Genomic DNA, 553,725 nt, shown 5'->3' with positions numbered 1-553,725 from the left:
AAGGTTACTACTATTATTTCAGATGTTAAGATAAATTTAATAACTGTTGTATTTGCATTTCATTCATTACTTTAATACATTTTATCTTCATTTCCATTATTTTGCTACAGTGATCAGTTTTCATGGCTGTTCTTGCAAATTCCAAACCCACTGCTCCTATTATCATGGACATAAAAGGCTTTGTGCGGTGGATGCACCCGTCTACAATGGCTTAATTGTCCTCCATCTCCTGTAGTTCTATTATCATTATTAGTTTAGGAAAATTCAATCTAAGAATAATTCTGCTTTAACTGCTATATAAGTATTTATATTCATTCTCTCCATTTCATTATCATTCTCACTGTTAATGCTAAAAATAAGAAATTAAGTTTATGGCCACAACAGCCATACATTTGTCTTCCTTCTGCCGTTTTGTTGTTTCTCTTGTCCCTCCCCCTGCACCCCCTCTTCTCTCTTCCTACTTCTCCCCCACCCTCTACCCTCCTACCCCCTTTACCAACCCTAGCATAGCTTCAGCAGATGGCTGTCATCATGAGTGTGGTTTGAGATTTCTGCCTGTTAAAAGGAAGGTTTTCTTTGCCGCTGTAGCATTGGGTCTTTATGATTACATATCAATATACCTGTGCTCTTTTTGAGGTGTCTGCAGGTTACTTTGGAAACAAATAAAGATTGATTGATTTGACAAATGGACAAAGAGAGAGAGAGAACGGTACAGGTAGGTAGCTAGGAAGATGCTGGTTGTATAGCAATATACTGTATACTTCCATCTAGACAATGTCTTCTTCAGGGAAGGCTTTGCATATTCCAGCAAGACAGTGCTAAGCCACGTACTGCATTCCTTACAACAGCATGGTTTTGCAGTAGAGGAATCCAGCTGCTAAAATGGCCTGTCTGCTGGCCAGACCTTTCACCAACAGAAAACATTTGGTGCATTATAAAACAGAAAATCTGGAAAAGAAGTCTCAGGACTGTTGAGCAGCTAGAATCCTACATCAAACAAGATTGGGAGCAATGTATGAATGGATGGATTGATGAAGCCATGGATGGATGCACGAGGGAAACAGTGCTGTTGAGCAGCAGGTTACCAAAGAAAATAAGACACTGTAGAAATAAATTCACATTTAATTAACCCTGAAAAAAACGTCATTTACATCAAGGAGTCCTGCGGAATACAACAGGCCTACATAGATTACATATGTAGCTCATTTCAAATTTAAATCTACAATAGGAATTCAAGAGGTAGCTTTGCTGGATGTTAAAGGTGTACTTGTGTAGTGCAGTGGTTCTCAACCGTGGCGTTGAGACCCCATCGGGGTCGCGAGACACTGAGAGGAGGTCTCCAGATGCCTTTAAACAACCAGGAATATATTTTTTATTTACACTGTTGCCACTCTTCACCAATTTTACCAAATTTCAACCTGTTTTCATCCCTTTTTTTCCCACCAATTTTTGCCAGTTTTAACATATTTTTGCCACTAAAAACCCATTTTTCTCAGTTTTAAACTCTTTCCACCACTTTTTTCTGCCTGTTTTTGCCACTTCTAAACCAAATCTTGCCACTCACTGCCTATTGTTGATTCTGTTGACACATTATTGCCACTACTAAACCCTCTTTACTAGGGGTGCACCGATTGATCGGCCAAAATCAGTATCGGTGTCGATCCTTGTGAATAAGATCAGTGGATAAGATTGGTTTCATATGCCTCTACCTACTAAATGTGAAAAATGAAATCTTTTCATTTATATTTGAGAGAGCTATCTCATGTGCAGTTAAAAAAACAAGTTTGTATTCTTTGACGGGTATTGTTCAATGTTTTTCAATAAAATAAGATTGGAACATTGAAGGTGTATGCTGGCAGTTATTAAAAAAAATTGGTATCGGCCAAAATCGGAATCAGCAGGTCAGGCTTTTAAAGATCAGTAATCAGTGATCGGCCAGAAAATTGCAATCGTTGCACCCCTACTCTTTGCCATTTTTTACATTACATTTCACAATTTAATATGCCCATTTCAACAAATTTTCTGCTATTTTTGCTACTTTAACACCATTTAAGCCACTTTTTGGTCCCCTTTTACCACTTGATATGCCCATTGTTGCCCATTTAACCAGTTTTTGCCATTTTTAGTAATTGTTTTTGCCAATTTTATCAAATTTGGCATTTCTAACCCATTTCTGCTACTTTTAAAATCCAATTTCACCACCTTTCCCAGATTTTTGCTATTTTAAACCCATTTTTAGCTGGTTTTAACGTGTTTTAATTCTGTTTTAAACAAAAGGATTAACATTTTTAAGAGGGCTATTTACTACAAAAATGAATAAAAATATATTTGTTTATTTGATAAGAGTCGTTATGATTCAGATGATGATTTTGCTGGCCCCCAGTTTGGCTGGGCCATTTTCCCCCCTAATGGGTGGCCTTGTCTCCACATGACTATTCTTGAACGTGCATGGCTGTGTTCAACCACCTTCAGGTACAGTGGGGGGTCCTCGGTCTCTGGCACCTTTATTTTGGGGGTTGCAGGCTGAAAAGGTTGAGAAACCCTGATTTAGTGAAGTGATCAGAGAGGTCTAAGCAGAGCTAGAAATCAAGTAAATCACAAGTAGAGTACTTTTATTCATGCATTTAGTTAGACACAAGCGTTGTGCTTTGGTTACTAAATGCTGCTCCTAGACAGGCTTGAGTGCACTCTTTCTCCGATCAGAGCAGATTAAATTACAGAAAGGAAGCCTTCATTGACTGTCTCGGCATAATGAAATCTGTGCTCACCGACTCCGACAGATAAGTGAACGTGCTGTTGAGTCATTTGTTTGTAGGATTTGGTCAGTTGTTCTGTCAGCAGCTGATTCTTATTCTTGTTTTTTTCTCTACTCAGTCATCACTTTATAACTTCAGCTGAATCAACATCCTGATGTGATTCAGTCCAAGTGCTCCATTGAGCGCATGTGCCATTAAATGATACCAAATGACCGGCTCATATGTGGCACAGTGCTCTCTCTGCACACCAGCTCAAACTGAGTGACCTCAACTCAATATCCTGTCTGCTATCAATGAGATTATGCAGGCATGCTAACAACAGGAAATTTGCTCTCACAGGGATTGACCAACAGCCGTTTATAGAGGCTCATGACTCAGAGGTAAGTCATGACAGCAGACCGCACTGTAAGACAAGCTTGTAGTTATAATCAGTCACAGAGAGAGAGAGCACTGGGTTATCTGTGGAATTGTCATTTCACTCCATGAGTCACAGCTCGGCTGAAGATAAACTGGAGGTGAAGTTTTCACTGCAGCAACTAAGATTATGATCATCATGGCTATATAAGGGGTGAGAATAAACCTACATGTGCTGTGAGTCATGTGTTTGTGTTTGACCACTCATGTGTGTTCTTGTAGTATCAAGGAGAAGTCGCATCAGCAGAGTCACAGTGCTGATGAGCAACACACGTATGACTCTCCTGTACCAGGCTGTTCCTGCAGGACACTCACCAGCTCTCACAGGACAACACTTTCCAAACACCCCATGAAAAACAAAAATGATTGTTTTTTTAATGTCTAGCACTCTAAAGAATAAGAATAAAACTGAATTTAATAGAATAGAATGTCTTGTCATTGTGCATATTCAACAACATTGAAATACAATCCTTAAGGTGCCAGGAACAAATTTGAATCAATTGTAAAATGATTAAAAATTATTAGGTAAATGTTTTAAATGATGTAGAAGAAACACAATGATAGAAATAAAACATTTGCTTTCAACATGTATTTTATGATTCCGTCGTTGCGACCTGTAGCTCCATAAATGAAAACACAAATAAAGCCTTGTTTAAAAAAATGATGACAAAAAACCCCTCCTGAAAACCCATCTGGGATTACAACTATTAAACATGATTACTCTCTGATTTTACACCAGCTGATTCACATGTATTCATTGAACTTAATCACTTTTAAACACTTAAAACCCCTAAACACTGGAAACAAACACGGTAAGTGAAAATAAAAAAAATGGAAACAATACACAAGTGAATAAATACATGAGATAAATTGGTTGTTTTTTGAGATAGTGATGATGCTGTAAGCTTGTGGCCAAAATGTAATGCTGAAACATTTACCACCGATGAAAAAAACCTTTGGAGAAAAATGAATGCAACAGCCTGATTGTAATTGTTAAGTTGAGGTTTAGTTGTACTGTAATCCAGTGCATACAATGGCTACCACCACGGTAGCGATTAGCTCGGCTGTAGCTGTAGAAAATAGAAGTTTATTCAGACCTTGACCACATTTCTTTATTAATACAAGAGCAAGATGCCACACCAAAAGCTTCTGTTGGCAGAGAAGTAGTTTTTGCATCTCCTGGCAGGTTTCAGTTTGAATTTTAGCCACTGATAAGCTTCTACGTTCAAACACTTTGGTGGCGCTAGCTTGTCTCGCACAGGTTAGCATTGGAGCTTTTATTGAATATTGAAAAGTCCTATCCTTTCCAAATTCTTTGTGTTAGAAGTTTCCCAGATGAATGTGAAATATATCAATGCAATGCAGGTAAATGAAACAGTCTAACTGGGGTGTAAGGTTAGTACGTATTAGGAATGCTCGATATTATCGGCCTGATATCGGTATCAGCTGATAAAATTTCTGCTAATTTTTACATTCAATATTTTGGCTGTGAATATCAGCATATATCGGGTGAAAAATTTGGCCATAAATGCTAATGAATTAGTAGAGTTTTAGGCTGAACCAAAAGACCTGTGTCAGTTGAGATCGTATTTTTTATTTATCCTCATTCTCTAAATTTTAAAGTGTGTTTTCAGATAAAAACTGTGCTTCTTTTTCAAACCTTAAATTGTGTTCAAAGGACTGAATTTTTAGTTATGTAAAACATGTTTAGATATCTATCAATAACGGTATCGGCTAAAATGAATTTGTAAATATCGGATATCTGCAAAAACCAATATCATGCATCACTAGTACATATTGGTAGACTACATAAATGTACAATAATATTAGGTTTGCGCCAATATGGATACCAACCCTAAGCATCTGTACTTGTACACATAAAACACTGTGGATACTGTACTCAGTATCATTTTAACAGCATGAGGTTACACTCTTGTTATTTGAGTATGTTGATGTCTGCAGTTATGTAATATTATAACATAAATGAGGATGAAAAAGTAAAGGAGAATGAAAACTATTCACTGATAAATTGTCAAGAGGAGGGATAAAGAACATCTGATGAAGATAAGATGGACATTCAAAATGATTTTAAAATTATCTGTGGTATTATTAAGCACGTGTCTACCTGTATACCTTTTAATAAATTCCATTTAAAATCTGCAGAGAAGCAGTGTTGAAATGTTCCTGTGAGGAGTAAGTTGCAACTGATGACTAGTTTCTACATTTTGGTTATGTAGCAGTAAGTGTTAGCGATTTGCACACTACCTAAGCCCATTGTTTTAGAACTACCCATAAAGTATAGAGTAAAGCAAAGAACGTAGTCATCTCAGAATCTCTTATGGCAAAGCATCATGTTCTGTTTACATGTGGGACACAAATACATGTGAGGATATCTCATGAATACAAAATTGCATGCTCTGAGTTTGGAATGCACAATAAACTCAATGTGACATTGACTATGAATAGAAATAAAGTATGCAGTTTTGGACACAGCCACTACACTCTACACTCATATTTGGTTATCATTCATGCATGCTGCCACTGAGGATTGTACTGAGTGACAGGCAATTAAACTGAAAGGAAAAATATCTTCTTCCTGTTATTCATTGCAATGTGAGTTACTCAACAGCCCAGAGTTTCAAAAGCTTTGTCACTAAGCCCTCATGAACCGAGAACAGTTTCCTCTGCTGAAGTGGATCAACTGACGTAAGTGATAGTGACACATAAACACACATTTATGGAAAAAAATTTGCATATTGGTGTGAAAAATGATGTGTTCATGAAAGGAATGCAAACAACAGTAAAAGACGGGGGAGAAAAGACAAAGTATCATGTATAGAAAAATGACGTGAGTAAGGAGGGGCCCACTGCATGAGAAAGGGTGTGTTTTCTGAGCATGTGTGTGTGGGAGGGTTATGATGCGAGTCTCTAGTACACCATGTGCTGCAGCAGTCAGAAGAGCTGTCAGGAGCTGTTGAGCGATTGATGGCGTTCTCAGCGAGAAAACAAAAGTGTCATGTTATTGCCAAAGAGATCAGTGAAAACACTTTTTCACGCTTCTCAGCAGTTCACTCGTAAACGCTCTCACTTGGTCTTCACAGGTACAGGTCAAACACAAGCACACATGCAGACAATTACTTCCAAACTATTTTCACTGCTTGAAGTTGAGATTTTAAATCTGTTGCACAGACACCGAGGAAAATTGTGGCACTCCAACAAACACGTGCTGCTCTATGATTAAATGTCCTTGTTTTTCTGACTCTTATGGGAACATTGCAATTACAATTCATCTTATAATTACCAGAGATTTATATACACATGTAGCTTGGTGTGGCTTAAACTGTTAAAAATACATTCTACATTTAATGTGTATGTAATCCAAATGAATAACATTTAGTTTTTCATTGATGAATGTCTGCATTTGGAAAAAATATATATTATTTGATACACAATCAAATGTTTGGTTTGGTTTGTCTTTTTCTATCACAATAAGATGGAAAGATTAATTTGTCCTTTACAAAAGAAGTGCATGATATGATATGTATTATTTTTTAACTTACACGTAACTGTAATGTGCACATGTGCAATTCTCGCATAGCAGGACATGTGGTGTTGTTCATGTGTCTTTAAGTACATTATGCAGCAGCAAACAAAGTCTTTCTGATATCACAATCAGTAGTCAGAGAACTGAGCACCGTACATACAGAGTCTCAGTCTCCTTCAAGTAAAGATATTCACGGTACTGGTGACCTTACTGTCACAGATACACCTGCATGACCCTCGAGGCAGACACTCAGTTACATGAGGTCGATCTCAGGTGACTGTATTCCTGCTCCCTGTCCTGGTGCCTGTTAAAGCTGTAGCCATATATACTGTCTGTTAATGCCAGGTACAGTAAGTGCTGTGGATTGTTGACATAACAGCTGCAATACGTGAGACTCACAGATGCTGAGTTTTTGTTCAATCAGAAGTAGGGCTGGACAATTAATCGAAAATAAGATTAAATCACAATGTGGCCTGTTGCAATTTACAAATCATAGAGGGTGAAATATTTCTTTTACCTGAAATTTGTCAAAATACCAGTTTAAAACTTTTTTTGCAGCAGAGACGTTATGGATTACATATCAAAATATCAAAGTTAAATATAATTATATAAAGTTATCATTCCCTTTAATACAACAATTCATATCCAATCTGAAAAATGAGTCAAAGGCATCACAATTAGATATTTTTTCAAAATTGTTCAGCTCTAGTTTAATCTAATATTGTGTTGGTTATAGTTTAGAACGAATTATTGTTTGTTTTTGTTAGAAAATACATGAGATTATGAACTTGAGAAATAATCGCGTACTAAATCCCAATCGCAATATTGGGTAAAAAAAAAAATCACAATAAGATTATTTTCCCAAATCATTCAGCCCTAATCAGAAGTAACTGAGTCACTTAAATGTCATTAGAAATGATTGATGATGCTTTAGTAACTCAATAACACGCAAATCTTTATCTCTAGATTCTGAATAAAACACAAGATTCTTGTGCCTATAAAGAGGATCAGCGCCCAGTGAAGAAATCCTTAATCCATTACTATCTGCCTCCACAAGTCAGCCGCGCAGACCAATGGGTAGTAAGAAACCTGCACTTCACCAGGGTTGTCAAGTGGGAACCCTCCTTCGTCAGTGTTTTGTCCAGTTAGTCCCACGACACCTCCAAAAATGTGCTGCACCATGGACAGTGAGAAGGTGCACCTTTTCTCTCTCCACACTGTTCCTCCTTCACCATGAATTTTGTGTCAGGGCCAATGTCAGAGGACAGGGGTGTGTTATGAAAGTAGGAGGGGACCTCATTGTAATCAAAAATTGGTTTAAAGACCCAAATAACACAGAAAAAAATTTTTGATTAAAAAAACGTATAACCTCACACACAAGATGGACTGTTTCATATATCCATTGCATGAACATATTTCACATTTATCTCCCATAGAAAGCATTTGGGAAGGGCAGGGCTTTTTCTTTTTAATTCCTGCCATGTGAGTGGGCAAACATTCTGTCTGTCACATTCATTACAGGCCAATCAGAGTGACAAGGAAAAATGAGGTAGTAGACATGAGCAGCTCCAGTGCAAAGCTATATAAGCTAGGCTACGCTTTTGGTGTGGCTCTTTGCTTTTGTTTTTATTAAAGAAATGTGGCTGAGGTCTGAGTAAACTGCAGCTGTTCTATAGTTACATCCAAGCTAATTAGTATGTTGGCAGAAGCCACGGTCTACTCTGGCTTACAACATTACAGTGCTCCCCTCTGTAATGATTGCAAACTCATGCCAAAGCATGAAACACTGCATTTATCAGGTATAGTGTTATTTTTTTATTAAAAACTGCAGCATATGTCACAGAAAGACAATCATGTCTTCTCTTCCCCAAAACCATTCTGCCTTTATCAGCTAGATTTGATTTGAAAGTATATACTATGCATCCCCAGTGTTGATGTAATGGTATCAAACATAAATCAGTATCTTTCACACTAAAACACTCATTTTACTACATACAGAACCATTGTCCAGTATTCTGAAAGTAATGCAGCTGTGATGTATAATGAGTAAGGTTGGCTGTTCTATACTTTTTGATATTAAACACAAAACAACATTTTATTGCTAGAAAACTTTCAAAAGAAACAACATGCTGGCCAACATTTAACTGTGAAAATAAGGCAGTGTGTAGCATTTTAATTAAGAAATTAAGATTTTTTTTTAAGAAATTAATCTTGGAGTGTTAAATTCTTGTATCTTTACAATATTAACAATGGGAACTTTGACTTTTTAAAGATTCATTTTTGGGCGTTTATCCCTGAGATAGGGCAGTGGATAGAGGCCCCGTCCACACGAAGACGAAAACGATATATTGCCTTTATGTTTTGAAAAAGTTTTCCGGAAGGACAGAGTCGTTTCAGGGACCGCTGAAACGACTGAAGACGATGTAATCTATATGCCAAGCCTGTACATGGCGCTGTAACGCTGCCACGGAACTGCACCAAAGGAGAAGAAGAAGATCACAGAAAACTTACACAAACTTTGTAGTTGTCCTTCTGGTTCTCCATGTTGGATTTAAGAACATATGGTTTATGTGTTTCTTGGTGGTGGCAAAGGAGCATCAGATTTTGCTGTAAAAGCCATAACAAGCTCAGTAGCTTCTGCAGCACGAACACAATCCTGTAGTGCGCCATTAATGTTTTGATCGGACCCGCGCAGGCGCCTTAAGGGAGATACGCTATGTGTGACATAATCGTTTCAAGAAAGATGCGGATAGCCGTCCACACGGTAGTCGTTTACGGATTTATGCACTCTGGGACCCATTTTCAAAAAGTATCGTTTACAGTCACCTGAAACGCTGTTTCCGTGTGAATGAAACGCTGATCCGACATAAAACTTTTACATCTGAATTCATTTCCGTGTGGACGGGGCAAGAGTCTAGAGAGTGAGTAATGACAGGTGAGAAAGGAGCCACAGTCTGGACTGGAATGCAGTCTGCTTGCTTCGAGGAAAACAGCCTCTGTATGTGGGGTACATGGACATATGGAGTCTGTTGGTGTCCTGAGTACTCTAACTTTTAAAAGGTAAAGAAAATATAATGATTCTATAGACCTTTTTCTCTTTAAAACAGGATTAAGCATGTTGAGTTTGGGCCTACTTTATATTGATTCTGCTTTATGCTAAGGCTGAACGAGTAACAAAAATAATGTAATTCCCAATACTGCAACTGTGATTTAATATGCGATTATTATTAGGTTCTTTAACATAGACATTTTTCAACAAATTCAAGCAATAAATTGTTTTATATTAAAACCTACATTCATTCGGGAACACTCTTATCATACATTTAAACATTTTATTGCGAAATGAATAGTTTTACTTGGTGGAGAAGGCTCTACTCTAAAGATGCTCCCGGGGTTAGTAAAGCAGCTTGCTTTGACTTTCCAGGGAGCCCATGGCTATAAACCCCTTTATGGATGTGTACATAAAATGGCAATGTGTACTGAAAACAATGAAATTATTTCAGAATCAATTAATGCATAGTAGCATGAATCTAAATATGAGGGTGCAACAGGCTTTATGCTATAAAGGAGGCAGCTTGGGTGGAGGAGGTGAAACTAGCAATAAGCTGACTGCAGCTGGGGTTATGACTTCTGTGAAGTAATGCTGAGCTTCATCAATATTAGATAGAATAAACTAGTTATTTCTCTCATATTGCAAATTTGATACCAATTGAATTAATGAAGGGGATTATCATGTTTATGCGACTCATTTTGATTAAAACAAAACTTACATAAAACACAAAAAGGAGGATTTTTGTAAACTTTTTTTTTTAAATGACACTTGAATGTTTCCATAATATGCATAAAATCTCTGCTGCCACAAGAAAATGAATGTATTAAACTGATATTTTGACACAAGTTCGAAGTTTTCAAGTTCAAGAAATATTGCGACTTGCCCAGCCCTATTTTATACTGAGTAAAGGATCCTCAGAGTTCTTCATCCATTGTCATATATGGAGATTTTAATATATATGAATGATTCAAGGACGCCAAACAATAGTCTTCAAATTCTTTTCTGTTCATGTTAAAATGTGAACTTATCATACAAAAGCAAAACACACTTTATGTTGGTGTTTAAGGATGAGTTTAGTTTGACATTAGTACAACAGGAGTTAAGAGACAAAACAGATAAATGCAGATATGAGAGTAAAAAATGGTGATCTAGATACTGATGGTAAACATTTGAGGTTAATATTTGATCATAAGTAAGTAGGTCAAATGCTTTCATTTTTTGTATATTTCGATCTACATATTTTTAAATGTTCTGTTCCTTGGTGTTTATCTAATATGTCTTCTGTAAGGTGGCCGAACACTGGTCATCTGCGTCCTTATCCTATCTATCCACACCCACAGTTTCTATTCTTTCTGACCCTCCTGCTCCACTGGGACACCAGCTGACATCATACACACACCCACACAAACCCGTCCACCCACACTCACACACTCTGGCCTAACTCCCCCGAGGTTGCAGCCAACACAATGTCATTATCATCCATCGGATTGTACGTGGTCACTGCCCATTCAGCCCGGCTGGAGTGCCTTTTGTACTCTGTAATTCTTCTCACACAAGACCCCCTCCTCCTCCTCCTCCTGTCCTACCTCCCCGTCTACTGCGACCCATCTGTAATCCCATCCCCCACCCTGCACCCCTATATCCGCCCTGTCTCGCCCTCCACTCCTCCAAAACAAACCAGCTGTCTTGGCCGGTCGTGTCCCCGGGGGCGTAAACAGGTGCCGAGAGAGCGAGCCGCAGGGCCTCAGCATGTGACACATGGCAGCACGCTCCTCCAGACCTCTCCTCAGACCTGCCAACACACAGAGGGGAGACTGAGCGGTGTGTTTTACAGCTGGACACTTAATTGTTACCACAGACGAGGAGCTGCTGATGGATAATAGCACACTAACAACTGCATATAAAAGTTTTCACTGTGCTGGTAATATAAGGGCCTCGGATAGCCTTGGTTTGGTACTTAAAGCTGCAGCAAATCTGTCAACTGTCATGCAAAACCGGTTAAATCCACCCTTTATTTAGCTGAAAGTTATACCTTTAAACTTGTGTTTGTCTGGATGATCACTGTGCTCTTATTCTGTTCGATAATGCCACTTCTACTACAGGTACCTTATACCAGGGGTTCTCAACTTTGGGGTCGGGACCCTACTGGGGGTCGTGAGACACCGAGATGGGGCCTCCAGATGCCTTAAAAAACTAAGGATACTTTTAAATTACACTGGTGCCACTTTACACCAATTTGACCAATTTTTAACCCTTTTTCAATACTATTAAACATCAGTGTTGCAGAGTTTTAGCACATTTTGCCACTTAAAACCCATTTGTGTAAATTTTATACCTTTTCCACCACTTTTTTCTGCCTGTTTTTGTCCATTCTAAACCAATTCTTCCACTTTCTGCCTATTGTTACCTCATTATTGCCACTATTAACCATTTTTTACACCTCTTTTTGCCCATTTTAACCAGTTTACCTATTTTTACCAGTTTATATAATTTTTTCATCCCAGTCCACCTAGTTTCCCTAAATTTTTTGCACTTTAAAGCCATTTCAGCCATTTTTTAATCCACTTGTACTACTTTTTGTACCCATTCTTTCTAATTTAATTAATTTTTGCCACTTTTAACCCATTTATGTTCTTCAAATAATCCAATTATAACACCTTTTCCACCATTTTTTGCCATTATTCACTAACATAAGCAACATCTTTTACCCATTTTAAATATGTTTTTTAACAAAAGTTATTTCACTTTAAGCTTAACTGTCCAATGGACCATGATTTTGCTGGCCCCCAGTTTGGCTGGATCCCAAAAACCGCCCCCTTTATCCCCCTTAAGGGCAGCCTTGTCTGCACATGACTATTCTAGAATGTGCATGGCTGTGTTCAGCCACCTTCAGGTACAGCGGGGGTCCCTGGTCTCTGGCACCTTTATTTTGGGGGTCCCGGGCTGAAAAGGTTGAGAACCACTGCCTTATATGGCCCAACTTTAGAAATACTGAAATATCCCTTTAACACTCTGAAAAACAAGCAATAAAGGAACTCAATGAGTGCAACAAAAATCTTTAAAAAATTATGCTACATAAGAACAATAAAGAAATTAAAAAATAACTTTTATGGCAAAAAATAAGAACAAACACTGAAACATTTACCACATGACTAAACCTTAGGGCTAAACAAGTGTGCAGAGTAACTGATAAATCCTGATTATCTTGTTTTTATAAGCCAAAATTGCGATTGAAATTAAAACGTGATTAAATGCCCAGCACTTTGACATAGTCTGGAACTGGAAAGAAAAAATCCCCTTGCCAAATTGATAAAGATGAACTTTTTATTCAAGCTCCTTTATTGTACAGTGCAGACCAACTTACTGAACATCCTCCTGATGTAGGCATGACGGAAGAACCTTGACATTCCTTTAGCAGATATAAAAATATACATCGCTCTGTCACCAAAATAGATCAGAGGACAGGGGTCTGTCCTGCTGAGGCTGAAGCCAGCTTTATTTTTAGCACAAACTACACACTGTGCTCAGAGAGGGGGCTGCTGGGCGCAGGTCAACGTGGCTGCATACACATACCAAAACAGTAACCACAGGTTGATGCTACTATTTGTGCATGAGTGTGAACTGTCAGTGAAGGCGCTGATTAAGGGTTTGCACTGCGGGGTTGACAGTAGCTCTTTGGGTTTCGATTAAGACCATTTCTGTAAGAGTTTAGTTGTACAAAGGGGCATCTAACAACCCTCTGGCCTTAAGCTTTTTTTAAATTCTTTTGTGTATTTCTCCACTTTGATTATCATAAGGATTCTAAATGGAAAGTGAAATAGCCTTTTTTGTGCAAAACGTTCACATCTTTTACAACTCCTTCAAGGGCTTGCAAATAGGACTCTCAAGTTCTCCAAGTGCTTTTGAATGCTGTAAAGTCTTATTTTCCTTTTGAAGCCAAGAGAACAAAGACTGCCTCACACCCTAAACTATCACTCTCTCTCTGTGGTGAGCTCAGCTGTGCTTACTCTATTGTACATCTGGCACTTTGACTCTCTGACACCATGTGCCTGTGTGTGTGTGTGTGTGTGTGTGTGTGTTGTCTAAAGAGGGAGGGGAGGGTATATGTATGCATATGCGTAAGAGTGTGTGCATAAGTTGTGGTTTTAAGGGCAGAGCCGCGCTGCAAACCAAACTATCGTCTTGTCGTGTAGGCGTCCATGAGTGTTCGCACCACTAACAAGCTGAGGCAGGTTTGTGGCTCAGCCTGTACGTGTGTGCATGACTTTTATCACCCTCCATCTCACAGCAGCTCCTGAGTTATTTACCCCTGCGTGGAGACAAACAACCCCAGGAGCAATTACTGTAAAGTGTTGTGTTGATGTTAGACCTTCCATACGTCTCTGTGCAGTAAACAAGCACAGGAATGCATCATTTTATACTCGTGCTAACACAACTCTCTTTTGGATAATTAAGAAAGTGTGGGTTTCCAAAAATAAAATGGAAAAGATGGAGTGACTTTATTTTTCCTTTTAAAAGTCAAAACCCTTGACTTTATTATCATGTGGAGGGAAATAAAGAGGCAAGAACATCATGGACCTCTTTGGACTATAATTATGTTTGGTTGATGAACTGAGGCAGATGGATTCCATTTGAACAGTTTTATAAGAGGGTTGAAAAAGAATAAATAATGAATCTTTGCCTGTGGAAAAGCTGTTTTTTTTTCAGCTTGCAGCCCTGTATCATGAAGTCCACAAAGATCAACTGTTTTTGCCATGTGTTGCATAACTAAATTAAGTGATAGTAGTGTATTTGCATGTGAGTCTGAAAGCCACATGCAGTTTTATCATCAAAACAACAGCAGGGGAAAGGCAGAGAGTTGTGCAATATCAGCAGAGCCCATTTGGCCAGCTGCTCAGACTGGCCTTTCACAGGTCGGCTGTGCAGTCTGAAGTCTGAATAGAAACTCTCAGCAGCAGCTCCTGCATTTGCATTTGATGCAGACTTCTTGCAGACTTCAGCCGGCGGTAGCAGCGCGGATGAGTATGAACTCCACAAAACTTTGCAGAGCGAAGGTTAGAGCATCCAACCAAAAACAACAAAGAAGTACTCTCCTGTTAGTGCCTGACGCTTAGTTAGGTAAAAGAAGTAGTTTGAGTTCGACTTAGGTGATAAGGGTTAAAAATATCTCCTGCCTGAAGAAGCGCAGACGGAACTAGTTTTCTGGGCGGAGCAACACTAAATCTACAGCGCAACAGACTACCGGTGCACAGTTCACTACTGAGCTCGAGCCAGACGGAGTGAGTGCGCTTAAACTGAGGGGTTTAACTCCGGGATGCATCTGTGTGACGATTAATAACAAACATTTATTGTATTTAGCTAGATAACGCCTTCTTCTTTGCTGTTGGGACCGCTCACAGAGAAAGTCGTCCTCGTGTTTTTGTCCTAACCGACGGACTTCTTGACACTGGAAGGACTTTACTGAACTCAAGATGTCAATTTTGCCTTTCACTCCCCCCATTGTCAAAAGACTTTTGGGCTGGAAGAAGGGAGAGCAGAACGGCCAGGAGGAGAAATGGTCTGAAAAGGCGGTGAAAAGTCTGGTGAAGAAGCTGAAGAAGACGGGACAGCTGGACGAACTGGAGAAAGCCATCACCACCCAGAATATCAACACAAAATGCATCACTATACCGAGGTGAGCAGAGTTAGGGCGCTGCTTTGACGATGACCATGAAGCCTGCATCCTCAGTTAGCAAGCTAAGGTGCATGACTTAACTGACGTTTCATTAATTAACAGCTTTTAATCAAAAATTTTAACCTATACAAGTATTTTATAGCTGTGACAGCACTCACGTTTATCATTGCATCCTCTAATCGACGAAGAAGTTGACATTTCCACTTCCTGACTGAATACTTTAAACTCTGCCTCCTTTCACGTTTCCATAGAGTAATAACATGATGGCGAATGTAATGCATAAGGAGCTAACACTGCTTTAAGTGAAGCTAGCAAACCCCTACGTGAAACATACTGTCTGCTGACTACCGTGCCATTTATCGTGCACTTAAATTGAAGTGAACTGAAGCTATCACTCCTGTAGTCTGGGATCATTGCTGACATTTACGTGAAGTTATTTCGCCGAAGCAGTGACATAATGGTGTGTGTGTGTGTGTGTGTATTGACTAGCCATCAGCGCACATGCAATGCAAAAGCACAAATGGAGTCCAAGTTATATAACTTGGCCTTAATCTGGGACGCTTTCTAGCTGTGTGTGTTAGTGTTAGTGCGTAGGCGAGTCTGTGGAGCCGTCTCTCCCTCGGTTCAATGCCGTCCTATGACCATTTGTCCATCAATACAGTATCTAAAACCATAGAATTAACACTGGCATACCACATCAAACTACTGCTGGTAGTTTTAGATATTTAACTCTATTATTAGCACTCCCCTTTGCCCCGGATTAAAGGTTGTGAGAACTAAGGGCTTGTGAGGGGATGTTTGTAAACAAACACCACGTCTACCTATAGTCTGCGGTATCACATTGGCTTTTAAAGTGTGTTAATGTTCATTTTAAGCCTTTAAAACCCAGTCTGGTACACAAATTTTGTTTGTAGACAAGGCAGATTTCAGTCCACTTAGAGATTAACGTTGTATGTATTGGTTGTAGTGGCATCTGATAAAAGTTGATCACAGTTATATTACAATTTATTTGGATCATACTCATGTCAGACTTTATGATTGAAACTTGCCATGCACTGTTCTGAAGAAACACTAGCATAAGTCACCGAAAATCAAGCTGTTGGCTGCAAAGCGTCATGCAGAGCTGAGACAACATGTTGATGCCAGTGAAGACATTTTTCACAGATGCAGAAGGGGGCACTGCCTTTCAAATAGCAAGGCATAGCCTGCTGTGTTAAGAGAAAAATATACATTTAATTCATTCGTTTTGGCCCACTTCATCTAAGCCCTGTGCCTATGTGTGTGTAAACTGACAGGTTCAGTAGTTCAACCAAAGAAAAACTTGGTCGACTAAAATTGCACCAGATCATCAATTAATCGATTGGACGTGAGACGGACCAAAAAAAAAGAAAAAACCCTCATGTTATTTCTACATCAAATTTATCACTGACAATGTAGTCAGTGCATTTAGGTGGTAATTACAATTCAAAATGAACTTAAAAATCATACGATTTTTGCAGTATAACCACCTTATGTTGTAATTAAATAACAATCCTGTTTAACAAAATGTTGCCAGCCCGCTGACTTCTTCGACATGTTGTCAATTAAAAGGAAATGGAGTATAAACATGCTTCACAGGCTTTGGTGGGAGGGTCTTAGTGACATTGTTTTGACTTTCTGGGTATTTAACCTGTAATTAATTACCCTTAAAGGCACGAGTGAATTGTATTTGAATAGTTTTATTCAAAGTTTTTTTGTTGTAAATTATATTTTGTAACTCTAGATAACTGAAAAATAAAAACACATGGCATCTCCCTTCTCACCCCTGCAAAAATTGATTCTTCCAGTTAAAGTGGCATGTGCGATTGGATTTTGGTTGGACATGAGGTCATCGACCAGTTAATTGAGCAATCGACTTGAGGCTGTCAGCCCTAAGGTTCAGTACATCTTCTTAAGGCATATTATATAATCATTAGGTATGTATCAGTATTAAAATCTCATGTTACGATAATACCGTGGTAACAAGTCCACGGTACAGTATTTAAACAACAATGGCAATTTGAACATTATATATGCATGAAAGTGCCATAGGTGTGCATTATGCTTAAAAATATATAATTATACTTTGACTCCGGCATGTTTACTAAACTTCTGAATCCTTTGTTGTCCATCACTGAAAATATCTGTTGGGTCTCTCGCAATATATTCATCCATACACCTTGTGATCTGTTGATCTCCTGTGCTGTTGTGCTGAAGTGGGATTGTGAACGCTTCCTTAAGAGTCTTTTGGCCAGGCCGGATTCTGCTCCTCGCATCTTTGCAAATTTTTTTGGAGTGATTTGCAAAGTGGCTCCTCATGTTACATGTTTTCCCCATCCAGTGTGTCACTGCATTCTGGCAGTGTCTGCATTTTTTTTGTTTGTTCGTTATATTTTCTCCTTTCTTATTTCTTGACACTGGAAAACCAAAATTGTTCCATGTGTCAGATTTAAAAGTCACTGGTACTTCAACAATCTCAAAAACTTTGTCCCTTGATTCTCTTTCACCATTTTCCACCTGTTAGATCAAGCCAGCCGTGGCTTGCAAAGGATGATGGGTACGCAAGGGCCGATGGTAACTGCAATTCCTACTTCTCATCACTTTGCTCCGGTAAACAACAAAACACTTTTTGCCCTGAAAATCTATCGTTTAAAATTGACACATGTCCACAACCATACTGAGATGATTCTCTCACCGCTATATTAACAATATTGTTACAGCTCTAAAAATCATTATCTTTACTCACACGTAATTATTCTTATAGCTAATCTGAGTACAACTGAGTGGGCTGTCTAAAGTTTGAAAGGCATTTGTGACTTTTTGACAGTCAATTTGTTCTAAGCATATTATTCAACTATGAAGACATTCTGTACTTGCAGTTATAAATGAGGTGGCCATAATAACAGAAAAGCCTCACACGATAGTGCAAAAGACCTCAGGTGCTCCTAATCTAGTGCCTTTAGAAGGACATAAAGCTTGAATCAGCACTTCTGTGCAGCAGTAATACAAGAACTGTCAGTAACTAAAGGCTGGGTTGATGACAAAGACTCATTAGTTTTAGTCAGGGATAAGAAATAGACAGCAGAGTACGCGACCATAGTCCCTTTTTATATTCTTCAGTGTTGGAAAGTAACCAATAAATGAAAGTTTTATTTATGTCCACAAAATCTCCCTTGTATTTGTGGGCAATTTATATCCAAGAGCATCCTGTGTGTCGGATGAAAATTGAACCCCACGCAGGGCGCTCCCACATTCTTGATCACCACAAGTGTGCATATCACAGCTTGCACAGGCCCAGGCCGGTGTTCACAGTTAAGCCTACCCGGAAAGTTGAATAACGTTTGCCATGATCCGGGTTTCATGTTTCCCACCACTAATGCAGAAGGGAAGAGGCAGCATGCATTAAGATGACCCCGGATCAGAGCTGGCTGTCAGTGTGGGCTAACAGTGTCCCTGGAGAGCTGCTGTTTCTATTAATTCCCCCAATGTTCTGGCTCACTGACAGCAGCTGCCTGCGTGTTCAGGCCTGTCCATGGGGAGGTCCGCTCTTATCTCTCTGACACATGAACTTACTGACGGGGCTCGTTGCAGCCTGTTGATGATGCTGAGTGCGAAAGAAGCCAGGAGCTGTGCTCTGATTGAGTTAAAAGTTGCACTGAGCTGTGTAATAGTAGATTTGGCATCTTGTAAGGCAGTTTGAAGTTGATAGAATGCAATTACTCAAGCTCTACTGAAAATTACAAGAAATTTTCAGGCAGACTGTCCCCACAATCCATTTGAGTTAGTTGTTTACAGAAGTCTTCCTGATAGATGGGAGGAAGTTTCAGGAGGCAAGACATGACGGCGTAAGTAGGATGTGGAAGTGGCTTCCAAAGCAACAAACTTTGCTATTAAACAATATGCTAAGAATACTTGCCTTTATATAAATTCTGTGTGTAGTTTGACATAGTTGTAGTATCAGTAAAATGTGGAGAATTACATACTGGTGAACAGAAATTTAAGAAGCAGTCTCATTAGATACATGGAAACTACAGCAGTTTTTCACTGTACTATATGCTTTGGCTGGTCACAGTGCCATGGATTTTCCTGGATATTTACTGCTGTGTTCTCACAGCAGCTCGTTCTGACTAGATGAAAATATGTCCAGGCAGGCAAAAATCGAGGCAGAGTCTGGATCAAAAATCCAGAAGTTGGCATCCACGGATATCTCTCACCTCAAAATGTCATGAATATTTCAGGGGTTTGGTGCATATATGATTAGTGCTCAACAGCTTGGTCAATATCCCTTGCTAAAACATTTGACATTATGTTGATGGAGCCAAGGCACTGGTCTGTCGCAGAGAAGGAATTCTCTCTCGTGTGAATTTGGGGGCATAAAACCCAATAAAAGTGTTTAAATTTTAAAGGTCACTAGCCTCATGGAAAAAAAGGAAACATGCTGACACAGCAATTGTGGTTGTGACTCATGGGTTGTCATCTCCCTGATGAAAGCAGCCCTGTTGAAGCCCTCTTTGGTATACAAATGGGTTGTCCAGGTGATATTAACAGGAAAATCACAAGAGGAGGCAGAAACAAGCAGAGATTATTCCACCAGAAAGAGTGTCCTGTTAATGATGGTATCTGCTGAGTTGCAAGAATCCTTTATTTTCAAGATTGTGACTTCAAGATTGAATTTACTGGTATTTAAATTAGAGCAGAACAATAAATCATTTTACAACTGTAATGGCTGTCTGAGGCGGCAGACCCACGCCTAAGCAGCGCCAGCGAGGAACTCGTGCTCCCATTGATTACTATGGCGTTCAAAATTCGAAGTCCGAGAAAAACTGAACGGGTACGCGGATCATCACAAAAATGTAATCGATTCTTCCCTGTTACTATCCCAGTATCCCCTGAATGTTTGGTGAAGATCCGACTTTCCATTCTCGAATTATCTTGCACACATACAAATAAAGAAACAAAGGTACGGAACCCTTTACATAACCCCCTGCCGATTTCATCGGTATGGGTAATCACAATGACGATTTTGCACTTGCAATAGTCACATTGCAGGATGTGCAGTTTTAGTCACATGACCTGAAGTAACTTCTGTGTTGTTGGATGTAAGCCAGAAAAACAAAAGTTTTCTGTAACTAACCTGGATTTAAGTCCACCTGAAATACCCATCACAGACCAGAGAACCGAACACTGTTCAGAAAGAGCCTGGGTATCGTGCATGTACATTCAGGCTACAGGTGATGCTGCTGCCATCCCAGATAGGAACCGGCATGACTGTACATGTGGCACCTCATCCCAGTGCTTGTTGATATACGGTCCATTAATGCATGGATGGGATGATGCTTTCTTTCTTAGCTGTCAACTCATTTATGCATCAGGGATCATAGATGTATATCATTCAAATACACATTAATTGAAGTTGAGTCACCTAATGCACCTTTTTCTTTTTGGGGCACTTCCTTGGTAATAAACAAAATTCAATGAATTCTCCATAACGTTTCAGTCTCCCAGATTGTAAAATTAGATACTTGAAGCTTTTGAAAATCCAACAGTCAGATTTTACAATGGTAATTTCCATGGGGAGACACCTAAAATAACTTGATAGCCTCTGGTTAGAAGCCTTGTCATCACTGGATGAGTTTGGTTGTGGTACAGATATTTTTGGGTTAGGATTTTGTGTGGGTGGTTAAGGTGGGCGTTGTGTCCCTGCATATTTACACAAAATAAAGCACCCCATGAAAAACATTAGTCACGGTTTCTTACTTTTCCATTCAAAGTTGGAAACAAAGTGCCTCTATACTAATTTTAGTTGCCCATCACTTTAGCAGAACTGCTACTTTTCATGCCTTGTAGGTCTCGGTGGTTTTGTTTTTGCTTTTTTGAGGAGCAATAAACAAAGTGGATGTTTTAAGATCAAGCCTTAGTCTTTCGGAGAAGGATTGTGGCATTGTGGTGTTGACCTACTAACCCTCCCTTCTCTCTCTCTGTTACTACTTTTAAAATCTTCTCTTCCTATGAGCTGTAAACTTGATTCAGTCACAAACATTGGTGTGTGAAGTGCGTCACACCATGAAAGTGTACCAGTTTCCGATGGATGGGGGTGGGTGTGATGTGTGGCAGCATGCACTGTTTGAACGTGATATGATGACTAATGAATGGCTTCACTTCTGTTGTTTTAAGAGATTCTCACATTTCTAAACAGAAGCCAATTCTGTTCCAGCTATGCCTGTGGGTGGGTAAACACTGCAGCTGCCCAGAAATTAAATTTTCTTGCATCCTAATTGTAGGAAATAGAATCAAAGTCAGCTGAGACGGGAGGATGTCAGGATATTTGGATCAACAAAAAATGAGAATTTGACACAGGAGGCTGTTATTTGGTTCCTGTTTCCAACCAACAGTCAATGTTAGTTTCTTTAAGCATTGATTCCCTCACCTCGAGGAAGTTGTTTTAACCAAACCACAGTGTTTCCCTTACAGTAACCAATGAGTTATTTTAATACAAACCACGACCTTTCACTGAGCCTAACAGAGCTTGTTTGTGTGCCTAAACCTGCCCACATCTTAACCATAGCAGTTTTATTTTAGGTGATTGGGAGGGCATCTGGTGAAAAAAACATCTACTTTATCTTCTTAAATATTACAAAATTGTCCAATGATTAACTTTTTGTTGAAAGATAGACAATATATTTAGATATTTTGACGGCCAGCATTGTTTTATACGCTTAATCTGCATTAACGGATTGTGCATCCTAAGTTTATGTTTCAGAGTAAGTCTCTTCCTGGTTGTACAGTTTTAGATTTCTTCTTTGGTTCAGTTGCATGCTCTTCTCATGCTAATGACACAAGCTTGTCTACAATCTGAATTTTTTTATTGTCATAGAATCTTAAATATTTACCGAACAAACAGAAATTATATGCATTATGTCAGAAGCATATTAAATTACTTGGATGCAGTGCAACAATTAAAAGTTAAAAATGTAAGTGTTCAACAGACATGCACAGAATGTTTATGAACCATAAAAGTAGGGTTATTTATGATGTTTAATCTATAATAATTATGTAACTGGAAGAGAGTTGTGTAATACATGCATTATTTTCTTTAAATACTCCAATATTTAATTTATGTGACTGAATTGTTTTGGTCAAAAAGGGCTGCATGCAACGTTTTTAATATGATAAATCTGGAGAAAATGTTAAGCCAGTTGATAATGAAATAGTGTTAAAAATGGGAGCTCAAAACCAAGGTGACTCATTTTTTGTTTTGTCCAGTCAATAGTCCTATCACAAAAAAATCACCGTATAATGACACAAAAACAAAAGACTGATTTTGGGGGAGTTGAAAGTAACAAGTGTTTGGGTGTTTGCTGAAAGTTAGAATCTCAAAGGTTTTATTCTGTTAAGTAACTTTTGATCACCAACTGAGGAAACTAAGTGGTGATTGATAGTTGCAGAAGAAAATCACATAAAAGCTCAGTTAGTGCTGTTTTAAGCAGTGGCATTTATTCCCCTGTGAGGTTTTGCCTCTACTATGAGCATTTCTGGGCCATAACATGGGGGATGATGTGATATCCCTCTTAGTGTCAGCTTCAGGGTGGTGTTACAGAACAGGATCACTGGAGTCAGCGGGCATCACAGCTAGGGACCAGTATCAAGATCAGGTACCGACACGGTACTGCTATCAACACATCCGATCCCTAGCGGTCTGAATTACTACACACATGTCGATGCTTCATTTCGATACCTTTTGTATAGAATGAATGACAAGAAAAATGTTATGAAATGTGTGTGATCTATGTGTTAATTTACACTGGTGTCCTTTTCTTATTCCATAAAGATATTTATACAAATAATTTAAGATACCCAGACAGCTTTTATTCTCCCACTGACCTTCAACACATTTTTTTCTCTCAGAAGTATCAATTCAGGTACCGTTTAGGCACCAGCATCAAGTAATAAAAGTCTCGGTTAAGCACCCATTTCATAAAAAAGAAACAATACCCAACCCTAATCACAGTGCTCTGTGTGTGAAAAGCCATAATGCTTTGTAAGTTGACAGGCAGGTACACCAGAAAGCACGCCACCGCAGAACAAATATGAATGTTTCAAGGCATAAATGATGTCAGAGCTTCATTATAGTGCAGGGACAGAAATGCACTGTGAAAACAGCAAGGAACATTTTTCCATCACCCAGCAGTAATTGATTTTCCAGAGAGGGTAAGCTGAGCTGACGAAAGCGCTCACTCTTCATCCTACCTGTGTGTGAAGCAAGGTCATTTTTCCTCTGTCTCTGCAAATGCTGCGAGTGAAGGGGGACTAAAGCTGTATTTCTGCAAAGCTTGGTTTGGTATGCTTTGCAGCTGTTTGTGTTTCTACTGTTAAAAGCTGAGAAAAGGACCAAAATGACTGATCTGTACTGTTCTGCTATTTTAGCACCATTCAATGGGGTACCAAGCATACCTTTATGACCCTAAAGGATGGAGCTAGATTCACTGCTGATTGGCTGAAAGAATTGTCACCTCCTGAGAGACAGTAGTATAATGAACATACATGCCGTGGTTGCACCAAGCTGAACAGCTTTTGTCCCTTGTAAACATGCTTTTAAAGGAAACTATTTGCAAATAAACTTTGAAACCTTATGAAGAAGAACCATTTGGATGCTGAAAGATTGTTTCTTATTACTTAGACAAATGATCCTTGATTTTTGCTATAGATTCAGCATTTTCATTTAACAAATTGTCCCATGCAGCTTTAAAGCTTTAATGTTTGCCCGTCAAACGTGTTCTTACACCTGTTTTGTGGGCCAGCCTCCGATATTTCTGTTACTTTTTAACAGAGACAACTTTCAAGGAGACTTTCAAGTGTGTTTGAAGCCTAACCATGCAGAACAAGAAATATAACTATCTGTCTGCTGTTTAAACTTGATTGCATAGGAGCTACCATCTGTGTCCAATAACATCAGGTACCACTTTAATACTTAAGTTATTGAACAATAGAAGTATATTAAAAATCCTAGGTGTGTTGGCATATGGTTGTGTGTTTGCACGGAGCCCGGGGGAGTGGATTCCTCACTCCTACCTACCTCAACTTTCCCTGAGTTTGGGCCAACACTGTGAAGTGCATTCATCTTGTCAGCACACATCCCTGCTGGCAGAGAGACTACAGTCTGATTCACAGTGCTGCAAGTCAGGGCAGGTGGGAGGGATGGAAGAAGCAATAAAAGATGGGATGAAAAAAACAAGACAGACATGGAAAAGAGAGATAGGAAGGAGGGGAGGAAGGCAAACAAACATTGTCATTCACAGGACTAGACCTGAATCAACACCTGTGTTTTCATACTAGTGACTGCTTGACGGTATTGTTGAGATTCACAAAGGATGTAGCAGACAATTTAGTTAGATTTAAGAGGATTTCTGACAGCTTATTTGAAAACTTGCTCTGAAACAGGTGCTCCATCATCATATTAAACTATCTTTGTAATCCTGAACAGTACAATTTATGACTGAAAGATCCTAACTCAAAACTAATCCTCTAATCAGACTTTTGTGAAACGACTAGTTGTTGAATCTTTATGCAGTTATTTTTGCCTAAGTAAAAATGAAGCCAGGTCTGTACATATCCAAGCAACATAAAGATTATCCAGTGCACTATCACGTTAATATTTTAAGCCCAACTTTGGAGTGCTAGCTTAAGTTAACTATATCATTCAGAGGTTATATGGGATTTCAGAGGGAAAGGTGTAGAACAAGGGAAAGTTAGTAAGAAATAAGAGGAAATAGAGGTAATAAGTGTTGGGGATTCCCAGTGCTGTCTGTTGCTGGAGGGGGAGGGCGTGTCATCGTAGTGGGAGAGGAGACTTTAATAAGCAAGAATGGCAAAGATATGATAGACCAAGGAATGCAGAATCAAAAGTGAAAGGAGCAGGGGTGAGAAAAGAGACGGCAATTTGACAGGATAAGAATGTGGAAGAGAGGTAAACCAGAAAGCCAAAGGGGTTTAGCTGGAGGAAGAGACGGAGACAGAATATTTGGCAAAAGGCAGAGTGTTTATCTCAAGTTTATCAGAAGGAGACTGTGGTTTGTGTGGTCTGAATGCAAAAAAGAAAAAAGCTAATTGCTGAGATAGAGTAGGTTTGTTTTCCAGCCAGACAGCAGCTGAGCATGAAAGATTTTCTCTGTCTGGTTCAGATACACACAAACATAAAGTGCACCGACTGTGTCGAGGAAGAATTTGTGTTTACCTGCACTGCTGCATACCCCACCTTCTAAAATTACCCACATATGTACTGCACATGTAATGTGAACAACCTTCGTACACGTCAGGACTGTACCTGGCTTATAGTTTCCATAAGCTCACTCTGAACTGGCTGTTGAGAACTAAACTTTCAGCACTAATTTTTTCTTTTTTTAAATTTAGCCTCATACTCAACATCGTTACCAGCCTCCACAGGTCTTATTTTTACTTTAAAGATTAGACATGTTCAAATTCCAAAGGGTGTGGCTGTTAACCTTGCAAAGCACATGGATTCGCCAGTTTTTGTGTTTCTCACTGGCGAATCCATCTTGCAAAGCTCCCATGGGCCGGGTTAGTTAGTGTCAGGACCAATCAACGTTGAGGGACAGTACTTTTGGGTGCGGCTAAGCCGTGACGTAAACAACCAGCAACTAGAGGCTGGTGCAACTATGGTGGAAGACATTAGCGTGGATGCTGCTAAAGCGTCACTCTTATCAGAACTTGACGACATTTCTTTAAAAGTGAACAAATAGCAGCAGTTAGTTGTTTTCTTTTCAAAAACCACAAAAGTCGTGTACTGACATGTCCACAGTCGCCATGGTTCGCGTGATGCAGTTCTTTATGGAGTTTATTCCTCGGTAGCGGCTCCATTACGTGTTTGGATGCTCTCATTGGCCCGTAAAGATGTGACAGACAGAACATTCCTCCAACACCCTCCAAGTTTTTTTTTTTTTTAAAGCTTCTGCCCTTTCCCAAACGCTGTGTATGAGAGGTTTTCCAGATGGATGTTTGAAACAAATCCATCTGTCGTGCCAGGTTATGTGGCTGTGACATTTTGTCAAATTTATATGTCTCACCATCAGACAGGAAGTTTACTGTTATTTAAACATACAGGCTCCATACTAACCCGAACTCTTGTTTTTTCCAACCCCTTTTGAACATTCTGAATGCCAATAGTCGTTTCATTTTAAAAGGTCATCTATGTTTAAAGACTGGCATTACAAGACAAAACATTGCTCCTAAAAATTCATGTAGACAGTGACGCCCCTCTCATCCATGGATGGTGATTATATATAGATTAAAAAAGGAAGAGAAATGGTATATAAATACAAATATACCTTGGTGGCTATAAATATACCTAGGTGGCCCACTCAACTATACAAGAAACAATGTTATTTATTTTTGAATTTATTTCAGAAAACAAGGTGGCTATGGTTAGCCTCCAGACAAACTTGCACATCTGGGTACCACAGTGTTTCATCCACACCATGGTTTTACTGTGAGTGACGACATGCCTCTTTGACCACTGGGTCTGTTTCTGACGTAGCTCAGCGGGATGACCAGTTCATAAGTTCATGCAGGAATAACTTCCTGCCTGACTTCCTGTTTGGGTTCATATGCTCTGTGCAGATTGGTGTATGCTGGCAGTGGCTCTGCTGAAAATAGACTTGGTGCATGTTTTGAACAGAACAACATGGCACTTCTGGCACACACCAGAGAAGGATCAGGACACATAATTAGTGCACAGTTTGTTCTGGAGTGCGTGACATGGATGAACACTGCACAGACTGTCCGTGTTGCATTTCTAATGGACTAATTTTAAGTGATACCTTTTTTTCCGTTTTTATGTACTGGTTTTATTCAACAGATCTGAGTGATTCAGAAATGAAAACATCTCAGTTGAGACAGTATGGCTCCGGTTAAAAAAAAAAAACCTAGCAAATCATTTGGGAAGTTGTTTTTGTAATATTAACGATCCTTTCATGACTGCAGTTGTTTGTTAAAATGAGAATCAGCCAACCCAGGTCAAGTCAGTATCTTTGCCAGATGCTCATGCTGATAAGCAGTGTAATGAGAAGATTTTATTACAAGGACATGCTATAGATATACTTGAGCACTGGATCTAAAAGACATAGAAATTAGAAAGAGTCTAAAAAGATTGCAAGGACACAGAATATCAGGGTAGAGGTGTAGTTGCACTTTTAATCCTAGTAAAGGTGAGTTATTTGTCTGAATTGCTGACATGTTTGGGCCTGTATTAATGCCATCATGTCTCTTAAATCATTTGTTGGTCATCATATCAGACATGCTGTTGTTTTCTTACTGAGCTCGGTGCTGAAAAAGACACAGCTATTGAAATGCTGACGTATGAAATATGCCGTTGCTTTACTGAGGAAGGACATGCACAGTGGAAAGTACATCCAAGGGCGGTATTTACTGTATACACCTACAGATTTACCTTCAACCAGCGCCGGCCCACATTAAAACCAGATACCAGCTTAAATATTCACTTTGACCAAAGCTTGATTTTAAAGCTGCTAGTATTGTTGATCACTGTAACTCTGTTAGAAGGCACCATGTGGTAGTCCATTCTCTCTACACCTCTGTACAAAACCAGCATACTGTTGAGAGTGTGCAATAAAAGCTGGCAGTATAATAATTTCTTTAATGTTTTAAATTTGTTATTTTCTGTCTGTGCCCAGGAAACAGAAGAAAACATTAAAAAGCCAACCAAAAAAGCAGACAAAAATGGATATGTGAAAGGTGGAGGGAATAAAAAATGTTCAAGTTTTAGACTCTTTGTCTTCACATTGAAAAGTTGATGATAAAAAAAGTTTTTTTCAGTTGAGCAGTGACACGGGCACTGGCTGATGTGAGTGAGGGGAGGAACGTAGGGGCTGACTACAGCAGTATTTTAGATAACAGCAGCAATGAATTAGACCAGATCAGCAACAGATGAGATGACAGCCCAGCTTATGATGTGACTGCTGACCCACTGGTCTCTCAGTGGATGGGGGGCATTTGAAGAGGAGGATGTTGATTCTGATAGATGAGTGATGATTTTGAAAAATGTTCATAAACTTTAAGCTTTCAAATGTTTTATTTCACATCTGTGTCTGCTACAGAGGCTGAGAAATAAAGATTTAAGTAAATGTTGAAAATTTCTGTGTAGTTTCTCAGAAAACCCTCAGCTTTATGGAGGTTGTTTTAAAATTACTGAAGTTTTTAGTGTGTTTCTTCAGGCAGATTTAGGTTTAAATAGGGTTAGGCTTCAAAGTCAAATATATGAGTGATTTAGAGATCTTATCACTACAGTGTTTCTTAACTTTACATAATCAAACTACTTGAGCTGACATGATGGGAGACTCTTGAGTCCCCAGTCCTGTTTTCTCTCACCTTTATCATTGTCGTTTCTCTGTCTAGTCAAAAGTTGTCCACCTTTCTTATACACACTAACACACTGTCTCTCACTCACTGACATAGCTTTCATGTAAAGTATCACTGAGTCATCTGAGACAGTATTGTTCGCCAGGGACGGCATGTAAGACGGGTCACAGAGAGTTTATGTGTGCTGTCTGTCTGTGTGTGTGGTTTGCTGCTCATGATGGTAAGAAGTTGCCTTCAGCAGTTCACATCAGGATTCCTTTCATTCTTTGATTTTCTTCACACTGCAAGGTTACTGCTGTGAATCAAGACATAATTTACACCTCTGTGTGTGGGTGTGCGTGTGTGTGTGTGTGTGTGTTTGTATACTACAGTAACTGTTTTGTTGTTTACCTTTTTGTAACCTGAGAACTTTGACCTTAAAACTGAATGAGTCAAAGCTCCATTGCTTACCTGGCTACCACAGTTTTTAGGTTAACTAAATGGTTTACTATCTGAATTGGAATTCTACTGTTGTGTTATAAAAGAATACCTTATTTAAAAAATTGAAGCAGTGGTTCTTTTCTAACTACTTGACAGGTTTGCCATGACATTGAATTCAATAATCCCATGAAGTTTAATGCGTTAACCTCTGATTTGGATTTTTACTCTGTGGATTCCTCCCTTAAAATGTTCTACCTGGGATGCTTGCTTTGAGGACAACAGTCTCGGCATCATAAAGTACTAGAGGACGTCTGAGTGATGTAAGCCAGTTGGTTATTTAAAGGCGCTTTTGAAACCAATCCATGGTGGAGGTGGAGCTGGGGTGGGTCTTAAGCCTCCTGACAAACAGCAACCAACTGCTGGCTTGCAGTCATATCAGCCTTGCTCCTATTCATTCATAACTTGTATGCAGATGAGTTTATGAAAACCACCTCCTGTACAGTGTGTGCCCACAAAGACATGAACTATTCTGACCAGGATCTTGTTTTGAACCATGTTATGAATATTTTAACATGGATGTTTTTTTTTTTTAATTTACTTCTGATGCTTCTGCAGCCATCCTCGAATGAACACGAGTAGAACTGCAGTTTTGTGCACTTCTACACTGGATTAATATTTCCACCACTAAGGTTGCTGCTTTCAGTGCACTTGTGGTGAAGAAACAACTAAGAGGAACAAAGCTGGATTTTTCCCTCAGTCCAGCATGCTGATGTTGCCATACTCTTTATAGTTAATACAATTTTGGATGCTGATATATACATACCTCTTTTTTTATTGTAAAGAACACTAAACCTCTTCTTTACAAGAATGGACTTAATATAAACAGACATAAAACAAAGCAAATAACATTTAATTTTACACTAAATGATACGGACAATCTTTTATCAGATGTAGACATAGGCAGCAATGAAAACAAAAATATCCTTTGGATTATTTGTATGTTATGTGCAAATTACATTTTAACAGCAAAAGTCATACCAAGCTTTGTCAGTTTTTTTGAGAACTACAAAAAACATTGCAACCAGCTGACTGTGAGATCTGTATTGCACTATATTCTAAATGATTATAAATAATAAATCACTTCAGCTTATATTGACATTAATTCTCCATATCCAACAGTGGTTTTTTATTCTTAAGAATATAAAATATAACTCCCTAAAGTTTTAGAAATGTAACTTTGAAGTTTAAGGAAGGAGGATAAGAGAGGAGAAAAAAATCTACTGAGGAAGTTCTGTTTATTCTGCTTTGAACTTAAAGAAATATTCATACATTCTGCTAAGATATCTGCTAGAAATATAAGCAGAAATTTCAATATCTGGCAATATGGGGATTGTTTTCACTATCTGCTGATACCAATTTTGTGCATCCCAGACATAACCACCAGACTACTAGACACTGGCCAGCTGTTTTAAAGTTTTATTATATAGTTTTGTTTTTCCATATCGTTCTCCAGGGAGCTGTAGAAATGGCTTCTGGCATCTTGCTGATTATTTTAAAGCAGTTTCTCTTTTAATTCAACAGATATTGACTTTTAAATTATTGGTAATTAAAGCTTAATTTTTAAAATGTCCTTGCAGAGCTCTGGTTCTTTTTGCACATTATGAAACTGCACATAAATGGATATTGTCCTCATCTTTCTGTCTGACTGTATTCACAACTTCATTTGAAAACTAAAATTATAAAAGGTGCTTAGTAGCTGTAAATCTTAATTTCAAGTCATGTTATCAAAGAATATGATCCTGTTCCCCTTACATTGTCTAACAGTTGTATGGCTTCAAAATTGCCCCACTCCATACATAAGTGCCCAGCTGTTAGCATTTCCCATGAACTTGACTAAAAACCTAGCCAGATGTTTGGCTTAGACTCTGCTTAGGCTTTAGGTCTTTTTAAAGGTTACTGAGGCTGTGTCCAACCTACTTTAAGCTTGTGTGACTATGTAGGCAATGTTACATTGTAGAGCTTTCAAATGTAATGTGAAGCTTCTTCTTCAGATTGTCTCTATCCCTTTAAAGCAGTAGGCACAGGCTTGGGTTGATGTTATATTACTCACTCCCAGAATGAATAAACATTGGTTCAGTTCATTGACTTTATGCATCTGAACTTGCCATTAGTTCGTACAAGGTAACATGTGAGTAAAGAGTAAAGTATGTGTATATTATAGAATAATATACATAGACAAAACTTCACTACTGTATTCAGGCTGCTGCTAAACAGTGGAACAGTGACACTAATACTGAATGGATTTTATGTCATTGTGTAAGCGTTTGTGTGTGTGTGTGTGGTTAGTCAGCTCAAAGGAATGCTCTCTCTGCCTGCCGGGGCCTTGAGGAGGGCGTGGGCTGCTGTTTGGTTTTCGGCTCGTGTTGGTAGCGGAGGGGGTTAAAGAGACAGCTCTGCTCTGGCCGTCTCACTATCTGCGGGGGAGTGAGCGTACACCATGCAGCAACACACACACACACAAATACAGACAGTGTTACGCACAGACACGTACACCAGACAACAAGCCTGCCTTTGTGCTCCACTGGCCACTTCCACAACCACCACTGCTGCTGCCACTGGTGCAGGACTACAGCTGGATGTGTGGGAAAACAAGCTGACATGAAGGAGAAGAGGTTCAAAAAGAGAGAAGGGAGGGGTCACTTCAAAGTACTTAGTCCAAAGTACAGAAAGAGAGCAACAGACAACTGAGGAGTTGAATAAAATTTTGTCGATAAAGATGAGTAAAAGACAGCTGTGTCCATCACTGCATACGACACTGCTAGTACATTTGCAAACAATTATACTGCATACTAAGCTAAGGGTTAATAAGCAGTTCCACCTTGCTTAAAAGCCCATCATCTATGCATCTTGCCACTTTACTAACACAAGTGCCACCATCATCTTACTGTTAAACCTGATAGTTTATAGACCTCAAAAAATATGAGAAGAATGATGACGTAAACATTTTTGAGTAGATTAACTCCATTTTAACTGTACAGATGCTTATTTTATGTAAGTTATATCAACTTAACTCTTTAAAGTTTGACCCATACTTTAAAATTCTGTTCAAATTCAAGTCATAACATTATGTTAAATTACTTTTAGTTTTTCTTAGAACTACATTTTTCACATTTACTGCAATCTTTACTAGGGATGAGTATTGAAATCTGATACCATGTCGGTACTAGCACCAACGCATCCGATACCAACTGGTTGGAAATAAAACACAGATTTTCAGTGCTTCATATAATCCCCCGCCACCCAGACGCGACTCCCTGCCACTCTATATGAAAGGCACAAACAACGTTAAGGAATTTGTGCCATTTATGTGCCCTCTCTTTATTTTGTTGGACTTCGTTCGACTGTCATTCCTAACACATCTTCACTGTCACATGGGGCCTGGGACAGTGCCTGTGGAGTGGCGAAGCAGGGTTGTGGTTCCAGTTTTTAAAAATGGGGACCAGAGGTTGTGCTTGAATTATTGGGGTATCACACTGTTAAGCCTCCAAAGGGAAAGCTTACTCTTGGGTGCCAAACCTCAGATTCAGAAGGAACAATGCGGATTCCATCCCAGTTGTGGAAGAGTGGACCAGCTCTTTAGTCTTGCAAGGCTCCTTTAGGGAGCATGGGAGTTTCCTCATCCAATCATATTTGTATTTGTGGATTTGGAGAAGGCTTACGATCATGTCTCCGGGGGGATTTTGTGGGAGGTACTGTGGGAATATGGGGTTCTGGGGCTGCTGTGGCAAGCCATCAGGTCCCTGCAAAACCAAAGTGAGACTTGTGTTAACACCCTCAGCACAGTCAGTTTTACTGCTGTTAATAGAATTGAACAAAAATGTTCACCAATGAAACAGTTAAATTGTGACTTGACTGTAATTTAACAGCATTTATGTGTTTTTTTGGCTGGTTGTAAAGCTCCTCTGATGGATAGTCTCAAAGCTACAATGGGGCAGTTTTGTACAACCAGTTTTCTGTCATTTCATTCTTTTACATTTTGGTCAAACTAGTATAAATCTGAGAATTTTCTGCATACTAAAAAAATCACACTATTAATTTCTCATTGTACCACTTACTCAATGTGACATACATATTTAGTATGAATAGTTTGAAAGTTTGCTGTTTTGGACATAGCCATTATTTGTAAGACCAGAGAATAGAGGTGAGAGATCTAAGTATGACTACAGCTAAAGTAGAGGAAGCAGAAGCATGTGTCTGACTGAGATCTCAGCAGACAGCTTACCCTCAGGGGTGCTCAGTATAGCAACACAAGAGACAACGCAGTATGACCTCAGCAACCTCATCTGAGTTTGTATTGATTTTCTTTAGAGTTTCAGTCTTGTAATGTCCCCATTAAACAAAATATTAAACCTGAATGGATTAAATTTAATGTCTGAAGAAATAGTGATATTTAGATATGGCTTATTTATCCTGGAATGATGGAAACCTGGTGTCTCTGGTTACTTTGTCCAGCACAGAAGCATGCAGATCAGGTGAATCAAAGACCCATCCTTGCTGGTATGGTGTGAATTTCAGAAGCAGTGTTTTTTTTTTACATATATGCTAGCCCAGGCTGTTTTTAGCCGTCTGATTCAGGGATGGATACCGGTACCTAGTCTGATCTAGTCTGAAAAGGAGCAGTATTCTCAGTTTGAACGTTATCTTTATTTCCATAGTACAGACCTCAGGCCACATCTGAACTATCATCCTGACTCATCTGACCGTAGCTATTCTGTATCAGTCAGTTCAGGTCTCTGACCTTAAAAACCTTTCTGAAGAGAGCTTCGAAACAGACCATGTTTGAACATAGAGTACTACAAATATGGTGTTTTATTAAGCAGACATAAAGTTAGCATGGCCCTTTTTCACTGGAAGAAACAATGGTCAGATAATGTAATTCGATGTAACAGAGAAAAAAGATATTTGTATCAAAAGACGTACACTTAATATAAGTTGAAGTTACAGAAAGTTTTTTTTTTTCTGCAAGATAACAAATAAACACAACTTTAGGGCTTTTTCTCTATTAGTCTCTGTTATCTCGTTAAGCTCTTGGTTTGCAAACACTTTTGTAGGACAGCTTAATAGCTTCATAATACATAATTTGAGCATTAACTCACATGCTTCTTGATCGGGGTCTTAATGTGAAAATCTTTTAAGCTTATCTGAAAACCAAAGCTAACAGAACCCCACAGTAAACACAGGAAAATAGGGGTAGTTGAAATGAGCAATTTTCTGGATTTAGGGCTGAGCCATGCTGCTGTCTTATTGTGTCAAAAGTAACTTTACAAAGAAGGTTAAAATAAGCCTCATATGTAACGGGAACTACTGATAATCAAGCACAGACAAAAAAAGTAAGTCGATCTGTGTCAAATTTGTATCCATCAAAATCTCCATTTAAACTCATCCAAGAAGCTCTGTGTACTGTAGCCACTTGCACACCTGGCCAAGCTCTGCCCTACTGTGGGAAAGAAAAACCCAACTAGTCAGTTGGAAAAAAATTGATGACTTCCATATGGAATATTTTCAGTCATTCATCATTTTGATTCAGAAAGAGGCACGAAGGCTTTTGCAGTAAAACTAACTGTTCCCAGTATCTATCATCCTCCATTTCTCCCAGTGCAGACTGTTATTTGTCGTCTAGCCTTGCTGGTTGCCTGTCTGCTGGTTTCTTATTTCATGTCAGGCCCTCCTCCACTGGTCCCAGTACAGTCCAGTCCTATGATATCACCTGTGGGCCACAGTCAGACTTTCTTTTCTCTCACACTCTATTCTTGGTTCTCCTCCCTCACCCCCCTCCTTTGTAAGAAAAGGAGAAGTCTGATGGCTTTTGCAGAGTGAGTGGGAGGTGTGTGTGTGTGTGTGTGTGGAATATGGTCCACTGTGAGCTGCTTTACAGCTGGAATCTGCGCTCAAGCTGATTTATACGATCTGGTATTTTTATTTCTTTAATTAAACTGATCAATACTGGACCTTAATGATAAAATAATTAAATACAAATGTATTTTTTAAATGCATTTCTCATTTTTATTGGTCTTAAAAATGTTTTATATAAAGTCTCCTGATCATTTGGCCTAAAACATCTGGAACAACAAAATGGAACTGATGAATTAAGATAGTTAACCATTAGTTTTCTGCCATCGGATTTTTTAAATTATTGATTATTTTGCTTTTATTTTTCTGTTTGACTATGAAGCATTCATTGCAAAAGATCAAATGAGGGGAAAACATTGATTCACTCACTGAAAGGTGCTTTGACTGACAAAAATGCATTATTACCTCATGACAAGTCTGTTTTTGACATTTGTTAGGTTGATATCAGAGTTTGTAAGGAAAGATGGACAAAACTCGTCAACAAGTTTTTGCAAAAGGGTTTCTGTTGAAATCTTTCCTTAATACTACTTACACAAAACATTTTAGGAAAAGATTATTTACTTGATTGGTCATTATTTTGGAGGCCTTCATTGCATGTATTGAATTACCCAGGCTGCCCAATTGGAACAATATGTGTTGTTAATTTGTCTTATTAACATGTTAGAGTTAGTAATCCTGTCTCATGAAGCAAGAGCATCTAAGGGGCTTTAAAAGTCATCTACTCAAGTGGTCTAACTGAATATTAAACTCTCCATATCTGAACCGTATACCCCTCACTTTCACTTGGTGCTTACAGATTGCAATGTAACACATGGAGGCATGGCATCTGCCATCAAAGGTGGTAACAGAAGCTACTAATGCAATGTAAAACTACACAACACCAATATGCCGTTACTGTGAGGGTGTGATGAGGCTTTTTGCTCACAAGACAAGATTTGTATCCACAAACGAGACAAGATTCTACACTTTTTAAAATTTTGGTTTAAAAAAAAAAAAAAAACATAAGTGGATTGTTTTTACACAACTGAATGTCCCAAATGCAAAACAGTGCAGGCTCATTCAGAAGTGTTTAAACTAATCCTGTTGTACTGAATATTATTGCTTATATAATTATATATATATTAAATAAAGTTCTTGTATTGCATTGTATTGTACATTTTACTGTCCATCTAACTCTGACTCAAACTGTGCAGTTTAAGAACAATTCAAACCATGACATTTAAATCTCAAGAGATCTCTCATGGCACAGGATCTTGTCACAACCCTACATTACAGAGGTGTAATAATGGCAGAAGTTTGTCACAGCGTTGTAGAAGAAACGCAATAAGTAAAGGGCTTCATCTTCTTACATTTCTGATCAAAGGTGGAGTTCAGACAGTCATAGGGAGTCCAATTTAACCCAGGTTGGTGAAAGAAAGGTTGTTACTAGGGATGCACAGATTTATCTGCTTACATTAGGATCAGTGGATTTTTACCATGATGTGTCTTATTTTCCCATTTGGGTAAATCTACATATGTTAACAGACACCTAGTCTTTTTTCACCCAGATCAAATTAGTGTGTTGTTGTAATGTAATAAGCAGCATAACCAGCTGGTATTTTTAATGAAATGTACCTGGCTAATTTAACTAATTAATTCAAGAGGGCAATGTATGGCAAACTAGACATTTGGGTTCTCTCTTTTGACTTTATCCATATTTTCTTAACAGTTTCTTTGCAGTGATGAGTTAAATTCAGAGTGTTTCTGTTTATGGCACACTAGGCCAAGTAGTTCTGTACTGTGCTGAAGCACTATTATCCCCCCTCCCCTGTCCCCAACTTGCATGCACTCAGATTGCTCCAGGCCCAGCTGTGCCTGAGCATGGTTACGTCCTGTACATACTTCATCATATATCCACAGCCAAGAAAATATTGGTGTATTCTCCCAAAGACCTGGTTCTTGTGGGTTTTCTATCCAGCCGAGTCTTGAATATTCAAATCTGCCCAAATTTATAAAATTTGTATCAAATGAGTCATGTCCCCGGTGTGTTACCATGCTCGAGCATGATCAACAGTACTGTGCTGAAGCACACCTTATGCAGCTGTGTTCAGACAAAAGAAAGTGCATCATGCTTGATCACAGTGTCCACACTAACCAAATAGACTGTACTGTGCCCAAGCACATTTGACCACCACAAGCCCAGATTGCCTAGCCTAGTGCGAGTTCACCCTTAAAAAGTTTTACGAACCAGAGAAAGAGAAACAGAATGGACACTATAAAGCATCGGGTTGCAAGAGAACTAAAACTTCACTTATTTTTTATTGTTAATGTTATGTAATGTCACTAATTTTGTTTATTTCTGGCTCTATTTTCTGTTGATTATTTGAATCAACAAGGGATTAGTGCGACAGCAGTAGCAAAAGAACAGGTGCAGTGTGGGCTGAAAGGCTTCATTATTTTGTGAAGTAGGTGTCCTCTTAGCTGCTGTGAAGTCAGACAGTTTTAGTGAAAATTATTTCGCCATCAACACTAAAATATAACACTTGAGTGCAAAATAACTTTAAAAGCACCGAGATTTACAGGCTGCTGAAGTAACCGTGTGCCAAAATGTGGCAGCAGCTTCTTTTTCAGATCTAGTGAAAGATTTGTCTCCTCACATGTTGTTGTTGGAGGACAGCAGCCGTCTGCTGAACATCACTGGACTGCAACCCTGTTGGTCGTGGCTCGACAGACTGGCTGCAGACTTTATAAAAGGCACAAAGGCCATTTCACTCCCACCCCCAGCACCCTCACCCCTCACTCAGTTCTGGGATGCAGGCAGGGCGGTCAGGGCAGTAGGACAGTGGGACAGACGGAGGAGAGGGGAGGGGGTTTTAGGGCCCGGTCACAGACACTCTGAGCTGCCCTGAGCTGTTGAGACAGTCTGGCAGCCCTATTGTCCAGCAGCACCCTCCTTTCTTTATCCATCACCCGCTTTGTCCTCCCCCCTCTGTGCTCTTGCAGGACAGATTGCGATGGGAGGTCCTGATGTTTACATGCCCTTGCAGACACTTAAAATACCTAAAACCATTTGTATCAGTGTTTTTATGGAAGTCATGCTCCTGCTATGTATTCAAACTTATTAACCAAAGATGGAAGACAAAAAAGAAAGCATTTAGTGTTTGCCAGCATCTTTTTTAGTGAGCTCAGACTCTGATTCTTTTGAGTTTGAATCTTGGCAGAGAGTTGTAAAAAGTCTATGTCAAAAGGTCTGAGCCCACAGGGAGCGTGTGTGTTTCAGCTCGGACCATAGCCAGTGTAAAAAACGCATTCACACAGTATATGTTTGTGTCTCAGTGAGCGTAACTGGCCATGCCCCACGGTGTTTGTTTTGCCCCCTCCCCTCCTCCCCAGCTCAGTGAAGCTCAATCTGCTCTGTCTGAGTCTGTTTTATGAGTCAGCCAAACACACACACCCACACACACACATCTAAAATTTGTGTATCAGCTCCTCTTCACAATCACTCATTTCCACAAGTTCTGTTTTCACTACATTCACGAGGACTTAAAGAGATGTGTGAGTCTCTTAAAATAAAAGTTCTCTCATACTTTTGTGGGATTATGTTTGTGTTTGTGTGAGCACATATTGCACCCTTCTCCGTTTACACCCAAACAGAGCTGGTTGGGCGTAAAGGTCAGGTTCAGACTTAGCTCCAGGTCATGGAGCACAATGATGCTGACACATTTTCCCCCATGGCAAAAAATCTATACGAATTTGTCCCTTTCATTTTCTGACGTCAGTTTTACTCTGACTGTCTCTCATCATAAAAACTATTTCTTCAACCCTTGTAGCCAGTTTTGTAAAGATATAAAGGTAGGCTTCAGAAAGAAGAAAGAAGTAGAAGTGTTTCAGTTTGGCACGTTTTCTTTCTGGACAGATAGGAATAAAGAAATGATGCAGGACTGAAAAATGAAGCAGGCATAAGCTGTTTTCACATATGCACTTCTGAAAATTTTTGAAATTATTCAAGCAGACTGAAATCATCCTGAAGTGGTTGTTCACACATGCATCCTATAGCCTGAGAGTAGGAAACAGGAGCCACCACGCGATGGAAAAGAACAACACAGAGGTGGCAAATGAAGCAACAGGCACTGCAATACAATGCTTTAATGAGAATATTTGCCTTTATATCAATGCTACATGCTGTTTAATTTACAATTTGGGATGCACAATGTATTTTTTCCTGATATTTCCAAACTCATTTTAGCCAATACCAATATAAACACACATTTTGGTACAAAGCACCAAGTGAATACCTGATTGTACAGTTGCACATTTTGCCAACATTCATACAATGTGTACTGTCTATGTAGATTTGATATCTTTTATATCTGCCAATACTGATGTCATATCGATGATATTGTGCATCCGAATTCACAGCATCAACTAAAGAGCCACAGTAAACATAATGAAGCAAACAGAAAATGTGCTAGGAATATAGCAGGGAGGGGCTGCACAGCTCAGCACAGGGTTTGGTGCTGTTGCCTCACAGCAGTAAGGTTCCTGGTTTGCTTCCTGGTCAGGGCCTTTCTGTGTGGAGTTTGGATTTTCCCCCTGGCATGTGTGGGCTCTCTTTGGGTACTTCAGAGAGCACCACTTGGTGGTGGGAGGTTTCATGCTTGTTAGGTTAATTGGTGACTCTAAATTGGCAGTAGGTGTGAGTGTGAGAATGCTTGTTAGTCTGAAATTGACTGGCGACCAGTACCCCACCTCCTGCCCAATGACAGCTGTGATAGGCTCAACCCCTGCAACCCTGAATGGGATAAGCAGTGTAGAAAATTAATGGAGTTGGCAGGAAGAAACTCATATTGATGAGGGGGTTCTTTAAATAGAATGTGCCGAATATTATTCACTGATATTACGTTCAGCACTTTTAGGCAGCCCTATTTGCATATTTTGAAGGTGAAATTTGTTGCAGACAGAAGAAGACTTGGCAGCAAGTTTTACTAAAGTGGGGTGCAGATTGCCTAGCAGTTAAGTGGTGCCCCATATATGCACCCAGCCCAGGTTCAGGTCTGGCCCGTGGCTTCTTTCCTGCATGTATCAGCCCCCACTCTCTCATCCCTATATCTGTTTCTATCCACTGTCCTCCTCTCTAAATAAAGGCTTAAAAAGCCACTGTTTTCTATTATTTATCTGGTTTTCCAATGGGAAGTGTTGCCATCAGTTAATAAAACATTCCCATCCTTAGGGGGCTTAAGGAGGAGCTGAATGTTGAAAACTGCTGGCCTGAATTCCTGGCAGCCTTCAGATCCCACCCATGTCCTTCATATCGTCAGTCCAAAAACACACAAACAGATGCACACATACACACTCACACTCACAGTAACCCAGCAGGGGATTTGGGGTCATAGTTCTCCCCCTCTTGCCTCCCTCCTGTCACATAGCTGAAACACTCTGGGCTCCAAATCATTTTAAAGTGTTTTTCAGGAGCAGAGGTCCATAAGGAGCAGCTACTGGCTCTTCCTCTAAACAGCAGGCTGGGGCTTGATGCTGCTGCAGGAGTGGTTTTTACTGTCAGGGAGGTGTTTCTCATTAAAGTCTCATTCATTGTCATAAATCCTCTCCGTAAAGAGAGTGATTCAGATTGAGTAGGATACACTGTTTGTGTCTGGGCCTGTCTCTATGTTTGATGGGCTCTGTTTTAACAGTTGATTTTTTTTGTATTTGTGGTATGTTAGGTAATATGCACACGTTTTTAATTTAAAAACAACTAAAAATTACTCTCTTTGTTTCCAATCCATTCAGAATATCAATCATTATATTCAAAGCATCTGGACATTTCACAAAGAAACCAAATTATTCAACAGAAAGCTACTGCAGAGATTTTTCATTACTAGTTTGTCTTTCTCTGTTTGTTCCCTCTTTCTTAACTTGTTATCTATTCCTGGAGCCAGTTTAAATCCAGTGCCATTAAATGATAAACATTAATACAAAACTTCAAGGCTGGAGGTGTGTACTACTGTCCTTGAATGGCAGCACCTACACCTGAAGATTTCATCACAAATAGACAATGTTTGGGCAAGCCACCCAGGGATATCGATTGAGCTTTTTATCCTTTTTTATTGTATAATCACTATCAGTGTGTGCAAGAAAAAACATCCACTAGTAAAGCTTTCTTCTAAATGTACTGATTGTAGTGCAATGCCTTTTTAAAAAAAAATTAAGCTTCACAGATGAATCTTTCAACATTTTTCTTCAGCCCCCTGCTGCTGATATTATCCTGTACTCCTGTACTCCAGGATGTTAGTTGAAACAATAATGATAAGCCTTCACACACACAGCTCACCTGGGATGTGTACATATCTACTGAAACATTAAAAGGCAGGTGATGCCATCCCTGCTGCCCAAGTACAGTATCATTCTGTGGGAAACACAATGCAAGGAAGCCTTGCATAGTAAACATCTTTGTACTGGTTGGATATTCCAGTGTTAAAATATTCATAAATTGCTGTCATTTTCTGTCACTCTCATGCATCACTACACTGTCCGTGTTTGGTCATGTCGTATGATTAACTGCCTGCAGTCAGTCAGCTTTTCTTTCTTACTTTAAGATGATAATTCCCATTTTTAGCCATAATGAATTTAAGTTTACAACACATTTTAGCTTAACGGTAGGTTTAGAATAGCAAAGATTGCTTTTGTTTTTGTAGTATTAAAATACATTTTAAAATAAAAGAATAAAACAGTAATAGATAGGTGCAAAGGTATGCATATGCTAATGCTCATTTTACTAAGGCAGTGTTTGAGGTATTTCAGAAGCTGATAATAGTTGAGGTTAAGAGTAGAGATAAAGGACATCAACTACTATAAACGTTATGTAAATAAAACTCAAAAACACACTCAGACACACTGTGACTCAGTGGTAGAGTTGGTCATCTCTTAACTGGAATAGATGGCTTTGAACCAGGGGTTCAATCCCCAACTCTCACGGTTGCATGGGCCATCGGCATGTGAATATATATGAATGGGATGAGCTAATACTGAAGGACAATTAACATGTCAGTCTCTGCCATCAGAATGTTAAAGGGACATATTCCCCTTTCTTTCTCCACCTTTCAGAAAACGTGTGCTGAAACAAGCCATTCAGTTGGCTGTCCCCTCTTGGAAGAAAGTTCTGCCCTAATATCTTGATCTTCCTCTCAGTGGCTAGCTGAGATGCTGGATAGCTCAGTGGGTTACCCTGCTGACTTTTGTCTGGGAGATTGATGGTTCAAATCCCAGTCAGGTCCTTAACTTTGGATAAAAGCATCTGTAACATTTTTAAACTAGGAGTACCACATCCATTTCCTGAGAGGGGTGTGGTCAGGGGCGGAGTCAGACAGCTCAGTAATATTTAAAGCCACAGACACAGAAGCAGCTCATTCTGAGAAGGGCTGAAACAGAGGACTTTTTAGACATGCAAAAATCCTATACTGGAGTGTTTTTTCAGCATCAGACTTTACAGGCATGTTTTGGGGACCTCTTAGGTCAATATGAACTTGTCTTAAAGGAGTTAAATATGCCCCCTTTAATATGGTGTGAGCGGTTGAATGTAAAGTGCTGCATAAGTTCAAGTCAAAGTTGTGCATTCTGCAAACTGCTGATTGATTGTTTTGTTGTTTTTTTCCTGGAAGTACTGCAGGGGTTGTACTTTTTTTGCCTTTCAACATTTTGAAATTCATCCATTTTCATGGAGAAGTTGAAATTTGTTTGAAAACTGTTTTTGTTTGTTCACTTGTACAGTCCCACTAAGATGCTATATAGCATGAATGTTAACGAATCAAGTGGAGGACAAAAAGTCCCAAAATCTGATTACAATATCATCTGTTGTTATTGTTTTTAAAACAGTCATATTCATTGTTCCTTGCTCAGTGAAGATCCTCTCATGTGTTGTACTGCACATATGCTGTTCAGCTTATTAGTCTGAGTCAAGCCAAACTCTTACTGTAAACGTTTAAAAAAGAGAGAAAGAAAGAAAGTCACTGACTGGAAGGGTCTCTGTGAAAAAAGGGACACTGAGTGCTTCAAGACACCAAATAGCCAATAGTGCCACAGCAGTTTGTGGACGTCTGTCCCAGCCCACGCAGAGTCTCGCTCCAAACACCCACTCATCTGCAGGACCAAACACACATACCACTGACATCACACCAGCCCTCTCTGACACATCTACAGCTTTATTTTCTGTGCTCTTAAAAGCAAGGAAACACCTTACATTTTAACATCTTAACCTCAGTTAACACTCTCTAAGGATGATATCACTACTTCTGCAGACACTTTTAGATGCATTTTCCAGCTTCATGGTTTTTACTGATTTCCCAAAAATGTTGTTTTTTACAGTGAACATCTTGAGTTTCCACATGTGATCAGTGTTCCTCTTTGAAATGAAATTTTCATGTGTTTCCCACATGTGTTCATTTCCCATCATTCACGAGTTGCTGCCTTTTTGATTTCTTTTAACTTCCTTCAAAGCTACCAACACCCCGTATGTCTTTATGATTTTTGATGTGTCCATTCCTTGTAAAACAAAGTCCAAGTTGAATATCATGTGTTTTATTGGAGATCATCGAGTGGTTTTCTATGCCACCTATAAAAGCACTCAAAGGCCTGAGTTCCTCTAACATTAGTCAAACAGTGAAAAATTGCTCAATGTGGTAAGGGGAAACAGCTTCCATAAATCATAACAATATACGCTAAGCACCGGAAAGCTGCAGTAGAGAAGAGGAAGTGTGGTCACGAGTACAGTAGGCTTTCATCGTTCCCTAACCCAGTAAAAATAATACCCTAAAATCACTAAAAGCTACAAAGCTAGAGCCTCATAATTCTGTTGATCTGACTGTTTAATAGCACAAGGTGTTCCAGTGTCTATTCTTTGTAGCTGTATTGAAACCTCTGATTTTTAAATGTTTCCTCGCAAAGCTTTGAATAAACCTGAGTAAGACTGTTGTTTGTGTTTAATTTTAAAGGATTTAGTGTGGGAGGTTTTGATCCCCTACTTGTGCCTGTGTTATGAGGATTCTTTCACATCATTGCTTTAGTCTTCGGCATGATATAAAAGGTTTATACCTTAGTATAATAAAGTTTCTAACCTCCTTTTTTGCTGAAAGAAGGGATGACAAGTTATGTGATGTTGCTATGACTTATTTTGATAATACTTTCTATTTTCAGTATCATATGTAAGGGGTCAGAGCCAAGAACTTAATAATTTTTTTGACTGACTGAACTTGCATTTCATGGATGAAAGCAGATTAGCTAGTAATGCTCACCTTAAAATTCCACATACTCTGTTTGCCCAGTGATTCATGATTTGAAGCACACTCTGGAGTTGGGATGCACCGATCCACTTTTTTTCAGTTCTGAATCGATTCCAATAAATATGTGCCAATGCCAATACTGATTCCGATATATATATATATATATATATATATATATATATATATATTTTTTTTTTTTTTTTTTAACAATTATTATTGTTGTTGGTATAATGTGTAAGGTTACATGAGGCTGTGTTAGACTCTCATGTTAGACTGCGGTGTGCTCATGGTCTACCTCAAACTGTAGGATGGATTTGGATCGGTCACCTGGCTCTGGAGAGTATCACTCCCTCTCCAGTCAATCTTTGTAGTTCTGTATTCTATTGCACAGACTCTGGTCCATCTCTGGCGCATGTCAGAAGCACCACTTCATGTTGCTCCACTTCTGAAACATGTCAATCCCTATGGAGTTGATTGAATCCAGTCCATTTAAAAATACAATTATTATCCCACACTTCAGACTTTGTGTCACCAATCTGTCAGAGGGTTAGAAGGGTAACACAAAGCCATGGACGAAGAAAGATAACTTTTGAGGTGAAAACCACTGAATTTTATATGAAAACACTAGGGGTGAGACCAGACACTTAGCTCAGAAGACAAGATTTGGGCTCACAAGAACAAGATGAGATTTAATGCTCCTTTAACTTTAATAACAGAATATATGGCTTATTTTTATTTTTATTTTTTTAATGACTCATGAAATTTAAAGATTGCAGGTCCATTTGAAAATTTTTAGTGATTTATCCTCTTGCCTTGAATATCATTGCTTAACTTACATAAAGCTTGTCTTGCCTAGCTATGACTCAAACATGCATTTTAGTGGCATCTCATATCCACTATACATGCATTGTAATAGTGTGTAACATGCTCATTACTTAACTTCTTATTGCTACAATTCCAGTAAAAATAAAGATAGCAGAAGCAGGTTGATAAGCCTGAACTATCTTTATATCTTGAAAAACATTTTTAAAATGTGAGTTAAACAGACTGAAATTAAAAAGCTGCATCAGTTAAATTAGACTATTTCTCATCCTCTATCAGGGATAATCACCATCACAAACACTAAAAACATGCTTTCAATAATACGTTTGCTATTATCTGCAGGATGTTTTAGTCTGAAATTGTTTTGTGGTTTTTGTTATTATCATGTGGGCTGACAGTGTTTGATGCAGCACACACACCTTAATCTTGTTAATGTAGCAGTGAATTTGTGTGTCTGCTCTGTGTGCTCTGTGTGTGTGACAGACAGCAGTGTTTATGAGCGACTACACCTCCATTTATTGGAGCAAATAAAGTACTCTATGGCCTAGTTTGTTCTACCAAGTTACCGGCTGCAGTATACGATGGGCTGTTACATTAATCACATTGTTTCAGATTGATGTGTTATGAGTGACCGTTGCGATGAGATCAACAGGTGAAAGTTGAAGCAGTGAGGAGAGGAGAGAAAATTGAGGAACAATGTACCGAACATCATCACTTTGCAAGTCGTCTCTGTGCCAGAATCTGCATGCAAATATACAAAATAAAACACCATATTCCTCTCACTTTGACTCTGCACGGGTACTTAGCAGCAGTTGTCTGTCTACTCTGCAAATACAGCCTGGTAACCTTGCGAGACTTTTTTTTTTTTTTTTTTTTTACCTTGACCAGAAAAGTCATGAGGTTTTAGTCATCACATCCCTAGAAAACACCCATTCTTTTTAGAAAACATTTAACTTCCTAATGAACTCATCCATGATAGAAGGAAAAACATCACAGTCAAAACGATTAGCAGATAAACTCCATAAAAGCCAATTAATCTGTCGTTTACATACTATTCCCATATGAACTCATAGTTCTCCTCAAGCTTGTGATCTCTTGTCTCCAGCTGCTCAGGGCTACACTCTGCTTGGCGTTGCTCCACAAACGTGGCATAGGTAGAGTATGTGGGTCAAGATTCTAAATAGCATTTAAAGTCGATGTAAATATGGGGATTTGGGCAAGGCATCAGTAAGCAATCAATATGAATTGCACATAATTACCTTTATGTTTTAGGTTATAAAGTCTCCTCATGTCTTAAGACTGCATTAAACGGTCAATTTATCTTTCAACTAAAAGGTAAGAAATTACAAAAGTTGTTAACCATCCTCTTGCTGCCAGACTTAAAAAAGCCAAAAACTGCATCACATTTTGTAGTCTGTTTAACTTTTTGATTTAACTTACTTATAAAGCATTAACTAATATCAAACGTTATCCCAAGACACAAAAAGAGCAGGTCTAGACTGTATTTAGTTATTTTGGCAGCATTTTTACAAATATATTTAATATTTTATTAAACTGCAGGATCTGTTAATTGTGGCACATACTGCTAGACTAGGCCACGCTGCAGCTGCTGACTAAACAGAGCTGAAACTAAAGTTCATTCCCAATGCATGAAATGGCATGTTTTTTTTTCCTACAAAATGTTAATGTTGGATGTCTATCTGAGAATTTTCTGTCCCAGTTGAACCAAGTCCAACCTCCGAAGGACATCAGTTTGCCTTGAGCAGTTGGGAGTGAAGTCAAACAGGTTGATATAATGAAACCAGACCCTGCAGGATTTGGTTTACTTACATCTCTGATAGAAAGAATATTTATAGCTTCGTCTTCTCGATGAAGAAATATAATTGAGTGCCACTTAAAAAAATCATACAACAAACTTTAGGAACATCAAACCTTCATGTAAACTACTGGGCCAGGTAAAATACATTTACTGTCAGTTTTAGCAACTCATTCGCTCTTTTAAATTGCAGACATATATACAAAAGACTCCGCTCTGAAGCTTGGCCTGCATTATTTGATTGTCACCATATGAAGAATCGAAGCTTTGTCTAATGTAGTATGAGTTCTTCTGACTAATGACTTCTTGTACAATTTGGTCCTTTTTTATTTGCATAAACAAAGCAGCTCTTACTTGCTGCCTTTTAGGATATTTTTCACAGTTGAGGCTTCTCCAGTCCCCTCTTCCCCCCCTTTAACTCTGTTCTACTGTATGATTGTGTGGACATCAAGTACTCAGACACTCTTTACAAATTCAAGACACCCCCCTCTGACACACACCCTCCCCAGCCCCTTTTAAAGCAAAGAGCCAGTGAATGAAAGCTTTATCCATGAAAAATTAAGACACTACTCCCTACTAGCTGCTGGGTGTATAATAGTTGACCCAGATGTGGCAACGCTGAGCAGCACACAGCCTTGTTTTTATTTGTGCACAGACGTTTGTCCTCATAAAGGGCTTTAGCTCATGACTTTGACCCTTTCTCTGTGTTTGTGTTTGAGAGTTAGCCAGTGTTAAGATAGAAGGGGCATATGGGGATGTTGCCTCTTGCATAAGATGATTAGTGTGTGGTTTTTTTCTTTCATGGGTCATTGTGTGCAGAGATTACAGGGTATGTCCCCTTTATGACAATCTGCAGTGTTAAACTTGTGCTCATTTCTGTCCAACAGCCTGTGTCATCATCCTGCCGGCAGTGTTGTTTACCACATGAGTGCAGATGTTATACAACACAATGAAATTCCTGCTGTACATATTGAAATCTCATTCTGGGTTGTGTATTATTAGACATCAGACCAGAGCCAGTCCACACAGCTGGGACCTCTTCAACAGGAAGGAGGGTCAGAGCTGAGACTCTGGTTCTGCACCTAGTGGCAGATATGGTGTACAGAGCTGAATTCTGTTACGTTTTTACAAATAATCTTTTTTTGGGCTAAGAAATAATTATATAAGATATTTATATTTTTTAGAGTAATGGTTGTAATTCTGCAGATCTACAATAGGACTGGTAGGACTGTTTGTGTCCGGGCGACTGTGAATTAGTAGGTAGAGTCCTGCAATCGAAAGGTTGTGCGTTCAATCCCCAACTACTTGTTAATGTCTCCTTGGGCAAGACACTTGACCCTCAGTTTGCTCCCACTGCTTTCCCTGTTGAGTGTAAATGTTTATGGAAGCATTTGAATAAGATTGGCTATTACTGACAGGGAATGAAATTTCACACTCTGATAGAAAGCGATGAAAGCTGTATTGTTCTCAAAGTTAAATTCTCTGTTTTTACTGTTCTATTCATTCATGTATTTATTGGGTATAAGACCTGAAACACAAAAATCATTCCACACCTAGTTTTAATCCAGCCTCTCAATCCCCTCTTTGCACCTCTGTGAACCTTGCAAATAGCATAAGGTGTCAGACATGCCCCAAATCACTTTGTGCCATGCCATGCTTTCTCTTTTAAGAAACATTAGATAAGCAATGCTAAAAAAGTGATGTTGATTTGATCTAAAAACTTAACACAGTGGCTAGTAGACAGATCAGCGATGAGCAGCCGAAGGCTTGCATCTGTACATATGACATAAATATAACCTTACAGAGAAAAAATATATAAATGTAAGGAAAACAGGGACAAAAATGGATTATGTTTGAAAATTATACAGGTAAATTTCTAATATCACATGAAAATGTAATCAGTCAATCTTTATTTGTATAGCACTTAGTATCAAAGTCATCTCAGGTCACAAGACCCATTAATCAACCATGAGGTCAGCACAGAGCAATATTCAGCAACGTTTCAGTGGCAAGGGAAACCTTCTTTTCCAGGGGCAGAAACCTAAAGCAGAACCAGGATCATGTTGAGCAGCCATCTGCCGAAGCTGTGTTGATGAAAAAAGGGATAGAGGGAAAAAGAAGAAAACAGAGGGATTGCAAAAGTCAGAAAATAAGCAGAGGAACAACAGTGAATAAGATAGATTCTTGACTGCTTTGACCATAAATTCATTTTCCAAATATGAGGTCAGTGGTTCAAGTGAAAACCTCTTAACTGTCAACTCTTGCATAATTCATCACATAAAGGAGACAAAGGAAACTACTTTCTTTTTCTGAGGAGTCTGCTTTTTTTGGTTGGAATAATTGACAGTCTCTCTGCTGCGCTCTCTCTCCTCCTGTCTGCAGGTCTCTGGATGGCCGTCTACAGGTTTCCCACAGGAAAGGTCTCCCTCACGTCATCTACTGCCGTTTGTGGCGCTGGCCTGACTTGCAGTCCCACCATGAGCTGCGGGCAGTGGAGCTGTGCGAGTATGCCTTTCATACGAAGAAAGATGAAGTTTGTGTCAACCCATACCACTACCAGAGAGTGGAGACACCAGGTACAAGTTTATCGGTTTTGTTTGAGGAAGGAAGAAGTTTGACAGTTTTATCTCCACAGAACTTTGTCCTGCTGTCAATTTTTAGTTATTCTATCCTGAATTCATGAAGTAATGAAGTGATCCTTAACAAAAATACTTATATTGATGTGTGGCTCATGTGCATTTATTTTTCTCTGCATCATACAGTTCTCCCACCTGTGCTGGTGCCCAGACACACAGAAATCCCTAGTGAGTTTCCTCCCCTGGATGACTACAGCCATTCAATCCCTGAAAACACCAACTTCCCTGCTGGCATCGAGCCCCAAAGCAACTACATACCAGGTACCAGAGCTATCCTTTACACCACTTACACTCTGTCAAGCTGTTTACGCTATATGTGTGTTATTGAATTTTCTTTTCTTAGAAAATATAACACCTTGTTGACCAGTAGTTCCCCAGATTTTCGGATACTTAGTAAACAGAAACACTCATTCTACCTACCAGTTCTTCTGTTTTTAAGTTAAGCACTTAATAGTCTCAGTATTGTCATCATATCGATACCAGAATTTGAATTTTGATACAATGCCAGTTAAAATCAGATGATATCAATACCTGTTTCAATACTACAGCAACAAAGAAGACCCCCCCCATGCAACAAAAACTGATTAAATGTGTTATTTTTTACTTCAACATGTACTTTAGCAAATGCCACAATCACATGCCAAATTAGACAGTGTTAACGGTAATGACAGGTGAAACTAATAGGATTTTTCTTTAAAATAATTTATACCCAAATAAAGTGGATTGAGTGATTCTGCTTCATGCCATCTCTATTTTTTTATCATGGGCATTTTATCAGTGTCACTGTTTATTCATAGATGTGAAACTCATTATCAGTAGTCTTCAGACCAGGATTTAGCTAAAACTTTTAAAGACTAGGTAACATTGCTGTCTCTGTCTTCAGCCTGTCTGTATGCAGCAGACACTGAAGTTATCATGTACATCTTTATGAGGCATTTAGAAAAACTTATTTGCTGACTGGTGGCTTAGACAGTTACTGGTGTTGTTTCTGTGATGGAGTGCAGAGTAAAAGACAGATGCAGCAAGCAAACATGACTGTAAGCATGTTATCTTGGAGGTTAAACATTTATCTCTCTATTTTTTTGGGACCTTTTCCCTTAATTATATCACCCAAACAACCAAGCATTCATTTAAAGAAAAATTGCAGATTAAGTTGTAATGTCTATGATTGTAAGCTAAAGCGTCATTGTTTTTTAATTGATTGATGCAATTGATTTTATGCATTATTGTGTTTCTTTAAAAGAGGAGGCTTTCATCAACTGTCAGAATCATTCAAACTCATCCAGAGAGCTGCTCTTTTTAAAATGCTCATTTTTATGCAGTGTAACTCACTGTAGATTGAAACTGTCATAACCATACGGCTAACTTTTCCACCATAGTTACCACAGAAAAGCCACAAATGGAGTTGTTTTCTTTTGTGTTTTAGAAACGCCTCCGCCAGGCTACCTCAGTGAGGATGGAGAGACCAGTGATCATCAGATGACCCACAGCATGGACACCAGCTCCCCAAACCTGTCACCGAACCCTGTTTCACCCACACACAGCAACTTGGGTAAGAACAGTGTGTCTGTGTGTGTGCTTAAGTGCATGTTTGTGTACTTTTCTGTCTGTCTTCCTCCACTCACAGACAAATGTTTCTATAGCACGTCTCCCCAGTGGGAATTCTCTGTTTGATTTCACTCCAGTTCTGTAAGAGGAAACCAGGTGATGAAAGACGTCTTTGTCTTCTTTGCTGCATGTGAGCTGCTCAACAGGCCAACCCGGCACTCAGCCCACACTCACATCAGCGACAATATCCTACGTTTATTCTATCAGGATGGAAAAACGCCAGGGGGCTTGGCCGAAGAGCTATCAGGATGCAACAGAAATCACATCAGTTCAATTTGACAGCTCTGTTCTAAACTTCATAGCCAAGAACAAAATGTTGAAGTTGTTAAAGAGCGACTGTGATGAGGGAAACAAGAGCAAATTACCAGAACCAGCTGAAGTTTCTGAAAAAGATCATGGATAAGCCTGTAATTTGACCATTTTGGCTCCAGTGTCCCACCAGTGAGGGTTGAGTTTCCACATTTGTCTGGTGAAACCTTCTGGGAAACAGCGTATGGGTTTGACATTTTGTGACGTAAGCTCAGCCGAATGTTTTCTTTGGTGGTGTTTTTTCCCCCATTCATCCACCTCGGCCCCTTTGGTCCCCCAATTTTTGCCCCTCTTCTACATCTGTTACTTCTTTATTTCAGCCTATTCTGTTTTCCAGTCATTACTTCTGGTTTGCTCCTGTTGTTGTCATGAAACCTTGAATCCTGTCGGCCTACTTATTTCTTTGCTATTTTATTAAGTCTTAATTCTGCACTGTTCATTTCCAGCCTATAAGCTGCATTGTCTTGTTTTTTAGTTAAATAAAAGAAAACTTTTCCTTTCTCTCTTTGTTAGACCTTCAGCCTGTGACATACTGCGAGCCAGCCTTTTGGTGCTCCATTTCGTACTATGAGTTAAACCAGAGAGTAGGAGAGACCTTCCACGCCTCACAGCCCTCGCTGACAGTGGACGGCTTCACGGACCCCTCTAACTCGGAGCGATTCTGTCTTGGCCTGCTGTCAAACGTCAACCGCAACGCAGCCGTGGAGTTAACACGCAGACATATCGGTAGGACTCCATTTACGTCTGCTTGGCATACATTATTCAAAGAACATTACTTTTCTGAAATTCAGCTCCTAAACAAAGACAGGATTCTACATTCTCAGTCTGATTTGGGGGATTTGTTTTGTCTGTTTGTGTTCTCTTCAAGGCCGTGGCGTGCGGCTGTATTACATTGGAGGTGAAGTGTTTGCTGAGTGTCTCAGTGACAGCGCCATCTTCGTCCAGAGCCCTAACTGTAACCAACGCTACGGCTGGCACCCTGCCACGGTCTGCAAGATCCCTCCAGGTGTGTGATTGGTTGAAAAGGCTAAGAGTGAACAGAGTAGAGAGTGATGCAAAGAGAGAGCAGTTAAGAGATAAGTGCAGTGGGATAGACAGAAAAATTCAAAGGCAAAATTTGAGATAATCAGTGGTACAGGAACTGGAAATTTAAAGCCCAGGCCCCTTTGTCAACATGTCATAGTGTCCTGAAGTCTCAAGACTTAAGCATGATCTTTTACAGGTTCCTGTACAGACATATTTTTACATATTCATAAAAGAAGACAAGTCCGAAGTTCTCCTTTCACATGTAACTTCAGCTTTTGTGGCAGGGGTAAGAATTTGTTCTTGTGGACATCTGTGGCCAGCTCCTCCAGTTTGAGTTCTTAGTCTGTGGCAAAACTGACGCCACTGGAAAGCCTTGTTAGTAAGTTAGCTTGTAATTAATCCAACTTAAGTTAATTCTTTAAAATGGATTAGTCAGAGAAAATGTTGCTTGGCTGTGTCATAAAGACTGAGAACAGCAGAAGCCACATCAAGCACATCACTAATCACCACCACCAATCCAGGAACATGCTCTTTCACTTAGGGGAAGTCTGGCTAAAAATACAAGATTTTCCTCTCCACATTTGTCTGTTTACTTTTAGCACGTGATTTATAAAATTGTAAGGGGAGTTAGAAATGTTTTCCCCTTTAGTTAAAGAGTAACTACACCCCAGAGTTTCAGTTAGGATGCCTCTGCCCTGAAATTTAAAAAATACCATAGACAGCGCTGGAAGGGGAGAGAAGTAAGACAGAACCACTCAGTCCTTTTTATCGCTCCCATCAGCAACAGCAGCGTACAAGCTGTGCCGCTTTTGGAGGTTTGATTATCAGGCATCGTGTCATTAACATCCAAGGCACACCAGAAGCTACCTGAACCTTAAAGGGATATTTCTGGATTTTTGAAGTTGGGCCGTATGAGGTTCTTGGTTATAGTAGTGGCATTAGCCTCCAGTGATTTCTGTGAAAGTTGCTTCGGTGGTTATTACAAGCTCTGAGAGATCCCAATGGGACTGCATTTTCCACACCTACACCACCAGGTAACTCGGGATCTCAAACTCAAAACTTTCAAGTGAAGTTTCTCTTCTAACTCTCCATCTGTACAAGTTCTTCCTCGGTGAACTCCGGTTTATACAAATATTGTATCCAGAGTAAACGGCACATCATCATCACTCGAGTTGAAATTACTTATATTATCTTATTTTTAGCTTGGTGTGGTGTTATTTATCCCTGTGGAAGCCCGCAGACCCACACAGCTGATCAGAGGATCAGTGTGTGGAGGCGGAAGGAGACAAAATGGCAAAGCTGCATCGTAAGTTAGTGGTTTCTCTTGGGAGAAATGAATCGCTATGTACATTTTCGACACAGTGCACAGGCAAGCCAACATATATAATTGAGCTGTTTTTATGTAAAACTCATTAAACTACGTGGATAAAACAATCCCATCTACAGCCACTATGCCCTGGATCTCTCTGAGCTCATAATAACCACCAAAGCAATTCAACAGAAATCACCATAGGCTAATGCCACTACTGTAGCCAAGTACCTCATACGACCCAACTTCAAAAATCCTAAAATATCCCTTTAACCTAACACAATTGCCTAAACTACAAAACAAAAGGGGAAATGTGAAAAGCACACATAGATATCACACACAAATGCAAGAGAAACAACAAAGAATCGTGACATTTTCAGCAGTCGGCTGCTACTACTGAGGTTAAAATCATGGAATAAGTGGGGGGTCACTGTCGAGCTGTATGGTGACAAAAGCTGGAACCACATATGTCACCTGCCTCTAAATCAGCAAACAGAAAAATTAAGTTGCAGTTGCAGAGTTTCAACCTGTAGAGAGCACACTATGCATATTTCCAACAGAGTGTAGAATTTAAGTAGTCATCTTTGTTTTGCATGTTCTCCTAGTCCCAAGGGTAAAAAAACCCTGAACTTTATGTAACTTATAAAACAAAGCAGGTTTATTGAAGCCAAATACATAATCTCTGTTTTTATGAAGGAAGATCCTCTTGATCATCACAAACTTTGTTAATGTGTGAGTTTCTCTTTTTTGAAGTTAAGAGGGATTGCATCTAACAACTGGATACCACATGCTTTTATCGCAGCACACCTGCTGTAAGTGTTCTCTGTACTAAAATAGAGCTATATTATCATCTTTACATTTAAATAACTGAACCATTGTACAAATAATTTGTTGTAAATGATGCATGTAAATCCTAAAGACATAGAAATTAGCTTCGATTATAAATCATTAAAGGGAACAGTTGAGTTTTTTTGTAAACACGTTCATGTTTACACACTGTAAAATGAAGAATTCATCCGTAAACGCTCTTAGTCTGTATTTTTTAACCCATTTTTCAACCATTGTTTGCCAAAGTACTCGTAAACAACAATGTGAGATAACGGATTCAGTGTAAAAACTCATAAAGAACATTTATACTGGGGCAGGACATTTTTGACCATTAGACAACACAAGTGTTGAATATTTTGTCGTCAGATGTCGAGATCTGGACCATAACTGATCAACAATAGTACCAAATAAATAACCATATACCTGACAGGGTTTTAGCTTGAAAATGTGGTCTAAATGTTGAGTTACTCTTGTAGTTTTACTGTTGGTTGGTTAACAGAAAGAAGGTTTTGATACAGGCATTACTGAACTTTGTTGTCTGAATCATCAGCTAAAACTGGCCTCTTAATGTCAGTGTGTTGGCAGTTTTATATGTTGGATTCATGTCTGAATAAACACTTGAGTCACTCTTGTAAAAGCTGAAAGTACTTTTTTTTTTTTTCTTCTTTTTTGGAGTGACCCAGTAAAAAATCTGATTAGTTTCCTATCTTCAGAATGAAGAATAAGCACATGTTGAGGCACATGTTGTCAGAAAACATCTGTATCAAATGTGAAACACTGATAGCTGGTTTCACAGTGTTAGGGAAATTCCTGTATCAGATCTGACTGGACCGAATTGTTTGAGGCAAATAAAGGTTGTAAGAAAGCACAAAACAGTCTGGCAAGCTGGCTCAACCATGTACTTTTCATTTTATCAGCTTTGTAGTTCACACTTACATTTGAGGCAGAATTTTTAGTTTTGTAATTCTGCTATTGTATTCCTTTTCTTTGCTCAAATAAAGGTCAGTAAGAAATGAATACATGAAAACGAAACAAAAGATCTCTAATTTATGTAAAAAAAAATTTATTTACGTAAAAGCAGAATGTATGCTGCCTGAAGTGATGTTTTAAAAGGATTTTTTTCATTCCAAGTGATTTATACTATTTTGGTTATAAGCAGAGTACTCCCACTGATAAGTTACCAAACTGACTTATACAGTTGCCGGTCAAACATCCAGAAAAGCTGCCCCTACATTAATGCTCACCTCTACATGCAGAATAACAAAGATTATTGGGGCTTTTTGCTGTTGGTGTTGTGGTCTTATCTGTGACCATGTTGATTGTCCCTTCCAGGATGTAACCTGAAGATCTTCAATAACCAGGAGTTTGCTGCCCTGCTGGCACAGTCAGTCAACCAGGGCTTCGAAGCCGTGTACCAGCTCACCAGGATGTGCACCATCAGAATGAGCTTTGTAAAAGGCTGGGGAGCCGAGTACAGGTAGGCTGTGGTCACTGATCAGCTTTGGGTTAATGAATACCTCTGACTTGTTGGTTAATCCAAACTCCTAGACAGCTTAACTGCTTAACAAATGATAAACCTACAACATCTCAGCGACATGATAAGAGCTTTTGTGCAAAGATCAAGTCGTCAGCGAAGCTTTGTGTAAACACAGACAATAGAAACAAACAGTCTGTGAATCACCTCCCACAATCCAGCCGCCCCTGCCCTCAGGCATCTGCTCACTCTCTGGTGAATCCGCTGTATGACGTCGCTGAGGCCTCATCAACACAAACAGGCCCCAGACTATTTTTAAAAAGACACACGTGTTTTGTCAAAAAAAGAGAGAGATGTCAGACTTTCCCAGTCCCATGGCCTCCCTTTTCCACTCAGTCTGACTCACTGATAGTGAGAGAGGAGGAGACAGAGTAAAGCGGGAGCAGATGATTGGCTGAAAGTTGACTCGGCACAGGAGGCTTTCCCCAGTGGGGGAAAACCTTTGTGCTGAGAGCAAGTATTTCACAGTCCTACTCAGACCAAACTCTGACATGTGGAGACACTTAAAAACAGGATTCAGGTTACTGGACCGGCCAGGCCCTCCTCCACGTCTGCCTCCACCCACACCTCAGCCCTCTGTCTTTTCTCTTATGAATAGTCTGTCATAGTTTTTACCTTTTCTTCCCTTTTTGCTCTTCTTTTTTATTCATTAAAAAAGTAAACAAAACTAAGACTGGATTTAAATCAACAAAACAGCTAATGTTACATCTTAAATTATCAGCTGGGCTGTTCCCTCAATACTTTTGAACCAAATAAGTATTTGTTTTATGAAATCAAGTGGTTGACATTTTCTCAGTTTACCCGGCTGACCAGGAGACATTAACCTGCTGGTACTGGAATTTAATGGAAGATAAATGAGCTGTTTTCATAAAAATAAATGGTCTCCCCTGCAAAAAAAGCCTTGAATTTCTCTTAAAGCTACTGATATGTCCATGCAGCTCTTTGGTGTCAAAGATGATTTGTAAAGAAAGAAAGCAGAGCACCGAGGAAATGACAGGGTTATCACGCAGGGTTATCGCAGAGTAAAGCTCACTCCAGCTAAATCTTTGTGAAATCAAACCCCTCTTTTTTACAAAGCACACACAAACCCTGTTTTGTATACTGATGTCTGCCATATTTCCTGGAGATGATGTAGGCCTTTTAATGCCACATAACCCCCCCTAGAACCCCGTGTCCTTGATTTTCAACACTTCTGTCTCTCATCTGCCCTCCTCTTCAGAGAAACAGTCAGGGTTTTTTAGATGTGTATAATCAAGAAGGAGTCACAAAATATTAACCTTGTAAAGCCAAAGGATTGGCCAGACTCCATTTCTGTCATCAGGCAGATCCATCTTGCAAAGCCTCAAGCTGAAACGTTTGCTTCCAGACAGAGAATGACCAGACCAATCAGTGTCATTTGTGGAGAACGAGGCGGTAGCTTCAGGCGTGGTGGTTTTTTCTGCAAACAGTGATGGCATTGAAGAGATTGTCTTGAATGCAGCCATAGTGGCAGTTTTATCAGAACTGGACAAGATCTTTTTTTATTAACAGAAAAGAAAAAAAAATGCATTGAAAATCTTTTCTTGACAGCAAAGATATTTTTGCTCCTCACCTGAACAACTTTTGAAAGAGTAGGGTCAGACCATTTGGCTAGCCAATCAGGCACAGTTATGTCATGGTCAGTAAACCAGTTTCTGGAAGTTTTGGCTTCCCTGTGGGCAGTTGCCAAGTCCAGCTGGAAAAAGAAAATCAGTATCTGCATAAAACTTCTCAGCAGACGGCTGACAGTGTTGACTCCGGACTTCATAAAGCACACTGGAACAACAGCAGCCAGTGGCACCCCTGATCAACACTGACTGTGGAAGCTGAAAACACTCAAGTACTTTGGATCATGTGCCTTTCAGATCTTCCTCCAGACTCAGGGTCCTTGATTTCCAAACAAAATTAAACATTTTGTTTCATCTGAAAAGAGTTCTTTGGACCACTGAGTGATGGTCTCCTTAGTCCAGATGAGACACAGATGACACTGTCGTTCAGGATTGGCTCCACACTAAGAACACAGCAGTTGTAGTCCATCTCCTGGATCTTTGTGGTGGCTCCTAATTCACTGACTCCAGCCTCAGTCCAGTCCTTGTGAAGTTCTCCTGAGTTCTTGAATCTGCTTTGTTTGACCATCCTCTGAGGCTGAGCTCATCCCTGTTGATTGTGCTCATTTTCCTACCACACTTTTCCCTTCGGTTAACTTTGCATGAATCTGCTTTGATACAGCCTCTGAGAACAACCTGCCCCTTCAGCAGTGGCCTTCAGTGGCTTACCCTTCTTGTGGAGGATGTCAGTGATTGTCTTCAGGACAGTAGTCAAGTCAGCAGTCTTCCCCATGACTGTGGCTGTGTGTACTGAACCAGAGTGAGAGAATGGAGGCTCAGAAAACCTTTGCAAATTGGACTTAACAAATATTCTAATATTTTGAGATAGTGGATTTTGATTATCATGAGCTGTGAGCTGAAACCATCAAGATTAAAACAATACAAAGTCTTGAAATAATTATTTTTAAAGGTGTTTTACTTTTATGAGTAAACCCTGGTGGAAAAAAACTCTTACATGATAGTCTAATTTTTATAGACATACATGTACATCCCATGAAATAGATATGTGAAACAATTTATCTAGAGTCTGATGTCTTTTTCATGAATGAACAACAAATAACTTGCTTCTCCTCCAGTTTTTGTACAGGTTTACAGAGCAAAGGTTTTACATGTTTATGAAAAACAACTTCCTCTTTTAGTTTCCTTTGTGAAACTTTTAAAATCATGTCCTCAACATAATGAGACTTCAGAGAATTAGATGGTTGCAGGCAGTGGCCCAGGTCAGCATGTTTGTTTTAAATCAGCTAAATGTGGAAGCATTGTTAAGATAGACCCACATTTATAAAACAAAGATCACACACAAGAAATACAGATGAGATTAAAGGGTGAAAATTGCCCGAAAAGTTCTGTTTTCTTCATCTTTAGTGGTAATCGAATGAGTAGAGGTGTAACAGAAACCTGTATTTATGGGTTTGTGTTTTGTTGTTTGGTTTTGGGGTCTGTAATAAAGGAGAGTTGTTTTGACTTTGAGAAAAGCCAACTTTGTAAGTTTATACACAAGTCTCTGGCACTGCGTGAACACTTCTCTCTGCTCTCCCTTTGTCTCCTCCAGGCGACAGACAGTGACCAGCACCCCCTGCTGGATCGAGCTGCACCTGAACGGCCCCCTGCAGTGGCTCGACAAGGTGCTCACACAAATGGGCTCCCCGAGCATCCGCTGCTCCAGCGTCTCTTAGGGAGACTCTCCATCCTCTCCAACCCACATCCTGTCAGTGACTTAAAAGACACAGACTGCACGCAGAGAAGACCGGCTTCACAATAAAGAGAGATGATAACCCCCCTCCCTTCCATCGATCAGCCAATCCTCACTCTGCATCCATGCCCCACCTCCCCACCAGCTGTCAGTAGCACTTTTTATATACATGTTGTTTGAGGCTAAGGGGGAAACAGTGCAGTAAAGCAGTAAAATAATCTTTTTTTTTTTAATGAAAACTTTTTAATCATCGGCATCCAAGTGCCAGAAAGGCTGTAGTAAACAGAGGATTCCAGTTAAGAGATTCTTTTATTATGTTTCATTATTTTTACACCTTTTGTACAGATGTTGAGGTGAACAGTGGATTATAAAGAAGAGTTGCAATTTTTTTAAGCATTTAAGCATAACAGATAATGTTTGTTTCATTTCATTTGACTCTGTTTCTGTATTTGGGCATTTATAGTTTATGAAGATGAATTAAGAATAAGTAACATAGGGAAAATGTTCAACCACCATTTTTAAACATTGTGTGAAGGAAACACTGTTAGCCTAGCATGAATATTTGTTTATGTCTGAAGTAATTTTACATCATCTATGTTACTCTTAGAGGCTAAACAGCATATTGTTTATGAAAAAGTAAAGAAAATATTAAACACACAATGTTGAAACATATGTAAGAATATTTAACAGTCAGATGCTTGAGGCTATAGTTAGAAGAACAAAAGTTCCCACTCTTGAAGCCCAAATAGGAGTACTTAAAGAAAAGAGCATTCATCAAGTGTCATGATAATGATGATGCACAAATTGTTAATATTCTAGTAAAGTGACTCCGGCAAAGTACACTCAAAGACAGATATCCCACTCCCTGTCAGAGTGTAATGTGAACTATATCCTGTGTCATTTCAGGAAGCTTTGCCAGTATGCAAAATAATTTTGCAGCTTTGTATTGTGATGTTAGTATTGTACTGTAAATAACAGGCTTAACTGGAAACATCTGGAGCTATTATCCTGAGTCTATTCTAGAGTGCATTTTAAAGTTTAAGGAGCATGAGGTTTTAAAAAATGATAATTTCCCTTTAACGTGCATTTGTGCTCAGAATCACCTCCTTGTGCTTAGATCTGTAGTTAACTTCCAATGCACATGTTCAAACCATTCTCCTCTCGTTAAGGTCGTTTCTGCTGTTCTCAGAGTTTCTTCTGCACACTCTTTACAGATTTTTTTCTCTTTTTTGATGCATTAACCAATAGTATAAAATTATAAGGCTGGCTAGTCAGTAGGGAGGTTAGCCATCTTAACATTTAGGCCATGCGTTAGAAGATTTTCAAATCTTGATAAACTTCAAGAACGTGAAGGACCACAGACATGAGGACCGTTGCAAGTGATTTTTCATCTTTTCCTCTGAACACACACAGTAGTCGGATCTTAAATATTAAACACGTTTGATATCTATGATTCCAGTAATCACTTGATTTTTGAGTAGTTTACAGAGCGTCCCATACAGGTGGTTTACTAGGGCTGAACGATTTTGGAAAATAATCTAATTGCCTTTTTTTCCCCCAATATTGCAATTGCATTTATATGCAATTATTCCTTAACTTTGTTTTATTCCTAAAGAAGGTCTGAACAATTCTTAAAAGTGTCTAATTCTGATGGTTTTGACTCGTATTGCACATTCGATATGAATTGTTGCATTGAAGAGTTTTGGTCATTCTTATATTTGATAAGAAAAAAAAACAAAATGAAAACAGCAGGATTTTTGTCAACTATCCTAAAAAAAAAGGCTTCTGAATGATTGCATGATATGTCATGCATAACATCTGCTGCAAAAAGAAAAAAATTTAAAACTTGTATTTTGATGCATGTTTCAGGTCAAAGAAATATTGCACCTTTTACAATTTGAAAATTGCAGCAGGCCATAATGTCATTTAATCTAATTTGTGATTAATTGCCAAGCCCTAGTGGTTACTCTTTAATACTCTGAAACTGTTTCATGGTTTAGCATTTCTGTTAGATGGTTTAATTGATATTGTACGTTTTATGCAATAGATATTTATTTGTTTAGTGCACTGTAAATGTATAAAAGTTATTTTAATTTAGGATGCACAATATTATTGGCATGATATCTTTATCAGCATTTATTAGTTTAAAAAGTAAATTATGACTATTGGCAGATATGTAAATTTCTGCTTATATTTACAGCTTATATTTTGGTAATAAAAATCTGCCTTTTTCCAGCTGTAAACATTTGCCGTACCAACAATTATGTTAGTGGCGTTTTAGGCTGGACCAACAGACCTGCATCAGCTTTTTCTTTATTCATCATTCCTTATACTTTGAAGTCTGCTTTAGGGACTGGAGTTTGTTCATTTACTCATCTTAGACCTAAAATTGTGTTGTCTAAGGATTGAGGTTTTAGGTTTGAGCTACATTTAAATACATGTACTGGTATCAGCAAAAATGACATTGTAAATATTGGCAAAAATCCAATATGGTGCATCCCAACTTTTTATATAACATTAGTGAAGAAGTAGTGGAGTTCAAAGATTATAGAAATACCAAACTTTTTTCTGTAGCGAATGAAATTTGTGCAAGCAACCCTAAAAAATGAGAGCAAGCAGACATTTAGAGCAAAATTTAAAGAAAAAAAGCACAAGTTGGTGGTTTTGAGCACAAAGTAGGTTTTACGGTGGGCTTTTTTTGTTTTTTTTCGTAGAATATGAGCACAAAATGATCAAGTCATGCTCATAAAGCTTTAAAATGCACTCTTGAATAATTCCACAATAATAACTCCACACATCTCACAAACTGAACTAATCTGCAAACATTTAGTTACAGTGCTGAACACAGTGTAGAGGAAATATTTGTTTTTGGTTGCAGACAGCTGTGTAAAGAGAGCAGGAAGATGCCTTTGCTTTTTTTAATTTTCTCTCTCAGCAGTCCATAACATTGCTCTTACTTTTCGCCGTCAGTGGTATTGACTTTTTGCACACTCAGGAGCGTCAACAAACAGATGAATTATGTACAGAAACCAGCGAACAGAACCGACGCGTTACTCTCAAGACTATTTTGATATCAGATGTTTTTGTAGTACAGTCAGGTGTTGAAGACTTTGTCTGCTCTCAGTGTTGTTGCATGATACGACAGAAGATGCTGCAAGTAGGTGTGTGGATATAAGCGTTGTATTTTTGTACCTGTGAAGACGAGGCAGTGTCAGAACTAAGCACAGCATTTACAAAGGGAAATGTTTAGATGAACTGAGGCATGTAAATAACAATTGCTTCATCTAATGTCCCTGTTTTCTAGATCTATGTACATGTAGTACATAAAGTACATGTGTTATAATGTCACCGTCAACCTTTATAATGTTGATGGCTTTTTAAATATGAGAACGAAAAAGAAGCTCAAAATGAACAAAAAGTGAATGCTGGAATAGAGAAGTCTTAGCTTTGGTCACATTTTCTTTCACTCACCCACTGTGCTGGAAGTGGACGGATTTCCTTTTATAACACTAGACAAAGACACAGTGGGTGCATGTGGACAGCAGTTGGATTCTTTTTAAAGTACTTACAATAACCAGCTTTTGATGTTAATGCCAGCCCAGTGGTGCTAATCTTTAACATTTTAGGGACTCAAGAGCACAACAAAGCCATAAGATTTGACTCTTGAAGCTGGTACATTTTGATCTCTTTAAAACTTTTAAACCTTCAAACAATAGTTTCAGAAACAGTAGCATCTACTAATCTGAGACATGTGAGCCCTTTTTAGAGCTTCTAGTGTTCTTGAACGCAGCAGCCCTGATCCTGATGGGCTCTTTAAACTCATGGTCGATGTAATGACCCAGTAGGGAATATTTTGCAAGCAGATTTGTCATTTTTATACACTCTTCAACTTATAGTGCTTGTGCTTTTTTTCCCGCTTTGTTAAATTTGTTCACTGTAACCGCTATTATTAGATGTGATTTATGTTTTTGTGCTCTAAATTGGTCTTTTTAGATGTCTTGTACAAAATTACCCCCTTTATTTTTCTCTGCCTATAAAAAGTTGATGTGATGCTTTATATTTTGTTTATTATTGTTGGTCTATTAATAAAAAAATATATCTTGTGGTGATGTTGGGTTTTCAATTTTTGCTTATCTCTCAAAAATTTGAATTACATGTGCAAGTTTTTGGCTTTAGAAGTTTTTGAAGCGTAATTTGTGCTTAAAGGAAGTTTTTTCAGTCATACCTGGAGACATTTCAAGTTTTAGACTCTCCTGTTTGGGGATTTCCTCGGCTGTGGTGGATGAGTTGGGGCTGTCCTCAGAAGCAGACAGAAACTTTGGTTACAGGAGAGCAGACTCTCATCACTTGTTGCTCATACAGGATAATGCAAACCATGACTGTATTTGCCATTTAGAAGCACAACATGGCTTTGAAAATGAATGCAGACCTTTGTTCGGATGTGTTTAAAGGAAAGAGTTGCAAACAAATGGTTCCTAACATGTCTAGCCTCAGGACAAAAAAAAACAACCACTCAAATTTGGTTGGAACAAATGTGATTAAATAGAGACAGGACAAAGTAAACATGTCAAAGTATATCTCTACAGAAGCCCTGGATGGACATGCATCCATACAATTAATTTTACATCATTCAGGAAAACTCTTGTCATACATTTAACCATTTTACTGCAAAACGGATTTACAGTTTTGCTTGGCGGAGAAGGTTCTGCTCAAAAGATGCTCCCTGAGTTAGTCAAGGAGCATACTTTTGACTTTCCAGAGAGCACATATCTAGAAACTAGGGCTGAACCATTTGGGAAAATAATCTAATTGCAATTTTTTTACCCAATATTGCGATTGTGATCTAGTTTGCGATTATTTCTCAAGTTCGTCATCTCATCTCAATCATTTTCCCTAAAAAACAAACAATAATTCATTCTAAACTATAACCAACACAATATTAGATTAAACTAGAGCTGAACAATTTTGAAATAAACATCTAAATGTAATGATTTTGACTCATTTTGCAAACTGGATATGAATTGTTGTATTTAAGGGAATGATAATTTTATACAATTATCAGATTTAACGAAAATTAAGAATTTTTTTTTTTTTTACACTTCTAAAATGCCACTTGAATGATTCCATGATACGTAATGCATAACGTCTCTGCTGCAAAAAAAAAAGTTTTAAGCTGGTAGTTTAACACAAATTTCAGGTAAATGAAATATTGTACCCTCTGAGATTTGTAAATCGCAACAGGTCATATTGCAATTTAGTCTAATTTTCAATTAATTGCCCAGCCCTACTATAAACCCCCATATGGATGGACACATTAATGACAATTTATATTGAATACGATGAAAGCAATTGATTGTTAGTTGCATGAATCTGAATATTAGGGTATAACAGGCTTTATCCCATAAAGGAGGAGGCTGGGGTGGAGGAAGTGAAACTTTACTAGTGGCAGCTGCAGTGTAGTGCATCAGCATTAATGCAGGGGGGGTTAGTGAGAAGTACGTCATATTTAAATGTTTGTGTTGAGAGAAAGCTGTGATTGGCTGTGGGAGCTGGGAGGCGATTATTGGGATCAGCTGGCAGTCAGCTAACATAGCTGGGTGTATGAAAAGCATGTACTAACTGTAGCCCCTGCAGCAGCATGTGGCACTTCAAAGAGACGGATGTATTCTGCAGGGTTAGCAGAAGGGGAACATATAAAGAAAGACCTGCTTCTAGTGTACTGATAAAATGTGAAAAAAGGCAACCCAGTCCTCTGTTTGTGGTCCACCTCTATCTGAAAACATGGAACCTGATGGACTGTTCAGAATCTAGACTTCTTCTAACATAATTTTTTATCATTATAGTACCCATCCCTCACCTGGCATCTCCTCCCATTGGTCTGCACCCATAGCCATGGAGGCATACAGCTCTTCTCAGGTTTGCACACCCCACAGAAGAGAGGAGCAGGATAGAGACGCCAAAACATGCAGTCTGAGAAAGGCTGCTTAAAGTTGATTTATACAGGGTCTAAAATATAAATGTAAAAATATTTTGACCACACAGGTATTTCATTTAGATTGTAGTAAGCTGTGTTATAGGGTGGAAAGTGTTATGTCATTGATAAGAAATTCACTGTCCAGCATAAACAGTTTGCACTTGCTGCATGTCCTCTAAACATCAGGATTCTGGGTTCAATATAGGCAATCACTGCAGCTGTTTCATCATGGTTTTATTCTAGTAGAATATGAGCCTCTTTCAGTCTTGTGTTCCTCTGTTGTGTGATAGAATCAGAGGCTGGAACACTCTTCCTCACAGCCAGCGTTATGTTACATCTCAACCACAGCCTCCCGTTAGAGCTGAGCTCCGTCTGAGCTTCACTCCAGACAACACAAACATTTAATAATTCACTCCGCTGTTTTCAGGAGAGTCTAATATGAATCATTGATTAACTCTGAATCGGTTTGTCTGCTTTTGCATCTGGAGCCATGCATTCTGCAGCTGCCCCTTAAAAATGTCTAAATATTGTGGAGGAGGGAGATTTGTTCTCATATAGCACAAGATTGCAAAATCCAGTTACTAGTTCATGAACTCACGTTAACTTATCTGTTTACTTTTAGGCATCCTGGCAACTCCTTCTGCAGGAAATTAATTTCTAATATGATATAGATTTAGGGTAGTAGTAGCTTAGTCTCTGAGGACTTGGCTTGGAAATCAGAGGTTTTCTTATGGAGGCCTTTGTGCTTGCTCACCTCTTTAGTTCCACCAAGATTCCCTTGAGCAGAGAAACAAATCTATAATAATGAAATCCTTTTGGTCAAAGGGCGAAATTGTATAAAAATCTGGATGGATCTTGTGGAGGGTTTTAAAGCCTGATGTCGGATGATTTTTGGGGAAACTGGGGAGTGGTCCTGTGTTTCAGACAGCTGCATTTAAAATCATTTATAAATCATCATTGTTGTCTGAGATTTAGTCCAAGCAGACCAGACACAAACTTTTCAAAATGGGTCAGAGGAGGATGGGCCACATGGTCCTTGATCGTAATTTAACCAAACATGTCACCTTTAGAATCATTTCAGCCGTCAGCTTTCATAGAAAATCTTTGAAATAGTTCATACAAGAAAAAACAAAAGTTGACCCTATTTTTCCTTTTACTCCATGAAATGGTGAATTAGTATTTGACACCATCTTGATTAAACAGGTTTCCTTCACATCACTACTTAAATATAAATATCCCCAGCATGGAAACACCTTCATCTATTAATGACCTATGTATAAAATAAAGTTGTTTGTTGGACTGATGACTGTTCACCTCTAAATGTTTAAACAGCTGCAGGATTTCTACAGACGTGCACTCATAAAAGGATCTGTTTTAGCTCAACACTGCCACCTGCTGGCTGCAGGGAGTACAGGTGCTTCCCATACTTCAATCAGTGTTTTTGGCTGAGTCCTGACCCTGAGGTTAGTGATGGGGTAAATGAGAAAGTCTGCTTTATGCAGGGGAAAATCTAGGGGGGTAACTTCTCCAGTTAAAAATATTTTACACAAAAACAGTAAAACTGACTCTTTTTTAGTGTATTTATCACCAGCCACCACCAGAGTTGGAGTAAAAAGCAGATGAAATTCTGCTGCAGTCAAATTTAAACCACACCCACTTAAGGTTTTATTCAGCTGGACAGTCCCGGCTGCAAATGATCATTGGCAGTTAAGATCCTCTCACCTGGTGATGAACTTTCAGACACCTGTGTACCACGGCTTCGTGTAACCCGGTTCCTCTTCCACCTTTGAATCTAGTGATGTTTCAGTGAGTTTTTTGCCTTGTCTAACTTATTTTGTCCTGTTTTTGCAGTGTCTCCATCTTTCTGCTTCTGCCAGCCAGTACACTCTTCATCGTTTGCACTGATGCTATTATCAAATAAACTCCTTTACTTTTACCTCTCTATCTCATCTCATGCTCCGCTCCTGGGTTCATCATAACTGTTTCTTTAATATTAGACCATTAAGTCTCATACCTATATATAGACAAAAGAAAAAATGTTGTTCCTCCATCAAAAGGTGGAGTAAAATATATCTCTTTGTGAGGCATTATCCATTTCTATATGGAAAAGAAATTATTCTATTAATGTTCTCCTAAACAGCAGGCAAAATAAATGCCTTTATCAGGCAACAAAAAATGATAAAAAAGTGACACAGCTCACCATTAAAAGCTCTCCTGATCATAATATTCTATCCTAAACAGCCCTGCTGTAACAGAGAGAGTCGCTGTAATCTAAATCCAGTCAAATTTTTAGTCCAAAAACAAGATTACATCCATAAAGACCCATGGACTTGTTTTTGTATAATTTAAAATTTGCTGTTTTTGTTCTCAGTAGTCCACTTTGTCTTTTTTTTCTCATGGCAATTATTAGCAATGATATGCAGAAAAATGTCTGCCAACCGCGATCCTTTTCTGAGTCTTCAGTTTAAAAACACCTGGGTTGTCCTCATAAAACAGGTGTAAAAACTCATTTTCAGTTCCAATTGAACTAAGTAAGGCTTCATGCTTTAGTCTGGTTGAGTTTGCCAGATAATACCTCCTAGCTACAGTCATCTACAGGCCTATGTTTTGCAATACAAACCAGCCAGACAGGATAAAAGTTTTTTTGTTGTTGTAGTACTCAAATCCAGTAGCACACCTTTCTCCCCCTTTCAGAAAATGGCTGCTGAAACTAGCCGTTCTCAGATTTTCCCTTCATGACGTCATGTGGGGAGTTAGTCCCGCCCCCAGCTTCAGTTGGCCCTCCCTGCTCGGAAGAAAGTTCCGCCCTCCTTTCCTGATGCTTTCAGCTGCCAGCCGAGAGGAGGATCAGTAGAGCCACATCCATTAAGCCACATCCATTTCCTAAGAGGGGCGGAGTCAGACAGCTCAGTAACATTTAAAGCCACAGACACAGAAACGGCTCTTTCTGAGCAGGGCTGAAACAGAGTAGTTTTAGACATGCAAAAATCCAATACTGGAGTGTTTTTTCAGCAACAAAGTTCACAGACATGTTTTGGGGACCTCTGAGATCGATTTAAACTTGTCTTAAAGGGGTTAAATATGTGACCTTTAATATTTGCATACATACAGACAGATAGATAGTCCCCTGTCCCAGACCGTTCATCACAATGATCTCATATCACATTATCATAATGATTTATTTTATCTTCCTGAAACCTGGCGGTATCAGGATGCCTGTCTGTATACATTTCCTGAGACTTTATGCCCAGGAGGAAAAACAGACAACAGTGGGCTAAAGGAACCATTTAGTTCTTTGAAGAGAAGTTCTTGCAACTAAATGGTTCCTGGTGTTTATGATTGAAGAGCATCTTTAGTGGACATTTTGATATTAAAGCAACAGTCTATTTTTCTAGACTGTAGAAAAAGACGATGTGACAGTTGGTCAGCCCCTTTACCACCCCAGCTTAACCAGGATGCGTGTATTCAGGATGCATAAGCTGCCAGTGTCCTTTATGTCCATATTTTCCGTCTTGTTTTGGCTGGTTGATGATGCCACTACCTATTTATGTGGTCATTTTCCATAATTATCATACAGAATGGGGTCATTACAACAAAGCCTGGATTCATGAGTTCATCCTGCCACTGTGCGCCTGTTTGATCCGTTATGATTACAGGTAATAGAGATTAACTGAATATGACTGTGCTGTAGAATAAAGGACCCCGTCACTGACAGAGACAGAGAAACATGTCTCATCTGTTGACTGGGAACGACTTGGTGATGACGAGTTGGCTCAAAGATGAACAGATGAGCACTGTCAGCTTGGTCTCCACGTGAAGGTCAACCTGCAGCAGGTGTGACAGCGAGGACATTTGTTGGTACCAAGATCCATCTTTGCAAAGGTCACCATTTGTTTCACACCTCTCTGTGTGCCTCTTTATGTCGATCCTGCTCTCTGTCTCATCTTTGCCCCGCCCTTTTCTCTGTTTACATCTCTGTGGCTGTTTTCATATAGAGTGCTTGTCATTGGTTGGTATAGTTTAAAAAAAAAAAGCAGCATTATCAGCATTCAGTGGCCACAGACCTGATTGCATGTCCACGGGTGGCTACGTTACAGCTGTCTGTGGATGGCAGTAGGTACACGGCCCGGCACCAGCAGAGATGAGCACCCACTCCCCAACTGTCCGCTCCTGGCCCTCTGCCTATATGTCACCCTACAAACGCACACAAGAGCCACTTCACTCGCCAACACTCGTCCTCCGTTGTCAGCTTCACCATCCGTGCAGGAGAGGAAACTGTCACACCATCTCCATTTTTGTTCCAACAACATTCATAAACACCTGGCCAACACTTCTGTTCACTAAAAACATGCGTATAAAATATTCAAGCCCAAGCTGGATGTAAAGGAATGTTACATCCAGCAAGAGAGTTCCACTTTGAAGCTCCAAGCAATTTTCTGCTCCTTGACGCAGCTCCTTTCTGTCAATATGTTCTCCCTTTCTCTTCCCCACAAACCCAGGCATAACACCTCGTACAATCCTCAGCTTTGTAATGTAAGGCCTCCATTGTCCTGGTTTTACTAATAAAGATTAAGGCAAGAACAGGTCAGCATTAAACCGACACACAGTGGAGAAACAACAATAACAGGAGCAACAGAGAGAGTGGGTGAGAAAAGTGTTGGTAAAAAGAGGCAGTGAGGGAAACATATTTACTGACATCCATGGGCTGTCACCGCTCTGATTAATGGAGGTTGGATTCCCTGCCTGGTGAAAAGGTGTTGTTGGGGTGTAGAGAAAGCCCAGGCGATGACCTAGAACTAATAGCATTCGACTTGAACAAGCCGTCCAACCTGAGAGAGCGTGCTCTGCTGCTGCCGGTACAGCTGGAGAGGACAGGAAATAAGAAAAGTTAGAAATGAGAAAGAAGGCAGAGAGGTTTGAAATCCAACCTTCAAACTTTGGCCCGCAGCTGTTCTGTGTTTAAGGGGACTTTGTTCACTCAGTTTGAGCTAATATCACATGATAATTGTTTATCTGTGATCATTCTTAAACAGCTATTTTCAAATATTTACTGATCAAGTGCTTTGTACTGATATGGTAGGAGTTGCATGGTATGGACAAAAGTACTTTGCCACACCTGTTAATTTTTGAAATCAGGTGTTTCAATCAGACCTGTTGCCACAGGTGTATAAAATCCAGCACTTAGCCATGCAGTCTCATTCACAAACATTTGTGATCCCAAATGGGTCATTCTGAAGAGCTCAGCGACTTTAAGTGACTACACAACTATAAGAGATATCATCAGGAAGTGGAAGCATTTAGGAACAACAGCACCTCAGCCACAAAGCAGAGGACCGTGTAAAATCACAGAGTGGGATCAGCAACTGCTAAGTCCTCCAAGTCCTGCAGACCTCTATGGTGGGGCATTTTGAGCTCATCTATGGCAGGCTTCTAGCGGGGGATATATCTAAATTCAACACACCACGAACTCAGGAAAGCTAAAGAGCATTAAGATTAGGCACCCAAACCCTAAAGGTTAGGGTTAGAGTAAGGGGAGGGGGATCAGGTTAAAAATAACACACCACCATCTAAAGAAAAAACCCAACAGAAGTTAGTGCGTCTCTCCCCACCCCACGGTCAACGTTACCTGTCTGACTGCAGTGTGCTAACTGTGAAGCAGGAGGAGGGATAATGGTATGAGGACGTTTTTCAGGCCCTTATCACCAGGACAGTCTCAATACTTCAGCATATGAAGACATTTTGGACAATGCTATGCTTCCTAATTTGTGGCAACAGTTTGGGGAAGGTCCTTTTCTATTCCAACATGACTGTGCTTTAGTGGGCAAAGCAAGGACTAGGAAGACATGGTTTGATGAGTTCAGATCCCTGACCTCAACCCCATTAAATGTTCCAGTTCACTGGAATGAACTGGAACAGAGATTGCAAGCTAGACCTTCTTGTCCAACATCAGTTACCGACCTCATAAATGCGCTACAGAATGAATGGGCACAAATTCTCACAGGAACACTCCAAAATCTTGTGGAGAGGAAAGTTTCCCAAGGAGAGTGGAGGCTGTTATAGCTGTGAAGTATTTCTCCATGTTCAGAGGCTGCCGTCCTCAAAGCAGGCGGCCTGTGGCTCCTTCACCACATGTCATTCTCCTCTCTCTCCCTCTCACAGGATTTCTGTTGTTAGTCGTAACTAAGATTGTTTGGAATTTCTCTGTTCTCATCCTGTTTGGATACAGGTCTGCTTATTTTTTTTTTAGGAAAATAAGGGACTTTGGGTAGACTGAAGATTTTAAAAAAGCGACAAAAGGAGCACCCTCCCAATAACAAACTTCTAAATCAGGGGTGTGAAACTCAATCACAGCTGGATTCTGGGTTAAGGTCTAACCTGAGGGCCGAACAGGGTCAACTGTCAACCTCATTTTCACCAGTGATAAAATATGAAAAAAAAAACCAAAACCCAGCACTGATGATAAACCATTTGGAAATTCAAAAAAAGTAAAGATTATAAGTTTAAAGGCTCAAATCTGAGAAAAATCTGAAAAATTCCAATTTATTAGTTGAAAAGATCAGAACCTGATATTAAAAATAGAAAAATAATGTTTTTAAAGAGCAAATATGCAAGCAGAAAGTTGAAATCATAAGTTTGAAAGGTCAAAATATGAGATCAAATTTGAAATCACGAGTTTAAAAGTCAATTATGTCTTAAAATTTTAAATTGTGAGTCTGATAGTTCTAACTGTGGGATTAAAAAGCCAAAATTAGGAATTGAAGATGTCACAATATGAGCTAGAATTCAAAATGATGACTTAAAAAGTTAAAAACATGATTTAAATTCAAAATTGGGAATGTAAAAGGTCAAAGTATGACATAAAAGTAAAAACTGTGAATTTAGAATGTCAAAATATGAGAATAAAGTTAAAATCATGTGTTTAGAAGTCAAAATATGTGATAAAAAAATCCAAAGTAAGGAGTTGAGAAGGTCAAAATATGACTTAAAATTTAAAATTGGGAATCTAAAAGATAAAAATGTGACATATAAAGTCCAAATTATGAGTTGAAAAGGTCAAAGTATGAAATGAAAAGTCAAAATCATAAGTTTGAGTCATAATCTTCAGATGCAAAATTGAAAATATGAAATCAAAGTTGACATTATTACACTGGAGGAAATCTGCAGACTTCATAGTGGTGGGCAAATTATAATACAGATATGATATGACCTCGCGGGCCGGATATAATTCCATAGGAATGGCCTTGCATTTGACACCTTTGTTTTTAATGGTGCATGACAAAAAAATACTTACTAAAACTGACAACGTCAGCACTCAAAAATGTCCTTTAAAGCAGTTTTATCAGGAGTGAGGCACAATGGACACATTTCGACTTTAACGCTATAGAGGACCACGATTCGAAACGTGTCCGTGTGCCTTACCCCTAAAAATGGCTTAAAAGGACATTTTTGAGTGCTGACATTCTCAGTTTTAGTAGACTGAAGATTAAGACATGAACCAACCACAGAAAAAGGAACTTGTTATGGATTGTAAAGGGAAATAAGAGAAATGAGAAGGTGCAGATGACTTGTGACTTTTCCACTGAGCTACCTGTTAGTATTTTAAAGTGAAGTGAGACATTAAGGAACAGTGTTGTATTTATTTGACATCACTGTGGCTGCAGGGAGATGATGCACTGACTTAGCCAAAGTGTGCTAAGGCTTTATACGGTTGGTCTGTCTGTCTGTGGGTTTGGGCTGACAAATGTAAGTATTTTGGATGCAGCGCATGTGTGATAACTTGTATCAGAAGCCATCTGTAAATATAAGTTAAGACTCAAGTGTACACATCTTTAAAGTAATGTGAAAATACATTGTAGTTTTGGTACAATGTTCTAATGGTATTTATAGGGTAGAAATGTTAGCTTCTGAAGTTTTAAGAAATAAACAACAAAAAAAGGGAATCTGTGTAAAAGGAATTTCATGGGTCAGGCTACAGGTTGTTTTTGCCTTCTTGAAAAGCCAGCCCATTCATGCACAAAGCTCAGCTCAGACTGAATAAAAAAAATACAATATCCAATAGCTCCTGCTCACGTTTTCCTGCAGAAACCCACAAAAAAGGGCCTTGCTTCAAGTGTTTTGCAGCATATTTGCCAGGAACATCATCCTGTCGAGGCTGTTTTTGCTGAGGGCAACAGCAAGCCCAACAGCTGGGACATAATGAAGCTTTCAGGCAACTTGTTCTCCCATCGTGTAGTGCCAGCCCCTGTCTGCTTCCACCAGATGTTCCCTGTTTCCCCTCCAAAATGCTCTGCTGCCAACATGAGGACGATGGCTAGCAAAGCAGGAACCAGCTAGCTCCACGGTTGATTCATGATTATCGGGTGGTAGTCGGGTTAATTGCTTGTTTCGTGTTTATTGGCGAGGCCTTGTCACTTGTTTGTCATCTATTGTGTAGCAGAGAAAATCAGTTTGACAGTAACTAGAGCCGCTGTTATCTGAGTCTTTGTTGAACTGGAGTCAGTTGGGAGTGGATAAACATCATGTAACAGGTATTATCAAAGATCAAGGTAGCTGTCACTGTGAATAACCGGTTGTTAATAATAGCTGACATGAAGACTTGTCACTGTTTGTCCTGAAAGCAGGATGTCAGCTGGCACACTTAACCCTCCACCAAACCGGATTAATACAAGATGTCAGAGGATGCAGCCTTATGTGTGTGACTCAGCTCTGATCACAGGCTGCTGAAGCAGCCAACTTCACAGTTTTAAGATTCAGCAATCTCTCTTAAGCACAGCAACTGTTGCTTTAAATCAGTGCTGCTGAGTCAGAGCTACGAAACACAGACAGCAGCAGGCGTTAGCTAAACTCAGTTACATGTAACATCATAGCAGAGAGTGGTGGTTTAATTCTGGGAGAAAAGCTTTCAAAACAAGTTGATGTGGAGTCAATTCAACCATGAGGCTGCACAAAAATCGACACAGGAAAACTCGGCAATAACATGTTTTCAAATTTTTTCATTTTATATATCAATAATAGTTTTTAAAATGTTGATATTTATAATAATCCATATTTATTTTAGTGAATTGCAGCTTGGAGTGCTATCTTTGATTGTGCATTAAACTGTGGAAAGTTTACATAGTTGTGTCACTACACCACAGTGTTTGGAAATAATCGTCAGGGCTTCAGGTAAGAAGAAGTATAAAACATAGTTGTGAATATGCAATCTAAATTCAATTACACAGGACATTTAAAACAGAAAAGTTAACCAAAGTGTTGTACAATGAAAACAAATATGCAACAACAAGTGAATTATTCATATCAAAGTGTTTTGGCTCATAAGTGTGATAAATTATAACCACTGTCACTTTTTAGACTGATATATAGTGCAGCACTTTAGTGTCCAGTAAAGTGGTGCTAAATACTTCGTATAGTTTAAGCCATTTTATGGGTCATGATTTATATATTTGTATATTTTTTAATCAAAACTGTAAACATTTAAATAAAAAGCCTGCTGACTGCAGCTGTAATAATAGAAAGTGGGGTGAATTTTTTTTTCCTTTTTTTTTTTTTGAGAACTTTATTTTAAATCTACAAAAGCACTCGGAGAGCACAGACCTCCACCATTAGCCCCATCTCCCAATAGTGAAGAATTCTTTAAAAAAATTCCTGGATCCAGACGGTGATCCAGATCACTCCCAAAATCTAATCAGTTCTTCCTTATGCCATTTCTGACATTTTCTGAACATGTCCTCAAAATCCGTCCATAACTTTTTGAGTTATGTTGCTAACAAACTAACAAACCCTGCTGATCACATAACCTCCTTGGCGGGGGTAACAATGTCAAGCATACATAAGCTTGACGATGCAATACTAATAACATTTCAAAAAGATGTCTAAATTGCATCAAATCAAACACTGAATATAAAAACCCACACTGCTAGAAAATGAAAATCAATCATATATAAAGTTAACAAAGAGTAAGAGGCAATTACTGTTCCTGGTCTTTAAATGAGTATTTAATTGGATTTAAAGTATATATAGCTTTCTTATAACCATTTTTTTGGTCAGTGAAATGTTTATTTTCAGTGGTGAAAGTTATAGAGTGTGGGTGAGTTCTTTGTTTTTTTTATATATATGAAACTTACCAATAAGTATCAGAGGGTTTTTTATTTTGGATTCTTGTTCTTGTTTTAATACAGTAAAATCACATTGTTAGATGTGAATTTTAGGCCATTTTATATTATTAGAAATGTCATTTTTACAACTCTCCAGAATAATTTAATCACAGGACATAAATAGAGTAAGTGCATTAAGATGTCTTATGTTTGTCTGCAAAAATAATAAATATTACTGATCTCAGCATAACATTGATTATGAGAATTTATAAAATATATATTATTATTATTTAATATTGCATTTCTTTTATCTTGTAAGTTTGGAGAAAGATTAGGGCCAGTGTAAATAAATGGGAGCACACATTTTTTTCCAGTTCTCAGAAAAGTCAGAATTATGAGATTTAAGGCAAATTCTGACTTTAATCTCAGAATTATGATTTTTAACTAAAAAAACAAAACAATTGGATTAAAGTCAGAATTATGAGGAATAAAGATCAGGATTATGACTTTAATATCAGAAGCCTGACTGTAGTTTCATAATTCTGACTTTTATCTCAAATTGCAGTTTAAATTCTGCGATTAAAATCAGAATTATGAGGAATAAAGTCATAATTCTGACTTTAATCTCATAATCCTGGTTTTAAAGTCAGATTACAGTTGGATTAAAGTCAGAATTATAAGAAAAAGGTTGGAGTTATGACTTACATCTCAGAAGTCTGACTTCAATCTAAAAATTCTGACTTTAATCTCAGAACAGTGGGATTTCGAAATTAAAGTCAGAGGAGAAAAGCCAGAAATATGATATGAATCTCAGAATTTGGACTTCTTTTTTTCACCAGAGTTGATAAAAAAATGCATCTCAAAAGATTTTGTAGTGGCCCTAATCCTCTTCTGTATTTTAGGGATGTTATGTTTGTCGGCTAAAAGACATGGATTTGCCAGTTCATGTAAGGGAAATTGACTCCCCGGAAAAATTAGGAGTAAATAGTTGCTGCAATACTTTTCTTCATGTCATTAGGGAGTAGAAGCAAGAAGTGAAACCAGCAAGCTTAGAGTTATGTAAATTTTAAATTTAAAACTGTAGTTAAGGACTAGCTGTGCAATTGACTACTTGCCGGTGTAAAATACATCTATTTTTTATATGGATTGTAAGTAACAGTGAAAGAAGGTTAACATGAAAATACTCAAGTAAAGTACAAGAAGCTTAGTTAACTAATACTTTACTGCTGGAAATTAAGGTAAACATTAGATACTCCATAAAATCAGCAAAGAATGATCTCGTGTGGATTTCATTTGACATTTGTAATTTTCAGCAAGTTTTCAAACCCATTTAAACGGAGAATTTTCTTCCCCATACGTTTTGCCGTCGTGTTTCCAGCTCAGATTCAGAGTAGCTCAGTCAAAATTCAAAGCCGTCAGAGGCTTAAGGACGTTAATCAGGAACATCTGTGCAGGGAGCTAGCTAACATCTCCTCGCCAACAGTTAATTGTCACCAGAACCTGCTGAGAACAAACCTGTACAACAAACTGACTTCGAAATATGTTTAAAGGCTTGGACACTTTTACCCCTGGTAAGTGACCGCATAAAAGTCGATATAATAAGGAGTTTATCACTGAAAAAAAAAAAAAAAAGCTCGTCGCCTACCCCCTGTTATTTATCCATTAGAAGTGCCAGCTACCGAGATAACGGTAACGGTAGCCGAAATTAGCTAGCATTGCTATTAAACTTATACAGCATTATTCCGACGATTTATTTTCCTTGCATTAGCGTTATTGAGTATTTTTTTTACATTTAAAGTTAAATTATGTCCATTGCCTGTAAAATCCTTTGATATTAATTCGTACTCTAGATATTCTTCAGTTAAAATACCAACGAGTTAGCTATGTAGGAACAATTTATCTTAGCTAACGGTTGTTGGGAAATAAAAAGCTTTGAGATTTTCTAGCTAAAATATATATTTAGGTTCATCGTGTTTTTGTCCGTGTTTGAAATTCTATCTTATTAGTTCACTAAAATATTGTTATTCATGTGCATATTTGTTTCTATTGAGGTAAAGTATGGGCTATTCCTGATTATAGGACATCTTAATCAAGCTGTAGGCATGAAATACATATCCCATCCAGTAGAGTCTAAAGCAGGGGTCATCAAGTACATCTGCACAAGGGCCGGATTTAGTCTCAACAGAAACTCTGAGGGCCGGACTTTCAAATACACAAAAAAATTAAAGAAATGTTTTATATTATTTTAGGCATTACCAGTGAGATCTGTCCCTATTATCTGTAACGCAGCAGGCCACAAGGAGGAAGGCCTGACAGAGAATGGGCACTCCTCAGTTGTCATTTAGCACCAATATTAGGATTTTTTGACACTTTAAGCCCCCCTTTGCCCTCTTTTACCTCTTAAACACTATTTTTGAAAGATTTTAACCCCATTTAAACCACTTTTCATGCATGCTTTATCCCCTTTGTGACACTCATCAATTTTTGCCACTTTTCTTCTATTTTAGCAACTTTTTAATCCCTTTTCATTACATTTTTTCAACAATTTTTGCAACTTCAAAACCAATTTTTCCCACTTTTAACCTATTGTTGATACTTTTTGTCTCTTTAACTCAATTTTTGAAAGGTTTTTAGCCCAATTTAAAACACTTTTCATGCATGTTTTATCCCCTTTGTGACACTCTTATCAATTTTTGCCACTTTTCTATTTTTTCCACTTTTTAATACTTTTTCAACATTTTTTGCAACTTTTAAACCAATTTTTGCCACTTTTAACTAGGTATGCACCGATATCGATCCTGGTATCGGATATCGGCCCGATCCAGCCCCTCAAAGCTGGATCGGGTACCGGTGGGAAAGGGCCGATCCAGGCAACCAGCTCTAAGCCTTTTTTACAAGGTTGTTTGCGCTATTTTCTCACAGAATTGTCACTTTGTTTACAGTATGTGGTTAAAAATACTTGTGTAATACAGTTTTGTTCTGAAATGTTACCTCTGATGCACTTTCTTGGTTTTTTGCTGCATTACCAGTCTACAGGGTATAAAAGTTTACAACTGGATAGTAATTTCTTTAAGTTCTGAAGCATTGTTTTTACCAAACTGCTGGTAAACATTTAAACACTTTATAGTTAAAAAATATATATATCAACTTCAGTGATCTATATGTACTCATTTTTTGCCTTTTACCCAAAACAATTACCAGTCTTATCTTACAGTAGGGCATGCATGTTATTCTTTTAACACTAGTATCGGATCAGTATCGGTATCGGTCGTTGCCTAAAGCCCAGGTATCGGAATCGGTATCGGGACTAGAAAAGGTGGATCGGTGCATCCCTACTTTTAATCCATTGTTGATACTTTTTGCTCATTGTTGCCTCTTTCACACAATTTTTTGAAAGATTTTAACCCCCCTTTAAACCAATTTTCCTGCATGTTTTATCCCCTTTGTGCCAACCTTTTATCAATTTTTCCACTTTTTCATTACTTTCTTGCACTACTCTTTTGTTATTTGTAACCAATTTTGATACCTTTTGTGCATTTTTTCCTCTTTTACCTTTTTTTGCCACATTTTACCTCTTTTCACCACTTTATCTGGTCATTTTTGCAGCACTTCTGCCAACCTTAACCCTTTTTAAAATACTTACTAAAAATGACAGTAAATCTCTGAAAAAAAATAGATCAAATATTAAGTCATTCTAAAACTATTTCAATGTTATTTTTTGTGGGATGGATTTAACAGCTGCAGACATTTCAAGCCAAAATATACTCTTAAAATCTTCTTTTCCTCCTTTTCCGAATTTAACGATCTTTTGGGGGCCGGACAGGAAGCTTTGGGGGGGCCTGACGTGGCCCCCGGGCCGCCAGTTGATGATCAGTGGTCTAAAGAATGTACCCCCCTCCCCCTTTTACTTGACAGTAATTAGAGTACATGATGAAATAAGTTCTCATAACTCTTTTCTCTGTCTGGTTGATCCACTTTGTCTCCACTGATATCATTGAAGGAAGCAGATTTAATTCAAAACGGTCTTGGGAATGCTGATCCCTTTTTAATTTGGGTTGCACTGTTTGTGGCTGTATGTGTCATGTTGTGATGCATTTCCTGTTAATTACAACATCCAATCTACCCCTTGCCAGTAAAATCATGTTGCAGACTAATGTAATTAATTATGAAAAGTTCTACAGATGTAATTAATTCAAATCATATCATGTAAGCTTTGTGTAAAACTAAAGAGGGATGTAGTCAGATCATGTTTTTTTTAGGGCAAATGAAGAAATCTCTATGGGCTATCTAGTCACTGATCAATGCACAGTTAGATGCTTAACATCTGGCAAGCTACTGGAAATTGGCTTCTATGGCAACATTGTGTTGCCATCATCCTCCCGTCATTAGCTTTCACCATTGCCCCGGGGTTCATATTGTCGTTAGCCTACATAGAGACGCAGTAAAGTGATGTACATGACGTTTCCCTCCTCCTTTTATTGAAGTAGCATGCCATGCTGCATGCCTGTCCTATTCCACGGGCACCACAGGGACATAAACATGATGAGAGCAGAGGCTTGATGATGAGAAAATTTCCAGTGTCAAACATCATTTAATTTGGGGATTAGGCAAATAAAAAGCATTACAGAAGCTAGTAGAAGAGGCTTTCTGGAGTGGCATAATTTCATGTTATCATTGTAAATTAGCTATAAAGAATTTGATATGGAGTCAGTAGAGCTCTTGTACATTTTGACAAAAAGCTTTAACACATAATCAGAATTGCACGATTGCTACTCTGGTTTTAATCGAATGTGCAGTCAAAATGATTAGCCACAATGACTGAAATTATGTAGTAGTAATTACAAACAGATGGGAGGCTTTATTTGCACTTAAGGCGACTGTGTGCATGGGAAATGCAGTGTGAACAAGAATAATTAAGAAGTTAAAGTCCTGTTTTTTCCAACTTGTGTTTAAATAATCAACACTATGATGTAAATTTGTTTTAAATTAGCTATATAGTTATAGGAATGCTTTGCTAAGGGCAGCCATCACCTTAAAGCCTCGAGGTTGTGAGGAGGCAGATACTTTTAATTTATTTATCAAGACCTCAGTTTGTTTCTTTTCTGGAGGGGAGAAGCGTGTTAAAGCTGTGCTGCCTCATGCTGAGATGTTTCACAATACCCGAGGGCTCATTGGGGAGACTGTAACTCGTCATGTGAGTCGGACAGTGCTTTCTGCTTTAGTACCACATTTCCCCTGGTATACACAATACCATGGATACTGTTTCATTTGTTTCTCAGGAGGTGAGAATAAACATGTTGTGCAAGGGCATTCATGTCCAGATCCTGGGTAGATGAGAGTCCCAGAGGGCCTCAAGATAAGTAAGAGGGGTCAAAAGATTTTGGTACATTAAAAAGAGATGCAATACTTCAAAAAAAAAGATTTTTCTTTATCTTTTTTTCCGTTTTTTGGTAGCACAGCTAAGGAGACCGTAGATATGGGGAAAGTCATGCACCAAACAGCATTGGGATTGGGATTTAAACCAGCAACCAATCCGTCAAGAGCTATAGTCTCCGTCAGTGGGTGCCTGCCTTAGCAAGTGAGCTGAACAGGTGCTCACTTACTACTTTTGGGCAACAATGTTTACATTTTTATGCCATTAAAAAGGGTTACATTTTTTCATTTGTACCGTTGTGTAACATCCAGTGTTGATAGTTTCTCTGACTCATTAGCACTGTTGTCCACATAAAACATCTGTTTGTACACAAGAATGAGTATTACCTAGACAGCAACTTCATGATTGCTGCAAAACCATATTAGCAGGCTATCATAAAATAACATGCTGAATGAATGCCTTGTATTTTATATGACATTGCTGTCCTGTCCTTGTCCCTTTTAGGTATCCCTGTGGCATGTATGAAGGTAGGATGGACAGAAGAAATACAGATGATGGATCGTCCATGCATGCAGCAGTATAAGGGTATTGATCAAGTGTTAACTGTGGGTTTAGCTTCCCATGATCATGAAAACAAGATAATGGAGATTTAATGATGACTGTGACATGTTGTGCTTTTATTAGTCCAATGAGGTTCATTCAGTCTACTGATGATTTATTCTGAATGATTCTTTTTACAGACCAGAGGGTTTTTCTCATACCTGACAGTTTTGACTGCTCACTCGCAGTCTTCCTCGTGCATTTATTGTTTATTGGTTTTGTAATGTTTGGTAACTTGAGCACACCCTTCCTTCCTTGATAGCGCACTGCTCCACCCACCAAAACAGCTCTCACTTTAATTTAAGTAAAGAGCAGAGGTAGGCTTGAAAAGTGAGAGAGCTTAAAAAAATGGTATAACAGCCTCAGTCATATGGAACCACTTTGTTTTTAAGGTGTCTGACCAGGAAAAATGCAAAATAACTTTTTAAATTGTTTAAATTTCACACACAGATGTAGATGTTACAAAATTCATTTGTTATCATGTTTTATAACCATGATTTCAGTATCATTCAGGATAACTGTGATTATGATTTTTTGCTGTAAACAGGCAGCCCTGGTGCGTAGTGCAGCAGATAGACATTCAACTAGGGTGAAGATGGAAATGTTGGCTTGACCGAATGAAGGCAGCAGCAAAGCAAATTAAGGTATTTCTGATTTGCAACACCAGTTAATTCTATGGCTGCCTGAAAAATTGTTAAAGCCAATGTTTCAAGGAAATGCAGCTGTTATATTTTAAAATTCAGCTATTCAAGCAATTAGATTTTTATTTTTATAAGGATTAATCTGAATTTTAGTGTTAAGCCTGATTGCACTCACTTTTTTGTCACATTTGAAATTCCATTATTTTGCATTTAAAACAATTTTTGCTTCATTTTGGTTTTTGTTCTGTCTTAGAGTAACTGACTTTCCGATCGGATATAGACCTGCTTTTATTTAAAAGAAAATAAGAAAATCAGGTAAATCAAAGATTACGACATTAACCAAACCACAGAAAAAGGAAATTATGGATTTTAAATCAATCAGAAAATAAATTAAACAGCCAAAAATTTTTTGTAAACCACTTTTGTACAAAATAATGTAGCACTTAGAGCTTTACAAGCAAACAAATTAAAAATCAAAGGAAGTGGAAAGTAAGGGAATGATAAAATTGTAAAAGCTTGTTAGCACAAGGTGCAGATGACTTGTCCACTGATCTGTGTGTGAGTTTTATAAAGTGAAATGAGACATTAAGGAACAGTAGAAGACTTACTTACATCACTGGCTGCAGGGAGACATTGCAGTGTCTTAACCAAAGTGTGCTGAAGGAATAACAAAGCATGCAATTATTGCAAATTTGAAGAAATGAATCCACTAGTTGTGAACCTTAATCACATCAGATGTAATGCATTAATGCTGGCAGTCTTTTTCAAAATGCTTCCGCACAACTTTATGAATGCACCACTGACAAAAAATCAGTAAATATCTATCAAAGTATTCATTTTTAACCACAGAAAAATAATGCACAATTTGGTGACCTGTTGTATAAAGCTTATTAGGCTACAGTCCTGAAAGAATTACTCCAGTCTCTTGCACACAGGGAGACATACAGCTTATTAATAAAAAACACGTGTCAGTCTGCTTCTCTGACCAAAGCTCAGGTATCAGTATCAAGACTGAAGCAGTCAGTTTGGTGGATCCTGGGGTCAAAGAATTAAATAATAACTCAGCCTGCTACAGAGAGCAATCAGCAAACCATTCTTGCTGCCAGGCTGATTTTATGTACTTAGATTTATTCTTGTCATCAGTGGCTGATATAAGCAGGAGTTATCTAAAATGTATTTAATAAAAAATGTCTTTTTATCATCTAGGAAGGCCCAACAAGGCTCCATCAGTCCACAACACAGCAATTTGTTTGCAGTTTACTGAGTGCACAATAGAGGTCAGTAGAAGCTGCTCTAGCATGAAGTTGGCACATCGTCTCCATCAGAGCTTTGGTGTCACACTGAGAGCTGTGGACTAAAGTTCCCGCAAAAACGCTGTCCTAGTGAAAGTCTTTCTTTGAGCTATTATTAACAAACAGCTTGTATCTTATTTCCACGTTTTCTGATTCAGCAAACCTGCAAGCACAGGCGTGCTTTATTTATGCTGGTTGATTTTATGCATGACAGTTTTGCTGAGGGGAAAAAAAAGTTCCTCTGCCCTGTCTTCCCCATGTTTTCCCCATTGATTTTGGCGCTGCTTTGATGTGAATCTGCGCCAGAAGTGTCACTTAGATAAATCACTGTTAGTCCAAGCTGGCATAGCTCTGCTCTGCTGACAGAAGGGAGAATTCCACACGGATCAAATAAATACAGATGTGAAGTAATTAGTCGTATTCCCAAGGAGCCTATTGTGGGCATGTTAAAGATGCCAGGGATCAGCTGGCTTTCCCACTAGCAGCTTTTATCAATTTAAACAGGAGCAGAAACTAGGTGGGTCATAACCCCTGTGGCTTTTCATGAGTCACGTGTTAAACATACATGCCTGAAAATTAGACAAGGTGAATGTCTGCAGAGCTTGGAAATTTAATTAGGAGCAGACTTTTGTGATCAACAATAAACTGACTTTGTCCTTCAAAGACAAAAGCTGAGTTCCGTTAAATTAAAGAACTATTTGTAAAGTTCATGTACCTCTGGACTGACAAAAATGGAAAATATTTTTGGTATGTCTTAACTTGTTTACTGAGGTGAAGACTGTCATAATTAATTTTCTTTTTATTTAACCCTTCTACAGCCAACGTGAGAGCAAATTCTTATTTACAATGTCATCCTCCAAAAGGAGTCTTAATTATTGGAACTAATGAAAGGGAGAAAAGAATGTAATAAAAATGAAACAAAGCCCCTCCCCTCTTTACACATAAACCTTAGATCCAGCGTTTTTCTAAAATCTCATATTAAATACTTCATTAAAACCATGTTCTCATTTTCCCCCAACAGGAAATAAGCATTATGCTTAAGGTGCTGTTTTAATAGAGTTTATACTAAATGTTGTTGCGTTGGTGCAGTGCAACATTCTGGGAGGCACATTTATAACAATTTATGTAAATTACACTTTGATCTTCACTCCAAGCAAAAACACATTTTAAAAAAAGTGCTGCTTTAGGAGCATCATCTTACAACAAAAGGAGTGTACATTTGCCACATAATACTGCCATTACGATTAATGCCACTTCCTTGTGAAATTGAAACCTCTTTTTTCTGCTCTCGCAATTATAGGCCCCTTCAGGAGGGGACGTATTTATGCCCAGCAGTTAGCAATGCATTGATTTAATACGTTTCTAATCAGGACATACAGCTTCAGGGCCTAAAATGTTAATTTTTCCTGCTGCTTACAAAGTAGCCTTTGATTTTCTGTCACGGCAGTAATTACAGTGTTTTGCCACTAGATAGGGAGGGAGCTTTGTCTCGTCTAATTATGAGGTAATCATTGCTGGAGTGCCAACATGTTGTTTTCACCTCTTTGTTAATACTATTTTTGTTTTATTTTACAGCTTCTGGCTGTTACCTTCTTTTCTAATTCACACCATGACACTGTTAACACCGTGCATGTGTGATTGTTGGGGAGTGTGTGTGTCTGGGTGTATATTTGGAGAGTAGTAGCCTAGTGACTGTAATTGTTGTGGTATGGGTGCTGTTAATTACTGGAGTAAACGGTTGAATCACGGCCAGGGCCCTTATGTGGCTGCAGAGTGGCGGGCAGCGGCAGAGAGACAGAGGGCTGGAAAATTGTTTTTACCATCTGGGGACAGGGGGAGTGAGAAGGGGAAGCAGAGAGGGGAAAGGGGGAACAGCGGCAGACTGAAAGGCCCAATTGGTGGCCAGAGCCTTAGGGTTCGGGGGTCCATATGGAAGGCAACACTTTGCCTTGCGCTTTATTGCACACCTTGCTGTTTTAATCAATGGCAAGCCTGTTCACAGAGCCTAGAGCAGCAGTGGTTGTTTCTCATTGTCTCACTGCTACTTCCACTTTTCCTGCTCCACTACACCCCAACACCTCTTACCAAATCTCTGAAGAGCTGTGCAGCACTTTCAGGCCTCTCTAGAAGCCCGAGAAGTGGAGGCGCTGTGATGAAACGTGTTGTGTGTGCATGTGCTTTGTGCGAGGTAACAGCTCCTGTTTTGTAATGATGATTTGATACGCTTTTTGGCTCCTGCCTGCGCCGTTCTAATTTCCCTGTAAAGCGGGGATAAGAACGTAGACGCCTGCTGTGTTTGGAGTCGTTTCTTAAAATGGGGGACACCATTCCATCTGAATTCCATTTGAATGTTGAAAGTAATGCGATTAGGCGACAAAAGGCGTGTTAACACCGAGAAGCATATATGTGTGCTAATAACACCATAAAAGTGCCAGCCAGCAGTGGTCTGACTCTCTCGTAACCCCACCCTGGTTGGAGGCAGTTGTGGTAATCACCCCCCTCACAGAGTTTCATGTTTAGGAGGCCCTGGCTTTGTGGGAGGCAGAGTGTTTTGATTTTATCACAGAACTATTGTAGGAACATCAATATTTCATTAAATTAGACTCATTTTGTTCAAACGGGTAAAGCTACCTGTTTATAATGGCTGGCCTGCTGTTTTAATTCCATGGTATATAAGAAACATCTCAGACAAGCAGAAACAGAGCAGCAATGACACGGTGGGGCGCTATATCACATGCAACTGATGGCACATAATACTACATGAGGCACAAATCCAGTCAAATACCAAATCATGTTCTGAAATGACATAGGGACACTCTTTATGTGAAAAAAAACTTAAATTTACTTAAAAAAAAGTATCAAATAGAAACAATACAGACAAGTAAAGGGCTGCAAGGTGGTGCCTGTTGTTTGCCATGTCACCTCACAACAAGAAGGTTTCTGCTTTAAATTCCCATTGGACAGGGCCCTTCTATGTGGAGTTTGCATGTTCTCCATATCCATTAGTGGGCCCTGGGAACTTAAGCTTTCTTCTATAGTCCAAAAGACATGCTGTCTAGGTTAGTTGGAGACTCAAAGTTGTCCACAGGCATGAGTGTGGGTGTGAATGTTCAGTGGATGACCCTGATGAAGGCTACATGCTGAAATGCATCAGTCTAGAAAAGTTGTTCTTTAAACTACAAGTGCTGCTGGAGATTTCTTTTCTCTTTAAGGTGTGAATGTTCAAGTCTGTCTGGCTGCAGACCATTCATTTCTGACAGCTACTCTCACAGATCATTCATCTGGGATGTTGTATATTAAAGAACAGAACTGTCATAATCTGCTGGTACAGTGTATCTCCAGTTTTAGATTTTTCTTTTTAATTCAGCTTTATTCATAAACAGTCTGACAGTTCCATCCGTGAAACAACCACATTGCAGATAGTATTGCGATATTTTGTCTGGTGATACACTGTATCGTCTCATCCACCAAGTATCAGTTTTTTTCAAAGTTGCTAATATGAACTGTTGTCTGAGTCTGATGAGATGAAAGTTGATCACACTGCAAAGTCTGGGGTTGATGGCTGACGATGGCGTCTTGTGGAATTGGTGGTGATGGGTAGGTAGAGGGTCGCACGCAACAATGTTATGAATGACCTGTTGGAGGAGAAAGTCATGATTAAAAGACAGCAGCAATATTTGTCTAACAGTGAGAAAGTAGTTCTATTGGATGAATAAGACCAGGTGATGTGAAAAGCTGACAACATGACAATGAGAGAGCATAGATGGAAAGGTGCATGGAGTGTAGTGTGAAAATGAACAATTTAACCAGCATACAGAATATTATCCTCCTGACTGAACTTTTGTTTAAGCTACATTTCATGTTGGTGGGGTTCATAGTTTATAGGGCTGTTGTAATCAGTCCAGTCATTCCATTTTCTTTGAATTATGATTAAACTATTATTAGTGTGTGCGTCTTTCCATGTCATACTGCATAGATAATTTCTGGTCAAATTCCCAAACTAGAAAGTCCTCCCTGTACCATTTGTGGTTACTCCTTTCTTGTTTGCTGCAAGCAAAACTCAAACCAAATAATGGCCCTCTCATTAAATGTTTTCCCAAAGTCGTTTAGATAATCCAGAATATACGAACTCATTAGTTACCATACTTGGGCTACATTCTGATAAATTTGACTTAGTATTTTTCTCTTTTCTTGAGACTGTGCATCAGGTTTTGTTAAATATAACTCACCTGCATGTTCTTTGCTGACTCTGCTGACTTCTGACAGTAGGGATGCACCTATGTGTCTGGACCTAGCATTTAGATGACATTATTTCTGTTAATTTAACGTGTAAAACTTACACTAATGGCATTTCACCATTCATTTTAAGTATTTGGTAACACATTTTAATATCTACTCACTACAAGCTTGGATATCATTAAAACTGTTGTTTTCTTACAAGCAGTGTGTCTTCGAATAAGTGAATACTTAAAATACAAAATATAATGTGTTTGCTTGAAGGAGAATTTATTATTAAAGACTTTTTAGTCATAGTTTAAATACTAAGTATTTTTCAGCTGCAAGTGCAAATTAAAGAGACTGGACAGTGATTAATCCTTCTGTCCCACTTAAACATGGTCATACAAATTTTCCAAGTCAGTACCAACTGTAATAAAATGAATAATGACTCCTTTTAACAGTGGCCAATTTAGACATAAACGCCCGAATCTTCCATCTTATGCACCTCTGATGTTGTAAGAGTTAATAAGCTTTCTCGTTAGATTGTGATTTGAAAGTTTATTTAATGAAAAAACTGCTGTGTTCTGCATTTGTGATTGGCTGAGACAGCTTCATGATGTCATCTAGATGTCAACAAAATTTGATAAACAAAAGCATCATTTTTTCTGCTCTTTCAGACAACAGTCAGCAGTCTCTCCTCCTAAACTGACACCAGAGCTGTTGTTTGGCTCATTGTACTTCAGCCTTTGCCATTACTTGGATTTGTGATTAAATTTAGCAAAGTGCTGCCGATAGCCGAATTGTCCAGCCACTCTCGATTACTGTCTAGGGAGGGTACCTGAGAAAGCTTAACGCAGCAATTAACAACTTAATTAAGTGCCACAGCCATTGTGGCTCTTCTGGAGCCATGCAACAAGGGCCATATTGATTGCAGGGGATTGCCAGTTGGTCTCCAATTGATTGCCCAATTGATTGGCTTGGATAGGCATTCCTCAATGACTCAGGGAAGGAGTTGTGTGGGTGTGTGTGCATGTCTGTTGAGTGTGTTTTGTCTCAGAGGATGTAGCCGTCATGCATTCATGTGACACACTGATAATGACCTGCCAGACTGGCTGCGTGGCCTCTCCTAGTACCCCTGAAGTGTGACACACATGTTTGATGTCAATCACTCACTGTCTCTCTCTTTTACACACATGCAAGCACACACAGAGACCCAGGGTGGAGCCAGAATCCTGACTAACATCTGCACTCTTTTCATGCTAAATACATTTGACAATGATGAAGTTATAAATACAGACACAGGCCAGCGGCACAGTACACTGCCAGCACTCACTACACAGGTACAAACTGATACTTAGTATCAAAATATAAACACATCTCTTCGATTTCAATGATTTTTTTCTACAGCTATGATTACTCCAAATGGATTTTTATCAATAGACTACATTATTATGTAATTAGAGGAAAGTTGTAATAGATTTAAGCTTTTCTTGAAAAAAGGGTACTTTACATACATATAGGCGCATTTATACACCAAACAACCTACACACACATAAACAATACACACATCTAGTTTCCCCTGGGGAGCAGTTAGGATGCAGGACAGGTCTGGCTGTTAGAGTGGAGTGAGGTGGTGCTCAGACGTCAAATAAACTGTCATCTCTTATTGTGTCAATGAAGTAATTCCCTTTTAAAGGCTTGACCTTTGCCCTGCAGGAACCCGGCCAATTGCACAGAGCATCGGAGGAGCCAGGAGGTGATAACAAATGACTCAGCCGAGGGGGAAGGGAGCTCTGCTGGACTCACCCTGGAGCAGCTACACCACTTCACCAGGTAAAAGATGTGTCCAAACCAATTACAGATACCCTCTATGTTCAGGCTCAGTTGTTTGTCTGTGTACCAGTGTTTAGGTTATAACTTGCATTTACAGATTTGTCAGAGTATTTCCTGGATATTAAAGGGCTTTTGCGCTACTTTTCTTTCTCTTTAATCGGTTGTTCTTGACTGGTTTATCCTCAGGACCCACGATCACAAATGGCAACAATGCAAAACCAAAATGAGGACCCAAGTGCAGAACAAAAGATCAAAAAACAAAGGAGAACAAGATGGTACTTCAAAAAGTGTAGAGAACAAACAAGAACCAAGAGAAAACAACAAACATACTACCAAAAAAGTCCTACTCAAAATACGTGATTAAAAAAAATGACTATGCTCTGTAATTTACTCTACTTAAGCAACTTTTGAACAAATTAACTGTACCCTTACTTGAGAACAATAGTCTTGTACTCTTTCCACCTCTGGGGAAACGTGACTGGCTGAACAAACAATGTGAGAAGCACACATTAGAATACACAGTTTTTAATGAAAAAGTTAGAGCCTCCACGTCCAGGTAAGGAAAAGAAAAGACAAGGTAACATAAGAAAGACAGAAGGATACCAGAAACTGCAAGCTAAAGATAACAAAGGAATAACTCACACCACAACCCTGTTAATGATCATTATTTTCAACCTTTCCAATTAATTAAATAGAAATTGTTGCAGTTTGGACCTTGAATAAAACAAAACATATCATTGAACAGAATGACAGGAAAAAAACGAACTGATTTAAAAGCACATGATTACAGAAGCCCTGTGAGGTCATGCATGCACACATTTTATTTTACTGCATTATCCTGCAATCTGCTGATAGCAAGGCTGAGATGAACCACACAGTAGCATGTGGACGGAAGTCAGTCTTTTGGTCCTTGGTCCTTCCAGTCTTATTATATTCTTGTGAGGCCAAGACATTGCCTGATAGTCAGAGGTGCTGCCTGGACTCCTTTGTGACAACTTCTATTCGGCGCATCTTTGGGTATCGTTGGCAAGACTGTGTCTAATGCTGATGTGCTCATAAGAGCGCATAGAAAGGGTCAGCTGCTTGATACAGAAAGGCAACTGCACACCTGGCGCACTTTCCGGGCCTGATCCAGCTCACCCCATACTGGGTGCCAGGGACCCGGTGGGCTGGTCCAGACGGACGGCCGCTTGCATCTTGGAGGGGGCAGCTGGGAGGATACCTAGAGAGATGGGACATGGGCCTGGTGCAGGCCTGGAGGATGGCCATCAGGATGCCAGAGCAGTACAGGACCAAGGTTGATGAGGCAAAGTGCTCCCATACCTGACCTGACCTGCACCTATATTTTGGTTGTTGATGTTGTCTTGGGATCTTCAGATCTTATTAAATTGAAAAAGGTCCTCACAATGTTCATCTTCCAATAGCTGGGAGACTTTTTTTTTTTTTTTTTTTTTTGCTGTTATTTAAACAAGAGAGTGTATCAATCCATAAGATCTTACTGGAGGAAGCTCTTGTAGCTCTTTTTTTTAATATTTTATTTGGAAATAAAGTCACACAGAGTTCAAAATCCCCTCCCAGCCCCTCCCTGTCAAAATAAGACACATTCCGCTACATGTTCGATATCATTTAAAAAGGCTTTTTTGGGGCACCAGTTTGGCTCGGAGCAGGCATGCATGGGCTGAGGCTATTATCCTCAATGCACTGGTTGCAGGATCAGCTCTCAGTCTCAGCACTGTTTGGTGCATGTCTTTCTCCCCTCTCTTTCCCCATGTTTCCTGTATCTCCTCAGCTGACCTATCCAATAAATTCCAAAATCCCAACCTCCCCCAAAAATAGAAAACCATAAAGAGGCATTTTTGGGTGGGGTCCTGCTATTAGATAATTAAACTTGTGTAAATATTTAGAAAGTTTAAGTGTGTAAAACTACAAAATATGCCAGGCAAGTAAGCCACCAGTTGGGAGCTAAAAAGTGTGCAGACCTTTTCTCTTTTTCAGCAGCTGATAATTTTCTGCATCTGCGTGCATTTCACTTAGATGTGTGCATATTAGTTATCTCTTTAATTTTGAGGAATTTACACATTATTGTGGTAAAAAGCTTTGTTATTCTATGATAATGACATAGATAAGTCAAACTCTCAAGAAAACCAAGATTGAATGAAGTACATGGATGTATGCTCACTTAAGGCTTCTTTACCTAATTATCTTTCGCCACATTTTCTTTACAGGCACACATCTGTGGGTCACTGAAGACAGCTCTGTGCCCAAAGTTGATAACCACTGTCTTAAATAACATGCGATAAACAACAGTCCTGCACTTTGTGTTACACTTGAAGGCTTTGCAGTTTCTTATGTGACCACTAGGGGGTAGTATTATATGAATAGACTAAGTTGCTGTCTGTATAGTCCACACAGGACTGTTCATATAAAATAGGATTTGGCTTGAACTTTTTTATCCTCCTGTGCAGTCAGAAACATTTAGCTCCAGCCAGTGTAATTACACTTGATTCAGTAGATTTATGGAGAAAATATGCCTGTGTGTGTCTGTGTGTGTGTATGTCAAAGTGTTTGACAGGCTCAACTCTCTCTGCACGTAATGTGGCTCTGAGGTGGTCAACTTATGACCTGTAATTACATTGTTACTTTGCTCCCACATCTCACAGGACCAGGCTGTTCTTGGACACTTCAATTACCTCCTATCAATCCTTCTGTTGCTCTCACACAGCCAACAAAATCATAATGATGGTCCAGGGACCAGACTGGCTCAAATTTTACGACATAGGTCACAGCTTAAATTACAGATAAGACAAACAAAAGAGTGAAAAATGTAAGAAATAGCACAAAACATGTTAAATGTGTTAGGACTTTGCTCTAAGGTGCTATTATAATCATGAATTATTCAGAAACCTAAAAATATGATTGAAAAATTACACCCAAACCCACATGCATCCACACGAACAGGATTGTAAGTGCTCACACCCATTTCAATATGCAGACATTTCAATACTTAAATAAGGGAATCTTGAGAAAACAGCGCAGCAAGGCCAACAACAATGCCTGACACATATCCTTTGAAATGCTCTGCATCAATTTGCATTCAAACTTGCCATAAAATAGAGAAGAGCAAAAGATCTATCTATGGGACGCGTTTGAAGGCTGGGTCCAGGTCGCATATATTTGCCCTTGTGTAGCTCTGTCACATTGTGGTGTAACGGAGCCTCAGCTGCAGGATTGCAGTTTTTAATGAAAAAGTGGGGGCCGCCACGTCCAGGTAAGACCCCTGGAGGTTGTATTTCCAGGGCTTTGTTATGTTCCACAATGAGGCAGTGCGGACACACATACACCCTCGCACACATGTCCAAACACACACAAACAGATTTTACCAGATGGTGATAGCTACAGAAGTGACTTATCATAATACACCCATATTCCCTTTGCAAAAATGATTTAATTTCTGTTAATTTATGGGAATATGGGATAGCCATGAGTTATGTGTCAAATCATCCATCCAGTGAGTAAAGCAACATGTAAGATTGATAAATCCCATCCCAGTACAACTTTGGATATCAAAAAAAATCTTATTACTTTTATCATATAAAACAAGAAGCCAGACACTTGGGATTTCATGTGAGGGCCCTTTTGTGTGTTTCAAGGCTGCGCATTCTTAGTTGTTACTTTAAGTTCAGGTGCCTGAAAGAGTTCCTTCCAGAGTATTTTTTAATTTAATTTGTAACTTGTTTTATGTCAGCTGCAAAATTTGACCTTTCATGGAGCTAAGTGCTGAAATCAGAGCAGACTCAAATAAAAGAATAAAGAATTCTGTTTATCAAGCTTTAATATTAAAACACTCAACATTTTTTCTTTTTACATTTAAGTGTGGAAACTGTTTGAGCATAGGATTGTGCAAAGTGGTATAATCATCTTGTCTCTTCTGGTTAGTGGCATTTAAAAGTGTCTACATCTGTTTTCTTCATTTTGGTTGTGAAACCCTGAACCTACTTCTCCTTTTTAAGTGTCATCTCATTGATGTATACATCTTTGAGCTGAATGTCACAAAGGCCATAATCATAAAGAGGAGAAAGGATTTGAAAATCAGAAAAAGCGAGTGTCGGGGGCTTAAACATCATGAAGATTAACCGCAGTGTCAAGTTGGCATGTTTTTAGTACAATACAAAAACTCGAAGTGAAGCTAGTGTTTTTGTTTAATTTAGAAAATATAATTACACTTATTCAAGCCACATTTACCTAACAAGTACAGATAAGTCCTATTTGAAGATGTAGATGTAAATATATAAAATAAGGTCCTTAATGCTTGTAATAAGCAGTGGTTAATAAAGTAGATAACTCCTTACTTGAGTATAGATACTCCTGATTAAATATTACTCCAGCTTAGTGGAGCTGCACTGTCAAGTTGTTACTGGAGTTACAGCACTGGAGTGCTTGCTTTCACTATACACATATTCAAACTATTTAAAAAAATCTCAGTACCTTGTATTTTCATAGTGCATGGGTGCAATCAAGAATACATTTAGCTTGTTATACAATTGGAAAGGCTGCACAAAGCTAATAAATTAAGCAAATTCAGTAGACTTTAGTGACCTTTCTTTGCACAGTGTCATACAAATCTAAATCCAAAGAGGCCCTACCTGGGCTACAGGAACAGTCTTTATGGATAACCTCACCACACTCTTTCAAATGTACTGAAAATACAAAAGTGTTTGGAGATTTTCCTTTGGCAAGATAGAGGTTTCCAAATTTGCAGTTTTAAAACAAATGTGGACATTAAGGAACAACCAAAACTGATGACCAGTGTAAATGTTAGCCAGACTTTACACAGTGAGAAAACATTCACATTTTTCCTGTTTCCTTCATTTCATTGCCATCACTGTACACTTCTCGTTTACACTACATTGGTTAAGTCTGACTTTTATAGTTACCGCTGCTCTAACCTAGGTGTAGAAGTTACAACCAGGTGAACTCAAACAAAGCTTAAAGGGATGTTTCAGTATTTTTGAAGTTGAGTCATATGAGGTATGTAGCAGTAGTAGTAGCACTAGCCTCCAGTGATTTCAGGGGGCATTGCTCCTTACTCGCTGGTTGTACCAGCCAGGAAGCTAAGCTATACAGCATAACAATTGGGTACAGTTTCTTTGCAAAATTTAGTGAGTTTTTGGAAAAATGGTCCACAAAACAATGTTGGCTCAAACTTATGCACTATCAAAAAATGTTTAAGCATTTTATTTTATACCCAGAGAGCCTCTTGAGTTTTTTGTAACTATTTTGCAATGCAATAGCATGTAACCAGTACCCAAAGGCTTTCTTGGTAAAAAATAAAATGCATTAAAAGTTTTCAATAGTGGTTTGTTTAATAGTCAAATATACCACAACCCATTTAAAAAAAGGCCTAATTCCTTTGCCAGTCATTGTAATTCCTCCTCATCACAGTTGTGATGAGGAGGAATTACCTCCCCATGTGCTGTAGAAAAGCAGTTCTGCAATGTATCAAAGTACATTTACTCAAACTGTATAAAGACAGTGTTCTTAGACACACTGCTTCTAATGCACGCATAGAGTTTCTGCAATTATCAGTTTTAGATATACAGACAAAGTGTTTTTGTGGCGCAATTTTTTGTTTTAAAAATATTTGTAAAAATTGTCTGAATTTGTAGGGGTGTACAGAGAGGAAACTGTCAAGCCTACTTTGTCTATTTTGTTAGTTAATTACTATTTTAAGATTTGTTTTAATTTTATCCTTAATATGAAAGACACCGAGGGTGGGACAGGATATGTGGGGAGAGAGAGAGAGGACCAGATAGCATCAGGACCAGGAGTTGATCCTTTGAGGACTGTGGCCTCTGGCACCTGCTGTGTCAACTGAGCCAAACCAGCCCCTCTTGTCCTTGTTTTTAATAGTTTTTATCATTTATTTTGTTTTATTTATTATTCTTAACATCTAGTCTGCTGACAGATGTTTGCTTTTAATTCTATAAACAATATAATGTACTGTATCATACTATATAATACCTGTTGCTTCTAATGCATGGGTGTAATCCACTGTAGCTCATGTAAGAGCCTTTGATAACATAAACATATTACATAAGGATCTGTTTTTTTTTAAGTCTGCCTACACAGGTGAATCTTTTCATATTCATGATGTATCTCTGTTTAACCCTTTTTTTTAAATTCTGCACAGGCTGCAGAGGGAAGCATCAAACCCCTGTGCAGCCATTATTGGTTATTTTGAGAGGAAGGTCAGAGAGCAGACAGATGGATACAAATTTGAGTGTGTTGGCAGAGAACACCAATGCACACTATCACCACAACAACTTTCCATTGACTCACCACAGTATCAGGTATGTTGTGACATAAATTAGCAAACATACAGAGGTGCTAAGAGCTTACCTGATTAACCACAACATTGAGATATTTTGTTACCAGTGCCACAACACAGTAACATACTTAAATGAAATGTTAATTTGAAACAATAGTATGAAGTTCCTAAATAAATTATTGGGCAATGCCAAATTTCTGAGGAGTGTCTGTTAAATTTGTTTGGGTTTTTTTAGCATTTAAGAATGGTAATGTTGTCATGGGTTACACTAAAAATATCTTTAAATTTATTTTATTGAATTTCAAGTGTTTCATTGGAGGCACTCATCAATAACACTGATGAAAAGTAATAAAGACACAAAACTAGATGTTCAAATGCTGTTATTTTTTTTTTTGTCGTTGTACAGTATGTTTTCTTTCCTTTCAACTTTCACTGTTCTCCTCATTGATTCTGGCTTTATATGACATGCGAGCACTGACCATGATGAGTTCTTTCACACACCAAAGGTCAGAGGCATCGTTTACAGACAGAGAAGGACCCCCCAAACACTCAGTCATTCAGCTCATTCCTTATCAATTATTGACTCGCAGTTGTCAGTTGAAAAGCCAGCCAGACTTTCCGTTGATCTGTTCTATGAATATTTCAGCTGACAAACAGGCCACCCGACACTCGCATCAGACCAATGCGTGGTTAGAGAGAGGTCGCTCATCATGGACCTAGCTATACACATACAGTACATGTATATACAGTTACAGTGTTGTTGTGACTCTACTTTCCTTTACTGTTTGAAATGTATTAATTACTGTAACTCACATTGATTTCACCTTTTGCTTTGTCCTGAAACAAAAATGTTGATTAGGGAGCTTTTCTGTGTCAGCAAGCCTGATTTCTATGTATGTTCTCTCTGATTTGGCATTGAATTTTCTTTTCAAAATAGCTTTTTTAATAACCAGAGATGGCTCTATCCTTCCAGGACAAAAGATGCGTAGGTAAAAAGCCAATAATTGAATACATTATTTTCACAGACAGAAAAGGAGGGGAATAAAATATGCTGTTACAATGTTACTGTGGAAATTTTGTTCAGACTTTATTTCGTCATGGGGCGTAGAAAGTAAACATCTGGGATTAAAAAAGAAACTTTGAAAGATTGACTCTTTGCACAAGTTTTACACATTTTGTGATTTGGATCTCATACAAAGTCCTCAGACCACAAAGAGGAGATTATTTGTAAAAAAAGATGCTTCATTTCACTTCAAGAAATTTCATACACTTACTGAACTGAAACTCTTCTCTGCATGTGTTCTGACCATGATAAAGATGTACAACCTATTTTAGTCAAAGTAAAGTATTCACTGGCTTTGTAGGTGCTATATAAAAGACTTACCTTCTGGTAATCTTGCAAATATATTTTGGTATCTGGTGTATCTACAGACCCACAAAATGTGAAATAACCCAGCCCTGTCCTTTGTTGAGCCAGCCAGGGCATCCACTGTGTGATTTTAAAGCGACTGTAACAGTAACAAAACCGTGGAGTATCCTTCGAAAAGTCTCACACATGAAGGCTGTCTCGTTTACAGACTCAAAATGCTACAAACCCTGACAAAAGCACTCTCGCCATCTCTGCCACACACTCACACACACACATGCAGCAAACACAACTAGCAGCTAAATAACAACAAATATTCCATGTTGGCTGGAGGTCCCCAGGTAGACCTATTTCCTGCTTTATTTCTTTTATAATAGGATGCTCATCAAAAACACAGTTCTGCTGTTTTAATGGTGATTTTAGATGCTGTCCGACAGTTTACAAAGGAAATATGCCCCGAAGTTTGAGAATTTGCTTGTGGTTCTGCTCCCACTGTGCGAGTGTTTGCAGTCATATGACCAAAATGTCACTCATACCAGAAATCCTTCTGACCAGTCAGAAGCAGCTGGTCGGGCCTTGGTCAGCCATCGTGTCCCCCTGTGCACTGCACAACAAAAGACGTACAGTCATACTTAAGTTTCACTGATTTCTAAGAGAGTCATATGACTCAAAAATTGTTTGAACACAGTTTACACCTGGCTGTAGTGGTCAACCACTGATTGTTAAACCAGACTGAAAACACTAAATCTGGCTGTCCAGATTCTGCAAAAAACAAAATCCATCATAATAATACCTGTCTCTCATCCAGGCAGGGACAAGGTATGACAAGGTCAATATTTGGTAATTCCCATGGAAAATAATTTTTCATGAAATGTACCACATGTAAACACTTAATTCATGGGGAGGCCCTCAATTTCAGTAAAGTAAACTTGGAACATAAATACATCTAATTTTTTTGCATGATATGATTGCTTACCCAGCCCTGCACATATCACCTGTACCTGTCAGTGTTTTTTAATGGCTTTTGCGCTGTTTTCCACCTGCTCCTCCTCTTCATCATCACCTAATATGCCTACCTGCTCTGTCCCTGCTGTTTGGTTTAGCCCATGTTCTGGTCTGTTCTTCAGTGGCCTCTCTTGGCCCATCCACTGTAAAAATGTAGGTCAATTGTAGCTGTTTATTTGGGCCAAAATATAAGGTTTTTAGTCCTTTGCTTTTTAGCACCACAAATTTATTTTATTTTCTCCAGTTTGCTCATTTAACTTTCTACCTGCAAATTCCACACGCTTTGCTTGCGCTGCATTCCTGGTGCGTAGTGCTTTCCTCTGACTGATGGCATGTGCTCTTGCCCAATGGAAGCATTCCTGGAGCGCAGTGCAGCCCTGAGAAGCTGGAGACTTGAGATCACTAGATCATAGGAGAACTATAGAAATGTAAAATTAAAATATTAATGTTTGCTAGAAAGGATGTGTGTGTCATGCAAATTCAGAAGTTAACTTTTCTTTGTTCAGTATTGCCGCTCTGTGACCCACTGCTCGACTGATGACCTGTTACTTGTGCAACAGGATGGAATGTAATGATGATATAGGGATGGTTTACTATCCGGAGTCCATGCATTATGTTGCATTTTGAAGTTGACTGGATGCTTTGGTCATTTTTTTGGCTGTTCGGATCAATTTGGTCTACCTGGATTGATGCATTTTTGCAGTGGCGTGTGCTAAAAATAGACCTGGACCGTATTTCAGACTGGTGCTTCAGGGTTGGGCAGAGATGGACTGGCACGCGTGCAGTGGAACTGCAAAGGTTGAGATTGTAAGAGTTGAGAGATTTGCTCTCCGATGTGCTTTGCATGTAGATCCCTGCAGATTGCTTCACAGGTTGAGTGTGTGGAATTTGGAGGTTGTTTTTAATCCCTACCACAATATTGAGAATATTTGTTCTAGTCTCATAGGCTCATACTGTTCTATGTTGATGTTTGCGCTGGGCCATACTGGCTTGTGCAATGGTTGTCAAGGACCAACCATACAGCTAATACTTACATAAGAAATGGAAAAGGAACTCTATGACCACTGTATTGTTTGGCCTGGAACAGGTTTGCAGTTTGGGAGTCCTCCTGAACCTCCTGATGGCACCCTCACCCTTTCTGTCTCAGTAACTTCAACCCCAGCCATGTAAATGCACAGCTACACCAGAAGAGAGGGCAAACCGAGGAGCTCATTTGAATCTAAAGAGACATAGTCCAAATCAGACCATTCTGAGAGAGGCTGTTCATAGCTAGTTTATACAGGGTCAAAAACCTATTCTGGTGCTTGACAAAAACTTATTTAAACCACAAGGAACTGTGCTGAACGGTGGAAAAGGGGAATGATATGCCACCTTTAATTTTTTTCACTGCATCATGTAAAAAAAATACCCTCATGTAGTTGCATTTTGCATTCAATAAAGCCACTTGACCAGAGAGTGAAAGAGGAGCCAGTAGAGCTTTGGCGAACCGGTGATGTGTTATTTACGTCAGGTTCGGTTCAAAAGCAGTCTCTATAGAGGAGACACACCTCATAAATTTTTCTATGGCCCCTATGAGCAGGTCAGGAAGGCACCAATATTTCCTCTTTATTAGAAACAACAGAAACAACATGCAGCCATAAAGGGGAGCTCAGAGGTGAATCTGAAACACGAGAAACGGCAGGAAAAGCGTGCTGCTCTCAGGCCTGAGAGGTAGTCACACAATCCATTTCCCGACCTACCCACTTGTTCATACAATGGTGCATTTTCCTCATAACTCTCGCAGCCGTGACTCTCAGACTCTCCATGCTTCATCACAGGTCAACTTGGAGATGAACTTTAAAGGAAGATGTAACAAATGATCGCAGCCTCTCCAGCAATTCATATCCACTGAAGTGCCATAACCCTCTACATATCCTGACCTCAATTTGGAGTCTGTGTGTTGAAGGCCCATCTGAGGGTGATGGTATCGATCTGAGCAGGGACTCTGGCAGCATCAATAAACAACAGGCTTCAGGCTTCAAGGCTGAGGAGACACATCTCTATTTCAGCCAGAGGGTTTTGCATCTGGATGCCCGAGTTGGGACATGGCCCTGGAAGATGGTTGGACGTGTTTTCTTACTGAACTCACAGCAGGTTTGGATCGTCTGTTAGACCAAAGTCAGTGAAATCATCCATACTGTTCGTTCTATCGAGGTAAGTAAAGCCTCAGAGCACACGCACACACATTTGAACTTTGAATAATTACCATTTATGTTAAAGGGTATTGTAAATGGAAAGCTACCAAGTAGGAGTCAATATCTGCAGGAACGATCAATGCTTAACCACAAGACAAATAGTATTTCAAGATCTTCTTTATCAGCATTACAGTGAAGGAAGACGGTGTTTGGCTCATTAATCAATAAACACAACAAGCCAACCAATACATTTGACAGAGACTAATGAAATAATAATCATCTGAGGATGAGGAGGAGGAGGAGGATGGAAAGAAAGCCAACAAAGGCTGCATTTGGACACTTAGTTGCAAACAAAAACCCAGTCATAAATGGAAAAATAAAACTTTAGTAAACAAATAATGGGAAAGCTTCCTGGACAATTTTGTTGCTGTCTTGTTTACTTGCTTTTTCCTCTTTGCTGAGAAAGTTAAATAAGTGTGCCTCATATATTTAGAGTCAAACTGAGCTCACTTTGCGCTAAGCAGCTTGTCAATAGCGAGAGAGGAGGTACAAGGCAAGAGAGGCAGTCTGATAAAATGGCTTTTAATTACCAGACAGTGAATGCTGGCCTTCCTTTTCCACTCTCTCCTCCCAGCCAAGTCAGGACTTTGATTTCTGATAATGAGGATTGCTGACTGGGCTTCATCCTAGTTGCCCCTAAAGCAGAAGGACCTAACGTCAAGTCCTAGGAGGGTATGTTTGACAAAGTGCCATATAGATCCTCTGCTTTTCATCAGAGGGCAGTGCTGGTGGAGGCATTAATCAAAGCGCCCGATAGCCCAGCTTTGTTTTCTCCTTTACTCTCCTGTAACAATTAGGCAGGGTAATAATTTCAGACATTACATGGAAATCAATGGGTCTTTAGCCAAGCTGTTGGTACAGGTGTAAGAGATTAGATACATGTAAATTCAGGTCAATACAATGAACTTATAACCTCTGTGTGTGTACAATTTATGTTTGTGGTGAAGACCGGGGGAAGCAGATAGATGGATAGCAGTGATCAAGACTACGTTAGCATATTCATTCTGGTGCTGTATTTAAATACTCAGCAGTTCTGAGCTATTTGTACTTCTCTGTTTTAATCAGCTATTGCTTTGTGAATATTCATGGGCATGTGCCAGATAAGATTGTTTTGGGGTGAGATACATGTTTGATTGGCAAAATTCAGTCTTGCAAAGCCAATGGACTGGCCGGATTCCATGTTTGTCATTAGGTGGATACATCAGTCAAAGCCTCAAGCTGATACTCTTGTTTCCAGTCAGAGAATGACCGAGCTAATCAGCATCATTTAAAGAGAAAGATGCAGTAGTTATGGGTGTGGTTTAGTTGTACTGCAAACTAGTTAACAATGATGGTTTGTGAAGAGATTGGTTGGGTGCAGTTTTTGCAGCAGCTACATAAGAACTGGATAAGTTCTGAAAGCTTTTCTTGGTGGAAAACATGTTTTACTCTTCCCCCAAACAACTTTGTGAAGAGTTTGATTCACCAACTAGCTCCACTGATAGTGAACGGCAGCATGTTATGACAGCATGTTGAGGTCAGCTTGTGTAGTTTATTCCCTGTGGCAGAGAACATCTTCTACATCATATGTTTTGTCTCTGCTTGACCTGTAATGGATGTGACAGCACGTTTGTCAAAACAGCTCCTGTTTTTTGTCTTTTGCCTTTATTCTAAGAGGACAGAAGAGAGGTTAGTGTTGGAAATCAGGGAGAGAGATTGAGGACTGACATGTGGATAAGGAGCCACAGGTCAGATTCAAACCTGCACTGCAAGATTGTCAGACTAGCTTCTGTTCATGGGGTGTGCCCAAACAGCACCCCACCCTTCAAGATTTTTTTGCCAAGGATATGTAAAACAATCTGGCGTGTCAGATTAAAAAAATCCTTTCAATCTTACCCAGGGCTTCTATTTAGGATATGTGTCCTCCTTTTTTCACCTGTGATTGTGCTGTTTATTTTATATTAATCTTTTCTTTCTGCATATTCTTTGTGTTTTGCTATGCTGTTTTTGTAAAGGGAGCATTTTTAATGAACTGGCACTGTACAAATTAAGACAGATTTTTTTAAAAAGATGTGTTATTTGGCTTTTGCCTTTATTTTTATAGGGCAGTGGATGAAGAGGGAAAATTGAAGGAGAGAGAGTAGGGAATAACATGCAGAAAAAAGAGACACACGTTGGCCGTTTGGGGGTCTTGCCTTTCTGTATATGGAGCGTCACCTAACCACTAGACCATCAGCCTTCCAAAATGGACTAATTGTTTGACAGTTGCTGATTGTCCGATGTTTGTAATATAGCCATGTTTGTTTGTTTGTTCTTATTATGTTTGTTTTAATGTGTGTATATATATATATATATATATATATACTTTTAGTAAATATACAGTATATTTGCATTCTTAAACACTACTTCATAAAGTGTGCTGTGTCTGTAATGACTTTGGTTGGGAATAAGAGGGTTGCCAGTTCAAGTTCCCATTGGACAAAGTGTGGCAATTGGTCTGGTAGTTGGAGGGGAGTCAGATAACTTCCTGAGCACTACTGAGCTACTCTTGAGCAAGGCACCAACTCCCAACTGTTAAGGTACTTCTTCATGAGCAGCAGCCTCTTACTGCCTTCTCTGACATAGCTCCACTCGTGCATGTTTATAGCATCTTGTTTGTGCTGGGAGTAGGAATTGAATTTCCTCTTGAGAGAAGAATAAAGAATATCTTTTGAACAAGATAACCACAGGAAGAAGAGGTTCAGCCTCAAGCCAACCAGAGTTAGAGACTTTGTTTAAGTTGCACATGTCCAGATAGAGTGAGCTCTAACAAATCCTTATAGTTACACAGAAGCCCTGTCAACAGACCTGTGTATCAGCTGTGTGAGGAGAGTGCTGTAAATTAACAGAACAAGAGACTTCATTTTACCCAGAGATCAATGACTTGTTCTTGGATGTGCAATCAGAGAGGCTGATGTGGCTCCCTGATCATAAGGCTGGACTCAACAACAGCTTTAAGTGCCCCTTTGTTTGACATTTAATTATTTGCTAATGACTCATGCCAAGTGAAAACCTTTAAACACAAATGCTGTGTAATTGTGGTGTAAAACCTCTTTGAAAACTTTGAAAGGAAGTGCGGGGAACATGGACATCCGTTTTCTGTACACCCGTTTCCTTAAAAAGACGAAAAAAGTTGCTGTCTCTCCTGAGTGTTCATGCCCACTGCACTTGGATTTTAATGTATAATTATTTTAAGTGGAAAAAGCCACTAACATTTTCAACATTTTCTTTAGTACTTTTTTCCTGTGTACTTTCTTCCAAGTGTGTGTGTGTGTATGAGCAAATTTCTTCTCATTAATCGGTACTCAGTACTCCATCATGACAATGTGACAACAGAATATGAGAAATTTGGGCACATTTTTAAAAATATAAAAAAACTGAAATATCACTGACATAAGTATTCAGACCCTTTTCAAAAAACACATGAAATTAAGCTCAGGTTCCTCCCATTTCTCTTTATCTTTGGCTTTTTATTTGGGGTTTGTTGCAAACTCCAAGTGGGCTTTCACATGTTTTGCACTGAGGAGATTCTGCTGTCTAGCCACTCTTCCATAAGCCCAGATCAGTGAAGGGATACCTTCAGGAACTTTGTCCCGTCTCCACACAGGATCTCTGGAGCTCAGTCAGAGTGACCATCGGATGCTTAGGCATCTCTCTGACTAAAGCCCTGCTCCCCTGGTTGGTCAGTTTGGCCAGGCAACAAACTCTTGGAAGAGTCCTGGTTGTGCCAGACTTCTTCTATTTGGGAGTTATGGAGGCCACTTTTCTTTTGGGAACCTTCAATGCAGCTGTCATTTTTTGTTACCTTCCCCAGGTCTTTGCTCGCAACAATGGCTCATGGCTTGGTTTGTGCTCTGATATGCATTGTCAGCTTTTATAGAGAGATGGAGAGAGATGGATTCCAAACTGTGTCCAATCAATTTAATTTGTCATAGGTGGACTCCAGTCAAGGTGTAGAAACATCTCAGCAAAGATTAAGAGAAATGGGAGGCCCCTGCGCTACACTTGAAGTGTTATGTAAAGGTCCTGAAAAAGAGATTTCAGTTTCTTTTTTTTATTGCAAAAAATCTTGAATTTTGTTATCACTTTGTCATGGAGTACTGAGTGTAGATTAATGAGAATAAAACCCATTTTTTTCTACTGTAACATCAGACTGCAAAACAAAAAATTTGAAAAAAGTGTAGGAGATCCAAATACTTTCTTAACGCACAATTTAATATATGTGTCCTGTGAGTGTTGTTCATCACACTGACAACTGCCCCACAGCAGCAGTCTCAGGCATCAAAAATCATCATAGGATCAGTCAGTTTTTAAGCTGATGGTCACATTTGTCTTTGTTGGTCATTAAAAGGCATGAAGATAAACATCAGCCTGTGTCATAACTATCTTTAAACTCCTCTCAGAGGCTTAAAACTCAGAAAATATTGACACAAATATTGTAAAGATCCATGAAGTCCATCCTCCATTCATCCATTACATAGACATTTAGTAGGACAAACTACAAAGAAAGTAAGAAGTTTAAGTGTTTCTATAGATGGTGTCTTATCCTCCCAAGTTGTTAGTAAAAGCTTTGACCCCTGGGCCATAATAAGAGGAAGTTTATCTGACTTCAAATTGTTAGAAAAGGCAAAAACTGATGGCGTGCAATAGGGTTGTCAGTCACCACAAAACCATTTATGTGAGCAAAAGCAGATGAAGATGCAACTGAGAGCAGCAGCCTTGACCAAAGAAAAGACTTTAGAGGTAGAAAGGGAATGAAAAGTGTCTCATCTGTGTGCACATTGTGAACTAATCTTTGTCTGCCGTACCATGCTCTGAGCATTGATTAAGCATGATAATAGTGTCAGGAATTTTGTCTCGATCCTCTTTGTTAGAGGGAAATTACAAAAAATGTCATGACAATTGTAAATATGATTGAGGACTGTTAAATCTCTGTGTGATCATAAGGACCATTCACAGAATAACCAAATATTGACAGAACATTTAGAATTTAAGGTCAATTCTAAAAAAATATACACCCTTAAGAATTCCACCTTTTATACCCACATAAAGTACTGTATGCTCAGAATTGTACTCGCTGTATAACTTCACATCAATGTCATGCATAGCAAAAGTAATCTGGGGTGACAATGGCAACAAAATCTTTTGATGGAGAACCTAATCATTCCAAATGAGTCATGTACTATTCTTTACAAAGCCTTTCAGTCAAACACTCAATCAAAGCACATTCATAACTAGAATGACATCTGGGTTTTGTCATGACATATTTCAATGATGACAATGAAGATAAAGTACTTTTTCATATATTTAAATCAAATTGTTCACAAAGAAATATTTTATTATTTCCATGTTTTATTAAGTTGTTGAAACCTTTGATTTTCTTTTTGAATTAAGTTGGTTGTTTAATTTTGGAGCACATTTGTTGTTGGTCAGTGTCACGCATTACAAAGCACAGTGCCTTGGAAATTTAGTTTTGATACAAAGCCTTGCTGACATGATTGCACCTGGGTTATATCTGCCTTTGCAGGGGAAACAGAGGAATAAGAAATTGGTTTTACACTAGATTTAAAAATGCTCTTTGACATTCTTTGCAAATATGTGACAATGAGCTTTTTAGATGTTAGATTTGAATACAGACTACTTCTTACGGTTCAATTAACTGCATGCATGTTAAAACTTCTGCAGATAAGTTATTCATAAAAAAATATTTAAACTCTAATATTTTAAATGCTGACAGATGAGAGGCTGACATGTTGTCCTATTAAGTTATGGATATAGCAAGACAGTTTCATTCCTAATTTATTCATCTATTCGAATATGCCCCCCCCCCCCATATGTTTATTGATTTTTTCATTATTATTGCAAAACATGAAACATATACTGAACAATTTGAAACCAAAAACACACGAAGACTAGCACAAACATATATACTCACATACATACATATGCACATTTATGCTAAGCTTGCATACTTCATCTGAATAAAATAAAGAGCACTTAAATTAGAAATTAAATAAATAAAACAGTTACAAAAAAATAATGATGAATAAATACTCCATATTCAGGTGAGGCCCTCAATTTTTGGTTTCATTAATATTCATATGTGGTTCACAAAGTTCAACAAAATCTTTCTGTTTGCTTTTAGCAATAAAAGTTAGTCTTTCCAATCCAATACACTAGGAGAGTTCTTTTATCCATAGTTTCATAGAAGGTGCATCCATACTCTTACAACATAGTGCAAGAACTCTCCTTGCTTAAGAAGTCTAAAATCCAGTAGTTTTGTCCATTTCTGTGTTTGTATAAAGTCCTCTAAATATTCCAAGCACACTAAGCCTGACATCCAAAGGAACCTTGATGCAAAACACCTCTGATGAATATGTTAGAACATCTTTCCAGAATTCCTGAATTGTTGTACATTCACATAAACAGTGAAGAAGGGTACCTTTCTCATTAAAACATTTATTACAGGTATCTAGAATGTTAGCAGACATGCGATGAAGTTTGACTAGAGTTAAGTATGTCCTCATCAACCATTTATATTGCAGTAGTTTGAACCTTGTATTTATCGTCTGTTTTTGAGCCTTTAAACACGCCTTGTGCCATGTTTCCTCGTTAATGTCTTCTTGGATATCAACTTTCCATGCATTTAATCTATCCATAGCAGAATGTTCTGAATATGTTTTTTAAATTCTTTTTTTAATTTGTTTTTGGCCTGGCTTCTCACAGCCATAGCCTGTAATAAGATGCACAATAGCTGTACTTCTGTTTGCAAAGATGACGAAAATTCCCTCTATTTTGGGCACTGATATGATGCAAATTTGGAGCCAGAGTCCTTTCTGTAAGGGTCAGATGGATGAGTCTTGGTATTGGCATCATGCAGTTTCTGCACAGGAAAACATGGGTTAAACACCCCAGTAAAATGACAAAGATATCTAAGGATGATACAGTCAACATCAGACAGATTTTTCCGTCGGTTTAAAGCAAATATTTATGGTTATTGGAGATTCAGTTCATACATCTCACTGTCAAACTTCAGCATGCTCCTATGATGCATGCAGCATTGCAGGAGCCACTTTCTTCACACAAATTTGTGAGCTTTGTTCTGGGCTCTGATCTGGACTCTGTGGAGGTGGTGGGACACAGCTGGATGGAGGTAACACTATCATCGCTCACAGAGAATGTTTGCATACATTCAAATAAAGTAAAATTCTTGTATTTGTCCAGCTAAAACTGGACTTCTAAAATGCATGTAAACATCTTAGTCTGATGGAAATCATACTAAAATACATTTATTGAAGTCAGACTAACACACCTAGATAAATCTGTTGGAGATTGATTTTCTCCTGCACCTTAATTAAACCAGACTGAACTAGGGTTTCATATGCTCCACAATCTCTGCACCGGGCTTTGATCTGAACATGAACAGCATAAAAGCTAAGTGTTGGAGGAGTTGCATCGTTGTCTGCCTTTGGATATGAGCATCACTAGAAGTATAGAGTTCATCTTAGTTATACCAAAAGTACAGGCCAAGGTGTGTATCATACAGAGCTGTCTTCAACATTAAGCACATTGAACCAGAAAAATAGTTTTTTTGCATGTTCCACTGTATATGTGCTGGACTTTGATCTGGATGTTGAGAAACAGAAATGCTAAGCATAATAGAATTTTCTTTATCCTCTGCCTTCTAAGCTAGAAGGGCAGAGCAAATAACAATTGTGCAAAAAATAGAGTGTAGTTCAGTATGCATGGCATTTACAGATATGTAAACGTGTTTTACTGTTAGCTGCTTGCTAACTTGTTAGGACACTCAACAGAAAGATGTTCCATAGCTGCAGAGTGACATATTGCCACCTACCATAGCAGAGTTCTGTCAATAAATTGATCCTCCTGCTGTGTTTGTATACGTTGACAAGAACAGTAAGTCCTGTTAGATTTTCTAATCTAGATATAGCTTGACTTTACCGTGCATGTGAGCGTACTGACGGAAAATGCTTTCCACATTTGTACGGCCCAGTCAAAGCACTGGGCAGCTCCTTCAGTGACGGGCTGCCTCAGCTATGGTGTGTGAAGTTCAGATACCACAGGTCCTGCTGCAGCTTGACTCTAACCAGGCCTTTTCTGTCAATGTACAAACTATATCTTTAACAACAGCAGTGCATTGTGTGCACTGTTTGTTCTTATTTTTGTCCATTCTTGCTCTTTGCTGCTGTCACCGTTGTTCATTTCTCCTCTGTGGGATCAAACAGATTTATTTAATCATACCCTGCCTTATCTTGTCTTATCATATCTTATCTTGTTTTGTCTTGTCTTACAGTCCATGGTTGTCACTCACTCACTTGCTGTTGTTTGTCGACATCTGTGTGTTGATTTGCACTCACTGTTCAGTGTAAATCAGAGATAGAAAAACTACCCTTCAATCTATCTTTGAAAAAATCGTTGTCAATTAGGCCCAAAGAATTCTGAAGAACCCTTCTTGTGTTGTTATTGTGTAACTTTTGTGAAACTGAGAACGAGATTCATTTTCTGTTTGACTGTCCAATTTATGATGATTTAAGGGTCTTACTTTTCAGGAAAATGTCCTTGATTAATGCAAACTTTTTCTGGTTTGATGATTATGAAAAACTTGAGTTCTGTTTCATAAAAGGTACTTTTGCCATAGCAGATTTTATCTGCAAAGCTTGGGAGAAAAAGCAGAGTTTATAGTTCACTACTGAGCTGAGAAAAGATCACGCAACTTCGTAACTGTTATGATTTATTTTATTTTATTTTGTAAAACACTGCAATTCTATTTTTTTGGGTGTCTTATAAACCCATGAGGGGTTGGGCACTTTTTGTGCATGACATGTAAATAAAGTATAATCTAATCTAATCTAATATAAAGTATTACCTTCTGGGAGATAGTATGGAGCTAGCAGATATAAAAGCAATTGCTACAAGCTCTCCTTTCTCCCTACATCCATCTCTCTTCTCAGCAAAGATTCTGCTCAGCTCCTTTAACTTAGTGATGTGTTATACTTTTGCACTTATTTTGTTGTGACATCATACATGATTTTACCTTTGCTCATCTATCTTTCATTGGTACCTCTTTTTAAAGTTATTCCTGTGTAATTGCACTTCTTAACCTGGTTTGTTTTTTATTTAGTTATCTTGAACTGCCCCTTATGTGCTTTCTTTTATATTAAGTTTGCAGGCCTTCTTGCACAAAGTTTTTGTGCAATATTTTTAAATCTGCTTATTACAGTGAGGACAGTGCAATATTTCAGGCCAGGTGCAATATAAACTTTTACCTGTAGCTCTTTCTTGGTCTTTTATCCTTTATCTGGTAACACTTTTGACCATTGTCTGTTTTTTGTTTTGTTTTTTTTTGCATTGACTATGAGCAGCCAAGTTGCACTTTTGTTTTCCCTCTGAGGGGAAAAAAAAAGTTTATCCTTTTTTTGTTTCCACGTGAAATTTTGCCATGATACTCTACCATTGCAGTACTGTAGTAAATGTACTGGGGGTTCTACTATGGTACAAGTACCATGGTAGTTTTAGCTATGGCAGTACATGCAGCAGGGTACTTCTATCATAGTAAACAACGTAGTGTGTACAATAGTAGATGTACCAAACCGCCTATCATAGTATACCTACCTGGAAACGGCTGTACTACAGCGTATCATGGTGCCGTTGTGATTTTCTAAACTCGATAATACAGTTTAAAAAAATGTAAAGCTGAATTACCCCCCTGGTGTAAGTAAAGTTAAATTTTGATTCTTGAAGTACCCACCGTATGCCAGGAGGCATTTTTCGATAAGATTCAGATTATTGTGAAGGGGCACTGGAATAACCGACTTTTATTTTGAAGGTCCTTGAGAGGATGTTGATTGTCGGATGAGTTGTGGTTTCCTCTGAACTAGCTGCATGGCTAAACACCTCCGATAAAACAGTGTAAAACTTTTCTCCTATAAGCGGTTTAGCACATTTGTACAGCTAAAGCTAAACGTTAAATGGAACCGACTTCAACGGTTCACCGTCAACGTTTTAAATCTCCGCTTCGTTTAACACAAGTGTCTGGACTCAGCAGGATGCTAGCATGTGTCGTTAGCAAACCACTGCAGGAAATTAGCCTGTTAGCCTAGAGAGCCAGCCCAGTTTTACTATGAGGTTTATTCGTTCCTCTTTATGCTCATACTAGATTTAAATAACCTCTCCAAAATGGACAGCGAGGCGATAGTTATCCGAATAAAAACGCCTTCGGGGGACATGGACTCGTCCGTCGACTGTCCATCTCTTTTGAACTTCAATGACTTGCTGGTGAGTCTTCAACATACAAGAGAGCTAACTGTCACTTTGCATACATGTTGATGCTAGCAGTTTCGATTTGTGACAGCTGTATGGTAAAAACACCACATACAGTGTCTGTTGTATTACTGTGTCTGAGTCTTGGTAAAGCACAATAACTAAACGTATATCTCATCATGAACCCAGCCTTACATGGTAATGTGTCAGTTTTGTTTATATGACGTTATTTCTGTATTGTATGTCATCTACGTCATCTAAAGTTCTTAACTGTGCTTTTTTCAGGTGGCCATACGAGATGTAATGCCCGAAGCTACTGTTACAGCCTTTGAATGTGAGTTTTTTTTCCTTTCAAGTTCAAGTCAGTAACATAACATAGTTGTGCAGATTTATTATAATCTTATGGTTAAGTGAACAAAGCACTAGACAACAAGTAAAATATTAGAAGGATGAAAACAACAGAAAGAGAGCAAAGGGTGTTGTTTGCAATTCTTTACAGCCTTAAAAGGGACATTGCAAGCACTTGTTGATAACTTGGAGAATACATCACTTAAATAACGTAACACATCACACTCGACTCATGACAACATTATCAGTAGTCTGATTGATCTCTCTTTGTGGCTGAAAACAAACCAGTGATCCTCTTCATTCAAGGCTTGTCTTTGACATACATGGTGGCTGATGGATCAAGTTTTAACTTGCATTTGAAACTGTATGCTTAGCAAAAGTGTTGCAAGAAACAGCAGTTGTGGCTGGGTTCAGTTCTTAAAATAAGCAGCACATGACTAGAAGAAAAGAAACAGATGCTTAGACAAGACCAGGAGACTGGCCGAAGAGATGGTGTCAAGGTTGTCAAAATTTTCAAACTGTAGATAGATGGAGATATACTTTATTAATCCCAGGGGAAATTCAAGATCCATATCTGTTGTTTTATGTTAAACAGTACTAAATAGTACCAAAGCTGTGAAAAAAACTTGCATAAACCATCATATTTTTAACCCTGTGTGAGCAGAGAGATAGAGAGTGCATATAAGGTGTTATCAGATTGTTTTCACAGCTGTTATGCTCTAAGAAAAAAGGAACACCTCCAAAGAGAAAGTGATTTAGTTATGATGCTGAAGTGGTGCTGTTTTCTGCCCTCTGTCTGTCTCTCTGCTCCGTACTCAATCACAGAAATAACACAGTTAACTGTTAATTCACTTGTCAGCAGGTAAGTTTTATCAAGTCTCTCATAAAGATGCACATGTTAAGTTACTGTCTGTTATGGACCAAAGGAGCCCAAAAGAGAGAGACAGTGACATCTCCTGCTCCCTGAAAGTTTTTTCATATCGTCATTTTGGGAATATATTTGGCTATATTAGGAAAACTAACAGTGTTAAATTTGATTATGTATTTGGTGACCCTTTATAATATGCAGGTTTGAAAAAAAAAAACTAACAAAATAAACCAGTTTTAGGAGTGCAGGAGATCTTTTTTTGTTGTTGTAGAACCAAACTGTGGTGATATTTATAGTCCATTTTTGCTATTTTTGTATTGAAATTAAAAATCTGGTGTTGTAACAGCTCTAGAGAGTATACATTGTCTTTTCCCTGCCGATTGCACTTCTTATTTTGTCAAACCTCAGACTTTTGAAAGGCCTCACAATTAGAATTCTGCCCATTGCTCTCTTTCCACTCTCCCCAATATTTCTGTTAACATATTTATGTTGTGCTGTTGATGGTATTACTTAAAAAATACACAGCATGTCAAAAAACAAAAACACACATTCCATGCCATTAAAGGTAGAAGCAAACACAGTCTACCAAACAAACAAAAAACAAAGAAGCACATTGTGTGCCATTAAAGGTAGCAGCAAAAACTTATTTCAAACATTTTAGATCTTTTGTTTTTGGAATAGGAATAGGCTATCTTTTACCTTCACACTCATGTGAATGGGATTCTCCCATTTTTCTAAATTATAATCTGATAATCTAAGTTATATCTTGGACTTGTATTGTTTTTCACAATTAAGTTGACAACATATGTTGAAAACTATGAAAACAAAGAAGATGGATGGTCAAGGACACCTCTGAGAGAAACAACAGGAAATTTCCATCAAGAAAAACCCACAATAGGTGAATAAGAAGACCTCAGTCTCAACTGCAACTCCTGGATAGCTTAAAAGCTAACAACAACTGCCAGTTACTGCCATGGAAGACTGCCTGATCAACAGGAGACTACTGAAGGCTACCTACTGAGGTAGCATGGGGTGGTGCTTACGACAGCAGCGGCCTGGCGCTCCATCACTAGCAGCAAAACAAAGCCCTACACTTACACCAGAACTGACAGCGTGCCCACGGAGTTTACATCTTTCTCGACGGAGATTATCCAGAGAGCTGAGACTGAAAGGAGGATGACGCAGAGCAGCACAACCCCTAGCTGGTGGGGAGGAGGCAGAGACGGCATTGTGTGAAAAGGCGGAAGTGGGGCAAAGAAGCTGGGCCGCAGGCTAGGCTAAGAGCGGCCCCACACAGACCTGTCATACCAAGCTTATTTCTCTCGGATGCCTGCCCCCTTGCCGGCGGGATGGAGGATGTGAGTCTGTGGATTTCTAACCACCGCTTGGATGACTGTTTGCTGCTACAGAAGAGACTGCCAAACATAATGTCGTCGTGTTTTTACACTGCAATGACAATAAATGACTTTCTATCTATTTAAATGAAAAAAAAACTTTTATCATGGCTTGTGTTTGTTACTGATATTTTTTAATAATTTATTTACTATTTTCTGTCCTTATCTTATAGTTCTGCTTTGTTGTTTTTTTTTTTTTAGATGAAGACGAGGTGGGAGACAGAATCACTGTAAGAAGTGATGAAGAGCTCAAAGCAATGCTGTCTTATGTGAGTATGAAACTTGAATTATAATTCTTTTATACTGCCTTGTGTTACCTCAGCTGAACTTTTTTTAATCTGCTGAGTATGTTTTTACTACAGTAGATCATCTCCAAACAGTAGGTCACCAGAAACAAATTTAGTCATTTAACAAATAGCTTAGGAATAACTATCAAAAAAGTGTTTTTCCAAAAGAAGAAAGTCAACAGCCAAAGGCAGAATGGAATTCATATAAAAGAAAACCGCAGTATACCTACCCACACAAATACTGCCCCTGTAAAAAATAATTTATTATGCTATAAAATGGCTGCAGAAACCTGCCCTCACTGCTTTTTGAAAATATATTGCTGTGTTAGGCCATTTCATAAATGCACATTTGAAAATTTCTTGAAAGTTCAAGGCAGACTACTCACTGAAGTGCAAGTGAACCCCCCCCCCAGAGCTAACCCTGCCAACTTTAAGATTTTAAAAACGCACAGAAAGTGAGCAGTTTGGTACTGAGAGGAGGGAGGGGAAAAGGCATTTTTTTCTTTTTAAAGGACGGGGTTTTCCAGATGAAGCGAAAGTGACAGTGACTCACCTTGCCAGAAGGTGACACAGAGTCCCGCAGCACTGCTGCCTCAGAGCGATCTTTTGAGGTGGAGGATTTTTCCCCTCCAGAGTCCCCTGAAGCAGGCTGTGGAGTGGTGGCGGACCGTGGTGGTCCTGAGCACTACCTATTTGGGCCATTTGCTCCAGCACCAGCGTTACTCAAGCCGGAGCTCTCGAAGCCGAAGCATTGCAGGTGCAGGAGAGGATGGGAGTGGTCTCTGAATGGTAAAGTCAGTTAGAGGCGGTAACATTCTACCTTTTATATAGAGTTTGTGATGTAGAAACCAACCAATGGTAGGTTTCTATGTCACATAAGCCCCGCCTTTTCAGAAAAGATTTTTCAAAGTAGATCTCCGTTTTAGCTAATTATAAGTCGTAAAATGCATATTTTTATTAGTTTGGGGCAAATGTCAGAGATAACAGCAGCATTGATGTGTTTTATCAAAGTTCAGTCAGATGCTTCAGTGTACTGCTGAAAAAATGTTCAAGTGTTCACTACTTCTTTTCTACAGATTAGAAAGATGATGAAGTTTAAGTTTAAGAAAGTTTAACACTGGCTTTGGATATTTGTAAGTCACCAACCTATTAAGAATTTGAAAACATAATATAGTCTAATTTTTATTAAACCTAGGGTGAACAACAGCTTATTGGCAATGTTCAGTTTCACACAGACACACAAACACACACAATCACTACCCATTCAGCTCCCCCTCCCAGTGCAGTACATTTTCATATTCCCCCATACTTACTGTTCATGCCACGGACAGTAAGAGTAATGGCGTGTAATGGGTTTCTCTACGAGGTACACTGAAAGCTAAATGAACTGTCAATTTTTATTATTTATTATTCAGTACTTAAAGTTTTGCCTCATTAAAGAGCGGGCCCCCTGGGCAGCAGAATTGTTCAAAATCTACTTTCATCTGTGGATGTCTTTTACCCCCCATCAGCTCACAATGATGCTGCTAGAGCCACAGGCACAATTCACACTCCTTGTTTTTTTGTCCATCTTTATCATGCATTCACTTGTATGGTTGCTTTTTAATCATTAAGTAGCAAAGGATAGCTGGGTGATTAAGGAAAAGGAGGTAGCTGTTGTGCTGATGAGTGTTAAAACAGGGGTGGAAAAGTATTGACCTCGACCAGCCTCATATTTACTAACACAGCAGACATGGTTTGAGGTTCTTTTTTGGCTTTTCCGTCTGTGCTGTCACCTGTTAACAGCGGAGTGTCTTAAAACTCGAGCACTGATGACACATACAGTTTCAAGGATTTTCTGTCCTGGATGTTTTGATTTTAACTTAGATTGTTTTATAGATAGTTACATTGCATTTACAGATATCCTCAACAACCTAATTTAAAAGTGAAATAATACTGTTAAAGTAGATTATCATAGTGCGATAGCTGTTTTGCAATCCCTGTAGATAATGTATAAATGCATAATTACGTAACAAAGCAATGCAATTCCCCCGCAACAAATGGAACAGCCTACACTACAAATTAACTTGCCAATATGCAGTTTTATATATGGTTCATAAAACAGTTAATGCCATCTTTAATGGTGAGTCGGTTTACAGATGCGTCAAATACACACAACTAAAAGGAGGGTGAAAGTTATCCCTCTCTGTTCTCTCAAAAAAAAAAATCAATCTTATCAAAATTGCTGAAAAATCAATGTTAACTTATCACTCAGGCTTGTCACTATGGGAAAAATATCATTGTGATGCTTTTATGGCTTGATCATGATCTCTATCTTATCACAATTCTTTTTCTCTTTGGATTTTTAAGATGAATCTTTAAGCTACTGAACAGAACAACCTAACTTATCCTCCCATATCATTTTTAAATTCAAAAATACAGGGTTTAAATGTCGAATCTGTGTAATTTATTTTCTTTTTCTTCAGCAACATTAAATACTTAAATATTTGCCATTTTGTAGTTGGCACCATCAGCAGAGGGTCTGGAGGTCTTCAAGAATATTTTAAGCCCAAGTATCTATTTCCCTGCATTCTAGTCTATTGTATTGAACCACTCTGTGCATTTTCTGCACCATGATACAACTATGATATACTTGTGTGGCCTTTTTATGTTTTAAAATCTATTTCAGTATTCATCAGGCACATTTCATACAGTGATATTCAATTTAAAATTTGTGGCTTTATACAAGTAGGCTCTTTTTGTATGATATTTTATATGCCAGATGTACTGAAGTTTTTATAGACTTTTAAGAATGACAAAATGAACACATTTAAATTTAAGCTTGGATGTGATTGATTTCCGTGACACATGGTCATTCAGTGAAGTCGGGACCTTATTTTATTTTTTAACATAGTCTTGATTTTTATTCTTAGAGGGATTGGGAGAACATCAATAGAAAGAGCAATGATGTTATAGTCACACACACCTGTCTGGTGTACACTGAAGGAGAACAGTGAGCTTAGTTAAGAAATAATAATAGCTATACATTTATATATTTCAATGATTGTACAGTCTAAAACATTGATGTCAGGACCTTGCTGATATCACTGCCTCTGTCCCTAAAAAGAGACTGGTTTTGGAAAGTTTCACTCATGATTGTGTTATTAAGATAGTAAGAACAAGTGTGAGAGAGATGCTGTATTAATCTCGAGGGAAATTTAAGACAGGTACTTCTCATGTAGAGGTGGAGGCTTGTTAATAACTTAATAAAACAATGAAAGAAGAGAATATTATCTATTGTGCGGGTTAAAAGAAGAGTATTATATTATAACTGAACATAGTGCAAATATTTTCCTGATTTATTTTAATACCTCAACATTCTTGGTCTTTGAAATAGTGAAAGAAGTCTAGAAGTAATTCACAATGCCAAAATTGGCTTCCTAAGTGTTTTACTTTGTCTAGAACCCCCAACAAGTTTTAGCAGACTTTTACGGGGATGCAAAAGCACATGAAAGTATCAGCTGTTATCCCTGTATTTATTAAGAAGCAAGGATGCAAGTATTTCTTCAGGTCAAATAAGTTAATTCTTTTATTATACTGATTAATTGTTTATCAGGACAGTTGTCATTTATACATTAGACATTTAATAAATAATTTATAACGTTTGCATTTATTTTTTAGCGCAGTTTTGCATTTTCACATCAGAATTACCGGCTACAATTCACACCATCTGTGTCCTTTGTGCTTGTATTTTTTGCACATAACATCGGTTAATTCTGTTAAATTTCCCTTCTGAAAAAAATCAACCAAATTGATCTAGTTGTGGTAATAAAACCTGAATTATGTGCTTGTATTAAGCTGAACAGGCTGCTAAGTATTATTTCAACCTCTAAACTCATAATTATTTCCCATCAACCTTTTTTTATTCCAGTGCCAAGACAAGTTCTTTAACAGCGTATTACTTTATGACCTGAACCTGCACCTTGCTTTACGTAGCACAAATATTTAATATCCCAAACACGACATTGCTTCTTCTGCAAATTCCAAAGCCAGTATTACTGTGATTTTTTTGGTAAACAAATTCAGAAGTCCTGTAATAGCTTTCTACTCCTCCTGGGACTGCAGAGTATACAAAAAACTGCTGATGATGAGGAAAATATGTGGCTCACTAACATATAATTTACACTACCACTACTTTGAATGTCTTATATAAAGGTTATATATTTCAGCAGTCATTTGAATTTTTAATGTTTTTTTTTTTGTAATAGTTGTTGCTGTGGTTGCCGTTTGGCCTCCATTGAGACCCCAGTGGATTTTTGCTTATGTGTTGTTAATTCCGGGTGAGCAGACAGCTATTATGGGAAATTAATAGGAATTAAGGGAAAGCAGCATGTCAGGTGAAAGGTGGGAAAATTCATTAGAGTCTCAGTGGTTGCCCGTGTGTGTATTCCTTTCTGTGTTTGTGGATAGTGGTAACACATTCATAACAAGAATTTTAAATATGCCTCTACAACATTTTTTTCTAATGCAGGACATCTGCTTTAATGTTGCTTAACAAAAACCTCCTTAATGCTGAGCAAAATTAATGCTCATAATCAGCAGTTAATTAACATCAGTCTGCAGAGGGCATTTATTGTGAGAAGTATCCGCCATCACTGAGAACATTGATTGCTACATGCTCCTGTGAGACCCACCAGTCTTGCAGGCATCTCTAATCATTGTTCGACACCTTGAAAGACAGACACCTCTGTTCAAAGTTAAAGACTGGTCTGTGTCAGGTGCTAAAAAAAACATGTGACCTCATCCGTTTCTCGCTCAGCTCCCCCTGGAGGTAGAAGCTCTAATTCCACCATTCTTACTCCCATTTCCCCTCAGCCTGCTAATGATGATGAGACCCTCTCTGTGCTCTCGCTCTCCCACTTGTCCCTTAAGGCTGAGCGATGGTATTTGGGATCGGACACTGTTTAGTTATTGGCCAACAATGGAGGATGTCTTTTAATAACACACCTACTACAGATTAGGTGGTAATTGCAGCCTTAATCAATAAGCTAGCTGAGCGGAAAATTAAAGGTACACGAAGCCCGACCCCCCCCCCACGCCCAGAAACACAAACAACACGTTTTTTGGTATTAGGCCCATTGTTCAGATGTGGCCTAGTGAGAACGCTGGAGGGCGAAGGCAGAGGGCTGCGAGCGAGGAGGGATCTGACAGTGATAAATAGGCCTTTTAATAACAGCTGTGCCACTTGAGCAGCCATTCTGAGCCATTCCCATCCAAGCCAGTCCCATCGTCCTCCCTCCCTCCCTCCTTTTCCCACAATGAGAGAGCAAATTTACATATTGCTATGATGACTTGGTAGTTCATACTGGATTTTAAAAGAAACATATTCGTAAGTAGACTTAAACATTGACATCTCATAAAGTGGTCTTTGTCTGTTAATTCTTGCTGGTAATTTCATTTGTGTGAAGCCTCAAAAAGGAGGAGACATGAACATAACCCACCTCACAGTTTAACAGATGGTTTGGTTAACTGAAACATCAATTATTGCATTGCCTTGGCAGGCGTGTGAGAGGCTCCAGAGCGTGTGTGCACGTGTTAGTCCTGTAGGATATGAGTGTTTGGTGAGCTGTTGACCTGGAGGAGAAAAGGGTTAATGCTACACTCCTCAGAACAAGCCCACAGGGCATTGGTCCTCATCGGTAACAGATTTCAGCACAGCATGCTCACATTTGTGGGAACACTGTGGATTAATTCTGACGTCATTTAAATAAACAACCTTTTGTGTGTGTGATTTTCTAAAAAATGTCAGTGGAGTGCAAAATTTTAAAGGAAATTCACCAACAATTTTCTGTAAACTGTTATGTTATTCTACTTCAGTTCTTTTACAGATTTAAGTCCTCTTTATTAGTGAAGCAACTTATGGCCTTTTTGAAGTCTTGACATTTTTGCAGTAGTCACTTAAATAACAGATACCCTCAACTATTTATGACTCTTTTTCCTTTTATAGTACTGCAACACAATGAATGAACAACGCATGAATGGGCTGCTGCCGGACCCTCTACAGATTTTTCCACGAGGTATGGTACATTTTATAGTTTTTCTTAGTTGTTGATAAGGTTGTCCAAGTTTTTGATTCTACAATAGTTGTCGATACATGTTCTAAAACAGTGTTTCTCAACTGGTGGATCGGGACCCAAAGGTGGGTTGTAAATTCGTAAAACTCGTAAACATGATCAACTTTAAGCTATTATTAACAATTCACACAGTTTGGAAAATGTAAACAGAAATTTGACTAAACCACTTGAGTCTGAAAAAATAACGAAATTGAAGAATTTGTCTGCTAGCATTGTTAATTTCGTCGACTAAAACTATAACTAAAAATGTTCATCGACAGCCTCTTTTTTCCATGACAAAAATTAGACTAAGTCTAACAAAAATAGATCTGTGATGCAGCATTTCCACTAGACTCAAAATGACCGGCAGTCCTCAAGAATTCCAGCCATTTAGAACAACTACCGGACATTTGCTTTAACATTATTTTGCTGCATTAACAGCAGCAAAATAAATAAATTTGATATTCTGTGATACATTGATACATACAAGTCTGCGCTAAATGGGAGAGGTGACACATTTTTATTTCCAGACCTGACCCAAAGCCGAGACAGAAACCAAGCCAACAGTAAACCTGAGTAATTATTACCCTGCTATTACAGACACACGTTAGACCCTAGAACCGACTGCACAAAGACTTTCTCGTATTCTTCTTTGTGTAAGTGGTTTAAAGTATCAAAATAAAGGCTGCGTGCTTTTCCTTACACACACAGTCAGTTAGACTGTTGATAAACAACAATGGTTAGCTTCACATTAGCACCGTTAGCCTGTTATCACATTGGCTGCTACTGTAACTTTGCAGCATACAACAGCCACATACCATCCTCTACCAGCATCCAAACATATCTCCCCAGTGCTCTGTTAACTGGACGCTGCGTTAGAACTCTACATTTCAAATGAAAAATGAGTCTTACTGTCAGTTGCTAATATCAGTCCTTGTGATGATATCACTGTAACCTCTGCTAAACCAGTAAATCGAAGCATCCTGGTTTCTTTGGACTAGTCCCAAAAAGGGAAAAGCTCCACAGCAGATAGTCCGGTCCAGTCCTCCTCTCATTAACGGCTTATACAAGACTACTTCTGCTAATTAGCCGGCGTAGGCCTCTCTCTCTCTCTGCTGCTGAATCTGTGTTTACGACGCTCAGCTATACAGTTCCCTTTGTTTCAGCCTCTTCATTACTCGCAGCAATGAAATACTCAAAATCCCTCCATACTGCTGATGATATTAAACCTTTGGTCAATGAGGAAAACCTCACTGAGATTAAAATTCTGTTTTATGAAAAAGCTCTGGTCAAACTTTCCCACTTTCCCTGCATAGTCCCCAGGAATACTGAGCACGCGCAGAGAGATAGCATTGCTTTGACATCATCGTGCATACATAATTTGCCATGTGCTTGCCGTCTGAGGAGATAAGCAACCCCAGCACGATTAAAAGATTAGGCAACTTTTAGTTTATATTAACGCATTCTCGCAACATATCTTCTAGGTTACACAAAATATAATATGCAAGTATTCAGTATTTACTTATCTGGTCATGTGCATGTTTTCTGCCGGACATTTTGACCGGTTATATTTTTACTTGCCAGACTTCCGCCCTTTTTACCGGCCAAGGACCGGCAATTGCTATCATGACTAAAACTGGCAAAAACTAAGTGTAGTTTCCGTCAGGATGACTGAAACTAGACTAAAATGTAATGTAGTTTTTGTCGGGCAGTCAAAATTTGCGATATTTCTCCACTGTGGGTAAATCTGTCAAAAACACAATGCAGCTGTATCTCTTCTGCCTCTTTGCTGTAGAAAGCAGGGATCCAGGTTTGGCAGAGTGCATAGAACACACTACCATGATTTGGTACCAGATTTAGGCAAGAAAATAAATGCTTGGACTAAAAGTAAAGACTAAAATGTGAGGACTTTTTATGGACTAAAGCTAGACTAAAACTAAAAGGATAGAAATAACTAAAATATGACTAAAACTAAAATGCATTTCTTTTAAAGCTTAAAACTAAGGCTAGATTAAACATAGCTGCCAAAATTAACACTGTCTGCCAGAGAAATAATGCAGCATCTTGACAGTGTTAACATGTACTGACTCATTCTTTTATTATGTTGACACTCATTTATAAATCTGTGTTTATTTTGCTCCAATGATGTTGAAACTGCAAGCTTGTGTTCAGGCTAAGCCTCTTTCAGCTCTTGTTTAACACATTGTACTATCTTTCTGAGCTGGTTTTCACTATGAGGGCTGTTTTCACATATCATATAGATCACCACCATTTAGAATCATTCATAATCTCCAGCCCCTATAGGCAAAGTGATGAAACCTTTTATTGTAGCTCTTTTCCACTTTTCTTTAACACTGTACTTCAGTTATTCTTTCTTCCTACATTCCACCAGCTGTCTCAAGAGCCCAACATCTCAATAACTCTCTCCCTTACAACTAATTTCAGAGTAACCCTCATTTCATTTCATCTTTTTTGCTTTATAAAGAACTGATTCCTTTTCAGCACATTTGTAAATGGCCCAGTGATGTGTTCTACAATCTAGTCAATTACTGTTTCAGCCGGCAAGACTCCAGGGATCCGGAACATACATGGCCTGAAGGTACCTATCTCAATAATTGTTTCAGCTGCCTTACACAGAGAGTGCGGGAGGAAGGGAGGTAGGGAGGGTGGGAAGTTGAGGCGAATGGATTGGTAACGCTGTGTTCCACTTATTGAAATGTCAATTGAAGTCAAGGTTCTCCTTTTCTTTCACTCATTTTCTTGCTCTCCTTGTCTATGTTTATGTATGGGGATGGCTGGCTGTGGCTGGCACAGGGTTCGCCTTTCTCCTTCTGCTTCTCCCTGCGTTCTTGTTCCTATGCCGGAAAGTCGTTTAAGGGGAAGGTGTTATAGCTGAAACCTTGATCCTTCCCTCATGAGTATTATGATCCCCTCTCTCTCTCTGTATTACTAAAAAAATTTTAGCGTTGGTTAGGGCAAAAACTAAGTCAATAAGAAGGTGTCGTTCAACCATGAAATTGTCATTACATGCCGCCCTCTGCCATTTACAAAAGGCCTTCCACAGACCTTCCTGTTTTATGTATGGCATATGTTGCCATTGAAGCTCACTGCTAATTACCATGGGTTAAGTGACTTGACATTTCTTCCATCTCTCCAGATGATCCATATTATATCCATCTCCATTTCAATAATAAAATTACCCCCTCCCCAATACTCAAAGTGCTTTAATCAATGTATCCTCGAAGGAGATTTGGTAAAAACTACTGAACTGTATCAGTTTTTTAAGGTCAAAGGTCTGGTTTTGAGAAAATTGTGTTTTCTGAAAACCTCTAGTCCTTCAGTAATCTTTCCCCTCTTTTCTCCCGTTTTAATATAAAAGTAATTGGCTGAGGGGAGTCTTGTGCACTGTTTAAATTAGGTCTTCCTGGGCACTAATTAAAGAGAGAATCCCTGTGCCTTGGTGGACCCATCACAGCGGCCTTTTGACCTCAATTAAATGAGATATTTTTAGTATCCCCCTTTTCAGGGTCTTGTCTCTTCTTTCTGTACAATATCTGTGTTGAATAAAGAAGTTGTTGGAGTAAACAGAGATGCAGATGAAAAGATTTTAAAAAGCCTTTTCCAAATTTTGTTTTGTCTGCTGAATTTTTAATGTGAAGACATCTAGTTGTAAATGCAAGCACATTTTTCCTCTCTTCATCTTTCCCCTCTTTTTTCCTGCTGTCTGTCATGCTTCCATCTTCTCTATGTGGACACTTCTTTCTTTCTCCTCCTGCCCCCCTTTGCTCTTACAGAAGCCAATTAACCTTCAGGCTGAACTGAGAGCCTGTGTTTTGTTCTTGTTCATTAGGGGGTCTGGCCATATGTCTGTCTGTCTGCCTGTCTTTTGGCCTTGACCACTAGGTGTGTGCCTGTGTTTGTGTTTCTTTTCACACTTGTTTGTGTTTGCACACATTCAGGTTAATACAAGACCTAACCCAGCCAATGATTGCACACATGCTGTTCAAGACTCCATGGCCAACAACAGGTGAGCTGGTGGGGGAACGAGGAGCATGTTTCAATACCTGGAATAAACTACAGTTGAATGGTTATTAGATCGGAGCAAAAACATGTTTGTAATACTTGTTATTGTGATCCGTCCTCCAGTTTAAAGAAGTCATCTGCTGAGCTAAAGAGGATCTTAACAAATGGGCAGGTGAGTGTGTGTTTTTGGGTTTAAGTAAAATCTGACTGCTGTTATCTCCCTGCACCTGGTTTCACCTGATTAGAGCACATTCTCACTAGTGTTTGACTCCGCTATTGATTTTTCTCTGCTGCCAACTGTGGGCATGTTATACTGAGTGTGCTCAGTTGTTGTCTCTTCACTGATCCGCACACACATACACACTCAGCAGTGGCTAGCATGTCAGGGAGACAATTAAGCTGTGGCCTTTCAGGTTCCTGCTGTAACACAGAGCACTAATAGAGCTGTTCCCTCTCCTCCATCTCTCCATCTGTCTCCTCTCATTCTCTTTACTTCCCTCATGTTAGCAAATCAAACAAGATGAATTTTGGTGGTGGTGGTGGAGTGTACATGTGTGGAAGCAAGATGTTTTGTCCATCTCTTTTTGGGAGATTAAAAAAATCTGTCTTGGCAGCTGTTGATATTATATCACTTGCAGTGTGAGTAGACATTTGTCCACACAAACTGGAGCTACAGGGTGCTCTAACTGTACAATATTCAAAACAGCATACTGTATACAAACAGTTCATTCATATGTTAATGTCAGCGCTTCTATGCAGCATGAATTAGGAAAATAACCTTTTAAAGAATCTTGAACAGATGTAAAAAATGAAAAAATAGTACTAAAAAATGAGATTTTTTTCCTTTGTTCTGTTTTTGTTACTAAGAGGTATTTGAGGCCACTGGGATACACCACTTCTACAATTGTTATTTCATTGAAAGATCTTACATAACTTTAAAATAATATGACTATTAATTTATAGACTTAACTCTATCATGTTTTCAATTTGTTTGTATGGAAAGATTTGTTGGCAAAATATTAAATGCACTTATTTGATATTTTATATGACAAATGTACTTGCATACTGCATGTGGCTTTTTTCTTACTAGAGAATCATTCAAACGGGACATGTTATGATAGCATAGATGCCGTACGAAATGAGACGAGACTTAATTGTTAACTTTGGAAATTTGTCTGAGCAATCAACAAACAAACAAATAACACAACCTTAATATAAAGAGAAAGCATCTAACCTCACAAAATAGATCAAGAAGATATTGAAATGAACTAGACGAGGCAAATTAATTTACAGGGCACCATTCATACATCAAACATCCAGAAGATTTCTACCGAGTAAAAGAAAAAAAACAATTAAAACAAAGTTTGTTTTTTTTAACTATTACAGGTTACTTATGCTCTTACATTTTCTAGCACTTTAAAGTGTAAAGCATTTTTCTAAGAGTTAATTTCCTTGACTGAACAGTTTCATCAAGCTCTACACTACTCCAGCTTAAGGATAATGAGGGGTTTATTGCCAGATTGTTTAATGCTTTATAGTAACCTTTAAATAGGATAGACTCACATGTTCTCCAACTACTATTGAACAGTTCGGGGAACTAATAATTGCAAATCCCCCCCCCGATATTTGCAACTGCTATTTAATATATCAATTTTAAGTTCCTCATCTTTTACATTTACATCTTTTGTATTGAAACTTCAGATCATTCTATATTGTAACAAAATATTTGTTTGATTATATTAGGCTGACCAGTTGTTTTATTGATGTATTTCTGACTCATTGTATAATGTATATTTTGCCCAAAAATGTGACTTGCAGTGTATATATGCAGGTGTATATTAATCTTGGCATGTCTTACCTTTACACTGACATAATTATGTCACATGACTTGTCAGGTGATTCAGACTATACATATATAGAGGTGTACCCCCTGTGTTTGCTTATGTCTGATGAAGGGCTAGGGCCCAAAACGTCACATGTGGTGATAATCTTCATAAAATAAGCCTTTGGAGCAGCTCCTGGTGTACAGACTTATTTTTCTGTTTTGACCAATTTTGCAAAAGTATCCAAATGCGATGATTTTGACTCATGGGAAAATTAACGAGTTGTTGCATTGAAGGTAATGATTTATATCTTCCTCATTTTTAATATGACAAAAATAAATGAAAACAAGGAAAGTAGGATTTTTTTTTTGCAAATTATTCTGAAAAAACCCTGACATTTGAATGTTTGCATGAAGTGTAGAGTGTAACGTATCTGCCTCAAAAAAATGCATTAATCTGGTGTTTTGAAACACATTTCAAGTCTAAGAAATATTGCACCATCTGTGATTTAAAAATTGCAGTAGGACATATGGCAATTTAATGTAAATGTCGATTAATTGCCCAGCTTTAGCTCCATCTGAATCAAAACGACAAGAATATCTGAGCTCTTTTTCAGAGAAATGTACCTACAGGAAGATTTTGACTTCTAATTTTAGAATGCATAATGGCAGAGGAGTTTTGCTCAGACCTCTTTTTTAGCTCAAGATGCTACAAAGTACTTGACATTTTTATCAAAGTGGAGTGGAACGACGACAGCAACAAATTGTTGTTAAACTCTACATCAGTCATCGTCCCCCCCCCCCACCCACACACACACACACACACACTCACAGTGTCCTTTTATAAATTGGACATCAAATGTTGTATTGATCTCCTCCTTGTGGCCCTCCTTTTTTCTTTGCTCATGTTGCTGAACTTGGGGTGACCTGAATGCTTGTCTTGTTTATAGCCTGTAGTGACAATATAGTACTCCAGCCGACCCCCATGATCCCACTACCACCACTCTATTTCTCCCCGTCTTTTTCTCTCTGTTTTCTTTTCACCTGTATAGTTACAGACATTTGTTGCGTGTCTTCTCATGACATGACATGTTGGATGTTATAACGTCAGAGTACCACCTTTGTCTGATTTGTTTGTTGCAGATAAATGCCCAAGATATCCACTATCAAGAGCAGCTTGGCCATGGAAACGGAGGCACAGTTTACAAGTAAGTGTTTGCTGGTTTCACACATGGAGTCTCCAACACAACAAGGTCAGAGCACAATAATAGAAACTGACACTACTACACCACTACACCTTCAGAGATACTCTGAAGGATGTTGAAGAGTCTATACGGTGCAAATAATAAGAGGGAAAAAAAACCAAATAAATGGCATGTTTGAGACAATTGTAAAATACAATTCTTCATTTTTTAAAAAATGTTATTCCTGCCTTTTATATGAAGCGAAACATTTCACAGCATTCTTGTTGGGTGAACAACATTGTTCACCACCTAAACTCTATCCCTTCATGTTTCCATTTATCTCTCAGTATTTGCTGTGACATCTATCAGGCTGCTTTGTGTCTGTAGCTGCATTTATTTATTCTAGGTTGAAGGTTGCAAACATATATGATATTGATTTGGGGCTGTAAGGTATGACAGCAATTGACCTAATCTGTCTATAGTGGAGCACATTACCTGCCACGAAAAAAAGAGCTCCATCCTCTCTGGCTAGACAAATGTATTACCTGCCCTGCTAACATTATGACAAGGTTGGCATTTGTGTCGCTCCCTCAATCCTCTTTTTCCCCACCTTATGTTTCCTCCCTCCCATCAATCCTTAGCTATTGAGCTGTTTTATTGAGATTGAAGTATTGATCACTGCTCAGGCTAACCTTGACTTGACAGAGTGGTCTCCCTCACACATTGGCCAGCAAGCCCTGTAAATTTCCAATATAGCAAACCCACAAGACTGTCTTTTTATATTGAACCCTTTTTTCCAAGCACCTTTTACTGTTTCACAACTTCAAGATGGTTACATAAAGAGCCAATCTCTCATAGATGTAAGATTGAAAGATTGCTGATAAGTTTGGCACTAGAAATGGTTACACTGCAGTGGGAAAGGTCAATAATGCAAGCCCAACAACTTCTCAGCCAATTTAGCCGAGTGAAAAATCCATACCCTTTGGTGCTGAAATTTTTATGGTTGGATGGAGAAGATAAAAAGTACATTTAAAAAATAGCCTGGTTGTTTAAGCCATTTTGTTCTCAATTTTTTTATTTTAATTTCTGTACTACGTCTTGATGTATCTCAAGTGAGCAAGCTGAGAAGCCCAAACATTCTTTTGCCAGCTTAAATGCATGCTTATTCCCATCCTCAAATGTAAATTATTTCTGTTGTTCATACCATCAAATTGTAAAAAAAAAAAGGTCTTCTGATTGTAGATACGACAGACCTGCTTAAAAACAAGCAATTAAAATTTTCACAGTTTGGCAAAGAGAAACAAATTTGGTTGAGTTTGATGACATTGCTCACTTCTATTACAGTATCCCAGTTAGCCATGAGGCAGAGATAGCGTGCACAATACCTCGACCCTGGAAGTGTTTCCCATTAAATGAATTGAGTCATTTAAATGTCATCGATAATGATTTGGCCATTTTGCTTTGACACATGCCATGGCACATCACAAGCAAAGCTAAAAGATAAAAAGGGCCTTAGTAGTACTGTAAAAATGTTGAAACTCGTCAAAGCTGGAAAAGCTCTAATGTGTTATTTTATCTCAGTTTGTGGAAATGCATCATAAATCGCAATTTCATATGGCTTTTGAATTTTTAGTCCCAGTTCTGTGTCCAACGGTCCAAATAACACGTCATCACTTTGCTTATTTATACTGACTGATTGTACACTATGGTAATATTTAATGCAAAAAATGGTGATTTCTATTTTTATTTGAATAATTGTTATCAAAAATAGAAACACCGTTTCAATATGTAGTGATTTGTAACATCTGAAAAAATGTACATGCATCAGAATGGTATTGTCAGAAATAATGATAATGGCGTATTTTTTCCTGTTTTCTTCTCCCCTTTTTCCCTCCAAGTTGCTGTGACCTCCTTGCCCCGTCCTGGGGGAAAATGCTTTTCAGTGGTTTTACCATCTAAAAATGAGTCCAGCTAACCCTGCTTACTAAGGATGTTTATGTATTAAATTAAAGATAGTAATTTATTGGAATTAATAGGCAAACATTCCTCCTGGACAATGGACAGACTGTCCAGTTGTGGAGATGTTTTGTTGGCTACTTTGTCCTCCAGAATGTCCCAGATGATCCCAGCAAATGATAGCTAGGGAAATTCATAGTATGCATCAATAAATGCTTTTCAATAATTTGAAAGCATCCTACAAGTTATTGTTCAAGGCTCCCAGAAGTCCATATTCTACAACAGTTTTTTTTTTAAACTCCTGCAGCTGCATCCTTCCTGGCTTACTGATTCTTCTTTACTGAGTCAGCAGAACCATAGTAAGCTCAAGCAGTGTTCAGAGCTGCCTCTAATTCCTCTTTGAACATTCTGGAAGAAAACAACTCTGGACAAACCGACTTGGTCATGAAAGGTGGTAACTTTAAAATCTGGATTATAGGTCGCACCGGTATACAGTACAAGCCACAGTCTGGTTTTGGGCCTCTCCCAGAGGGAAAACTTTATTACTGTGACTGTGTGCAGTTTCTGTCTAGCTGTTAGTCTTTTAGCCTTTAGTACCAGCACATTTTGCCATCAAGCGTTTGTGACTATAATACCTAGAATACATTAGTTAAACACTGCCTGTGGAGATTGTTGTGAACTTAAGACCCCACAGTTTGTGAGTTGCTCTGTCCATCTCTGCTGGCCACTTCCTGTCTTTAACTGAGGAGTCTTTTAAAAGAAAAAAAAAAAAAAAAAACAGCTCCCCACAAGGTTTGTATACTTGTCACTATCCCCCATTTTCTTTACATTCTGATGATAAAAGAAGAGTAAAAAATGGCACCTGAACCCCACTGCTTGTGAACTGTGAAGCGTGGCCCTCGTTGAGACATGACTGTGAATGTCTGAACTTTAATACAGGTATATTGAGCACACTGACATAGAGGTCCCTGGAAACTTTTTATATAAGTAAAATAGGTTTAAAAGTGCCTCTTATACACCAGATTTTATGATCAAAAGAGCAAAATTTTATTACCAAACTCTGTCCAACTGATCTTATAGGATGAATCTTCCTGTTAAGCAAAATCTTAGAAAAGAAAAAAAAACATTGGAAACCTTTAAGTTCTTGATGTCATCAATTCCAAAAAATATTTTTGTTATCGGTCAGCATTTTTTTTTTTCTTAATCCAGAATGTATAAGAAGTTAAAGCCTGGCCTTTTTCTTGTGTGCTTAGAAACCAATTCTCTGTTCTCCTCAGCCTCTACCCTTTGGTCCAGCTTATATTAGGCTTATCACGTGTAAAAAGCACTACAAAACGCTCTCCACCTTTTAACCTCTTAGCCCATTTATGACCCAGAGCCATTTAGACTCAATTGGATGTTACCAACACCTCAGCTCTGTATAGCCACTCGCTGACCTAGCCATCCATCAGTGTCAGCCCTTGTTTTTTATTACTCACTCTCTCAGCGGTCCATCTTGTCCACCAATCTAACTGACTCTATGGCTTATAAATACAATAACAAGGACAAAAAGGCCATTTTTGTGACTCATGGTTCCTGCAGTCCAATTAAAACCAGCACATTTGCCTGGTTGTTACTGTGGTGACATGTTCTTAGACACCGTTGGTTGATTTTTTTTTTTTTTAGTCTTAAGGCCCATTTTGTCCATTGATTTTGCTTTTTTTACTTCATTGATTAGGTTGTTTACTGAAGGGCCAAACACCTTTGGTTAATAGATGGTAACCAAGTGTCAGATGATAAAGATACCCTGTACATCACTTTAAATACATTAAAATACAATACAACCCAACCCCCCCCCCCCCCAATTTAAATCTGTAAAAACAAGGAACCCCCTATTAGTAATTTAGCAGCTATAAATATTATAAACCAGCATTGCTTCTATCAGCACATGCATGGTGTGTCTGCTCATGTGTCAGTTTCAGCCAACTCCCAGGTTGGCTTCATAAATGTGCAGTTTTTATAAGTCAATATTGAATTTAGAATCTTATCCAGCACAAAGCTGATGGTTTAATTTACTGCAAGTCATGCTTTCTGTATCATAGCATCGAGTTCAATGAAACTACCATAACATGGAACTACCATAATACGGACAATTGCCATATTTGTATCGCTTATTTTGCTGTTGACTGTGTTGTAGATGATTAAATGAAATTATGTCATGGTTTAAAGTTGGACAGTTATTATTCAGAAGTCTTGTGTCTATTTCAGCATCTAGAATAGTAAAATTCTGTTTAGTGCTTAACAGCCTCAAGCTACATAACCATGGAATGATTATAGTATTAAATTATTGTTTGATTATTTACTATCCACTGGAGGTTAGTTTGATTCAGTAATGTTCCACTTTATTAATCCTAAATAGGTCAGTGTCTAAACCCTGAAAATACATATCAGACATAAAAAATACAACTATAGAAAGAAGACATTATAGAAGACACAATAGATTTTTCTAGATGGAGTTGCAGAAGGAATGTGCAACTTTGAAATGGCTTGTAATGAAATTGATTTTTGGAACACTGGAACCGTATCTCTGGTGTCTTATGAACCCATAATGCTGGGCAACGTTGTATGCATTACATGTAAATCAAATACAATCAGTCAGTCGGTCAAAAACCTGTAGTGATAACAAATGGAAAAGACAGTGCTTCAAGACGTAAAACATCAGCAGGTCGCATTGTCCTCGTCTGTGCCTTTTACTGTTGCAGCTTTTAATATAATTTTCTGATGGAAAAGACACCTTTTCAGATTACAAAGTAGCATCACCATTTTATTTGTAAACAAAAACTGTGTTGACACACACCTATTGGCATATATTATATTTTTGACTTAAGTTCTTAGTGCTGTTTTTCTTAACATGGAGGCCAGCACAGAGGATGCTGAGAATGTTTTCAACACAGAGCTAACCAGGTAACTAAACGTTGTGTTTTAATATGTTTTTCAGCTGCACAATGCCTGTTCTTAAACGCTATGTCAAATGCATTCAAAGAAATAAAGGATTTTGAATTTCATATCTTCAAGCATCATAGTATGTAAACAAAAAGGTATCTCAACTTTTTGTTTCTTTGATAGCCTTGTTGTGTCAAGTGGATGTTTTGCAGTTTTCCTGAGTATATCAGTTTCTAACTGAGTATCTTTGCATAAGAACTGAACAATTAATTTAGTTGTATTATTATAGCTATACGAGCATTAAATTATACTCATGCAAAAGCCAGAGTTTATGGCTCTAAATGACAGAAAAAGTTTATGGAAGCAATCACTGTTTTCTCAATCTGCACAGGCACTTTGAACAGATTGGACAGTGTTATGGCCATCATGCTTTCACACCATTTTGATTGAGTCAGATGTAGCTTAAGGTAGCGACCAGTTACCCGAAAAATGATGGGTGCCAATTCCAAAACTTGCCTTGTACTTGTACTGTAAACGCATATTATGCCACACATGAAAAACAGCAAACGTATCAGCTGGTTAAAGCTACAATTCACTATGATTTTTTTGTTATTAATTGCTTTCCATGTTTTCGTTGCAATACTGAACAAATTAGTTCTACATGCATGTTTTTATAACATCATGCAGGCCTGCTTCTGATTGTCGGTGTTGACATTTTTGTCTGCCTGTGTGAGATGTAGGAGGCTCATTATGACTGTTTGAGGTGAAAGAGTCAGGGAGGAAAACAGGCAGCCCATGTGATCCTCCATGTGGCGGTGTAAAAGTACCACGTTAGCCCTGATCCTTGAGGCCAGTCTCTGTAACCCACGGCCCCAACTTTAGAGACATAGAGAGAGGCCCTATGAATACTGCATGATGGAGCTTTTATTACAGAGCGAGCTGGAGTGTAAATAAGATCCAGGCAATGGGGCACGTTTACTGGGGTCAGATCAGGTGGAAGTGGCGGGGGTAGGATGGGGAAGGGTGGGGGCTATGTAACCTTGTCCCCAAGTCTCCCGCTGTCACAAGCCTGTCACTGTAACTCATGCAGGGATGCTCGGCCCTGAGGCGGTCAAGGACAGTCTGAGTATAAAGCTTTCACCACGCAGTGGTCACGCCATAACTGCAGTCCTTAAACATGCCCTTAAAATATTTAACTTTTGAAAATCTTGGTCATCTTATTTTCATCTTTAATTTTTTTTTATTTTTCAGTTTTAACCCTAAGAAAAACTCTTTGACATATCCATAAATGTTTTCCTTGTCATGCTTCATGTTATATCAACTCTTGTAAAACTTGGACTATTGTAATTTTCTTAAAATGCTGCAATACTCTCTGCTTAGTGTCTTTATTTCTATATTGATAATCTACTTTTTATTTTTATTCTCTAATTTTCCTCTTTATCTCATTTTTCTACTTAAATTTCTATATTCCCACTGCTATATCTCGAGTAAAGTTCTATAATGCCAGAATTTCTCTAATATTTTGAAATTATGTGAATTTTGCTCTGTTGTCTTACTTCAAGCATATTTAAGAAGCTGGCCTTTGAAAAAGTTGGTATATGTGCAGTTAATGACAGAAAATTAGAGCTAGATTTCATTAACCGATGAAAAATTCTTTCTACACTGGTACATCAGCCAAAAATAATGTCAGAAACTTCATCATCATTTGTGCACATTGTATTATAGGCACAGGCACCTATCTTTTTCATGTGTTGAAGCTTTTAGTAGAGCCTTCTCCAGCCAGCTTTATTTTTTAAAACCAGACATTTAATTGATAACTCCAAGAAACATGAGGACATGTTTCGTCTTTTTTCACTCACACACAACCTGCCCCGTCACTACTTAACATGTCTACCCCTGCGATCTTGCCTCAATTAACATTTTCATCTTAATTAAGAGGCGGCAGTCATGCTTAACTGATATTGATTGTAGCTTAAAGGAAGACCGAGACATCAAAATGGAAACAAGGCAATCAGCCTTCTGTGCAAAGAACTCTTCTGCAGTAGAGGTTACTCTAAAGATCCAAAACCTTCGCCTTAACTCTTTTTAAGATGAAAACAACACTATTTGGTTTAATCAGAAAAGGCTCATTGTTTGGCCTATAACGCAAAAGCTACTGAGTACCTTTACCATTTCGTCAGCTTCTGTCCATCTCTGATGCATCACCTTTTTGCCTTAGCAGCATGATGATAGAAAATAGTGTATTTTCAGACAAATTAAGCTGAATTTTGATAACTGTGAACCTATTACATCCAACATTAAACTAATGGAATTGTTGAAAATAGTTGATTTTAATTAAATGTGACCTCACCACACACCATTAGGCTCAAGAATAATTGAATCTGTCTGATGTCTTTTGACTTTTCTGGGCAATTGGAAGTGTTAAGAAGTCGTAATAAAACTATTGAACAAGTTTTATCTGTTATGAAGATATCTAAACGTTGTTTATTTTTGTTTAGCAATCACTGACATGCCTTAGTTTTAACTTTCACAGTCGGAGCCGCATTCAGAGACCAGTGTTCGTTTTAACTGTAGCTGAATACCTGATGTGGCACTAATGGGTCTGTTTAATTAAAAGCCTGGGCCAGTTTTGAGGTGTCTGGCCGAAGAGGAATGCGATACTTTAATCTAAGACACATTAATCACACCTTGCACCATACACATTCTCTCTGCGTAGGACCTGCTGACAGGTGAGTAGCCAGGTATCGCATTCACTCAGTCTGTTTGCGAGCTAACCGGCCCGTGTGACGTACACAGCCCCCACCTTATCCCACTCACCTGACAGCTGTTGGGCAGAATTTGTCCTTGAGGATTGTGTGTTGAGAGGTCTGGAGATAGTGTCACTGGTGCCGTAAACTAACCTTCAAGGGCTGTAACTAAAGCCGATGTTTGGCATTAAGGAGTTTGATAATTAAATCATTACGAGGACGGTCTGTGGCTGCTGCTCTATGTGCAACACAAAACTCTGTCTGGAACATCCAGAGATAGGGCTGACTGGATCTTGTTTTGGATGGTGATGTGACCTCTAAGATGCTTCTTTTGAGACCTGTGGCGTTTTCATTGCATTGTTAAATTTTCATATATCCCAAAGTGTTCTGAAATTTATTGGCGTGCATATTCAGGGTATCCACAGGGTCTTGAAAAGTATTAAAAGGTGATAAATCAATTTTGGGAAAATTAAGACCCTTAAAAAGTATTAAAAAGTCTTATCATGACTTTAAAAAGTCTTACATTTTGAAAGTATTTTTTTCTGAATTAGCTTTCAAAGAGTTTGAGTCCCAAAAACATCATAAAAGTGTGTGAATTTTTTCATTTTTATTAAAAAACAAAGATGAACAGTTACATAAAAAACTAGGCTATTGTGGGTGCGTTCATAAATTGTCTCTGAGAGCGCCAGAGCGAGCTATATCACTGATGTGAGTGGTTACAGCTTGAAGTGGCAGTGAGGTATTAAAAAATATTGAGAAGGTCTTGAAAAAGTCTTAAAAAGGTATTAAAATTAACTTCAAGATTCCTGTATATACCCTGATATTTGAAAACGATTTAAGAGTGCCTTAAAAAGAATGATAACAAAGAGACTGTTATTAACGGTAAAGATATACATTACAGTATACTCTAACTGAGGAATTACAAGAAAATCCTTGCAAAACACCAAGTTAATAAATCAATAAACTAATAAGCAACAATTAAAAACTTCACACTAAATATTTTGTCTCATGTTTTCCTGTATTTTTCCCTCTAGAGCGTACCATATTCTTGGGAAGAAGGTTTTAGCTGTCAAGGTGAGAGCTCTTTACATAATGACAATATTTATTCTTCAGTAAGTGACCACCAATCTTAGCCATTACATCAAAAACAAGCAGAACTCATGTATGCTGTGTTCACTATATTCTTTTTCCTTTATGTTTTATTGCAGGTCATTCCTCTGGACATCACAGTGGAGCTACAGAAGCAAATCATGTCCGAATTAGAAATTCTCTACAAGGTTTGTTTTGATCAATATCTCTCTTTACCTCTGTCTCTTCATTTATGTCTCTTTTACTGAATACTGCCAATCTATCTAACCCTCACTGTTAATAACCCACAAGTCTGAGTGTTATTCGTCCCCTCTGGTCTTTCAGTATAAGCCTTGGAGCAGAGATACAGAGATACTTAGGCAACATAAAAGTGGAGCAACTGTGTGAGTTCACAGATCACCATTGGAGTTTCTTTCCATGCTAAAGAGGATCTTATTTACTGATGAGGCTAAAATTAACTGGCCGAGCATTTAACCTTGTCTTAACTGAAAATACTTGTGTTAAGTCTATATTCAGAAAAAAGTAAATTACTGTGAAACAGAAGAAAAAGAAACCATCCCGAGCACATAAAATTAGTTTCTGCATGAAAAATTAAATTGTGAATAAACGTGTCTTTCCAAAGATAAGAGTTAATGGTCTTCAATTATTTTGAGCATTATTTTTTCGACTAAAGATACTTTCACTCTGATGAAAAGCTAAGCACCAAGAAAGGAACTCTCTCCCATTATCTAATAAGTTACTGTTTATACACTACGGCATGGCCCTTGGTGGCCACTACATTGCAAACAGTATGGCCAACTTCAACAGACCCAGGCTATGTACAATCCAAGCTCCAGGTAGTATTGCCTCTACTGTCTACCCCACTACATGGCCTCATGTTACCCCCCCACCCAACCATAGAACTAGATGGACAGCAAGAACCCAGGGTTATCTGCTTTATGAAGTTGACACTAATCTTCACTGGTGTTAATCTAGGTCTGTGACATCTTGAGAAAGCTCAAGATGATCCCCTCTTTCATGAGGGAACAGAGGAGTGAGCTAGAAGAAAAGTTGAGGGAGAAAACAGGAGGAGCAGAGCCAGGGTCAAAGCCAAAGGCTAGATCTCATCCCTGCCTGGTTTGGCTGTTATGCCTGGTTTATGCTTCTGCGCCAAGTATACACAAAAGCTACGCCTTAGTGACCTACGCTGTTGTAAGCACTCCATGCCTGTGCATTGGTGTGTGGGTACTGCTCTACAGTGCTCTGCCTACATGTCACTTGGCAGTGCTTGTTTGTGTATAGGAAATCCACCCTTTCATATAAATTAGTGAGAATCAAATGTCTGAATGGACTTGCTGCATGGACCCAAACAAGCAAATGATTTATTGCTAAGTTGCAGGGAAGTGAATGTTAGCATACCTAAGAAACTGCATGTTAAAAATCATACTCTATCTTTAAATCCCTAATACTAATTTAATACTAGGACTAATTGTTTTGAATCAAAGACCAATTTGGTCATTCTCTCTAATAATTTCATTCTCTTGTCTCTTGATTCCAGTGTGATTCGCCTTACATCATCACTTTCTTCAGTGCCTTTTTTGTAGAGAACAGGATATCCATATGCACAGAGTTTATGGACGGTGAGTATCTGTGTGGCTAAAGCTAGCAGGTCATTTGGTTTAACTTTGTTAGCCACAGCTGGGTAGAAGAGACTTTGGGGGGCTGTCCTGAGTCTCTCTGCTATGTGTCCATTTACACTTCGGTAGATCAAAAGAACGTCTGATCACTGTGAGCTGCTTAGCATGCCTCATGCGCTAAAAGCTACAAGGGTGTGATCAATTTTGACTTAAGTGCATTTGTAGATGCGTTTGTATGTGTGTGTATGGAGACTGGTGGGAGATGAGGGACTGCATGTTTTTTAGGTGTGTGTGTTTGTCCAAGTGTGTAGTAATCCAGTAAATCCCCTGTTTCACACATTTGTCGGCTTGTCAGCAAAGTCTGTCCAACCTCTCAGCACTCATCTCTTCATGAAACTTTTTTGGTCACAGCTGGTTTTATTTGTAAACAGTACCTGTACATTTTTAATTTTTTAGAAAAAAACATCAATGACGCTGTTGCCTTGTATCATTTATTTGATAAGTTAAGAGTTAAACATCTCTTATTTAACTGCTGCAAAGTGATGTAATAATAATGAGTACATTTTATCAAGATCCCAGAATGTGTCTTAAAATAAGACATAAAATACATAATGATATAAATCTCACACCTGTTTAGTTAATGTCCAAATCAATGCTAAAATGTTTCTCTGCTTTTTAATCTGTTTTTTTTTAAAGGCCTAACAAATTTAGTCTGATTATTCTTTTGGTTACTTTGTGTGTGTTTAAAAGTTTTGCTGCAACCATGTTTCTGCCTAAGATTGGGTGGTATCCTTTTGTTAATACAGTTATTCCTTCCCCAAATTTTTCTACAGTATACAGTGCCACTGCCAAGTGACTGAAAATCCCTTTATACTAAAAGCAGGTTGGATCAAGCAGTAACTGACACACAGAACGCGCAAGGAGAGCATGTGCCTCCACATACATTTCACCCAGTCCTTTTAGAAAAAGCTTCTTTTATAGAGTCCGAACACTGTAAGGACACTTAGCCTTTAGTAAAAGGGTCCTGGAATTGATTTATGGTTGTTCACACATTTCAACGGAAAACAGCAATATTGGGACAGAGGATGAAATTAAGGTTTGGATGTTTACCTCTCCATTTGTGCAGTCCACTCATACTCTCTCAGTGAGATGTTGTTTTAGAAACGATAATCAGAAAATCTTATCAGAGTGGATCTGATAGGCTGTAAAAAGTTATTTACTTATTATTTAATGCTTGACCACAGTGGCTTCACCCTGTTGCCATGTGCTTCATGAACCTTGGGTTTTGCCCAGCTCATATGTATTAATATCTGCGGGCTCCATGACCTCCATGACCGGGCTCAGACCTTGTTTTGCTGCTCCACTGAAAGGGTGGTCAGATGTCTTTGGTTAATTTGATAGGAGACATCTCAATGGGTGCAGAACAACAGCAGGCTCTATCTCGATGTGAGTTGAACTTTAAAGAATTTCATGTAATTTCCCATCATTGATTTACTCTAAAAGGAACAATCAAAGTTTTTAAACTATAATCTACTGTGCATTATATTACAGCGGCAGTGCCCATTAGAGTTTGATTGAAGGAAAGAACATAGCACTGTGCCATCACGTGATGTGTGTCTTAAAAGAGTCCTGTTTTGACAGGTTCTTTATTTGGCAAATGAGGCCAACATCATAAACAGGAGTTTTGTGATTATTTTTAGCGCATCCGCACACATGCAGTGATGCTGCTGCTGGAAATGTACACAGTCTCATTTATGCACGAAGTTCATAGCAGATCTTTTATTGCAGCAGTAATTAAAGGGATACCATGGCTGTTTTCAAATACCCAAGGATACTGTTTTACTGTACTACCACTCAACCTTAGTTTTAATGAAGTTTTAAGCAGCTGTTTTTGATATTGCAGAGTTTTACTTCCTTTAAAACCAGTATGCATATGGCTGTGGGTTATACCAAAAGGCTCATCGGATAGGAGTTCTCCAAATGTATTTAAGTGCTTCACATCAAATCACTGTTTGCTGAATTATTGGTCTTTTTCAGGTGGTTCTTTGGATGTGTACAAGAGAATTCCAGAGCAAGTATTGGGGAGGATCGCAGTCGCTGTAAGTTTTCACCAAGTTCTCAAAATGTCCTTGTTATTGGTTTGATTACAGAAGAAAAACACCAAAAGGTGTTTTGGGATTTTTTAGAAATAAATATTAAATGATGTTAATTTATTTCAGTGTGACCTGTTTTTGTTTGTTAAATACAGAGGAGGTCTCAAGTAAAAAGTTTTAATTTTAGTAATGAAACAAAAAAGGAACCTCAGGTGTTGGATTTTTAATTAGCCTCTTTTTGGTAAAGTGACAAAGTCAATGTAATGTCTTCCTTCAGACCTGTCTGCTCTCATTTAAAACTAGAATTTAGCAGAAATGGCCTTGATGTGAAAAATGTGCGTCTCTTTCCACACTCATTACCCTTCGCCTCTACCAACATCCCCCTGTCTGTCTCCCCCCTTTAACTTTGTCCGTAATCAAACAATGACAGCTATTTAGTCAGTGTTAATTCTAATTCACAGCTTTACCCCCTTTCACTGTCACAGTTGTTAATTATCTCAGTAAGAAAGCACCCAAGAGGGTGTGAGTGGAGCTGCACATTGCAGTTGTAACACTAGCACCACAACCTTTTGAAGCAGCAGGACTTCAGAGAGCTTTTGTTCATCTTTAATTTATCTCAGAGGATGTTGTTTACCAGAGACAGATGAGAGATCAGCTCTCATATCCTATTAAATGATACAAATATAACTGTGTTACAGCATTATACATTGTGAAGAAAAATTCTTAAACAAAAATCCAACTATTCAGCATGAAGAAAAAGGTCGGTTGAGTTTACCTGGCAATTAGATATATCATTAACTGCACAAACAATTGCAAAACCAAATTCCTCTGATCTTGCACACCATCAGCTTTGGGAAGAGTTGGCAAAGAAGCACCATTACTTTCTGTCGAAACTGAATAATTTTCTTTGAGTGCTCTTTAATGTCTACAGTTTGTAATATTATCAGGTAAATTATCAGTTGTTAATTGTCCTCGTTGAATGTTATATGTATGTCTGTGTATATCGTCCCTTGAATTGTGTATGACGGAGCTGCTGTTTTAATGCAAAACAAATTTCAGATCTTGCATCTGACAATAAAGTATTATCAATCAATCAATCGATCAATAAATTTAGAGTTTTAACATACAACTCAATTCACACTTTCCACCACCACTGTCTGACACAAAGCCTGCTGTCAATTTTAGGAATCTGTCACAGCAAAAGTAACACCATTTCTCTCAGTAGCAGAGAGTCAACTACATTGACTGAACTGTAATACTTAAATGAAGTACAGAAATTCATTTTAGAGATTGTGTCAAAACTCTAGGTTATCCAGTTTACAGGAAACTCTGATAAAACACAGCGGCAATAAGATTAGAATAACTTAATCAATAGTATGATAACTCGATAATCAGGCAGCCTATAGTACAGTGGTTGACTGTAACATTTAAGTCTAAATCCTTGCTTATACTTCTCCAACTTTGCCAGGACGTAGATTTTAACAAGAAGTCTTTAATTTGAAATAAACATACCCCAACTCTCATAGAGATCTCACAGATAAACAAAAGTCCTGAAAATGTACTGATATTTCTAAATGAACGGAAACATTCAACTCTCCCTCCCCTGAACCCAGATCAGTGCTTTTTAGGGCTGTTATAGACTAGAGACCGTGCATCTTAACTATGACCTTTTCGTATAAAAAATTATTGGTTTCAAATCCTCAAGCTCCTCCAATTTGTCTCGGTGCGATGGTGCTATGTTCTCTTTAGGTTTTAGAGTATTCTGGTCCATGTTTGTTTTAACATTAGAAGTCCTATAGTTAAGGGCATGGTGCATAGCTATGTAATAACTCTGTATGGGCTTGATAACATTTTTCACAGGATACTGAAATTCTTGAAAGATTTTTTTTTGGTACTGTAAAATCCAGATCGCCAAAGTCCACAGCTTGCAGCTCCTGCTCTGTGTCTCATCTACCATCAGTTTTCACCTCACCGAGTTTGTGCATCTACTAACTTTAATAGGTGAGCTCCTTGCCTCTGTTGAGACAGACCCACAGTCCTCGAGTTTCTCTGCCCTGTCACTTGTTGTCCTTACTGAGGAGCATTCTCAGCCAAACCAGCACTCTACAAAGTTTATTTACTGGTCATATACACTCTGTTTTCTTTAAATCGAGGGGGAATAACAGTTAAAAAGTGGCACCATTCCCCACAGGTGACAGTATGTGACAGTGGCAGCTACACACTTGTGGTAGTGATTAGGGGTGCACCGATCAATCGGCCAAAATCGGAACCGGTGCCGATTTCCTTAATTTTGGGGGATGGGCGATCGGCCGATACTTACATATGAAGATCGGTGGATAAGATCGGTTTATCTACCTCTACCTACTAAAATGCGACAAATGAAAGACTAAAGGAACTGATGTAATTTAGTAGTTTGGACAGCAACGCTCTAAACTTTCATTTATATTTCAGAGAACTACCTCGTGCAGTTAAAACAAGTTTGTATTGTTTCACGGGTATTGTTCAATGTTTTTCAATAAAATAAAATGGGACATTGAAGGTGTATGCTGTCAGTTATTAAAAAAAATATCAGTATCGGCCAAAATCGGAATCGGCAGGTCAGGCTTTTAAAGATCGGTGATCGGCCAGAAAATTGCAATCGGTGCGCCCCTAGTAATGATCTCACATGTCTTAGCACTTCATACTAGTATACGAGTCGTCTTAGTATTTAAGCCGTTGCCAACTTTTTAGATTAAAAAAATAGGATTAAAAGTGTGCCGTATACACTTGATTTCATGGTAGTTTTACCTTTGAATGATGTAACATGTTACAGTGTCTAACGTCAACCTAACAGATATTAACATATTTTAAACCCAGATGGTCACATGTTTTACCTAAACTTTAACCAGATTTTTTTCTGCTTGCCCTTTCTGGTCAGGACAGAAATATGATGATATTTGAGAGCTGGAGCTGGAGTTAGCAAAAATGCTGACATTTATATTGTGGGATTTGTAAGCATTTGCTGTGTTGTCTTTGGGTGGTATGAAACGCCTTTATTCAATTTTTTGTTTGACATTGTGCTCTTTACCATTCATTGCTTTATACTGCAGATACAGTCAATAAAATATACCACTGACAAAAAGACAAAAACTGTAAGCATGAATCATCAGTTTCTGTTGCCTTTTCTGAAACGTTCTCCAGTTTTTCAGGAATACATATATAAGAATGGCTTAAGAGTAATATCAGTTTGACATCAGTGACACAGTTTAACTCCAGCAGCGCAGCAGCATCCTGACCTGTCAGCAGGTCAGGGTGAATCTTGTATAATATATGTTTTTAAGAGCTCGCTGGCATGATTCTTCAAAACTATCTCAGAGATTCTTAATCACCCTGTTGAGCCAAACCCTTTGTCTGCCATATTTGGCATATTCCTGACTCTGATTTACCAAGAGCAAAACTCAATGTGTTGGCTTTTACTTCCTTTTTGGCTCGGCGAGCTGTCTTACTTAAGTGGAAGGAGCCAGCCCCTCCTTCCTTCTCACACTGGATCAGAGACACAATTTCCTGCTTGAATCTGGAGAAAATTCATTACACCACCAGAGGAACAGAAAGTAGATTTTACAAAGTGTGGGGCCCCTTCTTGAAATATTTCGAGAAAGCCACTACAGTCCTCGCTGAGTAGCTCCATTTCCTATTTTTTTCTGTTTTACTTTCTAAGTTCATTTCACTTTTTGCGTTTTCTTTACCATTACATTTCTAATCCATTACTCTGATAACTGATGTGTGATTGCTTTGGTAGCACAATATTGTGTTTAGTTAATTGTTAAGCCTTCTTGTCTCTCTCTCTCTCTCTCTCTCTCTCTCTTTCTCTCTCTCACTCTTCATCCCATTGAGGTTTGGGGGGGGGGTCTCCCCTTCCTACCCATCTTGTGCCATCTTGTATATTGGCATTTTGTCATTGCACACTTTAAATGATAATAATAAATAGACCTTTGAAAGAAGAAGAGCTCGCTGGCATGTAAGTGACAAACAATTTGTGAAGTGTAAATGGGGCTATTTCCTCAACAAGTTCTCTTTGTTTAGTAAGTTCAACTGATGTTGAACTTACTAACCTCGTCAGTTATTTAGCCACATCTGCAAGTGTCGTCTTGTTTTTTTTATTTTGTTTTTTTTTTGTCTTATTAACATGTCTGTTTTTTCTCCTTGTGTGCCCAGGTAGTCAAGGGACTGACGTATCTGTGGAGCCTGAAGATACTTCATAGAGGTGAGTAAAGTAGTTTGCTGGCACTTTGTTTTTTAAAAAAGAGCAAGTTGATAAAGACAGGACACAGAGTGCTGAGGTTGCAGTTCTATCAAGCAGTTTGTCTCCACAGACGTCAAGCCCTCCAATATGCTGGTGAACACCCGGGGACAAGTCAAGCTCTGTGACTTTGGTGTCAGCACACAGGTACGCTGATTTGTTTGTGCGAGCATGATAAAGAGAGAGAGGGAAGAGTGAGAGGATGGAAGAGAAAAAGAAGAAAAACAACTGTCTGTAGCTGCAACACCACAGTGCTTTTGAAATGTGTCTGTGAGCATATGGTCAACCTGTCAATCACTTCATTCATTTTCAGCTCACATCAGCGCCCTCCCAGGAGTCTTCCTCTCACATTAACCCCCCCACCGCCACCTCCATTGTTCTGCAGCCACCGAAAAATCACTTGTTATAATTATGACCCGCACACACAGCGGCCGAGCCTCATTGATATGTATTCAGTAGGTGCGTGGAAAGCGTGGGTGGCAGACAATAGCCCAGTCATTGTGTGGTTCTGTGTGTGGCAGTGTGTGTTTGTAATGTAATCATCAGGGACAGACCTTCAACACTCCCCAAAACATTAGCCCTGAGGACTCTGTCCCCCTTTTCACCACACACACCTTCCCTTCTGTGGTAAAATTGTTATTCATTTTTAACCTCCACTTCCCGGGAAGCTCCAAGGTGAATTTTACACCCTGAATGTGTAACACTTTAACACACTGACTCGTCCTCTGTTTTTATAACTCTATTTTTCTGTTTACCTCTCTTTCACACGTACACTCTCCCTCCTCTTCTCCTACCCACAAGGGAACAGACACTCATTATCACAGTCCTGTCATTGATGGCATGTGCTGTTGTATCCACAACCACAGTAATGCCTCCTTGTCTTACAGCTGTCCCCTTGTATGAGGGTTGGAAGCAGCCAAAATATCAGCATGACACATTAGTATTCAAGATAATGTAATTTAGGTCCAGATCTTTGTTTTTTCCTTTTTTTTTCCATTTCCCCCACATGCAGGGCAATGAAGTTGTTTATTAAATTGGGTTAAGGTGTTATGTCACTGTAAGCTAAACATGCCAAATGCATCTTGATATATTTGCTTATTTTTGATCACTTGCTTTTTATTTTTTTTCTTTACAGCTGGTGAATTCTATCGCCAAAACTTATGTGGGAACTAACGCATACATGGCGGTGAGTGAACCCTTCACCAAGGCCTCTTACTTTTAAAGTTCTTTGAAAGTTTATGACTGTAAGGTAGTATTAGGGATGGATGTTATTGGATTTTTGCTGATATCTGATATGCAGCTATTTCCAGGCTCATTTTAGCCATTACTGATATCAACATCAATGTAAAACACTTTTAAATCACACAGAAGACCAAGTATTCTTCATTTTTGTATTCACTAGGAATGTGCAGCATTGGATTTTTGCCAATATCCATACCTGTGCAGATATTTGCTAACTCATTTAGGCTGATAATGAAATATACACACACTTTTTTATTTTAAACAACACCATGTCTCTCCTGTACTTGAATTGCCCTGTTCCTCTTACTGTGACAGTTTTTTTTTTTTTTGGAAAAAGAAAAAGAAAAAAAAAGATACCCTAACCCTAAAAAAAGCAAGTCAATCAACATTTGGTTCTATTATAAAATATGGATGTTTTGTGCCACTTAATATAGAGTCACTAATAGAAAATAAAGGAGTCTCACTGGATTGCATGTACATTTTATTAAAAAGGTATATTGAACATCAACAGTAAAACCAAGCCTGATGCCTTTTTAGAGAAATGAACAGCACATTTTTCCCAAGTGCAAAAAACTAAACCAGCTTTATTTCAGATTTATAATTAAAATCTTAAATACAAAAGCTACAGCTGGGGTGGGTCTTCTGGTTCTGATAAAAACTGGTTAAAGATCATATCTGCTGATACCAGTTATTAACCTTTTAAACCAACATTTGCCAATACTTAAATCATGATGATCGTGCAAATCGGATCACTAGCTATGTTTACATAGACCACTTGTAATCTGAATAAATGCCTGATCTGAATAAAAAGGCTTCATATCAACACTTGATTCGGGATAAAATCCTCTGATGCGGCTCATTCAGAAAGAAATTTCATTCTGATCGAGAGGGGTGGTTTATGCCAATAGTTGTTCGGATCAGCCTCATGAAACCACTTGATCTGATCATCTCTCCCTGTTATGGGTGAGTTTTGTCTTACTGTGCATATCTGCCCCACGGACAGACCAGACAGAAACAATGCAGGAGCAAAACAGAACTGGTCTGTTTCTGAGACAGCTTTTTAACTGCTTTTTGTTGATCAGATAATGTAAGATACAGACACGAAATAGTAGAACAATCCAACATTACACGCGAGTAGAAGTGGAAAAAATGAGCGAGTGCCAGCAGTTTATTTACAACAAATCCAAAGAAGAATTTCTTCTTCTACGGCAAATTTTCTATAGATTTGACTGGTGGTACAGTGCTGTCCATGTCAGAGCAGTTTTATTCAGATTAAATGTATGATGCACGAGCACACACATCTGAATCAGATCATACATTTAAGCATTCATGTGAGCAGAGAAGTGTACATCTCTGGTCAGAATAAATTCAATCAGATTGTGAATAAAATGCTCATGAAACTGCAGCTAGTGTGTCTGTAAAATATACTTGTTTCCTTTACAGCCGGAGAGGATATCAGGGGAACAGTATGGTATTCATGCAGATGTCTGGAGTGTGGGAATCTCTTTCATGGAGGTACAACTTTTTATGAATTGTTCAGTGCTTGTACACAGTGATACAGGTAGTTAATTCGTGGAAATTATGCCTTTTTTAATTTCCAGAAGTTGTTTTTTTTTTTTTTTTTTAATTTGGGTACCATGTTTAAAGCTCCTATAAAGAGATTGCAACTGTTTATGAAACAAACTAACTTACTTATTGACGATCAGACTACAAGTGACTAGACTGTGTTTAAGAGATCAGCAGCATGCGACCACAACAGCCTTTATTTTATATTTTGCGCAGCAAAAACTCACAATGACTGACACTTGTGCATCTACTACACTAAAAAAAGCAGGAGCTGATTTTTTTGTGTAAAAATGCTTCCAAGGAAACAGGACAAGATCAGCAAAGAGAGAAGTGATACCACTTTGGGTGGCCTAAAATGGCACGGAGCATAGGGTTTTCTGGGAAGTAGGATTTCTTAGATTGTATTTTTAGGTTTTAGACTGCCTGTTGTTGCTTATTCTGTTTCTTCAAATCTTATTTTATGCTTGTTGTTCAAAGGAGGGCTCAAATGGTCACTCCTTTTTGCTGTAGGATATGGTATAAAAAAATATAACTAAAAATGGTACTGGCTGAAGAAGTTCTATTTCTAAGTTATTGTTTTTTACAGTCATTTATAGTAGGGGTGGGTAAAAATGTTGATTAATCGATGCATCGCAATATTTCCCCCCTCAATTCAATATCCATTCAGCAAATCCTCTGAATCAATTCACCTCCTGGCCAGTGGGGGTCGCTGTGCGTGTGATCTGCGTTGTATGGACGGAGGCCACACTTGACCAAAAAACAACCAACCATAACCATGTTATGTGAGGTTTATCACAATTTCCAAGAAGAAAGAAATATTATTGAAGTTTACATGCACTTTACTTTTTCAGTGTTTATACAGAACTGGCATGTTTTTTACTTTTGTGCTCCTTATGCACAAATAAGTTAGTATTGTGCAAATTTTTATTTTCAGATGTTTTATTGCTAAAAAAATTGAGGTGACCTAACACATGTTCACAAAAATAATTATTAAAAATTGTCAACAGGTCATTTGTGTATTTCTACTTCTTACTGAATCAAGATCGAAGCATTTAAATTAATATCGAATCGATGTCGAATTGAATCGCAACCTAAAGAATCAAAATCGAATTGAATCGTGAGGTTCTTAGCAATACCCAGCCCTAATTTATAGCATGTCTGGAATTTTACATGTTGAAAACAAAATTTGTATTTCAAATTGCCTTTTCTTTGCACACTGTTTGCCTTTTGCCTATGTTCATGACTATCTGCTGTCTTTTAGAGGCTTAACAACCTAAACTACTGATGTATCGCACACTGTGTATGACATATTTTACACACACAAGAAAATTCTATTTGAGAGCAGATAGTGTTCATGTTAGTTTCATAAATGCTGAATAGTACATGTAGGTTAGCATTGGTACATCTGTTCATCTCTGCCGCTCGCATTAATGGAGGGCCTAACTGACATCCAAAAATTACAAATAATATTTTAATATCAGTCTAACCTTGCCCTGGTCTTTTGTCCTTCCTCTGATGCTATTGATTCTCCATCTGTTTCTGTCCAGACTCTCCCTCAGCATTATAACAAATGATTTTGGCTTCTGTCTCCCTATTGTTTGTCAATAATGTTTGATATCATTACAATAATAACAATAATGGATGATATCACAGGATAGGAGCCCTGTCAGAATTATCGACATAATTTCTGTGTGATAAAGATAAAGTTTTATGGCAGTGCAGCCCCAGGGCCTGTCCTCTTTATTTTTAGCTGTTGATATGTGCAATAAGCTAAATGAAACGGCTTTGTCCCTTCTTTAAATTTGGATTGATCTTGAGCCTGCTAGTTGTTCTATTTATGTTCAAGGAAGGAGCCATGGTGCTTTTGACGTTTTAATAACGTAATGCTGCCAATAAGCTGGGCAGCTGCCCTTGACCAGAATGAAAAATGCCCACCCAAAGTGAATTGGGAAATGTCAGGGAGAGCTGTCAACCAACCCCCAGGCCAAAAAAAATTTCATACACACTTACCATACAGTGGTCCCACAATCCCCCTGTCCTTCTTTTTTATCTCCACACTTTGTTCTCTGCAGGTGGTAATCGTGGGGAGGGGAGGGGGTTATTAACTAATAGCTGATGTTGCTCCATGAGGAAGTGTTATCAGCAGGCGGGCACTAAGCTTACCTCAAAGACAGAAAGTCTCTGCATGCTTCAGTTGATTTAGCAGAATTTTCCTTCTGTGTCTACACTTAAATTCAGTCCCATTAAGACACTGGCAAAGAAAATGTGCATATACATTCATGTATGTGTGTATAGAGAATTTTAATGGCTGTGTAATAAGGACAAATTTAGCACATGTACAGACATTCACTTTTCATGTTATTTTTCAGAATATTGCTGCAGCACAGAACTCCCAGTGCTTACTAAATCTGTTCAGTTTTTATTTCTAATTTCTCATGAAGCACCTCTCTTCTTTCCACAGTTGGCATTAGGCATGTTTCCATATCCACAGGTGAGTCACTTTCACTGAATCTATTCAAAGCTCTTTGTCTGACTTTTTGTCAACCTCCACATATTAATAACCAGATATTTTTAAAGGAGCCGATATCTTAAATTCAAGGACTTTTTTTTTTTTGTAGAAATGTAAATATTTTGAAGACTTTCTGTTGTATAGTGATTATTCTTTTTTAGTCTTTACTCCTAAAGAGATGGGAGAACAGTATAATTAATGGTAACTGTGTTTAATACATAAAAATCTTTGAGATTTAATTTCCAATTAGTTTTTTCATTTTTCTTTTTAGTCCCATGAGTTCTTTAAATTCAAGTGACATTGCTGCAGCACACATTCTTAAAGCAAGGTTGTCCTTAAGCAACAGATGTTTAGAGCTTGACTGTGCACCACAGGGTTGATAATTTACAAGTTTTTCAGGCAAAAACAGTGTTTAAAATAGCTTAGGCCTCTGAGATTTAAGGGAAAATGTTTTAGTTTGGACCTTAGATGGGACTAAATATATGACTGAACAAAGAAACTAAATTAAACAAACATGTTTAAAAATTAAATCATTATAGAAGCCCTGGGAAGACATGACTGCTTACATTCTTTTACCTTTTACCATTTCTGTGTGAACATGTCAGTTATAGTTGGGAAAGAACCTGTTAACATAGGAAAATCTGATTTGTAGATCCATGATGGCGAGATAAATAGATTGTGATCTCAGGAAAACAACCTAAATGTACCTTGTTCCAGGAAGGATGAACAAATGGACTAATAATAAAATGCATTGATGTACGTCCACATGGAGCTTCTGTACACCACCGGTTTTGCCACAGTTTTTTATTTTCCAGGCACACTTTCATGACCAACCGACCCACCAGTTGAGAACTATTGTTCAAAAGATTAAAAAAATTAAATTGAGAATTCCTGAAATAATTCTTAAAAATACTTTCTGCTAATCAGATATCAAAGCCCATTTTAATACAAAGAAGTGGACCTCAAAATATATATTTTTTTGTCATATATATTACGCCTTTGATTAAATGTTTAGCATTGTTTAGCTGCTTCTAATGTGGAAGACTACTGTTTGGATTCATTTTCTCTTCCCTCATTACACTAAGTAAAAATCCTGCTCAAATGTAATTGCCGAACACAGAAGTGACTTCACAATCCCATCAAGTCTTAATTAGCCCTTTTAAGATGGGTTTATCTCACTAATCCGAAGCTGAGCAATCTAAATCTGGTTACCTCAGGTTACCTCCCGACTGCCCTGCTTTACGAAATGTCAAGAGGCGCATTTTATCTAATGTAGAGTTTGTACTCTAACTATACTGAGGTTGGGTGGAAACCTTGCTCTAAAAACTGTAATTAGGTCATTTAAAGGTTGTAAATTAATGCTAATACTAAAGTAAGTCAGCCATTGATACAGTGTGCAACTTAATGTTTTTATTTACAGTATGTGGACTCCCATTAGTCAAATGAAAATTGCAGCTACTAAAAGAGACAAAGTGTGATGTAACGATGCACTCACTGCCCAGGAACTGTGTTAGTAATGGTTTTCTTTTGGCACTGCAACTAATAACCCTGGCATAAAGGAGACTAGTTTATGAACCAAATGATGGATGTCACGCAGACTTTAAAAATCTCTACAAGCTCATTAGTGTCTTTGCTGTTATTGTTAGTCATCTCAGTTTGAAGATGTTCTCCTATTAATGTTATAAATTGTGTACTAGGAGAAATCCAAATGTTTTGTAACAAGAATCCATTTAGTTCATAGTTTCACAGTTAACAGCCATCTGTGAAAGGGCCGTAATGCTTTTTGCTTGTTTTCTGTGTTGATCATTAATTTTTAAGCCATGATCCTAAAACAGTAGAAAGCTTTGCACACAAGAGCAAAGGTGTGTTCATACAGCCCTTAAATTACACAGTGATGAAAATGTCACACAATGATCAGTCTGTTTTCAACATTTGTACACCGAAAGCCTCAGGCGTGTCTGATTCTTGAATATGTTTCCTTCATTTAATGCTTTCATTATCATGTTAATTGTGAGTGTATTTTTATAAATGCCCAGTAATTTACTCCACACTCAGTGATATAAATAGGGCAGACAAAATAGTGGAAACACCTCTTAGTTTATAGATGAGGCTCTCCACTGTCATGCAGCTCTCCTCATCTTAGTGTTAATTTTCCCCTAACTCCATATGGTACTGCAGACACTTCACCTGCAGGCTGTAGCAGAGCGGTGTGGTGAGAGCGCTCGGATCCAGCTCGTCAGGCGCAGCCAGCCAAAGTCCTCGGGCTTTAGCTGTCATTTTTGCAGACGCTGGCACAGCTGTCTGTGCAAAACCCCCTGCTACACTTCACAGAGAACATTTTAGTACAGGCTGAGGCAGAAGTTGAAAAAAATGGGAGAGAATCAGTGGCATCCTAGTTCCCAGTGTGTCTTTTCTCATGGTGTTGGACCTCTGTACTTAATTTGATAAAGTTTCTTACATTTCAAGATTTCCTACCTATAATTTTTTATTGACAACAGCAGATGGAGAGGGCATGTAAATTAGGTAGCATATCAAAACAGTGAAAGACAAGATAGTAGCATAACTAATGACTGGCTCAAACCTTCTGCACTTAGACACAAACTGTTTAAGTAGATCTACTTTAAACAGGAGGAGTGTCATAACAATATGTTGTCCGAAGGCGGAAGGAAGATGAGGGGAGAAGTAAAGGGAGATCATTCACTAGTAAATCAGATGGGACTGCTTGCTGAAAGAAAAAAATAGCTCTATATAAATAATGTTAAAATGGTTTGCCGAAAATATTTGATGTCTAATTATGTTTTAGAATAGTTTAGAAGATTAGAATGAAGTGTTGAGATGATTTTCACTTTCAAAAACACTGTGCATTATTAGTGTTTTGTCATCTTTTTCATGAGATGCAAATGTGTGCCTTGTTTTCTTGTTGCTTGTATTTGTGCACATGCCATTGGTGCCTTATCTTATTCATCCTTCTGTGTTTGTGTGCACACACACAGTGGAATCATGTTTCCATGTTTGTCATGACTAGAGCTGGTGTCTTTAATTCCACTTCACCACATGTCGGGATTCATTTGCGTCCTTTGTCAGGAGTTAATGGAGTTTTTTGCACGGCTCGCTCTGAAAGTCTTTGAAGACACCAGACCTGATTTGATGCGTATACAGCCGCCAGCAATATTGCTTCTGATTGATTTGTTGTCTTTTGTTCATTCCATAGTTGTTTTTTGTTTCTCTTGATTTTGTCACATTTTCTCCAATCAGAATTTTTTTCTGGATGAAATATCATGTCAGTTCTGTTGTGTGTATGTTTCAAGAGCTTCCATTATTCATCACTGCATCCATCAAATACAGCATTGATGCTTTCACTTCATCTTTTTTCTTTTTAAATGAAATGGAAGAAAAGGGTTTTGTTTTACTGAGTGTGGTTTGTGTGTTGCAAACAGGGTTTGCGGCAATTAAACCGCAACATAAACCAGCTCCAAATTAAAACTGTGTTTAGACCCAGGCCCCCTTTATTAAACATTCTGTTGAAGTCTGTTGGAGTCACATTTAGCCTTGGAAATGATTTAGAAAATTTGAAATATATTTGCATTTCCTTCTGGATCATTCAAAACTAACGCTCAATCGTCTTTACCATGCTAATTTTGTCTTTCAAATTTCATAGCGTTGTTTTGCATCCCTGTGTTGCTTGTCTGTGACAGATTATTTTTATTCACCTAACCTGAGAATGAAAGTTGCAAAGTTTAAAGATCATAGAAAAGCAGCATTTGTGCACTTTTTAACAACCTGTAATTTAAAGGCTAGTATCAGAAGCTGACAAAACAGAAAACAACCTCCTCCTTTGAAACTAAAACAGATCTGAAGGTGATCTCCCTCTGGTGAAGGGAAACAGCCATCTGATCTTTCAGAAGTGTTTATGGAGTTGCTCTTAAAAGGAGCTGGAATTTGACATCAAAAATTCAAGTTGTGACATTTAATCTTCACTCTGACATTTTCAAAGAAAGATCGAAGGTTTATTTGACTCTTATTAACATGATTGGCTGCTCAGTAACACTAGAAGACTTGCATGATCAGACCCTTCCCTGTATGCAGACCACGCATAGTGTGTAGGGCCTCACTTTGAAAGTTTTTGTCTTCTTCCTCTTCTGCACATCAGGCTGGTGTTTGTAGGATAAATAAAATCGAGGTAATGTATGCAACGCTGACCAAACATAAACTTTACCTGGGCCTCACACATTAGTAAATGAACCCTCAAGATATGTATTTTTTTGATGAGGCTCTACTGATTTTTGATGCCATCTGTAATCAATTAAGTGCGCAGTGTCCGCTAGCTCTGCCTCTCCCTCTCTCTCTCCTGCTCACTGACACACACACATGACTTGCTGCACAGAAAATCATCACGTCTGTCCCATAAATTCATTCGTTGCTCTGCAACCTCTCTTCTAAAAGTCAACTACCGCCATTGCTTATGATAGAACTCCATAGTTCCCGCGCTGGTTCTGGAAGTAATGAACATCAAACTTCTTTGGTCACATCAGCTGTTTAAAAATCGAGTTGTAGATGAAAAAAAGTTTGAAGATGTATATATTATGAGGTGATTTAATGAAAGAAAGGCTTCTGATAATAACGTTAAAGCAGAAACTCAGTGAGAAAAAGGCAAAATGGATGAGCTTTTAAGTGTGAGGAAGGGTGAGAGGTGCAGGGGTGTTTGTGAGGGGGGGTTGGAGGAAGACACGAAGTTAAAAATCTTATCTTTATTATTGCAACAAGGAATATAATTATTAAATATATATTATATATATTATTATATATATAATATATAATAATATATATTATTATTACTAGTTAGTTTTACTGAAAGGCGCAGGTCTGTGGTAGTTTTTGGTTTGTATCCTCAATGATGACTTAAGTTTAACTGAAAACTGGGCCTTTCATTTGCAACTATCTCAGGATGAAGTACAAAATTTCAAATACATTGTGTAAACACGAGGGGTGTGTCAGACTATGTCCTGGGCAATAGTCATAGTGAATTTGTTTGGTCATATTTTGCCTATAGGGGACTGATAATTGTTTACAGGCAAAAAACACTGCAAATAAAAGTTTATATAAAAGAAATGCTTACACATTCATTGAATTTTAAATCCTTTGAGTTGCTCTATGTTCCTTGATGTTATGAACTAAACATTTTAAGTAAAACTGATTCCTTCACATAAACATAAGACAATTTTTTTTCCTACAAAGTAGAATTAAAAACCTAGAGATGCACTGATTGCCTATATGTAAGATGAAAATAGCGTGGCCATGAAACAGTGTCAATAGCAGATGTTTATCTGTTGTCTCATATCAGTTTAATGCTGGCATTTAGCACGCACTCCTGCTATTCAGAGAAAAGCTTTGTTGTTGGGCAGAGGATTTAACCTGCTGGCCAAACTTTAATCTGAAATATGTAAATAAATGTAAATATGTATTATTTATTATGACGTGTGCTGCTGACATCTTGGCCAGGTCACCCTTGTAAAAGAGATCTTGATCTCAACGGGTTTTATCTGGTTAAATAAAGGTTAAATAAATAAATAAATTAAAAAAAATCTGTTTTTATGGTTAAAAATGAGGGGAGATGATGTGTTACACCAACAGAAGTAATAAAAAAGTGTTGTTGGATAATATTTTTTGTCAGTATTCACCATGCCAATATATTTAGCCTTTACCAGTATCAATTCCAATATTTAAATCAGACCTAAAACATCCCCCCTAAATCACACAAACAGTTTTGAGGATGAGTTAGAAAAAAATTCAGACCTTAAACAGACTAAAAAAACAAAAACTTCGGCTGACGTAATTATGTTGGTCCAGCCTAAAACTTTACTAACATAGTTTTTGTATGGCTAGTATTTACGGCTGTTATAGGCCAATTTTACAGCCAAAAAATCTGAGGCAAGTCGTAGTAGATTTATCTGCCCTTACCAATAATTCATTTTTTTAGTTAGTATCTGCAGATACCAATATCCTGCTGGTAATATTTTACATCCCTAGCAAAAAACATCCGTATCATTATCAGCCAACTGCAAAATAATTATAGAGCCAATATTTTTAAGATGGGCCAGTCATAGTTTAGTTGGGGAAAAGGAACAAATGATCCTTGTTTCATAAGTGGGTGTTCAACTAAGACACTGGCAGTATATCGACACTCTTTTTTTATTAGATAATGATATATATTTATGTATTTTTTCTTAGCTTTTTGTCTTAATGGACAGGACAGCTGAAGTGAGACAGGAAATATAGGGAGTGAGATGGAAGTCACGAAAAATGAACCAGGATGGAGATACAGTCCTGTGTCCAGGTTGCTGAGTACTGTAGCCTAAGTAGGCGGGTGCCTGTCTACCAACTGACCTAAAGCAGTGAGACTCTTTCGAATGAATTGTTGCATATGAGACTATTTAGGGTTCCCACTAGAAGAATTGCACTGTTTAGAGGTCTCTATTTAGTGTAAATGAAGTATTAAACAGCATCACCCTCAGGATGAGCATGAAGATAATGATGCATCAATCAGATGATCATCCCACTGTGATGAGACTCCTTTAAGAAGGAAATATAAGGAGGGATAAGAAAACCCTTCTCTCTGATATGTGGTCAAGACACCTAGTACAAGAAGAGTAAGTGCTCAATTATGCTTGAATAAGTTTGTCTCCCACTATCCAATTTCAACCCCTGGAGCAGCACGCAATTTTGTCCTAGTAATTATTTCTGAACAAATTAGTTTTCCATAGTTGCCTTTAATGTGTCTGAATCAGGCAAAACTGGATATAGAGGCAGTTTAGGAGCCTCTTGGTATTTGCAGAGTGTGAAAACCTGTATTTAATTGAGTGAATCAATAAGTGCTCTAATGCACTGTCAAAAGACATGGAGAAATGAGCAATTTATTTACCAACATTATTAGACTTTAAGCTGAGCCAAGGTCTCAGGACTTACATCATGTAACTTTGACACCCTCTCTCATGATGCATTTATATCTGAGATTTTTTCATAGAAACTTAAAAAATTTTTTTGTTTTATAGGAATGTTATTTTTCTTCAATGTTACATGCCATTGTACTGTTTTGTATCAAATTTTCTATTTTGGCCCCATTTCTTTTGTTTGTTGTGATTGTCGACCTTATTTCCTCTTAAAAGTAAAAGTTGTATTAATTGTATGATTAATGTAAGTTGCTTATGTCCAAACTGCCAAAAGATCCACTCCCGTTTCGTTAGCTCCATCCTAAAAGTGAAACTTCTAACCCTGTTGTCTTTATATATACAGGTGGCATATTGTCAGTGTTGTATCGCTGAAATTGTACATGCAAATAATGCAAAGCTTGCTTATATTGTTTATAACAGTTTTTCTGCTGCACATTGGAGTAACCTGCAGGGCAGGAATAAAGTACTACTCTGAAAATAAGCATTAGTGGATTCTACCCCCATTCTCTTCAAATGAGAGCAAGGCCATTAACATTTGTGTGTTTTCATTATGTAAATGGTGTTAACACATACTCACAAATTGCCAACAGGAAAGCAATAATTTTCTCCCAGTGATCATAATGTGTCCAAGTGCATCATCTTGATTATGACACGCTAATTACATATTGCCTGGTCCCGTCTTCTCTGTCTTGCCCTACAGATTCAGAAAAACCAAGGATCTTTAATGGTAAGTTTTATTTCATTAGAATAGCAGAAAAGAAAATAGGTCTCCCCCACTATAGTCTGTTACTCTTGGATGGCTTTCTCATTTGAAAAAAAAAAAAAAAAAAACTTAACTTGCATTTTTAGTGAAATATTAGATCATGCTTAAACTGCTGGTATTACATTATGTGCCATTATTGAATAATAGAAATCTTTAAGGAGCTGAAGGACAGCTTTGCCTGAGCTCGCTGCATTTGATTAATCTAAGTAGATACTTTTTATCACACTATTGATTTTCCTCATTGCCAGGAAATTCCACGAAGGCTAACATGTTTTTTTTGCTTTTGTGTCTCTCCACTTCCAGCCTCTCCAGTTACTGCAATGCATCGTTGATGAGGTGAGTCGTCGTCTTATGTGCTTTTGCATCTAAAGTCAGTCCTAATGGCCCGGAAAGCTTATATTTTGTTTCCTAATGAAGCAAACCACTCAGGCGGCTTTGCTCCCCACTCACTCAGCCCTTCACCCTATGCAACTGCCTCAGGCAATACACATATGCACCCGCACATTACTGCAGAGGTTGGGCCTGTCATGAGTGACACACACAGCAACACAGCTCTGAAATCTGTACACAACAGTGACAATAACAAAGCAGGCAGAAATATGTTGAAATGAGATTTTATGGTTTCTCATAGAAAGGCACAACAAAGGAAAACACTACTAAAAAGTATGGTAATGGTGCACAAGTATGGGGGACAAGGGTTGGTGATTAGCCATTTATAAACTAAATTTTACAACCTAAAAGCTAAATATAGGAAGTAATAAGCAGCAAGCATCAAACCATGAAAACAATCTCTTTCCTTACATACTTCTTCTCAAGGGAAACATAAAAACCAGAACAGAGCTTTTCAACCTCAGCTGAGTTTTGGGAGTGTTTTTGTCTGTATTCCTTTTTTTATGTACATGAGTGTTTGAGCTCACATTTCCTTCATCATTTTTAAAAGCACCCATCACAGCCCTTTCCTCCCCTTATTTTTCTCTTCTTATCAGCCCTCTAAAAGCAAAAGTAAAATGCCTCTCTACAGCCTAAACCCACCCCCCTAAACCCCATCACCAGCCATATTACACATTAAACATACAGTGTCACTTGTCCTTAACTGCCTATAGATAGGCCTTAATTAATAATTAAATGCTTTTTGTTGTAATGGATTGACCCAGTCTGAACTGTTCATTAGTCAGCGAGATGGAGGCATCACTCAAACTATTTTTTTCTCTGCCTTGTCCTGTCCCTCCCCTCAAGGCATAAAAGCATTTTTTTTGTCCCCAGTGAGCCAGCCCTGCTTTACCGTCCCAGCTTATGCAGTTTTTTAGAGAAAGAGACTAGAATATAAGATCTCTCTTCAAAGATTAAGTTGCTGAGAGAGAATTTCAAGGTTTAATGTGCAGGAGATTAACTAAAGATATTCATTACCTTAGCTTTCTTAGTTTTTTTTTGCTACTTCTGGACCCACTACAGAGCTACCTGTCTGCCTTGGTCGGCCACATTATAGCTTTGCCATTGGTCAGTTGTGCACAGATGCTGGTCCAAAATCTGAGAGAGGGTTTTAATGATGATCAATTTATTCACTGTAAAAAGCTCACGGCCCAAAACTGACTCCTCCCTGCTGAGAGCACACAGTGGTCAACACTCCACTCCTAAACAACATAGCCTTAACCCTGTATCTTACCTTTCTTTAATGAAAGGTGTAGAGAAGGAGTTCACTTAAGGCAGATAGCTTTTGTGAATAATGAAATGTGGCTGATAAATGATTGGTAAATAGTAAATTGATAGATGATTGATTAACTGATTAATAACAATTCTATCACCAACATTCTACTAAATATAGCAGCAAACTTTAACAGCTGACTGTAGATTTTAGATCTTCTTTATATCAGCTCAGCCTTTGACATTATTCTTTTCTGATGGTAGCATCAGTAAATCTGATCCACAGTAGCACATTTTTTGCGCTTAGCAGGGGAGCCTCATCTGTATCTTTTATGTGTTGTCCCTCAAGGCTGTATTCTTGTCCCCTTGTTGTTCTGTGCATGCATCCTGCTTCAAGGACAACATAGAAGTTAATACAGGTTTGGAGGGGAAAGACCATCTCTTACATCTAAAATAAAAAAGTCAGATCGCACTATTGGGGCTTTTCCACTACGGCTTTTGGCTGCGCCAAGCCAAACCAAGCCAAGCCGTGCTGATTTGCATTTCCATCACTAGTTTAGTCGCGCCGAGCCGCACTCAAAGCAGGCCAGCCCCACCTTCAAGCGCACCGCGCTGATGTCAAAGCACTTTGTGGGGTCTGATTTGCTGGGGGGATTTACCCCCTCCGCTACTGATAACCCCTCCATGATTAATTTTCACCCCACGGAGAGATGGGGGAGATAAGTTTTATCCCTGCCTCTGCCCCAGCTGTCCATAACTCTGTTACAGCGGTGTCAGCATTCACAGTGGGACTTAGCCTAAATATTTATGACACAAGACCAAAACTTGAGATTTTTGTGCATACTACAGTCCAATAGTCGCGCACGGCTTCTCACACTAACTTCTGCACCTACTGATAACAAAGAGACCCACAAATCAATAAAAAGGAGTGTTCTAACTTACATGCAGAAAATCCTCTCCTTTTGGTGATAAGCGTGAGTTATTGTTTGTTTACTGATCACGAATAGAGAGAAAGACGGAGGAGAGAGAGAATGTAAAAAGAGCAGTTTGTAGCACTGCCACAAACGGTCTGCAGTTTGATTTTTGCTTTAAATCAATTTAAAGTCATCCAGACGGTGCAGAGAGATCAAGGAGGGCTAAAAACACTGTGTCATCAGCTCTAGACGTGCCCTCAAACGGGTAGCTCGATTGTGGTGGAAAAGCAAATCCCCTGCTGCACTGGACTGCTGTGCTGAGTCAAGCCAAGCCGCCCCATGTCGTGGAAAGCTCCATATATGATACTCCAAAGTAAATAACCATTAACAAAATCATCTTAAACAAGATACAAGAGTCGCTCAATTGTTTTTTTTTTGTTGTTTTTTTTTATTAACAACAAACAAGTTTTTTACTCACAACCTGGATACCTATATAATTGTTTTGTAAATTGCATTTACATTGTTATAGCTGTAAAGATAATGGGTTAAGCCAATTAGCATTTAAAGATTTTAGCTAGTAACAAACACAGTTGACCAAAATTAAAAATGAGCTATAATGAGATGTCATCCTTATCTTTGCAGTCCCTACTGGTTACTGGCAAGATTTCTCTTCAGGATATTTTTGAACTTTAAAGAATCAAAGAAATTATTTAGCTACCGCATATATTGCTTAATTGCAACTCAACTCTACTTTAGTGTTTCTTCAGGCTCTCTGGAAGGACTCTACAAGCTGTTTTTTAAGTCCAGGCTCAAGAATAAAGATGGCATAATTTCACCAATCAGAACAAATCTGCCACGGAATGAGCCCATGCCTGATCTTGGGCTTGCACTACAAAACTGGCATTGTTATAAGATTTATTTAGGGGCTTTTTTTTTTTAATGCCTTAACAGTGAGATAGCGATAGTGGGGAATGACATGCAGGGGAAGGGCCTTGGCCACATTCTTTAATGACAAATGACTCTGAACCTGCAGCAGACATAACCACAAGGCCACAGGCATCCCAAAAATTGAGATTAAAATCAAATCTTATAGAATTTTTCTGACCAAACAAATACACAGCTATCCACTCTATTCTTCCATCACAGTCAGATTTAAACAGAGACACTTTGGACTTCCACAACTTTATAAATCCTTGTCCGTCATTTTTTATCTGTACAGATCTGGTCGAGATTGAAGGGTCATGTGATGTCCTTTGATTTGATATTTAGTTGATTTTACACACCTATCTTTAAGATAATGGTGGATTCAATCAATTAATTTTACTCTTTGGTGTTAACTAGATATTATCAATAACTACATACAGCAAATGGGATTGAAATACTTTAATTTCTTGCACTATGGTGCTCACATATTGTGTACATTGCATTCCGTTGAGATTTTTAAAGTTGCTTTAATGGCTGATTAACTAATAGACTCTGTGAGTAGATCGTTTGTATTATTGTAGCTAGAAGAATGTATTCAGCGGGGGGTGAAGTGTCTGGCTCTCTTTTTTCTTTCTTTTTCAGTCACACATAAATACACAGTGAGGCTTGGCTAAGAAAGACCCAACCAAAAGATTTCAGTCTCCCAAGGCTCAGAAAAAGGACCAAATAAAATCAGGAATTAACATTGAGTTGAATAAAAACATAGGTATATTAAAATGTTCAGAAAGGACTGACAGTTAAATAGAAGGTTGACTGCACACAGAAAAAGTATTCAAAAACAGATTCTGGGGCCATTCATAATGTTGCAAGGAGTTTGGCCTTGAATGTTGTGAAAATAACTTTGATGAAATGTGATAGAAACTTTGACTTACAATACTGAAATTTCTTAGTGAAGAAGTCATATTTGTTGTAATTTTAAAAGGTCCAGGGCTGAGATTGCATGACAGTCTCACCTGTTGTAGAAAAAGTTAGATAGCCAAGAGTGATTAAGATTTTAGCCTAGTCTGCGCCATAAAGTAAAAAAGATATTTCCTTTTTCTCAGACTTAGTAGTATTGAGGCTTGTGGGTCTGTCTATTGTCTTGAGCAAATGCAAGTGGGTGGGTTGTGTCTTTTAATATTCAGTGTTAACACATTAAAAGCAACATTTCATCCTAGAGAGTGTCCTCTGGAGTATTTTGAATCTGGTTTAATCGTCTCTGCCCATTTTTAACTGTATTTAAAGACTTTTTCCCATGGTGTAAGCAATACTTTAGTTTTACTGAGGCCAAAGAATCTTTCTGTCACATGTTTGGTATCACATTCCTTTCTTGTTATTTAAGTTAACTCACTTTGACTGTATGCAGCAAACTTGCCTCATTAGAAATCACCCTGTGCATCTTCTCAAATTGGTTCTGATGTTTCTTAGACTAACACCCTCATGTTATTGAGCCCATGTCTCATTTCTCTGTAGCCGTTCCTACCATCTGTTTGCTGTCCACCCTCATTAATGTGCCTCTCTCCTCTATTTGTTGAATAGCAAGTGGCTCCACTAATAAAGAACTCCCACTTTATTTTCAAGCCTGTAATTACTGATCTAATTTTGCCTAATAATTGCTTCATGGCAATCACATGTATATTTACTTGTACCCTTGTACCCTCCTAGTGTGTGTTCTGTCTCATAGTGGAGCCCGTTGACAACCAGAGGAATAATTCACTCAGACTAGCCACTTTCATCAGCCTGATTGTCTTTTGTACCATCGCCCGCTGCCACATCAAAGCTGCAGCGGTGCTCCTCTCAGCTGGAGACATGAATACATGCATGCATGTGTTTGTGTCTGCTAAAAGGTGCATGTGCATGCAAATATGTGGGGAAAGTGCAGAGAGAGATTTCGTACAGATTTAGCTTACACAACATATGGATTGGTTGTGTAGTCAACAATTTTGCACAGACTGGGCATAATTGTGCGTGTGTGTGTGGGTGTGTGTGTTTTCACCATAGTACAGCGGTTGCAAATTATTCGGTGCTCTCTCTCTAAACGGAGTGTACACTCAGGCTTGTGCTGCGCAGTGCTCAAGGGCATTTGTTTGTGCATGCCTGTGTGTGTATGTGTATGGGCTATGATATATTGCTCATCCAAGCGGCGGCAGCACTGTGAAGTGCAGTGAGATTAGAGGGGAACCCATTCCTTTGTTAATTTAAATGGGTTCATGCATCATGCTTTGCGGGAGCCTGCCGATCAGAGCATTAAGGAATGGCGAACACTGCCCAGAGGTGTTTTTAATGGCACAGCAGGGCTTCAGATGTAAAGAGGTGTAATTCTCTGCATTTGAATAAACGCTCGGTTGTAAACTGAGGCTTTTTGATATTTGTACACATAGAAGTATTGGTGTTTATGTCTTTGTTGATATCATCGGATGTCACAATGCATATTTTACATCTTTTAGGAACTGAACCTTAATATCCTGACCATCTAACTTTTGATATGTCCTGATACTACCTCCAACACCTGAGGCTGATATTGCTGCACATTCAAGGAACTGTTTGCTAGAATGTAGCAAGTGCTTTTTTTACAAGTACAAGCAGTTCATGTTAGTTATTATGTAAAGTATATTATTCATCCATCATCTTGTTATTGAAACCTGTTTTTTGTTTCTTCATCATAATTTATTTTTGTTTGCACTAACTTTGGTAAATAAACTCAAAAGAGGAGATTCAAATCATGTACTTTTTGCAGTTTCATTCTATCTTGTTTTTTAATTCAAGGATCATAGAGGTAATAATGAGAGTAAATATTAAAATCTTTAATGCTAACAGTCAGCGGTAGAGGAACAAGCAGAGGGAGAAGGGAATCTGCTGAGGAGGGAGGCAGTAATAGAGGGTCAATCTGGAGCAGCTGCTCTGCATAACACGCTTCATAGAGCCTCTATTGACAACATGTAGCAGGTCTGACACATCACGCCCCTCACTTTTGTTTGTTTGTATTAGCAATGATACTTTCACTTAGATGAAGAGCCTAATTCTAATACTGTGGGCCAAGAGCACATTTTTTGTAAGGTTTAGTTGTAGCCCAAGGAGATGCAATGTTTGAAGTGGTTGTGAGATTGAAATCCTGTTTATCAAAGGCTAAAGTGGTGCTGGTTTCATGTAAAAGATTATCAATGTAAAGTAACAGACTGGTCGTGAAAGAAAAGCTAATTTTTAGATTTAAAAAAAGAAGATAAACCTTGTGGTTTTCCTCTAACCTTTCTTCAAAATTTGTATATCCTCTAGTACAGAATGAGCATGCCACGAAATGGTTATAGTTAAGTGTAACAGGAAAAAGTTGACAAATGTTTTACACCACCAGCTGTTGCAGTTGCTCTCCAAATGTCTTTGTGAGTTTTAATGTAGTATCATGTAAATGAGAACTCTATATGCAAGTCTGCTGTGATGTAAAGTGGCTTTATTTTTAAGAGTATTGAATCCACGTTTCAGTTTTAGTGCTGTGAGTTATAATCCAGGATCAAAATGTGACTTATCCAAATAATTTTGTTCCTTTTCCCAGGATCCTCCAGTTCTTCCTGTGGGCCAGTTCACTGAAAAGTTTGTTCACTTCATCACTCAGTGGTGAGTCATTTTCTGTTGCAGTTCAGTATGCTTGGATTCAAAATGTAGAGAAACATAATTTATTGTAATTTAAACCCTGTGATATTAAACTGAAGTATGTTTGGTCTTAAAGGCTTTTGCCTGTGTGCTGCATGTCTTTGTAATTCTAGTTACCCAAACATATTAAGAGTTTACCATTAGAGCCCCACAAAGCCTGATTAACAATACTTAAACCGCAGGCTACATTGGTGTACAATAGTATAAAATGAGATTAAAGTGCATTTAACAGTCTGTTTTAATGTACTGTGGTTTCAATGGCTTAAGTGATCATATTTTTAAGGAACGGTACATTTATCTAATGCATTTAGACAAAGACAACGTTTACCTTGCCTCTGCCTCTGATTCATTAGCCTCTTGTGACCTTTACAGTTAAGCAAACATCAGCTTACACACCTTAACCACATGTAAGCAGTTTGTGTGAGCGTGCGTGCAGCCTGCATTGGCCTGCTTTACCAGCTGTTGTTTATACCCCCCTGCCTGCTTCTTTACTCAAACATGGCATCTCTCTCTCAGGACACTCAGAGGTACAGGTACAGCCCTGCCTTGGTGCAGAACTGGCACTGTCCTTTCCCCTTGGCTGTTTTAAGGGAACCAGGGCCCTTTTATTTGTGATATACGAACAAATTACAGGACAAACTTCAGATCAGACCCTGAGTTTATTCCTCTATGTCCCCTATATGGCTGGATTTGATAGATTGCATACTTTGCAGGACATACATAAATCTACAGATCCAATGTTGGTGCTCTAAGTGTTCTGAATAAAAAGACAAGTTCTTGAACTAAGAAATATTAATTGAAATAAGAAATAATAATTAAATTACAATTTAATATTGATGTGCTGTTTTGTTTTTAGTGTGTATTGTCTATCCAGACCTCTTCTGTTCCTGTGGAATGAGAGTTCATGTTTTACGTCTCCTCTTTGAAATTAATTTATAATTGAAAATAAGCTATTCAAATTCAAGTTGGAAGCAAACACTCATAAACACACTTTGAATAGAATCTGGCTATTGACTGGTTGTGTTTTTTTCCTTTCCAGTATGCGGCGGCAACCGAAGGAGAGGCCTGCCCCCAATAACCTCATGGTAAGTTAAACCTTCCATTAACCAGCTCCAAGGACTGCAAAATATAAGTTTTGAATAACTGCACTCAAAGGATAATCATATTCATGCATTCCAGTAAAAATTCAATTAAACGTTAATTTGTTATCTGTAGTTTTTGAAGTATATGATTGTGTTTTAGCAATGATTGAGGTGTTTTGGGCCAAGGACCCTTGAAGTTTGTATTACTGTGTGGGAACAACAGTAATGAACTTTATGCTACCAATGAAAGGTGTCAGAAAGGTCAGGAAGGAAACCTTGAGGTAGGATTGAAATGCGCCTCATGGATAATTTTTTCAATTTACTGCGTTGGAGCCAACATGAATGAATGATACCTAGCTGTTGCACAAGAGTCGAAGAATTTTGGTTTACAAAAAGAAGTTTTATTGCCTGATGGAAATTTGATTGAGTGAAAAAGGAATTATTTGAAGTGCTTGTGTGTGTGTGGCTGTCTGTATTCATCCATGTACTGTTAACAGTGTGTGCCTGACGCATCTACTTGTTCTCAAATTAATTAATTTGATAAAAATCGTTTAAGTTTACCTCAAGAGTGACCTCTATACTGATCTGCAAATTAATGACAGGAGAAGATTCTTGCTGTTTTCTCTTTTATTGTGAAATGTACATCACCAGGGTATTTATGTAATGAATTATACGTCCCTTTTGGTGGGATGTAATTCCCTGTGTCTGTTAACATTAGATAGCCAAAAGAGACTCTTGGCCATAAATGTTGTAAAGATATAAAAGAACTTTAGATTGAACTTGAATGAAATGCCTCAGTCCTTACGTAGACAAGGATATTATCTGTTGTAAGGATAGCACACGTGTCCCCAACATTTTGCATAAACTGCCTTTTAAGAGTTGCAACACCCTGTGCTTTTTGTATTAGAACCAAGGACAGCGACAGTGAAGTCCAAGGGGAGAGGAGGGGTGAAGGTTTGTGTTGTGGGGACGCAGGGCTGGAGGGTGTAAATGCAGAGCTGCTAACAGATTGTATGTTCTCAGTCTCACACCAGAGCGGAGGAGTAAAGAGAAATGTTGTCTAGACACTCTTTGGGAATTTGTGGCTCCAGACAAAAGTGTTTCTCTTGAGGGGAAGACCGTGTACTGCAGATTCGGTTTGACTGGTGTTGATGTTCTGCTTTGACAGAACCTTTTTTTTTGTTTGTTTGATTTGAGGGACACATTTATACTTAAGTGTTGTTTTCTGACTTTATATTTCTTCAGTTGCTTTGAAAACAGTTTTTACTTCCTTTGTCATTTACTGTGATTAACGTTCCCGATGTTTTAAGGGGAAAATATGAATACTCTAAAGTAGGAGTTATCCAACGTTGGGGTCGGGATCCGGGGTCGCAAGACACTGAGGGGAGGAGTCTCCAGATGCCTTAAAAAACTAATAACATTTCTGAATGACATTGTTGCCACTTTACACCAATTTTGCCTGATTGTAACCCATTTTTATCACTTTTTCCCACCAATTTTGCTAGTTTTAACATATTTTTGCAACTTAAAACCCATTTTTTGTGAATTTTAAACCTTTTCCACCACTTTTTTTTTTCTACCTGTTTTGCCACTTCTAAACCAAATCTTGCAGCTCTCTGCCTATTGTTGGCTGTGTTGGCACATTATTTCCACTATTAACCCCTTTTACCATTTTTAGCCACATTTCAAAATTTAAAAAGCCCATTTTTGCCAGTTTCTGACTATTTCTGCCTCAGCTAACCCTTTTTTTTGCCAGTTTGTATACATTTTCATCCCATTTCACCAAATGTCCACCTATTTTTTACACTTAAAATCCATTTCAGCCACTTTTGAATTCCTTTTTACCACTAACTATGTACATTTTTGCCTCTTTGACCTATTTTTGCAATTTTTTTTGGGGGGGGGGGGGTTGCCACTTTTATCTAATTTCTGGCATTTCTAACCCATTTCTGCTGCCTTTAAAATCTAATTCCACCAACTTTCCCAGCAGTTTTGTTTTTTTTTTTTTCACGTATTTTAATTCTGTTTTTAACAAAGGATTTACATTTTGTATTTACATATCTGCACATGACTATTCTTGAATGTGCTAGGCTGTGTTCAGTCACCTTCAGGTACAGTGGGGATCCCGGTCTTTGGTGTCTTTATTTTGTGTGTGTTGCAGGCAGCAGAAAAAGTTTAGAACCCTTGCTCTAAAGTACTAATTGATCTGTTTTTTTATAGCCAAGTGTTGCTTTTTCAAAAAACAAATAATAAATGAAAGAGATGGGAAAAGTCACAGCTACATCTCAATTTTTTTTCGTAAGCGATGTTTTGTGGCCTAGCAGTGGTTGTTGCTGTGTTTGGAATGCTGACATTTATTTTCAATCAGTTTTTCTAATGATACAAATGTATGCAGAACTGCTTAATATTTACCAAAGAGATGAGTTTTGAGGAAAAGTATCCCCATAAAGTGTATGCCGATAAAAACCTATAAAGAAAAATCAGTCATGACTGAACTTTGATTTGAAAAAAAAAATTAAATTCTTTCACTCCTGTAAATTTCAGTCCATGTCATTTTCTGAGCAAGAGCATACCGCCTCCTGAATGACAAGCCAAAAAATGTTCCCACACCAGGCACAATTGTTTTAGATTGGAGCTTTGCAAGATGGATCTTCCTGATGACAGACATGGACGCTGGCCTGTTGATCAGTGTTGCAAGGTTGTGCTTGACCTACATGATGTTACATACTCCCAGAGCTCCGCTGTAGAGTGTAATATATTAAAAGGTTTAAATTACCTGTAGACTTGATCAATCCATGGGTCTTTATAGATGTTAACTTTTTTGGATTGAATTGGATTGTGGGAACCCTTCCTGATGCAGCAGGACTTGTTGGATTGTTACGATCAAGAGAGTTCACTAGAGCTTACCAAATGATAAGATCAGTGACTCTACAAATTGGCTTTTTTTTCTTGTTTTTTTTCTTGTTTTTAACCTTTTCTTGTAAGGTGACCTTGAGTGTTTTGAAAGGCGCCTTTAAATAAAATGCATTATTATTATTATTATTTGTTTGTTGATGGTCTGACAGATATGTAGATTGTGGCTTCAAATCATAACTTTGTGGTTATTTATAGTACAAGTGTTGTTCTCACACAGTGTTTGTGTAAATAAACATGATAATGAGGCGAAAACATTCAGATAGCCCATGCTGTTGAACTTTTAGTAGGTTTTGATGCCAAGTTACTTTAATTAACTTGATTTTGAAAAGAATTAAGGAATAACTGCTCTTGATGGAAATGTCTTTAACAACTAACAAAGTAAACATTTTGTATTAACTTTAACAGCCTCTGCTAGTCAGTAAATGTTTTTTTTTTTCTGCTTGTGAAACTGACATTTTAGCATTGTAGCAAATAGTTTCAAGTGGACACTCAAGGAAGTGCAGTTTTTTTACTGTTAGGCATTGGGTTTATTCTCCAACACCAGAGGTTGCCACTTGGTCATAACACTTGGTCATAAAGACCTCCGTTTGACTTTTGACTGGTGGACTTTGGATTGTATCACTAAAACTGTTCCTGTAAGAATTTATCTTTTTCCTTCATCTCTTCCACATTTCTACTTTGACCCACTTCCTTCACATTCATCGTGATCCCGGCACTATCTTCAAATATTCACAGTCCCTCTCTTTTTTCTTCTCCTCCCAGTTTCTCTCCATCTCCCTTTTTCTTTACCTATATTTTTGTCCTCCGGTAAGCCTTTCATTTCTTCCTCTGCCTCGATGAACTGAGATGTAAGGTCATGGATGCCTGCCTTTGTGGCTCTCGCCTGCTGATTGTCTTTCTCTCTCTTCTCCTTCACATTCCCTCTTTCTCCCCACCTCTGCCTCTACCTCCCCTGTTCCACCAGCCTCCTGAGTACATTAAAACTCTTTACCTATTCTATCTGTATGTTAATGCACTCAGACACAGCTCCCCTCTCTCTCCCTCTCTCTCTGCTGTACAGAAAGTGCCACCATTTGCTTCAGTTTTTTTTTTATCTCTGCAACTCATTTCTCCTGAAAGATAATGCGGGAATCACATAATAGTGCAGACACTGAGCAAATAATGTTGTTTTATGACCATTCAAACTCACCTAGTGGCTCTAGTTTGCTCATCAGGTTTCAGCGTGTGGTTTCTCTAATCACTGCTATAGCTTTTACTGACATTATGTTCTCTGGGATTTATCCTATTAGAGCTTCTTTTAAGGGCTGCTGTTTGATTGTATCCCCGCTCTTGATGGCTTTTGTCCCTGAAGCTTTACACAGTGGGCTATAACTACTTGTTCTGGATGTTTTGCTCATTGTATTAATATTTTATCACATTCCGTTCATCATTTTAAACAGTTCCCTGACTAATAGTACAATGAAATTAAACCAACGTCTTTGGTTTATTGTATATTCCCAGTGGAGGTCTTTAAAGCTCCTAAATGAAGGACCTAAAGAACCCAAAATTTGTTTTGAGACCTGGTTAAATCTTTCAAACACCTTCAAACCAGCTAAATATTTTTAAAGTTGTGTTTATACTTTAGGTGTCTAACCAACAAACTCATGGTCTCATGGCCACACAAACTTGTTGAAAGTATTTCCTTTCAGTGTTTTGTGGATCATTTTTACTTCGCCTTTTTGCATTCTACCAAGAAGCTGTGGGAGGGATGTGTACACATTGCTTTGCATTTGTGAAAAAAAACTATTCAATAGTTCTAATAGTTTAGTTTATGGAGTTTATTTGTGCTAGGAACAATATTCAAAAAATATCACTAGTCTGAAGAAGAAGATCCTTTTACTAGAGTAAGTCTACAAGCTCATTTCCTCTTATTGTGACAGTCTGTTTTTAAGAAGCAAACAAACAACACTTAATTCTGCCATAAATGATAAATGTATTCCTACTCAAATTTAGACATTCAGTAATGGAAAAAAAATGTACTTTCTTTGGATTACTTTTACATTACAAGCAAAATGTGTTAATAACAGTAAAATCAAGTTTGATCTGACTCTATGGAGCTTAAACTATACAATTAAAATTAACTTTCTTGATTAAACAACAAGGAGGGTGCCTCATGGAAACAGTCCTAACAAAGTGCTAACACAGAAATGATGCAAAAAAACTCAAATTCTTCTACAGTGAAGAAAACTGCCTGTAGTCAGATCTAAAATTTGAAAAACACTCCACTGCGGTATATGTTCTGCCTAATGCTCCATAAACTTCATATTTTATCATTAGAGGAAGTATTAAGTTGGTGTACATTCTGCCAAACGATTAATCAGCTATACATGTCGGCAGAAATTTCCATATATCTGGCGGTGTCGGTGATTAACTTCATAAGATACGATCTGCAGAAACTATATGAAGGCGATAATATTGTTTATCCTCTTTAATAACTCTCTCTTTTAAAAAAACAGACTTTCTTCATGCTGTGGTCTGTTTAATAGCAACTCCAACACCTGAGTTTCCTCTGAGGGTGTAATAAAATAATTTTGATCTTACTCGATCAAAATGAAATGAATTAGAAGTCACCCTGGCGTGATTTCATTTCCACCTCTATGTACCACACAAATGGTGTGTCTTTTTTTATTTATAACTCACATTTAATCAGATTTCCAAGTTAACCTAACCTTGTAAAGCCGATGGATTTGCCAAATACCATGTCTGTCATCTGACAAATCCATCTTGCAAAGCTCCAATCTGAAACGATTGTGCTAGGTCTGAGAACGGCCCTGACCAATTAGTGTCATTTAAGAAGAAAGAGGCTGTAGCTACAAGCAGGGTTTTATTGTATGGGAAGTCGATAGCAATGGCTGTTGCTGTTGTAACGTTTAGCTTGGATGTAGCTATAGCATAGTGGCAGTTTTATCCAAACTTGACCACATTTCTATGTAGATTAAAGAGCAAAGAACATCTCTGAAAGCTTTTCATGATGGAAAAAATGTTTTTACTCTTCTCCTGGCCTGCTTTGGCATGGATTTGTGATAGTTACAGGAGGGGTTAAGTTGTACTGAAAGCTGATATTGATAATGGGTGCTGCTGAGATAGCGAATAGCTTGGATGTAGCTACAGCAGCAGTTTTATCCAAACTTTATTAAAACAAGAGTGACGAGCCACACTGAAAGCTTGTCTTGGAAGGAGATGTTTCTACATTTTCCTGACTGGCCTCAGCATGAGTTTTGTTCACCAACAAGCTCCACTATTTATAAACTACGGCAGTGCCTGCCTCAGCTCAGGATGCCAATTGCCTTCTGAGAATTTTATGAAAAGTCCTGCCCTTCCCAAACTCTTTGTATGGGAGGTTTAATGCATGAATTAGATATATATCCATGCACTGGCTATATGAAACGGTCTATCTGGCTTGTCAGGTTAAAGTGAACCAGCATTTCTAAAACGCTGAATCCTCACATAAGGTTGTTTTTAGCTGTTGAAACTTCCTGCTATAAATCTTTGCTGTGAGGTTGTAGTGATGAATATTGCATCAGAAATTAAATCAGTGGATTGTAATTTCAGACCTTACCAAAAGCACTGGAAGATTTTTTTCAAGTGAAAAGTGTGGTAAAAATAAACTGTTTTATTGTTCAAAAGTCCAAACATGCCTGAATACTTGAGTCAGTTCAGGCTAGGTCAGTCTTACCTGTGACTCATAATGAGATGATGACCCATCAGACAGAAGAGTGAGTGTGGTTTTTCCCTCCTCATACGATGCATCTTTCATTGTGGACACCTTATCCTGTCATCATTAGCTAATGACGTTGGTCAGTTGAGGAGACGATCCATTGGCTGTTTCCCAGAACGTTAGTCGCAGGTTTTTAGTGACGACTTCTCCTGTCTGAAGTTTCTTGATTTTGGATCATTCTCCTGACCTTCACTTTCAGCCCGTCAGTATCGACGGTCTTGGTACTCTTCTACTGAGCTACCAAGCGGGAAGAACAGATTATATAGTGTGTTAAATTTAGCCTTGTAATACCTGACTCTTCAAACGGATGCAAATAGCCCATTATTTTCTGTGTCTGTGGGCTATATTGACATTTATGCATTGCAGTGTTTAGGAAAGAAGAAAGACCACTCTGATGATCCCCCACCCTTGTATTCTTTGATTGTGATTTGATGGACACTTCATTTATCCCTCCCCCCTCCCTCATCACCCCTCATTCCCCAGCCAGCAGCCTTCACACTGCCTTTTAGCACCCTTGTCAATGCAGCCCTCCTATTCTGCTTTTCTATTCATAGGCACACACACAAATTTTTGTGCCCCCCTTACAACCCCAGAGACACCAGATGAGCCCCTCAGCTCCACAAAAGATCCTTTCCTGCATCTGACTGTCCTCAAATCTAGTTTAGAGACGCACAAATACACTTAAACCCACACAACACATTCATAGACACAGAAGCATTGCACCACCTAGTTTGAACAACTGTTACCCCCAGTTTGTTTTTGTTATTAACCAACTCTGGGACAAGTTAAGGTTGGATCACAGAAAAGTGCAATTACCCTTGATTTGCATCTGCAAGAAGTTATCTCTGTCTAAAAATGTAGTTGGCATTATCGCAGTAAAAAATGTTGACTAAGTCTTTGCACATTTTTTTAGAATTATGTTTCGAAACTTAAAGTGTTAAAACCACTGGGATTCAGTGTAATAAACTGTGAATAAGAGGGTGTATACTGATGCCTTCAGACTCTAAGAGGGGAGCAGCAGCAGCTCAGTCTGTAAGGACTTAGGTTGGGACTTTGAGATGCACCATAGTGGGTTTTTGCTGATATTTCCAAAACCATTGTTGTCAGTGTGGCTAAACACTCTATTGCCAAAAGTATTCACTCACCCATCCAAATAATTGAAATCAGGGGATCCAGTCACTTCCATGGCCACAGGTGTATAAAACCAAGCACCTAGGCATGCAGACTGTTTCTACAAACATTTGTAAAAGAATGGGTCGCTCTCAGGAGCTCAGTGAATCCCAGCGTGGTACTGTGATAGGATGCCACCTGTGCAACAAGTCCAGTCGTGAAGTTTCTTTGCTCCTAAATATTCCACAGTCAGCTTTCAGTGGTATTATAACAAAGTGGAAGCGATTGGGAATGACAGCAACTCAACCATGAAGTGGTAGGCCATGTAACATGACGGAGCGAGGTCAGTGGATGCTGAGGCACATAGTGCACAGAGGTCGCCAACATTCTTCAAAGTCAATCGCTACAGACCTCCAAACTTTATGTGGCCTTCAGATTAGCTCAAGAACAGTGCACAGAGAGCTTCATGGAATGGGTTTCCATGGCTGAGCAGCTGCATCCAAGACATACATCACCAAGTGCAATGCAAAGCGTCTGATGCAGTGGTGGAGAGCACGCCACCACTGGACTCTAGAGCAGTAGAGACATGTTCTTTGGAGTGACGAATCGCGCTTCTCCATCTGGCAATCTGATGGACGAGTCTGGGTTTGGCGGTTGCCAGGAGAACAGTACTTGTCTGACTGCACTGTGCCAAGTGTAAAGTTTGGTGGAGGGGGGATTATGGTGTGGGGTTGTTTTTCAGGAGCTGGGCTTGGCCCCTTAGTTCCAGTGAAAGGAACTCTGAATGCTTCAGCATACCAAGAGATTTTGGACAATTCCATGCTCCCAACTTTGTGGGAACATGAAAGCTTTCCTGTAACTATTTTACTCAGTCAATTCAATATTTTAAGACGTGTTTTTTTGTTGCAGCACTACTGCCATGTTATGGCTGGAGTGCGTTTGAAAGGTGTTCACTATTTGCCATTGAATAACAAAAGAATAATTACTGTGAAATAATGTTTTTCTTAATTTTAATAGAACCTTTCAAGACCAACAAGTTCACAAAGAGCTTTTTAAAGGAGATAAAGAAACACAGGCAAGAATACAGGGTACAACTAATTAAAAGAAACACCATAAGACACAAAACACACAGTAAGAAAAGGCCAATCCAAACACGTAGGTCTTAAGTGACTTTTGAAACTAATCAACAACCACAGATCTTACATCTTCATCTACTGTATGTCTGTGACATAACTGAAGTTCTAAGAAACCAACACATGCCCATTACTTCAGAAAGAATCTTTTAACTGAGCATCCATATTTTTAGATAAATTATCTTTTTAACTTCAGTTTTACCATAAACAGTTAGCAATACTAAATCTGTGAATCTGTAATTGGCAGTTTCCGTCTTGTGTTGGCTTCAAGTTAAAAACTCACAAAAACATCCTTGTCCGTCTCTTAAGAATCTTCTAATTTTGACTATTGAATGGCACTTTTTCATGGTGTCTGTCCCTTACTGCCTGTATTAAAGCTGATATCTGTTATAAACATTGGCAGAAGTTTTAGTTTCTTCCAATACTGATAATAAACTACTTCAGCTATCATCTGCTGATACCGACACTGCTGATAATATTGTGCACCCCTGGTAAGAGCCTGTGGATTGCTGGTTCAAGTCCAAGTTGGAACAACTTTGAAAGCTGGTCTGGTAGCTGGAGAGGAGCCAGTTCACTTCCTGAGTACTCCCAAGATGCCCTTGAGCAAGGCACTGAACCCCCAACTGCCCAGGTGCTTCTTCATGAGCAGCAGCCCTCACTCTGAAAGCTATCCATTTGTGCATGACCATAGGATCTGCATGTATGTCAGCCTTTTTGTGTACAAAGTTTTCAATAATTGAGTTAAAGAATTAAAGAAATATTCTTCTTCTTCTTCTTTGACAAGCACCATTGACAGTTTAAAGAAAAGTAAAATGGTAATGGCCTTACAAGCTTCATGGATCAGCAAGGAGTCTACCTTTAGTACAGTTGCTGAATAGAATTGAGGTAACTGTTAAAACATTCTCCGTGCTAAGGAGGTTCTTCTTGAACACGAGTAACTGCCCTCGTGTAGTGAACTGGACTTTTTTCTTTATTAAATTTGCATGAAAAAGGGCCCATTTTGCCTCAAAAGCATGCATAATGTGTACTATAGATGTCTGCTGTTAGTGCTGGAGCTCCATTACTCTGGTTCAAAGTTTCAGGTGCACTGTAACCTTTACAGATGCCTTTAGAAGTAGACAGTTTCTTTCAGTCTCTGGTGGCCGTTAAAGCTGAACCCTTCTTTTCTGACTCTCTCATGTTGACTCCAAAAAGTTGCAGCTAAATTAGATTATTTAACTCCGTTACAGTTTATTATTTTTCTTTTTTAGTAATGCTTTTATGTGCATTTACCCTGCATGAGTTCCTTTTTTCCTGTTTCTCAGACTTTAAGGAAGTTTAAGTGTTTTAATGTTCACATCTCTCTATGTGCAAAAAGGATTTTCACGTGCTTCCCTTACGTACTACTACTCATCTTGGGCTTTTTGTATCTTGTCAGACTTGTGCTAAATCACTGATGTCTCCTGCTCCCTAAACTTTTCTGTCAGCACCTTCATCGCCAGAATGTTTTCACATTTCCCCCTTGGGTCTTTGCTGACAGAAACCCCATTCACACATTCAGTATGGTTCTGCTGTGGGACTCTTCAGTCACGCCATTCTGAATGAGTCAAAATTACATCTCTCTCACAAAACACACATAAACACATCGAGCCATCCGGTTCTTCCCAGAACCTAACTTCCCCTCTATGAGCAGATGTGTGACGAAAAGCACGAAGTTCACAAGGGCATCAGAAGCCCTCTTCTCTTTATATTCATAACCATCAGGGGTGGGGTTTTTTTTTTTGTTGTTGTTTTTTTGCCTGATCCAAACATAAGCCAGGTATACAGATAACACTGGACATAGATTGTATAGCTTTAATAACTTCCCATTTACCAAGCCTTTTTTTTAATTGCAAGGACCTGCTCCAAAATCCCATGATGATGACAGTCAAGAGGCTGAATTGACGCTTTAAATCACCAGCTTACAAACCACGGGAAAGTTTTGAACCTGTTGTGTACCTGATTTCAGTAAGGGACACCAAGTAGACAGTTAACACATTATTTGTATTTTTGGCGTTGTTCACTTCAACATTCAGGAATAATTTGGACATTTTAATTTTGAAATTAGGGATATTGGAATTTTGCCAGTTTCTAATATGGAATTGTTTACAAGTAAATTTTAGCTGTTACAGATATCAATTCTGGTATTTAAATGAAGATCAGTCTTAAAACTTCAGTCCTTAAAACACACAATTTAAAATTTGAGGATGAACAAATTCACACATTTCAGATATTAAAACACATTTTAAACTGTGAGAAATTATGATGAATAGACAAAAACACTTTAGGTGATGTTCAACTGTTGGTCCAGCCTTAAACTCCCCAAACTTATAATTGTTAAGCCAATATTTTAGCTCATATAGGCAGATTTTTACTGCCAAAATATTGTTAGTAAATATTAACAGAAGTTTTCATATCTGTCAATACCAATAATATGCTGATAAAATTGTGTATCCCTATATGAAAATAATCTTTCGCTGAAAATGCAGCATTTCTCATCCTGATTATTTTGTTTTACTCTCTTATTTTTACCTTCCTCCCTTGACCAACATTTAGCATAATATATGTGGTGCTTTTTTCTATGTCGTCTGACTGGGCTCGTCTAAACTCTACTTGTTTTTTATTTTCACCAGGGCATCTTACCTGGTACCTGGTACTATTTTTTGGTATCGGGAAAGTGTTCACATGCACATCCAAACCAAAGTGGGTCGGTGCTTGGCCGACAAAGGGTACATCAAAAAAACAAAAAAACTTAACGTCTCTCAAGCTGCAGGGCTCCAAAAGTCCAAGTTATTTATTGCACCGAAGTGCTGCTGTCACTTCTGGCAAGGCTCCAAGTGAGCTGAGTCAAAACTGAAATGTAGGGGTGTAACGGTTCACAGAGGTCATGGTTCAATTCATACCTTGGTTTTGGGGTCACAGTTCAGTACAGGTTCAGCTTAATAAAAATGAAGTGTCCCAGATTTTTAACTCTATTTCTCCCTCACTTATGATTAATCTTTTCTTTTATTATTATTAATGCTAGCTAATGATTTTTTACATGTTCAAAATAAACATTACATCAAATCAGTCAACTAACCAATATTTTGTTTTGTGTTATTTAGAATTATCAATGATAGTTGATGCAGCCTGTGATTTAAAACAGGGTGTCCGCGGGGTTTTAAAAAGTATTAAAAGGTGATAAATTAGAATTGCCAAATTTAAGGCCATTAAAAGTGTTAAATGTGGTTTTAGAGGTATTATTTTTTGTAAAATAGGTATTATTTTTACAGGCTATGAGCTGTCCTATTCTGATTGAAATTCTATCTGCTAAAGTTCGTATTAGTTCGTTTAAACGTGGGCTAGCATGTCTGGGCACATGACTGAAGATCCTCGTCTCAATCTGAAGTCTCAGCTTTGTAGGCTATGTTTGATGACGTCATATTCAGTGGTCGTAAACACTTTGCGTGCTCAACTGAGTAGCCAACTGGCTGGCTTATCTTCAGCGTCCAGACAACCATCATTGTCGTCATGGGCAAATGCAAATTTTCTGACAGCGGGGTGGAAGACCCAGCATTTAAGGACTGGCTCAGGCCTGTAGTAGGGAGTGACCAGCAGGCTTATTGTTCAGTTTGTAAAACAAACATCAACGTCAACTGGATGGGAACTAACGCATTTCATTCGCATATGCAATCCACTAGACATAAAAATGGAATGTGTGGTCAGCGAGAGCAGTTAACTCTACCACTCTCAACTTTCTGTGCTGCTGCACCACCACCACCGCAAACTAGTGCCATGGTACTAGCCAACGTTACGGCTCCAGCAACTGTGTCAGACCTCTGGGTGAGTATGGGCGCCACACCAACACTGCGTGCGGAGGCTGTGTGGTGTCTAAACACTGCAGTTAAACACCATTCATTGAACTCCAACAAAGGAATAGTGGAGCTGTTTTAAGAAATGTTTCCCATCTCTGACATCGCAAAGTCATTCACGTGTGGTAAAGACAAAACCGGTTACATCATCAGATTTGGATTAGCATCCTTCTTCAAAAAACAGCTTGTCGATGGCATCGACAAGGCTGGGCCATTCGTCAAAAACGGCCCAGCTAATCACTACATCCAATACACTCAGAAGGAGATACATAGAGAAAAAAGAGGAACTGGTTAAAATGGACAAAATTATTGAAAAAAGGCCATGCAATTAAGAAACTTGTCATAAGATTCTTTGCTCATGAGTTCATATTAGGCCTATAGCACATGTTCATGTTAAAATCCATAGCAGTTCAACAGTTCATACAGTGAATGCCAGCCAGTGTGCTGGAACTATCTCTTTATTGCACATTATATGTTGTTTTTTTAAATTGTCTCAAAGACCATCCAGCATCATGAAGTGCTATAATGCGGACGCTTTCATTTTCAGTGAGCTCTCAACGTTTTACCATTTTGAACAGGAATGAGGGATTTCAAACTGAATCCACCCAAATTTGAGCCGGCTCACTGGGCTTCTCTGAGAAGTCAGAAATGAATCAAGCATAACATTCAACCACTAAAACTCATTTTTCTCTTCAGGAATGCAAGTAAATAACTATAATCTGACATAATAATCAAGAAATAATAATGTGCTTTACTATTTTTTCATTTTTTTTTGTAAATCAGTATATTTGAAAATTCATGGATAACAAAAATAATTATATTTTAGCATTAAAAATATCATTTGGGTTAAAGAGCTTCTACATATCGGTGTATAAACCATTGCAGAAACATAAGAAATGATTTTGGTAATTACCAATGCTGTTAATTTATGGTAGCTGTGGCATAAACCTTGCTTTGGTTAGGGTTAGGGTGGTCTAATAAATTTGTTAAGCACTGTATACGTCAAAATCTGCGTAAACGTTAGAAAGGTCGCTGATAAACACTTGCAACTCAGTGTCGTGATGGTTTTAAAAACATTTCAAAGGTAGTAAAAAAGGTATTAAAAGGTATTAAATTTAACTTAAGGATTGCTGTATATACCCTGTAAAAGAAAATATGCTTAATGAAAACTTGCTGCTTTCAAGCCTCTCTGGAACAAAACCCAACTCCTTGTTGTGACAAATTGCCTCAGATCAAAACAGGTACACTGCTGCCTCAATGCCCTTTATTTTTTGTTGCTGTTCGATGTTTTGTGCAGTTGTGCCATGCCAGCCCCACCTACATTGAGGAGGTACTATGAAAGCGTTTTTTTTTGTCATTGAAAATAAAGTGCCTGCTACCAAAACTGAGTAGAGTGGAGCCGCTACCACATGTGGAAATACATCATTCAGTTTGCAGATCTGGAGAAAGCAGTTTATTGATATCTAACATGTTTAAAAGCAGCACATAGATTTCATGGAAGCATTAGGTGTTCGTGAAAGCAGCATTTTGACATTCCTAAACAAAGTTACCTTACATCCCCTCTGCTCTGACATCGACCAGCATTCTCACACATCCTGTTAATTCATACTGACACCAACCAAAGCCGGACCGTTTCCAGAGAAAGTAAGCGAGTAGCATGCTAATCTGTAAAGCTGTAGTCATTCTCCCTTCTTTCCTGTTCCCTCACACACATCCACACACTGGCAAACACACCACATTTCCTTTAACACTATTCTAATGAGGTGATGACCACTCTCTTGTTATAATTGCCTCAAACTCCATTTAATTTCTTCTGAGCGTATTAATCATACATTGAGTTATTTAAAATCGCATAAATTAATCTTAGATTAAACAGACCCTTCAAAGGCTCAAACAATTAAAGAGTTAGGTGGTATTTCCCTGGGGTTTAGGTCGTTTCTATTTGAGCAGAGCAGTTGCAGGTGATTATCCCATTTTGATGTGGCCAGACGGTGATTAATGTAACTTTGAAATGAGTCCCTCCCCTAGCTCACCTCTGTCCACGCACGGCTACAGCAGAAAGTCAAAACGCCTTCAATGACCCAGCCAAGGAGTGATTTTTCACTCTGTATTTATAACTTCTCCCTCACAGGTTTCATACTTAATTTAAGCTTTGAGAAAATTAATTATTACATGACTACGCCTATGTGTGTGTGAAGGTCTGAGGATCTGTTTCATATATACTCAATATTTGGCCGTATGTGCAACTGCATTAAGCAAGACTCTTTGTTATTGTCCTGCAGGAAGAAGTTTGAAGCATTGTTGTCCCACTGAGGTATTTGTTTATTGGATGGGGAGTTGAATACACATCATTAGACTGACAGCTGATATTTAGTAACCTTATCAAATGTCTGTCTGGGTTCTAATTTCTCTGCAGAGATTATAATTAATACATGTTGTTCTTGATTATTTCTAACCCTTATTTGTTCAGAACACTTAGTTCCTTAAGCAGGGCATTTACAAATGAACACCTCACCCTCCTTGACTTAAATAAGTTGTAAAGATAATGTAGACTAGCTTTTCCTTTCAAAGCAGATATGTACTTAGGAACTCAAATTTGACAAAGATTGATTAACGTGAACCTGGACTTGGTGGCACCATCATAACTCAGGCTGATACCCTCAAAAGTACCAAGTGTGACATTCAACACTCATGTGCTGAAAACCTGTCATGTTTTTCAGGTTGTCCATCCTGGCCATTCTTGTGAGTGCAATATCTCAACAGGGATTGGAGGGATTTTCTTCTGATTTAAAAAAAAAAAAAAAAAAAAAAAAGTCCACTCTGACTCAAGGATGAACTGTTTGGATTTTAGAAGTCAAAGATCATGGTCAGTAGGCCTCATGTCAAGCCCTTGCTTAGAAGATTAAGGAAGAAAAACATTGTATCAGAACACCTCTAGTTTCAATGAAATGATGGCTTTACCCCGAAGTTGAATCTTGCATGAATGTAACTATTGACAAACAGTCAAACATCAACTTTACATTACATGAAAGGTCTAAAAGCCAAAAGAGAATTAGAGTTTCTGTGCATATCTTGGAAGATATGCACAGAAAACATTATACAATTTCTAATTGCAGTATAACTTACTCCAGTAATACAAATGTTTTATGTTGGACCTGTACTGTGTGAGGAAAATGAATGTGCTCTTCAACTCTTATTTTTCAGTGCCATGATAATGATGAAAAGTGGAAATATCAGGAATCCAGATAAATCAAGCATAATTTTTTTACCACTAAATTAGCTTTAATTACTCTGTGGGAAGCAGCAAACTCACTTGAGTTTCATCAGACTGTATGAAAAAGATATGATGGCGTTTAAAAAGTGCACATGCTGAGTGTGTCTGCATTTAACTATTTTTCTTTGTAACTGTGATAAAATCAGAACTTTACTTAAATTGTGTTTTATTGTACAGCCCTAGTTTATGGTGTATATGAGTACAGTATGACAGATCCAGTACCTTCATTCAGGTCGCATTTCTGCAGAAGTATCTGACCTGTCAGGGTTAATTTGTGGATCAGAGGTGGAGGTCTGGATTTTTAAAACATCGGTCCAGACTTCCTCTTTTATTTCTGTATCACTCCCTCTCTACTGAGGCAAAGACTAATGATTGATGAGATGGGTGTTCAGCACATTGCAGCGCCCAGGAGCGTCCACTCCACCCGTCTCATACTGACACACACATACTCACACTGATATGAGAGTAATTAACCTCAGACTGTGTTAACCCCAGCTGCCCATTAGAAGGACAACAGGATTGATGGGACTCCCCCCAGTCCTTCACAATCTCTCTAGTTTGTGCAGGATTAAAACACACAGGAATGTGATACAGTTTCCCCTTTAAATAAAAATCTGCACCCACATCTCACTGATGGTCATCGTCAGAAGTATCAGTCCTAAACAAAAAAGTCTAAGAAGCACTGAGATTGATTTAATTAGTTTTGAATAAGGAATCAAGTTACTCTCTTCACCCTTTCTGTGACTTCATTTTTATGTACAGCACATGCAGTATTCCTCAGTTTGTATCTTGGAGTAACTGCAAATAGACAAGAGGGATCCCAGGAGGAACAAAGTGGACCATCCCCACCAGTCTGTCCTACTTTTTACTAATCTTACATCCTCTGCACCAGTTTGGATGTTGCTGGGGGGTATTTAATGTCCTGCCACCCCAGAAAAATCTACTAAAAACAACAAGACTAACTCTAAAATCATGTCTTGTGTCAAAACCTGAGCCAATCTAGAAATGATACTAATGGGGATATTTTCCTCCTATTGGGCTTCACCCCACCATCCTAAAGATGCATGTACATGTAGATGTGCTTACATTGCTGTAAGCCTGAGGTTTTAAACAATATGTGACATTATTGGAGAATTTTAGCATGAGACTGGTGTATTTGATCATAAAAAGAAAACCTGAAAATCAGACTTTACATGACAAACATTAGAACATTTGTTTATTGATGCCGTTTTTGCACTGGCACTGCACATTTCTGATACAAAACCAATGCAGCTGAGCGTTTTCAATCCTTAGCATCAGCTCAGTTTCAGTCTCAGCATCAGCCGTTTCCTTGTCACAGCATGATGAGCTGTTTCTTTGTCACAGCACTCTCAGCTGAAAATAGTTCCACTTTTGGAACATTACTGAGCTTATCAGTGTCATTTCTCCCTCACCAGTCATTCAAAGTCAATAAGAGATGGGACTGTTAATATCAGCTATACCAACAATACTAGAGCTATAAAGTGTAGTTCTGGCAGTCAGACTCCCATTCATTTGCTCCATAGCTGATTTGATTATCTGTAGGAAACAAAAGTTTGTAAGATATCAACCTCATTTTTCAGAAAACATTCACAATCTTTGCCGTAAAATACTACATCTACATTCACAGCAACGTCTCTGATAGGTGAAGTATCCAGTAATCATGGAAATGTCTGCTACACCCGTGAACAAAGACTGTCGACTGTTGATGACCATACTTGGCATCATAGTATGAAGGGATAATTTATGTCAACTATGGTAAATTACAACATTATCATTTAAAACACTACAATAAAAACAAATGTTGATGAAGGTACATATATGGCTAAAGCTTTATAAATATTTCCTTAGCTTCATAGCTAAGGAAATAAAGCTCTTTAAAGCTTCATTGACAAGGAATAAAATGAATCTAAATGGATTGTGGGATATGTAGTTCCTTCATCCTCGTAATGAAATACAAACTTTTCTTTTTTTCTGTTTTGAAATGACATTTTTGTGCCAAATCAAATGTTTAGTAGTCACAAGAATGTGGGTAGCCAATTAGCTTGGTAAATGCATAAGGATTACGCAAAATGTCTATGGGGAATTTGAATGTGGAATTTTATTTGTGGAACTAGAGCTGCTGAAAATGTGGGCAGGCATTGTGGAGCTCTGTCCCAAAAGACAAACTAATCTGATTTTGAGGGCACAGTTTAGAGGTCTTAAGCTGCTGCTAATGCCAGGACAGTATTCCTTTGCAATGTTTCATATTGTCATGGTGATATAACCAAAACTATCAATACATACCATACAGTCACTGCTAAGGGGAAGCTAAAGTCACCTTCTGTTACCGAGCAACAGTAAGCATTCATGATAAATTCTCTGAAACTGAGGGTTCTGGGAGAAACGTGTGAATGGACACAGACCCCCTAAGCAGTAAAACTGATGGATTGAAGATTGATTGACGGGTTCATGAAATTTTGTTTACCCAAAATGGAGTAAGTGATTGTCATTCACAGGAGCTTAAAGCAGAAATATTTTTAAGGTGCTCGCCCAGCACCAAATGTTGAACAGAAAGATGTAAACTTACAAAAACAATGCCGTGGCTGATGAGTGTAGTTAAATGTTTAGTAGCCAGCTAGTGTGTCATTTCCCTCAATTTAATTCTAAATTTTATTTATTTAGAAATCCTGTGGGAAGTTTAATTTAGTTTGGTAAGGTTTACATTCTGCTCACAAACACAGGCCAGGAATAAGACATTTTCACATAAAAAGTTTGTTTTTCATTGTGTATTTGATTAATTTATTTTGCTTTCAATTATCACCTATTTCATATATGTACAATACTAATATGTCTCTGATAATCTCATATCCATTTGCATGGTACTTAGACACTGAATAGCAGAAAAAGACTAGTTACATTTCCTTTTCCATTTTATTAATTTCCTTTGTTTCTGCTGTCATATAAAACTTTTGCATATCCCCAGCCATCTGTAGTCATATTATTATTCTCTCTTTACTTTCATTCATACAGAAAACTGCATGAAATTATTACAGCATGTCTTTCTTTAGAACAAAGCTGTCAAAGGACATGGTCATCTTTTTCAAAAAGATTTTTTACCTTTCCCTGCACAGACAGACCAGGGTTTGTGCTGTAAGCTTGTCACGATGATAAACTGTCATTGTATGATTGGCAGAATTAAAAGGCACAGAAATTTAAAAATAAACTTGAGATTTAAAGTCCTATTCTAACCAAAGGCTGTCCTGACAACCCTCTTGTGCTCTTTAAACAGACAAGCATTTTCCTGCATTTGGGGGTTATTATTTACAAGACCCAACCCAATGTTATTATATGTGTTTTTGTTGCTTTGGTATTGAAACGGGTATCAATATCATTTGATTTTTGGCAGAATCCGAGTTATAAAATCTGGTTTTAACATCCCTGATTTGTTGTCAGACTCATTTTGGTCTGTGATCTTTACAGTGTGAGCCTAAAATTTCTGATTATATCAGAGCAGAAAGGTAAATGAAAACGCATGTGGGTCAACACAAAACCCCAGTGTCTACCTAGTTGAAGTTGGAGCTTTTCTCCTACAGAGAAGGTCTTGTTGTTGTTGAGGACAGATTTCATTGAAATCAGAGTTGACAAGTTCATTTAAACAGGCAGACCACAGCGTTGATGAGCTAATTGGACATCTCGACACCTCAAATGAAACTCATGGTCAGTCTCGGTTAAAGTGTCTCATTTACAACCTCCTCCCCTTTGACCTCTGGCCCCTCTGAGACCTTGTGCTTTGTCCCCAGATGAGACAGGCCATGGGACCGTTGTCATTGAGATATCACAGGTGACATCTATGTTTCAAAGGAACATGTAAAACTGACACCGTTTATTGGATTTAAAGAGCCACTAGTCAAGAGACTGATTGAATGTGAAGTGAAATACTGACATTTCTTTTCCGAAAATCTGAAAAAGAATAAAAATCCCATTGAATATAATTTTTCTTTCTTTCTTTCTTTAAAAAAAAAATATATATTTCATGTATAAATGTGCAGTTTTGTATACCAAAAGCAAAGTTACACAAGAAACATCTGCTCCTTGTGCAGGAAGGGCGTTAAAAATGAAGGAACGATTGTCAGGAGAATGAACAATTCAATTGGCATCAGTTTCGGCAGTAACTGATAAACATGCAGAGTTTACACATCTGTTAATGAAAACAAGTACAAGCAGGCTAACACTTCAGCTATTTCAGTTTTATCTTTGTAGAGTATATTAGATTTAACCTGACACAAGAGATAGACTGTGTCACACATTCATGGCATTAGCGATATTTCACATCCATCTAGGCAAGACCCCGTAGATGGTGTTTGGGAAGAGAAGACAAAAAATATTTGAAGTTTATGTTGTAACCAAATAGTTACATGCACATATGTAAACGCACAGATTCTGAATACCTGCTTATGTATAGATGCATAAACAAACAAATACAGAAACTGGCTCATTTTTTTGTAGATGATTACAGTACAATTATGTTTAATAACAAAGTGAGGGGTCAGCTGGGAAGATACCTGGAGAAGTGGGGCATGCAGGCCTAGATGATGGCCGTCGTAAGGCCAGATCAGTACAGGACCACGGTTGACGTGGCAAAGTGCTGAAGCTGCATTTTCCCATACCTGACCTTATTCTGTCCTAATATCCTACCAGAACACAAACTGGCAACTACCAGCCAATCACAGAGTGTGTGAGGCATCACTTCCTGTTTTTTTTTTTTTTTTGCTGTTACTGTTTTGCTATGTGCTTTTCTCATGTTGACAGAGCTAGTGCTAATTTTTTAACATGCAGTTTAATTTTTTCACATTTTGTCAAATCAAGTGCATATGAAAACTAGAAAAGCACTCGGAGAGCGCAGACCTCCGCCATCAGCCCTATCTCCCAATAGTGAAGAATCCTTTAAAAAAATTCTTGGATCCGGACGGTGGGATCACTCCCAAAATCTAATTAGTTCTTCCTTATGCCATTTCTGACATTTCCTGAAAATTTCATCAAAATCTGTCCATAACTTTTTGAGTTATGTTGCTAACACACAAACTAACAAACCCTGCCAATCACATAACCTCCTTGGCGAAGGTAAAGATAGGTTATCAGTCCCATGCACAACTAATAATCGTATTGATATTGGCCCCAAAATAACAAAATTAGTCGACCCTTACTCAACAGGCAGCCATTATTGTTGTTCACTATCAGTGGAACCAGTTGGTAAATCAAACTCTTTTCGGCACCAGTGGGCAGATGAGCAAAAAAATCTTTTCAAACAAGAAAAGCTTTCGATGTAGTTCTTTGCTCTTCTTGTAATAAAGAAATGTTATCCAGGTCCAATGAAACTACCACCGTAACTGCATCTAATGAATGTTTTCACCAACTGCCATTGTTTACTTGTTTGCAGCACAACTAAAACCAAGTCCATAGCTACTGCCTCTTTTTCCCTTATGCTGATTAGTGTGGTTTTCTGACCGGGAAAAAGTGTTGAGCTTTGCATGATGGACCTGTCTGATGGAAGACATGAAACCTGGCCAATTCATCTCTCTTTCAAGGCTGCATTTAGGGTAACACTTGAGAAACTGCAGTTTTAGTTGAGATCAAAACACTTTACTGAGAGTAAAAACAGGAATACAAGAATAAGAAATAGTTCCCACAGTTATGAATAAAATACAGGTTCAGATCAGTTCAATGTACATCACACATACATTACAGCCAACCATATAAGTGATAACATATATAGCAGGGTTCCTGCAGACCCTTAAAAGTCTTGAATTACATTTTAAAAACTGAAGGCAATGAAACTTCTTGAAGCCTTATTTTTACTTGTGAGAGGTCTTAAATTTCCTTTGAGGCTTGTCTGATGTCCATGGTGTCCAGTTAGTGTTAAATGATTTTGATTTTCCGTGGATCATCTCATTCATGTGACAGTTCAGGGCATTTACAGCAGTGAATTACTATTACTTTAACAAACCTTTAACTGAAGAAAGAAGCCACGTAAAAGTTCAAGGAAGTTTGGTCTCAAGATGAAATAAAATACAGGGAATGATAATGAAGCGACTCGACAGATATGCAACAGAACTTTTAAAATGCGTCAATGGGGATCAAAGCCTCTGAGTCCCACAGGAACTCTGAAAAGCACTGATGGTGCTGCTTCTAAAAGGATGCCCATTTTTCTTTGTGTGGTTCTTTAAAAAGTCTTCAATATGATCTTTATAAAGAATGTAGCCACCCTGAATAGACAAGCTCTCAGTGACTATTCATACTGGCAGGAGTATGGGAACAGGAACAGCTCTGAGTTTAGTCTTAAAAGTAGAGGCAGGTCGTTTTTGATAAATAAAAGCTCTGCAGAGCTCAGAGACATTATCAGACGTTCTTCGTATGTGATGAAAAGGTGATTCTGGCAGCCAGGTTGTAAAAGAAGTTACATCCTCAGTTTTTAGATTATTAATCTTTGGAACAACCATGCCTTGTCATCCTCTGTTGCAGGTGTCAGGGTTTGTAGTTGTCGCCAAAAGTGGCTTTGTGTTGAAAGAAGTTTTTCTGAAGCCATTTTACAGAGATGGTTTGTGTTAGTGCTGCCTTTTATTACCAGCTGATTTTACAGCCTGTGATGATTTACATCCATCATTAAATATATGACTTTAAAATGCTCTGATGAGTCATTACCAAAACGTTTTGTATTTAAAACCAAATCTGTTGGACATAAATATTTAAGAGGCTTTAATGATGTTCCTGTTATTGTTTATTTCTATTTTACTTTTATTTCTTGATTCGTGATTAAGAATAATTATTCAAGTAAAACTAAACCATCTCTTCACATAAACATGTCGTCATGTTTATGTCTCCAATCTGTTTGATCATAAGAATAATACTGCCCAATCAGGTTTATTTTTGTGAGTGTGCTGTGAGGATATCTTTTTGAGTTTATGATGAAGTTTAGTCCTCATGTTTAAACTGCCTCCTCATTTTTTAATTGATATTCTACAGTTATTCTGAAGGTCTTATCTTTGGTACAAGAATTCTGAAAAACAGTAAAGATGAAGGAAACAAGTAAACTGTTGTGTTTACTACAAGTTTTTACCTTTAGAGCAAGATTTATTTAAGGACCCAAGTTATAAAAATGATTTTCAAAATATAGCATCTTAAATTAGACTAAGGGGAAGTTTGGAGAATATAGAATTTTTTTCTCGCACAATTTGGAGGCATCTATTATAAAAGAACATGAACCTTTTAGTATCACTGCAGAACTGTTTTTTTTTAAGTCTGAAATGTTGTGTTATGTAAACATGTTACTTAGGGATGCTTCCCTTATTGAGAGACATCAGTCCATCAGAAAATAATGTGACATAAACTGATGTCAATAACCACTGTGTATCTGTTGTGAACATAGGCGGTCAGTAGATGACGCCTCGGTGACATCAGCCATTTAGTCACTGAAGGGGGCTTCTGAGTCCATCATATTGAAAATGCCGTCTCAAACTATCTTTAGATCAACATCGGAAAAGATGTGGAGTTGGCAGGTCATAATCCTCCTGTTACACAGCGCCCCTTATTATACATAACTTTCATCCCTATTTTAACCAACATGAACATTTTATTTGAAAATTCACCCCACCCACAGTGTGTGCCCAGAAACTATTCTGCCCAAAATCATCTTTTTGAACCAGGCTCTAATTATGTTCATTTCTGACCTCTGGTGCTTCTGCAGCCAGATTCAAGTGGGTATTTTAAGAACTACATTTTGTTTTTTTGTGACTTTCACTCTGGCTCCACTTTCCATCTACTGAAGTTGCTGCTTGGTTGTGATACATTATTTTGAAGCTGGCAGACTAGCATGCCAAACTGCTGATTCAGAGAAGATTTTTTATTAAGCTGAAGAAGGCACTTGTTTGACATGTGAAAGAAAATTTTAGCAGTGTGGGAGTCTTACACAGACCCCCAGAGAGATCGACTTCCAACAACGATTTAAATACATTAAATGTAATTTGAAAAACAGACAGAATTACAGAGTAATGTTACGAACATTTGTATCTGAAACAAGTTAAGTTGTTTTGTTAAGAATGGTGTCGGCCCTGATCTCTAACTTTATAACAACTAATGTGAATCCAATGTAAAAAATTAATAAGGTACACATTTCACCAATGACAACTGGAATAGAAACATGAAAAATAAGTAGCATAATGGATGTTAGTGGTAATAAACCAAAAAAAAATAAGACACACACATCCCTTGATGGGTAACCTGACAAGTCAGATAGACAGCTTCATATATCCATTGCATGCAAATATTTTACATTCATCTTGGAAAGGGTAGGACATAAAACATTATGTCTGTCATTCTAAACCAAGCAACAAAACACGACAACTTTGGCACGCACCACACCCACGGGCTCAACAGACAGCTGTTACAATTAGGCCGAAAATTAGATTAAATCACAATGTGACCTGCTGCAATTTTCAAATCGCAGAAGGTGCAATATTTGTTTGACCTGAAATTGTGTCAAAATAGCATTTTTTAAAGATTTATTTTTGAGCTTTTCATGCTTATTTATGCTTATTTGACAGAGGAGGAAAGTGGATAGAGTCGAAAATGGGACGAGAGTGGGGAGAGATATTTGGAAAAGGGCCACAGTCTGGATTCAAACCCAGGCCGCCCGAGTACATGGGACGCGCCTTAAATCGCTAGGCTATCTGGCACCCTGAAAATAGTAGTTTTAAACTTTTTTGCAGCAGCAGAGATGCTATGTGTGGCATATCATGAAATCATTCAAGTTTTTTTTAAGAATAGTCTATGAAGGGGAGCAGGTGGCCTAGTGGTTGGGGGCACTCTCCATGTGTGCGGGCGGCCCGGGTTCGGGTCCGGCCTGGGGCCCTTTACCGCGTGTATCTCCCCGCTCTTGACCCTGTTTCCGGCTCTGTCCATTGTCCTCCTCTGTCTGATGAAGGCACAAAAATGCTCAAAAATAAATCTTAAAAAAAAAAAGAATAGTCTATAAAAAATCCTACCTTCATTTTTGTACTTTTTTCTTATTAAATATGAGAATGACAAAACCCCTTCAATGCAGCATTTCATATCCAATTTGCAATACGAGTCCAAATCATCAGAATTAGATATTTTCAAAGAATTTTTCAGCCCATGCTTAGGAATCAAAGAGAGTTAAGGAATAATCACATATCAAATTGCAATTGCAATATTAAAGAAAAAAATTGCAATAAGATTATTATTAAGGGGATTATTCCAAAATCGTTCAGCCCTAGCTACCATTGTTCACTGTCAGTGGAGCCAGGTGGTAAATCAAAATCTTTCCACTCAGGAGAAGAGCAAAAACATCTTTTTCCAACAAGCACAGCTCTCAGTGCGTATCTTTGCTACTCTTTTAATACAGAACTTTTGTCCAGTTCTGGTGAGAGTGATGCAGCTGCATCCGTGCTAATCTCTTCACCAGCAGCCATTGTTTACAGGCTTGCAGCCAATCTCCTCAACTGACTCTTATTGCTCTGCCATTCTCAGCTAAAAGCTGAAACTCGTGATATCAGAAAGCACTTAATAATACCTTATTCTGCGTGATTATAGGTTGCATCTTCTTACAAGGTTTCAGTCACATCTTTGAGCATTTCTGATCAACATTACAAACAATTTCAGACCACTATTTTTAACTATTGCCAGTTTAAAAAAACATTTGATGCATTAACCTAAATGTACAGTTCATTGTTTAATAACATTTGTACTTCTTTCTCTTTTATTCCACAGGATCATTCCTTCATCATACAGTACAATGATGGAAACGCAGAGGTGGTGTCCCAGTGGGTCTGTCACTGTCTGGAGGAGAGGCGAGCTCAGCAGGCTCAGGGACGTGTCTGATCTCCTGCAGCCTGCCTGTTACGGACCTGGATGTTTGGTGCCAAACCTTGGACACCTATTAAGGGTTTAGGGTCAGTTAAGTTCATATAGCACTGCACCAGTGGACAAAAATCACCATGTTGAATACTTTGAGTGAGTAAAGATCACAAAATGTATGTTCGTGACTCAGAGGAGCTCACCCCTCTTGAACTCTGGAAGAGCAGAGAGATCAGCACTTTTTCATAACGTGGTGTCCATTCAGCAGCTTTATTCCCACAGTTTTCGTGAGTACACAGAAATGAGGAGTATGATCTGATGAACTGACATAAACAACTCTGATTTAACAGCAAAATAATAAAAAAAAAAACTCAAGGCATCAGACTGCAATACATGGACGGAGGAATTCTCTGCTTCTATCTCAAACAACTAGTCTTGTGCTTTACTGTGGACAGCCCTCTACTGAATGTTAAGGTTTCTGCCTGTGAGTATATGCCCATTTTGTGTGCCTGCTTTTCCATTTGTGTCATTTATTACCTCAGAAAACTTAGGTTGTCACCCTAACAGGCAAATTTTCCCTAAAATATATACATGTATTTGTAACCAGCTATTGCCTTCTCTGTGTAAGCTTCATACAAAGCTCTTTATGAGATGTTAAAGTCAACAAGCCAGCAGTATCAGTCTGACGCAGCTCTGCGGTGTTACAGCATGGAAGGATCACCATGCATCTTTTCTTAGCTCCAAAGTTTGCCATGGAAAATATTAAAAGTGACATATTATACCCCATCTTTATTTTTGAGACAGTCCCCTGTGTTTTAAATGCTTTGGTCAAAATAGCATTTGGATCAAGCACCAGAGGAGGTTTTTGACCCTGTATAAACCAGCTCTAAACAGCCAAAATAGCTCCTTCTCACCCCACCCCTCTCTCAGTGAGCCCACACAAGACAATAAATATGACAAGACAAAGTACATAAACTACATTAATAAATATTATATAAAATAATCATTAAACCTACTCAGTACTACGTAGTGCTGCTTTGTGCCATAGGTTGAGATGCAAGTGCATGGTAGTCGTTGTTGTAATGACTGTTATTGTGTTGTCACAAGGAGTGCAGTTTTTTAACAGAACGTCAGATTTCATATTTTCACGTATATCAAATCACAAGAAAGGCCTGTGTTGGCTTATCTTCCATTTTGTGGGCCAGTGAATACTCCAGCTTTGTCATTAAACACGTTTTTATATAGATACTATTTTATGTGTTTGCACAGACATGACTGCCACTGAATGCCACAACTTCTACAATGTAATCTGTGCTGAAGTGTTTTTTAGCTTCCATTTAGCAGCTATAAAGAGAGAGGCACCAAAGTCAAACACTTTTAAATTTAAGGTTGTTTTTAATCAATTTTTTGCCCGAAGATTGTCAGCTTGTCAAAATACTTAGATTTTTTTTTTTTCCAAAAGAATAAAAAAAGAAGGGCTCTGTATGTATTGCCTTGACAAATCTGGAACATTTTAGTAACAGCAGTCATTCAATCAGTCAGTCTTTATTTTCATAGGACCTATAAATTATCAATGTTATCTCAAGACACTATGAAAAGAGGACAGTTCTAGACCGTACTGATATTTTATTTACAGAGATCCAACATTAATCCATTATGAGCTCAGTACCAGGCAGTATTAAACAAAGTTAAAGTGGCATATCAGTGCCAGCATATGTTATATGGACAAAGTATTTGGCCTCACAGGTAATAATGAATTTAGGTGTTTCAATCAGACCTGTTGCAACAGATGTAGAAAATGAAGGACCTAGCCATGCAGTCTCCACCTGCAAACATTTGTGATCCTAAACGGGTCGTTCTGAAGACCTCAGTGACTTTAAGCTTGGCACTGTGATGGATGGCACCTTTGCAATGAGGTAATAATAATAATGGTTCATGAAATTTCCTCCCTGTTTGATATTCCACAGTCAGTTGTAAGTGATGTTATTAGAAAGTGGAAGCATTTAGGAGCAACAGCAACTCAGCGAAGTGGAAGACCATGTGAAATCACAGAACAACTGCTATGGCGCACGGTGAGTTAAAGTCACCAACACTGCTGATTCCAAAACCTCCACTGGCATTAATGTAAACATAAAACTATGCAGCAGGCACTTCATGGAATGGGTTTCCATGGCTGAGGAGCTGCATGCAAGCCTCACATCACCAAGTCCAATGCCAAACATCAGATGGAGTGGTGTAAAGTACACTGATACAGGACTGCGGATTCACAAGATGAATCACGAGTCTGGGTTTGGCATATGCTGGGAGAACATTACCTGTCTGACTGCAGTGTGCCAACTTTGAAGTTTTTGGAGGATGGATAATGGTATGGGGCTGTTTTTCAGGGTTTGGACATGGCCCTTTGTCTCCAGTGATGGTCAGTCTCAATGCTTCAGCATACCAATAGACTTTGGACAATGCTATGCTTCCAACTGTGTGGCAACAGTTTAAGGAATATTCCAACATGACTGTACCTCAATGTACAAAGCAAGGACTGTTAAGACATGGTTTAATGAGTTTGGGGTGGAAGAACTTGACTGGCCCAACCCCATCTAGCACTTTAGTGACGAACTGGAATGGAGACTGCAGGCAAACCAGGCCTTCTTGTCCAACATCAGTACCTGACCTCAGAATGAGTGAAAGCCTTCCGAGATGAGTAGAACCTGTTAAAGCAGAAAAAAGGGGCCAACTTCATATTAAAGCGGCTGAATACTTTTGTCCATATATTGTATGTTGCAATCATATTTTTGCCATTAACGCTGTGTATAGGAATTTCATGTTGTGTCTTGTATATACAAACAAAAAATTACCCAGCACTGAAAGTTTAGGACTTGTCCTTTTGTTGCTGTGGTATTGAAATGGGTATCCTTATTTTATTTTATTATTATTATTTTTTTTTTTTAGATTTATTTTGGGTTTTTTATGCCTTTATTTTGATAGTGGAGGACAGTGGATAGGTTTGAAAACGGGATGAGAGATCTGCACGCCCTTATTTTAATTTTGATAGAATCACATCCAAGTTATAAATGTTTTTTAGCAGCAGTAGTTAGATTGGATTATTATATGCGACTGTCATTATTATATGCGAATGTCATGTCTTTTACTGACATTTTATTTTATTACCCTGCCAAAAGAAATTAGAATTCCTTAAGGCCTATTTGAAGGATTACATTGATGCAGTGCATTCAACACCAAAGATCATTGAAGTCCATTGTGGTGAACTATAGAGATTTCTCCTCTCTGAAGCAACATTAATGTGTTGGGAGACTAAAATGAAAAAGCTTCAATAGAATGGGTGTGTGAGGTTGGTGAAGGGTTTGCCGCTCAAGTTCGATTAAATGCCACAAAGTGGAATCAAAGCAGTGATAAGATTTGTAAAGTGCTGGCACAAATGTAAATCAGCACTATATATCATTAAATGAACTACTGTCCTCTCTATCAGTGAGAAAGAAACATGAAAGGTCAATATTTATCACTCACTGCACTTTGAATATGAATCACACATTTACTCCAACCTTTCATTTTACCTTCAGGAACAATTTTAAGATATTTCCAGCATTTTTAAGACCAAATCTAGTCTACAGGATACTTTATCATCAGTCTGATCTTATATTCAGGATGGGCTGTTAATTAAGCTTTTATGCTAGTTTCCTTGCTCTGGACATATTTATGCACCAAAATCATTCAGTAACTTTAAAGCCCATACTCTTTTCTGTTATGAAAATATGAAACGCATTGAAATGTGCAAAATAATGCCAGTGCATGTTTGATTCTTTTCAGAAAGTTTTTGCGGATATAATGTATTTAAATGTCTGAAAAGTTGTAGAGGCAGTAGTTGGGAGGGCAAACTTTGAAATGAAAGAAAAATTCCATCTCACTGTTGACTTCACCCACTTTGTGTGAAGCTGGCAGACCAAGCCAGGGCTAAAAGCTAGAAAGCTAAATATTTTTGTTAAATAACTCGCTTAATACTGAAAATGTAGTATTAGGGCAAACATGTCTCCACTAAAGATTATTTATTTTGTCAGGACTCTTACCAAACTAGAATGAATTTGTTCTGTTCACACATTGTGTCATTTAGCTGTGGTTGAAACCTGTCTTAGGCAGGTTATTGGGCATGGGTGGGGTTGGTAGGCCAAAAGTCCCCTTTTTCCCTTTTACTGTATTCTAGTTCATGATTACATGATTGTAATTGGGATCCAAAAATAACAACCTCCCCACACTGTGTACTACTTTTAAGTGAATATGGTGAACTGTACAGCCAGCCGAAGGCCATCACATCATGATTCCTGCTGTTAATTCACTCACTGCTCGATTTATTAGGTATACCTGTTTGACTACTTATTAACACAAATATTCAAACAGCTGATCAATGGCAGTATCCAGCAGCAGTAACTGGAGACTTAAGGCAGTGGTTCCCAATGTGGGGCCAGGACCCCTGATGGGGATGCAAGATACTAAGAGGGGTCATGAGATGCTTGAAAAAAAATAAAAGTAGACAGAAAGAAGCAACCGTGTATTTTTATCAGTCATTCTAAAAAATATCTTTTAAAATTAGTTCAATATAAAATAAAACCCAATTATCAGTATTTGTGCTCAAATGTAAGCAATGTGTACAAGAAGTCTTTAACCATCTGAGACTGGTGTCATTTACAACAAGAAATGACACAGGTTATTAAAAGTTCAATAACTCTTCAGCCATAAATCTTGAAGCTCGGCCTTTTGCTGTTTCAGTGACAGAACATTTCTGCCTCTAACTTTGAATGCTAACCACCATATTGTTTTCCACAATGTTTTTTGACAACCAGTAGCAGGCTTTTTAGCTGTTACGTCATACTTTGCCAAATTGCGCATGCCTTTGCACTTAGCTCATGCAGGAGACGTCCTGAATAGTTCATTATAGAGAGAAAGTGAGACTAAGAGCCTCTGATGTGGCCTTCTGTGTCACTTCAGACAGGAACAGCTTTGAATAATGGCACAAAGAGAGCCAATACAAAGAAGCACAAGGACTTTTATTGTAAATAGGTGAATATTTTGAATATTTTCTTTTACAGAATGATTATTTTTTCATTTTTTTTGCAAGTTTGTATCTAAAAAAGCCTTAGTCATATTTGTTTACTGTGTGTCACACACAAAAATCTTTGAGTTTCAATGTCCGTTCAGTTTTTTCCTTTCTTGATAGTCCCATAACTTTTTTTAAAATTCTATTGACATTACTACCGCACATATATTCTTAAAGTCAAGTTTGTTATGGAAAAGGATGTGTAGAGCTTGACTGTGCACCACAGGGTTGATGTTTTACAAGCTTGTTAAGACAATAAATCAGGGCAAGACTAAATAGTTAAAGATGGCTTAGGCCTCAGAGGGTTGAAATATAGATTTTTACATGATGCTTTGCACAACATTGCATGCTTTACCACCATCAGGGTCGATGGGGGACCCCGGTCTCTTGTGCTGTTATTTTAAATGAGCTTTATTGTGAATGAATCTGCATCATGGGCTGAAAAGTTTGGGAACCCCTGACTAAAGTGACTTTGAACATGCCGTGGTTGTTGTTGATCTGGCAGGCTTTTTGTCCACTTCACATCAAATTCTAATCCTAATATTTGAATGCCACAGCAGAAATCAAGACTCTTAGCTGACAGGAGTGACACCGTGTGTGGTCTTCTGCTGCTGTAGCCCTTGTACTTCATGGATTGACATTTTGATGTGTGGTTATTTGAGTCGTTTCCTTTCCATGAGCTTGGACCAGTCTGGTTATTCTCCTCTGACCTCTGCCATCAACAAGGCAGCCCCCCCTTTCCCTGGATATTTCTCTTTTTAGTCTGTTCTCTTTAGATTAACAGTTTATGAAACAAACAATCCAGTGTGACGCCAACAACCTGTGCCCTTTCAAAGCCGCTTAAATCACCCTTTCTCGCCCATTCTGATGCTTGGTTTGAACTCAAGCAGATCGTCTTGACTACGTCTTGGCTGATCAGATATTTGAATTAAGAAACAGCTGAACAGGTATACTTGATGAAGTGACTGGATATGTCATTAGTGCATCCGATTTCCTTTTAAACATGAAACTTAGAAAACTTTAGAGAAGATGTCACAATGACAAATATTCTGCTTATTGGTCAGAAGGAAACTTAAGAATTTAAAGATACTGCTTTAATTTTATTTCATCAACATGGTTTTCCAACAACTGAAAATGAATGAAAATGTGCTCTTCATTATAACAAACTTATACTGTAAATTATGTAAATCTTGCAGTTATTTTGTGTGTTGTAGAAACTAACCTGTGGGATATCAACCTTACATGAAGTTGGCCTTAAATGTAACCGAAGCTACAGCACACAAGCGTCTTCAAAATAAAATTTAAAAAAATGTAGAGAAGAGTTCGTCATGGCTGCTGGCTCATGCTGAGCTCCTCTCTTATGTAAATATTTTCTTGTTACTTAAATGAAACCAAAAAGAGGAAACATTTCACATTGTTGTTTGGAAATGTACTCACTGACTGTGATTTAAAACGTGTATTTGTAGAAATGGTGAAAGTATTTATTTTTTTTCTTACTTTGCATACAGCTTACAATAGAGATCACCTCCTGTGAATCTTGCCGTGTATCGTTTTTTAATCATAAACCATGAAGCATTAAGTCAGTGATTGGACTCAGCATTTATGTCAGTGCTGTGATATTGCTGGCTGATTTTGGCCTTTTCTGTATTTATCTGTGTCGGCACATATTCCAACCATAATAAAATAAAAACTATTTAAACAGTAAGTCGGGTAAGTTTGACATTTTCCTTTAACTCTGAAATTCATGTCTTAACATCTTCTTGTATGCCTTCCTTCATCCACTTTTTGTTGACTTATTTATTTCGTGTTTTGAAAGGGAAACTGACTTCATGCTTTCACAGACATTGAATTAAGGAGGATTCTGCATGAAACAGCTGGACTGGAAAACAATTGAAGGTAATTGAAGGTAAGGCCTTTTTTAGCCTTGTTCAACTGGTGGGTTGGGGTCAAAAAGTGGGCCGTTTCCAGTGGGTTGCAAATTGGTGCCTGGACAAGAACTACATTTAAGTTGTTTTCTGAGATTGTGGATTATTTATCCTACTTTCTTTAATATAGATATTTGGAAGAAAGATGATTTTTCCATCATAAAGATTTTAATTTCTTGATCTTAAAAAAAACAACAAAGATCTCCATTATCATGAAAAAACAACAAAGATCTCCATTATCATGAAAAAACAACAAAGATCTCCATCATCATGGAAAAACAGGGTAAAATAACATGTTTGCATGCATGACTTCCGAAAGTGTTGCCTAGTCTCTTTGTTCTGTCATATTTTTAGCTCCATAAAGGGTTCAAACTGCAAATGTTTTCATTAAATTAATTTTAGTGGTTGAAAATTTTCAGAAATTTGGGTCGAGATTTCATCAGGGAGGTGGTGGTGGGTCCTGATGTGAGCCCACTCGAGAATCCCTGCTCTAGATCATTCACTCCTAAAGGTTGGTCATGAGGTGAATTCCAGTGGATGGTGAATGTGTGGAAGAAATAAGTGGCATGAAGTCTAAGATTTGCTTTTGTTTTGAAGGCCATGTCTTATTCTTTTTGTTCTGTTAGATTGTTTGTCCCGTCTTGAGTTCAACCAGTCCCATTTTTGAATAAAAATATCTGCTTAAGATTAACAATTTAAGAAATTTGTGCACCATTGAACCTAAGAAGAAGGCAGACCCACTGGTTTAGTTTAGTTTAGTTATCAAGGGACAGTGTGCAATGACATTGATCATTCATACAAAGTAAATGAAAACATGGTTGCACCAGATTTAGTGAGTCGCTAATTTACATCTGTTGTCCCACATGAAACTGGCACAAAACATACATAAAAGTCCCAAAAACAAGGGTAGACACCTGACAAGACCAGAGCTGACAAGACAAAGTACAAAAAATACACTAGTGATCATTATAGAGGTCAATAGATAAGTCCTAGTATGTACGAATTGTATAAAGGTAAGGAAGTAGTCTAAAATTTTGACATACATATTTTAAAGACTAAGGTTGAACACACTAGATAAATAAAACCATAAATAGACCCTGTTCTATGAGATATTTAAAGCTATAATGTTATAGTAAAATGAATGTTACAACAAAAAAATACGTAGGTATTAGATAATAAATAAGTATTGCTTCTTCACGTTTCTCTTCACATGTTCCACGACTTTTTTTGCACAACTCCTGTGACAATATTTAATCTATTCCAGAGTGGCCTATTGCACTGCAATGATGTATTTTGAGCTAGTTTCCCCAGGTTAATGTTAAAATTAAAATACATGAAAGAAGCTGTTGTTAATTAAAGGTTGACTGAGATTAATTATAAAATGCAAATTTTAATTGAACTTAAGTAGAAAGGTGCTTACAGGTTGGGTCACATCACGCCAACAGATGAAAATGTCAAATAATTAATGAAGAGACTGTCATTTTTATTGTATTAAAACTCTGATGGATGCACAGATTGTGTCCTAAAGGTGTCTCAAACCTGTTGTTGCAATCTTTTTTAAAAGACACTGCTATATCCCAGCAACTATGGCAACACCCACATATTGACCTTACAGCTGATCTATAAATATGCCACTTAAGCTGTGCTACCATCACCCCAGAACCTTAAACATTAGGTAGGAACTCATCATGCCCAATGTGGTCAGGAACAGCAACTTTGGGCTGATCAGGGCTTGATCCCACAGTGCATTGTGGACTGTAGCCTGCATTACCAGCTGAGCTAAACCAGCACTCAGAGCAGTTATCTTAAATCCCTCAGATTGTTTTGAGCTTGATCTTAGAAACTGAACTGGTCAAGGTCACTGGCAAGGCAAGGCAAGTTTATCTGTATAGCACATGTCAGCAATAAGGCAATTCAAAGAGCTCCATACAGGACATTAAAATACAATGACAAAGGGAAAAAGAAACACAATGAAAACATTTGAAAAGAAAAATGTAAAAGGTGATAAAAACGGCTAAAAAAAAAAAAAAACACAAAAGATGAGGACAAAGATATTCAACTAAAAGTTATAGTGCAGAGTTAGAGTGAGAATAGAAGATTTTAGAAAAATGAGTAATTTTCTCTCACTTTAAAATGAAATCAAGCACATGAATGCAGATGTCCTTTCCGAGCCTCTATACACACTTTAAGGCCTTCGTGTCTTTATTGTATTTCTTACCATGGTTGTTATAGTTAACTAAAACTAACTAAATAACTACAACTAAAATTCAAAAATTATTTTAGTTAACTGAAACTAAATAAAATCTTAACTTTACCAAAAAAAAGAAAACTAACTAAAACTGCATAGTTCGCTTACAAAACTAACTAAAATAAAATAAAAATGGAGACAAAATATCCTTAATTGTAGTCTTTGACACAGCCATACTGACGGGCACCAACACCCAAGTCTGGGGAGAGTAAAATTGCCTGATCTGATTGGTTAAGACCTCACACAGTGGTAGTTTTATGTCTGGAGTTGTGTTTAAACATCACCATTAAATAAATAAAATTATAAGTGAGGAGTAGCCTGTTTTAATATGTTTTTAAAAATGTATTACACTCACTCAGCCACGACATCTATCCTTAAAAAAACTAACACTAAAACTAAAGCTAATAAAAACTAAACTGAAATTGAACATAGAAAGTGAAAATGAAATAAAAATAAAAACTAATGAAAAATCCAGAACCATTATAACCTTGTTTCTAGTAGTCATACAGTGCTTTAAAACCTCGAACCTTGTGCAGTGTTATTTATACAAATTTATACCTGAATGCAGCGTCACATGTAGGGCCAAGCAGTCTTATTGGATGATATTCATCTGTTTATGCAGCAGTGAAGCCATGGAGGACCCTGACACAGCAAAGTGGTGTTCAGTTATTTGTATTGTAACCTTTAAGAAGAGCCTTGGAGAGCTGAATGAAAAATACTTTATTTCAAAGCAGTTCTTAACTTAGTTGGTTGTTACTTGTTTTAATTGATCTTTAAGTGAAAGGTGAGTTAAGCTAAAGACTTGTGTTACCTTCACTGGTGATCCTGCTGTGAGTGACACTTTTAACCCCTTTGACACTGCAGTTAGAGCGCCAATTATCCTTCTGAGGGACACCAAAGGCAAAACTGAGTGCTGCTTGTCCTTGTAAAGATGTTTTTAAGAAGAATCTCTAGTGGGACTGAGAGCTGCATTTGAGTTTGATCTATAAGAACATTGATTAGAGGTCAATAAGAGCACAGCTGACTGTGGAGCACAAACGGCATCAATCTAAACCTTCACTGAGTCTGCAGGAAATCATTTTGCTTTAACTGTCTTTTAAAAATTTAGGCTGCTCACCCACTACCTGATCAATTAGACAGTTTGAACCTTCTGTATGCTGACACTGAAAGACTCTTCAGAAATTTAAATAGCAATTGAGGAAATATGTGAACATGTTAATCTCTCAAACTGACCTTTGAGTTCTATTTTTCAAATGTGCCCTGTTTGCTCATGTTTACGGGATGATCAGGGTTTTTTTAGACGTTTTATGAAGGCCACAGATGTAATGCTCATAGCACAGCTGAGGAAAAGTTGTGAGATCACAACAAACTACATAAAACATGTTGCTGTGTACCAATTAAGGAGCTGCATCCTTCAACAATAACAGCAACCAATAACTTCACCTTATAAATAAGCTATTGAGTATCACTTTAAAAGAGGTAACCTCAGTAATTAAGAGGCCAACAGCTTTGGCCAGAGCTTTTCATTTTACAGCAGGATGTTCCACATAAATGGCTAACTTCTTTTACTCCCAGTATCTCTGAGACCACAAAAATAAATTGCGTTTTTCCTGAAGGAATTTAGTATTTTCCCAGTTGATTATTTATACCTGACAGCAGGCAAGTACGGAAGCCCAAAGCAGACATACATCCAGTGATAATGAGTCATTTTTGGTTGTTTTCTTAAAATCTCAACTTACTTATCTTGTCTCTTGAGTTGTTAAAAGAGCAAAAAAATGATTTAACATGTCTCATTATTGTGGGCAATGGCAGCATGGCATGTCCATGAATGGCCTTTCTCTAACCCACAGTGCTGCACCTCTCTATGAAGGCCTCACAGCTGACAATGTGTATCAGTGCAAAAACCAAACCATGAGGTCAAAGGAACTGCCTGCAAAGCTCAAAGACCTGATTTAGGATCGAAACCAAGATCAGGGGAAGGCTACAAAATTGTATTACTGCACTAAAAGTTGCCAAGAGCACAGTGGCCTCCACAATTCTCAAATGGAACAAAATTTGGTACAACAAGGACTCTTCCAAGAGCTACTCATCTGGCCAAACTGAGCAATTGGGGGGGACCAAGAACCTGATGGTCATTCTGCTCTGATATGCATCGTCAGCTGTGAGGCCTTCTATAGAGAGGTGTGTCTCTTTCCAAATCATGTAAGATCAATTTAATTGACAGGTGGACTCCAATCAAGGTGTAGAAACATCTCAGGAAAGATCAAGAGGCATGCGAGCTAGATTTCTACACCTATGTCAGTGGGATTTTTCATTTTTGATTTGCAATAATTTCTAAAATTCTGTTTTCACTTTGTCATTATGGGGTACTGAGTGTAGATGAATGAGGAAAAAATGAATTTAAATGTTTGTAGCAACAGGCTGCAACATAAAATGTAAAACTTGAAGGGGGTCTGACTATGTCTTGAATGCACTGTACATGATAACCCCTTTGCTACTGCACCCTCACACACTTGTTCTCATAAAAACCCCATCTTACATAACCTGACACGCCACACATCCATCTGGAAAACCTTCAATACTAAGCATTTGGAAAAGGGCAGAGGATTTGAGTGTGATTGGATGAACGTTCTGTCACATCTTTACGGGCCAATCAGAGCAACAAAACACGTGACATAGCTGCGACTGAGGTGTGTGTGTGCGCAGCCACCAAGGAATAACGCGAACCATGGCGACTGTAGGCATTTCAGTACATGACTTCCGTCGTTTTTGAAAAGAAAACAACTCACTGCTGTTCTTTGTTCTTTTAACCAAGAGATGTCAAGTTCTGATAAAACTGGCGCTTTAGCAGCATCCATGCTAATGTCTTCCGCCATAATTTCACCAGCCCCTTGTTGCTGATTGCTTATGTCACGACTCCGCCGCACCTGAAAGTACTGCCCCTCGTCGCTGATTGGTCCTGTCACTTTCTGACCAGGTCGAAACTGTTCAGATTGGAGCTTTGCAAGATGGATTCACCAGTGAGAAACACAGAAATGGGTGTTATAATAATAATAATAATAATAATAATAACTTTATTTGTATAGCACTTTTAAAAACATGGGTTTACAAAGTGCTTTGACAAGTGCAGAAGCAAGTACAAAAACAAAGCAACAACCCAGACAAAAGACAGAAACAGAACGTGACATCTAGACAGATAATAATTCATCTACATCGATAAAGAGCGACAATATAGAACCAAACCTAGATGACCTGTGATGCCATGCAAACTAAGACATCACAGACGTCAATCAGAGTGCAGTCATGAACTGCACAGCTAAGACATCATGAACATCAGGATGCAGGCAAGACACAGACATCAGTACCATAAAATGATAGGAACCCAGGCAAAGCATAAAATGATAGGAACCCAGGCAAAGCATAAAATGATAGGAACCCAGGCAAAGCATAAAATGATAGGAACCCAGGCAAAGCAGGAACCCAGCTACACAGGCTGAGACCGGGTGTATCCATCTGCTTTGCAAGTTTACATCTTACAACCTTCACTCTAAAGTGTGTTAAAGATATTTGGGAGATTTTTGTCTTTATTTACAGATGAGAATAGTGGATAGAGACAGGCAGCAGGGACGAGAGAGACATGCTGGAAATTAGCCACAGGCCAGGCATGAACCTGGGACACCCACACACACCAGTATGCCCCAAACCACCAGGCAATCTGCGCCTCCACTCTAAAGTTTTAGTCAGTTTGTTCAGCTCTACTGACAACATCAGCGTATACAGAGCCATGCGTCCCTCCTGAGGTCTGTGGCGTCTCCTAAGGGGGTCTCGAACCTCAGGTTGGGAACCAATCAGTTTAACAACGAATCCCTGACAAAAAAAAAGCTGAATCTAAAACTATTATCTTCTATGATTCTGTCTTTTATCCTGTAGGTTTGGTGAGGCGTTGTTAAATCCTAAATCTTTTGTTGTTATTGTATGAGACCACAGACTAGCTGCCTGTTAACCTGCCGATCATTCTGCTGTATTTAACCCACCTGCAGCCTGCTGGAGGCTGATCTGATGATCAGTCAGAGCTGCAGTGCAGTGACAGCTCCTCCTAACTCTCGTGCTTCCTGTTTCATGTAAATGTTGTCATCAGATGATCCATGGCTGTGCTCGCGCTGACCTATACTCATAATGTGTCTGCGATGAGGATGTGGGCTCTCCGTGATCTCATCTGGCGGCTCTCTGTGCGGGATATTGACCGCGCTTTGTTTGGAGATGCGTCTTCATTTCTGCCAGCCCGGGACCCTCATATTCCCAAATTCCCAGCGAGCATTGCGTCTCCGCTTTGTATCGGCCGATGACCTTTTTTTCCCACAGCAGTCCGACTTGATTAGCGCGCGAGGCGGGACAATGAGTGTCCGCCCCGTACGCTGCCATCAACCACAACCCCTCTATCAATGTCCTGTAATTAAAATGTCACCGTTTAATTTTCGAGCCGTCGCTCTCCTCTCGGCGGAATCTTTCCCCCTCCAATAAAAGTGCAATCGAAACGCTCTTTTCAGTGGAAACAAGGAAAAAAGGATGCGGAGAAAGCGTTTAGGAGAGAGGGATCAATAGGCCCTTTAGTCCGGGAGGAGGATTGATCGCTCTCTAAAATGGGATTTATAAGGGTCATGCTTTTATAGGCTGCTGATACAACTGTTAATTATAAAACATTTGGCCTCGATCGCTGCTGTTATTAAAGCTGTCCTGATTGAGCAAGCCTGATTTATCTCTTTATATGACAAAATGCAAGTGTTGATGGGAGATAAAGCTCTAATTATGACATGAAACATGAACTTCATCACCCAGCTGCTCTGCACGTGCGCAGTGATCGATGGTATTAAAACAGACTCCCACTTCTTGTACAGTTAGAGGGGGGTCTTAAAGCCCCTGTTTTAGTAGGACTCAGTTTGTGACACTACAGTTTGAAAAAATCCAACATATGGCATTTTCCTCCTAATATTTGATTTATGCATGTTTGCACTGGACAACAATGAAGGTAGATCAGAGAGGTCTGAGACAATCAATGCAAAGATGAAATGGTTAATGTTATTCCCTTTTAAGCAGTAGCCTATCATACTATTCCCCTCTGCTTGTTATGCTGCAGACTACAGACAAATTGGATCAAACAAAATCATATTTTTGGATAGCATGTGTAAAACGTCTTATCTGATCTTGAATGAAGTCCCATAAAATAAAAACTGCTTTAACTGATAAACAATCAAATAGCCTGTAAAATATCCCAGTCTATATTTTAGCTTTACAGCCGTGACATTATACCCAGTGATATAGTGATCCCTGCAGAAGTGGATTTATCAACCACAAATAAGCGGCCCATCCAGTGAAAGATAGCCCCCCCCCCCCTTACAGCAAAGATTTTACATATTTAGATCACCTAGAAACAGGCCTGTGTTTGCACATTGTCACTGAACTTCTGCTGTCTCAGGGAGTAAAGATCCTTATGAAAGTAAGAGCCAAATAAGAGCAGATTTTACCTTCACCACTGATCCACAGACTATAGGCTCAAGGCCATCCATAAGGGGGGTAAGCTTTCTAACCCTGGTCAAATCCTGCAAGTAATGACAAGGGAATTCCTTTAATGTAAAAACTCACCCTACACACTGTAAGCCCGGATGAGTTGAATGTACTTAAAAAATTTGAGGAAACCAGTTGCCCTAAAAAATGTAAGTAATGTATAATGAAAACTTAAGTAATTTAACTTAAGTTTTTAAGCACAACAAACTAGACGCCAAGTTGATTTAACTTAAAATCTCTTGCAAAGTGAATTGCTTTGCAAAATTATTAAACTAAATATTTTAAGTCCATTGCACTAAATAACAAGTCATTTTAATTGAAAATAATTTGGAAAATTAAATTAAGTCAACTTAATATTTTCAAAATGTGTACACTGTAAATGGCTGTTAGTGACCCACTGAACCGGTAGTTGATATTTCATTAATGTCAGTGTGCCATCCAACATTCATAGACATTAATAACGTTAACATCGCCCCCATGTAACTGAGACAGCAACCTCACTCATGGTGCATTTTATTTAACCAGGAGAAAGCCTCTTTGGGATTAAAAATCTCTTTTTCAAAAGTGTTTGGCCAAGACAGCAGCAGCAAACAGAGTGTATAAAGGTTTAGTGCCCAACGGCATTCTGGGAAAACTGCAGATTTGTCTTATGATGTTGTGTTTTACAGTGGGAGAAACCGCTCTTCTTAGCTTCTGTCTTAGATGCTTCAACAAGGAAATTGCACCATTTTGTTTCAAACAAGCCAAGACAAGTTTGAATTCAACCAGCGAATCAGAATTCAACACCTTGAGGCATTTCATATTACAGGTAAACCCAAAGTTTAAGTTAAAAAAATAGAAATTTTAAGTTTATTTAACTCAAAACAGCAAGTACTCTCTACAGTCACATTATAATAGTAGAATACATCAAAATGACTTAAGTAATGCAAAAAAATAGTTTTTCAAAGTAATATTTACTTAAATTTTTGATCACAAACAACTTTTGGGTTAACAGTGCATGAGAGCAGAGGTTCTCAACCTGGGGGGTGTCTGATGCCTTCCAAAAAATAAAGATAATTTTTAATGATTTCAAGTGGTACATTTGACCCATTTTAATGAAATTATATGCATAAAATTAGTTAAATGTAAAGTAACACATGGTTATTTGTTGAGATTTACATTCTAATCAAAGAGTTGTTTAAAAAAGACTTTTAAATGTAAGTCTGCACATGACTGTTCTTGAATGTGTATGGCTGTCTTCACCTATGCTTCAAATCCCTCAGGTACAGTTGTGGTCCCCGGTCTTTGACACTGTTTTTGGGGGGCTGAAAAGGTTGAAAACCCCTGCATTAGAGCAGCAAAAAAACAACGTTTCTCTTATTGTATCGTGGTAAAAAATGCGGCCTGTTTCCAAACGTAAACCCTTTTCCTTAAAATGATGCCATTCTTTTTTAAGGTCGCTCTAGGCTAGCCAGTGATCTTAACTGGGGTCTGTGATTTGGATTGCCTTGCCAAGACCTTCAAATGTTTAGCTGCCAAAAGAGGAAGGTGAAGTACAGGATGGAGACGGCTCAAGTTTGACCACAATAATAACTCAGTAACAGGCTTCTGTCTCAGTTAGTGTCAAAATCTAATCAAAGCACATTTTAGTCAGAAGGCTTCCACCAACACTGCCAGCAGGATCTCCTTGTCCTCATGATAATTCACATCTCCCTAGTGAACCATTCACTGGGACTTTCTGGGGCCCAGTCATGGCTTTGGGCAGCCCTGTATGGGATGTATGCTTTTCACAATGCATATCAGCAGTGGCAGATATTTACAGCTGATACATTAGCTTTAAATATGACACAAGTATGTTTGTAGAGTTTTAGCCAGCACTAACCGACCTACTTCAGCCAAAGTCTTTTTCCCCATTCATCCTTATTCCTTATATCATTGGTTCCCAACCTGGGGTCTGGGCCCCCCTATAGGGGGCAGCAAAGATCTCAGGGAGGACACACGGCTTTATCTGCACTGAAGTTGTCAAACTAGATTTGCATATATAAAGTGAAATGAAAATAAATCACTGACTGGATAGTTTAAACAAAGATATTTGGATAAGAACAATAGTGAAGGCCTATTTTGTTGGGAATTTATCAATAAAACACTTTAAATTGATGGTTGTTTTTAATAGCAAGTTAATTTACTCTGATAGTTCAGTTCAAGAAGTGAAACTCATTTAGCTTCACTACACTACAGAGTAAAAATTTTTAAGTTTTTATTTTATTTAAATTGTCTTGATTATGGCTGATGGCTAATAAAAGCCAAACATTCAGTAGGAAATATAATAAAATTAGAATATTGTGAAACAGTTCAGTATTAGATACTCATGGTGTCACACCCTAATTGGCTAATTAACTCAAAACACCTGCAAAGGTTTCCTGAGCCTTTAAATGGTCTCTCAGTCTGGGTCAGTAGGCTACACAACCATGGGGAAGACTGCAGACATGACAGATGTCCAGAAGACAATCACTGAGCTCTTGCACAAGGAGGGTAAGACACAGAGCATCACTGCTAACGACGCTGGCCATTCACAGAGACCTGTAGCCAAGCACATGAATGGAAGGAAAAATGTGGGAGAAAAGATGTACAAGCCACAGGAATGAGCTCAGCCTTGAGGGGACATTCAAGCAAAACCCATTAAAGAATTTGGAAGAACTTCACAAGGAGCGGACTGGGGCTGGAGTGAGTGGATCCAGAACCACCACACTCAGACATATCAAGAAATTAGGCTACAACTGTCCCATTCCTTGTGTCAAGCCACTCCTGAACCTGAGACAACATCAGATTGTCTCACCTGGGCTAAGGACGGAAAGGACTGCAACATTACTCAGTGCCCCAAAGTCCTCTTCAGATTTAAGTCTTTTTCCTTTTCATCTGGAAACCAAGGTCCCAGAGTCTGGGAGTCAAGGTTCTTGAGGTCCAGTGTTCTAAGTTTCCACAGTCAGTGATGGTTTGAGGAGCCATGTTGTCTGTTGTCTGTCATTTTCCAGCAGGACTTGGCCCCTGCCCACACTGCCTAAAGTACCAGAAGCTGGTACCTGGGCTTCCATGAAACTCCAGCAGTGCCACAGGCTGATCGCCTCCATGCCACATGGCATAAATGCAGTAATTCATGCATAAGGAGCCCCGACTGAGAGCATACGAATGAACATACTTTCTGTATTTAACGCTTTTTGTTTGAGATACTGAAATGCTTGTACTTAAATAAGCACCAAAATCGATGAAATCCTCATTCGACTTCAGAAATAAAAACTTTATCAGTCATAGGGGAGTCAGTAGAGTTTAGTAAGCTGGTGGCCTGCTTGTTAAAGGATTTTCCCTCCACGTCCTTCAGTCCTGCAGGACAGAACTCACCAGAGAGAAGACGCCAAGGAAAATGGTGTGAAAAAATATTAGGGACACCTTTTTAATGAGGAACGTATCCATCAGAGGAAGGGAAATGGATTTTTCCACTGCTAATGCTCCCAATCAAAGCATGAAGTGATGTTTTGAACAGTCTACTCATGTATGCAGAAGTCCACACAGTCTCTAACAGCACCACCTCATGAAGCTTGACTTTCTCGTTTCTCAGAAGCGTTATTTTCAAAATAAAAGTCCCCTGCAGTGTAGCGTTAAATAATCCATCAGGTGGTTCACCAGGAGAGCGTGGACTCGTCATGACTTCAACCTGAACCTCGTGGCCGTTTCAGGTTAGAGGTTTGTTTAAAGCATTGAGCGCATATGAATGAGAGGCCGGGTCATGTGTGTCCAACAGTAGCTGTAATAAGAAAGAAAGCAGCTCGCCTAAAATTACCGCGCAAATGTCTAATTAAAAGCTCCTCGTCGCTGATGCGCTCACGTCAGCTCACGTTTCCTCCAGAATAAGCAGCGACAAAGGCTGCATTCAGCTCTGCGGTGTAAATAATTCAAAAGAGAGGAATAATTACAGTATAAAATTGTAATTATTGGCGGGGGCTGCAGGGGAAGCCTCTGATGCTGAAAGAGGAGAGCACGCGCTCAGGATCGGGTTCAGCATCAATATTGCAGGGAGGTAAAACTGGCACACACACACCCACACACACACACACACAGAGGGCTGCTGATGCTTCACACACACTCTGTATACACTCTTTAAACTCTGCTCTCACTCACCAGAGGAGTGTGTTGTGGTTTGTTTCTCTGCTTTCACCGATAGACTGATCCAAAACGTGCCGAAGGAGCTGATTGGTTCTTCATGGCTGCCCTCAAAAATATTCATGTGTTTGTTTTTAAGTGATTCCACAGCAAATAAGAGACTTTTAAACAACCCAGTGCAGTCCAAGTCTACACAAGTTTGAAACCAGGGCTGGTCTGAGAATTTTTGGGGCCTACAGGGGATTTAGCCCATGGCACCCTAAGCCCACCCCACACTAAATTCACATACAAATAGAATTAATATTTTCCAAAGGATTTTTAGGCCCTTGTGCCTTTATTTGGAAGGTACTGTTGAAGGGAGACAGGAAATATTGGGAGAGTAAGTCTCAGAGTCGGGATTGATGCCATGAAAATAGCATGAAGGACTCCTTTAAACGGGGCAGGTGCTGAAACAGCACCCTCCAATCCAGATTTTTGTCTTGGAAAATTCCCTGTTTTATGTGTTTTTTAAATATCTGTTATCAAATTAAAACAAATAAATAAGGGGCTCCTTCTTATAACATAATTTAATGCTGTTTCAGTGCGTTATGATGCTTTTAGTTTTGAAGGAGCATTTTAAAAAAAATGGCAGCAATTGAAATTAAAGGTGTACACTAAAGAACCAACAGGGAAAGGGTTTAAAAAATGAGTTATGCTAACTTAAATCCACAACAGCTGTTTCAGCACTTTTTTCTGAGTTGATAGAACACATTTTTAGTTTTAAGTGAACAATACTCAATCATGCTGTGTGATTTTTGATTGTGCTCAAATGATTTTACAATCATCCCTTATTCTGTAGAGTTTTCCCAGAATGCCCTCGGGCATTAGACGCGTTGCACCATGAGTGAAGTTACCTGCTCAGTTAGAGAAGTCCTGCCTGTGTGGACTAACTTTAATACAGCAAGGAGGATGTACTGAACTCTGTAGAAGAGCACTTTCTGGGTCAAAGGTCAGCTTTCAGTCTTTCTTATTTGTAGTCAATCATATAAGCTTACTGTAGGCGGCATGATTGTTCAAAATTAGAATATGTGAGGACTTAGGAGAAAGTTGTGGTGGATAATAAACATGTAAACATGTTTTAACTCGAATCCTGCTCCAAAAATTCATTCCCACTATAAAACATTTGCGTAATCAGTTATGACAAATGTTGTGAGCATTTTAAAATTGCTGGTTTTGTAGTGAATGGAAAAGTTGGGCATAGGACTGAACTAAAAGCTGTTGTCCCAAAGGCGGATGGTCTGAGTTTGGATCCAGCCTGTGGCTCTTTTCCCATAGAGGTTCCTCACTCTCTCTGACTCTATCCTCTATCCTACCTGAGAAAAGGCATAAAAGACCCAACAGGAATAATAAAAAGATAAGTGAAATAGATTTTGTAAGGTTTTTTTTTTAAGTATTTTTTATCTCCATGCAGTTGAGGCACTCAGTATCAAATTGGATTGTAAAGATGAAAGCTATCTTTGAAAAGGTCATAAATATACAGTTATAGGAGAAAAATAATTTTCTGACTTAAAGGGTGCCGTCATTTATTGAAATCATGACTTCTACACAGTGGTGTAGTGGTACATACAGAAGCAGGAATACTCTTAATTCATATACTCTGTATTTAGATGTGACTATTCTCGATATAACCTACAACAGTGTTAAGTTTGTCGACTGAAACTTTTCATCCACAGCCTTTTTTTTCCACAGACTTTTTATGGACTAAAACTAGACTAACACTACAAAGGATAGAAATTAATGAAATGTGACTGAAACTAAAATGCATTTCATTTAAAGACTGAAATTTAAAAAACTGCCCAAATTAACACTGCTCTGCACTCCACTACTGAAACAGACTGACAGTCTTCATTCATTAGGACTATTTTCTCAAAGCTAGGTCGATGGAAGGCTCAGAAAACTATGAGGTTGGTGCTTTTTTAAAAATCTTTCAATGATTTTGGGAAGAAAAAAGATAGTTAGAACTTACTGGATTCAATATTTGTCAGAAGCTTTGATTCATTGTCAGTTCTGATTTTTTTAATATTTGAAAATATCAAACAAGAATCTGACGAGCCTCTTTTTTAGACCGTATACACCAGAGTGAAAACTGATTCATCATGGCACACCTCGGACAAAACATGCCAAATATATATTTGAACTGGATCACACTGCAGCATTTCTCTCAGGAGTGTGTTAGAAAGACTTCACTCTGCAGTCTGTGTGTAAACAGACTTTTAAAGCTGTCACTGTGTCCAGATTTTTATGTTTTATTGAGATCATTGGCAAAATTATTAATCAGATTAGGATTAAATGTGCTTACCTGGGCCTTTTTTAAGAACTGTGACTATGTCTATCAGGTAAAAAAAATCATGCAGTTTGCTCTGATTTATTCTGAATTCTTCCTGATGAATCTCACACATCCATACTTCTCTTTTACTGGCCTGATCTACAGGCCCATGCTACACAACACTGTAACAGAGGTGGAGGGTTTCTTTTAGTTTATGGGGGCTCTGGCTCAAAAAGAACACATTTATCATATTTGTTTCTCTCCTGGATAGGGTGGGGGTCTGTGTGAAGGTTTGGCTCTTTTTCATACTTTATGATTATTAATATACTTTCTTCATTTATCACCTCACAAATGATCTTCTTGTCATTTTCAGACACTGATCATCCCTCTGTGCATCCACCTGCTGCAGGTATCGACTCCTGACATCAGCGTGATTAACCGATCAGCCATCGATCAGGTTATTAATAATAAATGAAGGGTTAAAGGCAGCCAATGGGATCGATCGTCACCTTTTACATCACTGGCATAAAGACATTTCTATATTTATTTACAGCGAGGGAGGCTGGCCTGGGGCTCATTTGATTGATTGTCATTTCTGAGGAACATTTTAAACTCTTCTCGCGCTACTTTTATTCACGTTTTATTTTGGTAGAATTCCTCCCATCTTCGCGTCTCCGGGGCCTTACGTTGCGCTCGTGGCAGGCTGACAGATGGTCATGTAACATGATAAACGCGCGCGGGCCTTTTGTCATTCTTGCCCTCCGAAGTGCCACGCGCTCTGCCTCTTGTTCCTCTGCTCGCTCATGATCACATGGGCCAGGATTTCCAGTATCGGGTCTTAGGGCCTCTCAGGGGTCCCTGACTGGCCTCAGGGGTCATCATTCTGCCAGTTTTAATTTCGCCAAATGTGGGCCTCTTTACGCACAGATTTCCGAGACGGTGTAAGCTATTATTTAATTAATTACAAACAATAACAAAAACATTCATAAACAGGAGTCGAAGGGCCGAAATGGTCCTCCATTTTGGATCAGTGGGGGTCTAATTGTGCGTGATATTGTCCGTGTTTTTGATTTGTGCGTCAGAGCTGCGAAATTGTGAATTATCCAAACGGGGGTGTAGACGCTCAGCACGTCTTTGGGAGAGAGAAAGAGAGGGAGGGAGAGCTATTACACACCAACATGACAGGAGAGAGAGTGTATGTAAGAGAGAGAGAGAGAGAGAGAGAGAGAGAGGTGCCATGTGCTTCCTGTCTACACGCCATTCACCTCCCCGGGATCCAGCGCGATGGAGGTCCTGTCTGCTGCTGCTGCGCCAAAATAAACTGAAATAAAGAGTTTCTACTGACAGAGCGAACACATTTATCTCTGGACTCACTGGGGCCTTAATTTCCTCTTTTTTATTTTTATTATCAACCATTTTGGATCCAGAACTCTGTTGGAGTGTGTCGTCTTTTTAGGAGAGAAGGTATGTCTTTTATTTATTAATTTACCATCAAATCTTTTGCGTTTGTTCCCTTAATAATTCTGCTTGAATGTTGGTGTTTTTGCTCTTCAAATATCGGTCAAAATAGCCGGATTAATGGCAGCTGTTGTGTTGTTATTATTTAGGTCGCTGCAGGATATTAATTGTGCATTTTACGGCCTCTGTGGTGCGTAAAAGTGCGCACAGGTGACCGTGGGACAGGCCTCGCCATAATATCGAGGAACATGGCTGAGGTTAATCTGCGCAGAAGCTTTAATTATATATAGGGCTAGTCTTTTATTAACAATGGGAAGACGCGCTCGTGGATCTGTGTAATTACCAGCAAAGCAGCTTACAGTTGTTCTTTTCCTCTCTGCTAAGCGCATTGCTGCAGCTCAGGCTGCATTTCCCTTCTGTCCTTATCCGCGCCTAAGGATCTTATGTGATTCTTAAGCGGTTGCCCCGTAAGTGCTGAGCCGATTTTGGAGATAAGAGCAGCAGCAGATCCTCCTCCGCACAGGAACCCGGATTACCTGGGAGAGGAGGAGGCCGAGCGCGCGGAGGAGATGGAGATAGGAGAATGAATAAATGAGACGCTGGGTTGATTTCACTTTTCAGGCCTCCTTCAAAAATCTGTTAGTGTAGCTGTTTTATTTTTCATATGTTTTTCTTATAATTTACATGATTCAATCATATCGATAATAATTGTTGTACCAATAAGTTGGCATTTAAAGGCCAAAAATCCACTTTCAGAATAATTAATATTAATAATTATCGAGAAATGTGAGTTGTTTTTTATTCACATTAAATTGTAATCAAATATATTATTTCTAGTGTGTTAAATTGTGCGTATTGTTTATTTATTGTACCCATTTCTAGGCACACAAATCCTCTATTTCCATTTATCTAATTTTCAGAGCAATAATCTGATTTATTTTTTAAGAACCCAGTGTAAACGTCGATGCTTTGGCACACACTCATTCTGTGTTTTTGATCCACAGGCTTCCAGGGATGGAGTCGACGCCCGGACAGCTTCGAGACGCGGGACGTGACGCCAGCTCATCCCCGAGTTCAAAGCAGGACGCGCAGAGCTTCTCCACCCCGAGCCCCCTTAGACCCAACCAAGTGAGCGAGACCTCCCTGTACGGGGTGCCCATCGTATGTTTGGTCATAGACGGTAAGGAGAGGCTGTGCCTGGCGCAGATTTCTAACACTCTGCTGAAGAACTACAGCTACAACGAGATCCACAACCGCCGCGTGGCTTTGGGCATCACCTGCGTGCAGTGCACCCCCGTGCAGCTGGAGCTCCTGCGGCGCGCGGGGGCCATGCCCATCTCCTCCAGGCGCTGCGGCATGATCACCAAGCGGGAGGCCGAGAGGCTCTGCAAGTCCTTCCTGGGAGCGCACAGCCCCCCGAAGCTGCCCGAGAATTTTGCGTTCGATGTCACTCACGAGTGCGCGTGGGGCTGCAGGGGCAGCTTCATCCCCGCCAGATACAACAGCTCCAGAGCGAAGTGCATCAAGTGCAGCTTCTGCAACATGTATTTCTCTCCTAATAAGTTCATTTTCCACTCCCACCGCACCGCAGAGTCCAAATACCTGCAGCCTGACGCGGCCAACTTCAACTCATGGAGACGCCACCTGAAACTGACGGACAAAAACTCTGAGGAAGTTAACCACGCGTGGGAGGACGTAAAGGCCATGTTTAATGGAGGGAGCAGAAAGAGGACTCTGCCCATGAGCGGCTCAGGGATGTCCTCTTCTATGAAACCTCAGGCCTCGTCCAGTCTGGCTCAGAGAAGCTCCCCTGAGATCCCCCACAAAACTTTACGCTGCGACGACGATCAGGGGAGTAATAACCTGAGTTTGGCGGGCGGCGCGCGGACCTACCCGGTCATCCCTGTGCCCAGCAAGAGCTTTGGCATGCTCCAGAAAATCCCCCCTCCTCTGTTCCCCCATCACCCCTACGGCTTCCCGAGCTACGGCCTGTGTCCAAAGAAGAGCGACGGAGTGGCTGACGCGTCCAAAACCAACGTGCCCGGCGTGTTTTGGCCTGGCGCTAAGGACGCCCTCTACCCCGCCTTCCCCATGTTCTGGCCTACAGCTGGAGGCCTCCCCATACCGCCATACCCGGGATCTCCACCCAAACCCCCTCCAGAGCTGCCAGGAGTCCGACAGAGCGAGCTCGACTTATCTGACCAAAGCGACCGGGGCGCACACACACCCAAAGACTCCAACCACCACCCTCTCCATCAGCAGGACGCAGAGCGCTGCTCCAGCTCCCAGTCCTGCTCCACCCGCACCGACGAGGACAAATCAGGAGACGAGACCCATCAGAGGAAGATCAGCTACATCTCAGCCTTCAGGCCTGTGGTCAAAGACGCGGAGACCATCGCCAAACTCTACGGCAACCGGGACGGCTTCGGCGCGCGCCCTGCTGGCTACTTGTCCCCGGATTTTATCAGCGAGAGCTCGAGCTACAGATCCATCTCTCCGGACAGAGACAGCGTGGTGGATGAAGACGACGAAGACCCGGACGTGGACGTGGAGTCAAACCGAGGGCAAGACGAAGACGAGCCCATCCGGATCTCACCTGGAGGAGAGCAGCGTGACTCCTCCTCCTCCCCCGTGCAGGAGCGGGTCTCATCTGGTGCTGAGGAGAGCCAGGAGCAGCCTGAAGCCTCCAGCCCCGGAGCAGCGGCAGCGGCATCACCGGAGGACTCCGTGCGCACCGGGTCATCAGAGGAGGACAGACGGATGCGTAATGGCTCTCCTCTTCATGAAGTAAGATTAGATGAAATGAAAGTTTAATGATCCCCGCGGGGGGAGCTGCTGATGGGTTACAGAGGAGAGGAGGCCGATAAAAATGTCATCAGGATCAATTTAAACAAAGATGTTTAAAAAATCAAATGTTTATGTTTTATTAGGAAGGATGGATTCAGTTATGAGGGCTGATTTGAGTGAGGAAGCTGTCTGAGCAGGCAGTTGGACTGATGTTTTTCCTCCAAATAAATCAAAATAGAATCAGGTAATATGAAACAAAGTAAGCTTTACGCGTAAAAAAGGGGTTTTACGCGCCAGGATAACTGGCGCGTAAAACCCTTTCCAAATGTCTTATTTTAATTAATAATTCGCAATTTTACCTAAAATGATTGTCTTTTGGTGAAAGCATCTGTTTGGAAACATCTTCACATCAAATTGTGCGTCTTGTTTTTGATGTATAAAGGCCTCAATTAGGTGAATTACGGCCGTAAATGAGGTGTAATTGCTGTGCATTATTAAAAACGTGTGTGCGTCTTTGTTTTCCAGGTTTACGTTCATGGAAAAGACGGCCACGTGCTCATCAGTGAGCCTGCATCGTTTGGCTCCAAACAATCGAGCAGATCCAACGGTAATTATTGGAATAATCAAGCTTTTTTCTTTTTACATAAATGCAAATTTTTGTTCTTAAAAATGTATGTCCCTTTTTTTATTCAGGTGTTCATCACGCGCCTGAGCCTCAGAACCAGCGCCACACAGCATCCTATCAGGAGCACAAGGACAGACAAGGTCTTGATTTATTCGGTGTTGTTCATATTATCTTTGAAATAATAATTATTTATTTCCCAGAAGCCTTTTAGGCTTTTCCAAAATCCTGCTGAACTTTATTCTGGGTGTAAATATTAATGTTGTTGTTTCTGCGCAGCAGATGGAGCTTTACGCATCGACATCAGCGTGCGCGAGAGAGACCTGGAGAACATGGCCAAAGGTGAGAGGCTTTTTCCCATCACGTGAAACAAAAGAGAGAAAAAGCAGCAGGTGATGCTGATTATCATCAGCTATGAATCCTGTTTGGCTTCATGTCACCGCAGTAAGAATGTGACCACCATTTAATCAAAGTAGGACGTGAAATTGAATTAAACACATCTAAAGATTCACTAACGAGAGAGAGAGTGTGTTTTCTAAAACCACTGCTCTTTAATAATTAAAGCTTGTGTATGATATTAATGTTAAACATTGAATTCAGGCTCATTCTGCATGCAGATAAACGCCCGTGGCCTGCTAACGATGACGTGCCAAAAGCTTCGTGTGAATTTACATTTTTGTGGGCCTAAAGTGTTTCCATAGTTGTTAACCACTTAATCACGAGATGTGGGAGTTTTGACTTATTATTGTAAAAAGGGAAATCGTTTAGAGGCTATTAATATTTTAACGAACAGAGCCATAACCCCGAGGCACGCCAGCTAATTATTTTACAACGCTTGGAAAAACCCCGGGACTCCATTATTATCGTCTCAGGCTGCAGGCAGTGCGCGGCAATTACTGCAGCAGGCAGCGAGGACTGCTGCTCTACCGAGGACTCAGCGCACCTGAAGACGCTTTACTGGCCTCACATTAACCTTTATGTGCTCTGATTTAAACTCATTTTACACTGAGTGGAACAGAATTGATGTAGAATATATATCTGGTTTGATTTTAAGGATGCATGCACTGATTTTATGGTTATTAGAATTATGGTGCATGGGTTAAATTTGTCAGCTATTTTAGTTTTAGTTTTAGTTCCATTTTAGTCATTTCTACCCTTTTAAGTTTGTCTAGCTTTAGTCCATAAAAAGTCCTCACATTTTAGTCTTTACTTTTAGTCCAACATTTATTTTCTTGGCTAAGTCTGGTACTAAATCATGGTAGTGTGTTCTCTGCACCCTGCTGAGACCGGGGTCCCTGCTTCCTACTGCATAGAGGAAGAATAGATGCAGATGCATTGCATTTTGACAGATTTACTCACAGTGGAGAAATATCACAAATTCTGAATGTCCACTGAAAACTAAGTAACAATTTAGGCTAGATTTAGTTTTTTTTTAAACATACAGTGCTTAACAAATGTATTAGACCACCCTAACCCTAACCAGAGTAAGGTTTATGCCACAGCTGCCCTAAATTAACAGCATTGGTAATTACCAAAATCATTTTTTATGTTTCTGCAATGGTTAATACACCAATATGTAGAAGCTCTTTAACCCAGATGATATTTTTAATGCTAAAGTATAATTATTATTGGTATCCATGAATTTTCAAATTTACTGATTTACAAAAAAACTTAAAAAATAGTAAAGCACATTAATATTTCTTGATTAATATGTCAAATTATAGTTATTTACTTGCATTCCTGAACAGAAAAATGAGTTTTAGTGCTTGATTAATTTCTGAATTCTCAGAGAAGCCCAGTGAGCCGGCTCAAATTTGGGTAAATTCAGTTTGAAATCCCTCATTCCTGTTCAAAATGGTAAAACATGGAGAGCTCAGTGAAAATGAAAGAGTCCGCATTAAAGCACTTCATGATGCTGGATGGTCTCTGGTGGTCTAATACATTTATTAAGCACTGTATATTTATTTCATAATAATATAGATAAAGGTCATTATATTAATATTAATTACATATTAATAGTAGAAGGTCCACATGACAAATGAGAAGAACTTAAAAGTAGATCTCAACTCCACCATATGTTATCAAGTTGGCTCTTGACAGAAAGCAGAATGACCTTAAAGACAAATTGATTCCCAGTGCAATAAAACCTAAGCACTGGGCAATAACCACAACAAAAACCAACAATAACAACAACAGCAACAGCAAGGGGGGCCAAAGCACATTTTATTAGTGTTGTATATATAAGATTTAAAGAATGCATAGTTCAGAAACACACTCTAGAATTTACAGTTTTGCTTATTAGTCTCCAACGTTAATCCTCCACAAGACAATATCAAGTTCTTATTTATAGTCGACCAGACCTCTCAGCACAACACCTGACAGTCTATCCCCAATATATTTCAAAAATGGGGACCAAATGTTATAAAATTCTTTTATCCTACATTTAGACCTGTATGTTAAATATTCCATTGGTATCATATCAAAAATAATTTTTGTGCCATCCAGCCAGTGATGGAGATTTGGGGTCAGTCCATTTCAGCAGTGAGGACACCCAGAAGTTTTTATAGTGTGTATTCTTTAACCGTATATCTGGCAACCCAAACAACAGACACAAAGGGTCCTTGCTCAGTTTGATATTTAAGATCAAGTGAATTCAATCAGTAATATTTTTCCAATAATCAGTTTTAGTCATTTTGACAAAAACTAAACTTGGTTTTTGTCAGTTTTAGTCATCACAGATCTAGTTTTTTTAGTCTTAGTCTGGTTTTTTGTCATAGAAAAAAAAGGCTGTCGATGAATAGTTTTAGTCGACAAAATTAACCCCTCAGCCTTAGCCAGAAAATGTTATTTTTTGGAACTGAAACATTTATTTCACTTTCTACTGAAATCCAAAAAAATCCAAATTTCCATAAAATTTAACGTTTAGTTTTTTGTATCTCATTTGATACATTAGGTGTTGTTGGTAACTGAGGGCATTTTTATCATTTTTCAGATTGTATTCAGAAGTGATTTTTTTAGTAATTTATGATCACATTGATTAGATAGAGGTATCATAAAAGTATGTATCAAATATGATGCAACAGGCCTTAAGAGGGTAACACTGTTATGGTGCATTTTTTTGTTTGTTTGTTTGTTTGTTTGTTTGTTTGTTTTGTTTTGTTTTGTTTTGTTTTTGTTTTTTTGGACAAAAACAGTCAATTTTTTATTAATTCATTTTAAACAGGAGCCGGTGTACATCCTCATGTATCTGTGACGTTTCCTGAATTCACAATTACAATCAACGGAAGTATACAAAACATTACAGAACATAAGATCACAAACCTGCAACTACCTTTTCATCTTAGTTCCAAACCCCAAACCCCAAACCCACCCCTTCCCTGTGGGTCTTTCTCTGCAGTCACAGATTGATAAGAGATTTTTACAATACATAAAAAGAGAAGAATATTTATATACATATGTATGTATTTAATTAAAAAAAAAAATTAATAATTCCATATTTCATGCACATGTGAGGATGGTGAATGGTGCATGTTTTGTTATTGCACCATTTCCACTAAAGCTGCATCGTGGTTTATGCTTCAGTGTTTTTGGATGAACAGTGACATTTTTAATGCTGATGATAATCCAATAATATATATTTTATACACTTGTGTTTTTGCAGAGGAATTGCAGAAGCAGCTTGTGGAGCAAGTTGAGCTGAGGAAAAAGTTGGAGAGAGAATTTCAGCATTTAAAAGGTAGGACAAAAAGTGAGTCTTGTTTTGCATCATTTATTATATATTCAGGATAAATGAAACCCACTGTGCTTTGAGCCAGTAGATAAAATGAAGCAGGTTGTTGTGTCCTTTAAATACTGGAGAGTTTCTGTTAAAAATCACTCCCACAATGTCAGAGAGTTTCCATCTGACGTGGCCTTCGGTACTCTTCAGATAATTTTCAGGATCAAATGAAGCGCGAGCTGTCCTACAGAGAGGAAATGGTCCAGCAGCTGCAGATTGTTCGAGGTTTGTCTCTCTCTCTCTCTCTGTGCCTCCATACATTATGAATGTAAAGCAGCTGTAGATCAGTGCTCTTTAAGCTTATAGGGCAAAAATGAAGCACTGCAGTACACTGAGATCAATCAGGATCTGGAAACTAAAACAGACATGAAAAGTGACACTTGCATATTGAAATATTGGTGACTTATTTCCATTCTTTTCCTGTAAACTCCACATTTTTTCTCCTGCAGTTTGGCTTAATTATTCGATATGAAAAGGTGAAACTGAACCCACGCTGTTTTGTTTGTAAAGGTTATTTTCTCCTAAATCATGCTCTGGAAAATTGAAAAGCCAGACCATTATGTAGGGCTGTATCAGTTACATGCAGTAGACAGCAACTAAAGCCAGCGTTAAAGGATTGGTTTCATGTTTCACTCGTTTAAATACAGGGTTCAAGTACACACAGGGGTCACTCTAAATATCACAGGGGCAAACGGCAAACATTAAACTCCTCCACCCAACACTACAGCAACTCAGCATTTTTTTTTCCAATTTTTGACCCGTTTTTTCATACTTTTTATTTTTGGATAGACACTTTGTGCAGCGAGTTGGACCAAGAGAGAAAGGCTCGTTATGCAATACAGCAGAAGCTAAAAGGTAATTTTATCTGCTCAGAGAGAGGCACATGAATACACACACTCAAATATGCAAGTGCTACTTTTTGTTATTAATCTTCAATGTTTTTTAAAGTCGGTGTGATGGCTACTAACATTTAGACACCACCACAGGATGGATTCACAGAATTAAAGTCTGTTTGAAAACAATACACTCATGCACAATGGATGGTTAAACTTTTCTGTCTGCAGTAGTGCTTTCTAGTTTTAAAAATCTATGTTTTAAGCCAAATATAAAAAACTTACAGATATGGGTCCAAATAATAAGATAAAATAAGAAATGCAAAGGTAAAATCAGGCACAAGAGCGTAAGCTTTATTGTGCATTTAACCTCACAAGGAGCATCATAAAGCGATGTGTAAAAATGACCAGAAACTCCAACTAACATCAGGAATAAACTGTTTCAAAAAGAGTAGAAATACACAAAATAATAATTGTTCAAAGTATTTAAGGATCCAATTTGAAAAATGTGTCTAAACTTGTATTTTAAAGCATCAGAGGAAATTGAAGACTTTCTGTGAAAGGGAAGACTGTTCCAGAAAGTCAAAGGCATGCTCTCCTTCTGTGTTAAAATATGACGGTCTGAAAATAAAAATGCTCAGCATGTAAAATACAGACTATAAATCCATTTACATTTGAAAGGATGAAAATTAGGAGAAAACCCAAATATTAATAAAATATTGCTCAAATTAAAGTGGAGAGTCTGTGTATCAATAAAATGAGATGCAGCAACATGTAATAGATTCACAATGGATAAATAAATTCTGATGTAAATGAAGCACATGACTGAAAGACCTCTGTGCTAAAAATAGAGAACAGTAGACGATAATCCTTCATATTTAAACAGGAAACAAATCTAAATCTAACATTTCCGTCATGTTTTCCTTCAGGTTAAGTCTTCACTGACAGCCTGTTTTCACTCTAGCAGCACAACACTGCAGGAAAACTCAGCTGATGTTTGAACAAACTCCTGATATCTGCTCAGTAGAAGTAGCTGGCTGTTATAGAAAAGAGGGTCTCCATCTCTTAAATGCAGAGAAATTAAATAAAACAGTCGTACTTTGCAAACTGAACCTGACTGATCCTTGTGGCTGTGTTAAATGTTACTGAGAGGTTCTGCCCTGCCTTCATACGGCTGATCAGCATTTTAGTGAGCAGGTGCAGGAATGGGCGTGGCCCTCATTTATCATCACCTATCACCTGACATTAACTGAAGTCTTTTTATTTATTTATTTCATTTTTATACAACATTTAATCCTGAGTAAAAACTCATTTAAAATGGAGGATTTTTTTCTAAGTGTTTTGACTAAAACAGGCAGCAGCACGGTCCACAAACTCTCTGAGCAGCAGCCATTCATACCAATATGACATGAGATACATGCACATGTTAAAGTACTGGTTCCTGACCTGGGGTCCAGGATCCCTTAGGGGGAGTCTGAAGATCTCAGGCTTTGTCTGCTCTCAGGCTGCCCAAATTAGATTTGCACATATGACAAAAACATGATAAAATAGTTACTAAGAACTGAACATACCGGTACTTTAGTAAGGAAAACGTGTTCAGTTTTATCTATGAAATGATAAAAATCAATGTTGATCATCACTGGGGGAAGGAAACACTGCCCAGCCTGACATGAATAACAACATAAAATCCCCAGATATAAAATAATTACATAATTGAGTGAAAAAGATCAATAAAGACGAAAAAATATTATTTTTTAATCCATCTGTTAATACCGCCTTTCCAACCTTTTATCTCGAACTGGTTTGTCATAATGACCTTCATCTTAGAGAAGGTCACAAATCTAAAGTTTCATATTTTGATTTTTTTTTCTGACACAGATGGGTGCTGTAATTTTTTATCAAACATGACCTAAACAGACCAAAAATCATCATTAATTAGGACTATTTCCTCTCAAAGCTGGTTGAATATAAAGGTCAGAGAGATGAGAGCGTGGGGTCTTTGTCTTCTCTGACGCTTTCAAAATGACATTTGTTTAACATTTAACTAAAATCCTGCTGAAACACTGAGTGAATAGTTTACAAAGGTCCTTGGTTGGAAAAAAGACAGGATGTGCCTATTTTTGTTATGATTTCATCAATGAAACAGTTAAAATTGATGTTAATTTTGACAGCAATGCATCGCTTTATTCCAGGTGAGTCCTGGGTGGGCTCGGCTTCTCTTAAGTACAAATAGGGGTGTGTGAAAGGGAATAAAGGTTGGGAACCTCTGCGTTAAACATTAAACGACAAGATAAAACAAGTCTAAACAGCAGAAAAGATTAAGTTTGAGGGCTTGTCCTCCCTCTCTTGTAGTAGCTGGATATTCACAATTATTGTGATTCTTACATTTTTTATTGACCTACATTTAAATCATTGAGATGAAAACCTGGCTTAAAAATACCCATAAATTATATTATATTCATATTTATTTAGCCTTTATTTAGCCGGGTGAGTCCTACTGGGATCAGAGATCTCTTTGTAAAGGAAGACCTGACCAAGAACGGCACAAATCCACAGCTTCACACCTGAATACACGGTTCACTTTAAATGATAAACAACAATAAATCGTCAGTTAAACCAGTGACATTCACAATGTTCTCAGTAGGGATTTAAAAACATTCAGTCAACAAGTTTTGCAGTTTAAAATCCCATAACCTCCCTTTTTTAAAAATTTGGTAACACTTGATTTTAGCTGGTCCTAATAGCCAAGTGACTTCACAAGAATAAGGAGGTAATTACATTATAATAAGTTGGCATTTTACCAAATAAAACTCAGAAATATGGTCATCTTAAGTATTTGCCTAGTAGTAATGTATTAGTTATCAAGTAATTCTTTCTAATATTGTGATAATTCTGGTTATTAGGTGATATTTTATCCTCTTACCCTAAACCTAACCCACATAATATTGTGGCAACTCTCTGGTAATTTGATGGAAGTTTACCCAAACCTAAAAAATAACTTTTAAATCATTCATGAAGGATGGACTTTAATTAAGTGGGCCAAAATTAAGAAATTACCTGGGAATTATTAAAAAAAACTGTCAAGAAAATTATCATCTTATTTCTAAGAAATTAATAGATAAGATATCAAAAAATTACCAGAGAACTGCCACAATATTACTGGGATTAGGATTAGGGTAAAGGCAAAATATTAACTTATTACCAGAAAACTACAAAAGTATTATGAAGGTTTGAATTACTGTAAGAGGGTGAGGGTAAAATACCATCTAATAACTAGAGAATTGCCACAACATTACTGGGATTAGGATTAGGGTAAAGGTGAGAAACTACAATGTTAAAAGAAAACCACCACAATATTAGGAGGCTGAGGGTAAATAACACCTGAACACCAGAGAATTGCCACAATAAATGTGGGATTAGGATTAGAGTAAGGGTAAAATACCACCTAAATACCAGAGAATTGCCACAATAAATCTGGGATTAGGATTAGAGTAAGGGTAAAATACCACCTAAACACCAGAGAATTGCCACAATAAATGTGGGATTAGGATTAGAGTAAGGGTAAAATACCACCTAAATACCAGAGAATTGCCACAATATTACTGGGATTAGGATTAGAGTAAGGATAAAATACCACCTAAACACCAGAGAATTGCCACAATAAATGTGGGATTAGGATTAGAGTAAGGGTAAAATACCACCTAAACACCAGAGAATTGCCACAATAAATGTGGGATTAGGATTAGAGTAAGGGTAAAATACCACCTAAACACCAGAGAATTGCCACAATAAATCTGGGATTAGGATTAGAGTAAGGGTAAAATACCACCTAAACACCAGAGAATTGCCACAATATTACTGGGATTAGGATTAGAGTAAGGGTAAAATACCACCTAAACACCAGAGAATTGCCACAATAAATGTGGGATTAGGATTAGAGTAAGGGTAAAATACCACCTAAACACCAGAGAATTGCCACAATAAATGTGGGATTAGGATTAGAGTAAGGGTAAAATACCACCTAAACACCAGAGAATTGCCACAATATTACTGGGATTAGGATTAGAGTAAGGGTAAAATACCACCTAAACACCAGAGAATTGCCACAATATTTCTGGGATTGGGATTAGAGTAAGGGTAAAATACCACCTAAACAACAGAGAATTGCCACAATATTTCTGGGATTGGGATTAGGGTAAAGGTGAAAAACTACCATGTTACAAGAAAACCACCACAATATTAGGAGACTGAGGGTGAATAACACCTTATTACAAGAGTTTTGCCACAATATTACCGGGATTAGGATAAGAATTAGGGTAAGGGAAAAATACCACCTAAACACCAGAGAACTGCCACAATAAAACTAGGATTAGGATTAAATTAAGGGTAAAACACCACCTAAACACCAGAGAATTGCCACAATAAAACTAGGATTAGGATTAAATTAAGGGTAAAATACCACCTAAACACCAGAGAATTGCCACAATATTACTGGGATTAGGATTAGAGTAAGAGTAAAATACCACCTAAACACCAGAGAACTGCCACAATAAAACTAGGATTAGGATTAAATTAAGGGTAAAACACCACCTAAACACCAGAGAATTGCCACAATAAAACTAGGATTAGGATTAAATTAAGGGTAAAACACCACCTAAACACCAGAGAATTGCCACAATAAAACTGGGATTAGGATTAAATTAAGGGTAAAACACCACCTAAACACCAGAGAATTGCCACAATAAAACTGGGATTGGGATTAGGGTAAAGGTGAAAAACTACCATGTTACAAGAAAACCACCACAATATTAGGAGACTGAGGGTGAATAACACCTTATTACAAGAGTTTTGCCACAATATTACCGGGATTAGGATAAGAATTAGGGTAAGGGAAAAATACCACCTAAACACCAGAGAACTGCCACAATAAAACTAGGATTAGGTTTAGAGTAAGGATAAAATACCACCTAAACACCAGAGAATTGCCACAATAAAACTAGGATTAGGATTAAATTAAGGGTAAAATACCACCTAAACACCAGAGAATTGCCACAATAAAACTGGGATTAGGATTAGAGTAAGGGAAAATACTCCCGTATTGCCAGAAAACTGTTAGATTATTATGAGGATTAGGATTAGGGTAAAATGTCACCTAATTGCCAGAAATTGGTACAACCTTGTGAGGAATTACTTGATCATTGATACTTTATTAAAAAAGTAATTGCTTCCTCAATATTATTGAGTTATTTCTGGATAAAAAAAAAAAAACAACTGATTATTTTTTCATAACCACCTTATTCTTGAGAAATTACTAGATAATGACACGTTCCTGTGAAATGACTTGGTTATTAGGCCCACTAAAATAAAGTGCTACCAAATGTTATTTTTCTTCAGTTGTTCCTTTAATATCTTTTGTTTTTGTCTTCTTTATTTTTTAAAATGAGTTGATGCAATAAGTTGATAAAAATGCATATAAGAAAAGAAGCAACTGTCTGTAGTGATGATGTGTGATCATTGCACTAAAGTGATAAATCAGACTTAACTAAACTAAAGGAGTGATTTAAGTCAGACTATAGGCGTTTGATTTTTTAGTTCAGAGAGTTGATCTCTTTATGAATAGTTGCATCACCTAAACCCCTCTCAGCACGTACAGTGTGTCTGTGTCTGGGTATTGTTTGAAGACAGACTTGGATAAATGTGAACCCATCCTTTCAGACCATGAGAGAAATGTAATAAATATGTGAAAGGTTTGTGTTCATCTTCATGTTCTCACTGATGGACTCGTTCCTCCCCAGAAGCTCACGACGCCCTTCACCATTTCTCGTGTAAGATGCTCACCCCTCGCCAGTGTACCGGAGCCTGCACCTTCAAACCCCCGCTGCTGCCCCCGTAGTGCCCGGCGCCGCCCTCACCTGACCCCGGCACAGCCAAAAAAAAAAAAAAGGAAAAAAAAATATATACTCACCTGATCCCACCACACTGATACGCCGCCTGCTGTGTAGATACATGTCTGATTTTTAGCACTTGAGTGAAAACGTGGAGACTTGCAGAAGCTTTCAGCAGCGACCTCACTCTCTGCAAAAAAAAAGCCTGAACTCTTGACTAAAAAGAGATCAGGGTGTTACTTAAAGTTCAGTTTTTGTTGTGAATCCGAGGATGTGAAGCTCAAACCAAGGAGTGTCTCTCAATCAAAGCTGTCTAAAAGAAAAAAAAAACACTACATACATGCATACATACATATATATATCATGTGACGATGTGCAATGGCTTGTATAATTGTGATATTCAGTTCCAAATGCATCTCATTCTTTAGCTTTTGTTGTTTGTTTGGATATCTTGAGTTTGTACATGTCTGTCTTATTTATCCGTCCTTGGTTGAAATGATTGTTTAGGTCGTTGTACATGTTGTTAAGCACTTTAAATGGGCAACTTTTCTGGATTTAAACATGCCGTCCTATACCAAATTCTTTCATTAAAATATGAGGATCTTTATGTTTAATAGAGCACATTATTACGAGCACTTACTTCAACAGGTTTGACGTCTAACGCTTGAAGATTTTCTTTAAACTAGTTCTTAAAAACAACAATCTTGAGCAGTTTATAGATTTCATGTACAGTTTAAACCGAATATTTTATCACCAATCCTTCAATCGCCTCTGTTTAAGTGTTTTTCTATCATTTATTTAATTGATCTGTGAGTCACAACGGATAAAACCAAAATCTCCTCATCTTCTGATGGTCTTTTTTATAAAAAAAGAGACTCTGTATGGAATAATCTAGTAAATAAACAGCTGCATTTCCTCTTTCTTTCATTTGTTATATTTGGTTTGTAAAAAAGAAAAACACAAAGAGCAGCTCTAAAATAAAACAAATCCTGGTTTCTGACACTATCTGTCCTTCAGTTTCTCATTTATGTATGTACCCATGTCAATATGAATAAAATGTGAAAGCCACTTTCTGCTTTACAGCCTCATTCTTCCTGTTATCGATGTGATCCTGCCCCCTGCTGGCCTCCTCATGGAATAACTCCTCTGCTGTCTCATATTCCCTCTTATTGTATTTGAGTTCAACATGATCTCTTTCATTATGCAGCCTCATCGGCGTATGACATGTCCAGTCCACTTATAATGTTTGACGTGGAGTCAGGGGAGCAGCCTGATCTAATAGTGAAATCTAATTCTTCTGATGGGACGCCTAATAGATATTGATTACACGGCTCTCGCTCCCTAGATGCTTCATACTGAGACAGATACTCACATAATGTCACTGACACATAATGAATGTTAATTTTCTCAGAGCGTAATTGTCCTCCACGGCAGAGCTGCTTCTCTTTGAATACTAACGAGGCCTGAACACAGCTGAGGGAATCATCGGCTGCTTTGCTGTTTTTATTTAGCTGTTTATCACTGAGAAAAACTGGATTACAGCCGGATCGTGGTGACAAGCAAGGAGAGATTATGTGACAGTGTGGACCCCTTAATCTATAAACAGTTCATTCAGAAAGTGTTCAGACTCCATGTATTTATGCTGCAGCCAGACTGTTTCAATTCATTTTTCCTCTCATTAATCTATACCCAAATACCAGTCATGGCAAAGGGAAATCAGAATTTTAGAATATTTAGCAAATGTATAAAAAGTAAAAACAGAAATATCACATTGACATCAGCATTCAGATCTTCTTTTCAAATATGATGCAACAAGTTTTGCACACCTGAGGATTTTCTGCACTTCTTCTTCGCAGGTTGGATGGAGACTGTCTGTGGACAGCTGTTTTCAGATCTCTCCAGACATTTTTTATAAGCATCAACAATACAGTTTGACTTTGAGCTTTGATCAAATACCTGGAACAAGAAGACTCTTCATAGTTGTGCTTAATATTTTGGACTTTTGGGTTGTCAGATTTCCTTTCTACAGTGTGTCTCTGTATATCTGTAGCCTTTATTTCTGATGTTAAGGTGGTATAAACATGTTTTCACTTATTTTGTGTTTATTTATCACCTCCGCCGAGGAGGTTATGTGATTGGTTGGTTTGTTAGTTAGTTAGTTAATTTGTTATCAACGTAACTCAAAAAGTTGTGGATGGATTTTCATGAAATTTTCAGGAAATGTCAGAAATGGCATAAGGAAGAACTGATTGGATTTTAGGAGTGATCCGGATTACTGTCTGGATCCAGGAATTTTTGAAAGGATTCTTTGCTATTGGGAGATAGGGCTAATGGCAGAGGTCTGCGCTGTTACCACTTTACACCAGGAGGTGGTGGACATGAGTAACTTCAATCCCAGCAGCATTTTGTGTGTGTTTCTATTCAAAGTTTTGGAGTTTATAGAGTTTGAAAGGCGCATGCCCGGTCGAGGAGACAAGTCGGAGCGTAACAGAGAGAAAGACAGCGAACTGTAGTGAGAATACTCACAATGCTGGGAGGAATAGAGGAATATTCACCCTCTGCCATGACTTCCAGTCATCCAGTGAGACCATGGGTGAGACTGTCAGTGCGCCTTTTTGCACTAGCAGGCAACGCTTCCACCATGACAGTCCCCCGTAGCGGAGCTAATGTTTTACATCACTGTGTCTCCACCCCACCAGACAGGGAGTAATCAGCAAATGCTGAGGTGGGGGGCTCATGGGGTGGGATCCAGGAATTTTTTAAAAGATTCTTCACTATTTGGAGATAGGGCTAACGGCAGAGGTCTGCACTCTCCAAGTGCTTTTCTAGTTTATTAATTACTCTATTATTATTTTAATTCCGTTTCATTTTATTACAATTATTTCAACAAATGTATTTTTGTTTTATTGTATCATTATTATTTCCACTTATTTCTTGATTTACTCTTTTTTTTGTAGGATTTAGGGTAGATGTGGGCAGACAGGGTTTTTGGGTGGGGGGGTTGTTCATATCATTTAAAAAAATGTTTTGTGCTGTCAAAAGTCTCATACTTTGTTCTCGTTACATAAGCATCAATAAAATGTTGAAACTACAGACATGTACGGTAGAGTTTATGTCAAGGCTCTGGCTGGGTCCCTCTAGGACATTCACAGAGCTGTCTTGGCTGTGTGCTGAGGATCATTGTCCTGCTGGAAGGGGAACCATCAGCCCAGTCTGAGGTCCTGAGTGCTGTCGAACAGGTTTTCATCTCTGTACTTTGCTTCATTCAGCTTTCCTTCAGACCAGTCCCTGCTGCTCCTGAAAAACACCCCCACAGCATGATGCTGCCACCACCATACTTCACTGTTGGGTTGGTATTGGGCAGGTGATGAGTGTTGCCTGGTTTCCTCCAGACATAACATTTAAAGTTAAGGCCAAATAGTTCCATTTTGGTTTCACCAGACAAGAGAATCTTGTTTCTCATGGTCTAAGAATCCTGCAGATGCTTTTTTGCAAACTCTAAGCAGGCTTTGCACTAAGGAGAGGCTTTCATCTAATTACTCTACCATAAAGCCCAGATCAGTGGAGGGCTGCAGTGAAAGTTTCCTTCTGGAACTTTGTCCCATCTCTGCACAGGATCTCTGGAGCTCAGTGAGAGTGACCATCAGCGTCTAGGTCACCTCTCTTACTAAGGCCCTGCTCCTCTGATCTCAGTTTGCCCTTGGAAGAGTCTTGATTGTGCCAAACTTACTCTATTTGAGAATTATGGAGGCCGCTGTGCTCTTGGGAACCTTCAGTGCAGCAGAAATGTTTTGAAGCCTTCCCCAGATCTCAACCTCTGAGCTCTGCAGGCAACTCCTTTTAACCTCGTGGTTTGGTTTTGCTCTGATATCACTGTCAGCTGCGAGGCCTTATATAGAGAAGTGTGTGCCTTTCCAAATCACATCCAGCTGATTTTAATACCACAGGTGGACTTCAATCACAGTGTAGAAACATTTCAGCAAAGATCCAGAGAAATGGTAGGAACCTGAGCTAAATTTCGAATGTTGTTGCAAAGGGTCTAAATACTTATGTTAATGTGATATTTCAGCTTATTATTTTCAATAAACTTGCAAAATTTTCTAAAATTCTGTTTTCACTGTGTCATTTCAGGGTACTGAGTGTAGATTAATGATAAAGAAATCTACTGAAATGGCTGTAGGCTCAGGCTGCAACATACAGGCAGCTCTGGAGTGCTGCTAGATTTCTGTTAGAGCCTTGTAACAGCAGAGGGTGAAGTGAAAAGTCAAATAACTTTTATGACAAGATTGGACATATAAACAGTATTCTTTGAGGACTGATGTCCTTGATTTCAAAATGAAGGATTTTTATAAACTACAGCAGAGCTAATGCATTAGTCATAAGGTCCATAATTAGTGCATATTTTTAGCTGTGATTGATTGCATGTCTTGTCCCTTTCAGCACACTTTTGTGACGCCGCTGCAGCATCTCCCTTCAGCTACGGTGAGAGATGGTGACCTCTAGTGAATTCGTTTTTTAATGTCCACTCCAACATAATAGACACACATCAGTAAGGGTACTGACGTATGTAAAGTTCAGAACACACTGATTTATTTTCATGCATGAATTTTAGGACTTTGTTATTTTTGCAAATGTTTTTTTCCCATGCCCTGTGACGACATCCAGAGCACGACAGGGATTGTGTCAATTCTCCTTCCTGCCTGATGGTGCCCTCAGGTGGCTTACTCGTCACATCTATGCCTGATTTCATTCTGCCTCAATTTTTGGCCCAAGCATGGCTAAGAGTTCTTCACAGTGCTTTGTACAAACTGTGGCAAAAATGGGATTAGTCTAACCTGGCACACCAGATGGATTGTTTCACACATCCATCTGGTAAAACTCTCATACACAGCGTTTGGGAAAGGGCAGAGCCTTTGAAAATAAAGCTTGGAGGGTGATTGGATGAACGTTCTGTCTGTCACATCTTTACGGGCCAATCGGAGCAACAAAACATGTGACGTAGCCACGATGCGCCCCTACCGAAGTAAAGTCAATATAGAGCTGCGTAACGCAACCATGGCGACTGCAGACATGTCAGCACACGACTCTTGCCGTTTTTGAAAAGAAAACAACTCACTGCTGTTCTTTGTTCTTCTTTAAGGAAGAACGTCGTCAAGTTCTGATAAAACTGACACTATAGCAGCATCCATGCTAATCTCTTCTGCCATAACTGCACCGGTCTCTTGTTGCTGCTTGCTTACGTCACGACTGCCCCTCGACACTGATTGGTCCTGTCACTTTCTAACCGGGCCCAAACGGTTCAAACGGGAGCTTTAAATGGATTTGCCAGTTAGAAATACAGAAACACTTTGTTAACCTGCTTTGTTAGGTTAGGGTTTATCATCGTCAGCCACTGAAATTCTGAAATTGATCATGATTTAAATTTTTTGTTTTGTTCTTTACCAGTGGATTCTCCCTGCTTGAGTAAGAAACAAATAAAAAATGATTTTCTTGTATCAATAATATTCTGTTAAAATTGTTAATAACACTTAAACATAAATCTGCAGTCTTACAGGTAGTTTATGATGTCAAATAAATGTGTTTTGTTTTGTTTTGTTTTTTGCAAATGGACTTTGATTTTCCAACACTTGTGTTTGAAAAATGAACATTCACATGTACACAAACCTCAAACTTGTAGTGCAGGGACATGCTTTTTAATCATCTTTTTATTCCTTAAATGTTTCCTCAGTTATTAATGTTCTAATAATAAGGAATAAATAGTTTCATATAGAAAAGAGAAATGACAATAGATTAAAAATATCTAGATCAGTAAGTGAGGTAAAAATGGTCTCTGATCACTGATATATCACTATGAAGTATTAGATATACAGCAGTGTTATTGATGCTCACTGTTGCTATTGTTCACGTCCTCACAGTTATCAGCTCAGTGTCCACTGTCCTGACTCCACACACTGACTGTCATACCCAACACTGAATCCTGTTCTATCCTCTGCCTGTGGGACGTATTGTCTCTCAGTATTGACAGTCTGCTTCTGTCTTTGTATGCAGACGTGTGGTCAGAGGACACCTGTCTCCTCAACAATACAGCAGATGGCAGAGAAACATAAAGTTAGAATAAAACATCTGTGATAGTCTGTATGGAACAAACCACAGAAACACTTTGTCAACAGATTCTTTGTGGAGCCTGGAGGGAGCATCTTCTGATTTAAAGGACAGTGAGCCTTAATGTGTTTGATCTGATCCTACATTTTTATTCAGTTTAAAGGCATCACTCAGAGCAAAGATGTGGACAAATAGACCACACAGGGTCTGGACCTGAGGAGTCTCTTCATGTTGGTTTGGATTCAGCTTCATTAGAAATGATAGGGCGCCACCTACTGGCCCCACGAGCACAAGACCTGGACTTTGACTTTCTCCCCTCACAGACATCTGCAGCCCCCTAGTGTCTGATTTAATCTTTTTAAAGCTGAGCTTAAAAAGAAAGAAAAATGAAATTGCTGTTCCTTCCTATTATTCATTTTGACTTCTTTTAAAAATTCAAGACCAGACCTGATCATAAATAACAAATATTAATCAATTCTTGGGAATTTAATCCTTTAAATACCGGTTTAAGTGGTATAAATCCTGTAATTTTTGTAATGTAACAAAAAATAATATTGATTATAAAATATTTTTCACATGCTACATGCAAATATAATTTCTTGAAGGGGATTATTACAGCCTTTCATATATAAATTATGGGATACCATTTTTATTTGTATGTATTTTAATTATTTTTATAGTAAAATTTGAATAAATTGTTACACTCGGGGTGTTTGTAACCAAAAAAATGATGCTATAAATAATTAATAAGAAAATAATACACATTTATTTCCATCTGCTTTCCCATTCACTTTTAAAAAAAGATCAAACCTGATCATAAACATCAAATATGAATGTATTTTGGGGAATTTAACCCGTTAGATGTGCCAGTTTAAGTGCAAAGTGGAAGCGGATGTTTCTAATATAAAAAACATAAAAGAAAAGAAATATTTCTTATATTTACACTTCATGCAGAATGGATGTCCCTAAAATTACTTTAATATGTTAAAAATGAGCAAAATCTTTGGTTTTTATGCATAACCTTTTTTATATATAGTTTGAAGATTTTAGTGAATTGTTATAATAGTGCTCCTTTAGGAAACCAGGAAAAAAAAACATGCAATTTCCCATCATGACAATTCTGGAGAAGGGCTGACATTCGGTGATGAACAGGAAAAACTGCAAATTTAAGGCAATGACCCCTCACCCTCTGTGTTTCACATTTATATTGATTTCACAATGTGCCTAATCAAACAATTTAATGGGGAACAAACTTGTTGGCTAAAAGTTAAGACTGAAATAAAATGTTCTCAAGTTTTCTCTGACTGAAACTTTCCTGAGTGAAAATGCCTAAAACTGAAAGTCCTAAATTTAAAACAGCTAACAGTATTAACACAGTCAGACTGAGCTGCAGCCACCCATGTCACTTTCGACATGATTATTTTGACTTTGTTGCATCGTTATTCCACCTTTAGTCAAATGTTTTCCTTCATTAAGAGATTTCAGTGTCACAGCTCTGGCTGCTTCCTGTCTGTCTCTGATTGTTTGTGTGCCACACCCTCCAACTGCCTGCAATCAAGCACCTTGCTGGATCACCTGGATGACTCACCTGGATCCCATCAACTCATCTGCCTCAGTATGAGAAGCCTGGTTTCAGCTCCACTCGTCGCCAGATTATTACATCCACTCTGTGGTATTTATTGTCGGCCCCTCTGTGCAACTTTAGTTCAGAGTTTCTACTGCTTGGATACTCCTTACTAGTGTTTCTAACAGCCTTTTTCTCTGTGCCCAGATTCCAGCCATCTAAACGATTCCTCCTGCAACACAGCTATGGAAAGCCAACAGGACCAGAATTCACCCATCTCCTCTGATACCCAAACCAACCAGCTAGCCTACAACTGCAAACATTAAAACTCCTTCAAACTGCTCACCTCGTCTGTCTGCTTCTGGGTCCTACAACAAACTTCCACATCTAACATTCAGACTTTATATACAAAAAAGATGTTTATACATGTTCTATATGCTTTATGTTCAAACATGGATTTTGAAGTTCTTGCTCACAGCCTCAAAAGCTGCTTTGAAATTATTTCAGAAAGAAAAAGTCGTCAATAATAAAAATTAGAACTGCCAAGTCAGCTGGTTTATTTTAAGATGGTTTAAGTTTTGAGTCTTGGTTTGAAAGGCTCTTCCTGTTGCATGTTCTCTCTTTGTAAATGTGGGCTCTCTCAGCACTTGAGCTTCCTCCCACTGAACAAAGACATGCTCATTATTTTTTCTCGTAAGTCTAAATTGCCCGCAGGTGTGAGTGAGAGTATCAGTGTTCATTTTTCTCTACAGTCCAGGGTGTACCTCACCTCTCACCCAATGACTGCTGGGATCGGCTCCAGCATTTTGTAACCCCAAACTGGACAAGTGGTATAGATATTTAAAGTAAACACAGGGTACTTGTGCACTGCTGAAAGCACAAGAGCTCAGTGAAGGGATCTTGAAACCCAGTGAAGCCCTTACAAGTCAGCCATGCAGACCAACGGGCAGCAGCAAGGGCCACCAAATGGGAATTCTTCTTCACTGGTGTTCTGTTCTCTTTGTCCCATGACACCTCCAGAGGTGATCTCCAGTCTCCCAGAGCCACCCCCCTACATGCTAGCTCTCACCACTGACCATGCCAACGTGCAGACATTCTTGATCTTACCTGCCCTACCACATGAACATCACAGCTCAAACAGCACTGCCACCTTCAACGGACTTTGTCAGGAAAACTCCAGGAGGTGACAAAGCTGATACAACCCACTTCAACACGACTCAGAGCTGCAACCACAGAACACAAGCATTCAAAGAGCTGACATTTTACAAGAAACTGCAAAGAGAACACAAGAGAAACTCGAAAGGCAGAGAAAAGTGTGAAGAGAGAAAGGATGGCTGGATGGATTCAAGGAGAAAATACACTTGAAATAATATTTTTTGAATCAATATTAAATGAAACAGGATTAATAAACCTGTACAGTCCCTGATGAAGCCTGTTTATAAATGTTTTTATGTAAATGATCTGCAGTCAGATTTAGACTTTAGACCTCATGTTTCCTCTGACAGATAAGATCACATCCTGTCATCTTGGGCACATTCACACCTGACACTCTGATCACATGTGATCACATCACACAGGATGTGAATTAGAATAAGGTGTAAATGCTGCTTTAGTGTGAGTTTCACCCCAGCATTTTAACATCTATTCCCCCAGAGCTGGCAGACTTGTGAACAGTAAAAAAAAGAGAAATAGATGATTAAATCATCCACCAGAGACAGAGAAATTCTGACTTTATATTAAAGGGTAAACTTAAGGAACATTGAAACATGAAGTGCAGTGCAGAACTTTTAGGCATATTGAGGCTGAAGTAAGGTGTAGATGCGTTGACTGAGCTGCCTGATATTACCGTCGTTTGGGAAGGATTGACACAAACCTGGTCGTGCTCTGGATGTCCTTGCATGTTACCAGGAGCATGGGGAAATAATCTGTTGAATAAATAACAAAGTCCACACCTTCAGGGCAGAGTAAGCATAGAGAACTGTCTGGACCATGGGCCATGGTCCTGCTGTGGATGTCTCAAGTCTCTGGACTTGCTTGAAGTCCAGTGTGAAGTTTCCACAGTGAAAAAAAGAGGCAAACTGCATAAAAAGTGCTTTAAATTGAATTGAAAAGCAGCTAACAAATTGGGCAAAAAATGGCTGAAAAAGTGGCACAAATAAGTATCTTCAACATCAGACCCAATAATAGCTTGAAACACTTTTCAGCTCCTAAATAAAGTAGCTGTTAGCTGGGATAGCCAGCACCAATGCTACCGATCCAACACACTTGGGTATAGTCAGTTAATTACAACTGGGAAGGGCCCATAACCAGGGTTTGTCAGGGGCCCAGCCAAATCTGTGGTCAGCCTGCTAAAGGTAGAAACTGTCTGTGAAAGGCGAGCCCAACTTCACCACATAAGCATATAACTGACAACATTTCTTTGCTTGTGATTTATTTAGATTTTTACATTGATATTTATTTGTTTTATTTTATTCTATTTATTTATTAAAGGGGGAACAATACATATTAATGAACATTAAAAAAATGCAAATAGGCCAGATTTTAGCCCAAGGCTAATTTCCATCTGCAATCTGATAATTAAAATTCAGTGTAAAATTAACATGTCAGTCTCACATATATAGTGACGACTGCCAACACAGGTGATGTCGTCCCACGACTTCAGCCAATTCTCTCCTGTCATGCTCTTTGGTGGGACAATGGCGACACAATCCTGGCCTGCTCTCTCTGTGTCCCAGGAGGCGACTACGTTGTCTGGCTGTTTCTTCCTCCAGTAGAGAAAATCCCTCTGCAGTCTCCTGCCGTTGACCCACTTGAATTTGTCTTCCTTCACCATGTCCTCCAACCCGATCCAAGCAGCGAGGAACTCTTCTTCAGGGTGCTCCTGAACATAGCGAAAGGTCAAGTTGGTGAGGAAGGCCTGATCTTCCGGATTCAGAACAACAGCGAGGTCGCCGCTGTTAGACATACAGTCCTCGCGTGCGTCTTGCCATTTCTTCTGTGTTGATATAGTGAAGCAGCGTGTTGAATGCTCCGTCCATCCAGGGATGCAGCGTGAACACAGAAGTGTCTGTTTGTTGCAAAACTCCCACAGGAAGGAGAGTTTGTTCGACAACAGGATGGAGCGCTGGCGTTCATTTTCAGCTTTTAGCTGTGTTTTCTCCAGAGATGCGTTGCTCAGAAGCAAGCTTTGCTGTTCCAGGATTGAACGCTGGCGTTCATTTTCATCTTTCAGCTGCATGGAGTTGTTCTGTTGGATCCTCAGAAGCTCCTTTAACTGTCTGTTCTCCTGGTCCAAAAGGTCGGGCTTTTCCAAAGTTGCATGTAAAGCTGTCCTCAGCCTCTCGATCTCTATCTGTAACTTCATTTCCCTTTGAATCGAGCTTTTCTCTTGCATGAAAGCGATGACACTCGTGATGAGGAAGGTTAGGGTTAGAACAGCCAAAATGAAGATTAAAACAGATTTCCAGTGGAGCTGGAATCTGTTCATGCAGGATGTCTGTTCTCCTTCCAGTTTTTCCTGAATTGTATTTTCGTTAACTTCTTCCAGTGGTACACTAAAAAAAAAAAAAATAAAAGTTTAAGAAACAATAGAAATTCTTGAGACTTAACCCTGAACAAGAGACACAGGCTGTGATTGCAGCAGAACCATAGACAGCAAAAAGAATTGGACCAAGCCTGTGTGACGTCAGCCGTCTGCTTACAAACGACTTTTGAAGCCAATCCGTAGCAGCCTCCATATTGAAATCACCGTCACAACCAAACTTTGGATCAACCTAACGGCAGACAGGAGACCACCCACTGAGCTTGACTTGCTGCCAGCTAAAGCTAATGCTAAAGCTAGCCTTCTGACAGATATGTAGCATCTGCCTGCCACGCTATCTGTCAATCAAATGAAACGTGACAATCAGTGCGCTGGGGTCTTATTACTAAATGCTGCGTCCACATCAGAAAGGTGGCCTGAAGTTGGTGCACGCCACTCACCAGGAAAGTCTCTATAAAAAACAGACCTGACGGTAGAGTCCTGCACCAGGTCAGGTATCTGCAGGCACCCATTGGACGACTTGCAAAAACATCTATAGCTAGGAAATATAATTTTATAATTTCACAGATACAGGCACAGGTAAAAATAAAAAAACGCACAGGCAGGTGTCAGGTGACAACAATGAAAGAGAGAAAAATACAGGAACAATTATTACCATCAATTTTACATCTAAACAAAAAAACCCTTTCAAGTATGATGAGAATTGGTTCCTTGGAGCTTTGAGGTCATTTTGGGCACATTTTCATCAGTTTTATCTCTCTGTTTACTCATATGCAGACTTGCTCTTTGGTAAATACGTTGTAGGAGCTAGAGGAAATTACCGTCATTAATCAAAGTTTCCAACTCTGTGGACTCACTGTGCAGCGTGAATCTGTGTTAGATCAGATGAGATACGTTAAGGATATGTCCTTAAATCCCTCTAATAATCAGGATCTGCATCTTGTTTCTATGATGCGTTCTGGTCTGACAGAAGGGGTTGGAAATCTTACCCACATTGCACACAAAGTATCATGGAGGCCAGGTATAAGGTGGATTAAAGCAAACAAATTTATCTTCAGATGAGAATTATTCAAAATCATGCTGTGAGTTTTGCAACAACCTTTCCCTCTTTTAAGCTTTTCCTATTGAGACTTCAGCCTGTAAACACGCCTGTCTCCTCCATCAGCTGCACACATAAGCAGGACGCACGGCGCTATATGAGCAAATACATGAGAAATTAAAGACTGCAGAGCTTCATTTGTTTGAGGAAATGAACTATTCTTAACAGATATCTTAGTTGGGACAAGACTAAGACTTCCAAGGCATTGAAAAGTCTTAATTCAAAGTGTGCTGTAAATACCAAACATCATCATTTTTAGTTAGATTTAATCTATCAGTCACAACAGGATGTGAGTGGATGGCACGAGTGCTTCATCATCATTTTAAATTTAAATCCTTGGAAACAAGTCACCCTGTTCATGTTAGCTTTTTTATTTGGATTCAAGTCAGCGAGCTTTACCGGCATGGGAACATCTGTTTGCACAGCCAAAGAAGTATAAATACATTCAGATATGATTTATTTTAAACAATAGCGGAAAGAAAGAAATCAGTATTACTTCCTTTCTTTCTTTATTCTTTATTTTGAACATGTAAAAAATAGAAAATAATAATAAATAATAAAAATTTTAAAAAATCAGAGAAATTCACCATAAACAAATACAGTCACCCATGCGTACGCAAAAAAAAAAAAAAAAGATCGACTTTTGACAATATCTTGCATTTCTTGCACATTTACATGTTCCAAAAGTAGTAGGAAGAAGAATAAAACTTATTATAAGAAGGCATTCTAGGTTTTCTAAAGGTATTTTTTTAAATTTTCAGAGTAGATGCACTTCAGCCAAAACTCAGCCACCCTTTAAACTGATTACACTATAAAATGGAAAATTAGTTTAATGTTTTGGTGCAGTATTTAAATTTGGTAATATCAACATCTAACTCTCAGTTCTAGAGTGTGATGTTCATTTCTCTGCTGATAACTGTGGCAACCAGTGGAATCTTTAAAAAACAAATGTGTATGTGGCATTTGTTTGCATTTGTGTTGCCATAGAAACATGCACAATGCAAAAATCCAAGATGGCGGCATCCATGGCAGGACCCTACTTATTTATAAATAAAATGCTTATCCTAAGTTTAGGAAAAATAATGGCTTTTCTTCATATTTAGGTAATTAAACACTAATTTAGATAGACCTACTCATAAATATAAGTTTGTTCCATTTAATGGCTAAATACTACACACTGCACCTTTAAAATCAAAAGGGTAAATTCTTGTCCAAAACACTTAAAGGTGCAGTGTGTAATATTTAGCCTATTAGCATTTAGCAAAACAAGCTTGGTTAAAATGAAACATAACATTTATAAGTAGATTGATCTAAATTAGTGTTGACATCTGATGACACATTTTTTAAATTTATGTTTAAAATTTACTCAGAATAAGCCTTTTATTCATACATAGGGAGGGTCCCCTCCAAGAGAGCTGCCATCTTGGATTTTTGCATTTTGCCTGTTTCTATGGCACCATAGAAGGAACCAAATAACAGTTAAGCATGTATTGATTTTTAAACTTCACTGGTTCCCACAGTTATCACCAGAGAAATGAGCATCACACTCCAGAATTGACTGTTAGATGTTGATAGTCCCAATTTTACACACTGTACCTTTAAACAGAGATTTACATAATCTTGTGATATTGCACTATCTGGGGACTGAATTTTAAATTTTAAAACTGTTTGTAAAAGATTGTCTAAAACTTTGGCCTATTTCAACAAAAAGTTGGCCTAAGCCTCTCGATTCATTTGCTGATCTCTATTTTTTAATTGCCAAGACAAATTTCCAGTAAAAACTTTATATTTGCCTCTAAACATTAGATATAAGCCAGTAGTCACAGTAAGCTTTTAAACACAGGATGAACATGGTATAACCTAGTCAGAGTCATTTAGGCCTACCTGACTTGAATATCCGCTGGTTCCATCATGTTTTGATGAAGTTTCTTTGATACAGAGTTGGTCAGGGGCTGTTGTGCTGTTTGTCCTGCTGTCCTTAATGCAATGATTAACCCTCTGTGTAATGAACAAATATCATGTTTTTACTCAAAAATGTGTTTGCCATAGAAAATGTTTGGTTTTGACTAGAAGTCAACAGTGTGGTTCCAGAAGCAAAATTCATATTTATTTTCTCCATAGAAGACTTGATCATTAACAATACTGTCAAAAGTTTCCAAGTTTGGCTTGCCACAAGCCTCTTTTTCAGTGGATGAAGCGTATAAACGAGCAGATTAAACTAAATTAAGACTACAGCATCTTTCACACAGAGCTAGATTTTAAAGAATTCTTTATTCATTCCTTGTCATTTTAAAGCCTCTCACAAACCAGCAAAAAACTTTCAAACTTTAAAACTCATTTTGAGTGATTTATAGAGGAGAAACATCAGGGTTATTTATACAGAAATATTTAAAGGTAACCCTAGGCCCCTGGTGAGGTCACTAGATGTAAAATCTGATAACAGCTTGTTTCAGCACACATTTTCTGAAAGGTGGAGAAAGAGAGGGGGAGAGGGAATGGATTTTTCTGGTACTTGAGGAGATTGTGGACAGGCCAGGGACACATATTTATGTTAGAAAAGCCTGAAAAAGTGATTTTTTTGCATAATATGTCCCCTTGAAAGTTGACTTATTAAAAACTTTAAATAATAATAACAGTAATTATGATTGTAATAATATGAATACAATGGTAGTCATTATAGTGATAATGGTGGTGATAATATAGTAATAGTAACTATAACAGTAACTATAGTAGTTATAACTATGATAATAGTTACAGCTTTTAGAACAATAATTATTATTTCTATAACATTGGACAGAATAAGTTCTGACATTTATCTCTACCATTTCTCTGTGGATTTGTAACAGACTAGCCATATCTGTTATATTTTGAGGTCATTGCATGAATGTGAATATGAATTATTTTCTCCAGACGCTGTCCTTTGGTTTTGGTATTATTTTTGTTTTGTCTTGTCTTATTGTAGTAACATCTTTGATGTCTGTTAGTGCTGTAATGTCAATTGTGATGGTAAAAGACGTCATTGAATGTTGTTCTGTACTTCAGTGTCATGTTGATTATAAGTACTACATGTTCTGACACTGACTGTCACACTGTAAAACTATTGTGGACCCCAGGAAGGCAGCAAAGCAACAGCTAATGGGGATCCTACTAAACTAAACTAAACTAAACTAAACTAAACTAAACTAAACTAAACACTCTGCCCAAGAGCATGATGGGAAACTCCACCCACACTTCCCCCCAGATTTGAAATTGCAGTGGATGGAGACTGGATCAGGTGACTCTTTACAGAGTTGAACTGTGAAGTCAACAGAGGTGGACAAAGTACAAGAGTATCGTACTCAAGTAAAAGTACAGTTCTTCTGTTTAAAACTTACATAAGAAGTAAAAGTACTGATTTCAAAATGCACATGAAAAAACTACTCAGTTACACTCATTTGAGAAATATAATTAGTTACTTTCAGCCCCTTCTCCAGTGGTAGCTGGGGCCGACCAGTGGCCCCCCAGAAAACCTAAACTGCTGGCCCAAAATCCTTGACAATGATATAGTATTTCTGTCATCAGCCATTGATGGGGCTGTTATTTTTCTTTAAGCATATTCAGCCACATCTTAGGGTATATTAGACTGGATTTACTAACTTTAAAACACTAAAGGTGAGGTTTAGGAAAGTGGTCCAGTCAGCCAATGCAGCCCCCACTGATGAAAGTTTGGACACCCCGGAGGTAAATAATGGGAGAGTGTATAAAAGATAAGGACTGGATGTGTATTTCATGTGGCAAGATCTGCATTAATGTTGAAATAAATAAAGCATGTTAAGGTGTGACACTGATTAGTATTAAAGAGAACACATTAGTCATTGTGCTGTGGGTGTGTGAAATATCATCTGTACCTGTATAAAATGATAATACATCCTTTGAGATGTATTTATTTTGCAGAGAAACCAAACAAGAGTTAACAGCATGATGACTGTTATTATTCAATTTATATGTCTGATGGAATTTAAACAATATATACTTTTAAAATGGCCTTTATAAGAAGCTATCGGACAAACTTTGAGACAAGTGGCATTTTATTCTAAAAGCCTTTTACTGTGTTTTTCTGGTTCTCATCAGTGGCTATAGTTTTCTAATATAAGTGATAAAACAGTGGGGGTAACTTCATCCATCTTTAAGGCATCAAGAAAGGTCAGTAAGGTACAATTTATAAAGATGTATGTGTTTGTTAGTGTTTAAAGTGCTTTATTAGCTTTACATGTTGAGGGGAAATGGCTACCACGGTGTTAAAATATGTGTCTCAAACACAATATATCACAAAACACGGGTTAAGAAATTAGCGCAGTGGAAGGTTTCATTTTCTATCATTTTAAAACCTGCTTTAGTCCCTTTTTCCTGATATCATTTGTGTTCCTGAACGCACCTTTGTCGCTTGAGTGCGCGTTCACGCAGCGCTCTGCTCGTCCCAGTCATGTGACCGCCATTCACCACGCCTGCGCAAACAAATAGAAGATGGCGGAGAGTGCGGAACTGAAGGTAAGGCGCAGCCTGAAATCATTATAAATTTACTCGGTTACCGCTCGTTTGACAGTCAGTTCACACACTGTGTGAGTGATTTAAGCCTCGTGGGGCTGAGATGTTGTCTGATACGTTGTTTTTCTGCGGAAACACGACAGGAACTTTATTGAATGCGCGAGCGCCAAAGCTGCGCGAGCATGTTTATGTTGATGTTGAGACGCGCTGGTTTGGCTGAACGGACCGTTTTCATCAGCACACCCGCTGCTGGCAGGGAGGTTTTACACTTTAAATTCTGTGTCTTCTTTTCAGAAAACGATACCGAGTCACCTCGCAGCTTCATGACTCCTTCTTCTGCTTGTTTTTTTGCCTGACAGTCTATGAGGGAAAAACGTTAGGTCTCCAACGTCTGGAGCGCCGACAGCCTCCAGACTGTCAGTTTGAACCTGACAGCGGCTTCATCCGTGCTGGATATGGGCTGAATCCGGTTATTTTCATATATATATGGATTTTTAAAGTTGAATACTGTGTCTTACATCACGTGCTAGCAGAGACTGGGTCCGTCTGCAGCTGGAAAAGCGTTACCTGCCCTGTTCATTAGTACTTTACCTGTTGATACATGCAGAATAAAAACACGGCTCGCCCCGTATAACGGTGCACTGACAGCTCCTGAGCCGTTTTATTATGACCGTCTGTCCAGGTGTTTCACTCTCAGATCTTTATCTTTGCTTTGAATCCTTGGTCCGTTTGGTGTCCAAACTGAGCTGCTGTTTTAAATGAACTAGAGCAGAGTTGTATCATATTATGCACTTATTGATCGGAGTCTTGGGTTATTTTTAGCCTCTCCCCCCGGTGTGTTCTCCCGCCTGCCCAGGATCCGTGGATCTATACATGCTCCTTTGTGCCAGCTGCTGCTCAGCTCCACTCTCTGTAATGAACAGCTTTTAAAGCTACACCCTCTGCCTCTTTGAACAGCCAGATGTGGTCCTGCTACAGAGCATACCACTGCCTTAGAGGCTCTCGCAGCATAAATGAAATGCAGGTACAGCCTCTCAAACCTCAACATCTGCCGGGTTTTTACCGCCTTTTTGATGTTGACTTGAATTCTTGGGGGCAGTGCTGCAGCTGTAGATTAGTTTCATGGTTGATTAGTCAGCTAATTTATTTTCTATTAGTAAAATAATGTTATAAATATCACAATAATATAAACTATTACAGTGTCATTTTTTTTTCTAATATTGTTCAGCCTATCTCTGTTTTTGTGGATAAATTTCACATAGTTAGAAAGAAAAGCCAGTTGAAGTGATTTATTCTGCAAGCACTCCCAGAATGCTTTGAGTAGCTCACTAGGCCAATTTAAACAGCTTTTCTCCATCATGTGAAATTCATCATGCAGACAAAAGCGATTTCGTAAACATTATCCAGAGCAGATTTTATTAACTAATAAAACCTTTGATTAAAAAAGTGCACATCTCTCATCATGTTTTGTCATCGTTTTCACTGAGATCCTCCAGACGTAGAATAGACACACTGATAATTTCATAATAAAAATCAGAAGAATCTGCCATTTAGCTCGTGTTACTCTATTATTGATTGAGTCTTAAAATAGCTACCAAATTGATTCTTTTTCTCAGTCAAAAATGTTCTGTTTCTGTCTTTTGGGAGACTGTAGAACAGAAAATCCTTAGATCTCTGATGAGATGAGATGCCTGTCTGTGTAATTTTAAGGGATTTTGGGCCCCCAGAAAGAATATCACACAGGGCCCCCCTTAACCACCTCGCCAAGAAATGAATTTTGCGTCAGTTTTACAAGTATCTTTGCACTTCATTGTATTTTTGGACTATAATTTCCCCATTTATGAGCAATATTTTCACTATTTTCAACTTAAATTCACTTGCATTATTTTGCAGCGCTGGATTACAACATTTGGGCATTTTCAAGAGAGGAGCAGGCCCCCCAGTATTGTATTTTTCTCAGTTTGATACAAATTTCAGTTTGTTCACTGATTCATTTTGTAGCTTTTGATTCAATAATGACAATAATTACTAAGAAAGAATAAATAAAAACACACCTGTCATTGCAGGCTTCTCAAGGGCCCCTCCCTACTTGTGGGCCCGGATAATTAGTACCCTCTTTCCCCCCTGAGCTACGCCCATGTGTACAGCTACATCGGCTTAACATCGGTCATCAGCCAAATTATACTGTATAGCACAAACAGGTATCACTTATCAGTGTTTACCTGTTTTTTTTTCCAGTCAGTTTTATGCTGGTATCTGGCTTATCTAGCTGCTGAATTAAAGTTAAAAACAGTAAGCAGTTGGACAAATTCTGATCTGTGTTCATGGTCAAACATGAGAGAAAATGTAGAGTGTAGCACCAAAAGAAGTAATAAAACTGCATTGGTATCAGTCACATTGTTATTTTGAATATCTGTAGTCCTAATTTTACCAATCAGTTCATCTCTGAAATTTTTTTAAGTTTATTAAATGACTGAATAATAAAAAATACCTGAATCTATCCAAGTGGATGTTTTAGGTTGATGCTTCTGTTGGCTTCTTCTACCAGGGATCTCCAGCAGATGTTTGAGCAGTTTGTAGCTGAGTGCCAGTGGTTCTCTACCGGGAAACAGTTGATATCTCCCTCCAAGTGGGGAGTGAGTCCTCGCCTCAATTGAAGAAGTACAAGTTTCTCAGAGTCTTGTTCATGAGTGAGGGGAGAGTGGACCGTGACATTGACAGGCGAATTGGTGCAGCATCAGCAGCTCTGCAGATGTCTGCTGGACCGTTGTGGGGAAGAGGGAGCTTAGCCAGAAGGTACAGCTCTCACTTGTCTTTACTTGTCACAGTTTGTCCCAACCCTCACCTATAGTCGTGAACTCTGGGTAATGACTGAAAGAATGAGTTCCCGAGTACAGGCGGTCAGAATGAGATTCCTCAGGAGGGTGGCTGGGCTCAGCCTTAGAGATAGGGTTAGGAGCTCGGACATCTGGATGGAGCTTGAGAGCCTCGAAAGGAGCCAGTTGAGATGGTTTGGGCTCCTGATTAGGATGCCTCGTGGATGTCTCCCTGTGGAGATCTTCTGGTTCTGCCCGCCTGGGAGGAGACCTCAGACCTTGCTGGAAGGCTTGCTGTCTGTCTATCTTGTCTGGCCTGGGAATGCCTCGAAATCCCCTGGGAATAGCTGGACGATGTCTAGGTTGACTGGTTCAGCTACAGAGCTTTAAACATGTTCTCATTGAAAGTATCAAAATATTACACAACCTTGGAACCTTCAGAGCTTAGGAATCTCACATCTTTCACTTTACTGAATCATAAAATAGCCACAGTACTGATTGATTTTTTTGTCATTAAGCAATATTTTATTTCTGTGTTGAGGTTCTGCTAAAAAAGCCATTACATTGGGTGAGGTACAAAAACACCTATTCTTTCAATCTCTCTGATAAGGAATCTTGAACACTTTAATAGGTAGTCTATTTCAGGCATACTCTGACCACACCAGCCAAACTGGAGTGGGATCAGACAAACTGACCAGAGGACTAGGTGAAGAGGACTGATTCTGCTCTGACGTATATCTACTGTGTTGATCTTATTACCAGTGTGTCCTTGTTATAATGGTGAATATTGGGGATTTTTTTGGTTTTAACATGAAATTAGAGAGACCACACATTAAAAGACACTTCACTTGGTGTTGAAAAGCCACTCTCACTCTCTTTGGTTTGCCTCTGTTCTCAGGCTTTTGATGGAAATTATCAGGCCTTAAAATGATGTAGTTCAAACTAATGGTGTGTCATGGCTGGTGCCATTAAAAGAGGTAATAACTTCTGATTCATGCAGAAAAAAAATCCCATAACAAAGGCATTATGTGGACCTTTTCTGAACAGAGATGCTGTTGAACAATCAGGGAAAGTTTTGTGAGTCTGTGACGAAGATGAAAACTGAACTTTGTTGCTAATGGATCTGGTGTCACTATGTTTCCTCTTGTATAATGATTTTACTTTGGTATAGTTAATGAAATGTTCTCTTGCTTTCTGTACCCAATAGTGTATTTGTTGAACCTTACTTAAAAGAGGGCAGTGAACCTGGATTAGATATTATTTTGTGGTTTGCATCTCACAGGAATCAAATGAGTCCAAAGCAACATCTTTGTCATAGTAGTAGGTGGAAAATGTCCAACCATACAACTGATCAGAGTTTTACTTTAAAACTTCTCAATGAAGAGTCTTTGTGTTTTTGTGTTCAGCAGGCAGATTTCTTCTGTTGTCCAGTCAAGCTTCTGCAGTGCATCTAATTTATTTTTGAATATTTATTTTTTGGGCTTTTTGCCTTTATTCTGAGAGGACTAGACAGTGGATATTGTCAGAAAGCAGGGAGATATTAGGCCTTTCCACTATAACTTTTGACCACACTGATCCAAACCAAGCCTGCCTGATTTACTTTTCTATCACCAGTTTTGCTGGGCTATGCTGAGGCCTTGCCTACAATGGTCCTGCTCCTGCCCCACCTCCAAGCACATCGTGGTAACATCCCAGGGGTTCGTAATAATTTTGGGACAAAGTAGCAATTGCAGCACGAGATAAAAATCATCTCGCGAGATCAATATTGCCCAGACACCAGGAGCAGTAGCTCTCCTGACAGAAAACAATACCTAACTGGAAGTTATAAAAGATCACAAAGATGCCCTGGACACTTGGAATTATTTTGCCAGCTAATGAAGAAACTGAGCTGATCTGTGATCCATTAATATCAGCCCTCCAACCCCCACACCCTCCTCCGCGTGCGCTACTAGGGGCCGCACATGATCCACCAATGCCTAATAAGTTCATCATAACGGTGTGAAATGATGAAATGCTGCTGCTGGAAACCTGTGCAGTCTCAGCAGGTTCGTGTATGCATGCAGACTCACTCATGGTGTCGCTGTCTGTGACTTTGTAACTTTGAGGAAAAAAAAGACCACAAAATGATAAAATAAGCCATGTCTCTAAATTACTGTAAAAACAAACAAACGTGTTATTGACAGAAATATTTGAGTGTTTTAAATATAGATGTCCTTAAAGAGGATGAGAAATAGTTTGATTGTGCTGATGCAGCTCTTTATATTTCAGTCTGTTGTAAATAGTTTTTACTTTCAGAATAATCTAAATGCTTTTATTTTTATTATTATTATTATTGTAGCAGTGAGTGTATAGTGCAGTAAAATAAAGATGTAGAATAACAAAATGAGGTCTGATTTGAAGAGCATTAAAATGTACAGTTTGAGTCAGACAAGATAAAATGTGTAAGCATTGATAGCCTATTCATGTAAGAGGATTAGTTTAGATATTTCTGAATTGACCTGAATGCTTTGCAATTATGACTTTCAGCCATATAAATGACATATTTTCCACTCATGTATTTTTTTTCCAAATTAAAAAAAAGTGTAAAATCCCTGCTTATCTCGCCACACCCCTACTAATAGAAGAAGAAAAAACTTTGAAGTAGAAACAAAGATCAACACTTGACGACCAAAGACACAAAATGGTGCCTACTGAAGCGCAGCTATTTAACATAATTGACTCAAAATGCCACGTCATCAACTCTAGAAAAACATGTTGCTTAGTTGTGGTAAAAAAAAGCAAATCCCCTGCTGCACTGGGCTGTCATGCTGAGTTGAGCCAAGCAGAGCCAAGCCTCTCAAAGTAATGGAAAAGCCCCAAAAGAGGAGGGAATGACTTGAGGGAAAGGAGCCACAGGGCCACATTTGAACCTTCGCTGCTTAAAAGACTAGCTTCCTCACATGGGATGTGACCTAACTGCTAGGTCATCTGCATTTATAATGTTTTTTTTTTTTTTTTTTTTTTTTTTTTTTGTAACTTTAATTTTTATTGATCATTTCAACATTTTGTGTATATACAGCCGACTGATGAACATGTTGGCTTTACATCAAATGAATAGTTAACACAGATGAATCTATAACATTATAGACACTGTTGGGAGTTCCATTTCCAGTAGCAATATATCAGTTTTTGTCACAATCATTTATGATGTTTTGACTTGATTATTTAATTATTTGTAAGTGGGCTCGGACAACACGTCCATACAACACCTGCAGCTGGTTCAAAATGCAGCGAGTCCCCACTAAAAAAAAAAAAAAAGACCTCATTACACCTGCAGCACACTCCCCCACTGGCCTCCTGCTTGCCACAGGATTGAATTAAAACTTTTGATGTTGTCTTTTTAAAGCCTAACCACCTGGTACCACCTTTTTTATGTGAACTACTCAATATTCATGCTCTAGCCAGAGTGCTAAGGTCAGCCAAGCAGCTGCTCCTGGATGTGCCCAAAACCAGACTCAAAACTGGAGGAGATCAAGTTTTTGTGGTGGCTGCTCTGACCCTGTGGAACAGGACCACATAAACAGACTTGCCCCCACCCCTGAATGTTTTCAATCAGAGCTGAGGACACAGATAATAATGACCAATATTCTTTTTTATTTTTAATAGATTTAACTGTTATTTCCAATGTGTGACCTCAGTTTTTTAACATAATAGATAAAGTTGACTTGACATGAAGACAAAAAACAAAAGCAGAGTTGAAAGTAGCATCTGTGGGATCCATATGTTTGCTTATGCCACCACTTGGAAGGTTGGTTCTTCTGGCTGGCAGTTTTTTCAGACTTGTGTTGAACGGACATCACCGTGGAGACTGTCTAGCATTAGTATTTGTCAGTTGTTCAGAGTATCACTATAATAATGCATGAGTATGAACTTTAAATCACTTTAGACTTCTTGCTGTCTGCAAATATTCAAAAGGTGTGTGCACACCTGAATCTCTGACAGGTGCTGTGTTTATATTTACTACAAAGGTGAGCATATGGAACAGATGATTTGGGATTCCTCCCCGGTTGGATATCTTAAAAATCCAACAGTGCCTTCCCTTTTCTGCTTGTCTTCTCACTGTTGTCTGAAGAGCACGCTTCTTTTTACTAATTTATAAAATATGAAAAAGATTGATAATAAAGTAACCAGCACCAGGTGATCACTCATCCCAGTGGCCCTCTAAATGGATGCTAGAGGACTAATGCAGTCCTCTTTGTTTGTGTGTGTATTGAGCTTTAAGAGTCTGCCATTTTACCTGATGAAAGTCAGCTGGACCAAGTTGTTTCATGATTCAATGAATAGAAGCACAAAGTGAGAAGGTGTGCAGGAGCTTTTGTGAATTCCTGTAGACTTCTTGCAAGGGATGCATGATATTGGATCTGATATGCCAATATTTACAATTAATTTTATCCAATACTGATATCGATACTGATATTTAAATGTAGGTCTGACCTAAAACTTTACTTCGTAAAACACACCTTAAAGTGTAAAAAATGATGATGAATAAAGAAAGACTTCAGCTGACATAGGTCTGTTGGTCCAGCACCTCCCAGTTCGAGGCCATGGTTCTCTGCTGGAAAACAGTGGGATGCTCCCTTTAGGTGGGGAGTGTATTTGCCCCAAATGAAGGATTGCATTGTGTTTTATTTTAAAAGAACCGGATGTTCTACACTTGTGACTTCCAGGGTTGGTGCTATCTGAACAACAGTGAATTTCTGAGGTTTGGCAGCAGCCGGCGCTGAGAATAGACCTGCGCCATACCTGAAACGAAGCAGAGTGGAGTGGCAATCCAGGCACACGCCGCTGCCGGTCTGGAGCACCAGCTATGGAAATGCTCTGATAGACTAGAGAGGGAGAGATGTACACTGGCATTCCGTGGCGTGCAAGCTGTATATGGAAATTAAGGGTGAGGGTAGAAGGGACGACGAGATCAACAGGCGGGTCGGTGCAGCATCTGTGGTATTGCAGACATTGTACCACTCTGTCGTGGTGAAGGGGGAGCTTAGCTAGAAGGCAAACCTCTCAATTTACCCATCAGTCTTTGTCCCAACCTTCATCTATGGTCATAAACTCTGGGTAATGACCGAAGGGTTCAAGCGATCTTCATGTTCCTTAGGAGGCTGGCTGGGCTCAGCCTTAGAGATATGGGTGGAGCTCAGACATCTCGAAGGATCTTGAAGTAGAGCTGCTGCTCTTTCTCGTCTAAAAGAGCCAGTTGAGATGGATCAGGCATCTGATTAGGATGCCTCCTTGTCGCCTACCTGTGGAGGTCATCCAGGCATGTCCAACTGGAAGGAGACCCGGGGGTAGGCCCAGAACTCATTGGAGGGATTACATATCTCACTTGGCCTGGGAATGCCTCGGAATCCCCCAGGAAGAGTTGAAAAATGTTGCTGGGGAGAGAGATGTCTGGGTTGACTTGCTTATCCTGCTCTCACCGCAACCCAGACCCAGATAAGCAGAAGGAAATGGAAGGGTGAATGATCCAGCCTAAAAGTCGGCTAAGATTATTAGTTCCTACAGCCTGTATTTACAGCTGATATATCCAGATTTTTATAGCCAAAATATGGGTTGTAAATAATGGCAGAAATTTTCGTATCTGCCGATACAAAAACAGTACAGATGATATTGTGCATCCCTACTACTGGAAACATTTAATGTTATTTCAAGGTTTGCTCCAAGTAAGATTAAATTTTTCATCAGTTTTCCTTGCAGTATTGATTGTCTCATACTGGCTTGCGAATAATCAAAATCTGCTTAAAATGGCATTTCAATGTTCTGAAATCTCTTGTCCATGTTTTGTGGAGAAATAAAACATGGCTGTGTCACGTACTAACTTCCTGCACTCAAAATTAGTGTCCACCAACAAATTTAGAGTGCATGTTGTGCCCACAGAGATCATGAAGAAAACCATGTTCAACCTTTAAAAGCAACGCATTGAATTTGTCATCTTTGACTGCAGCACGTAGTTGCAGTGTTTTTGTTTGTATATTAACACAGACTTGTCTTTTCTCAACGACACAAATACTCAAATTCCTAAAGTTGCTTGTAAAAGTGTTTGGCCAGCCATGCACACACACAACACATGCACATTTACATGAAAAGAAAGGTGCCATCATTGATTCATTTTAAGCCAGGAAAACCCTGATGTGAAATAAAAAAATCATTCTCTTAAGATAGCAACACATGTCAAAGTTAACCTTCTGAAAGAGGATTGATGAACTGATAAAGAATTGGGAGTGCATGTGGTGAGATACACAGCTTTCTCCAGTCACTTGTTGGACATTCTTTTCTTGAATCTAATGGTCAATTATCTTGATCCTATCATTCTCATTAGAGCACAAAAATAATTCCTGTTTCTATGCTCCTTCATGACGTTTAGCTGCTTACTCGGAGACCTGTAATAGGAATGTGTGCTACTTTAATGAATGATTCCTTTTCTCTCTTTTTTCAATGAGGTGTTTGTATCGTTAGTCAACAAATATTTAAATAAAAGCCAGAAGATTCCTACTTAGAGAAGCTGAGAGCAGAAAAGCGTTGTCTTTTGGTGAGAAATCAGTAGAATGGTTTATTAAACATAGAAAATTCAAATTAAGTCGATTAATGGTGGCTGCTGAAATGCTACTTGTCTTATAGGTATCCTTGAAAATTTCCCCAAAAAGCAGCCGTGAAGAAATGTATAACTATAACCTAGTTTCTGAAAACAGCTGTATCTTTAACATTGCAGGGCTGGTTATTGTTTTCATCTTTGTGCCCTTTGACAAAGAATTTTCAACTTTTTACAGATGGTATCTTTTGATTTTCTCATGATATAGCCTGGACAATACATTGATGTTATTAGTTTGTTGTATTTGTGTCAAATGTAGATTTAGAAAAATGAAAATCTAGATTTTCTCTTGAGCTTCCTCCACCACTTCCCTGGGGATTTGCATGCAGACTAGTTGGAAACACCTCATCAGAATGAGAGACATTTGGATCATTTTTGTACCAGCTTGCTTTTCCCCTTTCTCCTCAACACACACATGAATAAATAAGTACACAAATATATTTGAACAGATGTGCAGAGAAGAGTGGAGGCAATTCTCTAAGTTTGTGGTGTTTCCCTCACAGACTGTTTATTGGCAGCCAATAAGCACTTTTATTTTCTTTATCCATATAAGATCACTTTTCATGACTGATACATTAGTAAAATAGGTCTGGGCAATGTTGCTTAAATTTAAATCACAGTATTTGTTTTGTTGTCCTATGCAGCAATGGAGTTATATTGCCATAATATAAAGTTAAAGAGAAACTTTATTTGAATTCATATTCTGGTGTTGTCCCCCTAAAACAAGCCTACAATGGAATACTGAAGGATAACATCACAGAGAAATGATATTTTAACTCTCTGTGTGTTCACTTTTTTGTAACTGCACCTGTAGTTTTACATTTCATTTCTCTCCAGAGGTGCCAAGATACTGCCGACACCACACTTACTGATGTGGGCATTCACAGTAAGAGCACTCAAGAACAGTACAACTACGGACTTTTGTTTTGAAGAACTTGACAGAAATAGTTTGTTTTTTTAATTAATTTAACTGTTTCAGAGATACCAGCGAATTTATGCTCTTACAGAGTTTACAGCTGCTTCCCAGGCCTCGTTTAATGCCACTGCTTGCTTCTTTGGCACATCATGGACCTAAAACAAGTGAGTCATGACTTAAACATCTTTAAAAAGTTGATGAAGCTGTTGGGAAATGAATCGCTGCAGTGCTGGGCCAAAGACAAACTGAGTTGATCCAGTGCAGCACACAGCTTGTGTTAAAGCCCTGGACAGGCTGACAGAGATGCTTTGCAAAGTGAGCACACTCGTTGTATGTAGCTGTATTACAGATATCAACCTTGGAGAGGAAAACGCACATTTTGCCCAATTACTGTGCAGCATGTTAAAAAAAACAGCACAAATGGGTGACATGTGACATTCAGTTAGTTACCTGTCTGCTCATAATGCTACAGCGAAACAATACTGGACTCAGTCTGAGCTGTTGTCTGTAACATATTACGCTGCTACAGCTGCAGCATCACTTATACTCTGTGTGTACTGGAACGTAACTCTTGCATTTGATGGCAGTGTTGCTAAAATTCATTATGTGGCAGAAATTTAACTGGTTATGGTACTGATTCCAGTTTACCACCCACCATGAGTTGATAACATCCATTTTTCTCCCTATTTATTTTTTGGCCTGTCACTGGCACTACACTATCACGCTAATGGGTCCAAAATCCCAAATTATTCTGTTCTCCATGATACTGGGAAAAGCAGCACATTTTCACAACTAAGAGGAAAAACTGGGTTATGAGCATGGGAAATATCAAAATAATTTCTTGTTAATTTTCTGCCTGTGGACTAATCAATTATCCAGCCAACCCCTTATCTGTGTTAAGCATTAGTTTGTTCTGCAGATCTGTATGTTTACTTCATGTTGCCTCAGGCTGTATAATAGCAATCTGAGCACACATCTGTGATGGAGCCAAAATCTGTGCATGTGAAATCCTCTGATGCTGCCAGGCCTCCAAATGTGTCCTGTTGCATTGCATTTTGTTTCACAGGAGCTGCGATCTGCCTCAGCTTCTTTGAACTGTCTTCCCTGTCTTCTGTGGAGCTGCTGCAGCAGCAACCTGGCAATACAAATAAGAGTCTGAGCGCTGGCGGCTTATAGGTGGAGACAGTCTATTTGTAGAGCCTGTGGCTAGGTTAATCCCTAATGATACAGGCCTTCTTCTCTGCTCCCTTACATCCTTTCAACACCTGCCTTTTTCTCTTATTGTCATTGTCATTATCGCTGCAGTTAATTATCAGTGGAAGGAGAATTAGACGTTCAGCGTGGTGAATGCTCCCTTCCATCATTTTATTTAAAGATTAGATGAATGTGCACATAATTTAAGGGTGTTTCAGGCTCACATTAGGGGCCTGATTTCTTTTGGCATTTCACAGCATCCTCTCTGATAGAACAGATTGGGGAATATTAAATAAAATAGGTGGATTTAGCTGGTCTTTCAGTGAACAGCAGAAAGTTTGAGGCTAACTGTGTGAAACATGATGCAGATGTTTCTTGTCACATCTGTTACAGAGATGTCAGAGGTGTCAAACAGCTGGAGCAGACTGTTACATAGACTGTTTTGCCTCTGCCCTTGTTTTCAGCCTTTACCAGCATCTATCAGTATCACTGCCATATAAATATAAAACCTGTCTCATCATATTTGTTCTGTATTGTCTTTCTAGTAAAGCAAACATTTTAGCTCCTCCTTAGTGTGATATTTTTCCCCGTGAGAGCGCATATGTTTGCAGCCATCGACTTGTGTATGGCTCAGACAAGACGGCGCTTATCATTACTCCTGTGGTGATTTTGTTACATGGCCCTGTTGCCGTGGTAACGTGTCACATTTGAGATCAACATTTGTAGGTAGCAGTCTGGACCTCCCTGCAATAGCCAGCCTCCTGGCTCAATTTAGAATACTGGAAAAATCAGAGAGGTTGTTGTGAGAAAAGGGAGCGATAATGAATAAAAACGTCTTGTGAAAAGTCATCATGGAGAATTTAGATGTCCCGCTGCTGCAGTGTTCAGCAGTCTGGTGTCCCTGTCAGATCCTCGCCTTGCAGCTCTTAAATCTTTCCACCCGTGGCACACAGCTTTGTGTAACTTGCATGCAGAGTTTGGTTTTTACTGTCACTTTAGTTAGTTGTGACTCATAATTCACTTAAGTCTTGCAGCAGTGTGTCATAAGCTGCTGTAGAGTATGACATGAATTAAGATTAGCAATAAATCTTATGCCTGAGTTTTATGTCTGGCTACCTTGGTGCAGGATGCTCATTTGAGTTGCTGAACACATGATGACAGCAGCTACTCCACAGGTGACTCAAATAGAAACATAACTCTAAGACATTTGAGGCACCTTTTTATAGAGTATTTGAAAAGTTTAAAGAAGAGTTTTTTTTTAATCTTCTACTTATTTTGTATCCGTGTTTATTAGGGCTGGGAATCTCAGGATTAGTCATAACTAGAGCCCTGTGTGGTACCGTGTGGTACAAATGAGGTACCGACATGTATTTGAGTGTACTGAATCACATATATAAATCCGTTAATTATTACGCTTTATGACACTTGGTGCCTTTGGTTCACAAGTTGGTCCGCTTTGCTTTCACACCTCAAACAAACTGCACCAGGTTCATTTGGAAGTGGAAAACTTTGTTTTGCAGCATAGATGTTATGCATTACATGTCATGCAATCATTCAAGTATTATTAGAATAGTCTAAAAAAAATCCACTTTCTCCATTTTGTAAATTTTTCAGATGAATTATGAGGATGAGATAAAAATGATCACTCCCTTTAATACAATAATTCATATCTAATTTGCAATACGAGTTAAAATGATCACATTTAGATCATTTTTTCGAAATTTTCAGCGATAGCCTTATCTAATATTGTGTTGGGTATAATATAGAATGATTTTATTGCTTGTGTTTGTTGGAAAATACATAATATGAGGAATTTAAGGAATAATCACATATCAAGTTGCAATGGCAATATTGTGAAAGAAATTCCCAATTGGATTCTTTTCCCAAATCGTTCAGCCCTAAAGGGAATGAACACAACTTGGGCATGCCATCATTCCAAGTTACGATATCTGACTTTGAGGTAAATGGAATGCAGCAGAAGACCCTGAATGATGACGTGGCATTTTGGAATTTTATAGAAAATCTGTACGTATATATGATTTTTTTCATGGCATCAGTTTTGAACCAGTACACCCAAGAAGTCTTTTGAGAGTTTTCAAAGAAAATAGAGCAACAGTGAGGAGTGCAAATCAATACAGACACACAGACACGCCACCAGTTATAGTAGTTAGATAAAAACAGTGCTGTGATAATATCACAATACACAACTTTGTGGGCACTCTTATGGAAACACTGGTTGATTTAAACTGTAGTTCATGAAGCACCGTTTTTGTATTTGAAGAGAAATGATTATTGTGACTAATTTCAGTCGAGGTCATCAAATGAAGATAAAGGCACATTATTGAGACACACATATGCTCAGCTGTTTCCCCTTCAGGGCAAATAAGTGCCTTCTATTTTTTTCTTAAATGTCAAATCCTGACACCTGCAGCCCTGCAGACAGAAGTCTCAAATGGTGTAGTGATAGTGAGTCTTTCTGAGTGGAAAAAAACTGCTGAAGTTGTTTCTGTTGAGCCCTGAACGCTCAGCTTGAAGGTTCATGCTAATAATAGAAGTGGGATGCCTTAGCCTCTCCAATGCCCTCTGACCTGAGGGACTGCAGCTTAAGACACTGATTCACCAACGCTCTTCATACTTAATGAAGCAGCCTGCTGTGAGTGGAAAATCCCCCCGAATCTCAAAGAAAACATCCTTTGTGCGCTCTGGTGTAGAGACAAAATGAAATGAAAATGTGATGATCAGTGGCTCTCCTGTGGAGAAAGGCTGTCACTGGTTGGTTAAGTTAATCTCTATGCCTGTAATAGTTACCCTGATAAAACCCAAAGTTTGTTTTCTGATGTGTTTACTCATAGAAAAGTTCAGCTTATGCAAGTGAAAAGAAAAAAGAGCTTTAAAGCTATAATTCTTTTTATTTTTTAAATGTTTATTATTTGTACATTCTGTCTGTTTTTTAAAAACTGTAAATGTCTGGCTGAAGTATATTAGAACAATCAGAACATTTTAGATGATAGACAGCCAAGGCCGTTAGTAGGGAAACAGTGCTGTATACAAGAGCTGATAAAGTTTAGTGTTGTGTTGTTTGTTACTGAATTCTGATTAGATTATCCAAACCCTGCCAACTTTGAATCAAGGTGCCAAAGTGTTAGGGCCGCTCGACTATGACAAAAATAATCATCACGACTATTTTAAATGATATTGAGATCACGATTATCAAACTTGATGACTCACTGATTTTATAACTTTTCACATTAAATGCATTTATTAAACCTTAAAATACATGACACTTTGAAAAACAGGCAGTATACAAAAGTGTATTGCTTTTTCCCACTGTCTTCAGTGCTCTTTTTTGGGGGGGGGGGGTCAAAATGTAGTGCTTAGTGAGCACCATTAATACGGTCTGTTTGCCAATGTCTGTGCATTTGTTGTAAATTAGTTGCCAGCTATATACAATGTTTTTGCCATCCATCCATCCATCTAATTTCTATACCGCTTATCCTGTTAGGGGTCGCGGGGGGGCTGGAGCCTATCCCAGCTGTCACTGGGCAAGAGGCAGGATACACTCTGGACTGGTCACCAGTCAATCACAGGGCTGACATATAGAGACTGACAACCATGCATGCTCACACCTACAGCCAATTTAGAGTCACCAGTTAATGTAACGAGCATGTTTTTGGTGGTGGGAGGAAGCCGGAGTACCCAGAGAGAACCCATGCATGCACAGGGGGGAAAACTCCACACAGAAAGGCCCTGACCAAGAAGTGGACCAGGGACCTTCTTGCTGTGAAGCAACAGCACTAACCCCTGTGCAGCCCCTATGTTTTTGTTCAGTTTTTGTTGAATTTGCTCAGCTTACTGTGATGGATGGTTATTAGATAGTGATAAGAGGGCTGAAAATAGTGCAGATTTGGAAGTGTATCTTGTGCTGTACAATGCAGCGCAGCCCTGATCAGCTTGAGACAAGAGAGCAGAGATCACAGGGTAACTGTGAGTTCACAGAAGAAGCAGTCATTTTACCTTTTGGGCTGGATTGCTGTTTCCACATGATTCCTTGTTTTATTGCTTTTGCCATGGGTGAGAACATGATGAAGTTAAAATGTTCATGTTTGTTACAAAGAATCTTTGATTCATGCTAAAGTCTGTGACATTTTACCTCAGAAGTTAACTTGTCCTCTTCAATGGTGCCGTTGTAGGTCTGTGTCTCACTGACCTCCTGATGACCTTTTGCTTGTGCTGCAGGATAAGTCATGATGCTGATACAATGATAATTTGTGATAAGGGGTCTGGGCATTGTGTTGTGTTTTTCGTCTATTTTGATCGATCTGCTCCACGTTGACTGACGCAGTTTGGCCAGCGCGCTGCCTCATTCCTAATCCTGCAGTATCTCCAACGAAGTTGGGTTTCAGGGATGTGCCGGAGCCAGACCGGAGCACGGGCAGTGGACCGGTGGTTGTCAACCTTTTCAGCGTGCGACCTCAAAATAAAGGTGTCAGAGACCGGGGACCCCACTGTACCTGAAAATGGCTGAACACACTCATGCACATTCAAGAGTCTGCCCATTAGGGGGGAAAAATGGCCCAGCCAAGCTTGGGGCCAGCAAAATCATGGTCCCTTGTGAAGTTAAGCTATGTTATTTTATATTTAACCTGAATCATAACCAAACTTAACAAAGAGACAAAAATCTTTTTAATTCATTTGTGTAATAAGAAGCCCTCTTAAAACTGCGAATATTTTTGTTTGAAACAGAATTAAAATAGATTAAAAATTGCTAAAATGGGTTCATAATGGCAAAAAATGCTGTGAAAGATGGTGAAATTGGAGTTTAAAAGTAGCAAAAATGGGTTAGAAGTGCCAAAAGTTGAATAAAAGTGGCAAAAAAAACCCAAAAATGGCAAAAATGGGTTGGAGTGGCAAATTGGGCATATTAAGTGGTAAAAGGGGAGATGGAAAGTGGCTGAAATGGCGTTATAGTAGCAAAAATAGGTGGAAATTTTTTGAAATGGGATGAAAATTGATATAAACTGGCAAAAAAAGGGTTAACTGAGGCAGAAATAGGTGGAAACTGGTTAAACTGGCAAAATTAGGCATATTAAATTGTAAAATGTGGCATAAAAAGTGGTAAAGAGGAGTCAGTAGAGGCAATAATGGGTCAGTAGAGCCAATAATAGGAAGAGAGTGGCAAGATTTGGTTTAAAAGTGGCAAAAACAGGCAGAAAAAAGTGGTGGAAAGAGTTTTAAACTGACAAAAGTGGGTTTTAAGTGGCAAAAATGTGTTAAAGTTAGCAAAATTGGTGGGAAAAAGTGATGACAACGGGTTGAAAGCTGTCAAAACTGGTGGAAATTGGCAACAGTGTAAATTTGAAAAATTTAAAGCATCTGGAAACCCCCGCTCAGTGACCCCTATTCTAGAAAAAAATGACACGTTAAGCTAAAGTTCAGTGAAGTGTTCAGTTAGAGACATTATATTTCTGCCAATTCTGCTTCTCATTTTTTATGTCAGACCTTTTATTGGAAGAGCAGCATCAGGAAATGTGTATTTGGCCACAACTAAACTAAAGACAGGAGAGAAATTAGTTTATAACACACGTGGAAAATGAAATATTTGGAAGCATATGATGAAACTCATTTTTCTGCTCTAAACTATGTACGTGTCAGGGCATGAATTTAGTTTTGGTCCAGTGGCTACTGATTATCTTTACTGATATCAGCCCTGAAAAAACGACTTAGTTTGACCCCTAATTTAAGCCCAGATAACCAAAAATTTGAAACATATTCAATGCAGTGAGTCAGTGTAACACAGTATATAGAGCTGCATACTGCTCAGTATGACTTAATTTTACTTAATATGTAAGAAGAGATAAGGACAACTTCATTCATCTCAGATCTGGTCCAAGATAATAAAAACCTAAATTCATTAAGTTGATCTGCCAAATCAATCCCTTTTTGAATCTCTTATTAGGTAGGCTAATCTCTTTTTCATGCAGTATTTCACAAAGTGAGAATGCAAAGTCCTCTCTCTGGAATATCCATCTTTTGTTCATCATGTTAAAGTGAGATCTTATTGCATTTTTCATAACTTAAGGAGGGTAGGTGCTTCTCCTCAGCCATCTGCCAAGACCACTGCAGCAAAAATTTGCCGTAATAGAATGAGAAGTGCTTTGTGTATGCAGTCAAGAATGTTTAAAAAGTTAAAATTTAATGAATAAGAAAGTAGAAAGGGATTTTTATGTAAGATTTTGTAGCTTCTGCCACTCAAAGCAAAGCCCCTAAAAAGGAGCAAACACTAATATTCTCCACAGCAAAAAAGAGAAATGAGTCAGGATAGGGTTAATGGATGTCACAGAGGTGTGATAAAATATGTGGTGAAGTATGTGGCCCAGCGCCTTTTCATCACAGAAGGTTCTCTTTGGCTTTGTTACGGTAGTAATGCGTTTCTTTTCCCTGTTTACTGCACTGACTTCCTCGTTGCAAAATAAAGCATCTTAAGATTCAATAAGGAGTTCATAAGGTTACAGATGTGATAGCTTTCTAAGCCCATGCCTTCTCTAGATACATTTATTTTCCTTTCTATACATGACACCAAATGAACTAGTGGAAGCATGTTGTTTCCTCTAAAGTCAGTTTTTCATCAGAAGAGTGGCTGTTTTCTTTCTGTAACACAGCTAAGAATGAAGGCTGTACAGATTCAAACTTAAACTCCATGTTCATTTAAAACACTTTTATTAATCTGACTTTAAAAATTATAAAATCATGATACAATAAAGCTGTGATTTCAAGAAAAAGTGTGGATGAATAATGATGATTTTGATCATATCAGATCTTTATCAATCAGCTGTAGTGAGATGCAGAGTGGACTTGATTCAGCACACAAACCCACACGTCTCTTTTTCTCTGAATGGAGCTCAGCACTAGACTCTACTAATCTAATTGCACTTCACGGGCGGTGCTGAGCTCAACATCAGACAGAAAGACACACTGATGATAAAAAGGCGTCCGTGCTCTCTTCTTTACAGCAACATGTTTACTGCACAGCCTGAAGTCTCAGGCTTCTGTCTCCACACTTCCCCTTCATCTCAGTGTTTGCCGACCTCCGCCAACTCTACAGGATTGACTGGGAGCAGAGGGCGAGAGCAGCTCATTGGAGCCTTCCTACTCCTCTTCATTTTCTTGCCAGACCATGCAGTGCCTTGGGATTTAGGTGTCTATTGGCTTTGGACCTCATTTGCCAACTGCTTTTATGGAGAACTTTCCTCTTCAAACCCATTTGAAAAGATTCTAATGAGAATTTGACCTAGTTTTTTCTCTAAATTTACTCCTAGCACAACATCCTCACACATCAGCAAATTTGACTGCTGTTTGCAAAATTAATTTTCTTTTGAGATCTATTCGATTCTGTTGCTGAATATTGTGTAAGTTTTTGTTTAAATATAGATTAGACTGTGCAGTTTATATCACAGCTATCCAATCATTAGGGATGCACGATATAGAATTTTTGCCGACGTCCAATATGCCAATATTTTAAAACTCATTTTGGCCAATACCGATATTTAATTACATTTTTCCCACTGTAAAAAACACCAATTCCATCCTGTACTACAAATATTTATTTTAAATATTGGTAGTCTGTTTTTTTAGAAACTGACAAAACATTTGATTTTTTTCAGAAATGAAGGATGTATTGTTTTTTTTTTTCTTTAAACAGCCATACACTGATGAAAAACTTACAGTAATGTCGTTGGGTTACATGTGCACTACATGCTACCTGTATTTTAAACAGTACAGCCAAAGTCATCTGCATCTTTGAGGACAATAAAAAGCAGTAAAATAACCTGCTGATACTGAACTCCACAGTGCAAAAAAGAAATAGCTTATAAATTTAAAATGATTCTCCTTATTACTCAGCCAGTTTGCAGGATGGCTGCAAATAGGAGCGACAGAGAGAGAGAGAGAGCGAGCAAGCGGACACTGCCTGTACTTAATTGATCATGGATGGCACCGATCTCCAAAACTAGATGTCTTTAGGGTTAATCTACTAATGTGTGCTGGCCAGGTAAAGTTTATGTTTGGTCAGCTTTGTAGTGCATACATTACCTGGATCATATTTATTATGCGAACACCGGACTGATGCTCAGAGAGAGTTTTTTGATGTAAACACAAGTGATGTCAGTTAGAATTAGTAAGAAATATCTTTTCTCACTACATATTAACCCTTTTCTACCCCAAGATGTGCATTAACACAACAAATAAACTTTTTTAAAATCAACAATTGAAAAAAATTATCAGTTCTTATCGGTTATTGGCCATCAGGAGTAGGAAATTATCCGTTATCTGTATCGGTTCAAAAAAAAAAACTTGCTGTGCATCACTAGCTCAAAGTTAGCCGTGTACTTTTCCCTCTCTGGATGTGATACAGCTTGTTGTCCCCTTGGACAGTGTGGCATATATCAAGCTGCCTTTACAGCTAAAAGAATGGGGCGGAACAGATGGAAAACAGTAGAACTCCTGCCAGTATACCTTGTCAATTTTCAGAGTGAAGTCAGGGGGAGCAGACATGAGAATGCAGCAGAAAATAATCAGGAAAATTCACCCGAGCGATTTAGAGAGTGTGATGACATTTAGGGTGTACTCACACTAGGCCATCTGTACCGTGCCCTATTCTAACCGTGCTGAAGCCCATTTGACCCCCTCTCCTGTCCCTCCTTTGGCCCGCACTCACACTGCTCAACGCATCCAGGCCTGGGCATGGGTACATCACGCGCCGACGTAATTACACGAAGCATCCACCATTGATGACTCAGTATGCATAAGTGTTGTTTTTTTAGGCTGTAAAATAGTTACAGATTTATACGATATCTGATCTGACACCAGAATTATTTTCCCTGACCTGGAATCAGCTACATTAACTATACAGAGCCCAGTGAGGAGAGAGAGAGAGAAAAAGTGGTTCATAGCGGAGAGTTATCGCTCACAGCATATAATCTGGAGCCTGATCAGAGTTACAAGCACTTCTGCTGAATGAAACCCGGACTTTTTAACTCGTATGAGCCCCTACAGTCATTCCTCTGTGTGTCCTTATACTATCTGAATCCCCTTGGCATTCCTTTTTGCGCCAGGAACTGTGCCTTTTCTTAGTGTAATCCTAGATGCCTGATGCACCAAACAAGCTCTCATGTGTCCCGAGCAGGATTAAATGTTCAGTTGAAAGTTTTTTTTACTGTGATGAGGGCAATTTTAACCATCTAATGAGAGCTGGAGGTGAAAACGCCTCAGGATTAATAAACGATGCTCCATTCAAACGTCAGCTATCAAGATCCCACTTTGACTTCTTGGTGACATAAAATAGAATTAGAGGTAAGTTATTTCAGTGGATTATAGTTTGGCATTATAATTTTTTAATAAGAGAGGTTAAATCAGCCGTGTGATAAACCCCGTCACACACTTGTCCGCGTATTTGGCACTCTCCTTTACGCACGGAGGATGCAAGGTGTTGGTTATCCTGTGAGCTGCTGTTTTTGACTAATACAAGGGAAGAAGCTTTATTTTACAAACCAAAAATCCTGTTACAGTCATTAAAGCCTGACTTTGCCAGAAACTGGTCAGAAATGTGGACTGGACTGGGATCCTGCTGTCTCTAGCATGCAGCTGCTCCCTGGTGGGCTCTCTGAGGCAGGTCCTCTTGTTGTTACTTCATGCTACGTCACATTCCTGCGCTTGTGCTCCTTCATTTGCATCCGTGCTGGGGCCGCGAAGTGTGCTGTGCCGAAGCACGGAACGACTGCACTCACACTGGCCAAACATACCAGACTTTAGGCTGAAACGGGCCTTGGCACGGTACAGATGGCTTAGTGTGAGTACACCCTTAGATTCTGCAACATGTGTGCAACTTTTTACCTGAATTATGCTTCTGTGTTGAAGCTATGCCATAGCCTGCGCTGTAGGTCTGAGTAGCCCTGGTGGACCTTACACATGTAGCTGACATGCAGCTCCTTAAAAAATGTAATCACACATCAACATGGCACAGACTGCATGCCCTGTGATTGGTCCACTGGGTAGCACTGGTGACTGCTGGCCCCTGGGTATCTGCAGTCGAATTGTGTGTACTCTAGAGTGAACTATGTGTCTGCAGACAGTGATACAACTAGTTATATCTACTGTCAACATACTTCTGCCTAGGCTGATTCATGACCCTACTTTCAACCGCCTTCTGTGTCTCTTCTTTTTTCTTCTTTTGCATTTAATGCAGTTTAATCAACCAGTGCTCAGTATTCATCAGCTCTGACTCCAACATAGTATGCTCAGTTAATTTGCCATTGTTTTCTGTATGCAAACAATCAGGACAGGGAACAGGGAACTGGCCTAAAAATTGCACTGCTGAAGGTGGAATATTGCAGAGCGATGTGGTCACCACAGTGTATAAACATGTGGTTCTCCCTAAGGTGTAGGTCACTATGGTACAGCTGCAGCACAGACTCAAGACAAAAGCATACATCCAGCTTAAAACTGTATGGAGACAACTGTGATTTCCATTCATGTGATGAAATGATGTCTCTGTTAGAAGTTTATAATCCTCTGCTCTTTTGTTGATGCTGCCAATATGTGATACTACAAGAGCATTAATAGACAAATATTCTCATCGTAGCACCTTATAGCAGAGTCTGTTTCTTGATCCTCCACCTCTGCATCATTCTTTTTGCGTCATGTCTTGGCTGCTGTGACCACTCTGTCTGTCAGGGATCATCACCTGCTGTTAGGTGCATTTATGAACAACCAACATGGAAAGATTCCAGGCCTGCCCACCTGAAATTGAATGGGTATTTTTGTTGGTTTTAGTAAAGGCTCTTAGTTGTCAGGCTTTTAAACTCCCTTTTAAGCAGGGGCTTGGTTGGTGCTAATCTTACAGGTGTTTTCTTGATCTTTGGCATGGCTCTTCTTTGTCTGAGTTCTTCCTGCCAGCTGTCTGCGTCCTCATATCAAACCTGTTTTAGTTTGGTTGCTACCAGCAGCATGTACCTGTATCTGTTTTGGAACCACATTACAAACCACCATGTCATCTGTGCAGCTTTGTGCTTTTCAGCCCTGAAGGGATGAGATTTAGATTCACTACCAGCCCAAGGCGAGCTGGGACTAGACCTCTGTAGCCTCAGGTGTGGTGACACTTTATTTACTGTACTAATGATTAAAAGAGAAATTATTCTGATCTCAGGCCAGCCGGGCTGCATGAACCGCTCTGGGAAAAGAACGGCCCGATCCATATTTTAGTGCCAAACTCCGTCTTTTGTCTGATCCACAATGCGCGCTGAGATTGTGATACCACAGAGGCAGGAGGGAGAGAAAACAACAGGCGGAGAGTTAAGCCTGAGTCAGAGTCGCTGGAAGGCTAAGAGGTGGGGGGATGGGAGGACAGAGAGGGGAGGAGGATCGGGAGGGAGCTGGCATTCAGTACAGAGACCTCTAGCCGAGAGTGGGAGCTTTATATAATGGCCAGGTAGTGTGCAAGCTCCCCCCTTCATCCGCCTACACAACCTCTGCACACCCACACACACAAACACACACACACACACATCCTGCAGAACCTTTACAGAAACTGCTTGGCACAACATTATTAGCCTCACCATCTCCCGGTCTCCTGAGACTCTGGAGAACTGCATTACTGTTCACCTCCTCAAAACCAAATAAAGTGCAGCAGATTTTATAAACTCTGCTTACAAACATGTGGAGCTCAAAGAGAAACCGTGTCAGTCATTAAAAGCAGCTTGGTTTGGTTTGGTTTGGTTTAATGACCAGCTTCACCTCAGGGTGAGACACGTGGAGGGTGTAGACCTAAAGTGGCCCCTTTAATGTCTGAAACTGGTGGGAAATGATTAGGATGGGCCAGTATTTGTCAGCTGACCTTTGCTTATGGCAGTGATTTTAACCTGGGTTAAACTGAGGTCAGACACTTGCTACCTTCAGTGAACAGCTCTCTGATTTGGACAGAAATGTCAGTGAATTAGATTGATGTTAAAGGAGTTTGTGATGTTTGAGTCATGTGTAGGGAGTGGTTCGCTGCATTAGTTTGGCTTGTGTCAGACTTTTCAGGTCCAAACAAAGCCCAGACCTGGCCTACTTTTAAGAACTGAAGTCATTGTTTTGTCTTTGCTGGTCAGAGACGGTCACCTGTCTGAAAATGACCCAGTTCTGTGTCCTTTTATTGCCCTACATGTTTTGTTGGCTTTTTTTTTGGTGTCACCTCCATGCACATTTCCACTTCCTGCATCTGTGTAGAAAAATCCCAAAGCAGCATTCAAATGAAAAGGGACAGCAAGCAACAAAAAAATTACACAGCCACAGTAGAATGTAGAAACCTTTTCAAGTCCTCGTGATTTTTATTGTCATATCTGAAATAGGGATTAGGGCTGAACAGTTTGCACAAATAATCTAATTGCAATTTTTTCCTGCAATATTTCAATTGCGATTTGGAATGCGATTGTTTAGGTTCCTCATTTTTTTTTTGTTGTTCAACAAACATCACCAAGAAATCATTCTATATTATAACAAGTACAACATTAGATAAGTTAAACTAGGGCTAAATTTAGAAAAAAAAAATCTAAATGCCATTTTGGCTCACATAGCAAATTTGATATCAGTTGCTTTATTGAAGGGGATGATCATTTCTCATATTCTTCTTATTTTGATGAAGAAAAATAAATGCATGAGCAAGAAAAGTAAGATTTATGTAAAAAAAATAAAATAAAAAAGATGCATGAAAGTTTGAATAATGTGTAAAGAAGTGATACTCAACGTGTGGCTCTAGAGCCACATGTTGCTCTTTCATGTCTTAATTTTAAGTATTATTCCCCCAGAAAACCTTAAAAAAGTAAACTTTTTTGCACTTTTTCACCATTTTTTTTCCACTTTTATCCCATTTAAGCTACCTTTTGCCATTGAATACCACTTTTTTTCTACCTTTTTGCCCATTTTTGCCATTTATTGCCCCTTTTATCCCATTCTTGCCTGTTAGGGCTATCTTTAGCCATTGAATACCACTTTTTCCCTACATTTTGCCCATTAAGACACTTTTTTTTTGCCACTTTTATTGGCCCTTTTCACCCTTTTTTCTTTGCATATTCACTCATTTAAGCTTCTTATTGTCATTAAATACCACTTTTTAGCAAATCTTGACTGCCTTTGCCCATTTTAGTCACTTTTCACTCATTTTTTTCCACTGTTTTGCCACTTTTGTACCATTTTATGCCAACCGTAACTCATTTATTCTCACTTCTCACCCATTTTTGCCACTTTCTGACCCTTTTCCCACTTTTCCTTCCCATTTTCGCCCCTTTTCACCCATTTTCATTGCTTTTGACCATTTTTGCAACCTTTAACTTATTGTTATTGCTACTTAAAGCTGTTTTTGCTACTTTTTACCACTTAGATTGTTGCTCTTTTAAAGGTATTTTTCAACAGTTTGGCTCTTTGGCTGAGCAGGGTTGAGTAACACTGATATAAAGCATAAAAAAAGAAAAAAGATTGTATTGAACTGGTATTTTGACACTTTTCAGGTTAAAGAAATATTGCACTGTCTTCGATTTGAATATTGCAGCATGCCACATTGCAATTTAGGCTAATCTAATTTGCGATTAGCTAATTGCCCAGCCCTAATAGGGATGGAGATTGGTAGTTTTATTGATAATGATAACCTTAACAGTACTCCCTGACAATCCTTGTCCTTATCAATATTACTATTGATCCTTTTCTATTGTTTGTTGGAAAGACAGAAAGGCTGCTGGTGGAGAGATTAGAGTGGATGCAGCTGCATCAGTTTGATCAAAACTAGACATCATTTCTGTATGATAGGACGAGCAAAGAACTGCAATGGAAGATTTTTTTTTTTTTTTTTTTTTTTTTCTTTTTTACTGGAAATGGTGTTTTTGCTCTTCTCCTCGCCAGCTTCAGAAAGGTGTAGTTTATCAGCTGGCTTCACTGATGGTAAATAATGACAACAGCTGTCTGTCAAGCTCCTCTGGTGGAGTTTACTCCCCAGGGTGGAGCAGTCCTACTATGTTTTGTCTCTCTGATTGGCCTGTAATGAAATTAAAAGAGTTCACCCAGTCATCCTACAAGATTTTTTGTTTTAAATCCCAAACACCATCTGGGCATTTGCCATTTATGAGTGTGCAGTATATCCATAGTAATGGAAATGCTAAACAGTCTGGTGTTTCAGGTTACCATTTGTCATTCTTTAGCTTTGTTCATTGCTGTCTGACATCATCCGACTTTTTTTTTTTTTTTTTTTTTTACTTCTTCTTCTTTGTCATATTAATGTCCATTCACATTACCATCATATATGTCTTGAGCATCACCACAAGGATTCATTCATTCAGTAGTTATGTTGGGAGTCAAACTGGTGGGGCCACATATTTATTAAATAGATGATAATTGGCACCAGTGACTCAGTAAATGTGTCTAAGGAGTCATGATGACGATGTATGATGGTTGATGTTTGATGTGTTTGTATCTGCTCCATTTCATGTCTGTAGCTCTGATAGATGTGCTGCTGCCTGTCTTGTCCAGGACACTCTTGTAAATTAGATTCTTGATCTCAATGAGGTTTTCCCTGTTAAATATACTAGAGCCCTGCGTGAGATGATTTTCTTAATCCTGATCCTGCTCGATCTCTTACCAGAACCACCCACTCCCACAGACGTGCCCTCCACTACCTCTTGCATCCGCAACAGGTCTCCTCAGTCCCGCAAGTGCATTTAACCATAAGAAAGGCAATATTAATGTATTCACTTAAGCACCCCTTTGACAAAGTTTCCTCTCTGAATGAAGAAAACATAGCAGCACGTACATTCTGGTCATGCATAACGGTGCCACACGTGCAAAAAAAGCACCTGGGAGCATCAGACTGGTTATCACTTAGAAATAGCAGTCTCAAAGTAATATTTACCAACCTTGTTTACATATCATTTATTTTAAGTCACACTGAGGTGAAATTGTTTCCTGATCTCTGGAAAGTTTATACATCTTAAAAACTACAGCACACTTCGATCAGCTCTCACAGACAGTAGACTAATCTTAACCATTGTTGCTGTGCTGTTACCATCTCCGTCATTAGATGCTTTAGGCAATAAGGCCATTTTGCATGGAAAGGAGTTTCTTCCCCAAACAGTGAGCTCAGCATCTCTGCTTGCTGGGTGCATATGTGTGGGGATTGGGATTAGAGGTGGGAATCTTTAGGCACCTCACGATTCGATTCAATTACGGTGCATACAGGTATGATTCAGTTCTTAATAGTTTATCGATGCATTTTGATACACTTGTTTTTTTTTTTTAAATTTCTGTTGTTCTCACTGTGTCAAACATAATAAAAACATTACATTTGTGTTTAGAAAAAAGGAGGTAAATTAACTTTTTAATTCACACACTATATCTGAAATTTAAAACAAGAAATGTCCTTTTTCCCAAATGAACAACTGGTAATCTAAATTTTGCTGTTATGTGCTGCATGTCAGAGTTCCAACTATGTGTTCCTGCTATTCCATAGTATTGAATATTTTAATTATTGTCCATTATCGATAATTGGACATTTATAAATCCATTCAGAATCTTCCACTTCCCCATCAGGATGCATCTAAGAATAGATTTTTTTCTCCCACTTCTAGTGGGGCTAGGCCAACAGAATAATAAGAGGAGCATTGAAGCTGTGCCTTTTGACTAATTTACAAAATTTTAATGTGTGCTCTTTATTAACTTTAACAAATGATCACATTGCTTGGCTGAACGGAAACGGACACATATTCAAACAAATCAGCTACAGCCAACAAATGACAGCAAATAGCCTAAACCGTGATGTCTTAACACCAATTTGTGACACATCCCCTGTGTTATTATGATTGATAAGAGCACAGAAAGTGCTTTAAAGAGAGCTTTCTTTAATCATGGATCATGGAGCAGGTGTATCATCACATCCAGGAGTGCCAAATACGTTTCCCTGTGGGCATGTTTCAGCAAAGTCCAGCTGTTTTCATGCCCTCAGTTATAAAGTCATGAGTCCGGCGTTCGGTAGTTCCTGTCTTTTTAACGTGTGTTTGAGAGCAAGGGCTGTCCCCTCTTTGGCATTGTGAGGAATGAGCATGTTATAAAGTGGAAGTGACGTAATGGGGGATGGAGATGGTGAGAGGGGAAAACTGAAGCAAAAGATGCAACAACTTAGGGTTTTATGGAAAATCTGTACATATTTATGATTTTGTTATGCCAGCAGTTATGCACTGTCTGATACAACAAAGAAGTCTTCTGAGAGTTATCAAGGACAACTAGATCAATGGTGTGGCGGGCTAATTGAGACAGACAGACATACCGTCAAATATAGCAGTAAGATTCAAACAAAACAAATCATCATATGGATGTTTTGTCCCAACTTTGGTGGACAGCAGGTGCTTTCATGGCCACCATCTACATCCATTACAAAACAATAAGTTTTGCAGCTGTGACAGCTACATCCCAGAGACATTGATCATCTGCAGACCTTTCCCACAAAATAACCCTCAGTAAGCTACATGGAGAATATTATAAAAGTAGGCCAAGATCTCAGCTAATGCATCCAGCTTGCAGGGTGTGTATAGAAACTATTGACACCCTTTGCATTTAGAAATAACCTTCATAAATGAGAGTTTGCTTCATCCGATGATGCTGATGTACCTTTAATGTAGTTTGCTACAAAAGGAAACCATTTCTAAGTTCTGTAATTGTTTTAAACTTGGACAGTTTGTTACATTTGACTGATTGCATTTTGAGTTGAAACCATATGTATGAAATCAATAGAGTCAAGATGACAGCCTATGCTTTCTGACCTTTTAGACTAAAGTAAAGTCCACATATTGCTCCAGATTGCATGAAAGAGTCAGAATCAAGGTGTGGTGACTCTGGTTTCCCTGCATTACATTTAAATGTCGTCATGAGGTGAGAAAATATTTATGGAGCTCTGTGTGGCCTCAGGCAGTGAAAGAAAAGCAACCTTAAATTTGTCTTTCTGTCCGACTGCTTCAGTCTCACAGTTTTTTTCTCAGCTCAGGTGGAGTTAATGATTATCATTACAGATCTGTTTATCTCTGTCAGAGCTGTGAAGATGACGCCTCTCTGTACATTTATTCACACACACATGCAGAAAGTGTCATTGTGTGCATGTCGTATGATCATCATGTGACTGAACGGTGCATTTGAGGTTTGCTCTCACACCAGCCATTTGGCCAACACATGCGATTAGTGTGATGTTAATGATTCCTCTTGTGTGTGTGTGTTAGTACTGATGCTTTGTGTGTGTGAACATATCCCCCCCTTGCATGCCAGCTCTTTGTGTGTCAGATGTGTAGCATGCATGCTCAGGATTTGTGACTGCTCCCTGCGTGTGAGCTGAGCTGAAGAAGCTCGCATGATAACTGTGAAATATTTGGTGTGTATCGTGCGTTTGTGGGAGCTGTGGTTGTATTTCATGATCTCCCACTTTGTACCTGTTTGCAGTCACATTCCCTAGGAAATACACTCTGTTTGCTGAGTTGTTAGAAGTGAACTATTCTGACAAAACAATCAGTGATCCATAGTTTTCATCTGGGATATTTTTATATTGGAGATTGTTGAAAAATATAAAAACTTTGCATCTCTTACCTGCATCCCACTGCATTGTGTGTTGTTTTCAATTTATATAAAGATGATCTTATGGCACTGCTGTTACCATAAAACTTTACTTTATTTCGTTTTGATGACTAGTCTTAATAAGTGCCAAAATTGTCCATTTTGAGAGAGGTTTAAAGAGCTGGTTTATGCAGGGTCAAAATCATCTGGTGCTCTGTCCATATTATATTTCGACCAAAGCGTGGTTCAGACATTTCATTCACCCACAGGGGCCTGTGTTCAAAGGTGGAAATGTATGAAATGTCACCTTTAAAATAGTCAGTAATATAAGCATGGTTAATGATTTCAGTATTAGAGCACAGTAAAGCCCTGTAAGCAGACATGTGGAGAAACAGATGAAGGTTTTGTCAGGTTCATAGAGAACTTGTCATGATTGGTAGATGCAGAAAGAACTGCTCTAAATTCAAGAGAATATGACCAGCGATCATCATCACCCTCCGCTCACATGTCACCCTGAAACATCTACCCTGTCTGTGGCTATATTGCACATTCAGGCTGTTGTTTCCTTTCATATTGTGTTTCTTTTATATCAGCAGAGTACAGATTACTGAGCCTGTGAGTGTTGGCGTGTGCTGCATGTTTCAGTAAACTGTGTGTGATTATGGGTGTTTAATATCTAAGCCTCTGACAGGGTCACTCTGATAACACACGCAGGCAAGCTATCTCCAGCTTGTGCTCTTTTTAAAATGTTACTGTAATACAGTTAAGAAGCTGGAGACCATTTTCAGGGACCTTGAAGTTCATTAGATTTTCTAGATGACTGGTATTTGGAGCCTTTAAAGGCCTTGGTGGCCATGAAACTCTCCCTGTGAAAATAAGCATTTCAGAGAATTAACCTTAAATCACCAAGGTGCATTTGGGTCAGTCCCACTTAATATTAAAGCTGAATTATTTCCATGTGTTGCTAAAGTGAGCAACGCTTACACAGCCACTGCTATTAATCAGTGAAATTATTGCAATCGTTAGTAAAAAAGTTTATTTTGCTGGTTTATAGCCAAGATTAGCTTGCTAAACTGTAAACATCTTGTCCATTGGTAGTTGGCACGATAATGATTTGTTGGTTACCCTAATCCTTTGTAATTTTTTTTATCAGCTCAGGCCTGCAATCCTGATCAAACACTGTCTAAACTGAAACAAAGCCGCCCGTTACTGCTCACCAGTGTAGCCTCACTTAAAGCTACAGTACGTAGAATTTTGGCACTGAAATATCATAATTCAAAAAGTGACCATTCCTATCAGGGCTGGACAATATTAGAAAAAACAATATTTCTCCACAACAAATATTTTGCATATTCAGGTTTCAAATATCACACTGTGCAGCCCTCTGACAGTGACTCCGACACAGAGGGGGATAAGAGGAGATAGAGCAGGCTGACTTAGTGATTTGCTTCTTCATCAACTTTACAAATAAACCCACCACTGTGTTCCTAAAATGCCATCAACTGTCACTAACAACATTCAAAGTTAGGTCTAGCCAACATACCTGGGTGCATGAGTGCAACTGAAGGTGAAATAAATGTTGCACTCATGCACCCAGGTATGTTGGCTAGACCTAACTTTGAATGTTGTTAGTGACAGTTAGGTCTAGCCAACATACCTGGGTGCATGAGTGCAACTTTTATTTCACCTTCAGTTGCACTCATGCACCCAGGTATGTGTGTGCATATACCTGGTTGCATGAGTGCAACTGAAGGTGAAATAAAAGCCTCCAAGGTGTTGCTGCTGAGACTGCAGCACATGCACTGAAGCTGTAAAATAATCACTCAGTACATCTGTGCTGTTAGCAGTCTATCAGTGAGCACCGTGACGAGGTGCAGTTGATAGCCAACTCACCTAGGATCCTCACATAACTTGCTGAAGGGTCATACCAGTGTAGTGACAGCAGCAGCGTCACCACATACATGCAGCAGGAGGAGACTCAGACTCAGCTGCATAGAGCTCACTTCTCTGACTTCTGGTGACTTAAATGCACGTTTGTCACAGAAACGAGAAAATGTATCAGACTTGATGCTGGGCTGCCCACTTGGAGAGCTAAAGCCTCTGTCGTGACGGAACCCTGATGCATCAGCACCTCTGTTCCTTCATTTTCAACATCAATAGCTGGGATTCCATTACATTTGGAAATGTGCAAAATCTAAATAGCGCAATAAAAAACTGGTAATGGAAACACCTGAATTTCGAAAAGAACCTAAAATATCGCTAAAAGTTTTTACGCTTTCATGATGAGGTTTTTCAGGTGTTTCGATATAGAAATATATCGCAAAAGTGTAATGGAAACACTTTTTCTGCATTTACAAGTCACGGGACATGGCGTACGGTGTCACATGACCAGTCATTCCGAGACAACATGGCGCAGTTCATGTGGGCAGAAGATTAGACAGGACTTTTCTTAACATCATACTTACACCCTTATGCGTGGCTTTTACCATACATACAGACTTTACCTCTGAACTATCATCTGTTGCCTTCGTCTTTTGTTCAAAATTATCAAGGCAACCACCGTAGATGTAACCAAAACCGTACCAACACGCAACAGGTTTTGATCGTCAAGCTTCCCTGCAGTGGATTCACGAGAGATGAGATTTTACGAGAATTACAAGGCCTATGCCCAAAACTCCCTTCAATGGAAATGCATTCAAAGCACAATTGTACTTAATCGAAATTTAAGAAATATTGCTTTTATTTTGCGAAAAACTGTAATAGAAACCCAGCTAATTTGTCATCATTTTTGGAAACAAAATTGCAACATTGATACAATAAAAAATATTTTTGAATTTGCCACCATTTCTGTAGTGAATAGGGCTGAATGATTCGGTGAAATAATCTATGCGATTATTTCTTAAGTTCCTTATATCATGTCTTTTTTACCAACAAACACAAGCACTAAATCATTCAATATTATAACTAAAAAAATATTAAAATTTGAAGAAAAAAAAATCTAATTGTGATTTTGACACGTGTTGCAAATTGGATAGGAATTGGATCTGTTGAAGGGAAATATAATTTTTATGTCATTTTTATATTTAAAAAGAAAAAACATACAAAAAAGTAAGATTTTTGTAGACTATTCTGAAAAAAAATGCCTGTGGATGATTGCATGATATGTAATGCATAACATCTTTGCTGCAAAAAAAAAGAAGTTTTAAACTGGTGTTTTGACACAGATTTTAGGTGAAAGAAGTACTGCACCTTCTGTGGTTTAAAACTTTCAGCAGGCCATATTGCAATTTAATCTAATTTTCGATTAATTGCCCAGCCCTAGTAGTGAATTTAAGCAAATTGTCTAATATGTTTATTTTTATATTCATGTCACCAGCCATATCAAACGAAGGGTAAAAGCAGCACTGCAAACTTGAGCCTGTTTAATTATTATCTCAACACAAGCATAAACTCAGAAGACAAAAGTCTGAATTTACTGGGATGAATCAGAACAAAATAAAACCGTTATTTCCCTCTCAGCATGCAGACAGTTTAAATATTAGATAGTGGCGGATTGGTTTCTCATCAATTCGATGAGGTTAAAGTGATCAGCCAACCCTGGATTGATCAGTGACAATTTAGTAGATTAAAAAAAAAAAATCTTTTAAGATTTTTTTTTTATTGGAAAGAATCGTGCAGACACGTGAAAACTTGGAGCGGATAAAGAAAACAGCACATTAGTGATATGCACTATTATTTTTAAAACCTCACTTTTTGATCATTATCTTATTATCATGTAAAGTTAAAATAAAATATACAGCTGTGTTTGACCACACTTATGTATTTCTATGACAAAGAACATTATGATACTGGAAGGAAACTGAATAGTAAATTCATGTCCTTAAATCTGTGACTCCCCCTCCCTCTTGTGTTTCATTGGAGCTGTGGAGAATTACATTTGGTTTGGAGGCTCAGCTGCTCTCTTTCTCTACCCATCCCCCTCCTCTTCATCCCTCCATCAGTCATCTCACCAGCTCTGGACACAGCAAATTATTACCCCAACACACATGCACCCACACCCATCTCCAGTCTGACAGGGATCTACCAAACACACTAGGAAGGGATGAGACTGTAGTTATCATCATTCAGGCCGAGCATAAAGAGAAAGCAGAGACAGTGTCCGCAGTATTCCAGCTCATTTTTCATTTGGTGTTTGGTGGGGCCATTAACTACAGCCTGGTGGTGATTTTTAAAAGATCTTTATCCTGACTAAAACACTCAGAATCCAGGATATAGATAAGTATCTCCTTCCTCTCTCTGATTAAGAGTGAGATAGACTGTAGTTTCCTCTCTTATTTAACCTCAGGTCTCCTATTTACGTGCAAAAACTATCAATGCATAATAGTTTCGATCACCCCATGTTGTTGGGGCTAAACTCACATGTTTATCTCTTCTCTATTTTTTGTGTTGTTGGACACTAATATCAGAGTAATTATTTGTATTATTGAGCTCCATTGAGTGGTAATAAGGACATATTTATAGACCTGAAATGTGGATCTTCAAATTATGAGGTTTTTTTTTTCCTCATTTCAAATCCTCCCTTCTGATCAGCCACAATAATTGCTATTTCAATCATTTGCTTTTTTTAGTTATCTTCAGATGAAAGTACTTTTAACTTTTCAAAAAGAGATTGAACAAACAGAATCAGGGAACTCTTATCAGTCCCCAATAATCCATTAGCATGGCTATTTCTTAGTACCTGTAAAAGTTATTTGATTTTCTGTAGGAGATCTAGTTTCTGACATTTTCAGACAACACGTTTTTATGTTATTTATTCTGTTGCTGTTTACTCTGCTGTTTCTAATGTGCTGTGATGGCACAAAAATATCAAATCAGGCTAAAATCTATGCATACCTCTATCAGTAATCAAATATAACTTACATTTTTTGCCTGCTTCAATGTGCATAATTCCGCAGTCTCAAAGGAATTTAACCCCTTCACTACAAATCACACTACAAAGTTACATTTCTCCACTTTCTCCCTGTTCATTCATCGCTGCAGTGAATGGAAATTTAACACTACAGAGTCTCTCTATAGGAACCAAAGGTGGAGGGATGCTCTCTGAACTCACATCTGAAGTAAATATATTAGAAATGTATGTAGACGTGATTTATTTACCTCGGTATGATGTTGGTTGAAATGTGTTTTGTACTTGGGAGTGATGAGACATCACTACAGCTGCCACTGCTAGCTGTAGCCGGGGCTTTATGGGACACACCGAGGAGTGCATTCCCTCAGATCCACACTGTGCTGGAATCATTGCTTCATCATCTTGGCTGTGCTTCCTCCCCTGCATGAATGTCTTTACTGCCTGTGCTGCACTTTGCTGTCAATGTCTTTTTTAGTGAAGTTCAGCCAAATTCATAGCTTTAACATGACATCACACAGTCATGTTTATTTTTGATTTTTCATTAGTTTTTTATTTCTATTTAGTTTTCACTTTTTGTGTTCAATTTCAGTTCAGTGTTTATTAGTTTTGACTGCTGGTTTGTTAGTTTAGTTTAGGTTTTATTTTGCAAAAATGCTTTGTTTTAGTTTAGTTTTTATTAGTTTTAGTTCTATTTTTTTACAGATAAGCTTAGATGTCAGAGCTGAGTGAGCGTCATACATTCTTTAAAACATATTAAAACAGGCTGCTCCTCACTTATCATTTTATTTATTTAATGATGATGTTTGAATAAAACTCCAGACATAAAATTACCACTGTGTGAGGTCTTAACCAATCAGATCAGGCAATTTTAAACTTCCCAGACTTGGGTGTAGGTGCCAGTCAGTATGGTTGTGTCAAAGACTAAAACTAAGGATATTTTGTCTCCATTTTTATTTTGTTTTAGTTTGTTTTTTAAGTGCACATAACAGTTTTTAGTTAGTTTCCATTTTTTTGGTAAAGCTTAGTTTTTATTTAGTTTCAGTTAACTAAAATGATTTTTGAATTTTTGTTTTAGTTATTTAGTTAGTTTTAGTTAACTATAACAACCTTGCATGGTTGCCATAAAACTTTTCAGTTTCATTTTTACTCTTTTAAATGGAAGAAAGTCAGTGTTTAGTTGGATACATGAACAGATATGGAGACAGTCCTGGGTGATACTTTTACAGAACTCCAAGAAAACTCTAGAGAAGCCAATAATAGATCAGTGCTGATGTTCTGCTGTCTCTACAGGTTACAATAGACCAGTGATCATCAACTGGTGGCCCAAGGGTCACATCAAGCTCCATCAGTCCCGTCTAGCCCCCAGAGCATTACTGAATTCAGAAATATGAGAGGGAATGTCCTTCTCCCCTTCTGCATCAGCACACCCCTGCATTCAGGTCTTCCAACCATCAAAGCTTTGTAGTGGGTCGTCTTCTGTCTCAGCACCTCTGTGGTTCTATTCTTATCTTCTGACACAGACTCTAAATGAGCTCCTTTGAGCACAGATTTGATCTTAGGAAAAAGGAAAAAGTCCCACAGTGCTAGATAAGGTGAATAGGAAGGATGATCAAACACTTTGATTTGTTTTTGGTCCACAAACGTCTTTACTGAGAGCTCAGTATTAGCTGGAGCGTTGTCTTGATGAAGAATGAAACATTTTTTTCCCACTATTTGGGTTTCTTTCTTCTAGGGCTGTGAAATTAATCACAAATGAGATTAAATCGCAATATTGCATGCTACAATTTAGAAATCGCAGACATTGCAATATTGCTTTAACTTGAAACATGTCAAATCACCAGTTTAATACATTCATTTTTTGCAGCAGCAGAGATTTTAAGCACATTTTGCAAACATTCAACTGTCTTTTTTTAATAAAATGGCGGTCCATTTAAAGATGACATACTGCTCACTAATCCCTGCTTGCATCAGTGCTGATGAATCATGCCTCTGCCTGCAAAGCTTTCCCTCCACCACCTCAGCCTCCTCCTTTATAGCATAAAGTTTGCTGCTCCCTCCTATTCAGATTCTGCTACTATGGATTAATTGATTCTGAATAATGTCATTGTTTTAAACGCACATTGTCATAAATGCATCTATTCATATGGTTGTTTCTAGCTATGAATTCCTGCGAAAGTCAAAACATGCTGCTTGACTAAGTGAAGGTTGTAATATAGAATGATTTAGTGCTTGAATTTGTTGAAAAAAAACACAAGGTGAAGTACCTAGAAATAATCACATATCAAATTGCAGTCGCAATACTGGGGAAAATAATCGCAGTTAAATTACTTTTTCAAATCGTTCAGCCCTACTTTCTTCTTCCCTTTTCTGGCATTTTTTCTAGAGCCTGTTTGTTGTAGTGTTGATTCACCGTTGACCCTTTTGGAACCCACTCCTCCAAAATGATACCCTTTATGTCAAAGAAAACAACCAGTATGGTCTTGAATTTAGACTTGCTTTGCCATACTTTCTTCATCCATGCTGACGATGGTGTTTTCCAGTGGATTGACTGCTGTTTTGTCTCAGGATTGTATCAGGAGATCTGAGTCTCATCACATGTAATCACTCCTGAAAAATGTTGTTTTCCTTTGATCTTTTCCAAAATGTCCTAACAAATTTGCGTGTTTTTCCTTTTGATGAGGAGTCAAAAGTTGTGGGACTACTTTGAAACACTTTGGTCACATTCAAATTTTCATGCAAAACTTCCTCAGCTGTTTTTGTTTTAATAGAGACAATTTCTGATTTGATTCTTATACTGAGTCGTCATTCATTTCAAAAGTTTTGTTCAATCTGTTTAATTCTTTCAGAAGTTTTTCATGTCCGTAGGCCTCCAGGAAGTTTATCGTCTTGGACATTCTCTCTGCCTTCCCACAGTCAAACTTTTTTTTCTTCTAATTTGAAGTTGTTATTGGTTGGAATATGCTTTTTTTTTTTTTTTTTTTTTTTTTTTTTTGAAGAAATAGAGAATTAAGGGTTAGGCTGGTGTTGCAGCTCAGGATAGTGTTCAGTGGTAGCTGAGTCATTTTTGCCCTGCAGGCCTCCACAACTGTCACATGACTGAAGGCTGATTGGCTGCTGCAGTTTAACAGAATTCTGTTCCCACAGCTTTGTTGATGTCCTGCTTTACAAATGTTGTAATGTTATATTGGCACAACAAGCCCTACCAGATAAGTACAACTATTAGGGACAGTAAAATTCTCTCTGAGGTTTAATCCTGAATGATCGATGATGCTGTTAAGAACCAAAAAGTGGAACCAGAACATGTCTTATCAAACCCACAAACCTCAGAAATTTAGGTCTGGTTCCAAATTGAAACCAGCTCTTGATACCAAAACGTAGAGTTAAAATTTTTCTGATCCTATTTTTTACAGACTTTATAATTCATCAATAATAAACAGCTGGGCCTTTTAGACTCTTAGTTTTTACTCCTACCCTGCCATGCTGCTGCTCTTGCACTACTTAATGCAGCTAAAACAAACAAGTGGCAATGTTCAACCAAGGGAATTCTGCTCAGCTTTGTGTTTTTAGGACTAATGACTTGAATCTGATTTAAATTGGGGCAGCCACTGAAAGATCAGCAGAGATGGATCTATCAGTTACAAATCTTTGATATCAGGACTTATTGGTTTAATTCTTGGTGTGATTAGTCCAACACTTTTAAAGTTCTGTTCAATTTGAAAACAATCATCTGAAGAGGTTTGGAAAAAAGAGAAGCAACATGCCTCAGAAAGCCAAGGAGAGAATCAGCATGAGACACAAACACAAAGGCAAATAATCTTTTGAAGCCTTTTATTAAGCTGCCAGCCACACAAAGATGTAAAGTTTACGTTCAGTCAATTTGTTTCTGAAATATGTCTCTGGTCTTTGTGAGAAATAATGCTTGGCAAGAACCAGCCTGTGTTCAAATGTTTACCGCTCTGCCAGTGGAACCGAACTGAAATTTCATCTCCATCCTCTTCCATCTGTTTATCCCTCTGTCTGTTATCAGGAGCGGCTCAAAAACTTTCTGGAAAGGTTATTTGTGCTGACTTTGGAGAAGAAATCCAGCATTAGGAGCCGCCATACCTTCATAGTTATAAAGCATCTGCTACACTAAACCATGTCATTTCTTCTCCAGGCTGCATATTTACAAAAAAACAGCTTCTAGGTATTCATGCTTATGCAAAGATATGTAAGGTATCTGAACTATGTGAAGTATTTATTTATTTATTTATTTAGGCAAAAATCTTACTAAGATGTCAAATGAGGAATGAAAATAATTGGAGGATCTCAAACAGCAGATGTATTCAGGGTGAAAAACTTGGACTGAAGACCAGAATTGGGACAAATTGTGGCATAACAGACTGGCATGTAAACCCCTAAGCCAGGGGGTTATCCCAAGATTATCCTAGACTGACTTCAGCATTCCCAGTTTAGACCAAGTCAATGATCTTTGTAGTGGGATGTTCCAGCTTTTATATTTCTCCTTTTACATAGTAAGTGCCACATTTTAAATGATCAAGATTCCTCCATCGAGTCTAACCACTGGTGGCTAGAAGCTTTAACTCTGATCTACAGGTCATGATTTTTTAAGAGTCTAGAGTTATTTCGACTCCAATACCCATATTGGAGATTCCTCCGATGCTGCTGAAAATGTGGGTATCAGTATCTCTATGCACGGCTCTGAAACAGTTCTGTTTAAAACCCTTTTAGACCGGCATGGTCATCTATGACAGGAAGTGATACTTGTTATTAAATGTTAAATAATGTTTAAAACATTAATCACTCACGTTTTTCCCTTTTGAAGGTAGCCGTTGCGCTGTTCCATTGAGCCTGTCCATGCCTTTGTAGCCCTTATGGAAGCATTTCTAGCAAGCCTGGAACTTGGGTGTCTCTTCAGGTACTTGGAAGATTAAACCCACACAGGCAGATTTGATATAGTTTGTCTTTAAAAAAAAAAATCATTTTCGATAACTTGTTGCTGCTAGCTTGAAAGCTGACGGCCATTTTGTTTTTTTCTGAACGCTTTGTGAGGGGCTGTCAACCAATGGCAGGCTGTTCCGTCATCATGTCATGCTGTGCCAAACTGCAAAAACGCAGATCATTATGAAGACAGCCTGAATAGAGCATAATGGAGAAAAAGAGAGATGTAGAACATGTGGTGTGGCCCTCTGTGTCAGTGTTTTTAGCAGTAAAACTCATAATAATTAGCAGGAAAAACAACTTAAAGTTGGCCCAGAAAGTTTACACCAGTATCAGATCGGTATTAGTATGGTATCAGAAATGGGATCTGGAAGGAAAAAAAAGCATTGGAACATTTTTAGATCAATCACTAACTAATCAAGTAATCATAATTAAAGGGTTGATATTTTAATCTCAACAGAATATTCAAAAGGCAATGAATATTTCCTGCTTTTACTGAAATGCTAAGGTTTTAGCTCTAGGTTTTAGCTTTAGGACTTGCATTTTACCAGTCAGCCCTTGATCAATCTTCTTCATTATCCCTTTGCTATTATGGAGCACAAACTCAGGAACCAAAACTGAAACCGTAGTGAAAATGCAGGTAAATTTCCCGAGTTCCTCAAAAGTTAACTGCTGCTTAGTTGCTCCCTACTGAAGGAATAATCCTGAAAGTACAGCAGTGTTTTTAAAACTCTTGAAAATGTCCCATTATTTTTGTGGTGAGCTGCGTGTGTGAATATAATCTTCCAAAACACGGATTTTCCGTGTGAAGTCAGGGTGAGCTGAAGTGTGAACCCAGCGAGACAAATTCAACAAAACTCACTGAAAGTGAGCGAGCTGACAGGATGATGAGGTCTGAATCACTCGACTGGTGAGATGCTGATGCGATCATAGTGCATCTAATGAAGCTGCTTCAAACTCTTCGCTGCTGCAAGTTCTTTTCCACTCGTTTGCCGATGGTGGAAATGCATGCAATCACACACAGCCTTGATGGTAGGCAAGAAAATGGAATATCACCATAGTCCTTTTACAAGATGTCATCCATATGCACCTTGCAGCAGTCTCCTGCTGCAAGGTGCATATGTGAATATGCAACTCAGGGAGGGTTCAGAGACTGTGCATGTATGAAAAAAAAAGCTAATGTAAGGCAGCATGCATAATGATCACCCCTTTCTATCTTTATCTTTTTAATTGTTGAAATTTACTCCCTTAAACTTATAGACCAGGGTTTGAAACATTCAGTCAAAGAGCCAGAGATCCAATGATTTTAGAAACTGTAGTGTAGAGTACTTCACTGCATTTTTGAAATTTATATCTGCATGTTAACTCTCTTATTTATACATTAATTTTTGCAGTTTTAATTTTTTTATTGCAATGAAATTATTTTTTGGCATACTGTTCTCAGTGTGGGTTTTTTTTCCAGTGCATTTTGGTGCAGTGGTTGACTTGCCCGAGGAAATGTCATCATTCTCGGTTTATGTGTTTCAGTTTCAGTGTTGCATGCTGGTTAAAATGTTGTTTTAGTGGCCTTTCCACTCTGACAAGAATATCTGTGCGGTGGACACGGTGAATCTTTTTTCTTTTCCATGGCTCCAGAAGTGTCACTTTTGGATATATTTGTACAAAAGTTCAAAATGTCACATGGTGGTAATTTAAAGGCACAAACGTCCTCACCGGCTGTACAAACCCTGCAAGCCTTTTTGTCTCTGTGTGTGTGCATGTGTGTGTGAGCACTTTCTTTTGTGTTGTATCCTCCCTCACTCTTTCAGCCTCCCTTCCTTATTGCAGCTTCCCTTTGCACCCACATGTCAAGTTGTTTCTCTGAAACTACACAATAGAGCCTGTTCTCACACAGGCATGCTTTGTTCACACCTGTGCTTTTACTGCAGCCTAATAGGTGATGGTGTGATGTGGATTTTTGGGCTTTCAGTGATGACCAGCAAAGTGTTGGAATAAGTTAAATATAAATGACCATCAAGCAGCTTCTAATGTGACATGACACCACTTCAGAATTTAATTTGAAGCTTTTTTATTTTCCCCCAAGATTAGATTGTCCTAACTTGATAAAGGACAGGTTAGTTGATACTTAAAGATTTTTAGTTGATTTCTTCTTACTGTTTGCACAACTTTACCTAACATTGTAACATCCTGTTATGACTCTTATTTGTCTACTGCTGCAGCTGTTAGTCACCGGGTGCTTTAAGTATCTCAGTACAGGTGCCCAACCACAATCTTTTTTGCACTCTTTCTTTTAGATGATTGTTAATGGTCGTTGAAGCCAACAGACATAATTTGAAAAGTAAACACTTTCCTAGGGTGATGCATGATGGGCAGTGGACATGTTATATAAACACAAGACAAGAATCCGGACGACTAAAGTTTCATTCCTGTGTGAAACCCATCATCAGTAATTCACTCAGTTCTTCTGAAAAGTAGACTTCCCTTGGAGATATGTGCCACTGGCATATGTTGCATCAAATACAGTGCAGTACTTACATAACTGCAGTGTTTCCAACACACAACATTACTTGGCTGGGCCCCCTAAGTATATTTGCAGAGCATTTTTTCTTTTTTTTTTAACAATTTAATGCTCACCATGAACTCATGCAAACCAACTGTCTCACATTTAATTTGCTTTCCTGCAGCTTCTTGCTGCTGATACAGTCCTTTACTCCTACACCTGTGGATCATGGTTGTTATGCTACCTCATCAGCAATAAGCCTCCACACACACACACACACACACACACACACACACACAGCTCACTTGCTCTCATGACAGACAGTAAAGTAGGGGTCAACCATATATCAGGCTGAGCGATTACCAAGGCCGATATTTGGTATTTGGCTGATTATTGTATTAAAAGGTGCTCTACTTTGTAGGGCTGGGTATTGCTAAGAACCTCATGATTCAATTCGATTTCGATTCTTTAGGTTGCGATTCAATTCGATATCGATTCGATATTGATTTAAATGCTTTGATGTCGATTCAGTAAGAAGTAGAAATACACAAATGACCTGTTGAAAATTTTTAATAATTATTTTCATTCCCATATGAACATATGTGGTAGGTCATCTCACGTTTTTTACCAATAAAAAACTTAAAAAAAAAAAATTGCACAATACTAACTTATTTGTGCATAAGGAGTACAAAAGTAAAAAACATGCCAGTTCTGTATAAACACTGAAAAAGTAAAGTGCATGTAAACTTTGATAATATTTCTTTCCTCTTGGAACTTGTGATGAACCTCACATAACATGGTTATGGTGGTTGTTGTTTGGTTGAGTGTGGCCTCCGTCCATACAATGCAAATCACACACACAGTGACCCCCACTGGCCAGGAGGTGAATCGGTTCAGAGGATTTGCTGAATCAATATTGAATTGAGGGGGGATATATTGCGGTGCATCGATTAATCGATATTTTTACCCACCCCTCCTATATTGGTTCCACTGCAAAGTGTGTCTCTCCCTCTTGCTTTATTTTCACAGTCAACACAACCTGATTGGCTATATTTCAATTGAGAAGTGTCCAGTCAACACTTAGCTAGGCCTGGGTGCCACAGACACAGTGAGTGTATGGAATCACTTCCTGTTTTCCTGCTGTTACTGTGTTGCTTTGTGCCGTTTCTCATGCAGATAGAGCTAGGGCAAAATTGTTTATTTTTCTTCAGTTTTTTGATCATGCAATTTTACTTTTTCCATATTAAATACATTTTGAACATCATTATAAAAATCGGGGGCTGCAGGGGTTAGCACTTTCACCTCACAGCAAGAAGGTTCCTGATTCGCTTCCTGGTCAGAGCCTTTCTGTGTGCAGTTTGCATGTTCTCCCTGTGCATGCATGGATTCTCTCCATGTACTCCAGCTTCCTCCCACCACCAAAGACATGCTTGTTAGGTTAATTGGTGACTCCCAACAGAATAAACAGCACAGAAAATGGAGTGCCATCACACAGTTTCCATGTGAATCCAGCAAGACATTCAACAGAATTCACTGCAAGTGAGCGAGCTAGTAGGATGATAGTGATCATAGTGCATCTAACGAAGGATAGATGCATCTAATAGATGGATTATAAAATGCATATCGGTTTCAAATATTGGTTATCAGTTACATGAACTACTAATAATCCATGTTAGTACCAGAACTGAAAAACTAACATCAGTAAACCCCTAATAAAAATACACTTTTTTTTTTTTTTTTTTAAAGATGAGGGATGTCTTTTCAATGTGGTTATACATCGTAACTCCATACTGTCAAAAAAGCAGAAATAAAAAACAAAAATTTACAGAATGAGGCAGGGTGGGATGACCATCTCTGCTGCCAAAGTGATTCTATGGGAAATGATGGAGTAAATCACATACATACTTTAGTACTTAAGCCCAAAATCTTTGCCTTAACCAAAAAAGCTTTGGTGCAGAGCATCACAAAACTCTGACTGTTTTTGCAACATTACCTGTTAACAAGTAATGTTATATGTTAAATATTCATCTGATATGAGGAACTTATACCAGAGCTGGATGATTATGAAAAAGAAATGTCACTGCAGTTATTGGGACTCATGTTGCAAACACAGTATGATTTTTCTTTATAAGAAAAACAAATACAAAAATAAGGACATATGATTTTTTGCACACTGCTAGAAAAATCTGATACTTGATTGTTTGCACGATGAATGTAGAATAACATCTCTGCAGGAAAAAAGTGTCTTACGCTAGTATTTTGACTCACATTTAAGGTTAAAGAAATACTGCACATTCTATGACTAGAAAATTGCAATTTAACCTTGGTTTTAATTAATTGGCCGGTTTTAGTTTATACCCAAAATAAGAACTTGTTGGCCACCTGATGACTGTATTTTGACCGTGAAGCCAATCATTGCACACATTCTCATTTGCAAAACGAGCATCAGTCCTGGACTAAGTGTAGCTCACTGTCCAAGCTGCCACTGACGTGCTTTGAATGAGCATCAGTGTTAATTTTGGTGGCTAGTTTTAATTTTAGTCTTAGTTTTAGTCTTTAGATGAAATGCTTTTTAGTTTTAGTCACATTTTAGTCATTTCTATCCTTTTTAATTTTAGTCACATTTTAGTTGACAAAAAATCAAAACATTTTAGTCTAGTTTAGTCCATAAAAAGTCCTCACATTTTAGTCTTTACTTTTAGTCCAAGCATTTATTTTCTTGAGTAAATCTGGTACCAAATCATGGTAGTGTGTTCTACCCCTCTGCCAAACCTGGGGTCCCTGCTCTCTATAGCTGAGAGGCAGAAAAGCTGCAGCAGCATTGTTTTTTGACAGATTTATCCACAGTGGAGAAATATCACAGATTTTGAATGTCCGACAAAAACTAAATTACATTTTAGTCTAGCTTTAGTCATTTTGACACAAACTAAACTTAGTTTTCGTCAGTTTTAGTCATCACAGATCTATTTTTGTTAGTCTTAGTCTAGTTTATGTCATGGAAAAAAAGGCGACAAACATTTTTAGTCATAGTTTTACAACTATAAACACTGGTAAGCATGTTTTAAACATTACCAAATAGCACAGAGGTATAACAAAAGAGTTTATATAAAATATTTATGTTCAATTATTTAAGCTAACCATTGGAATCATTTGCTGGCTCCTGCTTTATAAGGTTTCCTATGTGTTCTGTTTGAGTTAACATTTACAGATCATTGAATCAGTTCCTATTCTTAGTTTTATTTTCAACAGTGATATTTGTTTAATCTTTTAGAGTAACTTTGCGGAGGAAAAACTTTGAATCCTCTGATATCATCCTCATAATAATGACTATTTTCTAGTTTCACTATTTCATTAAGTAATTGGACTTTCTTCAGTTTGTAGACAAAGACATTTTGAAACATCCTTTTTTTTTTGCTGTGGGAAACACTGATTTTTTTCCCACTTTTCTGAAGTTTCGTGCGCTACATTACTAATTGATTAATCATGACAAAATATACAAGCTTCCTCCTAGGATAAACTGAAGCTTTCCAAAGTTTGAAGCCTTAAGCTTGAAATGGTGCTTGAAATCCTTGGAATTTCTCGAATAATTTAGCAAAAGTGTTGAGATTTTGGATAGAGGGCTTGAAATTGTAATAGTCTGTGTCTCCTGGTGAAGAGCTTACTGGGTTAACAGTTTGCTTATAAGATAGAGGAATAAAACAATTCAGCGGACATTTCTAACTGCAAAAATAACACACTTAGCAAAAATAATGCTTGGAAAAATCTCAGTTTCTCTTTGGAAGAATATCAGTGAGTATCAAAGTGACTCAAGGTATCCAACATCATTTTCTTCATGAGTTATCACATTCAAATTTCTTATGAAGAATTCATTTAGATTGAAGTTATTTGTTTGTAGAATTATTTTCTTTTTAAGGTTTTCCTTTCTTTTTTTTAAACTTTTAATGACATGCTATTATGAATTATGAATCTGATTATAATAAGGAGAAGTTATTTTGTGGTAAAAATGCATTACTAACAGCAGTACGGTGTTGAAAAGCTTGAAAATGCACCTTGAAAGTGCTTGAATTTGACCTTTAAAGGTGTACAAACCCTGGTCAGAGTATGTGAGATTGTTAAATATTTCCAGAACCCCCCTCCCTATTGGATATGTGGAAGATGGTCTGGACCACCTGCCCTGAGAAGCAGGCTGATTGAGTGATGGAAAGAAGGAGAGCAAAGAGAATGAGAGATAACGAGAGCTGTTCATTCATCTCTCCTACACCACCCGCTCCACCGATTCTCTCCTGTATTTGTTTTCCTTCGTTTTTTTGAAGCCAGAGGAATGCTGCACATACACAGTGCGGTGTGCGTTTGTGTGTGTATTTTGGGGGTTTTTATGAGCCAGTGTTTGTGCTTGTGTCTCTGTCAGTCTCTTGTGTGTGTTTGCTTTACAGAGCCTATGGGATGGGGGCTTTTAGTGTGTGTGTTTGTGCAAAGGTGTGTGTGTGTGTGTGTGTGTGTGTGTGAAATGGTGGGCAGCCAGTGTCATCATTTTTTCACACACCCCCTCCTCTCACCACATGCATATTTCATGGAAGCGGTCATTTATGTCGCCAGCAGGAGACTTTCTTGGCCAAACCCCTCTGTGCACTGTGTGGGTTTGTGTGTGTGTTTTGGTGTCTCTCCCTGTGTGTTGTGTGTAGTCCAGGCTGAATGTGATTTATTAAAATGATTGTTGAGTAAAATAATGTCTCTAAATGTTAAATTTCACAGAGGACAGCTGCCGCCTATTTGCTGCACCTGGGATAGAGCTGCTCGTGCCGCCTGTGTTCGACTGATGTCTTTTTATATCTGCTGTGTGGTTCATGCTGAAGACATCAGGATTACATTTACGAGTGTGGCTCTGCCTCCTGATGGTTCCTCTCCATCAACAGAGGTGCATTTACTGTGTTTTTAGTGAAAAGGGACTGGGACAGGTCTATGTCCTGACTCATATTTTGTCTGGGTGTTGTATCTATCCGATCTTTGATTGGTGTATGTGTTTGTGTGCGTGCATTGCTCTGCATATGTGGCAGCTGTACACAGGATGCAGTGTTTGGTGTGTAAACAGAAGCCTGTGCTCTGTCACTTTGAGCAGTGCGGAGCGTGGTTTTAGCCCAGATGGCCTGAAATGGTTTTCTCAATGCAGAAACGCAACGACCACATAACCTACTTCTACTTTAAACTCTCTAAACCGGAGTGTTAGAATGGGGCTGTAGATCGGACTCACACTGGCCCCAGCGCGTCATTGGTCAAAATGCTGGGCCAGGTGCTTGTCATCAGAAGCGAGAGCCTGCTCAGGGCTTGCTTCAACAGCCACACTGGGAATAGAGCAGGGGAGAAAAGTGTTGCGTTGCACCACATGTAGGTGAGTCTGGCCACCAGCAGCGTAGGCTTCTTCATAGCAAATAATGGCGGCCATCGTTTGGGCATGGTGGATGATGTCAGGTTTTTTTTTGGCCTTAAGAACTTTAAAGATTTAAACTAGGGCTGGGCAGTTGATCGCAAATGAGATTGAATTGCAATATGGCCTTCTGCAATTTTCAAATCACAGACACTGCAACATTTCCTTGACCTTAAATGTGTCAAAATACCAGTTTGATACAATTTTTTGCAGCAGAGATTTTCTGCTCCACACATAATGCATACATTCAAATGACTGTTTTTGGAATAGTTAACAAAACTCCTGCCTTTTCTATTCATTCATTGAGTTCATTCATTTTTTTTCATCCAAACATGAATATCATTAAAAAAAATTGTCATCCCCTTCAGTATTGCAATTGATGTCAAATTTGCTGAACCTGAACCTGTTGGATGCTAACGTGGGGTTTTTCTGCAAAAATTCATCGTCCCTGAAGAACTCTGTGTTAGGGTTGGTGTGGTAGACCCAGAAGGCAGACCAGATATGCAGAGTTTTAACAGATTTATTGAATATTGCAAAGGGAGGGGGGAATCCAGAGGTCTAGGTCAGTGAGAAGATCCGCAGGAGGGGGGAGAGTGGGAGTGCTGCTGCTAGAGAGTGCTGGGTTTCTGGGCTGTGAGGCGAGGAGGGAGGCACTGGAAAAAAAGGAGACAGGAGATATCAGTTAACAAGTTCACAAAAACACTAGAGAATCTTGAAATAATGCAAAGAGTGTCACTATGAAAGTGGTAGAGGAGCCCTTTTACCGCTGTACGTGGCAAACAATGCACTGGCGCTGAGGCATCAGTGCTGCAGTGAAGTAGTGAGCTTGATTGGAGATGAGCAGCAGGTGCAGTCACTCAGCCTCAGCGCCGTGGGGGAAGGGGAGGCCTCAGGGGAAAGCAAAGTTAGTGCAGGGCAGCAACAAAACGGAAGCGAGTCCTTCAAAATAAAATGTATAAATACCAAAGTCACCACACTCTGTTTGCTATTCTTTCCACTGTTTGGAAGTACAGTGTTGAAGGGTTGATAAAGTAGATCTACCTGAATGCCAAACAGGGTCCCCATGCACAACCTAAGTGCTGGCTGATTGCAGGATAAAAGTTAACGAAGGAAAGAAATTTTCTGCACACTGAAAATGACTTTATTGTCAGCTAACCTAGATAAACCTGAAGATTGCAATAGTTGCAAAATGTCTCTGATTCTGTATGAGTACCAAGATTGCTGTCCATGTAAAAAATCGTTTTGATGCCAAGATTGTTTCACTGATTCCACTGCTCTTCCTCTGCCATATAAAAATAGTGCTGTGATGATAATTATTTATTTTATTAAAGCTCCATTTTGCCAGGTTTATCAAACTGAGATCAGAGAACTCTTTATCAGGGAACACTGGTGATTAATTGCAGCAACACCCAGTCTTAGCAACAAAAAACAGCTCATACAGTAAATATTAACTAACAGATTGGCTAAAAGAGCATAGAAAAGTCTCAGAGACTTTGCATGAAGGGTTTTAAGTATGACTGGGGATTACTCATTTAAATGTCTTTGTTTTGATTGTATTAAACCTTTAATAAAGATATTTGTATAAAATATTGGGGACACTGTGCCCAGAGTTAACCATTGTTAGGATAAAATCCAAATAGGGAAATCACTTAGCTTACATTAACATAATTTGTTGCAATTCATTGAATCATAAAACTTGTATTGTCTGCTTAGTGTTAAACTATTGTTCAAAGAAGCAGCAATAAAAGATTCAGTCTTTATTGTAGGGATCCATAAATCTGACCTGTTGAGCCTTTTGATGGCAGGACTTCTGATCATGCCTGTTTGTTATTCATCTCTTCCTCATCATGAAACTCTATCTTTTATCACAGGGGTGATTGAATGAAAAAGTGCCTAAAATATGTCTAGTTATTTATCTTTATGGTTTTATTTAGATGTCGTACTGTGTTTCTGTTAATTGAAGCCCATACTGAAAGCTAGAAATGTAAAAGTGGAACAAGTTTTACAGTAAACAGCATCAGTTGTGGGGTTTCAGTTCTTCTAACAGCGCTGTGGTTGGACCAGAGTGAACTGTGTTTTTACACTGACACTACTCAGCTTAAAAATGAAAGTAGTTTTAGCGCTGCGAGATGTTTTTACACTGAGATACCTCGTAGCAAAGTTGGTAAGCAGTCTAATAAGCTCAAGTCTGTCTGTCTAACTCTTGAGATAACTAGTATCTCAGCCACATTCCTGTAAAATGATGCAAGGCTGCTCTGAGGAAGTAAAACAAAAGCTGAGGAGTGAGGTAAGAACTATTTCTCTCCAAATCAGGCTTGTTAGATCCCAAACACTGATATTATATTTTGTATTTGAATTGACTGTGTATGCATTTTTGAACATGAATTCTGCTCCAGCAATGATTTTCTCTTGTTTCATTGTGTTTTCCAAGACTTAAATGTCACTGCGATGGTAAGACCACCGAACATAGCCCTCAGCTTCATATACATGCCCTGTTAAATGTCAATACATGCAAGAAGGCATTGTACCCAAAAAGAAAGAGCCTCATTATAGGAAGAGTTGAAATGTATGTTCTGAAAGGCTTGCTGCTTTGTATGGGCACTAGAGCACAAAAAGTCAGTAAGTAACAATAATCAGTGTGTGTAATAGTGGCTGATTATGAAACCTACACAATGAGCGCTGACAGGCCTGGCTGCTTTGTCTTTGAAGTGATGTGTCTTGTGTGTTTGTGCCTCTTTATCCCTGCTCTGTCATTAAGGGAGATGAAGGGAAGAGGTTTGTCAGAGACTTTCTTACAAGTCTGCAAGTGGATGAAAATGTGTGTGTAATAGAAAGTCGCTGGTAGCTGCTGAGACCCAGTGCTGTTCACAAATGGCATCATATGCACTCATGTCTTTAGCTGCTATGGTGTAGTTGAAACTGGTGTCATTGCTGGGTATTATTGGAGAGAAGTAATGGAGACTATTTTCTTCCAACTCCATACAATAAAAGAGCTTTAATTTTTTTTAAATTACAGAATAAAGGAGAAAATAATTTGGGAAGACTGATAAGATTTCTTATCTTTCTTAAGTATCTGAAGCCTCAAACGTACTAATATATCAGTATTGTCTCAAATACTGTCAGTAACTAATGATAAGAAATTTAATGCAGCTGTTTTTTGATTTTTCTCTGTTAGAAACTAAAACCATCATTAAAATGTTTTGTCTTTTTTTAATTAAAATCCAAGCGTTTTTCGTAATACCTATAGTGCAAAATAACGCAATACAATTATAATGGCACTCTTGAGTTAGACAATAGATATCAATATTAGTTTAAGGCATTCAGCAATTTTAGAAACTAAAACAGTGTAAAAGGCAAAAGGTTCACAAAGCCAGAAAATGCAAATGACATCAGTGTTTTCCACAGAATCACACTTTACTTACACAGTAGGGACGCCCATCCTGTCCTGCCTTCCATTTTTTGTATGTTTCATTTTTAATTTCTGCTTTTATGACACCTTTTGAAATGCGTCTCTCGATATTAGCAATGAGAAGCAGAAAAATCTTGAATTGACAGAATATTGTTGCATTTCCAGGAGGGACCTGCTAGTGGATGTGTCCTGCATGCACAGATGATGATTATTTGGGATGTAGGGACGCAACAATTAGAAATTTGATGTCATAATTATAGTCTAATGAATAATCTCAGTTTCACGGTTATCACAAGTATTTTGCATTAATTTGTGAAATTTTAGGTAAAGAATCACATTAACATTCTTTTCAAATTTGAACTTTCTTCATTGCCTCTTTTTTAAAATTGAAATAACAGATTCCAGTGCAAATAATCCAGTGAAAATAATGAAAAACAAAAGATGCATCTCTCCTTTTTGAATTGGAGGATTTGAAAAACAAGCATTAGCTGCCTTTAGAAGTCACCTTCACTAATTCTTTAATGAATTTGAATTTAAATGCCCCTTATGTGCCACACAACTGAATTATTATATCCATTAAACATCATTTAAGAATTTAGAATTTAAAAAAAACATTTGTCATTGCGCATCAGGTATACATTGGAAAAAATAACATGCCTGTTTTTCTATAATCTATTAATATAATTACAGATGACTTAAAGTGGTAAATATTAGGCTGAATGTATACTTTGAAGTTTCATTAATAATTGAATTCTTTACAACCTGATGATCTTCTATAGACAACATGCAGCATTTCAGTCCTTTTATTATGCTGTAGAAAAATACTTAATCGTAACCGTAGAACTACTAACGAATGACACATTTATATACCATTCTACAACTTGATGTTTAAACATTCCACTAATGAAGTATCATTCAATAAATACATATTACCTTCCCTTTGAAGTATTGTTGTGTTGTGATCACCTGATCATGGAAATGCTGAAACAAGTCTGAGATATCTGAGCCTTTTCATGGCAACTTCTTACGGCAGCTTTGCAGATGGGGGCTCCACCGTCCTGTAACTCGTAATGCTCCCACACTGCTGAGTTCACTCGTTTCTTTGGTGGATACAAACTTTCGCTGCTGTTTCCCTCTGCCATGTGACTTTTGGCTGTGCCAAGCTAAACCAAGTGGTGCTAATTTTATTTTTCCTTCACCAGTTTGGCTGTGCTGAGCTGTGCGAAGAATGGTAAATTCTTATAAAGCCATATAGCGTAGCATACAACAACAATAAGCAGATTTAGCTGACGCACCACAGGCAGCTGATGTCACATTGTTTTGGTTCTGTGCGGGTTTTGCTGAAGTAGCGTTCTGCCCTCGTATTTGCAAATGACAACTGAAAACAATGTTTAGGAGCCTTCAAGATTGACTTTTGGAACCGCAGTTAACCATGACACTGTATAATCACCTCATCCCTACAGGGATGCATGTTTTGTGAAAATTGGGGCTGATACCAATACCAGTTTTTTAACATAATATTTAACACATTGGCTACTGGTTAGGGATGGATACAGGTTCATTACTTGAATAATATTGCTTTACTCACACACTGTGCACATGCTGTTTAAACTGATTTAGCATGGCATGTGTAAGAACTCTCTGGGTTTGTCTAACTGAATATACTTGATAAGAAATTATAAAATTTAGAGTCAAAATGTTGAGTCAGTTGATCTAAGCTCTATCCTCTGCCATTTCAAATCTGTGGAGAAGTGTGGGCTTAGTTTCCCATCATGCCCTTGGGCAGATGGGTTGTAGATGTGTTTGAATGTTCCCTGTTGTACAGTGACCCCTGCTGGGATTCATTTGCTCATGTTTCTGGTAGATTGTTGTTGTTTTTGTTGTGAGACACATTTGCACTGTGAGTGAAGTTATCCACTGAGTTGGAGTTTCTGCTTGTGAATTTAGGTGCTCATATTTTGTGTATGTTAGAGTGAGATACTGTAACTGCTTACAGATTACATACCTATTTGCCAAATCTACTTGGCAACATCCAAAAATATCTGAAGAACGTTTTCTCTTCCAGTCACAGTGACTGAACAGGCGTCCTCTTCCTCAGCTGATTCAGCGGCCATACAGTCCATCTTCTCTGATATCTCCTCTCTTTTCTTCCTTATAATAACTTCAGTACAGTCAACTGCTGCTCCAACATATGTTCAGTTTTAGTTGCAGAAGCTGGCGTAATAACAAGCATAGAAATTGCACTGCTGATGAGTCTCTTGTCAAAATCTATGCTGAGAGAGTTGGGACATGCAGAGAAGTGCCAAGGGTTGGCATGACCTGATACAACTGCTATGCTTCATCTGCTCATACCCTTACCTTACCTGTTTGAGTTTGGGGAAGCTGTGCTTTCTTGCAGTTCTACCATTAGTAATAATACATTTCTAATGAGATGTGACAATATCTCTGACATTTTCCTCCCTGTTTAGATTTTTTCTTTCCAGCCTGCTCTTTTTAGATGAGGCTTTAAATGTGTCATAACTTCTACAGTGTTTTTGTTCAGATTTAAGCACTTAACCTCACACCAGAGATCTGCAGTTTGTCAAAGTTAACAGTGAGAGGAGCCTGGATAAGACGAAAGTCTCACTAATAATGAGCTAAGATGTTTAGTTTTAAAATTGTCATAAATTTGATAACTTGAGGTGTGGAGTTTCAGCGATTTTTAATGTAGCTTTGTAGGATTATTATTTATCTCAGCCTTTTTACAGCTGCAGGAACCGGGAAGTGCTCAGTTACAGTCTGGGTGCAGCTCCCTTGCCTTTTCTCTGCTAAGTTTTACCAGAAGGAAGTCACAACAAAAATTTGTACAGAAGCCTAACCCTGAAGTCAGAGCAGGTAGTATTCATACCATGTCTTTTTCCTGCAGATAATACCTCCTGAGAGGTTCCATCTCAGCCTCATGTTGACCCAGAAACAACTCTTTAGTACACAGGTGTCAAACTCAAGGCCGGGGTCCAAATCCGGCCCCTGGAACAGTTAAATCCGGCCACAAGATGATCTCATATTTCTGTTATAACTGGCCCATCAGTATGAGGTCAACAGATTTCCTCAAGTATAAAAATGTGAACTTATCCTTGATTTAAGATATCCTTGTTAGGTCTCAAAATCTAAAAAAGTAAGGAGTAAAAATATTCAGATAAAAAGTCAGGGATGTGGGAAGAAACAAGCCTAATTTGTGCTTTAATATCGCATTTTCATTATTGCATCTCACAATTAGGACTTAAAACTTAGGATTTTGACTTTTAATTTCATACTTTGAGCATTTCAACTCATAAATTTGACTTCTAATATAATATTTGGAGCATTAAGATTCATAATTCAAATTTTTTAGTCATATTTGACCTTTTTAACCAATTATTTTGTGATTTATTTCATATTTTCAACTCCAAACTTTGAATCCGTAATCCCAGAGTTTGACCTTTTAGACTTGTAATTTAAAGTATTTTATCATATTTTGACTTTTAATTTCATGATAACAAATTTTATTTCATATTTTGACGTTTTAAACTCGTGATTTTGACTTTCTAATATATTTGCCTTTTAAAAAGATTATTTTTCAATTTCAATTTCATGTTTTGACCTTTTTGAACTAATAGTAAATTTACTTTTCTCATATTGTGAGAAACTGATCTTTTTAACTGTTTAAATGTCAAAATTGTTTATCATCAGGGCTAAGTTTTTATTTTCATATTTTATTACTGGTGAAATGAGGTTGACAGTTTTTGGTTATAAAGGTGACCCTGTGAGGCCCTCAGATTAGTCCTGAATCCAGAATCTGGCCCCTGCTGTGACTGAGTTTGACACCCCTGCTTTAGTTTCTCACTTAAGTACACTGTCTCCAAGAGTCTGTTTTATTTGGACAGGTGCAGATCCAGCTGACAGGTTCTTTTAAAAATGTATTAAAACATCAGGAGATTAACCCCTGTAATAGTGGGATTCTTACAGATAAACAGTGAAGCATTGAATTATTTTTCCCAGCAGTAAAGCTGTTTGTGCATCAGGCCAACATGAAGCCAGATAAAAACAAGGAATATGGATGACACCAATCTTTTGATTTTGTTTAATTAAATCTACCTTTTCATCCTTACTTCTGGTTAGAACGATTGAGGTAGGAGGTTTGTTAAGGAAAAAAAAATTATAAAATCTCTGGCCCCTGATTCACTGGAATCCTGCTGAATGTGTTCCATTAGCACATCATTTACATACTCTGCTCCATACTGTGCTTTGACTGGAGGGAATTCTTCAGACAGCCATTAACCTACTGCTGGAGGAAGTTGTTGATTTTTGCTGCACTGTTTGTTAACCTTCACACAGAGTATCTTCGTATACCATCATTTTTAACAGAGTAATGACAACAGTGGGCAAAGCTGAATGTCAGTGCTGTTCTGTATGGGAGAAAAACTCAATCTGACTCCGCTTGTGCAGCGTTGTAACTCTGAAGAAATCAAACTGAGTATGATTTGCTCGGATGCTGATTTCTCCCCTGATTGTTGCTCACATTGCACCAGGAGACATTTGCATGAAGTTCAGCCTTTTCAACTTTTCCCTCATAATGCTGCTGGGAGCCTTTCTAAATGTCTGCACAGCTCAGCAGGTGGCACCTGTAGCCCCAGGTTCCTTTTCTCAGTGAATGGCTGCCTATCACTCAGTACATGTGTAGTAAAGTGGAGCTGCAGTTCTAGCGGTTTTACACAATTAAACTGGATTACTATTCTTTTCCCAGCATGCACAACTGATTTATTGATGGGATCATGTCTATCTCTGGACAACAATAGACAGAGATATGCTCCTTTTTATCTGGTTAATGTGGACCTTTCTCTTCCTGTTGACCTTGGTACACAATACAATGCACTATCCCTCCAACTTAAGGTGATATCCAAAGGTACAAGATGACCCAACTTCTGCTATGCTACACATTTATCCTCGTCAACTTCTGGGTCAAACTTCATCTTGGAAACTGTGGAGAATGTACAGAACACCTAGTCCAATTTGGGTCTGAGTGAGGCATATACTTTAAAGAGTGAATCAATGTCAAATTGTATATGTGTGTGAACTTCCATATATTCACTTCAGTATGATTTGAGTCAGCTAACATATTTGCATTCCTTTTTGACAAATGCAATTATTCTAATTTTCCTAACTGCATGTACTAATGCACCTGTCCTTAAGCTTGGATGTATGACGTCCTTACCTTTGTGTCCTAGTTCTGTCTTGTGGCTGCTACACAATCAGTCTCACCCAGGACACCTCAATTTACAGTTTCTCAACCTGCAGAGGCTTGATTCAGATATTCTCCTGAATAACCGCGACCTTCACTCAACCCCCGAGTTTCACCCTGAAAAAGAATCTATAAATAAAAAAAAAATCACATACATCTTTCATGCACACATGTTGCCTCGGGCTCTGCTGACAAAATGAAATATCATCAACGAAGTTGCTATGAGAATGCCAAACACTGCCCAGTTTTTTTACACAGAGTTTTAGACACTAGCACATGTTGAGTTGCAACCCCATGCAGCTGCTTCACTCGTTTTTAATTTCACTTATAAAGATTTTAAATCTTCTTTTAAAAATGGGGGCAAACAATTAATTCACCTTCATTATGGCTGATTTCTTTGTCATTTTTTCTATAGATACCAATTCCTGCAAGTCACCTAAAATTTATTGGTTGAAGCAGAGTACTTCTTTTACACCACTTTGGTAAAAATAAGTATATATATATATATATATATATATATATATATATATATATATATATATACAAATTTAAACACACACAGTTTTTGCAGAAACACACTTGTTGGTGACAGATGGGTGTTCTTTGGCTAACATTAATACCTCTGCTAGCATCAGACTTTGCTGTTAGCTACAGTCATGCAATAATTAACCTAAAACCAGTTAATTGTCTGATCAGGGCTGATTTGCATTCTAGGTAGGAACTGAAGTGGATGCTGTTTAGGATCATCATTATACCAGACTTTTAAACTTTGATAAGATACTAGTAGAAATCAAGAGTCATCAATACCCGTTTCATAAAAATGTAAGCCCCCCCCCGCATCTGTTTTAGTACCATTACATTGCCAAAGATTTTTTTAATGAGATCTGAATGATGAAATTGTTTTGCCCGGCTTTAAATCAAAATGTAGGACTGACATCTTCCACTCGGTTGATTGACTGGCTGGTTGGTCGATATGCCCTCATCTGACCTTGATCCTGCCGGTCAGCTGGTCATGTTATATGTTGTACATGTTATATTCTGATTGTTTCTCTGCAGTTATGCTGTTTCTTAAATGTGACACAAATATGCAGGCTGTTTGTATCAAAGTGGGATTACTGAGTGTCTCTGCTGTCCTCTTTTAATGCATCAACTCTTGTGGACTGTCTGATTCACCAGTCAGCAAACATGTGGTATTAAGTCCCTTTATCACACTGTGATAAAGGGACTGTCTGTTACTGTCCGTTACAGACAGAAAGCAGAAAAGAGGAAAGATTACGTCTTCTGGTCATTTAAACTCGACCAGTGAACTTTTATTCCCTTCAGCTTGGTGAATATAAATGCTATACATTATCTGATTAATACAAACAAATATCCGGGGTGGTTTTGTAGGCCATATGATGCTAAAGAGTTCTCATGCTGTGATCACAGAAATGATGTGGTTAAAGACAGATGCACGCTGATTGTCCCTGAGTCAGCTGTTATTTAGTACAACATGATGGTCATAAAATTAATGATACCTTATAAAGCTTGTAAAACTAATTTTTAAGATCATTTGGACGACCAGAAGAGTGCAAAGGAAGCTGTCACAGATTAAAAGGATTTTGAGATAGAGGGAACGTTTTCTCTTTTTTCTCTGAATGACCAGTCATTGATCAGTGTGTGGGTGTAATTTCAGTCGACCAAGTTTTTCTTTTGTTGACTACAGCCCTATTTAAATGCACCTACATTGCTTTCTGTCTTAATTGGCCTAACTTTGGGTTAAATTAGAGCTAACTGCTCTTTATTTTACAGCTTTGGTTCTTCCTAGGGATACATGATGCTTGATTTTTTTGTAATATCCGATATCCCCATGTGCTGATTTTTACGAATTTATTTTAGCCAATACTGATATTGACATTGGATTTACAAATGTGGTTCAGACCTAAACTTCAGTCCTTAAAACACACTTTCAAGTTTAGGGAGCGAGAATAAAGGAAAAGACCTAAACTGACATAGGTGTGTTATTTCTGTATTAAAACTTCAAGAACATAATTGTACGTACAACCAATATTTACAGCCGATATTGGCTGTAAATTTTTGTAAACCATCAATCAGGGGTCTTTGGTTGTAAAACATGGTATTGAATAGTTATAAAATACTGAAACTTTATTAAGAGTTAATAAAGATAGTTGCATTGGTGTTAGAATAACACAAACTGACTGTGCATCTTTACTTTATTAATAGTTTTGTGTTTGTATTGTTTCTCAAAAGCTCCTTTCCCTTTCTGTCTTCTCTGTCACAGCAAATGGTGATGAGCCTGCGGGTGTCAGAGCTGCAGGTGCTGCTGGGCTATGCCGGGCGCAACAAGCACGGACGCAAGCATGAGCTGTTGACGAAGGCGCTTCACCTGCTGAAGGCCGGCTGCAGCCCCGCGGTGCACATGAAGATCAAAGAGCTCTACCGACGACGCTTCCCCGCCAAAATGATATCCCACACAGAGCTGGCCATGCCCGGACCGCACCACCCGGCATCGGCCGGGGTGGTCGGAGGAGGCGGAGCCGCACTGCCCGCTGGTCTGACACAGCTGGCGTACGAGGGACACGCCGGTCATGGTGGAGCTCCATCGCCTGCCGCCTTACTGCCCCTGTCACTGCTCGGGCCAGGGAAACACGAGCTCACTGGGCTGACGCATCACCTGTCCAACTCGGCCACGCTTCACCCGGTCCACCCAGATGTCAAACTGCAGAGGCTGCCCTTCTACGACATGCTGGACGAGCTCATCAAGCCCACCAGTCTAGGTGAGGGCACATGTGAGTCTTTTTGGTGTAAAGTTTCAAGATAGATGCATTTTATCTTTTATGTATGCACTACTTTTTGATAACACATTAGCAAGGTGAAATGAATGAGTTTAGGTTTCAGGTGGTGTATTATAAGATCAGCTGATTTTAAGAATCTGATATTTATTACCATAAACAGAGTCCAACTTGGGTTTTGTAACCAATATTTGTTACTCTTGTTGTAAAGATACTGGGTTTTTACTCTTGGATTTCAGTGAAAACAAATTTTATTGGTATCTGTCTCATTTGTTACAAAAATTAGAGCCCCAGCCCCAGGCAGTTTTTGTTTTTGAACCATTGAAAATGCAGGAAAACTCAGCTTAAAGCTTTCCACTATCTTTGAAATAAGGGAGATTGGATCGTCATTGAAAAAAAGTATATAATTTGAAAATATTTTTCTTTTTCACTGCATTTGAATCATGAATCAACTGAATTAATTTATAAATGAGTCTGAAATCTTTATCCAGAAAAGTAAGAAGACACTATAAGTGGATATTCCTGTTTTGAAGGTGGTTAAGTCACACACTATTTATAGTAACTGCAAACAACCATGGAGGTTTTGTGTACGGCATCTCTTTTCTCTCTGCATATGTTTTTTTTTTTTTATCTGTGTCTGCCCCCTCAGACTATCCAAAGAATTTACAAATGCTAGAAAAATGAAGAATTCAAGGTTGTCAACATTTCTATCAGTAAATCTCAACAATAACAACCTTAAAAGAGTCACAGATAAGCAAAGCTGACGCTGTGCCTCCTGTAAATGTCAGAACAGCACAGAAATGCTTCTTCATAAATACAATTTTTTAGATTCGTAAGAAAGTTGGAGTACACAGAGGTCACAAATGTTACCTAGAGATAGTAACAAAAATAAATCAATGCTGTAGCTATTTCTTTATACAAACATGAATAATTTAGGTCCTCAGGTTGTCTATTTCAAACATGTCAACATGTAATTTGGTAGAATTCTTCTTCTGTTGTAGTGTATATGAAGACAGCCATGACATTCAGCCACTGGTTAAGTTTCAGTGTTCATTGTAGGTGAATAATGGCTCTTATTTACATATTTATACGGATTGCTTTCCTGGAATTTGTTTAGTGTGGGCTGAGTACTGGATGCCCCCCCATGATGAATTGTCATTATGTTTTCACTGTATGTTATATATCAAGCTGTGAGGCCATTCTTACGTCTATGTGAACCCTCTGAATATGAATTAATGGCTGCATGTGGACCATCAGCTACATGCATTGACAGTATTGCATTTATCCACGTAGGGTCACGTGTTTCCTTGGCTTCTATATATAGTGAGCAATGATTGTGCAGGCATTTAGGAATATTGCTATCACTGTGGCTCTGCAGAGAAAACTGGTCTACTCTGGCTCTGCATGAAACCATGCATTTCCTCAACAAAGCTTAACTCCCCGCAAGGAGACATGAAGCTGTAATTTAAGTAAGATTCAAATTAAATCGCGCTTTATGCATAGCACCTGGTTCTGGATTCAAAGAAAATTTTATGTCCCCAGACTCTCTTTGAATATTTTTCTCTCTAAAACTGGAGCCAGTAAAAGGTAGATAATACAGTTTTACTGTCAGGTAACAACAGTTGAAAAGCCAGAAAGTACAGAGTAGAGATTGTCAGTTTTTATTGATACCTTATATTGATACCCTTACTCATACTCTTTATTGTTCCAAGTCTTTATTAATATTACTTTTAATACTTCTCTATTGTTTAGTGGAAAAAAGTCAACACATTATTAAAAGAAATGGTTTAAGCTGCATAGAGCTTGAGATAAAAAGTTAAATTGCTCATGAATCAAATCTTTTATACATATTTAATCCTCAAAACTTTATTTATTCAGGTTTCTCTTCAAAAACTGTTTTTTTTTTGTTTTTTGTTTTTTTTGATGTTGCATTTGAACCAGTGCTGTCAGTATAAATGCATTAATTAAGGTTTACAATAAATGCATTTCTTTTTTGATCCCAGTTATTTGCAAATTATATTATCCCTTTTAGTTAAACTTCTGCAGTGCTCCTTCATGTCTCAATTCACTTAAAAAAACTGAAGAGACAGCTCAGTGGACACGTCAGAAGTCACCTGCAGCTTGTGTAGTAAAACATTTTCCTTCTTACTTTTCTCTTGTTTTCCTTTTCAATCCATAGCCTTTCCTTTTTCTTTAGTTGAGTTCAGTTTGCAATTTGATTTACCCATAGTTCCTTATTTTCTTTCAAAATAAAAGCAGATCCATATCCAAACAGGAAGTCAATCACCCGTAGTTTAAGACCGTACAAAAGTGCAAAATGAAACAAAACAGTTTTCATGCAAAATAGTGGAATTTCAAAGTGCAACAAGAAGAGATCAATCGAGATTTACAAAAGACCTTCTAAGGGTGTTGTCTCACTAGGAGCCGAGTCCAGGATCTGAGCAGACTTGAGCCCAAAGTTCGGTTTATTTTGGTCAGTATGAATACAAAAAGGCTGTGCCCAAGCCAGCTTGAGAGGCGGGCTCAAGCACAACAAGTGGGTTCTGGCACGGTTCAAATGAGATGTGAGTGCAACTGCAACCTGATATGGGACAGCGAGTTCCAACGTCATCGTAAAAGCAAATCTTTTTCCCTAGCTCACTCACCTTACGGATGACCACAGGTTGGACTCAGCAAGTTGAGTTGCAAAAACAATAAACATCTCCTGTCCTCTCAAAAACCGTCATGTCTGTGTAACATGAGCCCATTTAATCCTCTAAGCCAGTGTTTTTGAAAGGTCGGATATAATGCAAAATACTCTTTTAAGGCTTTTCTAACAAAAAAATATGTGCCCCTGGCCTGTCCACAATCTCCCCAAGAATCAGAAAAATCCACCCCTCCCTCCTCTCTTCCTCAACCTTTCAGAAAATATGTGCTGAAACAAGCTGTTCTCAGATTTTCCCTCATGATGTCATGTGGGGAGTTAGCACCGCCCCCAGGTGCAGTTGGCTCTCCCCGCTTGGAGGAAAGTTCTGCTCTCCCACATCCATTTCCTGAGAGGGGCAGGGTCAGGGGCGGAGTCAGACAGCTCATTAAAATTTAAAGCCATAGACACAGAAACAGCTCGTTGTGAGCAGGGCTGAAACAGAGGGGTTTTTGGACATGCAAAAATCCAATACTGGAGTGTTTTTTTCAGCACTAAACTTCACAGGCATGTTTTTGGGACTTTTGAGACCAATATAAACTTGTCTTAAAAGGTTAAAATATGTGACCTTTAACTGGTGGGTCAGGACCCAAAAGTGACTAACAAGTGAATTACAGTATTCATCTCAATCTTTCTACTTATTTCCTTTCTTTGGGTTAACACTGCTGGTTTTCCCAGGATAACAATTAAATTCCATAAGAAATTACCAAATCCCCAAGCTGTCCTGGGAAAACTGAGTAAAATAAGATGTATGCATGCATGTCCTTCTGCAGTGATGTGCTTTTAAACATGTTTGTTTTGTCTTGTGTCTTTGTCCATTTGGTTTTTTTTTTCATTTAGGGTCCAAATTTTTACTCAAATAGATTTGAGCGGCTACACATTTTCAGAAATGTGGGTTGCATTTTCTCTTAAGGGGGATGCTGACACCCTCCTAATTGAGAACCACTGCTCTAAGCTGTACGTAGATGTGTAAATACAAAGAGCGATGTTGCTGGCATTTAAAAAATGATTTTAGAAAATATACATGGTGGCAGGATGGACACCTTTGCTGGCTTAAAATATAAATAATCTATGACCTGAGCGGTTTCCATGGTATCTTCTTCTTGGCAGGTCTGTAAACCAGCTCTGTGCTCACTGCCACCTGCAGTATCAGACTGAGTGCATACTGTGTGTAAGAAGGCATGGGCATGGGTCGGTGTTGCTAATGTGAAAGCGAGCATGCAGGGAAGAGGGGAGAGGAGGTAATCATGCTGCAACGCGGTTTGAAACAGTCGTGCCTAATCTGAAAGAACCCATAGAATAATCATGATTCAGTTCTTAAATAAATGACAGCCCATATTTGAACACATCATGCCATTTTATTTACATTCACTTGTCATTTTCCTGAGCTGACCTTGAACGCAACATAACATAACCATCTGTCAGCTTATTATGTGAGCTAAATAACTGTCATTGTGCCATTTGTACTGATTTCAAAATGAATTAATATTTTTGACTAACAGGACTTGCTACAAAGTTTTGGAGAGCTTTTCATGGCTTTCATGGCTTTCATGGCCTTTTTTTTTCCCAAGCTGACAATTAAGAGTTCTGCATCTTGATTTAATGTGATGCATACTGATGTGCTTTGAGTTTATTTTCCTCCTTATAAGAACTGATTATGTTTTTGCGGTGATGTGATAAAATGTCTTAATAAGTGAAAGACTTATTTCTTGTGAGTTAAAAAAATGCAGAACCAGGTCTTTAGAGAAACAGGTTTCTATCTCCACCACTATATTTGGAGTGCCATCAGCCTAGGGCTTGGTCCGAGTGCCCCATGTACAGTAGGGATGGGATTACAGACCCGGTTCTGTGTTTTTGAAACACCCGAAAATCAATAGTATTTTAGCTTATCGATACTGCTTTCAAATTTCACAGTTCTCTGTGTCGTAATGTTATTTTAAGATACAGCTGATGTAAAAACTACATCAGTTCTTGCAAGAGGAACATAAAGCACATCAATATTGTGCATCACATTAAACCAAAATGCACCTTCAACTGTCAGCTTGAGGAAATAAAAACTCGGTCTGCGTGTCACATGCACTCATATCCGTCTGCGCTGGGAGGAAGAGGCACTCATATCCCTCTCTTCAGCTGCATGAGGACAGTTTTTTTTCTTCAACTGCACAGATTAATGCTGAAAAGTGTTCCAAAACTTTGTAGCAAGTCTTGTAAGTTAGAAATATTAATCCAGTGAAATCCATGGTGGAATCGGCAGTATTAAGCGAACTTAACAGACTGAAAGACAGAAAATATTATTAGTTTAGGTAACTGCAGTAAACAGGACGACTATATTCTGTTATGGTGTGCTCAAATGTCACATAAAAATGGGAAAATGTAGTTTTTGATGAGAAACTTCAATAAATACAGTTTTGAATATGAAGAATGTGTTTTTATTTTGAGGGATATAAAATAGACGTGACAGACTGAATCATAGCTTTTTAACTCAAGTACTACTCAGCTAAGACCACTTGCAGTTTAAATATTTGTCTTCATTTTGTCTTTCCACCAAACTATAGAAGAGTATCAATAGTGGTATTGATAATGTCTCTGATCAATAAGCAGTATCAATAAGGGTATCAATCAGGGATGGGCGTTTGGAAGAAACCTGCCAATTCGAGCGTTGTTAATGTTAATGATCAATTAACTGATTAATCATTATGTTTGTTTGAAAACATAAGTACATGGGCATATGTATAACACAGCCTTTCCGCTAGACTTTTTTTTTCCTCGGTCAAAATGTTTGGCAGTCCTCAAGAATTCTGGCCATTTAGAACAACTGTCGCACATTTGCTTTAATATTATTTTGCTGCATTGAGAGCAGCAAAACGCATAAATCTGATATTCTGTGGTACATCGATACATACAAGTCTGCGCTAAACGGGAGAGAGGACACATTTTTATTTCTAGACCTGACCCAAAACTGAGACAGTAGAAACCAAGCCGATACTAAACCTGAGTAATTATTATCCTGTTATTACAGACTGGTAGACAGGTACAGATGATTAAAACCCTAGTAATGACTGCACACAGACTTTCTCTTATTTTTCTATGTGTAAGGGGTTTCAAAATGAAAGCTGCAAGCTTTTCCTTACACACACGGTCACACAACACACACCCATGTTAAACTCATAAAAAACAACAGTTAGCTTCACATCAGCACTGTTAGCCTGTTAGCACAATCACCGCTATCATTACTTAGCAGCTTATAACAGCCAAATACCACCCTCAAACGACAACAACGAAGCATCCAAACACATAAAAAGGTGCTCTGTTAACTGGACTCTGCATTAGAACTCTACATTTCAAATGAAAAATGAGTCTTACCGTCAACTGCTAATATCACTCCTCAAGATGATATCACTGTAACCTCCGCTAAAGCTGTAAATCCAACCATCCTGGTTTCTTTGGACTAGTCCCGAAAAGACAAAAGCTCCACAGCAAATAGCCCGGTCCAGTCCTCTCAGTGATGGCTTATCCAAGACTACTTCTGCTAATTATCCAGGACATCCTGAGCCTTAACAACCAGCTACGTACGAGGAGGAGAGACAGAGCTGTCTTATCAGTTCCAGTGGTCCATGCCGTTCTGCGCGATGTGATTCTGTGTTGACTACAGTCTGACTTTATCTGAGGATTGGTCTTAGGTAGTTTATCGAAGTCCACTATTCTGCTCAGCGAAGGCCTCTCTCTCTCTCTGCTGCTGCATCGGGGTTTCAGATGCTCAGCTATACAGTTCCGTTTGTTTCAGCCTCTTCATTACTTGCAGCGATGACACAAAATCCCTCCATACCACTGATGATATAAAGCCTTTGGTTAACCAGGGAAACCTCACTTAGATCAAAATTCTGCTTTCTGAGAATGTTCTGGTCAAACTTTTCCAGCACAGTCCCAGCAGTACTGCGCATGCTCTGAGAGAAGGCTTGGTTTTACCTCATCATGCATACACAATTAGCCATGTGCTTGCCGTCTGAGGAGATAAACAACCCCAGCACCACAGGACAGTAGATGTAATAAGATTAGTCTACTTTTAGTTTATATAAATGCATTCTCGCAACATATCTTCTAGGTTACACAAAATATAATCTGCAAGCATTCAGTATTTACTTATCTGGTCATTGGCATGTTTTCTGCCGGACATTTATTTGACCGGTTATATGTTTATCTGCCGGACCTCCGCCCTTTTTACCAGCCAATGCCGGCTAACAGAAACTCAAATATATATATATAACATTTCCCTATATAACAAAAACTGGTAACTAATGAGTGTGTTTCTCAATGATTCTCTAAACTGAAATAGTCCCACACCACACTTCACTTCGCTCTCTTCATTTTGTTTCCGCAAATTGAGATAATGCCTTGCGCTGCTCGAGTAATTCTTCTGTTTGCCCTCTCCCTCTCTCCTTAAGTTAAGTCACCCCATGATGGGTAAGATGTCTCATTGCTTTTATTAAAACCCACTCACTATGTCATGACGGTAGATATTGTTGTGCAGTGCAGAGTAAGACGTGTTTTGTCTCTTGATTAAATGCCAACATCAGATAGACTAAATTCCTTGTGATCGACCAAATTCTTAACGACCAATTAATCAATCATCGATTAATTGTTCCCATCCCTAGTATCAATATCAATAAAGATGAACAATCTCCATCCCTAATGTACAGTGGCTGTTGTTTTTGGTGGTTCAAGTCCAGCTTACTGGCTTCTGTCCCCATGTCATTCCTCACATTCTTACTCTGTGATTTACTACTCAAACTACTGTCCTGTCTCTCCAATAAAAGCATTAAAAATACTTCAAAAAGTTTGATTTTCTTAAATCAAAAATTGCAAAATTATTTGAACATCTTATAAACACAAAAAAGTAATTGAAAAAATATTCAGACTTGGAGGGAAAAGTTTGCTGTTGAATGAGGTAAAGTAGTTTTACAAGATTCAAATCAAGTTTAAATTTGCAGAGTTTAAACACCCAGTCTTTATCCAGACTTTCCTTTAAGTCACTACTTGAGAGTTTTAATCTTGACTCTATCTTGATCAGATTTGTCATCATATTAGCTCTGCATCCAGCATCCAGCCTGCATTTAGCATAATAACTCTCTTTGGGCTCTGGGATGTATTGCAAATATATGTAAATGTCTAGATTTTCCTACATTAGCATTTTAATGGAGTTAGAGAGACCATCTCATGATTAATTTGCCTGCAGATGCATGTACAATACAGTGCCTGCAGCTCTGTCATCGCACCATCTTTCCTCCCTAAACCAGTCCATTTCCTGCTTGTTTCAGCCCTCTCTGCCTCCCCTCGGTGTCCCCCCATCTTCCTCCGCCCTCGCTGAGTGTCTCATTGGCCATCCTGGGTCAAAATTTGCATGCAAAGTGATGAAATCCCACAGGCGCACACCTGTGCCCGCAGAACACACCCTTCTCCGTTTGAATTGCATGTTCACATTGCTCTCTCTCTCTCTCTCTTTTTCTCATACACACATGCTTACACATACAGTCTGTTCGTAACACACTCACACAGACGTCCTGTCCAATAAATAATGCACACTGATCGTATTGTTCTCAGAGAGTGAAGGGCTGACTGAGAGGAGGCTGGTACATACTGTTTCACAACGCTGAAATGTTTAATTCTGCTATATGAAACTCAATTTGGAGGTGACGACCCTCTTTATGGTAATAATAATGGAGCCAAGTAATGAATCCACTTAATTAATTATATCTCTCAGCTCATGGGCAGACTGGGTGATTTTTTTTCCTCTCCCTTTAAAGCAGCTTTAGTCTCAGTTTCTGCCTCACTCCTTCTCCTCTCTGCATGTTTGCTCCTCTCTGATCTTTTGATTACAGCTCAATCCCTCTCCTCTCCTCTTCTCTTTCTTCTCCCCCATTGTTGCTGCCTCTCCTGTTGCCTCGCCTCAAATTTCTATATCTCTCACTTTTATTTATTTATTTTTTTCTCTGGCTCCCTTCCCCCACTCTCTGCCTTGCTCCCTTGGTTTGGGAGATCTTTTTTTTGTTGTTTTCGCAGGAGAAAGCAGATTTATTCCACGTCTGTTATTGGTTAATTTGATTGTTTTTTTTTTACATGCATGCAGGTGCACGACTCGCTCTGACAGTAGTGCAGTAAAAGGAAATATTGTGTTTGGTATTCTTGCGCCTAAAATTTGAATAGAGTTGTCTTCATAAGTCTGCTTCCACAGCTGGAATGTTGGTTTTCTGTAGTTCAGAAAGATTTTTGAGTTTTTATAAATTTTTAGACATTTTGTGGCACAAAGGAGAGAATTAAGTGCCATGACCTCAGGAAGTCTTGAAGGAAATTCAACAAAGCATAAGACATAATTGATGTGGGTCATTTTAGAAAGGATAATGAGGTGATAAACCTTTAAATGTGAATATATAAAAGCTCATTTTCAAGAGATCTCTGCAGGATGGCACAAGGACTGCAACTGAACCTGCAATTGAAAAAATGATTGATAAACTGAGATGCAGATTTCAAAGCTGATAAACTTACCAGCCAGCCGTAGGATGAGATTTACTGATAGCTCATTACAGTGTGTAGGCTGAAGCTGCAGTTTGTAACAGCCTTTTTTTAAAGAATCAAATAATTCTTTGGTACCAATAGGAATGGGGATCGTGATAGGCTCATCGATATCAATAAAATCTTACCAGTTCCCATCCCTAGATACTAATAATGAGAGGAAGATACACTCCCCCTATACAGTGCGATGCTTGAAGGGTTGGCAGTGCACGTCCTCAAACATTAATCTGATGCACGATGCTCTGTGCTTGAGTGGTAGAGGCAGCGTTGAGGTGGAGGAGGTGTGACAGCCAACACTAATGAAGCTGCCAGGTTCATAAGCAAATGCAAGGTGAAACAGCAAATACATCTCCAGCCAAAGAGGCTACAGTCCTAAAGAGATAAATCCCAGGGCTTGATCTGAGGTGTTGCTACCCTGGAATTTTAGAAAATGCTGACAGAATGTCACACAAAGGGCTGGGATAGAGGGGGAAAAAGTCACGGCCACTCCCTGCTTCCTGATGTCCCTTATCAGCCACAACATCCTTCAGTCCATGCTGCTTTTTAGATTGTTTATTAGCCATAATTTCCTATCCATTCAACAGTAACTTACAACGAGCTAACTGAGTGTGAAACAATGATAGTCATGTAAAAGGCACAAGTATGTATGTTATAAACCTCGTTTTAGGGAAAAAACGGTTCATTCGCAGTCTAGGTCAACAGCACTACATTACCCACAATCCTAGAGTGACACAGCATTGTCTGTGATTGGCTGATCCTGCCTTTACGCACCAAACTTCTGTTCTCTGTCCATTTCTGATGCTAATAGTGAATTTAACAGATGTTTTTAACCCTTCAAGCACTGAATTACTTTTAACCATGTTGTCTCACCTGGACTTACTGTCTTTCAAAGCTCGTAGAACATCAACCTGTGGTGCACAAACATCCTTTTTTTGTAGGAAAAGCTGGGCTTTAAGATTGTGTGTGCTGCAGTTGTGTTTTTTAAAAAAGAAAACGTTATGGGAATATAAAGACAAAGGAAAAACCTAAACCAAAATTAAAACTCAAAAGATTTTTTTTGTCTGTCTCTCTTTCTCTCTATCATGAGCTATTCAGGCCATCTCCAACATGATCTACCCAGGAACAGCTGTGCACTTTCACCAAGCATGATGCCATGATGGAATAGCTTGCCATCAGCCTGTCACAAAGCATTCTGGGATACCAGCAGTTAGCATTCATCGCTAGCAGAAAATCCATCAAAAATTGATTCAAAAATAGATTAAACAGACGTTCTATATTGGATTTACTAGTGTGGATTAAATCTTTGAATATCTCAGAAAGTCAGCCTAGTTCCATGCTTGCTAGAGAAGCTTCCATAAGGGATTCAAAGTCATGGGTAGCGTCATTGGAACGACACAATGGCTAGCTTCTAGTGGAAACAAAAGTTAGAGGCTGTCATTTATGGTTCAAAAGTTATTTAACTTTTAATAACCTGTGTCACTTCATGTTGTATATGACAATATTGGTTCAAGGGGGTTAACAAAAGAGGATTGAAATGGGAAAATGAAACCCACATTCTTGGAGCATCACAGCAGCATCTGATTGTTGGAGCCCCAAATTTTGACTGTGAGCTGCTACAGGTGAAGTTAATGGTGATGGAAAAAGTGGGTGGTAAGTGAACTCTGTGATGACAACAGACGGCACCACATATGTCTCAGAGAACCAGATGAGCCAGTAGAATTTAAAATTTAAAATCACCTGCAGGAAATGGTGTCAACCTATAGAGGGCAGTCACTATACACATGTTAACACAAAATATAGAATTTTAAAAACTTGCTAAAATGTAAAGATTTAGATTTTAACTGATCAACAGCCCTATTACATACCCACATATGTCCGTTTTTGTTTTTCATCTGAAAAGGTCTGAGAGTTTGGTCTTTTAATTGAGTGAAATTATTTTAAACATTATTTTTTTTCTGTGTTTGCTCATCATAAAGATTTCTGTTAGAAATCCCTTAATCGGAGAAACTTTTGGATTCTTTCAGTGATTTGTTTATACCTGATCTTCTTAAAAACTCGAATAAGTCCCTCTATTTTAGAGCTTTTGTTTTTATTCACAGTTGTCTTGTGAGTTCCTCATACAGTAGCTATTTTTATTTCTGAAATTCCTCTTTCTCTCCTGAGAAAAATAAAACTGGATTTGTTTTAGTTTCACATGTGTTTTCCAGCACCTCAGCCAGTAAAAAGCAGAGCATTTTAAAGATAGAAGGATATTGTTGCTGTATTTAAGAAGGCATTAAACGGCTTTGGGAATACGTTCAGTAACAGGAAAACCGTGTGCCCCGTTTCTGGAGAGTGTCTCAGTGACATCAGGCCAAGTCCTACAACTCCTACAGCTGCAGCAGCTTAAATCTCAGTCATAAACCTAAAATATGGCAGCCTTGCTTCACTAATATAGCAGAGTGTTTGAAAATACATATTTCCTGACTAGCTGCATTTACATTTGTGTTAAACTAAGGAATTTAAATGCATGTAAAGTCTGGTTTCTTGTCAGCACCTGATTTCTCACGGTAACCTGGTTTCTTGTGCGCATGTAAACATAGTCATTATCTATCTCACGCCATCTTCCCTCCCTGTCTGCCTCCCTCTTGCTCCCTGTCATTATCCCTCCTCTTCCTCCCTCCCCTTCCCCTGTGCAGCAGCCTTGCGCTCCCTGCTCAGTCTGATCAGTTTATGGGATAAAAGTGAACCCACAGTTTAGCTATCAGTGTAAACTGGTCAGCATCTACCCCTTTATTACCATGGTGACCCCAGGGATCAAAATCCGGTTTCATCTCCATCATTATCAATCCTCCATGGAGAACTATGCCTCATTATGGATTTCACTGTGGCTCACATGCATTATACATGATTTAATCACCACATCTCCAGTAAAAGGATGCAGGCCCATTCCTCTTTTGATGAGCGTTTTGTGCATAAAATCTTGTTACATATGAAGATTACTGTTTTATATAGACAATGGAGGAAGATCTTTTGGTCGAAAAATGTATAATTAAGAGTTTGTAACATCCCTTCCTTCAAAAAGAAATCACTCCACAATCATTTTTTGTATGTATAATCTTTGAAAAACCCTGGTTTACTTGGAAGGCGTTAAGGTGATTTGCAAGCCCAAGCTTTGTTGCAGTTCAGCTTTTCTTCTGGGTTTCATCTTAACAATAAGGACTAGTTTCATTAAAATTTGTGGGTGTGAGTGGGCCGTAGAGTCTGGTAATGTGAGTTGGCGTCTTCTCAATCCCCTCAGTGGCAGCCATCTACCTGAGTCTTGTAATGTCATTTAAAGGTGACACAGCAGCTTCACTGGCATGGTGCATTCCCGACTGCCGGACAATCCAGTGACATTTCAGCACAGCTTGACCCATTGGTTACTTCTAACATGAAAACCAGTCCAAAACAATTTACAAACCAATTTACAATAAGAAGAGGAACTTCACATTGCTCACGATTCCTAACACCTTACTGTTTTTAACCAGTGAAAAATAAGATTCAAATCAAATATGTCATTGAAACCAGCCTGTAAACATTCAATTTTCCACTGTAAAATAGGAATGTGAATATCGTACCTAATGGCTGTTTCTTATTACCTGACACGCCAGATGGATTTGTTTCATAAATCCGTCTAGTAAACCTCTCATAGACAGGGCGATTGGATGAGCGTTCTGTCTGTCACATCTTTACGAGCCAATCAGAGCAACAAAACATGCAGAGCTGCGACCAAAGAGTAAACTCCATAGAGAACTGCAAAACGATAACCATGGTGGCTGCAGACATGTCAGTACACAACTTTTTTCATTTTTGAAAAGAAAACAACTTAATGCTGTTCTTTGTTCTTCTTTTAACAAAGAAATGTCACCAATTTCTGATAAAACTTGCACTTTAGCAGCATCCACGCTAATCTCTTCTGCCATAATTGCACCGGCCTCTTGTTGCTGCTTGCTTACGTCACGACTCTGCCGCCCCCAAAAGTACTGTCCCTCGTCACTGATTGGTCCTGTCACTTTCTAACTGGGCCCAAACGGCTCAGATGGGAGCTTTGCAAGATGGATTCACAGTGAGAAACACGGAAACTGCCGTATCCATCTGCTTTGTAAGGTTATATTTCTTAGGTTTTGGTGCTATCTGGCCACTTGTATTGGCTTGATTGGCTTACCCCACCAACCCTCCGTTGCTGCATGGAAATTTCACATTTCACTGGAAGAAAACATATTTAGAATACAAGTTAACACAATGTTATCTGTGAAATATCTACAGCTCTATTTGCGTTAGTAAAATTAATATATTTATTGCATCACCAAGCATTTTCCATATCATGCTATTAAAGTTGAAAATTTATGAGAATTTTCATCTACCATCACTGTGTTTGATGATCTGCTCCCCCTTTAATGTATGAAGTAGCTGATTCTGTGATTTCACAGTCCAGAAAACACAAAAGTAACATAAAATCAGAATCTAACTAATGGTGCATGTTTGAGTTCTGGACGTTCTGAGATTTTACTGTCAGTTCAATAAATGAATCCAATCAGCCTTGCCTTCTTATCTAAGATTACCATAGCAACATAAAACATTCAGCCAATCACTGCTCGATCAGTACTGGACAAAATACTACAGCAGGATGTCAGTATCTGAGCATCAAAGTGTATTGTAAATAAATAATAGTTTTATTTAAATTATTTAAATTTAAAAACTCCTTCAGATATTATGCTTTTTTAAGAAAATGGATTGAAAATGAGAGATTCCTCTTCACATTCCATTTCAGTCACTCCATAATGCATACCATTTCAGCTTATTAAAGCAATTATCTAATCAGCCAGTCCCATGGTAGCCACTAATGTATGCAGGCATGTAGACGAGGTCAAGACGATCTCCTGAAGCTCAAACTGAGCATCAGAATGGAGAGGAAAGGGGATTCAAGTGATTTTGAACACGCCATGGTTGTTTGTGCCAGATGGGCTGGTCTGAGTATTTCACAAACTGCTGATCTACTGAGATTTTCGCACACAACTGTCTCCAGGGTTCATAGAGAATGGTGAGGAAAAATAGAGAAAATATCCAGAGCGGCAATTCTCTGGGCTGAAATGTCTTGCCAATGGCAGAAGAGGTCAGAGGAGAATGTCCAGACTGGTTCAAGCTGATAGAAAAGCGATAGAAAAGCCACTCCTTCCAGCCTCAGCATGCATGAGAGCATCTCTGAATGCACAGCACGACGAACCTTGAAGCAGAGCAGAAGACCACACTGGGTGCCACTCGTATCAGCTAATAACAGGAAACTGAGGCTACAATTCACATGGGCTCACCAAAATTAGATAAGTGAAGATAGGGTGAGATTAAACAACATAGAAAGCCTGCCAGACCACCAAAACCGTGGTACATTCGAGGTCCCTTAGTCCAACTTTTCTTACCTACTCTGATGCTCAGTTTGAACTTTAGTCTACTATCTTGACCCTGTCTCCATACCTAAATGTATTGCTTGCTGTGATTGGCTGATTAGATATTTGCATTAATGGGCAGCTGAGCAGGTAAACAGAATAAAAGGATGGTGAGAGTTTTTTTTTTTCTAACACCTGCTTTCCAGGTTTTGTCCTACCAGAGATTCAGAACCATAACCGTAGACCAGATAAGGCATTACCGCGTTAAGGTTTCAGGATTAATCACGAGTGTTAACGCGTAATGTTAACAGCCCGATTATATATATGTATTTACATAAGTGTACTTTAACATATTCCTACCTTAATGCCTACACTTTCTTCATTCCCCTTACCTGTATGTTCTTATGTTTCAGCTTACACAGCTGCACCTGGTTTATGTGGATTTGATTGTTTTTGTTATTTTCTTATAGGATAGATACATAGAGATATATATCGAATATTGCCATTGAGCTGAAAAATATCAAGATACAATTTTTTGATCCATATTTCCTAGCCCTTAGACCAGGTATCCTTTTTTCCTTAGTTGCATGTTGGGAAACAAGCTGAAAGCCTCAGTGGTGGATGGAATTAAAAAGGTTTATCAGACCTTTCATTTATGGACCAAAGCTCCAAAGTAAGCTTGAAATCTTCATAATTTTCACCAAAGCTGCTGCCAAATAGAGAGAGCACTGTCTAAATTGCTCAGATACTTTGGTAATGTGTTGGTGCTGAAAAAAAGGCCATTGTATTTGTGGAATTTAGACGATGTGCTGGAGCTTGCCTAAATTTATTGGTAATCAAAAACAAGATATTACCCAACAGTGGGTAACTGGGACTTCTGTTTTTGTCGCCACAGTATCCAAACAGGTATTGACGTTGTTTTACTTTGACTTATATGAATATTTAGAAAATCTGTATCTGTATCACAACATCCGTTATCTAGTATTAATAGAGAAGTTAGAACAGTCCAAATCTTGAGTTCAGTTTCTTGTGACACGTTATCTGCTCTCTGTCCTCAAGATAGAACGATGTATCCCTATAAATCAGCGGTTGTGTGCATATTATTCTGCCCTTGGATTGGTGAGCAGAAACATGTCAGCCCAGGGAATCAGTAAAGATATTTTATCACATACATTATCAGCAGTATACAAGAGGTCATGGTGATAAATGTTCCCAAACACCGCAAAGAAAGCAATAAAGCGCCTCCTCTTCACTCTCCCCGAAAACACAACCTGAGATTCTCAAACTCAACCGGCCTCTTCATGATCCCGAGCAAAATCCTTATCTCACTGTAAACAAGTCTGCCTCTTCACAACAGATGAACATCAACAAAGGAGCCCCTGGCTGCTCTGAACCATAAACATGCTGCACAAAATGGCTTCCCTCTTCTTCTCAGCGCCTTATAAAACCAGGGCTGGGTCCAAATCGTCCTGTTAAGTACACAGTGCATTCAGAGAGTATTCAGCCCTTCACTTTTTCAATTTTGTTATGTTGCTGCCTGATGCTGCAGTCCAGAAAAGTCCTTTTATTCTCATTTATCTACACTGAGTACTCCATTGTGACAAAGTAAAAACAATTTCAAATTAGAAATGTTTGCAAATGTATTAGAATAAAAACTGGGGTATATCATTTGCATACATATTCAAACCCTTCACAACAACACTTGAAATTTAGCCCCAATTTATCCCATTTCTCTGGATCTTTGCTGAGATGTTTCTACAACCTGCTTGGACTCCACCTGTGGTAAATTAAACTGATTGGGCATGGTTTTGAAAGAAGGCCTCAGAGCTGACAATGCATATCAGAGCAAAACCCAAACCATGAGGTCAAAGGATCTGCCTGCAGAGCTCAGAGACAGGATTGTTGTGTGGTGCAAGTCTGGGGGTGGCTACAAACTCTTTATAGTTTGGCACAACCAGGACTCTTCAAGAACAGGTCGCATGGCCAAACTGAGCAATCAGGAGAGCAGGGCCTTAGTAAGAGAGGTGACCAAAAAACCAAGGGTCACTCTGACTGAGCTCCAGAGTGTGTGGAGATGAGACAAAGTTTCAGAAGGGCAACCATCACTGCAGCCCTCCATTGATCTGGGCTTATGGCAGAATGGCTAGATGGAAACCTCTCCTCAGTGCAAAACACATGAAAGCCCACTTGACTTTTTATTTGGAGTTTGTTTCAAAATAAAAATTTCTCTATTTCCCCAAGACCTCTGGCATTTATGTCAGGTTCACGTCACATAACATCATCTTCTCCGTGCTGGTGCTCCTTCATTTGCATTTGTGCTTTGGCCCACCTCGTCCTTCCATGCTAAGGCCAGGGAAGCATGCCACACCCAAGTTTTGTTGAGCGTACTCACCCCGGTCAAACATAATGGACTTCTAACTCAAATGCATCCAGGCATGGTAAGAATTGCCTAGTGTGAGGTGCACCTCTGAGACTGCCACTCTCATTTCATTTTCAGTGTCCAGATATGATTTGGTTTTTGTCTTTATCTATCTCACTCAGGTAGGATGTTGCAAAAGGGAAGAGTGTTTCCAGGGCTCTTTTACCTTTTCCACTCCAATCCAAAATGCTAAAAATGTCTTGGACACATGTCTGGAACCTCATTGTTGAATCTGAGGTGACATCAGTGATTGCTCCTCTTTGGCAGTGCTGAAGTCATCAGCTGGTGTTGCTTAGCCTCGCTTTGCTGCACCCCCCTTTTTATGATGCCAACCCCCACTGGGGGGCACATGGCCAACTTTGAAACCACTGCCCTAAAGGCACGTAATAAAACACATTTGCAGGCTAGTGAATTAAACAGTTAGCGGGGACAAAGGCTGTGACACAGATCTTGAATCTTCCCTCATGTATGTGTAGAGGTGTTGAAAATATTTTTAGTTTTCTGTGAAATTCTACTATCCATTATTTTTGATGCCCAGCCACTGATGCTATTTTCATTGTGCTACAGCAACGATGACATTGTCCATGTCCAGAGTAGTGTCAGATTTTTTTTTGTTTTCCCAAGAAGTGCACAATATAGTCCACAGTGAACCTCACTAGATAGTGAGTATGTAAGAAGTGTGTGATTTTGGACGCAACCCAGTATTAAATTCTTCTCAGCCTTGGATGGTCCATCATTTCAAAGAATCTTCTGATTGGATAAACAGACCTTTATTTTAACTTTCAACTCTCTCAGCTACTTCCAGCAAAAGCATCTCAGTCCTCTCAGCTCAAATGACTTTCTTTTAGTTTGTTTCTTGAAGATTTGAGCAGGGCGTATATTCTATAAAGCTCATAAGACATCGTGAAATGGCTGCTACATTGTATGAGTTAATGGGGATTGCAGGGCCAGCTGCCAGACTGAGAGAAAGTAATGGCAGCCTGTTGTGGCAGTCCTGTAAGCACACTGGAATGCCTTAATGAGCCCTGTCAATATGTAACCATGTAACACTCTCATGCAGATAATAAAGGGTAATCAGAGAGGAAGTAACACTTATGGAAAGCTTTCAATTGTCTCTGGATGTGGGCGTAACTTTCAGATCTGATCTTTTGTTGCAGCTCTTTGTACTTTCAATTTGAGCGACACTTGCCTTTGTTGTACGTGTGAATAAGGGTGTATGTTCTCTTTGTGCATGTATGTGTGGCTGCCGTCATTTTTATTTAGTGTGTTTGTGAGCGTGCGTGTGTGTGCCTGTGGTGTACCAAGCAGAAAAAGTAGCAAAGCCACTAACAAGTTAATAAACTCCAGCTGGGCTTTGTTGTGCTGAGGACTCAGGCTGCAGAGCTGAGCACATTCTCCGCTGCATAGCTCACACATCTTCTCTTCAAACCAGAAAATTAACCCACAGCCTGAAGTCCTGGGTTTTTTTCTTGATGCAAGATCAAAATTAGCCATGTGAAAATATTCATACTTAATGCTTTCTTTAAGGTTAGTTCTTAATTTCATATTGGAACCCTTACTCTGATGTAACTTGTATTCATATTAAGGTTCAAGGCGAACTCCTGTAACACAACTTGCTAGTCCCATTTTTAACTGTTACCCCTTCACCTCAGTTTTGAGTGCCCCTTGCCTTCTCTACAAAATGGGATATCTTTCAAGTTCCTGACATGTCATCAGTAGTCATTGACAGCCTTTATGTAAACAGATGCAACAATGGCACTGGGCTTGTTTGATTTCGACAGGACAAAAAATTTATTGAAACAGCATTAAACCGTGATACTAGATTGTTTTTGTAGTTTTCAAAGAGGCTACACATTTGTACACCTTTGAAGCAGCTGTCTTGATAATCCTCAAGGAAAAGGAGAGATATACCATGTGCTCTCGTTGTGTGGTAAACTCCAGGTAAAAGCCAGGTGCTCTTGAGGAATGATGCGTAAATTGTCAAAAAAGGGCAAAGCCACCTTAAGGACTCTAGTGGGCTCATAGGGTGAAAGCACATCAGATAAATAAGAAGGGGGAAGGCCATTAAGAGCTTTGAAAACCAATAGAAGATTTTTAAAATCAATTCCAATTTAATGCAGAGACCTTAAAATCAGTGTACTGTGTGCTCTCTTTCTGGATTTTGTCAGCATTTGTGCAGCTTTTTGGAGCAGCTGTGCTGGGAAAGAGGCAGTATGACTCATGGGTTGTCCACAACGAAATGCTCTCTTTCAATGCTTCAAAAATGAACATCTACAAAATGTTCTTGTGAAAAATGTTTAGAATATGCTATAAGAAGGTCAAACACTTCAAACTATTGATATTAACAGGCCCATTCAAAATTGTAATCCTGGCGCCTGGCCTTTTCTCACCATTGCATGTTTTCCTGTAATATAAGATCTTTTTTATTGCTTTTGTTTATTGGAGTTGGCAAGGACAAAGCTTCAAAGCAGGACCTTCCAGTTTTTCTTACAGTTGCCACACTTCTGTGACAATTGAGAATAGTTTGATGAATGGATAGAAGTGATAAAAACAAGAATAACTTTCATAATAACATAAAACCACACCCAGTATGTAGCTACTCAAAAATGTGGTCCAGTCAGTCAAACATGAGAGAGGCCAGGTGTAAGATCATCTTGCTGAAATTGTTGTAGAATTTTTTTTTTTTTTTTTTCTAAACTGGGTTAGGAGGTGGACTCATTTGCCATCTTTGCTAAAACCAATCCAGTGTAATGAAATTCAAACTACCATCATGCAGATTGTCTTAGTCAAAAATGCTTACTTTGAATTTGTGATATTTTTAGAAGCTGCATTTTTTTGTTTTGTAATTCTGCCACGTGTTTCATTGTTTTTCCACCCCGTTTATTTCAGCAAAGACAGAATACACACACTAAAATCTTAGCCAAACACAATAAAAGTCAGCATCAATACAAACCTAGCATTTATTGTCATTAGCCTATCGATTAACCTGACAGGAATTTCCTTGACAAAACCCCTCAGTGTAAATCAAGTCATAAAGCGGGAGCCCTCTGTATGTTTTTGGTTGTTTCTCTCCACTATAAACATCATCCTTTTGAAGGTCAGTTCCCCATCTGTCACTCTGCCCGCCATCTGTCTTTCCAACACACATTTCTCATTATAAGACAATGTAAATAGTGGATGGTGCAGCGGGGGCCGAAACCATGCAGCATGAAGGACTGAGAGTCTCCAAGTTTTCAGGCCGTACGGTCACTGCAGCAGGGCTTTTTATCAGTATGGTAACACCTTCAAGTAACTGCTGACGACTACAGCATTAATTCAGGACAGGTTTTATTCATTTCATAGCCGGAAACCAAGTCCACAGTCCATCACAAACTGTGCTTCTGTCTTTTGATGGCTGCAAAGAGTTCTGATCAGCATTGATGTTCAGCATTGATAATTTATTGTTAGTTTACTGCATGGGTCATGTGGTTCATAGCGCTTATATTCACAGTTTCACTGTCATTATAGAGCAGAGGTCAGAGTACTTGCTGCTGCACAAGTATATATCAGTAATTACAGTTCTGCTCATTGCATCATCAGTTTTTAGTTGTATTTTAATGACACTGAAAAGACAATTACACTGGAGATAAATGGTGCCCTTCCATATGTGTTGTTAAAGGAGGTCAGTCCAGTAATGAGCTACTCTCATACTTGATTAAGGAATGACCTGGCTGACACACTCTACCACTGTTTGCGGTCAGGTCAGGTGGGTTCGGCACCTTGCTGCGTCAACCTTGGCCCCCTGATGGCCATCATCCAGTGCCGCACCTTGTCCATGCCCCTTCCCTTAAGGTTTCTTCCCAGCTGACCCCTCCATGATGCATGCAGCTGCTCCCGAGGGTCTGGTCCCGCCCACAGGGTCCTGGGGGTGCTGAGTATGCAATGAGTTGGATTGATTCCAGGAAAGCATGCTAGGTGCCTGTTGAAGCACAGCTGCCTCTCCTGTATCCAGTATCTGACCCTCCCCATCCCCCTCCCATGGGTATGTCAGCATCAGACATGCGGTCTTGCTAACGATACCCACAAATGTGCCGAAGAGTCGTCACAAAGGAGTCCAGCTGGCACCTCTTGTCATTAGCCAGCGTCAAGGCCTCACAAGAGTATAGTAAGACCGGGAGGACCAAAGACCGAAGACTCTGGTTTCCATCCTCATGCTCGGATATTCTAAGTGCCACACCACGTTGCCCAGCAAACCAATCGTTCAATGTGCAAGGCCAAGTCCATAGTTGATCTCAGCCTTGCAGTTAGCTGAGGGGTTTACAATCAGTCTTTACAAGTAATTGGCACCCAGGTGAGACTGAGGTTAGAATAACTTCTTTATGGGGCACAGATGGTCTAGGAGATTAAGGCGCAACCCATGTATGCAGACGGCCCAGGTTGGAATTGGCCTGTGGCCCTTTCCTGCATGTCCCTGCTCCCTTAAAAATAGCCACAAAAATCCTAAAAGTAAATATTTAAAAAAAGAATTGCTTCTTTAATGACGTAAATAAAAGTCCATTGCAATATTGAACAAATAGAATCCATCAGTTTATAATGATGGCAAACTTTGCACTTTAGCAGTCAAAACGCTTTTCTTCTTTTTTTTTGTCAAGATTTATTTTGGGGCTTTTCATGCCTTTATTACATAGAGAAGGACGGTGAATAGAGTTGGAAACAGGAGAGAGAGTGGGGAGAGACATAAGGGTAAAGGGCCACAGGCTGGATTGGAACCCGGGCCGCCCGCGTACATGGATAACGCCTTAGACCACTATCTGCCCCCCCAAGCAGTCAGTGCCCTTTTGCCCTTTCAGGATCACACCTGACCTAGACAGTGACTTCCTGGCATTTATACGAGAGTGGTTGTCAAAGCAGCACCAGCCACAGGCAATACAAAACACAATAATAAAATGATAATATAAGAAAACTCCGTTATGGCTATTAGTTATGATATCATGGTGGACATTAAGGCAATAATGCAACTTTTTCTGTCTGTGGCTTTTTGTCAAAGCAAAGAAGCAACGAGAATTCCAGAGATAGATGCAAGCAGTATGACAAAGTACTGTTTAAAAAGTACAGAAGTGTTTGGGAAGTCATACAGTGATGATGAGTGGTTTAATTCCTGCTTCAGACATGACACTTTGATGTGTCCAGTGACAATAATCTCCAGCCTCTCAGTGGCTGGTAGTGTATTTATGTCACATTTTAGTATCGGCTCAGCTAGCATGGAACCTCGCCAGTGGTGATACCAAAAAAGGAAGCTGAAATGGAAATCTACAAACTGAGAACAGTTGAGACGAGCCACAAAAAGTACCACAAGTCTACCTTGTTCCAAGTCTTGAACCAGTGAGGCTTTGGAACACCATGCATGTGGACCTGAGAGGCTCCAACACTGAACCCTCTTCAAATCAGGTTAAATACTTTACTTTTCCAGCAGTTTATGGTTTGATTTCATTGCAGGCATTCAGTTATTGCATTAGATTGCTATGATCTGTGTCAATGTACATATTGTGTGCAGTTTTTTTTTATTCTCGCCTAGAATTTGTTTATGGTAGTCTCACTGTGCCGGCTATGATGATGTTGCCATTGTTTAGCCTCAGAATGTGGAGCAGATTGTGTTGCCCTGTATATGAAATGTGCAATATAAAGTTTGACCTGACTTGATTTATGAAATAAAATTACAGATGAACCAAAAAAAAGTCTAAAAAATATTTTTACAATTTTTTTGTGAAGTTTGAAACACAGACTAATACAGGACATGCAATGTCAGTAATCTAGATACCCTGCGGCTACGCTGGAAGCCTTTCAATATTGGCCTTAGGCTGTTTGGGTTTAATGGTAGTCAGATGGTCACTGATTGGAAAGGAAAAGACAAGACTTGCAGTCTGAAAAAGGCTTCTTTTTTCTCCCCAGTTTGTCTGAGTATGCTATATGTGATCACACTGTTTAATATTGCCATAAGTAAGTCAGTCAATTTTATATGATACAGCACCTTTCATAGAGCAAGTCACAAAGTGATTTACAAAACATTATAATAAAAAAGCAAAAACAACAAAATTCATACAGTTAACTAGAATAAAACACAGACACAAGTGTACAAAATTACATGAAATGGCCAAAAGCCAATTCAACAAGATTTGTTTCCAGCTGCTTTTTTAAGCCTCAGTTGATACTAAAAGGAAGGGAGTTCCAAAAAGTCGAGGCCACAACCTCAAAGGCCCAATCAGCTTTGGTTTTAAGTAGACCCTAATTTGAGGACCTGCGGGTTCTGCTGGGAAAGAAGGGATGGAGCAGGTCAAAGAAACTTCAGGTCACTGATTGTGAAGGACTTGTGGATTCAGAATGTGACTGGAAGCCAATTTAGAGAAAATAAAATGGGTGTCATGAGTTGCTCTGCAGGAACCTGATCAGAAATCTAGCAGCAGCATTCTGTATCAACTTTAGTATGCCATCAGAGGAGTGTTGAGGCAGGTAAAGAGGGAATTACAGTAGCTGAGGCATGAGGACACCAAAGCATAAATTAGCATTTCTAACTCAGCTTGTTAGACAAAAGATTTTAATTTGGCTATGTTTCTTAACTGATAAAACAATGAACGGGTTAAGGATTTGATATGTTGACTGGCAAACATTATCTGGTCAAAAATTACTCCAAGATTTTTCAGATTGGATTTGACTGTAGAAGAAAGGAGCCCAATACACTAAGCAACCTTGGATGCTATAACTACAGTATATGAGCGTGCTAAACAAAATTAAAGGAATGCAAATTAGATTAAACACAGTTTTTGAGCCAGTGGTGTTTCACAATGCACCTGTGCATGCAACATGTTCCCCCTGAACCCAGAATAAATCAAGCAGCATGTATCCCCTAACTAAACCAGCACCAAAAATCAGAGGTAATAAGATGGCAATCTTGACTCCATCAAATGTGAAAATAGCATGACCATTGCACACAGGCCTCTATCTCACTAATTAAATGTCTGAATCTTGAGTGGGAATGCTTTGGTTATGTACCTACAGTGATTTTTTTATATGTTCCAAAAAAAAATCAGTCTTCTGCAACCTGTATTTTAGACCTACTCCCAGTGCTGTAAAGATAGTATTTGGAAATAATTGTGTAGCCCTTCTTCAGAGGTTGTCAAACATCCTTAAGTTTATGTCAGAGACTCTGCATGCATCTTAAATTATTAGAGTTAAAGAAGCCACAGCTGGATTTTGATTTTCGGGTTAAAGAAAGTTTGTATGAGTGTGTGTGAGAGAGCGGAAGACATCCATGAAAGCTCATTTCAAACGGTCTCATATCTCTCCTCACCACACACATGGAAGCACCAGAAACACTTCAACCACCGGAGAGAGAGAGAGAGAGAGAGAGGGAGGGAGTGAGTTATGGAGCGATGGAGAGATGATGAGGGAGAGAGAAAGTGAGAGAGAAAGAGAGGACATAGTGAGAGAGAGTGAGAGAGCACTTTCTATTTATAGCGCATGTGCCCGGAGAGGAGGAAGACTGTTGTTCGAAAGCACACTCAGTGCCTGTGATTTTGTTCTGCAGTATACAGGCTGCCTCTTAAAGATGCATGAATGGAAACATTCTTTATATATTTGCAATACAAATGAAACACCGTGTGGGTGGTAAGATGGCCATTACCATGGAGATTAATGGATGTTTGAAAGGCTGATGAGAGGAGGTACGTGATTGGTCCAGCAATCATTCATCCTCCACATCGCCTTACATGGAGAGAAAGTAGCTTCATTTACTTTATACAGCAGACTGTCTGAGTGTGTTAGCACGCGTGTGTGTTTTAGTGTGTTATAATGCATGCACACAGTGCGCGGCATGTGTTGTAAGCTGTCACTCACTGACAGTTCAGCCTGATTAAAGCGCCAGCCATGATTCATGACAGGTAATTCTGAAGCTCATCATCCCCCTCACTCACTCAGCCTTCAGGCCAAAAGATTCCCACTGAGATTCAGCAATTAGGTTTCACAAAATATGGCGTGCATGCACAAAGAGAGAACTAATTTAGTTTAACAATGGTTACACTGGTAGTGCATGCTCATGGTGCACCGCTCACTCTCGTGGTGAGGGCTAAAAGCTTCCTCTCAGCGGAGGACATTTTAGTTGGTTTCATTTTGTGTAACTGAACAGTTTCCTGCAGAGACTAGGATCTGCCATTTGTCCTTCCTTCAGAGATGGAATAAATGATAAGCATTTATTAAACTCTGTGTGTCACTGACATCATTGCCAGTAAGAGTTAACTCTAAGACTGCTGGAAGTTTGATGATAAGACAAGATAAGATGACATAAGGTTGGTAAGATAATACTTACTTGTCCTCAAGGGGAATAAATAAAGTATCTTGACTTGCCAAATATTGTGCTCAAGTACAAACATCAGGAAGAACAAATGCAGTTTAGGTAGGACAGCTGAAGATAGACAGGAAACATGGAGGGGGGCATACGCCAAACCGCCTTAATCTCGGCTAACTTGTTTGTTCATACAGCCAGTACTTACTGCTTATAAAGCCAGATTTTTATAGTAAAAAGAGGTTCTTGTTGCATTATAGGCAGTTTTTTATTGCCAAAATATCAGTTATAACTATCAGAAAATTTCACATCTGCCAATAAATTTTAAGCTTAATTTGTCCGATTAAGATATCATGTGGATAATAACATGCATCTCTACATTCAAAGAATGAAACTTGAACAAGAAACCTTAGAATAAAAAAATATCAAAGGCATTGTTAGTGCTATTGCTCCACAGCATGAAGGATCATGGTTCGCTTCCTGGTCAGGCTTTTCTGTGTGGAGTTTGTATGTTCTTCCCCTCTAGGTACTCTGGCTTCCCCCTTCCCACCAAGAACAGTCTCGTTAGATTAATTGGGGACTCTAAATTGGCCATTGGTGCAAGTGTGAGCATGCCTGGTTGCCTGTCTCTTTATATCAGCCCTGTGATTAACTTGCAACCAGTCCTGGGTGTACCCCAGATCTTGCCCAGTGACAGCTGCCCCGTGACCCTTAACGGGATAAGTGGTATTGATGGATGGATCTTGAAGGTATAAAGTCACACATGTTATAAAGCGTAAGTAGTAAACTCACATGCACAATTATGTCATAGATAAGGATTTTGCTGTATCTTCCAATCCTTTGCTGTACTCTAATCCTTTTGAGATAAGAATGGAAAACTATGGGGCCAGATGAGTGAGTGTATGCATCATAATATGTAAACTCTGCCTCCAGCAGATCTCAATCAAAACAATAACAAAACGTGACAAGTAGAGATGTCCTGCTCATTCCACCCATTCCAATTCTTATTCCTTTTTGTCTGTTTAATAATAAACTGGACCCCAAAAGATGTATTTATTTCATAGAGGAATATCACAGGAGTGAGAACAGTTAAGAGTAGCCTGGTTGGTGCTTCAAGGAATTAATGAATGTTGTTTTTTGAATATCTTGCAGTGTGAACCAGGAAGGCCACTCTCAACAGCTCTCCCCCCTCATTATCATGGTTTATTAATACACTTTATGGAATGAGGTTCTAGTGAAAGGTCACATATGATAAGAATACACTTTTCAGGCTTTTCTGAGACAAAAATGTGCCCCTGGCCTGTCCACAATCTTCCACAAGAATCAGAGACCCCGCCCCCCCCCACCCCCTCTCCATTTTTCAGAAAATGTGTGCTGAAGCAAGCCGTTCTCAGATTTTTCCCCCATGATGTCATGTGAGGATTTTGGACCGCCCTCGGTTTGCCCTCCCTGCTTAGAGGAAAGTTCCGCCCTCCTCTTCCTGTCCTCCTCAAGAGAGCCACATCCATTAAGCCACATCTATTTCCTGGGATGGCGTGGTCAATGGTGGAGTCAGACAGCTCATTAACATTTAAAGCCACAGACACAGAAACAGCTCATTCTGAGCAGGGCTGAAACAGGGGGGTTTTTAGACATGCAAAAATCCAATACTGGAGTGTTTTTTCAGCAACAAACTTCACAGACATGTTTTGGGAACCTTTGAGACCAATATAAACTTGTCTTAAAAGGGTAAAATATGTGACCTTTAAAAAGACCTCTCTTTTCAAAATAAGAAGTAAGCAGCAAAGATAGCCGATGCTAATCAGGAGGTCTCTACAGGGCTGGGAAATATCTGGTGTTGTCACACTGGGCAGATGATGAGAGACTAATCATGGTGCATCACAGGAAAGCAGCACAAAGCATGAATGAGGTACAGCAACAGAACAGCAGCTTACAGTAGCAGGTCTTGTGTGTTTATGTTGCAGTCTTTGACATAGCATCCAGTTTATCCACAGCAACGATAAACATGACTATCAACTCTGATCGACCCAAGGATGTCTCAAAGCCTAACTAAGAAAAAGATCCAACACTGTTCAAAATACTGGAAAAATGCTGTATGCACCTTTGGTTTGACGGTGTGTGATTAACCTTGTTAGTTTTGTCAAAATTATAAACTGTCCATTAATATGGATGTGCTTTCAACTAGAAAACCATATTTTTAAATTTATTTTTATGTACCTATGATAAATCCACAGTAAAGAACCAGACCAGTCATCTCTCATTGATCTCAGTCTTTATACTAAGCTAAGCTAATCCCTCCCTCACCTTAAGCTTCTGTGAAAACAGACATGAGGGTGTCTCTTATCTTTTGCTCCAACTCTCAGGAAGAGTAATAAATTAAGAAATATTTCCACAGATTTTTAAATTTTATATAAAAATTCAAAACCGTTGTAATTACAGCTCACAGCTTCTTGTTTCTTTCTGACCTCATTCTAACGTGTACACACAAACTTTATTTCTCGTCTTTGTGAACTTGCTGTCTCTTTAAAGGAGGCTGGGTTAGTAGCACCAGTTATTTCCAGCACCTCTCAGTGGGCCTAAAAATAGAGCACACACACAGGCGTATGCACACGTTTTCTTCTTCTTCACCCCTGTGTGAGGTGGTCTGGTTTTGTCATCCAGGTGTTCTTGAGTTTTTCCTAATTTGATGCCTACCAGGTTCACATTATGTTTGTGCAGGAGACTCCCAGGGATACTGCTGTGCACACATTTCTCCACCTTTTGTTCTTTATTTTATGCAGATGTTTTGTCAGGAGGTTAAACCCATAATTAACTCAATATTTTATTAGACATTTTCTCTTGTGTTGCTGTCTTAGGGCAACAGTTTTTTAATAGTTTGCCAACATTTTGTTGCAGTTTAACTTTGTGGAGTTTACCAGTCATTAAAAATCTCTGTCCTTTTCTCTCTGTTTTTGTCTGCAGCATCAGACAACAGCCAGAGATTTCAGGAGACATGTTTCGCCTTTGCATTAACGCCACAGCAAGTCCAGCAGATCAGCAGCTCAATGTAAGATGAACATGACTCCATTAGTGCAGGACTCTTTCATAAATTATTTATAAATGTGCATTCCTCCTGCAGATGTGTGGTGATAAATTTGTTTCTGTGCTCAAAGGGACATCTCGGGGAACAAATGTGACTTCTCGGTTCAAGTCCAGCTGCGGTTTTGCCTGTCAGAGACAAGCTGTCCTCAGGAAGATCATTTTCCTCCCAATCTGTGCGTGAAAGTCAACGGGAAGCCATGTAACCTGCCGGTGAGGAGCTCTGCTCTAACAACCATCTCGCATGGTTGGGTTTTTCGTGATGAGTATAGGAACTGAAAAACAATGACTGTTCATTCATTTTCTTGTCTTTTCCAGGGTTATCTTCCTCCAACCAAAAACGGCGTTGAGCCCAAGCGGCCCAGCCGGCCCATCAACATTACCTCACTGGTCAGATTGTCCACCACAGTTCCTAATACTATTGTGGTGTCGTGGACCGCTGAGATTGGAAGGGTGAGAACCAGAGTGTCACAGTTTTAAGATGAACGAGTGTTGGCTGATTGAATCCCCAGCTCTAAGAGTGTGCTTGTTTTATATCTTTCTTATCACTCTTCACTGATGATGTTCTGGTTTAGATGTGTTCAGGCCTGCCCACAGGATTGGCTGAGCCCCTGAAAAACCCACCGAATTTGCCGTCCCAAGTTATGATTAAATTACAATGTCAGTACATGTGTGTTGGACGAGTAGCATAGGTGCTAGCATCCTGGCTAAAAGTTACATCATTTGGAGCAGAAAAGTTTGTCAAACTATTATGGATCTGATGTTGAAATTGTTTAACCATGCCACTGTTTAACTAATTTCAACACTTTTTCCACATATTTTCACCACTTTATTGCCACTTTTTTTTATCCTTTTTTTAATACTTTTTTGCCACTGTTAACATCATATTGCCACTTTTAACCCATTTTCACCGCTTTAGTTGCCACTTATAACACCTCATTGCCACTTTTAATCCATTTTCACTACTTTTTTTTTAAACTCTTAACAACTCATTACCCCTTCAACCAATTTTCACTGATTTTTTTGCCACTTTTAACAACTTCTAACCACTTTTAACCAATTTTTCCTGCTTTATTTTACACTTTTAACACCTCATTGCCCCATCAACCAATTTTCCCTACTTTTTTGCCACTTTTAACCCATTTTCACTGCTTTTTTGCCACTTTTAGTACCTTGTCACCCCTTTTAACCCATTTCTGTCAATTTGTTCCAACTGTTAACATCATATTGCTCCTTTTAACTCATTTTTTTCGTCATTACCACTTTTGACCCATGTTCTCTACTTTTTTGCCACTTGTAACCATTTTTGCCATTATTTTTTAAAACAATTTTCAACCATTTTTTCTCATTTTTTACGTCATTTCTCAATCATTCTACTTTTTTCCTCTCAGTGGTCAAAGTTTCTTCCCTCTTTTTTGTGGCATGCTGATAGCTGATATCAGTTTCAAAAGTTACTTCAGTGTTCCTTCCACATTGTTATCATTACCTAAAAATGTACTTCTGTTTTAATGAAATGGGTTTACATCTTGAAAAAAGGCAATATTGTACTAAAGGAGTGGTTCCCAGTGGCCAGGGCCCCCTGGGGTTTGGTGTATGTTGTCATTTTGGAGTGAAAAAGGAGTAACTACTGCTAGGCAGATCCATAGCAACACTCCACCTTTTTGCATCAACCTACCTCTGTGAGGTAGGTTTTAATGCTGTCAATTTAAAAAAAAAGACAAAAAAACAAATCAAAGCTGGACACTGAAAATGAAAGCTAGCTGACAGTAGTCACTGACACTCATTACCCTTTAGCTAAAATGAAGCCAGTTAGCTCGTCTCAGTGCTGTTTGATACAACAGGAGGCTGAGAGGTGAAAGAAGATGAGGGATAAAAATAATAAGAAATAAAGCAAGAAGCTGCATAAAAGAAACAATCTGATGGTGAGGTATAAAAACCTGCAGATGTTATTCATTTAAAAAAAGTGAAGAGAATCTTCCATGAGGTTTAAACAGAGCGGAGCAAGAAAAGTGTAAATCCATAATTTCATGGAAAACCTGCCCATATGTATGACAATATTTGCTCAAAATATTTACTGAGTGACGTTAAATTAGTCTCTGAGCAGCAGAGCTTTGAGTGACCTTGAATCACCTCCTCTTGTGTTCGGCCCAGAGCTCAGGCACCACTTAGCACAGTGTGAGTACATGTGGAATTTAAAGTGTTTCTGCATTATTCTGACATTTCTGTATTCTGTCTATGTGTGTCTACAGAGTTACTCCATGGCAGTGTACTTGGTGAAGCAGCAGTCCTCCACAGTGCTGTTACAGAGACTACGAGCTAAAGGAATCAGAAACCCAGACCACTCCAGAGCTCTCAGTAAGGACTTAAGTCTCTTTTTTTCCTTTGTTCATAAACTCAGAATGCAGGATCAATATTTAAAGGCCAGTGTTGACCTTATTAGTCTGCAATGTGTTCAGCTGCCATGACAGATCTTCTTTGGAGACAAAATCCCTAAAAGATTCAGTGTTTTTATGATTGCTAATATATTCCTCTGAGTCGAGACAGGCTACACACTCAGCTTTGGGCAGCATAACAATCCCTAGTTTTATTTATCAGTCCCCGGTGTCTTTCAACCATAGACTGTATATCAGGATGAAATAAGCATCAGCAGGATTGGAGTACAGCCAGAGTCAGGGGTCTACTAACTGACCGGCTGCTGGGCATAAACACGCCTCCATGTTAACAGATGGTATAGGGGTCAAACTTTAAAGGTGCTATATGTAGAATTTTCACACTGAAATGTCTAAATTATTTAAAAGCAACTACTACAAATGGTTGTTACTTCAAAGACCACTACAAAAGTAGTCTGGAACTGTTACTGAAAGCTGGCGTTTTTTTACTGCTTGTAGACATTTCCAAGTCCAGTTGGGACGCAAAGCTTCACTCTGCCCACCCCTCCTGCTTCAGCAAAACTTCAGTCGATAAGTCATCAGGCAGCTCCATCTTGCAAAGCTCCAATCTAAACATTTGTGCACGGTCTGAAAAGGGACCTGACTAATGAGTGTCATTCAAGAAGAATGAGGCAGATGCTACGTTCTAGGTTTGGTTGTACTGGAGGTAGATAGCAGTAGCTTCTGCCAGTGTAGCAGAGAGCCAAACTAAAAGCTTTTCTTGGCAGGGAAGATGTTTTAGCATTTTTCCAACCGGACTCGGCATGAGTTTGATCCACCAGCAAGCTCCACTATTCATTACTAGTGGAGCTGCTCACACATGCTACCTCATTTTGCCTTGTTGCTCTGATTGGCCCATAATGAATGTGACAGACAGAACATTTCGTCCATCCCCTTCCGAGAATTTTCTGAAGTCCTGCCCTTCCCAAAGGCTTTGTATGGGAGGTTTCCCTAATTAACGTGAAATATATCCTTTGACATGGCTGCATGACATCATCTATCTGGCGTGATGGGTTAAAACATTCTGGGATCACAGTGTGACCCAGGAAGACCATTTTTAACAGCTTTTTTGCCTTTTTTGGTGAATTTATCATCAAACAATATTGGTTTATGGTTTGCTAAATACACCTTATAGAGTGCAGATTCAAACATGAACTAAGCAGCAGAGGAGAGAGTTGCAGCAACATTTTTGTGGATAGCTATTTCATGAGAAAATAGACAGTATGTACACTCTAAAAATACACTGCACTTTCCTTAATTAAATTAGTGAAACATTTGACATTCTAAAATATTGAGTAGATTTCAAAGCTTTGGGATTAAGTAATATAAATCATTAATAATGAGTAAATCTAACTTATATTTTCAATTATGTCTGCACTGAGTGGAAATGTCTAATATTTTTGGTTCTTAAAACTAATGATTTTTCATAGTTTATACTCATATATTATTGAAACACACAGAAATTATTACAGATATTTAAACAATTTAATCTGTCAGTCAAACCATCATTTCTTTTCATTGAATCAACTTACTTTATATATGTATATTTCAGTCAAAGATTCATGTTTTATGTTTTTCTCAAGAATATTGATCATTTTAACCCACAATAATGATGTTCATTGGTTTTATGAAGTAAGAATAAGTTAGAATACCTTAATATAACTGTTACATTTACTCAGCTCTTGAATTATTTTTTAGGGTGTTGTGCCATGACTTATAGCTATGTCAACAAACGTGTTACCTTGCAGCAATCTCAGCTGGATTAGCAGAATACAGGGTGGATGGAAGGGAAATAGGGATGCACAATTCTGGATTCGCGCATATAACAATATTTACCAAATAATTTCAGGTGATCCTTATTGATACAGATATCTAAATGTATTTCAGACCTTAAACTTCAGTCCTTAAAACACACTTAAAAGTCTAAGGGCTGATGATGAATAAATTAAAAGACTTAAGCTGATGAAGGTCTGTTGGTCCAGCCTAAAACTCCACAAGCTTACTCTCCAGCCAGCCCAATTTTCAAATGATATAGGTAGATTTTTATAGCCAAAACACGAGTTGTGAATATCAGCAGAAATTTTAATATTTGCTGATACCAGTATCATGCCCACAATGTTGTGCATCCCTAAAGGAACCCAATAACATAAGTAAATTTTACAATTCAGTGGTGAAACTTTCCATAACTATGAGAGTCTGCTCCAAACAAGAATCTGTTCTGCTGTGGTCTGCACCAACCTGAGGGATCTTTGCACAACATGTCAGCACCTGTCAGAGGGATATTCTGGCTTCATTTCAGGAAAATAAAAGGAGACTAAGAATCACAGTCCATTTTAATGTACAATTAATGCTTTTAACATGTGATGTTTATATATTTTCAACTTGGAATTTACTCAGCACAGTCCCTGGATGATGTCCTTAATTTTGCAGAGAAAGGGTTGCAATCTGGGCAAATTTAATCATACACTGTTGATCTAAATATAACCTATGTGTGCGTTTGTGACCCAGTGATGGAAAAAGAGTGAAAAATTTGCTTGGAAATGTTATTCTTGAGGACAGTTCTTGATTCTGTGTATAGTGGATGTTTTGAAATTGAAAAGCTTTAGGTAAATTCAGTTTTTTGTCCCTCAAATTTTTGTCTCAGGTTCACATAGATAACTTGGTGGTGGTGTGTTCAGGAGAGTTTGAAACTGTGTTATGAGCTAGGGAGTCCTACTTTAGTTACCCTTCACAGAGCTTGTTCTCTTTTGGTTTAAATGTTAACCGATTTAGGGGTAAACAGCTTTACACTTTGAATGAACAGCAAATGTTAAACATACTTTAATATCTATCAATACATGTTTAGGAAAGTGGATTTGGTGAACTCTACACTGCATCAAGAGCTCTTATGTGCTGCTAATTCAGGACCATCCTGAAAGAAGTGAAAGAATAGCAGTCTGAAGTGGGAAACTTAACCTTACTCTCTCTCTTCTCTCTCTCTCAAACTGTGTGTTTTACTTTTCTCCCGCAGTCAAAGAGAAACTAACCGCAGACCCAGACAGTGAAATAGCCACGACCAGCCTTCGGGTGTCACTGCTCTGCCCGGTAAACATCCTTCTTTTCTTCAGGAATTCCTGTCAGTCATGCCAAGACATGTCTGTCCATTTTTTCTTTTTCTTTTTTTTTCCTTGGTGCTTGTCTCAACATGTCTGTGCATCTTTATGTCTGTGCACATGAGCCACCATCCTTCTCATCTCTAATCATCTTCACATGTATGCCCCCTGTGATTGTGACATTTATACGTCGTCTATGCTCTCCATCCCTGCTGCGTGTTTACATGTATACGTATATATATCTTTATGTGCTCTTCATGCTATGACTACATATGTGTGCACACTCTGCAGCTGGGGAAGATGCGGCTGATGATCCCATGCCGAGCACTGACATGCTCCCACCTGCAGTGCTTTGACGCCACACTCTACATCCAGATGAATGAGAAGAAACCCACCTGGGTGTGTCCTGTGTGTGACAAAAAGGCCCCCTATGAGCATCTCATCATCGACGGGTATGTCATCCAACTCCCCATATTCATATTGTCAATATGGAAATAGTGTGAAGGATGTCCTTTCTGGATGTTGAGGGGGGGCGGTCTCAGGGCATGTCATGGTGTATAAACGCAGTTGTGATGTTGAAAAGGTATCAAAGGTAACAAGCAAAGAACCATCAAGCTTTTGGTTTTATATTAACGCTACGTGCCATTGAACATGTTTTCAAACACAAAAGTAAAAGAGCATTTGCTCTCTGGTTTTGGGACACATCAGCATCAAACCAATATGCAGACCCTTCCAGGGTTATTATAGTTAAACTGAAACTAAAGTGTAAAAGTCATAGATGAAACTAAAATTGAATAAAACTACATTTTACAAAATAGAAAGCTAACTAAAATAAATTGTGCACTAACAAACTAAAATGAAAAAAAATGACTCAGTAAATTAGACAACTGTATCTTATAGGCCATGATGTGTTCAAATGTCACAAAAAAATTTAGCTGTAAACATGAGGAATGTGTTTGTATTTGAGGGATATAAAACTGATGTATCGTTCAGGACTCAGATTGATAAGTATCAAGAAGGGTATCAATATCAATAAAAATTAACAATCTTTATCTCTATATGTGACTACAGAATAACAAACTTCTTATTGTATAAGATTTTTTTTTTTTTTGCCTTATCGTAGAGACATGAGAGTGAGAGAAAAAGGGGGAAGAGAAAGTGAGTTGTAACTACAGGTCAGGAGCCAAAGGACTGATTTGAACCTGGGCTGCCTGTGATGAGGATAACAACCTCAGTTCAATCAGTGCAGAAACATAACCACTCTGCCACCAGCACCCTTTAAACAGGCTTCTAACTTAGTTTAATGTGTTAATGAGTGAGCCTTAGAGGTGCTGGTCCGTGAAAGTTTTCTCCTAGTACATGAGCAAGCCCTACTGATTCCTTGTGTCTGTTCCAAATTAAGGCACCGACAAAACTGATAGAAATATTTTTGTCATAATTTTATCAAAGCAATACAAAAACATTATCTTCATACAAAAAATATAGCAAGTTGAAGTTGTATTTTACTGAAAGACACACAAGTTGTTTAAATGTCATCATGTTCAGCCTTTTATACGGTCCAAAAACAGTTTTTTTTTTTTTCAGTAGATAATTAACCTCTTTAAGCCTGTTGTATTTTGATACATACTTTTATGATGCCTCTATCTAGTCAATATGATCAATAAATTACTAAAAAACACTTCTGAATACAATCTGATAAATGATAAAAAATGCCAGTTATTATCAGTTACCAGAAACACCTAGCGTATCAAGTGAGATGCAAAAAATCTATATGTTAAATTTCATGGAAATTTTTTGTTTTTCTTTTTTATTTCAGTAGAAATTTAAATAAACATTTCAGTTCCAAAAATGAGAATTATCTGGCTACAATATGTGTTTTCAGGCTTTAAGGGATTAAATTAAGTTAAATTTTACATGAAAAAAGTTTTACTTATTTAGAGCTTTACAATAACACAATTAGGGCATTTACCATATTATCTGCATGACATGGGTATCAGCAGATGCAAACATTTCTGCAAATATGTGGTTAGTCTGCAGTGCATTCAGAACGTATTCAGACCCCTTCACTTTTGTCAATTTCTTTATGATGCAGCCTGATGCTACTGTCATTTAGATTCATTTATATTCTCATGAATCTAAACTCAGTACCCAATCATGACAAAGTTAGAAGAGAATTTGATTTATTTATTTATTTATTTTTTGGCAGATTTATGAAGAATTAGAAAACTGAAATGTCACAAGTATTCAGAAACTTTGCAATAACACTTAAAATTTAGTTCTAGTGCACCACCTGTTGTAAATGTAATTGATTGGATATGATTGAAAAGGCACAGACGTCTCTATAGAAGACCTCACAGCTAAAATGATATCAGAGCAAAAACCAAGCCATGAGGTCAAAGGAACTGCCTGCAGAGCTCAGAGACAGGATTGTTAAAAGGCACAGATCTGGGGAAGCCTAAAAAAAAATCTGCTGCACTGAAGGTTCCCAAGAGGACTGTGGCACAACCAGGACTCTTCCCAAGAGCTGGTTGTCAGGCCAAACTGAGCAATCGGGGAGGAAGGTCCCAGAAATCCTGTGTGGAGATGGGACAAAAATCCAGAAGGACAAACATCACTGCAGCCCTGGCTTTATGGCAGAGAACAAAAGCTTCTCCTCAATTCAAAACACATGAAAGCCCTCTTAGAGTGTGCAAAAACTCTATGATAGCTGAGGGAAAAAAGTGAAGGGGGCCTGGATACTTTCTGAATGCACTGTATATCTGCCTTCAATATTGGCGGTATGTATGAATACATTTGTGGACTTTGAGGCAGGATCAACAGACCTGCGTCAGCAGAGGTCTTTGTTTTTTTTCATCCTTAGGCTTAAAAAAGTGTTCCAAGGATTGAGTTGTGTTTCTTTGTTTTTCTTTGAGCTTTAGAATGTGTTTTAAGGACTGGAGTTCTATGTCTGAATCACCAGATATCAGCAAAATCAGATCTCTTAAATACAGTACAAAAGATAATATTACACAAAAGAACAAGGCGATGGAATAAAGCTGAAAAAAAAAAAAAACAGAAATTAATATTGAAAATAGATAAAGATTTAAAGAGGGGTAAAAAAGATAACCACAGTGCCATAGATCCCCTTTGGAAGAAAGCAGATAAATTCTGTTTAGAGTCACAGAATAAACTGTGCAATACTAAAAATGTGTAAATAATGTTTGTAAACTTGCCTGCATGTAGTGAGTGTATAAAATAAAATGAAAGACTTTTATTGGAGTTTTCCTCTTAGACATGAATGAGTTTTATGCAGAGAGACCTTTGCAGAGCAGTGTTGACATTAGCCTGTTTAGAGTAAACTTTGTTTCTAAGAAATCATTAGAAGTGAAGGGTCTTTTCCACTCTCCTCTGTCTTTATTTAAATAAAAAAAAAGAAAAACACTAAAATTCTGTGTGTTTGTGTACGTTGTCTCGGCTGTGTTTGTGCATGACGTGTGTGTTTGTTTCAGGCTTTTCGTGGAGATCCTGAACAGCTGCATGGACTGTGACGAGATCCAGTTTAAGGAGGATGGCAGCTGGGCCCCCATGAGGTCTAAGAAGGAAGTTCAGGAGGTCTCCTCTGCCTCCTACAATAACGGGCTGGATGGTGAGACGGGAAAAAAAGAAAGGTTTCTTTTCCATGAAGGCAGTGAGAGAGAGAGCTGGGAGTAATTAAATGAGGATTAAAGAGACACGTAAGAAGAGAGGGAGCTAGTGTATACATCCCCTCCCCTCTATGTTTATGCATTGACAGTTTTAATTTGGTTAGGCATCAATCATAAAGCCATAGAGTAAACTGCCTGTCTCCATAGTAACAAACATGCTGTATCTCACACAGCAGCAAGGGAAATTCGTCAATGTTGGCTGTCATCAAAGTAGTGTTTTCATTTTTATTTTACAGTCTCAGAAAATCACAAAGTTCTAAATTAAAGTTCATGTTGGTGCTGTTCTGCAGGTTCGTGTCGGACGTCTGCGAGCTCAGATCAGCGGAGATCCTCATCGTCCAGCCACAGCAACAGCGACAGCAGCAACAGCAAAAAGGTGGAGGTTATCGACTTGACGCTCGACAGCTCGTCAGAAGATGAAGGACAGGATTCACCCCCTCCGCCGCCACAGCCTCCACTCCCTCCTCCACCCAAAAGAGCGTGCCCCTCTTTGTCCCCGACCTCACCGCCCATCATCAACAAAGGGTCAGACACAAACAACACACACATACAAGGCTATGATTACATCTATCTCCAAGCACATTTTTTGTTGCTTTAAATATGGAAATAAGGCTCATTTCATCTGCTCACAAGGGCAGTTTTTTTTATCTAGATGGTAAATAATTCATGAGTTTAAGCATTTTGGCTCACAAGTATGTTTTTATGTTTTATATTACATCAACAACATGAGGAAGATCTCAGTGAGGAGGCTCTTCATCTTATCTCCTTTTGAAATTTAAACTAGATGTATAGATGTACAGTGCCTATAAAAAGTGTCCTCCTGGATGTTTTACGCTTTTGATTTTATAAATTAATCATGGTCAATATATTTTGGCTTTTTAGACAAACATGAATGTCAAAGTGACAATAGATTTCTACAAAGTCAAGTCAATTAGATGAAAAAATTGTAATATAAAATAAGTGTTTGCATACATTTTCATCCCCTTTAAAGTGACTGACCTAATTCAACCTGGTCTTGAAGGTCCAGCCACAGGTTAAACAGTATTGGCACATGTAAACCTGCCTTGATCAGGCCGTCCTAACAAACTGAGGTACTGTGTCAGAAGGAGACTAGTGAGAGGGGCCACCAAGACACCTGTGACTACTCTGAAGGACTTATGAGCTTCAGCATCTACATACAACAGCCATTGCCTGGGTTCTTCACTAGTCAACGCTTTATGGTAGAGTGGCAAAGAGAAAACTCAGATTAAATCTGGACTAGAGTTCACCAAAAGGCATGTGGACGACTTCATGGTCAAGTGGAAGAAAGTTCTTTGGTCTGATGAGACCAAAATGGTGATTTTTGGCCATCAGACAGGATGCTATGTTTGGCGGACTCCAAATTCTGTACATCAATACAAACACACAATCCCCACTGTGAAGCATGGTGGTGGCAGCATCATGCTGTGGGAATGCTTCTCAGCAGTCGGCCCTGGAAGGATTGTAAAGGTAGAGGGTAAAATGAACATGGCAAACTATAGGAAAATCCTGGAGGGCAATTTTTTTCTGGTGTGCAAGAGAACTATGGCTTGGAAGAAGATTTATTTTCCAGCAGGATAATGACCCAAAGCATACAACAAAAGCTACACAGAAATGGTTCGAAGACAACAAGGTGAAAGTTCAGGAGTGGCCGAGTCAAAGTCCAGGCCTCAATCCAATAGAGCATTTGTGGCTGGACTTGAAAAATGCTGTTCACACCTAATTCCTGTTCCAAATGACAGAGCTTGAGCAGTTTTGCAAAACTTGAACAGCCTTACCAGCTGTAATGCTTTTGTTATTTTCATAACATGTAAAACTGCGTTTTTCAGCATAGAAGAAATCTGCTACAGTTCAAGTACAAGTTCATTTCTATAAAGCCATTTTCACTCATCAGCTCCTGATGTTTTACATAATTTCCAGTCATTCAGACTGTGATATTTTCAGGAACTTGCCTCTCTTGCACCTTTTCATGGAAATTACCTGTGACTCACTCGTCATCTTGACGTCGTCTCAGGCAATTTTCATCAGTTTTACCTGCTGCATTCACAAACTGGCTCACCCCAAATTCATGCTGACCTGCTGGGGAGCTGGCTGGAAATTTGTCTGGTAAAAAATTGGTATGAGGGGAGGTTGGTTGAACCCCGCTGGATAATGACAGGAAATTTTGGTATCCCAGTTCATCTTTGAAAGTAGCTTAAAAGACAGCCAATCACCCACTAGAACCAAGTCAAAGCCTGTGCTGTTATCCCCTGTAGTGTTTCCTAGATCAGTCTCAATTATGGGGTCAATGTCAGCTGAATTTAGCCACATGGTGCCACATTCTTTGAACTACTGCATCAAGAAAGAATCCCCCTCAGCTCTGATTTGGCTCCTTTTGTTTTTCTTCTTGGCGACAGTGCCAGAGGCTTGTGGGTATTGAAGGTTTTAGAGCCATCCTTCTTACCACAATAAAACGTGATTTTTCCGTTACAAGGTTTATAAGCTTGAAACTGATTAATTTAACACCAGATTTTATGTATGTGATCCTGTAAAGTCCTCCGTTTGTTTGAGGAAGAAGATAATTTTTTAAGAAAGAAAAGACTATACTGTGAAGCTAGGCAGGAAAATATTTCACTAAGCAGAAGCCCCTCTGGTGTTGTTGAGGATTTAAATTTAAGCTCTTTAAAACTTTAACATCTGCTTTCTGTCAAATTAAAACTCATTATGTGGATCTGTGTAGAAAATAAAGCACTCCATGCCTCTTTAATGAACTCCGGAGCTGTTAGGTCTTTAGTGTTTGAAGGTCAACAGAGGAGACATGAAATAAAAAGCCTAATTATTGCAGCTCTTCATCTTTAAAATTCCTCTTCTGTTTCTGCCTTTAGAGTGTTGAACCTGCACCACCAGGCATCTCCTGTGAGCCGAACTCCAAGCATGCCTGCTGTGGACACCAGCTACATCCCTCCTGTTCCTCCTCTTATACAGGACTACAGACCGTACTACCACACCCCCAATGAACTGTCAGGTAAAGGCAAACACACATGCAATTCAGCTATGCAGCTTGTAACTCTTAAAGGTTAATTTCAAAATATTTTGTCAGCCCAAATATCACTAAGATTTAAAATAGTGACAAACAGAGGTGTCAGTTCCAGCTGTCATTTGGTAAGAGGCAGGTCTCTAGTCCATCACAGAACTAGTGACATATACAGTGCTTAACAAATTTATTAGACCACCCTAACCCTAACGAAAGTAAGGTTTATGCCACAGCCAGAGCATGTGAGTGGAGTGGAGCGATGAGATTTCCCGCTCCTCGCTCACATAGCTGTTCCTTGCGCCCGCTCGTCCGCTCAGAGGGGATTCACGCCGCTCCGCTCATTATCGCTCCACCTTCCACTCAAATTTCTACCCGCTCCACTCCAATCACTCACCGCTCACTCAACGAAAACACGGAAGCGCCTTACCATTACCATCTTCTCGGTTTCAGACACTGGGAAATACTGATTTTTTTAAAAAATGACGATGGCGTTAATATTAGTATATCAACACTGTACAGGCATCTCAAGTCTCTCGGATTATTCTGGCGGAAAGCCCAGTATGACGTGCTGGATGTCGCTGTCTCTCTGCAGGAGCAGTGAAACCAACACGGGATGCTTCACGGATACAAATTCTTGCAGATGCATTCTGGGTGAGACATGCTTCAGACGCATGGTGTGAGCGGTACCGGAGCGAAATTGGAGCGGGATGGAGTGCAAGATAAGGTGCCGGTCCAGCTTTTTTGAAAAAAACGCTCTGCGCTCTCCGGCCAAAATCCTTCCGCTCGCGCTCCCCGCTCACTCCCGCTCTGCTCACATGCTCTGGCCACAGCTGCCCTAAAATAACAGCATTGGTAATTATCAAAATCATTTTTTATGTGTCTGCAATGGTTAATACACCAATAAGTAGAAGCTCTTTAACCCAAATTATATTCTTAATGCTAAAATAGAATTATTATTGTTATCCATGAATTTTCAAATTTACTGTTTTATAAAAAAACTGAAAAAATAGTAAAGCACATTGATATTTCTTGATTAATATGTCAAATTATAGTTATTTACTTGCATTCCTGAATGCAAGTAAATAACTAAGAAAAATGAGTTTTATTGGTTGAATGTTATGCTTGATTAATTTCAGACTTCTCAGTGAAGCCCAGTGAGCTGGCTCAAATTTGGTCGAATTCAGTTTGAAATCCCTCATTCCTGTTCAAAATGGTAAAACGTGGAGAGCTGACTGAAAATGAAATAGTCCACATTAAAGCACTTCATGATGCCGGATGGTCTTTGAGACAAATATGACAGGTGGACAGCCATACCTACACTCACACCTATGGGCAATTTAGTCGAAAAAATGCCTTTGCACTGCTGGAGGAAACCGTTGTACTTGGGAGAATCCATGCATGCACAGGGGAAGACTTCACTCTGTTATACACAAAAGCTACAATTCTAACCTTTTGAAAACTTTTTGAATATTTATTTATGGGCTTTTCATTCCTTTATTGACAGAGGAGGACAGGGATGACGGGGATAGGATTGCGAGAGCTGGGGTCAGAGTTGAACGCGAGTCAACCAAGTACATGGGTCGGGCCTTGTGCCCCATATTTTTGAAACTTTAACCAAAGGGTGTTCCACTTTTAGGTCCAGTTTTAAGCACAATTTATGGGAACAGTATTGCCCCCTCTCTGTTGATTTGTTATGTGTATCTATATTGTGCTGCTGACTCTTTATATCTTGCAGCCAAGAATTTGCATTTGTCTTTTAATGTTCTGCTTCTATCCTAAATGAACTAAGACTAGCACTTAACACTGATGAAACCAAACTGATGCTTTTCTCCAGAGCTACAGCAATCAACTAAAATGATATCAATGATAGTCACTGGAAACAGGCTAATGATTTAGAGAGTCACAAAATGCAAATGTCTTTAATAGTCTTACAGGAAGACTTGGACAAACACTTAATTGTTTCTATTAAAATAAGGTTATTTTTCCAGTGTTCTGTTGGCTGTGGAGGTAGATTTTACATCAGTGTAGGAGTATGATGTTTATGCTATTTATAATCATGCATGCATGACATGCATATAAACATAGATATTTCTCAGATAGGCATACATGTACAGGTTCATCAGAACAGTTACTGTTAAGTGTTTCTCAAGTCAGATCAGAAGTTGGAAAGTCTACTTTTCTTATTCTGCATCTGACTCCTGAATCAAGAGGTACAATTTCTTCTGGAGGGCAGATCACTTCAACCTTTACAACATTTTAAGATTTTTCATCCTCCCTACCTTCATTTCGTATTGATTTACATAACTGTATCTAACTTGCCATCCAAATTCTGCAGAAAGAACCTCAATATATCACTGAACATGAAGTTGCCCCACATTCTTAGGCTTTACTGTTGTTGTTGTTACCAGCACAAACAAGCTTGACGGTGAAGGGCAGCCATTGCAGGCTTCCTGGCAGCCTTATAAGCACGAAGACTAGCTATATGCAGTTGTTTCCTCACTGTCCGATCAGAGATCTGTGGCACTATCTTGGCTATCTTGACTGTAAATCTCTGGAAGAAGCTCATGGTTCCTTAGTGAAGCAAGGCTGAGGAACCTAACTTCTTGTGGTGTTGTCCACATGGGACACCCACTTTGTGGCCTGTCTTTGACTTTATCAGTCTTACAGAGCTTAGTCCTAAGTTTGGAAACAGTACCAGGGCTGACACCAAACAAAGCTGCCACCCTGCGTACAGAAACACAGGCTTCCAGTTGCCCTATTGCATGGGCCTTATCCTGAAGGGACAAATGTGGCATGTTGATGCTTGGAGCACACACAAAATCAACAAAGTTGCAGGACCCAAGCACACAAGGGATGTCCCTCTGGTGCCAGTCATACACCTGTGACTGGCACACAGCTGGCAGCACTTGAAGATCACAACAAAAGTGAACACCAACTGGAGAATATTGCAGGGATATTTGTTTATTTTGGGGGGGCGCTACCCACATGCTTAGGCGTGTTGCTCATTCCAGGAATGCATGACCCAAATAAGTTGTAACTTGTTGTAAAGGTAACTAATCAGGCTTTGCAATGATATAAAATACAATACCAATTAGTATCATGAAAGGGGAGAAATAGTTGACTGAAATTACGTTTCCAATATGATTTTTGAGAAGTTTATTTATTTTAGATTTATTTCTGGAGCTCTCCTTATTTAAGAACAAGTTTCGGCTTATTCCTACACTCTTGTTTTTATCTTTTTTTTCATTGTGTGTCCTAACTGCACACAACCAAGCAACCATTTGTGTTATGATGCCAGTTTAGACAACCCCAAATACCAGAGTTGTACTCAACAAATGTGAGAAAACCAAAAGAGAGACACAATAGGAGCTTGATTAGTAAGCCGCTGAACACGGGGTTCTGGACCTTGACAGTGTCCCCCCTTGGTGACCTGAAGAGTGCACTCTTCTGCTCCCATGAGCTGCCAGCCCGGTCTGGATTGTTTCATGCAGGTTTTATTTTTGGTGGAGAGAGGATTGAGAAAGGTGGCACGCTGGTGCAGAGTTTACTAAATTGATGCAGCATAAAATGAACAGAGTTAGTGCCTTAATTCAAAATGACAGTACTGCTGGCATCGCAAGTGAAATTTTAAAGCAGATCATCGTCCCTCACAGCGTGTCAGAGAATGCTCGCGTTCTGTACAGGTGAATCCAATCCCTCAGTCAGCAGATCTAAACAAACAAACGGACAGGTAAGGACTTCTACACAATAACAACCTGTGGCACTGGGAGTTGTAGTCCATTGTTTTCCCTGGCTTCACTCAGCATACATTAAAATACAGATTTGTGTTTACAATCAGCTGAAAGTTTCAAGGGGAAAGAAGGGTGAAAAAGAAAAGACCTCAAACCTATCCATAACAATAAATCAGCTTGATTAGACTGGTTCCTTTTAAAGTATCCTGTAGCGCCACATTATGTAATAACACCCCATTATGTAATAATGTAAAAAAATTTCAATCCATTATGTAATAACGTCGCATTTTGTAATTCACTAAGTGGTTAGGGTTAGGGCAAGGTAGTAGGGTATACCCTGGAGCCCACCTTAAGTCCTAGGGTTAAGGTTAGGTGTTTAGTCTAGAGCCCTGAAGGGGGGTTAGGTTTAAGCATAAGTCACTAAGTGGTTAAAGTTAGGGCAAGGTAGTTGGGTAGAGAATACCTTAGAGCCAACACTAAGTCCTATGTTTAGGGTTATTACATAATGGGGCGTTATTACATAATGTGGCACTACATATCCTGACAGCCTGCAAGTGACACCATATTGCTATTCTCCTGTTGCTTGTGTTGGACAAGGAACAAGGAAAGAGGGGGAAAATAAGGCATCAGGAGCGTTGGACAGGAAGATTTTCTTGATTAATTTTTTCCTTAACCAACAGAGCTTGTTAGCGTGATTATAAAGGAGATAATTGTGCATTTGTAATATCCATAATATCTGCATTTGAAATGTTATGCCCTGACTTTTGTCAACACCAAGGCAAAATTATGCAGTTCACAGCTGTCAAAAGCCAGTCAATATAAGGCACCACACTTTTCCAAATTCAAAATAAAGGAGCTAGATTTCATGTTCTTCTACATGGGGAGAACTGAAATTTACAGGGCATAGAAATAAATTTTTAAAGACCCTGTAAAGTGAAATCCAACATTTGTGTCTTAACACACTGGATATGTTGGAATATGGTTGCTGTAAACATGTGAAAACACTGAGATCTACATGTGACTGAATTTTGGACTGAGACCATTAGAGTTTTTCACTTCTTTCCTGGTTGGGTTTAATTTGGGTGGGGTTAATATGTAAGCTCATGATGTCATGAGCAGTTAATCTCAGTCCAGTCTGTTGTTAGCTGATGTCACTGCCTTTATGGAGAGTTAACAGTCAGAAAAATGCAGTTTTTGTTCATTTTGAGGTAAATTTGCTAAATCTTTTAGCCACAGTGGTCTATGATCTTCAAAATCACCATCACAGAGAGATCTGAGCCAGAAAACTTACTTTTCCTCTTCGTCTAAGGTCAACAAAAGGTCAGGAGGCAGGCTAATGGCGTGAGTGCTTTCCTCCATTCAGATTGTAATATTTTTTTTTAATTTGAGAGGATCGAATTTCTCCTGAGTGGGCATGGCTTCAGCTCATTCAACTGACACACCCATACCATCCTGGAGCAGAATTTACTGCCTCATTTTTCATGATTTTGAAGCTTAATTTTAGAAACTTAGAGATTTTTTATTTGACTGAAATTCGACCTGGGGGTTCATAACATAGTGACCTGTCATACAACAAACCTAAGTATGAATCTATTTTCACTTACAGGGTCTTTAATGGATGCACTGTGTGCAGCGGCTGTGTGATGCTGCATGATGTGACACAGTGTCTGATACTGGCATGCTGTCAGGTTTATTGATTTTACTGAGCTTGTATTTATTTGTCTTTTGGTTCTTACAATGTTTTGTGTCTGTCTTTCATAGACTCTAATGAGTAGATGTCATTGTAACTGAGGGCTGCCTCTGAATCATCTCTCAAGTATAAATAAACTTTGAATGAATGAGTCAGTTAATTCCATTGATATTCACGGCTGTCTTTTCTTTGATTTCAGAGTTGAACTTCTTCTCTTTCCTTCAAGGTGACAATCATCAGGTGCGTATATAAGTGTATCACAGGATCATGTAGAAATGTGTCTGGCATTTATTGTGAAAGAATGCAAATACTGAGACAATTAAAAGCCGTATTAATGTGTAAAGAAACACAAACTCCCTCGAGAGACTGAACAGAGCATCTATGAAAGATCCCTCATGTAGGGCAAAACAATGAAAATTTAAGCATTTCTTACAAAACATATTATTATTTAACATATAGTTACATGCATAATGTTTCCATAAAATACCACACAACCTGCTGGTGATCACTAAATATCTTTTAACCTGTATTTTACTGTCTCTGTGGGCTGTTTTAACATTTATACATTTTTAAAAAATGATGGTTTCCCTTCTGCAGTAGTTGCATGTCAAATTCTCTGATGTAGTAAATATGATTACTGATAAATCTACACTCCTGATACCTGTTTATACCTGTTTTCTCAATGTGGCTTTTATATTTAAACCTCCACATTTTCAGTGTTTGATCCCCCAGATAACCTTTAGTGGTGCATAATCATCAGTAGCCACTGAAAAATATTAGATTTTGAGATTTCTTTTTCTTTTGAGGGTGAAACGATTTCATAAAGTTTTCATACAGAATCCAAAAATTACATTTTAAAAATTCAGCACCCCCTCCAGATATCACTGTGAGCACTTTTTATCTGGGGAAATAGATTTAGCTTAATGGAGCCTATAGGCATTTATTTCTGTGGATAAGCACAGATATTGCCTCTGAAAAGATAATGCTGTTGAATTTTTAAACATAATTTTTACACTACTAAACAGTGGGGGCAGAAATCTGAGTTTGATACATAAAAAAAGAATTTTTAACTAAAGCTACTTCCACAGGGGTGTTTTAGTAGAGATAAGTAAGTCCATAGATATATTTATTCAGTATTTATGACAGCAGTCTGAATTTACTCATAGTGGGCAGTTCTGGCTGACACACAGACCTGTCTTTGGTCATAGATATGAAACTAGATCTAAATCCTTAGAAGGAGCAGTCATATTGTATGAATTGTGATCAAAGAGCAACTAAACCCCATAGGTTTGGCAGATCTGCCCTGGAATTTCAAAAAGTGCCTTATGAAGGTCATCTAGAGCAGTGGTTCCAAACCTTTTTCCTTTAATCCCCCCTTTTATTCTTTTTACTGTTTAATTCCATACAAAAAGCCCTAAATACAAACATTTCTACCCAGAGACACTATCTATTAGTCTTTTAGCATGATTTTAGTAAGAATGAGCAAATCATAATTTAACAGCCTCGGAGCAGATGGGGTATTGTGCCCCCCCAAAACTTCTGGTGCCCCCCAGACCTCAGGTTGGGAACCAAGGATCAGCTCAGAGGACTGGAGAGGGGAGATGAGACATGACCACTCATTCATTTCTACTGTCCCTCATCAGCCACCACATCATTCAGTCTATGATGCTTTTCAGATTTAATTATTAGTCCCAATGTCATAGCCATCCAAAGTAGACGGTTTCAACCCATAGAGGGCGAGAAACGGTCTAGTGGCAGACCATATGTTTCTGGATGGCCACTATCACAGATCGTTTATCGGAGACATCGTAGATCTCATAAAGGAAGTGCTGCAATTTGCCTGTACAATTTATTTCCAGTTTTAGTCATTTTTAAAATTCATCTTTATTTCTGAGCAAAGTCTGGTTGTTGCATTAATGAAATAATCAGACTGCAAGCAACTTCATAAATAGAGCAGCATAAAAGGTCAGAGGTCTAATCCGGGATTGAATTATGTATAAACCAGTTTTAGAAGTAGCTATATGAATGTTGGCTTGCTTTAGCTACGTAATTAACATTACTATATAAGCCAATGTAGCTGAGTTAGCTTCAGCAAATGTAGCTAAAGCTAATGTATCTATGTAGCTGCTTTGTGAGCTTACCTTTAGCTACATTGGCCAACGTAGCTCCATTATCCATAGCTCAGTTAGCTTCAGCAACTTGAGCTTTAGCAGCTATAGCTAAACCTAACTTAGCTATGTAGATAACAGATATGTAGCTGACGTAGATGCTTTGTGAGTTTAGCTTTAGCTATGTTAGCTATGGAAGCTACACTTGCTGCGACAGAGGGTTTTCATGGAGGTGGCTTTTTTTTCCTGTTAGTTGGCTGTTCACACTTTACTGAGCAGTAGTAATCAGGTTTTGCAGGTCAGGTTTTTGACTTTTAACTTTTGATTTTCTGACAGTAACCTTATACCTTACCCTAAGCCTGAACAGAAGTTTAATCTGATTTCGTTTCTAAAGTTTCAGTGTGTATTTCTGTTCTGAAATATACGCCGTCTCAGATGAATGGTCTGTGATAGTGGCCATCAGAGATGTACGGTCTGCAGCCAAGGGCGGTTGCCATGCTTGTTTCTAACACATAATGTAGAATTTAAATACTCTGTACTCAAATGTCAAAATTAAGAACCTGGACTGATGAACCATACTTATAAGATACCCAGATACATGGTTTACAGCTGAAAAAAGTGGTTTTGGGGTTACAGTTGTTTACTCTTGAATATTTTAATTCCTTGCATTTTTCTGAATATCGCCATCTTGGTTTTTGGTCAGAGAACTGCTGTGTTATCTGTCATATCTGTGTCCAGGCTGTGTTGATTAATTTGTGAGTTGGACAGATTCTTGTTACCTCAACGACTTTCTGAGTGTGCCTTTAAAAGTTCATAAATCTTTCACTGTTACAAAACTCTGAAGCCATTAAGCTCCTTATTTCCACTGATGAATGAATTATGTTCTGACCTCTTTGATGTGAGAGTCCTCTGGAGTTCTGCTATCTTTCCAAGACTCACTCAGTAATGCCAGTGCTCAAAGAGCTATTTTTATTTGGACTGGTATTATCTGAGGACATCGTGTTATTTCTGAATTAATCCTTGAGTACATGTTTAATGCTGTGTGATTTGCACAGGATCAGCATAGTTGTTTTTTATTTAGACTTACTAACATTATCGCTCTGACTTTTCTTGTTGAAACTTGTTTCCGAGCTTCTCTGTTAATATGCAACCACATTAATGATAAAAAACATGTCCCTTTCTGCACTCTGTCCTTTAACTTGTAATTATCTTTAGACTTTTTTGTGATGGGTTTGTGATGCCCCCTCCCAAAGTTTCTGTACTGTGTGACAAATTAAGCTTCTCACTTTGCACCAGAATGTCCTCAAAACCTTCCTGTTGTAATTTAAAGAACGATTTTGATTTTTTACAATCACAACAGACTGAAAAACAATGCACAGGAAAAAAACAACAATTTTGAACACCTGTTTTTTTTAAACAAAGACAACACTTAATGCTGCAGGGTTTTTTTTAACATTAACCCCCTCTTCACCAGTCCTCCACCCATTCCTTCAAACTCACATTGAAGTATTTGCGGCAGAACCTCTTGGGGAGATTTTTTTTAAAGATTTTGACGTACAGTTTATAAAGTTCTTGCTGCATTTTTGTTATCTTGGATTTATATTTGGCTATGAACAAAATCTAAGAACACTTGAGCACCTAAGTGCTGATTTGACAGGGCACAATTATGTATTTACTTCATCACATTTTTTATAATTAAATAATTTAAATTAATGCATTTAAATTTTGCTGTTTCTGAAAATATGCGGCCTTTTGTCTGAACTTCAAAAATATTAAATTACTCAAACTTAAATCTATGATAGTTTAAGATAAATCGATCCTGTTCCATGTCTTTACAGCACCAGTTGTTGAAATAAATTTACTATCAAATCACATTTATAAAAAAAAAAAAGATAAGATCAGTTTTTCCTTTCTGTTTTGAGTTTATTTCCCCCTCTAAACCATTTCACTTCATCTGGTGTTCATCCTTCTCTGATGACAGCTCTGTCTGACTGACAGATATCATCTGCTTATGTCTATATTTTATTATACCTACTGATGCTGCTAGAAATAATACAAATAAATCAGCCTGTGATCATTCAGAGCAGTACTTTATTCACTTACAACCTACCAAAGTTTTTATTTCATTAATATCCACCTCTCTGTTTGATAACTTCTGTGTGCAACCATGCAGTCTCATGCAGAGCTTATATGACCTTATATGGACAATAAGAGGGTGTTATTTTATGCAAATTAGGAAAAACATGCACAAGCTTCCAGCTCACAAGGACCCTGCATTCATGACTTTCGAATGAACCCTGCATTATAAAACAAATTCACCATATTAGAAGGATGTTTGTATCTCTTCTATGTACATTGAACAAAAAAAAAAATCACTAGATATCTGCGTTTTGAGTAAATTTGATCTTAAATTGGCCAGGAGGCTGCCATGTTTTGGTCCTCACTGGTAGTAGAAGAAGTCATTTCAGAAGGCATTTCAGCTCGTGGCCCTCAGCAGGATCGTCAAGAAACAGATTTCAAACATATTCTACCAATGTGAATGTACAGTTTTGCTACTACATGGTGGATATGGCTATTTATTTTTCATTTTACTGTCTATTTTGGCCAATAAAAGAGCAGCTTCATGGATCTGTCTAAAGCCCAAAAAATGTGGGCTTTATATTTTACTGCTTTTTCAAATTTGACCTTGAAGATGAAAGGAATATTTTCAAGGGACACTGTTTTCATTTTTCTGTGAAGCTGGCCTCATAGAAATCGCTGCCCTCATTGCACATGGTGCAGGTTCAACTCATGATCCTGGTGCTGTTTGATGCACCACTCTCTCTCCTCACATTTCCTCTTTCTTCAGCTGTTCCAGCAAATAAAGGCAAAAAAAAATCTTATCAAAAAAATATATATCATCTCTGCAATTGTATTAAGTACAGTTAGGTTGAAGCATGTTTTACTAGTTTTATGGCGAACTTTAGACTGAAAACTGACACAGTGTTATTAATTGAAGAGCCATATTTAGTATTTTTAATCAGCCTAAATGTGATGTCAGAACTGACGATGCCTTTCTGCCCTCTTGTGTTTGACTCACGGTCCAGCATTACAACATGGTGATGGCAGCAGCGGCTGCAGCTTCAGCCTCAGAGGACCACGAGCTGCTCCTCAACCGCTTCCTCCCCTACAGCACCTCTTCCACTCCTTCCTCCCAGCTGTTCCTCGACCAGTCGGGAGCCTCCTCGGCCAACTCTCTGACCGGGCCGACCAACGGGGCGAGCAACTCGGGCAGCACCAGCAGCCTGGTCTCGTCCAGCAGCCTGCGCGACTCTCACTCCACGCACTCGTCCTCGCATTCGGGGTCGCACTCCTCACACTCACACTCACACCCCGGGATGGTGGCCAGCAGGAGCAGCGCAGAGGCAGCAGTCGCAGCAATTTACGGCGGGATACCTGACGTTATATCGTTGGACTGACTGGAAAAGAGACAAGACTACACTTTAGGTCCAGCTATGATCCGGTGATAAACATTCAGACTGCAGGGTACGGTTTTGATCCAGAAACTAGACCAGCCCCAAGTCTAGAAACTCATAGAAGGAGTCGTGACGAGAAAACCGCCTCGAGAATAGCACTAATATTAAGAGTGTGTTACACGATGGCGGGTCTCTTCTCTTGCCTGACCTGAGAACAGCACAGAGTCGTCTCTTTAAGGGGTCAGCTGTGGAGCGGGTGTTGGTGGAAACCAGTGCAGAACTTTACTGCTCTACTACCAACTCAGCACAGACCACAGAGAAGCTACCTAAGCAAAAACACAAAGGATGATGGCTCTTTTTTACAAAAACGACGAGTGGCACCGTGTACAGAGAACAAATCTATTTTCCTCTTTTACTTTTGTATGTTAAATCAGAACATTTTCAGTCTAGTGAGCTGCTTCAATCGCTGTTTTCAAGAGGAGGACTGAGGTTTTCTTGTTTTTTTTTTTCTCACAGAAGCTTATACATATGCCTGTTGCTATGTGTTTATCCCTTTCTTCTATTTTAAACTCCACCCTGCTTTTTTTCCTCCATTTTTCCATCACAGACTTCAGTTCTCTCTCCCTTCACATCGTTCTTAAGCTCATTTTAAAATCTGAAATAATTTCCCTATGCTATGACAAAAACTTTCTAGACACTGAATTTGCAGCCTATTCATGTACTAATAATTTTATTCAGCGTTTAAGTTATGTATACTATTTAAACCTTTATAAATATCTATAAATATATAAATATGCATTCCCTCTGACCTTCAGGTTACTGCTGTGGGGAGTGTGTAGGCATTTTTTTAACTATTCCCTCCTTGATTTCCACCTTCACACCAAGACTCAGCAGGCGTACAGCATTTAGAGAAGAAGACTTTTAGACTATTTATACACTTTAGAGTTTTGAGCTGGAAGTGGTTCTTTGTTTTTCTTCGCACAATGCCAAAAATAACATGCGGTACCTTTGAAACTATCACGATAATGAAAGTGCAGATGAATCCATGTGCCAGTGTTTTAAGTCGTGTCCACTTCTGTTTATTTTGAGCTCTTTCTGACACGTCAGTCGTCAGTTTGTGTCCTTCTGTCCTGTCTTCTCAGTGTCTATGTCCTTGTTGACTGTTAAAAAGGAATTTCAATGAAAGTCAAGCTGTTGTAGCAGCATCGGGCCTTTTTCCTTTGTAAGAGTCGGGTGATATTGATGTGTGACCAAGTTTAACTAGTGCCTGTTTGTGTGCATGCTTCACAGCGTGTTGAAGGACTTAAAGACTGTCTTAAATGGCCGCTCTTTTTGCTCAAACCAACACCTTTGACCGTCTTGGCATCATCTTTGGGAGTTATCTTTGGGAAGCTGTTGGTGAAGAGTGCAACAGAGACAGTTTAGTGCCAGAGAGAAAGAGGGAGATCTCAACATGCCAATGTAGACCTGGCTCAAACCAGCGGGTATGAAGAACGTGACCTGTCTGTATCTCAGTCACTCAGTGATGTGGGAGTGTCAAACTGAGGCAGAGCTTGGGAATACCTCAGTGTTGTCGCCCTTTAGCAGAAAACAGAGAGTCAGAGCATGAATGTAATGTGCAAATTTAGAGGCAAGCCTCTTTGTCTCTGCTTCTGCTTCAGTTTTAAGCATGAAGCCATGCTGGAGAGACCCAGCGTGCTCTGGTTATATTATGGGCAATATTGTCACAGTAGCCCCCTTACTTTTCCCAGAGTCTCTTTTTATCAGCCTCTCCTTGATGTTTTACTTCCAAACATCTTAGTTCACTTCAAAGGCACATTATCGGCTCTGTAATGAGATAATCACTCCATCAGAAGACATCCCCTCCTCTCCTCCTGAAACTGACATCATGACTTAAACCCCTCCTCTCCTCTCTATCTTTATTCCCCCTCCTTCTCATGGGAAACATCCCCCCTTTTTAAACAGACTGTTGGCCAGAACAAGTCATGTGTATTTCCTGTGTTGTGCAGTATTTTATTTATTTTGTATTTTTATTTCTATATGTTATATTTTTACATATTGTTTGATTTCCGTGGGTGACTCACTGTCACCAGGGAGCTTTGTGTTTTGATTTTATTTAAGATGCATTTTATTATTCTCTTCAAGCAACGCTGTTTCTCAGAAAAGGTACCGTTTAGTTCTTCGTCATGAAAATAGCTGTGTGCATTTCAGTGGGAGACGACATGAGTGACACTTTAGGGTAAAGGCACAGACACCGACTTCCTCTATATGTGCATCATGTTTTGATTACTTAAATTATTCAGGATGCATTATAAATTCATTCACCATGAAGAACTAATCATGTCACTGTGAGGCTTTAAAGTAAGTTCATGCTTAATGGATCATTAATTAGTGATAAACTCAGTTACTTCAAACATGAATCTACGGTGCACTCAGAAAGTATTTACACCCACTTTGTTTTTTAATTTTTTTTATGTTGCAGCCTGATGCTACAATCATTTAAGCTCATTTTTATTCTCATTAACCTACACTCAGTACCCCATCATGTCAGAGGGAAGAGAATTCTAGACGTTTTTCAAGTGTATGAAAATTAAAGAACTGAAATATCACACTGACATAAGTATTCAGACCCTTTGCAACAACACTGTAAACTAGCTCAGGTTCCTCCCATTTCTCCAGTCTTTGCTGAGATGTTTATGCACCTTGATTATAACCCACTTATGGTACATTTAATTGATTGGACATAATATGGAAAGGCACACACTTCTCTACAGAGGCAGTCAAGCCAACATCTAAAATGTTGTCTGTGTCATATATACCAGTAAAAAACCCTGACATGTACCGTCATTACTGAATGTGCAGCTGCCACCATTGCATGTGACCAAGAGTGACACATGGTGATACAGATCCATCAGACAGTGCAGCTTTAACAGCTTTTCTCCCTTGTTAATTAACACCTTAATTGAAGCCAGCAATTTTTTTCAGACAATTCAGTTATTTACAAAACAACTGTTCATAAGAATACCACATGATCTATACCACCAGAAAGCTCTGATTCTCTAACCTGGCACACCAGATGGATGTGTTTCACACATCCATCTGGTAAACCAATCATAGACAGTGTTTGGGAAAGGGCAGAGCCTATTAAAAAAGCTCAGAGGGTGATAGGATGAATGTTCTGTCTGTCACATTTTTACGGGCCAATCGGAGCAACAAAAGACATGACATAGTCCCTACAGAGGACTAGAGACCTGCATAATGCAAACCATTAGAAGCTCACCTGATCACAATATTCCTATCCTGCCGGATCAGAAAGGGTCCCTACACTCTAAATCCAGTCAATTTTTTTAGCTATCTAATTAGCTAATTCCAGTCAAGCTTTATCTAGTTCAGACCTATTATAATGTCTTTCTATTATAAGGTCTGAACTAAAGGCTTCATGCTTTGGTCCAGTTTAGTTTTCCAGCTAATACCTCCCAGCTACAATCATCTACAGGCCTCTGTTTCACAATACTAATTCAGATGGGGCATTTTTTTGGAGTATTACTCAATACCAGTAACAGCTAGAGTGAGTCTGGCAGTTTGGGAATAAACTTTCCAAAGACATCTTGTTTGTTCTTGCACTTTAATATTATAATTTAATTTTGGTGACTTATTTTACCTGCAATTCGTCATAACCCTGAATTTAAAGAAAACAGAGATACAGTGCAAAGTAAATATAACTTGTTCAGCACTGGTTTGATGGGAAACACTTGGTGGTCTGCTGAGCATCTGTTGGGCTGTGGCTTCCAATTATATGATAATTACTACTGTGCTGATGGACAGCATAAGTGATTCTGGAGTTCTGACTCCACATCATAAAACAAGAAGTATGAGGAAGAGCTGCATAGACGCTGTACACTGAGGACTTTGCTTAAAGCAGTAGAAATTATTGCAGAACCTAACTGTTAAAGCCTTGTTTCCCTCTGAGGGACCACTGCGTATAAAAGACAGTGTTTTTATGTGAGTTTTATAGAAGAAAAATTAAAAGAACCAGGTTGATGGAAACACAATGAATGCTCTAATGACTAGCTCTAATGATGAAGCCATAATTGAGAAAAACTTATCAGATGTGTGTTTTCATATTTCATAGTTTGTCCCATTTGTTATTATGTAGGAGTCAGGGTCATGACCCATACTGCCATCTGCCAGTAGGGGGAATCTTTTGGCTTCACTTTAGGCTGGGTGTTGTGCTGTCCATTCTGTATACAATCTAAGGTACAGTTCTTTGCTTTGGAATAAGATATTTAATCAGCCGGTAAAATGTGAATGAAATGTTTTTACAGACATGCATAGCCCTAACAGGGTGAGATATCTGAAGTAGATCATGAATGAAGTTCATCTTGCTCAAAATGTTAGTTTGTTTCATACGTTATGTTTAATACTAAAACGCCAGCATTTAAAATAATAGTAGCTCTATTGATATAGCACTATCAATTAAAAGTTGCCAAGTGTTTTACAGTGAAACAACTCAGAATAATAGACAAAGAAACCAAAGCAAATAAACGGATAAATACGGCCAAAATAACAATAGCAATGAAGAAATTAAAGCACAACAAAGCAATTATTTAGTAAAAGTCAGCTGATTCAATAGTTTTGAGTGTAAATTCCCTCGCTAGATTAACATGGTGCATCTTCATTAATCAGCATGCATACTGATGTTAGCAGAGACATTGGCATCCTCCAGATTCACAGTCATCACATGCAACTATTAACAGTCCATTCATACTTTGGAGTGTGCATCCACCCACCCACTTCCTGTTTGAAAGCTGGGAATCGATGCCTTCCTACTCCATGTGACACAACTTCTTTATGCAACTGTGGAAAAAACTGTGCAAACAGCATAATGAAGTGTCTTGCATACTAGCTCATGATGAAACATGAACAAAGAGGCAAAGGTCAGGCTGCAACATGCTGGTGTTTGTGTGTGACTGAGTTTAATTGGAAAACTCAGCTGCTTTCAGAGAGGCTGATAGGAATCTGAAATGCCCTTCATTAAATCCCTATTTAGAAGGAAAAAGCACAGGTGTTTGAATCCTGACATAGTTTTACAAATAGGGAAAATTTTGAGCTAAATAAAACACGTCTGATTGTTAAGACTCTGGTGTTAAAAATTAACGGAAATTCATTCATTTTCTTTAGCTTGTTAGAAATGGATGTTTTGTAGATCCAAGGAGCTTTACAAAGCAGCGCAATTACAAGGCTTGTTGTTGTGACACATGAATGAATGAATGAATGTACCAAATGTGTTTGAGTTAATAATCATCAACTGAGAATCCATTAAGTGTCGTAGTAAAATGATCATTACTGAATATGGAGCAGCATGAGCTCAACATACTGAATAAATTAAAGCATCATGACTCATTCATTAACTCTGTATGGCTTAAACATATGTTTGTACCTTTGCCATGAAGTGTCACTGAGTTTCTGTACTGATGAAGATCCTTCTTCATGTTCGTTTGAGTATTAATCACCAGTTTTGGGGTACTTGATAAAGTGGTCACAGTTAATGAATGCATTCGATCACGGTGTTATTTAATGTAACTTCTTTCCTCACGCTTGTCTGTACACAGTGCAGCAGAAAACAGTGATGCACATGAAGTGAGAGAGCAGACCGTGTTGAATGTGTCTCCGTTGAAGTGCTTACATACTGGGGTCTACCAGAAAATCACTCTCTCCTCACCCTCTCGCTTGTTTCATTATTCTACCCTGGGGTTCACTTTTGACTGTTCTGTGAGGAAGAGGAGGTCATTACTGAGGGCCACTCTTTCACTTTAGGAAACAAATGTATTATTTTTTTTCCTGGTTGAAGAAGGTGTGAGGATGAGTCATGAGGCTGCTGCATCCTGCTTCCTTGGTCACGTACACGTGTGAACATGTATTTTCTGTTTGCTGTATAGAAAAAACTCGACCAACATCAGGATCTGCACAGGCTGAATTGAACAGAACAAGGCCACTATTATGAGTTACTCTCTGCAGTGTTTTCAAAAATCCTCCCACATGGAACCCTGAAGAAGCAGCCTCACTCTCTGGCAGTCACTTTAGATACAAAGGGAAAAATCAACAGTGTGTATATTGTCTGTATCAAAACCTGAAAACTTAAAGATCCGAGCGTGGGTGTTTGATGTCATTTGTATGCTTTTTGTGTGTCCGTTCAGAGCGAGAGAATAAATTAATTTATATATTTTTTAGAAAATGAAAGCTGTATAAAAAATACAAGGACTGTGGCCAATAAAGAGTCTCACAACTGAAATAATCTCAAAGTCAGACTCGAGTCGACATCTGCACACACTGCCTTAAAAACACACAGGTTCAGTTTCATGGCTCCAAATCTGAGAGAAATATCATTTAAAAAAAAAAAAAGGATTTTCAAGGAGGGCAAGGAGAGGACAGTGTACAGTAGACCTTTGTCAGTTTGTACAAATATACCAAGTGAAAAAATATTTATTACATGCATTGGAAGAAATTGTTTACCTATTGAATGTTACCTGTTTATGTAGAAAAGTTTAGATGTAATAAAAATGCATTCTGTTATCCCTCTGTGTTTGTGTTCACTTATTTTAATACTATGTTGTTGTTATAAGGAGACTCTATCACTAGGTGGCAGCAGAGAGTTTGTTTTCTCCGTGCAGTGATCAATTACGCATGGTTTGCCTGCTCCAGTTGGTGAAGCTGACACAAGATAAACTCCACGTGAGCATTTATTATCATTATTAGATAAACAATTTGGGATGATAACGGATGGATGAGCCACGCGCTAAAACGAAGGTCCTTTACGCACAAGATTGATGGACGCATCACGCCTGATGATCGCCAATGAGCGCCACCTTGCACACCCTTTTATCGTGGCTATCGGATTGTGCGTCTTGGAGAGGAGAGGAGGTGGGGACAGGATAGAGATTGGATGATCCAGCTTTATTAAAAGGTTAATGTTTCTAGCAGTTTTAGAGGAGTTGGAGAGCTGGCGGCACTATGGCTGAAGAAAATGAAAGCATGTGCTTTAACACCTCTCTGGCGGACACGGACTCCTTCATCAGCTTGGATGACATCGATGTGACCGCAGATGGGAGTCCGATCCTGAGGTTCCTCATCTGCCTTGTTTATTCTGTAGTGTGCGCAGCTGGATTGATGGGTAACGTGCTCGTCCTCTTCTTCACCAGAATCAAACACGAGAGAAAGAAGTCCAGCGTGAACTTTTTCGTGTTTAATTTGGCAGTTACGGACCTGCAGTTCGTGCTCACGCTGCCCTTCTGGGCTGTGGACACCGCGCTGGACTTCAGCTGGCCGTTTGGAAACGCCATGTGCAAAATCGTCCTCTCTGTCACCGTGATGAACATGTACGCGAGCGTGTTTTTCCTCACAGCCATGAGTGTGACGCGCTACTGCTCAGTGGTCACGGCTCTGAAGAACAGAACTGTGCGGAATCCCTGCTCTGCCAAATGGGTCTGCGCTATAATTTGGACAGTAGCCACTCTGGCGACAGCTCCCACGTCTATTTTCTCCACTGTCAGCAACGTAACAGGAGAAAAACTCTGCCTGCTGAGGTTTCCTGGCGGACAGTATTGGCTTGCAGTTTATCACATACAGAAAATACTTGTAGGTTTTGTTTTACCCATGTGCATCGTGTCAGTCAGTTACATCCTGCTCCTGCGTTTCATCCGCAATCGGAGCATGAAAACAAGTAACCCTAAACGGAGATCCAAAGTCACTAAATCCATCACAATCGTCGTTTTGTCCTTCTTTCTGTGCTGGATGCCAAACCATGCCATCACCCTGTGGAGCGTCCTGGTCAAACTGAACGTTGCAAACTGGGACAAAGCGTACTATATAGTACACACTTACGTGTTCCCCCTGACTGTCTGCCTGGCGCACACAAACAGCTGCCTGAACCCGATTATTTACTGTCTCACGAGGAAAGAGTTCAGGAACAAATTGAGGCGTCTGATACACAGAGGATAGAATCTGTGTTTTCTTTATGGATGAACTGAATTAGCGCACAAACACTAACCAAGACGCACGGAGTGCGCACGGTTTAGAGGGCATGGAGTGAGAAAAGCGACCAGCCATTAACACAAATGGTAGAGCTTACATCATGACAGGGTTGTAAACTTGAGTCTGCTCATGAAAAATTGGACTCCACCCTCCAATTTTGTCTCCAAAGGCTGCTGTAATGTCACCAAGTTCTGATAAATAAGAAACCGGCACAGTTCGTTCAAGCCTGTGTGTTAAGAATTATAACGTTTGCGTTAAAATATCATGCCTACTACCTTTGTAAAGAACCACTTGGAGTTTATGTATCTACAGTAAGAGCAATCACGTGCGTAATTGCGCATGAAAACCAATTACGCACTGGTGCGCTCTTGTCTTAATTGTGTGTAAGGTGCCAATCAGTGAGGCAATCCCTCGCTCTGTGGAACGTTCTCGCTGAAGGAAGCTATGAATCTATGGACACTCGCGGATTCACCAGCATTTGTGGGTTTTATTCTGCCAGCATCGACAGCCCTGCTCTTGTCGTGGTGATTGTTTTGTCTGCGTAAAGCACACGGCAAATTAAAAGTAACTGAGCTGCTAAAACCGCCTTTGAATGTTTTGAAATAATGTCACGAATGTAAAATTAACGTGTTCATTTTGACAGTCGTGAATTAAAAATACCTCATTACCTGCTAATGTTAAAGTGGGGGTTCTAAGTGTTATGTATTTGTGCACAAAGGGCAACGAATGTATCAAATCCAGCTGCTGTAAACACGCGTAAACAAAGTACCAGTGATGTGTAGCGATAAATATGCCCTAACGTTGTCATTGTGTTTTCCACTCATGATAAACGAGTGATAATCCACGAGTCAAAGATGACAGGTTTGACGTCAGCAGTGACCATCACAAACATATCCAGGCTGGCATCACAGCGCCACGCAGGAGATGAAATAGAGAACATCGTGGATCGCTCGAATCATGAGGAAAATGTAGATGCTTGCACGGACGTTGAAAGAGGCACGTGCGCAACTGCTTTGCTTGAATGGGTGTGAGAGCTTTGGCGCACGTGCACAAATTCCATAGGAACATAGAGAGGAGGATGTATATTGTCTTAAATAATGGCTTCCTTTGAACTGTAGATATTTAAATGTGAATGTTGAAGAGTAAAGAGTCTGTTTCACTCTTGTGTCTTTTATTCAGCTGTTCTGACGGAGATGGTCATATTCTGATACACATACAACCACACTGCTGGCCCTAAAATCAACTCAAATCCCATCATACCCATGAAAACAACAGGTTCCTGTTTTTCTCACATACAGTCATTAGATGCACTTTAAAACCCAACAGTTAAAGGCTGATTAAAAAAAAATAGAAGATGTGTTAACTTAAAGCTAAAAATGTTCTATCAACTCAGAAAAGTAGAGCTGAAAAAGCTATTTGTATTTTTAAGTAGAGAGTACTTAAGTATTTTTTGTCATTGTTCCCAGAATGCCTTTGGGCATGAGACACTTTTGCACCATGGGTGAAGTTACTGACTCAGTGAGAGAAGCCCCACCTGTAGGGAGCAAACATAGTACACACTGGAAGAATTACTGAACATGGAGGTAGGGGACATCCTGGTGCAATTTTCATTTGACAGTCTTGTGTGGTCCCTTAAAGACCCTGTGAAGTGAAAACCAAACTTTGCATCTTAACACACTAGATATGTTGGAATATGGTTGCTGTAAACATGTGAAAACACTGAGATCTTCATGTGACTGAATTTTGGATTTAGTCCATTAAAATTTTTTCACCTTTTTCCTGGCTTGGTTTAATTTGGGCAGGGCAACTATGTAGACCAGCCCACAATGGGGAGTTACCCCACCCCCTAAAGCTACAATGATATAAAATCACCAAGCAGTTCATCTCAGTAGTCTGGTTGTTCACTGTGAGGTAAATTTGCCAAATCTATCAGCCACGGTGGTCTATGATCTTCAAAAGTACCATCACAGAGAGATTTGAGCCAGAAAGCGGACTTTGTGTCTTCTCTGGCATGGAGCCAGGCGGCTATGCTGTGATACAGGTCACCATAAGGTCAAGGGACAGGCTAATAGAGTGAATGCTTTCCTTGATTCAGATTGTAGCATTTTTTAAATCTGAGAGGATGGCGTTTCCTGAGTGGGCGTGGCTTCAGGCCCCACCATCCTGGAGCTGAATTTACTGCCTCCTTTTTCATGATTTAAAGTTAAACTTAGAGATGTTTAAACTCACCGAAATTTGACCTGGTGGTTTATAACAGTGGCCTGTCATACAACAAACCTAAATGTAGATTTAGTTGGGGGACAAAGTTGTGCTTCACATCAATATAGACCAACAATGGATTGCTAAACCCAAGTTCAAAAATCGTTCAAAAGTTTCAAAAAAGGCAGCACATCTAGAAATCAAAGTTATGTAGGACTAAACAGTACCATTTCACTAGTTTATTAGGCTCATATCACAAACAAACACGTGTTTTGGCACAAGGCGTTCATCAGAGCATTTGTTAGACTGAATCTACAGATTCCCTTTCTAAACAACTCACTATAGCAGAGTCACTACACAGCTGGAGGCTGTTTCTAATTAGGCAAGAACCAGTCACCTCTTTGTCATTGTTAAATCTGCAGGAGCTGATAACACATCACAACCAAGTTAACTTCTACAACACAGCAACAGAAACAAATTCAATCAATGCTGGGATTATTCATCAAAACTTGTATCTTGTACATCAAATCACTTTAAGAAACATTTTAGGGGGGAATCATCATTGATTGGGCTCACCTGGCAAACTGATTATCTCAGGTGTCTGAGATTGATTTCAGGGATCCAAAGAGCCCTGAGACACAACACCATCCACGAGTTTGATTGAAAAACAAAAAAATGACTGTTTGTGACACTAAAATCATATTTGCATAACAATGTGAAAAGGGGTGTACTCATTGATTAAATCAAGACAAAAGCAGCCAACATCACGTCTTCCCATTAATGGCCGACAAGATAAACATCCAGTCATTGTTGAGGACTTCAGGAGGGCCCTGTTTGGCCCCAGCTACCACTGGCTCCACCCAAGTTAAGAGCCATGCAGCAGCGAGAGGAGATGCTGGCGGACCATCTCCATATTTAGACACAAAACAGGAGCCAACTGTGTAAATCTAGCAGTCTTTATCTTGAAGACAGTGAGATCTTTATGTTTTGTTAATCAGTTGATGAGGCAGAGCAGATAGTGGAGCAAGGAGGCCACTGCAGCACATGTTAAGCCATGCTGTTGTGATGGATGTTGTATCTGGTTGTCTTGCTGTAATGTGCAAGAGCTTCACTGAAGGAGACATCTGGATGGGAGCAAATGTTGCTCTAAATCCACTTTATACTCTTCAGATAGTGCCTTGATAGTGCCTATCCTGATGTGTAAGCTGCCCACGCAATGTAAAAAAGTTTTCCTTCTCTCTTTGTGTATGCTGTATGCTCTTAAACAGATGTGCTGACCTTATGTGTACCATCTAATTTAAAGAAAACGTATTGCTTTTATCATCTTCCCTGAGTCCGTTGCCTGGACTACCAGAGCCTGTAAGTGCATGTAGACATGGAAGAAGTTACAAATACCATTTTCTTTTCCCCTCCTCTTTAGGTCCTTAGCTCTAATGAAAAACCAACGAGTAAAAGAGCAGCTTTCAATCCATTCAAGGACTTCCATCTTACTCCTTCACCTTTTATGTTCTGATGGTCTTTTTGATCCGTTGTCCATCACTGGTAAAGGCATCATGCCAGGCTCCTTTCATGATTATGAAATGTTTATATTTGGTTTCAGTTTAATCCAGAGGCTGTGGACATTTGTGTGTGCATTGTATTCAAGCATGCATTTAAGTAGGAGACGACGCCAGTGGGACTTTGGAGTAAAGACCTAGACACAGACTTCCTCTATGCATCATGTTTTAACTGATACATTTATTACCTCCGCAAAGGAGGTTATGTGATCGGGTGGGTTTGTTAGTTTGTTTGTTTGTAAGTTTGTTAGCAACATAACTCAAAAAGCTGTGGACAGATTTTGATGAAATTTTCAGGAAATGTCTGGAATGTCTAGAACTGGATAGATTTTGGGACTGATCTGGATCATTGTCTGGATTCAGGAATTTTTTAAGGATTCTGTACTATTGGGAGATAGGGCTAATGGTGGAGGTCTTCTCTGTTACCACTTTACACCAGGAGATGGCGGACATGAGTAATTTCAATCCCAGCAGCATTTTTTTGATGTGTTTCTATTCAAAGTTTTGGAGTTTATAGAGTTTGAAAGATGCATGCCCAGTCTTGGAGACAAGTCAGAGCGTAACAGAGAGAAGACAGCGAATTGTACCGAGAATACTCACAATGCTGGGAGGAATAGAGGAATGTTCAGTGAGACCATGGGTGAGACTGTCAGTCCATCTGTTGGCACCAGCAGGCAGTGCTTCCACCATGACAGTCCACCCGTAGTAAAGCCAATGCATTGCCTCACCACATGTCCACCCCACCGGGGGGGGGGTCGTAATTATTAAATGCTGTGATGGGGGGCACATTGGGATTGATCCAGGAACTTCTTAAAGGATTCTTCTCTATTTGGAGATAGGGCTAATAGCGGAGGTTTATTCTCTCAGAGTGCTTTTCTAGTTCAGGGTGCATTCGTTCACCATGCAGAACTATACATGTCACTGTGAGTTCAAGCTTAATGGATCATGAATTAGTGATCAACTCTGTCACTATATACCACTGATCATCAACTGGTGGCCCAAGGGCCACATCAGGCCCCCCAAAGTTTCCTATCCGGCCCCTAGGGGATCATTACAGTCAGAGAAGGAGGAAAACAACACGTAGTTTTGAGGGCATCTTTTGGCTTTAAATGTCTGCAGCTGTTAAACTCACCCAAAAAAGATTAATTAACATTTGATCTGTTTTGACAAAAGTTCGCTTTTCAGTCATTATTAGTAAATATTTTTTAAAATATATTTTTTTAAAATGGGTTAAGACTGGTGGAAATGTGGCAAAAATGGCCCGATAAAGTGGTGAAAAGGGGTTAGAGGGTGGCAAAATGGGGGATAAGTAGCGAAATGGGTTGTGGAGGGGCACAAATGGACAAAAAATGTAAGGAAAAGAGGTACAACATCCAGGGGGGTAAATACTTTATCAATGTACATTTAAAGTTGATATATTGGTCTTTATTCTAACAGCACATCTTCTCAACATGCCTCATCAACCCAAGTTCTTCCTGTTCCTCTTTATTCAAATGTCTTAAAAGGTGCTGAGCTTAAACCAACCTCTCATTCCGTAGTGTAGTTGTACTTAGACTGGTTTGCTCTGATTTACTCCCACTCTAAGGAGTGTGTGGGAGAAAAACTAAAATACTGATTAATGATCCTTTGATTGACACAAAAGTATGGCACAATCAAGTTCACATAACAGTTTGACATGTGCTTCAGTCCATGAGAAATGAGCGGGCAGCAAAAACATGTTCACAGGCTCTGGCTGAGAAACCCTGAAATAGTTCCTCCACAAAAATGTTCACTTCTTAAAGTCTGCTGGCCAGTAATTCTGCCTCATTTATCAAACTAAACAGGAAGAGGAAAGAGCACCAAAGTAAGCTATCTAGCACTCCCAGTGATAGAGTTAGATAGATTTACCATCTATCATTAGTAAAACTCCTAATTGACGTACATAAACCTGGAGTATGTAAATGTACATGCACAGACACAATCCTATGGGCATATACTACTGGAGAGATGTCTGAGTGAGGAGCAGCACATTTAAGATAAGATAAGATAAATGTTATTGTACCTGAATGGAAATTACACCGTATTCCAAATTATTATGCAAATAATATTTTTCTCAGATTTGCCTAAATAATCGATGCAAATGAAAATGATTATTGAACAAACCTCGCAATGATAATTTTTTTTTTCAAAAATAAAAAACTCAGAATGCACTGTTCCATTTATTATGCACAACAGCGTTTCAACACATCTTATAGGTTCTCACTCACTATTCTTGCATCCATTGAACTTCTGAGTTTTTGGAGAGTTTCTGCATGAATTTCTTTGCAGGAATTCAGAATATCCTCCCAGAGCTGCAGTTTTGATGTAAACTGCCTCCCACTCTCGTAGATCTTTAGTTTGAGGAGGCCCCAAAGGTTCTCAGCAGGGTTGAGGTCAGGGGAGGATGGGGGCCACGCCATGAGTTTCTCTCCTTCTATGCCCATAGCAGCCAATGACACAGAGGGATTCTTTGCAGCATGAGATGGTGCATTGTCATGCATGAAGATAATTTTGCTACAGAAGGCACTGCTCTTCTATTTTGTCCCATGTGCCAAGTGTTATCCAAAAACATGCAGTGCAATTTCACATTCTGGTGACACTCTGTAACATGCAGAATGTTTTTCATGTGTTTTGATGAAACTGTTGAAATTTCTAAGTTGTTGAAAAAATGGTGTTTTTGTGATGTTCTGGTTTTTAGGATTAAAAATGTTGAGTTCTTCCTGATAACATCCAATTCCTGTCAGTAACCACCAACCATTGTTATGATAATATTTCATGTGTTTTTTGTGTTCTTTGTTCGTTATTTTGTCATTTGATGTTGACAGCTTTTGTTGGTGTTGGCTTTGAAAAGAAAATGACTGATTGCTTGAAAATGCCACGGTCTTTTTATGATCCCAGGCCATAACTGGAGACTCTGAATCTTTTCTCTGAAATTCTGAGTGAAGAATGTGGGTCTAATTGGTCACCTTTTTTTTTCCGACTGTGTAAGAACAGATTACTCAGAGTGTTTGGAGAGAGTTTTTTGTAACACATGCAGTCTGCACAAGAGGAGTGATCTGTGATTGTAACTGAACAGACAGCAGAGAGTCCTAGGCTGTTATTCCATTTCTAATATTACTCTCTGAAGCTGCAGTGTGAAATAATTAAACTTTAGTTGAACTCCAAAGACTCATTTAAAAATGCATTCTCTGCCTCTGTGTAGAGAAGAGATTCAACATGGGCTCTCCTGCTGACAGTGCTGTTACGATCAAAAAAGAGCTTATAAGAGCTGACCTGTGATGGGTTCATTGTGGATGGCCACAGGTCGACAATCACCCACTCCGGTGGGATCAAATTCCATAATTTCAGGCCGGCTACACTAGAAGATTTTCAAGTCTCATTCTAATAACATGTTAGACGTCAGACAGAAGGACAGTGTCAGCTGATAGACGTACTACACAGTAAGACCAAACAGTGAAAGGATGTTTAAAAATCTTAAAATCCAAAACAGCTAAATCGGCTCTATTTTTCTGAGTTTATTGAACATGTTTTTAGTTTTTAGTAAATTCGATTATTGTAACAACTTTTTGTCATTGTACCCAAATTATTTGACAATCGTCCCTCAATCTGCATCGTTTTCCCAGAATGCTTTGGGCATTAGACACTTTTGCACCATGAGTGAAGTTACCCATGCAGTTAGAGAATTTCCACCTGCAGTGACCAACTTCAGCATAGCTAGGAAGATTTACTAAAATCAAATTTATTTTTAGATTTGTCCAGTCAGCATTTGGGGACACCTTAGATGTTGCCATTGAATCTAAGTCTGTGAAATAGTGAGAACATAGAAGTTGTACAGCAGTTCACCTTCCTTGGCAGTGTAATCCATTTATCTCCCGACTGTGAGGCTAAGATCAACCACAGCTTTGGATTCATGCATGGGGCGATGGATTTGCTGAGCAAGACAGAATGACACTCTTGGTATCTGAGCATGCGTATGAGGGTTAGAGTCTTTCAGTCCTTGGCCCTTCCGGTCTTACTATACTCTTGTGAGATCTGGACATTGGCTGATACCCAGATGCACCGGCTGCACTCCTTTGTCACAACTTCTCTTCTGTACATTTTCGGGTATCGTTGTCAAGAAGATGTGTCTAATGCAGACGTGCTCAGGAGGGCGGGGATAGGAAGGGCCTGCTGCTTGATACTGGAATGGCTGCTGTACTTTTAAGGGCTCACTGCATACTGGGTGCCCAGGACCCAATGAGGCTGGTCCAGACACCAGGGACAACTGTGTGCCTTTTGGAGGGGTCAGCTTGGAAGATACCTGGAGAGATGGGACATGGCCCAGCACAGGACGATGACCATCTGGAAGTCAGAGCAGTACAGGACCAAGGTTGATGTGGTGAAGTGTCAAACTGGCATATGCTCCCATACCTGACCTGATTTGGTCAGGCTGCAGAAGTCAAAGTCTCCCAGTCCTTGGTCATGCCGGCTGCACTCCTGTGTGATAACTTCTCTTCTGTGCGTTTTTAGGTATCGTTTGCAAGATGATGTGTCTAATGCTTACGTGCTCAGGAGAGCGGTGAACCATGTGGGAGTCAGCCACTTGATACAGGAATGGCAGCTGTGCTTTTACAGGCATGATGCTTTTATTACCTGTAGAATTGATTACTGTGACGCTTTTCTTTCTGGTCTCCCTATAAAAATACTTCTTGCAGCAGCAGCTGCTCCAAAACTCAAAAACACGAATGCTGGCAAAGACCAGAAAGAGAGCACACATAACACTGATTTCAAGGTCTCTGCATTGGCTACTTAAGACTTAACGGTCTTGCCTCTTCTCATTTATCTAATTTGCTTTTACCTTGTGAGCCCAGTAGAGCCCTCGGGTCTTCAGGAAGTGCTAAAACATACAGTCGGGCATCTTTTTATCACTGTGGCCCCGTCTGTGGAACAGCTTACCAGAAGACCTGAGAACAGCACCACCCTCATCCACACTAAACCTCTCATACTCTTAAAATGATAGAAAATGAAACCTTCCACTGCGCTAATTTCTTAACCCGTGTTTTGTGATATATTGTGTTTGAGACACATATTTTAACACCGTGGTAACCATTTCCCCTCAACATGTAAAGCTAATAAAGCACTTTAAACACTAACAGACACATACATCTTTATAAATTGTACCTTACTGACCTTTCTTAATGTCTTAAAGATGGATGAAGTTACCCCCACTGTTTTATCACTTATATTAGAAAACTATAGCCACTGATGAGAACCAGAAAAACACAGTAAAAGGCTTTTAGAATAAAATGCCACTTGTCTCAAAGTTTGTCTGATAGCTTCTTATAAAGGCCATTTTAAAGGTATATATTGTTTAATAATAATAATTACTGTTATTATTATTATTGTTTAAAGTTTTTAATAAGTCAACTTTCAAGGGGACATATTATGTAAAAAAAATCACTTTTTCAGGCTTTTCTAACATAAATATGTGTCCCTGGCCTGTCCACAATCTCCTCAAGTACCAGAAAAATCCATTCCCTTTCCCCCTCTCTTTCTCCACCTTTCAGAAAATGTGTGCTGAAACAAGCTGTTATCAGATTTTACATCTAGTGACCTCACCAGGGGCCTAGGGTTACCTTTAAATATTCCTGTATAAATAACCCTGATGTTTCTCCTCTATAAATCACTCAAAATGAGTTTTAAAGTTTGAAAGTCTTTTGCTGGTTTGTGAGAGGCTTTAAAATGACAAGGAATGAATAAAGAATTCTTTAAAATCTAGCTCTGTGTGAAAGATGCTGTAGTCTTAATTTAGTTTAATCTGCTCGTTTATACGCTTCATCCACTGAAAAAGAGGCTTGTGGCAAGCCAAACTTGGAAACTTTTGACAGTATTGTTAATGATCAAGTCTTCTATGGAGAAAATAAATATGAATTTTGCTTCTGGAACCACACTGTTGACTTCTAGTCAAAACCAAACATTTTCTATGGCAAACACATTTTTGAGTAAAAACATGATATTTGTTCATTACACAGAGGGTTAATCATTGCATTAAGGACAGCAGGACAAACAGTACAACAGCCCCTGACCAACTCTGTATCAAAGAAACTTCATCGAAACATGATGGAACCAGCGGATATTCAAGTCAGGTAGGCCTAAATGACTCTGACTAGGTTATACCATGTTCATCCTGTGTTTAAAAGCTTACTGTGACTACTGGCTTATATCTAATGTTTAGAGGCAAATATAAAGTTTTTACTGGAAATTTGTCTTGGCAATTAAAAAATAGAGATCAGCAAATGAATCGAGAGGCTTAGGCCAACTTTTTGTTGAAATAGGCCAAAGTTTTGGACAATCTTTTACAAACAGTTTTAAAATTTAAAATTCAGTCCCCAGATAGTGCAATATCACAAGATTATGTAAATCTCTGTTTAAGTGTTTTGGACAATAATTTACCCTTTTGATTTTAAAGGTGCAGTGTGTAGTATTTAGCCATTAAATGGAACAAACTTATATTTATGAGTAGGTCTATCTAAATTAGTGTTTAATTACCTAAATATGAAGAAAAGCCATTATTTTTCATAAACTTAGGATAAGCATTTTATTTATAAATAAGTAGGGTCCTGCCATGGATGCCGCCATCTTGGATTTTTGCATTGTGCATGTTTCTATGGCAACACAAATGCAAACAAATGCCACATACACATTTGTTTTTTAAAGATTCCACTGGTTGCCACAGTTATCAGCAGAGAAATGAACATCACACTCTAGAACTGAGAGTTAGATGTTGATATTACCAAATTTAAATACTGCACCAAAACATTAAACTAATTTTCCATTTTATAGTGTAATCAGTTTAAAGGGTGGCTGAGTTTTGGCTGAAGTGCATCTACTCTGAAAATTTAAAAAGAATACCTTTAGAAAACCTAGAATGCCTTCTTATAATAAGTTTTATTCTTCTTCCTACTACTTTTGGAACATGTAAATGTGCAAGAAATGCAAGATATTGTCAAAAGTCGATCTTTTTTGTTTTTTGTTTTTGCATACGCATGGGTGACTGTATTTGTTTATGGTGAATTTCTCTGATTGTTTTTCATTTTTATTATTTATTATTATTTTCTATTTTTTACATGTTCAAAATAAAGAATAAAGAAAGAAAGGAAGTAATACTGATTTCTTTCTTTCTGCTATTGTTTAAAATAAATCATATCTGAATGTATTTATACTTCTTTGGCTGTGCAAACAGATGTTCCCATGCCGGTAAAGCTCGCTGACTTGAATCCAAATAAAAAAGCTAACATGAACAGGGTGACTTGTTTCCAAGGATTTAAATTTAAAATGATGATGAAGCACTCGTGCCATCCACTCACATCCTGTTGTGACTGATAGATTAAATCTAACTAAAAATGATGATGTTTGGTATTTACAGCACACTTTGAATTAAGACTTTTCAATGCCTTGGAAGTCTTAGTCTTGTCCCAACTAAGATATCTGTTAAGAATAGTTCATTTCCTCAAACAAATGAAGCTCTGCAGTCTTTAATTTCTCATGTATTTGCTCATATAGCGCCGTGCGTCCTGCTTATGTGTGCAGCTGATGGAGGAGACAGGCGTGTTTACAGGCTGAAGTCTCAATAGGAAAAGCTTAAAAGAGGGAAAGGTTGTTGCAAAACTCACAGCATGATTTTGAATAATTCTCATCTGAAGATAAATTTGTTTGCTTTAATCCACCTTATACCTGGCCTCCATGATACTTTGTGTGCAATGTGGGTAAGATTTCCAACCCCTTCTGTCAGACCAGAACGCATCATAGAAACAAGATGCAGATCCTGATTATTAGAGGGATTTAAGGACATATCCTTAACGTATCTCATCTGATCTAACACAGATTCACACTGATTCACAGTGAGTCCACAGAGTTGGAAAGTTTGATTAATGACAGTAATTTCCTCTAGCTCCTACAACGTATTTACCAAAGAGCAAGTCTGCATATGAGTAAACAGAGAGATAAAACTGATGAAAATGTGCCCAAAATGACCTCAAAGCTCCAAGGAACCAATTCTCATCATACTTGAAAGGGTGTTTTTGTTTAGATGTAAAATTGATGGTAATAATTGTTCCTGTATTTTTCTCTCTTTCATTGTTGTCACCTGACACCTGCCTGTGCGTTTTTTTATTTTTACCTGTGCCTGTATCTGTGAAATTATAAAATTATATTTCCTAGCTATAGATGTTTTTGCAAGTCGTCCAATGGGTGCCTGCAGATACCTGACCTGGTGCAGGACTCTACCGTCAGGTCTGTTTTTTATAGAGACTTTCCTGGTGAGTGGCGTGCACCAACTTCAGGCCACCTTTCTGATGTGGACGCAGCATTTAGTAATAAGACCCCAGCGCACTGATTGTCACGTTTCATTTGATTGACAGATAGCGTGGCAGGCAGATGCTACATATCTGTCAGAAGGCTAGCTTTAGCATTAGCTTTAGCTGGCAGCAAGTCAAGCTCAGTGGGTGGTCTCCTGTCTGCCGTTAGGTTGATCCAAAGTTTGGTTGTGACGGTGATTTCAATATGGAGGCTGCTACGGATTGGCTTCAAAAGTCGTTTGTAAGCAGACGGCTGACGTCACACAGGCTTGGTCCAATTCTTTTTGCTGTCTATGGTTCTGCTGCAATCACAGCCTGTGTCTCTTGTTCAGGGTTAAGTCTCAAGAATTTCTATTGTTTCTTATACTTTGATTTTTTTTTTTTTTTCTTTTCAGTGTGCCACTGGAAGAAGTTAATGAAAATACAGTTCAGGAAAAACTGGAAGGAGAACAGACATCCTACATGAACAGATTCCAGCTCCACTGGAAATCTGTTTTAATCTTCATTTTGGCTGTTCTAACCCTAACCTTCCTCATCACGAGTGTCATCGCTTTCATGCAAGAGAAAAGCTCGATTCAAAGGGAAATGAAGTTACAGATAGAGATCGAGAGGCTGAGGACAGCTTTACATGCAGCTTTGGAAAAGCCCGACCTTTTGGACCAGGAGAACAGACAGTTAAAGGAGCTTCTGAGGATCCAACAGAACAACTCCATGCAGCTGAAAGATGAAAATGAACGCCAGCGTTCAATCCTGGAACAGCAAAGCTTGCTTCTGAGCAACGCATCTCTGGAGAAAACACAGCTAAAAGCTGAAAATGAACGCCAGCGCTCCATCCTGTTGTCGAACAAACTCTCCTTCCTGTGGGAGTTTTGCAACAAACAGACACTTCTGTGTTCACGCTGCATCCCTGGATGGACGGAGCATTCAACACGCTGCTTCACTATATCAACACAGAAGAAATGGCAAGACGCACGCGAGGACTGTATGTCTAACAGCGGCGACCTCGCTGTTGTTCTGAATCCGGAAGATCAGGCCTTCCTCACCAACTTGACCTTTCGCTATGTTCAGGAGCACCCTGAAGAAGAGTTCCTCGCTGCTTGGATCGGGTTGGAGGACATGGTGAAGGAAGACAAATTCAAGTGGGTCAACGGCAGGAGACTGCAGAGGGATTTGCTCTACTGGAGGAATAAACAGCCAGACAACGTAGTCGCCTCCTGGGACACAAAGAGAGCAGGCCAGGATTGCGTCGCCATTGTCCCACCAAAGAGCATGACAGGAGAGAATTGGCTGAAGTCGTGGGACGACATCACCTGTGTTGACAGTCGTCACTATATATGTGAGACTGAAATGTTAATTTTACACTGAATTTTAATCATCAGATTGCAGATGGAAATTAGCCTTGGGCTACAATCTGGCCTATTTACATTTTTTAAATGTTCATTAATATGTATTGTTCCCCCTTTAATAAATAAATAAAATAAAAAACAAATAAATATCGGTGTAGAAATCTAAATAAATCACAAGCAAAGAAATGTTGTCAGTTATATGCTTATGTGGTGAAGTTGGGCTCGCCTTTCACAGACAGTTTCTACCTTTAGCAGGCTGACCACAGATTTGGCTGGGCCCCTGACAAACCCTGGTTATGGGCCCTTCCCAGTTGTAATTAACTGACTATACCCAAGTTTGTTGGATTGGTAGCATTGGTGCTGGCTATCCCAGCTAACAGCTACTTTATTTAGGAGCTGAAAAGTGTTTCAAGCTATTATTGGGTCTGATGTTGAAGATACTTATTTGTGCCACTTTTTCAGCCAATTTTTGCCCAATTTGTTTTCTGCTTTTCATCAATTTAAAGCACTTTTTATCCAGTTTGCCCCTTTTTTCATTACACCTGAGCAGTGCCACAGGCTGATCACCTCCATGCCTCACCGCATTGATGAAGTAATTCATGCAAAAGAAGGCCCAACCAAGTATTGAAGGCATAGAAATGAACATACTTTTCAGAAGCCTGACATTTCTGTTTAAAACATCCTTTTTTAATTGATCTTATGTAATATTCTCATTGTTTGAGAAACTGAATTTTGGGTTTTCTTGTCAGTAAGCCGTAATCATCAACATTTCAAGAAATAAAGGCCTGAAATATTTCACTCTATGTGTAACAAGTCTATATAATACATGGGTTTCACTTTCAGAAAGAGTGACAAAAAATATTGAACTTTTTCATGATATTTTAATTTTTTAAGATCGACAGTAAATAAAAAAAAAAATCCAACCATTGTTTTCAGTTTTGTTCCTTGAACATTTTTTACATTACACTGTTCTAAATTTACAATTTTAAATACTTAAATATTTGAATTTCTAATGTCAAAATGCCAGACCTTTAAACTTGGAATTTCAAGTTTTTATCATAAATTTCTGACTTTTCAAACTCTAAAATTCCGAGTTTGCTTTCTTTTTAATATACAACTAATAATCTCAAAACTTTTAATTTTGTACACAAAAAATTTGACAGATTCTTTCTTCGTTTTCATCTTTAGGTTGGTCCTGATGCACCTACATACATTTTTTTTGTAATCAACATTTAAAAAAAAATACATGAATTTTATTTTGACAACCTCAGAGCAGACATGGGTCCTGCAGCCCCCCTAAGATCTTTAGCGCCCCCCTGGGGGTGCCGGGACCCCAGGTCAGGAACTATTGTTATAGAGGGTAAATCAGCAAGACTGAGCAATTGAAGCCACATGATCCTTGAACATTTGCTGGTCATCAGCCATGATCCTCAGGCAGACTTGGTGGGCATGAGTTTATGTGATCCAAGCTGGATATTGATCTGAGGTTTTATGGTGGGACTGGTTGGAATGATGATAAGCTCAGTAAGTCAATATTTATCAGGAGTAAATCACTAAACACTCCTATCAACTTGATCAAAGTTGATTTTCTTCTGATTTTAGTTTGTTTAGCAATGAGTAGTTTATTAAGGTTCATTGTTTTATTTGTGGCCCCTCTGGATAGATCTTCCTGAGGTGTGACAAAAAGAGCCTCCGTTTAAAAAAAGAAAGTACTTATTACTAAATATAGAGGCCCCATAGGAAATGTACAGTCATGTGCGTAACTGTTAGGCATGTACAGCACAGAAGATTTATCACGGGGCTCAATGTGCCAAAACCCGGGCCACCTGTTGTTCTCAGACCCTTGAGACATCCACAGCAGGACCATGGCCCATGGTCCAGACAGTTCTCTATGCTTACTCTGACCTGAAGGTGTGGACTTTGTTATTTATTCAACAGATTATTTCCCCATGCTCCTGGTAACATGCAAGGACATCCAGAGCACAACCAGGTTTGTGTTCTGCACCACACTTCAAGTTTCAATGTTCCTTAAGTTTACCCTTTAATATAAAAGTCAGAATTTCTCTCTCTGGTGGATGATTTAATCATCTATTTCTCTTTTTTTACTGTTCACAAGTCTGCTGGCTCTGGGGGAATAGATGTTAAAATGCTGGGGTGAAACTCACACTAAAGCAGCATTTACACCTTATTCTAATTCACATCCTGTGTGATGTGATCACATGTGATCAGAGTGTCAGGTGTGAATGTGCCCAAGATGACAGGATGTGATCTTATCTGTCAGAGGAAACATGAGGTCTAAAGTCTAAATCTGACTGCAGATCATTTACATAAAAACATTTATAAACAGGCTTCATCAGGGACTGTACAGATTGATTAATGTTTTGTCGTGTTTTACCAGTATTTGATGCTCCGTTGCTTTACTAGTTTTTCCTGTAACTTTTCAGCAACCGGGCCCCAGAAAATCTTCCAGGATTAATCCTGTCCTTACTTATTTTATCTAACCAAAGGAAGCCAATTCAGCAGTCTCGAGAGTCATTGCAAGCCCCCCATCCCCCATCTCACACAAAACTCAACTTAAAAATACTGAAAATACTTTGCAGATCAGGGGATATATTCGTGGAAAGTTTCTCATACCAGGAGGGGCATTACTTAGTGGCTGACAGAGAGAAACATAAACAGTGATGGCAGCTGCCATTTGTTTTCAGCAAGTTAGAGAGACTGCTATAGAATAGCTTCATTAAGTAATCTGTAAAAACAGTGTTGGCACAGCCTCCATCTTCTCTTGATTAAGGAGCAGAGCCTATAGGCAGCTGACAGAAGCAGATTTACAGCAACAGGAAAAGCTTGAGATCCACTACTAAGTCTTATGACTAGTCAAAACAGGATGTCAGAATGAATCAAGTTTTTGAAAACATATTCAAAAACTGAAGTGTTTTAATAGAAATGATAAAATCAGTAGATTTGTTTTCTGAGGCAGAGAAATTTTTGGTAGTGCATGATAAGCTACAAATCTGTCAGTGTATATCAATCAGAATATAAACAGAAGTAAATAACCACCACAGCGGCTTGTCTGTTGGCTTGTTGTTGAGTTCTTTCGCTCCCTGGTGGCCAAAATCCTTTCCTCCAGCTTGAAGACCTGTTGCAGTAGCTATCATGATGGATGATAGTGTTTTTACCTCCAACAAGGAGGTTATGTGATCTGGTGGGGTTTTTAGTTTGTTAGTTCATTAGTTTGTTTGTTAGTTGGTTTGTTACTTTGTTAGCAACATAACTCAAAAAGTTGTGGACGGATTTTTCAGGAAATGTCAGAAATGGCATAAGGAAGAACTGATAAGATTTTGGGAGTGATCCGGATCACCATCTGGATCCAGGGATTTTTTAAAGGATTCTGTACTACTGGGAGATAGGTCTAATGGCGGAGGTCTGCGCTCTCCGAGCGCTTTTCTAGTTTTTTCAAACTTGACAACAGAAGATTTCTTTTTCAGTTGTTCAAATGCAAAATGTTTTATTTGGTCAAATATGTGACACCAATTTTAAAGTGTATTCTGGCATACAAATGATGTCAGAGAGGAAGAACATTTCCAGGATGTTGTGTGGCAACATGTATGGGGCTGGAAATAGTGCTCGATATACAATTTATAATTTATAGACCTCATCGATCCACCCATCCAGCCATCAATTCTGTCCATCCATCCATCCATCCATCTGTCCATTCATCCATCCATCCATCTGTCCATCCATCCATCCATCCATCTGTCCCTTCATCCATCCATCCATCCATCTGTCCATTCATCCATCCATCCATCTGTCCCTTCATCCATCCATCCATCTGTCCATTCATCCATCCATCCATCCAGCTATAAGTTACTCTTGATCTCATTTGGGGCCCTTTGAGGCTGGAGCTGATCCCAGCTGTCACTGAATGAGAAGGGTGTCTTTCAGTCTAAGGATCTTGTCACACCTGCAATCCCAAAATTATATTGGCGCCGAGAAAAGACAGCTGTTACTGAAATGTAAACCATGGGGTGCTCTTGTCTGGTCAATACTACTGAAAGACACCAGAAAAATCTATTCACAGTGATATAAAGTAGACTTTTGTAATTAGAAAAAAACTAAAAACCCACTGAAACATTAGCAGCCAGCTATTTTCATACATGTGCTTATTTGTGCAAATATTTAACTGAAGGCTTTCAGGCTTTCACTGCTCTCCTCCAGGGACTTATGACAGTTTTCTCCTATAATGAGTCTGCATGTGGTCTGTGTCTCAATTATAATGCAGACACATGGTAAGTAGATGCAAGAAGGAGAGACAGCAGAGCAATGGCAGTGTTTTCCACACATAAATGATAACTACAGTGCCTTCCTGATTTCTTTCTGTTTTGCATATTTGTCACAGATCAACAAACACATTTTAATATTAGACTCAAAATGCAATTTTAAAACAATGATTTCATGTATAACAGGAAAAAGCCAACCAAACCAACCTGGACCTTTGTGAAAGGGGGGTATCCAGCTGGTGTGACCTGAACCCTGTAGAGAATCTGTGGCGAAATGTCAAGAGGACGATGAGACAACAGACTCAACAATGCAGACAAACTGAAGCCTGCTATCAAAGAAACCTGGGCTTCATAAAAACCCATCAGTGCCTCAGACCGACTGGCTCCATGTAATGTTGCATAGATGCAGTAATTTGTACAGAAGGAGCTCCAACCAGTTGCTGAGTGTACAAATGAGCAGAATATTCCACAAGGTCAACATTTCTGTTTTATAAATATTTTTTGGGCTGATGTATTATTATACTCTAATATTTTGAGACAGTGGATTTTTTATTTGTGTCAACATTTTCGTGATATTCTAATTTTTTTTATATGTTTTCCAAAAGACATCTTAAAAACGCCTATGAAGTAGAAGCCTCGTAGCGTCGTGTGTTTTCCGAGTCTCATCAGGAGCCTGTGAACGCAGCACAGCTCCGAGGTTCCTTGTTGGTCAGTGACGCAGTAGCAGGCAGGCCCTCCTCGGCTTCTCCTTCGCTTTGGCTCCAATGTCGGAGGTGTTTATGCCTGGAAGAAATGGACTCTGGCAATGCACGAATTTGATCATTCAGAGATCCGATCAGCTGAGTCTGTGAATGGCGCCAAAACAGGACCCTAAACCTAAATTTCAAGAAGGTTGGTACCTAAAAACGAGCACGGCGGTTGTCAGGTCTGAAGGGGGCGGGTTTGTTGTTGTTGATGCTGCTGCTCTAGCTTGACAATGGTGGTCTCCTGGGAGATAGGCAAAGCTATTGAGCCTTTTATTTTGTCTTCATTCATGTTTATGTCAAGCTTTAAACCCTTTAAACTGGTACACTTTAAAAGAATATCACCTATAAACAGCTAACGGTTCAAAATGGACATAAACGCTAGGCTAAGTGCTAGCTAGCTTGTTGTTTATGCTATGCATGAACCAAACCTTTACTGACCATGTACACACAAAGGAGTCCCTGAAACCCTGTCAAACCCAATCATATTAACCCACAGTAAACCCGAGGACATTATTGTTGGTCTAACTAAGAAATATTCTGGTTGTTTTGTGTTAAAGGGAGTGTTCTCATTTGTTTTTGTCTCCTCGCAGGTGAAAGAGTCCTGTGCTTTCATGGGCCACTGCTCTATGAGGCAAAGGTTTGTTTTTGCAGTATCTTAAACGCGTATTATTTGTTTATTCCTAACATTAACACAAATATGTGTTTTGTTTTCCAGTGTGTAAAGATCAACATTAAGGATAAGCAGATTAAATACTTTATTCATTACAGCGGATGGAACAAAAAGTGAGTAGCTTGGTTTGCAAGATCAGACTTTTAATTATTGTATTTTGTTCTTTATATCCTACACCTTTTTGCCTATTACCAGATTGCCATGTGTTCTGATAAAATAAATGAGGACGTTTCGTCCAGTGATGCATTTCAAGGCCTGTCATATTTGTCTTTTTCTAGCTGGGATGAATGGGTTCCTGAGAGCAGAGTTCTCAAATATGTGGACAGCAACCTTGCGAAACAAAAAGAGCTTCAAAAGGCTAATCAGTAAGTGTTCATGTTAGTGGGAAAAATGGAGTGTGAGTTTTAAGACACATTCATCAATTTGTAATAAGTTTCACACTGATCCTAGATCTTTTACCAAAGGCTCTTTTTGGCTTTTTAATGAAATTTTGATCATCAGTTGTTGCTTGTATTGAAGTAGCGACCTATTGGGGTAGTATTCAGTAAAATGTTTCATGTGAATTTATTTAACCGCCTTTTTCTTCCACAGGGACCACTATGTTGAGGGAAAGATGAGGGGTTTAGCACCAAGCAAGAAGATTGCTGCTGTGCAGCAGAAAAATGTTGATCTGTAAGTTCTTTCCCATCTCTTTTAATTCAACATACAGTGCTGTGAACACCTGTTTAAATAAGGGATACACTAATTTACTGGCAGATATTAGGTTAAAAAGTTAGTTATTGATATCGGCAAACATGAAAATTTCTGCTGATATTTACAGTTGATGTATCGACTCTGAGTATTGGTTTTCTGTATGAATAAGTTGGTGGAGTTTTAGGCAAGGTCAATAGTTCAAGTTCAAAATGGCATGAATGGTTAAGACCTTTGTTGCCAAAGTAGAGTACATCAAAACAATGAAAAAATGATTACAATAAATAATATCTCATAAAGTTTGTCAAACTAACAAACTGTATTTCTAATATTTGTAATGTGGTGACATTCAGAAACAAATGTTCAGCTACGTGTCTAAGTTGTTGTTCTTCAACCAGATACAGTTTCACTAATTCCCTTTGTGATTCTAATAGACCTACGTCATTGATCAATGATTCAATTGACCTACGACAGTTGAAGTCTTAGAGTAAGCATAGAGATCTTGAAGTCTTTTTCTTTGTTCATCCTCATTTTCCTCCTTTAATTTTAAAGTGTGTTTAAGGACTGGAGTTTTAGGTCTGAACTACATTTATAGATACTTCTATGCAAAAGTCTTCAGCCACAATTATCATGCCATTCAGAGCCTGACTGGGAGTGGTTTTATTTTCAAGCATGACTATGATCCTGACCATGAAGCAGACTGCTAATGCAGTGAAGTAGTTTCTGTAGAGAAAAACACATGATAAACAACACTGATAGTCCGGTAGATAGTTATATTGTTCAGGATAATATGAACAGAAAAAAATGCAGAAATATAAAGATAATAGAGAATTCTGGTAATATATACCAAAAGATTACTTAAGAACTCTAAAAGACTGTCTCCCTAAAACAGCTTAACAGTGCTAAGTAAAAAGGGAAGTCAGTGCTGACTTTTGTGCCTGTGGAAGCCTTTTTTGAAATACAATATGGCTATTTCTTTTTTAAAAGTCTGCTTGTATTGAGGTTTGTTTGTTTTTTTTAACATAACCCACTCGGTATTATGATAAATAAATAAACTATCAGACGAACAAATGAGGTGCCATTAAGAACATGCATGGCAAAGCTCTATCTAATTATACTCAGCATTGACAGGGCAGTACAGCAGAACATTACTGAATACAGAACAGATGAATAGAATAAAGGACTGCCACTTATGTAAGTAGATCAATAACATTAATAAATAGTTGCATGTCAGTCAGGACATCAGTAAATAATTGATGCAAACAGACGTCGACAGACCTATCACTCTCCAGAAAGTAGATTAAATAGCTCCACATTTTCCTCAAGATTAAGTATTTTCCCCGAACTGTCAGTGTAAGATTTTCCAGAGGAAAAAAAGTGAAACAATCCCTCTGGTTTGTCCTAAACGTGGCTGTAGAATAATCTGCATGTGCTCTGCCATAAATGCAGCTTTTCCTAAGCTTATATATTTTTTTACTGATTCTGATGGCACTTTCACAAGGTTAATGATTTTATTTCAGGTTTATCATTCAGGCTGTGGCAGATAGTGGTGGTTTGGGAGCTAGAGGGCATTTCAAAACTATTCAGGATAGTCTAAGGGTGGAAAAAATAGATCAATACAGGGAAAGATAATTTATCACTTGTAAAAGCAGGAGCTATTTAATTGTAACACACATATCGTTTTTTTACCAAATGAAGTGCCATTGAGTTTTTATTTAATGGATTTTATTATGTATTTGTATTTTTGCATCCTAGGAAAGTGAAAAAGGCAAAACAGAAGAGTAAGTATGATTTTTCTCATCTAAGATACATTTAAAAGCAGGCAACATTAGAATAGCAAATGTTCATGTGCTGTCTAAGGAAATAACTAACTACATACTGTATGTCCCTCAGCTAAACTAATAAGATGGCATGTCATTTAAAGCATTCAGTCAATGACATGAGCCACTGGAGTAATATTGAAAGTTTGCAGTTTTTCCTCTCAGTGCTGCCTTGCAGCTTATTTTCTGATAGTATAAGGAGGACATGTACAAAAGAATCATCTAACAGCCTAGAAAGTAGTCTATACCACTGCTTTATATTGTGTCTAATAAAAGGTATTTTTTTGGTGAACCACTCATGAAATATGTTTTATCAAACGTGCTCTTAATGATTTAAAGGAATGTGGAAGCAGAAGTTCTAATAGTTCCTAGAAAAAGACTGTAGAAAGAGTCATTTTTACAAATTTTGGCTGAGGAAAAAACCCACTCACTATTAAAGGAAATGTTTATATACTCCTCCATTATACACAAAAGCAACATAAAATTTAGTCATCTGTAAAGATCTGTTCAGTGCAAAAAAAAACAGCTGTTTAAACTTATGATCACACACACAAATACTGAATTGTACATGGATAATAAGCTATGATGGCATTCTTGTTTAGCCCCAGGGCCGGGTGAAGGCACCAGCAGTGGAGAAACGCCACAGGGGCCTCGGAAAAAGAGGGCTCGAGTCGATCCTACTGTGGAAAGTGTATGTATCATCAGTGATCATTTGTGGTGATGTTTAATTGAGCCAAAGCGGTTGTGTTTTTGAGTAAAAAGCTTTGAGAAATTCTTAATTTGTTGAAAGGAAGGATTTTGATCACATGCACAGTCAGATAAAGATGAAACTGCCTCTTTGATGTGAGCAGAGCCAGAGAGGGATTAAGACATCACAATTAAAGGCGTCCAGGCTCATGTAAAGTTTGAATTGATGAGTGCTTTTTAAAAAAAAGTTACTAATGCATGAACTGTGACCACTCTTCTCTGTGGTCCAATGTAAGGCACTGCTGTACTCTCACTACAGATGTTTTTCAGGTGTGACTTAATTGGTCTTACAAAAAATCATGCAGCAGAAAATGCTATCAACATTCAGCCAGCAGAAGTAATTCTGATCTGTATTTGAACCTTGTGCTTTTAAACAGAAGACAGCAGTGCTTTGGTGATTTAAGACCTGATTGTTTGAGGGAAGAGGCCACAATGGTTTATATGCAATAAATACAATGCAAAATGAATTCCAAAAATGTATCTGCGTTATTTGATACACATTGAATCTGTATGCCATTTTATAAAATCTTGATTAAAAACAGACATGGACTAAATAGTTTAAAATACAGTTTATTACAGAGAGCATACTAATAAGAAAGAAATGAGATAAGGGTAAAACCTTGAGCAGTATTATCCCATTTAAAAATATCTGACTGCAACATGGCACAGGAAAGCAAAGTGAATGTATTTGCTATTGGGAGTATTTTAAGCTTTTTTAATTTTCTTTCTGAAAATCTTTGTCAACAGTTTTAGGGGTTGTTTTTATGAATAGAAAGAGAAATTTTGAATCTCTGCAGAACACTGCTCAAGGACAAAACTAAAGATAGAAATGGGATGCATTTTTGTGTTGACACACCCGTTAGAATAACCATTATTAAAAGACTGAACATATTTGTGTCTTTTCTCAGGAGGAAATGTTCACCAACCGTGTGGAGGTGAAGGTGAAGATCCCTGAGGAGTTGAAACCCTGGCTGGTGGACGACTGGGACCTCATCACTCGACAGAAACAGGTAAGGGGTAACAAAGTGAAGACTAGTAGAGCTCAGATGTTTACTTGAGCTATGATGACCTCCTGGAGATTTGAAAGTAGAGGTGCATTGATTGGAATTCCATTGGCTGATTGAGATTTCAGGTTTTCTTTCCCGATTACAGATTTTCTATCGTATAAAAACTTTGTATTGACAAGTCTGAAGAAGAGCATACTGGCTTGAAACGTCTCTTGCTTGCTAATAAAAGCCTGATATGGGAGCTCCTTGGTGTGCAGACCTTTTCTCCTTGTCGTTTACTGACACTGATGTACGTGTTCCACCTGTTTTTTTAAACGCAAAAATATTTTAAATAATATATTTAATTATTAAATTAACTTACCATCTGCATTAAAGTCACCTTTTAGAAGCAGTTACCACTACAAGTGAGCATCGCAATCTTGAATCTGACTGTTAGATGCCGATAATATTCCTAATTTACACACTGCACATTTCATGTAATTCATGAATAAATGAAATCTTACAAACAGAATTTTCACTGTTTTCAGCTGCATTCTTTCTGACTAAAGTAAGAATTATCAGTTATCTAACAATTAACAACAATCATACTGTTTAATTAAGCTCCAAATCTTTTATCTGGCTGCCACTGGCTTTCTCACTGCTTTTGTAAACATTATTTGCAATTTGATCAAGTTCAATATCTGCTCATGGTCAAAGGTTAACCCGTTACCTAAACTTTTCTTTACTCTCACAATATACCAGGAATCAGAAAGGGGGAAAATACTTTTTCATGACCCTTTACATGTAACATTCCAAGTAGTATGATACTGCATAGTTCACCTCCTAACTGTAAGTGTCTCCTTCTCATCTCTCACTCATATCGGACCAGTACCGTTAAATTAAGACATGCATTGGCTCGTCAACCAACCAAAATTAACTACAATATTAATTAATACATTGTTATTTGGCAGCCGCTTTTATTCAAAGCGCCACACATCTGACAGGCTCCAGGAGTGAAGGGTCTTGCCAAAGGGCCCATACTGGATACTGATCATGTCCTGACCAGGATGTGAACCATTGATCTCCCTTACTAAAGTCAGCAGTGTTACCCATAAAGCTTGTAAATTATATTATAAACGTTATTATATACCATTCTCCCCCAGTCCACGAGTAAGAGAAGCAAGTGCAAGGGAAAAATGAGTGATTATACTCAAAGTCTTTTCTCCTCTGTCAAAGAGTACATCACACTCATCATACTGACATGTTAGCTTGTGCTTGTGACTGTAGCACATACAATGTTTACACAGCGTTCAATCCATGCATCCCACTATAGAGCTATTTATTCACTGTTTGCACAGCAGGAAACAGCTCATGTGTGTTTGTCTTATTGGCACAATAATTGGTACATGTAGGAGGACCAGCAGGTCATCTAGAAATCTGCAGATTCCAGTAATTGGCTGATCTATCAGTGCACCTTTGTGTCAAAGTTTATTCATAAGTGAATCATATTGTCTTTCTGATGTTTACAGTTATTTCATCTGCCTGCCAAGAAGAACATAGAAACCATCTTGGAGGACTATGCAAATTATAAGAAATCAAAAGGAAACTCTGACAACAAGTAAGAATACATATCTCACTGTTATTCTTATGATTTCAAGTAGAAATTCCTCAGTATCATATGATAGTCTGTGCAGCACAAGAACTACCTCATCATTTTCTTTGACACCCAATTCTTAAAGCTTTCTTTCCCATCAGTTTCCTTAACTTCCTTGAACAGTATTATAAAGTTTTGCAGTATTGCGCTTTTTAATCACTTTACATTCCTCTGAAGAGTCGTGCTTAGTCAAAATTTTGAAGTATTTTTAATTACCATTGCTAAACATTTTATTTAACTGATAGTCTTTTAGATTTGCTGCAGTCTACTTTGCATTAACAAACCAAATGTTTGAATGTGTTTGCTCTGTTATCTAGGTCAGTGGTTCTCAAGTTTTTGCAAGTCGTGAGCCCAATAATGACAGTTTTGGTGTCCGCAACTCCCCCATTCAAAACATAATAATTAGTTAGGCCCTGTTTTATAAATCGTGGAGGACAAACAACAGCCAAGTGAAGAGACAGTTAACAAGTTAGAGAGACACAGTTGATATTTATCAGGGTTTTTGCATTCAAACTCTCCAAAGCCAAAGAGCTAAAGTGATGCAAACTGTGATTTATTTTTTACTTTTGTATCAAAGTTGTGACTCTTGCAAATCTTCTCAACCCCAAACCTAAGCCCTACTTTTCTTTTGTTAATGTTCAGCAATCGTCTGGTAACATCAACGCATACCTAGAGGTAAAGTGGGGAAAATGGTGTATATCAATGAAAGCAAAGTCTGATCATGCAGTAAATACATCCAAAAATCCATGGAATTGGATTGGTTTTGATTGGTTTTTAAGAAAGGCATTGTGAACAGAAGCTTCTCAATGGCCTGTATTGGCCTTGCTTCCAAACTTTTGGCCTGTACTGTAAATAAGGGGTAATATGGCATGACTCTAATTCCTCAGCATTCATTATTAGATACTTTTTCATAGTTCCAAATGCATTTTTAACCCTAAACTTTATAGCTCCACAGCTGCACAATTTATCACTCTTAAATGTGAAGTACCAAGTCCCATTTAATCTCAAATGTGTTTTTAAGGGAGTATGCTGTAAATGAAGTTGTGGCGGGAATCCGTGAGTACTTCAACGTCATGCTGGGCACTCAGCTGCTGTACAAGTTTGAGAGGCCGCAGTATGCCGAGATCCTGGCTGAACACCCGGACATGCCCATGTCTCAGGTCTACGGAGCTCCACACCTGCTGCGACTATTTGGTACAGAACCTTTACACACTTAAATAAAATATACACACTAATTAGAGCTGCATTTGCTGGGAAAATCAGTGCTGAAAATAATAATGATGATTCAGTCAATTGCCGATATCAGTGCTGAGGGTTTTTTATACTTCTTTTGGTGTAAGAGTCCAACAATACAAGCATTTTCGCTCACATTTGACCATGAAACCTGATCTGTTTGTCCAACAGGACTTTCTTTGCCTCCTAAAAACCCTTTTTGGATGCAAAATTTGAAATACAAAACTGATTAGTTGTTGATGGACAAACTTTTACATTTGGTCAAATTATTGTAATTGAGTAGTTTTTGTTTTTACTTGTTCTTCTTAGTACATTTTGAAATCAGTCATTTCCCTTTTACTTTAGTAAGTTTTATCCAGAGTAACTGGACTTTTACTTGAGTATAGTAGTCATGTGACAGCTGTTGTATTTTACTGCATTGTAAAGCTTTTAGTTTACCTGAAAAACTGATTGGAGATCCAAATTCTCATGTTGTTAAGAGGTAAGATCGGTACAGAAACGGTACAGAAGCAGAACATTTTGGATGTATAAGGGGAAAAATGTGCCTTTTTGTGGCTTTTTTAAAAATTAACATACTTTTGTTAACTATTGTTGGTTATTATTTTGCATGTACCATGTTTTTGTCAACCTTTGTGGGCCCCCCAACGTGGTTGTGCCTGAGGAATCTTTCCCCTTTATCCTCCCTTTATGGGTGGCCTTGCCTATCAGTATCAACCTGGATGAATCTCTGTTTTTTTAAACAGTAATCTAAAACAGTGGTTAAAAAAAAAAAGAAATTCCTCTCTCTATTAATTTGATACATCTATTAACCTTGGGCACTCACTAAGCCTTCATACCCTTTTGTTTTCTTTTTTCACTCATGTTGTGGTCTAACAGTTCGCATTGGAGCAATGCTGGCCTACACTCCACTGGACGAGAAGAGTCTGGCTTTGCTGCTGAGTTACCTCCAAGATTTCCTCAAGTAAGTTTGAACTCAGTGCAAACTTAAGAGACTCAGTGTCAAAGCTGGCTGATACAGTCCTGTTACATCCACATCTACATCCGTGCAGCAAGGCTTGTTTGTAATCCTCAAAATAGGAATCACTGAACACTGTTTCAAATGGACGTGAACCTGAGTAGGTCTTTTCTGGTCGTCTGACAACTCACAGCACTTTTTACACATTGCACTTCTTAAAAATTACTCAGCCAGAATCAACAAACCATGGCATTTCACTATCAGGATTCTCTACTGTAAATAATATGCTGTATACAGAACTGATTTAATTCTGTCTTGAGCACTAGACTAGAACATTATTGAATAGTGAACACTGTGAGGTTCTCTTCTCTTCAATAGTTGCTCTTGTTATTATTTAAGCTGTTAGATATGTATCTAGAAATCACAGAAAATACACTACAAATGAGTATAAATGATTGTATCTTATAATCTCATATTCAGAAAATAATTCAGTATATGCCTGTTAAACAAATAAAGAAAACAAAGCCAAATTAAGCTGAAAAATAAGCATGATTATTACTAAAATCATAATAAAAACTTGAGTCTTGAAGGAGATGTTCAGCAACTACCCAAGGTAGTTTGAGTAGGGTTACCACAGAGCCTTGAAATATCTTTAAAATTCTTAATTTGATATAAAAAATTTAAGGCATTAAATGTTTTTTAGAAATTTTTGTGTTTTACTTTTGAGAGGTCCTACGCTTTGAATTTGCACTTTGACTGAGAAGGGTTTGAATACTCAATGAAATCTACATAAGTCAAGTTCAAGGAAATTTTGCAGCCAGATGTAAAAATGAGGCTACCTTCAAGCTACTCACTTAAATCTATTCAACATTAGGCAAAAGAAATCAAAATCTCAAAGCCACCCACATTAAATGGTGCAAAAAACTGTGTAGAATTTTCCTTATTGGGTCTAAACATGGCCTGAAAAAGTCTCTAATATTTCAAAGTTGCTAAAGCAACAGTGTGTGAACTTTTGTATAAGGCTGTGATGAATCATGTCACACCTAGATCAAATCTGTGGTTTTTCAGTACTAGAAAGGTCATTTCTCACAGAGTTTTCATTCACAGAGGCTGAGACTTGTCTTTGACACTTCCACCAACTTTCTGCCTGATAACAGCAAGTCGAGGGATTTACTTGTTTTCTTTTTCTGTCATCATTTTCCCATTAAAACTCAAAAGAATCTGGCCATATCTCTTTGCTTTCTATGTGTCAGCGTGGTGAAATGTTAGCAGTTCTTTCTCTTACCGTTGTTTTATCATCACATTCCTGCTGGGACTCCTTCATTTTCTTTTCTTTGAAACCTGTTATGTAAATCTGCTCAGGACAAAACCAGCATCAAATATCTATCTTTGGTTTTAAAATCGTTTCTTTTCTGTTTTATACAGTGCTTATGTTGTTTGATTTGGATAAAAGCTGCCCTTTTTCAGCCTTGAGAAATTAGCCTCAGTCTGACTTTAATTTAACTATATATCTGACTTGTGTTCAGGTACCTTGTGAAGAATTCCTCCACCCTTTTCAGTGCCACAGACTATGAGGTCGCTCCCCCAGAGTATCACCGCAAAGCAGTGTGAGAGCTCTCGGCACACAGCACACCTGCACCCCTCTCCTCCCAGACCACTTGTAAATTAACCACCTGGATGAGATTTCTCATTTGAACTGCTGGCTTCCTCCACAAAGGTCGCTGAAGCTTGTCGTGAATACAAAAAAAAAAAAAAAAGAAAATCAAGAACATTTTTTATCTTTATCTCTGTTCTTTTCTTTCTTCTTTTTCATGCACTTAATTAAAAAAGACACAGAAAATTTGGTTTTCTGTCACCAAGTCTCAACAAGCAGCTCTATTGATGTTTTTGTGCATTCCATCCAATTGATATTTGTTACTGTTGCATGTGTGTATTTTTGAGTGTTTCTCTTGGCACATGTGGTGCAATTCAAAGCTGGATATGTTGTCAGCACTCAGCATTTAATGTTTTTTTTATCTGTAACTTGTGTATTTGTATGAATTTGTTTAAAAAAAATGTTTTTACTCAATCCTTCTGTTGTTTTCTGTGATTTCTTCATATCTTGTAAATTGCCAGTTCTTCTTGGATTTTTGTTGCAGGTTATCGTTCAGGGATAAAGTAAAATAGCAAATATTGAAGGGCAGGCCCACAGAGGCATCACTGCACATCATACAGATAATGAAGCCTTTAAGAGGACAGGTGAAATCCAGCAGTACTGTGCAGAAGTTTTAGGCATGTAGAGTGCTAATGGTTCTTCACAGGTCCTGATGTTCCACAACCCCAGGCTGAAGAGTGGAGGGAGGCTATATATATATATATATATATATATATATATATATATATATATATATATATATATATATATATATATATATCTCCATCTAGAGAACAAGAAATAAATAAATGAACTATTTGTCAAAACTGGACAACATAAAATCCCCGTAGATCAGGTAGCCTGCCTCCAAGTCATCCAGCATCCTCTTAAAAGCATCCATTGAGACCAAGTCACTGAGCTTGAGGTCCTTTTGTTATTCATCCCAGTCAAAGAGAGCAGCAGTTTAAATGGTTTTTTTCCAAGTTCAGCTCTGACCCTTGGGACATGACAGTAAGAAAACATCCTGAGATTGAAGATGGAGGAAGAAGACAATCCCCTTGTAGATACGAATCTGCCATTGTTTTGGTCTACGTGAAAACAAAGACCATCCAACATGTTAATATGACAAATGGGTGAGGGATTTAAAGTTAGTGATGAACCTCAACTCAAACATTGAATTTAAAGGTGAGAAATCTGCCCCTGTAGCTGGTTGGTTACTGAATGCAATCATCACCATGCAATTTTGAATTTCCGCTTGTGGGACTAATAGAGGAATATCTTATCTTATCTTATTAGATTATCTTTTCATGTAATTTCTCATTGCACATACATGGGAAATTATTTAAAGATATATTTCGTGCTTTTTATGCCTTTATTTTCCAGAGAGGACAGTGGAGTCTGAAATAGGGATAAGAGAGTGGGGGAGAGACATGCAAGAAAGCAGTTGCAGGCCAGACCTGAACCCCGGCCACCCTTGGATGCGACCTAACTGCTAGGCCATCTTTGCCCCACATGCAAAGGAATTTGAAAAGAGCATGAGCTGTTTTCAGAATTGCACTGAAAGTTTTGATGACTTGATATTTACACCAGTAAGCTATGAGTCATGATTTATATGGAGAAAACAGGGAATCTGATAAAGACAGACATATAACACCTCTATATAGTTTTATAAGCAGGTGTTGGCAGTTGAATGAGACTCTTTTTGAACTGTCAAGTATTCTACTATATAGGGTCATTCCACATGTGATTCCATGAGCACAAGAGTACAAAGTAAAGTCATTTAGAATGGGAATACAGCTGTGTGTGTTGATTAATATTGTGGAGGACTGAGAGGGACAGAAAGAGACTTAATAAAGTGGTCAGGAGGGTTAATTCTGTCCTGGACTAGTACAGTACAGTGAGAGGAGGATGTTGACCAAGCTGACATCTATCATGGACAACCCCGCTCACCCTCTGCATGACACTGTGGGGGTCCTGATCAGCTCCTACAGCTGCAGACTTTTACACACACCCAGCAAGATGGAGCGCTACCACAGATCTTTCATTCCAACAGCGGTACGTTTTTCACACCCCTGGATGAAATTTCACTAGACACGAGCGTACATAGATGTGTGTGTATATGTTGATATGTGTATGTATAGGTGTGTACATCTATGTATATGAAGACTTGTTTATACTCCTACAGTCCTAAAGATGTTATAGCCACCTTCCCAGAGTGTGGAGTTTTCTTTCTCTTTAACTGCATGTTATATTATTAATTTTATTATTATTATTCACATTATTTTATTTAGATTAAGTCCACCTTTCACATCAATGCCATGCACATGGTGTGTGTTTTTTTCTGCTGGAATCTGGTCTTTGTCCTTCCAAAAATAAAGGTGTATACATGTAAACATGTAAATAATACTGTTAGTATTACTGCTGGTTTTTGTTGTCTTGTATTTAAGTGTTGTAGGGACATTTTTCCTTACTCTTTGTTATACACTGGTGATTTCTTTGTCCTCGACTGTTGAGATGTTGTAAACCATAAAAAAACAAAAAACAAAAAAACAAATCCCCTTATGGGGAATCAATAAGGGTTATCTTTATGGTTTAGCGGTTGCTTAAGGAAACTAAAGCAGTAAGCAGTAATATTCTATCTAATCGTCAAAAGACCTGAGTAAAGCGCCTGATAAAATCTGGTTTCACTAAGAAGTAATTTTATTTGTATTTCAATGTTAAAATCTCAGCTGCCATGTTTTTTTTTGTTTTTTTTGAACAAGTAAATTTTTTATAATAGAAACTGCATTTTTAGTTTCATGTTAGTCCTTGTGAAATGACATTTTTATGTGGACACAAAAGAACTCAGTGCTACTGCATGTGATGAATTATGCATTAGAAAGACACTTGTGTATAGTTCAAGTGAATGTTTCATTACTATGTAAATATCAGGACAAAGGACTGAAAGTAGCAAATTAAACAAAAGGCAAGAAATTTTCCCCTTTAGCTGATTTGCTATTGCATATATCAACAAAAGGTCATTATTGCTCCTGTAGTTGTATGAAAACTGCTATTTGGTGATTAAGTTCATAACTCTATAGATACTGTATTACACTGACCATGTGTTTGTGCAGGGGTTACAATAATTTAAAGGCAGTAGCACCTAATAAGTGTATATCACAGCCTTATAAAGAACACGACCTGTTTTCCAATCCTGAATAAAACTGAAAGTAAATGTCATACATGTTAGGCTGTCCTGTCAACACTTGGTGCCCATTGTACATAAAAGGTGTTGTTCTATGACTTAGAAAAAGGTAACCCACCTAAAGTTAAGATAATTAAATGTAAACAACAGATTTTTTTAATTAAAAAAAAGACTTTAGCTTATCTACTGATATATTTTTATGTAACTTAATCCAGGTGTTTCGGTCGTCAGGTAAGTCTGACGTCATGCCAGGTTTTCCCTTCCCTGTCCCAGGATGTCTCCAACTTCTCCCAACGACACTTCACAAGGAAGTCCCGCCTCCCAACGTCACCGATTGGATCAAAATCGAACAGCCAGCGCACTATTAGATTTGACTGGCTTCTGCGCCTGTCAATCAAAGTGCCACCACCAGTTTGCGGTTAGGCGTCAGGTGAAACTCGCTCTGTGAGGAAAAAGGGACGGATGAAAACTTACTACGTCGAACTTTCTTGAAAGTTTTTTGTACTATTTATTATTTTTAACCACCAAAGGAAACTTTTAGAACAAGGGACCAAGTTTTAACAAGATGAAGAGCCTCAAGTATCGATTGAAAAAGCACGAAGTTACCATCACAGTAAGTTGACTTTTTTGTAATTAAGCTAACTTTTCTTGCCTCTCGCGGTTGAATGAGCTGCTGGTCCAGAAACATTTAAAAACTCAAGTTTTACAGTGTGTTTTAACTCTACTGGGGTCTTTGTTTGTTAGCCTGACCTCCCCTGTCCCTAACAACCACATTAACCGCGGTCATTTTCCCACGGAGGCTGCTGCTGTTGTGTGGCTGGAAAACACGCCACCAGCAAGTTGAAGCACCTGCAGCTCTGTGTAAGGGACAGATGAATCTTGGTGCAGTTTTAACACTGAGTAGTCCACCAGGTTCAAATATTTAGTGTCTGACCTACATCTTTATCAGCTGACCGTTGTTATTCCCTGGAAGAAGGTAAATCAGTGCAGCAAAGTGGCTCTCCTCCTGGTGGTGGTGTGGGTAAACCTAGCCTATGCTCTCTACAACTTATGTCGAGGTTTTTACTGTAGAAAATACCTTCAAACTAACGAATGGGTGTGTTTAAAAATGCAGTATTTCTTATACTGAGAAGCTTAACGAAATATGTTTTGTCTCCAAGCTGAAATATCACTTCATTTGGTGAAAATTAGCTGAAGTAAACCAAGGCTGCAACATTTCTGTAAACTATTTTAGTGGATTTCCATTTGCAGCTTCTCATTATTCATAATTATTATACTATCATTGAATCCCAAGATAAGTTCTATGATTAACTGCTTTGTCCACGAATTGGGATTTTTTTTCCCCTTTTTTTAAAGAATATTTTGGTTGTTTTCTCTTGATCTGGAACCTTTCATATCATTGGAAAACATAATGAAATGTATAGCTGTATGGCCCTTTAGGGCTTCCATACTGAGAATTACACTCAGTTCTTTTAATCAAGAGTCTAAACCACACAGACTTGTCCTAAACTCAAATGCATGACAGATCAAAGCAGCACATATTTGAGAGAAAACGGCTGACAACTTATGAATTAGTCTTCATATCTATATGAATATTTTTGATGATTTAGTTTATGTATTTATTCAGTTAAGAGTGTTTAAATGGATTTTATTTACATAGTTTTTTTATCAGTTTAAATAGGCTACATGCTACAGCTTTGATTTGTTTTCACAATGCCACAATAAAGTATGGTACCATTTCACAATTTGCATTAATAAATAATACGGTTGTGTTTTAATTATGTTGAGTGTAACAAAAGCTCATTTAGTTTATTTTTTTTAATTTATATGGCAGAGGCCATGCACAGCCTTAGTCTTGAGCCAGAGTTAGCTATAAAGCTAATTTTGTGTTTGTATATGACTAAAAGACAGCAAGTCCTTACAACTGAGCCAGAAAAATGGTATATGAGCTTCAGAAATGAATTGAACAATAAATCCATTATTTAAGTGTAATAATATTTTATCCCACTGGCATTTCTGATGAATCATTTTTATTTCTTCAATCAGATTAATCATCGACTGAATGTTGGCCACCAACATAGACATGTTTACACAGGCCTTAAAAATGAACACTGTACGCTTCTTTAGAATCAGGTTTATTAAGGACCGTGTTTGTTTTAACCTTGCCGTTTCTAACACTGCTACCTGACTGACTGATACAACAGTGTTACGTAACAGTCTAGCATCTCTTTAGAATTTGATGCTGTCATTATGTAAGTCCCACCCCCCTTGAGTATTGTTGTTAGTTTTTATAAAAAGAACGACGCCACCATTCTGGTTAAGCCTGATGTTATGGGGAATCAGGTGATAAAAACCACAAATGCATGAATACTATATGCAATAGGATGATTTTAACGACAAAGTTGTTGCATCCAAACTGCATAAAAACTAATTTTAAAGGCAGAAAGATGTAAATTAAGGCTGAGTTGTTATTGTATCTTTAAATGTTAGTCCTTGCATTATTGTTAAAAATAAAAAGCCATATCTTTGCTCAGGAGTCAGAGGATGTCAGAACTATCTGTCACTTGCACTATTGTACTGCCTAGTATTTGTTTCCTTTGGTCCTCTGAGACTACGGTAGCCTAATGCCCTGCAGACTAAATGGAACAGGTGTTCCTTTTTTTTTTTTTTTTCTTTTTTTCTTCTTTTTAGAATAATTAAACCCTCCACACCTTTCACACGGACAGGATGTTAAGGGTTGCTTTTGTATGTGCCGTTCATACCACTTGAAATTTTCCCAAGACAAGCCTCACTGTTAACCTTATTAGTGTAGAATAAAAGAGCAATGTTGACCAAGATTCTGCTGTGTATACACTGCTGAAATTCTATTAGAGGAGCAAACCTGGGCTGGTCGATGAATCTGTATTACTGATAGTTTTTATTCATGGAAAATCCACACTTTGAAAAATAAAGATCTAGCTTTTCTGTTGAACTTCTTCTGCTGCTCTCTCGAGCTTTGCCTGGTTGAGAACAGGATGGACTGGCCACAACAGCTCAACTGAATGTGAAACATTTGGACCATTTGCACCCTGGCCTTCCTTTTCAGATTTAACTAGTTTGTGAACACACACTACAAGAAATTTCAGAATAAAGCCCGATAAACAAAATACATCCTCTTACCTAACAATGATAGGGTAGTGTAGACTATTTCTAACATGACTGTTACCATTTTAGCCTATCTGTTGAATGGCTCTGTCTTTTGATTGAGGAAAGGATTCATGTGATAAAATGCGACCTTATTCTTCACACCACTCCTGATAGTAAATACTTCCCTGAAACTGCTACTCTTTTAAAGACAAGTTCACAGATTGCACTTTTCCCCAAAGTCAAAAAGATATAAAAGCAAGACTTGTTCAAGTCTTATGTATTTTGAAAGAAAATTGATTGAAATGATACATGAGATTGGTGTGAAAAACATGAATTCTATTTTTATTCTATATTGCCCAGCCCTAGGGTAAACTTGGGTTAGGAAGGCCCAATTAGCTGTGGAGGCTTTGTTGCACCTTGGATACGCTTTCAGTCCCTGTAGGAATTTAGAGGTTCTGGGTCCAAATTAGCTATGTGAACAGTAAGATGTAGCATAGTATAGTCAGATCCACAATTTTGAACTATGTTTAGCTTCCTGAAAGGCTTAAACATTGAATCATTTCCTCACAATCCACAATTCTGGCCTCTGAACTTTCCTGAATAGACAGTCATTACAATTCTGCACAGTTTAACATGTAGTGGGTGTTTGGCACTGCTCTCTGTTCTCCGCTCCCAGCAATTACCATGAGAAAGGCACAAAGCCAGAGGAGCTGTGTGTGGTAAACTATCCAGCCCTTTTTAAGGGGAGCCTTTCAGAAGGGAAATGGTATTGTATCTGCACTGATAGTTGCCTCACCCCTCTGGCAAGAAGCAGAGACAACCATTCAAAATGCAGGCTGTTATTTGCCTTGCAGCATTTTTTCCACCTTTTGTTTCCTTTTTTTTATTTGGGTTTTTTTTTTGTTTTTTTTTTTTGGTCAAAGTAACCTCAGGAGAGTCTGGAGGAGAGCGGTGTGGAAGAAGCTGACATGACATTTACACAAGTCTGAGTGATGATTCCCGCTACATTCCTCTGTGCAAAGGAAAGATCAGACAGATGGTGGTACTTTTACAGACACCAACATGTGCTGTAGGTCAAACTACTTTATAAATCATAAGGTGAAGGCATTAGGGCTGTCCCAATATCAGTTTTATTTATGTTACAAGTAAAAATCTAAGTGGTATCTGTACGTTCTTTGACATTCGTTCCACCCAATATTGCATACAAACCTCTACACTGAACTGTACGAAAATGTTGGCAACTTTTTGGTACTTAAATGAAATGCTAACAAATTTGTGCAATTTTCAGAGTTCTCCCTGTCATTACCTCTTGCACATTTCAGCTAGGTTAAAATATGACTTCAGATTTGAAGTTTTTTTTAAAGCTTTGATACTTCTCAATAAAGCAGTTTATAAACAGAACAGATAGTGTTCTTGTTTTAGACGTTGTATCCAAATTAAAGTATTTATCAATGTTTGTAAAAAGGCATATTATTTATTCATTTTTGAGTTAGCAACATCTGTTTCAAACAACCTGAAACCACTGATTTTCATAAAATAAATCACAGCAACACAGTGCTCTATTAGAGGCATCCAGGCATATTTTGTGAGTTTAAGATTCATGCTGTTCTGAAAACGCCTGGGAGGCAGGCTCTCTTACTCTTTCCTGGGCGGGTAAGTGACTCATAATCAAGAAAAATACACCAGCATTTATCAAGTAGGGCGAGGAGGGAGAGAATTATATATGTAAACAAGGTTTAGCTGTCCAGAGAAAACAAATCTGCTGAGGAAACTGTATCCTCTTCCACTCCTTGCATAGTTTAAATAAATAACTGTATCTCCTCAAGCAAGAATTTATGGATTTATTTTGAATATTAAACCAAATAATCCATAAAATGACAGCAGTATTGTCTTTAAATGATACCTCCTTTGTTTATACACATTCACTCTTAATTTTTCCTCACTAGGTGTACTGTTAAAGTTATCAGCATAGGAGTTCTGCCAACTATTTAAGGTATCCATAAAACAAAGCTGAAATCTTAGAGACCAGGAAACAAAACGCCAGGGCAGTCCCTAAACACCAGCCAGGATGAGGAGTGGAAAAATGGCTCAAGTTTACACCAGGCTGGGCTCCGGTTTTTCTTAATATCTCTGGAGAAATATATTTATCTGGCTGATTAATTAAAAGGCATATCATAACTAACCATGTCATGGTTGCTATCCAGATAGAGAAAAGACAAAGCTTCATGCTATTTTTTAAAGATGGACAGAAAGAGTGAACGGCAAAGCTGTAACTTAGGACAATTCAAACAAAAACTGCTGGGTTTGACTTACATCAGCCAGTTACCAAACAGTCACTCCGTCCAGCTAAGTGTTGATTAACCTGCTGAGGAAACCACAAATGAAATCATATTTTTTTGGACATTATAAAATTCCAGGAGCCATTTGGCAGTTTAGCTTAGAGGCTACAGCCCCTGCTGCTGACCTGGGATTGTGAATAACCTTTAACATTTGCTGCACACCTTCTCTGATTTTCTTCACTAAATATTTACTGTCTTTATGCTGCCCTATCAGTAAAGGCACAAATAGTCTAAAACATTAAATTGATAAATAAATGAACTATCAACTATAATCTTCCTCTCAAAGTCTGACGGCTGTACCGCAACTAAGTCAGTGTGCAGTCTCTGTCAGTCTGCCTGGGGCTTTAACACAAGCTAAGTGCTGCTTTGGCTGGTTGCAGAGGCCAGTGCTGCAGCTCTTCCTCTTACAACGGCATAAACAACCTTTTAAAAGTCTATTTTAACTTACGACTTTCTTTTCTAAGTCCGCAGTGAGTCAAAGATCCAGGCTGTGATGTTAAATGAGGTCAGAAAAGCTGCTGTAAACTAGCTGTATTCTTCGAACGGCAGCCAAAGCTAAGCTAACTCAATGCTAAACACAATACTTCCGTCAAGCTCTTCAAAATAAAAGTCAGCGGCTGTTATTTTCCTGAAATGCTTTTATTGTGAACGCCTTCACTAGGAAACGTGTTCAAGTCATTAGCAGCTTAACACACCTCATCAGGTTAGAGATGAAATGCAAAACTTGGAGTGCAGTTAGAAGTAAACCTAGAGAGACTTAAAAAAAAAATCAACATGTTTTCTGTGTTCCTAGGAGATAAATTTAGTATGCCATCTAAGGCTTGTTTTAAGGAGAGAAGGGGGTTAATAACACTTGAATTTGGATTAAAAAGCATTATCTCTTTTTAAATTTGTAATACCGTGATATAATACCGTATCGTCAAAGGCAAGAAATATACCGTGATATGATTTTTAGGCCATATCGCCCAGGCCTAGTCTGAATTAAATTTAAATACTGGTGTCAGTATCAGCTAACATTAATTTGTAAATATTGGTAAATCACATACCTGCAAAAATCCAATATTGTGGATTATTATTGTGGTGGCTGCAAAGCAATTTTATCTTTTTATAACCCCTTGATTTTGTACATGTTAACTAACCCAGAATACACATCTTGTATGTGAAAACATTTTTGCTTTACTGTGCATTCAGAAACTAAATATTATCCTGCCCAGTTCTATAGCGAGCCTTACGTCTTGATGCATCATGCAGCATGTCAGCTGTAGACAGTCTACAAGTGTTGTCAGATAAGAGTCTGAGAAAACCCCAGCATTCATTTTATAAATTAAATTTTTATTATTATGTTAGCAGTACATGTTTTAAGTATTTAGCTCTGTCCTGAAAGTCGCTAATTCTGAACTTTAAAGAAATGAAAATACAAAATTGGGGCCTGCATTTTCTGCTCAACTTTGTTGCTGAAGATTTTGTTGACATATTCTAAAAAGTTAATTATTCTGTTTCAGGAATTGTTATATGACACACAGTCCCTTATCAGCAGAAAAAAAATAAGAAAAAAGTAAATACAAATGTCTGAATTTCATGATAAGAATAACAGGTCCAATGAATTTGTTTGGACAGATTCTCTCCCAACACCTTAGCTGGACAAAACCCCAGATTTCCAAAGCAAATATTCTGAAATATTTCCACTAGTGCTAAACTTGGCTGTTATTCAGAGTTTTTATCTACAGAGAGTGTGGAAAGGAGAGCTTTGGGAGGAAAATATGAGAAACTGGATTTCCTGGTTAGTACCGGGATTAGGGAGAGCTTTCACAGTCACAGCTTGTTGTCACAACAAACATGTGCTCTGCCAGATAAGAATCCACTGTTTTCTATGTGAGGCTAATAGACGCACAAGCACAGTGTATAGGGAAAATGTATAAGAGTGCCGCTTTGATCCAAGCTATAACCTTGGATTATAAAAAGCCCTGGACACCCACACAGGTGTCAGCGACTGAGACCATGATTAGACCTTTTCTCAGGAATATGTGGGTGTGGATATGATTTTTTTTTTTTTGACTGACAGCTCCATGACTGTTAATTTTGTCAAACCTGTTTGGTAGGAGGACTTAATGATCTGACATAATCTCTGTAGGTGCTTAATATTTATTATATCATACATTCTCACTATAGCTCTGTCTATATACAACCTGCCGTAGCCTCATCAGTCAAGCACATTACAACCACCAGAGGGTTTTAAAAAATGAAGTGCAGAAAACTGAAGTTCCTTGACTCTTCCTTGACTCTGCAAAAGCCCCATACTAAATGCTCTGCCTAAAAATCCCATTTTGACAGCCAAAATGAACATGTTGAAGATGGGGCCATTATTCACTGTCTTAATAAACCATGCTTTAAATGTCACAGTCAATCTTAAAGGCCCAATACACCATGTTTTTCTGTTCCCACCATGCATAGACTATAGAAGTGGACAAGTCCTGTGTGACAATAGCTATTTGCTTACTCAAGGAGGAAGCCAGTCTGTGGTGGCTGCTGTACTGAAAAATGTGTCTGAATTAACTTGAGATCAGCCTGGAAACAGACAGAGGTGAAGCTGAGGCAGGTCTTAAGTCTCCGCACAATCAACAGCATGCCAGCTTGCAGTCATATCAGCTGTACCTTGGTTTGTATCTTGGATTTGGGGTAGAGCAGATTGCTTGAATACACATTCACAGCCATTGTTCTCTACTTCTACATGCCTGTGCATAGCCTTTAAAATGCATTAGCTTAAGTCAAGTCTTGGACCTCCTATAGATGCTCTTGCTACATAAGCTAGCATTTCTTTGTGTGTTTTACTGTGCCGGCCTCTTGCTCTTCATAGGTGGTTAATGAGCAGTTGGCAAACACTTACAAGCATTATTGCCACCTAGATTGGCAGGTCACTACGTTTGCTTTTATAAATGGTTCAGACATATTCGTCATGTGACTACGTGCGCCAAACCATGACCTGGTTTAGAATAAATTCAGACATCGCTACAGCCCTACTAATAAAGCATTTTTAATATCCTTATATTCAGATCAGAAATTGACACCCTGTATAGAATGTGTTTATGAAAGCATTGAATATTCTGACCAAAATGATTTCTTTGATTTTTTTTTAACTCTTTAAAAATTTGCATTTCTGTTACAAAAAGAGGCCTCTGAACATGAGGGCCTCTGCAGACAGCCTCAAATGGCCCTTTAGGAACTGCGGTTTTTGGCTTTTTAGCATTGCCTTCATTTTTTAACCATTGAGGTTACCGCTTGGTTGTCATGCTCAAAGAACAAGCCGGCGTTTCATTGACAAACATTTTAAAGGTAAAGTAGCATCTTAGATTTTGTACTGAGTGATTTTTCATGGCAAGCTGCCTAAGTGAATGGGGAGTTGGCTGGGAAATATACTGTCTGTCACAGCTTTTAGTATAACATAAAAAGGGGTAAAGTGCCATATAGTCTGTGGAAGAGTTCTCAGTGCTCTGCAGGGCGCCAGACAGTGACCTTTATCATGGCTTCCTCCCGTCTCTGTAGGGTAAACATTAAACATAATATGTCAATAAGCAGGTGTGAAGCAGTAACATAACATCAGGAGGATGTAGAGATAAAGCGCTATACCAGAGGATTGAACCCCTTAAAGCCTGAAAACACAAATAGTAGCCAGAAAATTCTCCTTTTTTGGAACTGAAATGTTTATATAACTTTCTAATGAAATTCAAAAAATCCAAATTTCCATAAAATTTAACTAATACATTTTCGGTATCTCATTTCATTCATTAGGTGTTTTTGGTAACTGATAATCCACTTGAGGGCATTTTTATTATTTATCAGATTGTACTCGTAAGTTTTTTGAGTAATTTATTGATCATATTGATTAGATAGAGGTTCATAAAAGTATGTATCAAATATGATACAACAGGCATTAAGGGGTTAATACTTGTAATACTGCCATTGATAAAACGGCATGGTCTTTTATTTCATTTAATAAAGTTTTATTGAAACTTAATATGATTTAAAGTCAGCAACAGAAAGGATTTTCTGATTTTATATTGGATTAGCTATTCAACAGTATTATAAAAAAACAGGCCTCATGGTTGATGCCAATAACATTTCAGTATATATTGCCAGCAATTGGTAAAGTTTCATTGAGGAACTATTAAAAAATAAAGCTGAAAAAAATAAAAGATTAAAAACCACGCATACTAAAAATATCAAAAATATTTCAGGTATAGTGGCTCAAAAGAGCTTTAAAGACATACAGTAGGTCCCATTTAGCCATTGGCTTAATTTATTTATTTATTTGGAAGACAAATATTCAACTAATATGTTTTTTTTTGTCATTGTGATTTATCACCACTGATAAATGAATTATACGATAATTATTTATGCTTCAAAGAGAAGCAACAGTTTAAGTAATAGAGGCAAATTGCAAATTTTTTCATATATTTCCCCTAATTCAAAAAAGAGAGAGAAAGTTTATTGATATTTATGTATTATTTGGAATGATTTTTTGACTACTGCATTAATTCTGTTTATTTTCTTAAAAATATATCAGTAGAGAACATTAACATTTCTAAAGAATACTCAAGTGATTAAAGAAGTAATGAAACTTTCAACTTTTTTTTTAACTGTACACTGAGGTATCTGACTGGATTATGATAAAACATATCAATGCTGCTGTTATTTCTGACATTTGACCCAAACTGATAAAAATCTGCATTTTATGACTTTTAGTTAGCTCAGACGGAGATCTGCTTTGAAAAATCCTTTCTGAAATGTACTCTGTGTAAACGGTCGAACGTTACCGCCTCTAACCAACTTTACCATTCAGAGACCACTCTCATCCTCTCCTGCTCCTGTTCTGCCTCCACCCTGAGAGCTCTGGCTTAATAACGCCGGTGCTGAAGCCAGCAGCCTCAACAGGTAGAGCTCAGGACCACCACAGCCTGCTTCAGGGGGACTCTGGAGGGGGACATCCTCCACCTCTAAAGATCACTCTGAGGCAGTAGTGTTGCGAAACTCTGTCTTACTTTCTGGCAAGGGGACGTCACTGTCACCGCCTCGTCTGGAAAACCCGTCCTTTACCCCTCCTTCCTCTTAGTACTAAACTGCCCACTAGCTGTACATCTGTGCAGCACCTTTGAGCTCGGGGCTCACTTACACTCAGATTATAACTGTGCCATTAGACTCTATAATCATTAAATCCACAGTTGATATCCTATTTCTTATATTGTGGCCAACATCACAGGCTTTCCAGAATCCACTTCAGAAACCAGTATGTTACATCACTGAGACATCTTCTATTTATTCAGTCAGTGGTTTGAACTAGTGTCATAGAAGAGGCGATACTATACCAGACTCTTAAGGTCATGTTCACACCTGATAGTCCGGGGACTCGGTCCGTTTTGGAACAGAAATGGCAACAGTGTTGCACTTTCCTTTGGTTTGGTTTGCATTCACACTGCTCTGTTTGGTCAAGCGGACCAAACCGTCTGAACACCTACAACCTCTGCCCGCTAGGGGCGCTGTCGCCACAAACAAACGGCGACAAAGAAGAAAGGAAGGTGTAGAGGAAGACGAAACTCCTTCCGCCGGTCTTTTCTTCCACATAAACAATGAAAAAACAGAATTTGCGCTGTCTTGCGGTTTCTCCTCTTGCATTTTGGCATTGTGAGCAGCCGGCAAGGTGGTGAGCTGTCCAGCATGTCATCCTTTACATGAGATGAATACATCATCAACGGACTACAACGCGTTGCCATGGATACCCAGATGCCAAGGGAGGTACCAACATGTATTTGAGGGTATTAAATTATATACAAATCCGTATATCATTACGGTTTATGCCTCATCCTGCCTTTGGTTCACAAGTTGGTCTGCTTTGCGTTCACACCTCCAATGAACCGCACCAGGTTTCGTAAAGGAGCGGACCGAGACCCCTGTTTCAAGTGGTCCAGAGTCCACTTGTTTGGTCCGCGAGTTCAGTTCATGGGAGTGTTCACACCACTCGAAACGAACCGGACTATCTGGGTAAACAGACCAGAGTTCGGTTAAAGCGGACCAAACAGCTCTGGTGTGAACGCACCCTTTTTTTTTTAATTAGCCCATCCTCAAACTTTAAAATGTGTGTTCAGGTCTGAACTGAATTTTAAAACTAATAACAGTCTTGGCTAAAATTAATTTGTAAAAATACTGGCTATCAGATATTGGCAAAAATCCAATATTATATATCGTCATTTATAGTCTCCAGATGCCATCTGCAGCTTACATGAGATGGGTCCTTCTGAGGTACATTTATGAAAGGCTCTTTAAGATCTCTGTAGAAAGAACTAATCAGGCTTTTATAGGCTCATGTTATTTAAGGATTTATTTGTTCCCCCCTCAAAAATTACTCTCTTAAGAGCTTTCTTTATATGCTGCTCACTGGAGCAGGAACAAGGAGTTCTTTCTTCTTTAGCATCTATTCCCTGTATACTTTTGATTCTCTGTTCTTGTCTGATGTGATAGTGTATTTTGAATGTTATATCTTATAAAATAATTCTGACTAAATAATAAGCTAGAATGCAACCATGGATCAAGAAAAAGGTGACCCATTGTGAGGTTTGATCTACATGCTGGTGTGGATCTAAATATTTCTTTTCAAGGGCAGTACTTACACGATTAGTTATCACTGCAAGATGTGACCATCCATCTCAAAATAGAAATAAGAAAAACAGCCCTGGATGATATAGAACTGTTAGCGAATGCTTTTCTCCTTTTTCTGGTTGCGATCAGCAAATGTGTTTGTGTGGCAACTGTGCCCTGATGAGTTCAGGTCAGCTCACTTTTAACTGCTGTCTTTTGACATGTGATGCTTTGTCTTCTTGTAGAAGTTTTACTGTAATTGTCTGGCAATTAACTGCAGTGATTCACTATTTTTTTATTTGCTGATGTTTTTTTTTTGTTTGTTTTGTTTTGTTTTTTGCATGTACAGCAGCATGCTGTTGTGCGAAAAGCATTGTGCCCCTGGGTTCGAGCTTACTAATGGACTCCCTGTAGTGACATGCAAGGAAGCATATACATTTTAACCTAAAGTACTAAAAAGCAACATTCACACTATAAAAAAATAAATAAATAAATAATTAAAAACCTGCATTCTCAAGATCAATTTAATCCATGACAGGTTCCCATTGCTCTAATTGAACTGGAAATTTAACATAAAGCATTTCACAGCTTTCTCAATTCTTTTCAGCCTGATAATGCCATAGTGAAATAACAATTGACTGAGTCGATTTTGGTTTGTAATGCTCAGTGCATTCCCTCACACAGAAAAAATCCTGAGTAATGTTTGTACACGTGTGTGAGGCATAGTTCTGGGTTGACATGAAAGTCATTCAGAGCCACACCTCATCCGGACCGCAGAAACTCAACGCTTATCATCACAGACATGATGAAGCTTGTGCAGCACTCCCTGTGATACAAAATGTGAATTAAGGTGATGTTATGTTTGGTCTCATTGATGCATTAAGATTTGTTGTGTTAGAATGATTTATGACTAAAGATGCCTCTCAAAGTAACAGAACTGTCAGTTTGGTTTCATGATAATTTTCCTACGCAATGTGACTCTTTATCTGGATACTGGGGAAAAAACTATTGCTCTGAGACGAAATTACAACACAAACTACTGCACCAACAAAGTAAAGTATTAATTGATAAAATTTCGATACTGCATTTTAAAATATCAATATAGTATTGTGCCACGAATTATGATGATATTCTAGTGTATCAATGTTTTCTAACACCCCTAATATTTTGTTACCTAAATGCATCCTTATGACTGTGAGAGAGTGGAAGAGTAGGAGATTTTCCATGCTGGATGCAAACACAGCATTGCACAAACGAAGGCATAATGACAAAGCAAACACAGCTGATAGGAAGAGGTAGAAGGTATGGCTCTACTCTTCAAAATACAATGCAGATTATGCTGCATTATATGTGGCGTGTAGTACAAGGCTTGCCACGACAATACTGCTAATCTGAGGAAGCAAAGTGATGAATAATGACTCAGATCAGCGCTCGCTGCTTCTGCTTCCCTCTCTCTTGCTCACTCACCCACCTACCTCGCTCTCTCTTTCACACTGAAAGCTTTAAACAGCGTGATTTGCCCATTTATAATGTGGATATCAACCATGGAAATATACCAAATAAAACACAAGTTAATTCTCTCTAACAGAGACTCAAACACACTCAGGCACAGTACAGATTGCCCAGTGTGAGTGCGTCCTAAAAGTTGCTCTGCATGTCACAAACTTGGCACAGCTGTTGCTGTATGAAGCTCTCTGTCAGGATCGATGGCTCTAGTGGGTTTTTGAAGGAGTGACAGAGCCACAGGCTCATTCTCACTGCTTAGTTTCATCGCAGTATGAAACAATTTGACACATTTTGAAAATTTTCGCGGTAAACACAAGTATAGGGCCCTATGAAATCTGTTTTATTTTTTGCCAAATTCCATTTTTTCAGTTTTAAATTTTTAGAATTCTGTTTTTTAACCTTTCCACTAATTTGACCATAAAAATGGTGTCCTGTTTATGTAAGTGAATAAAATGTCCACTAATTAAATAGAAATAAACTTTTATTTATTGAAAAAGGGCCACAGTTGGCCCAGGAGCCATTGTTTGGATAACCCTGATAAAAAAGATAGTAATTATAACCAGTATAACAGTCAGATATTTCCAACATTTTGAGTCACATCCACGTGTATAATCACATTCTAACAGATGTTTATAAAGTAAATGAAGAAATCCTTCTGTTCTGTCAGAGTGATAGTAACTTAAGAAAAAAGTAACACTAAAGTTAAATAGTTAAAACTAAACCTGTTAAACTTTTCTTTACTCTCACATTATGGAACAGTCCATGTAGTTTGATGCTGCATTGTGTTTTACTCCTGACTGTAACAGTTCTCTCCTCATCTCCCTCCATCCTCGCCGTCTGTCTGTGTACCTCATATCAGACCGCTACGTTAATGCAGACACGTGTTGACTCATTAAAGAACCAAAGGGAACTACAGTATCTACGGGAGGAATTATTAAGCTGATTTCTACTCGAATGTAACATCATTTAGACAACGGGACTTCGTAAAATCTCAAGTCCGTCTGACTCGAGTTTGAAGCCTCTGAGGGAGAGCACGTCTTAAGTTGTGACTTCAGCTGTGTGCCTCGCGCTCAGACACACCGCTCTCTCCCAGTGACTCTCTGGTGTGGTGAGGTAAAATAACTCGAAGCACAGATTAGTTTTCTTGTAGGTGCAACATTATGTCGCCCTCTACTGCCCCGTGTTGAGCTACGTGATGTTTGCCGGTGTTTTGTGCAGCTGCTTTGACATGCTGTTATTGTTTAGGAGGGGGCGGGGTGAGTGTTTGTGAAGTGAGGCACAAGTTGTGCCACACTTCAGTGATCCCCCGGAAAATATTCCCCAGATATACGTTCCTCTTTCTAAAAAAAAACATAGCATTTCAGTTAAATTCATTCAATTTCCACGTAAAATAGTAAATGCCGTATTTATTGGCCAATTCTGCGATTCCGTTAACGTGGAAATCATAGGGCCCTACTTCGAGTAATGCAACAGGCTTGGTGTGCAAGGTTTGGGTGTGGGATGTTTTTGTGGATTTTGTGGACTCTGCTCTTCCCAGAGAAAGCTGACATGTTAGTGTTAGAAAAAAAACTGCACAAGGAAAGAAGATGTGCGGTACATGTTGTTCATGGTAGAAGTAGTTTTTTTTTTTTTTTTTTTAACATTCGTTAGTACTTTGTAATATTTTAATTTGTAAAATTTTATACCTTTATTTATTTTGACCCCATCTTCTATTCATTTGTTTTAAACTTATTAGCCCTCCACGAACCCCAACAAACATTTTTCTAAGAGGGGAAATTAGAGGAATAGGCGGTAGTAGGGCTGGATTTTCATTTAATGTATTTAAAATAATGAAAAAAACCACTGGGTAGGTCTTCCGTGTTGCCGTAATTTATAAAAACACGTGATTTTACATTACAAACAGTGTTTGATGTTGTTTTGGTATGTTTGATATTTAATACTGTTTTGATATTGAGAAATATCTTAAATTCAGAAGTTGTGAGATTTTATTACAAACTACTATTTTACTCTTTCTGATGACTGATAGCATATCACCGTAGCTTCCTCATATTTCAGCCTCTCTTGCATTGGACTATTGGAGCATATGTAACATAACAGTTGTGAGAAAACAATCATAAATCTTCTGTAAATTTTCTGTAACTCATGTTCTTATTGTTGGATTTGCTATAAGTCATAAGCACTAACTTTGGAGCAATGGGGATCTAGTTTCTTGCTTGGAGGCAAATCAAGAGAGGAGTGTTCAGTGCTGAGTCCCCCTGGTTTCAGACTTGTTTGGCTCTCATCAGAAATTATTCACTTTTTGTTTTTAGATTTTTTTTCACCACACCTTGATTTGTTTGCCTAAACCGGATTTAACAAGGAGTTTGGGGAGTGTTTTTTTCTTTGTAAGAGGGTGAAGTTTATAACTGTCTCAGGTAAATTCCTCTGCCTGTAATTGGAGAGCAACAGTATGCATGCTTTGGTAATTATTAAAGGGTTGTGTGCGAAGCTATAGACTCAAGATTATTCAGCCAACCTGTATCAGAAAGAACCTCAACAATGACCAGTTATTCAGCCATTAGGCTTTTGTTAGAGCATTTGACATTTAACGTCGCTGCTGTTTTCAGACTGTGCAAGTTTTAGAAATGTCAAGTTGTAATAGGAATGTATGAAATGAATGAAAATCAATTTAGTCTGAGGAAAATTCAGATATTGCAGCAACACAAAGATAACAAGCAAATGAATTCAAGAAAATGTCATTGGAAAAAGAAGGCCCCACACAAAAGAATTGTCAAGTTTATTCTCCTCAAATTCTCACATTTTCAATCATGTCAAGATAAAAATCCACAATGTTCAATGTAGATTCTATTGTACCACCATAATGCTCAACCCCTTTAAGTGTGCTGAGCTTCATTTAAGGTCTTTGCACACTGAGTCATTTTTTTTAAATTGTATGCATTTTCTGATCTGTAGCCTGATGTAGAAGAAAATACAGTCAGAAAATTTGAACACCGATTGATACGTGTTTATTTTTCTAATTGTGTTCTGACCCTGGCTCAGTAAAGGTAACACCGAGGAGTCAAAACTATCAATAATTAATGATTATCCTCTTTTTTTCTTTTTTTCAACAAAATAATATAAACAATTAAAAATAAGTGGTGTCTAAAATCATGGCTGGTTCTGCCAGTTTAGAGAAAGAAGAAAGAGCTAGTCTCCAGCTTATGTAGACTGTTCACAGGTACAGGGGTACAGGTGATCAGGGACTGATTGTATGTAGGGTTTACAGTGCCACTAGGGACTGGACATGTGGCAGTCATTAAGAGCCTCTAAGAAAATAAGTTAGTTTTAAACCTCATACCTCCTCTCATAAAGTAGTTTGTGGCAAGCATCTTCCTCTTCACAATACCTATAGATTCTTCATGGGGTTTAGTTCAGGCAAATTTGCTGGCTAATCAAGCACAGAGCTACCATGGTCATTGAACCAGGTACCTTTGGCACTGTGGGCAGGTGCCAAGTCCTGCTGGAAAATGAAATCAGTTTCACTATAAAGCTGGTCTGCAGAGGGAAGCATGACATGCTCTAAAACTTCCTGGTAGATGGCTGAGCTCACCTTGTACCTGATAAAACACAAACCTCTCCTCTCTTCTTCCAGACTCTGGGACCTTGATTTCCAAATGAAATGCAAAATCTATTTCCATCTCAAAAGAGGACTTTGGACCACTGAGCAAAAGCCCAGTCCTTTTTGTCCTTAGCCTGGGTAAGACACCTCTAGCGTTGTTCCTGGTTTAAAAGTGGCTTGACAAAAGGCATGCAACGTTTGCAGCCCATGTCCTGGACCCGTCTGTGCACAATGGCTCTTGAAGCACTGACACCAGCTGCAGTCCACTCCTTGTGAAGTTCCCCCAAATTCTTGAACGAACTTCATTTCACGATCCTCCTAAGGGTGCGCAGTTATCCCTGTTGCTTGTTTGCTTTTTTTTTTTTTACACTACATAATCTCCTTCCATTCAGCTTTCCATTGATGTGCTTGGATGCAGCACTCTGTGAACAGCCAGCTTCTTTAGCAATGACTTTTTGTGTCTTACCCTCCTTGTGGAGGGTGTTAATGGCTGTCTTCTGGACATTTGTCAAGTCTGCAGTCTTTCCCATGATTGTGTAGCCTACTGATCCAGACTGAGACCATTTAAAGGCTCAGGAAACCTTTGCAGATGTTTTCAGCTAATTTGTGATTAGAGTGTGATACCTTGAGTCTCCAATATTGAACTTTTTCACTATATTCTAATTTTCTGAGATATTAAATTTTGGGTTTTCATTAGTTGTAAGCTATAATCATTGAAAAAAAGAAATACTTTAAATATGTCAGTCTATGTGTAATAAATCTATTTAATTTCAGTTTAACTTTTTGAATGGAATTACTGAAATAAATCAACTTTTTGATGATATTATTTATTGAGATGCACCTGTATATTCAATGAAATTCATAGTATGGGACAGAAGTTTCAGTGCAAGAGAGGGAAAGGGAGCTGCAGTAGTTTCTCTGCATAGTCAAACAACCCTCTAAAAGACTTGGATGTTTGGTAAATAAGCAGAAAATGTAACCGTTCTGAAAGAAAATAATGCCAGACATGATTGACCCAATGTGTGACTGCTTTTCTTTTTAAAGGTGTGGAAGCTTTGGACTAGATGTGCAACAGCCTGTAAGCAGGGGGCTTTTAATTCACGTTGTGTTGTGTTCCCACTGTATTTTTTGATTGTATTCAGGTAAACATCAGACTGTGGGGTTTAGAATTGTTAGTGTTCTCCTGCTGAGCCTGTTGACCTAGTTTGAACACACTCAACAGAAAACCAAACCTGATCATTTAGTGTTGAAGACCTTCATCAGTGAAGGACTGAACACTCATCTAATGAGCAGCTTCCCTCAGACAAAGACACAACACTGTGTGATGAAGGGGTGAGTCAAGGATAAAGCATTCATTAAAGCATCTGCTGCTGTGTAGACGGTGTTGGTACTTGATTATATTACAGCCTCTAGCAGCATGTGTGCCTCGTATCTTCAGTGTCAATGTGGAGGACACATGACATTGGAGAACAAATAAATTCTTGGTCTTTTTTACTCCTGATCACACCTCTGCTTTCTTTTCTCTTTCCCTCCAAGGCCAACTCCTTTGGGGTGAAATTTTAGAGCCTCCCTGGCCCTTGAAGTGGTGTTATTTTACAAAACAGAGCAGGGCGTGGAGGAGCTGATGATTGTAGAGGAGGATAGAGGAGCCACACAGAGGTGGACTGAATTGTTTCGAAGTTGAACTGAACTCTAATGTCAGTGTTTTTTTCCTGAAAGGAGGGAGTGGATGGGGAACTGATGCCTTCAGAGATGATTTCTTTCTGCTGTAGAGTTGGGTCATTATATTGAAAGATTCAATGAATCCGAAGGCTTTTTAAAGCCCAACACAAACTTTTTCTTACACTTCAATTTCTCAGTTGAAGAAAGCTTGTTTTTTTCTTCCACATTGGATCAAAGCAGTGTTAATTTTGGCAGCTATTTTTAATTTAGTCTTAGTTTTAGTCTTTAAATGAAATGTATTTTAGTTTTTGTCACATTTTAGTCATTTCTATCCTTTTTAGTTTTAGTCTAGTTTTAGTTGATGAAAAATTAAAACATTTTAGTCCATAAAATGTCCTCATTTTAGTCTTTACTTTTAGTCCAAGTATTTATCCTCCTGCCAAAATCTGGTACCGAATCATGGTAGTGTGTTCTCTGCACCCTGGCAAACCTGGGGTCCCTGCTCTCTACAGCTGAGAGGCAGAATCGCTACAGATGCATTGGTTTTTTTGACGGATTTACCCACAGTGGAGAAACATCATGGATTTTGAATGTCTGACGAAAATGACATTACATTGTAGTCTAGTTTTAGTCATCTTGACGAAAACTAAACTAAGTTTTTGTTGATTTTAGTCATCACAGATCTATTCTTGTTACTCTCACTCTATTTTTCGTCATGGAAAAAAGGCTGTCGACAAACATTTTTAGTCATAGTTGTAGTCGACAAAATGAACACTGAATCAAAGCCATTGTGAATGCTACATACTTGTGCTTTAGTTTCCATGTCACTCTGCAAATCTCTCTCAATGCTACTCAGTTGTGGAGTTTTTGCCAGTTTCCAGACACACCACCACATTTCCTGCTTGTTCACAGGAAACTACTTTAAAAAAAGAGGAGATGTGGTGAAATGCATGGCTGCTGATTGGTTGTGACAGAGAATGGGGGAACTTTTGCACTCATTCAGCCACTGAGAGACATAGGATTAGACAGGATAAAACTTTATTGACCCCTTATTGGGGAACATTTGATTATTACAACAGCACAACAGGAGACGGAGAGTAATTGGCATATATAACAAAAGTAAGAAAGAAAATGTGCCAACAACATTTAAATACAAAATAACACAAGGTTACAGTAATAACAAGTAAACCAAGACCAGGGTTATTAGTACAAACACACACAGTGTATGGTACTAAGGGCCTAAATATACAGGTATTATACATCTGAAAATTTGAATAGTATTAATAATTTAATGTTAAAGAGCAAGGGAAAATTGCACACTTAGGATAGGTGACTGCAATGTCTTTGGGACAGTGGGAGTATATACAAGTGCTCCTACATGTTTGGAAATATCAATACATCTATACATACACTTAACAGAATATGCACTTACACAGATCTATGTATCCTCATGTATATGAGGGGTAGTGAAATTACATCAGATGGTGTTAAAAACTCTGACAGCACTAGGGATGAATGACACCCTTCTTGCAAGGTGGGTGTTAAAGTCTGCTGCTGAAGGAGCTGCTCAAGGCCCCCACAGTGTCATGCAGTGGGTGAGAGGGCATAGGAACGTAGATGAGGAAATGCATTTCTGATATTTTTGTATGCCAGCAAGCGCATTTGACAAATTGTATTTTCTTCTGCAGCCATTTCAGGGTGTAGAGTGTGTTTTCCAGCAAGAAAATTAGCTTTTTGCCTGAAGTGTAAAAATAAATTTATGTTGGAGAAATGTTTTCTGACTGTTCTCTGCTGTCTTTCTGTTGTTGTTGTTGTTGTGGTTGCCTTTTTTGTAAGTAATGAAACTAAGTAATGAAACTAATATTGAACTTGGAAATTTAGCTTTATTCCATCTCTGTATTACTGTAGTATTGTCTGTTAAATGTAGAGACATTATGTTATTAAATCCACAAATACTGGGCTTAAATTATCTGTGTTTCAAGCTGAAAGTTTTCAGAATGTTTGAAAATGATCTTAATAGGAATAATCATATTCAAAAATCATCCCATTTACTCCAATAGGACTTCAGGAGAACTGTAATTACAGAGCCAATGTAGAATAATAGTAGGGCCCGACTAATATGGATTTTTGGGGGCCAGTGCCGATACCAGTATTAGGGAATAAAATATTTCCGATAACCAATATATAGGCCGATTAAATTTGTGCATAATTTTTTAAAAATAACTTAATACATAAAAGAAAAAGCTGCTTCTTATACCTTTAATATAGTTCAAACATGTGTTTAACATATAAATTGAAGGCAGAGAGCATTTTACAATTTTTAAATACCTTTTTTGAAATGAAAAAAAAAAACATGAACAAAATGCTGTGCAAAAATGCTGTGAGCTGTACAAAAATTACAGACTACTTCACCAGCGATGTTCTTGGTGAAGTAATCCCAAATCTTACTGCATCCTTTTATTGCCATCTTTTAATTTAGAAATTTTCCCAACCCCACTCACTCACACACACCAGAGGGTCAAAATATGAGAAACACCTTTTACAACAACATCACTATACTACAAGCACTGTTATAAAAGTCACTGGTAAAATCCGATTTGAAATGTTCCTCCCTGAAATGTTCCTTTGACCCTTCAAGGGTCAAATAGATGTCATTTAACAAATAACTCCCTCATCCACCAAAACGGCCACTGTCACAGTTGTCACTGGGTCGTCAGCACATCTGTGAGTCTAGACTGCAATTTAAAATATTGGCAAAGGCATACAACAGCAGGTAGTAATTGCAGTTTACATGCATCATCAGAAATAAAACTGTTATTATGTTGTTTCTTTCCCCACCTGCATACAGTCACATGCTGGAGGGGGTTTAAAGCTTGATAAGTGATGTGGCACTTTGAAGACATCTGTCACAGTCTACTGCTGTGATTTCCAACTGGGCAATTTTCTAACCTTGCCTCTACTTTTCACTTTGTCCTCAACTTGCTTCAGCAAGTTTAGGCTTTGATTCAGAAGGACCCAGCAGGTGTTGTTGTTCCTCGGCTGATGGGCGTTAAAGGATTTGGGACACAAAATATATATTTATTTTCTACCCGCTGTTTGAAAGTGTCACTTATAGTTGTTCTTTGAGTTTGAGTTGGTATTGACTGAATGTTTTTTCCAGTTTATTGTGGGTCAGAATACAAGTCTGTTTGGATCTCCCCAGACAACCACCTGTCAGATTAAATTACTCATGCTGTATGTAACAATGAGAGTCCTGTCGCACATGGATAAAATGTATAAAAAAACACCATTTTCTATTCAAACCAATTTTCAGTATGCTCACAGCAGTAAACCAAGCCATTCCTGGACTTGACTTCCTGGGGGCATCTTTCAACCAATTTCATCCCCAGTTCTTACAGTCAAATGTTGAAATGTCCCTGGGCAAGACACTGCACCCAAAACCACTCCCACTGTGGTGTCATTGAATGTGGGTTTAGAGAATACAGATGTAACCTTTGCATAATATCCTCTGCCATCAGCATGAATTGGCAAGTGTAGCGCTCTGATGAGTTTAGTCAGATGACTAGAGAATGAGGCGGAGCAGTTAATCAGAATTTACATTAAGTTGCAAAATGACCCAGTGCAATCTTAAAATCACAGAAGGTACAATATGTCTTTAACCTGAAATTTGTGTAAAAATACCAATTTCATATTTTTTTTCTGCTGCAGAAATTTATGGCTCTAGATATCAGGCAAACATTTAAGTGTCTTTTTTAGAATATTTAATATGACACTTAATCAAATGGCTCTGTCATTTTCACAAGGAAAGGGTTTATATTAGGGCTGTCAAAAGAGTAAACATTTTAATTGCAGTTAATCTAAAAATAATTTGTAGTTAATCAGATTTAATCCCATCCCTAATAAACATGTCCTACACTGAATTCACCACAGCTGCTATTGTTTATAGTAGAAGATAGCAGAAGAGGTGTAGTTATAAGTTTCTTACACTTTCAAACACTTAAATTCAGATCTTTAGAGAGCCAAGTAAATTGAAAAAGTATATTTATAATCATTTAGTTCTTAATAAATGCAAATAGTGTAATATTTACCTTTTAAACTTTAAATGACCCTCTCTGTTGTCCCTTGTCTTCTTGTCTTACATGTATTTTTTATATAATATTCAGGTTTCATTTAACTAAAAGTCCAAACTCACAAACATTACTTTAACTTTAAACCTTAAGAAGCGGATTGAAGCCTTGGTTCAGGGCCAGTTGGGACAACACACATCATCAGTTGGTGAGCCTAGCTCTTGCTGCTAACTGCTAACATACCATGGTGTTATGTGTCGATGAAGACTGGTGTTGCTGCAGTGTTTTACCTTGTTGTTGCGCAGCTTGCATGACTTGTATTCAACTTTTGACTTTCTGGTCTTTGAAGAAACACAAAAAAATCCAGTAATCTAGTGTAAAGATAAACCAATTGGGATCAGTTTCAAACTTTCAGACAACTTTCAAACATCAAAGGTCAGAGTGCATTGGTCCATGAAGCCCTGGATCTGTAAAAATGCAGCATGAATTGGTCTATGCACCAGTTTTAACAGTAGGGAATGGTTCGCTGAGGCTCTGCTGCTTGTAAAATTTGCTCTGCCATGCTTTGGCTCATCATCTCTAATGTCATGCGATACACGTTGACTTTTAATGAGAGTTATGTTAGCTGTAGGTGCTTGCTAGGTAACTGGTTGTGTGTCACTGATCTCACTGTTCTCTCCCTCATAATAAGTCATGTGGACTTAATATGAAGGGAGGATAACTTTTTAAATGTTTGCATGTCTATATGCTTTGGAGATAAGCAATTCAGTACATCAGCAGGTCATAAATCTCAACTGTTGAGATGGCGGAACATAAGTTTAGCAAAGATGCTGATACTAAACGTAGCACTAACAGACCTGAACTTGAAAGCTTTTCTTAGTTAAAACTCAGGGAAGTCTTCGGTTATCCACAGCCTGTTTTATTCCTGGGGCTTACAACTGTAAGGTGTTGTTGGGAGGTATTGATTTGGTGACATGATCAATACATCTGAGCCCACAACATGTAGACTGAATTTTCCAAAAGTTAATTTCTTAAAATCAGTGTTTGCATGGGAGGCCTTGGATTTTGTCTCTTTTATAAATAAACTCAAAGGCACTTTTTTTAAAGCACAAAGTTATTTGGATTCCATAATCAATTTGTATCTAATTGGATTGGACTGAATCATTTTGTATTTTAATGAATTGTCAGTGAATCGAAGTGTAGCCTATGAATCGAGGTCTAAAACAAATCATCCTGAGAGGGAGAGTTTCACATTCCTATAATCCAGTATCTTTGCTTTAAGTCTTGCTGGCAGTAGCTAAAAACTATGATCCATGTTACTCAGTGTGTCACTTCTACATTGTTTTGGAGGAGTTAGGTGTGTGCTGCATCATGTTTTTTTAAAACGGCTTCCATCCGCTGGGTTTTTTGTATTAACTACTCCATGAGGAACTATATGTTAAAACTGCTGTCCCAGTAATTATGGCCAAGTCGATCCTGTAAAATCTGTTTTGATATTGGCAAGTTGTGTGTGACAATATGCTGTCTAGACTTTGAGATCAGGCCTAATATTAATATTGATATTTATATATAAATACACTTTTATTCCTCATACCATGACTAACACAAATGCTCTTTTGAAACTAAACAGTGCACTTTTACAGATGAGTTCACACTTCAACCCTAAATGGAAATTAAGTTTAACTTTGTAAGTGTTTTTGCTAAAAATAAGAGCAAAACTTGTTTTGCATCAGTTCTTTTTCACTGGTGTTTTTAAGCATCAAAGAAAATTGATTAAAATCTTAAATTGCATTTGGTTTGAAAAAATGTGCCCTAGTCTGAACACACTGTTATGATTGACTGAAACTCGAAGGTAAACTGAAGAATGAAAAGAGCATTAAATCTTTGAAATCTGCCTGCTGTTGTACTTTTCCAGTGATTCTATAATGCAAGTGGATATTTAGGCTTACGATGGCTCTTTGAAAAACTCTGCAAGTCCTTAAGGGCAGTGGTTCTCAACTAGTTAAGCCTCAGGAGCCACCATCAATTCCTCAGTGAGAAGTTGCGATCATATTCTGATAATATATCTGATAATTCTCCACCAGTTAGATTTATTTAATGAAAAACAGGACAGCTTAGACATTGGGCAGTGTAAAACATGGCAAAACAAATACACAGTGCAAAAGAAAGCCTGTTTTAAAAGATTTTCATAAACTTTTTGGCTCACATGGTTTTTCTGGGCACATGTTTGCACCCACTGAAAAGGGCTCAGCGACCAACTTTTGGATCCTGATAAGGAACCACTGATAAGGGGGCTATAATATCAAATATAATTTCAGTACATTAAGTAAAGGGTGAACTAAAAAAAATATGGTTAAAATGGTTAATAATGCTTCACCCCTGCTAGTTTAGCTTTAATATTCCAGATCACACTGTTTGTTAACATTGGCATTTAATGTATATTCACTGTCAGAGGCCAACTCTCAGACAGGATCAGCAGTAGTTTGTTTTAGGCTGGATGTTGTGGTGGCTGTAGAGTGGGAGGTAGCGTGACCGTCTGTGTTTTTAGGATTAGTGTCTGGCTCCATGGGGGCAGCAAGCAGCCATGAGGTCATCTCAGTGGTGTTATTCGTCTGAGTTCCCATGCTGCACCAGTGACGGCCCCCGTGGAGAGGAGAGCTGACTCTGTGGGAGAGCTCTGTGTTTGTTGTGGAGGGTTCTGAGTTCAGATCGCAGGCTGGTTTTGTGTAAGATTATGAATCGTTTGTATGTTGGGTTTGTGATGAAGAGATAACCAGTGCTGGGGGTATTAACGTGAGATTATTGACTGATTTTGGGTGGGCTTCGGCTGACACACAATGCGCACACACGCTCACATGCACACATAGTGTCGTGCTCGTTGGGCACCAGGAGCACAATGCTTCTGCTGATGGGGGACAAACTGCTGTGAAGTGGCTCAGACTAAGCCTCATCATGCTGTGCTCTATTTGGGTTTTTATATTTCTGTCTCCATGCAGATTAGACTGGTGTCTCTGCTTTATCAAACACTTGAAGTTAGCAACATTTGGTTAGTTTTTGTCTCTCTGATTCATATAGAAGTGCAGCGTTTTAGAGTGAATTGAGGGGTGGGACCAATTATTTTATTGTTATCACCACAGTTAGGTTCAGCACAGTTCACAGGTTATTGCTGGCCAATCAGACATCTCAGTATTTTCTCCCAGAAAGACTTCGCATAACTGTTGGTTAAAAAAAAAAAATCCTATCAAGCTGCTTTGTAAGATAAGTTGTTGAGAGCTGAGTCAAGTAAGTTATGAATAATTAATGCTCTTTTATTACTAGAAACTAATAACTTAAATATCACTTTTCATTTCACTGTTCCCTACAATCAAGTCATCTATACCTGGCAGGAAAAAAACATTCTTGTCTAACTTGTACTCAACATTTTCAGACACTGACAGCCTAATTTGTCTGGTGGGTGTAGGTTTGACATTTTTTGGCAGCCTTTTTTAAAAAATTGACATTTTACATAGATGTAATCGCCACTGCATGGTGTCAAAATGAAAGCTAGGCAGGAAGAAAGAATTCTAATGGATTTTTGATGTTTTCTGATATTTTATTTCAACTCATATTTGCCAATAAGGAGGTTCTAAACTTCACCGACTTGATGCTTACCTTATAAGGTGAAGCAAGGGATTGGTAATATTTTTCCAATATTTAATTATTATTTCTGAAGAAATTGAAGGTTTCATGCAACTATTTTCTTAATCTAAGACCTTGCTATTTCCATTATTTTTACCAGCATGTGATTACAATGTGTTACTACCACCAGATGGTGGCTGTAGAACATCTGAAAGCTGTTTGTCTACTGCCAATGAACAACAAAAGAAGAAGAAAGCAGAAATATCCAGAGATACGCTGAACTAAGACTCTAACTTCACTTCTCTTAACTTAAAAAAAATTTACTTTACTGATTATTTTTGTGTAAATGTTTGATTAAACGATCCATTTAACTAGTAATATCAAATGAAATAGATTGTTTCTTAAGCTAAAGTTGGCACAAAACAATGCTAAATCTGTAGGCCGTTAAAGGGAATTTCCATTTATATAAGCATCAGGCTAACAAATGCAGATGTGCATCCCATCCTTAAGGTATTGTTGCATCCCTATTTTAAATTATTGTGTATTAAATTTTGTGACAAATAGAGGTCTTTTACATTGCCACCTTGGGTTTGTCTGTGAGTTTGCTGTTTTTACTGACAAGCATCAGCTTTATGGAGCTTGTTTGAATTGTTCTCTACATCAGGGATTCCAAACATTCAGCCCCAGATCCCCATACAAGCTCTTGTCCAGTTGAGTGTGGCTTCTTACTTTATTCAATCCTTTGAGCAGCCAAATATGGTGCCCTCCATGCTTTTTACGAGGTTGTGGTCAGTTTCACCAATCGTATTTTCTGGTTGATGTATTCTTCAGCCTTTCACCAGAAAAAGTAATGTTTTTTTCTTAAACTCTGCATGCTTTGTTATCAGATGACGCTTTAGCTTGGTGGGCTTCATGGCTTCACATGAAGACACACAACCCATTTTGGTCTTCTGTGGCTGTTTTCAATAAACCAAACTCCAGGTAGCTGTCATCATAGTTTCTCAGTTTAGCTGGTTTGGGCCTAGCATCACTCGATGAAGTGGATGCTCTTAAATATTTATCCATAGTTGCTAGCTGGACCTGCACACCAAATGCATCCTGAACAAAGTGACCGATGTGTGACAAGTGATAGATGTATATGATATGTCACAATCATATCTGAGTTTTTATTGGCCCAAAGCTGACTTATGTGGAAGTCATTGGTTTAATATGGTTGTTTTATGGCACTGTGCTCCCTATATGTATTTTGTTGCTTTTTAATGACACAACATTTCTTTAATAATTTATTTCAAATTATTTCACAGACCCCCAAGGCGTGGCCAGCAGACCCCCTGGGGTCCCCGAACCCCATTTTGGGAACCACTGCCCTAAATAACAGTGCTGGAGAATGGGGACCCACAGTTGTCCATGGAGGTGGTTAAAGTATATAATTTTGAACACAGTTCTACACTCATTAATAGGTTTTTAACAAAACAGGCATAAAAACTAGACCAGTCTAGAAAATTGACATAGAAATGTATGTAGGCTGTTTAAGGTTAAACTGCTGTATTGACTTTAGCAGTACAAAACCACAGGGAGCTAAGGAACATGAACATAAACCAAAAACTGCCGATGCTGGCACTGCTGACATTAGCCACACTAAGCGTTGTTTACCAGCAGAGAATTTTAGATCAACTGTGCTGAGTTTAGACCCGTTTACTGAAGTTTATTTATTTATTTAATACTTTCAGACAGGTAAACATAATTGAAATTTGCATGTAACTGACTTTGTAATTAGTCACCTGGGAACATCTTAAGAAGCAACTAATGCACCCACCTTCAACTCCCTAACTCCCTTTTCACACCTGACCCTGCTGTGCTGTGTGTAAAAGGGGTTCTACCAGAGCAGGGTTCTACCAGAGAAAGAACTATTAAATACAATGAAATTTTAAAAAGTTGTTTGTTATTCAAGGCCTTTATGTGTAATTGTTTCATTCTAGCTGAAAGAGTCCCCTGTGTTCTTCAAAAGACAACCACACTCACCAATTTACTAAAAGTGCAACAAAAGTCCCACAAGCAAAAAACCCACAACAAAAATTCTTAATGTAACAGCTTAAAACTGGTGGAGAAACAAACACTTAAAAATATTTGATTATAGGGGGAAAAATCCCTTAAAACTACAACAAGGGCATTAAGATGACAGATTATTCCATTCTTTTCCAGTAGAGAACTGTTCAGCCAAACGTGATGTTTGAAAAGAAAAGGAGGAGCATTTGAGTTGACAGAGGGGCATGTTACTGCCTGCTCTGTGTCTGACACTACAGGAGTTGTGCGTTCTTTTCAGGTGTTGGATTACTTATGCTGTGGATTCTCTACAGCAGCTCATATGTCATTTACAGCACTTATGTTACTTTTTAAAGGAGTATCACAATCATTATTCCTATGCATGATTTTAGTGTGCTTTCCAGAGGTCTTTACTTCCTCTGGTATTGGAAAAAGTAAAGCTCATGCAGAAATGCAAAAATCTGCAGTCCTCAAAAGCCCTGGAAATTTCTTGTACATCAAACTTCTAATGCCTATTTGACAGCAGAAATAAACATGGTTATAGCTTGGTTAAAAAACTGATTCCATTTGAATATGTTAAGTCTTTATTGGTTCATACAAAAGAAGTTTTAAATTATTTTATAACTCACCTGTTTTGATAATATAAAAACTTAGAGAGGATGTTGGGGATCTGACTGACAGCTTGGTGTGTACAGTAGTAGCTGTTGGACAGTAGGGGTCAACGAATACTAGTTTTTCAGGAATTATATAGATCATTAGTCACTTATGAGACAGATATTTGGGACTAATGGATTACTGTGGGAGTCAGCCACTGGTAATTTCCATTTGTTTAGATTTTAGGTTTAACATGTGATCAGAAACCTGTCTTTAAAGAAAAGCAGGAATACTTCATTACGTGGGCTGTCAGCATTAATACATTAATCATGATTAACTAAGGTCCTAAATTTGTGCATTAATCTTTAAAAATTGCATTGATCTCATGCTTTATTGTCCCTTTCAGTACACTTTGGTAAAGCCACTGCAGCATCTCCCTGTAGTCAAATTGATTCCAAGGCTGGGGTCCAGGACACCCTGGGGGTGCTAAGGTTCTCATGGGGGGCACTAGGTTTTGTCTGCTCTGAGGTCATAAAAATTAGCGGTACACAGCTTTGTTAATATGATTATAAAATAATTCTTGAATTAGTTTATACAAAGGTATTATTGTAGAAAAACATGCATATGCTTATTTTATCACCTTTATTTATATCTTCATTTAATCTAACATTTAAGATTGGTTTGTTTTTGACAGCAATGTCTCACTGTTTCTATGTGTGTGTGTGTGTGTGTGTGTATGTGTGTGTGTGTGTGTGTGTGTGTGAGCTTTAGAGAGGGGTCAGCTTTTTTTTAGACGCAAGAAGGGGCAAATCTAAGGTAAAAGGTTGGGAACCCCTGATGTAAAATAAGTCCATCGCTGCTGCTTAATGTCTCATATTATTTTGAAAAAAACTAAAAGACCGCTCAGTGGACAAGTCAAATGTCATCTGCACCTTTTATTTTTTAAACATTTACCTTTTTACTGTTAACTTCTTGTCTTTTTAACCCAGAACCAGTCCCTTTTTTCTGTGTTAAGTCTATATCATAATCTTCTATCTACCTGAAGTTTCTTATTTTTTTATATAAAGGCAGGCCTTTACACAAATAAGAAGGTAATTACCTGTAGTTTAAGACGGTATAGAACTTCAAAATGAAACAAAAACAGTTACAAATGCAAAATAGTAAAATTTTAAAATGGGAGATTAAATGCTAATAACTTCAGAAAATCTTAGAGTAATCGTGATTAAAAGTTATAACCCTTTGACAGCCTGTTAATCACTAAAAATTAATGTATACAACAGCAGTAAAGTTTATGAAAACTGTATAACTTTTATGTGTATGTCTCAGATTTTTTTTTGTTCTAACTACTGATGTGGTTGTAACTACTGGTGCATTATTACTGAAATACTGTAGATGGTAAAGATAGAGCTCATTTAGATTGTTGTAGGTTGGTGTAGGCTGATTCAGATTGAGACTGTGGAGAGTGAAAACAGAGCTGGAAGGGAAATCTCACAAAGAACCCAAAGTAGCAAACTGTTTTATAAATGAATTTAACTGTTAATCAGAAATATAAAATGATACCGATTGGCAGGAATAATGGGCAGGCTGATAATTGCAGGACCCCTACGCCTCAAGTTTTTAGGTTTAACCTTGGCATTTACAATATGGCGACCATCACGATGAGCCTCAAAATGTCTCTTCAGAAACTAGTGGTGACATTGTCAGATTAAGTTTGCGATTTATACAGGCAGTGGGTGTGTTGCATGACTGGATTTTGTGGCTTGGAAATGTTTAAAACTCTGACTGAAGTAAATTTGTTGCCACATAGCAAATAAAGTTTTATTATATATCTACAGTGACCATTGTTAAATACATTCCACAGAACCATTCAGAATAGTTTCCAGTTTATCCCTGAGTACATTTGACCATTCCTGCAGTCACATTCCTCGACCTGCATGTGTGTGATGGCTTGTGGGTGCTGGCTAAACGAGCAGCATCACCACTGTTTGTTTCCAAGTACCAACATGCCCCAGAGTATGTTGCTTCACCAAATACGGGCATGTCAGAATAAAGACTCCTGCTGTTTTCTACTGCCTCATGATTTTGTCTAGGTGAGACTGAAACAATAGCTTTCATTCTTCACGGCTCCTGTTGGCCACATACTATTAAAATACCACTGTCACATGTATAAACATGGACGGTAGGTGCTTTAATTCATCAGTCTGTGTTTGTGTCTGTTTCTCCTTCCTCCAGTTTGCATTCCATTACTGTTTATTTTTTATGCTGATGGTGTTTTCGTAAATACAGTAGCTTTTTATGAAAATTGCTGCTTTAATTTACTGCAGTGTTTCTGCATTAGTCCACCTCAGTGTTTTTGATAGAAATCATTTAACAGCCCCCAGCTCTCTCTCTGCTCTCGTTTATTGTCTTTTATCTCTACATCGTTAGACCAGCTGGAATAATAGCTCCCACTACACTAGAGCCTATTACCCTGCATGCTCCTAATTTCCCTGCTCCAGGACATTGTTATTTCAACAAAGGCCACCATTACAATGTGTCAGCTGGGCTTTGACAAAAAATGGGTACTTTTACCTTTTAAAAGCTACTGTACTGCCGCCTTTGTGAGAATTCTTGGAATTCTTTCACACAGAGCAGGTTCTGTGAAATGACCCAGTTTTTTCAGACTGTTTCTGCTTGAAGTAATAATCAGAAGGCATAGCTGTCAATCCTTGCATTCATTTGATTCATTTATATATCAAAAAATGTACAATATAAATGAATTTAATGATTAACTATGAATGTAGGAAGGTGCACATTGGTTAGCTCTGAGTCTTTTCTTAATTGAAGTACAACATAATGAGGTTGAAAACAATTCATTATAAGACCAGTGGTTCTCAACTGGTTAGTTCGTACCCTAAAGTGGGTCACAGAGCTGTTTCCAGTGGATCGCGAATATGTGCTGGGGATAAAAATTGCCATGATTGCCTCCATTTACCTCGGAAGTCGGAACTGGGAATGACATCACATTGATCTGAAAAACCATTTCCCAGTTGTTTGCGTTCCTTTTGTCACAACCACAATGAGTTGGAAAAACAATGGATGCTGTTCTTGCCTTAGCCAGTCCTTTTTAACAACATTGACCCTTTGCTAGCCGATGAGTCTTTCAACAACACTTTGTGCAATGCTTCATGCATTTCAAGACTGTTGCTACACACGACATACAACTGCAGGGTGGTGTTTTGTCCACAATTTCTAAAAGTGCATTGTGAAACAGCAAAAGGTTCTGAAATCAAGTCAAAATCACAGCTTTTACTACTCGTAATGCTTTTTGCTGCAATGTTTTGTCATCGAGCTCCATGAAAGAACGAGTTCATGAGTTGTAAATACAGCTTTGGGAGATGTTCCCAAAGTCGTATTCACCGACTTCCGGTTGAAAGTCGTAAAAAGAAGTCAGATTATGAGTTATGACGACAAATGGAATGCAGCATTACCTTTGTGTTAACAAGTCGAAACCAAAAGAGTAGGCCAACTTCTGTTTGAGAAAGCTGCAGTCACCAGTCATCTATACATACTTTTATGATTTATCTGTTATTCACTCTACTCTTTTAAAGGGAGTAGGCAGTAGTAAACAGTAGGGGTGTAATGATCAGTTTATATCGGTACAACGATTGGTTGATTGATTATCCATTAGATCCATAGAAAGTCAAAACATCGATCTACACTGTAACCTTCAAGCTACACTTTTTATTTCTCAATTTCCCCCCGATTCCCCTGTTGACAGTTTCTGCCCACTAGCAGGATCCTCGTCAAACTAGCAGTAGCATCAGTTGCTTAGAGTTTGCAGCTGAGGATATCCACTCGTTTCTCTGTTGTGTGGACATATTTCAGACAGAGATTACACTAGAGTCAGCCTAGCCTTAATTTGCTGACTACATCTGCATTTTTATCCATATACAATCTCAGTATGAGAGTCTTGATGGATAAAAACACTCATCTGGTTTTAGCTAAAATGTTTTCTGATACGGACTCTATTACAGATAAACAGAGAGGGAAAAGTCAGCTACTGCATGCCCTCTTTGATACGCAGATTGAAATATAAGCTCTCTGAACTAGATGTGGTTCAAGCAGGACAGCTGCTCTCTTTATACCCCTTCCACCACCTTTGCTCTTATGGGGCTGCTCAGCACAGAAGCGTCTGATGAAATAAAAATTTTCTCTGACCTCTTCATTAATCAAGATTGTAGTAGATAAAATAATGTAAATTCATCTATGTTACATCAGATGCCACAGATTTAACTTCATTTAAATCTTTTAACCCTTAGGGGTCCATGATCATGCCAGCGTGATTTCATCACGTGCTAATTTTGTCACATGACAGCATGAAAACAAAGCCGCATTTTGCATTGCAATCACTTCATGTGGAAAGCATGATCTTTAAGCTTTTTTTTCAATTTTTGTTTGATATCATTAGGCCAAGTAAAACAGCAATTATGATCATTTTAATTTGATAAAACTTGATGTTACACATAGGGGACAGTGGTCCATGCTGTACAAGACTGGCAACGGTATTGTTTCATAATTTCACCATACTGCAATGTCTTTTTAAAAATGACAACATACTGTTTTAAATAACAATTTTTAAAAAATTAATTTAGTGTAGTGCCAAAAAAGATTGCACCAAACATGAGCATGGTATACATTTTCCTGGTTTATTTTGTCAAAAGAAAATTAACAAAATGGCAAAATAGCCAGCGGACCTCTAAAGGATAATTTACAAATAAACTATATGCCACATTAGAAGCCTAAATGTTAAGTATGTAGGGCTGATATAGAGCAGAGATGTGTGTTCAAGTCCACATGGGTGAATAAGTTCAAGAAAAACAAATCTAAAACGGAATAGCAGAGGTAAAAAACTTTGATCATGATAATGAAAGTTTGCAGTAGCCTACATATTGGTGCTTTAGAGTCATCAGTGTACTTGAGGAAATAAAAATGTTTATTACTGAAAATGTTTTAATACAAATATCCACATTATGTTCCTAATTCAAACATTATTTCTTGTCTCTTATGTGAAATTTATCTTTTTCTTTTATCTTAGTGGTCGTGACTGTGTTTTCACCAGTCTGATTTATATTTACTACAGAGAATTTCCTTTATTATTCCATCTGAAGACGTGTCGATTTTTTGAAACAAATTTTTTTTTTTGGCATGTTAACACAATTCTTTGATAAGATTTAAAAAAGAAATCAGAAAAACAAACAACAGTCACAGTAATCCTCCAGACTTATTAAGGGACAAGTCAGCATTGTTAGAAAGCACTCCTATGACCACAGCTTTGTTCTACTGAATAATAAACATTATTTGTTGGACACAACTACTTTCTCTTCTGAAAGTCATCTTTGAGGAACTTTATTACCTACTTCCTGTTTCTTGTGGTTAGTGAAATCTTTCCCAGGGAGTTGGCAGGGGCAAAGTTCACAGAGTCTGAGCAACTGGAGAACCTTTCTGCTGAAGCATGTGTTGGAAGTAACAGAAAATAGCAGGGGAAAGCTTTGCCCTCTGGGTCAATTGTCATCCAAAATGTGTGACCAAACAGCTGGAGGAAATGGAGGAATGGAGGAACCAATCTGGGATCTTTGGAAATACAAGTCAGAATATCACTAAGGGGGGGTCAACAAAGAACTCCCACTGATCTCCTTTTTCTCCTTGGATTTATTGTGGTTTCAATAGAGCATCATAAAACAGAACATGATGACAGCTTCTTTGGTTATATAGGGTCAACTGCTTGAGATTGATTCACACTAAACTTGCGTGATACATTGAAAAATGTGTAATTACATAACATTTGATACTCTATCAAAAATTAAAAAGTGCATATTCCATCATCATTTTTGTTAGGGTTACTCTGATTGATCGGCAGCTGCTCATTATTGGCTGATATTAATCCAAAATACATGATCAGAAACAAAAATCCTGCGAGTCACCGATTCAATCACCTGGTTAAAACTCTGCCATCTACAGCCTCTGTTATTGTTGTTGCTGCTGCTCTGATTGCTGGTGCATAGTCCTCCACTTGAAGAAGCTGTGTTACAAATCCCCCAGACTTTGTTTTTGGTAGTTAGCTGCAAAACACTGTATTTGGGGCATCCCTAGTTTTTATGCTTATCTCTTATGCCTACTACACTACACTGGATAAATCTAGAAAGCTTTTTTCACAGCTAAATTGCACCAGGACAACTAATAGCTCACTTAATCATTTAACTGCATCAGAGTGGTCTCTCTGATAAATTCAGACATTTTACAAAAATATTCTGCTCCACATAAAGGTCTTTGTATCTCCTAAAGGCTTTAAGACAATTGAATCAACTGGGGATCATCTTTTAAAAGACAGCTGGTCACCCTTTTCTCTCTGTCCAAAGAAGCAAAACTTTTGTAAATTCTGCCTGTCATTTTTGTCTTCACCACCAGAGGGCATTACTGTCTGTTTGACCTGCATCTCTCCCACTCTCTGCCCAGCAAGAGTGGTCCTGTGTTTATAAGTTAGTCCCAGATATTCAGTGAGTGCTTGTGTCTTTTAGACACCTGTCCTGAGCCGTCAGTGAGTGCCCAGCCTGCTCTGAGTGGGACTTTCACTCAGAGCATCAACTTACCTGTTCCACAGTGACAGACTGACAGCAGTCACACTGTATCTTATCACTGTCTCACCTCTTTTACATACATATTCACCTCACATATTCTCTCTGTCTCTCCTCCTCCACCCTCTCTCCCTGCCCCTGAGGGGTTTCGGTTACACTCTACATGCCCAGACAGTTGCACCACTGCATGCACAGGTCTACGGTCACAGATTAGAGGTGTGTGTGTGTGTGTGTACGAGGGATTGGTGAGGGTGTAAAACTGCCAGTGCTAACAGAAGTCCCAGAAATACCCTGCTGATTGTGGGAGAGTGGCAACAGGAATGAGGGATTAACATCTATTAATCAACCAGGAGGACATTTTCCTTTCAAAAGAAAAGATTTGTGGAACAGTTAAATCAGTGATATCTGCAGGTTGTATTACTCACTGGTTATTTTCTTCAATAACTGTTACACATTACCAAGAGAAGCATACAGGATACATAATGAGATTAACCTTTCAAAGCTAAAGGATCGGTCAGATTCCTTGTCTGTCTAACCTGACACACCAGATGGATTTGTTTCACACATCATCTGGCAAACCTTCCATACACAGTGTTTGGGAAAGGGCAGAGCCTTTGACAAAAAACACAGGAAGATTGGATGAACGTTCTGTCTGTCACATCTTTCCAGGCCAATCAGAGCAACAAAACACATGATGTAGATGCTACCGAGGAGTAAACTCCATAGAGAGCTGCATAACACGAACCATGGCAACTGTAAACATGTCAGTACATGACTTTTGTCGTTTTTGCAAAGAAAAGAACTCACTGCTGTTCTTAAGTTCTGATTAAACTGGCGCTTTAGCAGCATCCAAGCTAATCAGTTCCGCCCCCAGGTTTGGTTGGCCCTCCCCCACTTGGAGGAAAGTTCTGCCCTCCTCTACTGATTCTCTCAGTTACCAGCTGAGATGTTGGATAGCTCAGTGGGTTACCCTGCTGACTACTGTCTGGGAGATTGATGGTTCAAATCCCAGTCAGGTCTTAAACTTTGGATAAAAGTGTCTGTAACATCAGGAGTGCCACATCCATTTCCTGAAAGGAGCTTGGTCAGGGGCGGAGTCAGATAGCTCATTAACATTTTAAAGCCACAGACATAGAAACAGCTGGTTCTGAGCAGGGCTGAAACAGAAGGGTTTTTAGACATGCAAAAATCCAATACAGGAGTGTTTTTTCAGCAATAAACTTCACAGGCATGTTTTGGGGTCCTCTGAGAACAATGTAAACTTGTCTTAAAAGAGTAAAATATGTCACCTTTAACAGCTTTTCTCCCTAATGTAAAATTCATCTGTCCATCACTGGTTTACTGTTTTGATATAAATCTCATCCAAATGTATTTATAAAGCACAGTTTAAAGCAATGAAAAGTGCTGTACAAGATAAAGGTTTAAACAGTAAAACACAAGTGCAATTTAAAATAATAACTTTATCAAGTCAGGATAGTTATACATATTGCCTTAATCTATATTTTGTACCTGTATGCTGTTTGTTTCCCTTTTATGGTAGCAGCCAGGACTCCTACTTTCTAGAAGTTTCTGTGGCACCGTTTCTGGCATTTGAGCTTGCTCTTAAGCGTCTCATTAACACTGATACAGGTAGTCCCTGGCTGTTGGCTGCAGGGGTATATTGCACCAATGAATCACTTGTCACTGAGTTATTCACACTGCGTGCAGCTATTTTGATGTCACAAACAGCTATCTCTGAGGATAAACGATAAAAATAAAAGCTGATGACTGGGGTCATGTTTGGACCTGTTCACAAACAAGTAGTAAAGACTTTGTGTTTAGTTTTATCTCCTTATTGCATTACAGGGACTGAGGTCATTCACTCAGCTGAAATTTATTTGAACTTTAGCTTTAGTTAATTGGCTTGTGTTGTGGGGTGTGTTTACCTCATATCACTTATCAAATCAACAGGATTGCACATCACAAAATGTCAGTGTAGTTAATTCAATAAAATGTTAATTGAACAAATGCTAATCTTTGCAAGAAGTCACATACAAGCACAACTTTCTGCAGTCGAATAACACTGCTTAGACAATCTGTGAAGACCATGTTTACCCCTTCACTTTATTATTGAAGTGATAAACAATAATTTATCACTTAAACTTACACTCTAAAAATCAATACTATTAATCAACACATATGACATCTATGTCAGAGCTGCCACTGTCTTTGTACTCTTTACTTTGCTAGTTTTAAAGCTAGGATCTTTGTTTTCAATCAGAATAAAAAGACATGCTAATTTAAAGAATAAAAAAAGCATTTTTAGGATTAAAATCAGGGTTTCTGCAACACTTATTAGAGGGCTTTGAGTTGAAGATCAGCTGTTGCTAACTTAACTCACCAGATGGCCTAAATCTCTGATCATATTATATGATCTAGTTGAAAAGCTGCAGTGATTGGACTTGAAATACTAATAAAGTAGTCATCTGCAAACAATTTTATGATTTCATTACAAGAGGCACTCATAGAAATTCAGATAAGCATTCATTTTATAGATAAATGTGAGACTCCGACTGATCTTGGAGTTTAATGACTTCCGACTAAATTTAAATGAACAAGGCATTTATTCAGAGCTTGTGCAGAACATTCAAGTCTGACATGGCTAAAACAGAGTCAGCTGGGGATTGTTGAATTGAATTGATAACCATATGTTTATTAAGACTACTCATAGTCCAAGTCATTATCTGTTTCACTTAGAATACTTTCCTTTTAAGAGATGGAAAGATGAGAATACATTTTTGAAAAAAACTGTTGTATATACAGTCATACTTGTGAGGCATGTAGTGTGTTAAGGATTCATATGGCCCAATGTGGGACATCAACAGCAAGACCTGGGTTTTGTGGCAACCCTACTACCCACTTGGATGGTACCCTATAGGTCATGTTTACTCTCCACATCCACCCCTTACTCTGCCCTAAAGGTGGGGACCTGTTCTTTTTTTTTTTTTTTTTTTAGATTATTTTCCCATGCCCTTGGTTCATGCTGGGCAATTAATCAAAAAATATTCAAAACTGACATTTGGAGCCTCTAACCCATGTAAACCTGCCCTGTCAATTATTTTCCTTACATTTTTCTCTCTACTAATGCACAGCCCCCTTAAAAACACACTGCTGGCTGTGTCTTCACGTGATAGGAAGCTAGGGTTCACAAGGTATGTAGCCTGCCAGAAACCCAAAAAAAGACTGCGCAGTGTATGCAACAAAGTTATTTTTTACTTTTTATTCAGAAGTATAAAAATTCATTTTGGTAGCAAGAAATATTTTCTACTTTAGGCCGGCCCCAATTTTAGCCAAGATTTGACTTCCCTGCCGATTATGGGGGCATATACCGACCGGAGCCTCGTCACAAACAAAATATGTCTGAGTAGTCTGCATGTGTGTGGTGTCAACATGATTCATGTACTTCTCCAAATCGCGTCATAGCCTCCCAGACCCTGAATCGTAAATATCAAACATGTTTGATATTTACGATTCTAGGTCGTAGTGCCACTGTCGAAGTACCGACAACAACCAATGAGATCGAACACACGGGGTAGCATCACCAGACGAATCACACGTACTTTCACCACTCACAACCATAAACACAACTGTACCTCAATTCCAGCCAGGATTTTGTCCTGAATCTTTCCCCTGTTTTATGATTGTTGCTGTACCTATAACACACGCCAGGACAGCTTGTTGTGGAGAGACAACAAGACCGTATCGACAGACATCTGTGTTTTGTTTTTTTTCTGAAGTCACATGATCACGCGAGGTCGTAGGCAGGTCGGCAGGTGTGTGGTCTCCAGTGATCTGACAGTCTGGCTGAGTCGTCTAGTGTGTGTGTTCAGAGCATCAAAGATGAAAAATCTTTGGAAATTGTTCTAAAGTCTGTTGTCTCTCATGGTTTTAAAATCGTTTCAGATTAAAAAATTGTCTAGTGTGTGGCCGGCCTTTAGAAAGAAAATGTGACGTGTGATGTAAAAAAATAAAGAATCATTTCAGCTGATGTATGTTTTGATTTTGATAAATAGCCATAAATGGCTGGAATACACTTCCAATTAGGGTAAGGGCTTGGGTGGGGTGGGTTAGAAATTGAACGACAAATTCTCATTTTTATTACAAACTTTAAGCCTTTTACACCAAATATGACTAAACTGACCTGCTAAACCCTATTACAAAACATTTAGTATAGCCAACTAAACAGTCTTATTAGAGAGAAAAGCTTACCTAAAGCTAGCCACCATTTGGTAACTACTTCTAAAACTGCAAATAAGTCGTACTGGCAAATTGTATCACTTCTGGCTTGGCGCTGTCTCACAGAGATCGTCTAAGAGCAGTGATCTGCAGCCAGAGCCCTCCCGCATTTTAAATGACAGTGCTGATATGCTCAGCCAAAGGGGGAGTGTTCCTCCCTTTTTAAGACATTATTTTGTAACACAGATTGCATTTTATTTTCTCCTTAAATTTAGTTTTGTTTCCATTTGACTCAAGATAGAATAAGATTACAGTTAAAATGTATGGGACCCATACGCCTCAATAGCAGGATTCATAAGCTCAAATGTTACTGATTCTTTGGCCTGAAAAACATGGGACTGGGTCCTTCACAGAACTGGGTTTTGAACCCCACCCCTAGTCAGCTGCAGTCTTGGCAGTGTATAATTTATTGAGATGGTTCCTTTTTATGTTCTTCATTGTATTTTGTGTTTATTGAAGGAAACTCCTACTTTATTTTAACCCTTCTTGGCCTATCCTGACGCTGTACTTTTAAAGAACGCTGGTCTATTTGTTTACTGATGGTATATCAAAGCACTTTTGAAATGGCTTATCAATGGATTTCAGAGTTTGTTTTTTTTGCTTTGAGTGAAATCAGTTTAACTTTTGGGAGAATTACCATGAAGTCTAGGACTCAGGGGTAGGATTAAACCCCTGGTGTTAGGTGCTCTTTTCCTGTGGCACCATCATCACCTCTATCTTGTATAACTAAAGCCATACCCATAAAAGCACGGCTGTATTTCTGTTAAGTGCTAATTAGCAGATGTTAGCATGGGGAGACATTAAATTATGTGATGGTAATCATTATACCTGCCATCACCAACAAAATGTCAAAGGTTTTCCTTTCCATGAAAGAGTGTCTCCTCTCAGACGTCTCCTACGATCATGATCATCCACTCAGTCATAATCTTACGAAACTCCATCACTGACTGAAGTTTGGCCTTTGACACGACTATCACTTAACATATTGGTGTATAGTTTTATGTTTATGTGTTGGCTTCAGTCTGTTATCAGATGACCAGTGGGATATTTTCTGCTGATGATTTCATCTGTGAGGACATTAGACACATTAACGAGCCATTAGTCTCGCCAGGGGCTGAGACAGGCGGGAAACTGAGGCGTTGGAATGAGTTACAGCTTCTTGACAGCCAAGAAAAACCTGAACTGATGATGACAAAGTGTTTAGCTGAAGTATTATCAGACCACGAATAATCTGTGTGGACAGGTAAAGGCTTGACCTGGCTCACAGGCGATGTTTTGTCCTCAAGGTCACTGTGTTAAAATAGAAACTTTGGGTAATGTGTTTGTTTCCGTTGCACACAGTAAGAGTATAGCGTACCTCCTGTGTGTCCAGTAGTCACATAGAGGACACAATCCATTGAGCCAGATAGTTTGTTCTACTTTTTGCAGTCAGGTCAGTTTTAATAGATTTTGTTTATAATTAAATAGATAAATTGCAAATTTTATGTAATGAAAATATAATTCGCATGGCATTGGTATTTGGTTATCTTGAACTTTGGTCTAGATACTCATTAAGCCCAGAACAAGAATCCTGACTGCTGTTAAACTGTCCTTATATTTCTCTAAAAACAACAAATTCAAATAGGTCAACATGAACCTATCCTTTAACTCGATTTGTCTATTAAAAACCAATAGAACAACAAACATTCTATGTAGCACCATCGTCTTCCCTGTCATGAATCAACATGTTCAACTTTACATGACCCTTCCTCAAATCTGTGTTCAGGACAGGTTGGTAAAGACATTAATGCATTAATTGCAACTCTAATAGGGTCCATAATGAGCTCATTATTTTAGCACGCTTTATTGACCCTTCAGCAAGCTTTGATTAAGCCGCTGAAACCTCTCCTTGCAGTCATAGTGATGTAAAATAAGACCACTATTCTTAATGTCTCATTTAATTTAAAAAAACTCAGACAGCTCAGTTGACAAGTCAGAAGTCCTCTGCAACTTGTGTTATCAAACATTTACCTTTATACCCTTATTTCCTTTTTAGTCCATAGCAAATGCCTTTGTACGTTGTTAAGTTGCCAGTCTCTTCTTATTTCTTCTCAAATAAAGCAGGCTTGTATCCAAATAGGGAGTCAGTTACCCTTAGTATAAGGCGGTACAAAATCCCAAATGAAACTAAAAGTTTTAAATGCAAAACAGAGAAATTTCAAATGCAACAAGGGAGACTGGATTTAACTATAGAAATTTTGAGATTAATGGTAATTGGATTTTTTGAATAGTTTAACAACCCTAATGCTAACCTAGACTGTTATTATTTCCTTATAAGCATTGTACTTTATATGCTTAAAGGGATAGCTGTATACTTGTAAGTCCTGGTTCTGTTTGCTGACCTTAGAGGCTTTTGGTATTGTTTGAAAAAGATGCTTATCAAGTGAACATCAATAATCATGTCTCTGGAGCGATTTGCTCAGTGTGCAATGAAATGTTTACCTGACATGTCACATGAATGGTTTTGTGTATCCATTGCATGGATATATTTCACATTCATCTGGGTAACCTCCCATACAGTGTTTGGAAAATGCAGGAATTGTCAAAAAAAATTTTGGAAGGTAATTGGACAAAAGTCCATCACATTTAATCCTGGCCAATCGGAGCAACAAGACAACAGGAGGTAGTGGGGTGTGCGTAGCTGCAGTTGAAACCTGAGCTCCACAGGCCTGCGCTGTCGTAATTAGGGATGCACAAGGTTAATCCATAAACTAATTAAAGAGTTTATCAAATTAGCCGCCATGGGATTTACAAGTCGGTTAAACTAATTACCTATCATGTTTTATAAACACAGACTTGAAATCACGGTTTATAATGCTCTTTTAAACTTTAATGAACCTTCCGCCACTAGAGGCCGCTGTAGCTTCAGTTAATGGCTGCCTTCCTGTCTGGTACAATACAATACAATACAATTCAATAACTTTATTTATCCCCAAAGGGAAATTCATTTGTCTGGAGTCTCATCTGTTTATGGTAAAATTATATGGTCTTATTGCAGATGGTATGAAAGATCTTCTACATCTTGCTGTCCTGCAGCGAAGAGAGAGGAGCTGTCCACCAGTGTTGTTTTTTTGGTCATTTAGGGTGATATGAAGTGGATGATTCATGTTCCCCAGAGTGGCCTCCACCTTCTTCATTGTGCATCTCTCCACCTCATCCTCCATTAACATCACTGGATGTCAGTATGAGAAGCTCAGTGATGTTAGCGGTTAGCATGTAGTAGGAACAGTACTGTATGACCGTTAATACCTCCGCCAAGGAGGTTATGTGATTGGGTGGGTTTGTTTGTTTGTTTGTTTGTTTGTTTGTTTGCAGCATGATTTAAAAAGTTATGGATGGATTTTAATGAAATTTTCAGGAAATGTCAGAAATGGCATAAGGAAGAACTGATTACATTTTGGGACTGATCCGGATCACTGTCTGGATCCAGGAATTTTTTAAAGGATTTTGTACTATTGAGAGATAGGGCTAATGGCAGAGGTCTGCGCTGTTACCACTTTACACCAGGAGATGGTGGACATGAGTAACTTATTCAAAGTTTTGGAATTCATAGACTTTGAAAGACACACGCCCGGTCGAGGAGACGAGTCAGAGCGTAACAGAGAGAAGGACAGCAAAATGTAGCAAGAATACTCACAATGCTGGGAGGGATAGAGGAATATTCACCCTCTGCCATGACTTCCAGTCATCAGGTGACACCATAGGTGCTTCCACCATGACAGTCCACATGTAGCGAAGCCAGTGCTTCGCCTCACTGTGTCTCCACACCACAATGGAGGGAGTAATCGGTAAATTAGATTTTGGGAGGCATCCTGATCACCATCTGGATCCAGGAATGTTTTTAAAGGATTCTTCACTGTTGGGAGATAGGGCTGATGGCGGAGGTCTGCGCTCTCTGTGTGCTTTTCTAGTTTTAATGTTAAATGGAAATAAAGTGGTAGGCTGTTGAGGGTCAGGAGACATGCATAAACATCTGCTCTGCCAAGACAAGCTTTTAATGTGGTTCTTCCTTCTTGTTTTGATAAAGAAATGTTGTTAGCTACAGCTGTGCTAGCTACCACAGCAGTAGCCATTGTATACACTGGCAAACACCACCCATAACGGTCACAAACTCATGCCAAAGAAGGCTGGGTGAAGAGTGAAAACATCTTTTCTGTCATGAAAAGCGGTCAGAGTTATTTCATACAGAAATGTGGTCCAATTCTGGTAAAATTGCCAGATACATCCAACCTAATCACCAGTGGCGGCAGCCATTGCTTTTTGGCTTTCAGTACAACTCATTCTCATTCTACTCAAATGACGCTGATTAATCCAAACCATTTTCAGTTCCTCACAAATATTGTGGATTGGAGCTTTTCAAGATGGATTTGCTTGATGATAGTCTTGCAAATCCGTCTGCTTTGTAAGGTTAATGAAATGTTTGAATTCATGAAATTAGGGATTGTAAAACATCTCTCTATAGGGCACTTGTAAGTGTTTCTACAGGTTTCATTTATAGGTTTATTTGATATTACTTAAACCACATAAACCATTGTAAGAAAAAGTAAAAGAAAAATGGATTTATATATAGATTTTAGTAAACATTTGGATACAACACGGTCCTTGTTCCTCAACATATGAAAGCCTAAACACTCCTCTGTTTAAAGGTTGTCAAGATCAGTAATTCAAATTAAACTATATATATATTTTGGTGCTTGAAGTTGTTGTGATAGTTTCAGCAGGGTGCCATTCCAGCGTATGAAATTAAAGACGGGGGATACCTTAACATGATATTGACGTCATGATATGAAACTAGATATCGTCATGTGTTCTCATCATTAACTTTGCTGCTCGTAAAGGCTGCAGTACAGTTAGGTGATCAACTGAAGAACATTTAACTTTGAAATAGCCATCATGTCCATGAAGACTTTCACAGGAACCTCTCATCTGTACAACCAGCTCTCTAGTTAAAGTAGATGATACTCACTATCATTTTACAATAAATAAACCTAAGGAAATATTCTGGGTTATGCTGGTTTTGTCCAGAAGGCAACTCCTTCAGTTGCTCCCTATCATTAACTAGTACATTAACAGATTCCCTAACAAATACACACACAGCAGAGCGACTGTGTGAGATATTTGCGTGACCTATGTACAGTATGCTCCGTGGCTAGGTGCCATTTTGGCGCCTTTGTCTCTATGCTAGGCTGAGCAGCTTTCGTAAGTTGACACCTACTCCTTCATATGACATGTCATGTGGATGAGGTCTTTTTGCATGTTTGTGGATATCAGTGCTGCTCTGTTAACACCAGTCTGGCAATGAACAGTAACACGAGGCCACGGGGAGCTATTGCAGTGTGTAAATAAAACGAGTCCTTGGATTTCTTTTACTCATTTTTAACTTATAAAAGTGAAAGTTGTGTTGTGTTTACAGTCAGGTTGTAGTTTTTTGGTAAGATCACAGTCTCAGGCAGATTGTAAAAGGTTGACATCTAACCTTCCTACCACGCTGCTAGGATCAGGAGGCTTTGGATCCACACCACCCTCTTTAGATAGATGGATGGTTTAACAGCAGCTCTTAGCCCAGTGGTGTCTTGTGAGGGTCAGAGCCAAGACCACTTCAAATGTGCAAAGCATAATCCCCCTCTGACATTAGTATTTTCAGATGGAGGCAAGCAGGGAGCATGTTGGGAGGGTGGATATGTAAGCAAGGTCTTTTTGGCTGGCCTTGTTTTATGCTGGCAGTGCTGATAGACACTAAAGCCATTACTCATGCTGCAGGCATGTCCAGAATGTATTCTTAGCCCCTGTCTTCCTATCAGTCACTACAGAAAGGTTCGAGGGTCAAAAAATAAAGAGGTAACCAGTCTGCAGGGCTGTCTGCACCACTGCTGTTTACCAGGGAGGGGGGGATATTTTAAACCTGGGAGAGCTCACATATTTACCCCACTGAGCCTGACTGACTTGCCATTTGGTGGACTGAAGACACTAGAGACCACTCATAAAGGACAGAAGAGGCAACGAGAGAAGCTCACAAGTAACTGCTTGATTAGCAAGAATCTTTCACTGTCCAGAGAAGAAGAGGAAGAATATCACTACAGAAGATTTAATTTTCAAAGTTTGTGGATAAAGGAGAGAACAGAGGGGGGAGAGACTCTTGGGGGAGGCGAGAGGAAGCCAGGCTGAGCTGACTTTTTCTCCAGAGGAGGAGTTGCAGTTGCCGGCCAGGGCAGGTCCCAGGGCTGGCAGGGCTGGCCCAACTGCTTCTCCACCTCCAATCCTTCCTCCTCTTACTCCTCCTTCCTCTCCCTTTAACCATCATCTAAACTGCTGTGCAGTGATGAACTTCCAGGCAGAGCCTATGAGCAACTTAGGAATGTTTAGAAAATCCTGCCAAATGAACTTTTCTGCCTCAAGGGAAGGAAACTCCAGAGGTTGATCCTTCCTCAGGAGGACCTCCAGTGCAGTTGAGACTGACACCCCTTTTGTCTCCATCTTGTGTTGCACTCACTGGCTGAGTGCACCAAGAGACTGAGGAGATTTTTATAAACTTTTTCCTTTTTTTTTTTCTTTTTAAACTGAAATCGTGGCAACCTTTTCAGTAGCACGGTGCAAGGACCAGCTGAACTCACCCAGGATGAGCCGCTGGCTGAAATGCACCTCTATGCACTTTGTAGGTATTCTTTGTTATTTATGTCATTCTTGAAAAGTGTGTCTAGTGGTTTCTGATTCTTCTGTTCTTTTGGCTTTAAACTGAATAATCTGAATGCAATTTTTAACAAAGTGGCAATGCTGTGATTAAATTCCTTCTGAATCATTTAAGATGGGCACTTATCATCCTTAGTGACTCAAAGGTTTCATGATTACCTTATGTTATACATGTTATCAAGTGATGTATGTGGGATATTTTTATCTTTTTAATTTGATTTTAATTTTCAGATTGTGCTCACATGCCTTCACATGTCCTGTATATGCTAAATATGTTATTTAATGTCATGCTCTTGTTCATGTTTGACCTGTATGAAGAGTTAAATGTTCTTCCCAGCAGTCTTAAGACTTCTCTGTTCCCATACTTGGTAGCCATCACTCATGGGGAGGGGGGGGATAGTGAAACTGCGCTGCAGCACATTCTTGGCACATTCTGCTGATCTGAAGCCTGTTATTGTATTACAAAAGGAAAAACTACATTGTCTGTTATATTTTTGGTCAAATACAGCCTTTGTGCAAAAAATAGAAACTGAATTATGGGTATTACACTTGACTGTAATGTGTTTAGTGTGACTGTTTGGATTTAGTTATACTGTTATGAGCGTACAGAATATCTGATGGTTTTCTTTCATTCATTCATTCATTATCAGAACACAGACTGGAACAAGTATGACGACCGGCTTATGAAGGCAGTGGAACGTAATGAGGTGGACAAAGTGGCTGCTGTTCTTGGCAAGAAGGGCATCATCCCTACCAAGCTTGACGTAGAAGGACGTTCAGCGTAAGTAAACAAAGACGTACACAAATATCTATGTACCCTGTGATAATATTCATACTCACATAGCAACCACGCAAGGTCAACAAACAGACACTGAGTTGAACATGACTAGGTTTTTCTAGTATGTCAGCAATACTTGTGCAATTGTCTTTCAACCACACAATCCTCAACCCTTTTCCTGCATAAAACCTACATGAATGAAACTTTCTTCAAAATGATGCCACTCAGTATGTTTACATGCACAGCTTTGTTGAGCAGTTATAGCTTTACTGTATGCTTGATACAAATGAGACAGACACCATCTCTTAAAGATAGTTTGAACTTCTGCACTAAAATATATATATTAATTTTTAAAAAGGGTCCATTCCTATGTTAAATATCTTTTTAATTGATGTCTTGCTTTATCTTAGAAGTTTTCTAAGCCAGAGAGGATCGTACATTTTTGAATTGGGGTATTTCTTGTTATAGAGGCTGCCATCAGTTGCAAGTTAATTACCCAAACTAACCCCCCATGATTCAGGACCAGCCCCACTCTGCATTTCTAGGGAGTTAAGACCAGCACTGCTCATTCTGCCACCTTTGTGGTAGGGATGCGCAACGTTAATGGTTGAATTTGTTTATCAAATTAGCTGGCAAGATTTAATAGCGGGTTAAACGATTTACCTAATCCCAGTCTTTGATGCCCTTTTAACCTGTAATGAACCTCCCACTACTAGAGGCCACTGTAGCTTCAGTTAATGGCTGCTCCCTTTTTGTCAGAGCTTTCTTCTGGCACTTCACCTGATGTACATATAAGAAACTTAGCAGTTAGCGTGTAGTAGAACAGCGCAGTATGACAGTTTCCTGGGTAATAAATTGAAAAAAGTGGTGTATAGGCTGTCGAGGGTTGAATTTGCGTGTAACTACTCAACCGAAGTGAAAAGATTGGTAAAGATGAAAAGAAGAGCTAGCTGCTAATGTTAGCTACACTCTACGCAGTATATCAGGCTCACATCACACCCACTAACACAAAGACCCTGTGATGAATTTGACTGTTTTCAAAGTATTCTGTTCTCTTCAGACTAGTCGGATAAACAGAATTTAACTTGTTGTTCAGCTGAATTTGGGGAAAAGATGCCTAGAAGCATCCCTGCTTCATGGCCTCCTTCTCACAAAAGCACCACATAAGGCATATTTACTTAACAGAAAACTAACATTTTGTTTTCATTCAGAAATTTCTCACAATGTGGAAGAAAAGCTTTAATAGTGCATTTTTGTGTTTGCGCTGGAACCAATGCCAGAGTGTGTCCACCTTCTGGGCTTGCATCCAGGGGAAATGCACTCTTAAATCCTTTTCTCCCTAACTATATGGAATTTGTCTGGGTTTATTCATAAGAGAGACTGAATATCAGGCCTCCTGTGCAAATATTCTGACATTATGTTGATGGAATAAAGTTTCTATCACACATACGCCCAGGTGTTTCACTTTGACAGTTGGGAGACAAATATCAAAATGAGCTTTTATTGATACTTAAATCTTTGTCTTTTTGTACTTGTATAGTCCCTGGTTTTATTAATCCTGATTATAGTAATAATTAAATATCAAAATTGCCCAAGAAGCACAAATTAAAACTAATTCAACAACTAGAGGAGACTTGGAAAAATAGGGTATCAGATCTCTTGTTGTCTGACACAACAGGAGAATACAACATTGAAAACGGTAACATAAAAACAGCTTTCTATCGATTTCTCCTTTATACAATTCCTCTTAATCGTTATCTCCACTTGCTCTCTATCGGACCGTTCTGATTTGTTTTCTTTCTTGAGTTAATCTCCAGCCCCGCAAAATAATCTTTTAATTGAGATGGAGAGCATTTCTGTTTGTATTGATTATCACATAATCAATCATTCTGAACAACCCATTTCAGCTGTAAACGGGCTTCGCGTATCGTGATAACTGAAAAATTTTGCATTGAACAGAGTCCTCAGAGAGATGGACAGGGTTGGGCAGCATTGGTCTGTACTTTTCATATTTGGCTATTGTTTTGATTGAGAACAACATGGAGGCTAAAATGTGCATATGCGTCTTCTGTTATGTTCTGCTAGCATTAGGATGTTTGACTTTGGGTCAAAGCCCAGCATTGAGACTGTGGCAGTTTGCATCCAAATGAGGTGTACACATCTAAGAGGAAATCAGTCCCCAACCACATTATCAAGGTGTGTTAATCTAATCATTTAGTATGATTACAGTCAGATTAATGTATTTTAAAAGTCCAGTTTTGGTCAGACCAACCCAATAATTCAACTTTCAAAACTGCATGTAAACATACTGTTTTCTGGCATGTGTCATGTCTCCCTGCATGACCCTAGCTTTTTAAAAACAGGCACATCCCAGCACCCTCAAAAATTTCCCATAGAAGGCTACTGCAAGCTATTACGCCGCTGTTTTTCTATGCAGAAAAATTCCCTTTCAGTGTCCATCAGGTCACTGTGGGAGTTGGTATAAAGAATGTTTGTGGCGAGTGAAGACTTGACCACATCGGCTAGATTCTGTTTATTCAGTCCTGACAGGAAATGACTCCCTACAAAGTCGGATTAGATCCACTGTGGTTCTTGCAACTCTCACTTATGCATGTAGTCTCAGCTGAAGGCTATTATCAGGACTAGTCAATAACTTTTAGGAACAGTTGTAATGCAGTCGGGTTTTTAGTTGTAGCATCAGGTTATTTTGGCTTTTTTGTTCTAAAGGGATGGTTTTACACCTGTTGTAAGCTTTTTTAAAGGGGGAGAGTTAACTGAAGGACAATGTAAGAAGTAAAAGGTGTAGGGGAAAAAAGTAGGTCAGCCTCAGTGAAATATGACCAAGGAATTCCCACATGTTGCATCGTTACCATCCAAGACCACAGATATTCCAGGTATCTCATACAGAGCCTATTTGTTCCTATTAATGACCATAATGTCCCAACCTTAAAAAGCAATGCATAGAGCTGTTTTTAAAAGGCAGGTACTTTGATTTCTTCCAAAACGAAACCAGATTCCTACTGCAGCATTTTGGGAAGCCAGGCGCCCTCACTTTAATCCCACATATCTGAGTAAGTCACTGTCAAAATAAACCTGAAGCACGGGCCATGGACCAAAGGCTTTGTCAGAGCATATAACTGTGGAGCAGCAGATCCCAGAAGCAGAGATGCCGAGTATTTTTTTAGCACTGTGTGAAATTCTCTGGTGGCACCATTGCAAAGACCAGTGATGTATACATGCATGTGTGTAAGTAAACACAATTAAACACACAACTTGATAAATGCCTGGTCTCATAATAAGGTGCTAGAATTTGTCAGAACTAAATCAAGACCAATGGCTGCCAATGTAGCACTGACAGACTGTTTAAGGAGGTTTCTGTACACAAACACTATCAGCACATTTATTGTTTAATGAGAGCCTGCAGGGCTGACCGACTATAACAAGTTAACTACAAAATCATCACTTTACCTGAACATTTATAGAAAGAGGTCATGCTTTTACTTAAACGAAAGTGAACCACAGATACAACTCAGCAAGTCTGCTTATAGTTCAGTGAGCCACACACAGACCAGCACGTGTCTATGGCTCTTTGACCAGCGAAGGAATGCTGCATGGCCAGCCCTTGTAATCATGGACCTTTATGGGGAAACTAATTACGAACTGCAACCCCCAGATATATAATTTGCTGTATCCTGGATTAGCCTTGCCATGCTCAACTAATGAATTCATCTGTAACTGTTCCATCACTGCTTCCAGCTGAGTAAACAGTTTACATCTCTGCTATGGCATGAGCCTGACCCCACTGAGGTAAGCCCACCCATCACACCTGCTCATTTTGTACCACTGTGTTAGCTCGCTGATGAGGGCTTAGCAGCAGAAGAAGTGAACATGACAGCAAGTCACTCGAGGCTGTCGCTCACTGCGGCCGAGTATGAAACTGGCACTGGCTGCTGCTCGCACATTGTTTGTCAGGATTAGCAGTAATGCTTTTTCTGCTCAAGTGTCTTACTAGGATAACAATAGCAAGCTGTGAGTTTCAGACAACACAATGGAGCTAGATCATTTACACTAGAGGACAGGATGAAGAAATACATTTCTTCGGTATTGAGAGGTTAAGTTTGCAGTATTAGAGATGCTCCATTTTTTCCACTCCCCAATAAGACCCTGACTCTTAGTCTTGGGTTGTGGCTCAGTAGTAATCCTTCACATAGAAGTAGGATTAAAATATTGCATATTATTGTTAGAAAAGCACACATTGAGTTTGCTAATGCTCCAATAGCATCACTTTTGTCTGCTCAAGGTTCACTTTATAATCCTTGTGAATGGCAATTTGTTTTGCAGCCAGCATTCAAACATACAGCCAGAACAATAAGTACAGCATAAAAAACACAATAAATAGAAGCTCAAGAGACAGTGTGTAATACAGCAGTAAACATACATAGAAATGGATAACACCGGCACGCAGTTAATCACTTAAAAAGCCAATGGCAACAGGGACAAATGAGCTTTTTAGCCTTTTTTGTCCTGCATGCTGGCAGGCTGAATTTGTGACCGGATGATAGCAGCTTAAAGTCAGAAAATAAAGAATGTCTGTGATAAGCCAAGATCGACTGGGCCTTTTTTTTAGGGTCCTAATTTTGTACAACTGGGTTAGGTCATTAGGGTCGAACATGAAATGTTGCCACAGATTCTTAAAATTTCCTGTATTCTGTTGCAATTTTTATTACTGAGGTACCAATGATGAAAGAAAAAGTTAAACAATTGACAAGAATAAGAGTAAAACATTTTATAAAAGTGTTGTCAATATTAAAATTCCCCAGCTTCTTTAGAAAGTACAATATATCATCATTGTTATTGTATTTGGGTAAATCATCGTATCCCATGGGTGCATCTGCTAGCTTTATCATTAATAAGAGTTGCACAAGAAATTACAATTTTCCTGCAATCTGAATATGACCTTTGCACAAAGTCAGAATTAACAGCGATTACTTAGTCATTTTTATGCAATTAAGTAATGCTTTCTCACAGCATGTGTGCCTTTCATGTGCTCTCACACCATTTTCATACAGTAGAATGAACCCCAGGCTAGGTAGCACCTCAGAGGAGGTGTTGTAATTTAGCGGGAAAAAAATGCTTGATGTATTTTAGAATTATTAGCAAAAAAAAAACAGCTATAGCTAAAGATAACATGGATTCTGTTTTTTTAAACCATTATCTTTTATTGATTTTTTTCAGAGTTAAACAAAAGTGAAGTGCTAAAGAATACATTTTTTTTGCACCACTTATTCCATTCAGGGCTGTGGGGTCCTAGAGCCTATCCCAGCTGTCATTGGGTGACAGGCAGGGTACACCTGGGATTGGTCACCAGTCAATCACAGGGTTGACATTTAGAGACAGACAACCAGGCACTCACACCTTCGGCCAATTTAGAGTCACCAATTAACCCAACCACCATGTCTTTGGTGGTTCGAGGAAGCTGGAGTACCCAGAGAGAACCCACACATGCACAGCGAAAATAGGCAAACTGTGCAGAAAGGCCCTGGCCAGGAAGCAAACCAGGAACCTTTTTGTGAGGCAACGGTGCTAATCCCTGCAGCCCGTGCAAAACGATCATCAAAAAAATGACTAGACATGAATTTCCATCTTTACAGATGGATGTGAATTATCTGCTATGTGATTCATGTATGTGAAGAAGTCTCTCTGGCATGTCAGGTTATCTATATTCTTCAATGTTAGTTCCTTCATCACATTAAAAGAGATATTTCAGTATTTTTGATTTCAGTGAGGATTGCCTCCTTAAGAAGTACTCAAAAAGCTAGGCTATACTGCATAACAGATGGGTACAGTTTCCCCCCCACAATTTGGGGAGATTTTGGTACAAATGGGGCACAAGATGGCATTGGCTCAAACGTAAGCACTGTCAAAAAAAAATTTCAAGCATTTTATTTATTATTCTCTGGGAATAAATTTATTTATTTATTCCCAGAGAGCCTCTGTGTTTTCAACAGAGGTTTTCTGGGTAAGAAAAAAAATGCTTCAAAAGTTTTCAGTATTGTGGACATTGAGCCAACATTGTTTTGTGGCCCATTTTACCAAATACTTCCATGGAGAAACTGTACCCATCTGTTATACTGTATAGCCTAGCTTCCTGGCTGGTACAACCAGTGAGACCTTCTTAAAGAGTAATGCTCATTGAAATCACTGGAGGCTAATGCCACTTTTACTGCTAGGTAACTCATACAGCTCAGCTGAAAAATACTGAAATATCCTTTTAATACTACTAACACAATTATGAAAAATAGTGTTTTGCATCGCTTTTTGTTCTCATGCAGCATGGGTCTAGTACAGGAATAATCAACTAAAATTCAAAGAGGTCCAGTCAGAGAAAATGTATTAAACCAAAGGTCCGGAACATCATAATGTCTAACTTGAGTTAGTGTGATATGTGGATCTGGGTGCGATTTCAGGGACTTGTTGCATTAAGAAAATATGAAAATTAGTTTTCCTTTAGTGCTGTTAATTTTATTTGAAACACAAGTTTTTTTTTAAACAAAGCAACACATAGCAGAAGTAAAAGTGGAGAGTACAATGTGATTGTCATTTTAAAGCTAATCTACAAAATGTATTACTCCATAAATTCTTAAAATAATATAGAAAATTCTTTCTTTCTTTCTTTTCTTTCTTTCTTTTCTTTTCTTCCTTTCTTCCTTCCTTCTTTCCTTCCTCTTCTCTTCTCTTTTTGTCTTCCTCTCGTCTGTCCCTTGTATGAATGCAGCGGTTCAATGTTTACCGCCTGGAATGCAGACAGTTCATTGACCAAGTAGCATCACGTGAGATGGCTTAACTGGCATGCAGTTAGTCTGTGCATTTCCTGATCTGCAAAACTAGTACTGTAAAACCTAGAATAGCTGCGCTTGTTAAAATAGAAGCGCCCCATCAAATTTAAAGTTCCCTTTTGATCTAATGATTGTAAGTCAGGGACCAGGTCTGTATCGGATGGCGTCTGGGTCAAGACCCTGACCGCTGTCCGCCAGTCAGTGACCCCTGGTCTAGTATAAATATAGACTTAAATTCTGAAATAATAAAATTATGATTGTTATTTTATTTTCCACTTTCAAAGATGCACAGTGTTGTATGTAGTTGAGCTGACAGCATAAACACTGTGGTTTACTCTTGCCTGTTCACCCTCTAAAGATAGCAACTTATCCTGTAGGCTGTCAACCTGAAGGTCACCCAAGGAGCAGGTGTGAAGATGAAATGTCATAGCTAGATGTGCACCCTTAAAACCAAACCCATTTGTCATCCAGAGCTCATGTCTAGCTATTTCACTGTGATTTCTGCCAGGGTATACAGTTTATCTTCATGGTGCATTTTTGTGTAGTCCACATCTGACTTTTCTGTATGTTTTTTTAGTTTCTCAGTTATTGCAAGCAGACTTTGCTGATCTGATCTGAGATGATAACAGATTATGGAAGACATTTTTGTGACTTTCACCCCCTTTAGATTATGTTTATTTGTGGTTTAAGTTGTTAATACATGGGATTGGCCTGGAACATCTTGGTATCTGTTTGTGCCACCCACAGTGTTAAAGTCACTTGGGAAATCCGCTACCCGAGTTCAAGTTTGCATGTATATATTTTTGACTCTGAAGCATTCCTTCAGTCACCCTCTGGAAAGTTCTGTGGCTCATGAACTTGTAGAGTCACGTCTCCTCTGTCCTCCTCATTTGGACGGCTGTGGTCTGCTTCCTGTCTCCTGTTTGCCCGGAGAGGTCAGGACCCTCCTCTGCTCCCCAGAGAAGCAGCATCTCCCGGCCATCAACACGGCTTTTAATACCCGCGCCAGTGTTGAGGTGACAGCCTCGCTGTCTCCTTGGCAGATACCTCAGGGTTAGTGTATAAACGGGTCCAAGCAGCTTGATGGGTGACAGGCGGAGATTGGTTTACACACAAGTGCTTTGCAGGCTTTGACGGCCTGTGGCGGCAGTGCTGCTGTGGGTTAAATCAGAGAAGGGGAGCGGGAATGTCTCCAGACTGAAGTGATGATTAAAGACTGGTTGGCAAACGTGCACCGGAAACTGCTCCATCGAGTTGAGAGGTAAGAAGAGGAAAGTGCAACCCTTCTGCAGTCTTATCAACTGCAAATACTCTGTCAAGTTTTCATTGGCAAAACTTTTAAAAGCATTTACTCTATGTTAGAAGTTTTGCTGGAAGATATCAACTAATGTTTCAGTGTATAGTGAAAGAGTATTGAGGTCACTGACAAGGATGTCATTGTGTGTTATCATTTCGGTCATATAATGTTATGAAAGCTACAAAACTGAAAACAGATAAAATGCTTATAATGAAAGTTGTCCTTGTGGTACAATAAGGTCGTAAGCTTGGACTTGTTCACTTCAGCATTATGCTTCTTCAGTTTGAATCAGAGTAGAGGTTGTGCCCTCATGTCCAAATTAGAATGCTAATGAGAGATCACGGCTACAGGTTGCCAAAATGAGTTTCTTCAGCAGGGTGTCTGGGCTCTCCCTTAGAGATAGGGTGAGAAGCTCGGCCATCCGGGAGGGACTCGGAGTAGAGCCACTGCTCCTCCGTGTCAAGAGGAGCCAAATGAAGTGGTTCGGGCATCTGGTCCGGATGCCTCCTGGACGCCTCCCTGGTGAGGTGTCCCGGGCAAGTCCCACCGGGAGGAGGCCCCAGGGAAGACCCAGGACACGCTGGAGAGACTACATCTCTCGGCTGGCCTGGGAACACCTTGGGTTCCCCCAGGAAGAGCTGGACGAAGTGGGCGGGGAGAGCGGAGTCTGGGCTTCCCTACTTAGGCTGCTGTCCCCGCGACCTGACCTCAGATAAGCGGAAGAAGATGGATGGATGGATGGATGGATGGATGGATGGATGGATGGATGGATGGATAATGACAGAAATAAAGTAAAAAAAAAAAAAAAGCAGTACTGTTTAGTTCATGCAACATCCTTTTTTTATTCAAGAGAAAATACTCAAATATACAAAAAAAAACTTTTACAATGAGAACACATTGTTTGTGTGGCTCTTGGTTGCCATGGAGACATTGCTTACCCTGAGGTTCCTTAAGTTTCCTCTTCACCTCCTCTTCTTTTATACTCTACCGCTTTTGCACCCTCTCACTTCGCCGCAGAGTGATATTCAGGCTTTCAGTTTCATGCCCATCTGTTTTCTCTCCTGACATTTCTCCATCTCTCCTCTTCTTGTTTTCCAGCTTTCATCTGGCGGCTACTCGAGGGCACCTGGATTGTCTCAATCTCATCTTGGGACACAATGTTGACATCACTGCGACTGACGCCACTGGTGAGTTTATGTTCGATGAAAGTGGGATGCTGGAGCTACTCATTATTTCAGTCAGAGTATATTTTATATTACAGCATTCCTTTAAAAGAAAATCACCTGTGCCAGCACAGGCATTTGATAGTTTATACTGCATTAAAAAAGCAGGACAGAAAATGAACAACACATTGCATACAGTTTTTTTAAAATAAAAGTATGAATTATTATTTAAAATAAAAAAATTAAAGAGAGGAGAGCAGTGGATGAGGTATGGGAGGTTATACAGTAACACCGTATCCGGCAGTATTAAAAAATATTCACAGTATTGCTTCAATCACAATCATGAATACATGCGGTGTAATGAGAGCATATTTATAATAAATCCCTTAAGAATATGTGTCTGTATCCACCAGTAGCACCTCTGCCTGTATGTTAAGATGCTTTAAAGTAATAAATGAAATCCTGTAAACAACGGGCACTCAGTGCTGGCCCCATGGTATAGTCTTCTCTAAAGTCAAACTGTTAAATGTGCAGCACTGGTTGTAATATGTGAGTTTAACAACAGGTTAATTCTTCTTTGTGTGTGGGGATCAGTGATGAGAAATGATGAAGTTTAGGCTATTAATGACCACTAGTGCTGTAGCAGTAAGGTCAAGCACAGTGAAACTATCAAACATTTAAACTGATCTGTACCTCTTTTTATGTGAAATTTAGATGAAGTTAATCATTGCTCGTTGATTATTTTAGGCTTTAAAGTAGTTGTAACTTTTCATAAGCCTACCATGAGCTGAAATGCACTCACCAAGCTGCACAATACAGAAATTAATGATAATCAAGGCCATTATGCAGAGAGAGAGAGAGAGAGAAATACTTACCCGAAGGGTGTTAAAACACGGCTTTAACTATTTATCATCTCCAGCAGCCCTGTTATCAACATTGTTGTTTTTTTAGACATGAAACATTCTAATAAAGGATTAAATGAAGCATCTGCAGCCATGATTACTGTTTTTGCACATGCATGCTGGCAATAATGTAGGTTGATGTAGGTATAATGTAGGTTTTAAACACCTGGCAGTAATAACGTATGCCCCGGTAAAGTTAGGATAGTTTTAGAATCAGAAACAAGGATGAGATGGGGGATGGTCATGAATGTGTGCTCCTACTGGAGCATCATTTCACCTTCCTTTCTTGGAAGGTGACAATGACAATGTTTTTTCTTGACTTGTGAAAAGTATCATTGTGTGGTCTGTCATGCTTGATTATGTTTTAAAATGTAAATGTAAATTTGATATGTCTGTATGCTTTTTTATATATATATATATATATATATATATATATATATATATATATTTTATCATTGGCAGCAGGCTTCTTCCATATGCAGCTCACTTGCTGACAAGTGAGATAAATCAAACTGCAAGTTAAGTTTTGAGCAGCGAACTAACCCTAACCCTGTTACTGAAGATGGGCAAAAGAGCAGATAGAAAGGCAGGAGAAAGCTGCGTGTGGTATGGTGCAAGGGGTGTGCATCTGTGTGCAGAGATAATGTAACTTTAGGGATCCAAAGTGAGCACATAGAATAAGACAGAAAACAGGAAGCCACAGGTACAGTGTAATTCTCTTGGAAATGGTGTTCAATATAGCATAATACTCCTGTAAATTTTAGCTCTGGAAAATACATCTATGCACATTATTGCCTGTGAATGCACTCTTTCCAATTGCTGCATTTATCCCCGCAGGTAAAAATGCCCTCCATCTGGCTTCCAGAAATGGACATTCGCTGTGTGTGCAGAAACTCTTGCAGGTAAAAAGCAGATATTCTATCTTTGTAGCTCTCACACTGTCTGATGTCAGCTGTGATAAAATGAGGCATTTTTAAAGTGAATTCACTTTCTGTAGTTTGAGTTTTTTGCTGCGTTTCTGTTGTTGCTCCTGTTTTGTTTCCTCACTCTGCTGAAAAGGTCTCAGATGGTAGCTTCTAGTCACCAGTCTGTGGGAGCAGTTTCCCTTTCAGCTCCTTTAAATAATTATTTCAAAACAGCTCTGGCAGCTGAGCCTGCTTTGTATCGGGCAACAGTAGGCCCTGTTGAGTCACCATGACCTACTGGAGGATTTATTGTTTACAATGAGGGGGCTATCTCTGCAATATTGTTGTCTCATAGTGAGAAGCCCTTCCCCCCATCTATGGCATGGCAGTGATCTAACAGAGGTCACGGCTGTTGGCAGGAGGGTTGTCAGCGGTGTTGACAAGCCGTTCCTCCTGCCAACCTGCCACCAATTCTGGGTTCCGTCATCACGCCAGACATAGCAACTGGACGCCAAACCCCCCTCCCCACCACCACCTCCACTATCCCCCTCTGTCAGGTATAGGATATCCCCCCTTCAGGCTCCAAAGTCAGCTCCCGTTGCCACTCTTTTTACCCCTCCCCCTCTTGGCTTTGTCATTTGAGCATGCTGCTAAATTTTGGCTCTTGTTGCTGGAGAGAGTTGGGTTTTTATAGTGGGGGGAAGGGGGGAAAGAGCTCACTGGCAAACTTACCCAGCAACACCAAACCCTGTTTGCATTGAGTCCTCAAAGCTTTCATAGCAGCCCCTCATCACGACAGTGCCACAGTCACCAGCTGACTGACTGTGTAGAGATGTCACCAACATATCAGCACGGCTCCACTTAGCCTAATACGACCTGTATGCTCTCACAGCTCAAAATCGATTCTCTGTCATGGGCAGTAAATTATCATGATTAGTTAATAATTTTAAATCCTTATTGGAAACCAACTACAATCGAGTTAAGACAGGCAACATTTTAAGTTATGCTTTTTTTAATCAATTCAAGGAAATAGCAAAGTCTAGAGGTATAATTTTTCAAGTTATTAATACATCCATCCATACACTGGTCCACACATCTGTCTGCACCGTCTTCCAAAAATGACACCTAAAGAATGGCACGTCCTAACTTTTGTCAGCAACAAAATCAGTTTGATTAGATTAATGTCTGTTGTAGTACAATAACAGCACACGAGTAATGCAGCACAGTGCAGCCTGATTAGGGCTGAGCCATATACAAAAAAAGTTTAATTGGGATTTTTTTTCCTTGATATTGTGATTGCAATTTAATATGCAATTATTATAAGATTACTCAACTGATACATTTTTCAACAAATTCAAGCAATAAATCAAATCATATTATAATATACATTCAGTCAGGAAGACTCATCATACATTTTACCATTTCATTGCAAAATTAATATACAGTTTTACTTAGCAGAGAAGGCTCTTCTCTAAAGATGCTCCCTGGGTTAGTCAAGCAGCATGCTTTTTGCCTTTCCAAGGAGTACATAGCTAGAAACCCCCATATGGATGAACACAGAAATGACAGTGTGTATTGAAAAAAATGAAATTATTTCAGAAGCAATTAATCCATAGTAGCATGAATCTGAATATGAGGATGCAACAAGCTTTAAGCAATAAAGAAGGCGGCTGTGGTGGGGGAGGTAAAGCTTGTAAAGCTGCTGCAAAAAATGAATGTGTTAAACTGCTATTTTGACATATTTCAAGTTTAAGAAATATTGCAACTTCTGTGATTTGTAACTTGCAGCAGGCCATATTGTGATTTAATCTAATTTGCGATTAATTGCCCAGCCCTAAACCTGATGCAGCAGGACAATACATCTTTGCCCTCCCTCCCCTTTACTATCTTGATGATGATTCTTAGTCCCTGTCACCCACCCTACCACAGGGATCTGAGGATATTTTACTTGTAGTGAAATGCTTATCATCAGCTGAATATGCCATATCAACCTGATGTGATGTTTTACAGCACAACTGTCCAGTTGGAAACGTGGACCTACAAGGACGAACAGCTCTGCATGATGCTGGTAAGACGTGACTCTACTCCACTGTATCCCTGAACACAGGTGCAATGATCAATGTCACATGTTTCATGCCTTGCACATGTGACACAAACCCTTGATGCAGCAGCCACACAAAAGCTAATGTATCAGCAGAGGCAGAAAGGTCAGCCGTTCTGGTGGAGAAATTACTGTGGGACACTTAAATGATAAGGCTTGACAGAACAAAACGTTTGTGAGATTGCTCTTTATTAATTTTTTTCCTTCAGTTCTTAGCAGTGTTTCAGCCTCACATGTTGGCAGAAAGACTACAGCACATCCATACCATTGACTGGGTCTGAAAAGCAGATTTTTTTACTGAGAGAGCGCAGTGGAGAAGAGCTAATTGTGCTTTATCTGTTTCTTTTTTCTTCCTTTTATATATATATATATGTATGTATGTATGTATGTATGTATATGTATATGTATATGTATGTATGTATGTATGTATATGTATGTATGTATGTATGTATGTATGTATATGTATATGTATATGTGTATCTTCTCTGCTTTTATTCTCTTTATACACCAATGATGAATGCTGAAGCAAGTGGCAGGGGGGCTGTTGCCCAGATCACAGCCCAGTTTTAACTGAGTTTATGCTCTGGTGAAAGACATGCTTTTTAGACACCAGTGTATCCAGAATTTAAGAGTTGGTGGTAGATTTCAGGAGTCTCACCACCATTACTCATTATAGTGATAACTGTACAAACTTTAAAAAGTGCAAAGTTGTACGGATACCTTTGGTCAGCTGTACGTCACAGTCTGAGTTCTGAGCCTCAGGTAGATGGTGTTTGCAGGAAAGTACAATTGAAGAATGTAATTTATCATAAGCTGCATTATCGTTATTGGCACAGCTATATGTGTGTCCCCTCTCTCCTTCTGTCATTGTTAAAATTGTGCCTAAAGATGATCCAAAATTAAGTTTAAAGATTCAGGGTTTGTACTCAATGAAAACTTGTCTTTTAAGAAGCACATTCAGTATGTTGCTAAAAACCGAAGGTTTTGTCAGGATTTTACTACAGAAACAAGTCCTGTTTCTCCTTCTGTGTCAAAAAGAGACTAGTAGAGTCCAGTTTTTACCTGTCCTTGATCATGTTTTGTACATGAATGCTCAGAGCCTTCAAATGTTGAATACTGTGTATCAATGAGCTCTAAGATTCTGTAGACTGAATACTCAGTCTTGTACTTTATATTCTAAAGTCAGCTGGACTTCTTTGAGTACAAGTCATGGTAGACATCAGTACATCTTCAGTTAAAAGCCATCCTGGGCATGTTTCCAGACTACCTTTCCTCTCTCTTAATCTTAAAGGATGGATTTCACTGGCATTCATTTGACTTTGTGCGTTTTTTTGTTCCCAAAGTCTGAACCCAGTTGGGAAAGAAGACTTTTAGGTTTTCTGCCCCTCTGTCTTGGAGCAATCTGTCTGCAGATTTTAAACTGCAAAGCCTGGTGTCTCTGAAGGTTTTTAAATCTTTAGAAAATCTTGTATGGACGTTTATTAGATTGTAGTTTGCAGCCAGGACATACTTCCTGGATACTGCAGTCTAATTGGAGCTGAAGCAGCCAGTCAGAGTTTTACGCTCCCTCTCAAGTTCTCTGATTGGTTGACTTTGTGCCACATTTGTAACACTGTGCACAACTTGAGCGAGTGCACTGGGCAAGTTGAGCATGGACATAATGAGCGGAGTTTGAGAGAGGGAGAGACTGTTTGAGATAGTGAGCTGCAGTCTGCCAGTGCACAGAGGAAGAGATTGTGAGAGGGTGTGGAATGAAACTGAGTACAGAATAAATTCTTGTTTGCTCAACCTGAAGTTTTTCTTTGCTCAAGTTTAATTTTTCCTCAAAATATGGTTTATGTGCTCGCACACATTATATTTTCTGTGCTCAAAGTTTCCGATTGCTGGCTTAGAATTGAGACACAAATATAACTCCATACTCTTGAAACCAAATTTTCTGAATGCCATTATTTTTATTCATGAATGCATAATAGTTAAAACCTTTTGTTACTGTATAAGTTTGTTGGTTGAAACAGTGAATTGCTTCCATTCTTCGTCAGGTCTCTTTTCAAAAAAGAGATCCCTGATCTTAATGGGACTAACCTGGCTAAGTAATGTTAAATAGAACAACAAAATAAATTTGCTCTGCCACATAAAGCCACTGGTTGCTTAAGGAGGTACACCTTGCCTCAGTGTTTAAAAATCACATGCTGGCTTAGGAAGCCAGAGGCTTTTGGAGAGGGGACTTCTGTATGTTGCCCACTCAGGGATCTGTGCACTATTGTTTTTTTGTTAAGTTAGTCCTTAGTTGATGTTTGTAATATTATTTAGTTTTTTTGTCTATTGAGTCACGTTGTGGTAAGTTGTTCTGTCCTTGGTGTTTTTTTTTTAAATGTTCTGTTCTTGTTTTCTTGAATCTCTTCTTTCATCCTCACTTTTTATCAGTCACTGAATTTGAAAATAGAAGTGGTTGCTGGGAATCATCAAAACATGCTGCAAAATTGCAGGGACTACCTTGAGTGGCTTGACTCGTGTTTTGAATACAGAACTCTTACTGAATCATCTGCTCTTTTAAGGGCTTGTGTAGCTTCCATCCAATCTGTCCTCTGGTAGATCCTATGAACATGCAGGACAAACAACTTCTTTGTCTTGACTGCCATCAGCTTTGTGAATCACTCAATGTGATATTTATTTATAGTCATGTATATTTACCAGCCTTTAATAATTTTAGTGGGTTTTCCAGTGTACTCTCTGTTATATGTTTTTTTTTTTTTTTTAAATGTGTTTATGATGGTTTGTGTGGTACTGCTGGCAATGTGCAACAGTGGCAACAGTGCTAAAAGAGTACTTGATCTGTATTTTACAGTACTATTTTCACTGATGAAGCCATGCTCAGCTGCTGTAGTTGTGTTCTTCTGCAGTAAAATAGGATTTCTTGATTGCAGTTCTGTTCTTTCTCTCTTCACAGTTATGGCTGGCTGCTCCTCCAGTGTGAAACTTCTCTGTGACAGCGGGGCTTCTGTGAACGGCAGTGATTTTGTATGAATAACCCAATCACTTCGACTTTCCATTTTCCTCATGCTTGGTTATTATTGTAAAAAATGATATGGTCTGTAGGCTCCTGATAAAGGCATTTACCATGTCAGCAGCTGCCATGAAGTACATGTATGATAAGTTTCAGCCACATAAAAAAGTAGTCACTGGAATGCTACAAGGCCTTTTTGCTCAGACAAAATTAGTGCAATGCTTAAGGTTCTTTTATAACTGTGTGCTTGTGGATGGATGTACCTATGTTCCTTTTTCGATCTGTATGTCTTCATTATTTTTCTCCAGGATGGCAGGACACCACTGGTGCTGGCAACCCAGATGTGTCATCCACGGATCTGTCAGCTGCTGCTAGAGCGAGGGGCTGATATCACCACCAGGGACAAACAAAACAAGTAAGAAACACCATAGTGAAGTTTGTTCATAGTATGGTCAAGTAAAGTCATTTTCAGTAATGGAAAAATCTGTGTTATTTAAACACAGCTATGAGAGATGATGCCATCTGTGAACTTGAACAGTTCTTGTTTGCTTTAATTTGGTTGGGGTTTTTTTTTTCGTAACCTTGTGGTGTCTTCCTGACATCAATTTTATATCACAGAATATTTGAGAGGCCTCTGACTGTATACATCTTTAAATGCATGTATATTACACAAGTCAGTAAGCCAATGCAAAGTTGACTTCTGTTGGTGCACATGCCAGCAGCATCATTTACCATCATCCAGTGCTTTAAGCCATAGTGGTTGCAAGAGGAGCAATAGTAAGAGATAGAGGAAGAGGTTTTAAAAGAGAGAAATAGAGTGATGTAAACAGAGGAAGTAAGAAAGGGGCCTTGTTAGCTGTAAATGTGAAATTTATTCAGCAATGATAATGTTAGTATGCTCAATAATACAAAAAAAACTGGGAAGGAAAGAAGCATTTAAGTAATTGGCTGATTTTATAAGCTAATTCAAAAACAACTTCGCCATCTTATACTATTGGTAATAAACATTATTTCTCAGTTTTGAATATCCAAATGATAACAAATGTTGCAGTCAGGGTGCAGATGGCCTAGCAGAGGTCGCACCCTATGTATGCAGTCCGCCTGGGTTCAAGTCCAGCCTGTCCTGCATGTCTCTCCCCCACTCTCTCATCCCTGTTTCTGTTTTCCCTGTCCTCCTCTCTGAATAAAAAGCCCAAAAATGTATCTTTAAAAACAAAGTTGTGTCAGTTATTTAAACTCTTGCAATGTACTTTTAAAAAGTTGGAAAACAATGCTACAGAGAGCAGCTTTCATCAGTGAGCACTCTTGATTTACCAATCAAAAACTGAGACCTAAATTAGCATGAGCTTACAAATATGTCCACTGTACATGCATCTGTGTATGTCTGATGTTTGCAGCCAGGTTCTCTTTGAATATTCTTCAACTACTTTTTATCATATATAATTATTAATTAAAGATGTATTCAGTAAAAATAACTGATTTTGACTTTTTTTTTTTTTTTTACCATGCCTTCAGTGTCAGGAAGCCCTTACAACCCTTTAACAAAATCTTCATGTCAAAGAGAAATGTGGAGAAAAGCTTTTGGAATTGAGCAGTTTTGAAGTCTGCATATTTGTATACTAACAGCACATTTGCAAATCTTCCAAATAAAACTTTAAAGTTTCTGAGAAAAATTTGTAGCGATAGTAGGTTACTTCATTAGATTCCTGCCCATTCACATATATCTGATTAACCAATTATACGGTAGCAAGAAATTCATGTTTGTGGTCCAACAGACTTTCATGTTGCGTACGACTGATCAGACCAGGCATCTTTCTTTCCCAGTCCTCTTTTGTCTTATTTTGGTGAGCCTGTATGAACTGCAGCCTCAGTTTCCTGTTCTTAGCTAACAGGAGTGGCACGTGCAGTGATCCCCTGCAGTTGTATCTGCTTCAAAGTTGGACGTGTTCTGCATTCAGAGATGCTCTTCTGCCTACATCTTTTGTAAAAAGTGGTGATCGGAGTTATTGTTGCCTTTCTATCAGCTAGAACCAGTCTCATCACTGTAGTCTTATCTCTGCCATCAGTAAGGCATTTTGTCCCAGAGAACTGCAGCACACTGGACATTTTCTCTTTTTAAGACCATTCTAAGTAAACTGTAGAGATGTATGAACATCTCAATCCCCTTTTTTCTCCATTCTGATGCTCATTTGGAACTCCACCAGATTGTCTTGGCCATGTCTACACGCCTAGATGCATTAGTTGCTGCCAAGTGATTGGCTGATTAGAGATTTGTGTAAATGAGCAGTTGAATAGGCATTCCCAGTAAGTGGCCTGTGCATGAACAAAGCCGAAATTCTGTTTACTGTAAACACTGCAAATACAAAGAACTGAGAAGGTCTAATATTTCCATTTAAATGTATATACATTGACCTTTTTGGCTTGTCTCCTTGATAATGAGTTCTCAGCAAAACACAAGCAATAATACTTCTTTAAAATGTTTTGAACAATGAGATGTGGTGGCAAAAACAGGACAAATGAATTAAGATCAGGTTCTATTGCACTAAATAATTTAGTAATATTAAAACAAAGCAAAAGTTTTTTCTTTTTTCTGCTCATGTTGATTGGAGGAACGTAGTATTTAGAGACATAACAGTTCTATAATGTTTTTGTGCTCCTGTTTGTTGCTTACTCCTCTTCTCTTCTGACCCACAGGACAGCACTGATTCTGGGCTGTGAGTTTGGCTGTAAGGATGCCGTGGAGGTGCTGCTGAAGAACGGCATCGACGTGAAAGCAGTCGACAGTTTGGGCCATGATGCATTTCACTACGCTCGCCTCAGCAAGAACCAGGAGCTTGTGGCACTGATCAAAAGTTACCTCGACAAAGCCACAAGAGGTGAGATTGAAAGACTTCAAATCACACACTTCCTAGTCAAGGCTTGTGCTTCCATAGCATGTGCTCAATCCCACAATGATGTATGTCTCCAGCACATGCTAGAGGGGTTACTCTGCTTTGCTCCATCAGAGATACACACTGAGTCTATTTTGATAGAGCCGCTGCCAGCACATGTCAGTCTGAACAAAGCAGGTTAGCCCAAGCAGAAAATCAGGCAAACCCACAGAGCATCCAGACATTTTCAAAATTAAAGTGAGAGGTACCAGGTACACACTGCCAGTCATTACTTCCATTATTCAATTTTTGTGTCAAAATGGGAAGCGAATTTCCTGCAAGTCAACCTCGGGCAAAGTAATGTGCTATTTGCATGTTGTTCTCTTTATTCCCATGTAACTTGTTAACTCTTGATCCAACTTCTCTGGGCTGCTCTTTGCTTTTGAAACAGTCCCAGTGGGTGAGGGTGCATGCTGTTAATTGGTGCAAAACCAGACAAAATGCTGCTGACACAGACTCTGTGGAAACTGCAAGTTACAGTTCTAAAACCCTTTGAAAGCTGACATTGTGAAAGGGATCCCACTTTCTGCTTGAAAAAGAGCAGAGGCTTTTACACAGCTGCAAAAAATAGTAAGAATCTAAAAATATTATAATTGAAAAGGAAATGTTATCTAATATTTATGCCAACTCTTCTATGCTAATGTGTTTCACAACAAAAAGAATCACTTCTTAAGATGAAAATCTTGTTACACCAGCAGATCCTCAACAATAGTGATAAGACACATACAAGGTATGCAGTGATGCATTGATTTAACATTGGTATCAGCCATTTTTATAAAGCACTTTGCAAATAATGTGGGCATGAACTGGTATCAGCTGCAGATGTTTATCTGTTGTGTTGCAAAGGGATGAGTTTCGAAATCTGATACCAACCTGGTACCGGTATCAACACATCTGATATCTACTTGACCAAATTACCAAATAATCCACCACCCAAAATTTAAAGTAAGAAAATCATTCTGGAATTCGTTTGCTTTATGTATTAATCTACACTGGCTTCCTTTTCTTGTCCCATATTTGACTGGCATTGTATAAAGATATTTCTGAGACTCATTTATGATACACAGACAGTTTTTAGTCTCCTGCTAACTTTTGACAAGTATTGATTAAGGTCCGGTATCAGAAAAAAAAGATATCCATCCCTAGTGTTGCATTGATTTAATGCTGACACCCCCAACGGTGGCTACAGAAAAAAAGAGTCATGATTTGGCAATAGCTGTGACTTGAAGGACAAACTCTTCATGTTTCTGTGGTCAAACGAGAGAAAATGAGAAAATGCTCAGTCACCTTTGGTTTTAGGCCTCGACTTTGGAACAGCTTGAGGCCCCCACCCGAGGATATAAAGCTTGGAGTAAGGCCCATACGTGCTATAAAAGCAACTTGTAAAATCTTCAAAACAATTCTAAAACTAACAGGGAGCCAGTGTAGGCAGGCTAAATTTGGAGTGATGTGATTCCATCTGTTAAAACCAATTAGAAGTGTTGCTGCTGCATTTTGGACAAGTCAGAGGCAAGAGAGGGATTTGTGGATGATACCGGTTAATAAGGAATTGCAGTAGTCCAGTCTGGAGAAGATGAAAGCATGGATGAGTTTTCTCAGATGTGTGACTTTTTTTTCCCAGACTGAGAGAGTAACAGAAAGCCCAAGTCTTCACTTAAATATCTCTTGACTTTATTTTTTTATTTCTGAAAGATTTTATTATCTCGCTTGCTGTTCTTGCTTCTAATCACTTTCTTTAGAAACTCATTTCTGGAGACAGACTAGTTGGTGTTAAATCTTAATAACAAAACATTGGGGTAAAATAAAGGTTAAAACTCTGTTTCTATGTCTTTATTACAGATAAAGAGGCTGCAAAGATGGAACAGTGGAAGCGACAGGTAATTCTTCAGCATTCAGGTCTCCTCTGTTCAAAAACACTTGTAATAAGGAGTAGCTTCACATATTTGAGGACCCTCATGTGGATGTAAAGCATGATGGGAAAAGCTACCCTATTGTTTCTAGAGCTGTTTTGTTAAAGATGGCAATGGTCAAGCCTTTGATGAACAGTCTTCTCCACTTCCCATCCACTTAGAAGCATTTGTTTAAATTATGTGCTAAAGATTGGGGCTTTTGTCCCATTGTTCCATATCATGCATATTTTTGTCAGAATTTTTGCTGAGTATGGCTTATTGATATCTCCAAAACCTGTAGCATACTAACTGCAGCTTAGATGTGCATGACTGCCATCTAGTGATTGAAAAGGGAAGTTTTCATTCGGTTTTATATAGCCTATGGTAATGTGTCTTTGAAGCAAGGCTGTTAAATGATCCTGTTTTATCTGCAGCATTCAGTGGAGAGAGCAGAGGCAGCTGAGGCTAGTAGAAGGGATCAGATCATACATGTAAGTGCTGTATGACTTAAGCCTCCCTTTAACTTTTATTACCTGGCTTCTTTAATTCATGCGAGCAGCATTTCTGAAGAAAATGCTTTAAGAATGAAAATAAGTCCCAATCAACAAATCTACAAAGTACAAACTAAAAATAATTGTCTCAGCATTCCAACTATATTTTCAGAATTTTTCTTTGTCGGTTTGCAGATTGTAATGTGTTATGTGTCCATGCATGTTTTTGCAGGACTTGGAGAGGCAGAATGAAACCATGCAGGAGACTCTGAGGAAGTACCACCAGGAACAGAGAGTCCTGTTAGATAAGGTCAACATGCTGCAACAGCAACTCACACAGGTAAACAAAACAACAACAGAGCAAGAGAAACTGAGCTCTGCAAAACAATGCAGGACTGTCAAACCCCTCTAGCCTTGCTTGCCCTTTACTGGCTCATTGCTGTCAGTGCATGTGGTGTTCTGTGGGTTGGTGGGTAGTTTCTTTGGGTCTTATTAGAGGTTTGAGTGGCACATATGAATATTAAAGTTGAGCTGAGTCACACTATCTCAGATTAATGGTCACAGTCTTGTATCAATTAGCATTACAAAGTAACACAACAAAAGTAATGCCTTTTAGAGAAGATGGAGGGAGAAGACTCAATGAAGTGCTCAAAAGGAGTATGGATAATTAACTTTGAAATTCTGCATTCAGAGCTAATAAAATATTTTAAACCATTAGCTGCCACAACCTATTACTCAACAAATACACTTAAGCAGAATTTCATTAATGATTTATTAGTCACATGACTGATTTTACAAACCCTTTCATTTCATCTACAGGAGAAGATAACCGTGGAAGACACCCAAAAAGAGGTACAAAATATTGAACATAGCTCCTTTTATCATGATTATCCTTCTTCAAAGACAAAAATCTTACACATAATGCACATCGTGATGATACAGCAGATGAAAGAGCAACTAGGACCAACTTGGCTGGGAGTCACTGCAGCTTACTCATTGGAGAAGAGTGGAAGGGAAAAGAAGAATCATCAACAGTCATTTAAAAGCCCAGAAAGACATGGACCAGGTCCCTATATTCAGGAATGGAGGTCAAATTTAAGATGCAGGAAATTTCAGAAATAAAGAGTTTTAAAAATAAAAATATCTTGAATGTTGTACAAAATTTAAGATGCAAGGAGCCTTTAAGCTGGTTTGGAAATACACTGAAGTTGCACACATGTCCCTTTAAAATCTACAAATAACCTAACCTGAAAACTCTGCAGTGGGGTTGGTGTCAGAGGAAGAGATTAACTGCACTCTGGAGGAATTACTTTTTTCCCCATTTTCTTCAGCAAAATGTTATATTATTATTATATTAGTAATGAATTTGCCAGTTTAAATTGAACATAAGGAGAGTTTTGGTTCAGAAAACCACTTGTATGCATGGGACAAGATCAGCAAAGGGGAAATGAGGATAATTTCTTAGCCCACAGGGGGGGCGCCAAAATTGACATGGCAAAAGATCTTCACAGGAGCTTTAATGCACAAAAAAAGTGAGTGAAATTAAAGCAAAAACCATAGGGCTGCATCTTCAAAGAACCCCGTTAGTAATGCTCCAGACTATTGCTGAACGATTTGGGAAAATAACCTAATTGCATTTTTTTTCCCCCAGTATTGCAATTGCGATTTGATTTGCGATTATTTCTTAAGTTCCTTATATGATGTTTTTTTTTTTTTTTTTTTTTCCAACAAACACAAGCAGTAGATCATTCTATATTATAACCAACACAATATTAGATAAAACTAGAGCTGAAAATTTTTGAAAAATATCTAATTGTGATGATTTTGCCTCGTATTGCAAATTGGATAGGAATTGATGTATTGAAGGGAGTTATAATTTTTATGTCATTCTCATATCTAATAAGAAAAATTTACAAAAAAGAAGGACTTTTAAGGCTATTCTAAAAAATTGCCTGTGGATGATTGCATGATCTGCAATGCATAACATCTCTGCTGCAAAAACATTTTAAACTGCTATGTGACACAAATTTCAGGTTAAAGGAAATTGCATCTTTTGCGATTAAAAAGTTGCAGCAGGCCATATTGCAATTCAATGTAATTTTGATTAATTGCCCAGCCCTACTTCAGACATGACATTATTACTGCTAATACACTTGTAGCAACTATAAATATCTCTGCTCTGAGGTTATCAATATCAGATTTAAACTGAAAATAATGATTATACGTGTGTGTAGTGCTACCATTTGTTTATTTTCTAAAATACTTAAATTGATATTAACTGAGAGCATAAAATGGTAAACTCAAGCCCAAAAAGCCACAACAGGTGGAGATACTGACCTTAATGTAACATTACTGAATAATACCACAATGTAGAGTCAAACTTTAGACTTCTAGAAGTTAACTCCTCTGTTCTCAGCAGCTGAACATAGAACAGATCTCATCATCACACATGGACATAAAGAAGTCAAGTCTCTGCTGAGAGCTCAGCAGTAAGGCACAGACACATCTAATGGTGTTTCACTGTTCTGATAGGAGTAAGGTGGACACATCTGCCTTGCTCAAGAGAAAAAGCAAGTAATTACTTAAAAATGTCTGCTATTATTTATCATATTTTTACTTTCAAACTAAAAAATGTAGTCCAAATATAAAATAAATGCTGACAGTAAGAAATGACTGTCATCAGTCTAGTAGATTTACTGGAATGATGTCAATAAACTCACATGTGAAGCCTCTTTTCAAAACTCATGAACACACAAAGTAAAAGAAGTCTCAGCAGAGAACTTTTAAGGTGTACTAAGAGGACTTAACCATCTCTTCATTCTTCAGATCATAGAAGAGCTACAGATTTAATCAAAAACCATTATTTTCTTCCTAAATAAAGGAGACCCACAGTCTAATAATGCTTTCAGCTTATACTATGATACTCTACAGAGCTCATTCACTAACCTCTGCTCTCCTGTCACACACCAGCCTCTGCTGCTCTGTCTCCTCCTCCTCATGATGCAGCTGTACATTCACCATGTATCAGACAATCTCCTATAGGGACTGCAGAGTCTTTGACAGTTTTGCAGCATCTTGATTGACTGTTATTTAAATTTGGCGTTTATTTACAGTTCCAGTCGATCATTTTAGTAATTTTCGTTTTTTTCCGAATACTTTCACTTTCAAGCAGGAGCTGCGTGGGGATGAGAGCGGACCTTTAGGAGACGTGATCGGACCAGTCAACAGTCAATAGCGCAGCTGTGGTGCCGGTTCATGGCACATATGATAGCCTAAATAAATGAATAAATCATACTGGCCCAAAAGTGTGTCAGCACACCGGGAAATGCTCGGTATGCCAGATAGCGAGTCCATCCCTGCAGTGTTGTCTGAGTGTCTCCATTGTAAACAAATCCACCATGGCAAGGGGGGAGGCTCTCTGCATTAGCGGTGTGCATGGCCAGCGAGTGGTGCGGACTGTATAAGACTAGGAGCTTCCTGTAACTCTGTTCATGTTGACAGTAGGGGAAAATAACTTCAGTCTTATCTGACATGATCTGAAAACTGAACCTGTCATTCAAAAGTCTCTGTCCTTTATCCATTTCTGCTCGCTTGTACCGCATCCCGACGGCGCAACTTCCTGGTCTGGCAAACTACGGGATGGGTCAAGGGTCACACAGAACGCGCATGCGTTAATCGTGCGACAAAAAAATTAGCAGCGTTAAAAGTAATTTGAGTTAACGCGATATTAATGCGTTAACTTTGACAGTCCTAATATTAACTTTTGATAGCAGTGTATCCCCTTATTCTATGTAGGTCCTGGGGTTGGGGTTAGCTTTTCTCGGATACAAGTATAAGGATCTTTAACACCTGCAAGCGTAATAGCTTCCCAGAACAAAATGTGAAAATGAAAAATGAAAGTAGTGGTCAATGTTTGTTGTAGCCTTTTTGCAACTGCCTGTGGGTTCAAGTCAGCTTAAGCTCAAGTCACATCAAGAAAACATAGTCATTGCAATTTTTTGTTCATCATGAAACAGGAAGTTTTTATACAGTCTTAGATTACTTTTTGCATGTAAACAAACCTCACAGTACAAGGCTGTGCTGGCTCATCAAAGATTAATGTCCATCCCTATTAAAGTTAGTGGTACTGTGAATTAAACATACAGGGTACAGCCTCCTGAGACTAAAAACAAATTATGATTGGATGAAGGGTTTTAAGATATTGTGAAACAATAAAGCTGGCTGGGGGAACAATATTTCTGTGCAATATTTCTAATTTCTACAGAGCACTGTTTTACACATTGGTATCTAGACACTATCAAAATCCATGACTCCACCAGTGTTTAAAACTCTTGAAAAAGTACTTCCTGTTTCATGGGGAACACAAAATTGCCACAGCTACATTTTTTTTTTGTGTGAGTTAAAGTTAAGCTGACTTAAATCCACTCTCTGCCAATGTAACAGTTAGTTTATGGATCAGTATTTGTTCTATATTTTTAGTTTATTTATTCATCAAGAAACAATGTGCAATGACATTGATCATTCATACAAAGTAAATGAAAACATGGTTGCCACAGATTTAGCAAGTCGCTAATTTCCATCAAAGGTTAAAAATCATAGGCACCTCTAAAATTAATTCCTGGTTTGCCACGTTATTAGTTGTATTGAAAATTGCCTTTGCTTGCAAACCCTCTTTCAAGTGTATATTTAGTTGTTTATTTTATCCTTTATTAGGACAGTTTCCTTAATCCCATTGAGACCGTTCAAAAGTTTTGGTATTTGAATGATATGCAGTTGTGACAGAAACACAGGCTACAGAACACTCAGTAATTTAATAGGTGACTGGTGTCAGCTTGTAAAGGACAGCTGTTAACAATGTGTATAATGTACTGTTTGATAACAATATAGTCTCCCCCCGTTACTGTGACAAATGCTGTAAAAATGCACACTCCTAATGTCAACGGATCAAAACCAGAGTGCCTGGTTACTCTCACTTTTTAAACTCATGCCTTTTTTTCCCCTGTGTGTCGACTCAGAAGGAGCAGTTGAAGGTTTTACTCAGTGCCAAAGAAAGAGAGGAAGGGGCTCGAGGCCTGGAGACTGTCAAAGTCCAGCTCCGGAGCACTTTGGTTAGTTAACCATTACTTATCTTTTGTATCTAGAGGCATTAAACCTCAAGGAAATCAGTCAAGTTTCTTCATTCCCTTCCAGATTTGACATGACTATTCAATGTTTGTGTATTTGTATGTACTAGTGCCTTTCAAGCTGTCGAATTTTTTAAGTAAAGTCTGAAGTCTAAAGATTAAGTCAATTATTTAAAGTGCTAGGTCAAGGTGTGATATTGTGATATGTGCTATTTTCTCTTGCACTGTAATTTAACAGACAGGGACACCAGCACATAATCAGTATGAATGTCCTCAGGCGTAATGAAGGCAATGTTTCATTACAGCTCTGCCGCTGAAATGTGCTGTGAAACGCCCATGTACTCCATCTTACAGTTTAATTGAAAACAGCAGATGAAATGCAGGCTATAACAACAGTCCGGCAAATACCACATCACACTTACAATGCTGCCACTGCATCCTAGTCACTTGATGATGAAGCTCTTGCATTTCTAATACCGTAGCTGATAAAATGTAGTGGTTATTTGTGGTCTTGTGCAACCATTTTTTTCTCATTTCCTATGTATGAATGATCAGTGACATTGCGCACTGTTCCTTGGTAAATGATCTGAACTAAACATCCTGTGCACATAATGTGTGCACATAATGTTCTGTTTTGAGAATCTGCTTTATAGAACTGTTAAGGATGTTTCTACAGTGCTGTAGTGCATTGCATTATCCGGAGAGCCTTTTCAGGCATTAATGGAAGGAAAAACATTGAACCATCCATCAGCACATCTCATCTAAAGCAGGGCTTACACATCAGACTTAATTACCCTAAGCTAGATGTACCTAATATTTAAAGAACAACTGTATCTGCTCTAAAACAAAATCTGCAATATATGATGGAAAATGTGCACTCTTGTTTTTACAATCACTTCTTTTAAGATATTATATTTATGCATATAATTTAGAATTGAATAGAAAATTTAAATGATCCTACTTCTACCATTAATGATGAGTATGTGCATCTATGTGTATTTACAGGGGGATTACTCCGGCCAGTCTGTAATCAAAGGTAATTTGCTTTTGTTTTCTGATATCATAAAAATTAGAAATAATGCTATTTCTAAGGTCTGAAGAAAAGTTATCATATCTCTGAATTTCTTTCATGTTTTCTTTCAGGTAAAGAAAATTCTTTCATCAAACAAGCTCACAGCCTGGACTCTGATCAGGTAGGTTTTTAATTTAAAAACATGAATAATTTTATTTGTGTAGAGGTTTTAAAAGCATTGGTTTGCAAAAAGCTTTGGCAAAACGTGAAAATGCATGCAAATCAGATGTTAAACCCTTTTATTGACAAAATGGGAGAATGATTTGGTTGAGAGAAGAAAACAAGAATTACCTGTGAAGTATTCAGATCTTATTTCTTTTCTTGATTTCCCTGAGTAAAAATTATTCATAACCCTGTAGCGTGAATTTTAAAAATGAATCCTAAAAGCTTTTTTGTCCAACACTATTTTTTTCTCTTTTTACCAATTAAAAGAGTACAAGTTTAAGCTTTAGCAGACTTCACTGAAATGGTGTTAAAGCTTGGCTGTCATACTCTGGCCTCTGTAGTAAAATTGTAGGAGGCATTGTTTGTGTAGGCTACATAAGAATTCTTTGTTCACTGGGGTAAATTTAGGCCTTTTGTGATGTGTTTATTCCCAATGCTCATATTGCAATAAGAATAAAGATACAATCAATTGTGCAGCCCAAGTGTCTATAAGTATTGCTTGAGAAACAAAAACAATGCACATATATACTGTATACTTACAATAAAGGACATATACTATTATCATTTCTATTTAGGTGGGATATTTGTTGTGTTTTCTATAGACTGGGTTTTCTCTCTTTCTCTGCAGACACATCCAAAAGCTGTCATGGCCCGTTCAATGTCCAGACCCCCTGACAAGAGCCCCCCTGCTGTGGCCTGGGATGTCCCTGGGGAGCTGGACGCACTCAGACACGAGCTTGAGGCTGTTAAGAGAAGACAACAGGCAGCAGAGGAAGAAACAGCACGGCTTCAGTCTGCCCTGAACCGTAAAACCAGAGAGTGCCAGGAGCTTGTTCAGAGCCGAGACGCCATCCAAAAACAGGCCGACCAGCAGGTGCAGGAGCTGGAGGACGCCTTGGGGGACGTCCAGAAGAGGATGCTGGATTCTGAGTGCAAGGTCAAACAGCTCCAGGCACATGTAGTAGCTGTCAAGGAACACTTAGGAGGCCAATCCACAGAGGAACTGCGTGCCCAGCTGCAGGATGTTAAAGCTAAGTATGAAGGAGCTTCAGCTGAAGTAGGCCGTGTTCGTAATCGCCTCAAGCAGAGTGAGAAGGCCTTAGAGGAGTACAAGAGCAGCGAAGGCCAGCTAGCAGCGGAGGCAGAGAGGCTGAACCAAGACCTGAGCGCTCTGACTGCAGAGAGAGATGAACTAGCAGAAACCCTTTTAGAAATGGAAGCCCAGCTGAAGGAGGCCCAGACTAAACATGGCAACACAGTACCAGCCGAGAAGTTCGACAACATGAAAAACCTTCTGACCAACGCTGTCGACGAGAAAGAGCGGCAGATCGCTGAGCTGAGGGAAGACTACGACCGAGTGCTGGAGGAGGTGGCCGAGCTCCATCGAAAACTGGACACTCCATCATCAAACAGTGGATCAGGGGCCATGTCTGAGGAGCAGCAGATGATACTGGGAGCTCTGGAAGAGCAGAATGCTACACTGAAAAGGAAACTGGTGGATCTGACTGCTAAAAGTCAGGCTTTGATTCAGGAGGTGGAGGAGAGTGAGGAGGAGAGAGATATCCTACGTGAGCAGCTGGATGAGTTCAACAGCAGGATAGGAATCGATCTAATACCCATTAAGGATCATGATGAAGCTCGGAGAAACATGGTGACGGCTCTGGACGACCTGGAGGACAAACTGGTAGAGGCCAGCGAACGTTATGGAAAAGCAGAAGCACAGGTCCAGCAGCTTCAAGCGGAGAGAGCCTCACTGCAGGAGAATATCAGCACCATAAAGAGCAGCAGTGAGAGACAACACAGCGAGATGGACGAACTGAGATCTCAAAATGCAGACCTGATGAAGAAACTGGAACTTCTGCAGCAGAGATGTGACGACAGAGATAAAGAGTGTGTACAGCTGAGCACACAGAGCCAGACTCTGAAACAGAGCTTGGAGGGCGAGTATGTTCCCAGACAGCAGCACGAGCAGGTGAGGATGGAGTTAAGCTCCACCATAGAGGGCGTCAAAGCTGAGATGTTGAAGTTGGAAACAAAGGGAAGAGAAAGTGGTGAGGAACTGAAGAATGTGAAAGAAGGAAACAAAAAGTTGAAAGATGAGTTGGAAAAAGTCATGAGGGAGTTGAAAACAGATTATATAAGTGTTGAAGACCACAAATCTGTTATGGACAAGTTGAATGCTGCTGTGGTGGAGGCAGAGAATCGAGCAAATGAAGTATCAGGCATGCATGTGTCAGCTCAGGAGGAAAACATGAAACTTACCCAAGAACTGGAGGCCCAGAGGAAAGAGCTAGATACCATACATGAGGCTATTCAGTCTAAGTTTATCCCACTAACAGCAGCTGAAGAGAAAGAAAACTCCTACAGCGCCCAGGTGAAGGAGTTGACAGTAAAACTGTTGGAAATGGAAGAGAAATATAACCAAGAAAAGTCTGCAGGAGAGAGCTACAAACAGGCGAAAGAGAAACTCAAAGTTGAGATGGAATCTGTTCAGCAGAGACTGGACACTGCTCTAGTCACAAGTGAGAAGCACAAAGATGTGGAGGAAGAGTACAAGGGTAAATCTGAAGAACTGACCCAGAAATTGGTGGACTTGGAGCAGCAACATAAGGAGGTAACTCTACAGAAAGCTGATCTTCAGGAGCAGAACGCCCTCTGCAACACTCAAATCCAGAACCTCCAGGAGCGTCTGAAATCAGAGTTGACTAGGATTGCAACATATGACTTGGAGCTCAAAGCCCTCAATGATGCCATGCAGCAAGCCCAAGCCGACTGCAAGAAAGCAAGAGAGGCTCAGCAGGAGGATACCCAGAAGGTTTGTGCCTTACAGAAAGAGCTGCAGGAGCGCCGCCGGGATCAGACTGCTCTGCTGCAAGAACACACCTCAGCCAAGGAGACCTTGGAGGCTGAAGTTGCCAAGCTTCGACTCGCTCTGCGCGAAGAGGAGGAGAACAACGCCCAGAGAGCTGAAGACATATCTGCTCTGCAGTCTGAGCTCCTTCAGGCCACACAGACTCTTGAGGAGATTCACTATGCAGACGACCAAACAAACCAGCTGAAGAAGGAGAAGCAGCAGCTGGAGGAGGAGGCTGCCAATCTGAGTAACAAGCTGCTGAGTTTAGCAGAGGAGTGTGCAGAGGCTCAGCAGGAAGCCACACGAGCAAAGGAGGGTGAGAGCAGAGCCAGGGCAGAGGTGGAGGTGGTCCAGGAGAAGGGACATGCCATAGAGAGAGAAATTAGGGAGCTCAAAGAGAGATATGATGAGTCACTCAGCACCATCTGTGACCTCCAGAAAAGGATTCAAATGTCAGCTCAGCAAACTGAAGCCAAGGACAAGAAGGTAAAAAGAATATCACACTGTAAATAAACCATTCTTAGATTTTGTTATGTAAACTACATTTCGAGGGTGTTTTAGTGTGTATCTGTAGCTAAATGTATTTAAGCAATTAATATAATAATCCCCTATTTCAGAAGTATTTCCACGTTTGTTTCGGCTTAAAGGAAGAACACCTGAAAATGTGGTTATAGTAGTGAAAATAAATGATCATTAATATTTGTGTGTCTCTGTCAGATCACAGAGTTGCTGACTGACGTTGAGCGCTTGAAGCAGGCACTGAATGGTCTGTCTCAGCTGGCATACACAAGCAGTGCGCCCAACAAGAGACAGACGCAACACATCGACACACTCCAAAACCAGATTAAGAGCCTACAGCAGCAGCTGGCTGTAAGTGGAGACATGTTTCAGCATATTTTTAGATGCATTTTAAAGGGAAAAAAAAAGAAAAATTATCATCCTGTGCCATTTGAATTCAATGATCATCTTCCTATTTGTGTGCTAAACACCTTGGGGAGGCAGTGATGAGTTTTTTAATTTGAAAATATATCAGTGATATTTATAGCCTTAAAAATATTTTCAACTGCCAGAGAAGGGCACGGTAGAAAAAGAAACCACTGGGTTTCTGCATTTAGCTTAAGAACTTTATCATTAAAAAAAATCTAGATCATCAATTTCTCCGTAGTTTAAGGCGCAAGGGAGCCTTTCTTTTATCAGGGCCTTATTTTAATAGCATGTAAATTCACGTGAAAGCTATGAATTTTAGAAACTAGTAAAAGCTGATCCTTGTACTGTTTGGTCGGTCTCTTTTTTATTTAATAGAAAAGCGTACAAACATCTTATGCATTGTGGATGACTAACACTTCACTTGGTAAATTCAATATTACTTTCAAACCACATGAAGTAGTGGATTTTGAGTGTCCACTGTGCTTCCTTTATGTGTGAAAATATGTTCAATATACACTATATTGCCAAAAGTATTCACTCACCAAAATAATTGAAATCAGGTGTTCCAATCACTTCCATGGCCACAGGTGTATAAAATCAAGCACCTAGGCATGCAGACTGTTTCTATAAACATTTGTGAAAGAATGGGTTGCTCTCAGGAGCTCAGTGAATTCCAGCGTGGTACTGTGATAGGATGCCACCTGTTCAACAAGTCCAGTGGTGAAATTTCCTCTCTCCTAAATATTCCACAGTCAACTGTCAGTGGTATTATAACAAAGTGGAAGCTATTGGGAATGACAGCAATCAGCCACCAAGTGGTAGGCCATGAAAAATGGCAGAACGGGGTCAGCGGGTGCTGAGGCGCATAGTGTGCAGAGGTCACCAACTTTATGCAGAGTCAGTCGCTGCAGACCTCCAAACTTCATGTGGGCTTCAGATTAGCTCAAGAACAGTGCATAGAGAGCTTCATATAATGGGTTTCCATGGCTGAGCAGCTGCATCCAAGCCATACATCACCAAGTGCAATGCAAAGCATTGGATGCAGTGGTGTAAAGCATGCCGCCACTGGACTGTAGAGCAGGGGAGACGCGTTCTCTGGAGTGTCAAATCGAGCTTCTCCATCTGGAAATCCGATGGAGGAGTCTGGGTTTGGTGGTTGCCAAGAGAACGGTACTTGTCTGACTGCATTGTGCCAAGTGTAAAGTTTGGTGGAGGGGGATTATGGTGTGGGGTTGTTTTTCAGGAGCTGGGCTTGGCCCCTTAGTTCCAGCGAAAGGAACTCTGAATGCTTCAGCATACCAAGAGATTTTGGACAATTCCATGCTCCCAACTTTGTGGGAACAGTTTGGGGATGGCCCCTTCCTGTTCCAACATGACTGTGCACCAGTGCACAAAGCAAGGTCCATAAAGACATGGATGAGAGAGTTTGGTGTGGATGAACTTGACTGGCCTGCACAGAGTCCTGACCTCAACCCGATAGAGCACCTTTAGGATGAATTAGAGCGGAGACTGAGAGCCTGGCCTTGTCCAACATCAGTGTGTGTGACCTCACAAATGTGCTTCTGGAAGAATGGTCAAAAATTCCCATAAGCACACTCCTAAACCTCGTGGAAAGCCTTCCCAGAAGAGTTGAAGCAGTTATAGCTGCAAAGGGTGGACCGAAGTCATGTTAAACCCTATGGATTAAGAATGGGATGTCACTTAAGTTCATATGAGTCAAGGCATGTGAGTGAATACTTTTGGCAATATAGTGTAGGTCCACCTTGTAGCTGAATCTCATCAGTAAACATCACGACTTACTTAGTGGCAGTTAGTGAAGGCTATATTGATTTATTTATCTCCCTTTTCTTCCTTACTGCTCTCCAAGGATGCTGAGAGGCAACACAGAGAGGTGGTTTCAATTTATCGAACTCATCTTCTCAGTGCAGCACAGGTACGTTCATCTTATCAACCTCTATCAACGGGTGACAGTGGCCTGACCATCCTTGAATGAAAGATATTTTCTTTTTCACACAGAAAGTCTTACTCATTCCCATAGATGCACTTTGTTTAATGGGTTATTTTCTGTTGTCCCACCTCATTTATTCAGCCTAATTAAATTGACATTTCCTGTTGAATTAAACCTCGTGAAGTTTTTATAAGCTTCTCTGACAAAAGCATGTGATTGATAAAAAATCCCCATCCTTTTTCTCTGTTTCTCTCACAGGGTCACATGGATGAGGACGTCCAGGCCGCCTTACTGCAGATCATCCGCATGCGACAGGAGTTTGTGTGTTAAAACTTTCCCCCAACCAAACAAAAAGCTACCTGCTGACTCAAATTCATCATTACCACATCTCCCTCTAAAGAGTGTCCCTGCTGTGGCCCCTGTGGGTGCCCAGTGTGTGTGTGTGACTGTGTGTGTGTGTAATAGCGAGTTTATCCAATGAGACTGCTCTGAAATTCATCCTAGTTTATGTAGAATGGCTCCACTTTGCTTCCCTAAATTCAGATCTGTTATGGTTAAAACTAAATAACTGTAGATCTTAGACACTAGAACTTTGCATCAACATCTGCAGAAACGGCAAAAAAAAAAGGTAAAAATAAAAATGCTTCAGTATAAGCTCTTGTATGAGACTGACGTCTGAGCTTGTCAATGATTGTAGTTCAGGTAGTGGCATTTCTATTGCAGCACAGTATGTGATTGTCATGCTCTGTGCATTTGTATCGAACCCATGCAGCTTCAATCCATTGTACTCCATGGCATATAGGTCCCTTTCATAGATTAATGGCTCCTTTAATGCTAGGCTGGTATATAGAATGGACATGAACACAAAAACTACTTTTCACATTCCCACCTGACTAACAGCTCTCATACAACGGCCATGTTTTTTACATGAGAACAGTGTGTGCTAGGATTGAAGAACTGGTTCTCATTTGTTCATATTGCTTTAAGAGATGGACCGGTTTGCAATTTGTCAAGTCTTCCTTATAGTAACTGTCGTAGTGCCTTTGTGAACACTGAAGGAGGTTTTGCTTGCATTATTCTCAGATAGTAAAATCTATTAGAAATGCAAATCGTGGTTTTCAGCTTTTGGTCCCTGCAAATTGTGCTACGAAGGCTATCTGATGTTAGTTTATATAAAAGCATGGATACCTCTTCAGCCTCTCTGTTTAGTTTCTACTGTGCATTTCCTGTGACAGTGCCTCCTTGTTGAGCTGCAAAGACAGACTAGTGATGCAAATTTTGTACTAAACAGGACAAAACTTACAGAGATATCCTCTTGAACTTAATGCACAGAACTTCAGATACCTATGCAGTAGATATGAGCAGGGATTGAAGATCTTTAGCCTTGTCATATGCATTTAAAACATATTAGGAAGGCACCTTTTATGTTCATTACAACAGGAAGGGTAACCAGCAGGCAAAACCAGTCAATTCTGAACCCATCCTTTAACACAGGATTTGACTGCCTATTTTAATGTACAGCAATGGCTTTTTACAGAGCAGCATTTACCTGTTAATATTGTTCTTTAGCAGTATGAAGGAGTCAGATAAAGTGGCTTTTTAGAGCTTTCAGTCTCTTTAGAGAGAAATGTCCTCTTTGTGTTTCCTCAGATTGTGTGCCCTTGCTATTCTGTGAAATGTCTCTTACTTTCGAGGCTGCCTCTATGCTGTGACTAACCTGCAGCTGTCTAAACGGGCCCATTAGCATCAGAATACTAGAAAAGCCATGAACAGTTTGAACCTGTCCTTCAGCCTTATTATACCAGTTGCAACACTTGAGCTACTTTCCTGAGACTCACCTCCTTCTGTGGCACATTACTCACATTCAGAAGGTCCAAATTAGCACATTTCTTATCAAAATACTCCAAATACCAAAGATTTGTAGAGGGAATACGGCACCCAAATGAAACTGTTTGCTATCGGGGGACATAGTAGATGGTTTAGTGACTGATTTGGAGAGCTTTTAGTGATGTTGCTCACTCAGAACATTGAGTCTGGATATTGTTTGTGCTGGATTTGAGTCATGTGGGGTGTGGAGTGGAGATCTCTTGCTGTGTCCTACAGTTTGCAGTGGCACGTCGTCCTTTTTGTTGAAACCAGAGTGTCCTCTAGTGGTGAGACTTGGCAGGCCAAGTTGATAGAAATTGTAGTAATCAGTGTGGCCCAGGGGTAGGCAGCAGTCCTTTTAGGAAGCTCTGATATCTGAGTGCATGGACTAAACAACAGGGACATTTTAAATCTTGCAGAACGTTTAAATTGAACTAAATCAGAAAAACTGACATAAACCTAATCTTCCCTGCTGCATTTAAAGACAGTAAATGTCTCAGCTGAACTAAAGTGATGCAGATCTCCTAAAATGAATGTTGCATTCCCCTGAGCCAGCTCTTTGTGACTCTTGATGGTGTAGTGTAGTGGTGTTGTGATTGTTGAGCGAGTCTCTCATGCCTTTACACTGATATATTTTTCATAGATTTGTACTACTTTAATTACTGTACTACAGTGTGGAAACTCTGACATTCAGCAGGTCTGGAAGTAGAACGGCACAAAACACGTTCAGGGTAACATTTACCGCAGGAAGCCATGAATTGAAAATAGAAGAAATCCCCTTTATTTATGTGGATATTGGTTCGTTCTTTAAAGCACTCCTGTCTTTATCTTTCTGCTAACACCAAGTGAAATTTAAGTGCTCTATTTTTATATTTTGGCCAAAAACTCTGTTTTCACAAACAGTTCAGAAAACTTTGTGTTTTGTATTTCAGATTTCGGGGATTAACATTAACTTTTGAACATTTCTTTCCATTTTCCCTCTCCTGTTAACATTAACTAGCAATTGAATCCTGGAAATCTCTTAAAAATAAACTATTTACCAATCTGTTTATTTCTTTGGCAATAATACTTGTTTGTGAATCACTAATACAAAATCAATAAAAGTGCCTAACATAGAAACTACATGTTTGTGCAGTGTAATTTCTTTATTTACAGGTGCATCTCAAAAATTAGAATATCACATAAAAGTCCATTTGTTTCTTGTGATTTACTTTAGGAGGGGACATTGTCATAAGTTCTAGATTTACCTCGTACAAAGTGAAACATTTCAAGACTTTTTTTGTCTTAATCTTGATGATTACGGCTCATGAAAATCAAAAAACCATCACCTCAAAATAGTAGAATATCATGGAAAAGTCCAATTTGCAAAGTTTTCCTGAGCCTTCATTCTCTCACTTTGGTTCAGTTCACACAACTACAATCATGGGGAAGACTGCTGACTTGGCAAATGTCAAGAGGACGATCATTGACACCCTCTATAAGGAGGGTAAGCCACAGAGGGTCTCTGCTGAAAGGATAGAGACTTATCAAGGCATATTTACGGAAGGTTGACTGGAAGGAAAGCTTATTGTTTCAAACTCCTGTCATCACATCAAACAAAATTTTGCATTTCACTTGGAAATCAAAGTCCCAGAGTCTGGAGGAAGATCAGAGAGGCTCAGTATCCAAGATACTTGAAGTCCAGTGTTTTCAGCTACTACAGTCAGTGATGGTTCACTCCTGAGTCAACACTGTCAGCTGTCTACCAGGAGATTTTAGAGCCCTTCATACTTTCATATGCTGAGAAGCTTTATGGAGATTCTGATTTCCTTTTCACCTGCCCAAAGTGAAGCCATAACCAGAAACTGGTTTGCTCACTGTGGTGTTACTGTGCTTGGCTGGTCTGACCTGAACTTCACAGAGCAGTGGTCATCAACTATATTTGTGCAAGGGCCAGCTTATCTCTATGCAGACACTGTAAGGGCCAGTGTGTTAAATGAATTAAATAAAGAGATGTTTTTGTCTAAATAATTGTATTTTCTTTGAAATGTACCTTATTTTTAGCTTTTAGCAGTGAACTCAGTCCCTATTCATGCAGTTAAATCCAAATACTACAGCAAGCCACAAGGGGGCCTTTGAGATATTTAAGCCCCATATTTCTGGGGCTGCCATGTAGTTTGATGTGAAAAGGCTGCATCCTCATCGGTGAAAAATGCATAAAGTAAAAAGATATTTGATTTAATTCTCGGGCAGTGAAAAAGACATGAAAAATTAATTAACTCATGAGTAAGTTTGTCAAGCATCTTATTTGGATTTTTGTGAAACTGATCAAGCATTAAGCCAATCTTTTAAAAAAAAAAAGTAAATTCCACTTATTTTTGGAGTTATTTAAATATCTGTAGAGATCATAAAAGGAAAGAAAGAAAAGATACCCTAAATGCAGCAATATTTTTTTCCTTAGCACATTTTCTGGATTAAATTGAGCTTTGGGGGCTGAATGGGAAGCTGTGGGGGGCCTGATGTGGCCCCCGGGCCTCCGATTGATGATCAGTGTCATAGAGAATCTCAAGAGGAAGATGAGAGACACCAAACTCAACAGTACAGACAAGCCGAAGGCTGCTATCAGAGCATCCCGGGCTTCAGCAGTGCCACAAACTGATTGGCTTCATGCCACATCACATAGATGTGGGAATTTGTGCAAAAAAAAACAAGTCAATTACTGAGTACAAAAATGAGCAGAATATCCCAGGTCAACATTTCTATATTATGAATCCTTTCCTGACTGTTGTTTTATGATATTCTAATATTCTAATATTTTGAGATAGTGGATTTTGGTTTGTAAGCAGTACGTCGTAATCCTCAAGATTCAAACAAAAAAGGTCTTGAAATATTTTACTTTGTATGACATGAATCTAGAATATTTGGAAGTTTAAGTTCAAGATTAATCAGCTTTTTAAAGATCTCAGACTGGTGGCGCTGCAAAAAGTTCATGGTCCCCAGAGTAAGAACCCCTCTGACTTTGGTGATCACCTTATCTGTTGATGCCATTTTTTGCACCGTCAGCATTCATACAAAATCATCATGTTTAAAGATTCAGTTCTCAGCATCATAAATTTAAAAGTGCCCTCAGTATCAGCTGGGTTTTTTAAATGCTGTGCTCACAGCACTCTTTTGTGACAACTTCTGGGGCACTTGTCACATCTTCCTTACTGGCCAATCAGCAATGAAGGGTTTTGTTGTCAAGTGACAGTGGGAGAAACTGGTCTGACTTTTTGTAGCAGGGTATCCATAGGTATATAGAGTATATCCATTCATTTTTCAGTCTCTATAGTTACCAGCTTCTTCCAGCTGATTGCTCTCATCATGAAGTCCATTATCTGAGTTCACTGCACAGCTGTGCTTTCCTGTTATAGTTATAAATGAAAGTGTTCTGTGATGCATTGTTAAGGCAGCCCCACTTATCATGTTATTATATATAATTTGAAAATAGTAAATAACACTCCACTGCACTCCACTGTGGAGGGATAATGGTATGGGGCTGGTTTTCTTAATGCTTCAGCATACCAAGACATGCTATGCTTTTAATTTTGTGGCAACAGTTTGGGGAAGCCCTTTTCTAGTCCAACATGACAGTACCCAAGTCCACAAAGCAAGGACTATAAAGACACGGTTTGATGAGTTTGGTGTGGAAGAATTTGACTTGCTCAGACAGAGCCTTGACCTCAACCCCATCAAGCACCTTTGGGATGAACTCGAACAGAGATTGCCAGCCAGGCCTTCTTGCACAACATCAGTGCCTGACCTCATAGAGGCTCTGCAGAATGAATGGGCTCAAATTCCCACAGAAACATTTTGAGGAAAGCTTTCCAAGAAGAGTGGAGGCTGTCATAGCTGTCAAAAGGGGGCCACCTCCATATTAAAGTGCATGTATTTGAATATAATGTCATTAAAGTCCCTTTGTTGAATGAATTTGGCAACACAAACTTTGAGCACCAGTCTGGATTTAGTTGTAATTGAATTATACTTCAATAATTATTGGGACAGTTTTTTCCATTGCAGACCGCCTTGACTGGATTTGATTGAACTGACTGGTGGCGTTGATAAGCTCAGAGCATTTTCCTGAGCATAAGTCCCTTCTTCCTCATGCAGTCATGTATAATTCAGTAAAATGCTGTGTTTTCAGAAGCTCTGAGTCGTCCCACATATGTGTTTTCAGCTCCACACACTGTTACTTCCCGTGTGGTTTGAGCTCTGTTCATGTGGTTTCACTTTAAGCACAATCAGCCCAGGAATGAGAGCGAGTAGCTCTTTGGCACACAGCGCTCACTTTTATCTTCAGCCTGTGCCTCTATTGATTTGTCTGTTACTCTTGTTCTCCTTATAAGATTTATTTTTCATTAAAGCTCTTTATAGAGTGAAATGCTGAGAACTGGGGTCACGGCTGCTTCAGTTATCACATTTCAGAGAAATTCGTGGCGTGCTCAGTCTGAGCTGAGGGGAATTTTCCTGTTAAGAAGTCTAATGTGGTTGGATCGGCCTTTGAATAGAATCAGTTACTAATAATACCAAAAAATCATTGGTACAAGCTTGAGGCAGAACTTGTAGTTTATTAGTTTGTGTTAATCCATCTCTTATCCTGTCCTCTGTTCACACACACAAACACAGTCTTTAATTGACACAAGACGAGCCCTGGGTTTGATTTCTCTGAGAAGAGCTTTTTTTAAGTGGCAGTCGTCCCTCCTCTCCACTCCTCCTCCTTCCTCAGTTTTTATGATTCTCTTTCTTGCGGTCTGCTCTGAATAAGCTGTTCTCAGCAATTATGGCAAATACAATTCAATCTGTTGCTAGATCTCTCTTTAATCTCATTTCCAGCCCCCTAATCAGTCCCATACATCCACTTGCGGCTGTTTGGTTTACCACTGTAACCCCTTCCCCGGCCACAAAGAATCCCATCTTTATAAGATCGTCATCCTTAGAAGGATCAGAGACTTTATTTATGTTGGAATAAACCCCGGCCGTCTACCGCATGCCTCATGAGCGGTGAACTGGCTGAGGAAGCAGGCGGGTGGTTATATACACATCAAAAAAACACGCCCACAGCTTTGCTCCCAGTCGTCTGAGCTGTCACGAACGTTTGTTATCTCACACAGCAGTGAGCCACCTCTCAGGCACTCTGTCCCTGGAGGAGCTGCTCCGCTTTGTTAACCAATCAGAAACTCAGAGGTCTTCTTCTTGTGTTTAACAGGCATTATGGCGGCTGTTTGTTGTGACTGCATGACTCAAAATATAATTTCTACACCCTTTCTATCATCTGTTCTCACTCTCATGACCATATTCAGTGCCATAAGAAAGTATTCACCTCCCTGGAGGATTTACCCCTTTATTTATTTTATAAATAAATCATGGTTAATTTAATTAGGCTTTTTGACTAAAGAAATATAAATAAACTCTTGATGTCAGTGTGAAAACAGAATTCAACAAATATTTTTTATGTGACTGTAGTATAAAGACTCCTGTTTCTGGAAAGTTCAGTCACTGGTTAATCAGTATTCCTGGCTACCATTAGACCATGAAGACAAAAGAACAGCCCAAGCAACTCAGAGAAAGGTGATTAAAAAGAATAATTCAGGGGATGGGTACAACAGTATTTCCAAAGTACTGAACACCCTCCAGACTTCAGTTAAAGCCATCATGAAGAAATGAAGGTTTATGGCACATGTGTAAATCTGCTTAGATCAGGACGTCCTCACAAACTGAGTGAGTGTGCAAAGAGAGGCCACCAATAGGTCGTTTCCACCAAGCGGTCCGGCTCAGTTCGGTGCGGAACAGCACGCATTTTCTTTGCGTTTCCATAGGGCAAAATTCGGAAAGGGTCCCAAAAAACCGACCCATACCGTCCCACTTTTCGGCACCCTTCCATAAGGGTGCCAATCTTACCTACCCGTACCAAAAAGGTGGAACTACACACACAACAATAGGGGCTGCACTGACGTCATGTCAGTGCGCGACTCAGCTGCTCGCCTTCGGGCTTCAAAACGTAGAAGTCTTTGCTGTGAGAAGTGGCAAATATGGAAGAAAAAACCGACTAATATCTGCCTAAATGGGAAATACTTGGACTCGACAGAGATCCAAACTGTTTCCTAGTCTATGGATATTGATATCTGAATACAAATCAAGTTTCCTGACCTTTATCTGGACCTGATTTTAAGTACACAAAGCAGAGCCCAAAGGCTCACATCAGCCTGATCCATCCACGATGGATGAGAAACTAAATTAATGTTTAAGTTTTGTGAATACGAAGCCTTGGAACAGTTCATTCTCTTCTGTTCTGTACTCTCTTCTTGTTCTCGTTGTACTGACAATGGTTAACATTATTTAAATGTAGTTACTGTTTGAAAAGCACTTTCAGCTGAAATAAAGCTGTTTACTGCTTATTCCCTACTGGTTTCTGTCTCTTATCCTTTCTATAGCTCTGCTGCTGGAACAGCAGACTCGCGCTGCATGTGACTTCACATTCATTGCCTTAACAGCCCGCCCACCAAGTGAGGACACGGGTGTCTGTGGAAACGCAAACTATTTTGAGGTTTAGTATACCAAACCAAACTGAATCAAACCGGACCCCCTGATGAAAACATGGCTCACGACACCTATGATTACTCTGAAGGAGTTCCAAGCTTCAGCAGCTGAGATGGGAGAGACTCTGCAGACAACACCTGTCACCAGTCAAAGCTCTATGGGAGAGTGGCAAAGAGAAAGCCTTAAATCTGGATTAGAGTTCACCAAAAGGCATGTGGGAGACTCTGTGGTCAAGAGGAAGAAAGTTCCTTGGTCTGATGAGACCAAAATGGAGCTTTTGTGCCATCTGATAGACACGATGATTGGTGAACACCAACCACTGCACATCACCACAAAAACACACCATCCTCACTGTGAAGCGCGATGGTTGAAGCATCATGCTGTAGGATGCCTCTCAGTAGCTGGCCCAGGAGGAGAAAACAATCTTATTCAGTCTGCAAGAGAATTATGGCTTGGGATAAAATTTATTGTACAGCAAGACAATGACCCAAAGCATACAGCAAAAGCTACACAGAAAGGGTTTAAGGTAGGGCTGTTATTTTACATCACTGTGAAGACGCTGACATGCCTTAACCAAAGTATATTGAAAGGGACAATAAAGCATGTGATTAATTGTGATTTAAAAAATTAGTGCAGAATTGAGGACCTTGATTGGTCACAACTACCTCAATTAATCCTTACATCCATAGTTTAAAGACAACAAAATTAATGTTTTTGAGTGTTCAAGTCAAAGCCCAGACCTCAGTTCTGTTCGGCCCAATCCCTGTTCAACCTGACAGAGCTTCAGCAGTTTTGAAAAGAATCGAGTAAAATTACACAGCAGATGTGCAAGCCTGATAGCCACATATCTTTATTTAACTGATATTACCTTGTAGAAATCTGTTTTGATTTTGACATTTAAGAGTTTTTTTACTCAAAAAGCCAAATTATATTGACCATTATTGATTGATAACATCAGTAAAAGAGTAAAACATCCAAAGGGCTGAATATTTTTAATAGGTGCTGTAGACCTTTTTGCAGCAGAAATGGACTCTCCAGTCAGTTTTTGCCTCCTGATTCTCCAGTTCTCCTCCCTACATTCCTTTTTAAGGCCTCATGATGGACATTTTAATGATAAAAGGATCAGATTTAATGCAGCAGACCAGAACATATTGTCTCTCTTGTTTTATACATTTCCTTTTCTCTGGCAAACCTGGCTGCCTTGTTACCCACAATGCATCTGAACCACTAATAATACTGCTGTTATTCTAGTAACAGCTAATTTAGCCACAAGCCTCAAGCAAAGATGAGGAGTGATTGGATTGGAAAACCTTCTCTGAGTCCTGAAGGGGTAATTTGGTTTGCAGTGCAAGTCTGCACAGGTCATACACTTTGTAAAATATGCATAAAGACATAAATAGATGCATATTATACACAGTTCCCATTGATAACATTAATGTAAATGTCCAGTGAGTTATGAGACACAAAGTATGTGCAATGGCAACAGTATCAACATCTCGAGAGTTTCTGATTAAAAACAGCAACCTTAGACACAGCCAGCGCTGCCATATGTAACTTCACTTCACGCTGACTTCATGCTGCTTTACAGTAGAGATCTAAAGGATATGAGGAAAAGCTTTATTGAATGATAACTTTGATCATGACTTTTTCATTGAAAAAGACCACTCCAGTCAAGATTTAGATCTAAAATAGTTGATTGTGATACGATTGGCAGAGACTGAAATGACAACAGTGGGTTGAAAAAAGAGATCCGTTTGAGGGTAAAGGGATGAGGTCCGGTTATTCTGTTATTCTGCTGCAGAGGTAGGGATTACAGGGCCATAAACTAGGCTGGAGAGTGAAGGTTGAGTAGACACACTGAAAGGTAAATGTACAATAGGCTATGCATCTTCTGGACAATATCACCAACATATAGAAGGAGTTTCAAAGGTTTTGTAAAGTCCTGGTAGACTCAGTTGAAAATGCTTATCCAGGAATACCCCCATAAATATTGCAAACTAATTTTGAACTATTTTCTTTTAAGTTTATTCCCAAACTGTCAGCCTCACCGTAGGTACCACTGGTATTGAGTACTATAACAAAATCTCCTTTTTAACTGTGAAACAGCTAACCTGACACGCCAGATGGATGTGTTTCACACAAACTCAGAGTGTGGTTGGATGAACGTTCTGTCTGTCACATCTCTATGGGCCAATCAGAGCAACAAAACACGTGACGTAGCTGCTATCGAGCTGCATGTGTGCAGCTATCAAGGAATAACGCAAAACATGGTGACTTTTAACATGTAAGTACTCGACTTTTGTCGTTTTTGAAAAGAAAACAACTCACTGCTGTTCTTTGTTCTTCTTTTAATGACGACATGTTGTCAAGCTCTGATAAAACTGGTGCTTTAGCAGCATCCACGCTAATCTCTTCCAACATAATTGCACTGGCCTCTTGCTGCTGCTTGTTTATGTCATGACTCTTCCATGCCTGAAAGTGCTGCCCCTCGTTGCTGATTGGTCCTGTCACTTTCTAACCGGGCCCAAATGGTTCAGATGGGTGCTTAACAAGATGGATTCGCCAGTGAAAAACAAGGAAACGGGCGTATCCATCTGCTTTGTAGGGTTATGAAACAGCGGCCTGTAGAGGGTTTCAGCTGGGAGGGATTAGCTGGGAAACCCAAATGGACCAAAGCATGAAGCCTCATTGAACTGAGGTTCTAAGTTGATAAAAAAAAGAACAAAAAATGAGGATTTACAGCTGTTTTTCTGAGGACAACTCTAAAAGTTCACAACTGTGGACTATTTTAGAGACTCTCAAAAGGCCACATGGTTACATAGCTGTAATAAAAGGCTGCTACTCCCAAACTCTTCAACATACAGACATCAACTTGGGCTCTATGGAAAGGTGAGGAATCCTGGCCAACATCTGAAATCACCTTCAGTGATTATTGTGCACAATAATTTTGCTATGTTGCCCATAAATATTGAGCATGAAAAATATTATCAATTTTCATGGTGGAAAAAATAACATGAGATTAACATGCCATCCTGCACACATATGTACATAACTTGAGACATTTTTTTTTCTCAAGTATGTTTATTGAGTTTATTGTGGTTTTCCTTTTACAAATAACAAGGAAGAACAAAAACAGCTCAGTGGGACATTGGTCCTTACAATCATTTTGGGCAAGAGTAATAATCATACAAAGGGCAAAAATCAAAATACAAATAAGGCAAGATAAACTGACAGCACAGTTCAGTTCACATGGGCAGTGTCCGTGGTCAGTCAAGCAAAGTAGTTGCCAGTATTGAAGTAACAGTGGAACTGGAGAAACGAAGGTATGGAGTCAGGTATTTTAAGGGAAAATTGTCCATGATTATCTTATGCCAGTTTGACTGGAAGGTGGTTTATGGCTTATCCATGACAAAAAAAATGTTCTTCCTAGCAGCATATGTGAAGATATCATACAGTCTGCTACAGCAGGTATCAACAAGTGCATCTTGGCTTGGGTGTCCCAATAGTAAAGAAATTGGATTCATATCCAAACCCATACCAAATATTTTTTCCACATCTTGCAGAGTGTCTATCCAGTATGCCTGAATTTCAGGACAGAGCCACACATAGACACAGACACATAGGTGAGGTTTGGGGATTCATTTTATGTCTCTTACTGGGAGAAATTTGTAAGCGATGGAGGATTTTGAACTGTCTAGCACGACTGGAGACATCATCAACAAATGAAATATTTACATGTTTTTGGCAGTAGCATGCCAGTCAGTCACTATATGGCTGGGGATGCTGACATCTCTTGAGAGGTGGGCACTACCTTTCAACCCAGGCCCTCATTGGCTGTTGTGGACTCTGAACGGAAGCTCCCAATTGGTCAAATGAGGTGTCAATCCAAAGGTGAGAGGTTGGCTGCCATTTTGCTTAAAGTTTTCAAATACTGGCATAAAAACCCCTTTAAGAGCAACTATGGTGGACCAGTGAGAACAATAAGGGGTACTCTGAAATTATGCAACACCAGGCCATGGATCTATCTGGATGTATGTATATCTTTGGACTGCGTTTAGATTGTGGGGGCTCTTTCTGATGCAGCAGAATGCAGGAGGTGATAATAGAGCTTCAAAGGGTGAGTTGTGCCACTTCAGTTTTTGTTTCTAGATTGTGGTTGCTGTGCCGGTTTTATCCTGGAGTCATTTATATGATCAGAATCCTGAGAATCAGAGCTGTCTGGTGCTGTATGGCATATAAATTTCTGCTAATTGCAGTGTTTACAAAATGAACAGCCCACTGGTGAGAGTTATTACTGATATAAAAGGTGCTCTGTTGTGTTACTTTTATCAGTATGTAATACAATAATGCAACCTGCTTCTTCTGAATGGCAGTAGTCTTGCAAGGTAACCACTTTTAAAATAATACTGCCCAACACTGCTAACCATATTTATGTCTTCAATGTCTGTTACTTGGTGTCTCAGTGTCCATATTTATATCTCAGTGTGTAATATTTAGCGGTAATTAGCAGAACACACTTGGTTGAAATCGAGCAGAATATTTATGGGTATGTTCAGATTAATGTTTTATCACCTAAATATAAAAAAGTAATTCATTTCTATTACCTTTGAATAAGCTTTTTCCACAGACTCCACAGACTCGGCTATCTAGCATCCTCATGTTTCTACAGTACTAAGGAAGGGATCAAATAACAATAGCGCTTTTTGGCTGACCTTCCAAGGTCATCCCTACACATGGGTCTGTATGTGAATGAATGAGTGACAACACTTTCAGAGCCTTACAGAGCAAAGATGCACCCTGGGCAGGGTTTAGTAGTACTCAAAGCCGTTGCTAATGGCTGCCTCCGCTGCAGTGATTGCCTCAGATGTGGCTTCATGCAGAAGTAGCTTTATCAAAGCATCCGTTTTACTAGAACTGGACGTTTCTGTATGAAATAAAGATCAAAACAACACCTAAAACTTTTCAAGATGGGAAAGATTCTTTTGCTTTCTGCTGATGGCATGAGTACATGATAGTTAAGAGGAAAGGGTTTATTTGATGTGAGTGGTTGTATACAGTGGTTGCTAGTGGAGTGATTAGCTTGGACTTGGCCACAGTAGGAGTTTTGCCAGAACAGGACAACTTATTTTTATTAAAACAAGGCCAGAGAGCAACACTGAAAGCTTTTCATGACAGAAAAGATGTTTTCGCTCGTCTCCCGGTCTGCTTCATCATAGGTTTGTGATTGTTACAGGGGGGGTTGCCGGTGTATCCAGGGGCTGCTGCAGTGGTAGCCATTTGCTCAGATGTACTTATAGGAAATAACAGTGGCAGTTTAATCGGAACTGGACCACATTTAGTTTTTAAAACAAGAGCATAGAGCCACATTTGCTTGTCTCAGCAGAGATGTTTTGCACGTCCCCGACCAGCCTTGGCAGCAATTTTATTCACCAACATGCTCCACCATTACCGATCCAAGGCAGCGGTAGTCTGTCAGCACGAGAATATGCACATGTGCACAGCGTCATTTTGTCTTGTCGCTCTGATTTGTCTGTCATGGATGTGAAAGACAGAACAGTCCTTTCATTACCTTTTCGAGAATTTTTGTTAGAGTCCTGCCATTCCCAAATGCTTTCTTTGGGAGCTTTCACAGATGAATGTGAAATATATTCATGCAATGGAGATATAAAACAGTCTGTCTGTCGTGTCAGGTCAGCTGTTTACTGCCGACAGGGCTTTACACTTTTGGGATCCTTCAGTTCTCAACCTACAGACATAAGAGACAGCACAATTACACACCCCAAAAACTAAGCAGTCTGCCAGAACACAAAATTTAGTCAGGCATTTCAACAGGCATCTCAGATAGTCTTGTTAAAATTCCTCTGGTTGCCACAGGTACCACCAGAAGGGCAGACTAGAATCTGACTGTTGGGTGGTGCTAATATGCACAAATTTATACACTGTACCTTTAAGATATGCTAAAATGTGCAGCCCTGTTTCAGCTCTACAGCTTTAGATGGTAGTTTCATTTTATTTAATCTAATTTAAATACAAGACTTTATGTTGTTTTATTGGCTTGTGAAGGAAAAGACTTTGCCCCCTTTACAACACAGATCCAAATTATAGAATCCAGTCAATATATTTCACGTTAGTGGAGAAGATGCCCCCCAAAAATCTTCAGGTCATCAGAGCTCCTAAAATGTCGGAGGACAGTTCATCTTTACACTGTCCTTCCTTCCTGTACTGTCATTTTCTTGACCTCCTTCTCCTGACGTCTTCCTTCCTGCCTGTCATCCTTCCCTCCTGGTTGACTCCACAGGTCAGGTCAGTCAAGAGGTCTGGACCATATTTGTCTCCCTAGTGTAATTGCTAACTATTTCTCTGGCTCTAATAGGCCATTACTCAGGCTGTGATGACCAGCCAGTGAGGCTGCACTGAGGGGCAGTGAGCGCGAGGCTGGGGGCCCCTTTTTTTCATTAGTCCCTTGAGGAAGTGTAGCAACCTTGGCTCCGGGCCGAGACAGGCGAGGCCCCTTTAATGTTTTTGCAGAGCTCCAAAGCACTTTGTTGCCTCAATAAAGTTCATTTATGGGATAATAAGGCTCTGGAGGACACATGGTGCTGATTTGAGTTGAATGGTTCCAGCATGGCTCACATTCCCAAAACCAAAACTCTTCGTCCGCTCTCTTTTATTTCATCTGGTTTCTTTTTCTCTAACCACATCTCACCTTTCTCCTACACCTCACCTCACATCCCACTGTACTCTTCATGTGCCGTCATTTATTATTCCTCTCTCTAACACATTGGCAGAGTATCCATCTGATCCTGGGGTGACCTGAGATTTGCACACCTGGGAATGAGTAGCATCAAGGGGGCAGGAGGCCCTCTCATTTCCCAGGATTTATTCCAGAGCTTTGAGAGGGGAGGTAGCGGGGGAAGAGGCGATCAGAGGAATGAAAACCCTCCAGCCTCAAACCCTGGCAGTGGGATCAAGCTTTACATGCCAAGGCAGAGTGGCCTGGACATTCGCTGTATTAAAGGTGTACATGTTTGGGATACATGCGTTAAAACAGATTCCTACACTCAGAGGACGGAATCAGAGCACACGCATAGACAGATTAGAAACAGGCCCACTTCTTTTCATTCCTCTGGTTATTACACAGGAGGCTTACGTGAGTGTTGGCCATCTTTCCCTGAAGCCCGGTCAGGACATCGTACACCGCTGTAAGCTAAACGTTTTCATCTGACTTCAATGTTTTTCTTTTTCCCTCATTAGTAGTTGGTTAACCGCTAATGCTCAGTGTATCTGCTCAGCTTTTCTTCCTCCATTCATTGACTTAGCAAGAACCAGATGGGCCCCAAACCGCCACATCTCCCTCTACCCCCTTTACTGTCATCCTTCCCACCACGTCTTAAATACAATTTCTTGCTCTCTAACGGAAAATTGTCCCTGTATGCTTGTTGATGGTATATGTGGTTTAGTAGGTTAAAGCTTCTGGAGTTGTTCTGTGCTAGGAAACACGGCAGAGGCCGCCTCAGTCATCTTACAGACACTGAGAGACCTGACGGTGTTAGCTCCAGCTTGTTAGCGTGGTTGGAAAATGCTGTGTTTGATATCATGATGAGGGCTGGATGAAAAGATGAGAGTCTGGAGGACTGGCTGATCCTTTGTTGGTGTTTCAGAGACGCTCTGTTCTCAACTGTGGTGTCCTAGAACGGCATGCTGGTCTGGACAACAGTTCACTAAAGCAGACCACTGATATGGAGATGCCACAACTAGGGCTGGGTGATAAAGACTAAAAATTACATCTCAACATTTTTAAACAAAATGACAATAATGATAAACAACCAAAGTTCCAAAAAAGTTGGGGAACTATGTAAAAAGTTAACTAAAACAGAATGCAGTGATTTTTAAATCCCATAAACCCATATTTTATTCACAATAGAACATAAACAACATATCAGAGGTTGAACTGAGATATTTTAACATTTCATGAATATTTTAGCTCATTTTAAATATGTTAGCAACACATCAAAAAAGTTTGGACAGAGCCATGTCTACCATTGTGTAGCATCCCCTCTCTTTTAACAACAGCCTGTAAACGTTTGAGAAGTGAGGAGACATGTTGCTGGATTTTTTTGGAGAGGAATGTTGTCTCATTCTTGTCTGATGTAGCATTCTAGCTGCTCAACAGTCCTGGGTCTTCTTTGCTGGATTTTTCATTCTGTGATGTGCCAAATGTTCTCCAGTAGTGAAAGGTCTGGACTGCAGGCAGGCCACTTCAGGCCCCGGACTCACAAAGCAATACTATGGTGATGGATTTGTTATGTGGTTTAGCATTGTCTTGCTAGAATATCCAAGGCTTACCCTGAAAGAGATGTTGTCTGGATGAGATCATGTGCTAAATCTCTTATCTACCTTTCAGCATTGATAGTTCCTTTCCAGATGCGTAAGCTGCCACTGATCATCAACCAGAGGCCCGGGGGCCACATGAGGCCTCCCTCAGCTTCTCATTTGGCCCCCAGAAGCTCAATTTAATTCAGAAAATGTGCTAAAGAAAAAATATATTGCTGCATTTACGGTAACTTTTCTTTCTTTCTTTCCTTTTATGATCCCTACAGATATTTAAATATCTCCAAAAAATAGGTGAGATTTAAACTTTTTTTAAAGATTGGCTTAATGCTTGATCAGTTTCACAAAAATCCAACTTTTACTAACCATTGCTAGCAAATAAGATGCTTGACAAGTTGACTCATGAGTAAATTCATGCGTTTTTCACCAATGAGGATGCAGCTTTTTCTCGTCAAACTACGTAGCAGCCCCAGAAATATGAAGCTTAAATATCTCAATCACCCCTTGTGGCTTGCTGTCGTATTGGGATTTAACTGTGTGAACAGGGACTGAGTTCACTGCTAAAAGCTAAAAATAAGGTACATTTCAAAGAAAATACAATTATTTAGACAAAAACATCTCCTTTATTTAGTTCATTTTACACATTGGCCCCCACAGTGTCTGCATAGAGATAAGCTGGCCCTTGCACAAATATAGTTGATGACCCCTGCCATAGGCACTAATGCAACCCCATACCATCAGAGAAACAGGCTTTTGAACTGTGCTTTTATTTGATTCATTTATTTAACCAGGAAAACCTCATTGAGATTAATAATCTCATTTACAAGAGTGTCCTGGCCACATTTAACAGAGTGACAGACATAAAACATTAAAATAAAAACACATTAAAAAAACACTACTAAACATAGATCAACCAGTCCTTAGTCACAGAGCACAAAGTCAAGGCAAAAACAAAAATATCTGCAACAAAGCATCTTCCTCTAATGCCTTCAATCTACTTTTATAAGACTTAGAGACCAGCTCCCCAAGACACAGAGTCTCCTGTAGCAGAGTCCAGGCTGCAGGAGCAGCATACCTCCTTTTTCCCATCTCCGGACTTTGGGCACAGAAAGCAAAAATGAGTCTTGTGACTGAGTCACAGAGTTAGCCTTATAAATAAAGATATGGCAATGATTTAGCCTACACTTTGATAATGAAGGCCAACCAACTCAATCATACAGAAAACAATGATGAGTTAAGGACATAGGATTGGTAATGAACCTCAGCACCCCGTGGTAAACCATATCTAAAGATTCAAGGCACTGAGAAGATGCATTCATATATAAAGCTTTGATAACAAGCAGGATGGTCCCTCTTCTCCCTGGTCTGCAGGACACGGTGTCTGTGGTTTCCAAGAAGAATTTCAAATTTTGATTCATTCATGGACCTCATTTCTAGGGATACACGATGTTGTCAACGTAATATCGGTACCGGCAGATTTCAAAATTTCTGCGGATGTTAAAAACTGATATTTTGGCTGTGATGTCAGACTACATCAACTGTAAATTTCTGCCGTCTGTACAAGAAAATTTGTGGTGGGGCAGAGGGCCTAACGGTCTACAGCACCACCCATGTATGCTGGCAGCCTGGGTCCAAATCCAGCCCGTGGCCCTTTTGACGCATGTTTCTCCCAACTCTCTCCTGTTCCCAGCTCTATCCACTGTCCTCCTCCTATCAACAATCTGCAGAGGTTTCTAGTTTCTGGAAGTAAACTTTATCGTTTTGATTTAATCTATAAGGGCAGAAAGGGATGATCAGAAGGGCTTTGTGCAAATCCAAAAAAATTAAGGAAATCCCCCAAGTGTATACCTCAGTTATTATCACGTTTCATTTTTTAGTTTAATCCAAGAACAAATAGGTCTCGTTAATACCTCTATAGGAGCTTTCTATTGCAATGTTTCCTTTGATCAACAGCAGAACAGTTCTGCTACACCGTCACTCCACAGCCCTAGCTTTACTCAAAATGTACAGCTAAAGCTTATTAATTCATCAGTATAACTTTTCATTATTATAAGATAAAAAGAACCTAATGGGAGTAAAATTTGTGTTGGAATCAGCTGTTATATATCACTGAATATTTGATATAATGTAATAATAATTTCTGATTTCAGCAGCACAGTAGTGCAGCAGTCTTAAACAGTCTTTGTTTTCCACTGAGTAAACCCCAGAATCCGACCAGCTCATAACTTTGAACTCTTTCTCTAATTTGTTCCCTCCTTCCCAACATGAATGATCTTGTAGTTTTACTTTGTCGCGGTTTGACCATGATAAACTGGTTCTGGGGTTCATTTCCTCTTCAGAGCTGGGACTCCAGTAGCTCAGAGGTCAAAATGTCAAACCCTCAGCGGTGGTTTCAGTCGCTGACTTATTGTCATGTTGGATGGTGGATATTAACTAAGACTGACTTCAAATCGACTTTATAGGACTGAGCTGGTGGTTCAGGGCTGGATGAGTTACACAAGCTCATGTTGTCTCATTAGCCACATAAAAGAGAGTTTTCTCTTTGGAGTTCACGAGATATAAACGGGCTGTAAAGTGCACACATCTGTCTTCATTTCTTCCACATTTGGTAATCTTTAGTCAGCAGTGAGCAGATTCAAGAACTTTTCTCTAAATTTTGCCAAACAAATGTTTAGATGATCCACAGTTCAGGTTCAAGTGAAGACGTCTGTTTTAGCCAAGTTTTGATTGGACTTCTCTTCATTTATTGAAAGCATGTGGGTTAGATCTGTCCACAAATCTGCTCTCTGTCTCTTTGTTTTCATGGTTGTTAGGGTTCACTTTGTTTTTTTAATTCAGTGGAACTTTTGCTATAGATACTGTAGATATTTAAACCTGTATGAGACAATGACAGTATTTCTATTGTTTTATACTAAAATCCTTAGATTATATTTGGTATTGCTGTGCATAATAGTTGAATAAAATTCTTAAATTAGGTTTGTGTTTAACATCGTTTTTGGCTAGTTCATTTAGTTTGGATAAAGGTGTTGCTTTAAGTTACTGTTGCTTTAAGAGAGGACACTGATGTGTGTGTTGCTAATTGCTGCAATGAGCAGACTTGGGGAAAGAGGCTCGATTTGTTGTGGAGTCACACAGTTTTCATACTGTCAGATACACTGGGACACGCGTACACTAGGACTTCCAGCGATGGTGGCTTCATACTTCACCAGAATTAAAAACTGGAAAGAAACATCTTAGTTTTTACTCAAATATTTTCACTTTATAGCTAACGTAACTCTGCAGATAAGATTGTACATATAAAATGTGAACATTGTGCTGTAAGACAATGAACTTTCTTAGAAAATTGGGTTTTGAGACTCATCCTTATCACTCATACTTGATAGCATGGTCAGTAGTGATTCAAGTTTATAGTGTTTCCACAAAATCCCCCTGTGTATTCTTATTGACAGTTAGTATTATTGGTTATCTTGACATGTTCGGACTGCTAATTTGGTGATTTGCTTTGACTTTGTTCCCTATAGCTAACGAAGCTTTACTACAAAAGCCGCTGTGGCTATGTTAGCTCTAGCTAAAGCCAACACAGCTTCGTTAGCAATGTAATTTACATTACTACATAATCTAGTGTTGCTTTGTTGGAGAACTGTTGGTATAAATACTTCTAAAATGTCCCAACCCTAACCCCAGCAAACATAGCATAATCTAGTGTAGCTGACATAGCTTTGCTTGCTTTAGCTTTAGCTTAGCCTCAGCTCTAGCTTTTTAGTGATGCAATAGCATTACTACATAATCCAGTGTTGCTTTGTTAGAGAACTACTGATTTAAGTTCTTCTAAAACAGGTTTAGCTTTAGCAAACATTAACCTTGCAAAGCAGATGGATACACCCGTTTCCTTGTTTTTTACTGGCAAATCCATCTTGCAAAGCTCCCATCTGAACCGTTTGGGCCGGTTAGTGACAGGTGACAGGACCAATCAGTGACGAGGGGCAGTACTTTCAGGCACAGCAGAGTCGTGATGTAAACAAGCAGCAGCAAGAGCTGGTGCAGTTATGGAGGAAGAGATTAGCGTGGTTGCTGCTAAAGCACCAGTTTTATCAGAACTTGATGACATTTCTTCATTAAAAGAAGAACAAAGAACAGCAGTGAGTTGTTTTCTTTTCAAAAACGACAAAAGTCGAGTACTTACATGTCTATAGTTGCCATGTTTCACATTATTCCTCAGTAGCTGGGCACGCACAGCTCAATAGCAGCTACGTCACATGCTTTGTTGCTCTTATTGGCCCGTAGAGATGTGACAGGCAGAACGTTCATCCAATCACACTCCGAGTTTTTTTCAAAGCCTCTGCCTTTTCTCAGACGTTTCCTATTGAAGCTTTCCCTGATGGATGTGTGAAACACATCCATCTGGCATGTCAGGTTAAGCAGACATAGCATAATCTAGCATAGCTAATTAAGCTTTGCTTGCTTTAGCTTAAGCTTAGCCTTAGCCCAAGCCTTTTTTTTATGATCCAGTTTTGTCTGTGGCGTCCTCTCTCAATGACGAGGTTGTGTTCACTGCGCCTGTACATGATCAAATTTTCCTTAGTGGGGATCAGTCACAGAACTTAAGTGTTCTGCAGCTATCCATCCCTTCATCTAATTATTCATTTTCTTCCACTCATCCAGGGCTAGGTAGCGGTGACAGCAGGCCCACCCAGACATCTCTCTCCCCAGCAACATTTTCCAGCTCTTCCTAGGGGATTCTGATGTGTACCCAGGCTAGATGAGATATATAATCCCTCCAGCGAGTCCTGGGTCTACCCTGGGGTCTTCCAGTTGGACACGCCCAGAGGACCTCCACAGGAGGATGACCAGCAGGCATCCTAATCAGATGAACCACCTCAACTGGCTCCTTTCGAGGTAAAGGAGAAGCGGCTCTACTTCAAGCTCCATCCAGATGTCAAAGCTCCTCACCCTATCTCTATGGCTGAGCCCAGCCATTCTCCTGAGGAATCTCATTTCAACCACTTGTACCCATGGTTGTATTCTTTCAGTCATTACCCAGTGTTCATTACTATAGATGTGGGTTGGGACAAAAATCAGTCAGTAAATTGAGACTTTTTCCTTTCAGCTCAGCTCCTTTCATCACAACAGTACAGTACATCTGCTGAGGCTCCACTAATCTGCCTGTTGATCTCACTGTCCATTCTACCCTCACTCGTGAATAAGACCCAGAGATAACTGAAGTCCTTCACTTGGGCCAAGGACACCCTCCCTACCCGGAGGGAGCAATCCACCATTTTCTGGCAGAGAACCGTGGCCTCAGATTTGGAGTTGCTGATCCATATCCTGACAAACGCACTCATCCACAAACCATCCCAGTGCCTGCTGGAGGTCCCTGCACTACATGTTACCCTCTAAGGGACACTGAGCATTCCAGTTTGCTTTTCTTTTTTTTTTTTTTTGGTTGATTCTTGCCATAGTTTTCTTTTTGTTGTTGAATAATTTGGTTTAGGATGGTTGGTTTTGTGTCTGAGGACTCTGCAGGTCTGGTACTAGAACAGAAAACTGTTCTAGTACCAGCTGTCTGAGGGTGAAGCTGTCAGCAGTCTCTCTGAAGGTCAGGACTTTGTTATTGAGCATGTCGGGTACATTTTCTGTGAGATGAGAAAAATCCTCTTTTGTATCTTGATGAATGAAGGATATCGTCCTAATGCTGGCAATGGCGTGTGGTGAGAGCTAGCATGGAGAGGGGGATGGCTCTGGGACACTGGTGTAGTGGATCTAACTGAGTGAAACATGAGTGAAAGGCGGTTCCCTCTTGACCGCCCTGGTGAAGTTCTGGCTGCTTGGTCTGCATTGTTGACGTGTTGGGGCCAATGTTGATGGCTTACCTGGGGTTCAAGATCTCTACACTAAGTGCTAATAGTTTTAGCAGGGCAACAGTATCATGTTTTAACTTTGAATATAAGAATAACTTGTCTTGGTTTGATCAAAACCAACTTTTTTTTAACTTTTCAGTGAATTCAAACAGCAGAAAAAAATCCTCTTAAATGTCTGTAAATGATGAAATAAGTTGTTGCGAAGCCTCCTCTTAGTTCATAGCTTTCTCCTTTAACCACAGTGTTTAACCTTTTAATACTGAGGCAGATAAAGTCTTCTCTCCTTACAACCCTAACGTCTGCCCCCTGCTGTGAAATAACCTGATTTAATTGCTGACTCTTCTTTCCCTCATTAAATTGGACTTCATAGTGACTTCAGATGTCCGTGTGTCAGAGTCGTGGTCTTTCTGTCTCTCTGAATGATCACCCCACTCTCTCTGTGATATAAACTCATTATGATTGGGAGTTTCCAGCATTGATGTCTCAGAGGAATCAATGTTCAGTCTTGTTCATCTGATGGAGGTTTTCAACTTTGAAGAGGAGAGGAGGGATGTTTGCGTGTGGCAGAGAAAATAGAGGGTGTCTGTGAGCATGCAGGCATCTCACAGGCCTGACTTTCATGGCCTCACTTCACAGAGAGCTTTCCTTCGGCATGATATGTTGCCCTTGGCGAGACCAAAGGGGATTATTAATAAATCATCGCACAACAAATATTGAACTGGATCTGAGAGGTCAAAACCGCTCGATTCAACAGCGGCAGCAGAAAAGAGCAAACACACCTCAGCATCCACCTGCTGACCCATCAGAGCGTGTCTGGATCCACATCTCTGTTCCACTTACCTGACCTAGACGCCGTTATCGCACACCAATCTGGCCTCTTAGCACACACTCCTACTGGGATGGTGACTGCTAGTGTTGGAAGATCAAATGTAAACCTCTCTTAGTTCAGGGGTGAAAAAGTGTAGAGTTTCAAATCCCAGCAGACTTTACTCGACCTAAGCTACTGCCTTGTAGTGTTTTTGTCCTGTCAGGGATGTAGTCAGTCTACAAAACAACTCACTAATTCACCATCCATCCATCCATCCATCCATCCATCCATCCATCTGTCATCCATCCATCCATCCATCCATCCATCCATCCATTCATCCATCCATCCATCCATCCATCCATCCATCCATCCATCCATCCATCCATCTGTCATCCATCCATCCATCCATCTGTCATCCATCCATCCATCCATCCATCCATTTTCCACACTGCTTTTCCTGTTTGGGGTCATGGGGGGTGGAGCCTATCTCAGCTGTCATTGGCCATGAGGCGGGGTACACCCTGGACTGATCATCAGTCAATCGCAGGGCCATTATCTCAAACATGGAATTCTAATCTTATCAAATTCCTATGTAGGTTGTGTTTCGCACATCCATCTGGAAAACCACTCATACACTACTACTACAATACTAGGTTGTCCTCAGACAAGCCCTCCATCTTCGCTTCCAGTCATCCCGGTTCTCCATAAATCTAGCCAGCTCGTCGGTACTTTGCACTCCAATTTGCTGGCTGGCAGTTCCTGATGTCTTTGGCAGTGTCCTGCTAGTCTCATCCTACTGGCAGCTATTTTCTCGCTCACCCTTGGTATAACTTTGTACAGATTCTCGCTGGTAACATAAACTCATTCACAGTGTTTGGGAAAGGGTGGAGCCTTTGAAAAAAAAAAAACTCAGATGGTGATTGGATGAACGTTCTGTCTGTCACATCTTTACGGGCCAGTCAGAGCAACAAAACAAATGACATAGACGCAAGCAAGCTGCACCCCTACCAAAGTAATAAACTCCATTAGAGCTGCATAAAGCAAATCATGTCAACTGTAGACATGTCAGTACATGTCTTTTGTCGTTTTTGAAAAGAAAACAACTCACTGCTATCTTTGTTCTTCTCTTGATGAAGAAAAGTCGCAAAGTTCTGATAAAACTGGCGCTTTAACAGCATCCACCCAAATCTCTTCCTCTATAACTGCACCGCCCTCTTCTCTCTGCTTGCTTACATCATGACACAGCGGCACCTGAAAGTACTGCCCCTTGTCACTGATTGACCTGTCACTTTCTAACCGGGCCCAAACATTCAGATGGGAGCTTTGCAAGATGGATTCGCCAGTGAGAGACATGGAAACGGGCATATCCATCTTGGCAAGGTTAGGTTTTCTAGTCATCCATATTATTTAACGCTTGAACTAAAGGGGGACACTGGATCTTGTTAAGATTGTTGAAGGCATTTCATCTCTCCTCTGAAAGGCTTCAACCCTAAAACGGACTGGGGTCAGAGGGGAATATTTGTCAACCCTTGCAGTGCTAATAATCTTGGTAGTCATCTAAGACTTGTTGAACTAGTTACCAATCAAAAATACTCAGCACTGCATCCCCAAATTTCATTGTTCCTGTGCCTTTGGAAAGTAGCAGTGACTCTTCTAGGGTTAGATGTGTTTTTTTTACCCCTGACTCAAATCTACAAAGTTCCTCAAAAAGTTCCTTGTTCCTGGGGAAAGTTCCTTCAATCGAAAAGTATCCTTCAAGGGGGTACCGCTATCATCCTCAAGCCATTGGTCACTGGACTGATTCCTGGTCTCTGTGTATATTTGGTGCATGTCATCCCCCATTCTCTCTCCCTCTATTTCCTGTCTTTCTTCAGCTGTCCTGTTAAATAAAAGCAAACTGTCCAAAGATAGTCTTTGAAAAGCACCTAAAGGGGTGCCGATGGCCTAGTGGTTGGATCATGCCACACATAAGTGGGCGCTCTGGGTTCTGGTCCAGCCTGTGGCTCTTTTGCCGTGTGTCATTCCCCATTCTCTAGTCCCTGTTTCTGGCTCTGTCCATTAAAGTCAGCTGAAATTATGAATACATCATTGAAAGTGTCAGTCCATGTTATAAAAATGTTTTTTTTTTTTTTGATTGGTAAAACATTTGTGTGATTTACCCCAAACCAAATTTGTGTGGGATCTTCAATTACACAGTGTACTGCAGCGGGCTTTTTGGTCAAGTTTTCCCACTCCAAGGTCAGCAGAAGGTTATAAAAATGATACAGACATTGGGAAAACGTCATGACGAGAATAGCTTTTTTTGGTCTACTTTTATTTTAAGCCACACTAGAGGTAGGCTGTTTCTGACTGGATAAAAATGCAATAAAATCATAAATGTAGAAGGTCTGATTCTACATCCGTCCCGTTAAATTTTATTGTTCTGATCAGCATGGATGGTTCTCTTTTTATTGTGGCTGCAGCATCATTTTCTACCAGCAGAGGTCAGCAGATCTCCATCTGTTCAGTGCTTGATTCAGCTCAGATCTCTTTCTGAAGTGGCAAAATGAGCAGACTGCCTTTACTAGAAGTGCCACTCCCCACAGAGATGATTGTGCTTTATTGTGATTAAGCCAAGATTCAAAAATCAGCATCCATCCATGCAACCAACCACCATGCAAATAAAGGCATTTATCTGTTTTGTTTCAAACACATCTTATGCATAGCATCATTTTTGTGCAGCATATCCATCTTTTTGCATGAAAGCTGTTCATATATTCCAGAGTTGTTCCATTTAGGGGGGGTTGGATTTAAAAGTGTAACAAATATGCTGACACGTATAGGGGGTTGTACAAAACTAGGCCACCTGTGAAAAAGAACCCACTTAAAATATAATTTCAGGATACAGGAAGGAAAGGAGAGGAGAGGAAAAAGGTAGCAGCTGAGGAGAGAAAATGAAAGAGTTCTTGTTATTGCAGCCTGTTCTGGCTGTCAGAGGACCTGACTGAACCCTGACCTCTCTGCCAGCAGCATGAGGAAGTGGTTAGACAGACTCATAACAAGACATGCTGCAGCTGAGCACTGAGAATCTGAAGCAGAAGGAAAAGAAGTGCATGTTCCCCTTTTGAGTTTGTCTTTGTTTTGTTTTGTTTTTTTTTGCACGACACCTCAGGCCACAAACTCTCTTAGACTGTCTGTCAGCGATCAGGCCGCATGTTTGTGTGTCGACTTAACCGCATCTCCTATTTCTCAAAGAGCGACTGGCCTCTTTTTCTGTCTGAAAACTGAGCACTCACGAGCAAACCCCCCCCCCATCCTATTAATTCAACCACTCTCCACTGACCATGTGGGTGAAGTGCGGATGGATAAACCAGGCTGCTGCTCCATTGCACCCGGGCAGTTTCACGCTCATAAACGCAGTCAGGGCTCAGTAAAAGCACACTCATCGTTGAACTCCCGCCCTCCCAATCCCTTCATGTTGTCGTACCAAATTCTCTCTCCTGCTCTGTGTGTATGAAACACACACAGAAACTCTCAGCAGTCTGGAGGGGGCATGCCAGATGTCAGTGCTCGTCTTGGAGCAATTAAACCGGTTGTTATGATGAAAGAATTTATTTGCCATTTGTTTCTCCTGCTCGAGTCTAATTGAGTGATTGAGATCTTAATTAGATTGGCTCTCGTTTTTCACCTCCATTGTTTCTCAGCCTCTTTAATCCCTCATTTGTGTTTTAACTGCACAAGTTTATACCTCCGTGTTTAAAGACTTCTTTGCAGAGCTGGAAAGCAGATAATTACTGCAAAAGCACCACAATTACAGGATGGAGTTACATAGCAGTGATGCTTTTTCTGTCTTTTTGGGTTGTTTTTTTTCTCCTCCTGAGGTACTTTAGTAACATTTAAATCATCCGTGCTTCACAGATTCCATTTTTTAATTCTTACCAAAACATCTATGATAATAAGTGTCTTCATGTTAACAATAATCACATGACTTTATGTTAAAGGGGTCACTGGATGTGATAAACCCTCAGACTCTCAGTTCCCTTCAGCACTATCAAGCATGTCAGCATCCTTCACCTCATTGTTTTGGTTTTCCGGCCTTCGACTAAAGTGTTCTGATTCAGTTTCACTGCTCTAAACATTTTCTCAGCTGCAGCAGAAGCTCTGGGAAACCAACTGTTCTGTACATGCACAGCAGGAAGACTAAGTTAGCAGTTTATATATATATATATATATATATATATATATATATATACAGTATACATATATATACAGTGCTTAACAAATTTATTAGACCACCTGTCATATTTGTCTCAGAGACCATCCAGCATCATGAAGTGTTTCAATGCGGACTCTTTCATTTTCAGTGAGCTCTCCACGTTTTACCATTTTGAACAGGAATGAGGGATTTCAAACTGAATTCACCCAAATTTGAGCCGGCTCACTGGGCTTCTCTGGGAAGTCAGAAATGAATCAAGCATAACATTCAACCAGTAAAACTCATTTTTCTGTTCAGGAATGCAAGTAAATAACTATAATTTGACATATTAATCAAGAAAAATTAATGTGCTTTACTGTTTTTTCAGTTTTTTTGCAAATCAGTAAATTTGAAAATTCATGGATAATGAATAATAATTCTATTTTAGCATTAAAAATATCATTTGGGTTAAAGAGCTTCTACATATTGGTGTATTAACCATTGCAGAAACATAAGGAATTTTTGGTAATTACTAGTGCTGTTAATTTAGGGTAGCTGTGGCATAAACCTTACTTTGGTTAGGGTTAGGGTGGTCTAATAAATTTGCTAAGCACTGTATATATATATATATATATATATATATATATAAGGTGACAAAAGCATGAGAGAGGGGACATATAAGACAATGAGAAGATGACATGAAGGCAATGACAGACAAACACGTATATCGTAAAGGTCACAGTTGCGTATAAAAGGACTGGGTGTAGTCATGTCGATAACAATTTGACATCTGCTGTGTGTTTGAAGTGTTGATGTGTATCTTCTTCTTAAACTTTTGCACTGAGGAGAGGTTTCCATCCAGCCACTCGGCCATAAAGCCCAGATCACTGGAGGGCTACAGTGATGTTTGTCTTTCTGGAACTTCGTTCCATCTCCAAACAGAATCTCTGAAACTCAGTCAGAGGTGACCATCAGGTTTTTGGTCACCCCTCTTACTAAGGCCCCTCTCCCCTGATTGCTCAGTTTGCCCGAGTGACCAGCTCTTGGAAGTGTCCTGGTTGTGCCAAAATCCTCCATTTGAGAATTATGGAGGCCACTGAGCTCTTGGGAACCTTCAGTGCAACAGATTTTTATTTATTTTTTTGGTAGCCTTCCTCAGATCTGGGCCTTGCAGCAATCCTGTCTCTGAGCTCTGCAGCTCTGCAGTTCCTTTGAACTCATGTCTTGGTTTTTGCTCTGATATGCATTGTCAGCTTATAAATGAATAAACAGATATTTGTGCTATGTAGAATATAATTACTGATCAAAATATTGGGGTGCTGATGGTCTAGCAGTAGGCTTGCATGTTGCATGGGTCCTAATCTGTCCTGTGGCTCCCTATTCTCTCCCTGCTATTCTCCACTCTCTGTCTGGATTTTATCTATCCACTTTCCTGTCTAACTAAAAATAATTCACTGGAAAACAAAGTATACTTACTTACTGAAAGAAAGTGTCTCTGAGGATATACTGAATTGTTGGGAGAATCTATGTTCATAATAAATCCTAAATTTGAATTGCAATTTCACTTTGTTTAGTTTTTTGTTATTCAAAGCTTGAATGCTCAAATCTCACTCCTTCAGTCCCTTTTAGAGGCTCTATTTATACCCAGCCTATTTTTGAATAATAAGCTGCCTCACTGTGTGTAGGAAAGTAGGATCCTTCAATTACTTGCAAGGTAACGCTGTGTTCTTAAAGCACCTGTGAGGAGTTGTCATCTGCTTATGAAATAAGCTGAAACTGATGTTGATGCACCTAAAAAGGAAACCAGATTTACTGTTTATGTGTATTTCTTTTGATGTCTAGCACCGTCAGAGAGTAGGTATAGATGAAGAGCAAATGCAGAAACACACTTTGTTTACACTTTCCACAGCTAAAATTCTGCATTTATGATAAGTTTGCCTAATAAAAGTCCTTTTCATGTCTTTCACATGTGCACAATGTCAGAAACTTTAAGCAATCTAAATTGTTCACCATCTCAAAGACACTTCACACCTCTGGATACGGACATGAAACAATATGTGATTACTATTAAATGATCTTGAGGCAAGATTTCCTCTTCCATGTGGCGTTTCTGTTTGCGGTGTAAATACCATCATTTCTTTGTCCATGATATTCACCATGGAGAAGTGCTGTTCATCTGATGAGTCTCATCTCACAGAGGAAGATAAGTTTTATTGTCTTTAGTCATGCTCACTTCAGGGCTCAGAGCCTGACAGGGAAACAAATCTAAATGTGATTTTCACACAAGGGGAAATGAATGTGCAGAATCAACGTCATCATAATGCAGATTTGTTTAGAGTTAAAAGTCAAGCAATGATACGTCTGTCACCAAGAGAAGAAGAAACTTTCGAATTACGTTATTTCAAGTGGAGTTTGGAGTCAGTCCTGTCTGATGTATATTAGGCTGGAATCTTACTGCTTTTAATATTTCACCACACAGAGTCAAGCATATACAGTTATGATGATATGTTTTATCTATGTAGACTGTTGATTCATCACAGGGCCTGATATGCTGGGGGGGCAGAGTCATGCTTGCCAAGGTCAGCCAAGGTCAAGCTAAATGTAATTTTCTTTGTCTGGGCCTATTTACGCCTAGTAAAATGCTTAGAGACCACTAAAAGTTCTGCACAGTACTTTATCTTGGTCAAGTTTAAATGTTTGATTCATAATGCACGAGTAGCTGCACTTTTTATGCAGATATTTGTTTACAGAAAATAAAAATTTAGCTGATGAAGGCTGGTGTATCGTTATTGTGGATAAGGTTCTGCCATGTCTTACCCGTATATACTGAAGAATTGCTGATACATGGTCAGTCGATTCACCCAAGACCACAAGTACTACAAATGGAAACCAGAACTCCAAAAGCTGAAATCAAAAGTGTTGTCTACAGTTTCTACCTCTCTATGCAGAATCTGTAAATAGGGGTTAGCATGTGCAGAATAAGATCAGCAACGAGATAAAAGGTGTGGCTTTGCCCACAGGTGGTGCCAAAAGTAACAAACTAAAAGTTCCTCACAGGAAGTTCAAATAAATAAAGAAATTAAACAACTATATTGATCATCTAAGTATCAATGCTGGCATAGCAAGCATGATAAGAGTTGACACAGTTTCCCTAGCTAAAGTCGACACAATCATTAAAGCTTTTCCTTGATGTTGGAGAGCTTTGTTCGACTATGTGAATAGTTATGGACCACAGAAAAGAGAGAGAATGAACCAAGGAAACAGACATCATCAACTATCCAGGGTCAGGGTTGTTTAACAGAAGCCCCAAAGGACTATCTTTCAGCAAAACACAGACAAATAGAGCTGCCATCCAAGTGCTAAGTTTTTATTTCTTTTGTCGAGCATCCAAGTGTTTCCTCTTAAAAAACTAATCAGCACTGTTTCTGTTTATGGTGTAGTTTTAATTCCTGGCTTACTGACAGGTTCTGTACACTTATTTCCAAATGGTGGTTTGGAAAAACATAATATCACATATTGGCAGAATTTAGTGTCACGTACTAATCACTGCTTTGGGTTTTAGATGACTGATGATTCACCAGCACAGCTTGCATCAGTCTTGGCAAAGGAGGGAGTCATGTTCATAAAATCAGTCCACAATGCCTCGGCTTCCTGTCCCACAACATCTGCTCAAATGATTGTGAAAAATACTCCGCTCAGTGCCTGGTGGATTAGAGCATCCATATGTCGACCAAGATGGAAGTAAACACTGTTTGTGAAATGATGCTGCCCTTGGAAGATCCTGAGATGGCCATTAGGACAGGAATTTAAAAAAATGTGTGGATGATGCACAGGCTTTCTTTCGCTGTGGCAGGTTATTAGATGCTTAAATTATTCTCTACGCTCTGACAAATTTGTATTCTTGCTCATGTCGTCTGTAAATGGGTCCCACTTTCTGAGCCTTGCAGGGACCAGCCAGCTTGTTTTGAATTCTTGTTGTTGGCAAGGCAGCAGTTGGGTAAAAGCTATAAATTATTTATCCATTGGTTGTTAGCAGAGATACTCTGGATGCTAATAAACTCCTGGGATGTTTGATCTCTTCGGTAGCTCCGTGCTGAAAATAGTTGATTGTGGCTGTGCTGTATTTCAAAGGAGCTCATGCATGTTATGTCTGTTTATTGATGTGTAGGCAACTGGTGCATGTTTGGTTTGTTGAAAAGTTAATGAAACCCTCAGATATGAGGGATGCATGAGGAAAGATTTGTGATATTATAAACATATGGATTTAACAGCATGTGTTTTATTAGGTTGTAAGGAGTTACCCAGATCTATAAATGAGTGTAACTGATGATTCATATATATAAAAGAACAAATATGCCCTGAGCTTAAGTTCCTGATTGAAAAAAGCTTCTTAATCTTTAGTTATAGCTGTGTGAACTGCTTTTTTATTTACAATGCCATGCACACTCTAGATCATGCTTCATTTTGTAAAGGCCTACATTGTACAATAGATGTGGAGTGCAATCATTGTCTAAATTTTCCATGACAGAAAAGAGAGTCAGTCTATGACGTAAATTCTCATTTGTTGAAGCACAAAGAAGCAAATTTTTCAACTTCAGAGTCAACCAGTCAGACTTGAAGCATTAGACAGTCAGTAGAAGGAGGGTCCAGTTCAGCTATGCTGCTGTGATACAAAATGGCACATGCCCAGTCAGGGATTTTTAGATTTTGGGAATCATATCTTGACTAGGCCTGTTAATATAAATGTGTTAACGCTCGTGATTAATCTGGAAAGCTTAACGTGTTAAAAAAATAATAACGCAAGTTTGACCACAACTTCCTCCTGTAGTCCTCCTGTGCGGATGTTTATATCCCTGGGGTGAAAAGGTTAAAGGCGGGTCAAATACAGCCAGCAGTGATGAGTGAGGAGACAGACCCAGGTCCGCTTCATGGCAAATATTGATTTAAAAAGCTGCCTAATGGAAGTCTGGATGAAACAAAAGTTGTATGTACATACTGTGGTGATGAACTGTCTTTACACTGAAGCACGAGTCTGAAGTACCATCTCCGGGCAAGACGCATCTTTTCTAATGTTAGCAAAGATGCTAACAACAACACGGGATCAAGCCATAATGCCAAGCTACACCAGCGCAGTCCAACAGACCTGGATTTGTCCCCAAAACAACAACATTTAAGCTAACTAATGCAGTCGCTAATGGGTCCTCAGAGACTGCAGACCATCGACATCATTGACGACAAGGGGCTTCAAGACATCATCTGGGTCACCTTGGATGACCTGTACCACAGAACACCTACGAGAACTACTGTCACAAGAATCCGTGAACTGTATGACAGCTAAAAAGGCTACTAAAGTGGAGCAGATGGCCTGAGCTACATTTATTACACTGATGAGAGACCACTGGACATCAGTCAGCAACTTCAGCTACCTCTGGATAACAGCACACCTGATCATTCACTTTACAGCAAAAGTTATTTTCTACCTGATGTGTTTGCAGTTTATAAATAATATTTATAAAATAATAATTATATATTTATAAATAATTAAGACACTCTGATTTACAAACCACAAATAAGTTTAAAAACTCATGCATACTCCTGCTCGGAGTGGTGGAAGGTGGGGGGCTCGCTGAGGATGGGGGGGTCTGCACTGGGGCGCTTCGTGGTGCTGGATGGTCTCTGGGACAGGTGGTCTGATGAATTCGTTGGTTGCTGTATGTATGTATATACATATGTACATGTGATTGTGTATGTACAATACATATGGATGCCTGGAATGTGTGTATTTTGGGGGAATTCTGGCTTTTGTAGCGGTCCTTTGCACCAGCCTGGAACTTTTGCACAGTGCAGTATATCTGTACATTTATGTATATAATTTTTTAATTATGTAACTTTCGTTCATGAATACAAATGTAATGACAATCTGTAAGTATGAGATAACATTTTACCAGAGAATAAGGGGTAGGACTAGATAAGTTTTACTTCCTCCTAATCCTTTTAAAACATGAAAATTATGATGGAAAATGCATTTTTTATTATCTTTCTACTCTGTTGTTCTTTTCTTCCTTTGTACTTTTCTTTTTCTATATTTATTCTGTATTGTCTTTTTTTGTTTTTTAAGCTTTATACTTTGACTGACAACATGTTCGAAATAAAAACATTAATTAATAATACATGTACAAATTTATCTCAACCAAAAATAAAAGTTAATGGTAGTATTTTAAATGTTAATTTAAAGATAATAATAATAATAATAATAATAATAATAGTAATAATAACAATAATAATAATAATACGTTTTTTGGTTAAAGCGCTTTCAAACTGCTGTACATAAAGTTCAAATAATGAAAATAAACACTTGATAATAAGAACGTTTAAAAATTGAAAAAATTACTTAAACTAAGGAAATGTTGTGACCATGATTAATCACAGCATAGTGATGAAATTAACTTGATTATTTTTTTAAATCAATTGCCAGCACTAATATTGACCAGTGAGGGTAATAGGGAGTGTGAGATTGACAGGTGGATTGGTGCAGCATAAGCAGTGCTGCGGGTGTTGTCGTGAAGAAGGAGCTGAGCCGAAAGGCAAAGCTTTTTATTTACCAGTCGATCTAGCTCCCAACCCTCACCTTTGGCTATGAACTCGACTGAAAGACTGAAAGAATGAGAGTGAGAATACAAGTGGATGAAATTATTTTTTTCTGGAGGTTGGCTGGGCTTAGACATCCTAAAAGAGAACTAGAGGGAGAGCCTTCACTTCTTTGTATCGAAATGAGCCATTTGAGTTGGTTTGGTCATCTTATAAGGTGCCTCACTTTGGAGGTCTTCCAGGTACATACATCTGGGAGGGGAAGACCCAGAATGCGCTGGAGGGATTATATATCCTCTCTGGTCTGGGAATGCCTTAGAAAGAGCTGAAAAGGAGAAAGATGTCTGGGTTGACTTGCTCAGCCTGCTGCAACTGCGACCCAACCTTAAATAAGAGGAGGAAGATGGATATATGAATGGTAACTTGATCCATGGAGGAACAAGCAGAGGCACTTGGATATGAACAAGTGTATCACAACAGTGATAATCAATATTATTGACAAATGTGTAATAGTTAAAACCTGTAAAGAAATTACATCAGGCACGTTATAGGTAGACTTATGGCCTACCTATGGAAGCTGCTTTGTGTAACTGTAGGCCAGGTTGCATTAATTATAGTCATATACATACATTGGGCAAAATGGCTTAAAAAGCTTCAAGTATGAGTTTTGTCTCTTTAACCTATTTGTTGCTGTCATCTATTAGCAATGATAAAGTTATTATGTTCAACATTTATTAGAAGTTAAATATAAATGAAAACATCATGACAAACAACTGCTCTTGTCATCCTGAAATTTACATTTTTGCTCATCTAGTGACTGACTTGATTTTTTTAGTTTGCATTTACAGTACGTGTGTCTCAGCCATTTCTTTTATCTGTTTTTTGTTGAGTCTCTTTATGCAGTGTAACAGCGCCCCCTCGGTACAAAGGGCGCTCCTATGTTAATTATCGTGGTGACAAGAGGTACTGCATGCAAGCTTCAGGTCAGCTTAGCAGAAAGGACTGCGGCATTTATAACGGTCGTCGCGTGACGTTAGCTACAGAAAAGGATTACTGCAGTACCTGCTGCGTCAGCGAGCTAGCTAGTATTGGAAGTGTTAGCTAGCTGTGTGTTACGTTGAAATTGAGTTTAGGCGAGAGAAGACCGTTCGAGATGATATTTAACCCGTCAAATAAAAGTTAGAACGGAGAAGATATGGGAGTGAAGCACAGGTGCGTAACTGTGACTACTTGGCTAGCTAAAACCAGGGACTCGTCACTCATCTAAACCATGAAGTTAGCTGAAATCGACGTTACACAGCAAGGACACAAAACATGAAGCTTGGCAGCAGTCTACATCTCTAAAAACAGTAAGTAAGAAAAGCAAAAGAAAAAAAAAACTTTTTTTTTGTTGCTAGTTTTTGCTAGTGATTGATATGTGGTGTATGCATATTGCATCTTTTCATCCTTGCCTTGCTGTGATTGGCTCTATATAGTGATGTAAAGTACAGAAACCCCAATTTATGGCTGTATGCTTCAATTTAGAGATAGGTGTAAAATATGTTTTTGATAGCTTTCATGTAAATGTGACTAATTGCTGTAACAGAGCAGAGTTTTGAAGTTTTTTGTATTTTCTGTCTGTCGATATTTACCTCTGTTATATTTCTGTGCCCAGGACTATCATAGGGACATTTTGAATCGACTAAATGCATTCATTCATTCATTCATTCATTCATTCATTCAACCTTTGTTAAATAATAATAAAAAAAACTATTTAGGGCATTCCCTCATTTTCAGTAATGTTGAGAGTACAACAAATATAATGCATCAAAGAATAATAATACAAAAAATATCAACAACACAATTATATTATGTCACCATGTCATAATTTGATTTCTACTTCTAATAGTTGTTTTGCCAATCAAGTTACAAAAGACATAATTGACCCTGGCAGTGTATTCAGAAGCATGAATTTTTCTTCATAATATCATTGGATAATGCCAACAGTTGTCTGTTTTGACTTGGTGTTTTGTTTTTTGTTTTTTTTTTAATTTATAGTATGATGTTATTCTTTGCCCAGTGATGTGAATTGCTTCAGAATACTGCTCTTCTGCTGGTCTGACAGGTACATCCTGTTAAAACTAGTGGAGTCTTATATTAAAATCCTGCATGCAAGGTTGTAACCTTCTTTTTTTATTTTATTTTTTTTATTTTTTTATTTTTTTACAGTTTTCGAATTTCTTCAAGGGCATTTGATGTAAGTGAAGGTCTAGTCTGAGGGCTGTTGTTTGTGATTAGTGAATAGTTTTGTCTTGAACTGTGAGGCATTTCTCACTTTTGTTTACCCCACCCAAACATAATAGCAGGTTTAAATATCAATGAGATTATGTTTTTGTAATCTTTAATGCTGATACCAACTAACATTAACCAGTTTACTAACTAACTAACAAACACTGTTAATCCGATATCCATTGTATATTGTCCGATAACCAATATATTGGCCGATAAATAAAATAAGAACATTGATATACACAGGATATATACTGTACATGAACACAAATGTGGACATGTGAATTAACAGTTGCATTTATCTTTGTTTATTTCACAAAAATGCAACTTAGACGATGTTCAAATGCTGTATAATAGTCTTATATTGTGGCTGTGGACCATATTAGACGGGAAAATGATAAACGGAGAGCCATATTTACATCGTTGTGGCAAATATGCTCATAGAATATGTTTACAATGTGTTTCTTGATAACCCTGAGGAAGGCCACAAGCTTAAATGCGCCTATTTTATAAAGTTGTTCTCTAAAGATCTACTATTAGTGAGACTCCCTGTCTCCACACTGGTTGAATATGTCACAGGAAAGATAAACACCATTTGAATGCTTTTCTGGTTTGTGCTTTCAAAGTAAAAGCCCAGTTTAGGATTTCTATAGAGAAACTCTGTTCACTTGTACAGAATGCTTTTATTTTGAAACAAACTTCCATTGCACACTGAATCAAGTAGCTTTTAGGGGGTCTATTGAGGTAAAACTTATGAAGAAGGACAGGGCTTTGAGAGCAGGTAGATGTGGCTGACAGGCAGAAAACTCGTGCCCTGTGTGAAAGCCACACTGGCAGGAACCGGAACTGACACGCATGGCAGCAAAACACGCTCCTGGTCTGAAACGGGTGTTAGTCCTCTTCTCTGCTGCAGCCGAGTGAGTCTGACTGCAGCAGGGACTGATGCATGAGGACTGGGCTGCCTTTGAGTGCTTAGGGATGAGGAGGGGCCTAGCAGCACCCGCTGCTTACTGAGAAGAGCAACAATGATACATGCTTTCACATCAGTCTCCAAAACTCTCCAATAACACCAGAAAAAGTCGCTAGATTTTTTGCTAGTTGCTTTTTTGAAAAAGAGTTGCTAGAGGGGTCTGAAAACTTGCTAAATATAGTGACAAAGTCGCTAAGTTGGCAACACTGAGTGAGGGAGAGCTGCTGCTGCACTCACTTGTGTCTGAGGGGGAGAGGCCAGGCACCCGGGCTGAGTTCAGCAGGGACACACAGAGCGACAGAATCCCCGTGCAGCAAAAAAGTTAACATATCGACTACATATTGGCCGATGTTGATTAATCTGTGATACGCTGTAATTGGCCCGCTGATCAATCGGTCAGGCTCTATTAGTAACTCAGTACATCCAGGAATTTCAAAATTCATTTATCAGAATTTCAAATGAGCAGCATTGTGCCACTGTGTGTTTTCTTATTTTATTAAACTGATGCTCTGTACATAAACTGAAGTTAATCTGTATTAGTGGGATATTTTAAAGATGTGTAGGTGAATGAAAATCAAGTCTAGAGATCAGGTACAGTCGTGGCAAAGTAACTATTTTGTCAGTGTTTTAAAACGAAAGGGCTACAGAAGGATATTTATAGGAAGGTTTATTGTAGCGATGCACAATATTGTATTTTTGCCAATATCTGATATGCTAGTATTTACAAATCAACTTTAAAAGATATATCAATACAGTTATTTAAATATAGCTCAGACCCACAACTTCAGTCCTTAAAACACACAATTTTAAGTTTGAGGAGTAATAAATTAACAAATTTCAGTCAGTAAAACACACTTTAAGTGTAAGGTTAATGTGGAAGAGATAAAAAGACTTAAGCTGATGTGGATCTGTTGGTCCAGCCTAAAGCTCCTCTACATTATTTGTTTGTACAGACAATATATATAGGCAGATGTTTATAGCCAAAATATCAGTTATAAATATTGTGAAAATGTGTTTGTTTATTGCTTCTCTTTGTCTTCATTATTTCATTTGATCAAAGATCATTCATCATCATTCCCTGTTCTTTTCTGCTTGCCTTGAGTGTTGAGCTTGGAGCCTTGTCTCCCACCATACCCTGCCTAAGAATGGAATATAGTGTAGTGTAGTTTTATTTCTGATGATATTTTTCTAAGTCTGTGATAGCATTGTACCACTCCCTCTTGAAATTATTTCCGTCTGTGCTGTCACTCCAGACTGTGGGGAAACACTTAGACATACATTTGATGTCAGTGTTACAAGGTTAATGTCACTCTGGGCCAGGTTTCAAAAATAGCAGGTTGCCTCTGGCTGTGGGTGAATTTGTCAGTGGAAACCACATGCTTAGCGAAGCACATCTTTATAATTGCCTGCTGACACTGACAAACTGCCTGTTGATGAACTCCTTGCACTTACCACAAGATTTAAACCGGAAATTGGCAAAAAATTAAATGGATTCCCTTTTAAATATGTCGGTCAACACTCAATCATGCACAAGGCAAAAAACAGCCTAATTTTGAGCGGGAATGCTAAGTATCCTCAGCATCTGGTTGATTTGTTATTGTAATCATGTCAGTGAATTAACACCCTTGATACACACACATAGAATCCCACCATGTGCATTCTCCACCTTCTTCCTATAATCTAACAAACAATCACTTTCCAGCTTAGTCAGATTGGCGTAATACATCCACCAACTCCAGGGGGAAATTACTTGCAAGATATTTTTCTTCAGCAGAGCATTGGCAGACCTCCATGAATAGTGTTTCCCCCTTAAAGACGTATTACTTATGAATCAGAGGGAAAAAAAGGGGAATTACTGTTATTAGAAAGAGGGAAAGTTATCAGAAAAAGCAAAAGTGAAACACTACCACTGTGAAGGGGTGCTATGAGACTTATAAAAGCGACTCAGCTTTTTCAGCTGGGTCAGAGGTTTTTAACAGCAGAAGTTGGACAGTAGCACAGGCTGTGCCACCTCCACTATACTACATGTTAACACCTCTGCAAACACATGACAGAACACAATGAAATTAATGTGTGCATTCTCTGGTATGTACAAGTTTCACGAGGTGAGGCAGGTTTTCTGTTTCCTGTGCTGAAAATTATCCAAACACATGAAAAGACTCCAAGGCCCCAGAAAACATGAATGCAGGTATTGTATGTCAAAGTGTTGTAAGGAAGTAGTTATTCCTGGGAGTAAATGAACAGTGGTAGCAGAAAGTAGTTCTTAATTTAATGTGTAAAAAGACTATAAACAGTATGAAGAAGTGGATGTAGTGAATGAATTCATCCACCGGTTTGTTTACTGATTTTTTAAAGCCTTGAGTTTGATGTCATGGCTATGGCCATCTTGTTTTTAAGGGATGCAATTAACCATCTTTGGACATCAAGTAACCCTTGGATAAACTAGATGCATCTCACTTACCTCAATTGATGACTTCAATTCCTAGTTTACTGAATAGGGGGTTACTTTAAAATTCACCCCTCAAACAGTTCATTGTCATGGATTAGGTAAAAGAAAGCAACAGTAGGGGTGTAGTTGCATTTGTATTCCTCCTGAACTGTTCACAGTTGGCTGAATGTAGTCCCACAATGAATACATCGGAATGGGAATAAAAGGCAATCCAAGATGAAATATTCACTGTCAATTTGGTGGCAGTACCACTTGTAACTGTTAGCTAACTGCTGTAAAACAATCAGTGAGGAAAAGGAAGAGAAAGGCACAACAGTGTCATGAAGAAGAGAAGTTGGCTTCTGTAGTGATAGCATTAGAGGTATGAGACCCACCAGCCTCCTCTTTCTCTCCTCACCTTCTCAGCCCTGTTTTTAAAGTCCTCTATATGTAAAAGCAGAGACGGTCAGTCATTGCACTACAAATGCCGATACATTATAATGTCTATACGTCAGAGCTCAACAGCTACAAGTGCTTTTTTAACTGCTATTCTCAGACTGTGTTACCTATGTCCCATCCTTTGTTTACATGAGCAATTCTGTGGTCATTCCCTGATGTACACAGGTCTTTTGCATTGGTAAAACACAATTGTTAATAGTGTTCTGTACCTCTTTATATCCGTGTAAAGCAGAGCTGGGCAATTAATTGCAATTAAGATTAAATCACTTGAAATATGTCAAAATAGCAGTTTAATACATTCATTTTTTTGCAGCAGAGATTTTATGCACATTATGCAATAATTTAAGTGTCACTTTATAAAAATAGTTTACAAAAATCTCCTTTTCGTGTTTTATATATGTTTTGTTTTAATCAAAATGAGTGACATAAAAATGATAATCCCCTCCAATAAAGCAATTGGTATCGAATTTGCAATATGAGCAAAAATAAGTAGTTCATTCTGTTTAATATTGAAATATATTATTTTTTTCAATACACATTGTCATCTATGTGTCCATCCATGTGGGAGTTTCTAGCCATGTGCTCCCTGGAAAGTCAAAGCATGTTGCTTGACTAACCCAGGGAGCATCTTTAGAGCAGAGCCTTCTCTGCCAAGTAAAACTGTATATCCATTTTGCAGTGAAATGGTAAAATGTATGATGAGTCTTCCTGACTGAATGTAGGTTATAATATGAATTGATTTATTGCTGAATTTGTTGAAAAATTCAAAAGTTGTGTAACCTAATAATAATTAAAGTGGAAAAAAGGCACAAATAGATTATTTTTCTAAAACTTTCAGCTCTAGTGTATAGCCTTTAATATGCTATTGACTAGCAACTATGTGACGGCTTCACAGCACACTGTATAAATCATATTTGTTATTCAAAATAAAATATGTGTATTTGAGAGCAATGCATCTTATTTGCTATACCCCACTCTAAGATACACATATTTTAACTTTTTCTAAGGCAGTATTAGACTGTTAATTTCTGTGTCACTTTTCTGTTTTGCATCTCTTTTCTCTGCTTTTCTTCTTTTTTTATGTTTTTAAGTACCAACTATTACATGCAGTTGTAAATCACACTACATGTTAGCTGCACTGCTGTCAGCTTAAAAGTATTTATTTTTATCGCTCCATCCATTTTCTTTACCACTTATCCCGTTTGGGGATGCTCGTTATGTTAGTTGGTGACTCTAAATTGGCTGTAAGTGTGTGTTACTGTTGGACAGACATTCAGTTTTCCTCCTGTGAATTTTTTTCCCTTTTTCTTTAATTCATAGTGGACCTATGTAATAAGTCACTGCGTTTACATGGACTTGAGTATCCCGGTTATTAGTCATATCCCGATTTTTATTATATGCAGAATACTGTGTTTACATGTGCACTGAGAAACCTGGTTATTCATATCCCTGTATACATGAGAGAAACTAGTATCCTGGTTTCTGATCACTGAATCATGAATGCCAACATTAGGAGTGAAAGGGAGATCTCAAATGAATAAACTTATAACTTAATATTTCAAATTTGATCACTATTAGGCAATTGATATTACTATTAATATTAAACACTACCAAAGTTTGTCAGAGATGCCAAGAAATAGCAAAGCATCTTGCAGCTGACTGACTTCACTAGATAACTTTCCTGGAAATTACTTCAGAATAAAAGAGGGGCAGCTCAAAGTGGGTCTTAAAAAGGATACGCTTTTATTTTGACATGCTCAGCTGAAGAAAGAGGTAATAGTAAGAATAGATTTATCCAGACCAGGAAGCAGGGATGTCCCGATCCAATCACGTGATCGGAAATCGGGGTCGATCACGTGATTTCAGACTCGATCAGAATTGGATGTTACATACCGATCAGGGATCGGATATATTTCTATATATGTATATTTATTCTAATTATTATTTTTTTTATTAGATCTATAATATTTCAAAATAAATGGGAAAAATAACAGCTTAGTATTTAATGTTATGTGGTGCATGCGGCATAACGTCACTTTGCTGCGTGCCGTAAAGCGAAGCAGAACACGGCAGCAGCTTGAAGCTGGGGGTGCGAATATGTCTGCGGTGTGGAGGTATTTTAAAGTGGATGACAAAAACGTTGCGATTGCTAAGTGTGAGACCTGCAAACTTGGGATTTCAAGAGGTGGCAAGGACAAGGCTGGATTCAACACAACAAACCTGATACGGCATCTCAAAAACAAACACCCGACACAATACACAGAGTTTACCCAGGCAAACCAGTCAAAGACGAGTCAGCCCACACTGCAAGACATTTTGAAGAGGAGAGAAAAAATGCCCCACGACTGCGAGAAGGCGCAGGGGATCACAGCTAAAATAGCACAAATGATTGCAATGAGTGACCAGCCATTCTCCCTTGTAGAAGACCCGGGATTTATTATGCTTATAGAACACTTAGAACCCTGATTTGACATGCCCTCTCGACACTATTTCACTGAGAAAGCTCTGCCAGTGCTTCAAAAAAAGGTCTGTGACAAACTACGTGTACTGTTATGAGACGTGCCCCATGTGCCTTTTACCACTGACATCTGGAGTTCGTCTGCGGGTCCGATGTCATTACTGAGCCTCACCGCACAATGGATCGACTCCAGTTTTGTTTTACACCACGCGACCCTGCATGCCCAGGAATTTCGCGGATCCCACACAGCAGAGCACATCCAACAGGTGATGGAAAAGATGCTAAACAACTGGGGAATCGACAAGCAACAGGTTCACGTAATTTTGCGTGACAACGCTGCAAATATGAAGAAAGGCATGGGGGATATGGGTGTGCGGAGTTTTGGGCTGTGATGCGCATTCTTGCCAACTCTGCGTGCATGAGGGCCTGCTTTGCCAGCGGAGTGTGACAGACACCCCGGCCAACGCGAGGAAGATTGTAGGCCATTTCAAGCACTCCCCGCTGGCCTACTCTCGCCTTGAAGATATCCAGATGGAGTTGAATATGGTTATCAAGCGCCTACAGCAAGATGTGCAGGTGAGATTCCTCTCATAACATTATTTGATTTATTTCTATTCCATTATTTATTCCCATGCACTTTACTTAGTAGGCCACTAATAATTTACTTGCACTGAACCTGGCTATGCCAATTTGCACAAAAATAAAGTGAATCTTGTTCTCTTCTCATATGCAGACGAGATGGAATAGCAGCCTCTACATGCTGCAGAGCCTACTGGAACAAAAATGGGCTCTCAGTGTCTTTGCAGGTGAGCACGCTCTACCAGCAACACTGACAGCCAACCAGTGGGAGCTGATGAAGAAGACAGCTGATGTGCTAGCCCCCTTTGAAGAGCTGACCAGGGACGTGAGCAGGGAGACTGCAACTGCAGCTGATGTGATCCCTGCCATAACAGGTAATTTGTATTTTTATTTATTATTTTATATTGTAAAATTTGTTGATATTGTTTGAAAGAAACCATCATCACATTCATTCATTCATTCATTCATTCATTCATTAGCCCTTAGATGTGTTCTGTCTCGGGAGGAGAAGGATGATGACCAGGAAATCAAGACCATGAAGAGGACTCTCCTGGAGGCTGTGGAGAAGCGCTTTGCTAATGTTGAAACTGAGCCACTCTTCTACATTGCCACTCTGCTAGATCCCAGATACAAAGATGGTCAAGTATAGTAAAATTAAAATGCACCTTTTGTACATCATGTTCGTATAAAATCACCAGACACCAGTATTAGGCCAATTTATTTTGTATTTCCCTTTTAAATTAGATTTGGTTCTATGGTTAGATTTCTATTTGAGTACATGTGTAAGGCAGTTGCCTAACTGAAGAGCTGTGCTATGTGTTGTCTCTTATCTTATGTTGTTTTTTTGAATTGTGTGTTTATCTGTTTTTAGCTTCTTCACAAAGTCTGCCAACCTGACGCTTGCAAAGGAACACCTCATCCAGAAGGTGGCAAAGATAGAGGGGACAAGGGTCACCAGTGGAGTCCCAGAGGAAGCTGGGGCTTCAGCAGACCCAGTGAGCAAGGCACCACGGCGTGAACCATGCAGCAGCCTGGAAAGCGCCTTTGAGGAAATCCTACAACAGAGGCAGTCACAGGCCCGGTCCGTGAGTAGCACATCGGCAGAGGTGCAGGTGCAAACCTACCTCTCAGAGCAAACCACTCCTAAGAGAAGTGATCCACTTAAGTACTGGAAAGAACATGCTAATCAGTTCCCCTCCATGGCTGCTGTCGCAACCCAGTATCTCTGTGCCCCCTGCAGCTCTGTGGACAGTGAGAGACTTTTTAGTGCTGTCGCTAACATCCTTGATGAGAACAGGAACAGGCTCAAACCTGACAAGGTAGAGATGTTGGTTTTCATCAAGAAAAACGTACATTTCCTTCTGTGAAGCCACAGGAGGAGAGTAAGAATTAGGAGTGCAGTTCCAAAAAGCACATTACTGGCCTTACTTTATAACACTGTGGCACTTTTATTTGCCTATTTGTTTACATGCCTGCCAGGTATTTCAAGTTGAGCTGCTGTTCGTTTTTATATTAGACATTGTTGCACTTAACTCCAATGTGAAGATTTTTTTTATTACTTGATTACTTGATTGTTCAAGCTACCTCACAGAAGTGCTCTGTTTATAAGTGTTAAATGATAAAATAAGGTGAATAAAATAAAAAATCAGGGACATCCTGGATCTGTTTCTTCGCTGTTCTTCATTTTTTTAATGTACTGTAGAAGTATCGGCTCGGGACTCGGTATCGGCAGATACTCAAAATCAAATGACTCGGACTCGGGCTTGGGGGCAAAAAAAACCTGATCAGGACATCCCTAAAAGGAAGACAGTTTGTGGAAAAAAACAAAATGAAAAAATCTTTCTAAATGGGTCAGATCTGCTTCTTCTCACTGACATACTTACATGACATTTTTTTATTTGGATCAAGCTTTTATTCTGATATTTGTGCCAATGTAAACATTTCTATTGAGGTTGTTTGGTTTCTATTATGGAATTGTGACATGGAATTTCAGTCAGGTGTTAAATGGTTGTCATTTATAAGCTGGGTTTGATTTTTTATCATTCACTCTTTTCTCACTGTTGACACTGGACAGATTTACTGTATTACTTGTGCTTATGACAAAACCATAACTCTAGCAAGCAGAAAAGGAAAAACTGTTGGCTATAAAACATCTTGCCTTACTGGTCTGTAGCTGTCTACATGAGCTATACTTTTCACTGTTACACTTAATCCCTCTGTCTGTCTCTGTGTGTTTGTCTGTGAATTTGCATGCCAAGGATTGTCTGGAGAAGGCCTTTCCTAAACTGACCCCTGCTGTGACCCAAAAGTAAATTACAGATGCAAAACTATTTCAGTGAAAAAAACAAATCACTGGGAAACGGGACAAAATATGAAACATGCACTTTTTGGTTTCTTACCACTCATCCTCTGTGTTATGAAGAAAAGGGTGTAAGTAGGAAAAAAAAAATTTACACATAAATTAAACAAAATGATGTTTTATGCATCAGTTTAATCAACTCTGTGAAAACTTGGAGCTTTGATTGGTTGATCTAGATTAGGGTTGGGCGATATGGCCTCAAATTTATATTGCTATATATTTTTTGCTGTACTGTATATATCGCGATATTCCGAAATATCCTCTAAGTAGCTGTATAATGTTTAATTCAGCTCTAAATGACACCAGTTTAGATTAAAATAGACTGTTCTGTTGGATTTTTAATAAAAATGTATGCAGAAAGGGTAAAAACCAATATACAGTCAAATTTAGCACAGTTTTTTTTTAAAGGACTTCATTCAGTCTTTTACTAATAAATCAAACATACATAAATCGTGAAATACTCTTTCTTTTACAGTGTATGGAAGTTCTGAAATGTTGTCTTTGCTGTGTTTACTATTGCTGATAAAAAATGATTATTTTTCTCATTAAGGCTAAACAAACCTACACAAAACTCACAATCCTGCATGCAGCCGATGGCCAAAACCCTGCAGTCTAGTCCACCATTCAGGCTCACAGCTGTGATTACATTAGTCCGTTATCTGTGCTGATGAACGCTGGACCAGTTTCTGACAAGTTCATGACACGAGAGCATCTTTAGACCTTATTCAAGAAACTCTCCTGTGTGATGGTGGGGGTGGGGGTGGGGGGGTGGGGGGTAGGGGCTTGTTTGGATATTTGCATCGCATATTTAAACAATTACCACATTTAGTTTGACCTCTTCCTTTTCAAAGCTGAACCACTGCCAGATGACAGATCCAGCGCTGTTTCTCATTGTCTGTCTCTGAAAGAAGCTAACTCACCACTAACTCACCTAGCGGCTCTGTTTACTTCCTTCCCTCTCCCATGCTTCTCTCCTCTGCTGATACAAAAAACACGCATGTGCAGAGGAGAGTTATCTGGATGGGCAGGGGAGTGAGCTCTCTGCTGTGAGAGATGCGTTAAGGGAAAATGGGAGAAGCGAAATTCCAGCGAGAAATGCAGTCTGACGGCTCAAAACTTCCACATAATTTATACTCGATGTTCATTATAGTAATTTTATACGTTGTGCGCGGCAAAAGCCGTGATACATCGAGTATACTCAATATATTGCCCTAGTCTAGAATTTGAGGTCTTTATGGGGATGTTAAAATGACTGTTGTTTGCACACTATCTTGTTGTTGTATTATTCATCTTTGAAATTTAGTGTTTTTTGTGTAAAGCATTTTTAAAATATGCATGCTCTCCCTGTACATGCATGGGTTCTCTCTGGTTACTCCAGCTTCCTCCCATCACCAAAGACATGCAGGGTTTTTCCTGCATAGAGAATTTGGTGGCAGCTGCCACCACCAATTTCCTTACTGCCACTGGCTCAAGGCTCAGTTTTTTTCAGTTTTTTCAATCGTTTATTCCACCAAGCATTTTCCTGTCAGGATCTGTCATTTCAGTCACATGTAACTGCAGTTGCATGCAACCACCAGTAGTGGCGGTGGCGCTGTGTCGAAATTAGCACCAGCTGACCTGTCAAACATCTTTGATTGTGTATTTAGTAGTGGTGATATGGATCGGTTAACTGATCTTGACGTCAGCGGTCCTAGTGCATCGGTCCGTGGAGCCCTGGATTGGTAATAATGTGGCACAAACCAGTCTTTGGACCGGTTTTAGTGTTAGGGATCAGTTCATTTAGGCTCTGCAGCTTGTTTTCACAGCCCGTTCTGCCATGCTCTGGCTCAGCGACTGTAATCTCGCACGACCCGCGGTTACCTTTAAATGAGAGTTCCGTAGTTACTTGCTAGGTAGATGGATGTTTTGACCGGTCGTCGCTAAAACCTCCTTCAGTTTCAGTTCTGCACCTCAGGAAAAAGTAATGTGGACTTTATATAAAGGATGAATAACTTTTCAAATATCTGCCCGTCTGTACGCTTTGGAGAAAAATGTTTAAGAACTACGGCAGCTCCTAAGTTTCATCTGTTGAGACGGCAGAGCTAAAGTTTAGCTAAGATGCTAACACCAAACGCAGCACAAACAGACCCAAACATAAACACTTTTTTAAGTTAAAACTCGGAGAAGTCTAAAGTTATCACAACAGCCCCTTTATTCACAGGGTTTAGAACCATAACGTGTTGTTGGGAGTGATTGATTTGGTGACATAATCAATACATCTGAGCCCACTGATATGATATTAAATGGAGAGGACTTCACTGAGCTGGAGATCAGCAGTTCTCCAGTGAATTAATTCAAGAATGAAAACAATCAAGAACGATCAGATACACAGAGAAAGGAAATAACCATGTTTTTGCAACATGTAGACTGAAAATTCACATTGAGAGGAATTATGAAAGGAAAAAAATATATAGAAGTCTGTTTGAATTTGACTGTTTTTAATATTATTTTAACCCCTTGTTCTCCTGTAGTAGCAGACACACAGAGCTCTGTCTACCCAAACCTCCTTGTGACTTTAAATTTGTTTTAGTTTGTGCTTTTTGGGAAAACTTGATATTTAGTTTGTACTGTTATTGGGATTAATAATGCTAAAGAAGTTACAAGTACAGAAGGAAGAACATGTACCAGTAAAAACTCATTTTTATATTTATCTCCCAACCTGGGCACCTGGGTGTGCCTTTCCGCTATATCCTGCTTTCAGCATTGCAGCTGCAATAGCCCTAACAGCACCTGTCCTGACAGCAGATGTTGAGAGGCTATATTCTGCACTCAAGATTGTAAGATATGATTGAGAACACTATCATAATTCATGTCTACACCAGAATATTGCAAAGTTTAAAATGCATGACCTTTTTTTAAAAGAAAAAAACACTCTTGCGCAACAGACTTAAGGAGAGGTACCTGGATGTATGCTGTAATGTGGCCATTGATGGTCCAAACCAGAAGTCTTTGAATAAAAAGACTGTCTCAGGAGGTTCTACATAATGTAACCAAGGAGGGCAAAATGGTCTGCCACTGGCTGTGCCTTGTGCAAGTAAATGGTGGTTAAGCTGCCATGTAACCAAACTAAAATGTTAAACAAAGCACATAAAAATAAATGAATATGCTTCAAAATAATACGTCATTTTTTAAAATTCATGTAATTACAACTCCTAAAATGGACTGCTAGTAAAACACTTGTTTGAGCCAGTTGAAGGCACGGTACATGTGCACCTGTGAGCCCACGATCAGGTACCACCACCACCTCATTTTAAGCCAGGAAAAACCCTGACATGCTTATTAGATTAATTGTTGACTCTGAATTGGCTGTAGGTGTGAGTGTGAGAGTGCCTGGTTGTCTCTCTGCATGTCAGCTGTGTGATTGGCTGCCGACCAGTGCAGGGTGTACCCTGCCTCTTGCCCAATGACAGCTGGGATAGGCTTAAGTCCCCCGCACACCAGACAGGATAAGCAGTGTAGAAAATTGATGGGTGGATGGATTTATGAAATAAATAAGGATTTTTGAAATGAAAATGAAAACAGATTTTAAGGGAATATTTCTGTTTTGCATTACAAGCAAAACAACAAAGGAAACAAAACATCTTTGCAGGGTTTCTTCTTTCATCATGGCTCATATTGCATCAGTTACTAAGGAAGCATTAAGTATTGGCAATGCTTTGTGCAACTATGTTTCACCATCAACCCTTTCTCAATAAGGTTGAACTTCAAGGTCATCAGTGCTAAGATGCTAGAACTGAACTGTATGGAAAAAACCGAAACTTGTCAAAGGTAATGCTGAGCCATGTTTACATCTGGAACTGCTATGCTAACATGGAAAGAAATTTTCACGTTTTCATCAGAGTAATCTGACTTGAATTGGGGTTTTGGCCATGAACTATGCAGGAATATGGATTCTGAAAGAGATCTTGTGATTGGATAACACAGCCTGAGGTGATTTAGCTGCCTGCCAGCTCTCCGATTAATAAAAAGAGTTGAGCTTGATTAAAGTCAGAAAGGCTGAGCAAGTCTGACCATGGGAGTGTGGTTTACAGGCAACTGAAGAGGCTGGTTTACACTCATGGCATTTATTTGTATAAACCCTGATATGTTACTCCTCTTGTACCACAGGGGGATATTTTGTTTATGACCCATACCAAGTAGACCACCACGTCTGTATTCTCAAGCTCTTTCCTCCATGAGAGCTGTAACAGGCCAAAGCCGCCCCAGAGAAGGTTCTGTCGTGTGTTGAGGCCCAGACAGAGAACGGCACTCTGGGGAACCACAGGCATCCATAAATATTCAAGCCCAGAGAAGTTTATAGAGTTTGTCGTTAAGGATTTATAGTGGGCTGCAGAAGTGGTCATGGAGAGGGAGGCGGGGTGGGGGGCTCAGGATTGTGGTTCCAGATCTTACTTGAGGGAGAAGCTAAGCTGCAGACTCCTCTGAGAACAAGTGCTTGTGTTGGAGAACAAAAAGATGTGTAAAGATTCACTGATAGAAACATCCCACCCCACCAGTGTGAGAGTTTGGTGTCGTTGGGAGGGTTTAGTATTCCTGTTGAGTTGATCTGTCTCAGTGTTGGCTAGTTTTACAGTTGTACATTGCTGTCTTTGTGAGAAAAGCAATTTTGTGGATTGCCATCTGTTTGGAGGTTTTAGGGGTTTGGAAGAAACCCCAGGACAACGGGCTTTCATTTCTATCCAGTAAACATTATATTATTGCATTTTGGCTTTGTAATTTAACAATTGATCTCTTTCAACTATACATCACTGAAAATATTATATTCAATGCAAAACTTAAGGGGAAGAGATTTGTTTCACTCAGTAATATACGTCCACATGTAGTGAAAGAAAAAGTAGGCATACATTACATTGCAAGAACATGTTTTGTATGAGGGAAACAAAGAGGAACATAGCATACCTGAGTTAGTGAACTCATATTTTCAGCTCTCGCTTTTGTACGTTATTTCTTTGTGTGTGTGTGTGTGTGTGTGTGTGTGTGTGTGTGTATGTCGACATGAAACCGCTCCTAACTTTTGCAGAACATGGTGGGTTTGGGTCAGCATATTTATCTTTCACAACCTGTTGGCTGGATGCTGGTCTGTACACACCACAACCACATGATCTTTATACCAATATCCAAAACAGCAACTGCTTCATGTTGCATTTCACGCCTTTTTTTTTCTTGGCTTTTGCTTCCCCCTTTCTCATACTTCTTCTTGTCCCCTTTAAATTTCCTCTCTGCTCTGCCCCCTTAAGTATATCTCTCTCCTCCACTTGCTCTACTTCCTCCATCATTTCTCTCTCATGCTGAAATTTCAGTTACTTCCAGAGGTCTCCGTGCAACCTCAGCCTTCTTTTTTCCTCTTTTTTTCACTTGCCTGCTGCTGTGTCATTTCAGTAAAACTCAAGGTCACATAACCAAGCCTTGTTGCGACAGCACCATTTCCCTTTAAAAACACTGTGTCATTGCTGTCCCCACACCACACCAAGATAAAAGCAATTTCAAAGTAAAGGTCATGTTGATGTCATACTATCAAAGAACATTTTTCTCCATTTAAGTTGTTTTGAAGGCTTTCACCAAAACCTTTACAGAAGCTAAATGTTGAGTACTTTCTGTTTTCTGATATTTTACAATATTAACGCTCAGAAACAACGCATCAACTCGTCACAAAGTTGCAGGCTGTTTGTATTGGAGTGGCCTCACTGTATCAACTCCTGTGGTCAATTTAATTTACCTGTCGGCAAATAGGCTGCGTAGTATAATCTCGTTTTATAATCTTCTTAAAGTTTTCCTGTAGGGTTAGATTCTCTTACAGTCACACAGAAAGGAGAGGTGATAAAAGGCGATGTCTGCTGGTCATTAAGTTCCAACGAGCGAACTTCCGTACTCTCACCTCCGTGAATAAACACTGCATGCTGCCTGCTTTATGCTCGTAAATGACACAGCGTGGGCTGGATCAAGTGATCCTGTTATTAGTTACCGTTACAAACAAATGAAAAACGATGATCTGAGGTTATTTTGTAGGCTGTGTGAGTTTAAAGAGTTAACACGCCGGGATCACGGAGATCAAAGGCAGGTTCGCGCTGATCGTCTCTCAATTAATTATATTATATAGTAAGGCGTGATGTGCCAAAAAGATATATTAATGCTTTCAAAGGCTTGTTACATTAATTTTAGGATCATTAAGAGTATGAAGCAGGTGCAGTGAGGAGCCTGGATGGATTGAATTAGTCCCCAACGAGGTAACTTTTTATAATGAATGAAATTTTTTTTACCTGAACGACCAATCGATTAATTGGTGCCTAGGTGTGATTTTGGTCGACCAAGTTTTTCTTTGGTTGACTACAGCCCTAGTGCTAACGAAACTGTCTGGTGGTAAGTTCACATTACAGGTAGGTATAAGTATGTGCCATATTCTTTGTGTATGTTTACTGGCGTTATGTCTACCTGTATTTAGTTGATTAATCCATTAGTCTTAAGGTATTTTCCAAAACTAAAAAACTCCACAATTTTGAAGAGGTCTTAGTGGCCATGTTGTTTCTTTGGTCCAATCTACCGTTCTTTAAGAGAGAAACAACAAATAAATATTTGAGGCACTAGAACATGAATTAAGAAGCCCAATAACTATCTTCATAGTTGCATTGATAACCTATTAATAGTTTAAGACAACCAGTTTACCAGATTATCATGCTACCAATTATTTTAGTTCTTCATATGCTGCACATTAGTATAAACTAGGGCTGAACGATAAATCATTTTATAGCTACTATTGCAATGTGGGCCTGTGCATTTTTCTCATAAAGGGATAAGCAGTTTTAGTCACATGACCTGAAGCACATCATACTGCCACTTATGTATCATTTGATGCAAATGAAAAGCAGGGATGCACAATATTGGGGTTTTGACAATATTTTATATGCCAATATTTCCAAGCCTATTTTAGCTATCCCAACTCCAATATACACACACCTTTGTTAATGAAAAGAACCAAGTGTCTCCTGTGCAAAGAGAGGCTGAGTCAAGTGGAAGCGAGAGGGGCATGGTGGAATAGACAGTCTGGTAGTTGTTTTATGCTTGGGGTTTCATTCAAAATGTTCAAGACTCATGCCCCCCCCCCCAGAATATCATGCATCCCAAAGAAAAGTGCAAATTTTCTCTGCTTTTTCTCATTATATTTATAATATACATTCAAGTCTGTCTGATGTAACCGTGAGTTTTCAGAAAACTCACTACTGTGCGTACAGTCTGGGTATCTTTCAGGTGTGTTTGGGCCTAAGATGCTGCTGTGGTCACAGATACACCAGCATGACTCTTGAGGCAGACTCTTAGCTAAAGGTGGATCTTGAGCAAGTGTATTTCCACTATCAGCAGCCCCTTCTGTCAGCATTTGCCAACGCCTTGGCCACATATATGGTCCATCAATAGCACAAGTGTGCCTGTTAATGTTTATGCAACAGCTGAACTGTGCTGCAGTGTGGAGGTACAGCTAAAGACTGAGCTTTTGTTTACATAAAGTTACCAATTGGAGGGCTATACAAAACTTTGAACAATGTTAGAAATGGATGATGACATTTCACCAACAAGCAACAAGGTTAGTAGTGAAGTTTAGCCAACATTGAATTTGATTTAATTGAAACTTAACATTGTCTTTTTACAATAAACTTTGCTTTCAGTTAAAGCATGAAACATTAGCCCTTGATTCATTTCTTAATAATTAATAACTTTATTTTTTGTAAGTAAAAAGGTACATGTACGTCGGTCCACCAGATGAGTTATTTGTGACAGTGATGTGGTTAAAGGCTGACCTGCTGTGAAATAGAGCCTTACACAAAAACGAATTAGTGAATGAATTCGTTTAAGTATAAAGTTGGCAAAGAAAAGTTAAAAAGGAAAAACATGGTGTTGATTTTACAAAGTTTAACAAAAATAACTATGCAGATTATAAACCAGTTGCTTTAGAAATATATTTAAGTTGTCATTTATTCAATCTTCACAAGAAGTAACATTCCTGGTATGCATACAGTAAACTTGCATGAGAAAGCTATCTCTAGAAACCACCAGGGTTCACTTCTTTTTAGCACGGGCTACACATCCCCTACAATGTCATGTGATCCCACCAGCATCCCAATAAAAAGCAGGAAGCTTCATTTCCTATCCTGCCAACAAATTGCTCATCCATGCCCCCCTATCTTCACAGGCACTCAGATTTAGATAAAAGAAGACAGTGAAACAAGGCTGGTGTTACGAGAGAGTAAACAAGGCTGCCATGTGAGGAATCCAGCTGCATTTTTGCAATATATAAAGGGGAATTGTTGATGTCTATCTCTCTGTGACAGATGGGGTTACAATAAAAGCAGGGCCAAAGAAGATGGTGAGATTTGATATTCGAAAAGATATAAGCAAACAATTTAGGAATACAACAGGCATGAGCTGCTGCAGACATTGCTTTTTATGAGATTTGGGGTATCTTAGCGCAGACATCTCAACATTCAAATGAACAGAAACCTCTGAAAATGAGGGTTGTAGACTATTATTGTTGTTGGACCTTAATCAGTAAATTATCCCTCAGTTATCAATTCATCCCATTCTGGAGCTTTTAAAAGGAGTTGTGTCTGTCTCATTCCTTGGCTAATCGGACTGTTTGTCTGGCACTTGTTAGTTCTTGATATTTTGCACGGTTAGTGTGCACACGTGTGAGAGCATGTTTGTTAGTGCTCGTGCAGGCATTCATTATTAAACTGAATCAATTAATTTTCTCTAATGTGTGGTTTGATTCATTTGCTAACTGCCAATTTGTTAAAAAGGAGCATCATTTTTAAATAATTCAGTATCTGTTACACAAGAGGGGGGACCGATGCTGATTAAGGGGAGCTTCAGCCAGTTAATGGGTTAGCATTATGCCCCGCAAAATGGCCCTTAGCACCCTGAGCTAAAGGGATTTCAGAGTGCTGTGTGAAAGGTCTCAGAGTTCATTATTAGTAAGGCTAATGGGACTAACTCCAGGGCTGTTTTCTCATCTGTGTCATTAGTTCCTCTTACACAAGCCCTCATTGTCTGCATGCAGAAGTGCTGTCTGAAAGTAGGCCTGTTCTGCTTTTCATTATTTCTTTTTTCGTCTGGCAGCCCACAATAGAAAATAAGATATTTGATGTTGTTTTGCTGTCTGTCTTTCCTGCACCCACTCCTTCATCACATCTTTCACACTCCGCTGTATCTCAATCATGCACGTATACAAATGTGCACCCACATGCTCTTTCTTTCTCAAACACACACACACACACACATAGGCACAAACACACTACCAAACAGGGGAAATCAGGCAAACCGCTCTCATGAATTCTTATTAAAGTGAGATTATTGAAATGCCAGTCCTTGCTTTTCGATGTCAATCATAGCACATTACACTGGTGGTGATAAAAGCATTTATTTTCCATCTGGCTCCAGGTGCAGTTACTCCTGCAGTTTACAGTGTGTACAGCTGGGAAATTCAGGTTCTAGGACCAGTCAGGTCAACAACATGTTGGGCTGTAGATCAGATTCAGTATGGGGAGTCAGTTAGGACCTGCAGGACTTGGACTGGTATCTTAGCCTGCTAAAGCACCATGGTACCTTCCTCTTCTGACAGGATATTTGCTCATACAGACAATTATGCGCTTATTGCTTCCCAAATTTTTTGTCCACCTGGTGCTCTTGATAATATATGTTTGCAGTTTCCAAAAATTTTGCTGTGCTTTAAATTTTTGGATATTTAAGCTTGGAGCAATGCAGAGCAATAGGCTAAGTGCAAATGTAGGCCAATATTGATGCTGTATCTCTTTGCATGGCTGCTATCGCTAGTCATAGATAGGGACGAGTATAGAAATCCAGCACTGACACATTCAATAGCTACTGGACTGAATAACAACACAGATATCGATTAGGGGTGTTACAGTATTCTTTGGGAGTAAATTGACATCAGTTGTTGTCCACCATGACACGTTACAAGGTATAAATAGATTGTATCACTTGGTACATGACACCCTTCCCCAGTCATGCCAGGTTATACTTGACTGATGGGATGTAACTGGCATTTTGGGGCTGAAGATGGCATCTTGACTAAACTAACTGATCAAAGTAGAGAAGGAGAATGGAAGCATAAGTTGTGTCTGCTTCACAATCCTCACGCTGGTGTAATCTTCAACTATGGGACAGAATTAGGGGTGCACGATAACTATCGGGGCGATAACAGGAAATTATTACGTCATACTTATTGGTCCGATAACATGACGACGAGTCCCGATAACATATACATTTTTGTCAGCATGGCAGTGCTGGCGTTTGTTTTCTTTCTCAGGAGACTACACATTCCAAAACAGCAGGTGGCGCCGCAGTACACGACCCGCTGTTAAAGCACCAGCAAAGAAGAGGAAGCAACAGCCCCTGTGCTAAAATGCTAACAACACGATGGCATTATTTAGTATTACATGACCGTGTGTGTAGAATTTGCCCTGCAAAGGCCGCAAAGAGTACAAATAAGTCCTCGACGGATCTTATAAGTTACTTATAGTCATCATCCTAACAACGTTAAAATAAAGTGGCAGCAGCCACTAGCCTCAGCCGCAGGCATCAGGACCGAGTCAGCGGAGCTCTGATCCTAGCAGGCATTGAAAACTGCAGAAAGCTTGCCAGAGCCAAAAGGCGCAACATTGTAATAACAAAATCAGTCTGACAGTCTCCTGATCCATCTCCTGATCATAGACGTATACCTGCCTGCTCTGTTTGACGTGGTTTCATTCAGTTGGACCACGGTGGTTTCAATGCATATTTTAAATCTTTATGTAAAACATCAGCTTGCTTTAATTCTGGCTTAAGCAAAAAAAAAAAAAAAAAAAAAAAAAAAAACCCAGACCCCCAAATATCTCCATTTGTTAAGCATAATAGCCTGTTATCATTTGGTTGTATGGGGGAAAACCTATGTCAGTTGTTTGTGTATGCTGTACTTGGTACACAAATGTTTAACTAAAAAAAGTTAACTATAATAACAGTTATAAAATGAGAATAGTTCTTTGTTTTTTGAAAAACACGAGTGATATTAGTTAAAATTAGTTATAAATATCTTTGCTCACTACATAGTAACCCCTTCTTACCCCCAGATGTGCATAAAAACATCAAATAAACTTATTTTGTTAAATCAACAATTGAAAAAAATTATCAGTTATTATCTGTTATTGGCCATCAGGAGTAGGAAATTATCGGTTATCGGTATTGGTTCAAAAAAATAGTCATAGTGCATCACTAGACAGAATGTTCCCACCTGTGGGAGTCTTGCTTTTGCTTGGTAGTGCTATGAATGTAGTTAACAGGCCCAATTAAAGAGGGGACAGAACAAGAGATTTCTTATGTTATACTGAAGAAAAAGAAAAGTTAAAATGTTGATGCGAAATGTATTTCACCTGCTCACTGCACAAGATGCCTTCCCATGTATGCCATCTGTCCTTGTAATGCCTTCAAGTCTGTAGGCCTCAATGTGTCAATGTATCAATCAATATGTCAACGTTACATCTGCTAGTTAGTAAGTGTGCTGCTGGTTTATTTACATGGATTTCCTAAGGCTTTCTTTTTGCATGTTAGATGTTTCCTCATGGTGCTGAGTGCTGTCAGGTGCAGCTTTAGTGTTTCTCAGTGACATCTGGCTGAGCCTAATGTTACATCCGAGTTGTCTGCTATGACTGTAGACTGTCTGCTGACATTTGTCAGTATCAACTGTTATAGCTGAACAAAGACTTCTCCTTTCTACTTGACTGTGACTCAGTGTTGACAGGGTTGAAGAAAGTTCATCTTGTGTTTGCTCGGAGTGTGACCACGGGCTAGTCAGACTGATATAGACTCTGGCAGGTTGTCTTCGTTACTGCTGGGGTGACATAGACTTTTCCCCATGGATGTCAAAGGACAACTTCACTGATGTGGTCAAGTGAAGTTCAATTTCCATGCCCTCTCTTTTGTCCTTCTTGTTAACTCCTGTAACATCCAACTATTATTTTCTGCTTTTAAAGGGTTTCATAAGTTTGATAAGTTACTTAGTAGACTAGACTGTGGAAGTTCCTTTGGCCGAGTGTACACATTCAAGCTGATGCCATCAAATTATGGTGGATTGTGCGCCTGAATCATTATGACACACAATGCTCACAATGTGTTTGCTCACACTCTGTCTTTCAATGGCTGGTATGCCAACAAAAAGTGCTCACACTTTGCCTTTTTCTCAAGTTAAATCAGGATGGACTATGACAGATGCCAGTATGTTGCACCCAGTATGTTGGATCGGGCCCGAGAAAGGGTGCCAGGTGCCCATAAAAGCACAGTTGCCGTTCCCATCAAGATACAGACACTGACTGTTTTTTTGTTGTTTTTTTTCCATCTTACATGCACACATAAAACAACTAACAGATGAATGATAACAATTCTCCATGTCTCCTGGAAGTCTGCAGATATTCTGCATGTTCATGTCTCTCACGGTGAGATAGAAGGGGGAAGACACATCATACAGGAATGCCTGTAGTTGACATGGTGCTTTCAGATGCTTTCTGACAATTTGCACAGGCATAATTAGGAAAAATAGCCCTGAGGTGGGGAGTTAGTGCATGGTTCTTCTCTCACTGTCATGTGTTGTCATATGTCCAAAAGATCAAACATGCTAAAAATTTATCCAATTGGCTGGGGACTGCCATGATCAGACTGAAATTCAGTATGACTTCAAAACTAGTTGGACGACTTGAAAATCTGGTCAGAATTGGCCTGAAAGGACGTCCGGCCCTTTAGAGTTAAGAATCAGGGAACTCAGAGACCAAAACGTTACTACAAGAAACTTCTTTATTGTCTTTCATTCTGATCAGGTGCATTATAGGTCAGTCATGATACACTAGACTGATTCCGACCTAACAATTTGAACCCTACTAGATCAATTATGTGTCCTAAATCAAAGTCATTTGAGGCAGTGCTGTGCATTTAACTGCCTTTAAGTTGTCAGATAAGCTCTGTGTTTTGAATGAATGTGTAGTTTTTTTAGAGAGTGTAATAATAAACCACGGGGTCAAATATTTTTTTGTCTCATTGCATCATAATCCTTTGTTATTAGTAAGATGTGCCTTAATTTACACACACTTATGAAACTGTGTGACATTAAAAGTGGTACATGTTCCCTTTAATACTAGTGGTGTTAAAAATAATCTTTTTTCTCAATTGCAGTGCAGATGTGGACAATTCTGGGTCAATGCAGAAGCAGCTCATAATTGATGCGGACTGACATTGCATGTCTATTCTCTCTCTGCATATGGACCTTTCATAAATACTCAAATACTGACCTGTTTCCCTGTCAAACAGGGCTGCTTCCAGTGCAGTTCAACAGTAGTCTGTTTTAAATTGCACAGCTTTTCCTGTCTTTGTGGTAGCCCCAGTCACAAGTGGCGCTACTCAACCAATCAACTTTAGTGTTAATACAAGGCTGACATTTAGGAGACAAAAGTGCTCTAATGCTGGCCTAACGAATGCAGTCGGGGCCTGTTTGCTGACATTGACATGGAGAGATGGTGGGAGTCAGGGAAAACCAAAATAAATGGCAGACAAAAGATGTTTTCAATCGAGGATGGATGGTCTCCTTTGTGTTTGTTATGTCCGTTCAACCCACAAACAGTTTAACACCGTACCATAATGATCTTTATATGTGGTAATGTCAAAGATTACAAGACAAAGCACACAACTGTTGAGTGAACATTCAGTGCAGTGACAGAAAATAAATGGACTTAGAGCCTGGTATGAACATTTCAACAGAACCCTGAGGCATGATGCATCGCATCATGATGCATTGAGATATTGAATCAAATTGAACTGTTGGCCTGATAATCAAAATCAAATTGAATCATGAGACCATTTAAAATGCTCAGCACTATTTAATACTAATAGTTTATAGCTATAGGTTTATATTAAGGTCAATATCATACTTACAAACTTAACAATAAAATCAAAGATTTAAATAAGATACCAGAAATAATAGTTTCTCACTGAAAATGGGCTTAGTTTTCTTATGGCCACTTGTTGGCACAGATCACCTTTCACCCCTCCCTTACTGCAGCAGGTTCCCTGCAAAGTCTCATTATCCTTTTATCTCAACATTTATCTGACAAGAGAGCAGGGAGGGAGCATGCAGGCCATCTTTAAAGATTCATAAAAGGCAGCAAAAGTGAGAAAAAGGGCTTAAAAAAAGACGGGGCTGCTTTGCACTAGCAATTCTGTTTAATGTCTGCATGTGATAGGGTTGACAGAATTATTAATCAGGAACTAAAGAAAATTCAGACCTTTGCTCTCAGCTGCCTCACTAAAAGTCTTTAGTTACCACCATTACATAGCAACTGAAGGTCGGGAGGTCTGCCACTAATTGGATCTACAGGGTTTTGAATAACAATGAGCTAAGCCCAATTATAAAATCACTATGAGACACCACAGAGGAGTAATAGAGAAGGAGAGAGAAACAGAGGAGGGGAGGGAGCATTAAAGAGAGAGAGAGTGACAAGGGACCTGCTGGACCTGCGATGGGAAAGAGGGAGCGTGGAGAAGAAAGACAGAAGTAAAGCTGTTTCATCACTTCTGCTTCCCTCTCCTCAGCAGCGAGCTATTAATAAAATTTATAAATCAGCGGTGGCATAAATTTTAATAGAGGGCTGTAGAAAAACAGTCAAGGTCTCTGAAGATAGCTCCACCTCATCTGAAATTCCATTTGCATAAAAAATTCACGTTACACAGGCAGATTTGAAGGGAATCTCTTCTTTTTATCGTGTGTTCATTTATTAGTAATAGAGCCCTTTTTACATGGCGGGATCTGACACGAGCACTTTGGAATATAAATCAGTGTCTTTTTAGAACAAGTGTCTCCTCCTTTTTTGCTTTCTCACCGCATGTGTGGTGTGCACGTGTGTGTTTTGGTGTGCGCATGCATGTATAACAATGTATCTGTGATGGGGAAAGCATCAAGTGCATTAGTAGGGGTGTGTGTGTTTGTGCAGATGCTTCTTACATCTGTGCTGTGTTGTGTTTGCGTGAGGAAACATCAGCAGAAAGATTCCGCAGCCACCTGGTGGCTCTGTTCCTCAAAGAGACAAAGAACAACCCCCTTCAAGTAAGAGTAGTGTCAGATACAACATCCCCTCCCTTTGACTGACTTTAACTCGCAGAGACTGAACCGACATAATTTCAGTGAATCAGACAGGAAGTTCTTACTGCATACTTTATGTAGTTTGAGATCTGAGGAAACGTGTCATCTTTTCAATGGGGGTTTTGAGCAAAGGACTTTAAAATCTTCTGGGTGATCAACAGTTTCGACACCATAGAGGGAGCTTCCTGTTTCCTGGGAGCAGAGTAACGTCCCCTACTTTTCTCTTTGATCGCTGCTCGATTGATCAGCGTGGAGTGAGGTGGGCGCCTGATAAAAGTAGTGATGATTCTCTTGTTTGTCCACTGAGACTCTTCGTCTATCTGGGATTATAGACAGTCTTTAAAGACCCTCTAAAGTGAAATCCAAAGTTTTTGTCTTAACGCACTAGATGTGTTGGAATATGGTTACTGTAAACATATGTAAACACTGAGATCTACATGTGACTGAATTTTGGATTGAGAACTTTAGAAAGTTTTTCGCCTCTTTCCTGGCTTGGTTTAATTTGGGCGGGGCCAATATGTGGACTCCTGATGTCCCGAGCCCACAATGGGAATGACCCCACCCCTCTAACACTACAATATAAAATCACAGAGCAGTTCATCTCAGTACAGACTGTTGGTAGCTGATGTCCCTGCCTTTATTGAAAGTTAATGCCTTTATTGAAAGTTAACAGCCAGTTAAATGGTGTTTGTTTGTTCATTGTAAGATCAATTTACTAAATCTATCAGCCACAGTGGTCTACGGATCATTTAAAGTATCATAACAGAGATTTGAGCCAGACAAAGGTCTTTATCTCTTCTTTTAAGATCAACAAAAGGTCAAGAGACAGACTAATAGCGTGAGTGCGTTCCTCAATTCAGATAGTAGCATCTTTTTAATTTAAGAGGATCTTTATTCTCCAGAGTAGGTGTGGCTTCAGCTCATTCAAAAGACATGCCCACACCATCCTGGAGCAGATTTTACTGCCTTATTTTTCATGGTTCTTAAGTTAAATTTTCTAAACATAGAGATGCTTTTTTTTTTTTTTTTTTTTTTTTTCTGAAATTTGACCTGGGGGTTCATAACACAGTGACCTGTCATACAACAAACCTAAATACGGATCTATTTTCACTTTACAGGGCCTTTAATCAATGTGGAGGAGAGGGTAATGTCCTTGTTAGGCATCCGTCTAGGGGGAAGGTACATAACATAATATATTTAGAAAAAGAGTGTCTTTTTCCCAGTCCCCAAACTAATATTCAAGGTCAAGGTACGAAGTTTAATGAAATTTATTTACAGTTATTTAAATTGTACAGGTCACTCTCAATTAAAAAAAAAAAAAAGACTGGCTTCAAACTAAGGAGGCTATCTAGCACTCAAAAATAAAATTAATCCAAAAACACAATTACCAGAAGAAGACTAAGACTACAAAAAACAAAATCAAGCTAAGGTTATACTATACTTAAGCACTAACAAAACACAGTTACCACTAAGTTGATATTTTGGAGGCTGGGAGCAAACAACAGGTGCTGCTGTCAGTGAGGTCCACCGTCAACCATAGGCTGCCGAATTTTATAGGAGTGGAGGGCCAATCAGCTCCGTGTGTCTCTGCCGCCAGCTCCAAGCCCACCGGCCAATCACGCAGCACCACCTGGAGACATCAAAGATCCACTCACACGACAGACTGCACACTCACTCACAAACACACGGGACAAACAGAGGACTCACTTTTACATGACACAAGACAAAGATTCACACAACAACAGAGCACTCACTCAAACACAAAAGAAGGGCACGAAGTACAAGGCACCACAGCAATACTAAACAATTCATTACGGCCACAGCCGTAACAGTCCTGTATCATTACCTCAGACACCTTAGCTTGATTTTATCAGTAGGATCGATGCAGTATTATCAGAAGGGAGATAGATGCATACAGCCAGCCTGTTGCATAGCTTGATCTGTGCTTGGCTTTTATGCAATCTGTCAGATTAAATCAATGGACTGAGATGCACTGGAGAGCTCAGTCTTGTGATGAATTTTTCTCCTTAATGTTCTTGTTTTGATCAATAAAAGCTTATAATATCATCCATGGCCTGGGTCTTTGGGGTTACCAATGAGCATGTTATGAGATGAGTAAACATATTTTATGGTAGCATAATGTTTTCTCCCCTAACATTAAGCAGTTGGAGCCAAATATTACGATAGGTGACTTTCTCTTTTATTAAGATGTTTTACTTAGAGTTTTCTCTGACATATGCACTCAACATGTATTGTCAAAGACATAAAGTGATGAAATGGTTAAGTCTTTTTGTGTCTTCTTTGCCACCGTATTTGTAAGTCATTTCAGTCTTTTTTTTAAGATTAAAAGTTTTTTGTGGTACTAACTTCACATTTAAGAGGAGTTGAACTACAGTAAAAGCTTGGTTAGGCCATAGGCTACTAACTGTCCTTGTGCCAAAGCTCTAAAGGAGAACTGTTTTTTGACATGACTATGTGAGTCCTACCATACTACGAGTTTATGCTGCTCAACATCTGAATCAATACTCAGCACAGCAACTGGGGAGCATGTGCATTTAACTAGGCTGTCAGTGTTAAACTGACATGTTAACATACAAGAGTAAATTGACTCACATAAAGAGGAAGTGGGAAAAAGAATTAAATGTTGAAATATCAACTGAGGATTGGCAAAATATATGGGAAAAACCACCAAACAACCATTGGCTCTCAAAGATGGAGGGAATTCTAATAGAAAAATTGTATCCGCTATTTCATAACACCTAAAACCAAAAGTAAACATTTGCACCAATATATCCCATGCTGGAGAGAGTGTGGTTCAATAAATGTTAATCATAGCCATATATTTTTGGATCGTTCAAAAATCATGACTTACTGGGAAAAAATGAATACATAAATAACAAAAATATTAGGATATAATTTACCGTTGAATGCGTACTGTACCTGGTAACTTTTCAGAAAAATATGTACAAGGGAAAGATAAATGCTTGTACAAAAACACTAACAAGCAACTGTAAATGAATGGGTACAGATTATTGAAGAGACTTATATGATGGAAAAACTGACTCATATGAGACTGCAACAAGGCCAGATGGGAAAAATGGAAGGTATACAGAATTAAGAACAGTGGCACTGGAAACTGAGTGACTTATTTATGAGAATACCGAAGGATGATGTATGGATGTGTGGCTTTTAAAGTGGAAATATCTTCCCCTGTGTTGTAATGAATGTTGTTTTAAGGAAAATAAATCAAAAGAAAGTTAAAAAATGAGTGGATTGACTCCCAACTGTATTATGTAGAAGTATGGAGGCCGGATCAGAATACATGAGTTTAGTCAGATTTTGGCTAAATGCATTGTTGCAGCAGATATTGGCTTAAATAGGCAATTACTGGCATTGGCAGATACCAAATTTTCTGCCGATATTTAAAACCGATATTTTGGCTGTTGACGGTAAATTTTTGCCATTTGTACTAATACTTTTGTTAAGTTTTAGGCTGGACCAACAAACCTACACTAGTTAAGATCTTTTTCTTTGTTCATTTGCAACTTTTGAAGTTCAAAGTATGTTTTAAGTACTCAAATTTTTTCTTTGTTCACCCTTATACATTAAAATGTGGTCAAATGACTCATGTTTTAGGTCTGAAATACATTTTTGAATATTGGCACAGATTTCGGTATCAGCTAAAATTAATCTGTAAACATTGGCATAAAGGATTTTATCGTGCATCCCTAATCTTGATGCCAACCAATTGCATTTGCTCCCTGTATTTGTATTGTCATTTACTAGAGGGACATCATGCAATTCCCAACACCATTTTTTATGTATTTTCCCTGGGGATCTTATGTTTACACACATTGAAGCTAGCAAAGCTAGACTAAATAGGCTAGGTTCCTCAAATTCTATATGAAGGATAGTCAATCCATACTGTCCTCTTCTTGATACAGGGATAAGATGTAATTGCTTTCTCCTTTGTTGTTTTCTTTTTTTATTGCACAAGATCGCAGACATCAAAAATATAGTGCCTCTGACGATTGACACTATTGACCCGCTAACCAGATTACCAAAGAACTGGCATACCGTACAGTCAGGGAGAAAGCCATGATGACACCATGCAATGATTGGTTGGGATCATACCTGTAGCACTTCTAGTGTAGCACTTCTAGTCTGTTGGCCAAGGCTGGACAAGATTTTTGTTGCAGTCTGACATGGAACCATTGCAAAAACCCAAACAAAAAATGGTGGTCTGATGCAGCGTTTTTCCAGACTTCAAGCAATTTAATGAAATGTCAAACTCACATGTATTGTAAAAGATCAGTTTTAGTGGGTCTAACACAATGAAATCAACTTTTTCAAACTGCATGTAAATGTACGGAATGATTACCATAATCAGCTTTTTTCTACCTTCTTTGTCATTGGATATTTCATAAATCATGTGATCATCGGGCACTGTTGGCCTAGCAGTTAGGTCATACTCCTTGGAACTGTGGCTCCTTTTCCACATCATTCCTCAGCCTCTCCTACTTTCCTACTTTAGCCACTGTCATGTCTAATAGAACTGTCACAGGCCCAAAAATAAAAATCACAATTTCAAAAGTATATTTACTTTAGCAGATAACCATTCAAGATTTACAAGCTAAATATCATTAAGGAATCAAAAAAACAGATTAATATATTTCAAATAAAAATCCATACATGAGCTTGATCTTTGGAGTGATGTTCAGCTGAAAATATAAAGTGACTGTTTCCCAATCTCAGCTTCCATTTGTTTTGTTTGCTAATAAAGCAAGTAATGTGTGCCACTCTTCATTGTTTGCTTTTTTTCTCTGGTGCTTTCATAATAGTGCTCTATTTGTCTGTTTGCAAGGGGAAAGCATGGTACTGAATAATACATTGCACATCACTGCAACAGGCAGCATTTCCATTTCAATAATGAAGAAAAATTTTTCATCCCTGGCTTCTGCTGCTTCAACTTAATGAAAGCGATGGATGAGATAAAGAGTGGATATCTTGGTTACTTTTATGAGTCCTTTGAAACTCTTTGAAACCTGGAAGAAGGTTGCTTGGCCTGACAATCATACTCTTTAAGGAGTTAGCACAAGAAAGTTTCTGAATTGCAGGTGAATTTTAAACACTGTCATCTTTGGTGTCTTGTACATGAATGCAAGTTCATATGATGGACATCAGGCAGCTGCTTTCCCTTTTTTCTGAAGCTCTTACTCTTGTAATGTCACTATCTTCTCTTTTTTTGATTTATCATGAACACCTCCAAGAACAAACAAGTTTCTTGATCAGTGATGTGAATACAGATTACTACAGAAAACTAAACATAGGGTTAAGCCTAGCATGATTTATATTCTTATGTCAGCACGTTTATGAAAGCTCAAACTGTTTTTGTGCTCAAATACACCATCACTGAACTTCTTTGTGGCTGTAGAGGAAACTTGAATAAACAAAGTATATTTAAGTCTCATATAAGTCTTAATACTTAAGCATAACCCCAAGTCATTTAGAAGCGAATCTGAAGTCAACTTGTAGATAACCTCCAATTAGCTGAAGTTCACTTTTCCCCTCTAAAGCCGTTCCTATCTGACAAATGCAAACACAGCACAGGTGCATCTGCATATTAACATGATAATTTATACAGCACCCTGTGGCAGCTCGTCGGGTTCGCTGCCTTTTTCTTGTTCCTAGTCTCTGATAAAGTTTATGGGAGTAAGATGTTTTTTCTGATCTGTGGGAAATGTGTGTGCTTTGTTCTGAAGAGATTGCAAGAGAGACATCGAGGCGTGCTATAGGGTCCAATTGAGCGTACAGCAGTCTGTCACCTTGAAGAGAGGCAGGATGTGAGGTTCAAGTCTACAGGGAGCAGATCTGTCAGGGGTAAGTCTGGGCATCTCTCCCTCGGGAGACAGAGGGGGAAACAGAAGGGGAGATGGGAGGGGCATGGGTGAAAGACAGGTGAGAGAGAGGAGAAAAAAGGGGTGCTGATAAAGGAATAATGAGAAAGTGTTTGTGTGTGCCTGTGCCAAAATCCGCAGAGCCGCCTCTGACAACTTATTAGCACATTAAAGTGAAGAAAGGGGCAACAAAACCCAAAAACAAAAACATACTGCTGCTTTTAGGGACACTTTGGCCCTTTTTCTGCTGTTATGCACATACTAAGCTATGCAAATCAGGCTCAGTATTTGCCTAGCTTGAAAAAGCAGCTCTATTATTATTAACAGCAAAAGAAAAAAGTCTGGCTGGGGGTTATTTTACCTCTCCCAGTGGGAAGTCTGCAAATTAACAGAAAGAAAATGGAATTCAACATTCACCACGTCTATTATTTCTGTATTTTCCATCTCTCTTCCCACATGAGAATCCTACATCCTCTAAATTAATTAGCTCTGAATGTCTTAATGATATTTATACTTTTTGGTGTAATCGTCTAATTGTACTTCTCTAAAGAAACATATACAGTATGTTTTAGAAGACAAGTTGTTTGCAAGGGAGAGAATTTCTCAGCTTATTAAGGTTTTTTTTTTTTTTTTTTGATGTTCAGCACATCATTAAGTCCGCTCCCTTTGTGATTGTGCCTAACCAGCCTCCTCTCTCTGCTGCCTCTCCGGGGAGAGATCCTGCACCAGGCTGCTGGTCAATTAGTCAGTGTGTGTAATTCAAAGGCTGAGAAACGACCAGAGGGAGATGGAGGGTTTGTGTTTTTGCTCTCTGTATGTGTTTGTGGGAGTGAGTGTGATAGTGATACTGAATCTCTGATTGTCTTTCATCAGCATGTTTGTGTTGAAAGAAGAGTTGGTTTCCAAACAACAGAATGAGTGAATGAAACTCTTTACCAACACTGGTGATATGGGGTTTTAAACAGTTGCCACGTAGAGTTTCTTTGCTGTTGTTAAAGATGTATTTAAGCTAGTACTCTATGATATATATATTCGACCTCCACAGGAATATTACTTTTGTCAACTATTACACAAACGATGCATTTTGTTAATGTCAACATGATTTTGCTGGTAGACTGTGAGTCTCTTAGGGACGCTTAAGGACCCGTGTCAAGACCTGCCAATTTCTGTTCTGGCAGCAGTCTTTTTTAATACAAAATCAGCATAAGCCAGAATTTTTCAGCACTCAGCAGTGCAAAAAATGCCTTCACTGTCAACCATTTTCTTTTCATTGCCCTCTCAGTTTAGAAAGTTCAACTTCTGGAACAGCATGGTGCTTGCCAGTTTCACTTCTCCCTCACTTGCCAATCAAAATTAATAAAGGGCAGGACTTCTGATACAATGTGTTCAACAACAAAGGCAGATAAGTAACAATCTGACTCTTTTCATGAGTTTACAGGTCGTTTTTTTGGTATCCTTTCCAACGTTTGTTGTATGGAAATGCAAAAAAATGCGCACCGTGCCGTACCGAACTGAACCACACCACTCGGTGGAAACAACCGATATTATAGTATGACTCTGAAAGTAAGATCACTCAGTCAGTCAGACACAGACAGAGCCATCCTTAGGGCTGACCTCAGCAGTCAGCCAAAAGCTTGATATATTTCCCTGCCCTGCTATGCTGCATTACATGTGTAACTACCAATAAGGAAGTTACTTTGTTCTTTTTGCTCTCTTGGCCTATTAAAATGATAGCCTGTATTGCTATATTTACAATCTTACAATCACGGGTATTAGCCTTTACTTCTCTTTTGGTGAGGCGTTGAATCCTACTACTCTGGAAGTCTTCCAAACCCCCTTCTTTATCATTGTGGCTTAATGATGTGATGTCATATCTCAAATTAGAGAGGATAAGTTTAACAGTGAAAGGCAATTCTAACAAATTTTTCAAAAGATGGAATTGTTTTATTAATTCCTTTCATTCATTGCCAGTCTTTCCTCTAAACTAGACCCCCCCAACCACCCCTTTTTTATTTTTATTTATTTATTTATTTTTTCTGTCTTTTCATTTTGAAATTTGATTAATTTATTGTCTGTTTGCTTATTACATTTGTTCCATTGTCATTTATCTATTTGGTGACTACTTTATTTAGAACAATATATCTGATTATTTTATAAAGGGAAATTGATTCATTATCGTTTTATTTTAATATTTTAATACAGAGACAATGTTCATTGTTTTGTTATTTAAAAAAAAAACGGGAATTGTATATTTTGAATTTGGATCATTGTATTTTGCTGTGATTGTATCCTAAATGAAAAGATTTTCAAAAAAAAAAAAAGATAGCCTGCTTTTCAACGCACACTTACATGAAGAAAGGAATTCAGTCCTAAAATTTGAAAAGTACATTTTCTTTCTTCTTGGTTATTTTTAACATCACATTTACTTAAAGATTTTTTGTAAGCCTGCCTGGTATCAAGGAATTCATTTTCTGTTTGCTATGTAAGCACAGAGCTCAAATAATTGCTTTACTAAATGTATTGGGCCATAGACTTGAGCAACAGAGCTCTTTTTGATAACTAGATTTTTTATTTATAGCACGTAGACATGAAGTTTTTATCTCTCAGTCTGTCTGTGTCTCTCTATCATATCAAGCTCATATACACTTGCTAAATAGTGGGGGCTGAATGCCTAATCACTGCCTACCTCTGTCTCACCCTAGTTGTCATTTATATTACACTCAGGGACTGAGTGTAAAGCCTTGCAGTTAACTGCTGTCAGCTGTAGAAGACATAAATCTCCTGTAGGATCTCTTTGGGCTTGGAGAGAGAACAGACCTCACATGGCCTCACCTGACCTACTGTCCTTGATTCCCTCCACACACCTCCTTTGTCTCTTCATGGGTGTGAGGAAGATTCATGATTCATGTGAATACGTTAATGTATGCATTACAACACACGATCTATTCAAGCACCTGTCAAAAACATGAACAGCTGGGATGGAGCACATCTATGAATACATTTATTTGGATGCGAGCTGTATAAATGTACAAACTGTAAACGCTCTTTGCTTTACAGTCCCTTCTTGCTTTCTCCCTGTGCATGCGGCAGCTGCTTAATGTAGCAGAGGGACAGGAATCAGACAGATCTGATACTTCTTCAAGCAAGTCTGTCCTTTAGTATGTTTGCTCAAACACTATAGATTACTGTAAATAACAAGAATGAAGTCACAGAGTGTGTTGACATGGCTCATAAGAACCAGACTTCTCCTGTAACTAGAGTTTATAGCTTTCTAAGTGTTTAAACATCTTGACGGATGTTTGGTTTTTAGGAAACATCTTGTAGGTGCCACAAAATGAACGTGTAAACACACAACACAACAGAGATGCCAGGAACCACCAACACCTCGCCCACTTGGCAGGCTGTAGGCGGATCCATCAAGCTTCCATTCTGAATGTAGCTGAAAACAAAGTATTGGTTCATGAAGAAAATGAAGGATTTGGTGAAGAGAAAGTGGCAGAGATGAAACAACTCTGAGTCTGATCACTTTCTGAACAGAACAGAAAGTCTGACTTGCAAAAGTGGTGTAGACATTTCGCTGATTATCCCAGTCTGACTTTGACTGAGTCAGCCTTGGCCTCATTATTTTTTCAGCATTATTTTTTCTGATATGGTCTCACACTTCATTAATTTCTACCTTGAGAAAGTACAATGTGTTGAATGAATCATCACCTATTTCACTTTGAAACATTTGTAACTTGTACACCACACATTTCTGACTATTTTGCCTCTGATTCTTAATGTTGGGTTTTATGTAAGTGTAATAATTTGTTTCATATAATAGAGCAACTCTATTATGTGTGCTGGTTTATCTCAAGAGCATTACACTTCCAAGCTGTTGCTTTCGAAGTGTCTCTAGCCTTACAGAGGAAATATGAAAGAACTTTGATGATTACATTTAAAGAGCAGCTTTGTGAAAGTTCTGTTGAAGTGCCTCAAAATAAGTTGAGGTTGATGAATTGTGCCTTTTTGAAATGGCATCAGTCTTTATATTCATTCACTAAGTCATTTTGTTTTTGATGGAGATATACTGTAGGTTGTTTGCAGTCATGGGGTCCAGATGATGTGTGAATGTCAAATGGAGGCCAGGAAGTGAAGAAAACTGGTTTGGTGTTCATTTTGAAGCTATTTTAAAATTCAATTTCAGTCTTGTTCTTTGGATTAAACACCTTTTAGCTTTAGTCACATTTTAGTCATCTCTGTCCTTTATAGTTTAAGTCTAGTTTTAGTTGACAAAAATTCAAAATTATTTTAGTCTAGTTTTAGTTCTTAAAAAGTCCTCACATTTTACTCATAACATAAGTCCAAGAGCATGGTAGTGCGTTCTTTGCACCCTGCCAAACCTGGGGTCCCTGCTTTCTACAGCTGAGAGGCAGAATAGCTACAGATGCATTGTATTTTGACAGATTTGTGGAGAAATATCATGGATTTTGAGTCTCTAGTGAAAACTGAATTACACTGTAGTCACAGTTTTAGTCATCTTAAAGATAACTAAGCTTACTTCTAGCCAGTTTTAGTCATCAAAGATCTATTTTTGACTAGTCTACTCATGTAAAGGCTGTCAATGGACTTTTGTATTCATAGTTTCAGTCGACAAAATTAACACTATACTGGTTAGAAATAAATGAAAACAGAAGGAGCTAGTACATTAAAGCTCAGAATGGACCTGCACACTGCAGTTATCAGAAAATTTCTACCTATTGAGTATGATTCCTAACCTTGCAAAGCAAATGAATTCGCCCATTTCCATGTGTCTCACGGGCAAATCCACCTTACAGACCACCCTAACCCTAACCAAAGTAAGGTTTATGCCACAGCTGCCCTAAATTAACAGCATTGGTAATTACCAAAATCATTTTTTATGTTTCTGCAATGGTTAATACACCAATATGTAGAAGCTCTTTAACCCAAATGATATTTTTAATGCTAAAATATAATTATTATTGTTATCCATGAATTTTCAAATTTAATGATTTACAAAAAATCTGAAAAATAGTAAAGCACTAATATTTCTTCATTATTATATCATATTATAGTTATTTACTTGCATTTTTGAACAGAAAAATGAGTTTTACGGGTTGAATGTTATGCATGATCCATTTCTGACTTCTCAGAGAAGCCCAGTGAGCCGGCTCAAATTTGGATGAATTCAGTTTGAAATCCCTTGTTCCTGTTTAAAATGGCAAAACTTGGAGAGCTCACTGAAAATGAAAGAGTCCGCATTGAAGCACTTCATGATGCTGGATGGTCTCTGAGACAAATATGACAGGTGGTCTAATAAATGTGTGAAGTAGCTCCCATCTGAACTGTTTGGGCCCGGTTAGAAAGTGACAGGACCGATCAGCGTTTAGGGTGCAGTACTTTTGGGTACGGCAGAGTCGTGATGTATGCAAGCAGCAAGAAGAGGCCAGTACTGTTAGCAGAAGACATTAGCGTGGATGTTGCTAAAGCGTAAGTTTTTATCAGAACTTGGCGACATTTCTTCGTTAAAAGAAGAACAAAGAACAGCAATAAGTTGTTTTCTTTTCAAAAACGACAAAAGTTGTGTACTGACATGTCTACAGTTACCATGGTTTGCGTTATGCAGCTCTCTATGGAGTTTACTCCTCGGTAGCAGCTACGTCATGTGTTTTGTTGCTCTGATTGACCTGTAAAGATGTGACAGACAGAACGTTCATCCAATCACCCTCAGAGTTCTTTTCAAAGGCTGTGCCCTTTCCCAAACGCCATCTATGGAAGGTTTAGACATCCATCTGGCGTGTCGGGTTATATGACCCCTACACGTTACAAAATGGTGATTTTTCCCGTGCTTAACCAGTTTACCTGGCATGAATGTGATTGTTATCACATTTTACTTGGTCCTACAGATCTCCTGCTACACACCTAGAGCTGGGCAATAAAGCCTAAAACTAATATTTAACAATGTTTTTTAAGCTATATTGCGATACATCACATCGCAATATTTTGAAATCTCCTCTAGATTACTTTTTTGAGAGTTTAGTTCACCCCTCTATTGCCTAAAAGGACACCAGTGGGATAATTGAAGTGGATCCTTCTATATGATTGGTGGTTAGGTAAAGGCAGTGATGGTTAAGAAATGAACAGAGCAGCACGACACTGCATTAATGCGCATGTATTAATAAAGCAAAGACAAATTTGCATTATAAATTTATTATATAGCCTAACATGTAACTCAGATGTTACCGCTCATATGTTATTACTCTGTGTTTGAGAGAATAGAGGGATTTGTTCCTTTACATTAGTCAGGACCCAGTGTAGTCATACAATATGGATACACCCAAGCTCTTTCAGTTTAGATTGAATGTCTTAAAATGTTTGTAATATTTTCTTAGTACCCTGAGTATCATTAGTAAGACAGGTGTCCCAACCTGTGGCTTAAAAGCCAACTATGGCCCAACATCCATTTTTGATTGGTCTACAGCAAACTCGTTAAGTAAAATGAAATAAGGTCCACATTAGAACATAAAGCTTGTTATTTTTGCACTTTTAGTTTGAACTAGAGGTTCACAATATTGAATTTTTGCCAATATCTTCTCTGCTCATATTTACAAATTCACTTTTGACAATACCAATATTAATACTGATACAGATATATATATTCAGTTCACTGTGAAAGCTTTAGGTGGCTTTCACATTAGGGGCCCGGTCCTGGATCTGAAAGAAAGTCCGGTTTTGATCAGTGTGAATGCTAATGAACTGCACCTGGGCACAGGACCTAGGACCACTTAGGGGGGTGGTCTCGGGCATGGTTCAAGTGGACTGTGGCATGGGTAGGATGAGATAAGAATGCAACCGCGCCTGGATACTGGACAGAGTTTCGTCAGCTATATGACGTCAATGTAAAAACGAAACTTTTTTCCCCCGATGGGGCATTTTGTCAGCATCTCCCCTCTCTGCCGCACAGAGCGTCTTTCGCATCCTAACCAGGGGTGGAGCTAGTGATAGACAGTCAGCCAGCCCAAAATCCTTCACAATGATTAGCTATTTGTTGTCAGCCATCATTGGGAAGCTGTGGTTTAGGCTGCTTGGAAAGTATACTTACTTACAAAGAATGCTGTTTGGTTATTGGTTGGTTTGAGAAATGTAACAGATTGTTTTGTGCTGCAAGATCTTTGTCTTTATTAAGCTCTGTAGCACCAGTGCTATAGGCATGAAAAGTTAACATACAGTGCTGCATGAGCGGTATGCAACACTGCTCATCCAGGCCTTAGACAGAGGCTTTAAATCCAACTGCTGTGTCTCTTTAAGATTTCTAGACTTCTTTATTTCTCTGAATGTGGCACTACTTTCAACACCCAAAATTGCTCAATATTGTTCCTTTTTTAAAATTTGAATGGGTAGCGCAGATAAAAGGCACAAAACTTTGTCATTTTGACCACACTTCTCTATGCCGCTGTGTTGTGATGAAAAACCTGCAGTATTGCTTTAATTGTTTTCAATGACTATTTAGCATGTATGCTGACATGCTGAGTTACTTCAACTGGTACCGGCCTGTTTAATGTCCTACTTCTCCACCATGTGGCTTCGGAGCAGAGCTGAAGACTCTTTGTGATCTGATCCTAGGTGTTAGGAGCTTTTCTTCTGGCCTTCTCTTGAGGGATTCTTTTTGTGAAGCAGATACTTGCAAGTCTAGGAAAGTTTGGTCTTGGTTCAAAACATGGCTGCTCTTTCAACTACGTGCCCTGCATTCACTCTCGACTAAAACAAATCCTGCCTCCTCTCACAGCGCTCACCTGTCTTTTATCTCTGCACCATAGATTAATATTGCAAAACCTATAGCTGCTAGCCTCATCCTCTCTCCTCTTGCACTTGTTATCTCTGCATCCCATCACTCCCAAAAACACATTCACTTCCTCACCTCACCCACTGCCCTTTCTACCCCCTCTGTCAGGATGTGGATATTGCTTTTCTCCTCTCCATCACTCTTGTTTTTCCCCACCGCTCCATCTCAATCAAGAATGCAGCAAGTTTTTATGAATTCATCAGGATGATCATGGACAGTCCTGGGTGGCGTGCAGGGAGGCAACAAGGCGAGACGATTGCTGTTGGAACAGACGGAGGAAAGAGGAAAAAAAAAGGGAAAGAAGAGCAATGGGAAGGGGGGCTGTTGCTGTACTGCTGAATTTTAATGAGTACCAGAGGGAATTTCTTCTACACATTTCTTTTCCCCTCGCTCTCTTTTTATTTTTTTTATTTTTTTCTTGGGATGCACCCATCTACTACATGGCTCTAAATCACTGTCACACAAATGTGCTTTAGCACAGTCTGGCTTTGGCCTCGTACGGCAGCGTGTCACTGAATGGAGCCATCGGCTACGCACCAAGAAAACAGCGACCCAAAAGTCGTAATTGAACTGCCAATTTGTCATGTTTATCTCTACTGTCTTCCACCAGCCACCCTACAACCGCACATGCGGCACCCACCACATCCTCTTCCCGGAAACCAGTGCAGATGTAAGCAGCATTTCTTTCCATGACAGATCTGCTAGTCATTAGTGAATTATTCATTCTTTTCATTAGCTTCTTCCAGATAGCAATGCAAGCGTCCGCATACTCTGCATCCATTTCTGATGTTATTCTCTTGCTGTCTTTCTCTCATCAACTTTCTCCTTTATCTTTGCCCAGTATGGCCTTTGGCTTTTCAACACTATCTGTGCCTCGTCTTTTCCCCTCCTCCTCCTCCTCCTCCTCCATCTCTCTTTCCCTACATCTCTCTCCTTCTCTCCTGGGAGGACTTTATTATGCTTTGCTCCGACAGCAAAGTACACAGATAAAAGATAATTGCCTGGCTTGACTCCTCCATTGATATGAAAATAGGATTTAAATTATTCACAGTGGTTTAAAGGTTAGTTGAAGGTTATTACTGACAGATAGAAGTAGAAAGGCAACAGGGTAAGAAGAAGGAAAAAAAGACCTTGTGTGTTGCAAGCTGTGGCCGGAAGGTGAGGTGCCTTTCTGAAAGGCTAATTTGCAGTGCAGGCAGTGGAGACATCTTGCGAACAAACCACAAAAGCCTCTCTGGGGGATTTGAACATGGTGGTGGAAGTCAGTTATTAAGCAGCAAATTAAGGCTGGCTGCTCCACAGAAAAACATTGTCAGTAGTAAATAAGGCTGTATCGGATCCTCGCCCCCGCTCTAATCCTTTTTCCTTCGAGTCCTGTCCAGCCTTGTATAGCTTTTTATACATTACATTTCCTCCTTTATGCAAAGCCATCAGTGCACGCCAGGTAATAAACAATTCATTCTCCAGAGGAAAGAAAAGGTTGGAGTGTTGGGTTTAAATCTGGGTCACCCCTGTTGGGACACTGGCTTGTTTTGCTCTGTGGACATGATGCACACAGGAAGAGGTGAAGGAGAATTACCTGCTCTGTTGTTGCAGGGCTCCCTAAGGACACGTTCACTGATCACAGCAGGGGTTTGCTGGATAAATAGGAGAGGGGAAAGGTTATAACGAGTCCTTTTTCTGCTCCTCTAGTATTACCTTGGAACTAGCCGGTGTGTCTGAAGAGCTTTGTTATGCCTGCAGACAGGATTCAGACAGTTCTCATGTGGGAGGGTTGCAGCAGGTGGTCTGTTACAATCCTGCCATCGTTGCCTGCCACAACTGTCTAAGACTGTCTGCACACTAGATTTTTAGGTTAATGATTGCATGGATATTGAATGATTGAACAAATGTTCATCTAAGTTTGAAGAGCACAACAACTATCATTTTTAATCTTTATATTTCCCAAAGATCAGTGATTGCAACATCATATCTGCATACAACACAGCAGCTGACAAGAGCCAAGATGATGCATTTCTTATCTTATTCTACCTTATTCTAGTTTTTCTCGTGGAGTAAGAAGGTATTCCACTAACATTTTTAGTCATAGTTTTAGTCGCGGAAATTATCAGTAATCCACAGAGACTTGATTGTAGTGTTTTGATCCAGTTAACCTTGAGTATTTGTTTCTGGTTAGCAAATGAAGCAGAGAGCTTATGGTAGCTGCTGGTGTTAACCCTAGTTAGTTCCCATTCAACAATAATCTGTCTTTTACAGAGGTATCTCAATGAAGAGTGATTGAAAGCAGAAGTGGATAGTTACTTGAGAGGTAACTTGTTTTAAAAGTCACTGTGGATTCTACAATCCCAGGTATGAGGAAGACTGACCCGACTTATCTGCTTACTTTGCTAAAATAGAGTATCCTAGCTTAGGAAAGATTCATATGCCCAAATTTGCATCATACATACACGTTCATCTGAATATCAGCTACTAACAGGTGACTGGCATGGACAATAAAAACAACAGGATCCTCTGTTTCACGTCCTGCCACGTCAAAGACCGGTGTTAAGATTAACAAGTGACCATGTTAGGCACAAATTACTTTTTTTTTGTTATTATTGTAATTAGTAGTTTAAAAACCCTGTTACAAGTATGCCAAACAACCCACTATTTCGAGCATGTTTTTGCTTTTTAATGTCAAATAATTTTCAGCCTTTTTGCTCAGCAGAGTGGAGCAGATGCCAAAATAATCACCTCTTCATAAGAAATAGAGAATGTGTTGTGAATCTGGAATCTGTTTGAATCAAAAGTTGATTCTGAATCATGTCGTGACCCAGAGAATCAGGATGGAACAGTATTAGGACTGGATTTAAAAAGTCGATTATCTAATTCAGATCTATTCTTTTCAAAAGATTACAATATCGATTCCTATAATCCATAGATCGATCTTTTAATACATGCCTTTTCCTTCTCTTGGCGGCTCCTCACGCTGCACTCGCCTGCACTCGCCTATAAAAGAATTTAGACTCTGATTCAAGGTTTAAATCTTACACCCAATCATCTAAATTTCGATATCTGCGGGCATTAATAGGAGCTGGATATCTCTTCCTCATACGTAAACGTCTGCTGGTGCAGCGCGAGCAGCAGAGCTCTACAGGTGAGTCGGTGGAAACCTGGCAGACTCACACACACAATAATGATCGTCTGGGGTGCTACGTTCAAGAGGAGTGAACCCCAACTGTTTTGTGAAACCCTCTTATACGTCGACCTGTACGGTGTGCTTTATTTTACAACCCCCATTCTGTGCAAATTACACAAAGCCCCACCGTGTACAGCAGGGAAATGACAGAGCGCTCAGTAAAAAAGAGGAACTAGTTACTTAGAAAGACATGAGTAATAAACTTGCATCTCATGAAGATTATTTATAAAGTTAGCCTCATTTAACATTTACAACAACATACAATGTACATAATGTAATAGAT

At 38.9% G+C, this 553,725-nt stretch overlaps 8 protein-coding genes and 1 long non-coding RNA gene across 21 annotated transcripts; 8 read left to right on the top strand and 1 right to left on the bottom strand.

The window, feature by feature from the left end:
• The first annotated feature begins 15,006 nt into the window (after window positions 1-15,006).
• On the top strand, window positions 15,007-61,390 carry smad3a (SMAD family member 3a). Its single transcript, XM_041784348.1, has 8 exons — window positions 15,007-15,440; window positions 49,452-49,645; window positions 49,832-49,966; window positions 51,132-51,257; window positions 52,136-52,348; window positions 52,491-52,628; window positions 56,118-56,262; window positions 59,497-61,390. Exons 1-8 carry the CDS (start codon window positions 15,238-15,240, stop codon window positions 59,618-59,620), a joined length of 1,278 nt encoding a protein of 425 aa, XP_041640282.1. The 5' UTR covers window positions 15,007-15,237; the 3' UTR covers window positions 59,621-61,390.
• Window positions 61,391-77,145: 15,755 nt separating this feature from the next.
• Window positions 77,146-197,602, top strand: map2k5 (mitogen-activated protein kinase kinase 5). Of its 9 annotated transcripts, none has more exons than XM_041784311.1 (27): window positions 77,146-77,276; window positions 81,584-81,664; window positions 82,227-82,323; window positions 89,547-89,663; window positions 100,180-100,555; window positions 110,792-110,910; window positions 111,181-111,229; window positions 113,707-113,774; window positions 119,779-119,848; window positions 122,443-122,483; window positions 123,844-123,911; window positions 124,031-124,079; window positions 126,873-126,937; window positions 135,573-135,612; window positions 135,747-135,815; window positions 137,165-137,246; window positions 139,281-139,342; window positions 143,531-143,579; window positions 143,689-143,762; window positions 144,751-144,801; window positions 146,301-146,372; window positions 148,885-148,914; window positions 156,580-156,606; window positions 156,946-156,978; window positions 163,708-163,769; window positions 164,845-164,890; window positions 190,730-197,602. In XM_041784311.1, exons 6-27 carry the CDS (start codon window positions 110,812-110,814, stop codon window positions 190,838-190,840), a joined length of 1,317 nt encoding a protein of 438 aa, XP_041640245.1. In that variant the 5' UTR covers window positions 77,146-77,276; window positions 81,584-81,664; window positions 82,227-82,323; window positions 89,547-89,663; window positions 100,180-100,555; window positions 110,792-110,811; the 3' UTR covers window positions 190,841-197,602. The 9 variants fall into 9 exon arrangements, with proteins under 9 accessions (XP_041640245.1, XP_041640229.1, XP_041640221.1 ...); XM_041784295.1 differs by lacking the exon at window positions 100,180-100,555 and adding an exon at window positions 89,850-89,938; XM_041784287.1 differs by lacking the exon at window positions 100,180-100,555 and adding an exon at window positions 83,527-83,597.
• Window positions 197,603-214,563: 16,961 nt separating this feature from the next.
• On the top strand, window positions 214,564-227,462 carry LOC121507848 (SKI family transcriptional corepressor 1 homolog-B-like). Its single transcript, XM_041784210.1, has 8 exons — window positions 214,564-216,336; window positions 216,862-216,943; window positions 217,030-217,101; window positions 217,238-217,300; window positions 220,620-220,694; window positions 220,887-220,961; window positions 221,526-221,591; window positions 227,365-227,462. The coding sequence occupies exons 1-8, from the start codon at window positions 214,564-214,566 to the stop codon at window positions 227,460-227,462; spliced, it is 2,304 nt and encodes a 767-aa protein (XP_041640144.1).
• A 16,809-nt stretch (window positions 227,463-244,271) lies between these two features.
• Window positions 244,272-360,933, top strand: LOC121507855 (E3 SUMO-protein ligase PIAS1-like). 4 transcript variants are annotated; one of them, XM_041784229.1, is made up of 13 exons: window positions 244,272-244,287; window positions 302,168-302,675; window positions 331,025-331,109; window positions 331,216-331,354; window positions 331,460-331,594; window positions 333,391-333,496; window positions 336,581-336,654; window positions 336,954-337,114; window positions 340,151-340,287; window positions 340,636-340,870; window positions 343,228-343,367; window positions 348,997-349,037; window positions 353,992-360,933. In XM_041784229.1, exons 2-13 carry the CDS (start codon window positions 302,171-302,173, stop codon window positions 354,361-354,363), a joined length of 2,130 nt encoding a protein of 709 aa, XP_041640163.1. In that variant the 5' UTR covers window positions 244,272-244,287; window positions 302,168-302,170; the 3' UTR covers window positions 354,364-360,933. The 4 variants fall into 4 exon arrangements, with proteins under 4 accessions (XP_041640163.1, XP_041640171.1, XP_041640157.1 ...); XM_041784237.1 differs by lacking the exon at window positions 244,272-244,287 and adding an exon at window positions 286,842-286,906; XM_041784223.1 differs by lacking the exon at window positions 244,272-244,287 and adding an exon at window positions 290,623-290,713.
• Window positions 291,725-292,057, bottom strand: LOC121508018. Its single transcript, XR_005991776.1, has 2 exons — window positions 291,985-292,057; window positions 291,725-291,873 (listed from the first exon to the last, which is right to left on the bottom strand). It is a non-coding gene; the product is annotated as an uncharacterized LOC121508018 (long non-coding RNA).
• Window positions 360,934-361,299: 366 nt separating the features above from the next.
• On the top strand, window positions 361,300-363,464 carry LOC121507959 (relaxin-3 receptor 1). The gene has a single exon (XM_041784393.1). It carries the CDS (start codon window positions 361,372-361,374, stop codon window positions 362,356-362,358), a length of 987 nt encoding a protein of 328 aa, XP_041640327.1. The 5' UTR covers window positions 361,300-361,371; the 3' UTR covers window positions 362,359-363,464.
• Window positions 363,465-370,479: 7,015 nt separating this feature from the next.
• On the top strand, window positions 370,480-377,045 carry LOC121505721 (C-type lectin domain family 4 member M-like). The gene is made up of 4 exons (XM_041781290.1): window positions 370,480-370,547; window positions 370,674-370,778; window positions 374,896-375,836; window positions 377,035-377,045. The coding sequence occupies exons 1-4, from the start codon at window positions 370,480-370,482 to the stop codon at window positions 377,043-377,045; spliced, it is 1,125 nt and encodes a 374-aa protein (XP_041637224.1).
• A 3,796-nt stretch (window positions 377,046-380,841) lies between these two features.
• On the top strand, window positions 380,842-391,692 carry LOC121507969 (mortality factor 4-like protein 1). Of its 2 annotated transcripts, none has more exons than XM_041784404.1 (12): window positions 380,842-381,014; window positions 381,460-381,506; window positions 381,585-381,652; window positions 381,818-381,904; window positions 382,131-382,211; window positions 383,985-384,010; window positions 384,652-384,740; window positions 385,705-385,806; window positions 387,312-387,400; window positions 388,458-388,630; window positions 389,546-389,630; window positions 391,151-391,692. In XM_041784404.1, exons 1-12 carry the CDS (start codon window positions 380,975-380,977, stop codon window positions 391,233-391,235), a joined length of 972 nt encoding a protein of 323 aa, XP_041640338.1. In that variant the 5' UTR covers window positions 380,842-380,974; the 3' UTR covers window positions 391,236-391,692. The 2 variants fall into 2 exon arrangements, with proteins under 2 accessions (XP_041640338.1, XP_041640346.1); XM_041784412.1 differs by having other exon boundaries at window positions 380,878-381,014; window positions 381,638-381,652.
• Window positions 391,693-394,874: 3,182 nt separating this feature from the next.
• On the top strand, window positions 394,875-478,606 carry uacab (uveal autoantigen with coiled-coil domains and ankyrin repeats b). Its single transcript, XM_041784131.1, has 19 exons — window positions 394,875-395,054; window positions 441,887-442,017; window positions 451,246-451,334; window positions 453,050-453,114; window positions 455,128-455,185; window positions 458,166-458,236; window positions 458,531-458,637; window positions 460,917-461,098; window positions 462,992-463,029; window positions 463,476-463,532; window positions 463,765-463,872; window positions 464,352-464,384; window positions 468,548-468,640; window positions 469,661-469,691; window positions 469,799-469,848; window positions 470,521-473,232; window positions 473,464-473,616; window positions 475,541-475,606; window positions 475,880-478,606. The coding sequence occupies exons 1-19, from the start codon at window positions 395,007-395,009 to the stop codon at window positions 475,949-475,951; spliced, it is 4,164 nt and encodes a 1,387-aa protein (XP_041640065.1). The 5' UTR covers window positions 394,875-395,006; the 3' UTR covers window positions 475,952-478,606.
• Window positions 478,607-553,725: the final 75,119 nt, after the last annotated feature.

Source organism: Cheilinus undulatus, linkage group 1, assembly GCF_018320785.1.
Source record: "Cheilinus undulatus linkage group 1, ASM1832078v1, whole genome shotgun sequence".
In the NCBI taxonomy this organism is placed as follows: domain Eukaryota; kingdom Metazoa; phylum Chordata; class Actinopteri; order Labriformes; family Labridae; genus Cheilinus; species Cheilinus undulatus.
The sequence above is the reverse complement of the archived record's forward strand: the minus strand, read 5'-3'. Positions and strand labels throughout refer to the sequence as shown.

Coding starts and splice junctions, on each gene's coding strand:
- smad3a (XM_041784348.1), top strand. CDS start 15,238: ATGTCAATTTTGCCTTTCACTCCCCCCATTGTCAAAAGACTTTTGGGC. Junction 52,349..52,490: donor GTTAACACGCAGACATATCG/GTAGGACTCCAT, acceptor GTTCTCTTCAAG/GCCGTGGCGTGCGGCTGTAT. Junction 52,629..56,117: donor GGTCTGCAAGATCCCTCCAG/GTGTGTGATTGG, acceptor TGTCCCTTCCAG/GATGTAACCTGAAGATCTTC.
- map2k5 (XM_041784270.1), top strand. CDS start 89,597: ATGACTCAGCCGAGGGGGAAGGGAGCTCTGCTGGACTCACCCTGGAGC. Junction 137,247..139,280: donor ATGCACAGAGTTTATGGACG/GTGAGTATCTGT, acceptor GGTCTTTTTCAG/GTGGTTCTTTGGATGTGTAC. Junction 146,373..148,884: donor TGGGAATCTCTTTCATGGAG/GTACAACTTTTT, acceptor TTCTTTCCACAG/TTGGCATTAGGCATGTTTCC.
- LOC121507848 (XM_041784210.1), top strand. CDS start 214,564: ATGGAGTCGACGCCCGGACAGCTTCGAGACGCGGGACGTGACGCCAGC. Junction 220,962..221,525: donor GCAGCTGCAGATTGTTCGAG/GTTTGTCTCTCT, acceptor ATTTTTGGATAG/ACACTTTGTGCAGCGAGTTG. Junction 221,592..227,364: donor AATACAGCAGAAGCTAAAAG/GTAATTTTATCT, acceptor GTTCCTCCCCAG/AAGCTCACGACGCCCTTCAC.
- LOC121507855 (XM_041784229.1), top strand. CDS start 302,171: ATGGTGATGAGCCTGCGGGTGTCAGAGCTGCAGGTGCTGCTGGGCTAT. Junction 331,110..331,215: donor CAGCAGATCAGCAGCTCAAT/GTAAGATGAACA, acceptor CTGTGCTCAAAG/GGACATCTCGGGGAACAAAT. Junction 331,595..333,390: donor GGACCGCTGAGATTGGAAGG/GTGAGAACCAGA, acceptor GTGTGTCTACAG/AGTTACTCCATGGCAGTGTA.
- LOC121507959 (XM_041784393.1), top strand. CDS start 361,372: ATGGCTGAAGAAAATGAAAGCATGTGCTTTAACACCTCTCTGGCGGAC.
- LOC121505721 (XM_041781290.1), top strand. CDS start 370,480: ATGGCCCAGCACAGGACGATGACCATCTGGAAGTCAGAGCAGTACAGG. Junction 370,548..370,673: donor ACCAAGGTTGATGTGGTGAA/GTGTCAAACTGG, acceptor GTGCGTTTTTAG/GTATCGTTTGCAAGATGATG. Junction 370,779..374,895: donor TGGCAGCTGTGCTTTTACAG/GCATGATGCTTT, acceptor TTTTCTTTTCAG/TGTGCCACTGGAAGAAGTTA.
- LOC121507969 (XM_041784404.1), top strand. CDS start 380,975: ATGGCGCCAAAACAGGACCCTAAACCTAAATTTCAAGAAG. Junction 381,905..382,130: donor GAGCTTCAAAAGGCTAATCA/GTAAGTGTTCAT, acceptor TTTCTTCCACAG/GGACCACTATGTTGAGGGAA. Junction 389,631..391,150: donor TACCTCCAAGATTTCCTCAA/GTAAGTTTGAAC, acceptor ACTTGTGTTCAG/GTACCTTGTGAAGAATTCCT.
- uacab (XM_041784131.1), top strand. CDS start 395,007: ATGAAGAGCCTCAAGTATCGATTGAAAAAGCACGAAGTTACCATCACA. Junction 395,055..441,886: donor AGCACGAAGTTACCATCACA/GTAAGTTGACTT, acceptor ATTCATTATCAG/AACACAGACTGGAACAAGTA. Junction 463,873..464,351: donor TGCAACAGCAACTCACACAG/GTAAACAAAACA, acceptor TTTCATCTACAG/GAGAAGATAACCGTGGAAGA.